Raw genomic sequence first — 525526 nt, 5'->3', positions numbered from 1 at the left:
TTGTGCAGAAGCTTTTGAGTTTGATGTAGTCTTACCTGTTTATTTTTTTTTCTTTTGCTGCCTTTGCTGCTAGTTTCAAATCAAAAAAAAAAAAAAAAAAAAAGAAAGAAAAGAAAATCATTGCCAAGACTAATGTTAAGGAACTTATCCCTTTTGTGTTTTCCTAGGAGTTTTACAATTTCAGATCTTAAATATAAGACTTTAACCCATTTTGAGATGGTTTTTGTGTATGATATAAATTAAGAGGTCCAGTTTCATTCTTTTGCATGTGACTGTCCGGTTTCCCAACATTTATTAGAGACTAATATTTCCCTGTTGTATATGCTTGGCTCCCTTGACATGTCAATTGCCCTTACATGCATGGGTTTCTTCCTAGGCTCTCTGTGTTGTTCCACTGGTCTATGTGTCTGTTATTACACCAATACTACACTGTTCTGATCACTATGGTTTTGTAATACAGCTGGAAATCGGGGAGTGGGATGTCTCTAGCTTTGTTCTTTTGCTATTCAAGGTCTTTTATGCTTCCATACACGTTTTAGGAGTATTTGTTCTATTTCTGTGAAAAATGCCATTAGAATTTTGTTTTTCATTCCCTTCCAGTTGTATTAAGATGTAATTCACGTGCAGTACTGTATAGGTTTAAGGTGTACAGCATAATGATTTGCTTCCATACATTATGAAATGATTATCACTGTAAGTTTAGTGAATGTCCATCATCTCATATCGATACAAATTAAGAAATAAGAAAAAGTCTTTGTGATAACAGCTTTTAAAATGTGCTTTCTTAACAACTTCCATCTATAACATACAGCAGTGTTAACTATATTTATCATGCTTTACATGATATTCCCTAGTACTTATAACTGAAGGTTTGTACCTTTGACTGCCTTCATCCAGTTCCCCCCACCACCCCCACCTCTGGGAATCACAGATCTGTTCTAGCACAATACCCTCTAGATCCATCAGTGTTGTCACAAATGGCAACATTTCATTCTTTTTTTTTTTTTTACTACTAACTAATATTCCATTGTTGGAATATACCATATCTTCTTTACCAATTAACCAACTGATGGTCATTTAGGTTGCTTCCGTATCTTGGCTACTGTAAATAATGCTGTGATGAACATAGGAGTGTGTATATCTTTTAAAATTAGTGTTTTTGTTTTCTTTGAATAAACACCCAGAAGTAGAATTGCTGGGCCATATTTTTAATTTTTAATTTTGGGAGGAATCTCCATGCTGTTTTGGGTGGGTGCTGCTGGGCAGGGCCGAGGCCTGGGTGAATCCCAGGGCTAGTGCCAGTCCACTGGTGGGCCGAGCCATGTTCCAAGGTCTCTTCAGAACCTTTGGGTGTCCCAGAGTTGGTGTGTTGGCCTCCTTGTTTGGTGCGGACATTCCTGGCACAGCTGGCTGTGGGGTCCAGGGTGACCTGAGGCTGGTGTCAGCCCACCGTTGGGTGGGCCTCTCCCAGGGCAGTGCCTGAGGGGCACTAGTTGCCCTGTTGCTGGTGTTGGCCTGCTGGTGGGTGGCCTGTGTCCTTCACAGTAGGCTGCGGGCTCTGATGGTCCCACTGGTGGACAAGCCAGTTCCCAGGGAATCCCAGGGTTGGTGCCCGCACCGATGGGTGAGGTCAGGTGCAAGGCTCGTGCTGGCCCATGGTGCATGGAGCTGCATCCTGTGGTCTCTAGCTGCAGAGTCGGGGGTTCCCAGAGCTGGTGTCAGCCCAGTGGTGGGTGGAGCGAAACCGAGGGTTTCGGGAGCTGGTGCCTACCTACTGTATGTGAAGCTGATCCCAGGGTTACTGCTGACCCGCTGGTGGGTGGAACCAGGTCCTGCGCCCTCTGGTGGACAGACCCATGTCTCAAGTGGCTGTGGGCTAAGGGAGTCAAGGCAGCTGCCTGCTGAATACAGCTGTGTTCCCACCCAGCTACTTGCTTGGCATGACCTGAGGCATGCCAAGACTGATGCAGACAGGCAGGTGGCTGGGGCTGGATCCTGGTGCTAATAAGCTAGAGGGAAGATTCCAAAAGAGGGCTAGCCAGCCCGTTTCCTAATAATAAAGTGAGCTCCCCAAAATGGCTACTACCAGAGTCTACGTCCCCAGAGTGAGCTCCAGAAGCAAGCGGGTATGACCCAGCCTCCCACAAAATTATTTCCTCTGCCCCCTGGGTCATGGTGCAAGCGAGATTTGGTGTGGGCTCGTTAAGAGTGAGTCTGTATTTGCCACAACCCTCTATCTTTCCTGAAAACATATTCTTCCTGAGCCCACTGCATACATTATTATTCAAACACAGAATTCTTCCTTCAGAGCCCAGAGGCAGCTGTAAAATCTAGCTCACCAGGACTCTGGGAAGCCGTCTTGTCCTGGCTCCTCTGTATGCAGGACAGCTGTATCAGAGCGCTGTTCCAGGACGGCTTCTTCAGCCAGAGCCCTGCAGAGAAACATGGAGCGTCGGCTCAGAAAAGTTTGGGAAAGATCGCAGAGCAGCCTCATTCCTAACTACCAAAGCTGCAAGAGAAGGTAGACATAGGCTTCCTGAGATCCCTAGAATTCCCCTCCATTTGGAGCAGATGAAGGATATATATCCTTAACACAAACTCTCAGAAAATATTGCCTATTTAAGGCCAGTCCTACCCACTGTCCCTGAAGTGGCTCATTCTCCATTTAGTGGATCAGTACTGGGTCCCAAGCCATTACCCCAATGCAAGGAAGTGCCAGCATTTACAGGCACTTCTTTTTCAGTCTATATTCTCAAAAATATCTGCATCTGGGGGTTACTGGAGGAGCATCAAGACTGGTTACCCCAAATTCCCCTAAAAATTCTGAAAGATCTGGAGGTTGTTAAAAACCAAGAATGTGCTAGACCTGAGTTCACATCCCTGCCCTGTCATTTACTAATTTAACCTTGGTGAACCTCACGATCTGAAAAATGGCAATAATAGCTTGTCGACAATAATAGCTAACTTATAAAGTTGTCAAGAAGGTCACATTCTCTTACTTATTTGTTTATATTATATAGTTACTGAGATGAGTGGCTTTAACTCATCAAATACATCAAACCAAAGAAGGTTCACTGTAGGACTGAATACACAGCTAATCCTGACATGAATAACTTCGTGAGATTGAAAACAAAAGAAATTAAGTTACTCCTAAGCTCCAAACCAGCTCCCAGGGTTACAGTGCAAACGGTGAGCACTACAAGGGAAAAGAACTCCCACTTTTAAAGCAGTGCTGCAAGCAATTAGGTTCTTGTCTTGCCACAGAAAAACTCAGAGACGAGACATGGACATTAAGAAAGTAAGGTGAGGTTTTTTGACGGATAGATAGTGCATTCTCAAGGGGAGAGCGGGCAGGCTCAGGTGAGCAGCTGCCCTGAGTTTCTTTGGCAAGTTGGTTACATAGAGTGTAAAATTGAATGGGTGGAATATTCATTGGGGAGGGAAGGGTCTGGGGTCATATTCCCTGATTTTCATCCCAGCTCCACCTTCCCGAGGGGAGGAGGGATCTGTGCCCTTATTTAGTCAGAAGTGTCATGGTGTCGGTGCATGATGGGTACTTCTCATCTGCAAGCCTCATTTTATTGAAATGAGGGCATAGTGGGCAAAAGGTTACATTCGGACACTGGAGAGTCCTGTCTCTTCCCACCTTTTCTTGTTGGCTTCCAGGACACTTGTCACCCCAAAATGTGTGATTTCTTATCAGTCCAGAGGCTCCTGCTTTTCTTTGTCTGCCCAAGGACCTCTCTTATTTGCATGATACCTGGTTTCCTGCATTTGGCCTGTGCCCCTCTTTTTTGGCCCAGTTCTTGCCATTTGGCCTGTGCCCCACTTTCTCTGCTCATATCTAGCTATCTGCCTGCTCTAACAGGAGGAGATCTGCCGAGGTCCTGGTCAACTCACACGGCATGCTCGGCTGCTCTTCGGAGGGAGAGTATGGAATCTGCCTGGTTTCCTTCCTCTGCCACCTTTTGGATTCTACGCCTGAAGCTAGTATATGCCTACCTGCTGACTGGACATTCCTGATCAATCCTAGGAGAATCCAAGGAGATGGGTATTTTAAGAGCCTTAGACCAATTCTCTGGCACGTGTCTTGCTCCTTATCTGGATCTGATTTTCGGTTTACTTTTTCCTCAGTTGTTCAAATGCCTTTCTTATACCTAAGTCCCTGTTTCATTCCTTCTAGTATCTTCTCAGAATCTTTAGGTTTGAAACCTTGTATTGCTCTTTCAAATCCCCTCTCAAGGACTAGAGTCTAAATGACTACATAGAAAGCTACCCAGTGGCCACCAAATTCTCACTGATCTGAATGAGAAATAAATTTAATTGTTAAGCTGTGGAGATTTTAATGTTGTTTGCTACAGCACTCGGTCTAACTAATACTTAAGTTTTCCAGGAGGAGTTGGAGACTATGTTTTCTCAGCAGGAAGGTGGTCAGCATTTTTAAAATCAGGAAAATACTGGGTCATGGATAAGACATTTGCAAAAATCTGTTGCCAGCAATAATTAGGTAAGCAGACCACGCAGTTACTGAATGGTAGCTCTTGGGGAAGAGGTTAGAAAACAGGGTTAGTCGTGTATACAAGCGAGTGTTATCTGCATTTGGCAGGTTATTACAAGAAAGGATTGAGTTCAGGAAAAAGTTGGCCACATTGCAAGCAGAAAGGAGAGGGAACAGAAAAAGTCTGAAAATGTGGGTCATCAAAGGCTTGGAAATATTTTTGTTCCTAATTCCCAAACAGTAAGTGATGTGATTGAGAAAGACCTTGAGTAACCGAAAAACTTCTGCTGATCAAAGTGTCAAAGTCTTGCAGCAAAAATCACCCACATTGATATCCATTTTTAGCCACCACTGAATTAAGAAAAAACAACTCGGGGGATTAGGCAATAAAATCAAGCTGATTAGAGACCAATGTCTGGAAAGCATCTTTGGCTATGGTTGCAGGCACATGGCACTGACTGCAAGCAAACAGACCTGGAGCTTTGTGTATTAGGAAATTGTGTGGCTTATAAAACCGCGTGGGTCTAAGGCAGTTTGCAATAGGTTAAAAAAAAAAAAGTTAAAATAGGTTAATACAAGACTGAGTTTTATTCTCTGAAATTCTGCTTTTGATAACATATTGTGTGTGACACTTTGTCTTTAAATGGTCCGCATTTGCTTTTAAAATCTTTGGTTAAGTAAATAAGTATTGTTTAACAAATTCTAAAAGTGCTCTGGATGTCCTGCTAACTTGAAATTTTAAAGGAACCCTGAGGCATCTTAGATATTAAGTTAACTTGGATTAATTGATATGTTAAGTTAAATGTAATCAGTCATAATTCTAGTAATTGTAAACAAGTCTCTCTTTATTAATTGCAGAGGGGCACAGGTTCGTCTTCCAAAACTACCTCAGGGCTGGGTAGGGGCGCTGGTGCTGCCTATCAGGGAGTACAACTCTCTGAGTGCCCAGTCTAGGGGTCCCAGGGGCAGGACAGCCTTTTGCTTTTGCATCAGAGGGCGATAACGTGCTGAAATCCTCGCATAGCCATCCATCATCGGATGTGGGACAGTTGTAACCTAGAAGACATAAACCTTACCAAGCAAGAGATTAAAGAGAAAAAAGTTTAAAGAAGAAGATTATGACTGTTCACTGTAAATGAGACCAAATGTCTTAATGTACAGGCTTCCCCGTGCCACACATTACCGATACACAGTATTCATACAGAGGCTGAATTTTTCCTGGGGTATACTCGTTTTGGGGCCCCCATTTGGGGGAGGGCCACATATCCAGATATATTTTCAAGATGTAATAACAGATCTGGGAGCAGATGAATTTTAACAAGTAGCCATCTGGACCCATGGAAGAGAAAAGTTATGAACACAAAGGTCTATTAGTATAAAATAGTTAAGTCTCATAGTATTTCATGTCCTCGGCTTAGACGAGATGGTGGCAGAAGTGGTTTTTATCCATTATTTTAATAGATTTCATATGACTCTTTTTTTTTTTTAAAGATGAAGCATCTTTTTTACATCAGTTTAACTCTATAATGACAAAAAGACTTAAAAGGCAAGGTTTTTAAGTTTAATCCAGATACAGGACTTTATTTACAAATATTTAGATTAATAGCATTTTGTTACATCAAATGAAGATCGCAGCAGACTGAATAAATCTTGTCACAAGAACAGTTAAGACTTGCTGTAACTAACTTCGGAAATCAGGGAATTGCATCATGGGAAGTCACAGTCTCGGGCTTGTGACTCCTACGTTACACCCCAATGGATGGATTCTTTTATTTGTAAATATATAGACATTCCAGCAAGTCCTGGGCCCTGGGGGAGTCCCTAGTCATGCAACAAGTGTAAGCAGAATGGATCGCTGTAAGCCTTTAACAGAATGTACTAATCTACTCCAGGAATCTCGTTTTTAAAAACGTTAAAGACAAAGGTGAAAATGAATCCACAAATTAACCAAATTCTATTCTCTGCACATTCCACTTTTGGCTTTTATTTACCATTGACTATACAATATTCTACTACACATTTACAACCTGGAAAGATACATTTTTTTACTTTAGTGTCTCTAAAAAGAGATTGAAAATGTGTAATTTAAACACTGCTGCTGAGCTGAGCGCATTTTGTACTATATGCTGAGGTTTTCCTATCCTACTTCAAATAACTTCTCAATTCCCAGCCTGAAACATGAATTCAATTAGAAATTGATGAAAGAAGTGAAGACCTTGTTAAATATAAGTTTGTTATCTAAAGAAATAAGATTGTTTCCTTTGCAATGCAGTGTTCTCTCAGAGGCCAAACCGCCTAGTGCAGAGTAATAACTTACTTTATATCAATACAAACATTGAAACACCATTAGAAATACTTTCCCTTTTACAAAACAATTTATGCCAACATGACATGATGTAGCCCCTCATACTAAGGACACAAAGGATATCAAATTATTTTACTGTAGTGTTAAAAGTGCACGATTTAAAATTCCTTAACAACAGACCTACAGTTCTGGCTGTCTGCTTAGGAATCTCACCATTGCAAAAAAAAAAAAAAAAAAAAAAAAATTCTGATCATTATTATTCAAGTGGTTCTAATGTAATGACAATGGTTCTTATTTAAAAAAAAAAAAAAAAAAAAAAAAAAAAAGGGAAGCCGGAGAACCAGTCAGAGGAGGAAATGGGATGATGGAAGCAGATGCTGGAGTTATGAGATTGCTCGCTGAGGCCATGAGCCAAGGAATTTAGGAATCCTCTGGAGGCTGTGAATGGTGGGGAATTGGATTGTCCTATAGATATTCCAGAAGGAACACAGACACAACAATACTTTGATTTTAGTCCAGTTAGACTCCCTTTGGACTTCTCACCTCCAGAAATGCAGGGCAATACATCTGTGTTGTGCCAGGTCCCTCTTTGTGATGTTCCAGCAGCGGCAGCAAGCTAACACAACACGTATTGATGCTACCAGACTGAGCGCACACTGAAATAGTCCCAACCGACAGGAAACAATTTCCAGAAAAATTAGAAAAATGTAAAACAAAATATCTTATCGCAGTAAAATTTCTTCACAAAAATAAAAAAATGAAAAAATAAGGCCACAGCCTACATGAATTTTCTCATCTGTTAGCCAAGCAAGAACACTATTTGCCGATTGTGATGTAATTACATTGTGCTTGATTGCAGCTGAAGACATGCATCCAGGAAAATTTAATTCAAAACTACTACAGTTGCTCAAAGAATTAAGGAAATTGGAAACGACATCAACAGTTGACAAAAAAAAAAAAATTAATGATAAGGTAGATGATTTTGAATTGTTTGTCTTGGTTCTTGATGAGTAAATGTTACTCCACTCAGTTGTTCTTGGCTGCCAAGTTTTAAGCTACCGAATCATGTGAGTAGAACAACTACAACTAACCATACTTCAATAAAAAAAAATTAAAGTTTGATGGTTTAGCAGGGTTAATGTTTTATTGTCAAAATAAACAGTCAAAATTGAATTTTTTCTCAACAATGAAAACTGCGCTCAGTCAGTATTATCAAACACTGAATGACTTTGGAAATCACCTTTTCCCACAGAATTGATAATGTTTAAGTGAACTCAACCTCGAATTTCAAGGAAAAACAGCATTTATATGTGAAATACATGCCAGGTAAAGGCATGTCCATAACAACTGCTGTTGTTTGAGTTACAAGCAACGTCAAGCTGCTTTATACACTTTCTGCGCTGTAAAATTAAAACAAAAATCAAAATCGCCTTTCCCATGAAAATTTGCAGTAATATGTTTTCTTAGGCCAAACTACTGTGACAGCAATATTTTTGGTATCTCAAAGCAAGTACAAAAGAAATTTCCATATTTCAAAATCCATATAATTATTCAATAGAGGAAATTTCTCCCAGTCTTCAGTCGAAAGTGATTAATCTGCAATGTAATGACAGGTTGAAGGGCGATAGAAGAATCTAATAGAATCCTGAAAATGCCTTCCAAGAGATGAATATGGTTAATTAAAATCATACACTCATGGATTGATATCATTGTTGGGAGAACTTATCCATGTGAAAAGATGAAATACAAAAAAACCTCAATACAGATCAGCATTAACTGATGAACATTTGCAATCATTTCAATTATAGGTAAAGTTATTTTAAACCTTAACTAAGCAAAAAGCATCCCCCAATAAAATAATTCAATTTTTCTCATTAGTAGACTTGTATTACAAAAAAACTGCACTTAGTTGTTATATTTTAAATTTCATCAAAATAATGTTTGCTGAAATTTGTTTTCTCTCTTGTTTTGTAAGTACCTACATAACAGCTTTGATTTTGCCTCTTGACTAGCACAGCCTAAAATATTTACTGTCTGGCTGTTTACAGAAAATGTTTTCTGACTCTGCTTTAGAAAAGTTGGAGCCTTTAGATACAAGGAGACTGGATTCCTGATTACTGTGTGGAAGGCTGATCACTGAACACTCAGTTGGATCACTGAGTGAGACATTAACCTTCATTGCGGTAAGCTACCAAGATTTGTAGGTTGTTACAGCAGCCAGTGTTACTTATCATGACTAAAACAACCTTTTAAATTAAGTGATTGAAATTCGCAGTTAAGGAAACCTCAGAAACCATGAGTATTTCCAGGAAATACTAAGTCACTTTAGGAAACAGCTACAGATGCATTAGCTTACTTAGTAAAGCAAATTGGCGAAGGAAATTCATCTTTCATTAATTCAGCCAAGATTGTTCAAAGCACTGTGAGTAAGGTTATGTGCAAGGTTGATTTGATGTTTCTCTTTGAATTATAAATTCCCACTTACTTTTGAGTTGAGCAATTTAATGCATTTAAATCAGTAAATCATTAGAAGCCAGAAGCAATCAGTTGTTCAATGGAAGTCGTTGCTTAAACAAAGAAAGAACGTGCATTTTTGCTTTGCTAAGTGAGGACTTTGTCATCCCTTGGAGTGATGCTAAACTGCTTCTTGCTTGCAAACCAGAAAATAATAAATTTTGAGGTCTGAATGAAACATTACTATGCAAACTCCCAGAGAGAGCACTAGGCAAAGTTTTATAATGAAATGCAGCCACCAAATTGTCTATATTTGTCCCAATTGCATGAAAAACTAGAGCAAGCAAAACATTGAGGAGAAAAAATTTTTTTTCTATTTGTGTATTGTGAAGTGAACAATTACTTGAGGTGAGAAGCATTTCACTTTCTGATTCAAAGTAGAATCGGGTCCATAAAATTAAATTATATAGGCATGGCTCAATATTTTTTTTAAAAGTCACATATTTTAAAATTACTTTCTGGATGTGTTTGATATGACTGTGCATCCAGATCTCATCTTGATCATTCTAATTAATTTTTCCCCAAATGTTCCCAAGCATGAGAATCCCTTGGGCTAAGTGTTTGTTAACATGTCTGTTTTTGTACCCAGAAGCTGATTCCTTAGGTCAAGTGAAGTCCCAAGATGCTGTACTTGCACAAATTCACCTTGGAGGTTAAAGTGGATCCCAGCTATTATGAATGAGGCTCACTCAGCCTCCGTCCTTCTTCCTAGACTCTCTTGCAGCTACAGTTCTGGCTGCAAATTAATTCCGCTAATTGGAAAGCACTTGCAGAAAATGTGGAAGGCAAAAAGCAAGGTGGAAGCCATCTTTCTGCCCCTTTTTGGCTATTTCTGGAAATTTTACTTACCATTCTGAATCTCTGAATACTATGATTCTCACCTCTGTGCTTCGCCCACTGGGCCAGCCACTTGTGCCCCTAGGTTGTGTCTCAGATGTTGCTCTGAGCTAGTCCTGGTCACTGCCAGCCCTTCACGTTATGTCCTAGAAACGACTCTGCTACCGCCCATCAGGATGCTAAGCCTACCCTTGCACAGTTTTGGTTTTCTAAGCACCTTATAACTGAGTGGGTATTGAGGTGGAAGCTTTGTCTAAGAGCCAAATCTAAGTTATCAAAATCAACACCCACGTTTAGAGTTGAGTTACCATTAGGTGGCTTAAAATTGAGCCCCAGAGCACTGGGCTAGTACACAAATCCCTCCTGCATCAGGTCCAGATTGTCCCAAGAAATGTTGAGAGGGCTAGTGATGGGTGATGGACATAGACTTGTAAAAGCTATGAGAAGAAGTAGGTTGTACAAATTGATATAAACTCTGCTGAGGGAAATTTTATTTTATTCATTTATGTCAGTCCCACGTGCTGATCCTTTTCATCAAACATGGAATTCCCAAGGTTTGAATGAAGAGGAGCTTTGGGACAAGAATCTCCAAGTGATATTCTGTCTAGCTGACTCCATGACTTGTATCTTTCTGCTAGGATTCCCTCACTTCCATTATCACTGCCAGATTCGCTCTTTAAAACCATGATCCAATGATGAAAAAAATACTTAATACCCTTAGCAAAGCTGAGCTATATTGGCATTTAAAAACTTACCTGTGATTCTAAGATAGATAAGATTAAACAAGAGGAAAATATAAACCATATGAAAAGTGTCTATTTCTCTAAGAATAAACTTCCTTCTAGATAATTTGCATTTGCTTTAAGTTTTTACAATCGCTTTGATTTCAAAAGGGTAACCTATCAATAAAACATGACTATATGTATGTAAAGTATTTGAAAATTAAATTTAAAAAGCAAATAGGTTCTATTGACTTTATTCTTTCTAAATCTCTTGAGAATGCAGAACACAATTTTGTTAATTTTCATTAAATATTCTCTGTACTGTTTAGTAGTTTTCTTATTTTCAATAATAGACATGTATGTTTTCATTTTAAAAAAACATTTAAAAATAATTCTTTCAGATTTCCCTAACTTGGGGGCCACATGTTTTCTCTCAATTTCTTTAACCATAAAACCATTTCACTTATAAATGATAAGATGAAGGTAAATGGTTTTGTTACAAGTAATTGTGTGAATCCATACAATTGTTCAAATATCCTTGAAACTTTTAAACTTGCTATCAATGCTTACATAGTGTCACTGAATAATCCTGGGAATTATTGACTGCTGTTTCCTCATTTTCCCAAAGAGACTCAAAAAAAGAGAACTGAAGCACCCAGGACTACACATTTTCTTAGTTTATGGCAAAAATGGGAATAAATCCCAGAATTTTAGGTTCCTGTTTTAAGACAATTTTATTACAACACAGCTGTCTCCTTAATTAGCTATAAAATAATAAAAGGTCACTTTTGAAATTAAAGTTGTAAGTAAAAAAATTCTTTATGCTGCAGATATTTAAGTAGACTTATGATAAATAATATTATAAAATCCCAGTTTTGCAATTTAAGATATTTAAGAAATCTTACTTAATTCCAGTGCTTGACTTGAGTGATAAACAAAGTAGCATGTAGTTTTAAGCCAATGTAGTGCCCTAATAACATATTACAGTAAATCTCTTCAATCCAGAAGTATTTTTTGAACATTGCTACTTACTGAACACGGTTCCAGTTTCCAAGGAAAATGGTTGGGGTGGTTGGGGAGGTTGGAGAGGACATAAAAGACTAAAGAAAAGTAAAGGACACTGTGTTTTTATTTAAACACATCCTTCAGTATCTAAGTAGGTAGGGGGACAAGAACAAATAAAAGAACTTTCTTAGTGATCTTTTTTGGTCTTTAAAATTTTGTATTTGCTAAGATACAGTGAGAGAGGGCATCATCCCTAACTTTGCTCTTTCCTTCAAACCCCAAGTTCCATTCCAAGGATACATATTACACCTCTGTCTTTAAAATAGTTTTGGAGTCTGACACCTCTTGCCATCACTACCATTATATAATAATAGTATAATATGTAATAATATAAGAGTCTGACTCCACTTGTGGATACTTGACTGCTCCCCTTCTGCCCCACATCTGGAGAGCTGATGAGAAAGCCCCAGGTGCCCCCCTCCTTTGGCACCAGTGGAAATGCCAAGCCATGCGTGGGAGCTCTCAGTCCAGCCCCACTCCCTGAGCGCCTTAGTCTCCCAGGCCGTCCTCCTTCCCTGCTCTCTCAGCTGTTTTTTGGACCACCTTGGGAGGTTTGCCCAGTTCTCTCCAAAAAGCCTCCTTATATAAGCAATAAACCTTTCCCTGCCCTCTTGATGTGCGGTGGTGGGTTGTGGAGTGGGAGGTAGTCACGCCTGACATCTGAGCTCAGTTCTGGGCGGGGTGCACCCCATTTCTGTGGAGGGGCCCTCGCACATTATCACGCTGGCTTAAGCTATCACTGACCCTCGCCTGGATTATGGCAATAACCTACATTTTTGGTCCCCAACTTCAGCTCTTGTCCCACTGTTGTGTACTTCCCATAGGGCCACCAGGGTGATAAACATGCAAGCCATATCATGTCACCCCTCCATTCCAAGTCCTCCGATGGAATCATAAGAGCCAAACTTGTGACCGTGGAACACAAGACTTTCTGCAATCTTCCCGTTCCTGCTGCTATGACATCATCTCTTACTGGCTTGCCATTCGCCCTGTTACCCTACCCTCTGGCTAGCCACAGTGGCCTGCCTGTTGCTCCTTAAACATCTGAAGCAAGCTCCACCTCATTTTCACGTACTGTACCCTCTGCTGGACTTTGGTCCTCTCCTTCTTCCTCCGCGTGGCCGGATGGCTAGTTCTCTCACTCTCTTCATCTTTCTGCACAAATACCACTTTATCACTGGGGCTTTCTCTGACCATTTGTACAAAAAAATAGTAATCCCCTCCCTCTCTAACTCCCAGTCTCTATTTCCCTGCTTTATTCCTTTTTAAGGCATTGATCGCTCCCCAACACATTGTATAGTATATAATTGTTGTCTGTTTTCAACTAGAAGTTAAGCTCCCTGAGGTCAGGAACTATGTTTTGTTCATTGCTGAAGCCCAGTGCTTATCAGTGCCTGGCACAGAGTACGTCCTCAGTATTTGCAAAGCATGCCTGTGCACCTCCCACATGCACACCAGAATCCCTAGTTTTGCAAAATCCCCTGGTGGGTAACTAAGCAATGATTTAATCCCTCATTCTCTCTATAGACACACAGATACACAATCTAATCTGTGCAGTACCTTTAACCTTAAATTCTATTTTGAGTAATATTACTATTGCTGCTCCTGCTTTCTTTGTGTTGGCATTCAGCAGGTATTTCTTTATCTCTAATGGTGACTGTCTGGAGAGTCCAGTGGTGGTGGTGGTGGTGGTGGTAAAGGCGCTAACAGGACTGACCTATGGCAGGACCAGGCAGTGTTTCTTGACACCAGCTCTTCTTGATTCTTGGCCTGTTTCCCAAGCCTGGTTCTCTATTCTTCCCAAGGATTCTGTGAGCTCCCAAAATCCTTGCAATAATTTTTTTGCTTCAGTTAGCTAAAGTCGATGCCCATTGCTTACAACCAAAAGTTCTAATTGACATACTATTGTTTCCTTTGACTGAGATAGTTCATGACACTCTGCTCTGATCTGAAGCCAAGGAAAAATGCCTTTTCTCCAGCCTCAGGAGTATCCGGGTATGCCTAAAAGGGATAAACTGGCTGGCTGCAGAAGATGCTTCTGATGCACACAGGAAGAAAGAAAAGGAAAAGAAAAAGAAAAAGAAAAAGAAAAAGGGAAAGAAAAAGAAAAAGGAAAAGAAAAAGAAAAAGAAAAAAGGAAAAGAAAAAGAAAAAGGAAAAGGAAAAGGAAAAGGAAAAGACAGAATAGGGATATTAGATATTTTTAAGAAGACCTATGCTCATTTCTTTCAGGGCTTGAGTCCAGAGCAGTAATTTTATTTTCATGTCAGCTCTGATGACTTTGGGTCACAAACATAAATCTGCTTTAAAAACACACACTCACATGCTAGGAAAGGCCTCCAGGAAATATTCTATTTAGTTGTTAATATATTTACATTTTAAAACACAAGTGAATAAGGATGGAAACATAATTATACCAGTTGATCGTAACAGCCATTAGTAGGCATGCAAATACCACATTTAATTTGTCTATGAGTCCTGGCCAGAGCAGTGGTGGAGGCCTTTCCTATGGGAAATACACATACAGGACATCATCTCAATAATAATAATTCTATGCCTAAATGGCCCTAAAGTCTAGAGGAAAAACAAGGGTTTATATCCCCAGCACTGAATATGTCTGCTAAATAACAATGCTCAATAAATGTTTGTTGAGTGAATTCTTACAAGGACTATCCTTTATTTGGCATTTAGTTATGTTCCAGGCACTTAGAAAAGCAATTTATATGCATTATCTAATTTAATCGCCATTAATATTATCCTTATTTCACAAATGAGGGAACAAGTGAAATAAGGTTAAGTAAGTTGTTCAGTGTCGTAGACCTACTAAGTGGCAGAAAATCCCCTCTCGGAAGCCTCGTCTAGCTAGAGAGAGCCGGGAAATGGGCTATTTCCTCCCCGTCTTCTGCGTGTGCTTTCAAGAAATGACTGCTACCACTTTTATTTCAGCTCAATCATCTTTGAGCTAAGTTTTATTATTATCATCAACATAAGTGTATCATAGAATAGAACAGAACAGAAACTAGAAATTATCTCTTCTTCTCCACCTGTATCTGTTTTCTTACACAGTCTATCCAGACTTTATTTTTCCTCTTGGTGAGGTGGGGAGGGTTTTGATGTCACCTACAAAAGGGACAAGGGCTTTGGGACATGGTCAGGATCTATGATTTCAGGGAGCAGGAGGAAAAAGAAAAAATTTTCCACTTTTATTTATAGAGACAGGATTTCCACATACATAAGTCACTGCCTAGACAGAAACTTGACATAGAAAAGAAGCATGAATCCTGGAGAGCTTAAAAAGAAAGAAAAAAGAAAGAAAGAAAGAAAAAAGTTGACAGTTGTTAATTGGTTAATTAGTGCGTCACTAAAATGACTCCAAATTTGATCACTCCCAGATGAGCAGTAGGAAAAGTTAACAGGAAACAAATTAATGCATTTGAAGTAGAATGCACAGCTGTTAGTCAGACCAGCAGCTGGTCTGCATTTTCTTGCCCACCCTTGGCAAGGTAGGGCTTTCCTGAAGTAGCGTATGATCGTGCATCGAACAAAATGGATACTCAGTAAATATGAGTTCACTTTCCTTCTTCAAACCACCCTCCTCCTTCATTCCTTGTCTGCAAAGAGAGGACCTGAGGCCCCTCCATGTGCCATCAGCGGAGAGAATGCATACATGCATCATTCACTCAACAGCACTTCCTGGGGGTCTGCTCTGTGCCAGGCACCGTGCTAGACATTGGGGAAAAGCCACAAACCAAACAGACAAGGTTTCTGTTCTTCTGACGGAACTCATAGACTTTAAATCAGTGGTTACGTAACAATCTTCATGATGCTATAGAGATACAGGGGACAATCACCCAGAATCCAAGAGGTGGAAAAGATGTCCAGACTGAGAAATAGTCTTCCTCTTCTTCTTTCTTCCTCCAGGGGTCCCACACCCGACATAATTGGGCAAGAATGGAAGAGGAGTGGGTTTAGTATTGTCAGTGTTTGCATAAATCAGGTTGTACCTTGCCTCCAGCTCAGACTCAGACCAAAGCCTTGCTCGGAGTTCCACCTAGTGTTTTCAGGGAGCACGCATGTGGTCACACTTCTAGTTGCCTTGGTCCCCAGGGAAGCTCCTGGCAACACACTTGGAGCCAGAATCTCAGGTATCCTTCAAATAGGTCAACAAGGGATGTCTGAGACGGCAGGTGCTCTTGTTCTAATGTCAGTAGAGGATCATGGGGTTGCACACTTACCTTCTGTTTGCTGTGTCCTTCAATCTCCACGTGGCTTTATAGCTAAGTAATTGTTCTTGTCACAGCGCTGATCTTTGGAGGCTCATTATATCATAAACATAGAGGCATATAAGAGCTGTGTAATGCTTGTGGGCAGCCAAAAACTATTTCTTAATAGTAATAGCTAACATTTATTAAATATTTCCATGCCAAACACATTTCATTTATGGTCTCTTGGAGACATTATTATTCTACTTCATTAAGACCTGTGATGCTCTAGCAAGCTAGGTTTGGGGATTTTGAAATTTAGCTCAGTTCCTAAGAGCTTACATATTTTATTTCAAACAGAAGACTTCAAATCAGGGTCTCAGAATTGCATTTAATTTCAGGGCATTTCTTTCTATCATGTCACCTAAGGTAAGTGTTTTAACCCCATGGGCGATGATTCTTAAAAGGAAGGGGTTAAACTAGATAAACTCTAAGATCTTTCCCACTGCTGCAGTCTTTCTAACTCAAACTGATGAATCCTGCTTCTACATAGAAGAGAATGAGCATCATGAGGAGTTTTAAACCGTTTGCTTTCTTGTTCAAGAAAAGACATAAGAAAAAAGAGAAACTGATTTTAATGGCACCTAGACTAAGCAGTATTGTTTCATTTTTTTTTTCCAAAAATGTTTTCTAATTCCCCATGGGTGTTCTTTATACCTGGCTAGATAGAAACTTCAGAAGTGAAACCCAAGTCTTTTCCAATGAGTCTAAAATGAAATCCTAATGAGACTACATTCAATTTATATAAGGGTGAGAATTGGGAGGGGGGCAGCTTTCCCCTAGCACATTTGCTGCCAACTTTTGAAAAATGGCCACGTAGATAAGGTTTGTCAGTCTTCCCACCATGGCCAGCATTCAGACCTCTGGGAAGTTGGAAATGAGTATTGTCCTCTCAACTACAGCCTAAGAGCAAGATCAATTTTCTGCTTTATCCAAGATTTTTGTGCAATCATGAAAAAAAAAAAAACTTTAAAGTGTCTCTTGCAAATTTCTCTGCCTCCAAAGAGAGAAAAATAAAATATTTCATACCTCACTGGAGAGCAGCAAGAACTCATGCTTGTTTGTAAATGTTAATCAAATGATAGGCATGGATACCTGCAAAGTACGGTTTCTCTCTAATTTAAAATGGGCCAGGTTATTGACTGAGGTCTGAGTGACTATTACAGCTGGCGTTGGGTATGTAATTTGCATTAATTTGGATCTAGGTGGGAGCTGTAGGGCTTTCTGTGGACAGTGCCTGTAATGATTTATTTAAATTCTGACCATGCTTTCTAATAATGTAAATATTCATTACCTCTATTGCTGACTTGACTTTTAGGATATTGAGAACATTTTCTATACATAACGTTTGGCGAAGTTTCCTGGCTCCTCTGCATTAAATGCTATGAGAAAGTATGTGTTGCAGGGAAGAAAGAACCAAGCTGAGTGCTTTTCAATAATTCATCATTCTTCTGGGGTGAAAATTCAGCACTCACATTTAGAAGCACTATTGTTACCGAGTCCCAGCTCGTTCTGCTCACTGCACAACAGGCCAATAAACTGGGAGAATGAAGTGCTGGGGCAAGGAATAATGACTTTATTTGGAAAACCAGGAGTTCAGGAAGATGGAGGACTAATGTCCCAGAAAACCATCTTGCCAGGGGCAGGATGTTAGTTCCATTTATAGGTCGAAGAAGTGGGCGGTGAGGAGGTAAAGAAAAAGGCCATAAGTGGTTGTAAATATTTCTTAGTTTTGGCCAGACTCTGGGAGGGGACGTGTTAATTTCTTCCTTTCCCGCAGCCGTTCATAGGTGGGCTGGGTCAGGATGCTTCCTGTGAGCTGAACAAAGGCATTTTAGTTTAACATTCAGGCATGGTGGGCAGGGATCCCAGAGATGGGCAATTATGTATATTTTGAACTATCCGTAACACCCCTTTAGTGATTAACTTGTAGCAAAAGCAAGAGAATACAAAGTTTAAAGTAAAAGAAACAGATCCAATATGGAGTCAGATTTGGTCTTCTCTATGACACCGTTCCTACCTCCAAAATGTTAATATTGCTTTTGTTCACTGCAAGAGCTGGATGTGTCATCAGACCCTCCCTTTCTTGGGGTGTTGTGAAGCATGTGAAGTGGCAGCACATCTCCTTGGCTATTCCAGGACAGGAGATGTGTGCCTGGGTCTTGACCGAATTCTCAGTGGTCAGTGTGGAATGGTCATACCTTCACACCTGCAATCCTGGGAGAAGAGAACCAAGTGTTAGCCAGCTCTAATGATTTCTCATCATCGTATCCTGTTACCTGTCAGTTCCTCCCAAACTTTCTGACTTCCACCTCTTAGAGCTCTCCCCTCTGCTCACCCCCTGGCAGCTACAGTGGCTTCTTTGTTGTTCCCTCAGACACCTGAAGGCAAACATCACCCACTCCGACCCCCGCCCCTGGGACCAGGGTCAACCTTCCACATGCTGCCCAGCCTTCCTGCCACTTCCTGCTGATCTCAAACGCCACTTACCAAAGACATCTTCCCTAACCACCCCCTCAGGTAGCACTCCTCGCTCCTCAGATAACCCCCCTCGCCCACCCCCTTCCTCTCTGTCAAACTCTTTATCTCCCCAAGTTGGTTTATTTTTTCTTTAACTGATAACATTATTTTATATATATTTATTTATCTTCCCCAACTTATTACCCTGACTTTTTCCTTCCACAACTATTATCTCAATCTGACATTTATTTGCTTGTTTTATGTATTTTTTTGTCTCTGACCCTCTACAGTACCTTCATTGCCTAGAACAATATAGTCATCATTCATTAAGTACTTGTTGATTCAATACATGATTGGATTTTGATTGATAAGATTCTCTTCAACTTAACAATGTGTGAAATGTTCCTATTAGCTTAAAAAAAAAAAAAAAAAGAAAAAAAAAAAAAAAGAAAACACCAGTCAAAAAACTCCCAAAGCCCCTAAGCTTTTTCAGCATAATGTTCAAGGTCTTCAGGAGTTGGGCTCCGCACTCCTGACATGATCTTACCTTCCACTCTGGTCGCCCCCAGGGCCCATGCAGCATGTGTTCTGTTTCCGAGGAATGTCAGCTGTTTCCAGGATACACAGCATCTTCTTACACCAGGCTTTGTTCAAGGTGTATTGTATGTCTCTCTGTTTATCTAATTAAATCTTTTCCTTCTGTGGTAGTTTGCTGTAACAAAGTAACACAAATTGGTTTCTTGAACAACAGAAATTTGTTGTCCCACGCTTTTGGAGGCTCCAGTTTCTGCTGGTTTATTAGCAATATTTGGTGTTCCTTGGCTTCTGCTGATTGCTTTGATCTCTGCCTGTATCTTCACTGGTGTTGTCCTTGTGTGTTCATGTGTGTGTCCAAATTTCCTCTTTTTAGAAGGACACCAGTCATACTGGGTTAGGGGCCCACACTACCCCAGTACAACCCCACCTTGACTAATTACATCAGCAACGACCCTATATCCGAATAAGGACACATTCCGAGGTATTACGGGTTACGATTTCAACATACATATTTTTAGGAGATACAATTCAGCCCTTTTCTTCAAGGCCTAGAACAAATACGACCCCATCTAAAATGCTTTCCTGATGCTTTCAGTGAGAGTCTGCTCCCTTCTGTGTCCCCATCATGTTTGCTGTATATAGATGTGTTTTTCCTTTACCAACACCTATTTCACTAACTCATTCACTTACCACTCAATGCTAAAGGATGTTTAGTTGTCTCTCTGGGAACATACGGTAGTAAGATAAGCCTTCTGCCCTCTTGGAACTCCCAGACGAATGGGAATGAGATTCTAAACTCCAGCCAGACAGAGATTCTAATCTCTTGGTACATACTCGGCAAAATTTGGTTGAATTCCATAATTACTCTCTTATTTAATATTGCCTTGGTAGGTCCATGTGGAGAAACAATAGGATAACAAAGAAGACTGTTTTCACAGAAGAGACTTTTGCTTTTCTCTGGAAACAACAATGGAAATTGGGCTGATCAAGTGGGAAACGGCAGAGTCCCAGCAGCGGTGGCAGCAGTCTGGGGGAGGCATGAGGGGACAAGTCTCGGGCTGTCGCAGGGAGTCACGGGTGCCCAGATGTAGACACGTGAGGAAGCTGGGAGGCGCCATCAGGAGTCGTATCATGAGTGTCTTTTGAGTCATAATTAGGAAATCAGGAGTGACTGGGTGTTGAATACAATTCTTGTTCTCTCCAAGTTGACCTAAAGCCCCCAAACTGAGGGCAATCGATGTTAAGAGGCACAACAGACACCTTATTAGATCTTAATTGAGGCCAAAGCACTTTCTCCTCTTTTCCCCACCCCTCCTCCCAGCTGATAGGAGAATTCAGTTTATTGAAGAGGGGATTGATAGAGAGAGTGAATCTGATGCTTCAAGGAAAAGTACTTTGCGTTTCTTTCATCTCTTCATCTCCCCAAACTGAGAGAGAGCGAGGAAGAGAATGAATGAGAGACACTCAGAGAGGCAGAGGGGCCAGAAAAAAAGAAGAGGTCAGCGTTTTCCCCCTCTGTTGGCACTTGTTCGACTGCAGAAACTTAGTCTCTTCCCTGTGGAGCTGCCGGAGGGGAGAGAAGTCTTGGGGAAAAGACGTAGACCTAGAGGTGGCATGTACGTACTGGCCAGAGAGTCCCGCGGATGAGAAGCTGGGCAGAGCTCCACGTTCAGGCAGCAAGGCTGGGAGCAAGGAGAACGTCAGGGCTGTTTCCTCACCCAGCATCATCGTGGCCAGCGGTGCCTCTGAGATGATCACCCGAGGAAGGGCTGCTTCCCAGGGTGCAGGGGCCTCAGGGGTAAGACGCTGTGCGCTGAGTTACTGGGGCAGGTGCTGTCAGGCAGGAGGGCAGAGGGCATGGAAGGGTCCAAAACAGGTCCCCCAGAGAACGCTTCAGCCACTGTGTGAATTGTGCAGTGTGGACATCCCCCTGAAGAGCCCACAAAAATGCCTTTGAATGCTGCTCCTGGGAAGGCATTGCTGGTGAAGAGAGAATTGCGTACAGTCCTATGTGATTAAATAGCTCTTAACCTTTTTTTCCACAGTCTTTTCACCAGGCCAGGTCCTAGAGCCAGAAGCAACAGAATGAGAGGAGGAACTAGAGAAAAATAAAAGAACAGACCACGCTCCCCCACCTCTTCCCTGCGGCAGGACCACCGCCACCCCCCAGCTTTGAGTTTGCATGCTAAACTGAAGTTTTCATTCAGACGGGGCTGCATGTGTTTCTACAGCTGAGCAGCAAGTTGGTTGTAGCATCTGATTCAGTCCATTTGATAAACCTGTTACACAGACCTTATCTTACAGTGGATACAGAATTGCTAAAGGTTTTCAGTCAAGGAGATGTGTATTTGAGTCATTCTAAAAGATAACACCAGTTAAATCCTACCCTTCTTCCACAGCCCAACCATTACTTTCTCAGGTCAGCCTCCTCCTCCCTCACTCAGTCAACTCTCCCGATTTCTAACATTTACCCATATAGCAGTATTTGCCCCTCTTTCAGAGACCAACTGGCTGGTTTTGCTCTTATTATCAGCATTCTTTGATAAATGCCTCTCTCCCACATGTGCATGGATGCTTAATGAGTATATAAATGGTCTGTTATATTTTTCTTTCCTTTTTTTCCCCCCACTATTTTATTTTACAGCCTAGCAGTCCTTCCATAAAAATACTGACTAAATAAAAGGGCAAAAATACACACAGGCACACCTCCTCTTCCTGTGCTATCTGATGGTGTTGCTTCACAAGTAATTGCCTTTCTTACAAATTGCAAGTTGGTGGTCACCCTGCTTTGCCAGATGCTAGTTAGCGATTTTTAGCAATAAAGTATTTTTTAATTAAGATATGTGCATTTTAAGGCATAGTTCTGTTGCACACCAAATAGACCATAGTATAGTGTAAACATAACTTTTACATGCATTGGGAAACCAAAACGTTCGCTCGCTTTGCTGCAGTGGCCTGGAACAGAATGCGCAGTATCTCTGAGGTGTGCCTGTGTGAAGGAAAACCCGGGCGGATCTAACAAGATAACTCACAAGTCTAGCAATGTGAAGGAGAGGCTGGGCTGGGCTAACAAGATAACTCACAAATCTAAGTATTGGAATACTGATCTGAGTTCTGCTGGACTAACTTGTAAATCTAAGTTAATTAGTGTTGGTTTGCTGTCCATGTTTTTTGCTAGCCAGCTGGGTTTTCAAAGATACATATCTGGCTTTGGAATGTTGGTTTGCTGCCTCCCCGCCTCCACTTTTGTGATGATAATGCTGCTAAAGCTGTTCCATGCGTATCGGTCGAATACCCCAAGCTTGTACTTTACCCTATAAAACCTCATGCTTACGTCTTGGAGGGGCTCAGAGCTTCGGAGCAGAAGCCCCTCTGAGCCCGCCGGCGTAATACATCTGAGTACTCCAACCCTCCGAGTGGTGCTTGTTTCTTGGCTGGCCTGTCGTTTCCGTAACACCTGTACGTATCTTTCATGCCTCCACTGTCAATTCCCTGAAAGTGGGAACTCTGCTCTACTGGTGTTTGTATTACTGAATTGATCTAGACTAGTACTCAGCAACTCTTTGTTGAAATTAAGTTATTTCAATGCCCTTTAGTGATGTTGAAATCCCAGGTGTCTGATAATTCCCATGTGATAGCCTGTGTCTATTCTTTTCTGTTGATCTCAGTCTTATTGTCTTGCCTCTTCATGGATTTTGTTATCTCACTGACTCTGTGTGTGATTTTGATTTGAAAAAAATACTTCTAGAAATTTGAGGTCTAGCACACTCTTCTCCTCCAGGAGAATTCTTACTTGCTTCTATAGGTACCTGGGGGCATTAATATGCAGGGATCATTTTACTCCAACTACAGAAGGAGATTTTCTGAGTGATGTGGATGGCTTGAAACCAGGCTGCAGTCAGAGAAAGGCTAGTGTACTTTTAGGTCACCTTTTCTCCTAAGGTCTAGTCTTTTGGGGTCCCAATCCAAGATGCAGCTGGTTTACCAAACTGCAACTGTGGACCCCGCCCCTTTAAGGTTGTAAAATTTTTTTTTAGTCCTCAGCTGTCTCACCTGGACCAGCAAATGTCCCCCGGGCAAAACCAACCTTTAAGGAAGGAATCTCTTTCTCTTGCCAAGATCGGTCTGATATTCCCCACCATCTATCTCTTCTCAAGCAGATGATTTTTATCCTATGCCCATCTTTCCTAGTTGTTCTCAGTGACAGTACTCAGAGCTGGTCCAAATTACCCAGTCCATCATTACTGGACTCTGTAGTCTTGAAAATCACAATGTTGAACTGACAATGCTTTTTTCCCTAACTCGAAATGAACAACCATTGGCTTTGGCAGATTTTAGGTTAGCCATAGCAGGAATCTTGGACTGTTGCCTGACTAGTGGGTAACATTTTGAAAGCTACCAGAAAACATTAATGAAATATCAGATTCTACGCCTCTAGAGTTCAGCCAAGTGCCTCCTCAAATTCAGAGTGAAACAGAATACATTTAACCTTCCATGCAAGTCAGCCTTAGTTCGCTATGAATCTGTTTTCATCTCGGTTATGATAAAATGTAAGAATTAACATTGTGGTAACTTAAATAGTTTCCCCATAAGATCCACTTACTAAAACAACAGGATTTGTGAACAGAAAAAAAGAAATAGAACAATGATAGGCAGACTCTGTGGACCAGACTTCTTTCTGTGGCGGCTTTAACATTATTTATCCATTAATTCATCAAATATTGATCAGACCCCCAAGATGTGTCAGGTGGGATAAAGAATGCTGGGAATGGGAGCAAAATTGAAAAAGAAATCTATGGTTCCTGTCTTCCCGACATAACATACACTCCCAGCAAGCAGTTAATGCGTTATTACTCTAAACTTTCCAAAATTTCCCAACGTTCATTCAAGAGGTTCTACTGCCCAAATACGTTTGGAGTGGGTCCTGAAACGAGCACTTCATGGCAACAAGAGATGAGCATTTGCTGGGAGCAGGGGCCAGGGAAGGGAGCGAGAAAGAGTTGACATCCTGGAAGGAGAGTTTCCAGCTATGCCGTTCAGGATGGAGATGGACAAGGAAACTGATCTGCAAGGTCACCTTAAGCCCCAGCTCCCAAGTCAATCCCTTTCTCCTACCCCACCTCTCTTCTCACTATGACCAAAGCAAAATGCCATAGGGAGACTTCTGCTCAGATGGATGAGTGGCGGTCTGTAATGAAGCCACAGATAAGACATAGCACTGTGCCTGCTGTTTTAACAGATCAGAAGCTTTAATGAAAAGCTAAGAGAGAACTGAAATCTGTCAAATTCACTAACTTTACTTATGCCTTAGACTTTTTCCCCAGGAATTCCTGGAAATAAAGCAACTGTTAGGCCAAGCACGTTTTCAAAGTATGAAAGAGAACTAGAAAGTTAAATAGACTAACGAAATGCTGTGGAAATTAATCAAGCTCCTCATCTTAGTTCTTCTTGTGTCTTAAAACCAGAGCTGTGACCAGGAAGTCTCCATGTCTCTCCTCTCTCTCTCTCTCTTGTAAATAATTCAACCAAAATGACACATCTTGGTGAAGTTCAAATATTTATGAATACGCTGGTTGAACAAACCTGCCAACTTCGGATATGGAAACTAAAGACAAACGTCAACGTTGTGATTTGACAGGTAGAAAATTAGAAGTTGGAGGATTACAAATGTGAAAGATTTGAGATTTAAAGGGCTAAAACGTAAAAGTAAATGCAACTGCATTAACACCACAATAATTCATGTTTCCTGAGGAAGCTAATCTGACGGTGGCAGTCTTAATTGTAAAACTGCACTGTTTTTACTCTTGGTTTGCTAATATGTTAGTTAGTTAATTAATTAATTAAGTAATTGAAACTGAGCTTGGTTGTCCAATCAAATTTTAATTAACACATTAATTGGAACTAGTCAAACATAGCATTGCTTACCAGCAGCCCTCTGGGACCCGCTTTTGAACAGATCAAAATGACTTATAATTAGGTGTCGATTATTTATATGTAAATGATATTGCTAAAGGGCCTGAGGACATCTTGAAAAGTTTATTCTGAAGAGGTTTAAAATCCTTTCCACCTGTAACCTTATTTTCATTTATTATTAACTTTCTTAGAATGATGTATTTGCAGAGAACAAACCAGTGTTTTCTCAGCTTGCTTTAAACAATTCAAAACTTATCACAAATGAATTAATAGAATTCCCTTATGTTCTATTTAGTTTAGTCTTTCAAATGGAAGCTTATCAGTGGATAAATGACATTGTGTCTATTTACAAGAACCAGTTTGACTAAATCTAGCTTACATCTGGTTCCTTTCTTTTCCCTGGAGGAAACATGTCATCAACTAGAACGGCTGATTTATTCTTTTCCTTCTCTCCTTTTTTCCCTTCCTCTATCCCTTTCTTCCCTATTTCCTTCCTCTAAGATCAGGTCATCCCAGAGGGCTGTTCTCTCGCTCTCTGCACATCACCTGCTTCACCTACATCCTACGCACATGACTGACCTTCCCTCCTAATCATAGAGCCTTAGAGTAAATGCCGGCAGACTTGCTTCTGGCCACAGCTAGTGATTGTTCTAATCTTTAGATCAGAACATCTCCGCCATGATAGCTTATCAAAAGGGTGGTGAGGGGCACGTTCCTCTGCTGGTTTCCCTGGTAACCAGTGAGTCAACCTGATGCCAATTCCTCTAAAGCTGGTAACTTCCCCCTTCCCCTGGTCTTGCCTTCTGCCTGCTGTCCACAGGGGTTGTCGCTCCAGGACCCTTTTGCTTCCATTGTTTAAGATCCTCCTGTCTGCCACTGTCTCCAGGCTCTGCCTTCCTTCTTTCCTTCCTTCTTCTCTTTCTCTCTACTTCCCTCCTTCTATCCTTCCTCACTGCTACTTTGTAGGAAGGTCCCGAGCCTTTCTGTTTGTCTGTGTGTGAGGACACGCCGATTAAGTGTTTGTTGAATGTAGTTTTTTCATCAAAGATATTTCACACTCATGTAGAACTTGCATAAACATTTTCCCCTTTAATCCTCATAATTTAATGATATTTAGAGATAGTAATTTTTTTCATTCCATTAATGGAAAAATAATCTCATAAAAGCAAAGTATCAAACTCTAGATCAACAGTTACTAAATCATGGCATTGCTACTATTATATCATGCTTGCCAATATTAAACAATTTTATGTGCCATAAGATTACAAAGTAAAATATCTATTAGATGTATCATGATTATGCTGCATGGATATATGGCAGAGTCTGGTTGGCCTGCAAATATTCTCTTTCCCTTTCAGTTTACTGTGCTTTTTTCCATCTTTAGAGGCTAAGAAAAAGCATCTCTCCATGTTAGATAAACTTAGACCCCCACCAATTCCAATCTCTAAGCACAGAATCCCCTGAAACCTAATTTCAAAAACTCAGAATATTCTATTTTATTTTATTATTTTTTGTTTGTTTTTTAAATGAAGTTCCATCAGTTATAATGTCTCAATTTCTGGTGTACAGCACAATGTCCCAGTCATGCATATATATATATATATATATACACACACACACACACATATATTCATTTTAATTTTTTTCATTAAAGGTTATTACAAGTTATTGACACAGTTCCCTGTGCAGGATATTTTAAATGGTGTTCTCACCCTCTAATTTTGCCTGTAAAATTAGAACATTTTTGTTCTAACGTACGTTTTTGGTCGTAGGTCATAACTACTTTTTATGTCTCCTCTAAGGTAAGATGTGGGTCCTTATCTAAGGCTTCTTCCATGAAAATAGACAGGAGGGTCACCTGATCTATATAACTTTGACTTATGATTTGGTTAATGTGTCTATGCTGAACCTCATCACCTTGCCATTATAATTTTACATTTGTGCTTGTATAAATGCCCAAAACTGAATGTTTTTCACTTTAAAAAGATTTAAAGCTATTTTTTTAACAAGCACATGATCTCTGTGCCTCTTCCTCTAACCTTTCTGACAATGTTAAAATTTCCTAACTTGATAGATTTATGAACTTAAAAAAATAATCAGTGAGACAACGTGTCCCCCATTAACCTAGGGCAAACATGATTCATACGTTAAAAACAAAAAGGAAAAAAATCTGACAATAACATCCATAGAAATATTTCTGAAAAAGTCAAATACACTATTGAAGAGCTGCTACAGAAAATGGGGATATGATAAAAAATACATTAAAATATATATGCGTGTATATATAAATAGAAATACATTTAAACATGTACATGCAAGCTAAAATATATAATTTGTATATTTGTACATATATATCACACACATACTCACATAATATACATAAATATGCCAGAAATGCTCTAAGATTACATCATTCCCCTTATTGAAGGGGAATATGTTGGCTGATTTACTTGGTAATAGATTAGAAGAAGATGGAATGTTCTGGGTTAGGCTCCTTTTAGTAAAAATAAACAGTAAAATAGTCCTTACTATTTGATTTATATTTTGTCCCCATTTCTATGATTAGCTAAAACCCTGGTAGAAGAAATGACACCACTGGAACTGGCAGGTGTCACAGAACCCTGGAATTGCATCAACAAGTAGTGGATGTAGGCAACAGCATATATTACAATTACATCAATCACAAATGCATTCTTATTAGAAACCTTAGAGCATTGCGGCTACTGGAGGAGGTCGCTGAGAGGACATGACTGCCAGTAGATCCACGAGCTGGACCAGGGCAGGACAATCGGAGGCTCCTCGCCCCCTCCCATCCTTGTACATTTCACCGTTCCCACAGTGGGCGCTCTTATCAAGGACACAGCCTTGAACAATGTGTTGTTGAGACCATCTGGATGGTACATGTGACTAAACCCGGTTGAGACCTCTATATAAACTTGAAAAATTCTGGCAGGTGCGAGTGAGATCTACTCATCTTGTGGCCACCCACGACAAGCCTCGTGTGTAAATCCCCTTGCTTATTAAACCTACCAGCTCCCAATCTGGAGCGGTTTGCCTCTTCCTTGGGCCTCTCCTTGCCCTCCGTGTATGGCAGCCAGTTTCAGATTTTACCCGGGAAAGTCCCAAGGCTTTGATCCAGCAGTGGCATGGGAATGCGTTGCTTACTTAGAGATTGTTGACAAAAGCAAAACCAAAAATGCACAATTGACCTGTTCTGCTAGTCTTCCCAGCACACAGAGAGCCTCATTCCTGATCTCCACCCTGAACAACTTTCAGGGAGTGCTGAAGGTCAGGGAATGCAGTGGCTAATGGCTCAATCCTTGTAGTGACGGAGGGCAAGCAGTCTTCTTTAGCTGGAAGCTTCCTTCCTCATCCCCATTCCACCCTCCATAGTTCTACAGATTCAGTTGACAGAAGGTAAAGTAGAGAAAAACTTAATCTGTGTCTCCAAGGTATCACCAGCTTGTGGGTGGAGATGAAGTTAATATTTATAAAGTTATAATTTCTTATTTATAATAATAAAATAGGTATAATTATTATAAATTACACTGGCTTTTGTACCCACTTGTAGATTCAAGTCCCCCAGCTTCTCCAATATTCACCACCAAGTATTCCCACAAAACCCAAAGGGCTGTCTTATGTGCTCCCGTGAACAATTAAGCCCCCTTGGGACTCTGTTATTGCTCCATTAGGTCCCAAAGATCCCTCTGGGCACCATAATCTTCTAGGAAACTCCGCCATTGCTCCCCCAGGCATCATTGCTAATGCACTCAAGTCCACAGCAGACAAATGGGCAGGGGGTGGAATGCCTCTCTTGCCTTTGTGCTACCGTTTGTCAGAGGGGTCCCCAAGCAGCACCGCCTGGACACCAGCATTCTCAGAGCTTTTGTGTAAAACTGCACTTTCAGTTCTTCGTTATCGTTTTGCCTCACTCTGGACGTGCATCCAGGCTGGAGATGGATTTGAGAGACAGCCATTATGTTGTACTCAAAATGCTTATTCCTTCTCAGTGACACAGGCTGTGTTATAAGTGCGCCAAGCCTGCTTCCGTCTTCTCTTTATAGGAACACTTTTCTAGGTGGCTTCTCAGACCCTGTGAAGAGAGAGCTGATTCAGGCCCATGCCAAGGTGGGCTAGAGTTACCAGGAGGTCAGGACGAGACATAAATTGGACTAAAGATGAAACCCTTGCTGTAGAAATAAGAACACTTTGATGGACTGGTAGAACTAGTAGAAAGGTCAATTGGTGCTCTGATACTTAGTTCAAAAAATAACGAAAATTAATGGCAGTTTCACAGGAGAGTAACCCAATGCTTAGCAGTCATATTCCTTTGAGGAAAAGAGTCTGAGTGAAAACTGGACCATTGAGAGTCAGCTTGGAATTCTGACATGAAGCCCCCTACAAATGAGGAAAATAATTTTGGAGACAGAAGCCTGGTTTTATCACTTACTGGTTGTAAAATCTCGTTTATCTTTAATTTTCTCACCTGTAAAATAGAAGATTCTAATATGGAGAAAACTATGGCCTTAGATGCTATACTTCTCCTTGGACCCAAACCATATAATGACTTTTCACTCCCTCCTTTCAATTGAAATGAAATAAAAGATACAATGAAAACATATGTATCTTTTATATTTTTAATGTGAAAATTAAAAATTATTTTGTACAATACCCTTTGTACTATATGAACATCCAGGGCAAATTCTTTTAATATTTTGTGATTATGTCACTTCCGCAAAATCAGGATAAGACATCCTGGATAGAGGGTCCTTTAGACAGATGCCTCTGTACCTACTTACAGCTTCTTCTGCTGGATCTTCAGAACGACCTGTTTAAAGTCACTCAGGGGCCAGGCCTGAATGGAGTGGGGGAGGAGCTGTCCCATTGGTGCTGGCTGTGTCTCATTGAATTCTCTCCCTTCCCTTGAGGTCCTGAATGGTCCTCTGGGACAGTAGGGGAAACAACTGAGAGTGAAATTATTTGCATATGCTGAGCACTGTGAGTTCTGCTGCCTTTAAGCACTGAGTTTCTCAGCCTGATTAAGAAGAACCAGGGATTAAAATGAAGTGCATGACTCTTTTCTCCATGTTCACTGAACTCTTTTCCTAGAACCCAAACTTTGCTCTCGTTATTGAGTGACTGGGTGGATCTGGCCTTGTACACTATAAAACACTCTATGAATATTTTTAGGATAATTATCACATGAGATAGAATAGCAGAGCCGATTTATTAAGCAGTCATTTATTGCCAAGACTGGGGACCAAAGTCCCAGTGAAGACTGATGTTATGAACTAGAAATGTGATGCCTCGGACACCAGCCTGGAATGAAAAATTAAAGTTCCAACAATAAAATCAATTCTCCATTCTTAACTGGTCACCTAAACGAAACCCGTGATGTCCCAAGAGTGTTTGACAGCTCTTTCTCGGCTGCCATGTCCTGCTCTGCATGGACCTGATGGCTGGTACCAGGGAAGCCAGAGATGTGTGAAGCCACCAAGACAGGATGCCCTCCTCCGTGGTGTCTCCTTTCCAGATGTTCACTGTTGTGATTTGCTGGTGGAGCTGCTGAGTTTGCACTGTGCTACAACACAAATTACAAATTACAAATGACAAAAGTCTTCACTGCTTGCAGATGGCACTTCTCACAGCCTACAGAGAAGAGCTGCCCCATGCCCCTGCTGTCTCCACAAATCTTAGGGAAATAGCTCTTTAAGGTGCCTTTGGATTTTTCGCATGTTCTCCTTTCCTTCACACTTATGAGGGAGATTAGAAACTTTATATTCAGTGCAAAATGGCTCTTCCTTTTCGTCATTAGCTTTTGCTGTCAATAGAGGCCCATCGTCCTTTGTCCAAACTTATGAACCTCAGTCCTCTCTTCCCTTAGGTTAACATTGTTCCCTCAAGGACTTCACTGTAAGTTCCTAAAGCAAATAAACTGGTGTCATGTGCATTCTCATCAGTCCTCAGAAGTATTTACTCAAGTCTGTATTCCAGAATGAAATAAAAAAGACCTTACACTGCCAAATTGGGCCTCCTTGCTAAAAAACAAAACAAAACAAAAAAAAACCTTAGCCACAAAGTATTGAGAGTCATGTGTAAATTCTACACTTCAAGGCATTGTTTTATAAAGAGTATGCAACCAGTTGTCTGAGAAGGTTTATTTCTTTTTGCCTAGAAATGGATTGGAGTAGAATCCATGACTCAGTGGATGAGAAACTGAATTTCCACTAAAAACTCTGGTATTTCGTCCCTCAAGTACTGCTCCTGGGAGGAAAACTATCAGAGCTGGAAGAAGTGTCTCATGCGTGCATCACTGTTCATTTATTCAAAGATAACCATTCACTACATACTGTGTGTGTGTGTGTGTGTGTATGTGAGAGAGAGAGTCAGTATTCTAGCTGGTGGGTAGAGCAGTGAATAAGATGACCAAACTCTGGCCGTTATGGGGCTGAACAAATAAATGAGGTAAATCCAGACTATAATATATACTGCATAAGAAATTGTTTTCATTATCTCAGGCTGTCATAACAAAATACCATGGGTTAGATGATGGCCTAGATGGCTTCAATGATAGAAATTTATTCCCCACACTTCTGGAGGTTGGAAGTCTGAGATCTGAGTGCCAGCATGGTCAGGTTCCAGTGAGGACTCTCTTTCTGGCTTGCAGATGGCTGCTTTTCTGCTTTGCTCTCACATGTTGGAGAGAGAGGTAACTGTCTGCTGTCTCTTCCTCGTAAGGGCACAAATCCTACTGTGAGAAACCCATCCATCTTCATGACCTTATCTAAATTTAATTACCTCTCAAAAGCCTCATCTCCAAATACCATCACATTTGGGAACTAGGTCTTCACCATAGGAAATTTAAGGAGACACAAGTTAAGTTCTGCCTGTAGCAGAACTGAGAAAGTGGCAGTCCTGTGAGATGCTCAAGTTATTTCAGACACAGAAACAGCAAATACAAAAGCCCTGAATATCTAAAGAGTATGGAAGGCAGATGAGACTGGGGACAAAGAAGGAAGAGATAATAGCAGCTCGGACTAGGATGATGGCTCTGGAGAGAGAAGGAAGCAGATGAATCAGGAAGGAAGCAGATGAATCAGGAATACAGAACTATCGGGATTTATGGATTAGATGTGGAGGATGAGGAAGAGGAGGAATCAAGCTGACTCCTGAGCACTGGAGCACCAGTAACTCAGAAGGGAATTCTGAGCTTATGACCCAGAAGAGCAAAAGCAACTCTATAAATTCAGAAAACAGGCAAATAGTTGATCCAAATGATCTCCCAAAGATGCCCATATAGCTATGTGTTGATCATTCTGAACTACAATGAAGGTATCTTCAGAATAAGTTCTTATCCAAAATAAGTCTCAGAGACATGGAGGCTGGAAACCAAAAGATGGAACTGATCAAAATGAAGTCATGAGTCATGAATTCACATATTACACTTTGGCCCTATTTACTTCACTTTGATGACATCTGTGTGTGAGAAGCAAATTATTTCTGTATTAAAATAAACCATGAATAATTGTACCTAATATTTATATAGTGCTTACTTTGTACTACTTTTTAAGTGCTTCACATGTTGTTAATTAAGTTAATTAACTAGTGCAATTAATTGATCCTTATAATAGTGCTCTCATTAGGCCCACTGTGCAGATGGTGAAACTGAGGCACAGTTATTGCAATGAACTTCATAAGGTGTCAGAGCTAGGGGGTGGGCAGTGCCAGGACTACACACAGGAATCTGGAACCAGAGCCCATGCTTTTACCCACCTCCCTATAGTGTCTCATTCATGACTAATGAGGTTGGGACAATTAATGGGTTAAACACACTTGTTTGCAGAACTAATGATTTTGGGGAAAAAAGCATTTGTAAAGAGACTTTCATGTACTGTGTAGATCAAAATAAAGCACAACTTCCAAGTATTTTAAAGTCTTTATAAGCCAATTAGGACCTTCTCGGATCAATCCTGGTCTGGTCATGAAAGAAACTGAGTCTACTGTGTGATTTCTCTCCTGGAGTTTGAATATTCAGCATTATTGTCCTCTAGAAGGTGTTTGATCCATTCCACTACCTGTGAGCTGTTAAATTAATGTCAATTAATAACATTTACCTGTTTGTGCAAGCTGTCAACAGATATAATGCTATAAATATCACAAACTTTAAAGTGGAAAATAATTTACTTCTTCAGTATAAAACTATTTATTGACTTCCCACCATGTTCCAGCCACTCTCCTGAGAATGGTGTCTCAGAGAGTTTTAATTGCTCCTCCACAAACACAAGGCTTAATTTCCTGACTTGGGTACAGAGAAAGATAATGACCACATTTTTAACATGACAAGTTTAGAACCAAAAGTTGCTTCATATCCACTTATTTTTTTTTTTCCTTCATCATGGTACTCTTTTCTTCTAATGAGTATTACATCAGTGCCCCTGAAATGATCTGACTATCTTCAGTTATTTTCTGCAGGAATATGTTTTCAAAGATGACATTTATTGGCCAAGAAGGAGGCACTATAAATAGTGTGCTGGCCCAGCGCTGCACTTAATGACAGAATAACCTGAGATGAGATTTAGGACACAAACTTTTAAATGTTCCATATAATGGTAACTTGCTTTGTGTTCTGAATGGTGCTTGCTAATGAGTTCTACAGGTTGTCAAAACTTCTCCCATATCTCGTTTTTATAGCATAATGACCTTAGCCTGCCTGCTACTGGGCAGGTGCCTCTTCTGGTTTTCCTCAGCAGATTGTACAGAGTAAGAAAAGTCAACAGCCCAGTTTTAATCTCAGTGAGAGGAATAAGCCCAGGAAGAGTTTCAGTCAAGCTGTGCAGCCTCCTGACAGAGAAATACCTGGTTTTCCTCTTTAGATGCACAGTTTACAAGCTGCAATTGACGGTTTCACAGAACTTCTCAAGGTTAGATCTCGTGGTTCTTTAAGGTCTTACTGAGGGGGCTGTGAGTGTATCTGCAACCACCCTTTCCTGCCAAGCTCAGTTCCATAGAGCTTTCTATCCTTGAATGTGCTCAATACATGTTAAGGCTGGCGAAGTAACTGGAGGAAAGCTATTAATCACTGCAAAGGTAGGTGTTGGTGAGCTAAACCAAGAGAAATCTGAACACTCTCCTCATGTCATATGGTACAAGGTTAATGTGATACTGTTTTTGATTTTAAACCCCTGTCAAATATGGAATGAATTTTAACCTACTTAATTTTGCTGATTGTTAGAGAAAGGAATAATGGAGAGTTGATTTAATCAGAGCTGGAAGCCATTTTGTGCACGTGAGCATGGTTAATTCATATGCGTATTCCAGTGAGCATGGGGCTATGGCTACTTTTTTAAACTTAAGGCAGAACATACTAGTGGAAAATTATCTTGGAGCAAAACCTCTATATTTTTTATACCGCTTATCATGGTAGAATGTATCTTTGTTAATAATAATACAGAAATAATAATAGTAGTCCTGATCTGAACTGTCATTAAAATGCACACCACTGGTGGTAGCAGATTTGAGAAGAACCAGACTTTAGGTCTTTGTTTCACTACTCACTCTTACCTTTCCAAAAAGAATGTCATCTGTGTTCCTTTAGTGAATTTTTCTCACCTAAATTTTCCAGAGCTGTATTGCTTTAACCACATCTCCACCCATTCCTGCTCAGCTCCCTTTCTCTAGGAGTAAGGTCATAAAATTCTACTAATAATCATTTACAGTGTGGTTTGTATCTTATAAAAATATATTTTTCATTTTTTAATGCAGTTCTCTGTTTCATTTTCTAAATTAAAGTATTGTCATTTTACAATGTTGCATCAATGTCTGGTGTACAGTGTAATGTTTCAGTCATACATATACATACATTTACTCTTTTTCATGTTCTTTTTCATTAAGGTTACTGCAAGATATTGAATATAGTTCCCTGTGCTATACAGTAGAAACTTGTTGTTTATCTAGTTTATCTGCAGTAGTATCTGCAAATCTCAAATTCCCAATTTATCCCTTCCCATTCCTTTCCCCACCTGGTAACCATAAGTTTGTTTTCTATGTCTATGAGTCTGTTTCTGTTTTGTAAATAAGTTCATTTGTGTCTTTTTTTTTTAATATATTCCACTTATAAGTGATGTCATATGGTATTTTTCTTTCTCTTTCAGGCTTACTTCACTTAGAATGATGATCTCCAGGTCTATCCATGTTGCTGCAAATGGCATTGTTTTATTCTTTTTTATGGCTGAGTAATATTCCGTTGTATAAATATACCATAATTTCTTTATCCAGTTATCTGTCAATGGACATTTAGGTTGTTTCCATGTCTTGGCTGTTGTACATAGTGCTCTATGGACATTGGGGTGCATGTATCTTTTTGAATTAGAGTTTTCATCTTTTCCAGATATATGCCCAAGAGTGGGATTGCTGGGTCATATGGTAAATCTATTTTTAGTCTTTTGAGGAATCTCCATACTATTTTCCATAATGGCTGCACCAAACTGCATTCCCACCAACAGTGTAGGAGGGTTCCATTTTCTCCACACCCTCTCCAGCTTAATGCAGTCCTTTAAAGTAAGATCCATTTAATTCCAGATGCCCATGTGTTGAAGCAAAGGCTCAGGACCATTGAGTGCCATTGTCCATGGTCTTGTGCTTGTAACCAGCAGACTAGAGAAGGCGATATGGTTGCCATAATTATGCTTCTCAGAGTATTTCTCCACATGTGGATCTGAACCACTTATATCTGAATTGTCTGGGTGCTTGTTATAAATGTTTGTTTCTGGGCTTCATCCCAGAACTACTGAACCAAAATCTCTTGCAATAATGCCTGTAAATCTCTTTTAAAATAAGTAGTATAAGCAATTCCAATACATACTCAGTTTAAGAATCCCTATGTCACACAGGGAACTATATTCAATACCTTGTAATGGCCTATAATAATAGAGAATATGAAAAAATATGTATGTACGTATATATAAATGAATCACTTTGTTATATACCAGAAATTAACACATTGTAAATTGACTACACTTCAATAATAAACAAAAAGTTCCCTATATCATACTATAGTATCATTGAGAAGATCATCTACATGAGGTTTTTGAATGATTTTAATGTTTTGTTTGTTTTGTTTGCTTTAACACAGTTCATCCTCAGAACACACCTGGTTTAGGCACAGAACAGGTATTAATCTTCCTGCATCTCCCCTTTCCCTTAGGTCTCTTAAAATAGAGAAACTGTGACAAGGGGGAAGGTGATTTGCCCAAAATCACAGAGCAAGTCCCAGACTTGAAAGCAGTTTTGCAATATAAATACCATTACCAGAAATCATTTGAGTTAAGACTGCTTTTAATGGGAATCTATGTTAGATGCACTGTGGAGGAAAATAATTATGTTTCAGCAATGTTCGTTTCTATGGTGTAGTCTGTGCCAAGGCAGACATTGAAAATGGAGTGTAGATTTTTAAAATTAAGAATAATGAGCAAATCTTGACAGAAAATGTAATATTGCCCTTTGAGAGCTAGTTTCTACTCCAACTTCCAATTAATTGTATTAACTGTTTAGGTCTCAAAAGGTCTAATTAGAGAAAGCAGAGGTACCAAATTCTAAGCCTCTGTGATGGGTCAAGAGGAATATATCCTTTGGTTGTGACTGTTAGACTGAATGATGCTCCTCCCAATATGGAAGTCATGGTCATTGTCTGATGGTCTTCTCTGACTTTGGTGTTTCTCTCTTGAGTATCTTTCCATTTGTGGCACTGAGGCTTAAGGAAATCAGTTTGGTATTCACCTAGGATGGTATATTTTATTTTCTGCAGTTAAAATTGGGTGGAATGACATGGCAAATTGCCATTGAAAAAGGCACGCCAAGGATAAAATAGCAGAAAGTTAAATAGATTTATTTATTTATATGTTTTATAAAGAATATAGTTATTGAAGGAAATGTATAATCTTTCCATGTATGCATTTTTATTAATGTAAAATTGTCCACATATGACTTAGAGAATTCCAAAGCTTAATTCGTAAATGAATGTAAAGCATCATTTAATTAACAACAACAACAACAACAAAAGGATCATGGATGTTCTTTATTGAATTGATCAGTAACTCATTCTTCTATCAGTTCCCTCTCCTCCATTCCCCCAAAGTCATGTCCCCTTCCTGTGGGGTTCAAGTCCTTGTTCCAAGTTGGGGCAACTCTGAAGGGCCCTCCCAGCTCCAACGTTCCCTGTAGCATGGGGTGAGAGTTTTGTTGCAACCTCATCACAGTTGAATTTCTTCCTTTGCCGAGTTCTACTTCACTCACCCCTCCCAGGTGTAGATCTGGAGTACACTCCCCAATACACCTCCTGTATGCAAATCTCAGAGTCTGTTCCCAGAGTCTTACAACTGGTTCTTTTGAGAACAATGAGTGATAACTTCACCCCAAATCTAATTAGAGGTGCTGAGACATCCATGCTGAATATACTTAAAAGGAGCAGAACCAGTCTGGGACCATGAATCTCTATCAAACATTCCTGTCTATTTGAAGCAAGAATTGAGTGATATAAACCTACAGGAAGAATAACTGAGTTTGAGTACAAACTCTTTAAAATTTGGTTTATTTCACTCAGTGTAATGTTTGAAACTCATCCATGTTGCTTTGTGTATCAGTAGTTCCTTTTTTATTACAGAGTAGTATTCCATCATATAGATATACTATAATTTGTTTACCCATTCACCCATCAGTAGATCATTTGGTCATTTCCAGTTTGGGCTATTTTGAATACAGATCTACTAAATGTTAATGTGGATTCCAATTGTGAACATAAGCTTTCATTTATTTTGTGTCCATACCTAATGGTAGAAGAGGTAAATTTTATGATAAGCACTGTTTATCTATATTAAAATTGATAACATGTTTTTGAAAGTAGCTGTATAATGTATATTCCCACCAGCAATGTATGAGAGTTTATTTTACATTTCCCTGATGACTTAAGATGTTGAGCATCTCGTCATGTATTTTTTGCCATTCCTATGTCTTCTTTTGTAAAATATCTATTCAAGTCCTTTGTTCATTTAAAAAATTGGCTTGTCTTCTTATTGTCGAGTTACAAGATTCCTTTATGTATTATTTATATTTATACCAATTTATTTATATATATTTGTATATTCTGTACACATGTCATTTGTTAGAAATTTCAAATATTTTCCCCATTGTTGCTTACCTTTTTATTTACTTAAAATCATATTTTAAACAGCAGAGGTTTAAATGTCTGTTTTCCTTAGTTGGTATTTTTTATGGTCTAAAAAATATCTCTGCCTATACAAGGTCACCATTTTAAAGTCAAAAACTATTTCTGATTCAAGCGTTGTTTACATGTGTTCAGTAGTGATGTTTATGTGATTGTTGAATTCAAGATCATTAGAGCTGGAGGAGCATGGATCTAAACGCAGCTAATTGTCACCCCAGTTGTTTAGCTGATGGTTAAACACGTAGGTGGTTACCTCAGGCCAAATGGGATACTATGAAAATGAGATCGCATCTTTCATAATGTTTCCACTAACTCTGATCTGAGCAGCTACTCTTTGGTAGGCACCAAAGAAGCATAAATTCAGTATCAGTCACATAGCTGCAAGCAACGGGAACCACCCGTGTTACAAGCAATAAATGGATTTACAGGAAGGGTACTGAGTAGCTCACAAGATTGCGGGGAATCTGCAAAGCAGTCTTTGAAAACAGGCAGGAACCCAGAGGGCTCTGGAGGCTGAAAGGCAGGAGGATGCTGGCGTGATGCTTCCTCTGCTAGCGCGATGGCTCTGTGGACATCGTCTCTGTTGAGTACTTCCATTAAACCCCTCGACTTCTGTGGTCCACCACCTGGAGTGAATTTTAACACTCTCTTAATTTTTGCATTATTTGTTCACAACTCAATGTTTTGGACAGAATTATTAAATTAGCTTATTAATCCTCTTTTGTGTGTCAGGCTGCGTTCTAGATGCTGGGGATACACTCGTGAACAAAGTATATGAAAATGCTTTTCATTATGAATCTTAAGACACTGAAGAAAAAGGCAGACAATCACAATAAATATGATAAATAAACAGCATATATAACATGATAATATGTCTGTTACTTGTTTTCTAGAAGTAAGTAGAGGGTGTGTCTCCTATTTTGGCTTCTATTATAATCGAAGTGGGCATTGTGCCACATATTTGCAAATGGGAATTTCCCAAGGTGGGGAAGGAATGGGATGTTGGGGAGGCAAAAAGAAAGAAAAAAAAGTATACTGTGGATATTGTTTAATGTAAAGCATGGATCAGTGCTTCTTATTATTTCATATTTACTCAACAACATTTATTGACCTCTTTGCTCTAATTATCAAAGAAGTCAGTTCCACATATATTATTATTTCATTTTATTATCACAACAACCCTTAATCCTCAATTACTATCCACCTTTTCTCAAGATAAGGCACCTGGGAATTCAGAGTGGCTGCTTACCTTATTTGAAGTTGGAGAACAGGATTTATTCCCAAATCCTTTCATTCTATACCTTGTGTTTCTTTCACTGTGTCATTCTTCTAGTTAACAGAGAGGCTTGCTTACTGGAACCTTAAATGGTGGGAAGTTTAGTGTACGTTCAACTACCTTCCCATGGTTCTAGTTCCCCACCCACACACATGATAAATTCCACAAATGTCCCTAATCCACAGAATGAGCCTTCATGACTTTTCCTGTGGCTCTCACCAATATTTCAAAATAATAACTGGCCCATACTGCAGTTCAGGGCCAATTATTTCTACTTCTGGGGATAAAAAATCAGAGGAAGAGAAGCAATTATTGCCTCTTTCACTGATGGATGAAGTGCTCCTCATCCGTAGCAAGTCAGATCATAAAATACATAAAACCGCATAAAAAATTACCAGCAAGTAGGAAAGTATTTCCACTGACCTCAAAAGCACTCAAAGAGTCACTGATTTGGGGGGGTCACAAGATGAACCATTATCATTGCTTGTTTGCTTCCATTAAGTGTTTACACTTGGCATTCTACTTGGCAGTAAGCTCAAGGTTATGCTGTCAGTGCAAGATCATTAGCTTTACAATTTTTCCAAAAGCATTTACCTTAGCAAATGTTCATCCCAGCCTCAGTGAACATGTTTATGTCCAGGTGTAAATCCTGTTGCTGGAGGATCTGCTTGCTAATTACACTGGCTGCCGTTCTTTATTTCTCCGTGCATGCACTGGGCAGCAGAAATTCATCAGCAGTCTTTTCTTCCTGAACGGCCTGAGCTGAAGTTTTTAGCATAAGCTTGAGTTGTTGTGCCTTGGTAAGCAATTTCCTCCTGCCAGCTGTAGGTCTAAGGAGCCGTGTCTTTTTCACCCCTGCGTCATCAAGGCAACTGGAAGAAGTGACAAATGTCTAGCTATTTTTGGTTAAAGTGGTGTCAATTTGATGTCAGAGAATGTTCAGGCTCATAAGTATCTTCCTTTTTTTTTTTTTTTTCCCCTCTCTCTGAATGTTCTTGGGAAAAGAAGGGGATGTGTTTTAGGGGGGAAGGTGCAGAGGGGTGGGAGATGCACAGGAGACTTTAAAGAGCAACTGAGGTGGGAGGGAAGGGGGCATGGTACAACCACTGAAGGAATGACACAGCAGTGGAGGACAGGACCAACTGGTTAGAACCAAGATGGCAGAAGATTTGGCTCCTGGTAGACCTTGAGCCTCATGGCACACCCACCGGCGCCATGACCGTTCCTAGACTGACTATAAAAGGTCAAAAAGTAGGTGGGGGGGGGTGTTCCCTGGAAATCCTCACCACTGCTCCAAAGTAGTTGAAGTAATCCTGTGACTCATTAGCATATGACATCACCAAGCCCATAACATCTAACAGCTCTGCATCTCGTGGTCTCTCTCTCTCTCTCTTGCCTTCTGAGTCGGCCCATACTCTGTCTATGGAGTGTGTATCTTCCTAAATAAACTTGGTATCACTTTACCATGTCTTGCTCTTGAATTCTTTCCTGCACGAGGCAAGAACCTATTCTCCCACAACACAACTAAAATATGGTTGGTACTGTGTTCGGAGCTTGAGCTACAAGGAAGACACTGTCCCTATCTTCAAAAAAACAAACACCTCAAAACCCCCCTGTCAAGGGGAGAGAAGATCACATAAAGAAATAGTTGCAATGTTGCAATACGTACTTATGACAGGGATTGGCTCAGGTTGTCATAGAGACCAAGAAGTCCAGCAACCTGCTGTCAGCAAGCTGGAGAGCCAGGAAAGCCGGTGGTGTGAGTCCTAGTCTGGGTCCAAAAGCCTGAGAATCACCAGTGCCGATGTCAGCGGGCAGAAGATGAATATATAGACTCAAGAAGGGAGCAAGTTCATCCTTCCTCTGCCTTTTGTTCTATTCCGGGCCCCTGAGAGTGTTGGATAACGCTCAGCCTCGTTGTTGAAGGTGATCTCCACTCAACCTGCCCGCGCAGGTGCCAGTCTCTTCCAGGAACACCCTCATGGCCACTGGAATTTCACCAGCTAGCTGGTCATCACATACCCCAGTCAGGTTAACATACAAAAGAAGCCATCATATAAGGCATAGTGTAGGAGTTAAGATTTTTGTTGTTCTCTCAGGTAATTGAGAGTTCAACAGATTGGGTTTTAAAATCTGTTGTACGTTTCAAATTTTCAGTGTTAAATTTGAATTACGCAGTCACATACGTATTACTTCTTTTTCTGACTTGTTCCTGCAGTGACCTTTGAAATACATGTTGCATTTTTATATACTACAAAATTCCAATTACATACATGTATACATGCACATTTATATATATGAGTATGCATATCTATGTATATATGTGTGTGTAAATATGTGTGTGTGCATTTTGCAATTCACAGATCTGGAGACAATGACTAGGAAACAGCTGTTTGAGTAGTTGTCCATCTACCTGTAGTTCTGGAGCAAAGAGATAAACAGAAGCAGGACTGAGGAAGAGATAGAGAGGCTGCTTTGGGAATCTGATGGCAGGGAAACCTCTAGGTCTTTAAAAGGGCCATGCAAGAATTTTGCTACAGATGGTGTGTTACCCCGAAAGCCAGAGGGCACTCAAACAAGACTTCGTAGAGTCAGAAGACTTGGATTCCAGTTCTGTTCTGGCCACATTGAAGAAGATGTGTGACTTCACGTAAAACCATCTGTCCTACCTGTGCTCCGAGGTTGTGGTGAGCGTTGAGCCAAATGAAATAGCTGTGGTCTTCAAAGTTCTCCAGAGAAATAGAACCGATAAAGAGATCAGTGATAAGAAATTAGCTCACACTGTTAGGGAGGCCGACAGGTCCCAAGATCTGCAGTCGGCAAGCTGGAGACTCACAAGAACTGATGTTGTAATTCTAGTCTGAGTCCAAAGGCCTGAGAACCAGGATTGGTAATGGTGTAGTTCTAGTCCTCAGGCCAACAGGCTTGGAACCCAGCAAGAGCTGGTGTTTACATCTGAAGGTGGGAACAAAATCACCGTCCCAGCTTCAAGGAACTTCCTCCTGCTCATGGATAGTCAGTCTTTTTGTTCTATCAGGCCTTCAGCTGGCTGAATGAGGCCCACTCACCTTCCAGAAGACAATATTTTACTCAATTTACCGATTTAAATGTCAATCTCATGCAAAGATACCCACGCAGAAGCACTCAGAATAATCTTGACCCCATAGCTGGGCACCCCGTGGCCCAGATAAGTTGACACATAAAGTTAACCATCACAGAAGGCCAATTTGCTAGGTAAACTGAAGAGGCATAAGACTAGAAAGTGTTCATATGAGGAGTTCATACGTAGCCCCTACCCCTCCGCAGGCTGCAATAAATGGGGTGTTTGTTCCTTTATCCAGTCATTCATTACCCATTCATGTTTGAGACCTGTTGTGTACTAGCCACTGTGCTTGGCCTGGGGATAAAACTGCAAACAAAACAGTTCCCATCTTCATGGATATTGTCATCTGCAGGAGAAGCGCACATTAATCAAGTCTCCACAAACATAAACAATGAAAAAGTGTGCTTAGTGCCAGGGGGAAACTGTACCAGAGGACCACAGGCTTGGGCTGGGGGGTGGAATGGGGTTCATCATAAAGTATCTGATTAAAAATTCTGTTAACCACAAATTCCAGCCATCCCAAAGGCTGCAAGGGTGTCATGGTTAGAAACGTTGACTCTCGGGCCAGGTTGCCAGAGTTTGCATTTGGGTTCTGCTAATTACAAGCTGATTGGTGTTGGCTGGTTGCTTACCTTCCCTGCATTTCATTGTTCAACTCTGTAAGAATGGGGCAATTGCAGTACTAACTTCTATTGTTCTTAGGAGAATTAAATGAATGGATTTATGTGATGTATTTATGAATAGTGAGTGGCAGATAGTGATTACTCGAAAAGTGCCAGTTATTAAATGGAGTTCCATTCTAAGTAGTTGCTCAGGCAATTCCCCTTCTTTTACTGAACGTGTGCTAAGCACCTGCTACCTTCTGGGTGTTGATGATACAGAGATGAATGAGGGCAAATTACTGTGAGGTCCTCTGAAGTCTGGAAGGTAGGAGCAAAATCTGATCAGACACTGTCCACGGCAGAAGATAAAATGATAGATGTAAGCAAGGGATTTCTATCTTACCATGCTAGTAATGCAAGTCTTTGAAAGGTTAAAAGCTTTCACTAAACTCCACTAAATAAGGAATAAGGATAGCCTTGTGACTTTATTAGAGTGACTGCAATGTGGAGTGTGTTAGAAGGGATGGCAAGATGAGGGGGAGGGAAAGTTAAAAAGCGAGTCAGTACGTGGACTGATTGGATGGCAGAAGTCAGGGAAAGCAATAAGCTAGGATGACATTTATGACTTGAGCATCCGGCTGACCTGTAGGGCCAGCTACCAAATAAAATCGATGCGAACTGTTCCAAAGCCCGTGTGGCAGATCGGAAGACCTCAGCTTGTTTGGTAAATATGGTAGCCTGTGGTGGAGGAGAGGTTACGTGGAGTCTACGCTTTCTCTTCCCCACAGTCTGGCCACTAGATGGTGTGTCACCAGGATAGACAGTCAAAGGCCAACTTCTAAAAGCCCGAACGTGTTTAGCCAAAAGCACAAGAACTGTGCCGCACTTTGCCCCAGCCTCCTGACTAGCACCTTGCAGAAAAGGCTCAGGAGAAAGGATTCTGGGACTTTCTGGGAGAAGGGACAGCCAACCCTCTAGCCTGGTTAGGTTACAAAGTTCTGCGTGGAGCTGGGGGATGCTGCACCATTGGTGCGTTGGCCTCCGGCTCCTGCTAGGTTCTTATTCCACATTTGTGCAAAGGTAGTGAGGACAGGAGAACGCTCCTAACGGGTCATTTTTCTTGAACATATTCATATGTTTAATAACTATTTTTCAACCAGTTCTGATATCCCTTAGACTAATTACATACTCTAGGGTCTTAGATTTTGATCATGATCATTCAAATGTTTAGTAACAACCCTTGGAGCTTGATTTCTGATGGGGTACTTCTAACGCTAACGAAACTGCCCTGGGGTGTAGACGAAAATTAACTTGCACAACTGATTACAGATGAAAAATCCTTCACACTGTTTTATGAAGTAAATTTTTAACACAAATTTTTAAAGTAAATGATCAATATACTAGCAAGGTCTGTGGGAAAGTTTCAGACACACTAAATATGCGACGCCTTTGGTGTCCAGGTGTATACATTTGGCAGGTTTTTACATATCTAAATCTGAAGTTCAGGAGAGAGGTCTTCGAAATACAGAATCAGGCATCACCAACACAGAGTATGCATGAAAAAAAGGAATGAGATTAACTGGCCTGAGTAGAATATGTGTAAATTAAAAACTCATTTGCAGAATCTACCCCGGGTAGATTGCTTGATTGCCATTCCTCATGGATAATAATCAGAATGGCCACATTAATTGCTTGTATCAACTAATTAATTCTTAAATAACCCTGGGTAGGTATTATTATTCTACTTCTTGTAGATGAGGGAACCAGAGAAGTAAGTTGTCCAACATCACATAGCTTAAAAAAAAAAAAAAGCAACATGGTGCCCATGCCCTTTGCACTACAATGAAAACCAAGGTCTTGTTAGTAGCAGAGACAAGTTAGGTGGTTTTAGTAGGTAAGCGAAATGTAGGGATTTCCTTTATTTGTGTATTTCTAAAACAGAAAAGCAGATTACTCTGTCTACGTAAAAGCTATTGAAATATTGTTTGTTCCTGGAAGGTTCAGCCCTTCGAGTTTTAATGAAGCTTCTTAATTAAACAATGTGGGAAGAAGCATTTCTGAGTGGCAGATGGAAAGAGAGGGCAGGCAGGACCACAGCCCGAGGCAGGACCCTCAGGAAATAGTGATGTCCGATTCTCTCTCCATGAATTCATTGTTTGGCTCATCAGCGAGGTCAGGCACGTGCTTGGCATGCATGGGGTCCTGTGTTCAAGCCCCAGTACCTCCCTCCATTAACAGCAACAACAAAATAAAAATAAAAATAGTGCAGCTAATCAAGATGCTTATCAAACTTAGATCCCTGTAGAAATAAAAGCAAGAAGGGAAAGGTTATTTTTAAGCAAAGAGACCAGGAAAGATTAGTGGAGGAGGTGACATTTATATTCAGCTTTGAAAGGTAGAGAAGGAAAGGTGTGTGTTATAGGCAGAGGGAACCCCAGAAGCCATAGCAAGGACCTTGGCAGTGACTGGCAGGTGTGTGGCAAGTCTGAGAAAGCTGGGAGGAGGAGATGAAGCCAGAAAGTAAACCGGTGACAGCCTTTGAACTCCAATTTAAGGAATTCTGATCTATTCTGATGAAAGGAAAGGAAGGCGGGGTGTTATTGAAGGTTTCTGAGCAGTGGATGAGATGATTACCCTTGTGAAATATTACAGCAGAAATGTGAAAGGAAAAATCAAGATGAAAGATGAGTAGGGGGTTGTGGCAATAAATAATAGGTAGATAATAAAATAATAGATAATAAAAAGCTGGGCTGGGTGGTAGCAGTGGAGGTAGACAAGAAGGTATCTGAAGTATATTAGGAAGGCTTAGATTCACTGCTGGGTTCGATTCGTTTTTTAAAAATTGAGGAATATCAACTGATGGTGAGGTTTCTGGCTTGTGTGAGTAGACGAGTGGTAACAGTAATCACATGCAGGCAGACTGAAGCCACCTGGATGATGCAACTCCCTTAGATGTTTTTATAAATGTACAGATAAAAAAGTTTGAGATGATGAAGATTACTGTTATGCATTCAGGGTAGCATGTCCTAATGAAAGCAGGTCTTAGACCACATTCTGCCACCCCCTTAAACATTTATTAAATATTTTCCAAATAGGCACAAAATAGTGCATACGATCTGTCTTGTAATCGTATTGACATCCATCTCTTTGTGCTTTTATGGGACTTACTCTTACTGCAACTTGTGTGAAACAGTCACCTAAGGCAGACTGAACACTATTTTAGAGGCAGAGCGTGGTCACATTTCTAGTAACCATCAGGAAACAAGGATTCTCTGTTCCATGGGCTGGACCCTGAGGGTCCTTAGGGATTAAATTTTGAGTGCCTTCTCTAAGAGTACAGTTCATAGGATTTACTGGGTTCTTATGCTGGGTCATTAAAATACCTGCATCACTTGAATATCATTAATTTTACCAATGAAAGCTCGTTTCTGGCACTCATGAAACTGTATAGCAAGATCAGATCAGAGAGCAACATAACTGGAACACCGTGGAAGGTACTTTGGAGTGTAGCCTTTCCCATCTAATATTAGCTTGCTAGCTGACCACCCCCTACACTCCCCCCCCCCCCCCGTAGAAATGAGATTTCCTGTCGGGACCACTTTAAACAAACATGCACACATTTGCATCACTCTATGTTGAAGTATTTTAAAGTAAACTTTCTATATTATAACACCAAGATCTGGAATACAAGAAGAGGAATGGTTTTGAGGAAGGAAAAATAGTTTGCTTATGTAAATCCTGACATTTTACAAAAATACATAGCTGTGCATAACAGGAGGATGTTTGATCACTAAAAACAATCTTTTTTCGAATGTACTTCTTCTTTCCTTTTCGTCGGTACCATGTAAAATCCTCTGCCAATAGAAGCAAATAACAAAAGCTGAGAGCAGTTTTCCACCAGCCTTTTTTTTCCTGGGATCCGCATTTGAGAACATTGGCTTTCCAAAGAAGGGAAAAAGTAAGATCATATCGGGGCAAAAACTGACCAAAGAAACGACACATTCCAATGTGTATAAATTGTGTGTTGATGCTCAGGGAACGCTGAAGAAAATGAAGCAGGCAGTATGTTTGTAACTAAATCTGATTCAGTGATTCTGAGACTTAAGTTCTATGAGATGTTGCAGGAAGGGCATGAAAAATAAATTCTGTTTGTAGGGCTATGTCAAAGGAACACAATGGCACGAGCAAAAAGACAAAATGAGCTGAGCTGTACTAGCAGAATCTCTTTGATCTCTCCCTCCCATGCTTCTGGCTTTCTTCGCACCATACTGAGGATACTAGCAGGACCCTGTGGGGTCCTGCCTGGTATAAATCTTTCCATGTCCCCCATTTCTAGTTCCTAGGAAATAGGCTTCATTCAGCCTCCTGGACTTTCCCTGAGTTCCAAAAGGCAGATTCACACAGCTTCAGGGAAGGGAGGGGATGCAGAAAGGAGCAGTCAAGAAACAAAAGTGCAGCCCTGGGGCAGGGTTCTGGTTCCTCCTCAAGGAATATACATAATAATACATTTAATTTCTTCCATAGGAACTAACCCCCCCCCCCCAACCCCTGCCTCTTGTTTAAGACTGAGTAGGATCTTCAGAGATGGTTTTTTGAGGGGGACATGGGGTCCACCAGACTGCTGGCATTATGATGAAAAGCAACTTTCCTTTTTGTTACCAGGGCTGTTGCCCCAGGATCGTACCCCTGCCCCTCCCTTGAATAGAAACCAGTTACTCTTATCTAAGTCTCAGGAGGCAGCTGTAAAGAAAAGAAACAAGACTGGTTAGAACCTGTGAAGCCCAAGATGGCAGAGGATTTGACTTCCAGTGGACCTTGAGCGTCATTATATGCTCATTGTAATGTATTAGCATGCTCAGTGATGCCCTCCCAGCGCCCTGACAGTTGATAGTTGCCGTGACAACAATTGGAAAAGTCCATATAAGGACTGAGAAGTAAGGCGATGGGCTCCAGCACACCCAGAATGAGGACCAGACGGCAGAAGCCTCCCATAAAAGTCCACGTGTGCCTGCCTGGGCTGGAGCTGTCTCTGCTGGCCATCTTGGTGGATAATTCCCCATTTGAGCTCTTTTCCTTCTCTCTGTTTGAGCACTTTCTTTCCTTTTCCTCTTTTGAGAAATAAAGCAGGTTTTTGTTTTTTGGTTTTTTTTTTTTTGTTTTTTTTTTTCACTTTGTCCCTCTGTCGCTGCTGAGACGTCTTTCACAGCCAGCAGCAAGGACCCACACTTCAATGGGCCTCTTAATTTAGGAGTCCCTCTATCCGCCAACACTGGTATGAAGTCTGGGTGTCCAGCACAGAGCAGGAAGGGAGGAAGAAATTTTCCTTTACCCTTCTAGGTTCTGGCTGATCTAAGAATTAAACTGAGATCAGGCAGGTTAACAGGAGAAAATTAAACAAAAGTTTAATAATATATATACATGGAAGAGATCCCCCAAAACTGAATAATTTGCCAAATGGCCAAAGCCCTCGCCCCAAATACCACCTTCAGCTAAAGACAAAAGAGAACGTTGGGGAGAGTGGTTTGAGAACTCAAAAGTCGGGGAAGGCAATTCACATAGAGATGAAAAAGCAAACGTTTGGTAAATAAATGTTTGCTGGTCCAGGCAGAGACAATGGGACACAAAGTGGACTCTGACCCCTAGGCCCTGCCTAGAGTTTCCCCCACCATAACTAGCCCATATTCTTTGCAGATAATAGCACTGTTCTGGGAACAGGCCCTCTATCTAAATTATTTCAGGCAGTTAGGGGGAAGGTCAAAGTTTTTTCCCAGAGTTTTTTGGGCCTAGATTGTTTTCATCTCAAAATAATCCACAAGCCCAAGAGATATTCGAGGGTTAGCAAGATTTGCTCCCCTACAATATCTGTACATCTATAGATAATTTATAGATCTATACATTTGAATCTGGCTATACCCCTGGCTAGTTCTGCAGCATTGTCCAAGTTTTTTAAACTTCTCTTGGCCTCAGTTTCTTAATCTGTAAAAAGGAGATAATGATTGTGTCTGTTGTCGAGACTATGTGGGGCCTGGCTCACAGCACAAAAAACTCAGCAAATGTTACTGTCATCCCTGCAGTGCAGTGTCGGGAGGGACCACACTGAAAGCTGTGGTTGTAATTGTTGTCCTTTGCCATGGCCCTTCTTTGTTGGGTAGATCCATCAATGCACCTTGTGTCATGTCTCCTGTGTTTGGTAACAGTCAGTTGGGTAGTTCTTCTTAGTTATGGTTAAGACTGATTTCCATCAAGGAAGAAAGAGCAGGGCATTTGGTGGTGGACAAGGGAAGTCCTTCTCAACACCCCCCAGTTTGCAGAGGAGGGTAAATATGGGGCCAAGAAGCCTCCTGGGAGGAAGCGAGACCTGCATCACCTCACTATGGGAAGGGAGAATCTAGGCTCAACGTCAAGTTTAAAAATGGGGGCAGGGCTGTTTTCAGTTTGCTGTGATACTAAAGCATCAATGCCCATTGCATTATGCTTTATATAAAGAATGGCCCTACCCTGAGGATAAACTGAAGAGCTTCACTTAGGGACCTCAAAGGGGTGGGAGACTCCTCATCAGCCTACTCCTTTTGTGGGGTATGTATTCTTAAGAGTGTCATTGTAGCAATGTGACTCCACCCATGTGAGTAAAAGGGACCAGTTTCCAACAGCAACCACACATGGCAGTGAGGAATCGACAATGGTGATGGACTAGGCAGTTGCCAGTCCTCTGAAGTGTGGATGGGGCTGAGTGGCCCGGGGTTAACAACTGAAGTGAGGACATTTCAGGGAGGTGTTACTGGATTCTGGAATAATTTGGGCAAGCAAAGTTTTAAGAGTTTTAAGGAATTAGGAAAATAAAGGGTCTAAAATCAAACCACTTATATTGTATTGATCCATCCTTCTATCCATCTATTCATCTCCCCAATTATTCATTCATTCATCCCTTTCTTTGTTCATCCATTCAATATGTACTTAATGAAGGGGCTATTTAAGATAGAAAGCTTTACAAGACACGTGTTTTTTGTTTGTTTGTTTTTGCTATGAAGGGCCAATAATCCCACCAACTAGATACGTTTCATGGAGAAGTAAGGAATATTATTACATTTAATTTATTACTATCCTGCTAATGAAGCATTGTATACTCAGTCCAAATAGTGATCTCATCACATGCTGAAATGTTTCACTTTGCGTTTGCGTGTGTGTGTGTGTGTGCGCGCGTGTGAGTGTGTGTGAGTGTACAAGTATTTGTGTTTACAGATTCTTGGGAGGAAAAAATATCTATGGTAATCTGCTAGATATTAGCCTAGCAACTGCTATTTTCATATGGAAGTTTGTTTTGAAAAACAAAATAAAATAAAAGCTGCACAACACACTACCTGGAGAAGAAAACTTCAGAAAGCCTCCCTCATCCACCTCTGGAGACAATTCAGTATCAGATTTGGCTCCCGTGGAAATACTGCTTGCCTTTTCTTCTGGTGCTCACACTGATAGAGGTGCTGATGAAGACAGCTTGCCTAATCACCTAGTAATGAATATCCACCCACTGCCACGCCAGCCTTTATGGTTCTGGAATAAATGAATTCCCACCTGTCATGGATTATCAGATATTTCTGCATCTCTTCAATAAGAGTGATATTATTAATAGTGCAGTAAAAAGAGGACTGCATCTGTGTATTCGTCTTTGTTCCTTTATTCTATCTTCTATATTTTGCTTTTTGATCTCAAGATGTTGGAATAAGCATGTTCTTTGGATGCAAGAAGCCATCAGATCCAATATTCCTTAATTAGTGTAATCTTTTAAAAAGCATCCCAATATCCTTAGAAAGTCTTTGAGCACCGGGCAGAATGGGGAAAGAGCCCAATGCACCTATTTAAAAATTCCCATTCGTAGCAGCATCTCGCTGAAGTGTTGTAATCAGCTGTCAGACAGGCGGTCTCCCTGTAGCTTCAGGACAGCCTCAAGGCTCACAGAAAGACGGTGGAGAGGGTCAGGTTGACAGATTGTTTTTGCTGTCTTAACGAGCACAAATGAACTGATTTTGCTGAAAAAAAATCTCTCCGGATTATAACAGACAAAACATCTTTCAGAACATGATATGTTTTCGCGGGCAGCTCTGGTTTCTTCTTGTAGAGGCTGCCAATCCAGCTTGCCTGTTCTAGTTTATGCCTACTGATATTCTCTCTCTTTTTTTTTTTTTTTCCTGTGATGACTCAGCCTCAGCAATTCCCCGAATACACAAACACAAGGTTAGAAAGCAAAGGCAGAATATGTCATTTTTTTTTTTCACCAGGGGAGTCCAATGATGGAGGCTGACATCAACTGCTGAGTCATTTTGTCTACGTGGTGGTTCAATTCCTCTTTCATGGTAAACGCATTCTTGTGAGCATGCACACATGATACAAAAACTTCACACGTCGTGATCTCTCTCCTCAGGTCCATGCGTGTGCTTTCTACAGCCCCTGACCTGCCTGCCAGGCCACTGGCCGCCACCCACAGGTCCATATATATTCTGACCTTGGTTTACCATTCCTTCCACGCAAAGTATATGACCAGGTAAACCAACCAAAACACTGCCCACTGGGAAAAATTTCTCTTTCCAATGTCTGTCAAGGCCGTCCCTGAATGAGCCTTATTAGATTTGCTGTCTACATTCAGCTGACTCTCCTGTACCCAGCCAAGCCATTCATTAGCCAGGCTTGGGTTTTTTCCAATGAGTTATCATTTGGGATCTGCCATACGCCACATAACAGACGAACAACGTACACTATTACAGTAGAGCTGGGTGCTGTCTTAGTCAGTTCAGGCTGCTGTAACAAAAACACCACAGACTGGGTGGCTTAAACAACGCACAACTTCTTCTCACCTTTCTGGAGGCTGAGAAGTCCCAGATCAAGTTGCAGATGTGGTGTGTGCTGAAGGCTGGCCTCCAGGTTCACGGACAGCTGTCTTCTGGCAAACTTCTCACATGGCAGAGAGATTCCGCTCCGGGCTCTCTGACTCCTTATAAGGGCACCTACTGCACCACGGGGTCTCTTCTCCTGACACCTCATCCAAACCTAACACCCTCCCAGAGGCCCCACCTCTGAAGGCCATCACACTGGGGACTGGGTTTTACCATATGAATTTTGGGAGGAGACGAATACTCAGTTCATAGCAGATGCCGTGGGGGGCGGGTCTGGCCTACTGGCGTGTGCCCCTTACTTGTGCTCCCTGGTCCTGCTTGTGCTCGACACCAGGTGCATCGCTTTCGTCTTGCAATGAACTGTTTGTGGGCCTGCCCGACCTGTAACCGGCCCATAAGCAACTGAGCCGCACGGTCAGGCAGTGTCCCGCCTCCCCCAGGGCCTAGTATCGCATTGGGAGTAGCTTTGCACATGTCGTTCTCTGCCGCAGGTGGCATGGCCTTGCTCCAGAAACCCAGGGGGCCTGTGTTGTGACTGTCTCAGTGGGACACAGCACAGGCTCCACTCAGCCTCTTTTCTCATCACTGATGCCTCCAACACGGTGGGGTCTGTGGATCTCAGGGTCCGAGAGGTGGCAGGGTGGCTTGTCCCCATCTTAAACCAGCTGCAGTCCTTTCCTGATCAAGGCTCAAATCCCCTTAAACCTGGAAGCCTTTCACCTTGCCTGGTATGTGGGCTGGGACTGTATTTCTATGCGGGGAATGTGGCTCGTTAAGCTTCTTCTTCTTCCTTCTCCCCCCTCCCCCTTTTCTCCCCCTCCTCTCCCCCTCCCTCTCCTTCTCCCCTTCCTTCTCCCTCCCCTTCTTCTTCTTCTGTGGTAGGAGGTGCAAGATACACTAATTTTGAAGGGGATGTCTCAGTATGTTCTCAACCACTGGACTCCTAAAAATGTCATGAATGTGTCAGGCCTCTGAATTTTCTCAGGGCCCATATCCTGCTCTATGGGGCACGTATCTCTTACCAAGGCCTTCTGTGTGCTAGCCATCTTTTGCTCCTTTGGCAGTACAAAAATAACATCATTGAACTGACTTTACTTCAATAAAAAATAATAATATCATTGGTAAAATGAATCAGTGTGAAGTTCTGTAGGCTAGCTAGATGATCCAGGTTTCTTTAGACTATGTTTTGATTAAGGGCAGGAGAGTTCTCCTTGGGTGACACTATAAGTAAACATTTTTGTTTGATTCCTGTGAATGCAAATGGCTTCTGATACTCCTTTCTGATGAAGAGAGAAAATTATGTATCTGTGTTGCTGCAGGAAGTCGCGTCCGTGGGCGAGGCGTCTCTCTGCAGCTCAGGCTGACCTGAGGTGCTGACCTGAGGAGGTGTCCAAGGGCTACATCCCTTGCAGCTGGGCAGCAAGTCCTTTGTAGGGGGTCAGGGCAGCACATCTCCATGTTCACCATGAGATGTTAAGAAACTTTTTATTGGCATTGTTGGTGTTTTTTAACAACTATTTGCAGAACTGAGGTTTTTTTTTTTTTTCAAGGAGTTGACCAGAGCTAGAACTGAGATACATTATCAGCTTTCCACTTTTGCATGTCATCTGTAATGTAGACTCAGACACATCTGCCTCTTTATTTCCCTATCTCTAGGCTTAGGTTAGCTTTTTGTAGAACAGTGCATGTATCACCTTATTGTATGAGCTGAAATCTTTGCAGGTAACCTTTCAGTCCTTAAAAACCTCTGCATTACAAGAGCCTCTTCTGAGATCTTTAAACTGGACGTCCCAGCCCACATTTATCGCCACCATTTCCCTGCTGCCTACAGTGAGCTCACAAGCTAAGAATTCCAGTTAAAACAAGGCCCATTTGGTGTGTTACTGTCCCACAAGCTGGGGGTGAGTATTTTGCCCAGTTGTGCAGAGGGGACCTAAAGACAACAAAGTCATGGCTAAGTCGATTTAATTATCTTATTGTATTGATGGGGTCTTGACCTGCGTTATTTTTTTTTAATTGAATTATAGTCAGTTCACAATGTTGTGTTAATTTCTGGTGTACAGCATAGTGATTCACATATATATATGTGTGAATATATTCCTGTTCGTATTTTTTTTCAGTATAGGCTATTACAAGGTATTAAATATAGTTCCCTGTGCTGTACAGTAGGACCTTGTTGTTTACCAATTTTATTTCTAGATAAAAATAGAAAAATGTATATCAAATTGACATCCATTCTTTGACATCCATTCTTCATCAGAGTGGTCTTTTAAAATATGCTATATCTAATGATGCCATGTCCTACTTAAAATTCTTTAGAGGTTTCCCATTATCTTGAGAAAAATGCAAAGTCCTCAGCTTGGTCAACAAGGCCCAAGCGTGGCCTGCGCCACCCCCCCGTCCCATCTGAGAGAGGAGCTAGGGAGACAGGAGTGAGCCTTAACAAGAACGTGAGAGGGAGAAATACACTGTAAGCCCAAGATGACACACCGCGTGAGTAGACTTATGAAAATCATTACCAGTACTTCTGTCTTTTTTGAAGGTAGCCTGTTATAAAAGCAAATGCAATCTTTTCTGCATCAGCACATGATTATTCTCTAGCTTGCTTCTGTTTCCACAAGAACGGCCTTCTGTCTGTGGATTCAGCTTTGGTCATTAATTGAGTGACTCCTACCAAAATGTACCAGTGTCCTGGACACCCACCCTCAGCAGTGAGGTCTGTTCCCATAAGCCAGCTCCTTTTTAGGGTGGGGTAAGCACTGAGATATTTCTTCCCTGCTATGGTATGTCTGGTGGTGAGGGCTGGAACACAGCCTGGTCTCTTGTCTGCAGGCCCTAAACCCCACACCACTTAAATGGAGGCCAAGCACCCCAGAAAATGCAAACTGGTCCACCTCCCAGCTCTGGGCTGTCCACATGTCACTCCTTGGGCCTCTCCAAGGAATGCTTCCTGCTTCGAGCTGGACAGATTGTGGAACCATGATAACCCCTTGACGGCTTTAGCCGTGTCTGCTGCCACCGCTTCCTCCATATTGGATCCCTCGGATAAAGAGCATCTTCTGCCTTCTTGCACAACCTCTCCTTGGCTCTTTCAAATGGATGAGCCGCGCAAGGAAATTAAACCCTTGGCTCTGGCTTTTGTTTTCTCAATGTCCTGTTTTTCAGGCTAGGGCTGTGTCACATATTTAAGCCCTGGGGGGTTTCAGAAAAAGATTTCTCTGTTCTGTCCTTTAGAAAGAATAGAGGGAGTGGGGCTGGTGATGGGCGGAGTGGGACACAGCTGATAGTCACTGCCCGGAGTGAAGACTTGACTGATGATGCAATGCCAAGGAGGCAGAAGGCGAGGACATGAGACATCTCCTCCCTGACATTTTGTCCTCCCCCACAGCCTTCATTCTGCGGGGTTCCAGGCTGGCGAGGCTGGCTTGGACGCTCACACGCAGACCCCACGCTGTTGCTTCAGTTAGGGCTGTGCGCCAGTTTCCTCCTCCAGCCCATACAAAACTAATCAAATTAATGGATGCTGCCGCTGGTTCTCATCAAATGCCATTAAAATATAACTCTTTCATGAATAATTCTAAACATTGACTCAAAGCAATTGATTACAAGAACTGCGTATTTCAAACGGGAGGAGTAATTGATGTTTTCAATATGTAAATAGCTTCTAAGGGATTCTGAGACACAAGTTATAAGAGTACAGCTATAATCATAGCTCATTTGGGTTTTAGGACTCCTGACCTGGGTTTATTTTCCAGTTTTGGCTTTCAGAGACCAACACGTAGAGTCCTGCAAATCTGTTTCATCATCTTTCTTCACTCTGTGGAGTCCTGCCCGTGGATTCCCTGAGGACCCTGGGACTATGGAGGGCTATGAACTGCTCACACAGTTATGTAGAACGAGGCAGTGTATTCCATTTCTTCTAAAAGACCAGCATCTCAGGATACAGTCAGTCATCATGTCCCTGCCTACCCAGTCAATCACAGGAAACTCCGCCGTGGGAATCTGTAGTAGAAGCAACTGAACAGTCAGCACCCCTGTGTCAGGACTTCGACCAAGGACTTTCAGCTGCCGTTCTGGCTTGCTGCTCTCTGCCTTAATTCCTTCTCATGCTTTGTCCTGGTTTGGCTCTCAGTACCTGTCTTGAGCTTCCTTTACTTGAGGAAGAGTTTGTACTGTCTTTCTGGCACAACTCTGACATCCCTTTCAATGAGATTTTTTGAATTTGCTACTTTTACTCCTTATGATGGTTAACGTCATGTGTCAAGTTGAAGGGCCATGAGTGCCCAGGTTAGATATTGTATCTGGGTGTGTCTGTGTCCAGAGGGAATAAGTCCTCGGCTTGGTGGACTCAGTAGAGCAGACTGGCCTCCCCAGCGTAGTTGGGTACCATCCAATCTGACGAAGGCTTGAAGAGAATGAAAGGCAGAGGGCGGAGGAGCCTCCCTCCTTTCCTGCCTCCTTCCCTGCTTCGCTGATTGTGCTGGACTGTCTCATCTCATCTTCTCCTGCCCGTGGACTGAGATTTGTGTCACCAGCTCTGTTGGTTCTCAGGCCCTCGGACTCAGACTGAATTACATCACCTCTTTCCTGGGTCTCCAACTTGCAGAAAGCAGATGTGAGTCTTCCTTCAAGCCAATTTCTCGTAATCAATCTTCATATCTATACACATAAATCTATATTTCCTATATCTGTATCCATATATTCTTTTGGTTCCATTTCTCTTGAGAACCCCAACTAGTAGACCCCTCATTCCCCAGATTACAAGTAGGTAATGATCCTGCCTCCCACCTGACTTAAAGGATTTGTCTGCCAGAGTCCATTGCCCTACAACATTTGTCATCCAGGGGATCAGAGAATTTGAGAACATTATGCAACACAAATGAGACAGTTCTAAGCACATTGCTTCACCACATAGTTATTCAACCAAATTTTACCTCGGATCATCATTATAGGCAGGACCAAGGAGTTTATAAGCTAATAGGAGACACAGTCATGTAAACCTATCGAGGAAGGAATGCTAAAGAAGCAATAATAGATAAAAGTTAGGTCAGTTAGGAACACAGGGGAGGGGCGGTCATTTCCACTTTGGAAGGTGACGAAAGACTTGAAGGGACGATCCTTGAGTGGATCTTGGTGGTCGTGGTGGAGAAGGAGATTCCAGACAGAAGACACTGTGACAGAAGCAGAGGTGAGTGGAAGAGCGGGTCACTAGATCAGTGAGTGGCTCAGCGTGGCTGGATGGTCAGAAGCCCGTGGACCAGAGCCGCAGTCAGAGAGGGTCTTTAGTGCTGACAGGCTTCTGCGTTTCATCAGCGGTTCCCACATCGAGGCTTGTTGGCCACCCGTGGAACGTGGAACCCTCAGCTCAGCTGCACTTCTGTCCTAACTCGCTGAGTTTGAGCTTCCAGATGTGAAACCTGGTTGGCTTTATATTTGTAAATAAATGCTCTTTGGACTAGAAATTACCCAAGTTGCCCCTGTCCTTCGTGGGCAGAGAGCTGCAGGCATCCCCTAGCAGCCTTTGCAGTTAGGCAGGCCCTGCAGCAGAGCTCTGGCCAGCGGAATGCAGAAAGTCATGCAGGTCGCTTCCAAGTCTGTCCCTAACACTTTCTATAAAGTTTTCCTTACCCTCTCTCTTTTGTCTCCAGCCAGTTAAATACACAGAAAACTCTCAAGACCCTAGAGAGTCAAAGAACTGCTTGTTGGCACAGGTCTGGATCCCCAAATGCTGAACGGGAGGCCACCCAGTGGATGCCCAATTCAATTGCCACGTGAGGAAGAAATGAAAATTTATTGTGTTAAGGAGAATTTGCGGTTGTACACGATACTATTAAAAACCACAGGGGAGCAATAAGTGGTCACTGAAAAGGTGAAGTAATATGACCAGATTTAGACTCTAGAAAAATGGTTTTGGTGAAAGTGTGGAAAATGGATTACTCTGGATAAGGTGAGCACTGGGAAGACCAGAGAAGACAACATGACAGTTATCTTGGGAGAAGGTGATGGGATCTCTGCATGGCCGGACACGGTAATGACAGACAGCAGGACAGCAGACCTGTGAGAATGAAGTAAATGCAATCTAGTCCCACTGGAGACCATTTGGATGTGGAAATGACACAACCTCCCAGTTTTCTGGCGCACTTGAAGCTCCAACTGTTGCTCTTAAAATTAAAGAACAGTGTAATTTATTCAAAGATAATTTTATCATAATTTCATATCTGAATAGTAATGATTAGTGTTGTCCTTCCTGATTTGGTCATTGTTCTTTCTCCCCATCTTACACATTTTGTTTCGGTCAAGAGTGACTATTTTAGTGGGGGAGGGTATAGCTCAAATGGTAGAGTGCATTCTTAGCATGCACAAGGTCCTGGGTTCAATCCCCAGTCCCTCCTCTAATAAATGAATAAATAAACCTAATCCCCCGACCCCAAAAAATAAAGAAGTGACTATTTTAAAATGTGCATCTTTTCTAAGATTGGTTAGGCTGATTAGGTTGAAGTCAACTGGACAATCCAGATAAAATAATGTATTTAAGGCAAATGTATCTATAAGCTGAATGGAAAACCACCATACTATTTTAAAATGTCATTCTACAGAACACCATGACTCAGCCAAGGTGTGGCCTTGATTGCAGGGCATTTTCAGGCGGGCTCTTCCTAAAAGGCGAGGCTTGAGTGACACCCTGATTCCGAGATGGCTACCCTGATGGCATCCAAGTACAGCCAGCAGGTCCTGAAGGCCAGGGGCTCAGGTGTGAGAGTCGACTCTCGTTTAAATGCGAGACGCAAGTGCTGCCACTTCAGGATTTATGAAAGGTGGTGGATTACTGGCGCGCTGAGAGAGTCCAGTAAGAGAAGCTGGGAAAGCAATCATACAAGGAAGGAAATAATTTAAGAATTCGAGAGCAGAGGAAACCTTGAGGAATAAGTTTGGCCCAGCAGCTCCAAAGGATTAGGGCCATTGATTTCAGGCAATTTACCCCCTTGCTTTAAACCAAGGGATCTGAACTTCCGTTAAAAGTGAAAAGGGATTGCAATGCAGCTCATAGAGTTCAAAACAACTAGGGAGAGACAGAAAACGGGGAACAGACAGCCTAAGCACGTTCGATGTCAGTGTCTGTCTGGAGCTGCGGTTGGAGGCAAGCCCAGCGGGCACCACTGAAAGGCGGGCACTGGTCCTGGAACCCACACTTGTGATCTCACCTCTCAGCTGCCCGGCTTGCTTCAGCTTACAGGACGCCCCCACGTGCAGTCTCGGTGGATTTGCTGCCAAAACTCGGTGAGCTATTCCCATTTTGGGAATGAGAAACCAAGGTTCAGGGGCCATGCTTTCAAAACCGGTGCTTGTTTATCACAATATATCTTGCTCACCTTGATAAAGATTTTAAAAGATCAATTTGGGATGCGTTACTCCAAAATAGAGTTGCTTCTAGAGCCCGTATTCAAATTACACTTTCTCCAGCTGGCCAATCACTAATCATTTTTTCCCTTGTTTAAATATTCAAAAGGAGGTAGTCCTCCCCTGACGTCTGTCTGGGGGTGCATTCAAAACATGCAGAGGTCCATTCTTCCCCTACTCCTTCCCCCCCGGGAAAGTGAAATCATGAAAGAAGCCAATTCCAAGGCTGGAAGTTGTACTGGGAAAAATCTGTGTTGTGTGGATTTATAAGCGTAGTTTCAGTCAGAACCCACGGCGATAAATGGAGCACTTCTGCATTTAATTCAAACTTCTGTTTCAGTCATACGATTTAACTTGTAAATTGCTTCCAGACAGCTGTTAGAAATTATTTACCTTAGATTCTTGAGAGAGAAGAATTGATAGACAATCAAGCATCTTATGGTTTCACAACTGCTCCTCAGGCCACCCTCACCATAGAGCCTTTGGAAATGGACACTCTAGTTTCCATGGGTCTTTTTGAAGGACTGTGATGGAAAACAATGGGGCTTTGTAGTCAAACAAACTCAGGTTCAAATCTTAACTCTGCATTTGCCAGCTTTGTGACCTTGGGCAAGTTCATCAACCTCTCTGAATCTCAGTTTCATCATCCATAAAGCGAAATGAACCATACTTACCCTTAACGGTTAACGTGAGGACTAAGTGGGAGAGTTTGTTGGCACATAGACAATACTCAAAATGGTGCATTAGAATGAGGATTGAACAAAGATCTAGATAGAGCAAAAATATATATTAGGGTGAGGCTCATCTATAAATTTGTTTTGTTACTATAGTTCTCAATTACAAATTATAGTGGTCCTTCTCCATCACTCAGGTAAGTCTTCAAAAAGCCAAGTAGTACAATTATTTGGTGTTAAAAAACTTAAGATCTTATGAAAACTTGTGTTAGAGGACAGAACTTAGAAATAAACCCATGAAAAGCGTTATATCTATATTATATGTGTGTGTGATTTATAGCGTCTGAAGTAAAATAACTGATGGTTCACACTAAATTAAAATAACACCAGTGGTGTTTTGCACATGCTAAATGAGTAATACTACTGTCTAATTTTGTTTCTTACTAAAAAATTTCAGAATGTCTATCACAAAGTATCTGCAAGATTATTTTTGTTTATAGGATTTTGGCTTTGATACGCTGGTAACCTGCTGCAGACAGACGTGGCCCTCATGTTTGTTCTTCCATCAAGGACGCTGCAGTCTCTCTGAATTGTTAAGTGTTGATTTTGTCCTCCTTGTCTCCTGCTGCCTGCTCCCCTGGCATCTACCTCTGTAGTTTGTTTCCCAGGTCCCAGGTCTCCTCTCCCGGGTTTCACCGTGTTCCCGGGGGCAGACATGGAATAACCTGAGTGCTACAGTGCTCAAGAAACCAACCAGCCAACACACCTTTTGTGTAACCCCCTCAGCTGTGTTGGACGTATCTTTTGGAGTCTCCTGCCTAACAGGTCAAGGTACTGCACTCATGATAACTTCACGCTGAGGTTCCTTTTACAAAGGCCTCCTCCACTCCCTGAAGTTTTGAAGCCCAATCACACTAAATCTGCCATCTTTCCTTTCCAAGTCTTCCTCGCTGCGGCTCCCATCCACGCTCCACCATCTGCCTAACCTTCTCTTTCCGTTATAAATATCCACCTCTTTTTCCAATTATCTTCAACAAGAGTGACTTGTGAGTTGCAAATACGACATCTCAACTTCTCTAGCTGCTCAAAAGAGAGTGCAGACCTAGTCCAGCCGAAATGATCCTCAGCCAAACACTGACAGCCTCGAGTCTCTTATCTGTATTTGTGTTCAGTAACCACCACCCCATGCACACAAATGTGCTTAAAAATAAAAATAGGGCTAAATGAGGAAAGGGCCAGTTTATCTGCTGTAAAACTAATTGAGTTACTCTCCCTCCCTTCACAAAGCAGGGCTGGCTGAGAGGTCAGAGTCAGGTTCTGAGGAACAAAGCTGGAGGAAGTCGGGCCAGAAAGAATAGGGAACCACGTCATGGTCTGAGGAGGGGAAACACCAATAAAAGCATAATACCCAGACTGGGGTTGCATTACTTAAGGGGTTCAATTTAAAATAGGGATCATTTGAGAGTGAGGAGGGATAGGTGGTAAATAATGGTGGGGCACTGAGATTTTGGCTGAATTTTGTCAGATAACACAGTTGGCTTCAAGTCATGAGCCATCACTTATAGGGGCAGCTAAGAGTGATTTATTAGCATTATCTTTCTCACGTTTTGCCCTGGGTTGGGTGGGGACCCACAGGACAGCCAAATAACGTAACAGAATTGTTCATGGAGCCTGGTGGTGACATACAATAATGGCGTTGACTCCCACCTTCAAATCTGAGTGTCATTGTTGTTTATCTATTTTATATATAGTAGCTTGTGTCTGCAAATCTTCTGTATAGCACAGGGAACTATATTCAATATCTTGTCACAACCTATAATGGAAAAGAATATGAAAACGAATGCATGTATGTATATGTATGACTGAAACATTATGCTGTACACCAGAAATTGACACAACATTGTAAACTGACTATACTTCAATTAAAAAAACAGAAACACTGAAAAAAAATCTGATTGTCTGTGTTGGATGACTTCTTTCCATTGTGCTGCCAGCCAGTAGGGCTATTGGACGCTACTTGTGAAATCTGATGCTATAAAAGTGAAAGGAGATCTTGTGCCTGGCTGACTCTCAGGATTAATGAAGAAGAAATAATTCTTAATGTTTCTAGTAGGATCCACTGGTGATCTTAGATGTGCTAGAAGGTAAGTGAACATGATAAGTAGCCACGGGGGGCAGAGGATGAGATAACTGGCCATGGTTACATAATACAAATGGGCATGTGGTGCTAAGATGTATGTCTAGACATATATTACCAGGCATAAAGTCATAGTGTTTATTTAATTTCCAAATTAAACTACAAATGAAGTACTCTACAATGTCGGATCCTGAAATCACGTCAAATTAGCACAAATTCTGCCCTGCACGGAAGAAAATGCTGTAATTACTGAACAGTAGAAACATAATTGTTGAGAGTCCTTAAGTCATCACTACAATTAAGGCTTCACATTTGCTATGCTTTCTTTAGAATTTTAGTTAGTAACTTTTAAACTTTTAAAAAAAACGGCCCATTTTATGAACTCACTACACATTTTTTTAAATACCCTTGAGAGTCCAAAAGTTGTGACATCCGTAAAGCTCTGTGGAGTCAGTCTAGTGACAGCTGACTCAGGATCTGAGGCTAAGCACGAATGGATGTGATTTTGACTTTGATTTTATTTCATTTTCTAATGTTTCATTGTTACAGGTGCAAATGGAATGTGCAGTGCCCAAAAGAGGTAAAAAAGGAGGGAAACCCATGTGTAGATAAAAAAGGTCAAGATTGGTCTTTACAATTGATTACTAGAAGCCTTTGAAGGTTTGAATCTTGTTTGACTATTAAAATGTCATCCCTGGAAATTATCCCATTTGATAGTAAAGCTTATGGAAACACTAACGACATACTCTCCTATCAGCCGGTAGCTTCTCTAGTCAGTCCCTAGAAACACATAAGCATAGTGCTCTAAGGTTGGCTGGTTGGCTTGCTCTTTTACTTCTGTTAATTAGATTCTTTCATTGAAGCATTTTTTCCCTTAAAACTCACATAAAGATTCTCAAATAATATTTTCACAAAGACAGCATACAGATAATAAACACCCTCTTTGTCAATTACCTTCCTTTTTTATTCTACAAGACAATGATTCTCAAAGTAAATAAAAATATAGTCCTAAGTGGCATTATTTACTTGTCCCAGAGCCAAAAGTTGAATGCCCCATGCTATGCAAATTTGGTAACTGCCAATGTTACCCCAAATCGGGGCCATACAGTAAGTTTCTTTGGACAGAACGGTCAATGGGTTACTATAGAGAGCTTGATCTGTGCAATTTTAGTGTCAGAGATATTTATGACTCTGAGTACCCCATGCACGGCTATTAAAGGTAAAAGAAACAGCAGGGGCATGGTTCCAATTGCTTAGTAAACAATTGTAGAAAGATGTTTTATTAAAGCTGGCTCTCAAGTGGCAGATAAATGCACAGTTCTATTATGCATGCTAAATTCCACAAGCTGCAAGCTTAAAAACAGATAGATCAAAACAAGAGAGGTTTTAAAAAATCATAAAGACAAAATACAGCTATGTCAGTATGTGACAGGAAAATAATTTTGCCTTAAAAGTGATCTTTCCCAAACCCTCAAGGAACATGTAACCACAATTTATGGAACAAAATTAAAAGCAAGTTGGGAGTGTTCCATTTCTTAGCTTGCTTGACACTGAGTTTAAAAAAAATTCACATGGGCTGTTGTTAAGATACAATTGATCTCTTCTATTAAAAACAAAAAACTACATCACATAATTACTGATGTATGATTCTGATTTATTAATGTGCGATGTTTAATTTTAAAAACCAAAAACCAAATCAAACCAAACCAAACAAAATACGCACACACAAAACAAGCCAATAGACAGATTCTTCCATGCACATCTTTTTCTACCTCACAAAGTTCCACTGCGTGATTTTTTTTTTTTTTTCACTGCATGATCTTTTTAGAGGAGTTTCCTTGCTCAGGGTTGGCATCTGTTTTTCAATTTTCACTGTCCAGAGCCATATTTACAGAAAGATGTACAGATATTGTAGACAGTAAGCTACACAACCCTCGCATGATTAAAACTTCAGTTCCTTCGTTTTCTAGGGCTTTGTGAAAATGCCAACAAATTTGAGAGTTCACCTAACTGTGCCTCTTAAACTTTGTTCCCAAAGGTGAAGGGCAGGATTTTTAATCAGGTAGCAATTTATCTTTAATTAGGAAAAGGTAATTAGGGATTATCATCTAATTGCAATTACTGGCTGGAGAAAGTCACATTTCACAAGTACTGACCCATGCTGGATTATTGTTCTCCTATTACTGAATTTTGCATCTGTATTTGTATTTGGCAGGCAGCCAATAAAAATTCAAAGGTAATCACCATGCGTGCTTCTCTGCAGTCCAGCTGTCAAAGTCACCAACTCCACTGCTGAATAAGGAACCGACACATACTTCCTGAGCCACATCTCAGCTACATCAGTTTCCTGCATCAGACATCAAGGGTAGATCAAAATAATTGGATACAAAAAACCCCATGTGAAGGAGGTTAGAGAACTGTTTCACACTTCGTTTCTGGTACAGTTAAAAACAGTTTAATGTCTCAAGGCACCACTATGGTTGAACATCAGATACATGGGTAACCAGCTAATCTATTATGCTGTAAAGTCAGTAAGTAGCTTGTGCAACTGTGAAAAGCAATTTCTAGAGGACCGTTAGACAGTAGGCACAGGTCATAATACAAATAGAAAACAATGAGTCCTAGAAAAAGCATGTTGAGCACCGTTGTGGCATCGTTTGTTTTTCTTTACCTAACGCTACGTAAACCTTACATTTACAAAAGGAAAGACTAACTTTTTAGAGTTACACTCAAGGTGGCTTTTTGTGCTGTCTCCAGGTACGCGGACCTAGTTCGTGGGTGTACTTTTAGAAGTCGTTGGATCTGGGTCTGCCTCTGTCGTGCTGGTCGACTCATTCAAGTGCGAGCTCAAGTTCTCCGACGTGAGGTGGGAGGACTTGTAGACGATCTCGTTGAAGTCGGACCGGATGTGCACCAAGGCGGGGTCATTCAGAGGGTCTTCCACGGAAGCCTGGGTGTTTTCTCGCGTGATTCCCATGTCCTTGCTATGTTCCGATGGGGATTTCCTTTTCATGCGTGTGTAAGTTTTGTCTTGATTCTCCATGCCTTGCTCGTTTTTCAAAAATCGTCCAAAGAACCAAATGAAAAACCCGAACCACACGAAGGCTATCAAACTTGGAACGAAAGCCAGACACTTGACATCAAGGCTTGCTCCTATGAACCTGCTGTGTAGGAACATGTCCCCCTCAACGTAAGTTTTATTAGTCTGAGGGTTAGTGTGATTGGACCTCCATTCCCAGGATAGCTTGGTTCTGTTCAAATCCTTTAGACTCTCAGAGTCCTTCACAGTATATATCTTCTGCCCTGGGCCGATATACTGTCCATATTCATGAGGCTTATAAAATATCTGGTTCTTCCACATATTAAGATCCAAAATCAAGACAAGAAAGATAATTCCATAGTTAAACCATTTACCTGCATTAAAAAAGAAATACTGCGCATTAGTCAAAGACCTATAAAACGGCAATAGGGTTTTCTCCTATAAAATGGAGATGATGGTATAATAGCATAAATTGTTAATGTTTTAGACCTGTTAACAGTTTTTTTAAGAGGGCTATGCTGCCATTAAGTGAATTGGCTGAGGGAATTCCCTAAATGGATTCTAGGCATGTGAAAATGCCTAGGGTAGATCCCAGGGCCGGTGATTTGTGATATTTACACTAACTAGATTGTCTCCTGGTTTTCTAGGCATCGCAGCTCTACTCCAATTTGGTGCCATGCAAGTTACTCTCTAGAACATTTCAATTAATATTTAAGAATGAAGTCTTAAAGAAATTCTTAGGAGAGTCCAACATATGATTGAATATCTCTCACAGTTTTATAATTATGTTTGGGAAAGAAATCATTCTGCAATGCAAACACAGCACTATATCAATTGAATTCATTTTGCTGTTTGTAGGTGACCTGTTGATTAAACCATTAGTGGGTGTGATTCAGATCAATAATCCTTGAGCATTTGTTTCGAGACTTTAAAAATAATTGCATCAAATTCCCATTGAACAGAATCCATTTATCAGGCAAATAAATATAACTAAAGCTTTCGAAGACATGATTTGGAGAGATTGTAACTACTATGATTTCTCTGTAGTATTTAAAAATCTTATGTTAATAAGATATTATTTAGACACATTATCTAGTGAAATCTTTGCATCTTTAAATGGAAAGAATGTGAATAAACTTTCAAGGGATACTAGATTCCATTATAATTTTTATTATAATTATAATTAATTGCAGGTTTTACAGTATCAACTGTATCCTAATAATACAGTAATACTCACCTCAAAGGTTTGCTATAGCAAATTATATTTTTTATAGCAAATTATATATATATATATATATATATATATATATATATACACACATACAGGTTCTAAAAGCTTTAGTTATAATTATATATATTATGTCAAAATTATTTTACTTTGTATTTTAAAATGATGGTATTGAACATTATTAAGTTACTGCTTTACATGAGAGATAGGATCTTGGGCAAACTTATTAAACTAAGATTGGTAAAAATGTATTTTGCAATATGTATTCTAATAGAACCTATAGCTATATAAAAATGGAACTCTGTGAACAGTTTAGGAAAGTATTTTATCATCATCATTACACATTTTCAAACTCCTATTATGTGCAAGGTAGAAGGATTTTAATCCTGGCTGGCTCACAAACTTAGTGGCTACATGACCTTAGATTAGTTGTTTAAATTCTCTAAACTCCCATTTCTTTACATGCAGAAAATAACAGTACTTATTAAAGCTGTTAGCATTTCACGAGATTATCAGATATGAAGCACAATGCTTGGTACATAATAGGAATGCAGTAATTGTTACTATTATTATCATAAGCCCTGCCTAAGTCATGATTTTGAAGGAAGTAGCAATTCATGGGGTCTTAGGGAAAAAAAAGCAAGACAAAGAATGGTTTGGAAACTGTTATGCTTCTTTTAGTACACATTTTTATTATGCTGCAGATAAAAAGAGCATACAGAAAAAGAGCAGGTAATGTGGAAGAGAGGGGCTGAGGGGAGAGACAAGGGAAAGGATGGAGAATATTGTAGGAAAAAAAAAAAACAGAGCAGAATGAGAGACAGGTGATATGCAAAAGTTCAGGGATTCTCATTTGCTATCAAGGAGGCACTGGTTTGTGGCTTCCAGGATAGACAGCAGCTGGGAGAGGGGCTCTGGGTGCTTGTCTGTTGTAGGAAATCCATACTTAATTCTCCTGTAAACTACATGCATCATTATGAAGCCAGACTGGATGGTGAGGGGAAGAGGTCCTCAGACTTATATGACTGCCATCACCTTCCTGACTCACAAAAGCCCCTTGAAAAAACATTTACACCCTCTCTAGGTAACTTCTATAAACTGAATAGAGCAGTCCCTCACAAAGGGGTCTCTCTTTCTAGAGGAATAAGATATCAGAAACTGAAGTTAAGCAGCATCACAGAATCGGGGAGGAAAAAGAGGAATGCTCACAGACTTTGGAGAAGGGTGATTCTCCAAGCATCCTAAAATATTTAGGAATAAACCTGACCAAGGAAGTGAAAGACTTATATGCAGAGAACTATAAAAAATTCATTAAGGAAACTAAGGGTGATTTAAAGAAATAGAAAGATAACCCATGATCTTGGATAGGAAGAATTCATATTGTTCAAATGGCCATACTTCCTACAGCAATCTACAGATTTAATGCAATCTCTATCAAATGACCCAGGACATATTTCACAGAACTAGAATAAATCATCCTAAAATTTATCTGGAATCACAAAAGACACAGAATTGCCAAAGCAATACTGAAGAAAAAGAATGAAGCTGGAGGAATAACTCTCCCAGACTTCAGACAATACTACAAAGCTACAGTATCAAAACAGCATGGTATTCGCACAAAAATACACATATGTATCAATGGAACAGAATAGACAGCCCAGAAATAACACACACACACACACACACACACACACACGAGTGGTAGTGAATGCACAGTAGTCAAACCAAAGGAATCCTGAAGACAGAAGGAGCTTTTTTTTCCATACATTCAAATGATTTTTCTACTACCTGAGTTGAATGGTGCTGGGTCAGTTTGCCCACTGAACGTTTACACTAAAGAGACACGTTATATTATTTCTCATGATATAGTGACAAAAACTGCAGGCTGGACATCGGCAGCTGGACAGCTAATACTAAAGTTTAATAATACAATCTTGGGTAACATGTTTAACCTTTCCAGATCTCAGTAATTTTATTTCCAAACTGAAGAAACAGAATCAGATGCCTTCCAGTTCTATGATTCTGTCCTCTTCCCCCTAATCCTTCTACTTATTAACTATGTGAATTCAATTTTTTTGTTCTGTGAAATAGAGAATAATACCAATGTCACAACCTCAAAGGATTATTGTGAGAATAAAATGAGAGGTTAGATTTGAAAGTTCTCTGAAATACATTGTTTGCCAAAAATGTAGAGTAGTAACATTACTCCTGCAATTTCTGCCTTCTACTTCTTCAATCCAGATAATATTAAGATCTTAGTGATAGAACAGAGAGAGAGAGAGAAGAGGGGGTAAGGGTTTGTAACAAAGATATATCCTAAATGTTTCAGTCTGGATAAAACAGAATGAATTACTGAGCACTGACTTCAAGGGGTGGATATCACTGGACCAATTATCCAAGAGGACCCCGTGCATAGCTATATGTAAATATGCTTTGTGAATCAGCATAGTTAACAAGTTAAAAATATCAGCAATTGATTTTGTCTACAGCTTGCAGTAGCATAAGTCCGGAGGAAAGATCTTCTATATACACAAACTTTGAGGCTAAAGAACAGGAGAGAAATCCCCACCTCCCTGCTCCTCCACTCCTCAGCAGAGAGGTCATGTGGGAACGGGGACGTGCACAGGGCAGAGAACCAAGTGAGACGGGATCGCCACTGATTTATTCCCTTTTCTCTGTGGCTGTAGCATCGTCCTTCCCCTGACTGCCACAGCCACTCAAGAGAACTTGGAACTGCTGAATATAGAGGAAGTGTTTCTACTTAACTTTTCATTTGTTTCCAGCCCACCTGACATAACTTCTGGTCCATTTATCTGTTCGTACAGAGGAAGGATGTTCATCTTCCTCTTTTATCCATTCTTCCATCTTACACAGTGTTTTGTTACCTTGGTAGTACTTTTTCCTCTTTAAAAAAAATTACTTTCATTTTACGAGATGCGGCAAACCACCAAACAAAATCAGGAAGGACAACTCAACCTTAGTGTTCTTGTCTCTGAAGCGAAGGAGTTGAGCTATATAATCCTTAAGGTTTCTTCCCAGTCCTAAAAGTCTCTTTGATGAGTCTGTGAAATGAGCATCACCTAAACCTGAATGTTTTATGATGGACCAGGAACTTTAACCATGAGAGAAAAAAGATGCAATATACGATTTTCAGATGGAGAAAGCAATCCTTAAAAAAAAAAGTGCATATTCTGGGAAATGCTGTTTACCATAGAAAGATACATCTAAGGCCCTGAAATGATCCACACGAAAAGGTATAGGACATAAAACCAGAGAAGAACAGAAGTGCTTCTCCTGCCATTTCCCACGTGTGTTGCTCTGAATGTACAATCAACCGTAACGAGAGGTTTGGTATTTCGGCATTAATCACACGAGAGATTTTTGCATTTCCCCCTGTTGTTTCAACTACATAGCATAATGTAAATCAGCCAGGAGGAAGGGTAAGAATCCATACATTCTTTCTATTAATCTCCTGGAAATGTCTCACTGTCTCCTTTAATGAGAAATCACTGCATGGTGTTGGTGGTATTACCTCTTTCTTGTGTTTCGTGCTTTAAATGAATCTTCCTGATTGTCAAAAATGAAATTATAATGGTAATTTTATCATTTTTCTTTGTGGGAGTTTATAGAATCCTGGGCTACTTAATTTTAAAAGAATTCTTCATTAAATATTACCCTCACTTAGCATAGGAAAAGACAATACTTTGGGGGAAAATGTTATCTTTTCAACTAAGGAAAAAGGCTGTAAGTGATGATATTTCCACCACATAATGAACCTTTCAAGACTCAAGTATGTGATTAGAATATTTAAAAAAAAATCTCTTACTCAGTACAGTTGCCAGCGAGCACTGACGCTGAGCTGGGCTGTGAGCACCTTTATACTGAGTGGGTGTCACCACTCGGCCGGACTCCTGCGTCCCGTGGTCACGCTCCACAGAGCCATTGAGTATCCCTTATGGGATAACAGGAAACCATGGCCTTGAAGAAGATGAGTTTTGGATAATTAAATAATTAACATCAGGTTTGTATCGGCCATAAAAAAGAAGGGAATAATGCCATTTGCAGCAACATGGATGGATTCTAGAGATGATCCTACTAAGTGAAGTTGGTCAGACAGAGAAAGACAAGTGTCATATGATATCACTTACATGTGAAATCTTAAAAAAAAATGACACAAATGAACTTATTTACAAAATAGAAACAGACTCACAGACACGGAAGACAAACTTACGATTGCCTAAGAGGGGAGGGGGTGAGGGGTAAATTAAGAGTCTGGGATTTGCACACACTAACTACTCTATATAAAATAGATAAACCACAAGGTCCTACTGCACAGCACAGGGAATTATATTCAGTATCTTGTAATAACCTATAATGAAAAAGAATATGAAAAGAATATATATGTATGTACAGCTGAATCACTATGCTGTACACCAGAAACTAGCACAACATTGTAAACCATCTATAATTCAATAAAAAAATAAAACAAACAAAAAACCCCAGCTTGCTATAACAGGCTTCTTGACCATACTCAATGTCCTCTCATTCCAGATATGATGTGAAACGATGGTGAAAACAGGGCTCACTAAATTAGCATCTCTTTAAGTCCCCCTAGGTAATTTAGGGATACCTAAAAACTGCATTAAGTGCTTATGCCATGAGAAGACTATTTAGTAAATTGAAGATATTTACAAATAATTTATGAATTGATGAGTTACCTGAGTTAGTAAATTGTCTTCTCAAGATTAAAGCAAATGAATATAGCTTCTCAAAGTGCCTCTCTTGTCATTGTTGCTTCCTTAAGTGAGAGACCAGTCCTTAAGGACATAATCCAATATGATGAATAGAGGTAGAAGCTTGTGATGATAAAAAGAGAAGCAAAAGGTCGTGCAGTTGTACTGAATTAGATGACCACCAGACTCTGACTTTCTTGAGACTGGAAATTGTGCTAGGTTCATTTCTGTATTCCCTAGATCCTAGCTTCGTTTTAGACACATGTTAACTCAGAAAATATCCATTAATCAATAGGTAAAATCTGAGATACTGTGTCCAGAAAAATTTCAAGGAGTGAAGCTCCAGTCTTTCTAATCAAATACATGTGTCATAATGATCTGGTGAATTCCAGGATATGGCTAAATTCAGATGAAATCTGAAGAATTGGGAAAAGCAAAATAGTCATGTCTCAAAGATTATGATTAATTACCTATTTCAAATATTTCTTCTGGCTAGAAAGACAAATCCCTGAAAAGCACGTGGGTTTTATTACAAAAATCCCCATCTCTGCATCAGTGAACCCGGGACACCTCAGTTTGGAGAGGGCAGACCAGCTTCAGGGCAGCAAGGACTGGCAGGCTACGCGCAAAGAAACCATGGCCTTGAAGAAGATGAGTTTGGGACAAATAAAAGAAATTGCTGCTTTATGTAGAAGTAAACAACGTTACCTCTTAGAGCTGTATAAATGTGCTGAAAATGGATATTGCTTCAGGAAAGGTTTAGCAAAATTCACAACTAAGAGACTAGCAAGAGGTCCTCGTGTACTTCGGATATATTCACTATCTTTGGGACTTGTCGTGGTGACCAGGATGCGTCGTATTTCCCGATAACAAGTCCCTTGCTAATTTTGCCAGACAGAATATTCTGCTGGATGGACCCCTGACCTGCCCTCACCTGAGCTTTCTATGATCTGATTGACACAGGAAGAACTCTTTAAAAAACAATCTCTGGGAATTCATTTGCCAGAAATCATGCAGCTATAGAAAGAAAACGAAGGGGTTTTACTCATTATCTTCCACATTCTCGCCAATGTAAAGCACCTGTGCCCTCACACCGCGCCGGAAACTGAAATAGAACACAGACCTACGGAGGCTTGTTTATGTCTACATTTTCCATTTTGGCCGAAAGGGTTCCCACGGGCATCATGGTACCAGCAGTGTGAATTCTCTCCTCACAGATGCACGAGCCTTCCTTCTGGCCTCTCCCCCAACCCCCTCCTAATTTACTCAGATGATGGCCACCAATGGGACACTTCCTTTGTGTGGCTGGGCTGACAGATGGCAGAGTTTCCACCGGGATCGACATTAATAGGACTCAGAGGAGCTTCCGAGGCTGAATTGAGAGGCCATTCCTCTCTTGCCTCCGGAGACTTAGTCCATCACATTTGGAATCCATCTTTGCACTCACCTTATAGGTAAAAGGGAAGAGGGCAAAAGAGATCATTACACAGCTGCATTTAGCATTTACTTTTAGGAGAAGAACAATGGACTTGGGCTAAAAGCACGGATGTGACCAAATCAGGAACCATTTATCCCCTTTATTACTGAAGTCCAAATTCCCAGAAAAAAATATTTTAACACACCCTTGGATAGAGATGATTTATTTTTATAAGCTGGAGCCCAGCTTATAAAATGAAAGCTCATACATACTGCAGCAAACCATCTGTCAAGGGGGATCCAGATGAGCTAAACAGATGCAACAATTCAACTTATTTCTGACACGCATAAATAAAACCAGCTAGGAATCGGGATTAAAAAATACTCAAATCCTAAATGCTTTTAAAATGTCAATGGGAACTCATCAGTGTCAGATAACCCTCTACATACAGAGCATTTCATTGGGAGTTTTTTTGTTGTTTTTTTTCCCCCATTCTTAGCTTCCTCCTTCTTAAGGACTCAGAACAGTAAGTAACAGCAAAGAATTCAGAGCAGTGGATAAATAATCAGAGAGCCCTCTCTCAGGCTACCTCAAGTTTTTGAATTAAATAGGGAAGACAGATTCTGGATGGACGAGAGGAAAAGCTGTAGGTAAAAATGGTGAGAGTTTCTTGAGTGCTTACTTCATGGCAGGCATTGTTTTAAGAGCCTTGTACATGTTAATTAACTTCAATTTCACAGCAACCCTGTGGGATAAGTAGCATTACTGCCCCCATTTTGCAGGTGAAAAAAGCCGAGCCCCAGAAGAGGGTAAGGAGCTTGACAAGGGCCATGTCACCAGCTTGCAGCAGAGCTGGAGCCCAGGCGCTGCACCTTTACGCTCCGTTGCCTCAGCATGCGCTGGACAGAGAATTGATACCTGGGGCAATGCCAGAGCCATCCTTGGCCCTGGGAGACCCCCAGCAGTCCTGGTCCAGGCTCCTCTAGGGCAGACCAAACACAGACAGAGAAAGCCATAGACGGAACTTCCTTGGCCCTGGCTCCCACTTCTCCTGTGGCCAAGCAGACCTTTCCCCAGTCATGCTCTGCTCTGGGACCTCCTCTGTGGGCCCCGGCCCTGAACTTTCTAGCTTCTTAGCGAGCCTCCACCATGTGCCTTTTCCACTGGTTACCCGTTTCTATTGACTTGGCATTCTGCCCCTTGGCTTTTGTTTTAAGAGGTGTATGTAAAATAAACAAAAGCTAAGATGAGAGGAATTCTGACTATAGAAGATGATCCTCAGTAGCCGTGTTTCTCCAAGTGTGGTCCTCTGGCCACCTGCATGGGCGTCACGGGTGGTGCCTGAGACAATGGGAGATCCGGGGCGCCACCTCATACCTCAGGCATCCGAGTCTGGGCGTGCGGCTGATGGACTTTTTAAACAAGTTCTCCAAGTGATTCACAAACACACTAAGGTTTGAGAACCATTGACAGATACAGAGGGTTTCACACTTAATAATCCCAGGCGCGATATTCAATATCTGCTGACTGAGGAATGCACTGAAGTCTCCCTACGAAAAGCAGCAGAACTTGGAGGAGCCAATCAAGCTGGTGTTTGCAGTTCACTTAAAAATTTGTGGGCTGCTAAATACTGAGTGTATGAAATACACTCCTACCGTACGTCGCACCACATTTCAGAGATTTTTACCTGGGTTTGACCAGCAGTAGCAACCTTACAAAGTCAGATAAAGTAAAAGGGCTTTCAGAGGAGACTGGACAGCACTCCTGAGTGGCTGTGGCAACCTCTTCAGCCGATTAACAGAACAAAGAAGGCACCAGAACAAAACAAGAAGGGGAAAGTTCTGACTTTCTTTAGCCTCCAAACCTGTCACCATTTTCCTAGAAATGTTTGTCTTGGAGCTGGGGCAGCACATGGTCATCTTATCTACCACGAACTGGATTCAAATCATTGATGGTGGAGCCCTTCCCTCCAAAGCCCATCTTGTTTTGAATTTAAGCCCCAGAATCCTCAAGAGCCTTCCTGGCAGGTCTGGGCACCCACTCATTCACATGGCTCACCTCAGGGAGTCAGTCTGACCTCATCTGTGTCCTCTCAATCAGAAAGGAGCAGTTCTCAAGGGTCAGCATCCCCGAGGGGAACTTTTCCAAAGTCCCACTCCTTGGCCTTTGAGCAGACCTACTCGGTTGGAACCATTAGGAATGGGACCCAACAATCTGTATATTTATAAAGTTCCCCAGATGATATGATAACCAGCGTAATTTGGCAAAAGCTGATACCAAAGCCTTAATTACAATATATTTCCACCTTCTGGCAAGTTTTATCAATATGCCTTCTCCTTTACAAAAACTTAGCTAGTCTTTCTTCCTTTTAAGCTTTTAGAAAATAAGACTTGGTGAAACAAAGGTTTTAGTTCAAATGCACAGGAGGCTTCACCTAGAAAATAACGATGCTGAAGCTTCAGGGAATTCTGTGTGCCTGGCTCCCTTCCCAGATGCTGAATACAATTTTTCGTTGTAATTTTGTATTCATATTCTTAATGAGCATTCCAAATTGTGTAAGCTTTGGGTACCACAAAATCTGTCCCTGCCTCTGTCTAAAATGATAGCATATATTACAAGGCCATGCAAAAGAGCTTCATATTAAATATTTTTAACAGCTTTATTTTTCTATCTGGACAATGGGTTCTCCGAATCTCCCCCCCTCCCCCCCCCCCTTTTTAAACCTGATATTCTGCACTCAATCGGTATGTCTTTGACAGGGGTTCTGATATTCATTCAGAGACAATATTAGTACCATGTTGGTCTGGGACAAGAGCTGATAGCAAGAACAGATGGTCCCTGCAAAAGCCTGCCCAAAGGGATAGGATGATATCATGTGTGTGATGGCTGTTTTAGAAGTCCAGGAGGGTAGCATGCTGCAGAGATTATGTGGGGACTCTGAAACCACACTATGTGACCTGAACTCAAATTGACTGATTTACCCAGTGAATTTAATAGATGGGCCTCATCCACTTTGAATAGGAAAAGAAACCCGTTGCATCTTCCCTATTCATGAGCTCATTCTCCAATTTAGGAAGGTCGCCTCGTGCTCAAAGCAAAAACAGCCTTCAAGTTGGGAAGCAAAGGTTTTTTTTTTTTTTTTCCCCCAGTCCTCAGATGTTCACATTTTCTGTGCTCGGGCTATTTTTATTCGGCAGCACAGACGTTAGTGTGAGCACAGATTTCATCGGCAGTTTTTATTATAGCAGGTGTGGGATCCTAGGCCATTGTCCTTAAAACACACACACATTCACTACCTGCATTTGAACAGCTTGAGAACTAATGCTGTTCTTTATTTGTGATCATTCAGCTGTCTGCTTCTTGCTATAAGGAGAGAAAAAAAAAAAAAAAGGGATAAAACGGAACTCCGGGAAGCCTTTTTTTCAGATGCGAATGACTGGGATGTCATGAAAGAATATTCTGATAAATCATATTCGAGCCAGTTCAAGAGCAGGACACATCTGAAAACGAGCTAATGTGAGGATGCGCAGGAGGATCACCTGAGACAAACAGGTGCTCTTCTGCAGCAGTAAGGTTTACTCAATCAAATGAGAAGTGGCCGAACTCCCTGAAGGCACATGATCTGACTGCACCATTGTTTTGATTTCAGCAGCAAACGGAGAACAAAGCACAAAGAGTATTAATGTTGGAAAAATATACTGAGCTCTATGTTGTGAAAAAGAAAGCTACTTAAACCAAGGTGGAGTGATCTACGGAGCACGGCAGAGGTAGCTAACACTCCACACCAAGGATGTGTCCTGGGCTGGACCGTGAGACCTGACATCAGAAGCGGCCACCCACTGGGGGCCTACGTTTCCCCCACTCTCCTTGACTCGGCATGGGGCCGTCCCACTAGTTCTCCCCAATAGAATGTGAGTGGAAGTGACAGGTTTCTTTTCCAGGCCAGGTGGTTGAGAAACAGGTAAGTCTTCTTAAGTCATTTTCCGCATTCTCTTTATTCCCATTTGCCCACTGGAAGTGGAAGCTGAAATAGTTAAAGCCCCCAGGAGTCTAAGTCCCAGACTGATGGTCCAGAGCTGCCACTGACATGGAACCACCTTGCACTGTTAAGTGACTGGAATAAAACTATATTCCTGTATGCCTCTAAAATGTTACCATGTGCTTTTTTTTTTCAGCTACTAGTAAATATTTAATGAAAAATTATAACAATATCTATAGATGAATATGGAATCAAGCCCTTATGGCAAATGGGGATATTGAAAAATGTTCCATTCTGCAATCAACGTTTGCTTTCAATTTTTAAAAATCAGCCCACAGTAGCTCCCTTTCTGAGATCAGGTAGTAGTAAGCAAAGATCTTTCCTCCCATTTACCTTGGCCTGGTTTGAACTGCAAAGCCCTGTGGCATGACCCTTTGGATTATATTAACAACCAAGTCTAGGATATTTTGAACAGCTTAGGAATTATACCAAGTCAACTCCAAGTATTCAGACTGGAACTTCTCTGTTTGACTTTTCACTTACCATTTGCTTTTGTTTTTAAAAGAAGCTGCCTTCTTTATTTATTTATTTATTTAGCCAAAATAAGATTTTATTTTAAAGTCATTTGAAAGACACTGAGTAAGGAAGGAGACCTAAGACTCAATGGATGCAGATTCCAAATTCATATTCTTTCCTACCCTCACCAGTGTTCTTCCGTCATGCCAGAAAGTTGCTTTCTTTGGTAATTCCCATTTTTAGCTTCCTGTAAAAGAGATCTTTTCCCATAAGCCATCTTTTTTTTTTTTTTTTTTTTTGTAGAGTAGAGCTTTATTTCCAGGAAACACCATGTTAGCTGGAGAAGGGTGTTTTTTAAAAAACATCAAGGTAGATCTAATACGTTCAACAAAGTGTTGGTGGGGGGGGGCGCTCAGCCAGAGGTGATGTGGAAAGGTTCTCTAGTATTTGCTTATCGTCTTGCTGCAACCAGAAATCCACATGGGGAAATGGCATCCAGGGATATGGTCCTATACTCTATTTAGGAGACAGTCAAATTGTGTTCAAAGTTATACCTGTTATATGAATATGATACTCCTCCTTGAAGATCTTCTGGAAGAAAGGAATCTTGAACTGCATGTGAGGAGTGTGCAGCCCAGGAAGATTTACGTCGACATCCCCCATGAAATGTGGGAATTCCCAGTCCTGTCGGAGAAAATCAACATGAAAACATATCTATGATTTGTTTCGTTCCTAGGCAGCAAAACACCCCAAATTGACTTTTTTAAGCACTTATTTGAAAATCATTTAAATGCAGCCAGCTGTTGGATGTATCAGGTTTGTTCTGTGATGGTGGTTTTATGTACATTAGGTAGTGGTATACATTCAAAAATCAAAATTAAGGCATCACTTCTATCCTCAGATTTTCTCTTTAATGTGGTGATAAGAACCCAATGCAGAATTGACTTGCATCTACACATGTTTATCTCTTTCATTCTGGAGACCTGATCTTAAATTTTTATAGGAAGGCAGTGATCCGTATTTTATAAATACAGAATAATTTAGTTATAGTTTCTTTCATTACTTTTTAAAAAATAAGAAACTTATAACAGCATATTTTGTGGAAGAAGACACAGTAAAGAAGATCTAACTCACTTAACCAAGTTCCTCAATGCACACATCCAAGGAGTTTTACTGATCCATGCTAGCAACGATATGGAATGGAAAAACGCCAAAGACTCTTGTCCTGCTCTCTTGCAATTAGCACCAGTTTGAACCAAACGATGGAGGGCCTGACATGCTGGCATGAGGGATGAACAGTGAGTTGATTCCCATATTGTCATTAGTTATTTCCTTGTTGTCAAGGCAAAATTAGGTGGGATGGCTCTCCTTCTCATAAAGAAGGGAAATGGATGCAAATGAGGACAGTGTGAGGTAACTCGTCTGCTCTTGGTTTTTGGATGGAGGCACCAAATTTAAGTTCATAACGAGCAAGTGAAGAAGAAATACATTAAATAGTGAAGAAACATTTGAGTTGAATCCACAGGCATTCATACACATATTTTCACTTCTAATAATGAAATCATCACTAAATGAACAGTCTAATGTTGAAATTATCACTAAGTTAACAGTCCTATATTTATTTAGTAAATATTTTAAAATAACTTGGATATGAAAAAGTTAAGTATTAATTTAAGATTTCAATCCATTTTCTCAATATAAAAAAGTTGACTTTTCCCAAGATTTTTTATATATGCAGCTAATAGAGTCTGCTAATAACAGCATGCCTGAACATTTTAGGAGTTTCCTGGTCCATCCCACTCCTCTTGTTGCTGAAAATTCTGATTAAGGGAGAATAGACCTTAAAGGAAAGGAAAATATAAGAGTGGTGGTAACCAGGAAAGCTTTCAGTGTCTACTAATTTCTTGATCTATCAATCACTTCAAGCCACTAATAAGAAATAAATATACAAGAAGAAAAATAAAATCGCACAATACCATCCCTTTCTATTGGTGTGTATGCAAATATCTTGTTCCTCTCACCTCTTCTCGCTTTTTGGAAATCAGCAGCAAAGAGACATGTAATTTGGGAAATTCAGAAAACCCGAAGCATTAAAAATGGATGAACTTGGACTACGTCAATCTAAAATATTAGTAGAAAGTGAATAGGTAGAAATAGTTGTGAACGTTGCATTTTATTAAAGTGCATTTGCATTTTTTTCACCAGTACTATCTTGCTCTATGTTACTTGAAAGACTCTTGCAAGGAGAATTGAAACTGTTTGGTCTTTTGCTAAAATGTAGCTGACATCTCCTATAGAAAAATTATGCTTGGCAAATAAAGGGACTGATACCCGGAGAATCTTTCACTAGCCCTGGATAAGCATCACACAGCATTAACAATAGAGCATTTCTCTTTTTTATTTCTTGGTTTAAGAAGGAGAATCCTTGATAGTAATTGGGCAAGTGCACTTAGTGTAGCTTCTTCTGGGAAAGATGTTCTTGGACTGTTATTATTTAGCTTTTCATTTCACGAAACAAAAGTTTTCTACTGGGTATGAAATTGATTTGAGTTTGAAAGTGATCTCTCGCGATTTCTTGCAGTCTGGGATCAAAACTTCATTCACCAAAAAACAGTTCCTCAATGGTTTATCACCTGTACTTGGAGACAGAAAGATGAATTAAGGAAATGGAGAGTGGAGGAAAAAGAAAAGAGAGTCTTGCTCTTTACCTGGAAGATGGCGTGACTTGGCTTTTTTTTTTTTTTTTTAAGAAGGGGTCAAGTCAGCAAATTTGGGAGAAAGTGTGAAAGAAATATCTAATGCCATCTAAGAAACTGAAAACAAAGAGAACTAATAAAAAAAGAGATGATACATAAATTCTCTTAGATTTTCCCCTTCTACATTATTAAAAAAAATTTTGGGGGGTAATTAAGTTTTTAAATTTATTTTTATATATTTATTTAATGGAGGTACTGGGGATTGAACCCAGGGCCTCGTGCATACTAAGCATATGCTCTACCACTGAGCTATATCCATCCCCAACATTATTTTTAATAGTGGTCAGATGTTGGTTTTTCAAAACTCTTCTCCTTTGTCTTCTAACGCCCTGCCCACATTCTCTCCAGCGACTCCAGTTTCTGTAGTTCAGTTCCTACTGTGCATTCTTCTGCAGTGGAATCAGCGGAACTTTGACCTTAACTTGACTTAGAATGGAATGGTAATCAATAATTGCTACCACTTGCCATATGTTTTGGGCTCATCCTAATGGAGAATGGGCATGTGAGGGTGGAGATACCCCAAAGTACTTATTGAAAGGAGATAAGAGAAGAAGGAAGATGATATTCTGAATCCCCATAGGTTTTCGTCTCTTCATCTATCAATCCTGCAGACTTCTTGGGAGGGCGAGACAATGCCTGGATGGCAAGACAATGCCTGGATGGCAGTTAGCACATTGCTGGAGACAGAGCGGGGAGACAGAGAAATGGCCAGCCCGCATGGTTGATTTCCCAGCATGAGTCCAAGGTCAGATTTATCTTGAGAGTGAAGCAGAGGCAGCAGATAGGTCTGTTTTCAGGACAATCACACACAAGGATGCTTCAAGGTCCAGGTAAAGAAGGACAAAGACCATCTTCTCCTTTCTGCCCTCATCCAAGGCACAGCACTGGCCTCCTGAGTCTGATCGGACCTTGCTCAGAGCAGAGTTCTCCCAGAGGGCACCAGGAGCAGGGGCGTGGTGAGGGACACCTCTCTCAAAGAGACATATGGGGTGGCTTCAGAAAGAGGCTAGAAAAACAGGAGCAAATTGGCTTCTTGTGCAATGTGGATCACATTGTGGCAACCTCCAGAAATAACTGTGGGAGACTTCCACTGTGGTGGAGGCAGGTCGGAGCTGGTAAGGTAGCACCATGTCTAACTAAAGACCAAGGAAACTGGTGGACACCTGGGTTATAAGTTATCACACACATAACAATGTTCTAGCATCATCCTAGGTGACATATGTATATTTTTATTTACCTACAAAATGATCACAAAAGCTTGCCATTATTAATCCATCGTACAGATGAGAAAAATTTGCCTCAGAGACGTTAAACTGTCACAGAATGACGTAGCTGACATGTAGCAGAACCCAGGCCAAAGAGTACATCCTTTCTCCCTGGCCATGCTGTCTCTAACTGTGAAAAGTGACAACTTTGTTTTTCACTCAGTACTAGAATTATTCAGACCTGCTAAATCTATTCTAATTGGCAGGTATATCACATGCTTATCTCTCACCAAAAGTCAGTTCTGTGAGGGGCTTTAAACTTCTTCCCCTCCACCCCTTGGAAGGTCCTCATATTTTATCTGACCCTCACTTGAACCAGAAAACCAACAGTAACTTCTTCTCTACTAAGTAACCGTCCCAGGGACCGCTGGTTTCCAATCAGAATGATGAGCAGGGAGATTTGACTCACAGGAGATGACTAGCAAATACTGAGATTCTCTTGCCATTCAAACTACGAACGTATAGCAGTATTTCAGACACAGATTGTATATAAATGTGATGAGAGCCATGGCTTTCTTTCCTTCTGCATAAATTTTAAAATTATATTTTGAACACAAAATGAAAATGTTGAATTAAGAAAATGACGAGGCAAGATGTGTTGATCTAAGATCAAGGTAGAGACAGGCTGGTCCTGTGATGGCATGTTACACAATGTTCATTTATTTTGTTCTTTAAGAAATGTTATCAGTATTCAGTAACCCAAAGATTCCTTCTTACTGTCTGCTGTTAAATTTAACAATACCTTCAGAGGTCTGCTCCATTTGTGGCTTAGTGATGTGAGAATTATTTAGGTACATTGTGTCACGTACCCCAATTCAGTTCTCATCAGCTCATGGTGATGAACAGACTTCCAACCTTGTATCTTGCTTGACATATGAGAAAAAGTTAATTTTTATTCAGATGGGTATATTTCCCATAGAAAACAAATGAGCAGTACCACGGTATATATCGATTCTTATTTCTTATACACAGTGGTTTACTTCTGCCTGTAGTAATAAAAATCGCGTTTGAACACTGGGGTCCACATTGCATTTGGACACATAATTCAGACTGATGTGTCCAAATGCCATTCCATCCAAGTGAGGCCCTATTATTCACAGGCCACATGTGGACACAGTTTCAGGACAATGTGAAGTATGTAGGCAGAATGGTCTCAGGATATCCTGGAGTCATCATTTCCCCACATTTTTCTCATTGAGACCCATGCCTTGGGGCCAAGGGAAAGAACTTGGTCCTGTGCAGAGGAACTCACGCTTGAAATCAAAACAGCTTTGAAGTCCCCAGCTAGCATTCAGTTCCCCAAACTGAGAAGCATTAGAGGATAAAAATGTACTAGCACTGATTACCCTCCAAAACTAAAACCAGCAGAACAAAGGCTGTATTTTGGGGGCAAAAGACTGACTACCTGGTTTTTGAAGAAATTAAGAGACAAATTAGATTATATTTTACTAAAAAGTACTGATAACCATTTAGAAAAGAATTGACAATAGATTCCTAAATATTAATAAAAATACCAACATTTTTCAGATGTAATAATCTGTATATCTCCTTTTTATGGGCATTAGATTCTAAAGCTTTAAATTATTTCAAAAACCAACTTTACAGATATGTGTCTTTTTCTTTGTTAATCTCAATTCCTTCTCCTCCTATTTCAGGACTGAATTTAGATTCATGATTATTGGAACATCATTCTACCAAAAATGTCCCCAGCTTGTAAAGGGTCCTTAGGTTTTCTATGCTTACCGTGTCCTAGCAACAGGATTTCAGATGACAGCAGTGGTGGCTTGAAGAATTGTACTCATGCTTTGGGTGATAGTTTTGTTTCTTATTAAGAATCTTGAGTGCCTGATTTCTTTCAGCAGCCCTGTGCTTCTCCTAATTGGCAAAATTGCCGTGGTATCACTTGGCTGAAGAAGTCCTTGGAAACCTTGACATATAGTAGGTTTTGCTTATTTGTTTGTTTACTGCCTGCTTCCCCCATTGACACGTAAGCTCCAGGAAGCTTATGCAATTTTTCCATGTTTTGCTCACTGTTATATTCCCATACCTGAAGCAGTGCTCAGTACATAGTAAGGACTCAAATATTTATTGACTTGATGAATGGAGCTCTCTGAAAGATATACAACAGTTCCGCTTTGATTTCCGAAGTGGAAACAGGATGAATTATGAAAACAGAGGCAACGCAACAAATATTTGTTTTTGTAAACAATATTACACATTAAACTGGGATTCATTATTATGAAAAAAAATTGGTTGTTTTATTTTATTTTTTTCCCTATAAACAAGGTATCGGGATCATACAGAGAGTATCCCAAAGATTAAGCTATTTGCCAAGGATCACAGAGGAAAGGAGACAGTGGATAATGAAAGGAAGAAAGTTGAGTCACATTTTAATATTGTGAGATAAAGCAATTAACGTTTGGGGAATTAGCAAAAACGCTCATTGGGATGATCCAAGACACTGTTTAGTTATCATGTAAATATAAAGAAGCATGTGATGGGGGGTGGGTATAGCTCAGTGGTAGGGCACCGGCTTAGCATGCTCGAGGTCCTGGGTTCAATCCCCGGTACCTCCACTAAAAATAAATAAATAAACTTAATTGCCCCCCCAAACAAAAGATAGTTAAAAAAAAATAATTTTTTTTTAAAAAAAGAAGCACATGAGGCACATCCAACCAAGTCAGAGAGCAAGAAAAGAGAATGTAAAACCAACACGGGGTTAAAAATGCAGAGGGACCATTTCCCACAGTGGATGATCCAGAAGGGTCGTCAAGGCAAGGCTGAGAGTTGGAGACACCCTGCAGTAAGTATGAAGGATGTGAAAAAGAGAGAAAGCAGCAAGCTACTTCTCAGATGTCCCTTGGCAACTCCTCTTTTCTCATAGGCTGTACTCTCATTCCCTCCTAATAGTCACGATTTTTTTTTTTCCCTCAAGGACAAATGAATTCCATAACCTTTTGGAGTTTTCTCTCCAGAGTCCCATATGCTATTTAAAAGATTTAAAACCTTCAGGGAAAAATCTTGGCTTTCTGGTTGAAGTAGGCTTTTTTTCAACAAGTAGTAGAGATGACAGATCTCATTCATCACTATCGCAAATCCAAATCAAACTGCAAATCCTTACTTAAAATGTTTAAAGACGTTGACTCTTTCATGTGTTTTTGTGAATTCGAAGATACTGATGAACTCTCGAAGTTGTTGTTGTCCAAACAATCTAACTTATCCTAAGGGCCTATTTTGTAGTGTGTTTTAATGTATTTTCCTCATCAATAATCCTTCTTCCTTGCAAAGGCCAATAGGAATTTTCCTGGCTAATTCTGAAGCCAACATACATCAATGAGATGTAAGTAATGGCTTAGTGCCCATAGAAAAAGCAAGTCAGTCCAGCCCAGAATAGATTTGAGAAGTGAGGGTAGTTTGTTACTTTTAAGGGACTTTCTCATGAGGCTTTGGCACGATAGCAGTGGGATTTTTTTTTTAAACAAGTTTTATTATATCTAGACACCTTGAAAGCATCATCCCTTTAGACATCCAGGTGGAAGAGTGCCTGATAAAATGCACTGGGCCTCATTTACAGATGTCCTGTCCTGGCAGACTGATGTGATGAAGGACAAAATAAAAGTCAGTCTTGTAAGTGTTTACAGCTAATGGAAATACATCCTATGCCTTCCAGGACTAATGGGAAATCAATATTCTTCACTAGGGCAACATAGTTCACCAGTATGCAAGGGACAGAGTGCTTGACATCTCAGAGACTCCTATGTGTGGGTGTTGGTGGGACAGATAAACCATTGACTATAACCAGTGGCTGATAACTAAGTCAGGGCAAAGTCTAAAGAAACACAGGGTTGTAAGTCAACAATAGATCCTTTTGGGTAAAGTCTTCCATTTGTCATCAACCAACAACTTGACCTACTTTGCACTTCTTAAGAAGGATCAATATTAACTATATAATACATTGGAATATTAACTATATAATATAGTGGCAACTGTATAGTATATTAATTATATAATACATAATAACAATATAACACATTTTTACTGAAATGAGAACTAATAATAATTATTTTTTTCCTATTAAGGAAAGAGTAAAATCTAGTGGAAGGAAGATTTTGGGCAACACATTTTCATGTTCTTTTTCAGACACTGGAGCTTAATAGCACCCAACCCTTGCTTACTCTATGCTTCCTTGTATTGGTACATTTGGTACAAAATGTTACTGCTCCTGTGTCTGTTCTGGCTCTACGCATGCTGCCAGGAATGGTCACATTCAATTGTCTGAATGACTAATCTCTTCTGTAGGCTTTATAGGAAAATTAATTGCATACTGTCAAAAGAGTAGATATTGTCCTTGGTAAAATTTTTATTTAATATTGAGGTCATTTTTCTCTGTGAAGAAATAATAATAGTGGCTATCAGTGGGTAAACGTGGTTCAATATAAAAAATTCACTTCACAAACAATGGAGTATGAAGTCGATCTAAATATCCCACGGGTGGTTGATGTAAAGAGCTTCTAGTTTTTCTTGCAATAAGTTAATTTCTATTTTTATAGTTTTTTGCCAAGAATGGCTCATGGAGCATAGTTTCTAGTAGAAGACAGACCAGTCAACCAGCAAATAGCAATGTAATATGATGTCAAATGGTGATAAAGGCTCTGAAGGAAGTAAAGCCGGGTAAGGGGCTGGAGAATGGTGACTTAGGGGTGGGTGCTAGGTTGGTTAGTGGACAGAAAACTTCTTTGAGGCTGATCTTTGTGCAGAGCACTGATTGGTATAGAAGAGCAGGTTCTGTCTATCTCTGGAGGAGAAGCAGACCAGCTAGCAGGCAGAGCAAATGCAAAGGCCCTGAGGAAGAAATAAGATGGGTGTGTCCAAAAACCTCAACAAGGAGTGTGAGTGATGTGGAAAGTGGTAGGTTGGCAGTAGGGAAATAAAGACCGGTTCAAAGACGGCTGCAATATTTTAGGTGTGAGATGATGGTGGTTAAACAAGGTTGGTCAGATGTTCAGATCAAGTTGTATTTCAAAGGTATCACCAACAGAGCTTCTGAATTTACCAGCTGCTCCAGCATTTGGTAATTGATAGTCATCACTGACTGAGAAGGGAGTGTCTTGGGAACCAACACACTTGGAGAAGATGGGGAAGTGGGTAGGAAGTCCAGAGATCTATTCAGAACACGCTATTAGACATGAAGTGCAGGTGCCGTGCAGGCAGTGGGGAAGCTTAGGTGAGGGACCAAGGCTGGAGATGTGCATGTGGAGTCAACAGTGCGCCTGCTGACCTAAAGCCACAGACCTGGATGCAGTCACCTAGAAGAGGAGGGTAGAAAGCCAAGGGAAGAGGGCCAGGGACTGAACGCTGAGGCACTCTGACCTTTACAAGTTGGAAGAGGAGAAGCCAGCAAGGAAAATAGAAAAAGAATGACGTACATTATAAAAACAGGACAAAGCACATCCTAGAAACCAGGTGAAAAAAGTGTTTCGAGAAGGAGAGAGTGATCAACTTTGCTGAATGAAGCTGAAAGTTTGAGTAGGAAGACTGAAAATCCACAGGATTTGGCAGTACGGGGGATGCTGATCTTGGTAAGATCTTCGAGGTCCAGAGGAAGCTGATATTGGGGACAAAGGCCTGACTGCAGTTGATTCAAAAGAAAGTGGGAAGTGAAAAGTAGAGGTAATAATTATAGAACTCTGATGAGGAGCTTTGCTGTTACTGGGAACAGAGTTGGAAGGCAGTAACTGGAGAGAGACTATGATTCTGTTCACTTCAAATACATTTGTTAGTGTAAAATAAATTCAATTTTGGTAGAATAGGGGACACTGCATGAGACCTGAAATTTCCTTTTTATATTTTCAGTAGCATCTGCAATGGCTAATGGTGTGCACCAGCGAGGATGCACTGGCTGTTTACGGCTGGTGTCCATCCTGGTTAGTCAATACCCCACGGCACCAGCAGTTACATATGCTTTAAAAATTTTTTCTAAAGTAGTTAAATATTTTGACCATCACCTTTATGAAGTCAAGCTTCATAGCTGTTTTTCTGAAAAACAAAACAAAACAACCCTAGGGTAAGTTCATTGTGTTTGGAATGCAGCAGACTTTTAGAAACAGTGGGCTGGACCCTTGCTGCTCTGGACCCAGTGTGGCTTCCTTCTGTTTTCATCTTTCTCAGTAAAGATAATCACAGATTCTCTGCCTCTGACCCCCACGGACCACGCAGTGAGAACACAAACAGAAAGTAAAACCTTTAGAGCAATGGATTTGAACTACCAGACGTCCCATGTCTTTCTTCAATGAGTTTTAGGTCAAGAGTGTTCATCCTCTGAACTCTAGAGAAAAATTATCAACCCTCAAGTAAGAGAGCAAAGACTAGGAAAATAAGATATATAGGGGCAGGGCAGAGGGATGGAAAGGATGAAATACATTTTGTTGTTGAAGAATTATACTCTCAGTGAATTGAAAACTTTTCTGAAACTATTTTTAGTCTGGAGGTCAATGGCCAAGAAGAACCCAAAATGCATTGTCTTCCTTGTTGGAAACCAATGAGAGAGACATTCTGTTACCCTCAGGGTCCTTTTGGAAAACGAGTTTACATGCCGGAGTAAAGAAGCCTTACATGGGTGTTAGCAGTTGCCTGTCTTTACATTGACATGGTCCATTCAGAAAAGACTTAGGTGACTAGTGGGCTTGGTTTATAGAGTCCACATATCGTTAACAGAGTGAATGTGCAGTCGATATTTATCACAGAAGTTCCCAGTAACTCATTCAAGCTCCCCACAGGACAGTGTCACACTATTCAACTAATTCGACAGTTATTCAATGTGTGCTATATGCAAAACATTTATTTGCAAAGCATATCAAATGGTATTAATAAACTATGCTCTTCCTTTTGCAGATATAGACCATGAGGGTCAGTGATATCACAGGACTCTTCCCATATCATCCAACAGATCACTGGTAGGGAAAAGAAAAGATGACATTCAATCAGTGTCCCCAGAACTGTATTTCAGATCATCCCCCTTATTGAGAATGCTATTTAGGAAAAAGAAAACCCTGTTAAGGACACTGAGTATATTTTAATGTTCTATTCAGACTAAGCGAACTCATATTTGTCAAAAATTTGCTCTGTGTCAAGCATCTGATCCACTGTAGACCACATGCAAATATATATGGTAAGTAAGCTTTTTCTCAGTTTATAAGGGAGTCAGCTGAGGCTCAGAGAACAGTTGAGTTGCTTGCCCAGTGCTGCACAGTGGGTGCCGAAAGGATTGGTACCCAGGTCAGTCTGACTTAAAAGATATTTTTATGCACCACATCAAGGTTTTTTCACTTTTTTCCATTCTGCTCTAATCTTGCAACTATCTTCCCACCTAAAAGCTAATTGTCATGCCAATGTGTGCTTCTTTTTGATGTTAACTTACATCTGTAATGAAAACTTTCCTTTTAGTGGTATATTCCAGCTCATCTTGAAACAATATTTTCTCAGAATTATTCTGGTACCTGCAGCACATGAGAAAGAAATCCTAACTTCATTGCAAAGTGGAAAAATGGCAGTGGATCTATGTTCATCCTGCAAGTCATTGACAAAGCCTGCAAAACATGCAGGCTGAGGTGCACATTTAACTCTGGATGGTTTATGACCATCTTAGAAATTTTACTACCAATGCATAGATTTGGCTCTAAACTTAGAATATTTCTAGTAACGAATACTATCTCCCCACCTTCTTTGCACTTTGGATTTCTCACCTGAGGCTATTTTTCATCATACATAGGCACCCTGGTGGCAGACTCCTATATCATTGCATCGGAAAACAGGATGGATTGGGGGATGATTTAGTGCCCACTAGTGATGGCTATCAAATTCTGCAACTTCCTCAAAGGACACAACTTTTACATTTCTTTGGAAGTTGTATGACAGTGAGATTTGTGCTGCTAACACATGGTGGCTACACATATCATTAAAAGATAAAAATTTATATTATGTAGGTGACTCAAGACAGAGCAAAAATACAAGACGAACTATAAGGACAATATAACACATGTAACATATATTATCCTTAGAGTTCTCTTTCTTGTGTGTATATATAATGTAAATAATATATACAATGTCATGTCTTTATATATAATGTAAATAATATATATAATGTAACATGTTTATATATAATGTAAATACTATATAATGTAACATGTTTATATATAATGTAAATACTATATAATGTAATATGTTTATACATCATATAAATAAAATATGTACACTTGGCATAGATCTTTAAAGAACTATTTTATTTTATCTCAAGTCTTCTTTGTTCTATATGTTAGTGAACTAAGTTACTGTGTTACCGGGAGCCCCTCATTCCAAGGATTAATTCTTCTTGCTCATAATTATGACAGGTAGAAGATGATACAATTTCCATAAATACAACATTATTAATAATCTATTCAAAGCCTTTCTTGATATTTGATTTTAAACAATTATCAGTGTAAACAAACTGAAAAGCACCTCTGTCACGTGATGGTGGTGACCCTCCATATACTATCTCTGTGTAATATATCAGATTTCTAATGAAATGTGTCATATTTAGAAATATTACAAACAATATCCTTGAGCATATGTGGAAACACAGCAACAGCAAACTTTGGGAAGGTGATAAAGATGATCAGAAAATAATTTTCTGCTACCTCAAGACATTTCTCATAAAATTTTTATTCATAAAAATTGGTAAGCCTATGGTTCTGAAAATTGACTTTTAATGCACGGAGAAGCTATATGAAAGCAATCGTAAAAACTAAACATAAAACATAAAATTTTGCCTTCCAGCATTGGATTGTACTTGGTGAGTCATAGGTAAACGTGAAATTATTACATTTGCCAGTCGCCAAAGGCTTTGCTTTATGGATATCTGAAACACATGGACATAAATCAATTAATATGTTATTTTTCCTGTATAAACCCAGGTGCACTTGATTCATTACCTCTCACTAGAGAAGTTGGCAAATCAACATCATTATGAAACTTTTCAGGCAATAGAGAATCTTCAGAAATTAGTTTTCTGAGAAAGGTTCCAAATTGTGTTACAAAGTTATGATGTGCCCCACTCCCAATTCAGAGGTACTAGGACTCTTAATATTGCACTTCTCTTTTAAATAATAAATCCACTTGTTAACAACTATACGCAGATTAAAAACTTCAGCTAATTGTGGATCATTTGCCTTTCTGTACAGACACATGACGGCCTCAGCCAGGAACGTGGGCTTCTACCGAGCTCCTCTTTGGAAACAATACCTACGCAGAATGTTTGGGTGTTTCAGTGTGAGCACCTGCAAGACATGCTAATTAACGCAGAATCGGTGAAAGATTCCAATTGTATTTCCTGAGACTCCACTACGTACAATGTGAAAGAATAATTAGGATCATGATTATTTTTCTGTTTTTCTTTTTCAAGTCAATGGTTTATGATTTAGCCTGCCCTCACCGACAGTTATATAACATGATCAATAGTGCATTCATGCTATGATCCCAAATAAAGAGATGCTCCGTAAAGTCATTTAAATGTAAGGAGATGAATTTCCCTTTACTCATATTATTAGATAGTCTGCTTGCCACACCTCCAGCCACGCACCGTAAATGACGAACTGTTACAAATAACCGCAGCCACATTCACTAAATGAAACAGGCTCCGCCCCAGCACAGCTATTTACAGGTATTTGCTTACCTTATCTTTACAACCGCGGTACGCGGTAGGTTTTCTTTTTCCCATTTTGCAGGTATGGAAACTGAGGTTCAGAGAAGGCACCTGACTTATCCACTATCATACAGGTAATAAGTGGGAGAGGAGGCGCCAAACCCAGGTCTGCCCAGCCCCCTATGGGGTGTTCTTTATATTGCACTTCGGATGGTGAATAGGAATTTAGCACATCCTGCCTCTAAATGCCCTATGACGGTCTTGGTTTACCCGTTGTTTTGTCTGTCTCATGGAGCCTGAAAAAAGCCAATAAATTGTGTGAGATGTTTGGCCACCATTGTTGGTTTCTTTTCTCTACTTCCTACTCTGATTTCCACAGTCTTTTTTTTTTTTTTTTTTTTTTTTTTCATTAAAAGTAGATCTTGCTTCCACCACCACCATTTCTAAGCTAACACTTGTTCTGCTGTCCTGGCTAATAGCTAATCCTTTTCCTTAGCTTTTTTCAAAAAAAAAAATGTATTTTGTCTTTTTCTATCATGCTACCATCTTTTATTTGCTAAATATTTGTACAGTCAGCAATTGGTTGTGTTGGCCCCTCTACGCAGCATTGACAATACAGCAATGAACCAGGCAGATCTGGTTCTAGACTCTGCCTTCGTGCACTTTACAGTTTGAATGTAGCGTAAACACACACAGAGAATAATTCCAGAAAATAATTTCAGAAAATTAGCGCTAAACAGAAAATAAGCCAGATGATTGGTTGGCAGAAGCTACTTTAGACAGGGTGAGATCACTATGTGGATTAAAACCTCTCCAATGAAAGGTACCAGGTGCTCTGATACATGCTATGGATGCAACAGGGACTAGAACAGACGACAGTCATCACTATCAAGTAGCTTAAGTCTAGAGGGGGCAAAAGATGAAAGACTAGTGTCAATTAAATGAAATGAGAGGTAGTAAGTGCTGTGAAGGGAATAAACTGAAGACTGAGAAAGAGAGTAACAAAGAGGCCACTTGGGGAGGCATCTTGGAAGAGGTGATACCTGATCTGAGAACTGAGAATGGGACTGATCCAGCCACACAAAGAGCAGAAAATACTGTGCAGAGTAAGGGCGCCATTCTCTGCTTTATGCCTGGTACCCTGCCGGGTCCTAGGAATACGATGGTGAACAAAAGCCTACGTGCACTACGATTCCTGGGAGCTTCTTACAGTCTAGTGGACAAGTTGGACGTGAACCGAATAATGATGGAAACAGACCTCGATCTCTCTGGGCCGTGCCCCTCTATCACTCACCCAACCATCACCCTGTCACGGTTTGGGGAATATGTAACTCTTCTTGGCTACTTTCCTCAGTGCCAACACCAAGGAATCCTCTGTCATGGCGACATGATACACCGCTGCATGGTGTTCATTAACTTTTCACATTTATGTGCTGATTATATGCTCCTTGAGGGTACACGTCTTTATATTTCTCTCAGTCCCCAGCATAATGCTAAATATATAGTAGGAAGGAAAAACTATTCAATTGTTTAATTATTCATCAATATTTGCAAAGTGCTTACAACATGTCAGAAACTGTACAAGGCCATGGGATACCAAAGATCTAAGTCAAAATTTAAGAAACTCGTTATGTAAAGAAAAAGTAAAAAAATTATACAGTACTTATAGGAAAATATGAAAGCATTATAACAGAGGCATGAATCAGGTCCTCAATAAGAGTGCGGCTATGAACCCTGGGGTGCATGTATCTTTTCAAGTTAAGAGTTTTCTCCAGATATATGCCCAGGAGTGGGATTGCTGGATCACACAGCAATGCTATTTTTAGTTTTTAAAGGAACCTCTGTACTGTTCTATGAACCGTGCTGAACTCTTTTAGATTTTGTTTGGTGTAACTTTTGATCTCTCCAAATCTGAATGACAGCCTTGCTGGTTAGAATATTCTTGGCTGTAGTTTTTTCCTTTTCATCACTTTGTATCATGCCATTCCCTTCTGGTCTGCACAGCTTGTGCTGAAAAGCCAGCCGACAGCCTTAAGGGAGTTCCCTGGTATATATGATGCTTTTCTCTTGCTGCTTTTAATATTCTGTCTTTATCTTTGACTTTCCCCATTTTAGTTACAATGTTCCTTGGCGTGGTCCTCTTTGGGTTCATCTTGTATGGGACTCTCTGTGGATCTGGATGTCTATCTCCTTCTCCAAGTTAAGGAAGTTCTCAGCTATTATTTCTTTAAATCAGCTCTCTAGCTTTCTCTCTCTCTCTCCTCCTCTGGGACACCTATAAAGTGAATGCTAGTATGCTTGACGTTGTCCCAGAGGTCTCGTAAACTATCCCCCTTTTAAAAAATTCTTTCGTCTTCTTTTTTTTTTTTGTTCAGCTCTGTCTCCCTGTTCACTGATCTGTTCCTCTGTGTCATTTAATCTACTATGGATTCCTGCTAGTGTATTCTTTACTTATTTTATTTTTTTATATTATTCTTCAGGTCTGTTTGGTTCTTCTTACAGTTTCTAACCCTGGTAAAAAGTTCTACCTTCTTACTGTGCTCACCCGTTCTTCTTCCAAGTTCTTTGAGCACCTTTTTGATCATTACCTTAAGCTCTTTATCAGCTAGATTGCTTATCTCCACTTTACTTAGTTGTTCTGGGGTTTTGTCCTGTTCCTTTGTTTAGAATATATTTTTCTCTGTCACTTCATTTTGCCTGATTTGCTGTTTTTATTTCTAGGTACCTGGTAAGTCGGTTATGTCTCGTGATCTTGAAGACGTGGCCTTAGGGAGGAAATGTCCTGTGGGGCCCAGCAGTGGTCACCAGAGGTACGTTACAGGGGTCTCCTCTATGTGGGCTATGTGGGGTCCTCCTGTTGTGGTGGGTTGACCATGGTGGGCAGTGCGGTAGGCGGGCTGGTCATTGGTCTGAATGGGTTGCCAGACCCTGCCTTGTGCGGAGGCTGCCAGCTGCCGGTGGGCAGGACTGGGTCCTTTGGCTGCACTTCCAGGGGAGTCCTGGTCCTGGAGCAGGGCTGCTGGGCCATGAAGCAACTGGCTACATAGCCCTGGGGAGTTCTGGGGCTAGTTCTGGCCCGCCTGTGAGTGGAGCTGGGTCCTGGGGCGGCTGGCTGCTGGTTGGGGCGTCCTGGAGCTAGAGTCAGCCTGCTGATGGGGGGGTTCATGGGCAGGGAGGTGTCTCGTGGCTGGCGTCTGCCTGCTGTCAGGCAGGGCAGATTCCTGACATGGCTGGCTGTGGAGTCTGGCTGGTGACAGCCTGCTGGTGGATGTGGCTGAGGCTCAGGGCATCCCTGGTGGGACCAACCTGCTGGTGGATGGGCTGTGTCTTGACATGACTTGCTGTGGGACTTCAGTAGCCCTGGGGCTGATGTCTGCTGGCTGTTGGGTGGGTCATGGCTTTGGGTGCTACAGGGCTGGTGTTCACCTTTTGGTCCTGGGGTCTTTGGCTGGTCCTGGGGTCAGGGCCCAGAGGGTTCAGAGCTGGTGTCAGCCTGCTGGTAAGTAGTTTTGGGGCCCAGGGGTCTCGGGGCTAGAGCCTTTTTATTTCTAAATATACCATGTTGGGGTATTTAGTGATATGTCTCTCTTAAGTTTGGATTAGTGTTTCTAAAATGGTGGAGTTGCTCTGAATGTTACAAATGGATCAAGGCGTTAACATGTATGAGATTTATCTTTTCCCAAATCCACATACTGATGCTACTGTAAACAACCGTGTGTGTACAGTGCCTGAAAACTGTATGAAAATCCTCTTACCATTTTCATCCAGATGTTTAACAAATATTGTCTCTTATTCTAATAAATATATTATCAAATTAAAAAAAAAAAGATCTGATAGGTGGAGCTGTGTCCCAGAGTCTTGGGCTGCAGAATCCTGGGGCTCCTGGGGTTGGCGTGGGCTAGCAGGTGGGCAGGACTGGGTCCTCGGCCCTCTGGTGGGTGGGGCCTAGTCCTATGGCAGCTGGGGGGTCTCAAGGAATCTTAAGGCAGCTGGCCTGCTGGTGGATGGGACTGTGTCCCTGACGGGCTAGCTGTCTGGCCTGAAGTGTCCCAGGACCGGTACTGGCTGGATGGTGGGCAGTGCCTGGTCCTGGAGCTAATAAGCCAGAGAGCGGATTCCAAAGTGATGCTCGCCAGCACCAGTGTCCTTGGGGTGGGACAAGCTCCCCAATATGGCTCCTGCCAGTTTCTACGTCCCAGGGTAAATTTTAATTGCTTTCTGCCTCTCCAGGAGGCTTTCCCAAGGTCAGCAAGCGGGTCTGATCCAGCCTCCTTTCTAATCACTGCATCTGCCCTGAATCAAGGCACATGTGAGATTTTCTGCGCTCCCCGTAAAAGTGGAGTCTGCACTTGCCACAGCCCCCTGGCTCTCCTCCTGAAAGTAATCCGCTATCTTTTAAAGCCAAACATTCTTTAAATGTTTGGGTTTGGGGAGACTGAGGGCTCAGTCTTCCCGGCGTAGGACTTCCAGGCTGCCGAGGACCCCTTGTGGATGCCAGACCCCTTGCTCCTTGAGGGGAGCCCCTGAAAATGTAATTATCCTTCTGTTTGTGGGTTGCCAACCTGGGGCTGTGGATCTTGACTGTACTGTGTCTCCACCCCTCCAATCCATCTCACTGTGGTTCTTTCTTTATATCTTTAGTTGTAGAAGATGTTTTCTGGTAGCCCTCGAGTTTTACTCATCTCTCTGTAAACAGCTGTCAGTTTGCTGTGCCCCTGCAGGAGGTGAGCTCAGGGCCTTCCTACTCTGCCATCTTGGGCACGTCACCAGGTCTTCTTTTCCTGTAACATTTTGACTTAAGTCCTATTTTTCCCAAGACAGAACCTACTTGCTAGAATATGCAGTAAAATAGAAAATGCAGCCCATAGAACTCCCACAATGTTCAATGCATATAATTTGAACACCATTGCTAACGCTATAAAAACAGGAATGGTTTGCAGAATTTCTGTGAGCTAGTAGAAATGTTTTTGGTGTCCTACATAAACCTGAGTCAATCTGCAACATTGCTTTCAACCATAAAATGGATAAAAATGGGCATAGGAGTTAAGATCAGCAAGAATATTGAGAAAAGTGATTAAAACCTCAAGATTCCCAAGTCCGCGGTTAAGGCTGTGTGCCTCATTCATATTTAAGCGAGTACTGACTTCATACTCCAGTCATCACTTAGATTTATTGCCATTTGGAGTAACATCAGCTAGGCAGTTTCGCTGCCCAGTATTTACATCACACATCAAGATTTTTTAAATGTTTACCTTAACCAAAGCCAATATTTTTTATCCTTGACTCTTGAGGTAATTACTTTGGTAAATGACTGGGGCATAAATCAGATAACCATATAACAACTCACCACTGAAAACAGTTGTGCGCATTTCATTGTCCCCAATGCCTCGATAATTAATAAGAAAACTACAATCTTATTTACCTCCCTGAAATGGAACTTCTGGTGTTGGTGTACACACACACACCTAATTATTTTCAAAGAACATTTGACCATGAAAATTAAAAACAGGAGGGTAGAGAATTTACCTGTTCTATCCCAGTGAATCTAGTTTCCTGTATCTGGTACAAATGTATGTTTTCTGTGAGAGTCAACCTTCTCTTTTTTATCTATTTCACACTATCAAAGTGATTAAATTAAAAAAGACATGATGGAAAATAAAATCAAACCATTTGTTTGTGCATAAACAAAAAAATGCTTACTTTTTAATTTTTAAAGTGGCTGTTTTGCCAACTTATAAACATAGCTGGTCTTTAGATAGATTTATTTTCTTATTATTTCTTTTTCTCATTCATATGCTTATTTTGGAATCTGTTTCTGCAGTCATGCTCTAATATACTTATACATCCATGTTAATCTGATAATTCTACATGTGGAAATCTTTCTGCCGAGGAAATAATTTAAAATACAAAAAATCCTCATGCAGAAAGAGTTTCAATTTATTGTTATTTAATATGGTGAAAAAGTGGAAACAACCTTATAATAGAAGAGTGAAACAAATTATGGTATATCATTCCATGGAAAATTATACAAGCTTCTCAGAATTATAATTATGCAAACATATATTGTTAAGTGAAAAATATAAAATATAAAATTAAATATGCACTGTAAGTCTAAGTGGAATCTATATACGTAGTAAAAAAAAAAAGCCAAACATAAAACTAACAAAAGATATGAAGATAATAGGCCAAATTTGTTCTGTTCTTGTAGTAAAATTACAGATGGTTTAAAAAGCCCTTGCTTTTCAAATTTCTAAAGTGTTCATATATATATTTTAATTTTGTAGTAGCTACAAACATCACACTCTAGACACTTCCACATTTTTGAAAGCCATTCCTTATTTTTTAAAAAAAGCTTTAATTCTAACATAGTCAATTTCTTTCTTTAAACTCTAACCTTATATCCTCTTATAAATCTTGCTTTTATTCAGTCTTGCTTTCATTTACTTTTGGTTGAAGCAATTCCTTTTCAGTGCTGGGTTCAAAGGGGATATAATATTACCTGCCTTCTCTCAATGTCCCCAGTGGGCTGTAAGATTTAATGAGATAATGTCCATGTAGCACTTTATGCTCCTTAGAGAAAGGTGCTATATAAAAACAATGCATTATAATTATTTATGTTATTATAAAACCCACAGAGATATTAGAGCTACAATTTAGCACAAACAGACAGTGCTGGACTCAATCCAAGTGCAGGCTACGCAGTGTCCCTTAATAGCAAACTAGAAAGCAGAAAGTTGCTCCTTGCTCTTAAGAATACCAAAATGCAAACCCCACTTCTTCTCAATGCTAAAAACAGGATGCTTTGGTTTTCATGTACAATCGTCTAAAAATCACAATGTATCATTTATGTTTACTTGATAGACCACTCTCCCTGTCTCTGCTTAGCTCCAGCTGAATACATTCACAATTATTTACGGGAAATAAGTTTCCAGAGCCAGGGTTAAAAGTCAGCTATTACTGATTATTAAAAATCATCAGATGATCTGAGGAACTGTGCACTGATGAAGAATGGCAGAACTTCGGAATTGAATTAGAGGTCATTTAGTATGGCCGCCCCCTACCTTATGCACACATCCCCTATCCAGCCGCTTTCAAGAGGTCAACCACTTTGTGAGCATTTCTAAAGAAGGGACATTTTAACTTCCTAAAATAATCTCTGACATTTAGAATATTCTACTGTACATTTAGCCAGATCCTGTGCTCTGATGGTTCTGCTTTCTGAAGCCACACTAAGTGTCCTTCTTCTGACTCGTCATTTCACTGGGCTTCTTCATTCTGTCAACAATTATTCTGTAGCCATTGTGGAGGCCTCTCGTGAGGCTCTGGGGACACAGAGGACTGTGACATTGCTCTGTCCTAGAGGATCTCACAGTCTAATAGGAACATAGACACCAAGATAGAGAAATAATCATAAACAAGGTAAGAGCTATGATGCAGGTAGGAAGGAAAGTGCAAGGGACAGAGAAGAGGAAGAAAGTAATCCTGCCCAAAAGCATTCAAGAGGGCTTCCCAGAGGAGGTGATTTTTTGTCCTCTGCTGAAAAAATGACTAAGATGGCTAAGATTCTGCCAACTGAAGAAATTGCAAAAGAGCATCAGAACAGATGTGAATGGGCCAGGTTTGTGCAGGGAGGGGTGAGAAGTTCAGGGTGGTTGAATCTGAGTGCTAGGAATGAGGCAGAGAGCCCAATATCTGAAGGTTTCGTTTCCAATGCTTCCAAGATTGGACCGTATGCCACAGGCAATGGAGCCAACAGAGATTCTGGAGCTGGTGAATGGCATGACCAGATCTGCCCTTAGGAAGATGACGATAATAAGAATGTAGGTAGATTAATGCCTAGAGTGGGGAGGGTCTCATGTTAAGACATTACCATTAAAGTCTAGGCAAGACACAATGAGGACGTACAGTACAGTGGGAGGAAGGCAGCAGTGAGGGCTGAGAAATTAACGACAGCACTGATGGCAACACGCGGGATATGAGAACCAAAGGTATGGGGGAAAAAAAGGTGAATCCACCCTCCTCACTTGAGAGATTGAATGGATGCTGACATCATTAGCAATGACCACAAAATACAGGAAGCAGAGCAATGTAGGGGAGAAGGGTAAGGTAATAAACAGGTTCTGACTGTAGGTATGAGGTTCCTACAGGTTATGCACAAGACAATGGGAAATGTGGAGCTGCAGCTTGGGAAAGAAGTCAAAGCTGGAAAGAAACCAGAAAAAAAATATTCCGAATTAAATAAACGGTGCAAAATAGAGGAACTCAAGTTGAATACCCAGTGAGGCACCCCTTACTCTGTTAAGTCTATTATTTCTTCCTAAGATGCCATTAACACCATGAACTCATTCAGAAGACAAGGATATATGTGAAATGGACAAAAGGAGCTTAATTTAAGGCCACTTTGCTCTTTCATAATTTTACATTTGGGTTTAGTTCTGCTGTTTAACAAGCGCAGTTCTTTTCCTTTATCTGCCTCCCATGTCATCTTGTAATTTGTCATTCTTTTCTCATCCTATCATATGAATCTGTCTTTCCCAAGACGCCTCCAGAGGGAAAATCTTGAAAAATTGCCTCATCACCCCACGCGCACACCCTACGACTGGGAAGTTGACCAGCGGGTCTCACAATTGCACGTGAACTTGGTTTGCTCTTTTACCAAGTAGCATCTCCTTTTCCTTTTTTTTTTTCTGACTCACAATAGATATCAACCACAGATGATAATGTCCATGAACTTGCTGGGAAAACCCTGGAAAGCCACTGAGGATTCTAATTAGCCTTTGTGAAACTGTTTGCCTCCGCTGCTACAATTGCTGGGTTTGCCCCCAGCTAACCACTGCTGTAGGTGTTTCTGATTCTGCTTCTTCCCAGGGTCAGGTCTTGGGCTGATGCAGCCTTCTTCCTGCTCTGTGCACTCCATTCTTCCGGTGCTATATATAATCGACTTCCATCAAGCTCCTCTGTGTCAACTTTCTATTCCCATAGGATGGATTATTTCCCCCAATCCTCCTAGGTCCGTTATGCAAATGAACTCTTGGTAAGCCAGTCCCCTAGGACTCTCCAGACATATCTGATCACACCCGATTCAAGGCAAACCCAGATTGGGTGATCATGGATAAGGCCACACTAGTGGAATAACCAGAATAGTCTCTGTAATTTCCAAAACAGCCAATGCAAAGAAAGTATCAAATCAAACAGAACGAAATCTCTTTATGTCTTAGACTTTCATTTTGAGAAACTCAAAACACTACGCATGACTAAATGCAAATAGAAATTTGATCGTTCTAAAGCAATATCAGCCAAAAGATAGAGATTTCCAAACAATACGTAGAGCTGAAAAGGCCAACTTGTCTAAGAGGTACTCATTTTTCATATTATTGTGCATCATTTAATTTTTACAACATCATGCATGAAAGTTTAGTTACCTCAGCCTTTGGAAATAATAATAAAAACAGTACCATATATCCATTTACTTTGGGTCTGCTGATTTTATTATTCTTAATACTAATAAAAAATTATATATATAAGTATGCTGGCCAGATTAAATCTAGTTTCATGCTTTTCCCGGTGATTATGGCTCTGCACAGAATTTTCAAAAGAATTGAGAAGACATAAAATTTCTTCCTATGACTAATTCTCTTTATAGCTTAATACTAGTAAAAATTGTTCCCCAAATTAAAAGCACTCAACTTTCTTTTCAATAAAATGTTCTTTTTTTTTTTTTTACAGTTGTTAGTTATCATGCATATATGTCTGTCTTAAAGATGAAATGAAAGGGAAATTGGTAAGAAAAGTAAATGAAAATGAAAGGAAGATAAATCTGTTCACTAGCCTCCTATATGACCCCAATGCAGAAAAGGCTTTACTGAGGGCGCCTGCTGGGAAATGCAATTTCAGCTTTTTTATGCCACGGTGATATATCTACCAGTGCCAATGCCAGCGCTGAGTTGAGAGCAGCAAAATCACCCTAAGAGCAGTTCAGTTTTCAGAAATCACTTGGGGTGAATTGTCCAAAACGCTCTCAACTGTACCCTAATTGCTATAAACCCCACTGGATTCTGACAAATCCAATTGTTTGCTTTGAATTTTTAAATAATTTGTATTAAAAGTCCACAAGCAATCTTATTCATTTCTCCCTGTGCAACTCAAATCAGATTTCTGCATTAGAATTTATTTGTAGATCTTGAGTGAATAAAAAAATTATGTCAGACAAATCTGTCCTGATAAAGACAGGCTATTCTCAGCAATGAAGTACTTTCAGAAGAGACAGAAAATAATTTTGAGGGTTTTTAAGATGTCAATGACATGTGTGGGCATACGTTTTGGATAAGAAATGGATCATTGAAAACATAATCCATTGATTGGCTACTTATTTATCTGTCCTGTATTTTGGAAATTCCCTGTATTAAGGAAATATCAGTTTCCTTAAATTGACATTTGAAGGCAAGCTCATCCTGATCTTCCTGGAGTGCCATCTTGCTTCTCCTGGATGAATTAGAAGTACCTTGCATATGGCAAGTTGGCAGATTTTTTCTTTCTCCTCTGCTACATTGTAATAACTTAAAGGCAAGGACTATGTCTTATTCATCTTTTATGTTCTCAGTGTCTGATACAGTTTTGAGAACGTAGTAAGAGGCAAAAAAAAAAAAAAAAACCAAAAACGATGCATGAGTGAGCAAGTGGGTGAATCTATTCTGTAAGGCAGCTGCATTTTCCTCAATTAGGAAAAAATGACAGACTAAGCCCCTGGGGAGAAGGATGCTATTTCCAGAGAGTGCTCAGAACTTCTCTGGGACCCTGAAAAGCAGATTCCAGAATGTATTCTCACGTGGAGTGACAGAGACCAGCCCCATCCCTCTGAGGCTGATCTAACAAGCAATGCTGATTGTCATTTTGTGATTAATCGTGGATTAACAGTAGAGGAACAGTACAAGCGCTTAGAAAGAAGAGCTTGCCCTTAAACCAAGAGAGACGAAACGAGTCTAACTTCCTCCATTGTGAATTCTGCTAAAGCACCCAGACAACTGGGCTTCAGTTTCCGCAGCTGATAAAATAACGACCTCATTCATATTTTACCCAACGGGTGGCTTTCTTTTTACATGTGTTTGTAATGAAGACATTTACTTACTGTTTGTTCAAACAACAGAAAATTTGTGTAACAGAGGCCCTGAAGAAAGAGTTAAATTGATTTACTGTCTATGAACTTTCACAGACCAAAGTTAAACACAGATCTGCGAAAGTTTGAAGATACTCCATCACACTTTATGATCTAAGCCTTTGAAAGAGATAAGAGGATGCATCGCTGATATTAGTCTGTAGTATTTTAAGAGGGGCAAAAAAAAAATGCAGTTTGTTTGAATTTTTGTACCAGTGGATCTCTGTTAAATGTATCTGTTAAAAGTGGATCTGTTAAAAATGTATACTTGATTAGTAATAGTAATATAGTTTCAGGACTCACTGTGATTGGGAAAGGCTTTCAACTAAAGAATTTTAATTATCTCACTGGTACAGGACTCAAAACCTGGAGATACAGATTAGGATGCAAAGGAATCAGCTCTTTAACAAAAAAGCAACACTCTTTAAGGATGGGGAAAGAGCGAGCCTTGCAGAGAGAAATAAACTCTGGTGGGAGAAGAGGGCCACTGTAATAATCCCAATGCTTTTCCTTCAAGCTTCCTTCTATGTCTTGTGGTTTTTTGAGTTTGGTCCTTCCAGACATCAGCACCTACTGCCCCAAAGATACAACAGCCCCCTTTTCTTAATTCAAAACCAAAACCCACAATGAAACAAAATGCTTTTCCCCTTGTTCTTTTTGAATATAACTAGGTCTAGAATTAACTTTCCAAAGAAAATTTAAGGAAAAAAATTTAAGCTATAAACACAGGAAATACAAAATAGTTTACATATATATACATATATAAATGTTTCTGAAACTGCAGTAATTAATGCCATCACCTACTAAGCACTAAGAACCTTTTATCTGGTCTGTTCTATTTTAAAGTACGCCTTGGTAATTTCTGAGATATCTTTAGTGCTAAATAATGTTCTTGTTTTAGAAAATCACCATAAAAACACTTTTTATAGCCTCTCAAACACATCAACTCCCAAAGGTCCCTCTATTTTTGTTTGTTTTTTTATCGCAATGCCCACATAAGATTCTAACTAGAATCTGAATCAAATACTTTCTGTTACTCCTTTGGTCCTTGTTTGTGATTAACTCTCTTAATGACACATAAATATATCCCTCTGAGGCCATAGTGCCCAGTCCTGACTCACTGGATTCCACCCTTACCAAGTTACTTCAATCACTCTGCAGTGGAGATTCAGAAACAGGTTTTGTTGTTGTTGTTGTTGTTATTGTTTTAGCTTAGGAGGTTCTAATGTGCAGCTGAATTTGAAATCATTGCTCTAAGAGCTGAATATAGAAATGTTTACAGGAAAAATTCTGATGATAGGGACAGTGAATAATCTTTGACTATGTCTCTGAGTTTTTTTCCTGTCATTTTTGATCCTGTGATTGCTAACTAAGTCTCGTAAGAAAATCACCTCTATTGTTAAGCAAAACAGAAGGTTCCCTAAGAGGGAAGGGATGTTTTACTTGAAGATTGTTACCACCTTCAATTATCTTGGGAATAGAGCCAGATATAAGAAAATTAATTAGTTGCCTCGATGATTGTCTATGCTCACACATGGAGGATTTGGGGTTTATAATGTGAGAGAATGTCCTTCATAACCAAACACATACTACGCAACCACTGAAACTGTGAGGTTATGCAGAAAGACAGGAATCGTTCAGAGACACTAATACCTTTTTTCCTCTGTGAATACTTAAAATGTAAGTGCCTTTTAACCCAAGAGTATTCTTGGGAACACACCAGAGATTTTCTGACTCAATCACAGGTTGTGAGTTTTCTGGAGTTCAAATTTATTTCTACATCTTTGTAGCTTAAGTAGAGGTTTAACATGCATGGCTTTGAAATTCTTCCAGAATCTGTTACCTATGGGGAAAATTTCAAACTTTTAATTTAGAAGACTATTCACCAAGGAATAAAAGGTCGTAGGATAGGTAGGAATGATTTAATTCCAAGATTACACAATGGAAGGAACTAATTTGTGTGTGTGTGTGTGTGTATGTGTGTGTGTGTAAAGACAGACTAGATAAAAATCATGATGGAGAAGACTGAGGAAAAATAAACTACATTCATCTATCTAGACAAATAGCAAATCAACATCTTTTTCAGAAGAAAAGCAATTAAAATCAACTCTGGCCCCCAAAATGATCCCTTCTCCCATGGCATCCCACAGAGGGACATTCTTTCCAATGATATGCTTATTGACTACAACCAGCTGCAAAAGGGCAACCAATTCAGTGAGCTGGAGATTTTACTCCTATTTGGCCCATGGCATCCTTCCCCATGTTGGAAAACTCATTGGTTAAAATCCACATAGATTGTCAACTACCGAGTCGGCACTCAACTCTGAAATCACGCTGCTGACTCAGATTGTGCTCTGAAGGGAATGGGGCAAGGAGGGAACAAGTCAGCAACGGATGCCAAAGAGACACACAGTCTGGGAAACGAGGAACCAAGCGTGTCCTGCCGCATGTCGTTGAAGAGACAAACAGATATATGAGTACTTTGTGGAGAAAAGGAAAAAGAGGAGGAAGGAGACAGAAGGAGAGAGACCGAGAGAGAGACTCTGCTGTGTATTTTGTGGGCTGCATGCTGCCTGTGTATTTTGAAGAAGAGATTATGTGCACTCACACTCTGTATTTTGAAGCAGGATGAATGACACCCTATTTATCTGCTTTATGAATTAAGGACAGAATTGGCATCATTCTGCAGGAACTGAAAGTTGTGCAGACAAAACAATTTAGATCCACCTTTGCAGAATATTGCGAGTGGAACACATCCTTCCTACAGCAACATGCCATTTATAAATTAAATATACGTCAATAGTTAGTCCAAAAGAATCGTTCCAAGAGCATAATAAAAGGAGAGCAGTGGGAACAAAGAATAGAAGTCTTGTTTTCAAATGAAAATTATTTAAGTTAACTTATTTAAAGATAACCGAATTAAACAAATGAAATGATTTTGTTTTTATTGAAAGGATAGAATGCTCGAGGAAAGTAATTCAATACGTTAAAAGACACAGATTCACAGATCTCAATTTCTTCATTAGTTAAAAGAGGAAACTTTGGCAGATGATCTGTAAGGTCCCTTTTACCTTTAAAATATTCTGTTTTTCTAGAAGTGAAATAAACAATTTTAGTGAAGGACAAGAAGCTATACTGTCCCTAATTGTCATTTTATTTGCAGAAGCATAAAAAAGAGACTCTAACAGTACTGAGCTCACTATTCAGATATATTTTCGATTTTAAAATGCAGAACTAATTACATCTATACATACAAAATAATATCAACAATCCCAAAATAAATAATCGTGATGCGTTGACTGTGCAAATGAATTGCAATCAGCTTTCTGTTCACCTAAATCTCTTTGGACTTTTGTACTAACTACTTTGTTTGGGATGTCGTTAACCCGCCATGATCTGCATGATAATTATAATGCTGATAATGTTAATAATAGATACAAGTCATGTAGGATCTACTTTGTGCTCTACATGGGACACATTTCATGGGATTTAATCTCTACAGTAGTATTATGAATGTGTGTCTCATCCGTTTTATAAAACAAGAAAATGTAAACTCAGCTCTGAAAGAAAGGCAGAAGCAATGTGGATGTACAAGTGTGACTGTGTGATGACCCTGCTTGACCACGGGGCCTTGAACCCAGCAGTGGACCGAAAGGCACACTTAGAGTCACGTATATATTTAATACGACATATTTCTCAATCTGTGATCCTTCCTTGACTCCACCAGAATCCCACCCCTGAACCAACCCTATCCTTTGGTAATCCTCCTTATCTGCCCAAATTAGGCTTGTGTATCCATCCACCTCTTTGTATCATCAGGACATTTCAATCTAGGCAGTAGTTCGATGGTCTGATTCGTGCCAGCAGGACTGGCTACATAATTCCCGGAGCTCGGCACAAAGTGAAACGTCAGGTCCTTTGTTCAAGGAGTATTAAATATTTCAAGGACCCCCAAAGCAGAGCCTTAAACAAGTGCAGGGCCTTCTGAGCACGGGTCCCTGTGTGACTGTGTGGGTTGCAGCCTGCGGAGCTGACCCTGGATGCCTGCTCAGTCTTTACGAGGTGAAAATCGTACTCCCAGCTGGCTTTCCTCTGAGGACGTGAAAACCATACGATGCCTCTACTATTAAAAACAGGTAGAGCAGCAGACTTGTTTTCCACCATAACTTTTGGCTCTCAGGTGGCGTTAGTGAACTGTAGTTCTTGGACGTTTTAGCTGTGGTTGTGATGGCAGCCCACTTCTTACTTATTTCTCAATGTTGTAAGACTTGCTTTAATATTTACTCCCCATCACCTGTGTGCTCAGCATCGATCAAGCCAGGTAACCCACCAGTCCGAGCTGCCCTCCCTGTCTGACCCTATCCAGGCTTCCAAACCCACTGCCGTGACCGTGGACATGGTCCCCTCTTCATGGTCCACTTCAGGGTTGGCCATGCACACTCAAGGACACTCAGTGCCAAGCTCCTCCAGCCAAAAGCATTATTCCAGAGGAGACAGTAACACAGCAGATGCAAAACTGTGAACTTTTAAGCCAGTCACTACAGTATGCTCATCTATGAATATAACCTAATGAGTTTTTAAAAACTGAAGTATAGTTTATGTACAATATTATATGTTACAGGTGTATACTATATTGCATCACAATTTTTAAATGTTACACTCCATTTATAGGTATTATAAAATATTGGCTATATTCCCTGTGTTGTACAATATAACCTTGTAGTTCATTTTATACATAATAGCTTGAGTCTCTTAATCCCCTACCTTCATGTTACCCCTCCCCCTTCCTTCTCCCCACTGGTAACTACTAATCTGTTCTCTATATCTGTGAGTCTGTTTCTTTTTTGTTATACACACTAGTTTGTTGTATTTTTTAGATTCCACATATAAGTGATACTATATAGTATTTGCCTTTCTGTCTGACTTACTTCACTTAGCATAATACCCTGGAAGTCCATCCATGTTGCTGCAAATGGCAAAGTTTCACTCTTATAACTGAGTAGTAGATACACAAATTTTAAAATTTTTTGTTCTAGTGCTGTCAAAAATGCCATTGGTATTTTGATAGGGATTGCACTGAGCCTGTATATTGCTTTGGGTATTATGGTCATTTGAGCAATATTATTTCTTCCCGTCCAAGGACATGGTGTATCTTTCCATCTGTTTGTGTCATCTTCAATTTCTTTCATCAGTGTCTTACAGTTTTCCAAGTGCAGGTCTTTTATCTCCTTAGGTAGGTTTATTCCTAGGTTTTGATGCAATGGTAAATGGGATTGTATCCTTAATTCCTCTTTCTGATAGTTCATTATTAATGTATAGAAATGCAACAGACTTTTTGTATATTCATTTTGTATTCTGCAAAGTTGCAGGATATAGTTTTATTGATTTAACTTTTTTGGTTTATTTTAAATTGTGGTTAATAACATACAATTTACCATCTTGACCATTTTTAAATTCAGTAGTATTAAGTACATTTCCCTTGTTGTACAGTCGTGCCACCATCTTCAGAACGTTTCTCATTTGCCCAAACTGAAACTCTATACCCACGGAACAACAATCGAAACTCTACACCTGTTATATAATAACTTTCTATCGCCCCCTCCCCTCAGCCCCTGGCAACCACCATTCTCCTTTCTGTCTCTACAGATCTGACTGCTCTAGGTGCCTCACCTAGTGGAACAAGATAATACTTGTCTTTCGGGGACTGGCTTATTTGATATTAACTTTTAACATACACTTTTCAGGTGAGTATGTAGAACTGAAGGAGAGTCTCTTAAGAGGCAATTAATAGACAATCACTATATTTTAGAGAATTGGCTTATTGCTGTGGGAAATAAGGCCTGAAAGGGAGAACTGGATGTGCCTCTGGGTTGGAAGTAGTCTCCATCACCACTTCCCTCAAGCTGGCTGTCATTTTTCCTTCACTTCTTCCTTATTTGTCAAGAATGTTAAAAATCCTTTGAAGTCAAATGTCTCAGTCTGAACTTGCAAAGTGTTTTGTGTCTTAGGGTGTTACAAAGAAGAAACATGTCTTTTTGCCTCATGCTAATAAAACAAGAATCATCCAGGTAACCAACCTGCAAACTCTCCCATGGTCAGCGAGAATCTTTTTGTTTTTTGACGAATCAGCACCTCATCTCTGCTTTCCTTATCCTCAGTTCACCCTTTGTCCTGGGAACACTTTGCTTAGATACACAAATTGTTGCAGGCTGACCTTGATAAATGGTCTGTGTTTGTATAATTTAGATTAGTTCAGTAATTGTTTGGAACAGAGGCCAGAAATCCTCCCCGGGGTATTAAACATCCACTTGCAGGCCTTGGTGGTCTGTGAGGGAGGAAAGGGCAAAACAAAGCTCCTTCACCACCTTCGCCCAAGGTCACACCTACTCTTGCTGCCTACGAGCAGCTGCCTGGAATCCACCTGCTGGAAGGTGGCTGAAGAGAAGGGGGTTGATCCCCTCAATTTTCCAGGAAGCTGACATGTGGTAAAGCTGGCTAACCTTTAGGGAAAAAAAAGCAGAGAGCAGAACCAAATCAAAAAGGTAATAAAAGCGGTCCTGTGGCCTTTAGCGGTGACAATCTGTGGTTCTGCTTTAAAGAGCTGGCTCCCCAGAATAGATCTTGAGAGACTAGTTGGCTGACTTGGAGCTTTACATCCTATTTTAAGTTTGTTTTCTGATATAGAACTTTTCCCTTTTTTTTTTTTTTTTTGTCTTTTCAAATATCTGGGGACTCCTACTAACAGTGAGTACAACACGGATATAACAGCCTCTTTTAAGAATCCTGAGTGAGATCTCTGGCCCTTTTACTCCCCTTAATTGACCTGACAGAAGGCTTAGTCCTGAACGGCTCTCACAACGGGGAGCTCGCTCCAGGCCACGGCAGCCTCCTTGGAAAGCCTCACTGCTTAGCGTTCTCTTCTTTCATCAATACAAGACTCTTTCCTTCAGCATCCTCCCTGATGGAGTCATATCCCCTGAGCCCGAAGCCAACACATTCTCACGCCTTTTCCAGCTTCTCTTTCATGAACGCTGCTCTGATTTCTGCCCCAGTCCCTTATCCAGCTAATGACCCATCAAGATGCTTGTTTGGGCGTGGTTGCAAATTCCCCCATGCCATGGTTGCTTTTCCTAACATGTTCTAGCTGGCTCACTGACCAGTCTTAGAGGGGAGTGTCTACATCTGAAGCCAATCCCAGTTCACCACCCCGGGGCAGAGCTCGACTGACACCAACCCTGTTTTAGATGCTCTGCCGCTTTTAAAATATGAAAATGTTTACATGGTCAGAAATGCAAACATGCCTATGGGGATGCAGATGCCTCTAATTAAAAATCAATCTCTCCCTCCTCCACAGCCTCCAGCCCACGACCCCTCTTCCCCTTCCAGAGGCAATTACTTGATATCTTTTGAGAAAACAAATTCTTTACATGCATACCTAAGTAGGTAGATGGTTAGAGATGAGAGGGTGAGCTGTTTCTTCCCCAAGCCTTACACATTTTTAACAGGAAAGGATCTCTATAGCTGGAAACTGGCTACAAAGTGAGCAGGCAGGCTCCCCAGATGGACTAAAACTGAGCTGTGGTTAATTCTGGCTGAACTTTTCAGAAAAGTAGAAGACAACAGCCAGACCACAGTGTTAGAAATGCGGTCCAATGGCCTTTAGATCTGATAGATTAAAAACGATACATCTTCACTTTGATTGGTTTTCCTTTAGTTATGAGTGAAGTTGAACCTCCTTTAATAAGTTTATTACCGCCTTATATTTCTCAACTCTCTCTTCGTATTTTTTTACTCCTTTTTCACCTTCATACACCTGTTTCATCCAGAAGTGATTCTGGTGTTAAAGATTTAAGCTGAGTTCCAACTTTTTTTTTTCCCAAATACCTAGCCAGTTGTCTCAATAGTTATTAAATAAATCTATCTTTTCCTCACTGATAGGAAATATCACCTTCATTTTACATTACATTATTTTCTTATGTATTTTAGATGTGTTCTAAATCTCTACCCTAATCCAGTGAACTTCTGTGTATTTCTTCTTAATGCAGAAACTATTTTAGTTATGGCTTCATGATGTATTTGAATATCTGGCTCAGATGTCTGTGGCTAATTTTGCATATGTATTTCTTCATTTTAAATATAGTAGTGTCAGGTTCAAAAAAAGTCTTTTTGATTTGGGAATATGCATACATATCTCATCTAATACATATAGGATATGTATTTGTCTTACATATGATTAAGGAAAATTAACATACTGGTAATATTGAATCTTGCCATTCAAAGCAAAGTCTGTTTTAACATGAGTTTTTTCCTATATACTCTAGCAGGAATTTTCAATGGTGCCTTCATATAAAACCTACATATTTTTATTAACTTTATAATAGCTGGTATATCTTTTTTTGTTGTTGTTGCTCTTGTAAAGGGGATACTTTCTTTCATTGTATGTTCTAAGTGGTTACTGATTATAGAAAAGCTACTTGATTCATATATATTGATTTTAAAACCAAATATCTTTCTGAAAACTGTTTCTAGTACTGTTTGTGCTGATTCTCTTGGTTTTCTGAGTCTATGGCCATATCAACTGCAAACATGACATCTTTGCTTCTTGCTTTATACTTCTGATTTCTTTTTCTCGCTTAATTTCTTGGGTTACTACTTTCAGAGAAATGGGGTCATGATATGGCAGATGCTTTAGATCATTTCAATCATGGCCATTTCATCTTTCTTTTAAAAGGACTTATTGCCTGCTAGAGGCTAGAAACCTAAGACAGCATCCCCCAGGATCACTTCCAGCTAGGATTCTACCTGTGATCTAGCTCACACTGAGACGGAGAAGACATCTCCTCAAGAAGTTTGGAAGGTGGAAGTGAGGCAAACTGGGCTGTGCCTCTGGTCTGTTGATTCTGCAAACCAGGAGTATCATCTTAGACAGTTTGGGGTTTTCTCCACCATACAGAGATCCTATGTCTAATGCCTACTTTTGTAGGTATTGAGAGGCAGTGGGCAGGGCATTCATTTTGCTACCGTAGGTCATTCCTGAGATGGTGTAGCCATGGAGCCAACCACTGGGGTAGTAGCCCCCAGGTTTCCCATTTCATAATCATGGCAGTGGCAGCAGCTCTCTTGGCAGGCCGGTTCTAGGCTGGTGTTCTGGGGGACGTACTTGGAAGCTTGGCCTCGAGCCTGGTCCACCAACTCTTCCAACAACTTCATAATCAGTTCTGTCATGTGACCATTTCCACTTAAACTACCTAGAATGGCTTTCGTTATCTGCCAACCAACTGTAACTGATAAAACATTCTTATCTTGTTCCTATGTTGAAAGGAGATGTATTGAGATTTTTAATATTTCACCGTTCAGTACCTTGCTGGCTTCTGATTGTGTGTGTGCCTGTGTACGCATGTACAAATATATTTGCATAATGCTTTTAAAATACTTTCAAAATTATTCCTTTAATTTCTTCCATATTCATGGTTATTTACTCTTCTAATTTATAATTTCATGGGGTTTTTTTTTTCCTCCTTGATTCCTGTAGGCTCCTGCTTTGAAAGCCAATTTACAGCCAATAAATGTCCACTATTCATCAACTATTTTAAAAAATGTTTTAAACATATTACTTCAAAGCCCATTTTCCACCATCTTTTTCACCTCTCTGTGTGTTTGTGTGTGTGTGTGTGTGTTTGTGTGTGTGTGTGTGTCTGTGTGTTTAAAGGATAGGACCCACACTTTATTTCTGTTAAACTGCATCTTCTTAGATTTGGCCTAGAGTTTTATAATCCAATATATTATCTATAGCTTTCATCTTTGTTTCATCTATAAATTTGACCAGAAAACAACTTATATAATTTACTTAAAAAGAAAGAAGTTAAATAGGACAGAACTAAAAATAAAAGCCTCCTGCAAACCTTTAGAAATCACATTAGATACTGACATTCATTTTCTAATTAACATATTTTTAAGTTCAATCCAATTCCAAATCCACCAAATTATATTCACATCTATCCCACATTTCTTTTTCTTAATTTAGATCAGGACACTGTGCTAAATTTATCAAGTAATTCATCAATTGCCTAAAAGGTCAAGACCTGTTTTTTAAAAATAGTTGTTTCAATAAACTTTAAAACATACGTCTTATAAAAATATTTTAAAAACAAGATTCTGCAAACTCCAGCTCTAATGTAACGCCTATAACATCCCTTAAGATCAAAAATCAATAGTGCTTTTCCTTCTGTTTTAATTATCGTCAGTGTTTCCCCACCATAGGCCAGTGGCTCTTAACCATTCACTGCTGTTTTCTCTGTTCTGTGGTTTGCAAAGGAAGAATAACTGTTAGGCTACACTTTTTCCATCAACACTTGATTTATACAGTTTTGCCCAAAAGTGTTTTGCATTCCTTAATTCAATTAATGGCAAAATACTTAGAATGCATGTGTGTATAATGTATACAGTATATATAAAATAAATAAAATGAATTATTTATATACAAAGTGAATATATGTGTGTGGCTTTTTGGGGGGGAGGAGGTAATTAGGTTTACTTATTTAATTTTTTTTTTAATGGAGGGACTGGGGATTGAACCCAGAACCTCATGCAGGCTAAGCATGCTCTCTACCACCTGAACTATCCCTTCCCCTCCAAAGTGAATATATGTGTATATATAAATATGTATAGAGAGAGATTGCCATAAAGACAATCCAATCTCAATTCCTCCTGTGACGAAGAGTGCTTTATTCTGTCAATTCTAAAACACTGTCAAATATAAGATACACTAACAATTAATTTAATAATCATTTTTAGAACGAGGAGAATATAGAACTAATGTATTAAATGTATTCACTGACTTTGAGATACAACTAGATGTGAAAACGTGCACGTTAGCACGGCTTGCGTGCTGTGACTCTGACGCCTAAGGATCTCTTGCAAGGCTGGTTGTCCTCATCTCAGTCAGAAGACGCCTTATGTTTCTTTTCAGACCAATGCAATGATTTGGTCCTTTGGCCTACAGAGTCAGGTTTTCAGTCTCTGAAGGATGAAGATGGGCATGACTGACTGGAACTGGGGTCACCCCTCCATCTCCTTGGACCTCTTTGCCCTCTCCCAGCAGCTCTGCTACATTCTTACATTACTAGATGCCACCAAGTATTTTCTACAAGTTTCCACAACGGCAAAGGAATATCACACACAGCAGAAAGGAATAGAAGTTACTGAAGGCATTGAGTTTCAAACAATATTTTAAAAGATCAGTCTCACTTCGTACATATTTAAAGTCATAACATTACCCCTGTCAGCAGTTTCAGCTTCTGTGTAGGCAAGAACTCCTGTAGCTAACGGCAGGTTGTGTTGAAGTTTACTCACATTGTTTGGAATGAATAATTTTGTAACAGATGTAGAGTGCAGCATGAGAGGGAAGGAAGGGCAAGGAAGAAAAATCTAGATTTAAACATTTATAAAGTACTTACTCTATAACTTATATCATGTTCTACATATAGACCTTACTGGGGAGGAAAGCTTTGGTTTAAAAAGAAAAGGCTTTAAAATGTAACTTTCAGGCATTTTTCCAGTGCCTAATGGATTGCTTTAAAACATAAAACCAAGAATCCAGGAATGATTTGTTTCTGGTTTCCAACGAAGCTTCATTAATCACCACTAAAAATCAGTAAAATGTCATAAAAACTTGCATTCCATTTTCCTGCAAACCTAACGCTGACACTTCTGTGGTGAATGGTTAGAAAACTGAATGGATCAGACATGTTCTAGAATACAAATTAGTGGTTCATGGCAAATAGGAAATATGAGTATGTCTGTACCGATGTATAAAATGCATGCATAACAGTGGTTTTGCTGGCATGAAAACTTTCCATTCTTTACCATCCATTCATTTCTTTATTCCTATCCTGTTTTAAAGGAATCACAGATAAAATTTCCTGATACTTTATCTACATTTTTACAGACAAAAACAGTAAGACTTATAGAGGTTAAAAAATTTGCATAAGATAACAAATTAGTAAATGGGGGGCCCAGGGTTTGCATCCCAGCAAATCTGGCTCTAGAATCAGTCCTCTTCTGTGCAATGCTACTTGGACTCCCCCAAAGCATTCAGCAATAAGTGATCACATGCATTGTTCTCTGGCCAAAGGCTACGAATCAGCTAACAGCACTCAAGAAATTAAATTAAACATGTCGACTGCCATGTCCTAAATTTGCTCTATTTATAAAACACATATCATAGCTTTTCAACAAAAAAAAGCAGCCTCTGTAGTAAATCCTAATTTCTTGTTTTATTTCTTATACTTAAAATACTTTCCTTTTAAAACTGTAGTGTTAACTCTATGCTGTTTTAATGGCAAGAACTGTTTCTGGTTTTTGGTATATAAGCTAAATTAACATACATGACTATTTTTGAGTATTATGACCCTTAAGTATTATAAACTTGGGTTTATCCAGCAGAATCTGACTAATGTTCTTCAATGCTGTTGTGTGGGTTTACAAATAACACGTATATTTTTAACCTAAAAGCAAAAAAGCCTCGTCAACAAAAATTGCTACATCTTTTCACCAAGATAATGGTAAAAATGTCTTTAGAGATGACATATGTCAAAAAAAAAAAACCCCACTAAACTATAGCATTGCTACCGTTTGATAAATTTTCATTTTAACTTTAATGATACAGATTTGAAATTCAGAAATTCTTCCTCTTAATCCTGACTTTGCCATTAATTAACTAGATGACCGTGAACATGCCACTTAACCTCTCTGAGCACCTGCTCTTCCTCTGTAAATACTACCCTACCTGGTTGAACTGCTACGATGATCAATGAGGTAAGAGAAATGGGCATGAGTTAGACATTAAGAACATTATTTAAATATAAAGTGTTATTTAAAAAATGACTTTGTTCAGAGCTTTACTTCTTTTAGACTTAGTTTGATCCTAAAAATCTATCCTAAATTTTTACAAACTTTATGATGAGCGTGTTAGTCTCACGTTTTATGCCACCGGGGGGGGGGGGGGGGGGAAGGCGCACATTTCCAAACCCATGAAGTGTAGGCTTCTTTTGATTTTCAAGAACCTCCACAGCCTGACTTCAGGCTGTCAATCCAGGGCTAGTGCCCGCTTCTAACTACCGTGGATTCTGCTGCTCCGTTCAGTCTTGACTGACACAGGGATCATATTTCACTCAGGATCTTCCCCACGTTTGTCTGTTCCTTTTTCTATTTTGTGAATTCTCTTGTAGTCTTCAAAACCCAATATTTTCCATGAGCATCCTTGGACCCCGTGAAGAACTTACAGGGTATACCTCATTTTATGATGCTCTTCTTAAACTGCCTGTTTTCTCTGTTTGTTTGTGTTTCAGTCTTGCACTCCTCACTTAATTATAATCTCCTTATGGTGAAAGTTCAGTCTATATCATTTTTCAGAACATTTTTATAGTGCTGAGTACATAACTGGTGATTCTTCTTCTGTCTTAGATGATGCACCAACTATTCACTATGGTGCCTACAAAGTGTCAGGCACTGTGCCAAGAGATGAGGAGTCAGGTGGTCACTGTTGGCCTTCTCACGGAGAGCTCAGCGTGGGGAAGGTTCAGTCCTAGGCACACACATTCAGTAAACAGTGGCAGAGTTCTTTTTAGGGGAGCCTAGGCAAGTGACAATACCCCAAGGCAGTCAGAGCAGGCTTCTGGGAGGAGGTGACCCTTAGGCTAAGAATGTCCAAAAGAATAAAAGTCAAACATATGAAATGGGCACAAATTAAAATTTTCAGTTTCTCAAGTTGATTGAGCTAAAAGGACTTTAGAATTGGCCTGAGACCCAGAGCTGCACTCTGACTTTTCAAGCATCTCATTTACAATCATGCTCTCCTAACTCGTGTTTAGTGGGTGTTCCTTTAAGACACGTGGCTTTACTCGGTCAAGCTAAGGATATGCATAATGCATGCTCTTTTCCTAAAGTCGATGAATCCATCCATTCTTTTAATTACATTACTGGTCAAACACTTGACTTGAAATAAAATGCTCTAAATTGAACATCAGCATTTCCATGCAGGTACCATTCTATATTCTAATTACTTGTCTTCGACTTGGATAGAATGTGGAATAAACTTAAGAAGAAGAATGAAACTTTATTAGGCATTAAGAAAATGTTTGTCATCCAAGGAGCAATGGAGAGAAAGGACACTATTATTCACTAAATGCACATTATGCACCAGCCACTAACAAATCTATTTTATAGTCTTCAAGAACTGTATTGAGATAAATACACTAAAGTCCTTTTACAAATGAGAAAACTGAGATTTCAGAGAATTTAGGCAACTTGCCTCAGGACAAGGAAGACAAATTTGAAACTCAAACTTGTAATAGGGAAGCACAAATCTGACTCCATATTAGATCTGTTCTTTTGGCTGTAACCCTGAGCTCTGTTTCCTGTGCTTGGTCATGCTGGTTCTGCACCTTCTGTAAAAGAATGTTGCCTGTAGCCTGAAACAGACAGGATTGCCTCTTCCTAAGGCTCTGACATTTAAGGGTAGAACACTTTCAATTCATATAAAAATAAAAAGTTGCAGAACAGAGGATAACATTTGTCTTGTTGGAGGTTTGCAGGGACACCATGACCTGACCTACGTGGACAGCTGCAAGAACAAAGGATTCTGACACCAAGAAGTTTGCAACAACCAATCACAACCCCCTCCCCTTTTTAGTATTAAAGAAGCCTGAATTCTGACTTGGGGAAGATGGTTCTCATTAGTCCCCCATCTTCTCCAACTGTTGGCTTTCCGAATAAAGTCGTTACTCCTTGTCCCAACACCTTGTCTCCTGATTTACTAGCCTGTCGTGCGGCGAGCAGAACGAGTTTGGACTCAGTAACAAGCTTATGTCCATCCAAAGTCCATGTTCTTTCCCTACATCACCTTCTTCACCAAGTTGATTGGTCAGAGAGGTGATCTTTAAATCAAACTCTCCAGACCATGTCGGGTCCCCCACTTGCAATGTTCTATTTCCCCGTACTATTTCATAAGGAAAAATTCACCACAGCTTGGACTTTTATATTTATTCCTGTACTTCACTGATTAATATCTGCTCCTGCCACGAGATTCCAAGCTCCAAAAGGGCAATGTCGTTTTTATCCCCCATGTTTTATGCCCTGGGTCTGGCATATTGTTGGCATTTCGTAAGCACTTATCAAACAAATGACATCTGTAACACACAGTCTGAAGCAAGAAACTTGGGAGTGGCTGATCAAAGATGCTTCCAGGAAGAACAAGACGGTCTCACAGAAGTGAGAGATAAGCCAATTATCTGGGTTTTTTTTGACAACCCAATGGTTGTTTATGGGTTTGAACATACTAAGAAACACTGTCTAGTAATTTTTCACTCTTATTATTGTAATAAAAATATGTAACGTGATAAGAAACTGTCAACATACAAAGACATATTTTAAATCATTTGGTACCCGTTTTAACCGAATAGGAATGGCTTTATATAAAATCGTTTTAAAGTTAAAGAGATCTTAACGTTACAGATACTTTAAATCCTCTGATATTCATTAAAACCGTGTATGCACACACACACACACACACACACACACACACACACACACATGCTTGACTAGAAATAAACATCGGTATTCAATATAAATTGAATATCAGTATTTCCACAGTAATACAATTCTATATATGTGTGTGCGTACTTTAATTTTGTTTTTATAAGCCTCTAGCTATAAGCTGATTCTGCCTAAAAAAATTTTACAGGATTATGTTAATGCTTGAGAACTCATACATTAATTATGCTGGGGTCACGACTTTTAACTTAGACTACAACAGAGATCTATGGGACAATTTCATCAGTGGTCACATTATTATGAAATATTCAGAGATAGCCTTAAATAAGCACATTCAATTTTCTTTTCATTTGGCCCAGTTCTTTGTCTGATACAGAACAATCTGGTATAATGCACTGAAAGGCTGGCTTCATTAGTCTAAATGAGGAGATTTTTTTTCCCACCTTCTAATAAGAAGTGAAATGCTTTGCACAAACTTATTCCATTTCTGCAAAGTGCAGAAAAGAAGAAAAGGGATTAAAATAAAACATCACATAATTTATTTCTTACAGCTGTACTTGGCAGTAGCATTACTGATTCCATCTTATAAACAAGGGGTGCCGAAGCCCAGAGAGGTTCCAGAACGGACCCAGTGCACCAGGGCTGGTCAGTGACCTAGGCAGGATGTGTCTTCTCTGGGCCTCAGTTTACACACGTGTAACAGAGAAGAAACTGCTCCATTTAATAATCAGTGCCTGATTTCAGTGATAAATTAATGAGGAAGTGTGATGCCTCCAGCACAGAGATGGTACCTGGTAGGTACTCATATAATATTGAATAAATATCATTTTAATGAGCTTAATTTATTTTTGGAAGCATAGGTAAAACCCATGTGCTTAAGGTGATAAGAATGAAAATCTTCCACGCCAGTCCATGGGTTAGCAAGTGTCACTGAGCACTGTGGTTGAGCTGGGTGCCCTGTGGGACGGAAGAATGGCAGCAGGCAGGCATTCAATCCCCAGGCAGCTACTCCCCAGATGAGAGGGAGAAATCCAATGAGTAAGAAAGCATTTCGGATACCCTGAGTAGCAAAAAAAAAATGTTGCATTCTATAGGACGCTTAGAAAGATAGTCAATATCACCCATTAAATTTCAATGAACCTCACTGCATCATTAATTCACGAACAATTACCTTGTGATCCAAACTGTCAGCATTTCAGCTTAAACTGAGAAGAGATTCTTTCTTAGTTGTTTAAAAGCTCTTTAAGTCTTTGGCATGCAGGCTGTGCATTAGATGAAACAAATATGAAACCCCTAGGAGCACTGAAAGGGGCCAGAACTTAGCAGCTGTTAGTGAAGGGCTGGCCCCAAAGAGGATTCTTGGCTCATGAAATATCACTGTTATTAAAGCTGACAGGGATCTCGGAGGATCTAACATCTCATATGACAATTTCTGCTTTGGCACCCATGGTGCTTTATTGGCAATATAGTGCCTTAGCTTCTGCAGAGATCAAAAAGACTCTTAACTGATCAAGGAATTTGAATGGTACCACTTATGTGACTTATGGGCTGCTGGAAAAAGAGAAAAAGAAAAGAAAAGAAATTTAAATAAGCATTCCAATAGGGGAAATATTAGAGCTGCTTTAAAGGTCTTTATTTGGTCCCCAAATCAAATATTGTAGAAGTCACCTTTACATTAAAACTGACTAATTCATAAACAGTGTGGTTCTGAAGTTTGTTTATATATTGATTCCTTGGCAAGCAAAAAATCTGTGGTTCAGATTAGGTGAACCACATTTTACAACTTACGGCTTAGTTGAAATACTGTGAATTAAAAAAAAAGTAAAATAGTATGAAACAATACTATTGCCTTACAGTAACCTAACAAAATGGTGAGACCCATTTGCTGCTGCTACCCACAGGGACGTTTCCTCCCACATGCGAGTGCGTGTATCCGTGTGTGGTCAAGGTGTGGGTGGTGGCTAGACAGCAATGTGTCCCCCTCCAAGCATGAGCTGCCCACATCCACAGGATTTCTGTACATCATTTATTGGTAACTGGTTGTTCTTGCTTTAGAATTTTTCATATTTTTTTTGAGGTGGGGAAGTTATTAGGTTTATTTATTTCTTTATTTTTATTTTTATTTTTTTTAAATGGGAGTACCGGGGACAGAACCCAGGACCTCGTGCATGTTAAGCATGCCCTCTACCACTGGGCTCTACTTCCCCCCTCCTCATACTTTCTATGAGTGTTTAATTAGAGTCAAGGTCTTTGACCTGTTCCAATGTGGTAGTCACTAGCCGCACGAGGCTACTGAGCACTTGAAATGGGAACATTCAGAGTTGAGATGTGCTATAAACAGAAAACACACATTGACAACTTAGTATGAAAAAGGAATGTAAAATATCTCAATAATTTTATATTGATTATGTTTAAATGATAGTATTCTAGATGTATGCAGTAAAATATATTATTAAAAATTAATTTTACATTTTTTTTAATGTGGTTACCAGAAAACTTAAAATTACATAGATAGTTCACACTGTATTTCTATTGCACAGAGCTATCCTACAGCACAGGAGTTTTGGAGGTGAGAAGGCTCCTAGGGTTATTAGGAAGCAGAGCTCCAAGTAACTCAGAAATAAAGCTTTTCTTTTAACTGATACAAAAAAATATATAATTTAAATTTTAAAGGAAAACAAGAATGGCTCATCATTAGGGAAGGCAAATCAAAACCACAATGAGGAACCACTTCACGCCCATTAAGAGAATATTGTTTAAAAAAAAAAAACAAAGTAACAATTGTTTGAGATGATGTGGGAAATTGGAACCCTTGCACACTATTGGTGAGAATGAAAAATGGTGCAGTTGCGACAGAAAATGATATGGCAAATTCCTTAAAAAATTAACATTAGAATTACCATATGACCTGGCAATTCCACCTGTGGACATACACAGAAAATAATTGAAAGCTGGGATTCAAACAGGTATTTATACACCCATGTTTGCAGGAGCATTATTCACAACAGCCAAAAGGTAGAAGCAACCCAAATGTCCATGATGGATGAATCAAGGAACAAAATGCCATATATCCACACAACGGAGTATTATTCAGTCTTAAAAAGGAAGGAAATTCTTACACATGCTACAACATGGATGAACCTTGAAGACATTTTGTTAAGTGGAACAGAACTATTTCTAACATTCCCTTTACCTCATAACACTGGGCTTTTTAATGGTCTCTGAACTTCCTGGTGATGAGAAGCTCTTTCTGCTTCAGGAAGATTCTAGAATTTTCTAGAAACAAATGAGTTGAAATGGCAGCAAAAATTTAAGGTGAACATTGGGAAAAAAATGGGTCCAAATCCCAATCAAAGATATCTTCTAGTTATAAATTATAACATTGATAATAACAGTTGCTTTGCCTGGCCAGAATTTGCTGTGTCTGGTCTGTGACCATAATTTCCCAAAAGTATCAAAATGAATGGACTATAAGAGCTAACAGTTCTCTCATGGAGTTGTTCACTTACTGGCAGAATAAAATGCTTTATTTCTTAGCTTCAAACCCTAAATAGAAAAGTGTTATTAGTGCTGAAATTCTTGGTAGTTTTATAATCCAGGGCAAACAAAGTTAACTCAACTCAGCACACATTTATGGAAACTCTGACTGCATCACACTGGCCAAAGGATGGTGGTACAAAGATAACTATGACGATGATGGCTCATGCCTTCAAGGGGCTCTCAGTCCAGTGCGTGCTGCACTGTTTTGGAGCTTGCAAAGGAAATCAGCCTTAGCTAATACAATTAGTATCAACTCTCAAGATGTTTCATAGTCAAAGAATAAAAGGGTTATTTAACCACCTTAAGAAAAAGCTCAGGTATTTTGATCAACTAGAGATTATGTCAAACTGCATTTGGATGACAAGTCTACTATTTGAAATTACTTAGCTGGCTCGCTGCTCCACAGAGAAAAACACATCTGTAATCTGTCACAGAAGTTGGGGCCTGGGTTTGGCCAGTTAACTCCCTGTGTGTAATATCAACGAATGCATTTTCCTTAATGGGCATTTCATGACAGCTCACTAGCCAACTCTGGAAGTGTGAAGATATGGGATTAAAATATTGAGAGCTCCTGACCTTAGCGGTGGTGGGGTTCTTACTGACTCGGAACTTCAGCCGCACAGCAGGCTGGTATCTGAAAGGACTGACTCCAACTGCAATAATATACTTGAGTAATTTGCTACTAGAAAAACTACAACTCCTACTTCAAATTGCTGTGTAACCGTAAGAAAAAAAAATTGTCTTCTATACAGTGGGAAGGAAAATTATCCATTAATGGCCATAATGAAATATAAATATAACAGATGCTAAAATACGTAACAGGCTCATTATCCCAAGACATTCAAGGATTAACTATGCACGTTCCCTTTTGTTATGCAAAAACGTACAGCCGCTTTATTGAACATTATAAGGATTCCTCAGCAAGTAAAAACGAGCATGTCTTTCAGTTAACATGCTGTATAACACCAATCAAATTTTCAACGGAAGCATAAACATCTTCCACTTAATCATCTCGGCAAAAATTATGCATTTGGTTCAGAACACAATGCTGCTACTCCTCTATGTAAGTCGAGCAAGTGTAATTCTTTTCCTTTTATTTATCCTCTTAAATACAGTTTTATGTCTGAATGCATTTTAAATTTGCTCGAATTTTGATAGCTGCTGAAATGTGAATTATATAGTTGTGATGCCTTCTCCAATTTTTAAATATTCACCAAACTTTCTCATTTAATTTTCATTCATTCTTCTTTTCTGAGATTTGAGAATCTTAGAAAAAACAACATGCATTTATTCATCTTTTGTAGCCCCAGCACCTAGCCAATACCTAAAAATATTAAATACATATTAATATATGTAAATACATATAAATATATCCTTTGGCTTTTCAATGACTTCTTTTCTGGATAAGGTCACAGTGGTGAGATTCAAGAAAGAAGGTCATGAAAGACACAAACTCCCAAGGATTTTGACCTGACCTGAGCTCACCATCTGGCTCAGGGTTAAGGGAAAGGGTATTATCAGATCAGATCGCTTGTGAAACTCAGATTTGAGGAGGAAAGACTCATGAACCTGTTGGGCTTTTGAGAAGCATCAAGCCATTCATTTGGGCAGCACATTGGGTGACGAGTGTGGAGAGGGGCGAGGCTGCCGGATGAGGCTGGGATTGCGAGGGATCTCTTGGGACACTGAGGGTTCCCCTAAAGACAACAAAAGCCACAAAGGATTCAAACAGGGACGTGACATGATGAGAGATGTTTTATAAAGGGAAATTCACAGTGGAAGATGGATTTGCTGCCCTGAATTGCAACACACTGCCTTTAGTACAGAGAGTGGACAGTGGAAGGTATCATGTTCCTCCTCAAAGGCTATGCTTTGAGCTAAACATCCCCATTCCCTCCATCATCCCTTTCCCATTCTTTCTGGTTCTCTCAGCATCCTGGTTGTTAGCCTTTAAGGCATGTTCTCTAGCTTGTCAATGTCTCTTTTGAAACACAGTGCTCACAGCTTAACAAAAAAGACAGAAATCACAAAGGAAAAGACTGATAGATTTCACCAGACCTAAACTGAAAATAACTACACATTGAACAAATCCTACCACAAACCAAAACGTGAGTCTCTCTATCTGCATCAGAATCACATTTGGACCTTCTAAGATTCAGACTCCAGAATTCCACCCTGAACTTTTACATTTTCTATGAGAAGTGCTCAGAAATTTGCATCAAATGTTCATGTGTACACACACACGTGCGCGCGCACACACACACACACACACACACACAGCCATCTCTCACCACACACAGACACTCTAGATGACTCATGGGCAGACTCGAGCTTGACAATAGCTGTTGCAAACAATCTTAATAACAAAACTCAGGACAAGTATTTATAACATGTGTCACAGGAAAAGGGGTAATATGTTCAGTGTGCAAATAGCTATAACAAGCCAATGAGGACAAGAGAAAGCATCCTAATAAAAATACTGAACAACCAATTCATAAAAAGAATTAATATAAATAGCCAACAGAGAAGAAAAATTTCATCTTCAGTACATGTCTACCATCCCTTATCCTCATTTTTGAAGTAGAAAAGTTCTGAGAATAAAGATTTCCTAGCATTCATACAGCAATAAAATTTAATCCTAGCTGGGCTCATTTAGTGGTAGAATCTGTCAAGGGAGGGTATTGATGGTCTCTGTGTGTCCTACTTAGTGTGGATATTCATGTTTCACTGCAGAAGGATGCAGAAGGATTTTTTTTGTTTATAGTTGGCTATGATACCCTAGGCTCCCCGAGGTGGTTGGAGAAAGTACAGCTCTGTATAATCTTGCTAAAGTCAAAAAGAAATCTGAATTTTAAATGAGTTGAACTAATGATCATGAACATGTGTAATTAAAGAAATGTATATTAAAATGAAATACTCCTTTTTTGCCAATCAAATTGGAAGCTATTAATACAGATCCAATATTCTTTCCTGTTGAGGGGAATGGTCACAGCAATCATCATGGAATTATAAATAAAACAGCCTTGAGAAGGATGTTTAGCTAAGCATATTAGAAGTTATCATAACATGCAACCATTTTTATCTAGCAATTCAACTTCTAGGAATTCATCTCAAGAGAATAATCATTGTGTCATGTTCATTGAAGCACCACAAATAGTAATAAAATGGAAACAAATGTTTAATAATAGGGAATCTGTTAATACCATCACAGATGAAATCATAATACATTAATTAAGATAATTTTGTCAAAGAACATGTAATGACATGGAAAATTTTAATAACACTGTAAAGTGAAAAAGCAGGTTATAAAACAATAATGCTGTAGAAGATGATTCTGTCTTTGGAAAAATGTATACGTAATTATTTGCATAAATTAAAGTCTACAAATAATGGTGAATTTATCTGAAAGATTGTATTATAAATACTTTTATTTCTTCTTTATTCTGTTCTGTGCTTTACAACTTTTTTTCAAGAACTTGTAATGTTTTTGTAATTTAAAAGTCAATACACAAGGGGTGGAGATCAAGATGGCAGAGTAGAATGATGTGGAGCTCACATTCTCCCACAAACACATCAAAAATACATCTACATATGGAACAATTATCACAGAAAACAAACTGTAAACTGGCAGAAGATCTCTTACACAACCAAAGCTGCAAGAAAGATTCCCATGTAACCAGGTAGGATAAAAAAAGTATCAGGATGGGACCTGTACCCCTGGAAGGGAGCTGTGAAAGAGGAAAGGTTCCCTTGCCCTGGGAAGCCCCTTTGCAGCTGGGAGGTCTGTCGAGATAGACAGGGAGCTGGAGGGGACTGGATTCTTCTTGCAAAGAGTGCACTGGTGCTAGTTTGCTAGCTATCAGGACAGAGAGAAACCAGCAGGATGGCTGCCATTCATCACACTTCCCAGGTGGAAACATGTGCCAGGAGGGGCTGTTGGTACACACAGCAGTTAGGAGCTGAAACTCTGGTTCCAGCAGACAGTCCCTGGGAGAGGACTCGGTCTCATCCTAATTATGCAGAAAGCCTGAAGGGCCTGGTGTGTGGTCCAGGCCACCATTGTTAACACACAGAGTGGGGCATGGTTCTGCTATAGGAGTGCCAATATTAGCTGGTGCAGCATAGGGCACGAGTCTACCATAAGAGGCCCCCTGTCAGTGTGTTCATCAGGGTCATTGCTCCAGCTACAGTGGGCTTTGTGAGGTAGCATAAGGTGGAGGTTGACATCAAAGCCAGTTATTAGCCTCAGTGATTACCACAGTGGGGGTGGTCTGAGGGCAGGATCAGCAGAAGGACTTTCTTGGTGTGCACACCAGGTGGTGGGCAGTATCACAGAACTGCATGTACCCAGTGGTCAGTCCCTGTGGATGAATACTCAGCAGTTCCTTTCCCAGCAGGAGCACTCCTGTAACACCTACTTTACACTATAGCTTAAAACCAGGTCTGAGGGCTTCTAGTCCAACTGCGGAGCAGACCACACACCCAACAGAGCTATGGTAGCCACAGAACAAAGAGGAAACCCTGCCCAACATCCAATGCAGGCTCTGGTCACAATACCAATCACACCCTCTCTGCAGGGGATAATAGCCAGCACACTCTGAGGAAAGACATGACAGGCATCCATACCAAAAACAGCCCTTGCACCAAAAAAATTGGATTCACACAGTCTACACAGGGATGCTCTCACATAAAAACAGCCCTTCAAGGCCACAGTACATAACTGTTTATCTTAAATACACAGAGAAAGAGAAATTTAAGTAAAGTGAAAAAGGAGAGAAACTCCACTCAATCAAAAGAATAAGAGAAATCCTCTGAAAGAGCAAATAGCATAATAGACCTCTCCAGTCTACTAGACCCCAAGTTCAAAAAAGGTAATGAAAATGCTAAAGGAATTAAGGAAGATAATCAATATAAATGTAGATCACTGACTGTAACAAGGAATTAGAAACTATAAAGAGTTTTATAAGAAAAATAAATGATAAACCAATCAAAATTAGACAACTCAACTGGCAAGATAAAAATTGCGTTAAAAGCAATGACTATCAGACTAAATAATGCAGAAGAATGAATAAGTAATCTAGAAGATAGAATAACGGAAATCACCCTATCAGAATAGCAGGCAGAAAGACAACTGAAAAAAATAATGAAAGCAACATATGAGATCTGTGGGGTAATATAAAACATCCCAGCCTGCACATAATAGGGGTTCCAGAAGACGAAGAAAGAGAAAAGGGGATAAAAAGTATATTTGAAGAAATGATGGCCCAAAGTTTCCCAACCTAAAGAAAGAGACAGATATCCAGGTACAGGAAGCACAGAGTGTTCCAAACAAGATAAACCCAAACAGACCCACACTGAGACATATCATACTTAAAATGGCAAAGTTTAAGATAACATAGAGAGGATTCTAAAGGCACAAAGAGAAAACAAAAAGTCAGTTCCAAGGGAACCCCCATAAGATTATCAGATGATTTCTCAACAGAAACTTTGCAGGCCAGAAGGGAGGGCAAGATATATATAAAATCCTGAAAGGGAAAAACTTCCAACCTAGAATACTCTACCTGGCAGAATCAAAGGAGAAACTAAGAATTTCACAGAGAAGCAAAAACTAAAAGAATACAGCAATATTAAACCTATCTAAAAGAAATACTGAAAACTCTTCTCTAAATAGAAACTAAGCAAGAATCTACAGGAAAGGGAATAAGACAATAGGAAAGGCAAATATATAAAAGGATTGAAGATCACTTAAATAAACCAGTACATACATTAAAAAAAAAGCAAAAAAAAATTGTAAAAGCAACTATAACTACAATTATCAGCAAAAGGACAAAGATGTAAAATAGGACATCAAAATCATAAAATGTGAGGGAGGGAACTAAAAAAATGTAGATCTTTTAGAATGTGTTTGAACTTAAATGGCTGTCAGTTTAGAGCAGGTAGATACAGTTATGGGTTAACATTCTTGAAAATGAGAATAACCACATACAATGGAATCACAAAAACCAAAAGGAAAGAAACTCAAACATAATGTAAAAAGAAACTATCAAACAACAAAAGGAAAAACAAAAAGAAAAAGAAATAAAGAACAACAAAATCAACTAGAAAACAAAGTCTAAAATGGGAGTAAGTAGGCACCTATCAATAATTACTTTAAATGTCAATGACCTAAATGCTCTGAACAAAAGGCAGAGTGGCAGACTGGATAAAATAAACAAGAACCTGCAATATGTTGCCTACAAGAGACTCACGTTAGGGTGAAAGACACACATAGATTGAAAGTGAGGGGATGGAAAAATACATTTTATACAAATGGAAACAACAAGAAAACAGGGATAGCAATACTCACGTCAGAAAAAATAGACTTTAAAACAAAGTCCATAAAGAAAGACAAAGAAGGACACTATATAACGATAAAAGGATCAATAGAAGAAGAGGATATTACACTCGTTAACATACATGCACCCAGATAAGAACACCTAAATATATAAAACAAATACTAACAGACATAAAGGGAGAAATTGACAGGAATACAATAATAGTAGAAGATTTTAACACTCCACTGACATCAGTGACATCCTCCAGACAAAATCAATAAGGCAACAGAGGTACTAAGTGACACAACAGAACAACTGGACTTGATGGATCTCTACAGGATACTATGTACCAAGAAAAACCAGACTATGCACTCTGTTCAAGCACACATGGAGCATTCTCTAGCACTGACCACATACTAGAACACAAAACAAGCATGGATGGCCCATGCACGCTCAACAAATTTAAGAGGATAGAAACTATTCCAAGCATCTTATCTGACCACAATGCTATGAAATTAGAAATCAACCACAGAAAGAAAAACAAGAGAAAAAATTACATGGAGACTAAAGAACATGCTACTAAAAAAACCAATGGGTCAGTAAAGAAGTCAAAAAGGAAACCACAAAATACCTCAAGACAGATTAAAATAAAAACACAACCTTACAGAATCTATGGGATGCAGCAAAGGCAGTTCTAAGAGGGAAACTCATTGCGATACAGGCCTTCTACAAGAAATAAGAAAAATCTCAAATAAACAATTTAACCTACCACACTTAAAAGAATTAGAAAAAGAGAAATAAAGTCCAAAGTCAGGCAGAAAGAAGAAAATAATAAAGATCAGAAAGGAAGTGAACAAAATAGAGATTATAAAAACAATAGAGAATATCAATAAACCAAGAGCTGATTTTTTTTTTTTTGAAAGGATAAATAAAACCTACAAACATCTAGCCAGGATCACCAAGAAGAAAAGAGAGGAGCCAAATAAACACAATAAGAAATGAAAGAGGAGAAGTAACAATCAATACCATAGAAATACAAAAAAATCATAAGAGAATACTATGATCAGTTATCTATCAACAAATTGGACAACTCAGAGGAAAAGGACAAATTTCTAGGAACATACAGCCTGCCTGAGGCTAGAAGAACTGAGCCAAGAAGAAACAGATAATTTGAACATACCAATAACTAGAAGTGAAATAGAATCTGTAATAAAAACACTCCCTACAGACCAATGTTCAGAACCAGATGGTTTCACTGAGAAATTCTACTAAACATACAAAAAGAACTTAAACCTATCCTCAAACTACTTCAAAATATTTAAGAGGGGGAAGTAATCCTAAAATGTATATGAAACCATAAAAGACTCAGAATTGCCAAAGCAATCCTGAGGAGAAAGCAAGCTGGAGGTATAACCCTCTCAGACGTCAGACAATACTACAAAGCTACAGCAATCAAAGCAAAGTGGTATTGACACAGAAACAGACATATAGATCAATGGAACAGAGTAGAGAGCTTGGAAATAGATCCCTATATCTATACTTGATCAATCTTTGGCAATGGAGGCAAGAATATACAATGGATAAAAGACAGTCTCTTTAGCAATGGTATTGGGAAAGCTGGACAGCCTCATGTAAATCAGTGAAATTAGAACACTCCTTCACTCCATATATAAATTTACACTCTGAGTGGTTTAAAGACCTAAATATAAGATATGACACCATAAAACTCCTAGACAACCAACAAAAAGACAATCTACAGAATGAGAGAAAATATTTGCAAACAATGCAACCGACAAAAGTTTATTTCCAAAATATACAAACAGTTCATACAACTCAACATCAAAAAACCAAACAACACAGACAAAATATGGGAAGAAGACTTAAATAGATATTTCTCTAAAGAAGACACACAGATGGCCAACAGGCACATGAAAAGATACTCAACATAGCTAATTACTGGAAAAATGCAAATCAAAAACACAATGAAGTATCATCTCACATTGGTCAGAATAGTTATCATCAAAAAGTCTACAAATAACAAATGCTAGAGAGGGTGAGGAGAAAAGAGAACCCTCCTACATTGTTGTGTGGAAATGTAAATTGGTACAACCACTATGGAAAACAGTGTGAAGGTTCCTTAAAAAACTAAAAATAGAACTACCATATGATTCAGCAATCCCACTCCTGAGCTCTCATCCACAAAAGATGAAAACTCTAATTCGGAAAGATATATGAACGCCAATGTTCACAGCAGCACTACTTACAATAGCTAAGACTTGGAAGCAACCTAAGTGTCCATCAACAAATGAATGAAAAGGAGTTATATATATTCTATACACACACACACACATACATATAACGCATTATTACTCAGTCACAAAAAAGAGTGAAATATTGCTCTCTTTAGCAACATGGGAAGACCTAGAGAATATCATATTCAGTGAAGTAAGTCAGACAGAGAAAGACAAATATTAAATGATACCACATATGTGAAATCTAAAAAATAATACAAATGAATTTATTTCCAAACAGAAATTAGACTCAGAGACAGAAAAGAAGCTTGTGGTTACCAAAGAGGAAAGGAAGGTGAAAAGCCTAAGTTAGGAGTATAGAATTAGCAGATACACACTACTATATATAAAACAGATAAGCTACAAGGACCTACTGTACAGTATAGGGAACTATATTCAATACCTTGTAATAACCTATAATGATGAATAGTCTGAAATATACATATATATATATATATATATATAACTGAATCACTTTTCTGTACACCTGTAAGTAAAACAATATTATAAATCAACTATACTTCAATAAAAACAATCAATACATATTTAATGTAGTACCCCTCATTCAACACAGTTCTGCTGAAATGTTCTGACTATAATAAAATAACATGGGGCTATTACCTCTGTTGTCCTGCTCACTACAATTAATACAGTCTGCATTGACATAGTAAAAGATAAATTAATAACATATTTATAGTTTGTTGTAGTATAAAGAGGATTTCACATAAGACATGATTATGAACATGAAAATGACAGTCATAGCGATAATAATAAAGCATCAGAGGAAAAGGAATCTACAGCCAGAAGCTATGCTGTCAATAACACTTCTCCAAGGAGGTCCTTTCTTATGTCTCATCCCCAGTTTCTTCCGTAATTACAGGAGTGGCTTAAGGATGGAAAAACAAAAAAACCCCAACTCTCTAATTTTACAAGATGGGGGTGGGAGATTCAACCTCAAAAGAGCAGTTTGAGATAATGAGTATTTTTCTTTTCTCTCTAAACATCATCGAGATTATTGACATTATATAAAATGGAATGGAGAAAGAAAATGTGTAACAAGGCATGGAATGATACAGAGTGTAGCACAAACAGCTCCTGTATGGTTCCAGGGCACAGCAAAAGACAGAGGCTTTCGGTTCATCTGTAGGACTTACATAACCATGATAAAAATCAGCAGGAAAAAGGATACACACATCTCATTTATAAATATACTTGTGAAACTGACTTCAGCAGTATATTATAAATAATGCACTATCACAAATTGGGATATATGCTAGTGATGTAAGGATGAAGGTAAGAAATCTACTTTCACAGTTTGCTTTTTTTTTTTTTTTGGCGGGGGAAGGTAATTAGGTTTGTTTGTTTGTTTGTTTATTTTAATGGCTGTACTGGGGATTGAACCCAGGACCGTTGTGCGTGCTAAGCATGTGCTGTACAACTGAGCTATACCCCTACCCGCTATTCTCATAGTTTATTACATTGGCAGCTTAAAGGTATAAAACATACTAAAAGAGAGCACATCTGTGATTACCTCTCGTAATGCTGAAAAGCTGCTCTATTTTACGAAAATTCACCATAGATTCCTGATAAAAACTTAGTAAATGCTTTTCTTCATGCGTTAGACACCAACAGCAAAAAAAAAAAAAAAGAAAAAAAAAAAGAAATTTTAACAGTCAAACAAATGTATAAGAAAAAAATAGAACCTCAATAATGAAATAGGATCAGCTCATGAGCTGGATGTTCATAAAGCAATTTTAATATCCATTAAATATCTAGCAGAAGGAAATAATCTCAATCTAACTAATTATGAAAACATTAAGGTGCAATGAGATATTTCTGACCTTTGGACTAGCAAAAGATTTAAAAGATCAATAATAGCCCACATCAGTAGAGATGTGGGGACATTGAGCCTTATTAGTTTCCTATCACAGCTATAAAAAAAAATTACTACAAACTAAGTGTCTTATAACAACACAACTTTATTATCTGATGGTTCTGGAGGTCACAAGTTCAAAATGGGCCTCACAGAGCTAAAATCAAGGTGCTGGCAGGGCTGTCTTCTTTCTGGAAGCTTTAGGAAGGAATCCATTTCCTGGCCCTTTACTGATTCGAGATGCTACCTGCATTGCTTGGGTTACTGGTCCTTTTCCTGTATCTTTAAAGCCAGCAATGATGGGCCAAGTCCTTTGCATTCTGTTATCTCACTGATTCTGCCCCCCTCTTCTTCTTTTAAAGACCTTTGTAATTACACTGAGCCCTCCTGGAAAATCCAGGAAAATCTCCCTATTTTAAATTCAGTTGATTAGAAAAGTTAATTTCAGTGCAACCTAATCTCCCTTTGCCATGTAACTTAACATATTCGGAGGTTCCAGGGATTAGGGTGTGGATATCTGTCAGTGTGTGTGTGTGTGGGCATTATTTTGCTCACCACACCAGATATTTTCAGTCACGGTTGGTAGTGTATATATTGTCATATCTTTTCTGGTAAACTGGCATCAAAATGTCCCTGGCGATGCCTGCAGTTGTATATTAATTAGATGTGCAAATTCCTTTTTTATAGCACAGCTTTAAAACAGATCTCAAAAGAGCTGTTGAAAATATTTACACTGGTCCTCTTCCATCAAGTTTGGAGGTGATCATCCACTCTTTCTGACCTCATAAGCAAGTTACAGTCATTCAGAGATGAGAATAATTTTCTATAACATTCAAAGACACATCAGACTTATTCTTACTGAGAGATGAGAGAATCAGAAAGCCATTTTTGTAGTGAAATGAAGTGTCCCGTGAATCTGAACAGAAATAGTGAGAGTGCTTAAACACTCTAGATCTCTGAGAATCAGTCATTTTAGAAAGATGTTCCATTATTCACTTAAGTATTTATCTCATTGGGACAGCTGCAGAAAATACACAATATATTACCAAGGGAATTCTAGAAGTGAAACAGAAAACGTTTTTGAGCTGCTAATCAGGCAAATGTAGAAAGAACTAACCCCTGGACCATGCTGAAGATGATGAGTTTAGTGTCTTCTCCGTGATATAGTCTGTCTGATAAATGTCATCAACTCATTTTATTCTAATCAAATTATGTCCTTTTTATCGTTCATTATCCTGACCAAGATCATAAGACTAGAGGTTTTTCCAGTTATAAACCTCATTTTATTAGAATTCCCTTTTCTGGAGATTCCTCAAAAGACTAAAAACTTACTATATGATCCAGCAATCCCACTCCTGGGCACATATTCACAGGGAGCCTTAATTCAAAAAGATACATGCACCCCAATGTTCATAGCAGCACTATTTACAATAGGAAACAACCTAAATGTTCATGACTGATGACTGGATAAAGAAGTTGTGGTATATTTATACAATGGAATACTACTCAGCCATAAAAAGTAATAAAATAATGCCATTTACTGCAACAAGGATGGACCTGGAGATCATCTTTCTAAGTGAAATAAGCCATAAAGAGAAAGAAAAATACCATATGACACCACTCATATGTGGAATCTAAACAAAAAAGGAATAAGAGGATGAACTCGTCTACAAAAGAAACAGACTCGCATACACAGTAAACAATCTAATGGTTACTACGGAAAGGGGGTGGGAAGAGACAAATTTGAGAGTTTGAGATTTGGAAATGTTAACAGTTATATATAAAAATAGATAAAAACCAAATTTCTTCTGTATAGCACAGGGAACTACATTCAATATCTTGCAATACCCTTTAATGAAAAAGAATACGAAAATAAATAAATTTATATATGCATGACTGGGACATTATGCTGTATACCAGAAATTGACACATTGTAACTGACTATACTTCAATAAAAAAAAGAAAGGGGAAAATGATGCCAAAATAATTGGAGAATATATATATATATTTTAACTGACATTGTCTTGGGAAACTGGCTATAACCCTGTATATGATAGAGCAGAACTTTTCAGAAAATCTTCTCTCTCCCAAGTTCTATTACCTAGAGCAGCTGCCATCTCTATGTCTTCTCTCTCTCTTTCCCCACAACAACTCCTTCGAATTTTTTGGCTCCTACTGTACTACTGCATAGACAGAAACCCCCTCTAGGTTTCCAAGTTTCTTAATTTTGCATCCATACCTATTACCATGTTCGTCAAAACAAAGGCTATTCCTTGGCAGCCATCCACTTTAGAATAAATAGAAAGAATTATAAACAAGTAATTTTGACTTTTTCCCAAATACTTTTTAAAATAAATTAATTTTGTTATAAAACTGAGAAATATATGCCTTTATGCTATTCCTATAGTTTACATCTTATTCATCTTGCCAAATAAATGTACTCAGCTATTGAAATCAAAGGTTAAGTACATGGTCAGCATCTTAGACATAAATATACTTTTCAGCAAAGGGTATATTTGTAAAATATATTTTCATCAAAAATTACAGAAAAATACACCAGGTACACATTTGGTTTTTAACTGTTCAGCTTTTCATAATATGTACCACAGGAATGATATAGTTTTATAGGAAAAATGCAAAATTCTAAATAATTCTCCAAACTTCATCAAATGCAATAAATACTGAGTACCATCCGGCAATTTGGAAGTTTCTTGGGGTTTTTTTATATATAGCATCTGAATTGTGTAACAGCAGACATTCACTTACTATTAGGGCATTACCTTAGAGCAGTGAGTTTCAGGGAAATCAGGGAAATCTGGGCTAAATAAAAACTCATTTTCACAGGCCAAATCCTCCGGTAATTGTGGTACCACTAGCTGTAAGAGGAAGACCCAAGAATGTGCATTTTTAACTGGCTTCCAGGTGACCACAATCACAAGAATCATCTGTAGTGCCTAGTAATCCCCCAGCACCATACTCACTAAACCAGAAACTTCTGGCAATCTTCCTATAGCCTGAGAATTCACATTTTTGTAAGAATTTTGGAGATTCTTATAGTCAGGTAAGAGATTGGATCATCTCTTTAGTATATATCTCTATTAGCAGATTATGGCTGCAATGCACTGTTACTGAGACTCCAATCTCTTCACATTATCATCACATTATTAGCATTTTCTTTAGCTGAGATCAAAAGAAGCCTGAATGATTAATTGTAACTCAAAGCATAACTCTGAAACTTTTCTCCAACCGAATTATTTTCTTCTATATAGATTATGTAATTTCAATATGCAAAAACATCACACTTCAGGTGCCTTTTTTAGACTATCATAAAAATCCTGTAACCTAGGTCAGGAAAAATTTGTCACGCTATAGATGAGAAAATTGATTCCTAGAAATGCAGTGACTTAACCAGGGTCCCACTGCCACTAAGAAATAGAGCCCTGGCTCTAGTCTACTGCGGGAGTGTTCCCATCATTCACTAAGCTTCCTACCACGTGTCAAATGCTTCGCATCCAGGACAGTGCCCAGAATGCAGTATGTGCTCAGTGAATTCTAGCCTTCTACTTTTCCTTCTGCCTCCCTGACTCCTTCTCTCCCTCCCTCCCAGTCTTTTTTCTAGTCCCATCGTGTTTTCAGTGCACATTCTGCTCTTCTTAGTGGCTTGTTCCTCATTTCCGCCAGGAAGGGTTCTCACTATGGTCTCCTGGTATTGGACTCAACCTCTAGTCTAACTAGACAAGGCTGGACTTTGAGCCACTTGAGGCACCGTATTCCCCAAGGCTCGCCTTGCATGTCCCACTCCAGAATTAATGGACCTTTGACCTAAAGACTATCTGTCAGACGCTCTCAACTACACTTGCTCTCTCAAGGCTGCATCCTTGCAGACGGCTCCCACTGTGGGAATGGTGTGGACGGCAGACGTTCCAAACACAGCAGGGCAGGGAGCAGCCTTCGATTGCCTGGGTCCTGCTCGTAAGTCAGCTGGCAGTCACGTCCTTTGTATTACCTCCTCCGATGCACCCATAAAACTCCGACCTGAAGTATAGCCATGCTCTCAGTTTGAAACCTGCCCCAGGGAAGTGGAGGGCTGAATGAAAGGACTGAATGTGTCTAGTCTTCAACATCGCACTTTTTTGGTCACGTAGAAGTGATGCAGTGACAAGCTGGCAATGCTACATGTGACTTCCAGGGCCAACAATGATACACACAAAGCTGGGGTAAAGGCCAGGGCTGGAACACCGTCATGAAGGTCACAGGCACTGACCATTCTATGGTGCCTGGAAGCAATGCATCCACTGGAAGAATACTAATTTAAGGGCGTTCTATTTTGCTGCTTCCGTGTGGCTTTGAAAAAATTATTGCTCATGTGCAACAGTATGGAGCTTCTATCTTCTCAGTTTTTTAATCATGTTTTAGTTCTCTTTAAAAAAAAATACCCCAGGGTCTGAAGCATTTAAATTGGGATAAAACTTAAATGTCTCTATTTTCCACTTGCTTAACCAAATCTTATAATTCCTTCAAGCTACATTCTTCTCATATTATCCATAAAGAATTGAGTGATCTCTCCTGCTCACAATAATCCCTCATAGAACTTACTGCCTGTTTCAAAACTGTGATCTATTTTATATGCTAACCAGACTATTAGTATCATTTTCAAGGGAGTGTGTTTGTCACGCTGGTATCCATGATTAGATCCTTTTTCTTTTCTTTTCCCTTTTTTCTTTTTTTTTTTTGCCTAGTAACTCCAGTGCTTCCAGCTCATCTACTACCTTCTGCCAAATGTTCCTGATACCTCGGGTCGCCTGCCAAGATGTGTTACCTGGCACCTCCTGCCCACTTGGCTGACCTCCATCATGCTGCACGGACATGACTTATTGCGGTAAGTCTGTCTACTATTTGGAGAGACCAGTTGCTGAAGCTACTAACAAACATATTGAGGCTCCTCTCAAAGGTGATCTCTTTGAACAATCTGTCTCCCCAGTGGACCAACAATGATGTTAGAAGCACAAAACGGTGACAGTAAATAAAGTCGAGATTCAACCTCTTAGATACACATCATGAAGGGAACAGGCATTTATGGTTAATCCAGGTATTATTTAAAGGATAAACCCTTATTCCACGTCATCACGTGGCTCCTGTAACAGAAATGACCGTTACTTTATTTTCAAATAGGGGTGTAGACCTTGCGTAAGAAAAATAAAGAGGTAAAACAAGCACGAAGAGGCGTTTTAAATAATTTGAAGAAAGTTATATAAAGTATTCCTATAGCCGGAGAATATGTTAAAACTGGTGGACAGACATTTAAACAACCTTTTCTTTCTAAGTAGCCTATGAATAAAGTCAGTTGAAATAACTTACCCTGAAAAGATACGCGAACTTGTCAAAACACCACGGCAATTTAATTAAAATAGGTTCATGCTTTTTTGCTCTGCCCTACGTTCTAAAGGAAATGATTACACTTTCAAAAATTATGACCTCAAAAGAAATGCCCTATTAAAGTCAGGCTGGAGGAGTTTTAAAATAAAGTCTACCAAGAGTCATAATGTCTATTTTTTAAAAATGAGCCAACCTGCTTCTGAGAATGATGCACAAAAAAGAAAAACACCTTTTAGATGTTACACAGTGAAATGCTTGTGGAATGCAATTTTCAGAATTATTTTTTCAGTGCATTAAGAATTACTTTTCAGGAAACATCACTTCTCTCTAAATGCTTTCCAACTAGACCAAAGAGTCCTTTTTAACATTTAATTGGCCATTTTATTCAGATTTTTATTTGGATATTTAATTACTATGGGATCATACTTCAGCAGAAATGACCTAATCTGATATTATTGATGGTTCATTTTCCTACTGTTGGTAAACATTTTAGTTCTTGAAAAAATCTCACGTTCTTGGGCTTTTCTGAAATAATGTTATGTTCATTCCTTTATTTATTCTTTCATCCAGCAGAATATTTATGGTAAAGCTGCACTGTACTGAATATGAGTGAGCTGTGGGAATGAAAAAACTTAAAAAGAGCACATTTCCTCTCCTCAAGCTCACACATTACAGGAGGAACGTAGGTATGTAGGTATGAAGGTAACGGGCAGGTATGTAGATAAATTACAAGAAAGAGAAGTATTGAAAAGATGTAGCAACAGTGTTTTCACATGTGTATTCACCAAAATATGACCCTTGGATCTTTCTTCTTCTCTTTGAAAGCCTCTCTTCTAAAAAAATTTCTCTCTTTGAAGCTGATAAAGCTAAGACATTCTGTATATAATGTATATTTTATTGATATTATGTATCTATTCATATACATTAATCTAAGATACACACACACAGGGTAATGAGGGAAACTTCGTAGAGGAGAAGCTGTCAAAGAGGAGAAAGTTCAAGGGTATATATATATGTATACATACACACAACACCTTCCCATACTTACCTATAAATTATAGCAACTTGCCTTCTCACAACTTCCTCTGCCTCCTGGGCACTTTGTTCAGCAGAAGCTATCTTGATGCTAAGCTACACTGATTCATTTGTGAAACGCAACAGTTTTTTAATCTCCCTACACCAATCCCCTAGAGTTCAGTTACGTAAAGCATTTGTGAGAGACGAAGAATGAATGAAAACTTAGCAACAGAGAGAACTTCATCAGCCCCCACGGTCATCACCACTGCCTAATCCTGCCGGCTTCCACCCACCCACCCAGCGCACTGGAGAACTAACTGTCCTGGCTCCTCAGGGCATCCCTGTCTATATCCATCTTTCCGGCTCCTCACCTCTCCTCATCCTCCTCCTCTCTCTTCCCTCTTTCACTCCCCTCCCTCTTTTTGTCTAGTAAAAAGCCCAGAACGTTCCTTACCTTATGAAGACTTCATCTAAAGTCTTCATATCAGCAGAGAGATCCTGGGAGGGCGGGGTGGTTGAATTTAAAAGTGGCAAGGGAGGAATTTTTACTTTCTCCCTGAATAATTCATCTAAATAGAGACACTCTTTCTCAAATGCTTCTAGTTTTCCATTCATATTTATTCTATTAAGTTCTGAATTCCCCTCCGTGGCTACCAACACCTGTGGACCGAGTCACTGATCTTTGATGTCCCTTGCTCCGTCCCGTCTCCAGCACCTGGTGCAAGGCACACTAGGGATGAATTTATAAATGTTTTCTGAGCTTAATGGAGCAAAACTGAGTTCCTATCTTGAGATCACAATGCTAAAAAAAAAAAGTCTTGTTCATGGTTCTGCCTTTTCAAATTTTAGCTGCTTGTCATTCTAATCTAATCTTTTCTCTGAAGCTTTCCCCTACTACTCGGTCTACACTGATCTTTTTCTCTCTCTCCTTTTGGTGAACTCCTAAGACAATGTTTTGTCCTTTCCTTGCTCTGCAACACATCATATTTTGAACTCTTACATGTCATAGGTATAAATTTTCATCGCTCTAACAGAAAAGATGAGTAGGTGGAATATAACTGCAAATTAAATACTTGTGCAAGGAATTAAATGAGTATATAAAAGTTAAGTGACATAAATATTAAACAAATCTGAGACAAAATTCCCTCAGAGGGCAGGGTTCTTTACAATTTACTTCTTATGTTCTGTAGTGGTATGTGATTTATGTGAGCCATGTAATATTTTACTGGCATCTGTTTATGCCTTAGTTCCAGTGAATTTACTAAAACTACAGAAAATCATGTTACCACAAATAGTTTTCACAATAAATGCAGAAAAATCCTATTTAAAGAATATGCATAAAAATCAGTAATGACACTTTATTGAAAAGTATTCAGAATTGACCTATCAATTTTGTTAAAATAAAATCTTTACAGCAGTGGTATCATACTCTAATGGTTTCTTTTCTTTTTTTTTAACCAAACATTAAAATATTTTTTGATCATATAAGTTGAATTTTCCTACCATTAGAAAGACCTGGGGTCAATTGCGCTCAAATCGCTTAAATAATTCTAATGAGGGCAACCCTTTCAGTGAAACCACTCTCTCCGTGTCCAGCAATGTTGCTACTTTCCTATTTTTCTTTTGTCTGAAATATGTGAATATGAAATGGATTAGATCACAGTTTGGTTGGTTATGGACTTGTAAGGACATTTGTATTCAAGGTTTTTTAAACGTTTGACTATATATGCCTCCTGGGGCTCCGTTTCCTTTAATTCACTCTCTCACCACATGTACTAGTCCCGTGAACTTCAACGTGACGCTCCCAGAGGGGACAGAGTTTGCATGAGACTGAGTGCTGAAATGCCATTTCTTTACCCTCATCAGGCAGTTGTTACTCGGGGCCGCCTGCTGCCCGTGCAAGGCTCTGCGCTAGGGCGGCTCCAGGGGTGGAGAGCGGTGAACTATGGCTTCCGCTCTGCGGAGCAGGAAACAGCGGAATGCTGATTTGCAGTTCAGGCGAAATGTGCTGCAGGAGGTGCAAGGAGAAAGTCATCGCATGGCTTTAACAAAGGGGAGCTGGAATAATCTTCAATGGTGAAGTCTAATGAGCAGGGCAGGAGAAAGGAACAATCTGGGGAGGAAAAAAGAGGCTCACAGATGGCCTGGAATAGGCATGCTGTGGTCGGGCCAAGCAACAATCCCTGGCATTGAGGTAGAGCTAGAACGGGGAAGACGTGGGAGAAAACACAGCCCAGGCCAGACCACGGAGGGCACTGAGATCGCTCCTCCAGTGTGGGCTTTGTTCTTGGACAACGAGGAGTTACCGACAAGACTTTTGGTGGAGACGTGACATATGCAAGATGGCACTTCAGAATGAGAAAGTTATGAGGGTGAGCTGTGTAAGGTATATGGGACAAGGGGACATCTGGAGGCTGAAGGTTCCACAGGAGATTATTTCACAGTAGTAGAGAGGAGAGTCAGGACTGGAATGGCGGCAGAGGAACGAGAAGGAAGGATTAGGTTGCAAGACATACCGTGAGAGATGAGTCAACAGACTTGGCTGGCTGACTCGGCGTTGGAGAGAGACAAGGAGTTAACAGGTCTACTTTGGGGGCCTTGTTTTTGGCTCCTTCTTGTATTAATTTGGCTGTTGTGGCCCAATCTCTTCCCACTTTTCTTTGAGATGGCCTCACCCCCAGTCAGTTCATGGATGGGTGCAGGACAGCCCAGTCCCTATTGTCCCTTCCCTGGAATCCAGAATTAGACCTGAGAGCTAGACTCTTTCTGAGATGTTGGCTGTGGCCATTTTCTTCCATGTGAACTGGAAAGCTGAAAAAGTTGCTTTACAGTAAAAGAGAGAAAAAAAGGCAGAAGTTAAAAAAAAAAAAAAAAGAGAGAGAGATGAGAGATGGAGAATAAAAGTGGGTCTGGGTTCCCTGTGACACTTTAGTCTCTGCTTTCATGTGTCCCTAAAATGCAACTGCATCCCTCATCTTTAATACTGCAGGACATCCTTATAATGCAGTAATACATTTCCCCTTTGATTAAGCTGGTGTGGCAGGGTTATTGTTACTTGTAGCCAAAGTGGTCCAAACTGATATATTCCTCAGCGGGAACTCTCCATTTTCAGTCAGTTGGTGCCCTGGCTACTCTCTGAACACCTCAGCACTTTACTGACTCCACATTTCATGCCATTTCCTTCGTCTAGGCTGCCTTTCCCTTCCAAATCTTGCTGAGTCTGCCTGTATAAATCCTGACTGTCCTTCCCTCCATCTCTCTTTATGAAGTACATTTTCAGTGAGTCCATAATGGTAACATGACATTTTTCCCACTTCAAGTCCCTGATTTTAGTGAACCTATTGGAAGAACAATTAAAACTATATAAAGAGGGGAGAAGATGGTGGATGGCAGTTGGAAATTTACGCTCTCATATTCAAGTTTAAACAAATTAAAAGACAGTCGTCTACTTGGCTACCAATACCTCTGACTCTAAGATGGGTTCAAAGAGGAACCATTAGGTGACTTGGCCAAAGAAGGTATTTTAAGTAGGATGGTGTTTTAGTTAGGAGTGTTAGATGAAAGAAGATAAAAATAGCCCTTAAACAAGTAATGCATGACACGTTATTGCATAAGGGCCATGACTTCAATTTTATAAATATCCAGAGGAGGTCCCACGGCAAGAGCGGTAAGGAGCCTTGCCAATGCTCCCTTCCTCAAAGTCCAGGGCTTCCTTCCCTAGGCTAAACCATCCCATGGGAAATAAAAAAAAGGAAATACATCAACTTTCAGATGAGACAAAGAATTCTGTTTTACTTAACTTTTTAAGTAATATATTCCAGGAACCATCTTGAGCCTGAAGCCTGGGCTAACCCCCACTCCCCAAAATAAAACAGATCGTTATTTTCTTTTAGAACATTCAAGACTATCTCTTATAAAGGCCTCTCTTTGCCTCTAGAAATGAGAAAACCAATCTGCTATCCTGTGAAATCTCACACAAATTCAGAACACAATGGAGTTTACTTTCCCTTCAGCAACGAAGCCTTTGTTCTGGTAACTTACAGTGCCTCTGGAGGGAGAAGCCCAATATTGCGTTAGGAAAGCAATAAGAAAATGTCTAGCAAATGGATGGACATTTAATGAACATGACAAAATGTCAAGTAATAGTGATGTCTCTTTCCGCTCCATTCAAAGAAACACCCCTAAGACCCCGAAGCATTCACACCAGAAGATTACACGAGTAGCCCTGGTTAGCACGACGCTATTGTATAAACAGTCTGCTGCTAAGCAGGGCAGAAATATTGTTTACAAGAAAATGGAATGATCTCTGGTGAATTCGGAAAGAAAACGATCATTTCCATAACCAGAAAAAGCATTTTTATATTATTCCATTTCAACTGCTCTAAAACCCTGAGTTGCTTTGGCAATTGCTTATCCCTGCCTTGTTGGCTTTATAGCATCCTCATCTCTGCAGCTTTCTATTTACTAAATGACAGGGGGTTTTTGTTTTGTTTTGTTTTGCTTGTTCCCTGAAGCCTTGGCAAAAAAACCCACAACCATTCTGTATGGTTTCCAGGGGCCACCTTGCAATGTTCATACAATGAATTTTTGGTGCTTCTCTCAGAAAAGCCCAATTGGCTTATCCTTCCAGCAAAACTGCTGAAAATATGATCAGAGAAGGCCCCCTTAATAGCAGCTGTAAACTATGCATCGTTCTAGCTTGATGGAGCCTTTCACTGTATAGTGTTTGTTAGACTGAGAACAGAGCATGGAATTGCTTCCGTGAGAGGAGAAAAATTTGACACTTACCTGCATCACGATAAGGAGGTCAAAGACCAAGATGAAAGAAGCCAGGAAGGCTCTAGAAACTTCATCACTGGGCAAGAATCCCCGATTCAGCTTGTCCCAGCTGATCCAGTCAGTTGTAATGACAAGTACAACCACAGAAGTCAGAGTGAACAGAACCGTCCTGTAAGAAACAAGACACTCCGTGAAGAACATGAGAGGTAATAATATAAACAGAATCCATGTGAACCACTGTATTAAATGTCTACCCCTTGCCAAGTACCTATCCTAAGGCATATTCACCAAAAGGAAGATGAAAAAAGGAGCAAATTAAATGCTTTCTTTTCAAAGCAATTAGAAAAGGGTATGATAGCATCTCTTCCAAGATTTTCCCTAAAGAACAATAAGGTAATGATTCTGGAACATATAATTAACAACAAAATATAACAAATTAACCTCGGTTAGTGCAGTGTGTCCCAAAGAGAGCAGCAATTATAACTCTCATTACAGGTACATTGTTTTAACGAGAGTAGTGAACATACATATATAAAAGCAAAAGGCAGATGATGAATGGGCAAGGATGTCTTTAGATTCCATTACTAGCCTACAAAAGAGAGGGACAGTTAGACCGTTCCCTTCGTCATCCTCACAGCCTGACGAGCTCTGCAGAGGAGCCATCTCTACATGCCAACTGTGTAGCCCTGTCTCCTCATAGGACTCAAATCATAGATGGCTTGTGGTCTAGCGACCTGTCTAGGTCACACCATGTTTGATCCCCCATTCCTCGTTACAAGATACTAGGGCCCTGAGATTTTTCTCATACATTTTTGTGGCCCCCATAAAATTTTACATAACTATATGCAGATGGAGTTCAAAGAATGTTTGTTGAAATTTGTAACATTGATCAAGTAAGCTTTTTTATAAAAATAAAAAAAAAAACATAAATTAGTCTTTAATATTGGTATTCAAAGTAAATTTGAAATGCGGGCAGTGAAACTGCCAGAAAATTGTCCATAATGTAGTGAAGCTTGTTTTCAGAGTTACAGTCATATCTACATATTATTTTGAATTGTAAAAGGGAAAATTAAAAAGAACAAATGTTTTGAAAATAATTTTAGTGTAAAGGAATAAATAAAAGAAAAGAAAAGAAAAATGGAAGAAAAAATACGGAGGTGGAATAATGCCTTAAAAGAACACACACCCGTTTTGGCAACAAACAAACTGTTTTTGCCCTTTAATGTCTTATAATAATTGATACTCAAAAAAGAATCATATGACTCATACTAGAATTCTCTTTACAACTGAATAAAATACACATTCCTAAACTAAAATTTTGGGTTTTCTTTTCACAACTTTTTATTTGGAGCAAGTTATGCTTTGATAAAATAAATATAATAAAACTTCTCTTTAGATTTTCCCCCATGAATTGGAAAGATGCATTACTTTTTAATTCTGGAAAATAAAAATTTCTTAAAAATGTACTTATTTTATTAATATTTCAGGCTCTCAAAAGAATTTGACCCATGATCTCCAAAATATAAAGTAAACACTGTCTTTGCTACTGTTTAGAATATCTTTAAGCATTTCCAGAAATTCAAATGGATTAAATAAGCATGGGAGAAATCCTAAATAATTATTAAAATAAAATAGACAGGAACTGCATATATAATACAGTCAAACGGAAGAATAACGGAATTTTCAACAGATTTTTCTCCAGGTTAAGTCTGGTTGTTTTTGTTTTTTTGAGTTTGAGAAACTTTCAGCAAATGTGAATGAAATTGTCACTTTTTTTTTTTTTTTTTTTTTTTGTCAACAAGAAATGTAACAACTTCCATGAAGAACAGGTAAATACTGACTATTCTTCGAAGCTCCTTTTGGTAATCAGGGTAGATCTCATCATCACGCTTGGCTTTTCAGAAGTGTGTTTCACAAGGATGCTATCAATATCACACTTCTTCAGAATGCGCTGTTTGTACCGATTGGTAGATGGTTAGGATCCCAGTTCTCTCACACTCCCCCTTCCTGACCTCCCCAGCCTCCTTCACAAAGCCCCCTACCTGCCTGTTATCCAGCACTGCAGGGTGAAGTCTTGGTGAAACATCCTCCCTTTAACTCTATGGTCAGTATCCGTTCTATTGGTCCAAGCCTCTGGCTACCAGGTTAGTATTTGTAGTATCACCCCGGCACTGTCCCCAAGAGATACCTGAAACTTCCTTTTTGTGAGGACAGTTGATTACATAGGAATTCATACTCTAATGTTCCTTCCTTGGTCTAAATATATAAACTGATACTGTAAAATTAAAGGCTAATTCAGAGGTACATTTTTAGGTACAAAGTTTGGGATTTGGAGTGTTTGCTGAGCAATCGCAATCCTCATCTATTACAAGATTTTTAAGAGTTACTCTTATTCATGCTAGTAATCTTATTGTGAATAGGTATTAAAATTAATCACTAAAACTCTTTGGTAATTAGAATTTATCATAACACCTACTGTATAAGAGCTTCCTGAGACCAAATCTGCATTAGTTCATGTCTTAGATGTTTGCTTTATTTGACAAATTTCATCTATCCAATATATAATCATACTCTTCCTAAGAGCTTTCCATAGGTGTTTCTCTGGCTTTATTAAGTACTTCTGTTTTGACAAAGAGTATTGCCACAGATCTCAAGAAAAAGTTACTGGTAATATTTTATTACTCTGAAGGGAAATTAAAGGAGGTATTCTGCCTGATATTTAATATTTAATTCTACAAAAAGAATAAAAATGGCAACCATTAAATATGCATGCATACAGCTCAGAGAAAGAGCCCTAAAAATAAAGTCAAAAGAGAGGAAAAAAGAAAAGGAAAGAGGGGACCGAAATACATTAACTGGTCATTCCACCTCCAAAATTACATTCAGGGCCCTATCCAGAGATTGATGCAGAAGGAAATGTGTTGCCTGTGGTTTGTTTTTCTGAGCCTCTTCTTATAAAATTGATAGACTTTACCATGCTATGATAATTTGGTTAAAACATCAGTTTAAAAGAGCCATGACTCAGATTATCTAAAAATAGTCACTTTTATGCAAAACTTCTACGAAGGAAGCAGTAATAATAACAAATTACTATTACTGTCATACGCACTTGTGTCAGGGACTGGCATAAGGGCTTTACACAACTAACTCGTGTAACCGTTACTACAACCCTATTATCACCACCTCCAATTTACTAGTGCAGAAACGGAGTCACAGAAAGCTGGACCCGAGTTACAGACTTTATATAAGTTATATAAAATATAAGCCATGAGATGATTCAAACCCAGGCTGACTCCCGGCAATCTGTTTCATAACCATCATGCACATCACCTCTCCTAGGAAGCAACTTGATTTTAATCTCTTGTTACCATGTCTGCAGCTAAGATTTCACTTATTTTCCATTTGTATTATAAGTATAATATTGAAAATTATCATCCAGGAGTACTTCACGTTGAAAAGTAAAACTGACAGAGACTGGCATGAACTGACAAGGAACGGTAAAAAGGAGTATTTTTAGGGCGATGAAAATGGAAACTCATGGATGCAAGCCATCAACGCAACATCCTTGGGGTTTAGCTCAACCAATATGGTTGAAAAGATGTTTACTCTCGATCGTGTTTCTTGGGAGTTCCAGCTTCTCTTTTTAAGTAGCATCCAATTAAACAATTATCTGGATTATTTCCTTTCAAGCTGCAGCCAGCACCAGCAGGACATCCTGGCTCATCAATTCCACTGTCTCTGCATTCTGGCCACCCGTCAAACGGAAAGAACTCATACATAATTATCAGCTTGAGTGGTTAGTCTCACTTCTGTGTTTTCAAATTTCCAGTTTGTTTGTTCTTCCCCAGTTGTTGCTAATTCCTCTTAGATTAATAGGAATCAGAACGTGAGACCCAGAAGGGTTAACAGAGCTTTTCTAATTCATTGCTTTTCAATCTCTGGGCTGGGCTCCTGGGAACCAGATTTGCTAAGGAAGTGCGAATGTCTATGTGCACTACGGGTTGTCGGTAAAGTGAAACAATAAAATGCTTCCAGAGAGGTCAGGGAACTCGCTCGTGTCACACAGACTGCTCGTGACAGAACTACTGTGAGAACTGACTCTGGGGAAGGACTCGCCCTGTTGTAAACCACTTTCTCTCTTCAGCTGAAAATCTGAGGAGATGCTAAAAAATTTAGTATCATCTGGCTCTCATCTGGAAACATACTCACTTTATACTCTATTCAAATATCCATTATACATGCTGATTGAAAACAGAATAGTGCCTGTAAGAGAATCAGGATAAGCCCCCAGTTGTGGTTTAATCATAGTCTTAACCATTCTTTCACCCTAATTTCTGGATTTTAAAAAAATACTGAACTTCTATTTTAAGTAACTAAATGAGTTAATTTTGCTTTTCTTCTTCCATTCATAATCACTTTAAGATAGATTTATTGTACAATCAAATAGCCCAAAAGCAAGGATTAAATCAAGAGAGAGAAGGTTTGGCATTAAGCTTGGATTATCCACAGAGGGCTACCTCAGTGTTGATTATTGTACAGTTTCACTGTAACTAAACCAGGTAGCAGAAATGTACAGAACCTCCTAATAGATTCTACGTTGAGCCAAACAAAACTGCCAAAATTTGATCATGTTTTTTTCTACTAAAAGTAGTAATTTCAGCTGATTCACTATAATAAGTACGCTTTTATGTGCTTTAATACATTAGCCATTATTTATGTTCTAAAATGTTTATAATCTTGGATTCCCATCATGAATATCACATTCCTTTCTGATCACGCTACCTAACTATTATGATGGCTAGAGGGAGTAAAAAATCACTTTTATTTCTTTTTATAATACTTGTGTTAAAATGTTGGAACTCAATCAAAACAAGTCAGATCATGCTTCACAATTTCTCCTAGCAAAACAAAAATCTGTGAATCTTAGAGAAATGAAAGGTTTAGGGCTATCACTACAAACAAACAAACAAAAAAGAATGAATGCGTCGATTAAGATAGCCAATTTAACTTTACAATTTAGTTATGTATAGTCTCATATTTCAAAGTACTAAATACATGAGATGAAATGTGACATGGCAATAGAATTTAAAACGATTTAACATCATAATTTCTAACAATCTCGTTTAGAAGGAAACTACAACAAGCAGGTATAAACAGAAGGATGCACTTCTTCACTTTCTGTTGCAAAACTGAGAGCCAGTTCAAACACCCAGCTCCACTCTGAACACTAACTACAGGACACAGAAGTCACAGATGGCCAGGAGAGAATGCTGACACTGTCCATTCCTCTTGTTTTAATTATCGGTGTTGCCATTGCAATGCTGTGAGAAGAACAATCACCACTTGGGTCCTCAAGCCAGTTCAGCCTAAAATTTGGGAGTTTACTCAGCACCGTAGTCTAGCTGATGGAGCCAAGGTTGCTCCTTAGAAGTCTGTAAGGAAGAGATTTTAGTGTCCTTCCAGTCCTGCTCTTGGGATCAGGAAGCACCCAGGGAACACAAAGGTAATGTTTGCTAAATGACCTAGCTTCTCCATGTGGCTTTCCTTAAGTAAATGCCACTGCCAGTTCTTGGTCAATCTGGACACACTTGTTAAGATAGGATCCCTGAGAAGATGCAGTCGTTAACTTATCTTCTTTGTGGCTCCAGTGGGATCTGGAGTCTGTAAAGGAAATTATTAGACTCTAACGTTGTCTGTTAAACTGCACATTTATGTGTTATTTGTCTTTGTATCTTTCTATTACTCCATGAAGAGAAGTGCCCCGAACACAGCAGGAGCTCAGAAAGCACTGAACAGATTGAAGTGAAGAAACAACCTGGTAACTCTTGCTCCTGAAAGGCCATGAAAAAGGTGGCTGAAAGAGACACCTCTGGGTTAGGGCATTTGGCACATCATTTGGTAAATTGCAATTTATGTGGATAGTGTCCTGGTGTCCTAATCTACGTAAGCAATGCTCCTTGGAGTTCTGCAGCGTCCAACCGTTACAGCTTTATGTGGAGCCCTGAGCATTGGCAATCTTTATACAAGAGGTGGCAAACGAAATGACCACATTTTTTTTTTAGTGGCTTGAATTCCTCTACTGGCGTTTGAGTGATGTTGGTTTACTCAGAGGGACTTAGAATGAGCTTATGGATACAAAGCATAGTTAGTGTTGGCCAGGAGAAATCATTTTAGTTTCTTTGTGTTTCATAGCATAAAGCATATGTTTTAGGAAAAAACACTCAGTAGATGGCAAAGTCCTTAGGACTGAGGCTGTGTCATTCATTACCGATTACCAACAACCAGCGCATTATTGATACTTTAAAAAATAGTATGAACAAATACATCTCTTTAATCTGGTATAGGAAATGCCTTACCCTTCACTGAGCTCAGCTACTTCTGCAATTGACAGTACTTCCTCCAGGGTTTACAGAGCAAAGAAAGAACCCTGTGCAATGATGCAAAATTAGGTTGCAGGGGCTTAACAGGCATCTTAATCCTCTGTGTCTCTTAGGAAACTCACCTGTCTAATTTTTTCTTCCTAGTGGATTACCTTATACATACTAAATATTTCACAAATTCAATATGAGATGTACTCTACTAATTGTTACCCCACCTATAAAATACTACAAGTTCAGTAATGAAAGTGGTAATAAAGATAAGGCTATACATAAATGCCCATTAACTACAGACAACGCCAGCAAGAACTATACCCATTATGGTTTATTTAATGCAAATAAAATAACACTATGATACTATAATACTCCAAACACACTTCTGATTTTTTAAATTGCAAAGTAAAAATGTTTAGTACAACATACCAAATTTGCATTTTTTCCCCTATTGCTAATTTTTTTTTTTTAAATAAGGAAAACTATAGGATCTTGCAGGGATGAGCAGCTCTATTTAATTTTTAAAAAATAGGATGAATTTGTATACTGAATTAAAAATAAAGGTTCAAGTAAAATTTTGTGACTTTGTTGAAGCCAAGATGTTTATGCAAGTCAAACCAAGGCCAAACATATATTTTCAGCATTATTTCAAATATCTCTTGAAGAGGATGTATCCTCAGGAGACTGGCCTTTGGGAAGGATGCTTTCAGAACTCTCCACAAGTACCTCTGGAAGAAAGAATCTTCTCAATGACACTGGGCACGTGATAGAATGGCTAGGAAAGTAGATATTGTGAACATAAAATAGTTTTATTTTATGAAAGAAGACTATAAAATAGACCACAGGAAGAGAAAAAAATTCCCTAAAGTCATACAGAAATATCTCAAGGAAATAAAGGGAGATCAAAAAATTAGTATTAGGATTCATAAGGGACACATTTCATTCTTGAATTATAATGAAAAGATTTTGTAAAATATCTAAAGCTCTATTATTGTAGATATATATTTATTTTCTCTTGGGAACCTGTAAAGTATCTTTGATTTGTTTATACATAGTTCAGGACAAACTAGAAAAAAAAAAAAATGACCTCACTCAAAAATAGGGAAACAGCATGTTGGCACTAGTGATCAGAGAACCGATTTCTAAGTTTGATTTAATTAAGAGTAGATTGTTGGTATTTTAAAGGCAGATCATCAGCTTTGTCTGGTCAACCCAGTGGAGAATTTTGAGGCCATGTAAAAGCGTCATTTCATCAAGAATTTAGAAAGCTCCTGGCTAGCAAATGCTATTTCAGGTAATGTACAAGAATGAAAAGCAGTATTGCTTTTTGAATGAGAAAGTCATATTGTAATGCATTCAAGGACACAGAGAATTTGAGAAACATTCGCTGAGCAACTCTGCCAAAAGCACAGAGCTAAACTGGAGGGACACAAAATGATCTCTGGCCTTGAGGAACTTGTCACCAGCTGAAGGATGGCAACACAATCAAAACAATCATACCCAGAGTTAAGCAAAAACCATGATGCTACAGAAGTTTCCAGTAATACCTGATTTATTTTTATTCAGGTATGAAAGGTAGCTAGGAGGTTTAGTGAAATTAGACCTAGAAAATGAATAGATTGCAATGGTGGAATGTATATTGCAGGCAAAGGACAAATCTGAAAGAAAACATAAAAATGTTAGTGGGGGGTAGGGAAGAGTGGCAGGTGTTTCCAAAGTTTCTAGACTGTGTGACTAAAAGGATTGCAAAGCCATTAACTGAAGTGCGAAACACAAAAGAAAGCAGAAATGAAAAATCCTGTTTTGGACACACTGTTAAGTTTACGGGGCTGGCAGGACATCTTACAGGAATGAACAACAGTCAGCTGGAGACAGGAATCTGGGCCAAGGAAAGATCAGGCCCTGAATTTTGATTCACTCAAATACAAGTAATTGTTAAAGGCATGAGGATGAATCAGATTTTTCAGGTAAAAAATAAAAATGAAAAAAAAAAAAGAATAGAGAAAAATCAAGGCCAGAGTCTTGAAGATCACTTCTGTTTATGGCATATCCAGAGAGAGCAGGAGGGCAACAAGGCCAAAGATATATGACATGATACGTGAAGAAATCCAAAATAAAACAACATTATAGAAGCCACAGAGAAAAATAATTTCAAGAATGAATTTGTAGCCAAAACTCCCAAATACTACATAGCAGTTTTATGGGCTAAAGATTGAAGTTGGACCACTGCTGAGGATACCTCTTTCTTTAACACAAGACTCCCCTGAAAACTACAAAACTGGATGTAAACATAGTTTTGTGTATTTTCTCTGTAAACTCTGATAGGGGCCTAATTTGTGTTTTGCTCCCAGGATGGCTACTAGCAAAGAGGAAGAGAAAATTGAGGAAATTATTTGGGTAATCAATTTAAAACCATTAGGCTGCAATTAGCCAAGTAACTGACAATTTTATTAGAGTTTGCCCAAATATCTCAGGCAAAATCATTGTTTTGTAGGATGGCTTGAGTCCTGGAGGGAAGTGAAGGCCCAGATTGAGAAACAGTAGAAAGTAGACAATTACAGTAATGCATGGTGACATGGTTATAAATATACAGAGGTTAAATATAAAATAGATTTGAGAGTAAAATTAATAGAACTTAGGCTACATTTGTTCGATGCTTATGGAAATAGGAAAGTTGGGAAGAAAGCTGGTTTGGTTTGAGAACAGACTATGAGGTGGACATTCAGAACGCTCCAGAAACCTACATTTACCCTCATAGACCCCTGGGCCCTGGGAGCAGATGAAATTCTGAGATGACCCCCAGTGATCCCGTCCCTTGTATAAATAATCTCCTCCCCTGGAGTCTGGGCAGGACCTATGGATATTGTGATTTTCAGGTAGACATCATTCCTGTGACTATGTTATGTTACACGTCAAAAGGGATTTCCGCAGACTTAGTTAAGATAACTACTCAACTGGCCTTGGGATAATCAAATGGGAGGTTCTCTTGGTGGGCCTGACCTAATCACATGAGCCCTTTAAAAGCAGAGAGTTTTCTCTGGCTGGTAACAGCAGAGGCAGTTGGGGAGATGTGAAAAGTGTGGGACAGAGGTTCTCTGTTACGACGGAGAGGGTCATGGGACAAGACTAGGAGAAGCCTTCTACGAGCCCTGGCAGACAGCAAGGAAATGGGGATGTCAGTCCCGGAACTACAAGGAACTGAAGTCTGCCAACAACAAAAAGGAGCTTGGAAAAGGACCCTGTGCTCCAGATGAGAATGCAGCCAGCTGACAAGCTGACTTAAGCCTGAGCAGAGAATCCAGCCTCATCTTGCCAGACTTCTGACCTATAGACTATAAGACAATGAGTATTTTTTTTTTTAAAGACACTAAGTTTGGGATTTGTTATGTGGCAATAGAAAACTAATACAGCGCTAGAAATTTAGGATTCTTGGGATCCTAAAATTATTGCTTATTGGAAATATTTCCAAGCCAGATATAGAAAAGAAATGCTTAGCTCTTGAGATCAGAGATGATTAAGATCAATTAAAGTTGTTATCTATCCAAACTGGGAAATAAACCCAGGCTTCCATGGGACATCTATTCACAGGAAAATGCTCCCTGAATTAGAGACCAAAATTAGCCTTAAAAGAAAATTTGGTCCAGCTACTTGTCTCCAAGTGCGTAAATAATTGTACAGGGAAGGCTCTGTCTGTATCTTTGTTTAGAATTTAACAAGAAAGAATGATGCTTTCAAGGTGCATCGAAGCATATTAAAATGCCACCCAATACCTAAATGCAATTTCTCTTAGTTAAATTTAACTACTCTTGCTCTAGAAGATGATTAGTCAGGATCTACTCCAAGAGAAAAATTCTCCTTGTACTTAAAAAGAAAACCTCGTCAAAGGAAAGAGCACTGGCTTCCAGTCATGGCTCATAGTAATTATTTATGTGTACTTGGAAAAATCAGTTATCCTCTCACGCTTAATTTGTCATCTCTGAAATGGTGATGATGATGATGATGAAGCAGTATTAGGTGATAACGGTGATGTCACTTTATAACGTATTAGGTATAATTATATTAGTGCACCCATATACTCATTTAATTCTCAAAGCAATCCTACAAGGTAAATATTATTAATCATCTCATTTTGCATAAGGAAGATTAGACTTTGAGAGATTAAGTAACCTGACCAAGATCACAAAGCTATTAAATATGGAGCTTAGATTAAAATCATGTGCCTCTGACTCCGATGCCAAGCTCTTAGCCACTATGCTATTCTGACTTACCTATTTATGATGTTGTGAGGATTGAATAACGGATGCGAGGCAACTGAAAATTTTAAATATTGTTTTTATATTTAAAAGGCAATAATCCAATCATCCTTTAGTCTTCTTTCAGCAAATTATTCAACAGGTATGCAAGGATAAAGCTACAACAAGTGATCTCACTCTCAAGCAGGTGGGGAAACTTTCTTTTGAATTACAAGACTTCAGTGTATTTTTTTTTCTAATTAGAGGTGATATATTTAATGCACAAGCCCATACTTCTCACAGGTAATAACGTGCTTTGCTTGGTAGCATTGAGGTAAAAGGACCACCCACTCTGGAGTTGCCTGTGTCCTTGTACAGGCACAGAAGTATCTGATTTGGCCCAATGGGGATCTGGAAAGTATCATCCATTAACTTGGTGAAATTAGGTGATTTTCAAAAATCATCATCACATTATAATTAATTGAGGTGCTGCGAGTCTCTGTTAGGCAGTTTTCAAAAGAAGGTTTGTTTGTTTCTTTTTTTTTTTTTTGAAATAAATGAAATTTGGACGAACTAAACTCACCCAGTCCAAAGCTGTACACTTCACTTAATCCACTGGCCCCATTCCTTACAGCTACAGTTGAGGTACTTACCTAATACCATCCTTTTCCTCATCTAAGAACAAAGTCTGCTGGGGCCATTTGGCCTTCCTTTCCAGTTGAGGGATTTTAGAAAGTCAAAGACTGGTTCATCCTCCTTTTCCTCATTTTCACTCCAAGATGTTTATGCCCTTTTCTGGTGCATGGATCTTTGGACCCTGGTGATGCCACATGAATTTAACTGCATGTTTGGTAACAAGATGTTGGGACTGCAGGAGTCGAATAAGCATTGTTACAGCAAACTGGATGGGAACCTTCCAAAGAAATGTCAAAATCTTTACTCTTCCTACACTGTGATAATAGTTCAAACTGTTCGTCATGGGATACGGGGGGCTAAAATGTTGGTACTGCCTGGTGGGGTCTTGTTCTTCCTACATTATTCCCCTTCCAGACCCCAGAAGGGCCACTATCAAGAAGTGAGCTGTGTATAGGGGTGAGCCATCATAGAGTTAAAGCTTAACTACAGAACAAAACTATGTAAAGAGAGGAAAAAATAATGTGAAAAGAAAAACAAAGAAAATCAGTTTTTAAGAATCTCTTCCTCCGAGTACTTAAATGTATGACTTTTGGTCCTGAAAGAGGTTTCTGAACATGTCTTTTCCAATAGCCTTAATCCATGCTTTGCTTTTCCAATAAGCTGTGACTGGATCCCTATGTCTGCTTGTGCCAAATCTCAAATTCTTAAATGTTTATACTTGTTTGAGAAGCATATCATTTTCACCTTTTCTACCAATAGCCTTTTTTTTTGTAGTAATAGCCTTTTGTTTAATAGCCTTTTGTGCAGTAATGGTCCTGCAGCAAATACTAAACCTCCCATTAGCTGAAAATTAAGAAACTAAATAAAGTTTTTAGGCAATTTACTGGATAGTCAAAGATAAATATCTTTTACATCAAGATGATAAACTGAGTTCTTTTGTCAACCACTCCAAATCCCATTAATGTCTTAATGATGACCTATAAAAGGAAATTCCATAACAGCAAGGAGAACATGAGTGAGAAAGAGATTTTGATGAATTTCCAGGAGAAGAAGATAATTGGATTTGGACATATGTGACACAGGCTGAAGGAGCCAGGAGCACAGGCACACACACAAAGGCTCAGCGGAGAGGCATTCACTCCAGGAACCTTCTAGGGAGGCTCAAAGGAAAGAGCTGGCATGTATGAAAAGCAGGAAGGGAGATGCACTGATGGTACCACACTCTTTATTCTCTTCTCTTACTATCCATACTTAGGGCAGCTGTTTGAGTATGGAAACATTGGTGCCGGTTACACGGTCTTCTCTTAATGTCAGATTTAATGTCTTTGCCTTAATTGCGTGATCGGTCATATTATTTGACTTTTCAGGAAATCAAAATTTAAAATATAACTTGTAATTTAAAAACCATTAGTAGGGTTACAAATGTTGGACTGAATCAATAGACAAAACATGGAAGGCAATCACAGTTCCAATGACAAATGTGTAATTCACCTCAACAATGTGAAATATATATGGCTGATAGAAGTTTGGAAGGTGTGGAAGGGCAAAAAGGTACAGAGAAATGTGAAGCCATTATTTAAAGGCAAGAAACAGAAGAAACTATTCTAAGAAGAAACTATTCCAAAACTAAGAAAATAAGTGAGAAACTGCACAGAGTGGGCTGGAGGGGCATTAGAAGGAAGTATAAAAGAGCAAATTTCCTATTTTTGATAGTTTGCTGTTATTAGTCACTATTTAAAGTTGATAAATTTAAAAATAGAGTAATGTAATTATTTAGGATTAGAAAAATCAGAAAAACTACATACAGGAAGAATTTTAAGTGGTAACTCTGGGGAGTGGGGCCAGAGGTGGTAATGGCTTGCTTTTTATTTTATGTCTTTTCATGCTACTTGATTTTTTGTTTCAACCATAATGCATGTACTACTTACAGAGTAACAAAAAACATCACATAACAAACCCAAAAGCCATCCTGCTTTAAAGATCAGACATTAATAGAGACAGAGGAAACTTGTCTTAGGTATCAGATCTCTACAAAATTAATATTATTACATAATATAGGAGAAAGTCTCCCAATTTGTTTAATAAATCTGACCAAGATAGTAACACAAAGAAAACTATGGGTCAGTCTTAATATGAAATGGTGCTCATACTAATTAAAGTTCAAGGAAATTAAAATTTAAACTACAAAAAATACCTCCACACACTTCCTAGTCTGACAAAAATGCTGTCTGATAACACCAAATATTGATGAGGACATGGAGCAGTGTGACCGTGCAATGCACAGTAGAAAATTTTTAGCATTATTGATCATAATAACAAACAAAAAGATAGCTGGAAATAACTTATTCAATGGATACATAAATTGCCTTATATTAATGCAGAGAAATATTTACAGTGATGAAAATGAATAACTCAGGTACACCAAAGACAGAGGAAACTCACAAATGTGGTCTTGAATGAAAAAAATCAAAGCGTAAAAAGAATATATACATTCACATAAAATTTAAAAATGGGTTTTCTATAATATATTACTTAGGGCTGCATGAATAGTTGGTAAAACTATAAAGAAAATCAAGTAAATTATTATTATAAAACACAAATTCTGGTCACTTTAATCTATTTTCCTAACAGAGTAAAGAACTGTGATCTAAGGGCTTGGGGGTCCCTATATTTGTTGATGTTTTGAACTAACTAGTGGGTACTTGATAACTATATTGAAACAGCATACACACACACACACACACACATAAAGATATATAAAAATATTCCATGTTCATGGATAGGAAGACTTAATATTGTTAAGATGTCAGTTTTCTCCAAATTGATCTATAGATTCAACACAATCCTAGTCAAAATTACAGCAAATACTTTGAGGATATCAACAAACTAATTCTAAAGTTTATATGGAAAGACAAAAGACCCAGAATATCCAACAAGATATTGAAGAAAACTATAATCAGATAACTGACATTATCTGAATTCAAGTCTTTCTATAAATTTATAGTAATCAAGATAGTGTGGTATTGATCAAAAAATAGACAAACAGATTAATGCAACAGAATAGAGAGCCCAGAAACACATCCACACAAACATAGTCAATTGATTTTTGACAAAGAAGCAAAGACAATCTAATGGATAGTCTTTCCAAAATGATGTCAGCACAAATTGACATTCACATACCAAAAAACAAAACAAAACAAAACAAAAAAACCCCAAAAACCCTAAATAGCCTTATACTTTTCTCAAAAAGTAACTCAAAATGGACCATAGACCTAAATATAAAAAACAAAACTATAAAACTTCTAGAAGGTGATATAGAAAAAAAATCTAGGTGACTTTGGGTTTGGCAATGAGTCTTCAGATGCAACACCAAAGGCACAGTCTATGAAAGAAAGAATTGATAAGTTGCAATTTATAAAAATTAAAAACTTCTACTTTGTAAAAACCAATTAAGTTGGTATTAACCCAAACTAGATTGTTTTAAGTTAAAATATTAATTGGAATTGCCAGGAAAACCAATATAAAAATGAATTTTAAAATAGACAGTAAAGGAAACAAGGGAATTTAAGTGGTACACTGGAAAATACATACATAACATAAAAGATGGGAGTCATGGAAGAATACAAGGACAAAAAAGGCATAAGACATGTAGAAAACAGTTAGCAGACTACTAGACATAAATTCTGCCATATCTGAGTACATTAAACATAAACAGATTAAACACTCAGAAGGCAGAGGTTGACAGAATGAATTTTTAAAAAAATACATAGCTTCTATAAGAGAAACATTTTAGATTCCAAGACACAAACAGTTTGAAAGTACAAGTCTGGAAAAAGATACATCATGCAAACTGTAACCAGAAGAGAGCTGGAGTGCTTACACTAATATCAGACAAACAGATTTCAGAACAACTTGTTCCCAGAGGAACCGTAGATTGCACAATGATAAAAGGGCAATCCGTCAAGAAGACAGAACAATTATAAACACATATGAACCTAAAAACAGAGCCCCAAAATACAACAAATAAAACTAACAGAATTAAAAGGAGAAAAAGATAATTTAACAACGGTAGTTGAAAGTTTCAATATCTCACTTTCAATAAAGGACTGAACAAACAGACTGAATATCAGCAAAGAAACAGAAGACTTGAACAAAACTATAAACTGGGAAACCAAACCGGCTGACACCTTGATACTGCACTTGAGTCTCCAGAGCTGTGAGAAAGTAAATTTCTGTCGTTGGGGGGGGGGGGGGAAGCAAACTGTACAATAACTGGACCTAAAAGACACGTATAGAATATTACACTTAACAAAAGCAGGATATGCATTTTCAAGTGCACTTGAAACATTCTGCAGGATAGACCATAGGTTGGGCCATAAAACAAGCCTCAATAAATTTAAAGGGGTTGAAATAATACAAAGTGTGTTCTCTGATCACATTGGAATTATATTAGATAATAATGATAATAAAAGGAAATTTGGGGAAATCACAAATATGTAGAAATTAAACAACACACTCCTAAAGAGCCAACCAAGCAAGGAATAAATTGCAAGGGAAAATAGAAAGTATTTCTCAATGAATGAAACCCAAACACAACAAATAAAAACATATGGGATGCACTGTTTAGAGAGGAAGTTAGAGCTATAAATGTGTATATTAAAAAAGAAGATCTCAGATAATTCACTTAACCTTACGCCTTAATAAATCAGAAAAAGAAGAGCAAGCTAAAACCACAGCACAGAATGAAGGAAATGCTGAGATAGGCCATCGTGTGCATGCAGCCTTCTGGCTTCTCCAAATCCCTACACAGCTGCTTAAGAATGGGCCTCGGGCCTGGAACAGTTTCTTACTAAAAGGTAAAGAGTCCTCTCTTGTGCTCGTGCTGGACCAATCATCCTGTGTGGGAAGGTCTTTCTCTGTTTCAGATTCAGTGCGTATTCATTCCTTTGTTCTGCTTAAGCATTTCCATCACACAGCACCTGGCCATCCCACTGCTATTTCTGTCCCTGGAAGGGAGGGGACAGAGTCCTTCATTATGGACCACAAGAGGGGTACATGTAGTCAAACTGCCCTGCATTAGCTGCTGGGGGAGCCCAGCTGGCAATAAGGAAATGAATAGGAGACTGACACTTACTTCTGAAGCTGATCTTGCTGCCTCTTCTATGTGTGAGTGAAGCATGATTCTAGCCAGTGCTTGGCTGCTCTGTGTTTCCCTTGGCTACTCTGATACCAAGAAGCAGTGGACAGAAGTGCTCAGACTTCTACTCCTGGTAGTAAGTAACAAGTACCATTTGCTCAACAGAAATAATAAAGATTGGTGCAGAAAATACATGAATAGAGAATAGAGAAACAATAGGGAGAATCAACAAAACCAAAACATTGGCTCTTTGAAAGGATCAACAAAATTAATAAGTAATTAGCTAGATTGACCAAGGTCAAAAAAAGAGAAGATTCAAATTAGTAAAATCAGTAATAAAAGAGGAGATATCACTACCGATCTTGCAGAATTAAAAAATATTATGAGGGAATGCTATAATGAACTAATTGCATGCCAATCAATTAGTTAACCTAAGATGAAATGAGCATTTTCTTAGAATGACACAAACTACTGAAATTACAGCAAGAGTATACAGAAAGTCTAAACTGATCTATGATAAGTAAAGAGAGGAAGTGAGTAATTTTGAAACTCTTCACAGAGAAAATCCCATGTTCAGATGACTTTACTAGTAAATTCTATCCAATATCTAAAGAAGTATTACTATTAATATTCATGTTCTATTCCAAAAAGAGAAGGGAATACTTCCCAACTCATTTTATGAGGCCTGATACCAAAATCAAAGATATTACCAGAAAAGAAAACCACAGAACAATATCCCTTGCAATTATAGATGCAAAATCCCTCCACAAAATATTAGCAACCACAATTCAGCAATGTATAAAAAGGATCATACACAATGATCAACTGAAATTCGTACCAACAATACAGAATTGGTTTAACATGTGAAAAATCAGTCAAAATGACGTGTCATATTAACAAAAAAAAAAAAAAAATGGGCCAAAAAAATCACATGATTATCTCAATAGACAGAGAAAAACCATTTGGCAAAAACAACCCCAAAACTGAATAACCTTTCATGATAAAAGCACTGAACCAGCCAGGATTAGAAGGAAAATTCTTACACCTAATAAGGGCAATCTATGAAAAACCCAAAACCAACAACATATTTAATGTTGAAAACTGAAAGCTGTCTTTCTAATGTCAGAAAAAAGACAAGGATGTCCACCTGCACAACTTCTATTCAGCATTTTATTAGAGGTTCTCACCGGGCAATTATGCAGGAAAAATCAGCTGAAAGGAATCCAAATTGTAAAGGAAGAAGTGGAAGTTTGTCTATTAACAGATGGTATAGCCTTGTATACAGAAAATTCTAAGGAATACAGATACATTCACACTTGTTAGGACTAACAGTTCAGCAGGGTTAAAGGATACAATATCAATATGCAAAAATCAACTGTATTTCTATACATGAGAAATGAACTATCTGAAAATGAAAGTAAGAAAATTTTTATTTATTATAGCATCATAAATAAAATATATATGAACAAATTTAATAAAAATAAGTGTAAGACTTGAACTCTGAAAACTACAAAATATTGTTGGAGAAGATTAAAGACCTAATAAGCAAAAAGAAAGACATTCCATGTTCATGGATTGAAAGACTGAATACTGTCAGGATGAAACAGTTGAGGGAAATTAAGAGGCATACATTTCCAGTTACAAAATAAATAAATCACTGGGATGAAATGTACAGCATGGAGAATACAGTCAGTAATAATGCAATGTCTTTGTGTGGTGACAGGTGGTCACAAGAGCTATCATGGTGATCATTTTGTAAAATACAGAAATATCAGATCACTATGTTGTGTACCAGGGACTATCATAGTGTTGTAGGTCATTTATACTTCAACAAACAAGCAAACTCACAGAAAAAGAGATCAGATTTGTGGTTATCAGAGATGAGGGGCGGGGAGAGGGGGAACTGGATGAAGGTGGTCAAAAGGTACAAACTTTCAGTTATAAAGTAACTGTATATTTAATGTACAGTTGATGTAATATACAACATGATTAATATGATTAACACTACTGTATGTTATATACGAAAGTTGTTAAGAGAGTAAATCCTAAGAGTTCTCCACAAGGGTAAACATTTTTTTCTTTTTCTTTTAATATGCATGTATATGAGATGATGGGTGTTCACTAAACTTACTCTGGTAATCTTTTCATAAGGTACATAAATCAAACCATTATGCTGTACAACTTAAAAGTATACAGTGTCCTATGTCAATTAAATCTCAATAAAACAGTAAGGATTAAAAACATGGAACTATTCCTGAAACTGACACACAGATTCAATGCAATGTTTGTCAAAACTCCAGCTGCTTTGTTGGCAGAATTGACAAGCTGATCCTAAAATTCATATGGAAATACACAGGACACTTGGCATAAGTACAGACATACAGATCAGTGGAATAAACTTGAGAATCCAGAAGTCAACCCATAAATTTACAGCCAGCTGATTTCTTACAGGAGCGCCAAGACCATTCAAAGGAGGAATGAACAGTCTTTCCAGCAAGTGGTGCCAGACAACTGGATAGTCACTTGCAAATATAGTGAAGCTGGATACTTACCTCACACAATATATAAAAAACGGCTCAAAAAGGATCAATAACTTATTATAAGAGTTAAGACTATAAAACTCTTAGAATAAATCATAGAAGTAAATCTTGTGACCTTGAATTAGACAACTATTTCTATGATACTTAAAGGACAACCAAAGAAAATACAGATAAGTTGGATTTCATAAAAATTTAAAACTTTAGTGCTTCAAAGGACATGAAAAGAAAGGAAAATACAGCTCACAGAATGAGTGAAAACTTATGACTCAACAATAAAGACAAATAACTCAATCAAAAATGAGTAAAAAAAATGGAAACAGTCAATTCTTCAAGTGGTCAATAAGCACTAGAAAGGATGCTCAATATCATGAGTCATTAGGGAAATGCAAATGGAAACCATGAGGAGGTGTCATCTCACCCTCCCTAGGATGGCTAATACAAAAATGACAGACAGCAACAAGAGTAGAGAGGATGTGGAAAAACTGGAACCATCATTCATTGCTTAGGAAAATAAAATGGTATAGTCATTTTGGTAAACAGTTTGACAGTTCTTCAAAATGTCAACCACAGATTTATCATGCTGTCCAGTAACTGCACTTCTAAGTACACGCTCAAGAGAAATAAAAGCATAAGTCCGCACAAAAACTTGTGTATGAGTGTTACAGAGCATTATTCCTACTGGTCAAAAGTGGAAACAACCCAATTATCCATCAACTAATGAATAGATAAATAAAATGTGTTTTATCCATATACAGAATATTATTTGGCAATAAAACAGAATGAACTATTAATAAATATCACACCATAATCAAACCTTAAAAATATTATGCTAAGGGAAAGAAATCAGTCATAAAAACTACGTACTGTATGGTTCCATTTATATGAAATATCCAGAATAGGTAAATACACACAGACTGGTGATTGCCAGGGGGAGGAAGAACTGAGGAGCAACTGCTTAATGAGTCCAGGATTTTCTTTTGCGGGGATGAAAATGTTACGGAACTAAACAGAGGTGGTCGTTGCACGTTATGAACATACCAAATGTCACTGAATCGTATACTTTAACATTGTTTATTTTTAATGTCAATTTCACTTCGGTAAAAAAATGCAATTTGAAAAAAGACAAAGACATATTCTGAATTTGTTCACTCCATCTCCAGTACTCCAACTCTAAGGCACTGTCTTCTCTCACTCGGACTACATGGACACAATTACTGCTTCTAGCTTTTGACTCCCTATGATACATGCTGCACAGAGCAACCAGAAGGACCTTTTAAATGTCATCCAAGTTGTACCACTTACTTCCTCCAATGGTGTCTCATTGCACTTGGAATGAAATCCAAACACCATACCTTTGACCTACATGAATTCACCTGGGTCTCATCTCCCACGTCCTCTGGTACCATCTTTACTCTGGCCTTTCCTGTATCCCTGAATCACGCCAAGTTCCTTCCTGCCGTGCAGCCTCTGCACCCCTGTTCTCATCTTTGCTTTGCTGGTATCTTATCATACACTGTTCAGCTTAAACCTCAGATAAGGGTTCTCTGAACTCCCAATCAAAAGCAGTCTCCGAAGCACTCTTTTCATGTCATCTTATTTTACTTCTCAACAAGCAATCTTCACAAAGCTATTTTTCTTTTGCTTGTTTTTCATCTGTTTATCCTCCACTATCCCCACAACACATTTTCTGCAATCACACTGCTTGGTTTCTAATTCCACCTCTGTCACTTTTGGGACAACTTATATTATATGTACATAGCTCATAGGGTTGCTGTGAGGATTAAACATGGTAATGTTCACAGACTGCTTAAAATGTTACTAGCTTTAATTATTACTTATTTTGGTTTTTTTAGTGAACATCCATATACATGATGAAATTCTGTATCATATATATATACTCAAAGCATATCTTTACATTTTTCTTCTTTTGTTGGTTTTATGGTATCTAGATAAGCATCCTTTTAGTCAGATTTCTGTGGTTCTCTGAGTAGTTTGGTCTCCCTGATACACATACATATGTACTCTAAGTAACCAAGGTTACCCATGCTGTCATTCACTTCCCTCGCAGCAATAGGTGAGACGCTGCCCCTTTCCTTTGCCTTCCCTTGTATTTCCCCATCATTACATCTGGTGGATCTCTGAGTGGGCTTCTCCACTCCACCCCCGCCAACACACACACATACCCTCCTCTCAGAAACACTGTCCCAAGTCCCAAGAGCTACACAGCTAACAGATACCCAGGGCAACAGCACTGCTGATGGGTCATTCTGAGAGTGACAGCACAACGTTCACACTTGTGCTTGGTGAAGAAAACACACATCACAGGGTAAAGCTTGATTAATAGTTATAAAATCAGGGAGGTGAGAGAGCTCACTGAGAACGGATCCTGCATTTCCAGCTAGTGGGAGATCTTAGGCAGACAACAGAGGTGGAAACCATGAGCAATAAACAGATGAAAAACAGCCTAATCAGAAAAATATAGGTCATCTCCTAATCACCCATTAAACTGATAGTTCTACCATATTAACTGCATCTCATGTATATGGACAGTCACTGTTAGCTTACTGGTAAGTATACTGAAAATTCTCTAGAAAGCCATGAAATTGGGTAAGCAACGTTTTAGAGCCTAAAACAGAGATTCTAATTATTGACTTGAAATGTAAAACATTAAACAAGTCTATTACTTTGAATACATTAATAGGATCCTCCAGGATATAAAATGTACCTTCAATGAAATAAATTATAAACTATAAGAACATGGCTTGATTACTCTTTTTGTTTTATCTGGTGAAGGAATATGTACATTTTGTATTTATGCTTTTCATGTAGGGTAATGTGTTTTTCCATTATTTTCCCCTATGCAAAATGGCATAATGACAAATAATTCCAAAAAAAGTATAGCATCATTGATGGCAGGTCAATCAAATGGTCAATTATGTCCAGGGACAGTCCTCTTATCTAGATGGCAATATCTTGCCTTCAAGGTGTCATATCATGCAAAAAAAGCTTAAAATTAAAAATGCAGGACTGATTTCATGTGTTTCTCAATGGCATAAAAAATCATATTGAACATACAGAGAAACATTAGGTTTCTAAAAAAAAACCTTTATGTTATTGGTAAAAGCAACTCTCAATTTATTTTTACCATATTATTAACTTCCCAAAATGAAAGTGTTATCTGTTTCAAACACCAGCTTATTAAAAGCGTTAAGTTATAAATGCCACTACCTCTCTGTGGTGTGGCAAAAGTCAGAACTTTATACAAAACACAATTTCAATAAAAAATTATTACATAAAAAATAGAGCAGGGATTAACACAAATTCTGGTCAAGAGATTTTTCTTACCTAGCTTCCATTCTTAAAGGTAACTGCTTCATTTATTAAGATAGTAGTATTAAAAATGGATTTCATTCCATGAAAACAGTGGTGTATCATATTAAGTTAACTGCTATAAAATTAGAAAAAAAATGGAACACAACCCATGTGAAACTTTACTCTGGTGGCTGAGTATGAAGGTATGCATATCTATTACTATTGTACCTCAGACAAACCACCTCCTTCATCTCCCTCAAATGTGTTTTTGTGGAAGCAACTGGAGTAAACAGAAGTCTCTGTTCCTCTATTTCTACACTAAGAGAACAAAAGATCACTGCCATTTACTTCCAGCGAAAAAAAGTGAGTTTTCAAAATTTCTATACTATTAGTTTCCTGTAACAACCAAACAAAATAAATATATATTCATACACACATTATCTCACTAGGCAAATTTATAGAGATTGGAAGATTGTTGTAAATTTGAATTTTAGAATGTTGAATATAGTCAGTATAATACTTTTTTCTTACTTTTAAGATAGAACTTGTCTTTAGTATAAAAATGTTCAGGAAAAGCCCTGAAGAAGTTGGCTCACACCTCTATTAATCCTTACAGGTTTCTTTTTTTACATAAAACCCATATGGATTTTCTTTTAAAAGCAAAAAATATTGGCTGTTTACATTGCATTTCATTAAACAAGGTAATTTTCCAACTTTGAACAAAGGTCATTATATTGTACTTTGTACCCAAATCAATAGGGAATTATAATAAGATGAATTTTATACTGTGCAAAGTGAAAAAAAAAACTACTTCAGAACATCATTCAGAAGGGCTGCCTAACTTGCTTTTACTTGAGCTTTACTTTAATGCTTTGTTTCAAATCCCATTTGAAATGCTGGCACATGTAAAGATTTTTCAGACTCCTACTTTTCAATTTACCACTCAATTGGGAAAATTACAATGGTTTTCTCTACCAGTTAAATGGCTTAAAGTCAACAGCAGGAGTTATTGAACATCACAGTATCTTCTCTCTCTCTTCCTATTATTAAATTGGACCGCTTCCTTAAGCTTTATTTCTTTAATATGACTTTTCCCCATAATAATAATACTCACAAGCAACTGTAGCACCAAGTTTTTTTTTGAATATAAACTTTTAAGGAAATGCAGTACCAGACAGGCCAAATCTTCAGTGATATCAAAAGGCTTTCTAACTATGATACCAAAATCCAGAGTTTTGATGCTGTAGGGACCAAAAATTTCAGACTTTTTTCCCTTTTCACATTCTATGTTGATATTTTGGATAAAATGTCATGGAAGATTGGTTTTTGAGTTATGCAGACCTATGTTTGAATCACAACTCTTCTATTTACTAATTATGTGATAATAAGTAAGTTATTTACCCTCTGAGTTCTAATGCCTTCATCTCTGAGACAAAGACACTTATCTTCCTTGATGTCTGTGGGGGAGAGCAAGACAGGAGAGTAGGAGGACGCAGAGCTCACTTGCCCCCAAGAACACATAAAAAATATACCTACATATGGAGCAGTTCTCACTGAAAACCGACTGGAAACTGACAGAAAACAACCAAGGCTGCACGAGACATGCAGAATCAGTCAGAAGGGATGAGAAGCAATCAGGGAGAGCCCCATGCCCCTGGGAGAGGCATGATGTGTTTAAAATGCTGAAAGGGAACAGCCTGTAACCTAAGATACTCTATCCAGCAAGATTCCCACTTAGAATTGATGGAGAGAGAAAGAATTTTTCACACAAGCAAAAACTAAAAGAGTTCACCGATACAAAACCTACTTTAAAAGCAATGTTAAAGGGTCTTCTTCAAGGGAAAAGAAAAGGCTACAACAAGAGGTTGGGATCAATAAGAAAGGAAAAATCCTGCTAGTAAAGACAATATATAGTAAAGGTGGTAGATCAACCACTTTATAAGCAAGTACAAATATTAAAATAATATCAACTATAATGACAGTAATGAAGGGATAAACACGATGACATAAAACATGAAATCAAAGACACAATATGTGGGGGAAGGGCTAAAACGTAGATTTTTAGGATGTGCTTGAACTTAAATGACTACAAATTGAAAACAAGTAGATCTGGTTATAGGTCAACATGTATGAACCCCAAGGTAACCATAAATTAAAAATCCATCATAGATGAACAAACACAGGAGAGAAAAAAGCACAAGGATACCACTAAGGAAAATCATCAAACTAGAAGAGAAGAAACTAAAAGAAGAAGAAAAGAATAGGAGAAACCTTAAAAAAAAGAATGCGATACATCATGTTAGCAAATGGAAGGGGGAAATCACATGATCATCTCAGTAGATTCAGAAAAGGCATCTGACAAAATTCAATATCCATTCATGATTAAAAACATCACACTGTACATTACCATTTATATACAGAATGTAAAAAATAAAACAAATGAATGAATATAACAAAAAACAGATTCACAGACACAGAGAACAAACTAGTGTTACCAGTGGGGAGAGGGGAGGCTGTATGAGAGATTACGCAGAATCAGTCAGAAGGGATGGGAAGCAATCAGGGAGAGTGTTACCTACCAGTGGGGAGAGGGAAGGAAGGCGGGGCAAGGCAGAGGTAGGGGATTAAGAAGCACAAACTACTATATACAGAATAAGCTACAAGGATACATTGTACAGCACAGGGAAATAAAACCATTACTTATAATAACTTTAAATCAAGTGTAATCTAAAAATACTGAATGTTGTATGCCTGAAATTAATACAATATTGTAAATCAACCAAGCTTCTATTAAAAAAGATATCATCTGCTCCTTATATAAAGTTGTTCACTAAATAAACCATAAAGAATGATTACCACATGGCGTTCCATAAATGATTACTGTTCCATTAATATTTTGTTTTTTAATTTATATTTGTAAAAATTGTATCTTAAGAAGGACAGTACACAGTATATTTCTGTAACCTGTATATACTTACTATTCCAAAATATATAAAAATGCCAAGATTCCAAGACAAACTGTGAAGAACTCAATTTATTCAATTAATAGAGATACTAGTAGAAGAAGGTCTATGGTCTATAAATTCTAATATGCAACTCATAATTACAAATTTTAAGAGCAGCGTGTTAAAATATTTTTCCTCCCTCTTTTTACTTGTGGAGTCTAAGATGCTTAACTTCAAGATTTATGCCCACCTGCCTCTCCTTCAGCTGCCAGGATCTATGATTTGCATATGGCTTCTCGCTGTAAAATTACTGGGGGAGGGTTGGAAGGAATGGAAGTTGGTTTAAAAAAGCTAAACAAGACTAAACTCTATCCATGAATTGATATTTGTCTTTTTTTGCTTTTAAACTTGCACAGCCCGAAGTGTATGTCATCATGACACGTAATGATCACCGATGTAGCCAGCTTTAAAATACAGTCCCTCTGAAAAGTATTTTCTACAAATATCAGGTAAGAAATCATGTACACTTTATTTCTGTATTTATTATAGGAGACAATCAGATGATATGACCAATGGAAACAAAATAAAGGATATTAGGTAATGTCTACAAAATGAAAAGTTCTTTCCTACTAAGGACCTCTTTTTGATAAATATCAGCTACAGTATCCCTCAGCTCTAGGTGCATTTCTTTTGATATCACACAGCTTCTCATCTAACACTAAAGTTTTTATATCTGTGCACCTGATTGCTAAGGCTGGATCTGAGGAAAGGTTCTGTCTTAGCCAGGAGAGAAGTCAGAAATCACATGTGACCTTGTGAGGCACAATCTCATAGGAATTCCACTTGTAAGTGCAGTGGTGACTACAGATTGCTTAAGAACATGCCTTCTCATCTTTCTCTAACCTGTGAATCTTTGTGGAATTATTTTGATGGCCAAATTGCATCTTCTGGACAGAAGAATTCTGTGCCACGGCAAAACACCACAGCTACTGCCAGTCCTTACCTTGGCCGACCCTGGAGCAGCAGGGGAGATGTCCCACAGCCAATTTTGGCCAGTAAAGCAAATCAGCATAACTTAGTCGATGCACAGATCAACACAGTATCCCATACGCTCTCAAATGTCACGTACCTCTTTAATAATTTTCGTGGTAGTTTTTTAAAGAAGTAACTTTTTGTTCCTAACTAATAATGATTTCACAAACAAATGGGTTTCATTCTTCAACTCATCAAATATTAGTAGTACTGAATATGGGCCAGGGTATAGACAATTTAACAATGAGTTTTCATAGTATATTTTTGGTTTCCGATGCCTTTTTCTCTAACTCTAAGAAATAATTTTAGTACCAGGAGAGTAATACTTTTTTTAAAAATATGAGCAATATTATTCAATCATTGTAATGATAAGTATACACAGAAATATCAAAGTACCTATTTCAGTGAATGCCATGATTTATTAGTTCCTTGAGGTACATATTTAATTACATATGTTAATTGTAGAGCAGCGAAGGTTGGGGAAGTCTTGTAAATCCCATAATCATCCTAATCATGATCACCACCCCCGAAGATCAAAAATACACTTTGACATCTTTGATAGAAGTCGGTATCTTAATAGATTTCCTGAAAATCCCTGAGATACAAGAAAGAAAAGCAGTTGCCCAGTAAGTAAAAAGCAGGGGCCATAAAGACTCAAACTTTGTTTTGAATCCTGCCTCAAATATTTAGTCACTCTGTAATATCAGACAAGTTTTTAGACAAGCCATCTCAGATTGTGTCTTCATTTTTAGAATTGGGGTTATAATATCTACATCATTGAGTGATGAGAAGAGTACGTGAGATAATTTATGTAACAAACCTAGCACACTGTAGGAATTCATACTGTAGGCTGCTGTATTACATAACTACAACACTGAAGATAACGCTTGCCACCGTGTAAGAGGACCCGACTCAGACCATTAGGATTGTGGTTTCACCTCATATGTAATTCAGCAATAAACAACGACTTGGAGGTGTTAGGGGATAACATAACACCAATATAAATAGTGTGTTTTCTTATTTAATGGAGTTATTGGGAATTGAACCCAGGCCCTCATGCATGCTAAGCATGCACTCTACCACTGAGCTACACCCTCCCCCTACAAATGGTATTTTTATTCAAATGTTTTGTATACAAAGACGGAAATACAATGCAAGCCACAAATATGAGCCACACACATAAAATTTAATTTTCTAGTAGCCACATTAAAAAAAGTGAAAAGAAAATGGTGAAATTGATTTCAAATTTTATTATTAAATATCTAAATTTTATTATTATAACATATAATCAATACAAACTTAGAGATGAGATATTTTACATTCTTTTCTTTTCTTACTGAATCCTTGATATCCACTTACTGCCCATCTCAGTTCAAAACAGCCATATTTCACACCTTCAGTAGCCACTGGTTACTGGTGGCCCTCCAGCTGGAAAATGCACACTGACGTAACACCTAGATGAGGAACCAAGCTGATGAGTATTGATCAATACTCATCTCAGTGTTCCAGCAGTCTGTGGGTGCAGCCACTACAGCACATTTGCTAATTCTATGAGCTTTACATGTGATTCTCAAGGAAATCTATCTTCTCCATTGAGATGCCTTAAAAGAAACATTGACTATTGAATTGTGAAAAGCTTTCCAAGGTAAAATGTAATTACAAATGTTTTGAACCCATCTTTAATGTTTCTTCAAAAGAGTTTGAATAAATATAGATTCTTTCATCTAACAAGGTTGATTTTTCTCTCGTAAGAATTTAAATAAAAGAAATGTCAAAACACTCTAATCTTTTTTTCCCTGGTGATGCTTTAATGTTAAAAATATTTCCCTAGAATACACGCCATATGTCATCAGGGAAAAAGAAAAAAATCTTTTTCGGAAGTGAATGAAACTGCATAATCAGCCATATGAGCTACAAGTCTTTCAAACCATTGAAAGAAACAGAATGGCCATTATTCAATGAGGCCACGTCTGTTCATATATTACAGACAGTAATTGCCTAAGGTAACAAGAGCTAATGTCAAAGCAAAAATATAAACACCTATTTTAAAAACTTAGTAGAATAAATAGGGATCTTCCTTTATGCTTTGGAAGGGTTTTTACAACTGTCTACCACCACACAATGCCACAGATGCATTTTGTTCACAAATGTCTGCCTAATGCTTTTGTACTGAAATCAGAGCCAAACCAAGATAAGAAAATTCCTAGGTAAAAGGGAATTGAGTTTTCATCATGAAAAGAAGTAATGTTCAAACTGTCTTTAATATATAATGACATTCTTTTTTATTGAGGTATAATTAACAAAAATTGTATACATGTATGGTGTACAATGTGATGTTTTGATAAACATACATATTGTGAAATGATTACTGCAATCAAGCTAATTAAAAAATCCTTGACCTCACATAGTTACCCTTTTTTTGTATGATGAAAACATTTAAGATCTACTCTCTTAGCAAATTTGAAGTATACAATACAATTAATTGTAGTCAACATGCTGTATATTAGATCTCCAGAACATATTCATTATGCATAACTGAAACTTTGTACCCTTTGACCAACATCTCTCCATTTCAAATTATGTTCTATCTTTCTATAAAGGTAATAAATATAAATAATCTCCAGGTTTTCTGAATCTGCTGCTTTGAAAGATATGCAATACAAATTATTCTAAAGAAGACGATGAAACTAATAAAGTTATGACTGAACAGCAATGAGTTAAGAAATATTATAGCAGAAATAATTTTGGCTCAACTTAAAAACATATGTGCACAATATATACTTTGTTTAAAACAGAAATACCATATTTTATCATGGATTTCCTCTTCATTGCATATTATATCTCTTTGTTCTGAGAAGAAAATGCAAAACAAAAAGTTTCTCCTGCATGATGTGGTTTTTAATTTTTATTGAAGTATAGTCGATTTATGATGTTGTGTTAATTTCTGGTGTACAGCATAGTGATTCAGATATATAAATATATATATTCTTTTCCATATTCTTTTTCATTATAGGCCATTGAATATAGTTCTTTGTGCTATACAGCAGGACTTGTTGTTTATCTATTTTATGTATAGTAGTTAGTATCTGCAAATCCTGAACTCCCACTTTATTGCATTGAGTAGAACCAGTGGACGGGGAGTCGAATGATGTGCAGATTGGAGTGGCTGGGTTGGGAAAGAGGATAATCTCATGGGTGTGCAACACCTCCATCCCCTCTCTCCTAATGACCTAGTCCACAGGCTATTTGAGGAGTCAGTGAGGTAGCATATGTATAAGAATCTGGTATACAATAGAGATTTCATAAATCCTTTCTCCATTATGTGAGGAAGGGTGTTAACTAGGATGGACAGGGGTCATTTTTTAGGGGCAGCAGAAGCCACTCACAGACCTGAAAAGGGGACGAGACTAAGCATAGTACGGTGCTATTTACCTAAATAATGGCCAAATTACAGACCCTTTTGAAAAAGACCTAAAACCAAATTATCATCACATACTGGGACTGGTAAGAATCAATAGCCTGTAGAAAAAAACTGCATTTTTTAAGATAATGAAGATGCTTTAAAGGCATTGATTTTTTAATAGAAACATTTATTTTATTATCCCGAATAATGCTATTTTCAGGAGCAGAAATCAAGTAAAATAAAAGCCCATGTTATTTTATACTTTTTAATTGTATCTGTAAATTACTTTGGGGGTTTGTGACATCATACTAAATTCTAATGCATTATATTATTACTGGCCATAACTTTTGGTATAAAATCCAAGAATGCATAGTAATATAAGGCAGTAAAATTCCACATTGTATAAATCTACATCAAAATCCACATGAAATACCCATGTATTATTTATAAGAGTAATTTCATCTTGTGATTCTGATCAAATCATAAATAATGAGATGAGGCTGAAAATGAAATTTTGCTTTATTGAAATATGTGATTGCATATTTCTTCTTTTTTTCATATTTAAAAGGTTAAAACATGACATTCTGGGTCCACATTCAATACTAACCACTTTAAGTATCATAATGAAATTCTATACATCTGACCAACAGAGCTTCAAATACTGGAGGCTGGATACAGTTGCAATTTTTTAAAATGCAGAAAAGCAATAAAAAAATCAGAAAAAGATGTGCTATTCCATTCAAAATATAGATGTTTGTTTTGATGTACATATAAAATTTATATATGAATTGGGGTATATATAAGTTAAAGTCACATCTTTATATGTGTCTATATGTGTGCATATAGTATGTGTGTATATATTTAAAAACAAAGTTTTTTCAAAACTGCTGACCATGCATGATGTCCCTGACTAGTGTTTCCAGTAATGTAACTGGAGTTATAAATCACTGATATGAATAATTTAATACGAAATGCCTTTGGGGATCTGAGGCATTGTCTGGATGGGCTCCCTAAGTCAGGTGATTAACAGCTCACTTCACTGAGCAACAGTCCTGAAGTTACCATCAGTGTCTAGTAAAGTATCCTCATTCTGAAATACAAAAGGATTGTTTTTCAGAATATCTTCTAATTTAAAATTATGTTCAATGCTCATAGACAGTTACAGAAAAGTATATAGCAGAAAATAAAATACTCCTACAGAAATTTCATGGGTGATTTTCCTGTCAGTGCTTTGCACTCCTTTGGTTGTACTTCATTCCAGTATTTCCTCTACAGCTATGTCATGTGTGCCTGTGTGTGCGTGTGCCCACGTGTGTATTACGAAACTATGACCCTGCCAGTTCCAAGTCTGTGTCCCGATTTTACACTAAACTTGTTAAGTTGTGGATATTTTACCAGAAAACATTAACATCCTTCAAAAACACCATCTTAGATAGCTAAACAGCTTATATTAAACAATATTCCATGATACAAACTTACCTAACTTATTTGAACTTGTTGTTTGTTTCTAATATGTCAATATTATAGCTCCTAGTCAACATCTAGTACTTTCTTAAGTTATGCTCCTACAATCTGAATCAAAGGGTGTGACTATTTGATGGGTACTTCCCATACTGTAAACCACAAAAGGAAAAACAAAAAGAAAAAATACAAAGAAGAAATACAAAATCAACCAGAAAACAAGGTTTAAATTGGCAATAAATACACTGCTATCAATAATTACCCTAAATGTCAATGGACTTAATGCACCAATCAAAAGACACACAGTGGTAGACTGAATAATAAAACAAGAGCCTACAATATGCTATCTACAAGAGACATTTTCGGGTGAAGGACACACACAGATTGAAAGTGAGGGGATGGAAAAAGATATTTCATGCAAACAGAAATGATAAGAAAGTGAGGCAGCAGTACTCATATCAGGCAAAATAAACTTTAAAACAAAGGTCAGAAAGAAAGACAAAGAAGGATAGTATCTAATGATAAAAGGCTCAATGCAAGAAGAGGATACTACACTCATTAACATACATGCACCCAATACAGGAGCATCTAAATATATAAAACAAATCTAACTGACATAAAGGGAGAAAATGATAGGAATACAGTAATAGGAGAATTTAACACTCCACTGACATCAATGGACAGATTATCCAGACAGAAAATCAATAAGGCAACAGAGAGCCTAAATGATATAATAGAACATTTAGACTTAATTGATATTTTCAGGACATTACATCCCCCTGAAATACCAGAATACACATTAAATTTTTTTTAAAAAAATTCTCACTCATTTATTTTTTTCCTGTGTTTTAATTTGTAATATTTTAAGAAGTAGGAAGGTAACCATTTAAAACCATAGTGTAAAAATGTATTGGTTCTTAGACATTTGTTTAAGAAGAATAACTTCTCCCTTTCCTTCCCCCCTCTTTCTTCTCTTTCTTAACCATTATTGTCATCTTTTTTTTAAACTAGGTAATGACTATCAACAACAATAACAACAACAAAATCTTACTTGATAATCTTTGATGTCCTCATTTTGCTCAAGAACAAAAAATATTTTTCCTGGACTGGAGTAGGTGGGCCTGACATTTCCTTAAATGCCTCTACTGCCTACTCTATGTCAAAGACCACTGTGCTTTCCACAACCCTGGGGAAAAACTGAGACTCAGAGAATTAAACAATGTATTCCAGGTCACTCAGCTGAGAAAGGCATTCCATCTGAGAGTAAATCAAGCCCGTGTCCACATCAAATCAAATACTAGGAAGTAATTCTGTAATAAGGATGAACCAAGGGATGTGAAAATGAAGAGAAGGAGCCCCGAATACATCATAGAGATGGAGGAGGACTCTGTAAAAAAAAAAAAAAAAAAAAAAAACGTATTTAAGTTGAATCCTTGGATCTGGATAAAGCTGAATAAATGGAAGAGGGAGGAAGACCCTCTAGGCAAGGGCAGAGCGTGGTCAACATCCCCCCAGAGGTGTGCATGGAGAGCCTGCAAACTGGGTGCACAGGTGGTCAAGAGATGCAAACAGGGGATGGGGTGGACCAGACACTATAAAGCCTTGACCACTGTGCTAAGAAGCTGCCTTTTTTCTTGCTGGTAATGAAGCAGGAGGCAGGGGGCAGGGGGCGGTGAGGGCGGGGTGGTGATGCCCTCTGGTGGGTTATTACCTCTTAGGGAGTAATGGTTTCTGAGAGCCGTCTGGCCCAATCAGCATTTTAAGAAGCTAGCGCTGGATGTTTTAATTTGTTACCTACTTGTTTATGACCTCAGAAATAGGTGCTGGACTTACCTACAGGCAAATGACTTTAATACCATTTTCTTCCACCCCCAAGGGTATAGTGTCACTCACTAAAAAGATTAGTTAGGACTACTGGTAGGTTCAGTGTCACGAGTAAGATTATTCAGTATTTCCAATTATTCTGCGGCCAAGATTACAAGTTAACTCAATAGAGAGATAGCTTTTAAAAATTACCTTACGTATATATGAAGGAGCTGTGAAACATCTCCTCAGTACCTGGGTCGGTGGGCAGACTGCACGTGGCCTCACGTTGCCAGCACAGATTAAATGCATCTCAGGGGAGCCGAATCTATCATCTTACAACCACCCTTAGGATTTCCTCGGTAGAAGGAAAGCGTCCAACTGATGGCCCACAGGCCCTAAATGCTGGGTCCTGAAAGAAGCTTTGAAAGCAGGGGGCTTTCACAGCTCATAAATTGGCCATGATGGATCTGTCAGTAACCACTTTTTAAATGCCTCCCTGGGATTTCAGGTTTCCATTTTCGAAGGCCTGTTTTCATTTTATATCCAGTTAAATTATGGTGATGCTTCAGCCTTTTCCTTTAATAAGGCTGTAAATCTATTTCAAAGACGGATGCCTGAGCTTTGTGGCACGTTCCCTCAGAGTTGTCACTCACTCTGAAGCCTCCCTGCAATGTCAGCTTCCCAGGATGAGATTACGTGTAACAGGGAAAGGGTTGGGACGTCTGCCAGAGCAATCACGCCGCTGAGAACCCTCTCAAAACCTTGCCCTTCTTTGGATTTTTTGCTCATGACACAGATTCTAATTGTTTGATAATTTCATTTCCTGCAGACTTCAGCCTAGAATAATAAATGAGCAGATGTGTCCAATGACAGATTACTAGTAGTGTCCCACACACGTTTGAATACAAACCCCCAGAAGAACCAACAAAACAACCTTTCTCTATTAATTATCTTTACATTCTTTGTAATTAAAAAAAAAGACTAGCGCATAGAAGAAAATATCGCCTTCTCATTCAGTTGCCTTTTTTTCCCCCAAAAAACCTTTTAATCGTTGATTTAATCAGTAATACTATAATAGTTCCATTATTCACTAATGGCAGAAAGTGCAGCCAGCCACTACCATACAGACTTCTCTTTGTGAGAGGGAAGAGTGATGGATGATCTGAAGATACCGATTACAGGAACAAGCTAAGTGAATTGCAATTTGAAGGCCTAAATGCCACAGAAATGAGCAGAAATTGTGACTTTTGCTCACTTGTGAGCTGTGAGCAGAAATGGGAGTTTTGTTAATGCTGATACTTTCAATTAAATAGGCTGAAGATGGTCTGCCATGCTCTTTTTTAAAAATATTTTTCCATATTTTAAAAATGGAAGTATTGTCAGTTACAGTGTGCCAATTTCTGGTGTACAGCGTAATGTCCCAGTCATGAGTATACATACATATATTCATTTTCATATTCTTTTTCATTAAAGGTTATTACAAGATATTAAAGACAGTTTCCTGTGCTATACGGAAAAAAATTTGCTATTTTAAATCTATTTTCATATATAGTGGCCAACTCTTAATAGTGCCAAATTTATTAATGAGGCAGTGTTGGGTACTTGAATGCTAATCCCAAACTCCTATTCTCCATCCTCTGCCTGCACTTCTTGAGATGATTAAAAATATTCACTGTTTCTCAGTGACTGTCAGTCAAAGCTCTGTGCAGATGCAGCATACAGAGGGCCCAGAAACGTTTTTAGACCATCAAGCATCAGCTCACTGGAAGGGGCTGAATAAATTAAACCAAAACTACAAACCCCAGGTTGATGTGTTTGAACTTCTCAGCAAACATTCTTCATACATATTTAATTGCTCCATTGAGACTGTTGCTGTTTGGAGAGGTTCCAGGCATTATTTCCATTCCATTAATTAATAAGCTTGCAGGGTATCTACTCCTTAACCCCAAATGATTGATTCTATAAATGCCTTCCCACTTACTGACCTGAACGCTAAATGAGTTTGCGTATAGATTAAAAGAAAAAGTGTGTTTTCAGAAATCGTTCAAAATATATTGCTGTCATTTAAATTCCTTGAAGCAGGAGAAAATGGCATGTCTAAGTGGTGATACTAAACATTTTATCTGAATTGGCTTTTAAAAATACCATGTGCAGCAAACTAAGTTACAGAAGCTGGAAAACAAGCAGCTGAAATAGATTTTTTTCAATGCAAAAGCACACTGTCTTCTTTAAAAGGAGAATAAACACTGTGGATATATTAATATCCTATTCTGCCAACTTCTAGCCTTCCTTCATGTCGTAAATGTGTTTATCATAAGAAAATATAAATTTCTTGTATTCTATTATAGAAAGCTAAAACCCAGAATATGTAATTATTTAGTTTCACTCAAAAAAGAAAACTAAGTATTTCCTACAATTTTTTACAAACAGACATAAAATGGTTACGTGCACATCACCCTACTAGCAAAGTAAAACCTTCATAACATAGGTCGTTAAGATAAAATATAACTAATTAATTTTAACTTAATGTGGTTCCATGTGAGAAACTGACCTTATAATTCTCCTGTTTATTCACCTCTTTGTTACCCTATAGACTGTGGTCAAATTAAAATTCTTAAACCTCTAGCCTAATATAGAATGAGTGAAAGCAGTTTCTACAAAATCATGCATTAATAATTGTTTTGACCCTGCACGTATGGGGTTATAGAAATGCTATGTGCATTGTACATGCAATGCATTTCTTTTAAATGGTCATTTCCCATCTAAGAATGTAAGTTACTTTGAAATTATATAAAGTTCTGCTTTCCTGATCCTATACCTCTTTTCCTAATAATCACTCTAATGTCCACCAAAAGTGTTCCTTTTAGCCCTCTCACTATCCCATCCACAGTTCTCAGTAGTGCTTTCTTAGTTTCTCACCAGATTTTTTCCTTAAATAATTAAATTTACAGAATAAGTGGTTTGATTTTGTTCATACTTAGTATTTAATCTAATTTTTAAAAGCCTGAGTAATTTGTAAATTCAGATTGTAACAATGAATAGAGGTCCCTCAGAGTTTCTTAGGCATAGCCTTCTGTTTACTTGATCCTGGCCTTAAATTATACAAGATAATAACCTGGAAGCCTCTTTCTGTATAATCTGTGAAGACACTATTTCTAATCTGACCTAAATCTGATAATGGCAGCATTGAAAAGGTAATGGACAAAAAGATACAAGACAAATTCAAAATCAAAGATCAACATAAGAATATTAAAGATTTTCAATTTCTACAATTATCTGCTGTTGACTGGAAAAACATCACTAGATGAGACACGAGGAAAATGTTACATATCAAATGTTAGATATCAAAATGTTAGATATCAGAAAAGTGATTTCTGTACTGTAAGCAAAGCAAGAGAAGCAAGGGCAGGATAGAACCACTGGTAAAAAAAAAAAAGAATAAATTCCTAACAAAAATGTCAACAGGATTTGTAAGTATTATAAGCTCACTCTAAAATTAAACTAGATAAAAGAAGAATAGCCAAGAAAATTTAGAAAATGAAAAAAGAATGGGGACTAGTACCTCAGATAGTAAAAAATAACTAAAATAGTTTAGTACTGACAAAAGGATGAAAAATATGCATCACTAGAGAAAACTGAAAAGTTCAGACATTAGTCTATGGAGACCATGGTATTTCAAATCTGTGATGGAAAAGATGGCTCAGTCAACGAATAATGGTGGGACTACTAGATTGCCAATTTTAAAAAAATAATGGTAGATTTCTTACCTTCTAATCTAAAACAAAAGAAATTCCTGATGGATCAAAGGCTTAAACAAAAAGAAATGAAGTCATAAAACTACCAGAAGAAGGAAAAAAAGATGTTTTTTCATAATCTCAGAGCAAGAGAGAACTTCTAATTGTAACACAAACTGTAGAAGCCATAACAGAAAGATTGATAAATTAAACTACATAAAAATAAAATATTTCTGCAAGGCAACCCCCCCCAAAAGCCCACTATTACCAAATAAAAAGGAAATTATCAAGCATATTTAAAATAAGAGGAATATAAATTAAAACTACAAGGAATCACCATTTTTTAATCTATCAAATGCAAGGAGTGTCAGGTTGCCAGGTCTACGTTCAACCTTATTTTGCTCAAATACATTGACTGTTTAGATAGATATTTAAATTGTTGCTCATAAAATTTGTAACTAATAAAAAATTAAGAAATATAACACCTTGAATGACAAAATCAAGATTCGAAAAGACAGTGGCAAGCTGAAAAGGATAGTCTAAATCTAGAAATAAAAAAGAGAAATATATTTAACAAGGGCAAATTAAAAACCCTACACATAAAAATCATATGAGGAGACCTATATTAATGTAGATGTGTTTGACATTAAGCTCAACTTGAACACACAGTGTATCATGACTATCAAAATAATCTAAAGCAACTTCAGGCAGAATTAAAAGAAGTACCATATTTAGGATAAAAGAATGATCTAAATGATAAGATCGCATGTGGTGTACAATGATCAACTGCATGCACTTGTATTAAAAGATACCTTAATCAACTTGGAGCCAGTTGAGTATGTCAGTATTATCCAGGATGCAACAAATCCTATTGCTTCGCAAATGATAAAGAAAACATATCTTTGTCTTTAGCTATTATGAGGATTACTGTTGAAAACAGAGTTGCCATTGGGTTGATTTTTTATAGCCATATATTTATTAAAACACTAGATCTAGTAAAACTGGAATCCACTGCTTGCCTGTCTCCTCTTTCCTCCCTTCCTTCTCATCCTCCCTTCTTCAAATGTTTACTGAGTGTTACTATTATGTACAACTATATTGGCACCTGAGATACAAAAATCAATTTGAAATCTCATTATGTACTTGAAAACTTTGCAAATATACTCCACATGGACCTGCTTCATTAAGTAACATTTCACTTTTTTTCAACTTGTCTTATAAACACTGTGTTGCAAAATATACATATTTATTCTTATCTGTAATTTCTTCACATTTATTTTTAAAGAAATGTGGAAGTTTAAGCGTGTTTCACTGGTGGACTCAAACACATCACCACACATAAATAATAACTTTCAAGGTTGTTTTTTCTTATGAGTCTATAAACGAATTGCAGTGCCCTATTACAGTACAGCAATCTGCATGCATCACTATTCAATATATATCTGCAGATATAACTGGTTTTAGTATGGTTTCAATGCATACTGAAAGATTATTTCTGTATGTGTATATTGAATATACGTTAACTTACTTCCAACTTACACTGTTTCAACTGTGCCGTGAGGTTATAGAACAATTACTCATTTCTTCAACAGATGTCTATTTAATATCTGTCGTATGTCATGAATTGCACTGGATAATGATGACTAAATAATCAAAGGATAGCTATAGTCACTGTCTTCAAGGAGCTTACTGACTAATGGGGGTATATAAACAAGTATAAAGCACAACACAGACTATATATGCTGTAATGGAGAAGAATAATACCTTATGGAAAGCAAGGAAAACCATTTAAACAATAATTGAGGTCCTGGAAGGGCTTTACTGAATAAATGATGTCTAAATGGAGTCTTAAAGAATAAGAAAAATTAAGCAGATGAAGAGTGAGTGTTCTAGGTAGGTGAAATTTGAGAGCTAAGCATCGGGAAATAAGAAATAAGAAACTGGGAAATTCAGATCAAATCTTGGCTGAAAACTATAAAGGCTGGGTAACATATCAAAACAATATTCTTTAAATGTATCAAAGAACTAACGAGGTGGTGAGGAATGACTGGGATAAAATATAACAGAAAGATATACCAGAGAGGTAATCTCTCGGCAATCAAAGTCGGTCTTGCTTGGAAGAGGTCTTCCAATCAATTCTGACTTGACAGCCTTGAGCAGTTCGTAATTCAGAAAGAAAGCCTAGTCACTCACAAGGGTGGGGGCCCCGATAAATCATCCCTGGCTTTAAACTGGGAACATAAAATGCTGCGCCCTTTAGACAGGGTAAACTGTTAATAATGCAGCCCTTGCATGGACTCTCAGCCCAGCTTTGTTACTTCATTCTGGGTAGTTCATGATATGTCAAGCCTTGAAAGACCCGAAGCACCTTGCAGGAGAAACAAAACATCACTTTGAAGAAAGAAACCATCTTCTTAAGCCTCATATTATTCTGATGAAGTGTTTTTAGATACAAAATGCCATTATAGAGCCAGTGATGCTCAGGTATGCAAGGAAACAAGATGAAGAGAGAGAACCAGCAGAAACAATATAAGCATTAACTCAAAATATTCAGATATTAAAAGTATCAGACATAGACCATTAAAGAACTATGCTTACTATGTTCCAAGAAATAAACGTACAAAAATAAAACTTGAGATTTAAAATTTCAAGAGTTGTAAAACTTGTAAAATGTTAAAAAAAAGAGTTCAAAACTTGTAAAATGACATGACAAGTTTGGATGTAATCAAAAGTGGTTCATTGAAAAGTCAAATAAAATTGATAAACCTTCAGCCAGACTCATCAAGAAAAGATGATAGGGATCCCAGATAAATAAAATCAGAAGGAAAGAGGAGAAATTACAATTGACACCACAAAAATATAAAATATCATAAGAGATTACTATGAAAAAGTACACCCCAACAAACTGGACAATCTAGAAGAAATGGATAAATTCCTAGAACCATACAATCTTCCAAGACTGAATCAGGAAGAAATAGAATACTTGAACAGACCAATTACTAGTAATGAAATTCAACCAGTAATCAAAAAAATCCCAACAAACAAAAGTCAAGGACCAGTTTCACAGGTAAATGCTATCAAACATTAAAAATAAATTAACATTTATCCTTCTCAAACTATTCCAAAATAATTGCAGAGGAAGGAACTCTTCCAAATTCATTCTATGAGGTCTGATACCAAAGCCAAAGACACTACAAAAAAAAAAAAAAAAAAAAAAGAAGAAGAAGAAAGAAGAAGAAGAAGGAGAAGGAGAAGGAGAAGAAAATTACAGGCCAATATCCCTGATGAATGTAGATGTAGAAACCTTCAACAAAACATTAACAAACTAAGCTTAACAATACATTAAAAGGCTCATACACCATGATCAAGTTGGATTTATTTCAAGATATAAAGATACTTCAATATCTGCCAATCAATCAACATGATACAGCACATGAACAAAACAAATAATAAAAATCATATAATCATCTCAATAGATGCAGAAAAATATTTTGACAAAATTCAATATCCATTTATAATAAAAACTCTTAAAAATGAGTACAGAGAAAAGATACCTTAACATAATAAAGGCAACATATGACAAACTTATAGCTAACATCATACTCAATGGTGAAAAGGTAAAAAAGTGTTTGCTCTATGATCAGGAACAAGACAAGGATGTCCACTTGCCATTTTTATTCAACACAATATTGAAAGTCCTAACCACAGCAGTCAAACAAAAAAAAGAAATAAAAGGCATCCAATCCTTAGAAGGGAAGAAGTAAAAGTTTCAGTGTTGTAGATGACAAGACACTATATGTAAAAAAACCTATAGACTCTAGGAAAAAGCTGTTAGTATTAATAAATGAGTTCAGTAAAGTTGTAGGATAAAAAGTTAATATACAAAAGTATGTAATATTTGTATGCACTAATAATGATCTATCAGAAAGAGAAATTAAGTTTATTTTGTTTATAAAAGCACTGTTAATAATGTCAAAAACTTGGAAGCACCCCCAAATGTTCCTCAGAGTGAGAATAAACAACTGTTATATTCACATAACAGAATTTCATTCAGCAGTCAAAAAAAAAAAAAAAGAATTATATAGACATGCAGTAATACGGGTAAACTTACTAACGTAATATTATGGGAAAAAGTAAGTGCCATCATGATACCTTTTTCATACAAACAAATAAAAAAAGAAATACAATAAAATGTTTTAAAAAGAAAATAAAATATTTCAGAGTAATTTTTGCTGGGGTAGGCAGGGAATGACATAGAAGCAGGGCGTGTAAGTAAATGTCAATTATCGTGAGTGATAGAGCTATTGCTTTGTATGGCAGTGTTACACATACTTAATGGATTATTAAAAACAGTTAACTAAAATAATCAAATGAACACATAATGTGACAATGAATAAATTAAAGATGACATAGTGTCCTGACTCAAGAATCATGATTAATCTAATTCTGTGTACCTGAGGTTCACAAAAACTTTAAAGAAAAAGAAAATAAGAAAATCACTGTAATGCATCACATTAACTGAAATGTATATAATCATACGATTATCTCCACAGGTGCAGAAAATCATTTTATGAAATTCAACATCCATAGATAATACAATTCTAAGCAAACTAAAAATGGAAAGAACATTTATTAATCTAATAAAGGCAAACTACAAATAAGCCCACTGCAAATATCAAACTTAATAAAGACATTATTGAAATCAGGAACAACTCAGTTCTTTCCACTTCTACTCAAGTGTTGTATTGGTGGCTTTTGCCTTCGTAGTAAGGGAAGAAAAATACACAAAATGTACAAGGACTGAAAAAATTAAGAACAAAACTGTCATTATTCATGAAAATTCAAATTAATTGCATATAAATCATGAAAATTTAGTAAGAAAACTACATAAACTTGCTGGCTACAAGATCAATATATAAAATCGAGTCTTATTCTTATGCAAAAGTTACAAAATGAAACTATTAAAAAAACTAAAATTTACAATAGTATCCAAAAATGCTGTGTCTAGTAATGTGTCAAAATTACATAATTTATTGAGAAACAGTTTAAAACGCCCAAATAAAGGAAAATTTCTCTATGTCAAGAATTGGAAATTTCAAAATTGTTAAAATCTGAACTCTTTGCAAATTGATTAGTTTCCCTGAAATTGCAGTCCACATTCCAATTTTGTTGGGGAGGTTGACATGCTGCTGTAACTAGAGACACTCGCTAAAGGATGCGTAAAACTTACAAACATAATTAGGAGTGAAAGAAGGAAAACATAGAGCACGATTATATAAATTTTAAAAAGGAAAAGAACTAAACCATACTGTTTAGGAATTCATGTGTCATTGGTAAAACCATAAAGAAAAGCAAGAAAATAAAGTCCAAATAGTGGTTAACTTGGCTGTGGGGGGTGGGGAGGAGATAAGGAGGGTTTAATATAAAAGAGACAGCCGAGGGCCTCTGGGATACTGGCGATGTTTTCTTTCTTATAGCGTAGGATACGCGGGTGTTTGCTTTATAATTACTCATTAGACAGGACATTATGTCTATGTATTTTTCTCTGTTTGTGTTTTATTTCGCAATTATAAAAAAGAAAAAGGTTTCAAGTGCTCCAGGCAGAAGGGATAAAATGTGTAAAGATCCAAAGGCAAACAATAGTGTTAAGCCATCTAGAAATCAAAGACATTCATTATGGCTAGAGTGAAGAGTGTCCAGGGGGCAGGTGGGAAGTGACAAGGGATGAAGCTAGAGTCAAACAGAAATTTCAGAAAATCGACTTTGAAATCCCATAAAAATTTTGGAAGTCACTCATAAGAGCTGTCTGAAGGGGGAGCCACTGACAGACTTTAAACAAGGCAGACATTTTATTCTGGCTTTTGAGTGAAGAATGGGTTAAGAGAGGGCAAGGGTGTAGGCAGGAAGATGAGTTAGGGAGCTGCTGGGGTATTTCAGAAGAAAGAAGGTGATAAACTGAATGGAGAAATGGCAGAAAGGATAGCAAATCCTGGACAGATTCCACAGCTGTGAAAAGGAAGAATTTTCAGGACTCGATGAATTAGTGGATGTACTGGTGATGAACAGAAAATGAAAAGTAAACTGATGACAGTGCTAATCTGATCCAGGGAGAAAAAGGAGAAAGAGAGAGACAGAGACAGAGAGATAAGAGAGATGGGAGGTGGGTTGGGAAAAAGGGGAAAAGACCAGAATTGAGCAGAAAAAAATGAATTCCCTTTGGGGAGCCTCCAGGACATTCAAGATGAGATACCCAGCAAACATCACCGGTTTGTCATCCATTTGGTGCACATTTATCGGATGTCTGCTGTTCTAGGCACTGAGAATATAAGGCTCAAACAACAGAGGCACTGCTCTTACAAAACTTTCATAGGAAGCACAGGTGTGAAAGCCAGGTGGAGATACAGAATTGGGAGCCATCATTTGCCTTGCACTTCATATTTTTGAGATATGAAAATTATTAGTGAATGAAAGTAAATACTTCTATAGAACCACAGCATGTGATTCAGTAATTTGGATAAACAGCAAGCTGAAAGAATAATTATAGTAGGGCAAGGTGGCATAATTCATTTTTGAACCAAGCTAACCCGATCATGATTCAAAAGAAAGAAACAGGTGTCAGCTCCTCCACTTACTAACTACATGGCATCAAGCAAATCGTGGACCACTCTCAGCCTATGTTTTTCCTCATGTACAAAACCAGAGTAACAGTCCTGTTTCACAGAGTTGATGTGCCGATTAAATGAGGTAGTACAAAAACACCTTACACTCAGGTCATAACAGTGGCTTGATACCGAATCTGAAACTGGAATGAGGATACTCGGGTGCTTGGAGGTGATGTACCTAAAAGCTCATCATTAGCACATGCATCAGGAATGTGACTGCAGAGTTAAGTAGCTCACAAAATGGAACAAAGGAGGATTTTTAAAATGGAAAATTACTTTGGTTTATGTTAATTTTATAAGTAAATATTTCCATTGATTTATGTGTTGAAGGTGGCTCCCTATTCAAAGCACTGGAATAGAGAGTAACATTTTTTCTCCCCAACACCTTCAAATATAATCTACCATAAATTTTCTTCCAGTGTAGTTAACACTTGCTAACATTAATTATTGTTCCCAAAGGCTATCTTATCAACCATGGAGTTGTTGGAAATAGAAGCCTATCTGTTGTCTCCACCAGCTTGACAAAGCAAGGAGACAGAGGTGAGGGAAAGGCTCCCAAGGATTAGAGGGAGTCAAAAGATGGTTCTAGAAAAGTGAAAAATGGGAGGTGGGGGAATCTGGAAGTGAGTTGCTCCAGAACCCCCGTCCACATGCGTGAGCTGTGCTGTGTGCCCTTTCCTCCAGCATGGTACATCCCCCTGCGCTCAACGAGCACATGTCCCTCTGGGGCAGATCTGTGATCCTGTGAACCGATGGGAGGTCACGATGGTGTGGTGCTACTCATCAGAAACACAGAGTTTGGGTTTCTGATTTTGTTTGCTATTGATTCGTTCAAGGCAGAATGGTCCACATAAGCTGTTTCATTAGTGTCTCCAACACAATGTTCAATAGGCATCTCAACTTAACATTTAATACTTCAATTGCTCAAATCAGAAACTCTAGAAGGTTCCTCTTTTCCTTTTCTTTATCTGATAATCAGCCTCTTTGACGTAATGACTTGAGTGTTTAAATAGACACCTGTTCAAAGAGAAATCTTGATTCTCATCTCCAGATCTGCTCCTCTGCCAATTCTCCATCTCTGAATGGCATCCTCAGCTGCCCGGGTGCTCAAGGCCACGGCATCTTTGGATCATTTCCATCTGTTACTCCTTCCATCTATTTTCCCTCCAAGACAGATCCTGAATCTATGTGTACCTCTTCATCTCCACCGCTACCATCCTGGCACAAGCCAACACTGCGTGTTTTGTCCAGGTCACCATTTTTCATGTTGCTTTCCTACAATCCATCCTCTATGTAGTTAACAAGAGTGACTTAAAAAAAAAAAAAACTGACTAAAATCTCACAATGTCTTTCTGCCCCACTCCTTAGGGCAAGCCACAAGCTCCACCCCACCTCTTGCCCCGTCCTGCCTCTTAGACCTACTTGATCCCAAAAGACTCGGCAATGTTCTCACTCCCTGTAAGCCACACTGGCCTCCTTTCTATCCTTGGAACCTGCCAAGCTTTTGCATGAACCATTTCCTCTGCATGTGCTGCTTTTTCCTAGATCTTCATGTGGCTGGTTCCTTCTCCTCATTCAGTGCTTGAATTAAGCATCCATGGGAATTTCTGTGACCATACAATTTAAAGTGGGCTCTTTGGGTCACCACCATGTTTTATCCTCCTTCTGGCAAAAACCATTATGAATTTCTTACTTATTTGCTTGTTTGTCTGGTTTTGTCTGTCCAATCCCATCAGAAGGTAAACTGCAAGTCCTGACAGCAGGTATCTTATCTGGTTTTTCTCATCTCTGTTCAGATTTGAACTCAGTGACTGACACACCACAGGTAATAAATATTTGTTAAATTAATAAATAACCCCCTCATGTCCAAAACGTCAACAAATCCTGTCGGTTTTCCTTCCAAAATACATCTGGAACCAATCTACATCTTTTCATCTCAGCTGCTTCCTGAGACATCACCCATGTCTCTCTCAAGGGTGCCTGTAACGCCTTCTTAATTGGTCTCCTTGCTTCCTTCAGCAGCCTGAGCAACCTTTAAAAATGTAAATGAAGTTACATGGTGCATCTGTTTAAAAGCCATCCATGGCTTTCCATCTCCCTTAGGACAAAATCTCAACCCCTAAGGTGATCCAGCCTCGGACTGCCCACCAACGTTCCCGTATCACTGCCTCCCCCATCCCAACTTCTGGTTTGGGGGGTCTCTCCCTAACCTGACTTGTCAATTAAACTTTCTGGCTCTTGGATTCTTCAGCTGTAAAAATACTATTTCTGGGAAGGCATAAGAAGCTCCACAAACGTTTACTGGACACCTGCTGTGTGCCAAGAGCTCTGCTGGGCCCTGGGAACAGAAACATGAATAGGCTTAGTCACTGCCTTTGAGGAGATTAACATGTAAGTAAACAAACCACATGATGGCACAGTGAAAGCTGGAACAGAGACAGAGCTGAGGGACATGAGAGCCAACGGACCTGAATCTACTTGCAGAGCCTGGAAGGCTTCACGGAAGAGGAGACAATCCTTGAAAGGTCCTTTATAGAGTGTAAAGCACGCTAGAAATACAAAGCATGTAAGTCAGTACTATTGTTCAAATATAGAAGTTAAATATAAGGTTTGTTTTCAGTAAAGTCGGCTTTGCCTTACTTAACACATGATTAGGCAGAAAAAGCTGTCTGAGTAAACTGAATTTCTAGCTAACTTGAAAACCCATTTTGCCCCAACTTGCAAATATTTCAAAAATCTAATAATCCATTTCTGGCTTTCGTTAAGTGTAATAGACTAAACATGATTGAATCTTTTCTTTCATGACTGCAAATAATAAAGTGCCCCCAGGGTCATGTTTCTGCAAATCCACAACCGCTGTGACTCTGTAATGCAAATATTGAATACAGGGGAGATTGGGCGCAACAGGCAATGAGCCAAAGGCATCCAGGCCCTAGAAATTGTCTTTGCAAAAAATCCACAATATTACGTTGTTTTTGTATTATTTAACTATTTATATTTAAAAAAATTCATTGTTCGGGGACTGGAACTAGTTGGGCTGATTTTTATTATATTTATACTGTACACGTGATTTAGTCTGCTAGGCCTGCCACAACAAAGTACCAGGGACTGGGTGACACGAACACCAGAAATTTATTTTTTCTCAAATCTGGAGCCTAGAAGTCCAAGATCAAGGTGCTGACAGAGCTGGTTTCTTCTGAGGCCTCTCTCCTCTGTCTTCTCCCTGTGTCTCCACATGATCCTCCCTCTGTGTGTATCTGTGTCTTAGCTTCCTCCTCTAATAGGGATGTCAGTCATATCGGAATATGGCCCACCCCAATGACCTCATTTTAACTTAATTACCTCTTTAATGACCTGGTCTCCAAATACAGTCATATTTTTGAGGTACTGGGGGGTTAGGACTTCAAATATGAATTTTGGGGAGACATTCAGCCCATAAAACATATATATGATATCTGCATATATGTTATACATGTATTATCTATATTATATTATATATAATATATATTGATCTGTCTATCTATATACCTATACATACAGATAGAGATGTTTTCAGTTCAATATATTTATTGATTTCACTGGAGTCTAAGTAAGGTAGACTCTCCCCACTACAGGGTGGAAGAAAATCTATGATACTAAACCCAGGAGGTCTGCTGGTTGCACATTACACCCTACTTAGAAAGAAAGAATTCATTCCATCTATGCTATTTTTAAGGGCATTTCCAATGACCTTTATCTCTGCCCCCCAACTCATTCTCATCCAGAAACAGAGCCCACGTCCCAGTCCAACGCCCACTGACATGGAGGAGACGGCCACGGGACCTGGACAGACTGTGAATTAGGTGCAGAAGGACAACCTCTGAACCAGCCCTGGTCGGCATTCTGCCTGACCCCCGGTCATGGTGGAGGTTCCCCCAAAGGACAAAAACGCTTCTTGAAGGGGGCTACGTTACTTTTTCCTATTTCTTTCATGAAATATTTAGAGCGCCATGTCGATGTAGAAGCTATAAGCAGCATGATGAGGTGAAACGGAGGTGAGTATGGGTGTTTAAAACTGTTTTTAAAGACATTAGTTAGATAGACCCGCGTTTCTTGCTGTATATTACAGGGATAATACCATCCAGCTCATTGGGTTTCATTTTCAGCATGAAAACAGCAACCTTAGTAGAGTCTCAGAGATATTAGTACCCTCTCTCCTTCCCACAATCCAGGCGAGTAAATTTAACCCACTGTGGGCACAACTTTGTTAAGGAATGTTCCTATAGAGCAGATAATCAGGGATAGCTTAACTGGAGTCTTCCACAGCTAGGATAGATTTGCTATGAGCAGTGATGCTCAGTGTCTATTCATTAACCTCCGAGACCTGAAGCTGGCACTACACTATTTTGCATAAAACAATATACTATGGCAAAGTGACCAATGAAGATATTTATATACTAAAATTGCTTTAATGGTAGCAAATAATGAAGTGTCTTCATGTAAAATGTAGATGTGAAATTAGAATCCAGTTGAAGATTATATGATTTTACACATGTATATATTTACATTTTATGCTAAAAGGGAAAAATATAAGCTCATTTATTCACAGGAGTGAAAAAAAAAACATATTCAACTGTCGTTGATAGTTTCAACCTTGGCAACATTCTGTTCTTTTAATTCCAGCAACTCTCCTGCTGCACTATTTTTGCAACACGTCTGGGGTAATTCAAATGCACGCCAAGTACACTTTAATGTAATTTCATGGCAGTTTTTCGGCCTGTCATTTCCTTTCTGTGATACTCAAAGTTCATTTCATTAAGTACTAAGTTTCTTCATGACACATTACAGGAGAATCCCGGCCAGTATTTTAGAAGTGGGAGGCGACACCTAAAAGCGGTGTATTCTTTCTCCTTTGAATACAACAAAGTATTTTTCTCTCAACATATAGTCTTTGTTCCCATTCCTACCCCGAATTTACCGCTCCACACCAAAACACGTGAAAATGCGGTACTGTCGTGATCTTACTTAACCAAAGCTGAAGATACAAGTAAATGACGCATATCTTGGGGCACTGAGCTCAGCATTCCCGTCCCTTATGGATGGAAGGAAGGGCGGAAGCCTGGTGGGATAGGTGGCTTCCAGAAGACAGCTTCCAGAAGATGACAGCTTGGAGGAGGTGTGAGAAGAGGACGCTGAGGAAGACTGAAATGCAGGGGGCCTAGGCAGGACAAAACTATCGTGATATTTTTGAAGTTCTCCATTTTTCCTGCAATGACAGCTGCACTCACTGATTTATCACAGTCAGTCAATCGCATTGCCTCTGGCCTGGTTTGGTTACTAAAAGAATATTCAACTTTTTCTCCTTCAGGACTTTGAATATATCTTGCCGCTCCCTTCTGGCCAGCAGTGTTGGTGTAGCGCAATCAGCTGAAAGCCTCTTGGGGGTTCCCTTGAAACTAACTTTTTGTTTTTCTCTTACTGCCTTTAGAATCATTTCTTTATCTTTAACTTTGGCCAATCTTAACATTATGCTGTACACAAGAAACTGACACACTGTAACTGACTATACTTCAATATGAAAAAAAATACTCAGAAGCAAAGCTAGCCTCACGCACTAAGGGACTGGGGAATCGCACTTACACGGTAGGGTTTCAGAGGCAAAAATGAGGTTTCCAGTGACTTCCAAATCCTCCTTCACATGCTTTCTCATACTTGAAATCTTGCCAAAGGTAATTTCATTTTAGACTAAGACTTTGTTAAAAATATATATGCTTAAAAAAAAATTACTCATTCCTGACGCCCCTTTGCTCTGGACTTGGCACTGATGAAGGGGGTAGAGAAAGGTTATCAGTGAGTATGTAGGTTTGAGGTAGATGGAACAAGAGTCCAGTTTAAAGTGTTGTACTGTGTGGGTTCTTATTGACAATGATTGACATTTGTAATGTCTAAGATTGACTTCGTCTAAATGTACAGATAAAAGACGGTCTTGCATGGGTCAATGATGAAGTTGTCATGGACCAAGGATTCTGATCAATTCCGTATACATTTGTGTGTGCCTGCCTGTGTGAGTGTATGTATGTGTGGGCTTATGTGATTTATGTATGCATGAGGATGTGTGCATGTAAGTATGTGTGCACATGTGTGCAATGCATGGGTGTTGTACCTGTGTGTTAATGGATAAGGGAGTCCAGGCAAAGGCAGGTAATGGGAATAGAAATGAAGTTACAGGTATTTTCCTTGAATAAGATGGGGAGCTATAAGGGTTAGGGAATGGGGGGGAGGAATATTTACCAAAAAAGGTGACAGAACACTCAACTTTGTAGACAGTACAAAGTTAGTAAGATATGGGGCAGCTGTGTTGATGGGTCACATCCCAGGAAGTCCCCTGTTTTTGAAAAGGCCTTGCTATCCTTGGTAATTCCCAGTTTCTAATATCTCCGGGTTTCTCTATCAAGAGGCCTGGCTGACTTGAACACAGGAGTAGAGATAACATAGGATGGAAACAATGTAGGGGAAATTCCTGCCCATGGAAATAGGAGAAATCGGCCCTTCCAGCCATAGACTATTAGAAGTAAAAGAGGGATAGAAGGACAAAGAGACCAGACAGCAAGCATCTTACTCCCCTACACCACCGGGTCCCCTCTAAGGAGGCAGTGGTGACCTGCAGAAATGACCAGATAGGTAAGAAAGCACTCAAGCACACCACGGCTTCTCTGGCTGCAGTCTAAAGAAGGTGGCAGGTCTTTCCTGAGAAAGAATGATGTCGCAGCTTTAGGGCATCTGTAGAGGGACGGGGCTAGGTACGAGAGATTAAACCTGCCCCAGAGACCCCCTGGAAAGGACAGCAGAAGCCTGCAGTCAAGGCAAAGGGACTGTTGAGACTTGAGTGGGGAGAGGTGAATGGAATTCATAACTAGAAAAGGACTTAAAAGGTCAGACAGAATCAGTTGTACCTCAGCCATCACTGTTCACAGCTAAGGCTAAACCAACATGTCCACTGAGGATATCAGCAAAGACACGGAGAATTTCCTCTCCTCTATCATGATCCAGCAAGGAAAGAAAGTCAAGAGGGGGAGCGGGACAGAGATCTGAAAAACTGAACATTAACCCAAAATCTACAGACTTAACTAAATGAGACTGAGTCCTCTAAAAGTGACCATTAGGACACGAAGCCTCAAAGGCATCATTCACTATTATTTGAAATTTTTGGGATGGTCTCCCACACTTGCAAATCCTAATAGCTAGACATAGGCTTATAAGGAAGACATGATCTGTTAGAGATCACAATAGATTCTAACTTCTTTGCATACCTACTGTATATATATGTATATGTTTGTGATATCTCTACATTGAGATAGAAATGATATCAGTAAATAAATGGAAAAGTCCATAGTTTGAATTTTATTCTAAGGCTAGAACAGTGGCCATATGAAGCCTGTGGCTGCTGCAACCTTGAGGTCTATCCAGAAGTAGACAACATTAAAATCTCCTCCTAAAACAACTGAAATTTACTTAACAGTTTGGGAGAAGTGTCCTCAGATTGTTAGAAAAGGGGATAGATGGCCTTTTCTTTTCTCTTTCTGATCTAATGAAAATACAGTATTTCAAAAATTGAGCCCAAGTCAACATAAAATGCTTATAATAGGACAATATCTTAGAGATGTAAGGGGTCTCCTTCTATATGCTGTCAACATGACTCACCAGGGACAATGTTACCTTGAACACTGAGCTGGGGTAATGTCTGCTGGGTTTCTCCACTGTAACGTTGCTTGTTCCCTCTTTCCCTGATCTGCTATTTGGAAGCAAGACACAGACTTCAGCCTAGACTCACAGGGTAAGTTAGGCTTCACTATCTTGAAGGGAGGAGTTTCTACATAAATTATGCAGAATTCTTCTACAAGGGGAATTTCTATCTTCTTCCCCAAAGATTTATTCAATGTTTTATTGATATTAGTAGGGACTCAAGACTATTTATTTGATACTTTGGATTATAATCTAGTTACTCTTTCGTTTATTTTGTTGATCAAATTGTTCTAAACTTTGGCCATTGGGAGTATTTTCAAGTTGACTCATGAGTCCCTTGGAAATGCCTCCATCATTTTGTTTTTGAACACTTCCTTAAATTCTTGTACAAGATACTCCAGGATCATTTTTTATATTCTCTGACCCAGACCTCAAGTCAGCCATTTCTCCCAAGTGGCCTGGTTTTTTCTTTTTATTGGAGAGCAACGTTTGGGCCCTGGGTGTGCTCTTTGCTACCAGAATGTCATTCTGTCTAAGCCCGCTTGGCACACAGAATAGGAAATATATGTAACCATATATATTCTATACATATTTTACCATATACACAAACATACCTAAAATTATTTCTGTAAGTATCCATCTGCCTCTATATTAAGCTGAACATGAGTTTATACTGATGTTTCTGCCTAATCTAGTTCCACATTGTTCATTGTAGCCTACCCCTACCCTCCTGGCTTATCTGTAGCTTCCTTCTTCCACAGTGAGAAATCTGCTTCCACTGTGCACCATTCATTTATTCACTGATCAGTCCCAGTATACCTGTGAAGGAGGCTCAGAACTGTTAACCCAAGTGCCCATGAGAAATAACTCTACCAACTAAAATACAATCGTTCATATCCAGTTCCCTTTGTCTTGTCTTTCCATTCCCAGTCAAAACAATTTCCCAAAGTTACTTAGATCAGCATATTGTTTTTATCTTCAATTCTCCTGAGTTCTTAAATATCCTGCCAAAGCATAGCTTCTAGTAGCTGGACAGCATTCCACAAAATAAGCATGCCAAAATGAATGTTTCCTTACCACGTTACTTTGAGTTGCATTAATCATTATTCTGAGCACTTCACGCATGTCCAAACACATAGTTGACATTAGATAACTATGTCTACCCGGAATCATGGAATTTTAGAACATAAAGAACATTGGGTATCACTTAGTCTATTCTTGCAGTCAGTGCTGGAGTATTCTCTCTCTCTGGCAGATACTTTCTGCAGGAATACTGAACTCATTATTTTTCGAGGAGTGGAGCCCTTCTTTGACTAACTATGATGTTCAATATCTTCTCACTTGTAATGTCCCCTAGTAAACTGGTGGGCTTTGTTGCAGTTGTTAGTCCAGCCTTTAGGACATCAACCGTAATCTTTATTTTCAACCTTGCAAATATGTTTTAAAGAAATCAAGTCCTTGAAACTCCTGAAGACAAAACAAGAAAAATGACAATGGGATTTTCATAGGCGCACTTAAGTGAAGGTTCTGTTAGTACATCATGCTTTATTGGCATATTAAACTACATATTGTACATCTCCTTCTTGCCTAATTCCCGTCACTGAGAGAAAATGATGTACAATTACATTAATTTAAACGACACAGAATGTTCTGATTATTACTATTGGCTTATAAGAGTTGTTATTTCAGCATATCCAATCATCAGCAAGTTCTTTTAGTTTGAATTATATCATTTAAAAAAATAATATGGGGAAGCAATGCGACGCAGGAAAAAAATATTAAACTGGGTATCTATAGTCCTGAGTGTTCATTGCCATAGAGACATTAATTAATTTTGTGACCTTGGGGAGGTCACTGAATTGACTTTTGTTTCAATTTCTTTGTCAATAATATGAGGGTATGAGAACATAAGTAGATAAACTCAAAGGAGTCTTGGACTTTGTCTGTTTGGTCAACCCAAATTCATTTGCAAGAAGAAAGAAAGGGTTATAGCAATGTTTTGTGAGAAAAATATCACTCATCACTATTAGCTGTGCTAAATGTTTTAAAATCTCGGAATAAGTGAAACCACTTAGGGCAGTATCATGCAGGCTGTCAAGTCAGCCTGTCTGCCCTTGAATCCCAGCTGTGTTCCTTGAATCCCAGCTGTGTTGCACACCAGCCATGCGACCTAAGCCGCAGGTTTACTTTAAAATTCAGATAATAATGATAATGACCTTGCGGAGTGGTGGTGTGGATTAAATAAAACAATGACTGTGAAAAGCCCAGTCCTGGGCAAACAGGAAGCCCTCGATAAATGATCATCATTTTGGAGTAGACTTAAAGGAGATTTCAATGTTGAGGAAATGACTGAAAGGTATTGTGGCTGAGAGTTAAATAAAAAGGACTTGACGCTAGTGCTAATTCTCACATGGAGATTCTTACATGGGCTCCTATGCAGTTCACATATAATACTCTGGCTGAAGTAACAGCTACTGGATTAGTCACCAGACTCTGCCAGTAACTCGGACGAACAACTGGAAAGATAATTGTAACACTCTGCCAGACTTCCTCCGAAAGGACTCCGTTACAGCCAGAAATAGGGTGGCCCGAACCACAAAGAATCAGGCAGAACAGCAAGCAGAAAAAGGTAGAAAGTCCCTGAAATTGTTCAAATGCTGGAAGTGAGGAGACAGCAGAAGATCACAGACCTGTATGTAAGATACCAGACTGTGTTTACGACATCTTCACATTCTGAAGATACTTCTTTCTGATCTTTTTTAATGTGTCGGACTGGGCTCTATTAACTTTGATAAAGAGAAAGGAAGAATGTGTTTCTTATTGTGTGTGGTCCAGGTTGTGATGAAATGATGGCAGCTGTAATGCAAATGAGACAAGCCCAAGAGGAGGGCGAGACCCCAAGGGATGAAGCTGGGGCTGCTTGTGTACGTGAGTCCTACCCACCAGGATGCCCTCCTTCCGGAGCAACTCTCTACTGAAAAAAAAATAAGTAAAAAAAAAATAGAAGGTTCTAGTTTTGTTTACTAAGGAAGATTGCACTCATTTATTCTGGCATCAGCAATTGAACAAATATTTATTAGTTAGCAGACCCTCGGAAGACTGAGCAAAAACAAAACATGGTCCTTTCCTTCAACTCGCAGTTGGAAAATCATGGTAAGAAAACCACAAAAATGCAGACTTTCTTGGCATGATTGGGAATAAAAGCCTAAACTGTAAATCTTTGTCTCTCATTGGATATTAGAGGATTTTAAGTACCTGACTCAACCCCAGGGGACTCAGCATGGGGTCAACACTGTTGCTTTAGTTCTGAGTCTAGCTATGGTCAGCAGGCTTTGGGCAGTTCCTAAGAGGCAGTCTTACCTTTTCAGGTAAATCCACATGTGTAACGCACCTGCTCAGTAACCCAGTGCCTCTAAGAAATGTGGGCAATTCCTGCTCTGAAACCCCAGTCCTGTGACAAGATTCTTAATATCCATAAAAAAAAAAAAAGCTTTCTTTTAGCCAGGTACCCATCTGGACCTGAGAATACCGACTGTTCCAATCTTCTATAAGACTGCTCTTGCTATTTTTTGCTAGAGCTTCCATCATCTGAAGGTTCTACTTCTCTGCACTTCTTCTTGACCTCTGCTCTCTTCAAGGGTCTAATTAGATCCAACTTCCTCCATGGTTATTTCCATGAATACCTTAATCCTCCATGGTAAGGTTCCATTTCCAAATGGAACTTATGGTCAGCATGAGATCATTTTTGTTCACAAACCATCTCGTGTTAGCTGCCATTCATTGTCTTTATGTGTGTTTTGACTTGCCCAAATCATTTGCATGAATCTTGGGAGCTGGGATCATGATTCAAATTTTTTCTGTCTCCCGCAATCCTAGCCTATCACGAAGTCTACTTTAGCAGCTTACTGAATGCTTGCTTAAAAGTATTGCTGATTCTGAACTACGTAAGACAAACATGAAGACAGGTTTAAAGAAGACTGGCAGAGAGCAACATTTACTTTTCAAAAGTTCACTGAGCCAAATTGAAAACGTGTTATACTAAAAATATATTCAATTCCTAAATGTGTATAAAAATATTCATAGGATATGATATGTTGTCTAAAGCTCATCAAATCTTGAAAGAGTTCCAATAATCTTTATCAATTAGTGAAAATATTTTATTTCTGCACCCATAAAAGAATTTGCAACTAAAAAATTCTAAAGAGGCTTGACAATAAATGCATGTTTCTGTACTGAGTACCAAACCAGATGAAAACAAAACAGTCTTTTCATTTTTATTATTTATCTCTCTCACTTTCTTTTTTTCTATAGAGAACATTATTGAGACAATTGGCCAACTTTGAAGAAGGTCTGTAAGTTAAAGTATTTTTCCCATGTTAATTTTCTGATTGTGATTACTGGACTGTGTGAGAAAATATCCTTGCTTTACGAAATACAATAAAGTATTTACTCTTTCCTGGAAGAAAAGAGTCTTAGGAAATATAATAAAATATTTATCCTTTCCTAAAATAAGGGCATTTTCTAGCCTGCTAGCAGCCTAACTAGAAAAATCAAGAAATTAATATTGGTACATTATCATTCCCTAATTACATAGTGAGTGACAAAGAATGATCCAGCAAATGTCTTAAAAATTTGTCTGCTGGGGCACATAGATGAAAGCTAAACAGGAATTTTTTTTGCACTATTCCTTATAACTTTGTAAGTCAGAAATATTTCAAAATAAAAACATTAGAGTTGTAATTGAAACCAGTAAAATATTTAGAGAACTACTTCTGCTAGACTGTGTGGACTGTCTTAGTCTGTTTGGGCTTCTAGAACAAAATATGATAGACTGGACCAAGACACCAGTAGATTCGAAGTCTGGTGAGGGCCTGCTGCCCGGTTCATTCCCAGCCATCTTCTTGCGGTGTCCTTACGTGGTGGGAGGGGTGCAGGGGCCATCTGGGGCCTCTTCTGTCAGGGCACCAATCCCATTCACTGAGGCCTCCACTCTCATGACCTGATCCCCTCTCAAAGGGCCTCGCCTCCAAATACCATCACACTGGGGATCAGGTTTCAACATATGAATTTTGGAGAGACGCACACATTCGGTCCATGGTGTACGCTTTATGTAATACAGGTCTCCTCTAAAGTCTCAGAACAGTCCTATTTTACCCCTTGAGGCATATTTTGTTCCAAATTTCGATGTGTCGTTCAGCCTTCCTCCTCGACCCACTTCCACTGAAAGCGTAAACTCCTCTTTCTATTTCCAAAACGCAGAAATTTGTACTGAAATACGAGGGCCTGTGCAAGGTAAGTGATCACGTAACACATATTCACTAATTAAAAGATGAAGAGAAAGTGCCTTTCTGGAGTATCATTCTGCATCTAAATAAACACCTGAAACGCTGCTCACACACTAGTATTGCTTGTGTTAAAATGACATTTCATATTTAAGAAAATCATATGATGCCTAATGCCCATATGGAAAAGTGTCCCCTCGTTGTTTGACTTAACAGACATGAAAAAAAGTGAAGACATTACTTTTCAACCATGTCCTTCCACAACTGCCCACCTTAAGTAAAAGATGGCCTGCCACAGTCACCAACGCATGACTGACCTTGAAAACAGTGCTGGTTTGGGCGCTGGCAGTCTGACAAAAGCTGAAATTCAGGAGAACTGATGGTAAGAAACTAGCATGGAGTAGAAGGAGGGCAGGATGACGATGTAATTGGTAAATAACGAGGTGGAGAGTGAGAATGGGAGACCTTTCCAAGAAATGTGACCAGAAGAAGAAGAGAACTGGAAAGGGGTCCAGTCACTGATAGTTGTTTCCTTCCTGGAACTTATTTTTATATATAATTTTTATTTGCTTATTTCTATCTTACCAACGATCTAGTTGGTAGAAAAGAAAGTAAGTCCTACACGAAGGCAAGAATGATGTATGTTTTCTGTTTACCATTGCATTCCCAAAAGAATGCCTAACACAGCCAACAAATACGAATGAATGAGACAAGCTTGCATGGTTTTTTTGTTTGTTTTGTTTTACTTTTTTATTCAATGGCAAAGCTTTGTCCAGCTTACATGTGAAGACATTGGTTCTTATTTGGTTTCTGGAATGTGGGTCACTCATATGCCCAGCCACTATAATCAGATTTTATTTAACCTTCAGGTTAATAAATATATATGTGAGAACAAACTCAGAGTGCCTCATCTGATTTGGAACACTTGCTTATACATTCTAGTTCATCAGAAAGTTTCCTAGATGCAAGAACATACATCAAAGCATTTCAGCCTTGAATTTGGTTAATGCATCCATCCTTTCTTCTAAAGAGAGAAGGCATAGGGAGCTCTGGCCAGCAAGGGGAAATGCAGGAATAGGATACTCTGAAAACAAGAGTTGGCATCATGGCACTAGCACTGCTGGGGGAAATTCACACTGAATCTGGGTGACAGCAGCGGTCTGGTCCCAGAAAGAAACTGCACACCGATGGAGACTGTCACAGACCTCAACTTGTCTTGGCTGAACTCTGCCCTGCACTTTGCACCTCCCTTGATTTTGATCAGTGGCTCACAAAATAAACAGTGATTCACTTCCAGTTGATAAAGGGAAAAGAGCTGCCGTGCAGAGAACATAGGAGTATTAGTTACCCGCAATTCTGGCTTGAATGAAAACCAATCAGTTGTGAGTCTCCAATAGTGACTAATGTACCACAAAAATTGAGTTTGTGGCTCACTGATCTCAGCACCAGATGTGAACCATAGTGAATCGCGGGCACCAGACAACCAGCTGTACCTCAGTGACACTGACACTTGTTGGTGTCCCACTCAGTATGCAAAAAACTGAGGGACAGTTATGATGGGAGTGATTTAAATAAAGAGTGGCAGCTCTTCTGATACGGTAATTGTCTCCTGAATAGGAAATCTTAATTCTAATAGGTAGGTTTTGACCAAAGCACACAGAAACAAAACTTTTTTTTTTAAGGAGGACTTTTATGCTAGCAAACACAGTTCACTCTAATACATTTGCACTGTGACCACTTTGCAAGTATTTGCAGGATGAAGATGAACACCTCGAAGTACTTCACCAGCGGTGACTGGAAGATGTGGGCAAATAGAAAGAATGAAAATAATGCCTGGGGTTTCTAACAGATGATGCCACAGAAATAGCCGGAGTTTTGCTGATATCAAAGACTTGCATTTTCAGCCTGTTAGAGATGGCAGGACTGGGGACACACGCCGTAAGAACGGAAAGACAGGCAGGGATTCCCACACTGCTCAAAAGGATTGAGTCACTAAACTTGGTTAACTGTTGCTTTCTCTCTTCTAGAATTTACTGCTTCTATTTTAATTTTGTGCATTTATACTGTTATATGCGAACTCAGAGACCTTTGAAAACATGACCTACACTTCAGAAATTTAATAAGTATGACTCAGGCCTCCTGACTCAGGGGAGTATATTTAAGACAGAAAAGGAATAATTCTGTCTTACCAATAACTGTTACACAGAAAAACTCTGCAGTATTTCCAAGTCTTTATTAAAGGGCATTTTCTTTCAAATGTTCATAAATCGAAGGATTGTTCTGGGGCTCAGCATTGTTATTTCAGGCTCTCGCAACTGGAATGAAGGCTTATAAGTGGGAGGCACTAGTAAGGAATTTAACACCAGTTTATTTAATTCCTTTTCCTTAAACCTTGCTCACCTTTAAGAGATGAGGAAAAGATCCTAAGTTAAAAACTTTCCGGGTCAGCGTGGGGCTGATGTCACATCACTGTAGTAACGTATCCTACAGAATTTTAACGGACTTTCTAGTTGTAGGTAATGCACATAATTTGGAGACAAGATGATTTTTTTAAAGTCCTGAAAAATCAATATTTCCAAACATTTTTCAGAAAAAAATGACTCATAAGCATTCTAAATCTTATAAAGCATCCATTAATCACAAAGTCAAAATACTTTTAACTATTCATTTATTATTTCAATGAAGTCCTCTGTCTGAAGGGATTTTCAGGAATTTCAGGGAGTATGGTAGATCTGAAAGTCACCACCAAAGAATTTAATTCAGTGAGCGTGTACTTAAACATTTATGGTGCGTCAGGCAGCATGCTAAGTCCTGGGGACGCAGTGAGTAAGACGCTATTCCTACTCTCAAGTCATGTGATTTGGGCAGAAATATGTAGAGAACTTAGTCACCATTTTGACTAATACATTTCATTAAACTTTTAAAGGTTTTTCTATTTAAATCCCTATGAACTATTTATTCCCTATCTCCCAGCTAAAGAAATGAGAATAACACGCTTAGTAGATTTTCACCACAGAATTGAATTGAAGAGGCTTTAATTCAATACCTGGGCAGCAAATAATGTGAAATGAGCTCTAGCTCTTGGGGGAAAAATGAATATGCTCTGGATAAGACAAATCAATTTACAGCCAAATCGTAAAGACAATTACATTGGTCCTAGGAAATATTCATTTGTAAACACAGCTACCCCTTCAGTCTTCTCTCCCACTTTATGAACATCCTCACTGTTCGGTTTCCTCCTCTCCTAATCGTGTATTGATCCAGTGCAAGTCTGGCATCTGTCAGCAACATTCCAGAAAACCATTCTTGCCAAGCTCATCATGGATGGTCCTCTTAGAGTAAAACCCCATCCCTAGATGCTTTGCATTTTGATCTGATTTGATACATTGCCAGCATTTGACTAGTGACACTGCTATGTCTTTTGATAGTCTCTCATCTCTTGGCATCTTCCCTTTTCGGATTTTTCTTTTTTTTTTTTTTGCCCCATCTTTCTCTGTCTTCTCTGTAGATAAAAGACCTCTACAGGTTTATCCCAGCAGATCTTTTATTCTCACCCTACACCCACTCAAACACCTGATACCTGTAGATAATGACATCTATATAAGGGTAATCATATAAACCCAAATGCAAATGTCAGCTTTATTTCTGTCTCAGACCTCACTCTCTTACTCCTGAGCTTCAGATCTATATGAAGACCTGCTTATTAAACATCTCAGTTAGTATCAGATTCAACATGTTCAAGACTACACTCATTATGCCCCCGTTTAAGACTTATTCCTCCACCAGGATCTGCTATCTCAGTGCACAGTATCTGCTCAGCTGCTCAGATAGCCACTCGGCACTTCGCTGCACCTTCTCCCTCTGCCTCACTCCACGTGGCTAACCAATCACGGCGTTTCCTCCCGTCCGCCTCCTGCTTATCCTGAGATTACACTTCGGCTCTGTCAAAACCATCCGGAGAGCTCACTGAGCACCTTGGGTGGTACTGCCTCCTGCCCCCGTATTCCTCACTGGACAGAAAATTCTGCTGTCAGAGTCCCTATTTTCTCTCTCAAAGAGGTACTCTCAGCATCACGCAGAGCACCTGCTGCTTATAATATCAGTCGTAACATAACATATTATGATACTAGTTAACACAAACAGTAACAACTAGCGCACACAGTTAACAGCAGAGCCGGAAATGAAAGCCAGGCGGCTGACTCCGGTCTGCTCTTCTAACCCTATTCATAGCATACTCAGCTCTTAGTAAAGTATTTCCTTAAATAAGTTAATGCAAGCAAGACTTGCTCTTAATTCAGCAAAATTAGGTCTAGAAGGGCATGGGATTGTGTTAACGCCCAGGCATAATTATATGCCTGAGAGTTAAATCCCTTAGGCATAAATACAGAATTTACCTTTTAAATGAAAACCTCCAAGTAATATGACAAGACAGGCATGCACCAGCAATCACCTTTTTATCCAGAAGTAGGAAACTTAACATCCAGCGAGAAAACCAGTTGAAGCATATCCTTAGGTCTTTCTGCTGACAAGTCGTCAGATTGAAATGGAACCTGTTAACTTAGTGCAGTATTTAAAGTTAAGGTGACTGATTCACTAGGTACCAGTTCATGATTTGGGCTAAAAATGTTCTGCTTTTCCTCACGGAGGCAGCTATTAATTAAAGACAGACTACTGCATAAAGAGACTTATTGAGATGGAAGGAAGGCTGAAGGCAAGAAGACAAAATTCATCCAGCAAGAGGATACAGGCTAATTTATTATTTGGCAAGTGAGGCAAAAAAAAAAAAAAAAAAAAACTTTGCACAATCTAGTTGCCCCTGGGACCTTTCATGAATTATTGCTTAATGTAAAAATTTTGCTCATAATAATGATGGAATTATACCAAGTGCATTAAATAATAATTAGTACCCTCTCTATTATACAGCAATATGCAATACCTTTCTAGTTAAAAATGTCGAGTCACAGAATCTTTAAGTTTGATGAAAATCTGAATTTTACTTTTTTTTTTTTTCTCTCATTCAATTGTGAAAATCCTTGTATAGCATCCCTGAAACATCCTCTGGCTCTGGTAGGAATCCTTGTACTGATGGGGGCTTCAGCACTTCATCAGGCAGGCTCAGTCAGCATTCAGAGGCTCCCCTTTTAGGGAATTCTTTCATACACGTATCTGAATGTGCTCCCATGTGACTTGTACTCATCAGCCCATATCTTAGTTCATTTGCGCTGCTATGACATAGTACCCAGTGGCTTATAAAAAACAAATCTATTTCTGACAAATCTAGAGGCTAGAAGTCCAAGATGAAGGCACCAATATGGCTGTGTTTCCTAATTCATAGCCAGCGCCTTCTTGCTGTGTTCTCACATGGGGGAAAAGGCTGGGATCTCTCTGGAACGTTTTTTGTAAAGGGACTAATCCCATTTCTGAGGGCTCCAACATCATGATCGAAGTACCTCCCAAAGGCCCCACCTCCAAATACCATCACATCGGGCCCTGAGATGTCAACATAAGGATTTTGAAGGGACACAAACATTTAGACCATAGCAGTTCTTATGCTGCTCTCTGGAGCAGAGCGGACAGAATTACTCCCTCTCCAACACTTCAAGCTTACAATAGAAAATAGCATTATGGAACTGAAAGGGGTCACACAGAAAAACAAAACATCCCTTTTGGAGAAAAGAAAATGGAAACTCAAGGTAGTCATAGAGGCCAGACAGTCGGATACCAGTAGAGCTATTACTAAAACACTTATGAATGACATCTCCCCTGATTCTCGGGTCCTTTTCATTACCTTATTACATTTATTATTATTATTGTCATCATCATCATCATCATGTTACTCTCCTACATATATATATTAAGACAGTAATCATTTCTTGATTAGCTCTTTTCTTGTCAAAGGTAAACAACCTCATTAGACTTTAGTCATAGCCACGATGCTCAAAGCAGGAAAACCAGTAGCTGCTATATCTATTGCCCAGTCGAGAATGAAGACACTCATGTTGAGAGATGCCCACCCAAACCATAAGAGCCCTAGACAAAGTCCTTTTTTTTTTACAACATAAAGATATGAATCATCCAAAAAGGAAAAAAAAAATAAAAGATAATCTCTATGCATCAGAATGGAATGGATGTGGACTGCTGTACACAGGGCACACAGCAATGCCCTTTATTTCCCAAGTTTGAGGCATCTGAGTAATCACAGACCACAGGTTTTGCCAAATGCTTTGCCCCTGTAACACCTGTATTACCACTTTTCCAGCCTCCATCACTGGTTTCCTTGCCATCTGCTGTCCAGCCCTTAAGGCAAACATTTCAGCTTTCTGTTGTGACAGCACTCCACTTCTAAGGATCAATGTCTGCCCACACCAGGGCAGGCTGGTTTATGTTGTAGTGTCAAACAATTCTCAAATCTCAGTTGCTTAACGTTTGCAAAGGCTTGTTTCTTGCACACACTACGTGACCACTGTGTGGTTAAGGATGCTGGGTTTATTCAGGTCATTCAGGGAACCAGCTAGACACAAACTTCCACAACAGCTACCGAGAAAGGAACCCCCTTCAGTGCCTCTCATTGGCTTCTACCTAAAAGTGACCCGGGCCTTGTTCACCTACACTTTGATAGGTCCACGCAAGTCATGTGATCAGAGGGGGCGAAAAAGTGCGATCTCCCCATGTGTCTCCAAGGCAAGGAACTGAAGAATCTGTGAAGCCCTAATGACTCCCGGCTCTCCCAACCCTTTCTTCTGCCAATTCCTCTACTCATCACAGAAGAGCGTCTTCCTTCTTTAATTTTTTTTTAAAGTTAAGCCTTTGGGAAATATCATTCCTAGATGCTTCCCCCACAAGCACATAAATTGGGTCTCTAGAGAGTAAATAAAGCAGGGAGATGGGAGCCGCCATAAATATCCAACTACTTGTTTTTTATGTCTACAATTATGTAGACTCCAGACATAGGTGAGTGAAAATGGGTTTTAGGAGCCCTTCTGGAAAATAGAACAGTGCACGACACAAAACTAGGATTTAGATTCTTAAATCGTTATTCCTTTTAATTAACGAAAGGGCTGGGAAAGGGCTTGGGAAGGGAAGTTCTATGAACCCTCTGCCCTTTTCCATTTAGTGTTTTCAAATCAACCACAATTTAGTCTTCTCCCAGGCCGAACGGCCCGTGTGCTATAGCGGACTCATCTTTGCACAATAATAGAAAGAAACAGAAACCAAGTTCTCCAGTATAGAGACATCTATCACTAAGAATCAAGAAAGGACTCAGCCACAGAGCTGCAAATGAAATAGTTTCTGACAGGCCTTTGTGAGTTAACATGGCTACACTTAGGTAAAAAGTAAGTTTACTAGAACAAAACTGCATGTTGTACTGTTTAACGGTGACACATAATCACACTGCAACCTATAAAAGCTTTTCTTTGCAAAATTTCTTCTCCATTGTAGATTTTTTTCACACGAATGTCTCTTTCCTTAACTAGGGCAAAACCATAAGAAAACACCTCACTTTGAGTGGGTAATGCATAATATGTAAATACTCTTTCATTTCATGTAAAACCTTGCCTATGACTTCTGTATTTTTATCTCCTAGAGCTAAAAACACAAATGCCCTTTATACTTGCTAAATCCTCTTTGTCTGAAAAGTATGAACAAAAAAGAAGATTTCTTTGCTTCCCACATAATTTCCATATTCAACTTTTTGCATCAGATTTTCCCTTTTTAAAACCATGAATACTGTTTGTCAAGATAATCTAACTGTATGAATTGAATAAAATAGAAAAAACATGTTCAAGGTGGCATTTAAATTTGCCTCCAATTGTTTTATGCTTTCCATGATTTGAAATACTGCTTTTGAACTATAACAGTGAAAAATCATCTCAAAAATACATTATTTAATAATCAGTAATTTTACAGAAACAATGACGACAAGAACAAGTGTGAATTTTATTTGCTCTCCATTCAAGAATATTATCTATTTGTCAGTGACTAATGAAATTATTTTTTATCACATTCAAAATATGCTTTAGATTATCCAATTGGGCTGTGTTATCACATACGTCAGAAATAAACCCACTCGTAAAAAGAGATTGGTAATAGAAAGACTTGAGTCCACCCAATAAAAATGTGCTAAGATGACTGAGGAAAAATCTAGTATGGATTTCTCGCCTCTGGAACAGCAATTGCAATTAAGAGTAGCTAATGACAACACTAATCAGGGCATTCGGATATACACAGCTCACCTCCGCAAATAATATGCATGTGACCTCGGTAACTGGCCTCACTGAATGGTGATCAATGGGCTGCCTTTGAAGATACACTACATAATACAAAATATCTATAAAAACAGTAAATGGATATTTTAAAAGAGAGATGACCCATAAATACTATTAACATTGGAGTCTATCTCCTTTTAAATTATGATTCGTAAAACCCCTGTACAGAATTTTATAGGGTGGAATGATTCTCCAGAATCTCACTTTCTTATTTAGCACCGTTGTCTAAAAAAGAATTAAGGACAATCATTTGGAATTTGCACACCAATGCGCCATTTGTTTTTCTAGAGGCAGTCTAGTGTAATGATTAAGAACTGGGGTTCTGGAGTCAGAGACCAGTGTTTATAATAAGAACCCCTACCTTATAGGGTGGTCAGGATTAAATGAGTCAATATATACACTGTTAAGTACTTAGCATAATGTCTGGAGCAAATCGTACCGTCAATAAATATTTGCTGTAATTATTCTATGTTATTTAGACAAGCTATATGGGGAGCTTAGAAACAGAAAAAAATAAGGTTAAATGAGCCGTAAATATAGGCCACTCTTGACTCATAGAGAAAAGGCGTGAATAAACATCGACAAAATCATACTCATTTTTACAGCATTATTGAAAAGTCTACTTTTGTTTACTTGTTAAGAATTGAGTTCAAAATGCCATATATCTCCAGCAACAGTCAGTAATAGTGCTAAAACACAAAGGCAGCTCAGAGTGTATATTTTCCCGCAAGTTCTCAGTGATCATGATTTTTGTAGCTTGTAATGGAGAAAACCAACCCGCATAATTCAATCCAAAAATAAACAAATTTTTTTTTCATTTTGAAAGGTGAACAGAATACAATTTTTGAGGCACAAGTCCTCATGAATTACAAAGCTTCTGAGTGACTATGGACATAACTTTTCCTACATCAGGTGGAATCACTGTGCTTGGCCAGTGTCACACAGCCTGGGAAGGGCCCAACTCACTGTCTCCAAATTCCTATTGTTTCTGTCTGAACTGGTTCGAATATCCATAAATAATATTGACCCCACAAAAAAGAAAGTTCTGTAAGACATGGATTGCTTTCTAACTGCAATGGTTGGGCTGGAGAGCTGAAAGAAATTACATAAAGAAGTGCCAGTGAGCCAGATGTGATCTGAAAAGAGGTTCCCTCTCTGTCAAAGATACTGGAAATTCAGTATTTACCGGGGGACATTTTTATATCAGATTTCATTGATGAAGATGATAGCTTACTTTTGCTGAGTCAAAAACCTACTTACCTCTGCTACCACTTACTTGCTTTACTGTATCAGTAAATGTCTCTTGTAAGCAAGTGGGTATATGCAACAAAGTATAAGCAGAGATTAATTCATAAAATAGGATGATGGATTTAATCATTCTAATGGAGCGTAGTGTCCACTGGAAGTGCCTCTCTCTCAATAGAACTCTATGTATCTAAAGAAAACTGCATCCAGCTCAACTCCTTTGTGAACGAGGTGAGACGTAAGTCAACAAATGAAACAATCTCTTACCAGAATAAAATGATCCTAACATTCCCTTTCTTCCAGAAAGCTCTTGCAGATTTTCCCCAGTCAGGATAGGGTTTGTCCTGAAGCATCATATCGGTGACCTGAAGCAATGGAAGGAATTTATTTAGCTCCTTCAGAAATCTTATATTCAGGTTTAAATATGTATGTACTTCACATTTCTTAAGAATAAGATATGTATGTATTTCAACATTAGAATATATGCAGAGATAAAAACTAGAATATGCTTCCTTCGGTGAAAAGTTTTCATGGTTCATTTGACTTTACATAATGAATGAGTGTATTTAAGGTCGTTTGACATATCAAATAGTAATATTCTTTTAAAAACATCAATCAAGATTATCTTATATAAGGAAGCAGCTTTAAGATGCTATTAACTTCTCCAAGAAATCAAAACATAATATAATAAATAAAATGTCATGTTCTTTTTTATCTAAATCATAAACTCCAAAATCCAAGTATTTCCTGATGTGTCTAGATTTTTACCTATATTACTAGTCAAAATATCACCTTCCTTTCTCTCCCTTTTTTCCTTCAGTGATATACGGGCTCTAAGACCTGAACCCTTTTTATAGCATATTTGTTCTAATTATTCAGCATTCTTCCAAATCTTTCTGCCTCTTTTTCTCACATACACAGTTTCCGCCCAGCTGCTAAGCCTGGATAAAGTCACATGGCCATTGATTGACCTGTCGTCACCGCTCCCTCCAATTGCAGTTCTTGATCCTTCCTTCTCATGTCCTGTATCCCTTTCCACCTTCTATTTTTACTTAACATACGTACATTTTCTCTTCTCCTCGCTAGTCTTTAGAATTCCTGAAGGTGAAATTTCATCTTTGTATCCCTTCTAATGTCTAGGAATCTTTCATGTAAAAGACTTCAAAATATTAACTCAAAAGTGATATGACAAAATGAACTGATATAAATGTTTGGTATCAAAAATGCATTAACAGCAAGATGGGGTAAGCCAGTAAGAGGTACAAACGCCTGTGTATAAAATAAATAAGCTACAAGGATATATTGTACAACACAGGGAGTATAGCCAATGGTTTATAATAACTTTAGAGTATAATCTATGAAATATTGAATCATTATGTTGTTCACTTGAAACAAATATAACACTGTAACTCAGCTATATTTCAATTTTAAAAGGCACAAAAATGCATCAAAAAGTAAGTTGCTCATTGGCCACATCTCATATTAATAGCTTCAGCAATTAGCCAAAGTAATCATAAATAAATAACGTACTATAAAAGCATTTTTAAAAATCTGATGGGAATAGGGAATGAATTTCCTTCTTTCTTCTAATAAAAGGAAATGTGTTTGTGTATGTATATATATGTGTGTGCACGCACACACACACTCTTTCCTTTTTCCAGAAAATCTACATTCCCTTCAAGAGAAGAGAATATGATTTCATTAATTATATGTTTAATTAACAATGCTCAAATTCCAACAAAGAAGACAAATTCAAAGTTAAGAAAACTTATATAGAATGAGATATACTGAATTGAATACGGAAGAATTTTCACCACCCATTAAAATATGCTTTTCTCTTGCTCTTTTTCAAGTGTTAACATTGCATTTAGTTGTAACTTCTGACAATGGTCTGATTATAATGGGTGAGATTTAATCATTTATGACAAAAGATTTTGATTGAGGTGGTGATGTCTTCCGGATCAGCGACCCCATCAACAGACTGGACTTTCTGTGGAACGCACATCAATTCTCCAGCGAGCCCATCTTGTGCTACACAGCCTCCAAGAAATGGTCTCTGGAAACATTTCCTGGCATGTCAGTGCTTCAGATGTTTGCTAAGATGCATATCAGGACAGTGGGTGAGGAGCCCAGTCTCTGGGTAATATTCACTTTTAATTCTCCTCTAAGATCTCTCTCAACATCATTTCTTCGCTAGAACTCCCAAGCTTCTCTTGGATAAGGAGAAGCAAAGCAAGTTCCCTGACCTTCACTGAATGCAGACTTAACGCCAGCTCTGTCTAACTTAGGGTTTACACTACTTTTGTGTGCTATGGCTTTACTGTTGACTCTCAAGAGTCACCAGTCATAGGTGGTTTTAATATAAACTCTCAGTGAATTTCTTTAAACTGTTAATCACTTTGGCAATTGTGAATGTAACTAATACTAAGAATTCAAAAGGGAAAGACATTTGTTTCACTTATTTTTAAAAGGAAACTTGTTTATTGACGATTTTCTCATCTATTTTCTTCCTGACACTTAACAATTACAAGATTTTTCTTTCTCACTCAGACTAATGCCCAAAGATTGTATCTTCATTCAAAAAAGATTCATGATATTCAGCAGAATGAACGAGATGATAGAATAAAAATTAACCATAAATCAGGTGAGTTACATTGTTACTAGAAAATGAGTGAAGACAAAAGTAGAGAAATTTAAATTCTATATTCTTTAGTTTTACAAAACCTCAAGGTTAAGTAAATAAATACTTAAATAAATATTTCATGTTTCACCAGTTTTGTAAAAGATTTAATTAATTCTGTTCAGCAATATTTATCCTGTTCAAGAAAGCGTCTGTATGGTAATAAATATTTTCAAGGAACAGAATGATTACTGGGTGGATTTTATTCAATTTTCAGTGTTTTCTCCAGGGCACTTTCTGGGAAATATTATATTTTCTAGGAGGCAGTCTGCTGCTACATGACCAATTATTACAGCAGCATGCTTTGTAAAAATGACATTCAAGGATAAAGGATTTTTCTCAGGAAAATAGCAAGATAAGGCAAAAAGCTTTTTTTTTTTTTTTTTGACACCAACAGCTGGTCTTTTTTACCCTCAGCTCCAACGCTTTATTTTTAAAGTCATATCGTCAGATCAATGTCAGGTCACTCACGGCTAAATTGGCAGGAGCGGAGACAGTCATTAAAGGGATGCATTCAATAAAGAAAAATCCAATTACCTTCTGCATTAGAGAAATCAAATTCACTTCTGGTGTTGGTCAAGGACAGTCTTTGTGGGAAAAGATTCAAGAAGGAGGGACTGAGGACGAGGCACTGAGGACGATGCAAAAAGGTTGCTGTGTAGGATAAATACAGTACGAAATGTGTTGATGCTTCTCCTCCAAGAAGATGATTAGAATTTGAAATTGCAGGTCTTTCTCTCTACTCTGGGAGACATTTGTTTAACTCTTTGGGTCTCACAATCATTCCCTTCCCCTTTCCTCTCTACCAGGTCTTTGCACAAAACTCAGAACTTGATTATCACGTTATGCTGAGTCTGGTAGTCTTTCTCAGTAGACTATATGCTAATTTTAGGGTTTGAATATTGTGCAATCTGAGTAAGAACACACATGTTGAGATTTGAAAGTCAGAAAGTAGATGATCATAAAAGCAAGTGATCTCTATAGGAATCTAAGTGAAAACTTCGCCCCTCGGGGAGTTAAGCCTATATGATGGGGTGGTAACAATGGTAACATGAAGTTAGCAGTGAGGGCAGTAATATCTTACATTTGCTATACAGCTTCCTGCATTACAAAGCTCTTAGGTGTATTTCTCTTAATAATTGTCATACCCATAGCAACTTTATAAAATAAGCCACTATTTCCCACCTTTCACCAATGGATAAAGAGAAGTTAGTGAGCAGGGTCACACACCTAATATATTGTTTTGTGCACCAGTTCTGAAGTCAGCCTGCCCGGCTTTTAACCTGAGTTTTGTCGGATTTTGGGCAAAGTAATTAACCTCTCTGTGCCTCAGTTTCTTATTCATCACCTGTGGGCACACGATACATGTTAGCAGGTGTAATAATAATTATTGATGTTTTATTGTCGATATCTGGAACTTCTAGCCAATCATTTTGCTTCCTGTGACTGTGTTAAATAATTGGATGTGAAATCAAAGGAACTGACAATCAAATTGAATTGAGACTGCTCATCTCTTCCATAAAGACAGGACTATCATATATTGAAACATTAGAAAACAGCAAAGATACAGTATAATGTTAAAATATGTTACAGTCTTAAAATGCTGTTAAACATTGAAGGGAAGGGAGGTCAGCACCTTTGGTTAAAAGTTGCAAATCTAAGAAGGTTCTGTGGAAGATTTGTGTAACCTAACTGAGCGTCAGTTTGCATCTTGTATCACTCTCCAATTGTGTCAATCTTATTTTCTTATTAGCCTGATTGTATATGTAGTTACTCACATGTAGGTATTACATACAGTTTTCTGTTAAGCATGTGATATCAAGGAAAAACACTGATTTATTAGGGATACAGGGTCATAAAATGATAACTATGGCTACATAGTGCCCCTCTTGAGATTGCCATTACTCAGTGGATTATCATTTAAGAGAAATGTGTGCAATTCTATTAATACACAAGCATATACATTAACGATATTAATGAACAAACATACACACACAATGTTGCATGCTATTTTGCAACTTTTCTCTATTTAACAGTACATCTTGAACAGCATTATATATCAGTATGTGCAAAACTATCTACATAGTTCCTTCTCTTTTTTGTCTTCTAGCCTCCATTTTTACGTGTATTCTACTGAAATATAAAAAGGTTTCTATTTTTCTGATTATCTTCATAATTAAGCTTCATTCAATAGATGTATTTACTATTTCTTTCGATTTTATTTACTGCCTCGTATAAGTATCAATAAAGCTATTTTCTGCTTCTTTCCCCCTCTGCCTTCTCACCCTCCATAACCCTATCATACATATATTATTTTTCCTATTCACTTTTTGACTCTGAATATCTTAAATCTCTATTTTATTTATCCTCTTTTATTTTGCAATTGCTTTTTTGTTTCTTTTTTTCTAAACTGAAGTACAGTCAATTACAATGCATCAATTTCTGGTGTACAGCACAATGTCCCAGTCATGCATATGCATATATATATTTTTTTCATTAAGGTGATTACAATATATTGAGCATAGTTCCCTGTGCTATATTATTTATCCTCTTTAAATGATATCTTTTTTCCCTCATCTATAAAAGATAAGAAAATCAGAATATCATACTTTCTTACACCATATATCACTTGTATGTTGTTATGGTTTAGGGAACACTTTTATTCTGATCTATAATCAGAAGCGGTGCATTTCTTTTGACCTTCCTCTAAGGGAGTGCCGCCTACCTTGAGGAACTGTCCTTTGCCAACTCTGCCTGAGATCAGTAGCCACTGTATCTCCTCTTAGCACTGTCTTGAAACGTAATTGACTGTCACTGCATTTGGCAACCCTCCCTTAGATCATTCTTTTGATTTAGAGATGTGGTTTCCTAGTTAAGATACAATTAGCATCTCTGATGCTGGTGCTCCATGTTTTTTGGTCCGTTGCCAAAATCTTCCTATTTTAAAATGAAAATTCTATATTGTCATTTAAAGTGATTATTGAAAGGCTTACTTACAATGACACATATTTTTGGCGACTTTGAGGCCATGCCATCAAAAATAATTACTACATCTGTGGTGTACCTGTCTGCTTGTTTTACTGGTATCCATCAGACAACCTAAATAACAGTCAAAGCTAGCTTTTATTTAACATTTAGATTTCACACCTTCCCCAAATACAATTTTGTTCAAACTAAAATAATTAAACATATCATGAGATTTTGTAGCAATGTGAACATAAGGCACTTACAGATTTTCTGAGATGATTTTGAAGAAAAGATTCACTTTATCCTCAGTATATGTGTGGTATAAAATTTAATTAGGTTATCTGGCTACTTACATTCATCATATAAGTGAAATGTGAAAGGTATTTAGTCAGCGGAGTGATAAGTATTCTGTAAGAGCATTTATAATTTTCATTTCTTAAAGATAATAGTGATTATGGTTTCTCAATTCAATAGTGTCTCCTATCACAAAAATTACAGCAAAATATGCCATTAGTAACAGAAGAATTTCAGGGATTTCTACAATTACTTTTTAAACATTTGTTAAAGGTCCTTGTATAATTGTTATCACGACCAAGATTCATTTTTTTTTGTTGTTTTCACTTGTTGTTTTTTAGTTCCTTGTCCAGTTAAGAAAGTAAATTGAGATTACTAGTAAAGTGTTGCCCCATTGCTGCAATATTATTTTCCTGACTTAAATGATGCTTCTTTTACATAGACTTCCTTGAGGCATATCACAGGTACACCTTAATTGTAGAAAAATTCTTTAGATGGAATTATAAGCCAGTATTTGGCATTCTTAAGCATGAATAGGCAATGAATGCCAAGTTTTCAAGACTAAGCAAGCCCATATTTTGGCATGTGCTTTAGAATTCCCTATGGTGGTTCTTCTGGGGACAGGATGGGAAGTTACAACGTTCCTCTATAATAGCACACCTTACTTTTGAGGATGTTTGCTGCCGCAAGAATTATGGTTCGGGATACACTGACTTACCAGTAGCCAAAGCCAACATCAAAATGAGCGAATCTTCAAATATAAAAATAGATTAAAAAAAGAATTTCTTCTGTGTACCACAGGGAACTATACTCAACGTCTTATAATAACCTTTGATGAAAAAGAACATGACAATGAATATATGTATATATATATATGCATGACTGGGACATTGTGCTGTACACCAGAAATTGACACATTGTAACTGACTGTACTTCAATTAAAAAAAAAAGAGTGACTTCACATAACCAGGCCAAGAGGAGAGACTGCTTCTCATCACGAAGAACATGAACATGACAGGGAGCAACAAGTCATCGGTCAAAAAGCAGGAAACGTCAACACTTAAACTGGAAGGAGGAAAAGATGGTGAGCAAGGTTCCAATATTTCTTTGAATTGTTCAGTTTATTTCTATGCTACTAAGAAGATTGATGTAAAGTCCTTGTTCACACTGCAGCCATGTATCACAAAATTCCTCCCAACGTCATCGAAATTCTGGTAGGGTGTCTCATTTCATTCTTTGGGTGTTTGCTGACTACTTTCAAGCCTCACCATCCACTCTACACTTTTTGCCCCACATCTTGGAAAGCTGATGAGAAAACCCTAGTACTCTTTCCCATGGCACCAGCAGGAAGTCCAAACCACGTGTGAGAACCCTCACCCTGGATCCACCCCATATCCACTACAGAAACCCCAAAACAGTCTTTTTCTGACTCCTCCAAGTCATTTTTGGACCCTTTTGGGAGCCATAATGCTCCCCAAGGACCTTCACTATGTGAACAATAAACCTTTCCATACCCTCTTGGTGCAAGTGTGACATCATTGTCAACATCTGAACAAATTGGGGATGGAAAGGTCTAAACCCTGCTTCTACGAAGTGGTCACAACAAAAACAAAACCTGACATCACTATGACAGGTAGATAGCTTCTTGTGATTTTTTTTTCTCACGTCTCATTTGAGATCCTAACTTTCTGTGATGGAATTTGGCATCTTCTGATACAAACGTTATTCTGATCACCAAACAACAGTGCAAAGGGCCTCAAATGAATTGAGACACACCTAAGAGATTGTGTCAAGGAAATGTCAATGTATTCTTGAAACTCTAGCTCTGTGCATCAAAAGCTAATAACCTATAATGAAAAAGAATATGAAAACAAATATTTGCATGTATATGTATGACTTAAACATTATGCCGTATACCAGAAATTGACACATTGTAACTATGCTTCAATTTTAAAAAAGCTAATATTATATAAAGCTGATGTGCTATAAATCCTTCATATAAAATAAGGAGAAAGTGAAAGTTCCCAATTCTAGCCACATAAGCTGAACGTAAAGGGAGACTATAAAACGCAAAAGATCTAAAGTAGTTGAATTAACCCTGCAAACCTACTCACCCCCAGAATATAAGGTCCATGACTGAAGACATTGTGTATGCTTTGTTCACATTCCGTCCCTATCATTTGCCTTGTGTCTAGCATACCATTGGGTCTCAGTAAATATTTATTGAATGAGTGAATAAAAGGATAAATGAATGAATGGGCGAACAAAAGGGAATTAAGAGGAGCATGGACTGCAGAACAGACCAGTGGGAAAGGCTAGGACAAAGGGTGCAGTCCAAGGAGCTCTTCCAGTGTTCTCTAGAATCTCTCCAGTACTCAGTGGTGACGATGGTGCTAACTGAGGGTGCAGCAGTAGAGGTGGGGGAGTGGTAGTACATGGAAGGCAGAATATTCCTCTTCCTCCCAGCCCTGCCCCTTCACTGCTTAGACAGGTGGGAAGACACAGGAGATGCACAGTTGAGATTCCAACAGAGATAGAGATTATCTTTTGCAACTCCTGGAAAAATGGAGAAATCAAACCTGATTTCAAATAAGAAGGATATTAAGCCTACAATGCATGCTACTCGCATTATCCATGTGCATATTTGATTTATTATAAATTAATACATAGATGAATTAAAGAAGGACACCTATTAATCATATATTTTAAAGACTGGAGCAGTAGTACACTTTCATATGCCCTATTTGTGGTGTTGATACATTGCCCAACGCTAGAGGGTAGTGTATGGTGGCCTCTGGAGTTGGACAGTGCCCAGCCTGTGCATCCCTGTGTGGCGGTCCCGTTTTATTGATATCTCCGCTTCCCTTGTAGCATAGCATTATTTTCTTATCCTCCTTCCTCAGTCACTCTATATGGAAACACAGTCTAAATGCATTTCTTTGACAATAGGGAGATACTGCACTGTATAGGACAATGCATGAAGTCTCTCCCCTTTCACTGCCACATGACCCCCACCACACACACCCCACCACATATACAGACGCACACCGACAATCACTCTTACACAACAGCACTTCCAGCTGAGACAACGAATGAGCCAAGGTCCAATCAGGAAGGATTATGCTTACTCACCGAGGAACACGAGCTGAGTAGACAATTAAGTAAATGTGAAACCACGGAGGAAAGTTTTCTGAATTACCTAGTGATGCCTTGAATGAACTGCTATAAGAAATATCTGCAAATCACTGGCAAACATCTACTAGTGAACATTAAACCTGGGATGCATTCTACAGCTTTTTAGAAGCACAACCAGGATTTTGTAAAGCATGAATAATAATGCACCTGCTTATTATCTCCAATGATGGCCTGCACTGCTTTTGTGATGTATTGCGCCTTATTGCCAGATCCCTACTGATTTACAATGAGTCATGCACTGTTTTATCATTAAATAAGGAAATTGGGCATGTCTCAGAATATAGAAGCATTTAGAAAAAGATACCCAAATCACCTGAATACAGAAATACACACAATCTAAAAGTACCTTCTCAGGCAAGGTCTGCAGAGATTCAAATTTGTGTTAACAAATGCAAAATAAATCCGTTGTGCCCCAGTGCAATTTTCTCTCTACCACCCTGAATTATAACTTAGAATAAACGGAAAGAATAAGACTTTTTTTTACTGGTTTTGCTGAGCAAGAAGCCAGAAGAAAAATATTTACACCATCTTCTGACATGCTCTTCCTTATAAGTGGCTAAATTACGAAATGACAGTGCCTCAATGAAACATTTATTTTTATTTTGTTGCTTGAAAGTATCCACACCTTCTCTATTTTGTTAGCATAGGTAAGTGATTGTAGAGAGACTCGTTATACAAAATATGCCATCCTACGATGGCTTTGTGACTATACATATGAACAGAGGGCCAACAGAAAGACAAGTAAAGGATGCTTTCAGAATGTGATTATAAAAACCATTATTCACCAAGGAGCCCTTGGAATACAAAAAGAGCAAACATCTCCTCAAAGGGAAAATCAATCTCATTGTAAGGATCTCAGCAGTCCCGTTTCTGAACGAAATGTCTAATACATGCTAGTTCTAACGACAGAGACAAAGGAGTTGACTCAGTCTCCCAGACTCCGCACCACTACACAGTCTGCCATATTGCTTCTATAATATCATGCATCAAAATGTTCCAGTCTGCTCTGTGAGGTGACAGATCCAAATCTATAGGCCAGTGGAGTGAAAAGAAGTTCAGCTGGCTTGACTGTTGTTGACTGTGGACAACTGGCTGTTCCTCCTGTTAGTAAATAGGAAGTCCAACAAAAGGCTGATAAGCCAACCTTCTGACATAACCACCTTCATTCTGTTTTCCAAATTCGAGAGATTCTCAAGTAAGGCAACCAGCAAGCAACATGGCTTGTGAGTTTAAGCAGGCATTATTTTTGGGTTCACTTGTTGCCTAAGCACAGCTGTAATTATAACACTGTGGACTAAGTGTTTCAGGAACTTAATGGTAAGCTCAGAATTCAAAAGCAACAACCTGAATGTGTACCCCTGTAATAAAATGATGATCTGAGCATTCAGTGTCTAAAAGTAAAACTAAATATTTTCATTTCAAATACAAGAAAAATATTGGTTTCAGGGGATATTTTAAAAATTAGACCTAGGAAATGTGCTATAATCAAGCTGTTTTCTGTTGTCTTGTTACTATATCTCATGCAGCTACATATTCAAGATGTTTTCATCAAAATTATTAAAAATTATGTATGTATCAAAGAGCATATAATATACGTGTAAGAGGCAAAGAATACAAATAAATAGTAGAGCACGTATCCACTATTTGCCTTGAAAAAACAGAATAAAAACAATGACTTTTAAGCCCTCTGTATATTTATCCCCAATCAAATTACCCTGTCCACTTCTATAAGAGGTAACCACAATTCTAATTCTTGTATTTTATAATTCCCATTTTGTTGTTTTTTGTCATCTGGACATAACCATAAATACAATAAAATATTGTTTAGTTATATGTATTTTGTATATTTATACTTAAGCACAATTATACAGTGTGATTTTTCTGCATCTGGCTTTTTCACCCATTATTTTTCTGAGATTTATCTAGAATGAAGCATATACTTTTACACCTTTGATCTCCACTGTATCTCTACCGATAATTTCCTTTTTATTTGTCACATGGTTTATGTGTATCTTTTTAATTTTAATCTTGATTAATCTGATAAAGATTTGTCAGTTTTATTAGGCTTTCAAAAATTTATTGGCTATTTTAGCCTTCTCTAAAGTACCTTTATTTTTATCATATTAATCTCTGCTAGTGTCTATTCCCTTCCTTTTGATTTTTAGCTGATTTCAGTTCTTACTGCTGAATACTTACTTCCTTCATTTTCAGTGTTTCTTTTTTTTTTTTGATGTAAGCATTTATCATGGTAGATTTATCAGTTATCAAATTCCATCAGTTTATCTTTTATAAATTTTGAAGGTCTGTTACAGGGTACATGTTAGTTTAAAACTGTTACACCTTCCTGGTGAATTTATTTTTTTCATCATAATGTGGTAACTCTAACCCTGAAAATGCTTTATTTCCCCCCAAAGGTCTGTTTTGTTTGACACCAGCATAACTACAACAATTTTATTTTGCGTAGTGTTTCCCTGGTAAACATTTTCCAGGCTTTTACTTCCAGAATGTCTGTTTCTTTACGTTGGGGGCATGGCTCTTGAAAACAGCCTATGGCAGGTAGAATTCTAAGAATGACCCTCAATAGCCCTTGGCCGTTTGACCCAGCGAATTCCGCCAACAAACTGAATGAGCTTGAAAGTGGTTTCTTCCCCAGACCCTCCAGCTGAGAGCCCAGGATTGTCAATATTTTGCCTTCAGACTTGTGAGATCTGAAACAGAGAACCGAGCGGAGCCCACGCAGACTTCTGACCTACAGAACTGTAAGCTAATAAAGGGTTTTGGGTTAAGCTGCTGAATTTGTGATAACTTTTTATGCAGCAACAGAAAACTAATACACAGCATAGAGTTTGGGACTGCTTTAAGCTAACCTGTCCATCTTTGTCCTTTATTTAACAAGAAAGTTACATTAACTGTGCTTATTAATACAATTTGTTTCCACCACTTCATTTTCCATCCTCTGTTGCTTCAACTTTTCCTTTTTACATTCATTTTTGCCTTCTATCGGATTGATTGAGGTTTTGTTTGTGTTTAATTCCTTTCTTCTCTACTGACTTGGATGCTATATTACTTATTTCTGTCTCTTAAGAGTTTGCCCTGGAAATTTTACTCGATATACATATTAGTAAAATCCAGTTAATCAATATCACCACTTTACTCCCAAGCAATTCAAAGAGCTTACAGTGATTGAACTTGATCATCTCTTCCCAACTTATATGCAGCTTGGTCCAGAATTTTAGTCCCATGTGGCTTTTAATACCACCTGCTAATTTTTTCATAAGTAAGTTATTACAGTTAATTTTTCACATAGTCATTTTTGCTTGTATTTAAAAGCATATGAAACTTTTTTTTTTTGTCCACAAATCCCTTCCTGCATCTCAGATTGGCTTTTTAGGATGATTTTTCATGTATCTTGATTGTAATGTTGCCTTGAGAAGTTTCTTTGGTGAGGGTTTGTAAAGATAAAGTCTGCTTTACTCTCTCTGAAAATTTCTGCTTGGCTCTTGTCATTACAGAAGAGTTTTTATGGGGTATGCTGTTCTAAGATAATTTTCTTTTAGCACATAGAAGATTTTTGTCCTCCTGGCCCCCTTTGTTGCTGGTTAGAAATCATCAATCTGTCATTTCTTTACAGGTAACTTGTTTTGTTCTCTTGCTACTTTTAAGGTTATGTTTCCTTTGATGATACGCAGTTTCACTCTCACTTGGCTAGGCAGGTACGGAATTTTTTCCCATTTTGAATTTATTGTGCTTCTGGAAGCTGAAAATTCACACATTTCAAGAATCAGGGAAAATTCTAAGCCTTCTTTTTTCTTCAAATATTGTTTCATCCCAGCCTTTCTATTTTTACCTTCTGGAATTTTGATTAGATGCACAGAATCATGTCTCATTTCATGTCTCTTACTTTCTTTTAGAGATTTTCTATTTCCCTGTACATCATTATGGAAAAGTATATTTCAGATATATTTTGTACTTTAATTATCTGTCTCTCTCTAACAGGCTCTTTAATCCGATAACTAAAATTTTCATTTAAATATATTTTTATTCCTAAAATAAGTTCTGACTGAGTCATTTTTAAATGACCCAGTCTTTCACTCTTTACATATATTTTTAATTCACTCTTTATTTATTTCAATATATTATTTGAAAATACAATTTTATGTTCTATATAGAAAATTCTAAAAACTAAAATCTGCACAGGTCTGATTCTGCTGGTTGTATTCACTGCTGTTACTCATACTTGTTTGTCATGTGTTTTGTAATTTTTGATGGTGTAGTCATGTTTGTTGGCGTTTTACTTACGGAGATCTGTTAAGAATAGATTTGTTCATGCGTTCCTTCAGAGAGAATTCATGCTTGGTTCTGTGAAGGACCTAAAAAAACTTCCAACCTGGGATCCCTTTAAAATAAATTCATAGTGTAAAGGTTTTAAACCTACAGGTAGTGAGAATTTGGGCCATCTACCCACTTGGGGGACAGTTTATAGTAATCAGTTCTCAGGGGAGACTTCATTTTCTCCTCTCTTCAGTACCTATGACAAGACAATCACGTTTCTAAGGTGCCTCTCTATTTAGGGAAATGTTTTACCAGCCAATATTCTCACTGAAGGTACAGCTTTCCAGGGTTTTTGGCTTTTTGTTGACTGTTTCTGATTTGATGACATACCACATCTGGGCCCTCAGTTTTTTCTTCTTTTCCTCACATGAGTATAACAAGAAGTGCTCCAAGTCACTAACTATCAGAAGACATCCTTAGACCAGTCACTGTCCCTCCCCTTACCTGTCTGGGTTTGATTCACATTTTATTTTTGGTTTCTAAGACTATCCTTTATCTTCCTAGAAAAGACCAATCGTTTTGAAAATATTGCTGTTTTTATTTTGTTTGATTTTTAAAAATCCTGTAGACAAGGTGTTTTTATTGGAAGGTGGTTGTTTTGTTATTGTTGCTTTTTCCTGGTTATTGCACTCAGCATATTTGCAGGAATAATTCAGTTTTCCACACCCTTTCCATCATCCTCACCTTTAGCATTGTACAGAACATGATGTTTTAACAAAGGTTTCACATTTTCATTATTAATCCTAGGAAAGCATGATTGATGTCTAGAAATAATTCTAGAAAGAATAAAGACATTCCATAAGTTTCAAAGGTGTGCAGCCCATTAAACTTCATAGGTCCTCTGTTCTGTTTTCAAGTCTACAAGGAAAAAGCTGGGTGCACTTGAGAAATGCTTTCCTTCCCCACAAACACCGCCTTTCCACCTTTAATTGATCTGAAGCAGAGAAAACACTAATCAAGTTTAACTTCGTATCTTTGAGAGTTTAACATATGTTTATTAACAGCCAGTTAACATGCATTTTCTCCATGATTGAGGCATTACTATGTTCCCAGCTTGGGGAACAGAAGAGACTTGATAACTGGTCCAAGGTCACAGTGTGGCAGAGCCAAGATACAGACTAAATGCCGGCATGACCAATTCCAGAGTCCAAGTTGTTAGCCAATGTACTAAACTTCTGTTTCATTAATATTAATGATGTTTTTCCAACAAATAATCTGTTGTCTATTTTCAGAAGTTTTTAAAGCTTATTTTATTCACTCAATGCATTCAGCCAATACTTCACCTACATTAAATGTACAATAATTTGTAAAGCACTCTTAGAAACATAATTCTGTGTGCCCACTGCCATTCAACAGTTTGCAATCCTCATTTAACAAATGTGAGGGTAACACAGAAGTTTCATGACTTGCACAGAGCAATTTAGTACTGCAGCTACAATCGGCCACTTTATAAGACTGAAATTATTATTTGAGGCGAGTGTATAAAAAGGGATGTGAATTAAATCTTAAAAATTAGTAAGAAACATTTTAGAGTCACAGTTTAGTGTCAACTCCTATACAATCATCTTTATGCTTAAAGCTGACTCTGGCCATAAGTATACAAATATAAAATGCATCTGTTGACTCTTTTGTTTTAATCACAGGATTTGGAAAACATTTATATATTTTATAAGCATTAAGTGTTTCCCTTTTTAAAGGTTTTCTGACCACCACACACTGATGTACTTCTTTACTTATGGGGAAAAAAAATGAGTCGCTAGTTCAACTCAATTGAAACCAACGTTCAACCTACTAAGTCCTCGCTGACCACTAACTCTGTGGTCCTCCACTAAGCATGGTGATAGTTCACTGACTTGCTTCAGGTCATTCATCCTGATAATGGGGATGGTAAACCTTGTGTCCCTCACAAGATTGTTGTGGGGCTTCATGAGGGTTAATTTTATGTGTTAACTTGACCAGGCTAAGGGATGTGCAGGTGACGGATGAAACATTATTCCTGAGAGTGTCTGTGAAGATTCTTCCAGAAAAGATTAGTATTTGAATTGGTATAATGAGTAAAGAAGATAGCTCTGGAAGTGGTGGACACTGTATAGACCAAAAGGTGGAGGGAAGGTCAACCTGTTCTTTCTGCTCCGGGTGGGACATCCATCGCCTCCTGTCCTTGGACATCAGGGCTCCTGGTCTTGAGCCTTCAGGACTCTACTGGGACTTATACCATTGGGCGCCCTATTTACAGGCCTTTGGCCTTGGACTTATGTCAATGACCCCCTGGCTCTTAGGACTTTGAAGTCAGATTGAATTATACCACTGGCTTCCCTGCCTCTCCAGCTTGCAGACAGCAGATCATGGGAGTTCTCGGCCTCTAAAATCCCATGAACCAATTCCTATAATAAATATCCTCATAGATAGATAGATAGATAGATAGATCCTATGGGTTCTGTTTCTCTGGTGAAGTTTGACTAATACAGACTTAGAGGAGAAGGTATTATTAAATGATCTAATATGTAAGGTAATAACCGTACAAAGCAAGCTTACCGGACTCCCTGCCCTAGAGGAATTTAGAACCAGGCAGAAGAATGTACTCAAATTAATTTGACGTTACTTTCCCACGCCGGACACTCCTACAGTTCACGCTGTGTGCATAGCCTGGGTGGACCAATTCTTGGTTTACAGCTGGTCCTGTTCGTCATCTCTGTTCCTTTGAGCAATTTAATCATCTTTTGGCACAGGTCTGAGAACCTATGTCAAAAAATCATGCTTGGCTGCTATTCATTTAGAAACAGGTAGCCCCAGAATTTCACACATTTTTAGCCATCTCATCTAGCACATAGCTCCATGAATTTAGAAGAAATGATTTCAACTCTGGATTTTTATCTATAAAAATAAATCTGATTTTTCTAAAAGCACTTCTTCATCCCCTTATAGTGATGCAGACAAGTTAATTTTAACAGCATTTCTAAGTCCTCTCCTATAGTGTGGAAGAATTGCAATACATTACTGGTTCCTTTGCCAATTTAAGGTCTCTGAAACTTTTTACTTTCCCTTTTATACAGGAGACATTTAAGTGTTGCAGGCTGCTGAGTTTTTTTGTTGTTCTGGAGTAGCAAGATGACATTTTATTTTTTCTTTCAGGTATAGCATGCTATCATAGCCTTTCGTACATTACAAACCAGTTAATAAAACTCATGCTCATGATAACATGAGTCTATGGTAAATACCTTTATGTCTCAGAGTACATGGTCATACAGAAGAAAATCTAACATTCTCTTAGCCATCTGTAGCTTATCAAAACCATTCTCACAAACCTTTATATATTCTTTCGCAGTGGTAACTAATCCTTTCATACAGTACAGAGAAATATCATTTTCTGCAATAGCACTTGATTGAAAGAAAGGTTTCTAGCAAATAGATATTTGAAATAAGTATTAAGAATGCAAAATAAGTCTACTCCTAATTATGGCAATGAACAGGACATGGGAATCACTCACTCATTTATTCAATAAACATGTATTAAGAATCATTGATGTGCTAAAGCACTCTTCTAGATTCTTGGGCCACATCCATGAAAACAAACAAAAATTATGGTATTCACATTCTAGTGGGAGAAACAAAATTTAAACAATCAACATAATAGCTTACATATTATGTTATAAGGCAATGAGTGACTTAAAGAAAAAGGACAAACATGAGCATAGTAAGACAGCTGGGAGTGCCAAGGGGAGGTAGAGGCAGAAGATGGGGCGATTACAACTGTACTTGGGGTGGTGAGGACAGGCTTCACTGAGAAGGTAGCATTTCAGCCAAATGGACAGCAGGTGGAAGATGCTCTGGACAAAACAACAGAGCAGCAGGAGCAAGGAGGCTTGTCACTAAAGTCTGCTGGGCTCCTCTGTTTATCCTGTGACCTCTGAAGACAAGAGTCAAAAAGTAACTGCTGCCAGATGAGTTTCCTGGCCCTCTGGCCTCTAGGAACAACACAGTTAAAATCAGTTAAGCAATTAGATTTAGTAAGACTGAAACCAGTACCAGAAAAACAATAAGGAAAAAATGAGTCAGGATTAGCAGCCAAGGATCAGCAGAAAAGCAAAGCCAAAGTTGTTTATTGGATGTTCAAATGAAAGATGACCAAAGTCATTGAAAGAACCACAGGCCTAAAAGAGCCCAAATCAGGACCAAGCAAAATCAGATGTAAGTAATTCACACTGGTCAGGTAATTTAATGTGATCTTTGAAGCCTTCCTGCCTCAGAGAGGTCCCCAACTATTTTGCTGCATTTTACAGCCACCTTTAGAATATGTTCTGGAAGAGGCACTACGTGAAAATTCTCCACCCCTCCAAATACCAGGTTAAATTCTTTTACTTCATCTCTTACTTCATCTCATTCTCAGATCCACCTCCCCCCAACCCAAAAAGGATTTAATTTCATCACTTTCCTCTTGAAATAGAAAGTTAGCTACATTGATTCTTCCCTAGACCTTGCGAGTAGACAGATCAATGCTAAGTAAATCATTGGTTAGTGCTCCACATGAGTCAGCTGGGATCTCACCAAGCATCTCTCTGCTCAATACGGGTCTACTTACACCCCTTACATGAAACAGCCATCTCAGAAAGCAAATACTGATGGTCAAGTGGGGTTACTTAAGGGCGGCAGATGACTGATCTTCAAACATTGGGACAGAGCGCTTTGCCTGAGAAGCTGCCCACTTCTTTGTTTGGTTTAATTCTATTTATGACTCAAGACCCAGCACATATATAACATATCTGTTTCCCCCATTACACTATGAGTTCCTCTAGGTTAGAGATCTTACTGTATTCGACCTGAATGCCCCCACACTTTCTTTGGCACAGAAGATTATTTCAAAAATCATTACTGAGGGCCAAGCACTAAGAATACATGGCTCTTGTTCTTCAGGGATTTTCAAATATTTGATCAATGATTAAATGAACATTAGTTCTAAAGGGCATAATATGAGACGCTACACATAGCCAAAACTCCTCATATAGCATATAACATAAAATGATATACTTTCAAAAAATAGGATGAGAATTCTGCTTTGCCAACCATACAGATCAAAAGAACCAAAGAAAATATTAAAGATCATAATCATTTTGATTTTTTTTTCCTATTTACCTCTGTCCATCTGGATTAGACCAATATGGGGAAAATAAATATGCAAATATAAAAAGTCTGCATACAATTAAAAAGCACATACACATTAAGTAGTTTTAAGAAGCCTCCCCAGTGAGAGTCCATCTATGCAAGAAACTCATATGTACTAGGAAACTTGACGGCTTTCAGAAATAAATGAGGAGGAAGCCTACATATAAAATGACTGTTGATTTAGTATGAGATTATTTTATATAGACTCCCAGGTTCTCTGGCTTCAAATCACTCCTGAGGAGAATATTAGGCATGCTGAAAGACGGGGTAACTCCTTCAGTCTGCCAGAGAACCACTACCAAGCTGTACTCTCATGAGCTGAAATTTTTGTATGTTTCCAAAGCACTGAGCACAGAGTAACCATGAGTTGGGAGATTGGAGATGAAATTAATTTTGCTTTCCTAGTGTAATTATTATCTGGTTTTTTTTTTTTACAAATTCATAACGTTTGTTCCTTTTGGTTTTCTTCCACAAAATCATTATAAAGCAAAGGATGCTAAGGTAGTCCTTCTATTAGGGACAATACAATTAGTCTTCCTGGATATACAAAGTGGCTTCTCAAAATTGTTAAACTGAGCAGAGTTCTGAATGTTACTAGATTTTTTAAACATACTTTTTTTTACAAAAATAGTCTATTATGATCGTAAATCATTCTCATTTTCACCTACCCTGTTGCACAGGAGAACTGGTTACATATGACACAGCACATGAGGATGTTTGACGGTAAGCAATTCACACACGTGTGCCTCTCTCTGCATCTTTTCGTGTGCATTTAACAGATCAGAGAGAATTCACAAAGTTGGCTATCAATTAAACAAACAAGTAAGGATGCTGCTCTAGCTGGACTTAAACTTTTCTTGGTTTGCCAACCCTCAGGCTCTGTAGGATAAAATGTTCTGATTACTTTCCTTGAGGCATCAGGTTCAGTGGGAAGGCAAGCCAACAGAGGTTGCTCGACTCAGCTGTCAGTGCTGGTACTGGAAGGGCTGGGGCTTCCCAGGATAGCTTAAGAGCAGATGTCAGAATCCTAACCACACCTCATTATCACGGTTCCCAAAGGCCCTTTTCGCAAAAGTGGAGTTTTTGGCAGGATTCTAGGCAAGTCATCTGGCGATCATTCCGCATTCCTCCTGCTGAAATGCCCTCAGAAGTTCCTGTTGGGTATCTATCCCTTTCAGTCTCATATTGCTGCAGAATATTCTGGTGACCTGTTTTGAAACTGCTGCTTTGTGTCAGAACGGGTGGTAGGTGGCATGTAAGAAAAGTCACTAATAATAACACTGTAAGAAAGTAGGAGTTTACACGTATCTATTAGTGGGTCTGAGAATGAACAAGAGGTTTAATGAGCTGCTTCATCGCAAACATCAACCAGATTTTATTATGCTGTGCATCACATTACACAGAGGTGGGCAAACCATGAAACAAATGACCGCAAAGCCATGATGTCATACAGCAGAGACCCTCTGCCTGATTCAGGGAACAGTGCAATACCGTGACACCTGCCACAACAGTTACATGGATACACACCCAACTATAGGGAAAGCCTGAATGAACATACTTATACTTACCAAATAAGGTAACACAGCCATTAATAATAATTCCTCCTAATGAATGGGGAAAAGATTATAAATACCCCCAAATTTAAACTATTATCTCTAGCTGAGGATTATTGGCAATACTTTGCTTTGTTCTTTATACATTTGAGTATACTAAATTCTGCAATCCTGTCTACAAAAACGTAGAACAATGCAACTAATGGTTATAAATGGTTATAGCAATGTCCATAGGAGTATTTTAATACCCTAAAATATGAAAAAAAAATTAAAGGCATATACTAAGATAGGAAAGGCAACTAGTAGGTCTAGAAAGTTATTTTAAATTAAAGATTTGGAGTAAAAGGATTTTTTGTTTAATGATACATCAAGTGAAGCTTTTTCTATGGGTAAGACTGAGGTGCCACGGGCCAACTCATCAAACTTTTGCCAGTCAGTACAGCCAGGCTACGAGGTACCTTCAACCAGTTGCTGGAATTCAGGACAACTCTAGGCATATCAAGGAATATATGTCTGAATTATCTATCAGGCTTTTTGTGTGTAATAAATTTATGATGCCTCAAAACCTTTTAGCATGTAGAGAGGACACAGTGAAATGTCAGGCAGTTCTTCTGTTACTGTTGCCGACAGATCTTACTGGACACGATGGGGGGACATGCGCTCCATGTGGTTTCCTGAAGGGAACACTGGTGACGATGATGGTGGCCATGGTGGCAGAGACGGTAAACTGTTCACCAGAAATGTGCGCTCTGGCCTCCCAAGGGCTGAGTTAACACTGGCAAGTGGCCACCCAGCCAGGGACCACATTTCCTGAGCCCTGCTTGCCAGTAGGTGAGGCCATTTTGATTAGTTCTTCCCCATGCAATGAGTTGAAGTGATTTATTTCACTTGTAGGTGACGGTAGTTATGAAGCAGGTATGCTTTCTCCACCTTCCTTGTATATTCTTCTACTTAGATAACGAAGGCACTGAGATCTTAAGGGATGGCTGCGCTCCCAGGTAAGAAGAGCCTGTCCCTGAATCACAACACAGAAGAAACCACCTGCCAATCAGAACAGCCCACATTGTACTGATACACAGCACTGAACTCTTGGGCTGATTTGTTATGGCTGCAAGTGTTTCCCTGAACAACACAATGATGAAGCTAGTCAGTATTAAAGAGTATTTACTATGTGCCAGGCATTATGCTAAGCTATCTATATAGTCCATTCCATTTAAAGTGTTTCTCATAATTTGAGAGGTAAATATGTCACCTCCTTTTAAAGGTTAAAAAAAAATGTAGAAGGTTTGCATAATTTATCAAGGATATAAAATGTTACATTTTGTATGTGGTCAGTTTGAGAATCTTTTTCAGGCTCTCCAAATTTTCAACCCATGCTCTTAACTGCAATGTCTATTTACAGGTTTGAATTTGGTTGAATGACCTTATCCAAAGAGTTTGATTAATGAAATGACACCCCCTTAGAGGGAAGGCTGAGTTTTAATATATCCATCAATGAATTGGATGATACACAGTTCTACGCTTCAAACCTGCAGGTGACTGGGAACTTGCAGAATAAGTAGGGAAAAAAAATCAAAGCATATATTAAAAGAATGCAGATACGACCTGGATCTTAAAAGTTAAAATTAAATAATTAAATGCAATTTCTATCATCACAGCGGATAAGTAAATTAGACAGAATGGGAAAGGCAGAGCTTAGCAGTAGCCTATGTGAAAGAGTACAGTTGTCAGTATATCCAATGTGAATCAATAAATTGATGTGATTATCAAAACCAAATGTATTCTTAGGCTAAACTGATAGTGTATCTAGAACAGGACAGGTGACAGTACCGTTCTGTTCTGGGTTGGCTGGACTATAGCTGGAGTAATGAATTATGCTGTGTAATCCACACTTTAAGGGAAATACTGATACAACAGTGACTGGGATATTGAGGCATCCTAAAGTCATGTCCATTGAGAAATGACTTAAGCTGTGGATGATTGCCCTGAAAAGAAAATACTTAGGTGAATTATGTATCTTTAAATATATAATAGCTTGTCATATGGAAAAGGAAGGTTTTGGCATGACTGCAACAGTCAGAACAAAAATCACAAAATGGAAGCTCAAGAGACGTGATTTCAGGTCACGAGAAGGAAGAACTCTGAAATAGTCTGACTTGTCCAGAGCTGGAATAGGTTTCCCTTAAGGTAATGAGAGGCCCACCCCTGGAGACATCCAAGCCTACTCTAAACAATCCACTGGCCAAGTTGCAGGTAACAATGCAGTGATCATTGAAATTAATAAAATAATCATTACATTCTCCTTCAAAACTGAGAAACTATGATTAAATGGTTAATTTGTAAGTGTAAATTTTAATCAATTCCTACCCCAATCAGTCCTCATTTTATGAGTGGTGAAGATTGAATTTTTAATAACTTTCCGGAGGCACGGTGAATGAGTAAAGCAAAGATCTAAGAAAAAGAAGAAACATGAGGGGTTTCAGCCTGAGTGTACCAGCTCACCACCATTAATTAAATTTGCAACAATCTGCTTGATATTACCTGCAGACGCACAGCCACAGGCAAATGTAGAACACAAAGAAGTCATAAATAAATAAATATTTCAATTACAGCCCAGGTTTGTGATCAGCTGTGTGGGAAGCGTAGATTGTTTTTAAGATTTAGGTGATGGGACGGCAAAGAGATTGTTCAGCGGGCATTGAGCGTTACGTGAGCCAGAACAGTGCATCTTTTGTGTAAAGAAGAAAAGGAAGACAGATGTGCAGCATTTTGCCCAGTATATTTTTCTTCTTCTAGCAAAGTCTGCAGATTTAGATACTTGACCATTTTGCCCAAAATTGATGTGTATCTTTCTGTTCTAAAGCGTTATTTCCCTCCTGAAATGGTCTGTACCGCATTGTAAACAGAATGCTCCCACAAGAAGCCAGTAAGGAATTTTGTTGTTGTTGTTTTTGTTGTTTTTACCGGAAAAGCTACTTGTATCTCTTCAATGGTTGTAATTTGATTTTTTTAAATCTAAGAAATACAGCTGGAATAACTGCCAACATGAGTTACGTGACAGGCCTCAGGCACGTAACTTTCCCTCTTCCCTTTCCGAGCTGGTCCTCCATTATACTGCACCAGTCCTCAGCAGCTATTTTTTTATATTCTTTGTCCCTCTCTTCCTGTGTTGTTTTATAAAATTCTTGAGGGCAACACTGTAATTGTGTTGAGACTATTACATACTATTCTCTCCATCCCCAGTGGGAATTCCAGTACTGGGGCAGCACAGACAGTGAAATGGCCATACTCAAGTGAAGACCATCCAATATTAATCTTCACACAGGATTATTTTTAAAGGGTAAAATGCTTCCTTTTTTGGTTCGGTAAACCAAAGTTTAAAAAGCTGAACAAAAGCTCTCTGTCCACTGTCCCCTGGAGTCTGGGTTATTACTCAAACTCCCTTCCTCATCCCCATATGTAAGGCAGGAGTTTAGTCATTCTGCACAAACACGTTTGAGAGCCTAGTAGGCGCTAAACTATGTACAAGACAATGGGGATCCATGGATTAACACATCATGGCTCTTTCCAAATTGGGACCTGTATGCATGTGAGTACTGATTAACAGACTTCCACACCTAGGCACTAAGGAGAGACCACGTTACCCATCTCCATTTAACAAGGATGTATGGTTCACTCATTCATTTATTCCAAAGCTTAATTTATTGAGCACCTACTAAGTGCCAAACACTGTTCCAGGTGCTAGGTACACAGCATAGAACAAAAAAGATTTCTATAAAATCCCTGCTCTAGCAGAGTTTAAATTCTACTACAAGTGGTAATGTTCTAGTCTAGTTAACTCTAAGTGAGGCAAGCAGTTTCATATGCCAATGGCGGGAGCACAAATTAGTAGTAATGTTCAAGAAGAAATGTGGGAAACTTGTATAACATTAAGCTTCTTCTTTCTTAAAAATCAAACAAGGACACAAAAAACCTTCCTTAGCTCCATCTCCCCTTTGAGCACCTGCCTTACCTCTCTTTTTTCACAAATTTCTTCGTAAATCATTTACATTTGATGTTCCTTCTCCTTAGCTCCCACTAACCCAACCATCTCCAAGTCATTTCTACATCATAACTCAACTGAACTCATTTCATACATTTCACTAAAGACCATCCATTTCCATCAAACCAATCATCCCTTTTCCAGTATTTTGCTTGTGTGATCCTCAGCAGCATATGTCATTGTCAGCCATGCTTTCCTTTTAAAACTTCTCTGCCCTTTGATTTATAATCATTCTTCTGATTTACTCTCATCTGTGTTGTCAGCCTTTATGAATCTACCTTTCAGAGCTCTACCTCCTTCAACCAAAAATGGTGATGTTCCTCTGGCTTTTAACCTGGACTATCACATTCATCTCACTCTACACTCTATGCTCTGGTAGGCCCACCAAGTCCCATGACATCTATAATCATCTGTTGGCCACAGACATCAGGATAAGCATCTCCAACACTGTGCTCTCCCTGAGTGATGGGCCTTCGAGCATCCTTCAGCCATCTCCATCTCAGCAGCATCATCCCCATCCCCATTCCCAAAAAACCCCTCCCTGTCTCACTGAATGACACAAAAGTCTTCCCAGGTTCCTAAGCCAGAAACTGGGGTCCTCCTTGGCTCCTCCCCATTCTCAATGCCCATCACCAGTCATCACAAAGTCTTGCCAATCCAGCCTCCAGAATATTTCTCAGATAAGGTTCCCTTCTTTCTGTCTCTACTGTAATCACCTTAGTATAAGCTCCATCTTCTCTGGCCTAAACTCCTAACTGATTTTTCTGCCTCGACTCTTCATCTTCTCCAGAAGAGTCTCTACTTTCCAGCTACAGCAGTGAGCAAATCTGCTTCAGTGGTTTCTTACACCCCTACAATTCAAGAGAATTAACCTGCCCTTAAGAAAGCCATTGAAACCTGGTCCTTCACCCTCTCCAGCTCCAGCTCCCTATACTCCTGCTGCTTTGGCCAGAACCCTGAGGCTTTGAGGTCCTTGTTCTTCTCTGAATCTTTCTCTTTGGATCTTTGCTGTGTTGCTTCTCCCTGAGTTGATGCACCAGCTGCCAATGCCACTCTTCCACCTGCTAATTAATTTTCATCCTTCACACGCCACCACTTTTACCAAAGAAACAGAAGTGGCTTGACCTCCTCAGTTTAACCAGGATTTTCCAATGTGTGATAATTTCATTAAATAAGTTCTGTATAATGCTTATCAAAATGCTTGTGAAAACACTCAACACATTTTAATATATAAGTTTTCCTTAAATTGTAAACTCTACGAAGCTATGAATCATGAGTATCTTGTTTGTAAGTGTGGTTCCCAGAAACTAACAGAGCAGTAGTTATAAAATACATAATCAATACATTTTTGTTGAATGAAAGAAGGAATAAATAAATGACTATATTAAGGGTATTCAAAATTCTAAGATTTTTGATCCATGAAGTCTCTGTTATAACTTTTCAATCCAGTCAATGCAGCATAAAAGCAGCCACTCATAATGTGTAGACAAATGAGTGTGGCTGTGTTCCAATAAAACTTCTCTGACCCCTTTACCAAAGTATCTGTATGATGCTACATTTGGCCATCTTTAAACATACTTACAGAGTGTGTTCAATAACATGCTGAGATCAAAAAGTCAAGAAAAATGAGACTCTGCAAATTGTACGCAGAGATTTCACAAATATGATTAAAGTATTTGTATGGAAAAAAGCCTGAAAATAAACAAACTAACTGTTAAAAGCAATTACCAGGGAGCCACAGAGGTATGGAAAATGTTTTCCTTTCAAGCCTTCCTGAATTTTCTTAAATATTAACCAGTTCCTTTACATTTATGAATAGATATAGACTGCATCATTTTAATAATTAGAAAGAAAAGCATTAGGGGTCGTTGGACGTAAAGAAAATTCACCCATAAATGACTGGAAGAAAATATGGGGAGAATATTTATCTGACTTCTTGATAAAAGAGGACTTTCTATGCTCAAAATTTATGAAAGAAATTTCAAAGAAAAAAACTAAAACACATAAGAAGACCCAAACTAAACACTTTATAAAAATAAATATTTAAAGTACCAAAAAGAAGTTGGAATGTTTTTTTTTTTGCAGAAAACATAACAGATGAATCATTAATATAATTCCCGTACTAAGTACTTACAAATAATAACAAGAAAAATTTTAGTGTTTGAAGTGATCAAAGGATAAACATCAAAACAAACAATTCACAAAATTACACATATCTCACAAATGCATGGGGAAAAAAATGCACATTCTAACTCAAAAGAAGGCAGCCAAACTAGACATTAGGGGAAATGGTTCCCAACTATAAAATTCCATTTGTGTGAAAACAATTTTAATGTGTGTCCTAAGTCGACTCTGGTCCAAGCACAATGTGAAACTTCATTTCTTTCTTGAAAATTTCTGATAATACCTCCCCAAAATGTTCTCTCTTATAGATTCACTTTTCAATAAAAAAAGCTCAACTGAAGGTGTTAGTGCTACTAACCATGAATGTGGTTAAAATATACCATCCTTAGTTTAAGTGATTCTCAGGAGACTGACAGGGTCACTGTGTTCATATCTGCTGCTCCAGCTGTCCACCCTACCAAGGCTAAGACTGATCACCCCTTAAGTCAGAAACTCCCTTATTATGCTTCAGAGCTTAAGGAATCTCCTAGGTTATTCTCTCCATTTCAAAACTCTTGTTCTGTATTTGTATTCTGTTGTCTTTGACCAGAGTTTTTGTCCAGCTCCTCAGAGTAGTATGATTCTATGGCTTCAGTTTACGTTTCGACCCATTGGTGCTATCTCTCTGGTCTCCTTCACTCCACTGTATATTCCATGGGGGATGGAGAAGACATGATGACCAAACCCACCTGAGCTCCTGCCCCAGGAGTCTTGGGAGCTAGTTCAATGAACTTGAGATCTCTTTTATCAGGGAAAGGGAGAAAACAAGTGGTTCCAACCTAGGGCTCAACACTAAAGGAAAACAAAATACTGGAGGAAAAATAAAAATCCAGTTGATTTGGCATATCATAATGAGTGGCTTCGATAATTCTAAATGCCATTAGAAGACTAGATATGCTTGCGTTCAACACAGAAAGTAGTCAAGATGCTACCTACAATGTTACATCTTAGAGCTCCTGTTTCTGAATACAAACTAATGAATGTACTCCAGCAATGCTTGACAGGAGTACAGTTTGGTGACGCTCACCATTTCAGTCTCGGAGGAGTCAGTGAAACAGTTTTTCCAATCATCATCCCAGCTTAAGTAAAATGAAGCCAGTTTTTCTCTTTTCATGCTCAATGCTATAAATTCTCACAAATAAAACTGATAGCTGTCAAAAATCTTTATCGTGGTGTTTTCGAAAGTGTCACACATTTACCTATTGCTTCAAAGGCAAAGCATGTAAAGATAAGCATTTATTTACTGACTGATTCTTTTCTCTTTTTGTAAATTCAGGGAAAGATCATTTCAGGAATGCAGACTTAGCTAAAGATAGAGGTTCTATATTATTGCTAGCTGAATGCAGAGCTCATCCTAAAAAAAAAAAAAAAAAAATGGTTTTAGAGCATTTTTAAGCTCTCCATATCCCTAAACGTTATGTCATGGAATCCTCTTGTGGACAGAGGGTATTAAGAGTGTATGAAAAGCCTTGGTGAGCAATTTAAAAATGATGTACCTACTGCTGGAGAATTTTAATCTTCTTTCTTAAGTGTGCTGGTATCTGGACGTCTGCTTAAATGCAAACATTATGGATTTGCTAAATTGTTCTCTTTCTTCCATAGAAGAATATGTAAGCTTTGTAGCAAGCCATCTCTAAAGTTTTCCAGCTGGTTTCTTCCAATGGCAAATGTCTTCTGTAAGACTCTTCAACAGGCATGTAAGTGAGCCAGAAAAGAGGGCTGAGGCTGGCCAGGAGATGCCTTTGGTCCACGGGCTGGCTTTGCAGAAATTAGCCATGTGGATTTGCCGGATGCTGCTGACCAGTCAAGATACGTGGATAGCAGCCATGAAGATCTTTCTTGGGTACAAAAATAACTTGCAAAAGTCTGTTTATTTATTTTTTTTTAAAGCTATGGTTCAATAATTAATTTTGAAAAAGGCAAGCATGTAATACCCATGGAGATGATCACACGACTAAACGTATATTTATCTACCTTATGAAATGGAGGCAAGATGACATCAGAGATGTTTTCAATGGAACAAGTACACGGGCCACTGGGTGATCAGTATTCATTCAGTCTGAACTACTGTATCCTCATCCATGTATTCATTCATTCCACCTTAATGCTACAGAATCAGACACAGCTGGAAGGAAGGAAAAAGAAGATATAACAGCAACTTGTGAAAGCAGGGATGTTTTGGCAACGAAAGCTTCTGGACCAGGGTGGCCCAAGCAGCCTGTTAATGGCTACACATTAGGACACATTAGGTCAGATCATGAGGGGCTAAGAGACAGGGAGGGTGACAGATGAGGGAGTAGTTCTAATGGAAATGATCAGGGACAAGTTCTTTCGTCTAACACCATTCAGCTCCAGGGAGGGAGTTTTCTCTGCACCCTGAGGGCAGAGTGCCAACTGCCCCTCCTGGAGAGAACTCAGATTGCTTCATCCAGAGGAAGCTTAGGAAGTGGGGCGAGTGAGACCAGGAGGTAGAACCCACCCCAGAGTTTATATCAAGGCCTAAGGAAGGGGCCCTATGTCAACTGTTGTGGAAGAACTGAGTGGGCATGTGAAGGCCAGGATGGACCACAAATCCTCTGACCACGAATAGTGCCCAAAGTTGCTATGGTTCTCATGTCATTGACTATTCATTTGGTTTTATCTTTAGTTATTTCTATAAGCAGTTGCCTAGAATGTCCATGTTCTCTGGAACTCCAATACAGCCTACTCCTTTTCTTAGCCTTTAAATCCTCTTTAACAGTTTCAAATAAAAGACAAATTCTGATGATTCCCCAATGACTCTGTAGAGCCCAGTTTTATTTCTGTATCCAGTTGCTGACCGCACTTCTGTACCCTGATGGCCCGCAGATGCCTCAAACCAGCATGTAGAGATGGTCTCACCATCTCCTTCACCATGTAATTCTCACATCCTGAATCACAGATCTTGGTGATAAAAAGCTAACACATCACCTGACCCAACTAGGCATTCAGTAAAAATTAATGAATGAATCCATCTACCATAATCTTAAATCAACAAGAATAGGGAATACATGTAATAGGACAACAAGCTGAAGGATGGAAACTAAATGACACCACAGTAATAGCAATGACTAACATGCAGGAAGTGCTCCCCACGTGCTATAGCGCCAGGCATTTTTCCAAGTGCTTTGACTGCATCAACTCATTTAATCCATAGGCTTATTGAATGTTAACTACCAAACACTGTGCTAGGATATACCACACACAGATATGGATATAGAAATGACAGCATGTACAGCTCTGTTGATTTAATTCGCAAAGTCCCTACAAAGTGGACATTATACTCACTTTCAAGGAGATGGGAGCAATTAAAAAAAAACAAAACAGCTAGCATTTATGACAGCCCACAGTGACCAAGTTCCACACTAAGTGACTGACAAGGATGTAGGTATCAGTCCATTTCACTAATACTGAATCTAAGGCCCAGGTCACATATACCTAAGTGATAGGACTGAGATTTGAGCCCAGCCCTAAGCAAATTCAACATTCTTTCCAATATCAATAAAAAGGGTTAACTTATCTTTATCATATTTTGTTTATTAAGATAGGAATGATACCCTTTGGGGCCTGGCCCCAACTCCTGCCTCTTGTTTGTGGAAAGGCTGAATTCTCCCAGGCATCTGTGAGTCATAAAAGAGCAGGCTCAAGCAGTTAATGATTGGGACAACGGAGTCACAGACTCACCAGCTGCACATTCCTGAGCTGCTTTACAGGTAACTGCATGATGACCAGATCTCTTGCAGAGCCTCCCTTTCAGTAATCTCAGGAAATGTTACCCACCCTGGCAGTTGCCCCCAGGCCATCCCCCTGCCCCTCCCTCGACTAAAAACCAATTACTCTTATCTAAGTCTCAGGAGGCAGCTGCAAAGAGAGGAAACAAGAACCGGTTAGAACCAACAATGCCCAATATGGCGGAGGATTTGCCCTCCAGTGTATGTGAGCCTCATTATACACTCATAGTGACACATTAGCATGCTAAGGGACACATCCACCAGAACCAGGATTGCCAGGACAACAACCAGTAAAGCCCATACCAGGACCGATCGACTCCATCACACCAGAAGGAGAACATGATGGTAGAAGCCTCCCATGAAAGTCCATGTGGCCCAACCCACGCTGGAGCTGTCTCCACCAGCCACCCTGGCTGAAGGCTCCCCGCTCGAGTGCCTTCCTCCCGATCACCACCTGCAGCTCAGAAGCTTTCTTTCCTTTCCCTCTTCTGAACAGTAGAGCGGCTGTTCACACTGTCCACTCTGCAAATTCTTTCACAGTCGGCAGCAAGACCCACACTTTGTGGATCTCCTAATTCAGGGGTCCCTCTGTCTGCTAACAGGGACACATGCAACCAACTTTAGAGACATTTTCATCAAAACACAATTACAGTCACAAACTTCCAGGGATTAAGCTGCGTTTGTATTAAATATTAAGTGTGGGGGGAACGATTTTTTGTGTCAAATAAATGAGGTGTTAATTCTAATAACCCCATTGCCCAAGGCGCCAAGGCTCATGAAACCTCTTGGTTATAATCACTTAATAACTGTGTAATCTTCGGCACACAATGTCTCTGTTTCTTCAACTGTAAAATGAGGATAATAATAAATATACCTAACAGCACTGGGTCTAAATAAATCAATAGATTTAAAACATTTAGAAGGGGTTCAGGCTCATGGGGTCAATAAATTTTACATGTTATTGTTGTTCCTATGGCAACTACAATAATTCCTTTGGAATCACCAATCTGAATCAGGGCACTGGTTAAATAGCTTTTTAACAGTATAATGAAATCCAACATTATTCAATAGTTGTAGTCCTGGAAAATTATGCACAATTCAAATGTTTTAAAAATAACCTTTTTTTCTTAAAATAAGCTTCATTGATGGATTATTTTGCACTGTAAGCAATCACTGCCTTCTATCATTTATTTTCTAAAATAAAAAATTTACAAAGTACGGAAAAATGGAGAAATCCTGGAGTTTTACACATTAACTTTCCTCCATATGAATACATATATATATATATATATATATATACACGTACATGACCAAAGTTAATTAGATGTTCAGTAAAATGACAACTGCTTCGGTGATTTAAAAGAGTTGATGCTGCTTGCAAATGCATAAGCCTTATTCCAGGGAGCGGCTTAAATATTCACACGTCCTCAGTATTTATTTTCATGCTTGGAGCACCATCAAGAAACGGCATGTTGTTTCCCTGGTTAGTGGCAGGGCCCTGCTAATTTACAATCTGCCACTTCTCTCTCAGTCTTCCCTTGGCAGGGGTTTTGCTCCTTCATCCGCTCTCTGATTTGAAACCAGGAACCTGGTTGGAGATGCGCATTATTCTAAGTGGCCCACATTTGTGTCTGTGCCTGCTCTGTCATTTCCACATCAGCACTTTGCTTCTCACCAGGCAATCTGGTAGCTTGGATTCTTTTCTTAAGTCACTTTTAGTACCTCAAGAACCATCCCAATTAAGTTCATTCTGTTGATGATCTCAACAAAGTTACAGAGTAATTAATAGTAATTTGGTTGGCATTTTTACTTTTAATGGCATGCTTGGGGGAGAACAGGAAATACACTTATATTTGAGATTATCAAGGGCTAATTCATAGGCATGCAGAAATTATATGCCTCACAGCTTGACACCAGATCTGGTGATTATCTGGCTGTGCATCACACGCACAAATTTCAAGGATGGATGGGCAAAGCCTTCATTAAAAATTATGGACCCACGGCTTAGGGCAAAAAAAAAAAAATGCTAACATCAAAAGCGGGGCTGGCATTTGGTAAGCTTGCAAAAGCCCATCTCTGCAATTGTTTCAGCCTGATTAACCATTCACACCTTTGCATTTGTTTTAGAAAATGAAAACATTTTATGTGGTTTTGTTTCTTAAAAAAAGAAAAAAGAAAGAAAAAAAAGACGGTTTTTAAAGAGTAAATAATGTGGTTGGACACTGCAGTCTGATGTACCTGCAGGAAACAGAACATGCGCTCACGTCCAGCAAGCTGGCAAGTGATGATCCTCAAAGGGAAGGAAAAGCGAAGAAGGCAGAGATTTTAAGGCAGTAACAGACATGACATCTGAAGAGGAGAAACCCAGCATTTGGAGGCGCTACAGGTACCAGCCCTCCACTTCCCATAGCTGCAGTATCTGATGACGAGCAATCATGGCCACTCACTGTCCCACCGCTGCCAGGTTATCCCAGGACCAATACAATTTCCTCCAAGTCTCTCTCCATTAAAATTTTTTCATTTACCCCCTGACTCCCAACCATCCCAATGACCATAGAATTGCCCTGCAGATCCCCTCCTCTCCCCAGCGCTACCCATCACACGTGCATCATCAGCCCAGGCTCTTAGGCTGCTGACATCCTGTATCCTGCACGCCTTGCTCCTCCTCACCGCCTTTCTTCTCCGCTTGCACATTAGCTCCAATCCGTCAGCCAGCTGCACCGCAGCAAGGAAGCCAGAGAGCAGGGCAGGCACGGACAGCTACTGACAACTTGGTCAATAATCACTCTTCCTATTGTGCGGAGTCTCTATAATCGACTTTTTCAGGCCTTGCTCATTTGTTTTTTAAGATCCCAAATGAAATTTAATTTTTCCAATAACATCTTTAAAGTTTATTATTTTCCATCTATCCTAACACACCTTGTACTCAACATTTAAAACTCAACAGTATATGATTTTTTTAAGACGCCATGGCAACCAAAGATTAAACTTGAGTTTGTATAAAAGAACTCAGCCTCCCTGAAAAAAATCTCCTCTTAGCTGGAAAGAATACTAATATAATTTTATGTGGAGTCTTGTCAAGTGCATTCAAGAAATGTCAAACTATATTTTTAGCCGTGGAGCTTGCTTAATCCCATAAGACTCTGTCTCGCCTTTATGTTGACATATGAACAGGACTGAAATATCAGGGATCTGAGTTTCTGTCAAGATCCACTTCGCATCAAAAGTTGTTCTCGCACAGCTGTTTTCTCAAAACTTCTGGATTAAAATCTGCACTTACCTTATCTTATGATTCCCTTGGGTATGCTATTGAATTCCTTTGTTGTTACACCTTAATTGACTCTAAGCTTTACTTTTATAGACAAGTCAGTGAACTGTTGTGGAAACATAACACGGCAGGGAAACCAGATGAGGGGCTGTTGATAATTGTCATTGACTAGGAAAATGTCATCTTTGCGTGTCTGCTTCCCACGCCTGCTCTTTGAACGGCATGTTTGGTCCAAACTCCTCCCCTTCATACTTTTCTCCATGTAATGCATTGTAGAGAATATAAAATTAGTATTTTAATAAAATCTGCAACTTGGACCCTGCAAAATAAACAGGACTAAAAATATATGGTGAGAAACCTTTTTAAATGAGTGTCCTCTTTTGCCTCGAATGTTGGTAGAGGAATTCTAATACTACTTGGAACTCAAATTTCATCAGGAGAGAAAATTATGAGATAAAGTTTTGTGGAAGTAAAAAGCTGAAACTACTTACTTTGTGTCAAGATTATATTTTAAGATTCAGCATTTTCAACATAACGTTTTAATCACTTATTTTAATAAATAGAGATTGATTTATTTACTCAAGGTTGTCTTATCCTTCGGAAAATGTAGCTGAGATATAAGTATTCCTTACAGAATATGAACTTTTCATGGTGAGTTTTCAGCACTAAACATAATTCATAGAATTCATGTCTTAATTTCCACCAGCAGAGGAGATCCTGGCAAAGGACGTTAAGAGTAACACCATGTATATTTATAATTTAGAATGATCCACTGGAAGCTGACCTCATTTAAAAACAAAAACCTGCAAAATAGTGAATATACAATCTTGATGCTAGTTCAGTCTGGCTGAGCTGTGGGAATGGCAGTAGAGCAAAAATTTTAAAAGATGTTAAAATTAGTAAAAAGTCTTCATTCAGAAAATGCAAATTGTGAACTATATTTTAAGCTGATCTCATTTATGAAACACTATAATTTTTTAAATTAAGTAACACTAACAATATTAACAGTCATAATTCCACATGCTTTATCTTGATCCCACAGCAGTTCACAGCTATATTCCCTAGGAAATAATTATTAAAAGTAAGCCACCCCCTGAGCTAATGGCAACGATACTTAGTAACGTGGAATGAGAAGTAAAGAATCAAATGAAAGACCATGGAGAATTGGGGGAGTGGGTCATGTGCTGGTGGGAGTGTGGACCGGAAGTTTACCTAGATGACACTCGATTAGAATGGGCAGAATGATGGTATGATTGTTTTTCTCCATATTATGAGCTGGAAGGAGGGGCGGGGGGTGCCTGTCCTGCTGTCTGGTGAGGCCAGTTTCTTGCATAACTGGAGCCAAAGCCCAGGCATAGTGATATGGGTCAGTTTCTCAGCAAGGCTGGTATATAATCAGGGGAGTCTGCTCTGAGTATCAGAAAGAAGCCAAAGCCAGAGCTGCTCTGCAAGAGGCCCAAAGTGAGTTGCAGACGTACCCCTGGAGACCAGGGAACACTTACTGAGCACCTCCATTGCCCTGCGGCCATCTGTGTGCCTGTGAGACGCTGGGACTCAGTGAGGAGGCCAGCCCGCCTCTCGCCCGCTTTACCTTCATGCCTGCTTCTCTGTTGTACAGGCTCCTAGCGCCGAAAGATGCTTCCCTGTGGTTTCCCGTCAGCCTTAATATCGGATGGTTAGGACTGCATCCTATATGTCAAAATACCCCCAGGCCAAACTTCCTGGAATCAGCTGACAGAAACAGTCCCAAACTTGCCTGCATATTAGTATCTCTGGGATCCCTTTAAAAATTCCAATGCCCAGGTTACAATGCAGGAAATTAAGACTCTATCTCTGGGAGTGGAACATAGGCACCAGTGATCTTTGAAGCATCCCAGGAGATTCCAATGTAAAGACAAAGTTGTAAACACTGCCTTATGGAATACGGGTAAAAAAAAATTGATAAAGGCAACCAATTAAACAATAAGCCTGGTTCATTGTACCCACATAGAAACCGCCTCAGAGCTTTACATATATTAACACCTTAATGACAACTGTATTCATTTAAGATTTGCACAACGCATGTTCATTAGGTACCCACCTGCCTGCACACCCCTGCCTCACGATAAACCAAAGCTGGTCAGTCAGTCAACAAACACAGCACGAGCTCCAGGTCTCTCTCCACCCGTGCTGCTCATGGCTAACCTGTCCCCCATAACAGGCATTGCATTAACGCTTCAGGGAGTGTGAGTGTGAAAATGCCTTTTGTCCACCTGACCCTTAAATGTTTGGGTAGGATGAGTGCTAAGTGGTACAAAGGCTCGGGGTTTTCTCATCCACTGCGTCTCCCCTGCGCCTTAGTAGTCAGAACAGAACAGGGAGAACCAACCCTTCGAGGATGGGTACGTTTATGAGGTGTGATGGAGACGTTCCAAAATGACACCTGCCCGAAGTTCACTCCTCACGCCGCCCTCTCCACATTCATGCCGTGCGCCAATCTGCAGCTCACAGAAAGCACAGAGCAGGCGGCCAGTAGCAGAATTTGTGCTGAGGTAAGAGCCTACTTCTCATTCCTGGTATTTTTGCCCCGAACTAAATTTTGATGCCTCTTTGTAGGGAATGCTCTCTGGTTCGACACAGCTCCCCCTCCCCGTCTACTCCACACCCCCTTTTATCTCATACCAGATGGTTCACACTGTTACTAGAGTGGCCTACCCCTCAGGGTATTTGAATTTGCCACTGCAGTATTTATTATTTATACAAGTTTAACAGAGAAAGCCACTGTCACTCATGAAAAATCTCACCACAAATTGATGACTCAGGATACGGAAAGAAGGCTGGGAAGATCTGAGGAGACCAAGAGACGGTGTAGCACATCACACAGTACCCACACTGGCCAACCAGGCAAGTGTTGTGAAGGGCTGGCTGGGGCAAGGCCCTCAAGGAGACTCCTTTAATAAGAGGAAGGTTTTTGGGGGTGAGGGCTAATTAGATTTATTAATTTTAATTTTTTTTAATGGAGGTACTGGGGATTGAACCCAGGACCTCATGCCTGCTAGGCATGCACTCTACCCCTGAGCAATCCCCTCCCCAGGAAGTTAATTTCAACTGCAGTGATAACTCCATTTTTACCATATTTAATATATTCTGATCTTTTACTCCATCACTCATTTGTTATTATCCTGTAGGTGCTTAACAATGTATTTGTTAAGTGACTAGATTAATAAAAAAGTCCAATGTGTCTTGGACTATGAAAGGTTTGTAACTTTGCAGCATCAAAATTTGGAAAATATTAAAAAAAAAAAAAAGGCACCTAGAGACAACTTACTGGATGAGTTTTACAATGTAAAAATGATTTGTGGGAAAAAAGGCAGTTTGAATGGAGGCAAAAATAGGGAAATACCGAGACTAACACAATACTAAAAATAAATCTGTACCATCCTTCACTTAGCAGAATATGCTCTGAGCCTCACAGGGCTTTCAACACTAGAGAACATATTTTCACAAAAATACGATCTATACAGATAGTCAATTGGAGATGTCAACAACTTTAGAAAGATACCAATGGCACTACCGTAGAGATTTTTAGGGCTAAGAAAGCAATGCACGTGAATAGGTATTAGAAATAATTATTCTGCTTATTTTCTTAAGTGTTCATATAATCAAGATACAGGATTTGTAAAATATATATTTGCTTTACTACACCTGGTATACATTATTTTTGTATTTTAGAAAAAAATGAATTTTAAATGGTCTTTGAAAAGACATTTTGTATCTCTACCAATATAGTAAATCCAATTTGTTGATAAATAAACAAATATTTCAACAATTTTATCATTTTAATTATACTTAGTCCCCTTTTAATACTCAAAAGCATCATATAATGAGGTTGCATAATAAACTATAAGGTCACTATATAAATAAGTATTCATTAAGGGAATTAGTGAGTTTAGATATCTAGCATCTGGTTAGACAGAAGATTGATTCATTCTGCTCAATTTTTATTGAAGCAAAATAAAATGCACTTTTTTTTCAGATCTGCACTTAGATTTGTCAGAAATCTTTCATTGATTCTATCGCCTCTAGTTGAAATTGAAAATGTCAAATAGAAATTAGGATAATTATAAGATAAGTCAAGGGAAAAAGTACTCAGATCTTGAAAATTATCAGCTTTCATTTTTCTTCAATAGCAAGAGGTTCACAGCATTTTTTATGATGTATTTTAAAACCTTTGTGAGAGGTGCCATTCTTTTCAATGAAAACAGATGGCGTCTCTCCAGGTTTCCTGTTTCATCTCAAGCGCTTGACTCATTTAGGCAACAGTTCTCAAATAGACTCTCCTCTTAGTAGTCAAGAACAGTCTGGAATTTTTAAGTGGGCACGTGTGGTGTTCTTCCTGTAAGCCCTGGTCTATAGCACTGAATAAACTACTAATGTGAACCTAATCTTCTGTTCTATTTGATAACCTTCAGAAATGTCAAAGGTATTTATTTGAGATCATACTTAACTAGTAAGTTTCATTAGTATTGCGTGCTTAGCTGACCCCTTTCTTTGTGCAACGCCACGTTCACAAAGCTACGTAAGAAATTCCACAGAGCAACTTGGCAGACTTGGGAAGATACTGAAGTCAGCTCAGGTCTGGGCTAAACCCTAACACGTTTTGTCAGTGAGGGCAAACGGAAGTTCTGGATTTCCCAATCAGCCTTCAGATGCACAAGAACAGAGAAGAATAGAGGGCATACATGGTTCTCCTTAACTATTCGTTTCAAAATATTCCTTCTGTTCACTCAAATACTTCGGTCTCTTGAAATATGATGTAATCGTTTTTATAAAGTGACAAAAGACTAAGGACTAGGCACTTCATTGTTATAAATTTCTTCTTGATGTTTATAGAACATTTAACTACAAATACAGTACACGCCGTGAATATAAAAATCTTCAGTGCTCTAAGAATCACTGGGGCAAACAACCGCTTAAAGGGTAACAATTTTATGTAAACAAAACACTTAGCACTTAAAAAACCAGGAACTGAAGTAGCTATCTTAAGAGTATTACCATATAAAGCTATTCTTTTACTTTCTTCCAGCCTCAGAAATAAAATGTTTTCGACCACCTATATTTGTCAAAAGGGAACAGGAAAAAATAGCTGAGTTTTCTAAAGTTTAAAAGTAATAGTTTGGCTGGGATGTGATGTACTATCAATCACTTGGTACCTAAAAAAATATGCACTCCCTTCTCCCAACTGATGACAAAATTCAACAAATTTTATTGGCACATGGGCAGAAAAAAAAATCAAACCAACTTCTATATCTATATTCCATGTCTTGTTAGTATCTAAAATATGCCCAAGAAAATTATGTAGCCTTGGCAGGTTAGTACGGTAGTTGAAAGCATTGAAAATTTTGAAAATTAATTGAGAATTTACACACATACACACACATAAAATAGTGCTTGGCCCACAGAAAGAGGCACTAAATAAAACATTTTAAAATGTACAAGGGGAATAATCCAACTACTTCTAGAATCACTATAAAAAGAAGCACACAGCTTCATTTTTGAGGTTCTAATCTGAGCTGATATTAACAATGAGTACTCATTTCATTATAGAATCGACTTTTAAAGGAAAAAAAAATTATCAATGTCTCCTGGCTTTTACTGAAACTTCAGGCAAATGACTGATAAACGGTGCTTTAAAAAGCATGGAGCACCATGTTAGAAAAGTCATAAAGAATGTGTGGACAAAGAGGACACCTGCCTTGTGGAAGTATAAACCCAGTAATAGAAATGAAGTATAATGGAATGGAAAGATGCTACACCTAAGCTGGGGACAGAAAAGATGAAGTGAGCATCTCCTGCCTCTAATGGGACTGTCTTTCTACAAGAGATGTCCTTAGTGTCTTTCACATCTTAATGTAGTTCAATCCAATACACTTTCCTAGGTGCCTTTCACACTCTTAGAATAATATATTCCATAAATTTCTAATAAGTGAATATAAATTACATACACTGTACCTATAACATACTATGGAATTTCTCATAGACATTGAGTTTAGAGAGTTATAGCAGAGCCAGAATTTATGCTTCTATTCTTACATATCTATATGCTATACTACAATCTATTTTACTAAAAAAAAAAGAAATCTTTTTTTTATTTTACATTATATTGTTAGTACTTTAAAAATTCAAGAATTCTAAAAATTAAGACTCTTGCTCACCATTTGTGATGCTATCTGAAAACAGGAGGTTAGACCCTCTTGTCTTATTAATTTTTTAGTAAGAACTTATTATTTTGAAGGAACATGAAACACAATGTTAAAATATTTATAGATACATTAAAATATTTATATATGCAAAAGCAAAATGACCATATTTCGTTCCTTTTAAATTTTCTAATGAGAAGGAAATATATATAAAAAAAATTCCTCTCTTAGACTCTCTGTTGCAATCAAATAATCAAACAAACTGACAATGTTTTTTGGCAATTATGAGTGACATGCAATCTACTGCCCTTAGGTTTTCTCTGTGTGGTAGTTAATGCTGGTGTCCCACCCAGATCCTCTTCACTTACTGGTACGCTCCATTCCTCAAGAACATAACACCCGCCCAGAACATCAAGCCAAGGACAGGCTACCTGAGGCCACATGACTGCATCTTTGCTTGCCTCCTTCCCCATCTCTCTCCTGCGTCTCTCATCTCCTTACAGATTTCCCTGAAGAGCACTTTCACAATAAATCATGTGCCCCCAAATCCCGGAAGCATGCTCTTTCATACGGTATCTCACTTAAGAGAGAATCTTTACGGAAAGTCTATTATCTAGTTAAATGCTTGATCCAGTTTCCAATTTCACTGTATAAAATAAAATAATGGAGTGCAACATAAATTTACCAAACATGAATCAACTCACCAGAAAGTGGACTGTAATCATGAACGGGCTTCAACAAACCAGCAGGCAAAGATAGCAAAAGGGAAAATCTCAGAGTAACGCCGGGCTCTTGGGTCCAGCTCCAATGATTAAATACCTGATTTGCCCCTTCCATGTGTCATATACATTTGTTCAGTGAGTTTACTAACTATGATCTTTCTATCCCGTGTCTCACAATTTAAATTCTTTTTTATTAGGAAGTTCAGTAAAGCTATTATTGCTACTTTATTTGAGATACTAAATCAATTCAATTATGCTCTTTATTCTGTCATTTTGAAATATCGGTGGAAAAGAAATAATTAGAAAACTGGCATTGATCATAATATGAATTGACAAGCTCAATTCCAGACAGAGTAACAAGCTAGATGTGATGTCGGTTATATTCCAGGCTACTGTTCACTGACAGACTTAGCATTTGCAGAACAGTCCACCAATGTATATGACAGAAAATTTTGAACCAAATAAACTATTATTAATTTGGTGAAATAAAAATAACATAGACAATCATACTCCTGCCTTAGCAAGTATGCAATAAACATGGGGACAATAGAAAAACTCACCAAATTTTAGGTATGTATTTAAAATTACAAAATTTAGTTCATATTTTCTATATTTAAGCTAGAAGGAATACTTTACTCTTGAAGGCTGCAGAAATATTTCCACCCTCTATAACTGAACACTAACCCAGAAGCATAAATTATTCTCAAGTATATGCCATTCTTTAATTCTCTCTGCTTCTGTCCACTGAAGTTTAACCGATTTCCTGTCTTACATAGTACAGTAACAGCTCTCTGCTTAAGTGGCTGAAGGGCTATATTGCAATCTAGCCTTCTTCTGTTGCTCCAGGAGCAGAACTATGCCCCTGACAGCAATGATGACCATTCGAGGAACCCTTTGGCGAGCTCTAAGAGGCTCAGACTTTATTTTACCAAAGAATGCCTTTTATACTCAAAGGTTACATCACCATTCCAAGAGGATTACATCAACCATCTACTACTTCATTCAAGCGTGTTTCCTAGCACGTGTCCTCCTGCTCATAGAAACATGCTCAGTAACGGAGTTTGAGACCCACGCACCCTGAACAATACAGCTCTCATCCCTCCCCATTTTCAAAATTGTAGAATGCCCATTTTAACACCACTCAGTCACAAAATCCAATGAGAAAAAAAGAGAAATAGAACTGAATGCTTATGTGTTCTTAAGATCTATCTGTTTACTCCTTCAATAAATATTTCTCGAGCACCTGCTTCATGCCTGGTACTGTGCTGGGTGCTGGGAATACAACTGGGAACACAGCTGACACTGTAGCTCCGCTCACGAAGTTTATAATCAAGTAAATGAGAAAGAGTTTTCAGCTTTGCCTCTTAAGTAAACACAATCTTTCAAAACGAAGATATTAGCAACATAAATACAAATCAAAAAAATCTCTCAGAGGAAGTAGAAAATGTGTGAAAAATAAAAAGGCAGATTTTATCACTCAAATATTTAGAAGGATAATGTGGTATTTACACACAAAACAGGCATAATTAAAATAGAAGGATAAAATATACTTTTAGAAACACGTTTTTTTCCCCCTAAAATCATATTCTTACAGCTTAGAGCTTCCAAAGAGAGAAACAAATAAGCAAATTTTACAATTTTATTTCCTGTTTTAATCCAACTACAAAGGCTATGTTTCATGAATCCAAATGCATTTTCCACATGAAGGTACTGACTGAGCTTGTCTGGCTTTAAAGGAACTATGAATTCAAAGAAGAAGAAAAAAAAAAAAGCTGTTAAAATCACACATAATTTTAAAACCAAATGGTCACTATGAGAACCTGAAATAAAGGTAAAGACTACTGACAAACAAGGGAGTTGTTTTATGAGTGTACAATGTGACCCCATGGAGTTAGCTTTGCCAGTAGTGGCATGAATCCACAAACACCCACAGGTAACACTGGGAATGGCATGTCAAGCTCAACCAGGGTTCTGCGACCACTGAGAGCTATACACACAGAATGTAGTTTTATAATGTAGGAAACTTTATGACAACTTCAGTGTCTCCCATCAGAATTGTCTTTAGGTCATGGCTCAACTTCATTTTGTTTGTAATTTCCTTCACCTCCCTACCACCATGAACTTCAAACCATTTTTTTTTTTTTTTTGGCCATGTTTTATTTAACCTTTAATATATTTTAATTTAAAAAACTAACAGTACATTTTGGTCTGAAGTGGTCCCTCTGCTGAAATGCCAGTTGCTACCTATCATTCTGGTTTTCAAACCAAAACCCCAAATATTTAATAAATAAACATTGGAACTAGCTGTCATTCTACTCCAAACCAGCTAGCCTAGGGAAAGAGGCCAGAGACAGGAGGCAGTAAGATCCTGGACCTGTGACTACAGGGACAGTGGGCAGAGAAGTAACAAAAGGCTGAGCAGTCCCCAGTGTGGCCCCCATTTTTTGGCAGGATAAGGGTCATGTGCATCCTCCTACACTTAATTCCTTTGTATCTTAGAAGGGAACAAGTTAAAGTCAGCTCAGCTTTGGCTTCTGGTCTGAGTTAGGATGCTTACAACGGAGTCCAATGTCCCCACCACTATTAGGAGCCAGGCGCCACTTACTGCTGGAAGAGAAAGCCGTCAGGGCAGGAGAAAGCAGGGGCTGGGGAAAGGGGGTGGATGATCAGCTGTAGACAGACAGGAAGTGACTCTTCCCTCTGGTCTTAAGTGAGGGGCAGAAGCAAGAGCCGTTATGATGTTCTCAGAACACCCTGCCACCTGAGACCTTGGCGGAGGCCAGGACCTCTGTCTTCCAGAGGGGGAGGTGGTAAGGCTGGAGCAATGTGCTGTGGGACTGGCCGGCCCTCCTCCATCCTTTGCTTAACAGCACAGAGCATGGGCAACTGTGGGGACACGTGGCAATGGCGTGGCATGAGACACCCAGAACTTTTGTTTTATGCGTGTCTTCATGATAGAGCTCTCCTCCACAACTAGTCACATGAAGGACCAACTCAGCACTGAATTACAGCACTCACCACTTCATGTATTTCTTGTCCTAATTAAAAAAAATCTATTTGACAAAAAAACTTAGCAACTTTAACCCTGACATATACGTATAGCGCTCTGCACCAAGGCTTTTACCACAGAGCCCGGAAAAGTCAGGACTGCCTACGAAATGGAACCCAGCAGAATTTGACGCCCAGCCGTGTGAGGATCAAAGATATTTGTCAGATTGGCTGGTACTGGCCTTGCCTGTGGATTACATCAGTCCCGGGATGCCTTTTAAAACCGTCAAAAGTTCTGAATTATTTCCACCGAAGAGAAATCCTCCATTTCTGAAATACACTGAAAGGCACACTTTTATTGGAAATGTCAATAGTCCTTCGCTTTTCCACACCAGTCACCTTCATCATTGGTATTCATTTCATGATGAGAATCCTATGGACAAGTGAAGGTCAAGGCTTCCTGAGACTCCTCTCATGAGGAAAACTATTATTTTTTTTAAATGTTATCAATGTGCACATATGTAGACATATAAATATTTATATGGGAACTTACCACCCAGTCAGCAAATAGAAATGGGAATAGAAATGATGTGGTCTGGGAATCCTCCCTGTGTGACTGTATTTTCAAATCAGGAGAGAATCATTTCTTTTGCCATTTCTATCCCTGTGTCTAATGGGGAAAAGTCAGTATTTCAGATAACATAAGCAGAAAGGGACTTGAATTCTCCCCCAGTTTACAGAAAGGAAGTGAGGAAAGGCCCCAGAAGGTTAAGTGATTTAAGATCCCATTGCTGGGTTAAACCTACAACACAGTTTTCTTGAGTCTCAACCCAGCCCTACTCCTGTGGTATGGGAAGTGTTGATTAGAGCAGTAATCCAGGGTATAGGAAAAGGTAAAAAAAAAACTTATCAGGTTAGCCAGGAGAAATAGAAGGCATTAAAGAAGTAAGTTTAGGAGGAACTCTGAAGATCAGCCAGACCTTGGAGAGAGAGAAAGATCACAGTCTGCAATGTGAAATTATTGGTAACCCCCTAAACCACAAGAGTGCGGAGTAGAAATCCAACCAGGAATGGTTCAAGGTCTTTAGTCAGAGTCATACCATGCATTTGCCTCGCAATGCTGCCGAGGCATCAGACCCCACCTTACGGTTCAAAAGAAAAATAGCCTAATTTAAAAAGTAATGATGTAACCAGTAAATAGAGGCAGAGCTACATATGGCCTAGGAAACACCATTTTGAGGGAAAGTCTGGGGAGAAGTTGAGTGGAATTGGGTCCCAGATAAATAATGATGTCGTCATGGGAAAGAAAATGCTTTATGCATCACATGGCTAACTTGAGCCTGCAAACTGCAGAGAAGCTCCTAGGTTTTGTTGGTCTGTTGCTTCTCCCCGGACTTCGATCACAGTCAGTGTCGGGCAGAAGTGAGGAAGCAAGGTACCCTATTGTTTCAGCCTACTCTAGCACCGGCCATACGAAGGAAACTCCTGGACCCCAGGCCTGGGATAAGGCAGGATTCTCACACCCTTGGGGCTCCACTGAAGGGACAGAAAATCTGGGAAGCCTAAGGCTTGGATCAATGAGCTGCCTTTGCCCACTTCAAAGGATTGGGCCCAGTCAGGGGTGCGGGTCCAAAAACACGAACAGTAACAATAAAGCACTTATATCTTCCTTACATATCAGCATTTTAAGTTCTGCCGCAGGGCCACACATTTAATCTTCATACAAAACCTGTAGCACTGGTAGGAATGATTAATCCCTTTAAAGAAATGTACATGCTAAGATTCAAAGGACTGTATATTATACGTGGAGGTCAAAGCATAGATGGCAGGGTCAGAGAATCCAAATTTCTGGAACTCCTGATCCAGTCCTCTTTTCTACTTTATTAAGTAGGTGCACCATAAAATGGAGTCAAAAATCATAATCTAAAATTAATGCAGAATTTCCAAAAAGCATTACCTAAAATTTTAAGGAAATTACACGTTTGAAGTTCACATATTTCCTTCTAAATAGTTCTTCCCAATGGAAATGGACCACGCAGCCTGGTCTCCATGTCTAGTTCACCCTAATTGCTATTTACAGTGATTACAAATAAATAACTTTTTCAGATTATGATTTTAGAGTCAACTGAATGGGATGCATCTGGTAATTTGTTCTGGTAACATTCTAAAATTGAAGACAGGTGAGAGAAATCTCAAAAACAGGCTATGCAAACTCTTCTGTGGTTACCTGATACATCCGCAAGATGGTGGCATTAGTCGCAGTTAAGATATAAATGCTTCCTGCTCCCTGAAAACACCTGCTCTAGGTAAGCAGTAAAGCTACCATTAGAAGTGGCAGTAACTGTTGTGACAAATTCCCTTAAGTATTAGGAACACATCTGTTGGGGCACGTCTGGTCACGTTTATTGTGGGCACCATCTTTCTTTTGGTCAGTCCCCTCATTTTCGAGTGAATGAATGAATAAAGCTAATTAGGATTACTTACACTTAGGAAGGTGTCAGTGAAGGTTAAAGTGTTCCACTTTTATGAGGAGTTATGCTCTTTGCACTCTGAGATTCTCTTCTAAACTTACAGGGCTTACGGTCTTTAAGCTACACACTGTCTTTAATTAACCCAGTGGGGTTAAAAAGAAGCATTTACTCTCTCGGCAGATGAGCTCAGCATGAAACACGGTTTGTCCATTTATTACAGGGTTATAACAATACAGACTAATAAGACACAAAAGAGATTAAAACAGACAACTCTCAGAACTCTTCGTTACCATTAAGTTAGCAGATTCAATGAGAATATAGAAAACGATCTTTCAAGTTCTTAAAGAATGTTTCATATGGTCTTCTGACACAGGTCAAAAACAACATTTCTTACCTGAAAAGTGCTCATGTCGGGGAAAAAAAATCTTCACAAATTTATTTAGAACTTCACAGGGAAGAATTTTCCATTAGTTTTATGAATGTGTATACGTTTGTATGTCCACATACATGCCTATGCATGTATTTTTATATATACACAGATACATGTATTTTATACATAAATATATCCTGGTGGAGAGCCATCATTAGCATTGTAATTGTGTTGATTTTTTTCCAGATTTATCTATACTCACGAATACGTTCCACCTGAGAGGTAACTATTTTGTCCTAAACCATCAAAAGCAGTGTCTACCCAACATTATGAACATGTCTTCCATCTGACGTTTGAAATGGGTGAAGTTAAAATTTCTTACCATCCAAGCTGTGACAAAGTCCCCCATCCAGGTCCCTACTGCAGCTAATTTCATGAAACTTTCATTTCGGATGCCCATATAGTCTGTAATGACATATGCTCTGTGGAAACAAACACACAAGACATTGTCCGGACTCAGAGGGCCATACAGTCAAAAGCTTTCCGGTTCAGCAACAGGCAAAGGGACTTTTCCCCCTTTCAATGAGCTGTCTGGCTTTTGTCTCAACACACAGGCTCACGAACCTGAAAGGCCTAGGAAGAGCTCCTAGGGTGTCTGGGTCAGTTCCAATTAGATTTAGAGACTGACTGTGGTTATTACCAATTACCATGTGCATTTCGTTTTTGAGCTGTAGGACTGACAAGAGCTTTTGAAAAATCAAACAGAAATACTCAGCAAAGGCAGCATTTCAGGCTCACCCAAGGATGAGGAGAGCAGAAACAATTCTTGAATTAGAGGAACCTGAAAGGAAGAGAAGAGCTCACTTTCCTTCAGTGCTGGCAAGTCAGAGCCATTGAAAGGGTGCTGGGAATACGCTTGAGATGGAGTGTCATATCTGAAAATTGTTCGGGAGCATATCGAGGCTTGAGGAAAATTTCCACACGGTGAAGCAATGTAAAATTTGATTCAAATATATGTGGTTGAAATTATTACTTAAATAACAATGACCAGAAGATTTAATTTCACCACTCTGTCTACAAAGCTAATTCTTGTTTGCTTGCTATAACACCAATTCATGCTCCTCACAGCTCAAAGAGGCACATCCCACCATTAAATACAATTAATGAGACCACACTTATTGTTTATCAAGCATTTTCATTTTCTCGTTTGATAGTCAAGAAAATCCTAAGTGTTATTTTTCCCAATTTGTAATTTCTCTGAGAAAACCAGAGAGATCACTTAACCTGCCCAATCAAAACCATGTAACTAATGAGTGGTAGTGAGGAACCAAATTTCTCTCTTCTCTGTTTTTTAACTCTAAGTTTTTTCACTGAGATTTCCTTTATTCTAATTGTGTTCCTTTTCTTAAGCATAATAATGCTTGTACAACTTAGAGTCCTAGTTAAACTTGATTCTTTAGATTAACTTTACAACAATATGCAGTAGAGAATGACATGTTTATTAGTTATCTACTGAAACTATGAAGAAGCACATTTTTGAAGTCACTGAGAGTTAAACCATCTCCAATTCAGTTTCTTTTTTCCCTAGAGTTATTTCAGATAGTTTTTTTCCATCCATAAAAGAAACATATTCAAATAGCTTTATTAACAACAAAAACAAATTTATGAATTCTTACAACTCTTTTTCCATGTGCTTCATTCATCACTTTGGAGGGGCTAGGTAAACATCTTAAGGTCTCATCTCAGAATTCTGAGTCTCTAATTCCATGGGTTTTCATAATAGACAAAAAAATTTTGAGCTACCATAAATTGCCTGCTAACCATGTGCTAGAGATTGCTATTAGCACTTGAAATACAAAATCTCTATCAATTTCCATATTAGTACAATGAAATGTATAGTTATTCCTGGTTCACATATATGGGACTGAGACTTTAGAGAGCTTTTGCAACGTTTTCCGAGGTCAAGCATTTAGCTGATGGACAATACTTGAATCTAAATTTGATTGACTCCCAAATCCAGGCATTTAACCATTGTGCTATATCTTCTTCCTACAAGTGATAGTGGAGGTATAAAATACACAAAGAATATCTCAGCTCCCCAGTGTTTTAGTAAGACAGTGGTGATCAAGGATTATTTCCAGTGAGGATAATTCATAATAAGAAGTCAAGAGCAGCATCCAGAAGTTACAGCTCCCTAGAGCTACCATCAGTCTTGGCCTCCCCCTTATAACTGAGTTGACCAGTCTAAGTGGTTCTTGGGAAGTGAACTCAGTGTATTATAATGTATTGGCTCTGATAATTGTCCAGACACCTACTTTGAAGATGTAATTTAATGCTGCATCTCTGTCTGTCTACTTTGTCAATTAATTCTAGAATGTGTAGGGTTCGGGTAGGAATTTCAGGCTATCTTCCCTGTGGTTGTACAGACATCTGTAAGAGAAGGCATCATTCTTTTATTTCAGTAACTAAAAATAGTAATGAGATGGTAAGCGTGCAACAGACCAATGATCGAGCCAAGAACAACTAAAAGAATATAAATAAAATATAAAAATTAATTCCCCAAATCTGCTTAAAGGCACTGAGAGCTGCTGAAGCAAGGAGAACTGGATAAACCAAGATACTAGATTGGAGAAAGTTGCGGAAAGGTTAGCTGTGTTCTCTCTGGGGACATTAGCTGATTCTGCATGCAAGGCAAGAAGATGAGAATCCGGACTTTGGGCAGAGGGCAGTCTCAGGTGGTTAAAGAGGCAACAGTTGAAACAAGGAGTCAAGATTCTTGTGAGAAATGAGAGGCTCAGAAAGAAGCATGATACGCAGTTGGCTTTCCTTCAAGACATTTGCCAAATTGTGAACTTCTGCAGTGGGGATGCTAAGAGGCTAAGACATTCTCTGTGAAGTGTGGCCGAGGTCTGGCAACTCCACCAAGCTGGGGAAACTAGTCTAGCTCAGAACCTGCCAGAGGGAATGGCCCAGGAAAATGCACAAGGGTATGGAGGGCTAGAGAAAACCAGAGATGGATGGATCCTTGATGAAACTATACATCAGTCCTTACCCAGTCCCTCCCAGGACTGGGTTACAGCGGTCAGCTCCTTTGCACCTAACAGAGGAAAGCGTGAACATTTTCTGGAAGAATAAAATATTACCAGGATCCTCTACACATTTTTATATATAACATCCATCATTCAATCAAAAATTACTAGGAAGTCAAGAAAATCACGGAAAACTGAGAGAAAAAGCAATAGCTAAACCTAGATAACAAGTTCCAGGACAGGGGGTCATTTTGTGTATTCCCTTCACTGCTGTTTCCCCAGAACTAGGGCACTGCCTGCAAATAGTAAGTGATCAGTACACATCTGCTTAACATACGAAATTACAAAGTGACCCAAGTTATTCATATTTATTTCTGTGTGACATGGGTAAACAAACCCATGTATATTAAACCCTAGAAACAGCAAGAAAATAAGACTGAATCATGAACTTTCCTATAAAGATATTAAAATATTCTTACATTGTTTTGTATGTTTATTCCATTTCTCCAACTATATTTGTATCTCCTTGACTGAAGAATAACTATCCTATATTTATCTAAAAAGATATATCAGCACAGAATAGAGAATTGTTCCTCCTCTGTGACTGTGGGCAGATGGTGAGTACTGAATGTCATGATAACAATGCAGATCAGAGAGCGCAGGCAATTTACGAATTAACTAATATATTTAAAAGTGAAGAGTGATATATAAAACTTAGTAGTTATTCTTAATTTTGCTGCTTTGGACAAATGTAAAGAAGAATTACACATATGCAGACTTGCTGTGAAAACTTTCAACTACCACTTCGTTGATTTGCATACCCATTAACATTTAACACTGTTTCCTGCTCAGGTGAAAAAGGACAGACTGTGCATATATTTACATCAGTCATTTTAGCCATTTTGGAATATCACACTGGACTCTGAAAAAGTGAACTTGGGAGACAGATTCAAAATTAAATTTTATTTGCTAGGAGGCACAATTAACATTTTAGTTTTGTTCAGAGTTTTAGCTAATTATTTCAACTCTTCATTCATCTTTTGTTTGTTTTGCTTTGTGCTTTAGCTGGTTATTTCCACTATGCCCAGATCTAGAAGAGCTTGCAGTCCTACCCGCCTTCTAGGTAAATATTTATCAAGGATATTTTCTTTAAAGATTCTAAACAAGTTTCTTTTAAGGCTACAACTTGGGTTTTTATTTTTTTCTTGAGATTTCAAGCTTAACCATCAAACTTATAACATATGTGTGGAAACGTCAACATACAGGATCTTGGAGAGGTTCATGATTACCATGACAACCTGATAACATGAGCTACTAAGCCTGTCATTCCTAGGGAAACCCATGTGCCAAGTGGCCATACACTAAGCAGACACTAGCATGGGCTAAATAGTTAATAAAGCTATAATATAATGACTGGCCTTACAGGGGAGGGTCTTGAGACACTAACAACAAAAGCTCCAGTTTACTTCAGTCTTTTGCCCATACGTAAGTGGATGCAGTCAATGCCAGGTGATTTAGGAGCCAAATCTCTGCATGTTTAAGAAGAGGCAGTAAACATAGATCACCAAACCCATACGGATTCATGCTTCACTGAAGATCCATCTGTGGCCAGCTGGATTCAGAATGTCGCAGCTGTCTCTCTCAGCCATGTTTGGGCAACATAAACAAGACTGAGGGCTTCATACCCAAGTAAATCATGGATAAGAAGTTGCCTTACATGCGTACAGACCTGCGTTAAACACAATGAGACTCAAGCAACAACTCTACGTGTTCTGAAGGCTTGAGGTGAAAATCTGTCACTATAAAATGCCAGAAATTAAACCTAGATTTATTCTATTAACCTTTCTCGATCTTTTTGCTTGTAATAAAATGGTTAACAGCCTTTAATCTAGTCACTTAGTCAACTCTTATCCAAATAACCACATTTTAATATTTTTGCTCAAAATTGCTAGTTCTTGACTATCGAGAGACTGTGATGGAGCTCAATATATGTGTATAAATCTTCCAGACAAGACCTAGGGTATGCAGCTATGGAGCAAGATCCAGGGAATGTCACCAATGTCGCAGGCAAGTGTTAGAAGGAGACTGGAATGGCAAAAATTGCATCTGGACCTAAAGATGCTTACAGATGAAACAGCAACTCAAGTTTCCCAGCTTCAGTCATTTACTCCCTCCCTCTAATTCCTATAAGAAAGACTACAGAAGAAGATTGTACACGGAGCTTTCATTGAACAACTCCACCTTGACTGTTGACACATGCACGTTACATCAACTTTTCTCTTCATTCCTTGCCTTCCTTCAGCCCATTCAGCGAAATTCATTTGTAGCAGATGTAGAAACCCTAGAATAACATCAATTTCTCCCTCTCTTTTACCCTCAACATTTGATTAACCACTAGGTTTACTTCTCAAAGGCCCTCAAATCTATGCTGTTTTTCTGTCATCGCCATTACGAATGTCTGAACTCAATTCATAATCATTTCCAATCTGATTTACGCAGTAGCCTCCCATTTCCCTGTGACTATCTTCCCCTTATTATAGGTTCTTTATTGCCACTTTATTGGGTTATACCCAAGGTTCTTTCTGGGGAATAAATCTAGTATATACTAAAGGAACAGAAGTCCTGGAACCAGAAAGTACTGGGTTTTGTAAACCACCTCCCCACTCTATGACCCAGGACAAATGATCAACTTGATAACCATCCATTCCCTTGTCTGTAGAATGGAGATAAAAATATCTCCCCTTCATGTAATCCCCAAGTAGGATGAACCTACTGGCTCCCATTTCCGAAATATGATCATGGTTCCCTTAGAGTAAAGCAAGCATAAGAAGACCCTTCACTCTCTCCAAGCGACCTTATTTTTTAGACTCATCTTTCATCTCGCAACTCCTTTGTTCAGGCCCTCTTCTCCACCATGAAACCAGTCTCATCAAACATCCCATTGTTCTGCAACTTTTCTTGGCCTCTCTGCATGCAATGCTCTCTTTGCCTGGAATTCCATCTGCTTTCTTCTGGCCTTAGATTACTAACTCAACCTGTCCACTGAGAAACCTCCTGCTATTATCCCCAAAAGTCATCCCTTCCCTGGTGTTACTGTACCACTCTGAATACACTTTTATGCTAAATAAATTTCCCAAAGTAGTCTAATGATTTTCTCACCTTGCCCCTCTCTCCCACAAGACTTAGGCCATCAAGGGTAAAGAAAATGTTTCTTTCACCTAGGCAGGTAAAGTTCTTTCTCCAGTGTGTAGTGTGACTTAGGGTTACACAGATACTTAAATGAATTCAGTAGTCAACTGATTAATGTATGAAGATGATTTAGATCATCAGACACCAAGTCCAAACTAGGAAGAGGATTAAAAAGATAAAAGTTAAAAACAAGGATTCGCAATATAAGAAAATCTAAAAGAAAACATCAAAGATAAATTGTGGGTCATGTAATTAATTATGACATTCTAACAAAATTAGAATAGAATATCACTGTATCATTTTTATACCTCTTCTAGAGTGAAAAACTAGAGGCCAGAATATAATAAAATCAAAATGAAGAACATATCTTCGACTTTCTGCAATCACACACTGTAAATTTATTTCACTTGATTATAAGTTAGTTGACTAATAATAAAATTAGTAAAATATTGTAAAGTCTGTGCATAGTAACTACTGAATCTTACTGTTTTAAAAGAATCCTCTTAAACGAGGCTAGATCTCAACATGTAGCTTTGTCCACCAATTTGCTGGCACAAACAACGAAAGAGCTACATAGCAAAATGCACTTATTTTATCCATGTGAAAAAAACGAGAGAAAATTTATTTCACCAACCTTCAAATGCATACTGCCAAACTACATTTGTTGTTTGTCCTTTAAAGTCAAAATTTAGAAGCTTACAAGGTTATAAAACAATATAGCCTCAAAACTAATTTAAAAGTTACAGAATTCTTGTGGTTATACCCAAGTTTCTTTCTGAGTTCCATTTTTTCTCAACTTCACGAACACCTCAGGAATATACAATCTAAATGGAGGCTGAAAATGGACCTGTCTTACAGAAAACAAACTATGGTTACCAAAGGGGAAAGGGTGGGGGGAAGAATAAATTAAGAGTATGGGATTAGCAGATACACACCATTGCATATAAAATAGATAAGCAACAAGGATTTACCATATAACATAGGGAACAATATTCAATAATTTATAATAATCTATGAAGGAAAATAATCTGAATAAAAAATTATATACATATATATATAACTGAATCACTTTGCTGAACACCTGAAACTAACACAATATTGTAAATAAACTATAGTTGAATAAAAAAAAAAGCCTACCTTATACTTGTAATGAATTAAATAAACATAACCAAGACACTTCATGTATCTTTACTAAAGTCATTCTAAAAATAATAGAAAGGAAAAAAATTTAAATCCTGAGTTCATTGCTAAGAGAATCCTAATAAATCCCCAAGGGAATCCAGAGAGTCACAAATTACCTAAAATTAATTTCATATCTAACTTAATCACATTTTAATGTTAAGTAACATTCAATGTGTTTATAACTATCTAAGATATATCTGAATTGTAAAAATGATTTGCAAGCTAAGCCAGAATGGCTGGCATTCATTAATTTATCCTACATAACGACGCCTCTTTCCAAACTAATTAGAAAGTCACACAATAACTTATAGATTCTGCTAAGATTCTGATGCTGCTCAAAGTAGGACAAAAAGCAAGTTTGACTTTGATGGGTGTGTGTCACTGAAGGCAAGTGTTCATGGCTGTTAAAAAGTCAAAATAGATGAGAAATAATGGAATGAAAACACTGGGAAATAAATACAGTAACTTTTGTCAGAACCTGTATTTTTTCTACTGTGTGTAACAAAATAAATAAACATAAAAAATGAGACTGTCTTTTTACTTCCTACGAAATGTTCAACGTATGACCGCTTTGTGATACTGTGATAATTATTTTTTTTCCTTCCCTCCTCTTTCCCCTCCTTCCCCTTCTCCTTCTCTTTCTTCTCCTCCTTCTTCATCTCCTTTTGATATGAATTTAGTCACCTCTTATTCTCTTCCCATTGACTACCCAACACTACTTCTCAATCATTTATTCCCTCTTCTTGTTGAAGAAGTTTTTGGCTCCAACATTGTGAAGGAGAGGGGCTATTTTTTTTTTTAAATCTAAGAGCCCTTCTTGCAGCATGTGAATTTATACTAGATAAGCATTTATTATCTTCCATATTCATTTACTCATTAAGCAAATCATTACTGGTGTCTCCCTGTATGTAAGTGAACTCACTAGTTTCCAAGGGAAAAGCAATAGCATCTCAAAGCTAGTGGTCACTTCCTGGATCATCAACCAGCACCTCTTGTCTAACAATTTCTTCCCTCCTACGCCACCTTTCCCCAGTCCACACGGGCAGAAGCTTTGAACACATGGATACTCTAATAACCAATACTGTTGATAGCTTGTTTTCCCTTCTCTGGTAACTTAGAACCAAGATTCAAAGAGAGAAAGAGGAAATCTCTGTTCAGGGGGTTGAATTGAAAAAAAAAAAGTCCAGTAATTATTAGTGACCACTTTCTATCCCCTGTAAACTGGGAAACTAAATTTGTAGCAAGAAAGAGTCTGGGATTAACAGATACACATTACTATATATAAAATAGATAAATAAGAAGGACCTACTGTATAGCACAGGGAACTAGATTCAATTTCTTGCAATGAGCTATAATGGAAAAGAATCTGAAAGAGAATATATATTCATATGTAGATGTATAACTGAATCACTTTGCTGTACACCCTAAACTAACATTGTAAAATGACTACACCTTAATAAAAAATAAGAACTAAAAACATTTAAAAAGTAAAGAGAGCTAGGTGACAGAGAGAGAGAGTGGGGGTGGGGAGGATCAGATGGGGGCAGGCTGACCCATGTAAAGGAGAAGAGAGGAAAGATAGGAGAGAACATTGGTGCTGTGAGAGTCTAATTCCAGTGCCCTCTGGAGACCTGCATTCCTGCCCTTTGGAATTATTACTAGAAATTATTACTGTCCCCATCATTCTTCTTAAGCTAACTTGACCGAGTTTCTGCTAGTTACAATAAACTGAGGTTGGTTTTCAGACAACTCCTAAGAGGAACAAGGATAAATGTATTGTGCCCACTCTTCATGACCCTGCCCGAGACAAAGAGAAGACTTCTCTTTAAAGCTCAAGGTACTATTTACTTACACAAATGTTGTAAGTGTGTCAAAGTTTAAAATAAGGTTCCCCTCCCCAGCCAAAAAATGTGTATACATAGTCTAGTTAAAATCAAACCAATCTGTTAGAATGTATCCCCATTTCGGAGATGTAAGGCACACCATGAGAGTGTGTCAAATGAGTGACAGTAAGTGAGGGAGTATCTGTGCATTTAACAGATAAAAAGTAGATAAAGAGGTTACATCTCTCAGCTTGCTAATCTAAAGGGAACCTTTGGATTGGTTTTGTCTGTTTATTTATTTTTATATTCCATGTATCAGTGAAAACATACAGTATTTGTCTTTCTCCATCTGACTTATTTCACTTAGCATCATACCCTCAAGTTTTTCCCATGTTGTCACAATAGCAAGATTTCACCTTTTTATGGCTGAGTAATAGTCCATTCTCTCTATACATATTTATCACATCTTCTTCATCCATTCATCCATTGATTGGCATTAGGTTATTTCCATATCTTGGCTATTGTAACTAATTCTGTAATAAACCTAGGGGTGTGTATCTTTTCAAATTAGTGTTTTCATATTCTTCAGACAAATACTTATAAGCAGTCTAGCTGGATCATATAGTAGTTCTAAATTTTTTGAGGAATCTCCATACTGTTTTACATAGTGGTTTCACCAATTTACCTTCCCACCAACAGTGTATGAAGGCTCCCCTTTCTCCACATCCTCTCCAACACTTGTTTTTCTTGCCTTTTTGATAATAGCCATCCTAATATATGTATAAGTAAATAGCACCTTGAGATTTAGGATAATAGCCAACCTAATGAGGTGCTATCTCATGGTGGTTTTGATTTGCATTTCCCTAATAATTACTGATGCTGAACATCTTTCCATGTCTGTTGATCATCCGTATGTCTTCTTTGGAAAAATGTTTATTCAGCTCCTCTGCCCATTTTTCCATTGGGTTGTTTTTTTTTTCCCCATTGTTGAGTTGTATGAGCTATTTATATATTTTGGATATCAACCTCTTATTGGGTATATGATTTGTAAATATTTTCTCTCACCTCAGGATTCAGGTGTGAATTCATGGGGCCAAGAATAAAATACATTATGATTTGTTCATAATAATTCTTTCCATTTCTATACCTGCCCATTGTCCTTAAACCAGATATCTGTGCTTCAACTGCCTCTTCAATGTTATTTTCCAGAAGGCTCATTGGTGTCACACGTAACAAGACTCTGGTGGTAGGATTACATGTGAACCTGGTGGATTGAGAAGATATGTTTCCCTTCTCCAAACTCAATTAATGTGGCAGCATAGGAAGAGAGGAATAGGAGTAGGAGAAGAGATAATAAAAATGAGAAATTTTAATAAAACAACTTAATACATTTTAATAAAATTTTGCAAAACAGATTGAAGAATAGTGATGGTTTCAACCTTTTCTGCAGTATGAAATTCTTCTGGAGTACATATTAAGGAAGGAGCTAAATTCTGCCTCTGAACAGCAACTATACTCAGGGACTGGAGGCTCAGTATTTCTGAATGTGAGAGAGAGGACAGATGGAACTTATAACAGGGAGATGGAAATCCTGCATGATAAGTAGTTGATGTAACCCTTTCCAGCCAATAAAACCAGAAAGTGACTTTTGTCCCCCCAAGCTACGATGACTGTTTGCCATCTGGAGAAATTCAAGCATAGAGTTAGACACCTTAGTGAAAACAGAAGTTACAAAAGTACAATTTTTTAAAATATCAAACAGTGAGTCCCATTACCCACAATACTGTTTATCTAGGCTGAAGTCAAGTTTTGTCTTAAAGAAAACTGACCAGCTCTGCCCTCTCCAAAAGGCTTATGAACAATTGAAGATCCCCCAGTGAAATCAGCAAGTTCCCATCAACCACAACCCCCCTCACCTGTCCTGGTCACGAGCCTGTCTACACAGAGACCTTCCAATCATCTTCCATTGTCCACTATTAAAAATGAATGCATTTCAGACATTACCATATATTTGAGGTGAATCTCTAACTAGGAAAAAAAAAAGCTCAAAACTAAACAAAAATGAGGTACTCACTCAGAGGAAATGGACAATACAGAAAGCAGAGAAAAGAGTATGAGGACAGGATAAAGATATTTCTCAGATCTGCAAAGTCCGTATTCAGTTATATGCTTTCTAGAAAAAATACAACTAAAACTAAGACTACAAAAAGATTGAAATAAGATGTAAAAAAGGCTGAAAAAAAAACCGTGCAAACAACAACAAAAAGAAATGTGGTAGAGCTATATTAATATCAACTAAGGCAAAATGTGTTACTATAAATTAAGGGAGAACTTTACTAATAATGAAAGAGTCAACTCATCAGGAAGATACGAGGTGCTCAAAACACAGGAATTAAAATGATAAATGGTAAGAAAAAAAACAGACAAATTCACACGTGAAATGTATGAGATATTAACATATTTTTCTCAATAACCAATGAAACAAGCAGACAAAAAATAAGTGAGGACATAAAGGATTTGAAGAGGACTGGCAAACTCTATCTAATATATATAAATAAATATATGGATGTATAAATATATAGAATACCTCACTCCACAGCTACACATTCTTTTAATGCAACAGAAAATATTCGAGATACTGAAAATAAACAAGGCTATTAAGCAAACCTCAAAATCTTTTAAATGATTGAATCATATAAGATGTTCTTTGATCATGATGTAACTAAACTATAAATTAACAATAAAAAGATAACTTGACAATCCCCAGATCTTTGGAAACTAAGAAATGCACATCCAAGTAATATGTGAGCCAAAATCAAAATTTCAGTGGAACAGAGAAAATATTTTGAACTGGATAGCAACAAAAATATTGTGAGATAACACCTAAAATCATGCTTATACTTTAAATTTTAAATAAATATATTAAAAAAGAAGAAATGCTAAAAAATAATAAAGAATCTTTCTCAAGAAATTAGAGAAGTGGCAAAATAAATTATCCCCAAAATAAAAATAATAAAAAGGTCTAAAAATAGAATTTAATTAAATAAGCAGGAAGAAAAAAGTGGAAATATGCAGTAGAGAGAATGAGCAAACTTGGTCCTGTGAAAAGACATGAAATTCGTAACTCTCTCTCAGGACTGATCAAAATATAAAGACGGAAGGTACAAGTAGCCAGTGTCAGAAGTGAAAAAAGGGCATTGCTACAGACCCTGCAGATTAAACAGGTAAGTGTGCACTTTATGAAATTTAGATGAAATCAACACATTTCTAGAAAAACATTTCAATTGCCCAAATGAGCATAGGAATAAAAAAAGAATTTTAAAAAAAGATCTATTCACAAAATTGAATTTATAATTAGAAACTTTGCACGAGAAAATTCCAGGCCCAGGGCTACACCTGGACACCAAGAGAAGTGCTCAGGAATGTGTATAGCATCATTATTTATCATAGCCTGAAACTGGAAAGAGCCCGAAGGTCTATCAGTGAAGACTGGATAAATGTATTACAGCATGGCCATACAATGGAGACTCTTCAACAACGGGAATGAACAAATTACTGCCATACAAAGCCTAGCTGAAGCTCAGAAACTTACATAAAAGAAGCCAGACCGGAAAAGAGAACATACTGTATGATTATAAGTATATGAAGCTCAGAAACAGGCAAAACTAAACTACAGTGATTAGGGAAGTATTACAAGTGGCAAAACTACAAAGAAAAGCAAGAAAGCAAAGAGCGTAGAAGTAAGAGAGGGATTACTTTGGAGAAAGAGAGAGGTTTATTATTAGGAAAGACAGCCAGAGGGCTTCTAGGGCACTGGCGATATTTTTTTTTTCAGTACAAATGGTAATAACATGGGCATTCACTTAAAAACACTTGATAACAATTCCCCTTGCAATAATTAAGCTGTCCATATGTGTTTTCATATACGTATGCTAGTTCCACAATTTTTAAAAATTACCAAAAATAAAATACATCCAATTATAGAAATTATTGAGAAATGGCAGTTATCACTGTCATAGGAGAAGCACTGGGATAGCAAAAGACCAACAGAGCTTCTGGGAGAAGATGAGTTTTATGCTGGATTGGAGGATGTCGCAATGGGAGGGGGAGGAACAACAGAAGATTCCTGAAGTGTGAGCAATCCTGTGTGTGTTGGAGCAGTGCAATGCATGAAATATCCCAGCTACAGCAAGGATAATTTGAAGGAATAATAAAAGATGGAGCTGAAAATTAACGATGTGGTGAAGGGCACTGAGTACCTTCAAGGTAATTTAGCCCCTGTTTTAGAACCTATGGACAATGCACATTTGGAATTTAGACTGAGTCTCTCCCAGGAGGCGCTGCATTTTAAACATCCTTCTGCTTTCTAACTAACCGTGCTTCTTGGTATCTCTTAATGGAAACATGGTGATATAGCCTTATCAAACACAAGGACTACCATCTTGACATCCATAACGCCTGATCAAGTAGAGATTAAATCAAGTGCCATTTGAAAGACCCATAAAAACTTCTATCTGCTTCACTGATTTCAAAGGTGAAGCAGAAAGTCACCTTGAAGCTCTTGTTCTCTGGGTTCTAGGAAGAATCACTTGGGGAATTTCCCAGGAGCTCCCTGGGTTAGGATAAGAAAGTTATGGGGGAAGAGAAATAGGAAAGGGTGAAATAAACCTCTGTGACTCTAGCAAGGCTCTTCAAGACCCCTGACTTGCAGAGCCAGTCACTGGGGAGGAAATGGGTCCATCACCTCTCAAGTGGGGAGGTACAGAGGGGACTTGACTGCAGCCCAGTGACAGGAGAGAATTGTGAGGTCTCTTGGAACAAAAGCAGTGAGCAGAGTGGGTGGCTAAGCTGCAGGGGCAGGGATGGGAGAGCTGTCTTCAGCATCCAGGGTGACTGATGGGAGCTCTTCCGAACCTCATGTGAGGTGAGGGATATGCTCATGGTCCAGGTAGGGTCTGGGCCAGGGAGGGCATCAAGACTGAGCGGACAGGGGTACATGTAACTATGCAGGTGCAAGCTTCAAAACCACACTATGTGGCAGCAAGACACATGGACAGGAGAAGAATAATCAGACAGCACAGCTTCCTCAATGGCCGGTATCTGAAAAAGACCCCAGTGACCTCACGTTGGACTAGGTAAGGCACCAAATCTAAGGTCCATTGGGTAGGTAAAACTTGAAAAGGGAGACTGGACTCCTTGCTAATGAATGCAGGTCAAGTCATTCATTAGACAGGTTAAAACATACACCAGAAACTAACACAACATTGTAAATCAACTATACTTCAATAAAAAATAATTAAAAAATAAAAAATAAAAGAAAGGTTAAAATAAACCAGCCCAAAGTTGCACTCTCAGTTTGTGAAGCATACGCACCACCAACACACAATGCTAAAGATTTCCGCACACTCAGCTTAAACCCACCTGGCCCATAAGCCATCCTCTACAAACACTGAGAGCACAGGCCTTGGGTAGGAATTAAAGGGCTGTTTGCCTGGGGGTTTCTTTCAGGCATCTCAGATACAAGGAACATACCCAGCCCTGAAAGAATAGCCACTTAATTCTCCTCCCAGCCTCCTGCAATTTAACGTGAAGGAGAGGGTCAGCTATATATTCATTCTTTCAGCACTATTGATCGAACACCTCCCGTATGCCTGGAACCGTGCTAGGTGCTGGGAATACAAAGATGAATAGGAAGCGGTCATTACCATTTAGCAAATGAAAAAAGACCCGCAAAGAAATCAACAGTGGCCCACGTGGAACATGCTGTACATCAGAGGAGAGGCAGAGATGAGAGGTGCCCAAATTCTCCCGTGTGAATGGGCGGGGCCGGGGAAGAGCAGGCTTCACAGAGGAGGGAAGATGCATTTGAAGTAGAAGGAAACAGATGTACAAAGGCAAACAGGGCTGAAAGCAGCAGGCATGTGAAGGGAGCAGCAAGGGCCGGGCTGCTCAGGGCTGCTGCCGGCGTGCCCAGCGAGACACGAAGGGAGGCCTGGAAGCCGGGGCTGCATCACAGAAGGCTTTGCATAGGCTTCACAAAGTCTGCTTTTTAAAGCACTCACGGAAATGAGAACATTAGAATGACAAACCCCACTCCCCCATCCCGTGATTTACCTGGACATCATCTATTTCAAGTGTATAAAATGATTTCCATTTAGGAAACTATACCAGTCAGGGTTCTCCAGAGAAACAGACCAGTAGAAGGTAGACAGACAGACAGACAGACGGATGGATAAATATGGAAAGGCGGGCGCTCATACATACACATACCTACACACATGCACAGAAAGGTTTCTTTCAAGGAATGGGCTTATGCCATCGTGGGGCTGGCGAGCCTGAAATCTACAGGGCAGGCCAGCAGGTTGGGACTTCTTGGGCAGGGGCTGATGCTGCAATCTTCAGGAAGAATTTCTTCTTTCTCTGGGAAACCTGTATTTGTTCTTAAGGCCTTTCCACTGATTGGATGCAGTCCCCCCACATTACAGGAGAGAAGCTCCTTTACTTCAAGTCAGCTGACTGTGGCTGTGAACCACGTCTACAAAAGACCTTCACAGCAACACCCAGGTCAGTGTTTGATTTCATAGTGGGGGACTGTAGCTTAGCCGAGTCGTCCCACAAAACAAACCATCACAGAAGTCATATTCCCAATTCACACTTAAAGATACACTTGTTTTTACATCCAGAAATACAACTTGCATCAACATCTGCTACATTTTAAAATCCCTCTGCCTGTAGTTTTAGAATTTAATACAGAACTCCTGTAACATTGCCTTCACCTTCCCTGGCACACAAACACACACAGACACACGAAACACACAAAACAGTAACTCATCAAACAGAGAGAATGTTTCTCATCCATATTCTAAGTCAATGCTGATTTAGCCATACCTTAGCATTTTTTTATTCAAGCTGTGAAGTTTCACAGTATTTCTAAAATTTGAATTCAGTTTCCATAAATCCATACCTATACCTTAATCTGTCATGAGTTTTTGTTTTGTTTCAACACAAGACTTGGTTGCTTTCTTCTGGCTCCTTTCTGAGGTTCTTATTTACACTAGAATTATTTTTGCTTCAAGCATCAACTTCCTACTCCTGTGTTCACAGCTACACGTTAACAGGTAAGTGTCACACATGCATGTCCAACCTGAAAAGCACTCCTTTGAAGCCCCAAGATGTGCACTTTTCATTCCTCTGGAACACAGAAGTCATGCTTACATTGAGGATTTTTATCAAATGATCTACTTTTTTTTTCATTAAAAATAGACTATCCTTTGAACACACTCTCCCTTGCATATACTACAACGAGCACACGGTACGAAGCAGTTATCAGCCTGTAAGAAACACTGAAGGATGTTTAATAACATATGAAATCACTGGCAGCCAGAACCTGGAAGATCAGAAACCATTTCTGGAATCCTGACAGTCTCAGGGCATTATAGATACACAAAGAGAAGTACCTAACACAGTATCTGACACTGTGGGTGTTCAGTGAAAATTTGCTAAATCTGAAGAGAAAGGGAGAGAATTTTCAGCTTCTGGAGAAACACAGCCTTCGATGGGCAACCTAGAAGCTGATATCAAACCAAACTGAGTACTATATTATACTTAAGCTCAGTTATTGATAGAAAAACACATATTTATTACAAATTTTAGGATCACTCATACTCAAAAACAGACTTTTAGACATCTTTCCAGAGTCCTTAATTGAAGTGAGTCATTCCTTTGTAAACCGGTAGGTTACAGGGCAGGAGAGGACATAGGGACAACCCTCTCAGCCTCTTAACAAGGGTTGCCATGAGTGTGTCCCAACAACCAGAAGTTAGGACAGGAGCCCAGGCAATGAGAGTCTGAGCTGGGATCCCAAATCGAAGGGTTAGCAGATAACAAAGGCCAATTTAAAGCTGCTCAGCCAATTGAAAAAAAATCAAACCACCAAATCCAGCGAGCTGATTTAATAGACACGTGGGCAGCAGGGCACAAAATCAGACCATGTCTGTAGGCAGGCACCAGGGAAGCTGGGGGCAGCTCCAGAGCTGAGAAGTAGGCCCTCTGGCCACACACACGGTTAGCCTTTTATCCAGCTCCTGGAGCTGGAGTGACAGCACGCTAGGAGTGCTTCAAACGGGCAGAACAGGCCTGAGGGCCGCCTCCAGATAAACATGAGCGTCTGAGCCTGATGAACCTTCCCTGGGTTTTACAGTTGATGCAGAAGGGCGCACATGTAAGGAAAACCAGGCAGCCGGCACCTTTTGCTTAACAATCCGCATGCAAATCAGCAGCACTCAAAATTGAGAACGGAAGACAGCAAAGGGGAAAACTCTCATTTCTACTGATGTGAAGCATCCGTGGTCTGTTTACCTGAATTGTCCCTTTTCCCCCCGATCTCGTCTCTTCACAGTATGGCTTCAGCTGATCTGGGCACACACCTTGGAGGGCACCAAGGGGAGGCACAGCTGCTGTTCTGGCCCCATCTCCTGCCTCCATCGAGTTTTCCCTGATCAAGCCCTCCATTTGATTGGTCACTGCTCTGCTGACGTCACGCCTGACTCTTCCTCTCTGACCAGACTGCCACTTCCTTAAAGGGCCTGTCCTGATTTCATTTCCTCCTTCCCTGGGTCACGGCCTCCCCGAATCTCAGCTCCCTTCCCCATGGCCCCATGGCCCGCAGGTGAGCATGGCCCGGCCACCCTTCAGTCCTTATTCAAGCTCGCTTCAGTCTCAGTCCTGGTCACATCTGGGTTCACCCGAGGAACTTTTAAGAAACATCACTGCCTGGGCTCCCTCCCAACAGATTCTGACTTTTTTTTAAATTATATTTTACTCTACTTACATTAGTTTAATACTTTTTAAATTTAACAAATGAATTAATGTATGTCAACACTGTCTTGCGGGTAGAAAAACCAAAATATCGAAAGACTGAGTGATGTCTCAGATCACATGTTTACCTGGAATATGAGTCAAAATTGAAAGTCAGGGGTCCCTAACACTTCAGTTACTTCCTCCGACTCCTAGGCTATGCAGACAACAAATATCACAGAGCTGTTCTGTGTTGAAAATGAACAGTTGTGTAAAAATACTGCGATAACTAGTGTTGTCAAAAAGTTCAAGGAAGGAAGTATTTAGTATCGGTAAGATGCTCTAATCAGTTTTCTATTAGTGTGTAACCAATACTCTTAACATGTAGCATCTTGAAACAACAGTAATTTATTATTTATGATCCAGTATGTTCACTGAGTGGTTCTTTTGCCGCTGTCTGCTGGGTTCTCTCATATGCCTGCATTCTTCTTCTTTTTTTTTTTTAATCGAAGTACAGTCAGTTTATAACGTTGTGTCAATTTCAGGGGTACAGCATAATGTTTCAGTCATACACCCAGAGACACATATTCCTTGTCATATTCTTTTTCATCACAGGTGACTATAAGATATTGAATATAGTTCCCTGTGCTCTGCAGAACAAGCTTGTTGTGTATCTATTTTATAGACAGTAGTTAGCAGCCAACAGATTCTGACTTAATTAAGCTGGTATAAGGTGCAGACATCAGTGTTTTTTTAAATCTCCTGGCGATGCTAACACACACCCAGATGGGAACCACGGTGGTAGCCAGAGCTGCTTTACATTGCTGCTGCTGGTGGTCTGGAAGGCGATTTAGGGCAGGTACCCTCACCGCATCAAACTACAGAGGGTGTCATGAATTACTACAAAGGACCACGGAAAAGCAGAATATGCCACAAGAAGCAGAATATATTCCAAGATTCATAATCACTCTAAGAATTATAAGCACTAAGATGACATTTAAGTACATTTGGATAGATCAGGAATGATCAAAGCTGGGGCTTTTATGAAAAGGAAACATTCACAGTCTCATGACCTCCAACGAAAGGCCCTCATTTATTCACTAGATTGGGTGTTCACCAGATGAAGAGTCAGTCTCATTCAGAAAAATCATGACCATCCGGCCACCAGGAGACATTTGAAGTCTGCTCAGGGTGCTCAAAACTTTGAGCTGCCCAAATTCCCTATGCGAGTTCATGAAAAAATGATGGAAATATCAAAGAACAATCTGCTTCAGAAACACTGATTTAAAAGCACACAGCATATGATGACATAATTATACCTTTGATGTTTAACAAAACCAGAATTTATTTAAATGAGAGACCTTCTGGTGGAAATGAGCTGCAATCACGAGGGGCCATGCCTGGTACACACGGCATTCAAAATGAAGCAAAGCAAGTCAACACAGCCCATGCTAGCTGCTCTTGTTCCTCTGGAGTCAGTGTTCCCCAGAAATAACTGTGGGACATGAGTTATGAGTACAGATGAGATGTTTAATGTTCCTTTAGGTTATTTACGAATCTGGGTGTTAATCTTGTAACCTGCTACCTTGCTGAATTCTTCGATCAGCTCTAGTAGTTTTTGTGTGGACCTTTTAGGGTTTTCTATATGTAGTAACAAGTCGTCAGCATATAGTGACACTTTTACCTCTTCTTTTCCAGTTTGGATCCCTTTTATTTCTCTCTCTTGCCTGACTGCTGTGGCTAGGACTTCCAAGACTATGTGGAATAGGAGTAGTGATAGTGGGCAGCCTTGTCTTGTCCCAGATTTTGGTGGGAAGCTTTTGAGTTTTTCACTGTTGAGTGCTATGCTGGCTGTAGGTTTGTCATATATAGCTTTTATGATGTTGAGGTATGTCCCCTATGTACCCACTTTGTTGAGAGTTTTTATCATAAATGGATGTTGAATTTTATCAAGTGCTCTTCCTGCATCTATTGAGATGATCATGTGGTTTTTGTCCTTTCTCTTATTGATGGGATGTAATACATTGATTGGAATTTGGGGAAAGTCTCTTTGCTAATAGCTGCAGCATTCTACTCTCAAATGGTACCTGAGAATAGGGAAAATAAAATGTCAGAATTGTGTTTTAAAACCAGAGATGGAAATGAAACTGCTTGTGACAAAACAAAAATATGAGATTTGTCCAATGGATGTTACACAAATAAACTGTGAAAAAGTACCAATACCTGGAAAAGAGGTGAATTAAAAATGCAATGTTAAAATAATAAAAATAATATAAATAAAAATAAAATAATAAAATAATAAATATTTATATTATATGTAATAAATAATTATCATTTATATTATTATAATTATTAAATAATAAAAATATTAAATAAAATAAATAATACAAAAATAATTAAAATGATTAAATAATAAAAATTAATAAAATCATATATTTCATAATACTTGAAGAGCTAAGAGAAAACCTTTCTTTTCTTTCACCAATTCCGGCCAAATTTATGGATGAACAAAATAACATGGCGAGCAATCTTTCTACCCCTCTCTGTCTCATATACACTGTAAACTTCCACCATATGAACTTCCTTGTTTTTCTATGTCTTTCATGGTTTTATGCAATGCTGTTCCCTATGCCTGAGATAACTTCCTGTATCTTTCTCAGTGGTCAGCTCCTGCCAATCTTTTGAAATAAAACTCCAACATCACTTTCTCTTCCTTCTCCTCCTCCCCTATCTTCTAAAATTGAACTAGGTTTTTCTGTCTTCTGAATCACAGTACCTTTTCCCCTGGTTAATCTAGGCACTTCATAAACTTCTGTTGATTAAATAATTCTTTAAAAAAAAAATCTGGGTCATTATTCAATGAGAAAGACAGTGGCCTGAATGTAAAATGTTACTATTCTTCATGAACATACATTCCCTTTATTTGGTTGCTTTTCTTCTTTTAAAAAATTTTAATCATAAAGGCAAAAAGAGTTCACTATTAAAATATAAAAAGCATTAAAAATCGGAGGGAAGATGCCATCAGACATTCTATCGCTCAGAACAATTACTATAATTTCCTCCCAATATATTTGCTATGTATTTTCTAAAAAAAGAAAAAAAAATCAAGATGTGTATAAGGATAAAATGTGGCAGAAGACTAGAGAGATGATACAGATAACTAGGCAGATAATAATTTATAAAAATAAATTATAAAATGATTACAAACAACGACAATTAATACACTCCAATTGAAAAAAACACAGAGACATAGCAAGACATTGTATTCATAAGATCTCTTGACTCAAAGAAGCAGGAGGTACTTATAAGAGTCAAACGGTATCATTCTGACATATATCACAGTAAAGTGAACAATAATGGCCGACCACAAAGGTAAAAGCACAGATGGTTTGCATGCCAACATAGGTGCTATTAAAATCATGCTCTAAAATAAGTGGGAAGTCATTGCATAATTCTCTTGTTTCTCTCTCTCTTGCTAGCCAAGAGCAAGATATAGCCTAGTTTTGTCTCGAAATACTTGAGGACTTTGGGATCAAGGTATTGCACACTGTTCACCACTAGTCAATGCATGGGCAAAGTCCAACAGAGGAACTCTGCCACGGGTGTGTCCAGAAGCCCCAGGACAGGATGGGTAGACTTTGTGGGTAGGACCAATCATTGAGCAATTGATTCAACCAATGTGTTGTGAATAGTAAAAAGTACTGAGATAGACAGCTAAAGATTAAAGAGGACAACTGCACTGCTATGCAGAAAATTTTATGATCAAAAATAAAAAAATACATTACGGATCAAGGAAGGCCTCAATGTAGAGATGGCATCAGAATTGAAATTTAATGAATGAGACAATTTAGGGAAGGCAAGAGCGGTAGTGGGAATTTCAGGTGGAAGAAACAATCTGTGCAAGAGTAACTAGGCAAGAGAGACCAGGATGCCCTGGAGGAGCCCAAGTCACCCTGAAACTGAAGCCCAAACTGAGGGTTAACTGATGGGGCATCGGCGTGATGAGGAACAAAGCTGGAAATGCAGGCGGGAACCAGATCCTGAAGGGGGAAGAGTTTAAATTTAGTCCTGAATGTGAAGGGAAGCTTTCAGTGATGCAGGGCTTTCACGTCAGAGGATTCAATTTGTGTTTTATTGATACCAAGCTGACAGCAGCTGGACACCTGATTGATGGGGCCACAATGAGATGAAATCTGACCAGCTGGGAGGCTGCTGCAACGAACCAGGTGAAGGACAAGGGCCTGACCAGGGAACCGGCCGCAGAGAGGAGCGGGTGGAGACACAGTCAAAGCTATTAGGGGACACAAACAACAGAATTTCCTCCTTCGCAGAAAGGATGGCAAGAAAAAAGGATGGAGTTAAGAGTAACTTTTCTATTTCTGCTTCAGCAACTGTGTGGGTGGAGATGCCCCATTCATCAATTCAGAAAATACAGGAAGAGAAGCAAATATAAAGAGAAGAGATACATTCCATTTCAGAAAAGCTGTGACTTATCTGTCTGCAGAACACTACGGACTGGATGCCTAGCCGGCAGCTGAACGTACGAGTCTGTACTGGGGAGCAGAGAGGGCTGCAAGTGTATGAGAGACACTAAGTCAGGCATAGCAGTTGCTCAATAAATGTCACTTAATCAATGAGTGAATGAATGAGTCAATCAATCAGAAAGAAGATGAAGAATATAAACAATATTAGGAATGCAGCAATATTTAAACATTATAGAAACAGCCTGGTGTCACAGAATAAAACTGGAGTGCGATGTGGACATCTGGGTTTTGGCTCATGTGACACCAAAGACAAGTGGCATGATTTTAGTCAAAAAAAAAAAAACTATAATATTTGGACTTCAGATTCTTTTTCTGTAAATCAGAAAGCTGATAAGGAATGACAGAGGCTTTAATTCATCCGCAAGTCTGATGGACTGGTCGTAGCTGCCTGGAACACTGTGTGGTGGGGAAGTCTGAGGTTCCATCTTCACTCAAGGGCACAGAGGGTTTTAAGGGATCATCAATGTCTGCTATGTGTGCAGACACAGTGTGGGTGACACTTGTGCTACCGTATTTACCAACCCTAAAACAGTGCATGGATACACCTCTTAAAGTTAAGAAAATACGTTACAGGGTCTTTTTCTGAAAACTCATTCAGAATAAAGTTTTACAAAGAAAATCCTACAGATAGAGAGATGTTTTATCCATGGCTTGTTTCAGATTCTTTCTTTACAAAAACCAAACTAGTATGTCTCGACCACTGAGTCTACACGTAGGAAATCTGGGAGTGGTGGTATTTTACAGGACATAGTAGTGTTTCTTTTATTACCTAAATACTCAGAAGAATGGTGTGTTCCCTAGCTCCACCCTTTACACTTCTCCTAACACTCAGGCAGTGACTTCTCAGCACCCATGATGCTCAATGGACCTTCTTTGATAAATCTCAGAAGACAGCTGCGATGGAGGTTAGTGGTATGATTGGCCTCACTGGCCAGACGGGGAAAACAAAGCACAGAGAGAATAAATTACTTTCCAGAGGCTACCGAGCAAACCAGAAATGGACGTGAGAATGGCTTCTTTGGTCAAGCAGATCCAAGACCCGATTTAGGCATACGCTCAAACACGCAAGAGCCGTTCAGAGAAAGGTCCACTGAGGTCTGGATTCAGTACTCCCGCGTTACGGCATTCACCCAACACTATGCTAAAAATATCCTAAATGTAGAGGGGAGCTCTCTGATTTGAATTCCTATCTTGCCACATATCACAGCCACTCACTGGCAAGCACCCGCCACGACCTCATTCCTGCCTGCCATTAGGCAGATACAGGGGAAAGATACACAAACGCGAAAGCCGCCATTGTTCTTTAAAATAGAAACTTAACTAAATAATTTGTTCCCTTTGGCACACGTGGTCAGTGGGACAGGTAAAGAAAGAGAGAGGATCAACTATCCCTTTTCAGTTCTATTTGGTGGATGCACTGGTCATAGGTTCAGCATATTTGTGAATGAAGATTTAGTTCATTTTAAACTGTTGAAGTATTATGTGCAAATACTATACTGTTTTATATACAGACTTGCACACCTGCCAATTTTGGTGTTGGTCTTGGAATCAGTCCCCAAAATGTTCTCTGCCTAGGATTTTCAGGGCACTGAAACTATTCTATATGATGCTATAATGATGGATACACTTGCCAAAACCCACCCGTACAACCCCATGAGTGAACCCTAACGTAAACCATGAAGTTTGGGTGATAATGATGTGTCACTGTAAGTTCATTGATTGTCACCAATGTATCACTTTTGTGGGGGATGTTGATACTGAGAGAGGCTGCAGAGAGCTGGGAGCAAACGGGGAATCTCTACTTTCCACTCAATTTTGCTGTGAATTTAAAACTGCTCTAAAAAATAAAGTGCTTTAAAAATACATAAATAAAGTGGTATATAAGTAAACTGTTGAGACGATTTTACTTATTTTACTATGCTGTGTCAGAATGGAAAATAAACAATCGAAGTTATTGACCAAAACAAACAGATACTTGGAAGGGTCTATTTGGCCCCTAGAAGCCGGGTCAGACACTAATGGTTTTTTGGGGTTTTTTTGCCATGTTATTAAATTGGTTCAGTGCACATGTGAGCAACTGTTGGAAGCTTTATCCTACAGTGATAGAGCTCTATACATCTCCAAAATATGAAAACAAAAATGTTTCATAGATATAATTCTGGTTATCTGTCCACAAAGAAAACAAGACTGATTTACAAAACTTAATTTTATTTTTAAGAATAATGTTTCTTAAAAGGGATGCTATGAATTGGGCAGATGTCCAAAGAGTTTTTGAATTGCTAGCATTTTTGAATCAAAGTTTTAAAATGTTTCACATTTTTGAATTTCTTCTATTTTTGAATTTTTTGTAGCTGTTAATACTCTGAGCTCTGGAGTCGTGCAAGCGTAGTTTCAAATCCTCACCCTACAGGTTACCAACTGTGGGGAACAGGGGAACGTTTACTCAACTTTTCTTATCTGACTCCTGAAAAAACTCAACAAAAGTCAATTTGTTGTTGTTATTGTTTTACTATATCATCATCGACTTAGTGACAGGTGGGCAAGTAACCATCATCTTGACTGCCACCTGAAGGAAGATATCTTGGATTATGAGTGCAATGTTCATTGGAAACGAGCTTAAAAAAAGAAGGGGGACGTAAGAGTAATAAGAAAAATACCGTGTTAGCGCTGTTGTACAAAGGGAAGTCCACATTTCTATGAATGGGACTCAGCAATCTCAAAATCCGAGATAGTAAATATTCAGTCTCTAGTTAGAACTCACCTTTAATTTTACATACAGAATACTCAGTATCTATTAGTTTCTCAATTATTAATTTGGTGTCAAGTATTAATTTGGATATATAACCAGCAGAAGAACTTTTCCATACTTCAATTGCATTTTTCCAGATATATAATTGTTATTCAAAATAATAACAATCTATAATTGTCATTCAAAGCAACAGACCTACTGGAACACCTAAGGTATAACAGGAAGAAACTTGGAGTTCAATTTCAAAACATCTTAGGCTGTGTCCCTTACAGTCATGTTTGACCTCACCCTCTCAGACAGTGTGTCCGCTTCCATATATTTAAAGTGGAGATATTAATCCAAATTATAGGGCCTTTGTGAGGCTTAGATGAATTAATAAATAAGACAATTTAGTAACACCTAGCAAATGGTACTGGCTCAATAAATATCTGTGACACACACATGAAAAGTACAAGCTACACCCTGTTTCACTGAAACCATTTAGATGATGTAATTTTGATTGAATTGATTGTACGTGCTCAAAATAAATTTAAAAAATAAGGAAAGAAAAGGAGAGAGGGAGGGAACCCAAAGCTATAATTTCAGTGACTTGAGTTTGCCGCCACAGGTAATATACTAACAAGGCTGCTTTACAGAAGAATTATTTACACTCAGTTCCGAGTATCTTTTCCAGGGGAGCTGACGTTTGGCAGCATCTGCTGAAATGGTGGTGTAGGGTGGCCATCTACACACTGCAGAACCACATCTTGTTTACAGGGACCACTGTTCCTCTCTCTTCTCCGGATTTCCTCTTTTCTACCCTTCAAGAGCAACGCCAATTTCACTCTTCTTGCTAGAGTTTATATCATAAAGTTTTAGTTTGGGGTCTGCAGGGTCACAATGAGCCTGTGATAATGGATACGAGTTCTCTTTAGCTATGACATGAGAGTTAGTGAGAAAAAAAAATGAACAAAATTAAATTACCTTTTAGCTTCTGAAGTGCTTAAGGGGAGAATCTAGTAAACATCAGATAAAAAAAAAGAAAGGCAAGGATGAAGTATTGTACCTGCTCAGGAGAAAAGAAAAATGTTTGTATCGATTCGGCCATATGACCTCCTCACAAACAACACGAGCTTTAATATCTGTCACCTCACGGTCGTGTGGATGCCAGCAGCGGGTGCTGGGGTCCGCCAGCAGGCCGAGGGACAGGATGCCAGCGCAGGCTGCATCCATGAAGAGCCCATCTCAGAAGAGGATAAGAGGAAATCTGTTCCAAGGGCTGAAAATTAAAAAGGAATGAAAAGAATAGAAAAAAAAATCATAAAGAAGAAATGTGAGGCAATGTTGATGGCACAAAGACAAAGACCAGATGCCACGAGCATCAACAAAAGTCCAGACCTAAGTAGACAGATACTGTAACAAACAGCTACCATCTGCCAGATTGCAGGATTAGACATGGGACCTGCAAAGAGACTGCTCAAAGGTGGGCAGGGTTCCGTGTTCCTCAGAGTAGTGCTGAGATGAACATCCCTTCCCTTGGACTTCAACATCAGGCAATGACAGGACTTTAAACTCCTCTGGTCCAATGCACTGTCCACAAGTTACAGGAAAAATTCTCCTCAAAAAGGAAGATAGAAGGTGTTCTGCTAAGGAAAGGGTAAGGCAGGAGGGACGGAGACCTCAGAAAAATAACAATGTTAAGTGATGGTGAAAATGTTTTTGTCCTCAGCTCACTACAGAAATAGACATTATCCTCTAATCCAAAATATTTGTAATGCCAACCAATACATACAAGGAACTGGAGATAAGAAAAGCAGAATAGCCCTGTTTGGACCATTTCTGAAAAACATTTGCTTATACCGCATATTGGGGCTGTCAGGATGGGGCAGAAGTATTGAGGGATGGTGGGAGAAAGGGATGGGAGCAAAGAGAAAGAAAAACAGAAAGAAACAGAAATAGACAGACAGAAAGCCAGAAGCAGGCATTCAGAGACGTGGACAGAGGTAAAAAGAGAGAGAGAGAGACTGACTTACTGAGGGAAAAAAGGACGCAAAAAATCACCTAATTCACTTCTCTGCACTCAGGCTACTTCATACCTAAATTGGCCAGACAGAAGAAAATGCATCATGTTAGATCTCTAGGTAAACAAATGTTCAGAATTTCACGCATAAACTATGCTAGAGAGCCAGTCCCTTATCTGGGAAAAATTCCTACGGCAAATATAAAGCCTACATGCTTTTCCTGTGTTGTCTTCTCAATATTAATAGAGGATGGTCTGAGTCCATCCTCTAGGAAATAATTTTTCATTCTTATATCTCCCTTCAGGCTTTTTCTTCTCTTGGCTGAATAATTGTTCCTTTCCCTGTTTTGCACGGTTCTAATTTGCTAAACTTTTAATTACCTCTACTGGTTTCCTGAACAACTTCTGCAAATGCCCCGAAGCCCACCTCAGAGTCATCTACTAACAGGAGCCACAGTGAGCACGCCCAGAGCACCGAGGGGTGCGTGCTTGCAGGAGATTCACCAGGTACCCAGGCCGAATATCCTTAGACCATCACAATTTCCTCTTAATACAGACACTGCGGTCGCCCTTACTGTTACCGACCAGGAAAAAGGCAAAAAGAGATTAAGGACATCAGAGTCTGCTTCACAGGAGGAGGGGACAGAGGCAAGGGCAGGAGCAGGGGTTCAGAGGTGGCCCGGGGGGGCAGGGAGGAGAGAGGAGAGACAGGGGGCGGGGCAGTGGGAGCCAGACTCAGGGGGCTTGTGTGCCATGGTAAGAAGGGCTTCTGTTTTATCCATTGGGCACAGTTTTAAGCAATCGAGTGAAGAATCGGGCTTGTTCAAAGGGGTGACCACTCTGGCCCGTTTGTAGTGTGTTCCGGGGCTGGTGAGAGAGGCTTGTGCGCAATCATCTATGAGAGCTGGGGAGTCTTCTAGGAACCGACCAGTGAGAGATGATGAGTCCCAAACCGAGGCAAACGCCACAGAAGTGGAAGGTTTGGGCCCGCATTCAGGGGCCGTTCAAGAACAGAGGAGGGGGAGCCCGTGGAGGAGCCTGAGGACAGTCAAAGAAGCAGGAGGGAGTGATGGAAAGACTGGCACAGCGGCTGCCGGGAAGCCCCGGGACCGGCTCAGGGGGTCGCCCCAAGGGGCTGCTCGTTCTCAGCGGTGGCAGCAGGGGACAGACTGCAGCACCCCGGGAACAAAATACTCAGAAACAAAGACTGTTCTGTCTGGGAGCTTTATGGTGATGGTGAGGAACGAGAGAAATTTGAGGGAAATTGAAAAGGCAGAGAAGGAGTTTTGCTTTGGGCGATGTAATAGGCAGAAGAGAAGAAGCAGAATGTGAGCAAAGTATCAACAAGCTTTATATTTTTATGGGTGAAAACACATCAGCACTTGGCAATGAGGGAGCCTTAGCTAAAAATAGAATGGATCTGGCATTAGATGTTCCCACGCTACGAAGTACCTAAGCATGACTGTGTGCAGTAAATCTGAGCAATTAGGATATTTAAATGGAATTTATTGGCCTCTGCATACATAGACATTTGTATATATTCCAAACTAGCACTCCCCATTGGAAAAAACATGACCAGCACTACAGACAGAGAGACTGAACCCCAATTCCAGCACGACCAGTCACTGTATATCGTCGCCCTACATATTAGTAGGTAATAGAATGCCAGTGGTTCCCATCTGCCATGTTTATGGGGCATGAAATAACCCATGTCTTCAGTTTTCAGCTTCAGCATTATTTTCAACACCACATAATATAAAAGGACCCAGCACTGTGTCCGGCCCATTTTAAGAGGCTAAATGGATCAAACTAAACTCTGTCACTGTCTTTGGAGTCCTGATATGCCTGATTCCTTTGCTCAAAAAGAATCATTCAAATTTTAATACGATTTTAAACACTTCCTGAAAGCTTCTTCAGTCTGATTTCGATGTTCTTCTGCAATCTGCAACGAGCGCTCCCCTTAACGTGGTGTCACGTCATCGCCCTTAATGTCCCCACTCCTTAGGGTGCCACGTGCTCGCTCAGCTCCCAACGTGCTAAGGCTTTTAGCCTTTTTACTGATACCAGTTTGTCTCGGTGGACTTTTTCAAAGCGCTTTTCCACGTACATATGGCAAAGTAATATTCTGTTTCTTTCTCATTCTCCTGTCCATTAGTAATATTTGACATTGAGATTCTAACCTCTCGATTTTAAAACAGTGTTGTTGTTGTACAGAGTTCTAAACCAGGACTCCACCAAACGCACCTGTCCATCCAGGCTTTGGCTAGAGTCTCTCTAATTTTACCAGATTCACCATATTTTATCTGGAACCAGGGCAGTACTGCTAGTTTGAAACCCAAACAAAAACACTCTTTTAAAATTGTAAACATTCGTTGTGTCGGTTTTTACAAACCTAAATGATGGCGAAATAATTAAACAAGCACTTAGCCGAGAACTTACAGCACCCGAAAGAAAAGCATAGTGCTAACGGTGATCTCTTCCCAAGTCCACTGTGAACGGTACCACCGTGTGGGGCACGAAAAGCAAACTATCACTGAGGTCTGCATAGAACAATGGTAAAAATAGATCATTCGTCACCAGGCACAGATCTACTTAAGTAGTTTGTGCTGAAAAGTTGTAAAAAATAAGAAGAAAAGAAAAATGCTGATCCCAAGAAAAGACATTTTGTTAAAGGGTAATTAGTCGCTGCTCTACTTACAATTTCTTTGGAAAAGTGGAGGTAACTTCAGGTTTTCTTTTTTTCTTTTTCTTTTTTTAATATAGCCTGGGGTTGGCTTTGCCAGTAACCAAATAACAGCAGACTTCTAAGCAGATGGACTACAAACAAGTGTCAAAAGCAAATTAACACATCAGGAAACCACTCAGATCCCTGAACAGTAGAAAGACATCCCATAAGATGATGGGCTGGCCCTTTGCCAGCCATACCTGAGGCAGGAGGAGATGTCTGGGATAAGAGGAGATCAAGGAATGACACAAGGGAACCTCAAGGAGGAAACAAGCAAAGAAGAGATTATCTATTCCATCACTGGTTTAAAAGTAATCTCTCTCAGATCCGTGCCCTGTATTATTTGGAGGAACAGAATGACATCTATTTCTTTCAGAAATTTTAAGACAGAAGAGGAATAGCTAACCGGAGATACTGGGTGTCACCAACGAGCCGAGCTGACCATTGCTCAAGAGACCCAGACAGTGATGACAGTATGGGATCTGGCCCCCAGCCTTCAAGACTCAAAATCTATAATATAGATAAACAACAAGTCCACACTGCATATTGCAGGGAACTTTATTCAATATCTTGTAGTAACCTGTGGTGGAAAAGAATATGAAAACGAATATATGTGTGTAGAATATGAAAACGAATATATGTGTGTACATGTATGACTGAAGCACTGTGCTGTACACCAGAAATTGACACAACATTGCAAACTGACTATAATTCAATTAAAAATATATATACATAAAAAAGAGACTCAAAACCTGATTTTCACAGCACTCCAAGAAGGGCTCTATCCCTTAAGGGTGGACTACATTAGATCGATGTAACGCACAGAATGCTAATAGCCATATTTTAATTTTTTTTACTTTGTTTTTGGGGGGGGGGGGGTTGGGTTTATTTATTTATTTATTTTTAATGGAGGCACTGGGGATTGAACCCAGGACGTCGTGAATGCCAAGCACGCACTCTACCACTGAGCTATACCCTCCCCCTGGCCATATTTTAAAAGAGATATATGAGTACTACAAGGACCAAAGTCTTCATGTTTGCTCAACTAGTGCATTCTTTCCCAAGAGGCAGACACACTTGAGAATCCAAATTATGACCAGAAACTTGTATGGTGAACATGGGCTCAGAAAAACCAACATTAGTTAGACGATTCAACTCTAATAATAACTGACAAAAATGCCTGCTACTTCTGTCTGCAAAGGAGTGATGCTCTGGGCAGTAAAACATAGTATCACTGACACCCCCTCTCGTGGACAATGCTCAGCCACATCCTGCCAACACTGACCTCTGTGGTCGTAATTCCTGCGATGGGGTCAGGGACATTGCCTTCTTGCCCATCACTGTATCCTGTGTGTGGTACCCAACAGGCATTCAATATATATCTGTGGGCTGAATGAACTCAACTCACCTTTTCCTACTTTTGCAAGGCTAACCAATGCATATTCTGTTTTCAAGTACATTAATATTCAGTCAGGTTACTAGAGAACCTGCTGGCCCAGGGGAAACTCTACACTAAAGCTGACTTTACCCGTATCTACTCTGATCTATTAAATGTGAGCTCTCAGGAGGGACAGCCCATATTCTTTAGTTCAACATGTACTGTGGATGCATATCTGACCTGCCCCCAAGCACTACAAACACTCATTTTGGCCAATTCCAGATTACTCCTAATGGACATAATTCCAACTTGGCCGCTGGTGAGGACCTAGAAGCCATTTTCAAGTCATGGAAATTAACACCTGAACTGGAAGTAAATGAGAACCGAGGACTGAGCCTCTTCCTCTCCTTCCCTTTCACCTCCAGCACGTTCTCTCCTCAACTTTCTTCGGAAACTAAGGGCCCACTTCATTTCTCCTTTCTATTCCTGTACTGATGTATATTCACTGTCCAGCCTCCATCTCAGTCTACTTCTGTGACATAATTTCTATTTCTCATCTCACTTGCCTACCTGCTTCCATGGGGGTCCCATCAGATTTCTATCTGTCAACCACCTACTCCCTCATTCAAAACCATCTTCACCATGAACTTCATGCAAGACGACTTTCCAATCCCCAGTCACTGAATGAGTTTGCTTATTTTTCTCAACGTTATTGCCAAGGAATTGTCTGTTTTGAAGATTCCACACACAAAATGCCAAAAAAAAAAAAAGAGAAAAGAATATTAGGCTGAATAAAAAAAATTAAAATGTTGATGCTTCAGGATCGGACTCTCATTAAAATGCTGGTATGTGTTTGTGCAACATTTGTGGTAAGTGGTACATGTATGTATATAACAGACAAATGCTCTTCCTTTTCACTGCTTATCACACTGCAGACGCAGAAAGAACAAACCGTAGTGATGTACTGAATCCCTCTAATGCCCAAACAATGTACTTTTTGTCTCACCAGCCCCCCACTATAAAAAAGTTGATCAGCATGGTAATACCCTAACTAATAAATTAACTAGTCTTAGTAAGATCACTATTGGTGTAAAATATGATGACCTGTAGATATTAAACAATGTCACATATTTTCAAACAAATAATATTTATTAGTTGTTGATAAATTAGTTAAAGTGTCTAACAAAGTCTTTGGCACAGTAGGAATTTTCAAAAGTTTAATTCCTTCTCCCTTTTTCTCTTTAGTTGGGTACACACTGTATATGTGCACTTACACATGTATGCATTTTATTTCCCTAATTTGTTCTGGCCATTCATTGATAACGAGTGAATTTTGAGAAAGATCAAAATTCCAAGATCAAAATGTATGCCCACAGGATGGCTTTTCTTAGTAGTAATGGAATCCTTGATGTACCTTCATAACAAGAATGGGAAGAATTAAATATCGAACACGAAAGGAAAAATTAAAATGGATGTTCCTATTGATTGAATTATGCCCTTTCATCAAGCGTCTGATCTTGCTCCTTGTGCTAGAGATGTCAAAGATCATTTTTTAATACTTTGCACTAATGCATTTCCTTCATCACTCCTTCTGGGGCTTTCTATATAATCGGCAAGCCGGCCAAAATAAAAATTTAGGAACCATTACTATTAATAAAAGCAGGCTCCTGGGTAAAGTGTCAAAACATTTCCAAAGGGCCAGATTTTAACCTCCTATTCATTCCACTCACTTCTGTCCAATTACTAAATGCACGCTGTTCTAATAACCGAGGTGCACATTTTTAAAGTTTGACATTGACATGCACCACACAGGGATCAGAACTGGGCAGAGGCCCATGACTTACTATGATTTATATTCTGTCACTAAAGCTAATGCATAGTGAATGGTTCAAAATCCTCTTCCCTTTCTCCAGCCCTTTAAATGGAATCAAGCATAGACACAGTATTAATTTTAGAGTTAACTTACTCTAATTGAATGGCAATGCTTCATTACAGTCATGGATCAAACAAGGACCGTAATACATCATAAATGACAAAGCTAAAGTAGATCCTTTTATGCTTTGCTTTTCATTCTCCTTGATTTTTTTATCCACAAGTGCTTTAAATACCACCATTAGTATATTAACATACTCTGTTAGTAAATTCGCGTTACTAAATTATCCCTATACTAGTGACAGCATCCCTAATGATATGCAAACCAGTTAGTACTTCTTCAAACAGAAGTGTTCTCGTACCATAGAAACCCACAGCCAAAGGAATCTTAAGTGGTCATCCAGTCTGCATGCCTTCTTTCAACAAGAATTCATTTTCTCACATCTGTTCCATCTCTTTGTACTTCCGATGGTTCTCTTAGTAACATCCAAGACAAAGTAATAAGTTTGTGATATTTCTTTTTTTTAATGTTTCAGTAAAAAACACATAGTATAAGATCTACCTTCTTAACAGACATTGTATAACATAGTATCATTGACTATAAGCGCCATGTTGTACATATCTCTAGAATATTTTCATATTGCATAACTGAAACTTTATACCCACTGAATACCAACTCCCATTTCCCTCTACCCTCAGTCTCTAGCAATCACCATTTCAACCTTCTGCTTCTATGGGTTTGACTACTTTACATACCTCATTTAATTAGAATCATGCAGTATTTCTTCTTCTGTGACTAGTTTATTTCACATGGCATAATTCCATCAAAATCCAACCATGTTGTTGCATATGGCAGGATTTCCCTTTTTAAGGCTGAATAATATTCCATTATATATATATATATATATATATATATATATATATATATATATATATGTATGTGTGTGTCATATTTTCTTTATCCATGCATCTATCAATGGACATTTATATTAATTCTACATTTTAGCTACTGTGAATAATGCTACAACGAACATGAGAGTGCAAATATCTCTTCAAGATCCTGATTTCAATTCTTTGGATATATACCCAGAAGTAGGATTGCTGGAACATATGGTTAAGTTTTATTTTTTAATTTTTTGAGAAACTTCCATACTGTTTCCATAGCGGCTCCACAATTTTACATTCCACCAACAGTGCACAAAGGTTCCAATTTCTTTACACCTTCACCAACACTTGTTATTTCTTGTTTTTTGATAATGTCATTCTAACTGGTGCTAGGTGATATCTCACTGTGGTTTTACAGAATAGTATTGGGATAGAGGCAGATACAAAGACAAATGGAACAGGACAGAGAGTCTAGAAATAAATCCACACACGTATGGTCAACTGATTGTCAACAAGGTCACCTAGAAGATACAATGGGTAAAGGACAGTCTCTTCAACAGACAGTGTTGGGAAAACTGGATAACCACACGCAAAAAAAAAAAACAAAACAAAGAAATTGGACCCTTATCTTAGACCACACACAAAAATCAACTCAAAATAGATTCAAACTTAAACTTAAGACCTGAAACTACGAAAATCTTAGATGAAAACATAGGAGAAAACCTTCCTAACATTGGTCTTGGCAATGATGTCTTGGATATGATACCAAAAGCACACACAATAAAGGCAAAAATAGACAAGTGAGACTACATCAAACTAAAAAGTTTCTGCACAATAAAAGAAACAATCAACAGAATGAAAAGGCAACCTATGGAACAGGATAAAAATTCATGAACCACGTATCTGATAAGGGGTTAGTATCCAAAATATATAAAAAACTCCTATAGCTAAATAGGAAAAAAAAAAAAGAAACACCCTAATTAAAAGATGGGCAAAGGTTAATGCTAGTGGTAATCATTTGTCAATATATAAGTGTATCAAATCAACACACTGTACAGCTTAAACTTACCCAATATTATATATCTCAATATAGCTGGAGAAAAAAACTGGGCAAAGGACTTGAATAGGTGTTTCTCTAAAGAAGACATAAAAATAGCCAACAGGTATACTCTTGGGGGGAGGGTAGAGCTCAACGGTAGAGTGCGTGTTCAGCACGCACCAGGTCCTGGGTTCAATCCCCAGGACATCCATTAAAATAAATACACCTAATTACATACCTCTCCCAAATAAATAAGTAAGTAAGTAAGTGAATAAATAAATAAATAAAATAAAGGCCCTCATCTCAAAAACCAAAAACAAAAACAAATCACTACTCGTCAGGGAAATGACATTTTTCAAAAGATCATAATCATTGAAAAAAAGAGGATGCTCAGTGATGCGGCTGATGTATAACTTCCCTGAAAAAAAAAATAGGAACCTTCTACAGTTGAGTTGAAAATCAAAAATGATTTTTGTTAACATCTGCCTCACTTTCACTGCAGACACTGGAACGGGCCTAAAACAAAAATGTGAGGGCTGTGCTCACACCCTCTGTTTCCCCTGAGAAGTATCCCGGCCTCTGTGATTCTTACTCATATTAATTGTGAGAATTGAATGATATATGTAAAAATATGTAAAAACACTTTGCATAAACTTAAAAAAATACACAATTATGACTAATGATAAAAATGGGACTGATGAGAGTGGTAATAATTAGAAATATCAAAATGAGAAAGAAAAGGTTTTTGGCTCTATACAATAGGGAGCTGGGTATTATTAATTTAGCTTGAAGAACATGAGAAAATCTGTTGTGTTATTCTTTTTTCAGAAAAGACAATTTAGCCTCATCCAGCTCGAAGCCATACCAGCATTCTTGTCGATGCAGAATTTCATCATGCTCACTTTGAACTTTCAGGCTACCTTTCTCTCCCTGGAACACTTGCCCTCTCTTCTTACCCACCCCTATCTCAGTCTAATTTCTAGTCATCTTTCAGACTACTACTTAAATGCCACTGCTTCAAGGAAATCTTCCTGCCCCAAACCCCACTCCAAACAGGCCAGGCCAACTCCCCTTATTACAGATTTTCAAAGCAGTCTTACTTCTCCTTCGTAGCACTTAAGAATATCATAATCACAAAGCTACTTGGCTGTAACGTACGCCCCACGCGCACAGGGGTTATGTCTGTCTTGGTCCGGTCATGTCTCTCCCCTGGCACAGCGTTCAAGCTCAATAACTAATTAACAGAAGAAAAATGAGTAACTAATACTCAACCTCTCAGTCTCTGCATGGGAACTGCTGAAGCTCTTCCACACAGCTTGAGTTCTCTGGGTAGGCGTCTGGTCTTCTACTGTGTGTGGCTACTTTGGGATGATTTCAACGTTTGTGTTCCTGTGCGTTGGCCTCAACAATGGCCATTCCATCGGCAGCATCACGCTCCTAGGTGTGGAGTGAAAGGTGATGCTACTTCAGTGCCTCTGCGTGGTCCCGGTGGTGATACAGGAACGCCATCTACCTAAGCCAGCATGAAAGCACATCATCCTCCACCTCCCACGTGAGCTGACCTCACCGCACATCACTCAGGGAAGCCCCCAGATCCAGGTTTCAAGCCCTGCTTGGCCCCTGGCCAAGCTCACTGGGCAGCTGCTCACTGGTCCGCTCTGAGACGGTAACATCTGGGTAGAAAGTGTTGAGTGAGAAATATACTTTCAGAAATTCTATGATTTTATCAACGTGTGAAGAAGCTAGACTATAATAAGAGCCTCCACAAAGTTGAGCCTTTAATCCCACACACTGGTACAAGAATGACTTATTTCTATACTTAGCTCTCTGTGTTATTTTATTATAAAGACAAGTAGCTGACACATATCAGACGCTTTGCTGTGATTCTTAGCTACCCGTGAGTCATGCTAATTCATATTCCAAGATAAGGCATCTGAGCTTAGCATCGCCTGTGTCACCTGGGACGCCTAGACGTTCCCCTCATCAGTTCTACAAGTCTCATGGCATATAATTAATCTTCTCAGACCCCATCTTTGTTGCCAAAAAATGTGGGTGTAATATTTGCAAGGAACAGTTAACATATCCAAATAGATGGTTACAATACAGCATGAATAAAAACTGATGACTGAACTATATTTATCAGAATTTTTTCCAGGCTAACAGAGAAGCAGGGAAAAAAAAAACTGGAAACACGCAATTTTCAATTGTTTCTATTTTTCTCCTCCAGCTTCTCTTGGGTAAACATAACATCTAGACTGCTGTCCTTTCCAAAGTCTTGAATTCTGAAAAAAATGCAAAGCTGACTGTATCCTGCCCTTTGTTGTGCCAACTGACTCTGCGATGCTGAGAAGAGAAATATTTTCCTTGCTGACCTTTGTATCAATCAGTGGACATTGTCAAACCTGACATCTTATTGTCCCTTCCTTAGTGGCATGCTGTAAATAGAAACATTATTGTTATAAATTGTTCTTTGAAGTTTGACATTTTACAAATTACACTGTGCACTCTATTTTATTAAATGGTAAAACTCAGCAGGCTTTCTATCGGGAAACCAACCTCTGATACTTTGTTCTCCTAAGACATGAGTGCTAGGTTGGCAGGTTAAGCGAAAGGTCTCATCATAACCATTCTGCCACAGCGAATAGTCATAAAATCTTTTCTTAGGAATACATGTTAGGACATTTATCCTGATCTTTAATGCATCTCTTAACACAGAGAAGCAACACACTACATCTCAGTGTGGGCTGGTGCCTGCCCTCTGCAAAGAACCCACACATAAACACAACATCAAGAATTAGGACACAAACCCAAAGGCAGCAAAATGGAAGTAAAAGGGGATCAAGTGTTCTTCTTGCTTTTAAAAGGTACATACTAAAAACAAAACAAAAGAACACAAACAAGCTTACCTAAAAACAAGACACCGATTTACAGACATAGAGAACAAACGGACGGTTACCAAGGATTCAAGGAGTGGGAAGAGATACATCAGGAGTTCAAAAATTTGCACCTCTTGAGGGATGATGGAAAGTTAGCTGTCTTGACTGTGGTGGTGGCTTCGCTAGTGTACACAGCTATCAAAACTCATCAAATGTACACCTGAAACACGTGTAGTTTACTGTACAGGACTCACACCACAATAAAGGTGTTTAAATAAATAAACAAACCTAATTACCTCCTCCCTACCAAAAAAAAAAAGTATTTAAGTCAATCACAAACATCTGAACACATGCCATGGCTCAGGTACCAGGGAAGCTTTATGAAACACAAAGAATAAGGTTGTCTTCATGGAGCTTATGATCTGTTTGGGTAGGTATTGGATAAACACACAAAACAACAAGAAGAGAAGAAAGGACATGACAAACGATGGCTAATCACAGGGGGCAAACTATGGCTCCGTTGTAAATGATTACCACAAATTATCTGTAGGTAGTTTTATTGGAGCACAGCCACGTTCACTTTTTAAAATGTTCTCTAAGGCCACTTCTGTGCTCCAACAGCAGAACTGAGTAGTTGCAACAGAGATGGGCCTCGTGGCCCTTCAAGCCCCAAATATTTACAGTCTTTACCAGAAAAGTTTGACAACCCCGGCTCTAGAAGAGATTGCTATGCCCTGGTCTGATAAGGAAGGGTCCACAGAATGGGTAGAAATCAGTGAAGGGAGGAGGTGAGGGAAGAGCACTCGAAGCTGAGGGGACCAAATGAGCCACGTGCACAGGTGGGAACCTGGGGGCTGGAGCAACACACAGGCCCACCTGGCTTACGATGGCGGCGATGACTGGAGAAGTGGCGACCAGGTGGAACTGGTGGTTTTGAGCCGGGCATCCAAACGACAAAGCACCTAAATGCCAAGTGCAGAAAGGAGGACTTTCTCTCCACAGTCAACAGAAGAGAGCTGTGTTACCGTTTTGTTTGTTTTGCTTCGTTTTAGCAGATAGTAAAGTAAATGAAAGATACAGTTTAGAAAATATTACCACTTTTTATCTCAGGAAAGCAGTCATCTAACTAGATCGGTTTTATCACAGAGCAAAGAAAACAGTCACACAGCTTTTTACACCATCTCTGTAAATTCACCCTTGCTTTTCATTCATCTCAAAGAAAACGTACCATTGTTATTTATAGTTTCTTATCCAGCGCATACTTGTGTTCCTTACACCTGTGATCCATATTTTCTTCATGTTTATTACTTGAGGAATCAAAGCCCTGAGCCACAGCAGAGAGAAAGAATGGTCTTTGACCCTGTCCTTTTTGATTTACAGGGTATACGGTGCTGTCATTTTGATTTGCCCAAAGGTTAAAGAGTAAAGACAGTACAGAGGATGCAGTTCTCCGAAGAGATAAATGCACGAGGGCCAGCTCCCAGGCAAATGGTGTTTGATATTTTTGCCCCTGGGCATCAGCCATTTCAGTCTAGTGCTGGGGTGACAGTTCAGCCCAGAAAAAGCTTAGCTAGTCTGTCCAGGTATCCAGTGACTCCAAGTAGTAGCCCAATTACAAGCCATTTGTGCCTATCAGGACTCTCCAAAAAAGGACAGGTACAGTCTAAGGCAAAAAAAAATTTAGGTTCATGATAGATGTAACCCCAGACCTACTTAGGATCCAACTAAGACCCCCCCCAAAATCTGCTGGTTACCCATGAACAAAAACCCGCCTTTCCGCTGTCACCCAGGACCAGAAAGATCAGACATCACAGGATCAGTCGAAAGTTAGGTGGATGCTTCAGTTGTGACTCTAATCAGTCTCACGCCCCAGCAGCTGTGCTGGACCCAGACTTAACTCCGCTAATCCAGTTTCACGGAGAATTTTCAGGTTACACAGGTATAGGAGGAAATACTACAATGGAACAATCACGGACTCTGTAAATTGGAAACTCTGAGTTTCATTTCACTAGTTGAGCTCCCTTGAGCCAGTCACTTAATTTCCCTGAACACAACTTTTCCCTACCTGTAAAATGACACAGTCATAAGCTCGCAGTGTTATTGAGGGAAGTCAAATAGAAAACGTGCGTTAAACCACATTGCAAACTTCAAGCTGGTCTGCAAACACACCCTGTTATTACGACGTCACGTTTGATACAGGCAGTTCCTAAAGCACTGTCTGGGGAGCCCCTGTAGATACTCAAACCTTCTCAGCTCTGCAACAAAACTGGTTTTATAACAGAACTAAGCTGTTACTTGACTTTCCACGCTGATTATCCCGAACGTAGGGGGCAGTTTTCCCGTGGCTGAGTCAGGTGTAAGATGACATCATCACTCCAGCAGCTGATGGCATGGTGTGCTTGTGTATTCCAGCATTTCCTAAAGTAAGTCTTTAGGGTCCTCAATAATTGTTAAGAGTGCAAAGAAGTTCAGATGTTAAAGTGTTTGAAAACTACCGTTTTATAAGTTTAGAGATGCTTAAATGCACTTTATAAGCAAATAAAGCACACGCTGCTCCTTTGGTAAATAAATTGTAGATTAAAGGGGCAGAGATAAATATCTTTAAGTGTTAATACACTAGGAGCTTATCGGTTTTAAAATAATAAGAATGGAAAACTAAAAAAAACTGCAAATTCATCAACTAAGGTGCTTACTTAGTACTTTTATTTATTTATTTATTTGTTTGTTTGTTTGGTAGGAGAGGCCTTGTTTGTTTGTTTATTTATTTATTTTAATGGAGATAAGGGGGGTTGAACCCAGGACCTTGTGCATGCTAAGCACGCGCTCTACCACTGAGCTGTACCCTGCCCCAGAGGGCTTTTATTATTTAGCATATTGCTGTAAGGCACACACAAGAAAAGTCCAACATGCTTCCTGCCCAAAAAGCCTTGAAATAATTAGTGAGCAAAAGAATATTTTATAGAGAAATACAAAATGTTGAGCAAAAATCTTGAGTTACATTTTTTAGGGTAAAATTAGTAATATAATCAGACATAATTTGAAACTAAATGTTCTGATTGCATGGTACAGACAGACATAAAAAGAATTAAAATATGAACAGAGCTATATCAGCAAACAATATTATAAAGTCATAAGAGTATAAATGATGAATATTAATTTAATTGAAATGAGATAAAATTTGATGGCCTTGGGAAACAAGACTCAGAAGTTGACCCTGGTTGTTGTAATAATGAGTCAAAAGTGTTGTTTGGCCTCATATACTGTGTTCATGCATTTCAGTGACAAAGCTGAAAACTATTTTTAAAAATTATGCTTCAATTATTTATAACAGTCAAGACATGGGAACAACTAAGTGTCCACTGATGGATGAATGGATAAAGCAGCTGTGGTTTATACATATATACACACATATATATCTATATATCTGTCTATCTGTAATATATATACACAATGGAATATTCTTCAGCCATAAAAACTGAGGAAATTCTACCATTTGCAACAACACCGTTGGACCCTGAAGACATTATGATAAGTGAAAAAACTCAGACAGAGAAAGACAAATACTGTGCAATCTTATCTATTTGTGGAATTAAAAAAACGACTTAACAGACTCATAGAAAAAGAGATCAGATTTGTGGTTGTTCAAGGGTAGGAGGAGGGAGAATTGGAGAAAGGTGGTCAAAGACTACAAATTCCCAGTTATGAAATAAATAAGTACTAGGAATGTAATGTTCAACATGGTGGCTATAGTTAACCCTGCTGTGTGATATACAGACGTCTTTAAGAGAATAAATCTTGAGTTCTCATCACAAGGAGAAAGTTTTTTTTCTTTTTTCTTCTTTTCTTTTTATTGTGTCTATATGAGATGAGATGATGAAATAATAGCTGAATCTACTGTGGTAATCATTTAATAATACAGGTAACTCAAACCATCGTTTGGTACACCTTAAACTGACACAGTGATGTGCGTCAGTCATTTTTCAGTAAAACTGGAGGGAAATTGGGCTTCACTATTTTGTTTGATATTGTAAGAATTTACCAAGATCTCAATGACACAGCTGCTTACCAATGGCCCTCAACCATCTGAATCTCTGATCTATCCAGGCCAATTTTTGTTTGGGATTTGAGCCAGAAGCAGAGAAAGTTGAGCAGGTCTGGATCTGAATAGAATCTGAGTATAAAAAGGGACAGAAAACATATGCAGCTTTGGAACAGAAAACATAACTAAAGGAGGATATAGGCAGAAATCAAGAGTTGGTATCAACATCCAGGACTCCCTCAGCCGAAGCACTGTGAACATTCAGTACCTGCTGATACAAAAGTGAGACAGAGATTAGCCCCATTTTTCCAACACTGCTGGCTTTCTGGATTACTCTTCTTTGTTAAAACAGAGACTGGGGAGTAAACTGTTCTGAGATGACTTCTAGCAGGGAACTTTGGTAAAGGAGAAGATTTCATGCAATAAAACTCCATACTGCAGAGTAACTTGAGAGATTATCTTAAAATCCACAGGAAAGACTAGAATAGAGATTATTTTAGCAAAATTAAGCCTAACAAAGATTAGGTCAAGGAAAAGACAGGCTAGAGTTAAGGCATGCCATAATGGCTTGAGGGAAAATTTAATCTCCTTCTCTCTCCCTACCCTCCTCCAAAACCTGTGACTCCAGAAGAAGTTACAATTTTAAAATAACCTCTACTTTGTCTCTTCTCTTTCTTCTCTCTGCATAAGACAGCCACGAAAAGGGGACAAGAGTATTTTCATATATTTTATAACTGCTACCGTCAGAAATAATTAAATATGGGGATAAAGATGATTTCTCTCTTCTAGGGAGATGAGAAATTATATGATTTGAAAGTAGTACTGATTCAGTGAGGTAATATGAGAGCTAAAATTTACTATTAGCAACTATCCTTCACAGGTGAGAAAGCACCATTTTGCTTTCCCCTAAATTTATCTTTCTCCATCTATTTTCTATGTTATTGAAAATGGACTCTTGAATCCCTGCAGGAGAAAGCTGGAGGTGATCTACCCTTGAATATATGCTCAGCTTAAGCTCTCCAGTGATGATTTGGTCATCATGAACCAGACGAAGTGGTTTTAACAGAGACCCCGGAACGACTAGCCACTTTGAAAAGATAATGGCTTCATAAGTATGACTTTTATTTAAAAGTTCAAATGAACGCATGCTATGTTTCTACTGGCTAACTACATTTCATAAATTTGTAGTTACGATATAAATGCACCTGGAACATTTACTAATTCAACCAAAACAATATTCATCGAGCATCTATTATCTGGGAAATGAGACAAAGTCTTTGCCAAATTAGTTTTCACCTGATTATGGGAAATAAAACAACTACAAAAGTAGCCCCCCCTAAAACTATAAAGAGCTGCTCTTGTTTAAATTAAAGGTTTAGTAAGACAGGCTGATGAATTAATAGCAAGACATGGTATACATCAAATCTGTAAAGATTTGTAACAATCTAGAATCAATGTCATTTTCCTCATTGGCAATACTTACTGAACACTTACTACGTGGCAGGCACTGATTATCATTTAACCTTCACAACAACACTACACACAGCAACCGCTGAATGTAATTTTCAGAAGTTCTGCTAATGTCAGATGGTACAGAGAAGCAAAGGACTCAGAGAAGTTCTCCCATATACTTTCCTTACTCCTCAGAAACTGGATTTAAGATGAACTTTCACCCCACATGGAGAGCTTCGGTTTAAACGTCTGATGGTGCCAGCAGGGTAGAGTACTCTTTTATACAGGAAGCAATAGCACGGAGAATATATTCAGCGCGGAATCCAACCTGGTCATTGTTATGCTACTGTAAACATATGAAGTCAGTGAGTAAATTGGGCTTAGCATGCGGGCCTGAGACCCAGTGAGGAGCAGTGAAAAGAGCAGGTCTTGTGAATTCAAGCCATCTCACCAGGTAGAAAAGGTGAAGTGAATAATCAACCCCAGATAGTGACCTTTTCTGATACAGACGAAGGAAAGAATGAAAAACACCTAACAGGGAAAGATCGTGCTTCAAACAATACCCTCCCCTCTTACAATTGAAATACCCCGTTAGGGCACAATTGAATTTTGTAGTTGTATTTTCAATAATTACAATAATTAATATAATGATGTTTAAGTAGCTTTCATGTTGATACTATGTTACTGTTGACAGTGGCATAATAATATACTACTGACAAGGACTTTAAAAATAAAAAAGAACTGCAGATATGGTGACAATAGCCTAAGTAGTTTTAATGCTGAACTTTTTAATTAAATGGATATTGGAAGACTTTTCAAAGTACACAGTACAATGTAAATGATGGTTAATTAATATAAAAGAAAAGTGTCAAGCCAGTTTAGTACTCAGCTTGTCCAATACATTAGAATACGTGTAATAGATTCATTAGAATTGAAAGGTTTTAGGGGGAGAGGATAGCTCTGGGGGAGAGCAGGTGCATATCATGCATGAGGTACTGGGTTCAATCCCTGGTATTTCTGTTAAAGATAAATAAATAAATAAATAAAAAGTCTAATCGCCTCCCCCCAAAATAAAAAAAAAAATTTCAAATTACAAAAAAAAAAAAAAAAAGAAATGAAAGATTACTCTTAGCTCTGGGTTTGAAAAACATAAACATATTTCTAGCTACTATATATGTATTTATACATATATATTTGTGATTTAATCTGTCATCTACCTTTGAGCACAATATTTAATCAGAAATAGGAATTCTCCTGTGGAGACCATTTTAAATAAATAAAAATTATCACTGCTTTACAGAATCCGCATAATTTTTTGAAGCCCTCTTGGGCTCCAAAATATTTTACTGGTGTCTTTTGTTGTCTTTAAGGGTATTATTATTTAGGAAAACAGACTGTAATACAAATCAATAAGAAAAAGATAAATAACCCAATAGAGAGAAAAAAATCAACAAAAGACGTGACAAGACAAAAGATATTTCACAAAAGAAGAAATATGTAAAAGTAATAAAAATATAAAAAGATGTTCACCCTCATTAGTAATTAGGGAAATGAACATTAAGACTATAATGAGGTCATTTTGCACCCAATAGACTGTCACAAATTAAGAATTCTGACAATACCAAGTGCAAATGAGGATGTGGATCAAATGGAATGTTGCTGATGATAGCGTAAATTCGTTTAAGGGTTCTTAAAAACAATTTGTCATTATATGGTAAGGTCATAGTTTAAACTACTCTTCATTAAACGCTCTAGAAAAACTTTCACAAATATGTATCAAAAGATGCTTCCACTAATACTCATAGCAGCACATTATAAAATAGGTGGGGGAAAATGAACTTGTCCCCATGTCCAATGATAGAAAAATGAATAAATAGCTTGTGGTATATTTATACAAGGGAATATTTCACTGCAGAGAAAATGGATGGTATACAGCCACATACAGTGTCAGGGACAGAAAAAACATGACAAAAGTTCAAAGATAAGCGATATGATGTAACTGCAATATAAATAATTGGGAGGATTATGATCCATAAAAGTGTTTTTAAATAAAAGCATGGGAATAATAAAGACAAAATTCAAAATAATCTCTATCTCTGAAAGGACCCAGAATACTGTTAAGAGTCTTCTGATTCTTGATTTGGGTGGTCGTGTTCATTATACTGTTGTGCCATACAACACACATACATGTTGCATGCATTATTTTGCATTTGTAAATTAGTATATTTAAATGTCTTTGAAGATTTACATGTAACATCATGTTACATAATTATCATTTCAAAGTTGTAATTATTTCTAATTTTTCTCCTTTACTTCCTACAAGTTCTTTTATGTAACTCATTTTTCCCAACTATGCTTTATTGGTCAGTCATTTATATGTGCTTTGAAAAAAAAACAGCTAATATGATATTTATTATTTTATTTATAAAAAAATTTATAATATCTATGTCTCTTACTCTTACTCAAATTTTGTATACTACCATGGACCCCATAAGTAGCATGGGTATAATTCTGAGCTTATATCAAACAGTGTAAATAAAGATGAAGATGGTATCAATGTCATTCTAAGAGAATTATTCTATTTATTTTATGTATAAGCAAATAGTTACAGTCATTTTTGTTCAAATGATCTCGTATCTCAAATATACAGCTTAAAATTTCATAAAAAGAAATCAAATGATATTTTGATAGTTTTTTTCCTAGGAAATTTTTCCTCGTACCCCTGTCTGTTGGAAAAGGTTTTAATAGCTTCTCACATTATGATTTATGCAACTAACTCCCTCTCACAGTAATGTTGCTTTTGGCTCTAAAACCTTGCTGTTGTATGATAAACTTATTAAATTATGCTTATGTGATTTCATTAATGGAATTGTGAGACAAGGTGTTTCTAATTTACACAGCTTCCAGGAAAGAATCTGCTTGATAAGATTAGAGATTTATTTGTTTACTAACTCAGTGAGAAGTTTTGCATTTTGGACTTACTCCAGCCCCAAAAGTAGTCACAAGAGAGTCATTAACTTTAAAAATAATTATAATCAATAATCATGGAAGCCTCAGACTCACAACCTAAAGAAGTGTCAACCAGAAGAAAGTCATTCAACAGCAGAAATCTAAGATTTATAGTCCAAGGCCATCTAATTATTGATTCTCTACAAATCAATTTCTTTATGTATAAATGGATTACAGATCACAGAAGCTTCTGTCTCTCCGTGTGAATAATCATAGAGATTTGCATATATTTTTCATACGACATGGTACAGATGAACCATAAAAAATGAATTGGGAACAAGGAATGCTAGAACACCATGCATCTAATCAGTGTTACACTTAGTTCAGTTAAATCAGACACAAATATAGTTTGTGATTCCACAAATGTATGTTTTTCAAATTTCTGGCAATTAATTACTTCAGGGACATGACAAATATGACTAAATTAGACTAGTCTTCAAAACTACAGTTTAAATCAGAAGAAAAAGTACATGGCTAAAATGGGTTATTCTTTTAGTACTAATATTTTTCAGCTTCATGTGTCAATGAATTCATCTATCCCTTCAAAATATATTTACTGAGAACCTAAGACATGCCATGCAAATGCCAATGCAATCAAACCTGTTACGATTACGCATTCATAATGCTAGTCCATAAATAGTTACGGCATAAAGTCCCGTTTAACTATAAAAACTACTTACTTTTTCATTGTAATCGTAGATCAAAATCAGAAACCAAATAATTTAGAACAGGAGTTGGCAAAGCTTTTCTGTAAAAGGTCGGATAGTAAACATTTTAGGCTTTGTACAGACTAGCCCTGTTTAACAATTCTACTACTTATGGACACTGAAATTTGCATTCACATAACCTTCCCAAGTCATGAAATATTATTTTTCTTTAATTCAACCATTTAAAACTGTGAATACCATTCCATTGATTCCAGTGTTCTCCTATGACTCTGTAACTGTTTGCTTTGTTCGGCTGGTTGCCAAAAGTTTCAGTGGTATGATGAAGAGCATCTTATCTGCTACTTGGTTGTTACTAGCAACGGCTAGTTCTTGAACGGCAGGCAGGACTTGGAAAGATAAGAGATGGGAGAAGAGCTTTCCAGTCAGAGGGACAAATCTTAGTGACAATCCACAGCCTGCACAGATTGGAAGATACACTGGGAATGGAAACGCTGAAGATACCTGGAGAGAGCTACTGAAGAACAAGGAGAAAGCAAGTGGCAAAAGGACACAGCACCTTAGGGAGTAGAGGTTTCAGACGTGATACAGGATGCTGGCTGAAAGCACAGCCGAGCTGCCCACCTCCTGGCTCTGCCGAGCAGGGTGCCCCTGGCTCTCTCTGTCTCAGTTTCCTCATTGATGAATGGGGATTATGAAAGTGCCAAACTCATTAGAGTACAGTGAAGAGTAAATGAGTTAAGCCATGTAGCACCTGGTGTGGAATAAGTATTCAATAAATGTTAAAAAAAAATGTGAACACCATTCTTAGCTCCTGGACCATACCAGAACAGGCGGGATTTGGCCTGTGAGTCATAGTGTACCGAACATGGCTTAGAACATAAAGTTATTTTCTTCTAGAAAAGTCTCTTTCTAAAAAGATGAATGACATTAAAGAAAAAAAAACCTTGTGTTTCTCATATGGCTTTAAAAGTTCTAAGATGGTATTTTGGACAGAATTATCAAACCTCAATATACTCGTAGAAAAACTCCTTTATTGCATTTGATTTGAATTCATTTTTAAAAGTACCTCTCTGAGGATGAAGAATATTGTAGTGTTTCCCCTTGGTCTCATAAAAATCTCATGTTGAGTTCATCAGATCTGCCTTATCCAAAATATCTTGATATATCTTTAAACATTGGAACTTAAGAACACGAAAAAGCAAATATATTGTAAGTTGAGTTCAAAGCGCCTTCCCTGTGGTTCATCTAATTGTGCGTATGTTCCTGAGTTGCCCAAAGTGTACATCCTTTGCTGCAAATGACCAACTGTAGATGAACCAGCTGTGCGTCATAAATGCCGTCGAAATGGAATATCCAGCTGAGGACACTCGCTTTTCCTAGAATGTTAAAGAGCTATTTCATGTGTGTTGCATGACATCTATTCTCAGTCAGCTCAACCAATTTAAATTACTTGATATGGTTTTATTAACTGCTATAAGAAATCAGGTAATTCTGTGGGATCATAAATATTTAGGGACAGTTGGTATTATCTCTCTGCTCCAAAGGAATGCTCCTGCAAAATATGAGTGGAAGAAAAAAAGAATGCCAATAGCATGAAAATGCCTTTTAAACAAATGACATTCCATTTATTAAAATTAAACACTTCAAATAATTACATTTCTTTTTTCTGAGTTATATCATCAACACGTAAGTTATGATGATTTCATTCCCATAATTTTCCTTTCTGAATTCTGTCTCTTGATTTTATATTTCTTTTGAAATACTTGCTTGTAGGAAATGTCAAGGAAATATTGGGGTTTTTTTTGTCCCCTCAAGTTTCTTTGGGTTTGTGCACTGTAAGTACAACAACATATTTCAGGATCAGAGAATTTCTAAAGCTACATCTTTGAGCAGAAAAAATTTTCTATGAATAAGAAAATTTAAGGTATGTACCAGGAACCTGGAACTGTCGTCAGCAAATGGAATAATACAATTATGCTGTTGAAATTGGTTGTTCAATTTGAAGTACTCTGCCAAAATCATGAAGCAGTAACATTTCACATCTTTTTCGAGGTCACGACTGCAAGTGAAATTATCTTAATGTTTCTAGGCTAGGTTTTTCTTAGAAGATAACCCTTCATTAAAAAAATGAAAAGCTTAGAACATAATTTGGCAATTTAGCAGATGGTATTTTGAAATGAGAGCAAAACCTTCTAGAAGTCATCCCCTTCATATCAACGTCAAGGTGCAGTGAATCAGCCAAGCTCAGGGCTGAAATGTGGCACTGCATCTGGTCACTCAAAGGGCTAGAAAATGTATAGTTCAAGCTATTGTTTATGTTTCTAGGTAATAAATTTAGCTCAGCCCATTCCAAAGTTAGCCAGAAAAAAAAAAAGTTCTTTTTGGTAAACATTCTCACATAGGCTATAAACCAAAATGGTTCAGACATTAAATGAAAACAAAGCTCTTTAAATTCTGCAAAACTTCGGAGCAGAGTTCTTGACCTGTTTGCAGCAAGTTGCACCCATGGAAATGCTAGCTTCTGAGTTGCATCAGTGAAGAAAGAGGTTAGGAGGGTGATACAAATGCGACTCATTTGAGCAACTGTTCTAATGAACACTTTTCACTGCCTTCAGCAGGTTAAGAATATGAAAGCTTCATTCCCGCTGAGCATGCCTGGATAGCTTCTATCTGTTAACTCCCCGGGAACTTGTTGTCATGTCTCCTGGTGAATATAAGATGGTGCTACATTCTGTAGTTGCCAGCTGGTAGGAGCAGAAACACCTGGGCAAGGTACTTGTGAAACAGCATATTTCTTCTCCGTGGCAGGCACAGCAGACTGAGAGATCTGCTCTTAGTTTGGCATTGTTAAAATTCACTGTACAAAGTGTCAAACCAATAGCTGAAGTCCTGCCCTTCCTTCCGTTCCCAGAAATGAGTGGTGGATTTTATTTTTGTTGTTGGTTTTTTTTTTTAAATCTTTGTTGGTTTTTTCTGTCTCTTCCACTGGGCTAGCCATCTTACAACTTGCTGTAATGAATCCACCATCAGTCCTTTACCCATCACTGCTCTCAAGGGCAAATTTCAAGTAAGAAGAAGACAACTACTTTTATCCACACATGGTCAGAAATGAACATATTTTCGGTGGACACTGATTACTCAGATATATAACAGTATTGGCTAATTGGAGATAAGTGCGGATTTGCTCTTCATATTTAAATCTACAGTATAAATATAGGATCATGAACCAAATCCCTCGCTTGCATATTAAATGGTCTTCAGCTCCATGTGTTGTGAGGTGTTAGCAAGAAATAAAAGCCTTCTTAAACACCACAACAGTAATCCATTATTGTTTTTACAAAAAAGGGATGAATTAGTCACATTTTTATTAAGAATTGTTTTTCCCTTGCCTTTGGTTTTTCTTGAATATAACGTTGCCTTAATCGATATCCAGTTATTTCTAACATTAATTAATACAAGTAAAGGAGGCTCATATGTCGAGGTAACCTATATGGCACAGACCACGCCAACTAAGAACACAAGACAGGACTTAATTTGATCAAAAACCCACCTTTCTCTGATGTCATTTCCTCACTAGCTTTTAAAGTACCTCTAGCCCTTTACAAAGTCCATTCCAATTATTTCTCAGAGGGTACAGAAAATTTCCCACATACAGTGCCTGAGGAACCACCTGACATCTGCCATTCTCCTCCTCTTCCTCCCACGATGCGTCAGTTCATTCTCACGGTGGTGGTGGTGGTGGGTGTATCTGCTGCTTGGCTCTCTGAGGCCCTTTGAAACCTATAAGGGAACTTCACCACCGCTGCCGGCACTCGGCCAATGCCAGTCCACCAAGCTACGGTGCTGATGCCACAATGCCAGCGCCAAAACGGGTACCACAGCTTCACTTTGCTGAAGTTAAGGGAAACCCTCTCCCTAATCTTCACACTGTAATAGGGAAGCACAAATCTGACTCCATATTAGATCTGTTCCTTTAGCTCTAACCCTGGGCTCTGTTTCCTGGGCTTAGTCATGCTCGTTCTGCACCTTTTGTAAAAGAATGTTGCCTAGAGCCTGAAATACACAGGAGGGCCCATTCTCAAGGCTCTGACCTTTAAGGGTAGAACACTTTTCCATCCGTATAAAGATTAAAAGTTGCAGGATAGAAAATAACATTTGTCTTGTTGGAGGTTTACAGGAACCCCATGACCTGACCTATGTGGACACCTCCAAGAACAAAGGATTCTGACACCAAGAAGTTTCCAACTTCAAAATGACACCTGCACCCCAATGTTCATAGCAGCACTATTTACAATAGCCAAGACATGGAAACAGCCTAAATGTCCATCAACAGATGACTGGATAAAGAAGAGGCGGTATATTTATACAATGGAATACCATTCAGCCATAAAAACCGACAACATAGCACCATTTGTAGCAATATGGATGTTCCTGGAGAATGTCATTCTAAGTGAAGTAAGCCAGAAAGAGAAAGAAAAATACCATATGAGATCACTCATATGTGGAATCTTAAAAAAACAAACAAAAAAAACAAACAAAAAAACATAAATACAAAACAGAAACAGACTCATAGACATAGAACATAAACTTGTGGTTGCCAGGGGGCCCGGGGGTGGGAAGGGACAGACTGGGATTTCAAAATGTAGAATAGATAAACAAGATTGTAATGTGTAGCACAGGGAAATACATACAGGATTTTGTGGTGGCTCACAGCGAAAGAGAACATGACAATGAATATACATATGTTCATGTATAACTGAAAAATTGTGCTCTATGCTGGAATTTGACACGACATTGTAAAATGACTATAACTCAATAAAAAAAATGCTTAAAAAAAAAAAAGAAGTTTCCAGCAACCAACCACACCTCCTCCCCTTTTTAGCACATAAGGAGCCTAAATTCTGACTTGAGTAAGATGGTTCTCCAGGATATTAATCTGCCATCTTTTTGTTCTGCTGGCTTTCTGAATAAAGCTCTTATTCCTTGTCCCAACACCTCATCTCCCGATTTACTGGCCTGTTGTGCTGTGGGCAGAATGAGTTTGGACTCGGAGACAACGCCATGCTACGTGGCCGTGGTTCCATACACACTTGCCTTGTGCTTCTAATGTCCCCTAGATAATCTCATTTAAAAGAGCAGTTTGACTTCCCCCCACCCCCGGTGGCACATGCCCACAGCTGGCTGAACCAACAGACAGTGAGAGAGGCAGACACTGCTTGATGGTCACGTTCAACCTTCCTTTTTAGTGAATTACAGAGTTTGGATTAAGCTCGTTGAGTGACTCCACCTTCCCACTGGCATATCCCTTCCTAGAAGGATTCTACGTAACCTTAGATGAAGAAACTATTACTCTCCCTATTCTGTAAATGAGTCAAATAAGGCTTAGAAACAAGACCTGTTATATAACTGTGAGATTTAGTGTAAAATGAAATGCAAGGCTTCTTGTTCAAAAAAATATTACAAATGTCAAGATATGGACAGAAGAGCATTAAACCAAGGGCAGAGTCCTCCTGAGTGCCAGGACTTGGCAAGTGAAGTAACTTGCCCAAGGCCACACAACTACTGTGTGCCTGAAATGAACGTTGAAAACAGAGGTCTGACTCCAGCCAACACCAGGTTCCTAGATTCAAGGTCACCAGCTCCTCCATTGCTCACGCAACACCATCATCTTCCTTCAGATACGCCCAGTATTGGCCAAAACCTAACAGGAGAGCATAGCTCAGATTCAAGACGGGAATTACAAAGTAGCCCTGGTCTGGACTCTTACATACAGACAAGATTATCAATAAGCTCGTTTAGGAAATCAGCATTTATCACCATGAAATAAGCACAAAGCAAGGCAAACTGAAAACACTCCATTTCTGAGAAAATTGAATGGAAGTTTGGAGGGAGGAAGAAATGGACTAGGAAAAATAATACATTATTGTACATGGATAGTAGTTCATATCCTTTTCATTTTCTTTTTCTAAATTACCTCAAAGTAAGGGATGCTCCCGGAAGAGAGACTCCAACCTTCACGGAAAAGCTCAATCTACCTCTTCCTCTGAAACTCTCTTGCTGTTTCTGAGGCACTGAATTTTTTCAAGAATCACAATTTTTACTTAAACTTCCTTATTCCACGTCTTCCTGCTTTAGACCAGAACCGTCCATGTATATTCTGATGAAGTCCCAAGTCAGACAGATGTGGAATTAAAGCCTCATTTATATCTATTACTTACTAGCGATGAAACCTTGAGGAATTTACAAATCTCCCTGAGCTTTATTTCCATAATTGAGTGAAATAATGCCTAGCAAATAAGCATTCAATAATTATTTATTTTCATTTCTTCCTTTTATGTTAAACACTTAGCTGTTCTCATAGTGTTTGTATGACTGAGTCTTAGGAAGCTAACTTTTACAGGATCTATGAATTTATTTCTGATATTAACTAAGATGTGACTAATGATAGGTATGTAATAAACAAAAATTATCACACTTCCCATATATCCCAATTTACCCAGCACAACCCAGGTTGACACTCATGTTAGCTTAGCTTTGTTAATGTAAAGAATCCCTTTTCATTCTCAAAAGTGTCCCATTTTGGATGATGGGTTTTTTGATCATCCTGGCTATAACCGCAACTGGTATAACTTCAATAACTACCAGCCCTGGGGGAGGATAATAAATAGCTCAGTGATAGAGCTCATGCTTAGCATGCATGAGGTCCCAGGTTCAATCCTGAGTGCCTCCACTAAAAAAGGAAAAAAAAGTTACCAGTCCTCCCATTCCAGATAAGCTGTTTTTTTCCCAAAGATTGTTTTTCTTTGTTTGCAAAATCAGTCAGAAAGTAGGAAAATCACCTTCATTTATCAACACAAGTTTAATCAACACTTACTTCCTGTAACCCCTCTGCTAGGTAAGTGAGAACAACAAAAATTAAAAGTAAAATCCTTATCATTCGTTTTCCTGTATCTTTTTTTTTTCTTTTTCTTTTTCAAAATGGCTCATGGACCAGAAACTTTATTAAGAACCATAGTCCTCGAATAAAATAATCACACATCTTTCCGTTTTCCCTTACAGAAATAATTGTGCTTTCTCTTCTGCCACTTACGTTTTCGACATTTCTCGATTTGTGTAGTTCAGAATAGAGAAATGCATACTGGAGATGGATTTGCAAATAGAGTCAGGGGACAGCGACGTGCTCTGTCCACACCCCATCATTAGGACTGGCTCCCGGAGGCTCCTTCCAACATCTCTCCCAGCTCCCACCTCCTGTAGAACTTGCTGCTCTGAACGGTCTGGTACTCAGCACACTGTCCTGCATGTCACCTTTAAATAAGGACACATCTCTGTCTCCAGCTCTACTGTCTATAGGCTCCTCGAGGGCAGCTGAAAAAACCTTAATAATAATATAACTGAAAATTATTAAATATTAAGTATGTGCCAAATGCTTCGCATTCTTTATTTACTCTTCAGAAAGAGCTTCTAATGTATACTTTACAGATTTTTTTTAAAAAATGAGGCTGAGAGAAGTAACTCTTGCCTTAGTTCACCTCGCTAACAGGAAGCAAAAGTGAGATGTGACCTGCAGCCGGTTTGACTCTGAAGTCTCTGCTCTTAGCACTCAATTTTTTTTCTTTAATGGCCCCAAAATATACAAAGTTCCATGGGCACTGAAAATAGAATCCTCCAGGCAATAGGCATAGAAAATGCTCAAAAGTTATTTATTCATATGTTGAAATAAGCTTATAATATACAATAGGTAAGCAAATTTTAAAGGTTTTCAATAGGAAAGCAAAGACAACGTGCTTTTCTAAATCGTCCTTTTAATCATAAATTATTTATCAGCTTAGCACCTGGCCCGTATCTGACAAACAATAGACTCAAAAAGCATTTGTTGAATGAAGGAACAAGCTTATATTCAGGACTATGGCCTTATACTCAGGGACTTTTGTTCTGTTTTATTCTTCATGCCACCGGGCTGGGCTCCCTATTAACACAAAGCCCCGGCAGATGGGGTGAAGCCGGCCAGAGAGGCCAGAGCCCACCACAGCAGCGACTCAGCCCAGGAGCCTAAGTATCAGAAGGACAGGACACCTTCTCTTAAGGATTCTGACAGAAAGAAGCAAGGGGATGTACAGCCTGTTAGAGACAAGAGCAGTATTTTCAGCTTTCTCTGAGAATCTCTTCCAGTGTGTCTGGCTGGGTGAGGGAAATAAAAAGTTACAGGATCAAAGTAAGGGGAAAAAGTAAATAAAGCATCTGTACATTTCCCTCAGGGTATAAATATACATTTTTTTAAATTTCTGAATTCTTACCTAGAAAGGGGGCTGCCCTTCTCCATCTATACCTTCTCTAAGTTCTCAACATCAAATTAGAATAAATGGGAAAGTGTCCATTGGCAAAAACCTGTTTATCTTCTTTCGTGAGTAATGCATCAACCTGTTTTCTTCCAAGTCCTGGATGTGCAGCTGGAAGCCTTCTGGATTCCTGGTGCACTTCTGACAACTGAATTTCAATTTTGAGCAATATTTCTCGAAATGTCTTTTGCAGAGAGCCTGCATCCAAGTCACCTGGATACTTACTAAGTGTGGATTTCCAGACTGTGCCTCACCCTTACTTAACCAGAGCCTCTGGGCTGGAGCCCAGAAACTTACACTTCAAAAGAAACTCCTTAAATGATTTGCGACCCAAACACATTGACCTTGAACCAGGTCATCACAAATCCCATTTACACCACAACACTGGTATTACCTATTTCTGAGTTCAGTCCCTGAGACTTCCCAGGATTTTACCATCTTTCCTCATTTTTCCCTGGAGTTTTTTTTGTTTTTGTTTTTCTATTTCTTTTTTTTTTTTGCTAGAGTAAACAGAAAGTTGTTAGTATATAAATGAGTAAAACATGCTTGGATCCAAAACCTACTTTTTGGTTGTAACTTTTTTGGTGGTGAGGGGGAAATTAGGTCTATTTTTAATTGGGGATCTAACCCAGGCATACTAAGTATGTACTCTACCACTGAGATACACCCTCCCCTGTTTACTGGTTGGAACTTTAAATAGTTTAACTATCTCTAAATTTCAGTTTTTTCATCTGTAAAACAGAAATAGTATTACAAACAGTAACGTCTCACACTTACGTTATAAGGATTAAACACAGCTTCTATTTCCAACATTGTAAATAAGTTGAAATGTCCATTCTTCCTAATTTTTCACATTTTTATTCCTTATGCCTAAACTTAGGGCCTTACTGTGTTTTTTTTTTTTTTTTTCCCTTAGCCAAGTCGGAGCCCTGGGTTATTAATTATTTCGATCCCAAGGTCTCTCGGATAAAACAACATCAGTCTTGTGAAAGGGAAGGGTGAACGACACCTGGACGGAAGATGGATTTACGTAAATCTGAAGAGCTGGACCAGGCCCTCCTGGCTGCGTCCGCCCTGAGACGGGAGGACAGACCCCCATCTGGCGTGGAGCACAGCTGTTCTGCTTCTCAGAGCAACTCAGAATCCCAGCTTTAAGCAAATCTTAGAGAAATAGAAAACCACAGATTTGGTCAAAAGATCAGGGGAAGTCGTTATTGTTATAAAATAAGCATGCAATTCACAAAATTAATGAAAAGATACTTTCTTTACAGAGAGAGCTCTTCTGAAGCGTTTCTGCAAGAAACATTCTATTCATGAATTTTCAGCGACTTTTCCGCTGTGTTTCGGGCCAGGAGGACGATTCTGCCTCTTCCCTCCCTATAATGGTGTTTTTTCCTACTCCTTGACTTGCTGCATTGCCTCCGGGAGCTCAGATCTTGGGTAAGCAGAAAAAAAGCCCCCGAGTAATTGCCGTCTCCAGGGCTTCAGAGAGCAGGAGCCTTCCAGCAGCCTCTCATTACTGGAGGAGGCTGGATGCAAATGGCAATGCACCAGCCTGGGAGGGAATCCAGGGTTTTCATACGATTCTGAAGTCCGGTGCCAGGAAATAATGAATGAGAGTCAGCGACATCTGTTCTCATCCCGCCCTGTCACTAAACTACCTGGGAGGCAGGCACTTCCCCTCTGGGTCTTGAGTTTCTTCTCTCTCTTTGCTGGAGCTGACCATCGCTTCCTTGCCTTCCCCGCGAAGATCATTATAGGGTTTAAATGAGAAACTGTACAGGGAAGTCCGGGAAACTGATAAAGCAACAGAAATACACTGGATCATGACTGTCAGACACTGCAGGTTGGCGGACCTAGCACCCATCCCCAAGCCCATTTTCTGCCTCTCCAAAGGAGCTAAGAAAATATTTTAACTGTTTCATCCTCTCTTTCAGAAAACATAGCCCGTTACACAGAGAGAAAGCTTCCCAAGTAGAGGTGGCTGGTGTGGTCCTCCCTTCCTTCCTTCCGCCTTGCACAGAGATGTGATGTCTTTGTTCTATACTGTATGTCACAGCCACACTATAACCATGGGAGGAAAGCCCATGGAGGGGAGGATAGTAGAAAGAAAGCTAAAAAGAGCCTGGGTCTGTAATGGCATCATGGAAATGTTGAGCTAATCCCAGAAACCTCCTGCATCAAAAACAAATGTAAGAAAAATAACCCCGTATTCCTTTAAACAACTATACGATACCCTGTTGCTTGCAAACACATGTATTTCCAACTAAGACAATGACAGAAACCAGAATAATCCTATTGAACACTTAAGTCAGATCATGCTACTCCTTCCCTTCTAAACACCCGCAATGACTCCCTACCTCACTCAGGGTACAGACACTTTTCCCAAGCTCCAAAAACAGCCCTACACAATCTGTCCCTTGTGAAGTAAGTCCCTGTCCTCATCGCCCACCATCTTCCCCTGATTTGGTCCACTCCTTGGTCTTGACTCAACACACTAGGTACATTTCTGCCTCAAGCCTTTTTTTTTTTTTTTTCCTTTACTGTTTTCTCAGCCTGGAATGTTCCTTTCCCAGATAACTGCCAGGCTCACTCCCGTTCTTCTGCCAGGTCTTTGCTGAAACGTTACCTTTCGGTGATGCCTTTCTTCTACCTGACGTCAAATTACAAAAACTTCCCCTAGCCAGCCCTGTATTATTCATCCAGGTAACCTTTAAAATTACAATAGATCCTTATATTTCCTGAAAGCTATAGGTGTCACTCAAAAAGCTGATCTAATACTTGAGGATTTATACTTTTCTGAACTGTAAAAATATTAACAAACCTCAAAAAAATTATTTACGCCATGACAACTTCCAAAAAAAAAGACTTGAGGCACTTTATAAAACAAGCCGCATGCACAGTAAACCATTTAGTAAATAAATGTAATTAAAAGTCTTAAGCAGTAGAGATTTTAATGGTGACTCCCCTTTCTAGTTATTCTAAGCACTTTGGGTGGGCTCAGAACTCTTTGGCAAGAATCAAGAAAAATAATTAATTGTGACAACTGGCCGTCATCATTGCTAGTCACTTATGCCAAATTTATAAAATGGCCTACACCAAATAAATACAGTCCATGTCCTTTTTGAGGCCTTGGGTTTCCTCCAATTAAGTAATGGCTTCAAAACGGAACAAGTGACACAGGTAACTCAAAGTATTAACTTGTTTACTGTGGCTTGCCAAGTCAGCAGGAAGTTCAAGTCTACAAACAGCTCTGGAGAACACTTAGAACACTGTCTTTTGCTTCTAAAGCTAAGGCCCGTCCCCATAACCTCATTTACTTATCCCCCAAACCCTTGCCAGACTCCTCGCCCGATCTTTCTCAAAGATCCTAACTGGATCTCAAAACTTATTTACTATTTACTTCATTTGCATGTGATGTTCTCCTTATAACGTCATTACTGTGGAAAGAGGGACCACATTCCAAGGGTAACAATGTAAACTGTTGCCCCATTTTACTGACTTTCAAGCTACAGTTCTCTACAGAGAACTCATACAACTCAACATGAAAAAAGCTACTGGATTAAAAAAAATGAGCAGAGGACCTGGATAGACATTTTTTTCAAAGATATATGGATGGCCAACAGACACATGAAAGCATGTTCAACACCATTAATCATCAGATAAATGTAAATCAAAACCACAATAAGATCCCACTTCATACCTGTCAGAATTGCTTTAATCAAAAAAGACAACAAATAACAAGTGTTGGCAAGGATGTGGAGGAAAGGGAACACTTGTGCACTGCTGCTGGGAGTGTAAATTGGTGCAGCTGCTCTGGCAAACAATACAGAAGTTCCCCAAAAAATTAAAAACGGAACTACCACGTAATCTGGAAATTCCACTTTGGGGTAATTTTAAAAGAAAGGAAAAACACTAATTTGAAAAGATCTATACACCCCTATGTCCACTGAAGCATTATTTACAATAGCCAAAATATGGAAGCAGCCTAAGTGTCTACCCATTGATGAATGGTCAAAGAAGATGTGGGGTTGTTTGTGTGTGTGTGTGTGTGTGTGTGTGTATACATATATACTTATGTATGTGTATACACACACACACACACACACACACACACACAATGGAATATTACTTAGCCATAAAAAGAATGAAGTCTTGCCATTTGGGACAACATGAATGGACCTAGAAGGTATTATAGTAAATGAAATAAGTCAGATGAAGAAACACAAATACCATATGATTTCACTCATATGTGGAATCTAAAAAACAAGTGAATAAACAGAAGAGAACAGAAACAGACTCACAGATACAGAGAACAAACAAGTGATTGCCAGAGTGGAGGGGATTTGGGGCTTGAGTAAAATAGGTAAGAGAGATTAAGAGTCACGAACTTCCAGTTACAAAATATATGTATTACAGGGATGGGAACAGTCAGTAATACTGTAATAACTCTGTATGGTGACAAATGGTAACAAGACTTATCATGCTGATCATTTTGCAATGCATAGAAATATGGAATCACTATGCTGTGCACCTGGAACTATCATAGTGCTGTAGGTCAATTATATTTCAAAAAACATAGGGGGAGGGTATAGCTCAGTGGGAGAGCACATGCTCAGCATGCACAAGGTCCTGGGCTCAATCCCCAGTCCCGCCCTAAACATAAATAAATAAACCTAATTACCTACCCCTCCCCCCAAAAAGGTTAAATTTGACACATTGTAAACTGACTATAATTCAATTTAAAAAAATAAGAAATTTTAAAAAATAAAAAGAAAAGAAAATGAAAGAAAGAAATATTTATTGAACTCTAAGTATGTCCAGGAACTGTTCTAGGCACTAGGATAATGGTGAAAATAACCAAACCTTCTGCTTCATGGAGTTTATAGTTTACTATTAGTCTTATGTATTAATTTTAATCTTTATTTTATCAGGTCATATTACTAAAAGTAAACTAATGGGGCTTTTGTAATTGTACACTAAATTAAGCATGTCTCCTACTGCTTAAAATTGAAGAGATAAACAGCAGTTTATCAAGTCACATTGGTAATAATACCATTCAGGAGAGAAAATTCTGTTTAATAAGTGGATTTTAAAGGAATACATGGCCTGAGTCACTGTACACATGACACTGCAAAACACTTTACAAAAGTCTTCACCAGCAAACTTAACAGAATATGCACACGCCTTCTTCAAAGAGCCACTTGGCAAAATACCCTTGCAATTTAAATAAATTAAATCTAGCACCAGTTAGTGGCAGAATCATGATTTGTTTTTGGTCTAAATTGCGAGCCCTAAACTTTATTGATGTAACAAATTAGCATGAGCTTTCAAATCCTTTTCCAATTAAAAGCATATATATTACTTAAATAGCTGAAGTTTAAATGAACTTAAATAAGCATCAATATTTAAGCAGATGCTCTTTAAACTTTTCCAGAGCAAAACAGAAATTTTGACACGATCCCCATGGCTTTAAGGAGAAAACCTCCTCCCGATCTGTTTAATTTTGGCTTGACTCCGGAAGTTTGTCATCATTGCTCTCTTTTTGAATCACCTCGCGCTCTGTGGTTCTCTTTTTTGAACCAGCAAGCCACAGGTCTCTCTTCAGAACTGCTTCTCATCAATCCCTTCAAGCGGACCCCAAGAGGCCCATAAATCCACCTTGGCATACAAACATATTAAGAATCTTCCTAATACACAAAGAGTTTTCCCCTACAAAAATGATTTTAAATTTCCCTCCTTCCATCTGATTAATGCCATATTTGAAGGGAGCAAGCCTATTAACGTACAGCCTCTTCATTGGTTGCCCCTAGCAACCACCTTTCGCTGCTTTGCTCCCTCCGAGTCACGCATCCTTTACAACATGAGAAAATTGCATATAATTTTTCTTGGCCTCCTTACATCTCCCAAGGATGAAATGGAGTAAGAACATTGTACAGAGTGAAGAAAGAAAGCCAGGAGTGACACATTTCTATCCTCTTTAACCGCACAGAAACTTTGTTTTTTTTCAACTGGCAAGTCTATTGGAGGTAACTTGGAGCAGTTAATTAAGATTGCATTTTGAAAAGCAAACTGGCACTGCTAATAAAACATTCACGGTTATGCAGAGAATACAGACTGTCAATGAGGGATTTAATGGCTCTTCAGCATTTTTTCATACTCTTAAAATTTTCTTCTTGCTTCAAAATAGAAGTAATTCTATACTGAAGAAATACTAAGATACAGTTCTCGTGTTTCAGTAAAGAAAATGATGAAAGTCTTGGAGACAGGATTTTCAGTCTCAGAGTCTCTTTATGGGCTCTGTGAGCAGCCACTTCCTGTCGGAGGTGGGACGGCACTGTTTCAGCTTCAGCTAAATGTTCCAACTGTTCAAGTGAGGAGACATCCCGCAGCTCCTACAGCAGGCGTCCTGCATCCTTTTATCCCCAAGCTGGAGAGTTGATGCTTTTCAAAAACAAATTGCTAAAATCAGATTTTTAGGATTACCTCTTAAGGTCCTTTTCAGAAACAGGACCTAGAATCATGACTACCCCATCATTATGGCTCCAAGTAGACTTCGGAACGTCCTTTCCATTTCACTAACCACTTGAAGTTTTTGTCACAGTATTTATCAAACAAGATTCTCTAGAAGGAGTAACACATTGACCTGGCTCACCTTTCCTTGCCAGGTCACTGAGTAAGTATGGCTTAGCTGTCCCACGTCAGGGGACTTCCAGTCGGCTGTAGTCGAGAGCTGTAGACGCAGACAATTTGGTTAAAACCATGGCTCCAGGTCCATCCCATCAGTGGGAACTTTCAACACAAAAGCTCCTCTCACCAGGGACAACGGGTAAACAAATGCCATAAAGCATATCTAATACAGCCCCAAACAACGCAGCACTGAAGTACTTAGTTGGGGGATTAACCACATTTGGATTTTTCCATTAAGGGTAGAGTCTCAGAGGCAAAAAAAAAAATGGAGGTATTTCATAGGTGACATAGACACCTATACAGATACTTTAATTAGACGTCCTGAGACACGCACATTTAGTTAGTGGGATTTTCTTTGTAAAGAAAACTGGTGTATACCCTCCTGATACAATTTGAAGCACAGCATATAATCCTTCCTACCTAAATATATCCATAGACTTTATTCGTTTTTACTCCAAAGGACAACATTGTTAGAAAAATTTATAAAAGTAATGCAATGGTATTCAAAACTATCTTTCTCTGCTGTTTGGCAATCATTGTATTCATTTGTTCAATCAGAAGAGCCAAAACACTGGCCGTCCTCCAGCCCAACATCTGACCCTGCCTCCTCAATCCTATGTTTTGAGTCCATCTGTAACAGGGAAGAACAAATTGGTCTCCATATTAGATCTGTTCCTTTAGCTCTAACCGTGCGCTCTGTCTCCTGGGCTTAGTCATGCTGGTTTTGCACCTTTTGTAAAAGAATGCTGCCTAGAGCCTGAAATAGGATTGCCTGTTCTCAAGGCTCTGATCTTTAGAGGTATGAACACTTTCCCGTTCATATAAGGATTAAAAGTTGCATTTGTCTTGTTGGAAATTTTCAGGGACACCATGACCTGACCGACGTGGACAGCAAGAACAAAGAATTTCTACACCAAGAAGTTTGCAACAATCCAAGCACAGCCCCCTCCCCTTTTTAGATAAAAGGAGCCTGGATTCTGACTTGGGAAGATGGTTGTCCAGGACATTAGTCTGCCACCCTCTCGGTCTGCAGCTTTCCGAATAACGTCGTTCCTCCTACCCGACACCTCGTCTCCCGATTCACTGGCCTGTCGTGGGGCGAGCAGAATGAGTTTGGACTCAGTGACACATCTAACCTCATGCTGTATTTCTGATCCCTTGCCCTCTACTACTTCCTTCCTCTACTCCACAAATTTATTAATTCGACTGTTCTCATCTTAAAGCAACGTAAAACAACCATAACAAATTAAATGCTCATGAATATGGGCCCTGCTCCTTATGGGATGACGGTTTCTGTATTTCACAATAATGACAGAAATCTTGCAAGAAAAAAACAACTCATCATACCAAGTATATCATGGATTCTGAAACATGTGAGAATAATAGGACGTGTCATGTCACACAAAGCATAGATTTTCACTAAAAACACAAAAGCAAAAACTCCATTAAACACATCTCTTCCTCAGTCTCTTTCCTTGACCTCAGCCACTGTACCTTGCCTGGAAAGCTTCCCACCAGAAAGCGCTCAGACTGGCCCTTCCTTTTTCTCCCTGATTTATCTTGCAGAGTAATTTTTTTTAACATCAATATAAAACTTAACCCAGCTAAGCTCCAACAGCTTCCTCTCCACCATCTTCTCAGAAAAGTTCTTCCCATATTGCAAATAGATTCTCATAAGAGTTGCTAAGAGGATGAAACGCTCTCCATATCATTACCCCAAATCCTCCTCTGACCCCAGACACCCAAGGCCAACTATCATATTTCTCTTTTGCACTGCCCAATTGCTCTGGAGAATCTAGGACCTCTGACTCTTGATTTCTAACCAAGAACTCCTCCTTAATCCCTATGTACTGAATCTTTTCAAGTCTCAATTGAAACTACTTTCTTGAACTTTGCCAAAGATCTCTTAACCACCAAAGCCAATGGGTTTGTCTAATTTTCCTTTTTGTCTATCTTCTCAGAGCCACATAAAGCCTTCCTCTTTGAACTCTTACCTTGGGGATGTAATCGTAAAAGCAGAAGTTGAAGTCAGGTAATCCCTGGTGCAAATCCAACTTTGCCACTCAAAAATTGCATGGATGGCCCAATTTAATACCCAAAGCTTCCTTTTCTGTTCTGGAATTTGGTGATAGTATTTCATTGGGTTGTTATAATAACAAAGTGAGTTAGAGTCACCATATAGTGACTGAAACTAGCAAGAGATGAGTCACTCTTCCCTCAGCACACGTGACAATCTTCTCTGTTCTTCTGTCTCCTTTCTCCACAGTGACCAGTCCTTTAACTCTATCTTTTATAGGTTTTGCCTCCTCCTATCTGCTAAATGTGAGCATACGCCAAAGTCAGTTACGACCTCATACTTCCCCCCTTTGTCATCCTCCTCCTGTTCCTCTGTTAATCTCTCTGTGTCCGTCTGTCTGTCTCTTTCTCTCTTCTTCCTGCCCTCCATCCATCCCTCCCTCTCTGTATGCCTCTAGGTCTCTCTATGTGTATGTCTCTCTCTCTCTCTGTATCTCTGTGTATGTGTCTGAAAACTCACCAACTCTACAGTTTTCATATACACAGCCCTAAATTTTCTACCGTGCCTCCTCCCTCTCTTAAAATCTTTTATACCTCTATATATAGGTTCCTTTTCCTATTCTTTTTCATTATAGGCTTTTACAAGGTATTCAGTATAGTTCCCTGTGCTTATACAGTAGGACCTTGCTGTTTATCTATTTTATATATAGTAGTTAGTATCTGCAAATCCCAAAGGAATACACACACACACACACACACACACACACACACACACACACACACACACACATATATGACTGAATCACTATGCTGTACACCAGGAATTAACACAACATTGTAAACTGACTATATTTCAATTAAAAAAAAAAGATAAAGTGAAGATCTTGATCAAAAAAAAAAAAAAGTAAAATAAAATAAAATAAAATCTCCCCTGTCTAAAAATGTCATCTTATTTCTGAAAACTGCTCCTCTCCAAACTTTTCTCTATAAAAACTGCCATTATTCTAGGAAGTAAAATTATTCAACAATTTCCCCAACGCCTGGAAGATGAAGGCCGCAGTCTCCTGGGCGTATCACGTTGGAGCCCTCGGCGTCAGCGTCCAACTGCAGCTGTGCCCCCACCGTACCTCGGAAACACCCAGTGAGCCCTGCTGCTCAGTCTTTGCTCTTGCAGGTCCTCTTGCCTAGAATAATCTCTGCGTTTCCCCCGACTTAAGTTCCTAGTTCCTTCAAAGACTAGACCAGGCACCACCTCTCCCCTTGACTCTTCTCCCGTAGCTCCAAACTTGCCCCCGAAGGTTTGCAGTGGTTGCTGACATCACACCTTTTGCACCTCATGTCAGTTTCCTTACGTGGTTTGGCAAAGAGGAAGAGGGGCAATTCTAAAAGAGAAGGAAAAATGAAGTATCTATGAAGCTTCTGATGCACCCTAGTCACTGGGCTAGGAGCTGTCACTAATCCTCTTAATATTCCTCAGAGTTAGGTGCTATCGTTGCACGTGTAACTGTCCCAGTTACAGGGCTAGGAGCCTTCCTATCTGTCATATTTGGAAATATTTAATGATACTCATTTTCTCATTTTTTGTTTCAAATTCCCAAGGTACGTGGGATAGTCCACGCCTAAAAGGTGTCATAATGGAATCATCCAGCTGCATGTAAGCTGTTCTCACTCAGTTGCTCTTATTTGGGCTGTCGCCATCTAGCCAGGTGAGAGGATGGCTCTCTAACTTTAGTCCATAAAGCTGTCACTACGATCCTCATGGACAACTGACAGTGACATGCCCATAGGCACGTCAAGAAGAAATACATATAAATGTCATAGTCAAATACTTGGTGGCAATCTATTCTGCTTTTCTGTTGCTGTGGTTTTAATGAGCACACTCCAAGTGCTCGTGTGGGGCCTGCGACCCACAGCGGGTGGCTGCTGTGTACACGGTGTGGGTGCCTGCCTGTCACGGAGTGGTTTGCTGACAAGATGAAAATTAGGCCTTACTTCCTCAATGTGACAAGAGGTGAAATGGAGCAAACTTTCATAAACGGCTTACAAAATGATGCCACAACCCATTTACACTTTTTTTTAAGTAAGGACCTCCCCCCAAAAAGAGTGAGGTTATGACGTGTCTTTAGACAATTAAAATACATTTGTTAGCCAAAGGCAGGCAGAATTGTCTGAAAAGATAAACTTCTCTCCTTATAGCAATGAGAACTCTGAAAAAAAGTAATATATAATTCTTTCACAGGTTTTAAAATATATTTAACATATTTTTATTCTTATTTTTTATTCAAACGTTGTCAATTTACAATGCTAGTTTAGGTATACAGTGAAGCAATTCATATACAATACATATACACACCTACATATATATATTTTCAGTTTCTTTTCCATTATGGCCCATTCCAAGAAATTGAATGTAGTTCCCTCTGCTACACAGTAGGATTTTGTTGTTTACCTATTTTATATATAGTAATGTGTATCTCACAGTTATTTATTTAGACATTTTGTCTTTATCTTAAAGAGATTTTAATAAATTGACAAGAAAGTGGGTGTCAGTAAGTCATTTTCTCATAATTATATCTGCTATTTTAATTTATTTCCAAACTGTAGATATTCTGAATAAACTAAAAGGTATTCTTTCCTTATTTGGTTCATACAATTGATTTCCCTATTGTGCAAAGTTTACAGAGGAGAATGCACAAAATACACTGCCAATTCAGTGAACAAAAAAAAAAAAAGCTGAAGCAAAGGTTTAACAGCAGAATCCACATGAGTCTACAGAGCTCAGATTACCCTTGCTTCAGATCCACCACGACTTTTACCACAATAACTATATGTACTTTAGGGCAACCACTTCCCTGATAAAGAAGAAACACTTTGCAGAATGGATGTACCTATGTGAATTTTTTTTTAAATCACCATGACAACTTTTACTCCCTCAGTATATGAATTTGTTCACTGCTTGAAACATGTAAAAGAAGAAGTATCCTGAAAAATCAGAACCAGTGTTTCATTCATCTTTAAATTGATACTGGAGGAAAAATACAAAAACCGGAGGAAATGATTACATTGATATTCACAGCATAGAAAACCTGATCCAACGCTTTCCCGGGCAGCACCTGGTGAAGCAGCTTTCTATTGTGATTACAGAAGATCATGTTCAGCAAGAAAACACAGGTTTCAGATTTTGTCATACTGATCTGACTACCTCTCGTTGTCTAAGTGAGCCTTCATTTTTGACTAGAGGCTGCTGAGATTCTCAGCGAATATATTATTTCGAGCAAGTTAAATTGCCCAGAATCTGATGTCAATAAGAAGTATAATGATTGTTCCAGGAAAGAATCTCTCTATTTCCTACGTCTCTACATTGTTAGTTTTCTCCAAATTAAATATTGAATAGAAATAAATAATGAAACACAGGTGCTCTCAAATGGCTTCTTATCAACAGAACAGGAATAAAAGGAATGTTTCAGCAATGATTTATTTTTACATAAAATAATCTTAAATAAAATTGGAAAAACCAGTGAAATCCTCACATCGTGAACTGACGCCACTATAGGCGTCAGACTTGATCCAGTCATCGCCGCTTAAAACAGACACTATTTAATACAAAACAGATCAGCTTCAGACAAGCTTTGTGACTGAATTTTATCCTGGCATATATTTTATATTTTAATTTCTAGATAAATAAATCAAGGAACAGAGATGTATATGGTTTCCCCCACAGTCAAACAGCTCATCAGGGGCAGAATTTAGCCCAGAGTCTAGATCTTTAAACACTTTGAACAGCGTTCTTCAGGTTGCCTGCAATCATTTAAATTGCAATTGACACTTTTGGACAAATCTTCAGTTTTCTAATCTATCAGCTAGGTATATACTTTCTACCTTTTTACATAAAACACGCAATCTTAGCACTGACTTTTATGGCAACTTTTCTCTCTGGACCTCTGTGACACTATCTACCACTATACGCCTAGAGGAGAAAAACTTTTACTCTCCTTTAGAGACGTGAGTGGTGTACAACTTGCAGCTCGGGGAGTGGGGGAGTTCACAAAACAGTTATTCTATGATATCCCCTTGTTATCCCCTCAAAACACTTACTCTCCATCTGTCATTATCCTGTGTATCTGCATATTATTTATCTCCGACCAGAAGTTCCTTAAGGTCAGGGCTTATAACTGTCTTCTTTACGCATGAATCTCCAGAACTTCAGCAGGACCATGATTAGCACCATAATGGGAACCATAGCAGGTGATCAAGACATTTTCGTTGAATAAACGATTCATTCAGAAAACACTCCTACCAACTTGGTAATTTAGACACACAGCTTACTTTTCTAATAGGGTCAGGGGATCACAAAACACAGCCTCCACCTTAGATTTACCACTTCAAAGTAAAATACACATTTTAAAGCTACATAAATAGAAGCTAGCCATCATTTAAATAATTTCTATAAAAATCCCTAGGCACAGATAGGGTTGGGCTCTCTGGCTTTCTCCCACAGAGGCTGAGAGAGCTACAGGCATGAGACTTGCTTTGACCGAGCTCGGGCATCCATTCCTCCACCCCGTGTATGGGCGCCTGGTCATCACGTCTGCTGTGCAGCAGTTTGTGCCAGCGTGAGAGGGACCCAAGCCTCACTTCACACTCGGCTCGTTAAGGTGACCTACACGAGGCTGCTATTTCTCAGTCCTTGGAACCATGGCATCAGCTCCATTTATAGATCCACTTTCTGAAGGAAAATTCCTCCAAACCTCAAATTTGTGGCTTCCTTGTCATCCTCGATTCCTGGATGAAGGCATCTGGACAAGCAATCCGGGTCAAACACAGTCTGAACCAGACTGCCTGGGTGTAAACTGTGAGGCCCCACCACTCATAGCAATGGAATCGTGAGCAAGTTATAAAACCTCTCTGTGCCTCAGCTTCTTGGTCTGTAAAGTTGGGATAATAATACAGCATGTCCCATAAAGTTATTACAAAGACGACATTGTATGAAATACATGTGTTATGTACATTTATATTCATATGCAGACACCCTGCTTAGCACGGTGCCTGGCACCTAGTGTTAGTTGTTCTTGTTGTTATCAGACTGAAGGGACAAATTATTGCTCATTTTTCCTCCTGCATCATGCACTTTTCCACAGGTGTCCTTTACGTATAATTTATGTTGAAGTACAAAAGAGACAGTTAAGTCCCCGCTGTCTTCCAAAGTTACCCAACGCGTTTCCAAAGCTGTATTCTAATAGCCACAAATGCTATTAACATTACAAAATTCCTTCCAACTTTCTGTTCAAGTAAGTGTAATTAAGACCTTAAAATACTTAATCTCTAGGGGAAAAAAAAGATTAAAATACAAGCTAAAATGTTCGTTTGACAAATGAGAGTGTCTTTGTTGGAAACACCTTTCCCAACACTGTAAAACCAGGTGGTTTGAGAACCAAGGTCTAAAAAGGGTAGCAATATCCCCATTCACTGATCCTGGGAAGAAAATCTACAGGATTTTTTTTTTTAAAATAGCAATTTGTTAATTCATTTTAAAATACTCACAAATGTGTACAGTATATATGCATATACCTTGTAATTCCACTTCTTATAATTTACCCTGAAGTCATGACTGCTACAAATTTAGATATATGAATCACATTACGACTTTGTTTTAAAAACTAAAATGCCAACTAAAGTCACTCGCCCATGGTTCTACACAAATGAAGTCCCAGCCACTGCAGTCCCTGACCTTCGACATGCCCTGAAAGGAGTTCAGGGTGGAGATTACGAATGAGGCTCTCTGGGCCCTAGAAAAGCAGGCAGAAAGGGACATGGGAGAGATATTTTCAAGAAAAAAAATTTTATGGACCCAGATTCTTACATCTTCCCATACTTAGAAAGGCACTAAAATCATGAAGCAAGACATCCATTCCTCATGACTAGCAGCAACCTCCCTCTGAGATGTGCACTTGGCTGCATGTACCCCCTTCACCAAAATCACGTATTTACGGACCTCCCCCCTTAACTCTTTGAAACAGTTTCTCAGCACCATCTGAGAGGCTGTCTCCCAGGCCATTGTCCTCACTAAGACGCTGAATAAACCCAACGCACAGCTTTTACACAGTGCTTTTTTTTTTTCAGTTGACAAAGCTAAGAATATAATAATAAGTTACATAATTTTTGGATTAAACATGTAAAAACAAACTTGATTAGTAAAGGCAGAAATGGATTCGGCTAACGATAACCTACGGTTTCATAAGTAGCTCTCTGCTAAATATCTGAGTAAGATTAACAGACGTTGGCTGAAGGTGTGGCTGGTCTGCAAACTATGCTGGTGGATGAGGGCACGACATTTTCTGGAGAATGGGGCAAGTCTACATCAACAATCCTATTGTTATCCGAAACATCAGTCATCATACAACCTAACTCTTAAGCCTAAAGGCTAATGGAAAATGGTGCTTCAGCTGATAACAAAGTACTTCTGATCTTTAAAACATATTTTGTAGAGAATTCCAAAGTTTCCAACTTTACTTATGACATTTTTTTTTGAAATATGTCATATGGTTTTCAAGATAACCTCTCCATGTAGCTCTCACAATAATTAAAACCAACCCTTTGACACAGTTCAGCTGAATTTCAAAACTGATTGTTTATACATTCAGGGAGATCTGCAAGAAAATCAATTTCCAGATTATGGAAAAGAGCAGCCTTTTGAGAAGTCTCAATATGACCCCAAGGCATTCCTCAAAGTCAAAGCATTTTAGTTCTCAGACATCTTTGAAAATTTAGAATTACCAAATAAATTATTCCTTTCTAATCCTTGATTAAGATTTATAGGCACATAGATTCTTTCTAAATACAAACCTTTCAAAATAGGAAAATACCCTTCTCATAATATGCTTTGGTATCCAGGGGATCTCCCTGGATATCAAATTGGTTCACCAAAGGCAAGGCCTTCATGGTGTTCACAGCAAACATTAAAAGTATGTCACTAGTTATCAGGGATGCCATTTCTCAACAAGTGCCTTGATCTGTATCATTTCCTTTCACTTATGATCACAAAATTCCAAGAGCATTTAAAGCGATCTCACCCAAATATAAAGGTCATACTTGTTCTATATGAACTAACACATCAGAATAGTTCTGTTGCACATTTACTGTGTAACAGGATGTTAAGTGGGGTTCTTCCTGACTCACTTTTGGCTGGGGCCTTAAACAGTAGGTACCAATCACTCCTAAATTTCAAGGTGGTGGTATAATGTAAAAATATATATATTCGATCTTTATCCCAGGTTCCAAGGACAGAACTTCAAAAACCCTTGGGTTTACTAACTCGCTTATTTTTTCATCCAAGTTTACAAATTTACACTAGCAAAGTGGCTTATGGTGGTTGGGGGGAGGGGCACGGTGCAGGCAGATAGCTTCTGGATGGAGAGGCTTGTTGCCAGAGAAACCAACCACATGATTGGTTTAGGGTTAGAACTTTCAGCCCCATCCCTTAACCTCTGGTGAGCAGGGAAGGAGACTAGAGATTGAGTTCAATAACACTGCCAATGAATTACTCATTCACGCCTATGAAATAAAACCTAGACACTGAGGCCTGGAGAAGATGCTGATGTGCTGGGTAGGTGACGTACCTGGAGGGGGCATGGAAGATCTGTGCTCGGGACCCTTCCAGACCTTGCTGCGCTAAATATCGATCTGCTTGGCTGTTGAATTGTACCCTTTATAATAAAACTGTCATTGCAAGTATAGTACTTTCTTGAGTTCTGTGTCATTCTAGTGTATTTTCAAACCTGAAGAGGGATTGCAGAAGTTTCTGAACTGGCAGCCAAGTTAGAGAGACGTGCGGGCAGCACTGGAACGGAGGACTTGCATCTAGTGTCTGAAACGAGAGCCGTCATGTGGGACTGAGACCCTTCCCCTGTGGGGTCCGTGCTACCTGGGGCAGTTAATGTCAGAGGCCACCAAAGAAACCCTTACCAAGGAGATGCTCAAGAACCTCTTCTACCGTCCTGACCTGGACGCCCAAATCTGAGGCTGGAGAGACTGAGAGGAGAGGCTGGACATCATAAGAACTCTTGGCATTCCTTGGGGTCAAGGAGTGATGTTCTTGAACCGTAAGCCTAGGGAAAGCAACATCAGTGAAATGCACATGTGTCTCCTAGAACCAAGATGATACACTCGGCTGGCACATGGTCTACACCTGAGAAATCTGAAGAGGAAGAGACTCTGGCAGGCGACCTCAGATGAGGTCAAGAGTGGTCCCTGCACTGGGTCAGGCCACTGTTGCAGAAAACACTGAGCTAAAGACTATGTGACTCTTTCCCCTGGGTCAGATATGGACCATGCTTCAGAGGGGCCAACAGAGGTTGTCTTAGATTCTAGCCAAGAGGGTCCTTGGGACAAGGTGGAGGGACCAGAAGTATCTGGGAAATGAGGGTAGAACTGTAACTGACAGCCAGAGAAATCCATATCAAGGGAGCAACATGGGAGAAATTCCCAGCAACGCTGCATGAGGGTCTCCAAAGAACCCCCCAAAACACCCACGACCACCTGGAGCATCCCAGCAGAGATGACCATGACAGTTATACTCAATTATGACCTTTCCTGCCCCTTCAGTCCTTGCCTTTCCTTTGCTGGAGGAGCGAGAGGAAGCCTAGAAAATTGGGAAAAGAAATCAGAGAAGTAGGTGATGAACCAAAGAGGCCAACCAGTACCGTTTCCCTGAAGCAGCCTGAGAAAGAAAAGCGCTTTAACTAAGCACATTGGGAGGTCTGATTATTGCCCCACGCTGAACGGAGCCTGCTTCAGTGGGGACTAGAAGTAACCAAATGAATTTATTTTCACCTAAAAGATGCAGGAAGAGGCATGAGACACGGCCTCTGTTTTATCAAAAGCAGTTGGGAAGGGTGAACGAGTCCCACAGAGCTGTTGCCAAAAAAACAGCTGGAATATTCTGAAGAAAACGCATCATTCAATGAGATAAATACCCTCCTTTGCCAATGTTGCTGATGTTTATTGAGTTTTATTATGTGCCACACACATTTAATCTATGTGATAACCCCATGAACTGCAGGTATGATTATTACCATCCTCACATTTGATAAGGAAACTGAAACTTGGGGAAGTGAAATCACTTACTGATAGTCCACATCTATTTAGAAGCACAGTTGGTACCTGAATCCAGATCTTTTCGACAGCAGTGACGGTGCCCTTAATTAATGTATCATGACAGCTTGCCAACTGAATGTAGGTTTTAAAAACCATACTGACAAAACGGATGATGAGGACGAAGTCCATATGCTTTCTTTTAAAGTTGCTACTACACACCCGGGCTCAGTTGCTTCTCCATTAACTTGAAAAACATGGCCATTCAGAGACGAATGACCCCACCTCGTCCCCACCTCTGTCTCACCATGGCCCCCTTTCACACCGTCGTTAGTTACCATTTTATGCATCTTAATCTCTTTATCAAGATGATATGATTTCCTCCACCAAACTCGATCATGGCAAATCTAAATAGATGCTCCTAAATGCTTACCTGATTTACCACCTGACAGGAGGAGACATATGTAGTGAAAGAATGCATAAGGCTCAATGTTCCTTTTACAATATTAGTCCTGCCAGAGCCTAGTTTTACAATAATTTTTAATTATATACCTCCAGGCTTCCAGTATATTTTATTATTCATCTGTTCTTGAGAAATGAAAGGAGGTCTGACATTTCCTGCACATACATATATATATATATATATATATATATACATATTTATATATATATAAATATTTCCTGCATATATATAAATATATATATAGCATAGTTTTTGCTCCTGTTGTTCATTAGAACAAATGTGGAGATTATCTATTATCATTGTCATCATCATCATCATTATTACTCTCCAGCACCAAGTTGCCATGGCTACTGTGAGTTGGGGGGACAGTTTGCAACACCTCTGACATTCCGCAGGATTTATCATATTTTGAGACTGCAAGTTCCCCTCAGGATATCAAGGGCCTCCGTGTGTAGATCTATGTAACATTTTTTCACCATTCCTGAACTCCCTACCTGAACTTTAATAGGCAGTCTGCGACACACTTGGGAATCCTTCAAAATGAATGACTCCACAGTATACAACACATAAAGGGACTATTATTGTTGTCTTCAATTATCTCAAATCCCAAGGATCGCAATAAATGAAGGCTCAGGAATAATGAAATAATAAATTTTCATTTAGAAGAAGTAGCAATCTGAATATCCTTAATACAAGTCATCACTCTCACTCCTAAACTTCCTAGAACATGGGTGATACCGCCCTTGAATGTCCTCAGGGCTGTCAGTAAGATTAAATCTTCAGTCTTTACTGATGTAAATTCTCAACTCAAGGGAATAGAAGCCATTCTTTGTGAAACAAAAGGTGACAGATAAAAATCGTTTAAGAAATCGCTCGTAAGAACTATATTATTAGCAACAGATTTCTGAATGATTCTGTTACCAGGCTGAAAGTTCCTTGAGATCATGTACCTATCTAGGACAATGCCTCAAACTCTGCTTGGGCCATCAAGATTAGATTTCTAAAAGATTTTAAAGGACAGACAGAAACAGATTCAGAAAGACAGGGACAAAGCAGGGAGAGGTGCCCAGGAAAGAGATTCACCTGCATATCAGCTTCTCAGTACCTAGAGGCTGCCAGGTAGGTTGACTTAAGTTTTGACCTGATTTCGCTACCATTTGGAAAGTCCCACCCCACCGACAAAGACTGGTCTGAATTCCCCAACTACCCAACAGCTTTGTTCCCCCGCTGGTTTCCTAGCTTTCTCGTGGCCCTGCCACCCTTCTTTCCAACCCCACACCTCACTTCCCTTGATTCTGCAACAGAACTGAGAATGAATGATTGCTCTGCCCTACTCCATCCCTCTGGTTGATCATGTATGAACCGTATCTAACTTTTCTGTAAAAATGGGTCAAATAAAGCTTTATCATTCACTGAACATCAATTATTACTTGCTCTAGAAAGTTTTCACTTGCAAGGTAGCAAAATCTAAAGTGAATTCTTTAGCCTTTATTTCCAGTTGAAAAGCCATTAACTCAGCCTTTCATTTTAAAAGAGAGCACAAGGGATTACATTTGATATCATATTTCTTAAATGGTCTGACTACATTTAAAATAAATTTTCAATTTTCTTTACATTTTCCATAGCTTTAATAATATTTTATAGCATATCATATAATTTTTGAACACAATGTTTTGATTAATCCTTAAAAATATTAGATATTTATACTCTTTTCCTAATCTGAACCCCAATAATAACTTGCCAAACTATTGTCACTTACTTTTATTTAATTCTTCAAGTTGTATTCTGAATATGTCTTGTGGGTAAAAATCATTTTTACCATTTGTAATTTTAGATGAATGATTTTGTAAAGGAATAGAAAGGTCATTATTTTATGCATGAATACATATAAACGTGTATATTGGTACTCACACAGAACTTACCACATGCTAAGAAATAAACACACGGATAGGGGCTAACCTAGAGATTCTTCAATCACCATTAAAATTAGGATGGAATTATTCATTATTTAATGTATATTTTCTAATATTGGCCATTCTTATATCAGAACTGTGCCAAGAGCTGTAAGAATATAATGACAAATGTCATTACAGCATTCAACGCCACTCCTATGAAATACTGATTTGTTATAATTCTGTTTCTGAAAGAGTTATTTTTCCAGAAAGAAACACCCCAAATGGTGTGTGTTTATATTTCCTATGCTGTGAATGTTAATATGTTCACAGCCATTGACAGCCTGTGTGACAAAAACACTGTGCATGGTTTTGGCCAATTGATACTACTCTACCATGCTAAAATTTTTCTTAGCCAATGAACACATTACTTTGTTAGGAGTGGAATATGCTTTGAAATATTTACTGTTCATTTAACTGTGACCTCTATTTTTGCCCTGTATTTTGTGCAATGAAAAGTTTTAATCCAGAAGAGCTAGGGGGAAAAAAGATTTATAAGTGACAGCGCATACCAAAATTTGTCCCATTTTGCAAATGCTGTTATAGAAATGTACAGGAATATGCATAGCTTTTAATGTACACAAAAGAAAAAAAGCTGAAAATGAATGCTAAATATCCATCTCAAGAAGTTCTAAAGCTATAAAGCTATAAAGAGAATTAACATATGTTAGAGGAGAAATTAAAGAAATAGAAAACAGAAAAATTAGAGACCAACATAGCCAAAAGTTGGGTCTTTGAAATGACCATAAATCTGATAATCCCTTCAAAAAACCATCAAGAATAAATGAGGGAAAGCAAAGGTAACACTGATAGGAATGAAAAGGGATATCATTATAAACTCTCTAAGTATTAAAATTATGAGTATTATAACATTTATGACAATGAACTTGAAAATGTAAATAAAATTATACACTTTTAGAATAATACAACAAAACTGACACAAGGGGAAAATGTTCAACAGTCTTATAACTACTAAAGAAATTAAATCTCTAATTTAAAAATTTTTCCCAATAAAATTTCAAGCCTAGATACTTTATTAGGAAAAGCTACCAAACATTTAAAGGAAAAAAAAAAAGAAAGCCATCTTTATACAAACTTTTCCAGAGAATAGGTAAAAAGGGAACTTTTCTCGACATATTTTAGGTCAGCATAACCCTGATACTAAATTCTGATATGAAATTGATGCAGAAGGAAATTTGGAAGTCAGTTTCAGCTGTGGACATAAGTGTAAATATTCTGAACTAAACAAAATCAGGGTAACCATACCCAGTAATACACATAACGAATGGTATACTTTTATCAGTTTGGGATTTCTCTCTGAAGGCCCAGCACTTCGCATTTTATAGCCAATAATCATGTAAGGGATTAGAGACAAGGCTTGCAGACTATGAAAATTAGCTGGTAAAACTACAGACTCTTGAACAAAGCAAGAATGTTGAAAAAGTAATACAAAATAATGAGCTAGAAAATAAAATACACCCTGCAGAAGGAATTGAGAGAAAAAAAAATGTGTGTTGAATATAGATGGAGGTGAGAGATTTGGAGGCTGAATTCACAATATTTGTGTGGTCAAAAAAAATCCATGCCAAGATACTGGTATCAAGTAATCCAAGGTTGCTAGAGGCTATAGTTACACATGAAGCAAACTCAAATTCTCTCTGCAGTAAAGCATTTTAAATGCAAAGCTCAAAAAATTCCATGGATTCTAAGTTCAAGTGTGTATCTTGTAATAACACGAGGAAATAATCAGCCAGAATACAGAAAGAGCAGAAAACCACCACAAAATCATCTTTAGCGTGTAATCTAATATAAAATAACTATGTTTAATGATATTTGAAGAATTTTTTTTTCAAAAGATTTTAAGAGATTATTAAAAATAAGGAACAAATCCTGGCAGATACCCCCCGCAAAAAAAAAAAAAAAAAAAGAATAGAATTTTAGGAACTGAAAGTTATAATTATAAATGAGATATAAAATGAATGGGCTAAAAGGCAAATTATATGTAGCTGAAAAAAGAGTTAGTGAAATGGAACATAAACATGAAGACATTACTAAGAGGTGGTAAAGAAGCTTAATGATGTGATTAGGGAATATTGCTCGCATGATACAGATTCTGTACAATTTTCTGAGACTTGCCTTACAGCTGATCTAGTAAATGGCCAATTTTGGTAAATACTCCACGTGATTCAAAAATATTGTATGTTCTTACATACACTGTTGCTAAGGTTCTTGTGCGTAACATAAGCTCAGTGTGGAGGGGGTAGAAGGTTGTTTATTATTCTATTTTATATACTCTTTACTACATGCCATACTTCATAATACATGTACAGATCTGAAAACGAGTAATATATATAGCAGTTTTGGTGGAGAGTTTTTCTCACCGCAAACTGAGACGATAATCTCTGAGAACTGTCGTCATCCTTATGATCAAGAAACTTTCAGCTATATTATTAGCACCCAAAAGCCTGTATAGAACAGCGCAGAGCTGCACCAGAGTAGAGCTCAAAGGCACTCCATGGGAGTGGGACGTGGCCTCCCCTTGTGCAGTAAACACCTGTCACAGCTTTTATTCGATAAACACATAAAGAAAACTCAGAGCCCCTCAACGTCCCTCCAGTTGCCCTCCTTGCCTTTTTTAGTCATTCCAGTTGTTTTCATCTGTAATCAACTGACACTCACACAGAGGGAATGCACGGTCCCCCTCTCACCCTGCTGCAGCCTTCAAACAGTTTGCTAACAAGCATAGCCATTTAGCTAATTGCAAGGCATCAACACTGCAGCGCTCCCAGCAGGTAAAAAAAATCATCTAAATCTAAGCTGGGTTGAGTATAAGAATAAAGATTGTGGGCTTTAAAGAAAGAGTGCATTTCAGTTCAACACGCTAGATTAAGGTAACAGCAGTGAACGGGAGGCACCAGCACAGTGAACCCTGGAAAAATGCAGCGGTCCCATCCAGTCTCCATACTTCAAGGTTCTTTAATCAGCCCTTTCTCTGTAAATGTCTGCGATGATTAGTTTATGATTGTTTCCCTCACTAAGCCATCAGTTTACTGAGCGCTGGAACAAAATTCATCTTCAAATGCCCAGCATCAGGCATATAGTAAACACTCAATAAATATGAAATGAATAAATAAGTATTCATCTCAACGCCTTTGTTTTTCCAGGTGAGAAAATTAAGACCAGGCCGACTTTCCAAATGCCTAGAGAGTTGTTTTGTTTGCATTCTTGTTTTTAAAATGTACATAGTGTAGTATTACCTTCTGACAGAGTATATAGGTCCTTCAGAACATAAAATAATCATTCACTTTGATTTTTTGAAGTTCAATCTTATTTGAGTTTGATGTATTTAATGGATAGCTTTAGTAGGTTTTCAATCACTGAAATGTGATGTGAGCCCACTCTCTCAGCAACGTTCTTGGGTCCAAGACTACAATCTAAACACAGCTACCAAACAGTGAAAATTCTGTGTCTGCGGGATTCTAACGCGACTTTCAGTGCAATCACCATAAACTTAATTGCATTTTAAAAGTCACACATATGTTTTAATTTATTTGGGCTAATTTAACAACTATTATTTACATTGTTTACATCTATTATTTGTATCTAATACCAATACCATAACATGCAAAGCCAAATGGTACGGATGCGCCTGCAAAGTCACTAAAACCAAGGACAGAGCACCAATTTTCACCACTCATTGTTTGGCCTCTGTGAATGGCCTTTACTTTCTTATGGTTTCAGCTACTAACATACAAGAATGTTGTATTTTATCCAGCATTTCTAGATATTTGCAGCAGAAGGGCTTTTCCGATGTAAAATCTGTCATAACGTAGTAAGTGGAAGTACAGGTTTCCCTCAGTATCCAAAAGCAGAGCGTTCCCATGAAACCTTCCCAAAGCCAAACAGACACAAAGCGAAGAAGCAATTACCTTGGGACACTTCTTGCTAACAGATGCACAAAATAAATCAAGAAAAAGCACTGATGCTCACAGACACAGCTCAAAGCTATGGTGGCTCGATGTCGAGATGCTGACTGTAGCTCCCAGGGAAGGAGGCTGGCGGTGGCACCCTCGCTGCTTGGGGTGTGTGCTGTCTCCCTAACGACTCGCTGCAGCAGAACAGACTCTGAACCCTATTTTCACGTTTGCCTTCCTCGTAAATGCCTCATAAAAGCAAGATTTCTTTTGTTAGTGAAAACAGGTACTGATGAAGGTCTTCAGTGAAAGTCAAGTGGTGTAAAGCCAACTTTTGAAAAGCAGGGGGTATCTGTGTAGCCTCTTTCCTAAGGAAGAAAGAATTCTTCGTCTCCACATTTTATGTTTTTATCTTTCTTTTGTTGAGGGATGTAAAAATGCACACAGGGCTCTAAGACTTAACATCATCAGAGAATGAATGGATAATACAATAATGACACAAAGGATCGTTGCTGTTGACAAGGTAGACAAGAATCACAAAAAAACAAAGTCAGCGCATCTCTTTCTCCATTGAACTGAAGAAAACATCACACTCTATTAACGTTGATCCTGTCCTGAGAAAATCACCAGTATCCTTAACCTGAAGCAAGACGAGTACATCTATTTGGCAGAGCGCCATCTAGTCCATTACCCATCTCCAGTCACGGCGAGTTACATTAAAAGCATTTTTACTAGATTCTATTCAGTCATCCTTGAAGGAGAATGAAGAAACCTAGAAGTTAATATCAAAATATGCTTCTACATTTAGAAAATTCTTTCCGTTGAAGAGTCTAGGAGAATTACCCCCAAATCTAGAGGCTATCACTAAGGAAATTTTTGGATCCCAAACACACCAGTGACCTTTGGCAAACCTCTCCATAATTTTAAGACCTTAGTTTTTTCATGTTAGCTGAGGGAAATAAGGAAATGGCTTTGCAGCTATGATAAATTATTATATGCTATTATTAGATTACATACTTTGTTAAACTGCTTATTGACAGGAAATAGTAGGTATATACTTGAAATACATATGGAAAATCTAAGAGTGTGTAACATCTAACACCAGACCTGACAGAAGGGCCCTAGAGGCCGGATTCATGCAAGTCATCTCTATATTTGAACAGTTTCATTAATACCACTTGTAAGGCATACTCACAATAAAACAATAAGTCTGAAGTCCTAGACGGTAAACCCTGCACCATTCACTCAATCCGTCACTGTGAAGAAATTTGATTGAAGTATAATAAGACACAGAGATAAAGACAAATACCGCATGGGACCACGTATATATGGAATCAATTTTTTAAAAAGAAAGAGTCAAACTCAGAAACAGAAAGTAGAAAAGTGCTTGTCAGGGGCTAGTGAGTGAAGGAAATAGTAAGAGGTGGGTAAAAGGGTACAAACTTTCAAGTATAAGATGAGTACTATCTGAGGGTCTAATATGTAACATGGGGGGCCGTGGTTGATAACACTGTATTATTTAATTGAAATCTGCTAAGAGAGTAGAACTTGTGTTCTCAAAAAAAAAAAAAAAAGAAATTTGAGTACAACGTGACAAGGTGACATCACGTGCCTCCCCATGTGACACGGTGAGAAGGAAACATCTCCTGGGTAATATTCCTGGCACAAACGCGCTGCCTGAAGCCAATCATGAGAAAAGAGCAGATAAACCCACATTTACAGATACTTCACAATATCACTAAACTAGCCTCTTTTAGAATGTGCAGTTAAGCTAAGGAACGACTCGATGTTGAAGGAGACTAAAGAGGCGTGATAACTAAATGTGACGTGCGATCCTGGACTGGCAGCAACAACTGCTGTGGCCGACGTTAAGGGAACTGTTGTCAAAACTGGGATGTGGGCTGTGGATTAGCCACTAATATCACATCCGTGTGAAATGTCCTGATCTCTACAATTGTCTTCTGTTTATAAACAGAAAAAGCCCTTACAGGAGATATTTTCGGAAAATAAAACTGGAGTATTTAGGGGTTTATACATAGTAACAGTAGGTATATTCAAAGAGAAAATGACAGGGTAAACATGGCAAAGACATTAATAGTGACTCTCGATCTCTGGGAGCTTTTCTACTATTTTTGCAACTTCCATATAAGTTTTCATTTATGTCAAATAAATGGCTAAGAAAAGAACTGATTATGTATTGGCCAGTCAAGGACCTGGGGGTATAAAAATGTTCCAGGCAGACATGGTGCCCACCCTCATGAGGATAGTGGAGAAACAGGTTTTTTTAAGTAAAATATAGAATAATTATAAATTGTGATAAGTTCTATGAAAAAACCCCACAGTGCTTAAGTAAGAGATAACAGAAGTGGGTGAAAAGGTTTTAGTGGGGACCACTGATGTCAAGGTCAAGGAATGTCTCTCTGAGAAAGTGACAGATAAGCAGAGGCAGGTGGAAACCTCAGGAAAGCAACAAAGACATATGGGGTCGCACATGCTGAGGTCATGAAGCGGGTCCTCAGGTCTCTAATCACAGCCTGAACTCACAAGGAAGCGCAAAAGCAAACATGGCAGCAGGGAACCAAAGCAGTAGGAGCATAAAATCGGAATAGTCCATGGTATTATGCTGGACACATGGACAAGCTTCAAACAAAGTTAGTATCACTGTAGACATCTAGAAAAAAGCCACAGGGAGGAAAAAGTCGGTTCTTCTCACCCGAGTGAAAGAGTTAAGAATAACCAGAAGGCCAAGAAGTGGTGAGTCACAGAATAACAAGGTCACCTTCTACAGCCTCACAGCAGTCAATACGCTTTACCACGCAAAGGCTGGAAAAGCCTTTTGGTCCCACACGGATTTGCGTTGGCAGCTAGAGAGCAATCACTCTCGGAGCCATCTCTGAAAGGGAAGGACAAGTGACCTGGGCAATCTGAAAGTTCCTTCAGACGGATATATAAATGGTCCATGCGGGGGTGATTTCCCTTTGACTGTACCTGAATTTCATAAACTCTAAGTCAAGAACTGCAGCTGTGTAATGAATCTAAATTTGGAGTTCTGTCACAGATGTAATTGACAGAAGATTTGAAATACCATCTGTTATCATATTTAAACTTCAGAAATCTTCTCTAGAAATGTTCCTTTTCTCAAGGAAAGAAGATTCTTTAACACAAACTTGGTAGAATTAAAAATGAGATGTTCTAACAGGCTGCTGGCATCACTTTTCCCCCCTAAAATATGACATCTGGGTTCACAAATTGTCCCAGCATTTCATTACTGCATGTCCCTGAACTCATGAAAAGTCTTTTCAACACCAATCAATAGAGCAATGAAAAAAAGAGGAATTTCTCTCTGCGTTCTTGTTTTCTACCTTTAAGTAAGCAAATTCAATTTTAACATTTACTGATTTCTCCATATCTTTTGTTTACCCATGTGGTTTACTTTCCTAAATTTCCACATGAGTTAAAGTCTAAATTCTGCCTGTTTCTACATGAGCAGAAGGAGAAGCCTGACGAGGATGACAGCACATGAAAAGTTTAAACAAATCTAAACTTTACCTAATTCCTTCTTAAATGAAAACCTGCACTGCTGCACACCCTTTGCTGCTGATGGTCAACCGCCCCTGGACTGCATCTGCTCACCTTGCCTTCTGCCTCACTGGTCGATGACACTGATGGTGGTGATGATGAAAATTAAGTCTTTAGTGTATGTCAGTATTTTACAGGCATTTCTCCATCTACTCCTTACAACCATCTAAGCATCATAATCTCCACTCTATACAAGAGGAAATGAGAGCCTAGTTAAGTTATCCGTCTAAGGTCATTCACTCGTTCAGTTACTATGTAGTGAGCCCCACCAGGTAACCTGGTCACCTTCTGGTTGTAACTGGAAATCTAACTAATCCAATCTGTCAATAATTGGGAACATATTTTTTTTTCCCAAAGGTATGATATTTGTATGCCTATAGTGATGAATGATTCAAGTAATTTTCCTTACGTTAAAAAAAAAAATCTAGTGGGAAATGTTTGGGTGAACTTGCCTCTCAATCACCATAATCCCCTGACTTCTCTTCATTTATTATTTGTTTTCCCTCCCTCCTTCCTTCCTGTTCTCCCTCCCTCCTTTCCTCCTTTTCATTTATTCAGCTGCATTCTGCTTTCTTCCCCAAAAGATTTATAGCATAGTTGTCTGTGTCACATAAGAGGCATTAAATAATCTCCTTGCTTTTTTGCTAATACATGTGGTCAATCCATGCTCTCTAAACCATCCATCACCGAAATAAACACTGTAAGGTTGAGAAGTGCTGTCTTTCACTTTTGTATCGCCTATCCAGCAATAATATTTTTATTGTATACATTGTCCAGGTCACCTTGTTTTTACTGGACTTCATTTTCCATCAAAGGCATTTCTGTTGCTCAGCATATAGTCTAAGTGGATGTACCAACTGACTACGTTTTGGTTGTGTTGTTTTTGCTGCCACCCTCTTACCGCAGAGCACCAGACCAACCGCACACGTCTCCTTACAGCTGCACTTAGCAGTATTATGCATTGGCTCACAAAGAGCAAATGTCAGAAGTTCATTGTGTATTCTGATCCCTTGCTGGTCTGCTGAAAAGGGCTTCCTGTTCTCCCGTGAAGAGTTTTGGGAAGATTAAGTCACCTTATTGTTGCTCAAGCACAGGCTTTGCTGTTTTCTGTTAAGAGGAACTGGGTTTGTCAGTCCAACACAAGTAAAAGCTCATTCAGCATCGTGTTGGAGCCACTGAACTGCAGTCTGATAATTAATCTGCTTCTCCTTTCGTAGTTTTTTATTAGATGCCAGAACTCATTGATGTAATTCAGTGTCTGGAAATTAAATTAAAACAAGAAGCCTCCTGGTTTTTTCTTAATCCATCTCCGTACTTGAGTACTATGTCTGTGGTTTGCATTTAATATATGCAAAGACCACATACATCTGAACCCTGAGAAAGGGACATGTGAGAATTATTTCGATCATTTGAGGACATTCTCATTCTTGAACATTTTTCCCTTCTAACATTTCACTCTATTCACATTTCAGAGTTGTTTTTCACATAAATGCAGAATTATTGCCCAAAGTCCTAATGGCTTTTGAGCACTGAATATCACCTACGCTGAAACATCTTGCTTCTGTAATATGCTCACATTCTCACATTTGTAGATGAATTATATGATACCTGTACTTCATTTTGCCACTGAAGCACATACATAGTGCCCATTTGTGTCTGCACACTAGAAATATTTGAAGGAGAACTCTTTTGATCCTCAGAGCAACTCTGTGAAGGAAGTAATATTGTTATCTTCATTTGGCAATGAAGAAAATGAGGCTCAGGGAAGTTCTCTTAGGTCACCTAAGTGGTAAGGCCAAGATTGGAAGCCATAAGAGCTTATCATCCTACTTTATGCCCCTTTTGTCACCTCTATATTGTCCTGAGATCAACAAAATAATTATAAGTAGTACCATCATTATTTTATAACTGTGAAACTGAACCTCAGAGAGGCTAAGTGACTTGTCCAAGGTCACACAGTAATAAACAGCCAAAGCTCAAACTCAAGGCTTCTGACTTTAACTCCTTTGCTATTTCACTCTATCCTGCTGCCTCTATGGTTCACATAAATACAGCAACCAGATTACGATTTCACACCACAAAGGAACGACCATTGTCAGCATATCAGTTATGCAGGTTCATTTTCTTCATGCCCAGTCTAAAGCAAGCCTATTTGGTTTATTATTTTTTAAAAATATACTCAGATACATATCAGACATAGGTGGTAAGTTAGAGGATTTGGGGGATGATCAAGGAAGAAGCAGGGCCATGAGAGGCAGTAACACACAACACACGTTGTGGGCGGTATTAGCTATTTAAGAGAGAAATTTCCTCTCAGTTATAAACCCTCCAGAGACAGTGGCATGGGCCACCACTCAGAAGAGGAAGAGGGCAAGGGACCTCCTGGGGCAGAAGGAGAACCTGGAGAGGGGCTCATGTGTCCAGGTGATGTCCCTTGGCACCAAGATGCAGAGCCAAAGGGCAGGAGGATCTGGGGTCTTTCATAGCTAAAATCTAACCTATTTACAGTTAGCAGATGTTGGATCTTGTTTCATGGGTACATAAAGCAGGCAGGCTCTAAATGGTGAAAATATGCTTTTATTCAGGCTATATTTAAAGCAAGTGAATATATGAGAATTTGAGTTGGATGCCAGCTAACTTTCCTAGCCTGCCATGAAGTGAGCTACTACATACACAGACACCATCACTGGGTCATTTACATAGTAAGATACAAATCCCCGCTCTAAAGACTGAAGTCAGTTAATGTGCGTAGTGGAAAAGAATACTACTTAAATACAAGAGTTTTCCTCCTGTTCATATTTTTAACAAACAAGCTTAAAAATTCCGCCCTGGTTTCAGACTACGAGTAGAAAGAAATAAATGCCTGGGTTTTGCAAGCCTTGTAATTTCTATCACCAGACTCAGCTAACACTAGAAACCATGACATTCGTTATTGGTTTAACAAGCCGATGTGTAAACTGAAGAATAATTTTGGATTTTGTCATTTCCATGTACTGTAGCCTCCATTCTGTTCTCTGCATTCTCCCAAACGGAGCAGACACTGTGGGCTGAGTTCTAGCTGCTAGCTAATTTTAGCCAACTGTCAACTCCTTATAAATATCCATGCAATACCCTGACTCTGGAGAAATTAAGAAACGTTTGTAAAATCATTGGAGTTTAAATGAAAACTCTCTAGTCTCAGGTTTAAATCGGCATTCATAGCCTTGGTGTCTGCCCAGAGTTTGAAGTTTGAATTTTCTTGAATATTCACACAAAACTTTAGGGTTGAAAAGCTGGCTTAAAGGATAGTTTAGGTCAATTCCCTCAATTTATAGATGGGAGTAAATGATGTCCCCAGATCACAGTGCTAGATGGCAGCCAATAAGTCCAAGTCAGGAGTCTTGTGCACAAAACGAGTTACTGAGTTCTGTGCCGTGCTACCACTTTATAAATCCTGCACAGTTGGTCTTTGACCACAAGAAGAATACACAGAAGGTGGACAGTATGGGGTGTAACCCCACGTGTTCCTTTTGAACGCTGACTGTTGTCAGGTTGGGCTGCATGTAATTTAAAGACGTACACCGATCATAGTATCTAAACGCTGCTAACCGAGAACCTTACTATTTTCATTAAAAGAGTTAAGCTGTTTCTGTTATCAAAGATAGCATAGCTCTGAACACTGAATTTGTCCAAAAGATCTAGAATTCTATAATCCCAGTTTGTTCTTAATTCTTAATTTATGTTCAGTATGCACATTTAGTAACTGGAAATCTAAAAGGAAAGGCCATTACTGACTAAAACATTTCCTGTGCCTCAGAGAGGCAGAGGGAGGAAGGGTTTCTATTTGCGGGGTGTTATCACCAATCAGATTCTATCACAACGCGACAAAAATCAGAACCTTCATTCTGTTGGAAGAAGCTTCTTTTCTGAAGTTGGGGGTTATCAGACATCGAATGAGAAGGGTCAAAGCAGCTTGGGGGCTTTATTACTCATGTTCGTAAAGCCTTTACTGAGACACTTCCAAACTGTCCAGAGATAATAATGCCGTCTTTCGATAACTAGGACTGTAAAGGAAAGACCTCCACACAGGTACGCCGTACAAAAGGCATCACTTGACTGGTTGATAATCTACACACACGTATGCTGATTGATGAACCTGCTATTTTTAAAAAAAAATCATCAAAAATTATGTTTATGAACTAAATGCCTATATAAAACTTGAAATAATGGCCATATTAAGCTTACACTTCTTTGTCTAAATGCCTTTATCCAGAGCAAGACAAAAAAGGAAGATGAAGAGGAGGAGAAATGGACAGTGACGAGAACCCCAGACCAGGTAGCTAAAGATCCGAGTCCCGGCCCTACCTCTAGAGCTTGTTAACTGTGCAAACGTGAACGAGCCAACACCCTCTGGGAGCCCCGGTTCCGCGCTGCCTCTCTCTCAGGGCTGCTGTACGTGAGCGTGCCTGGGAAGTCCAATGGACCTTCCAGCAGAGGGAACTGCCTGTGTGCAGTCATTCAGGCAGGGTGATCGGTGTACAGACTTGCCTGAAATGATCTTTGCCTCTGGTTTTTGCATGTTTTCACTGTCTGATGGAATGAGGAGTCTGGTCTCACCCGCTAAGCTGAAAAAACGGCTGCCTTTCAGCATAAAGCCCCACCGGCAACAACCGTCTTCCATACAGAAACACAATTAAACAAGCAGAAAACTCCACAGGCAATTAGGGTACATAAATCACCTCCTTCCCTGACCTCTGCCGAGAGCTGAGAACCACCGACTTAGATGAAGTCTACTCATGGTTAAGTGCAGCTACAAGGCTGAAGAGTTAATTATCAAGAGTACTTTCTCAGTCAAATAATTGATAAGGTCCTAGGAGTTCCTGTTTCAGACATATTATATTGCAGTTGGAAGAATTCATAATAGCAGAAATCTCCTTTTATGTAACAACGAATAGAATAAAAAGTACAAAGGGTTAGTTTCCAAATCTAAGAAATGTAACATTTTTATTAAAATAACTATCTCTAAATTACTATGCCCATTTCTAATTAAAATTATTTCAAATACATTTCATCTAATATACCCTACCCACCAGAAGCTTAGAAAGTGTTGAAAATTTGAGTTTTCATTGCATAATTATAGTTCCTGTAAATTCAGTAGGTCTAAGATACAATTTTGACCTTTTCTTAAGGCATACATACCATTTTCAAATGATCTAAGAGAAAATCCAAAGCTTAGGAAAGAAGGAAATATAATGAATCTCTTCAATGAAAGAATCCTTTCTTTATTCGATCAGCAGACTCATTTTTGCCTTTTATAACTATTTCGAAAGTCTAGTTGACTAGCTGGGGTTAGCACAGTTCCACACGTTTTGATGTTTCTTGCCTAAATTCAAGACAAAGGCAGAAAAAAGTTGTGTCTGGGCACAGCTGCCTCACACAGCATGAGATGAATCCCGGAAGAGTGGTCGAGTCCCCACAAGCACCAAATTGGGAGTGATTAATGCAGGGTCCACCAACTAGATCGTCTAATTAAATAACAGTGGTTAATTACTAATTAGTATGTGACTTGTGTAGATAGACGCGCTTAGACTTATCAAATGTTAAAAAAGAACACTGAAAAAATTCAAAGTTCTGTCATTTCAATGATCTGTTTAAAAAATGATGCATCAGAGAGTTGGTTTTGTTTTTTTGTTGTTGCTGGTTTTTGTGGGGGTTTTTTGGTCATCATTTGTCTAGCCAAAACACATACTGAAGAATTTGTTTTCGCTTTCTAAAACTGATGTCCTGGTTCTATTTAAGTAATAATGTTACTTTTGGTGTCGTAAAAAGCTGTAAACACTAAGAAGAAATAATATTTTGAAGTGCATGCAGGGGGTAGGGTACTTCCTGTTATTCATTTAAACCCCAGCATATTTGACACGAGGCCACTAGCAGTCAGCTGGACACAGTTGGTTCCCACTTCTTACAGGCGTGTTTTCTGCATACTTCGAAAGCTCTGGTTTCACCCAGAATCCCTCCATTTAGCCAATCCAACCACACATTCAGAATGCGCAAATCTACTGTTCATGATATTCACTGTCCTTGGGGGCTGGGGAGGGGGCCAGTGGGATCTGAGATCTGCTTTTGGAAATTGTGTAAGATTTGCTTCCACAACTGTGAGATTTAGGAGCTTTTTTTTTTTTTTGGCATCTATAGAAAAAAATACCATCTGTCTCCTCATTACCCTTAAAAAAAAAAGAAGAAGGAAGGAAGGAAGGAAAAGAAAAGCTTGACATGGCATACTGATGCCAACCTTTACTTTCAATTATTTATCATCTGAGAGAACACACACGCAGAAGGTTTCACGAATAATGCTCTCCCCTTTTGTGAAAAGTGTAGGTGGAAATACTACACCCATATTCCTAAATGGGCAGAGTCGATCGATGTCCATCTTTACTAAACATTATTTTTTCATAACCTCACCAAACAAACCAACTAAATACCTTTCCCGTTTCCTTGGTGACAGTGACACATGTGCTGACTTAAAACAAAAACCCATAAACAAAAGATAGCACTCTAAAATCACAACACATTCGCCTGAAAGAGGATGGAGTGTCTACTGCATAATTTATCAGTGGAGCCCAAATACCGGCTGATCAGAATCATCAAGGATGCTTTCCAGGTCTCACGCCACACCTCTGGGAACCTGCGTTTTTGACAAGCACTCCCAGGTGATACAGCCTAAACTGTGGGGGCGGGCGGTGGTGGTGGTTACCATCCAGACAGAAAGAGCCCCTCTGGACATCCACTCATCCACACACCTGCAGACATTCTGCTCACGGTTCACCTCCGTCTTTATCCTCATTAGCTCTGAGGAGGAGAAAGAAAACTGACTTTCATCTCTGGCTAAAGAGGAAAGCAAAGGGTGGTGAGGAATTAACTGTCAAGCCATGTTTTTATTTTCCTATCCAGGTTAAAATACTCATTGATTGAAAAGTAGACTCATGGAGTGAAAGCTCTAGAGAAGAAAATAAAACGGATATTCCAAAAATAGTCATTAAGTTAGGAGGACAAAAGTTGAAGAGGAAAAGGGAACCATTCCTTGGGCAGGGGGACAGAGGGACAGAGGGGAGACAGCTGTGACCCTGAAGGTGGTCCTACTCCCACCTGGGAAGTGAGCCGAGTGAATTCCTGAAACTAGATCCGGGGGAGATGGCTGCAAATAGAAATCACTCTTGCTACCTTGGGACAGGAGGAAACGGCTGGACCCATACGGCTGGCTGGACAGCTGGCTGCCTTTTAAAATAAAGGAAAAAAAGCCAAGAAATGCACCAGAACAGTACCAGGTGGGAAAGCAGGTAATGGCCAGAAGAAGTGGTCATCAGAAAGCAAAGTAGCTCATCAGGCTCTAACGGAGGCAGAATTCGGTCAACCCCATCCTACCAATAACAGAAGGGATGAGGGGGCGCGGGCTAGCAAGCTAGCTAGTGGGGGCACCTGTAGATTAGCAGTTCATTACTGACTTTTTTTTTAATCATTTTTGAAGGAGTGGAGATTGCAGCTTTGCAGTATTTCTGAGCCAGTGGACGTCTGTCATTAAGCTTGTCCCCTCACTACTCACCTCAAAAAAAACCCCTCTACGTTCAGCTGTTTAAACCCATAAATGTGTTGTGTAATTTTATTGGAGCCTTTTTGCTGTTTTTGTTATTTTTATTTTTGTATTCAAATAAGTTATAATGTGTATTTAAAAGACCATTGGGGGTTAACTTAGGAACATATCACTACTTATTTTATTGGTTTTTTTTGAGAAAAACGCACTCTGAGTTCCAAAGTAGTAATTTAAAAACAGAATTTTGGAACAGTACATATGGGTAATTGGAGACTTCCGGTACAACTAAATTCAGACGAGTTAGATCTCCTGTATGGATGTCGTGGGCACAAGAGTTTATCCACAGTGCCCTCTAGCGGTTTTAATTGTCATTTCAACACACACACACTCAAGTCCTCTGAACAAATGCTTTCCCATATTTGAAATGAATGTAAGTATTTAAAAGTCCCAGAACCAAACAACCTAAGAATTTTAAGGGTTTTATCAAGTGTGGGAAATACTAATAAATATTAATTGAGTTTACTATCCAGTCAAAATTTAATCACTGTTCACTTGATCATGACACAAAAACACGTTCTTTGAGGAATCAATCTCGGTTTTGTTCTTTTTAATTGAGGACATCAGAATAGACACAACGGTGAATAATTTAAGACAGTCTTTTTTCCTGATTTGAGTTTTTATTTCCTTTTTAAGTCCAGCTTCCCCTCTCCAAGATGATGTGCTTTTCCTGGACAGAACCTACAGCCAGTAAGAGTAATAGCAGCCGGAGGAAAAACTTGTTTTCCATGGTAAGCGCATCGTCTGTGTCTGAAATCTCAAATCTCCGACTTATACGTTATTCCTGCAGTCACTCAATTTGTGTGTTGTTTTTTTTTTTTTTCCTGAACTGAGTTTCTAAGGTTTTTCAGATGCCCCTCAACAAATAAAACCCCCAATGTGAAGTTAATAATAGAAATTATGGCTGGCTTTGTGCTGTCCTCAGGCTAGATGCAAGGTAATTCACCTTAAGCTTAATTAAATTATATTATTTTCACATACTCATCACAGTATTTCACAGAACATGAGGGAAAAACACAAGACAACAAATAAGAGTTTCTAAAGAAAGATCACAGTAAGGAGAACAAAGAAAATCAGGAAAGGGAAAAACAAGCGACAACATAAAAGCACAACATTAAAGAAAGAAAAAAATAGTAGTAACCAAGAAATGGAAACACAAGTGTCCATTCTCCTTGCCACATCTAGGGGATTAATCACAAAGCTTCGAAAGGCACACAAACGCATGGAGCTGGGTAGTGGAACACGGCTGTTGATCACGCACAGAGCTGCTTACACTTCGCAAGTAACACAGGGTTAGGAAGCTGGATAACATGCAACTGGTTTCCCAAGTGCGGTCTCAGAACCAGCAGCGGTGGTATCATCTGGGAACTTGTGCAAAACTCCCAGGCCCCACCCTGGACCTTCTGAATCAGAACACCTAGTTCTTCTGATTCTGATGCACCCTACAGTCTGAGACCCACTGTCAGAGTGGATCAAAGACTGGCCTTAATTGAAGGCAGAATTCAGAAAACCGGTGTTCAAATTCCGTGACGTTTCTGAGCAGCCTGATCTGAGGTATCAGTTTCCTCTTCTTTGAAAAGAAGGCTGTGATACCCACCTGATACAGGTAGGAAGATCCTCGATGCCAGTAGTGCTCAAGCCTAATTCTTCATTCATTTGTATGATTTTTTTAAAAAATATTTATTGAGCACCTACTGCATGCCAAGAACTGTTCTAGATGCTAGGGATCTATCAGTGGACAAAACAGTGAAAAGTCTCTGGTTCTTTGGAGCTTATAATTCGAGTGGAGTAAAACACACCTTCAACAATAAACATATGGTGTTAGTTTCCATAACAAAGTACCACAAACTGGATGGCCGAACAACTGAAACATGCTGTCCCCCGGTTCTGCAGGTTAGGGGTCTGAAACCCAGATGTCAGCAAGGCTGGTTCCTTCTGAGTCATGAGGGACGAATCTGTTCCAGCCTCTCTTCTTGGCTTATGGATAGCTATCTTCTCCCTGTGTCCCTTCGTATCATCCTCCTTCCCTGTGTGTCCATCTCTGTGTGTCTGTTTCCCCTTTTTGTAAGGATTCCAGTTGTGCCGGACTAGGCCTGCCCAACGATCTCATTGAACGTAATTACCTCTAGAACGACCCTCCACGGAGCAGGCCTCGGTGGGCAGGTGACTTTTGAGCAAAGACTTGAAGGACTCCTAGTATGGATGTTAAAGAAGAGACTCGAGCACCAGCAGGTAGATGATTTTCTGTGTCCACTTCGAGCCTGAGATTCATCATTACCCTTCGTCCCACCCAGCCCTCTGCTGTGTGCTGTGGGAAGTGAATCATAGGGGCTTACGCTCAATAATCAGAGACCAGCACTCCCAATCATTTTTTCTCAGGCTCTTGTTTCAAGAAAATTTGAAGATTGATGCTGAAAGTCACTTCCACCAGTTTTCCTAACAATCTGAGAAACAAGGATCATTAAACCCCACATATATTTCACCAGGACATCAAAACATCAACACTATATCCCATGAAACAAAAACAGAACTGTTGGTCTGTTGCACCATGACTACTTTGCTAGTCATTTGTCTGATTCCCTGGGGTGCAGCTTACAGTCACCAGCACATTCTCCACCTTTCCTAGAAATAAACTTGCCTAGAAAGTTTCTCGTTTCAAATAGGCAAGACGTCCTGAAGGATATTGTGAACCAAATGTAGACATCAGTATGTAAAGTTCACATTTCATGTTTAAGTTTCAGGGAGCTGAGCTTTAGAAACAGCTTTCTTTTCTTCTAGCAGTGTATTTCTAGATTTCTTTTCATTATTTCGATTCCTTACAATGCATAAACTGGTATGTTCTTTACATGACGTAAGGGGCTGTGTGTTTCTGCTCGGGAGATGTAAGGTGGTATGACAGAGGTACGACTGGGGAGCAGAGGCCCTGAGTTCAATCTCAGCAATTAATTCACCCTGAGCCCTTAGGGCCAGTTGCCTCAACGACAAAGGAGGTAAAGACATAAGATTGCCTTCTAGCTCTCAGGCTCCTGCTGACATCTACACACCTGAGGGAAGTGGCCCGCCTCCATCAGTACCAGAGGTTCACTAGAACATCACATGAGGCTGCAGATGGAGGTCAAGGGCAGAATGTCTATTTGAAAAATTCCCACAGAAAACTGTGATATAGCCTAGAGGCAAATCTTTGGCCGCTATGCCATAGGAAGAAAGAAGCTATGGAGCACGGCTTCCCGCCTCCCAGGCTGGACACAATGATCACGACACAGAATTTCCCTTCTCCAAGGTCCCCAGTGCATCTGAGGAGACAATTCTTCTCCCCGTGTAGCACGCTAGCTGTTATCAGCAGGGGTCTCACTCTCTTACTCCCAGTGATGGTTAGTTAAGGAGTCAACTTGAATAACCAGTGATTCAAACACTATTCTAGGTATTGCTGTAAAGGTGTTATATAGCTGTGGTTAACATCTACAATCATCTGACTTTAAGTAAAGAAGATCAATCTCAATAATATAGGGCAGTCTCATCTAATCTGCTGAAAGGCCTTAAATGCAAAATTAAGGTTTTGCTACAGAAGAATAAATTCTGCTTCATGACAGCATTCTCAGCTCTTGCCTAAGAGTTTCCAGCTTGCCAGCCTACTCCACAGACTGCAAACTTGCCAGCCCCCACAGTCACATGAGCCAGTTCCTTCGTTGATTGTGTGCGCGTGTGTGTGTGTGTGCATGTGCGTGTGCGTGTGTGTTCACTCCATTCCCACTGGTTCTGTTTCTATGGAGAACACTGACTAATATATTTCTCCTCCCACTCTCCCTCCTATAAAGCCAAAGAATTTTCACTTTAATATTTCAAGATAGAACCTCATTACATATAAATTATAAGTTGATTCAGTTCTCATAACCGCTGGATACAATAGATACTTTTATCTTCATTTTGTAGATAAGGGAATGCAGGCTTAGAGAGGTTTAATAACTTGCTAAAGGTCACTCAGCAAGCCCGTGGTGAAGTAGGTATCAGCTAATCTCCAAAGTGCTGGTCTTGTCCATCAGCTGACAGACTCTAAAATCCTGTCTTTCTAATAGCTGTTGCTTGGCATAATTTTATGTATCACCTTGCCTGGCTCATGAGGTGCTCAGATTAAACATTATTTCTGGATACCTCTATGAGGTTGTTTCCAGAAGAGACCAGCATTTACCCCGGTGGGCTGAGTAATGCAGATGGCCCTCCCCAACATGGGTGGACATTGTCCAATCTGTTGAAGACCTGAACAGAAAAATAAAAGCAGACCGAGGAAGGGAGAATTTGTTCTCTCAGCCTGATTACTTCAGCTGGGGCACCAGTCCACTGCCCTTGGACTGAGACTTGAACCATCAGCCCTGCTGGTTCTCTGGCCTCTGGACTAGGACTGGAATTCACACTGAAGACTTTCCAGTTTATAGATGGTGGATCATAAAACTTCTCAGCCTCATAAATCACATGAGCCAATCCGTTAGATGAAATATCAGTTTTTACACATATATATAATTTTTTACATATATATAATTTTCTCATATTTATTTTATGTATAGGTTTTATATTTTTCAAATGTAAACACATATATGATATACCAGAATATATAGGAAATATACATAATATATGTATATATCCAATAGGAAATATACATATATATTTGGTTCTGTTTCTTTGGAGAACCCTGACGACCCACATGCTAACACATCTGCAGTGACCACCCACATATGTTGTTCTGAACTTTCCCCTTCAACCCTGCATGTATCCGCCAGTTTCTACAGCCAGACTTTGCCTTTGTTTTCTAATGCATTTCAATTCTTTGCCTGAATCTAGGGATCTGCATTGACAGCTCTAGTCTTGGCTGGAGCCCTGACAACCTTTCTGCTCCTTGCCTTTCCCTCTGCCAGCGCCTGGATTACTTCGTCTCTGTAATTCTCAAGCAGTAATTTAAGTCCTACACTTAGAGCAGAACCACCACCCGCCTTGCAAAGCGATCTGCATACTATACCAGTTGAGATGGAATTTTGTGTAGATCTTGTCTTACCTACTCAATTCCACAAGCCTTTCAACATTGACCCCTCCAGCCCAGCAGCCAGTCCCACCACTAATAAGAAGACAGTCTCCTTACCTCCCTCCCATGCCCCATGCAGAAGGAACCAAGCCTTCCACCGGCTCTGCTGTAAGCAGTGACGTTGCCGTGGGGGTGAGCCTGGGCTGCGGGAGCAGACAGAGCTGGACTCAAATCTGGGCTCCACCACTTACTAGGTATGCCACCTTGGAAAAGTATCTCTCTTAGGCTCAGTTTCCCCATATGAAAAATACAGAAGACAATCATAGTAATGGCATCAATAAGAAGAGTAAGAGAGAAGGGCCTGCAAACTCTCATTAGGAGAAAATACACATCAGGTGCCTCCCTCACGCCCGGCTCACGACAAGCACTCAGTAAATGTGAGCGTCAGTGACGACAGTGATGATGACAACGATGGTGATGAAATGCCACAGGTTCCACGAGGGTGCTCTCATTTCTAAAACTTGAGGGTAGTGGGAGGAATGGGAGACGCAAAGGAAGAAGCAAGAAAGCAGCTGTCTTTAACAAAGGAGTGGATGACTAGTCCCAACCACACGAGAAGTGGTCTGGACTTTGTGGACAGGGTCTACATTGAGAGTAAGAGGGGATCTTCAAGCAGAAACACAGAAATACAAAGGCAGAAAGAGAATCTCCTCACTGATTCATTTTCAATTCTCTGTCCCTATACCAAAAGAAAAGAAAAAAAACTGAATTAAAACTAGGCTAAAATAAACAAATCCCTACGCATCATTCCTCCTGTTCTTGCTGCTGCAGTTGTTGGAGAAAACCACATGGAAACGGAAGTTCCAGATAATCTCTGCTGCAGGGGTACGAATCTTAATGGTTGAGTGTACAGACTCGGGAGTCAAAGATCTGAGTCCTATTATAGGTCCACCATTTTCCAGCCTGTTTTCTCATCCATAACCTCCAAGGTTAGAGCGTTAGTCAGAATATTTGGCAGAAAGCAACAGAAACCCCACTCAAAGGAGCTTCAACAGAGAGAGAGTTTACTGGCTCAAGGCATCCAAAGAAAGGCTAAACACATAAGTCATGGGAAGCCAGACAGGAAGCTGAGTTTTAAATATAATTGGAACTACAGACACTGGAAGGGCAGTCGTTTCTGACTCTTGTATCTGCTCTCTGCTTTGTCAATTTAATTTTTTCTTACTAGGACCAACAAATACAGCCAATGAAAGCTCCCAGGGCTTCAGCTATCAGAGAAGTTTAAACATTTCCTGGGGAAGGATCCCAGTTGGCTAAGTTTGACCAAGTGCCCACCTCCAATCGAATCAAATATCGCCAGCGGGATACGGTTAAATAAGAATGTGGTTTACTCCTACAGGAACCACGTAGACAGTAGAGGACTGGGGACAGGAGACGCTATGATGCTGGGTAGGAAGTCCCAGAGATATCCACTAAATTTACATTTTTAAACCACTTAAAATAATGTGTGTAAAAATTTAATGATATGTTTCAGTGAAAATGGATACATTAAATTTAGGTAAAAATGGATATAAAACTGTATTTATAGAATACAATCTCAATTTTAGAAAACATAATATACACTAAAATCGTCGTAAGAAAATGCACTAAAATCTTGTGTTTGTCGTGAGTAGTAGAATCGTAAATAATTTTCATTTTCTTAAAAATACTTCACTGTACCACGTTTTTTTCTAACACAGGCTTGTATTATGACTTGTATAATCAGAGGGAAAGCAGTGAGAGATTTCTACTGTTACTGTTGTTGTTTCAGTATCACCTGTACTTGTTTGGGATTAAACCCTGCACCACCTAAGACTCAGGTTCACGCCCAGCTGCGTTTATAAGCCTAGTAACAACCCTAGAGCCTGAGACAGAAGTTTCACATGCTCCCCTGTGCCTATGAATACGATTGTGAAAGTTGTCCAGAGAGCACGTGCTTATTTAGAGACAGAGCTACAAGAGAAAGGGTTTTCAGAGATGACCCACTCAAATTACAGAGGTTGTTAATTTTATAAGCCGGCTAATTATCATATTACCATCACTGCTTCTGTGATGTTTGAGTTGTTAACAATCTATTTCCTGACAGCCTGTGACTTCTGATCGCTCAGTATTCTGCAGATCTTACAAAGTCCGGATCCCTAGCCACGACTAGCTAATGAGACGGCAGCTAACTACTGGGGCTGCTTTCATCTCTTCAAAGAGTATGGGTAAATAGTTCCCATTCATCTGCTAATACTAATGTCAGTTCCTGGGTAAACACTAGGGCAACTAAAAAGGCCTTAAGAAGTTACCAGTTTTTGCAAAAGGTACCTAGTGGGAGTTAAAAAAAAAATTCACAGTCTTCAGAAAGTTGAGGTTAAAAACCACTTTCGCAAGTTGTGTGACCTTCAGGAAATTCCTTATTTTCTGAAGCCTCAATTTTCTCACCTGTAACAAAGATGCTGCTTCTAACATCCAACAGGGCTGCTGTGTGGATGAAATGAGCTGACATTTGTGATAAATCCATGATGGGCCTGGCACACAGTAGGTACGCATCCAAAGTCCATCTTCTCCTTCAGCCCCCATCCCAACTCCTCTCCTTCTCTCTCCTCTCAAACTCAACAAAAGCCATTTTCTAACAATCATGTGTCAGATAAGTAAACCCGATAAGTGATTTTCCTTGAATGTATATATTCACTGGGACAAAGGGTAATAGAAGCCTTTCAATTCACTGGAAATGAGAAGTAGCACTGGAATACACTACCAGATAAAAAAGAAAGGAAAACGTGAAACGCCTGGACCATGCAGCTGCTGCTAACATCCAGAATCCGGGACGTCACTGCTGTCCTGTTGTTGCTGTTTCTGTACACCTTGTTTGTCTGCTTGCCTTCCAATCTCTGGTCCTCAAAAATCACAAAACTCGATGACTCTCCAAAAGTCACTCAACAGAAAGAATGCTTGCACATCATTAAATGCTAAGTTTAAAACAACCTAGTAAGCTTTCTTTTGTTATAATGAGAAACAGGAATGTAAGAAGATAAAGATGTATCAAGTCTGTTCAGTCATGACAGTCCACTGTAACTAAATATTCTGAGGGGTCTATTATTAATAAACTTACCTCCGCTCCTCAGAGATGCAGCTCATTAGCTGACTGGAGAAAGCACAAAAATGCCAATGGTTCTTGACTGTTGCAACACTGTGGGACTTTGTGAGGATAAAATGCTCTCTTTCCTCAGAGAAAGATAAATGCATTTACAAACTTTCGCACTTTTTAATTTCAAGGAGTCAACCCTATCCAGAGGACATTCATACAAATCCCAAAAGACTCAGGTTCATCCCTGGCTTAAAAGATTAAGAATATCCAAGCATTCTACCCAAACCTCTTCATTGTTAGGGAAAAAATACAATAAATCAAACATTCTCATGATAAAACTAGAGTTAAAGATTTTTCTCTTAACTATATGTATTTTTTAAAGAATTTCATATACACAATTCTATGGCTGTCCCCTGAGACAGAGATACAGTGATTTATTTTTTCATCTCCTTTCCATTTTCTCCTCAGACCTTTCACCCCTTCCATCTTCTTCAGGGTGCTCCACTCAATCTTCAACCCTTAACACAAGTTCTAGAGTACATGCCAGAAATAAACGTGTTCCCAGTCATCAGTCAAGAAGACAGCTCACATCTCCTTAACCTATCCCTCGAAAGAGTTAAGAATATGTTTGATTGAGCTGAGGTACACAATACGGTGATAAATACTGTTACAATATCCCCTGTATAGATGTGGAGTGTCTTACAGCCAGGAAGTAGCTGGGCTGGGACTACATTCTGGCACAAAGGCTGCAGTCTGATTAGCTGATGCTTTAGAGCTGTATTTGAATGCCTTGACTCCAGAAAGATCAAGAAAAATGCTCTAGCTCAAGTATCTCCATCTCTGTGCGCCCTTCTCTGCCTACCTAGTCAGGGACAGTCTCCCCTTTCTGCAACTTTTATCCCACTCTTTTTCTGAAGTAATGATTGGACAGTTCCACATTGTTGTCTATTGTAATTCTCTCAACATGCATTTATTGAGTATCTACCATGTGCCAAGAACTGGACTCTGGGGAAAGACCAGCACGTAAGACATGGCCCTTGACTTCCAGGCTTTTGAGTGTAGAAGTGAAGAGTGATGGGGAAGGTATGCGGTAAACAGGTGGGAGGGTAGGAATGAAAATCTTTGAGAGCACCTTATGGATCAAATTACTCCCCGGAGGAGGTATACAAACTAAACCTTGGCAGATGAGTAGAACAAACCCTGAGGAAACGATGTGAAACAGGGTCAGATACCGCCGCTCAGGTACGGAGTGGAATGGGGGCTGGGGCCAGACCTGGAGACTGGCAGACATGAGAGTGTGGAGAGCTGCCACCACGTCTAAATCTCAGTCAAAAGACAGATGTAGTATAAATAAGCCAGAAGCAGCAGTCAGGGGCTGGATCATCCCACACAGAAACTAGTTCGTACTGAAGTACACGCAGAGCAACACCTTTTGAGATGGAGACTAACATGAGCAGATTTGCATTTTAAGTTCTCTTTGCTTCAGTGTGGGAAAACGGATGGCAAAGGCTGAGGCTGGAAACAAGGAGACCAGTGTGGAGGCTCAGCAGTAATTCCAGTGAGAAACGGTGATGGGTTGATCTAAGGCAATTTGATGAAAAACAAACAAGTAACTCTGTCTCTCTCACATCTTGTCCATAGAGAATAATCAGATTTGCCATTTATTGAGCATTTATGTAGCAGGCACTTTCCTAAATGTTTTATGCTTGACTCATTTCACCCTCAAAACAATTCCTAGTTATATAGATGAGGAAATTGAGGTTCAGAAATTAACCTGGCCAAGGTTCTCAAGGTCAGAGACATTATCTTACATTTCTTCCATTACATAATAAATCTAAAATACACACAAACACGTGTATACATATATGGTGCCCAATAAATATTTGTGAATTGGTTATTACAATTATTCATCAGCAGAACGAAGTTTCTTAGAAAGAGATGGCTTTCCACCTCCCAAAGTGCTCGAGCAGAGGCTGCGTGACAACTTGTCAAGCATACTTTGGAACAAAATCCTACATTTTGTAGAATCTTCCAGAAAGTTCTAAATCCCCTAATAATGCTAATCATCCAATGACTTTGTGATTCAGTGAGTTTGAAGGACGAACAACCAGCTAATTAATAGAAAACTCTATGAGCTTGTAAGAGCCTCCATCAGTAAGAAAATTCACCACTAATCTCATCCACACTTGCAGTCACCACATCTCCTCTGACCCCTATTTCTGATGCCTTCTTCCAGTGCTCCTCATACGACTCAATCAAAGAAAATACCTACTTATGTGCGGTAAGGACACTTTGAACACACATATTTCTTTGGAAACCCAAGCAAAGGGTAATAGAGAGAGAGGTATTTTATTAAATTGCTCTTAGGTCTATTTGAATTTCCTAAAGCACTGGGCATGCAATCATATGCTAATTTTCATGGACAATGTAGCAGTTTAGAGTGGAATGAGGGATATATTCTGAGGAAAGATGGGAAAATCTCTCAAGTAAAGAGGACTATCCCTTTATTGCTTTTCTGCTATTAACTTGCTCTGGGACTTGCAGCAAGTCCCTTAAGTCTCTCTCAGCTTCATTTGTACCTCATTTGTAAAATAAGGAATAATGCTTAGCAACTACCTCTCAGGGATATCCTGAAAAAATAATGAGTTAGGATAGACAGGCAAGATGCTTTGAGATCTTTGGATCAAAGATCCAGCACATTAAATCCTAATTAATTTAAATGAATTAAAGATGCACACAAATCCTATTAATATATACAGTTCAGAGGAATGGACTGTGATACTATAAACTACACAAAAACTCCTACAGGGTGAGGTATAAAAACATTTAAATACAGGATAATTTTCTAAATGTGCTCGCCTTTTAGATTAAAAGCCAGTAGTGCTAAATTTCATCTTCTTCTAAAACTCCAGAGGATAATGAAATAGCTCGTGATAGCATTTTAAAAAGGAAGCGTGGAGCTACCTTGAAGCCATTTTTGGATGATGAAATGGTTTAAAGTCTAATTTCTGAAACTGCAAGAGAAAAGACCTCATTTTCACTTGACCCTCGATACCTACGTTTGTTCATGTTCCTCTCGTAGGTTTAAAGCAGGCAGAGGGTCGAGAGCTTCCAGGAATGTAGAGTTCTGGACTGAGGGGTGACGATCCGTTGCTCTAACACCCTCCATTCCAAAACTGCCTGTCAAAGTTTTTTTTTTTTTTTTAATCAGTTTTCTTACAATTAATATTTCCTAAGGCAGATCAGCTTCCACATTAGGAAATGCTAAACTTGATTTATGTACTACGTTAAGTGTTACCAAAGGGTATGTTTCCCAATTTGGAGATACAGCCTAAAATGCCATCTAAGAGCAAGTATATAATGTAATCATTGTCTCATTCAAATGTATTGTCTTAAAGGGACTCAGATATAACACAGAAATAAAAATCTGTTTCTTAAGAGTTAGGAAATGCCCCTGATCTTGAAGATCAAAGAGGTTTTAAGATCTAAGCTCATAAATGAAGGTAGATTATTCCATGTTGTCATTTGAGGATGAAATCTTAGGCAGAAACCAAAATATATAATATTTATATGTATAATTATTATAATTATATGTATCTATATATGCTATACATTATATATGCTATATATATTATATATATAATTACATATTATTGTTGTTATTATTACTATTTGGGAAAAAAAGAAACAGCTCTGTGGGGCTGGAATTTGCTAAAAAGAGCACTGACATTTTAGAAGGCTTAAGCACCTAAGTGCAGAATCCCTTAATAGAGAGGATAATTGTCCAGAAAAATATATTCCAATTAAAAGAGGTCATCAACCTGATTGGAATCTTGTAAGTCAGAGCTGAAATCTCCAGGATCCAAATGTTAAGCTACATTCACAGATATCAACGAGTTGTTGAAAAAGCATAGAGAAAACAAGCCATGGGCAGAATAAACTGTAGAATACAGAATAATACTGCGGTTAAAGGAAACATAGCAGTAGAGAGATTCTAGGTCTTAAATTTGTGAAACCAAAACTAAATTTCCAATACAAATGAGTTATCAGGAAAGCATGACTGCAAAATTGCCAGCCAGCCTAATTCCCATTCCGGTAAGGTCTGAATCAGAAGCAGTGCCTGGAAAGCGATGAATAAAATAACCATATGCCCAAGAATATCATCCTGAAAATCCGTCCCAGAAATATGAAAATCAAGTTGGAAGGAATCAAGTTGTGCTCATTTGTAAATCTATTTTTAAAATATTTTATGAGGACCAAATGAAAAATTGGATGTAACATGTACTGTCTTCCTGGCACTTGTAGAAGGATCAGTAGGCATCCCACACTGATGCCACTCCCTCTTCCCCTTGCCCACTATTAACACTGCTTACTGGAAAATGACACTTCCCACTGAGTTTGGAGAAGATCTTCGAATCCTCTTTAAAATACCACATACATAGTCATGACCTTTCAACTGAAGTTGGGTTCTGTGGTGTCGTTTACTTCTCATGCCTAATTTAGAAACTCAATGGGAAAAAAAGTTGCTTGTAACTAAAAAGCAGTGGTTTTCATTTATACATTACATTTAGCAAACACTAAAATACATACAATAGTTTTGAAAATGCCAGGTATCATTCAGAGCAACCTCTAACTGACCTCCCAACCTATCCCCCACGCAATCCCCACTGGTAAGCATTGTTAAATACTTGGTGTAATTCTGTATAGAATTTCCTAATGCGCTACAATCTATCATATTTCCTCAAGTCTAAATGTTTTCATTCTAATTTTCAGCAATTTAACATCTTTCCCAAAGGAAAACATATTAAAGTAATCATTATGACACTGCCAAATTTCAGTCCTTAAAAATTGGAAAATATATGACTTACATATGTGATTTATATAAACTAAACCTTGTAATTCACAGTCTTTTTTTATCTCTTATGAAAAGTAATTCTAAACCAAGGGTTAAATAACAAACATATCTTTAGACCCCACTTTTGCAAATGCTGCCAGGCATCTAATATATTTTTTCAAATCAACAAGTCAGTCTTATGTGCCCTTTTTGTGGGGATCTATTGCCATACAGTATCTTATTTTATTCTTTTATAAGAAGATATTTAACTGAAACCTTTTTATTACAATGCTTCAAGTGTTCACGTTTTCCAAAGACTAATGTCTTTCCTAAGGCTAAGATTTTAAAGGAACTTTAACCAAAGAGGTTTTGTATAGCAGTCTATATTAGTCCATATTTAGTTGTTATAAAATTAGAATATGGTTATGTTATTCTGACAGGTTGGAATTGATGGTTTTCTATGATTAACTGCAGATATTAAACAGAAATGAAAACAAGATTCCACTCTATCTTTCAACACTCATGTATTTTCCTGCCAAATATACAAGTGAATATTAATTTTCAACTTCCTGGAGGAGGCCAAGAAAGACGTATAACTTGCAGACATGACAGAACTCAGAAATGGATAACACTGAATCATCAAAACAGAATGTAGGCTGATAAACGAACTTACGTTTGTTTCCAAAAGATGTATATGTAAATCATCCTAACTTTGCAAAAGAAGAAACTCATGTAGTCAACAAGCATATAAAAACTCATCAGTACCTAAAGTAATGCAAATTAAAATAAGATTCAAATTTTGTCCACTAGACTATTGCTCTTTAAACTGACCTAGGGCACACAAGACTCCAAAGAAACAAACTAACTAGAAAACTGGAGTGGTGTCATTAAGATGGTAGAGTAGGAAGACCTGAACCATCCTGCTCCCCTCCCAACACCACCAAACACACTAATTCAGCAACGATTCCTAGAAAAATTTCCTTTGGGCGAAGTCCAGAAACTAACTGAAAGGCTACTGCACATCAGAGAATGCAAAATCAGACTTACAGAAGCCAGCGGGGAGATTCTGGATCTCTTCTTTCCAGAGTTCATCCCTGGTGCAGTGCCATATGATCAGGAAGAGAACTCCCAGCCCCCAGGCTTTGGATTGTCATGTTTTCATTTTCATTTGTCTCTAAGTGTTTTTTATTTCCTCTTTGATTTTTTCAGGAATCCATTGGTTGTTTAGTAGCGTATTGTTTAGCCTCCACGCATTTGTGTTTTTTGCAGTGTTTTTCTTATAGTTGATTTCTAGCCTCATAGTGTTGTGGTTGGAAAAGATGCTTGATATGACTTCAGTTTTCTTAAATTTACTGAACTTGCTTTGTGGGCCAGCATGTGATCTATCCTGGAGAATGTTCCATGTGCACTTGAAAAAAATGTGTATTCTGCTGCTTTCAGATAGAATATTCTATATGTATCAATTAAGTTCATCTGGTTGAATGTATCATTTAACGCCTGTGCTTCCTTACTGATTTTCTGTCTGGGTGATCTGTCCACTGATGTAAGTGGAGTGTTAAAGTCCCCCATTATTATTGTGTTACTGTCAGTTTCTCCTTTTATTTACATCTGTTAACATTTGCTTTATATATTGAGGTGCTCTTATATTGGGTGCCTATATATTTACAATAGTTATATCTTCTTCATTAATTGATCCTTTGATCTTTAAGTAGTGTCCTTCTTTGTCTCTCATGACAGTCTTTATTTTAAAGTCGATTTTGTCCAGTATAAGTATTGCTATTCCAGCTTTCTTTTGAGTTCCATTTGCATGGAATACCTTTTTCTATCTCCTCACTTTTAGACTGTATGTGTCTCTAGATCTGAAGTGAGTCTGCTGTAGGCAGCATATATACAGGTCCTGTTTTTGTATCCATTCAGCCAGTCTATGTCTTTTCTTTGGACCATTTAGCCCGTTTACATTTAAGTTAATTATTGATATGAATGTTCCTATTGCTATTTTGCTAATTGTTTGGGATTTGTTTTTGTAGATCTTTTTTCCCCTTTCTTCTTTTGTTCTCTTCTGTTGTGATCTGCTGAATACCTTTCATGTTATGTTTTGATTCTATTTTCTTTTTTGTATGCATATGTATTACAGACTTTTGTTTTGCAATTATCATGAGGTTTTTGTATAGAAGTCTATGTATATATGTGCTTGTTTTAAGTTGCTGATCTCTTAATTTCAATGCATCTTAGATACCTTGCATTTGTAATCTCCTCCCCTCACAATTACTGTTTCTGATATTATATTTTACACCTAATTATATTGTATATCCCCTGACTGCTTATTGTGGATACAGATGATTTTACTACTTTCATCTTTTAACCTCCCTAGTAACTTTATGTGTGAATGATTTCTTACCTTCATTATATGTTTGATTTACCAGTGAGCTTTTTCATTTTGTATTTTCTTGTTTCTAGTCATGGTCTTTTCTTTTCCACCTAGAGAAGTTCCTTTAGCATCTTTTGTAAAGCTGGTTTAAAGACAGGTTCACCCAATGGGAACAGACAGCAAAAAGAAAATAAAACAAACAACAAAAACAAAAAACCAAAGTAGGGATGTTTTAAGGGATTTTTAGGACAACATCAACCATCCTAAAACTTGTATTACAGGGGTCCTAGAAGTAGAAGAAAGAAAGTTACAAAGAACCTTTTTGAAGCAACAATGGCTGAAAAATTCCCCAACCTAGTGAAAGAAACAGATATCTAAGTCCAGGAAGAACAGAAAGTCCAAAACAAAATCAACCCGAAGAACCCTAAACAAGATATATTGTAATTAAAATGTCAATAGTTAAAGATAAAGAGAGAATCTTACAAAGAACAAGAGAAAAACAACTAGTTAAATACAGAGCAGTCATCATAAGACTGTCAGCTGACTTTTTAGCAGAAATCTTATGGGCCAGAAGAGAGTGACATGACATATTCCAAGTGCTGAAAGGAAAAAAACATCCAATTAAGAATACTCTATCCACCAAGGTTATCATTCAGAATTGAAGGAGAGATAGAGTTTTCCAAACAGGAAAAAGCTAAAGAAGTTCTTTACCACTAAACCAACCTTACAAGAAATGTTAAAGAGGAGTTCTTTAAACAGAGAAGACCATAATTAGAAGTACAAAAATTATAACAGAAAAAAAATCTCATTGATAAAGGCAAACATACAGTAAAGGTACTGGATCACCCACCTACACAACTATTATGAAGGCTAGAGACAAAAGTAGCAAAAATCATCTATATCTACAATAATTCATTAAGGGATACACAAAATAAAAAGATGTGAAATGTGACATCAAGAATATAAAATGTTGGGGCAGGAATAAAAAATGCAGTGCTTTTAAAATAGACTCAAAATTAAGTAATCATGAATTTAAAGCACACTGTTACATATGCAGATTGTTATATTAAGAACTTCATGGTAATCATAAACTAATAAGAGATACACAAAAAGTAAAGAGAAAGGGATATAAACATAATACTAGAAAAGTCATCAAACCACAAGGGAAGAGAACAAAAGAAGAAATAAGGAACAAAGAAGAATAACACAAATAACCAGAAAACAGTTAACAAAATGACAATAAGTACATACCTATCAATAATTACTTTAAACATAAACTGCTCCAATCAAAAGATATAGGATGACTAACGGATCGAAAAAACCAAAAAGCAGAAACCACATATATGCTGCCTACAAGCAACTCACTTCAGATGTAAAGACACAAACACACTGAAATAGGAAAATAGAAAAAGCTATTTCACACAAATAGAAATAAACAAAAAAGCTGGTGTAGCAATACCTATATTGGACAAAACAGACTTTAAAATAAAGACCGTCACAAGAGACAAAGAAGGACACTGTATAATGACCAAAGTATCAATCCAAGCAGAAGATATAACATTTGTAAATATAAGAAACACCCAACAGGGGAGCACCTGAATATGTAAAGCAAATATTTACTGACATAAAAGGAGAAACTGACAGTAATATGATAATAGTAGAGGACTTTAATACTTACTTAAATCAATGGACAGATCATCCAGACAGAAAATCAATACTAAAACCCAATACTCAACAGTGAAAGGCTGCAAGTGTTTCCTCTAAGCTCAGACACAAGTCAGGGATGCCCACTCTTACCACTTTTATTCAGCATAGGATTGGAAGTCCTAGCCACAGCAATCAGACAGGAAAAAGAAACAAAATGAAACAGAATTGAAAAGGAAGAAATAAAACTGTCACTGCAGATGGCATAACATTATACATAGAAAATCCTGAAGATGCCACCAAAAATTACAAGAATTCATTTGCAGGATAAAAAATTTATATGGAGAAGTATGTTGCATTTCTACACACTGGTAACAATTTATCAGAAAGATAAATTAAGAAAACAATTAATTTACAACTGCATCAAAAGAATGAAATACCTAGGAATAAATGTAACTCAGGAGCTGAAAGACTTGCACGGTGAAAACTATCAGACAATGATGAAAGAAAATGAAGGCAACACAAATAAATGGAAAGATAGCCCATGTTCATGGTTTGGAAGAATTAATACTGTTACAATGACCATGCCACTTGGGGCAATCTACCGATTCAAGGTAATCCCTATCAAAATATCAATGGTATTTGTCACAGAACTAGAATAAATAATTCTAGAATTAGTACAGAACAATAAAAGAGCCTGAAAGGCCAAAGTAATCTTGAGAAAGAAGAACGAAGCTGGAGTTATCACACTCCCTGACTTCCAACTATTCTACAAAGCCTTAGTGATGAAAACAATATGGTACAGGCACAAAAACAGTCACATAAATCAATGCAACAGAATAGAGAACCCAGAAACAAATCCACACTCATATGGTCAATTACATTATGGCAAAGGAGACAAGAATATACAATGGTGAAAAAGAGAGCCTCTTCAACAAATGGTGCTGGGAAAACTGGAATGCTACATGCAAGAGTCAAATTGTTCCATTTTCAAACACTATATACAAAAGTAAACTCAAAATGGATTAAAGACCTGAATAGAAGGTGTGAAACCATATAAGTCCTAGAAGAAAATACAGGCTGTAAGCTCTTTGAGATCAATCTTAGTAAATTATTTTGGTGATCTGTCTCCTCTGGCAAAAGAAATAAAAGCAGAAATAAGCAAATGGAACCACACCAAACTAAAAATCTTTTGCATAAAGAAGAAAACCATTTTAAAAAATGAAAAGGTCACCCACTGAATGGGAGAAGATATTTGCAAATGATGTATGTGATAAGGGGTTAATATCCAAAATACAAAGAACTCATACAACTCAATATCAAAAAGACAATCTGATTAAAAAATGGGCAGAGGACCTGAATAGACATGTCTCTGAAAATGATGGCCAACAGGCACATGAAAAGATGCTCAATGTCACTAATTATTAGGGAAATGCAAATCAAAACAACAATGAGATATCACTTCACACCTAACAGAACAGCTATCATCAAAAAGACAACGAATAACAATTATTGGTAAGGACATGGGAAAAAGGGAACCCTCATGTACTATTTATGGAATGTAAATTGGTAGCCACAATGGAAAACAGTATAGATGTTCCTCAAAAAATGAAAAATAGAAATGCCATATGATCCAGCAATTCCATTTCTGGACATTCACTCAAAGAAAACAAAAAAACTATTTCAAAAAGATATATATATACACCACTATGTTCACTGCAGTGTTATTTACAATACCCAAGATATGGAAACAACCTAAATGTTCATTCATAGATAAATGTAGAAGAGAATGTGGTGTATATGTATATACATATATATGTGTATGTGTGTGTGTGTGTATACACATATAGATAATGGAATATTACTCAGCTATTAAAAAGAATGAAGTCTTTCCATTTGTGGCAACATGGATGGATCTAGATAGAAGGTATTATGCTAAGCGAAATAAGTCAGAAAAAGAAACACAAATATCATATGATTTTACTTTTAAATGGAAACTAAACAAGAAAAAACCCAAATAAACAAACAAAACAGACTCATAGATGCAGTGAACTAACTGGTAGTCATCAGTGGAAAGGGAGGTGGGGGGTTGGGTGAAACAGGTGAAGGGGATTAAGAGATACAAACTTCCAGTTATAAAGTAAATAAGCTACAGGGATGTAACATACAGCATAAGGGACACAGTCAATAACGCTCAAATAATTTTGTATAATGACAGAAGATTCCTAGACTTACTGTGGTGATCATATTGTAATGTATTTAAATGTCAAATCACTATGTCGTACACCTGAAACTAACATAACACTGTACGTCAATGATACTTGAATAAAAAAATGTTAAATGGATTTAATAGAAAACAATCAATCATTTATGTTTAAATGATGTATATAGTAAAGGGGGTTCTTTGTTGGGTTGTTTACTGTTTGGTATATCTTTGACTGCAAATAATAAAAGTGCAATTTTACAAAGTGAAAAAGTAAACCAAAAAAAAAAAAAAACCCTAAATAAATAAATAAATAAATATTCATTCAAAGGATCTTATTCTTTTCCAGTAAAATCTGTGGCCCCCAAAACAACACTTTAAGATAAGAAGCACGACACTGACTTGAAATTTTAACATAGTACTAACAAAACATTATTGAACCAACAAAACTACAGAACGTCCCATTTGCTAATGGTTAGTTCCTCCTGCATGGAGGGGCTATCATGTCAACAGTCAAAAGAGGGGCCCAGGCAGCCAAAGTAGGAATCCTGCTGGGGGTTCTATACTCAGTTAATTTTATTCTGTTTGATAAATTACCTTCTTTTAATCACCTTCATTTTCAGTTTCTATCATTTGTTTACTAACATCTCTTTTTTAAAACAGCATATCTGGCACTAATTACAAGCTGACTGTTGTTGCTAAATCTTTCCTTCCAAAACAATACTCCAAATACAATATACAAAAATAAAATCAGTAAGAAATAACCACACAACAATTACATTTCACAAGCAATTTTAAGATGAAAAACTATCATAGTTAACACCTTTAAAGTCATGCTTTTCATTACAATTTCTTAAATTGGGGGTAATCACCAAAATGTATCATGACAAATAACCCAGCCATTTTGTCTCTCAGTGTTTCTTTGGAATATGCTATATTTTAGAAAAATCCTATCACCTTTCTTGTCTGAATATTACTTTCTTATAAATATAAAGATTTGACCTTACAATTTTCAATGTTTCATTGTGATTTTACCAGCATTTGGGCTCTGGCAGAATCCTGCTGTTTTCCTTGCCATAAAATGACTTAACAATAACTTTCTAGCCCACACTTTATTTGGTGAGCACAGAAGACGACGGCTTTCAAAAATCTCTAATCAATCTATAAAGCACTCTTGAAGATTTGAAGTAACTGTTTGAATTCTTTGCATGCAGAGATTTGTAGGAATTTATGGACATTGTCTTTCTATTGTTTTCTATCAAGTGATTTCCAGTTTATTAATCTGTAATCTTTATTCATGTTGGATAAGTGTGAAAAAATTAATCTCAAAGGGAGAAGCTTCACATAAACCCATCAAGCAGAAACTTATTTCAGTTCAAAGAAGCTTCCATTGGAAATGCTCTTATTTTGTTGATATTTCCTTAGAAGTCTCTTTCTCCTCCAACATTTAGCGGAAACATTCCATTTTGCGGGGCTGATTTTAAAGTGAATGTTCATTTTGCATGATTGAAGAAAAATGAGATTAACAAAGAAATAGCAATAGATGGTGACCGGATGCCTTCCCCTCACCTCTTTCAGACACCAAACCTGAATAACAAATGTTTCAGTTCAAACCTACATTGTTGCATCCAAACTGTTTCAATGCCTCTTTGGCTCTTTATTGGTTTCTAAAAGGGTCTATCTATAAGGGAAATTTATGTTCTAATCTCTTCCACTGCAGAATATCAAATCTTTCCTAAGGTCATGATTTTCTTTAAGTCTCAAAGAAATGTTAGTAGATGCTGATAAAAAGAGATTAACTGCAGTGGAAAAGGTCAGGTGGCTCGTCACCTGATTAAAACACTATGTCACTGTAATACAGTAGTCAAGGTACAAGTGTCAGATAATTCAGGAATGGGAAAGAGTGGTATATTTTTAATATCTCCTGGTTATGAGCATTCTGACTTCACTTACTCATGGGAGCCCATATGGGCTAACAGAGTGGCTTGAAGCTTTTTAAAAAACTATCCACTGCAAGAATTTTATTACACATTGTGAACCAATGCATAAAAATAAGTACAGTTTATAAAACAGCACCTATCCTTAATATGCACCATTACTAATATCTTCTACTCTATTCTTTCTTTTTTAAAATGCTTTTGAGACCACGAGACTTGTTAACCGTGACCTTAGGCAAGTTATTAACCCTCTCTTAATCGCAGTGTTTTCATTCACTCCCAGTTCACACAATTAAATGAGATAACATATGTGAAGTTCTTGGCACCATGAGCTCTCAATATGTTTATCCCCTCTAGATTACACCATTCTTTAACTTTTACAGTCTATACTCACGTTAACCAAAACCAAAAATTAAAATGCATCAAAAACTTAAAATAAATGGACACCCAAATATGATAGATGGCTATAGTAATGACTTAATTTATCACACACCTCCTTATATCCATGATGCTACATACAGGTCTGCTTCTTCACCAACATGTGACTTGCTTTGAACAATGAGATACAAGCAAATGTGACACAAACAGAGGCTTAAAAATTGCTTGTTCATTGGGTTTGTCTTTCTGCTACTGGGAACGCTCTCTTGCAGCTTCTGGAATGCTGCCGCCACACGAACAAGCCTGTTCAAGCCTGCTGGGGACTTGTGGTCCAGCCAACAGCAGGGACCAACAGACAAACACGTGAGTAAGGCTATTCTAAAGCATGTCAGACTACAACTGCACGAGATGGGCAGAAGAATACCCAGCTAAGCCACACTGAATTGCCGGCCCACAGAGATATGAACAAATAAATGCGTAAAATATTTAGTGGCTATTTTATTTAAGCCACTAAATAAGTTGGTGTTAAGGCACTCAATTTTAGGGTGCTTTATTGTGCAGCATTTTCAACTGCATGGCTATTTTCAACTTTGTAGTAAGGCTTTTTTAAAAATAAGAATCTGCTTGAGAAGACACAGATTAAGAAAATCCTTCACCAGGGGAAATGGAGTCAAAGAACTTTTTTCCCCAAAATTCATGTAGCTCAAGTCTTTGATGGCTGAGCTCCTAAACAAAATACATAATACATAAATACTCTCCATTTTCGGATTGGTGATAGGGCAAGAGAAGTAAAAGAAGGAATATTTTATTCCCAGATTCTTCCCAGGAGGGACTGCAACTGAGAAATTCAGGGGTGATTTTTTCTAAAGAAAAAAAGGCAGACAAAACAACTTTTAAAAGAAAATGGAGACCTTTCCCCAGTATGAGCAAAGCGAAAAATATTAAGGTGCCATTTCCAAAACTTGTCAAGCATAAGTAGAGAAATAAATAAAATAATTGCAGCCATGTGGAAAAATTAAGTCATCGTAAATTCACTATCAATTTGAAAAGAGACTGCATCACTGGATTTCTTGGATGTTTCAGTTTATAGAAACCTGGCCAAAATAGGCAATTTTAAAATTATGGGTTATAATAAGGTACTCCACGAGGAACTGGGGCAATAAAATACACAGATAGGGTCCAAATATCTTAAAATAACAAACTAACTACAAGACTCCTGGATTTAACTATAACTTAATTCAAGGTACCATTTTTAATGTGTTTAATTAGAAGGGTGATGACCAGGAAACAAGAGTGTATGGGTTTCCTGACTGGATCTGTCTTCGCCTATACCTAGTAAAGAGGGTACCTCTTAAGCCAACGTGTCCACTGAGTCTGCCCAGCAGACCTCTCTTCTGTAAAGTTGGAGGCATTCGAATCTGATGTGAATAAACATTCAGTCATATGCCTGCTCCCACTTACGCTGTTTCACATTTGCCCTGGACCCCTCTGGTAATCTGACTTCCAACACTGTGTTCTTTGGGGAACCTGTTTAAGCTGATCCAGTTTTCCTAACATCTGTAATCCTGTCCTAAAATAATAAATTCACATTCCTACTTATAGATGAAAAGAAAATTTTATTTACTTTGTACAAATAAAACTAAATACATGTAAAGTTAACTAAAAAGTGGTACAAATAAAAAAACTAAAATTTAGTATCTCTTGAAAAGGTAATTTCCATAGTAGAACTCACTTTCCTCAGCATTTAGACTTCATTTTATGAGACAATATTTTGCTCTGTTGCAAACATTTATGTCTCCTTTTTAAAATAATATTAAGGGATTTGGGGCTTCAAAAAAAACATTCGAGGTCATCAGGTTTAAACAGTCACCCAAAGCAAAAATCTTCGCTATCTTCTTCCTGACAGGCGGTTTATTCAGGAGCTGTTTGAACCCTGGCAGGGAACTAACTCATTGCTCTCCCAACAGAACAGGCACTTTAGCTTCAGAGGGCTTCAACAGTTAAAAGGTGCTTGCTTATATTAAGCCCAAATTGATTCTCTGTAACTGTGATTCATTCATCTCTTCTCTTTTTCTGTCCCTCTGGCACTACAAAGATTAAGACTCCCCTAGTTGTACATGACAGCTCTTCAAGTATTTGAAGACAGAGATACCATTCCTCAGACTAAAACCCAGATTTAACAGTCCCTCAGATCAGACAGTCAGAAACCCCCTTCTTAGTGTGGTCTGGCCTCCAAATACAAGCAGGTGGTGGAGTCACCTTTTAGCGTATGAACTGAGAGGCGATCAAAATGTGTGAGACATGTCCGGACACTGCAGAATACAGTTCTTTTCCTTATTTTGGAAAACAACGCTACCTGTTACTGAGACAAGAGGGAACAGGGCAGGGCACAGCCGCCGAAGGAAAGGCACAGCAGCTGAGGACAGGACAGACTGGTTAGAGCCAAGATGCAGAAGATTCAACTCCCAGTAGACTTTGAGCCTCATTATAGGCTCGCTGTAATACGTTAGCACGCTAAATGGCACACCCACGGGCGCCACGACAGTCCCCAGGCTGATGGTAAAAAGGCCCCAAAGCGGGCGGGGCCCCAATTCCTGGAATCCCTGCCCCTTCTCCAAAACAGTTGGAATACTCCTCCCACTTGTTAGCACATGAAAGTACCCAGCCCAGAAACTAACCACCTCCCCATCTCATGGAGGTGCTCCCTTCTGAGCGAGAGGGGGGCCATATTCTTTCCATGGAATGTGCATGTCCTAGGGCCGCCTCCCTTGCCTTCTGAGATGGCCTGGACTCGGTCTACGGAGTGTGCATCTCTCTGAATAAACTTGCTTCCACTTTACTATGCCTCGCTCCTGAATTCTTTCCGGTGCGAGACAAGAACCTATTCTCCCGCAACACTATGGCTTAGCTCTCCTGACAGTCGTGACGCTCTAGTAACTCCCACTCAGCCTCCGTCAGGTAAAACGCTAAGAGCTCTACTAAACAGCTGCCATTAAGAGCACAGCCTGTGTTTTCCTGGTAGAATTCAAGCACAGGATCTAAAGGTGCCCCTCTGTCCTCGTGTTACTTTCAACCCATCACTCTAGCCAAGGCAGAGTCTTACTGATAATTCTTTTGGCCAAGTTCCTCAGCCTCTTTAACGTCGCCCACACCTCAGGCAGGCTGACGGGCCAGGGGCAGATCCAGGGCCCAGAGGCACGTCATCCGAGGCACTGAGGTCGACTGACTTTTGCTCTTTTTCACATGTGCTTCTCCAAGTCATCCCCAAACCGTGACACTCTATTTTTTTTTTTTATCAGTACAAAATAATGAATCAATATCACAAAGGCATTGGGTTTCTGGCAAAAATCATCTTTGTTTAATGGAGAATGCAATGTACCCTGATAGTCAGCTAACAGTTGCTGTTGAAAGGTTGATTTTAAAAAGAAAAGAACCATATTCACACATATTATTAATTACCAAACTAATCCTACAAAGTAGGTGTTATAATTTGTACTTTTAGCTGGGAAAACTCAATGTGGCTAAAACTGCAGGTTCTTTGGAGTCAGAAAAGCCTGCATCTGAATTCTGACTCTGTCCAATGAGATACCAGCTACTTAACCTTTGTTAATGGTCTCGCCTCCTAATATTTTCATGAGCATTAAATAAAATGATACACATAAATCATGTAACACAGCACCTGGCAAATAGTAAGCTCTTGATAATATTATCTGTAATTACTATAGCCTAAGACAAGAGACTTAGAGAAGTGGCAGAGGCAGGATCCGAAACAGAGTTTGACCCCAGAGCCACTACAAATATGCATAGTCAAGGACACAAAGAACTAATTTTATTTTTCTTCTAGCAAATACAATTTATCTTCCTGATCATATTCTTTGAAACAATAAAAAATGAAAATAGGATTTTGAGACCAACAAAAGGAACAATGCAACCAAAGACACAGCCCAGTTAGAGATATTATAGTGACAACTTAAAGGCAAAAACGAGGTAAAGAACTAGGTCACGGAATCAAGCCATGAGGCAGATGAGCGGTGGTTTAAGGGAGGACATTTGTGAGGAAACAACAAATTCACTTGCTGTCAGGTGTTTGAGGGCAAATGCTGGATGGCATTTGATTTTGATGGGTTATATAAACTGTCCTGGTCCTTAATACCTTCCTGACCCTCCGGGACTTTGAACTGCCCCTAAATTTACACTCAGAAGGCTCAAGTATTCATTAGCATAACATATTATTAACAGACACATCAATAATATAAGGATATAAATTTCAAACGAAGACATACAAATGGCCAACAGATATATTCTTTTAAATGTTAACATCACTCATCACCAGAGAAATGCAAATTAAAAATCACAATGAGATATCACCTCATACCTTTTAGAATGGCTGTCTCTAAAAAGACAAGAGATTACAAGCATTGCTGAGGATACAGAAGAAAGGAAACTCTTGTACGCTGTTGGTGGGAATGCAAATTGGTGCAGCCATTATGGAAAATAGTATAGAGGTTACTCAAAACACTAAAAGCAGAGCTACCTAATGATCCAGGACTGGGTATATATTCAAAGGAAAGAAAATCCTTATCTCAAAGAAATATGCACATTCACTGCGGTGTTATTCACAGTAGCCAAGATATGGAAACAAACAAAATATCTATAGAAAGATGAATGAAGAAAGAAACTGTGGCATATATATATATATACACACACACACACATATATATAATATACATACATATATATATATATATACACACACACACAATGTGATATTATTTAGTCTTTAAAAAGATGTAAACCCTGTCACATGCAACAACAGGGGTGCATTTTGAGGACGTATGCTAAGTGAAATAAGCCAGGAACAGAAAAACAAACACTGCATAACCTCACCTATATAAATGTAATGTAAAAAGTCAAAACTCATAGAAGCAGAGAGTGGAACGGTGGTTACCAGGGACTGGGAGGCAGGGGGTGTGGGTTAGGGAATGGGAGATGTTGGTCAAAGAGTCCAAAGTTTCAGTCATGCAAGATCTAGAGAGCCAATGGACTAAGGAATAAAGAGTAAGATCTAGAGATTCAATGTACAGCATGGTGACTAAAATTAATAATACCGTATTATATACTTGAAATTTGCTAAAAGAGTAGATCTTAAATGCTCTCACTGCAAAAAGAAAGGAACTATGTGAGATGATGGATGTGTTAATAAGCTTGATTTTAGTAATCATTTCACAGTGTTTACATAGATCAAATCATCACAGTACAGTGAACACCTTGAATATATACAGTTTTGTCAATTGTAACTCAATAAAGCTGAGGAGGAAGGAAATAAAAATAGGAAAAGACTTAATTGTCTGCTTTATGGTTTTTTAGTTAAAAAAAAACTACTTCCATGTTGTAGCAAAGTTAAGGAGGCTGTACTAAAATCATGATAAAGAAATTGAAAGACAACAAAATTGTACATCTGAAATAAGGTAAGACACAGGGACAGATCCTAAATTTTGCTCATCTTAATTATTAGATTAAGAAGACAAAGAGAAATAGGAACAGAAATTCTGTTCTTCCGAGAGAACAGAGAGGAGCATTCTTCCACCATCACGTCATCAGTCAGTCTAACGTGTATTTAATCACTAAAAGAATCAGGAACTCAGAATAAGTCCTTCCTAAAACTCACTTTTTTTCCAAAGAATAATTCCCACCTACCGATTCTTTCATTTTAAACAAAGAGTAATATCAATATTCTCCCATAAAATAAAAAATTTCCTGAATAAAATTAAAAGTTTAAGTGCTAAGGTTTACTTAAAGCCCCTAATATTAGGGCTCAACCAGAGGTGTACAATCAGGGCTTCTCTAGACACTGAGATTAATGAAAAAAAAGACGGTGAAATGTCATAGCTCTGTGCCAGGTGAAAAACCAGGTGGAATGACACAGACAGATTTTTCCAGAGCATCGCAAAGGCAGGAAACTCTTCTCTTTCAGTTGTGGCTTAAACTCAAATGACTGAAGGGTATTGGAAAAGCTACTTTAGTCTACTTAATGAAGCCCTTCTTCATCTTGCCTGACAACTAGAATGGTTCTGCAGAAAAGACTAACTCACACATTGTTCTACTATAAGCCGTAAGAATTCTTGTTTAATTCACCTAAACTGACAAAACTAGGCAAAACTGTCTTTTTTAGCTTCTCAGGTGTCTCAGTACCCAAGCAAACTTCACTATTTTAAAAATAAGGAAGTCACTAAAATTTGGCATATAAAAATGGGTCATAATCTTGATTTAGGAGTAGTCCATGAAGTTCACTTCCAGCTTCCTTTAAATAGCAGGCATCCAAAGAAATATCTCACTAAGAATTATATCATCTTGGAAACTAATCCCAAACAAAGGACCCAAGGTCACTTGAGCAGCCTTGAATGCTAGGCTCTGTAGCAGTCAATGTGGGACAGTCCCAAAGCACATGCCAGTCTTGTTTCAGATCTTTCCACTAAATATGCTTCAAAGTAGTAACCACTTTTTAATGTGGAAACAAATTACTAACAACAAAACATCATCACTGAAAGGGCTGCATCACTTCACACTGCAGGAACACTTTCAAATTCATCGTCATCGTCTCACATGCGCCTTAAAACAAGTCTGAAAGGTATTTTTTCAGTCTATAGATACGTAAATTGAGGCTCAAAGACATAAACAATTTGCCTAAGATTTGACATCTAATATACAAGAGCCAAGACTCAAACCTCCACCATCTTACTGAAAACCTTACATTGGCCCAATTACAGTCACTGTGTCTCTAAAATCCCTAAATCTGCAAGGGGATGGATCCATCATTTCATCCATCATCCCAACTTTAAAGTTGTATTTCTCCATGAACTTAAAATACAAGAGAGCACAAGAAGGCTGTCTCAAAGGTAGAATGACGACAGAGCATCTTTCAGAGCACAAGCCCTGTTCACACTCATAGTGGTCAGAATGGCCCCAGACAGCCACTCCTTTGAACCACTGCAGTGACGAGTGTCAGCTGTGACGATCTGATGCACGCAGGGTTGGAGCTTTTGCTACGCCCACATTAACACCATCCTTGATCAAGCAAGCTAAAGCGACACCGGAACCAAAATGGGAAACTGATTCCACACGGCCAAATCTGCAGTTGGCACCTTCAGACTGCAGATATCAAGGTACTGATGTGAAATAAAAAATACCTCAACGTTGCTTAAAAAAAAAAAAAAAACCACACATCCCTCACTTAACTTGGAGGAAAACTTTTGGTTGTAAAGCAGCTTTCCATTCTCATCCTACCGCAAACTCCCTGCCATGGAGAACGGCTGACAAAATATGATGAGTGAGCTGAAACCTTTTGAAAGGCTCACTGGAGTTAAAGAACTAAATAAGTAAAATGCCACTAGTAAACACAGTAGTTCCACAGACACATCACTCCTAGAAAAATCATCCAAAACACACATCCCATGAACATGTGGTCAGCTTGTTACTTCTTGATGGGCAATTTGATGACATGGTATAATACCATTGACACATAAGATTCTCCTGTATATGTTGGGCATTCATTCTCTGGTAGCAATTTAGGCAATTGAGAATTATGTTAATTCTTTCAGTTCACTGCAGTGTCATTTAAAATGCCACCATTATAGGCTGCTCCATAATACATCTTTTGGAAAGAAAATTCAGTAAGTCCATTCAATCAACAAATGTTTATTGAGTACTTACTGTGTGCCAGGTAGACACTGCACTAGAGGCTGTTAACACTCCAGCAAGGAAAACAGGTGGAAGAGGCTGGATAATGCTGTGATGAGAAACCACCAGAAATTTCAGTGGCTTAAGGCTTAACCCAACAAACATTTGATTTCCACTCATGCTGCATGTGCTACGCAGTCTGCAGGGCCTGAGCTCACCTGAGGACCTGGGTTGATGGAGGCTCAGCACCTGGAAGCTGAACCACCTGGAACATTTTGTCTTCTCAGTCACCACGCGTGGGAACAGAGCAGGGAAGACCACTCACCCGGGAAAAGGGTCTGGGCCAGCAAATGGCACACATCGCTTCCGGTCACAGTCGCATGCTCAACCAAACTGCAGCAGAGCTCAGACATACAGAAATAACATCTTGTCTGTGTTCAGGAAGAAGAGGAGAATCAAAATACCGATGAGCATTGTTAGCACTGCCCTCAGAGGCGTCCAAGATGGTGGAGTCAGAAGACCCTGAACTCACAACCCTCCCCCACCCCGGACACAGCAACGTTACACAACTACTGACAGAGAAACACCTACGAGAACAACCTGAAGGCGAGCAGAAAGTATTTTCCACAACTGAAACCATAAAGAAGGAACCACAACAAAACGAGCAGACGGGGCGGAGGTGCAGAATAGTCAAGACCCATGTCCCCAGGTCAGAGAGCCGCAAGTGTCATACTTGCAGACGTCCTCCCCAAGGAGCAAGGGGCCCCAGTCCCACGCTGGGCTCCCCCAGCCCAGGGGTCACGCGTGGAGATGAGCCCCCACAACGTCTGGCTTTGAAGACCAGTAAGGCTTGTGTTTGGGAGAGCCAGAGGGCTGCAGGAAACAGACTGCTTTTAAAGGGCAATCACGAAATCTCACACACTCCAAGTCCCAGTGCAGAGGCAAGAGTTTGAAAGGAGCCTGGGTCAGACCCACTTGCTGAATTTGGCGGGCCTCCTGGGGTGGCAGGAGGCAACTGGGATTCCTCCTGAGGACAGAGGTGCTGGTGGCACCCACTTCTGGGACTCCGTCTGTCACAGTAACACCAAGGCTGACAAGTGCCACTTTGGAATCCTCCCTCTAGCTAGTGGGGAAGGTGCTGCTGGGCCCCACGGTGTATCTCCTACACGCGGCCACTTTTCCAAGACCGAGAAACGTAGCTGACCTACCGAACACACAGACATAAACACAAGGAACTGGGCAAAATATGGAGACAGAGGAGTATGTTCCAAGTGATGGAGCAAGACATAACCTCAGAAAAAGAACTAAACAAAGTAGAGATAAGCAATCTACCGAACAAAGAGTTCAAGGTAATGAGCAGAAAGATGCTCACTGAACTTGGAGGAGGAATGGAAGAGCACAGTGAGAATTTCAACAGAGTGACAAAATATAAAGTAGAACCAAACAGAGCTGGATAATATAATATTTGAAATAAAAAAAATACTCTAGAAGAAATCAACAAGCGATTAAATGATACAGAGGAATGGATCCATGAACTGAAAAACACAGTAATGGAAAGCACCCAAGCCAAACAGAACAAAGAAAAAGGAATTTTTAAAAATGAGGATAGTGGAAGAGACTACGTGGGACAACATCACCAGTACCAATATTCGCATCATAGGGGTCCCAGGAGGAGACAGAGAAAACGGGGCAGAGAGCTGATTTAAAGAAATAACAGCCGAAAATTTCCCAAAGCTGGGGAAGGAAACAGACATCCAGCTCCAGGACTACAGAGTCCCAAACAAGATGAATGAGGCCCACACTCAAGCACATTATAATTAAGACGGCAAAAATTAAAAATAAAGAGAGAATCTTAAAAGCAGCAAGAGAAAAGCAACTAGTTACGGACAGGAAAGCTCCCATAGATAGTCATCAAATCCCAAAAAAAGGAAAGTAAAAGAAGAAGAAGGGAACCAAAACAGTATGACAAAAGCAACCAGAAAACGATTAACAAAATGGCAATAAGAACATACCTATTGATAATTATTTAAATATAAATGGACTGAATGCACCAATCAAAATGCATGCAGAGGCTAAATAGATAAAATTATATACTTATATATAATACTCATATACATATATAATGGGGGAGGGTATAGCTCAATTGGTAGAGTGCATGCTAAGCACACACAAGGTCTTGGGTTCAATCCCCGGTACCTTCATCAAGTAAATAAATGAAAAACCTAATCACATCCCTCAAAAAAATTACTTGAAAAAATATAAAAATAAAGACAACAAGACTCACTTTAGATCTAATGACACAAATAGAATGAAAGTAAGGGGATGGAAAAAATATTTCATGCAAGTGGAAATGAAAAGAAAGCTGAGTTAGCAAGACTTATACCAGACAAAATAAACTTTTAAACAAAGATTGTAATAATAGCCAAAAAAACCATTACTTAATGATTAAGAATTTTTCAGTATCCACAAATCAATCAATGTGATACGCCACATTAACAAAATAAAGAATAAATATCATATGATCATCTCAGTGGATGCAGAAAGAGAGCTTGCAGCAAAATTCAACATCCATTTGTAATTAAAAAAACACTCAGCAAAGTTGATATAGAGAGGGGGACATAACTTAATAAAGGCTACAAATGAGCAGTATCTAAGTGGCTTTGGCAACTGGTTACATAATAGTGTATGGAATGCACACACATAATAGTGTATGGAACAGTGTATTCATTGCATGGAACGAAGGAGGCGGGCAGGGCTGGGGTGTGGGGTGTGAGCTGAGTTCCATTTGGGATTCATCAAGGTCGAACACTGTTGAGATGTTTGAACGGTTATTTATGGCAGTTAATACGAGATGCAGCTCAGAAGAGAAACCGGGGATGAACATACATTTTCTAGAATCACTCGTGTAAAAATTGTCAGTCCAACCAGGAGGGTGGGTCTTGTACAAGGAAGCTGGCAGGAGCGAGAAAATCAGATTAGAATCCTGGGTGATGAGAGTCTAAAGAAAACTAAAAAGCAGTGCAGGAGAGATTAAAGGCAGGAGGGGCGTGCGTACACATAGACTATGGGGCATTTCAAGAAGGCAGGAATGAGCATAAGTGCCAAGTGCTGGAGGGAGAAGTCAAGCAAAATAGACAGAGAAGTAAGCACTGGATGGTTTGACAAAAGGTCACAAGTGACCATGTGGATTCTGGACACACTCAGAACAACGGCAAGACCTACAGCAAAGAGCAAGATCGTGAGACCGCGCGTTAAAGCCTTTTAGCGAGTGAGAAAGAATAATCAGCAAGTTGCCAGATGACAAGATGGAAGAATTACAAAGTGAATGCCGGAAGCCTCCAAGGATTTTTTATATGAGGGCAGGGTGTAATTTCAAATTAATTTTTAAAAGTATGATAATCAATCTGCACTGCGCACTAACAGACATCTATCACAAACAGCATTTTGCACCTTTCTTTTCTTGAAACCATTAAAGAGAATGTCCCCCTTCATTCTGCAAAGTAAAAGGATATTCCCACGGCTCTGTTGTGCTTTCTTCGATTAGGGATGCTGTGACATTAACTGGCTGAAAGGGTTTTATCATCTCTTTTTACATTTCTGCTTGTAATGGAATTTTTACTTCCTGAAGTAGAATCCAAACTCGTTTCCTGCTAAAAGGATATACATACAAATCAGTGTGTCGCACAAAGCTCACGAGGAAGTGTTAAGTGATTTTAGTAAGAATTATTTGCCCACGTGCTGGCTGCAGTAAAAACTGCCAAGTCTGGAAATGGTTTTAAGTACAGGTTCTCATGCCTTACTAAAAGAGCATTACACAATTATTCCTAAATTGAAGTGGTATGTGGCACTTCTAATCTGATGACTCAAAGAATTTGCACTGCAGTAAAGAGAGAAATAGAAAAATCCTGCAGAGTTGTAGCTACCCCGTTCGTCACAATAGGATGAGAAGTCACCTGGATTTAACCTTCCTTCCGCAGTTTTTCAAGCTGAATATTTACCTTTCTTGTAACAAATACTGAAAAAGAAAAAAAAAATAGGTTTTGGACAACAAATCACGGAATTACATGACTGGAAAAAATTAAGATGTTACCTGCCAACTAATCTTTCCTTGATCACAGGTAGAGCTTTATGTCTAAAAGACAACCATCCACCTGCAGAAAAAAGTTTGATAAATGCCTTTGCTGTGATGCTTGATATTGTTGAAAAAAAAAAAAAAAAAGCCCAGTATGTCAGAATCTCTCCTTGGGAAGTGATGGGTTCCACTTGGGTACCATGCCTACCATTAGGTTAATCCTCAAGACTGGAAATGAAGACCAGATTGACACACTGGAAAGAAAGCCAGCTCACTCAAATTCATTGCTTAGTTACTGTAAGGAAATGACTCGGAACGTCACTGAGGATGTCATTCTCTACGTGTCAGAGGGGCCTCTTTATGAAAACTCACAGGAAAATTTTCTCTCCAGTTTCCCTAAGATCAACAGTGCTTCTCCTAACTATCCACCATATGATACAATATATGGTCTCTGTGCCTGAGATTATCTGCTGACTCTTCGCTAATATTCTACAGGACTGCCCTAAAGTCTCCCTACCATCAGCCTGGAAGAAGACATCCAGATAAACATAGAGCTGAAAATAAAATTAGTGCAGAGAATGAAGGAAAGCATAGGAAAAACTCCGACCCAGCAGACACAGGGATTTTGTGGCCATTCTGGATGTGTGTGTGTGTGTGTCTGTAAATATGTATATACTGTTCTTCTTTCTGAACATTTTCATCACATAGAACCCACTCTTTTAAACACATTGTATTAGTTATCTAATGCTGGAAACCAAATCATCCTCAAATGTAGCAATTTAAGGTAACAAACAATTATTATCTTATAGTTTCTGTGGATCGGGAATCTGAGCACCTTTGAACGGGGTCCTGTGGCTGAGGGGCTCGGGATCTCACAGGCTATAATCACCATATCAGCCTAGGCTACAATTTCTCAAGGCTTGATCTGGGGAGGATCTGCCTGCAAGCTCACTCACGCGACTACTGGTAGGACTCAGGTCCTTGCTTGCTGTGTTGCGGGACAGCTTCATGCCGGGGCGCCTCCCTGTAAGACAGCTCCCAATGTGGCAGTTTGTTCCCCAGAATAAGGGCTGGTGGGGGACAGAGAGAAGGGATGGAAGGAGAGGGGAGGGAAGGGGAGGAATAGGAAGGGAAGGGGAAGGAAGACAAGCAAGACAGGAACCTAATCTTGGAATTAACATCCCATCATTTTTACCATATTTGATTCATTAGAAGTGAGCCACTAGGTTCAACCTCCACTCAAGGGGAGGGAACACGAGGGCCTGAACACCGGGAGGGGGCGCTCATTGCGACCATCTCAGAGGCTGCTCACTGCACACAGCTGCAGTCATTTTCTCACATTACAAGGACACTTCTTTACTTCTCTTGGGACCTAAGATGAGAAAATGGGGCTTCAAAGCTTTGCCCTAAGCAAAATGGAACTGATTTTAATGTTCTTACACTACATCCTTGGGTGCAGAATAAGGAATCACATTGGTCAGTCTGCCCTTTGGTGAGTCATTAAAGTGAACCTTTTCTAAGGCTCACAATGAATGTGGATTCCTGACTTCATTTTTTTTTTCCTTAGCAATTCATCCTTACTACATTTTAACCTGATTCAGGTTATTCCTGGAGGAGAGCAATGAGATCTTTCATCTTAAAATAATCTCACAGTCCCTATTAGAATAGAACTTGACTGCAAAGTCATTACAACTGTCCAGGAATACTCAGCATGCATCAAGGCCAAGCTTTTCTTCTGGAACACCCTCAGATGATTCTCTTTCCCTCCTGGTCCCTCTGATCTCTCCTACTGCTTTTAGGTAAGCCCTGGACATCTCAGTTTGGGCCTTTTCTCCCATATTACTATTAACAGCACTCCCATTCGTATTCAAAAGTGTCCTGAATTACATAATAAATTTTAAAGCCATCTTATTTTTAGTTAATACTGTGTGCGTTTTTTTCCCCCTTATGTCTCTTCTGCTTTTTAGTGAGAAAGGTTCGGAGAAGGAAAAACAGAGTTGAAAGAGGGAGGTTCCCACTGCGGACTCTTTCTAACCTCTCAGTTCCCCACGTAATGGTGCACACTCGACACATATTTAATAAAAGGGGGAAAGGCTCAGAGCAGAATTCGAAAAGATGTATTTGGCAAGGAAAAAACCCCTAAGGACAACATTAAAAACGAAGTAAACTAAATTCACAGAAATACATGGACAATATCTGTTTTCACTGTCTCTTGATCTTTCTGGGTAAATGAGAACTTCCTGGGTAAATGGAAGAGTCAGGCAGAACAATTCACACAGCAGGTGGCTCCAGTCCAAGCCAATTTACACAGGTCACAATTTCTCAGTCCAGTGCTTTTTCTGGGCTGTGATGGAAGAGCTAATGTAGATATGCAATGATATGATTTACTATTCACCCTGGCTTCCACCAAAGTCACAGAAGAAACATTGCTCTATGCAGTGCTATGCCCAGAAGCTTTCTAGCTCTGGCTTAATTTAATTCTTTTTTTTTTTTTCTTTTTTAATTCAAATTCTTCCCCTCTCTTGACCTCATCCATTGCCTTTAGCAAACTCCTCCCCTAACTTTCCCAGACGTAGAAGTTAACTTGAACACATATTTTTCTACCTACGGTTATTACTAGCACTATATTATTACTTGCTTCGGAAGGGGGTCCTGTTGCCAGGGAAACCAGGAGGGGTGCATAAGTTCAGCCTCAGTTGGCTCCTCTACTCTAACTGATCAAATTCTGTGTTCGTGACTCATCTCAATTTTGCAGACATAAGCAGGTAAAACACTTCATAATTCCTCTGACTTTTATACATTTTATCCTTTTTTTCCTAAGATTCCACTGACCTGTGTCTTTTCTCCTGAATTCACTCATTATTTCTACTAACCAGGAGGGATATTCAAAGCCTTTAGAACAGACATGGCATAAGAAGTACCAATTAGCGCGGATGTATTCACCAAATCAGAATGTATACAAGCTGTAGACAAGAACTGAACCATACCAACCACCAGTCGGTCCAGTGTAACAACCTTGATACCTTCCCTTCCTGCTGGCAAATAGATTTCTCCTCTGATCAATCACTGCACATGGACCATCCTGATCGGCCATCTAATACTATCACCATATACAACTGAATAAGTATTAGATTTTGATGTGAAATTCAGCAATGCCTTTTATGTCAAATCATAGGTATGATGATTCCTTAAAAATCATTTTATATTTCCCCTTCATAGAAAGAAAGACATTGTGTATTAGAAGGTGAAGAAGGCTAGGAAAGGCATTATATGTAGGAAGGAAAAGCAGAATATATTTGTTACTAAGAAGTAAGATTTATTTGTTACTGAGACAGACACTAATCTATCCTGACTGATGTATCTTAAAGATCTTTTCTGTGGAGACTCCTATTTAGTGTCCTAATTTTCAAACACCTGCTTCAGTGTCTCACAACATGAGTCCAGAAACTTCCTCATACTGTACACAAAATTTGGGAGGTTTGGGAAGAGGGTCCACAGTGACCATTAGATTCTCCAAAACTCCTGACATTAGTTCTACCTTGTCACTGATTCTTAAGTAACCTAAGTAACCTATCGATTTAGTCTATAACCATCACTACTGGTAATTTCTTGTTGCCAGTCTCTCTTTGGATCACTTATTCCTAGATTCTTACCTTGTCTTTATAATTTATCATCACTCGTTGTCTGGCTATGATGAAATGTATCCGTAACATGCTTCTTGAACCAGCTCTGGATACTTGTTTGATCTCAGGGAGATTAGACTTTATAACTGGTGATTGGTACCCAAAGTGGGTACTCAAAAAGTGTGTTGTTACTCAGTGAGGCTGAGCTCAGGGAAATAAACAGTGTCAATAGCTCTGGCTTTGTCTGAGACCTTGTTCCTAAGAAACACAAGGAGAAATGACAATTGTGAATTTTAATTAAGAAAACGGTCCCACAGCCAGAAGGTCTTGGTAGTGAGAGAATTCTCTGGAAGCAATTCACCAAACGGGTGCACAAATCTAGCTTCTTTCCTAGTTTAGGTCATTGAATTTTCATAAACTTACACTAAACTGACTCCCACCCGTAGATGGTGTAGTGAAATGATCACCAAGGCCATCTTCTCCAGACACTTAAATTGTTTAAGAACCTTACTTAGCTTTCTCCTTTCTGCTGAACCCTGCGTATGCATTAAGTTGACATAATCCCAACAGAAATGTCACATCTGTTGCTCATTTAACACCTACAAAATCCTATTTATTTCTGTTTTATGTATAGCCACATTCAATTAAGATGGCTCTGTATGATTCAGTGTACACCTACTACTGCAATTTCTTCTCTCTGGGTAGTTACTCATGACTTTATCTTCAGTGATTTATTTTGAGTGCTTAGCTTTAAGTTTGTGCATCAAATTCTCAAATAAAAGTAAATGGTTTAATTAATAAACTGATTTGATTACCTAATAATTAACATTTTACACATATATAATCATATATTGAATAACATATACTGCTATATATATTTTATAGTATATTAAAAATAACAGAATACACATTATAGATAGTACATGGACAGTCTTGAAGCAAACAAATCTATTAATTTTTGGCCAAAAAAAAGGTATTTTATACCTGACATACATACATTTTTCTTGTTACTGTACAGGATGCTGAATATCTTATACTTTGCAGCATACCTGGGAACCATCCTCCTAATCTTTTAAAATATATATTTTAGGAAGAGATAATTAAAATACATGGGCTACAAAATGTAAGTCAAAATCTAATACCCCTTTACTTTCTTCAACTTTTTTGTTTTTATTAATCTTTTATTATAAAGGATGTAATATAGTTTTTTGAATTAGGGAAGGATATTCGTTTAATACATTACTTAAACCAGGGTCAGTCTTTGAGTATCCCGTTTCTAAGGAATTTCAATATTGCAATTATTATTACGCTCCCCCATGTCTTTTGACACTATCTTGAGCAAGTGTATTACATACATTTGCTTCTCTAGGGAAAAAGTAGAGTGTCAGGGCAGCCTCGTGGTAGCCTAAGGGAACTGCCAGAGAGAGAAGTTAACCGGTTCCAAAGTGATTCTCCCCTCAAGGAGCGCACAGGCAGGCTTACTTTTCTCCAGCATGAAAATGTCATTAGCTTCCTGACCTGGTGCAAAAGAGGCTGTAGACATTCCGATCCAAGCAGCCAGAGCAGTGTGTACAATTGTGCTGACGTGAAAGGGATGGGGAACTTTTGATCAATGAAATATTTTATCAATAGAACTCCATTTACTGTTTTTCATCAATCCCTCAAGAATAAATACGGGGTTAATAGATTACAAATGGGGTAACTTGGCACAGAAATGTCACTTTCTAAGTTCGTGCTGGGTCATCTCTTACTAATTTATTAAACTATATAACTTCTGGTAAACTTTGAGCCTTGGGCTATCATATACATCAATTTTTCATGTCTGGAAAGTATTTATTTCCAGTATGTTCACCACTGGGAAAGAGGAATTGAGATGGAATATGAAGATATTTATCATCAGGTAGTCTCTAGATAAAGGATACACACACAGCACACATGCGTGCACGCACAGACCACTGTGTCGTTAATTTCCATTATATCATCCATAATTCCACTCAATTTTCCCTCTCTTTCCAAAAAGGTCAAAATTAGCAAATAATCATTTAGGAGCTTAGTATGTTTGATTTCCTTTTTTGAATCCTAGTGAAATATTACATTAGATTTCTGTATTTACTTTTCATTGATGAAAAATAAAAGAAAGACTAGCTTATGTACACTCATAAAGATGCATTCCAATAGCATTCAAGCCAGGTGCTGTGTATTCCATTCACTCCTAAATCAAGGAAATTTACGATCATGTATCACGGATGATGGCGTCATAATATTAATATTTATTGAAGACCTACTGGTGCCAGGCATTTATTTGGGCATTTTTATGAAATTGATAATAATTATTATAATTATACAATAATGTAAATAGATCATTGCCCTAAATGACATCATTTCACTATAGTAACCAAAGTGCTTACAGTTATTATAACAACTGATATTTAATGAGACCTAAACTATTTACGAAACTAAAATACATGCTTTCAGTTATTATAACAGCAGCTAGCATTTATCAGGAGCCCACTGTGTGGCGGGCACCACATCAGTTGCTTTGCACACCTCGTTATCTCTGATTGTCACCACAACGCGAAGGTAGGCACTAACACCCCCATTTTATGCTGGAGGAACTCAGGCTCAGGAAGTGCAGTTTCCCTGGGGTCACAGAGCTACGGAGTGTCAGGACAAACGTCCACACTGTTTCTACCAGACCACATCGCCTTCCATTCAAAGCAAAACTAAAGATTTTTAGCCACTTTAAATTTAGTTTTTTCCCTCCACTTTGGAAGCACACATTCCCCCCAGATTAATGATGATGATGATGATGATGATGACACTAAAACTAATACCAACCCCATTACAAAAATCCATTTCTTAAAAAAAAAGGAAACGGTCTAACTTCTCTGAGTTATTTTTGCAGTAAGTTCCTAAGAAGGGGCTACAATCTAGGTATCTGATTCCTGGATCATAATTTTTCCCCAGTAATGAGCTAATTAATTACTTAATGAGAGTTGAAATAAGCAACCATGAATAACGATCACAGAAAACCTCTTAAGTGTGTCAAATCAGTGTCAATTCTGGACAGATAATAACATGTTCCCGTAGGGTAGTAAGGACGCAGCACTGAGTATGTTTTTCATTAATGCTTTTAAACTTCATCAATTCAGACAATACTAATGATAAAATTGTGACAATTTGGACAATCTGCACTATTCTACCTTTGTACTTTCAAAACCAAGTAATGCACAACCAGTAGTATTAAAAGCTGCCATCTGAATGTAAATTGACGCAGCCTCTATGGAAGACAGTATGGAGGTTCCTTAAAAACTAAAACTAGAGTTGCCATATGATCCAACAATCCCACTCTTGGGCATATATATAGAGAAAACTATAATTTGAAAACATACATGCACCCCAATGTTCATAGCAGCACTTTTTACAATAGCCAAGATATGGAAACAACCTAAATGTCTTTTGACAGATGACTGGACAAACAAGATGTGGTATGTACACACAATGGAATACTACTCAGCCATAAAAAAGAATGAAATAATGCCAACAGTAGCAACATGGATGGACCCAGAAATTACCATGCTACGTGAAGAAAATCAGACAGAGAAAGACAAATACCATGTGATATCACTTACGTGTGGAATCTAAACTATGACAAATAAACTTATTTACAAAACAGAAACAGACTCGCAGACATAAAAAACACACTTATGGTTACCAGGGAGGAAAGAGGAGAGGGAAGGGATAAATTAGGAGTTTGAGATTAGCAGATACAAACTACTATATAAAAAACAGATAAACAACAAGGTCCTACTGTAGAGCACAGGGCACTATATTCAGTATTGTGTAATACACCATAATGGAATAGAATATTAAAAAAAAAATATATATATATATATTCCATATATATATAACTTAATCACTTTTTTGTACACCAAAAGCTAACACAACATTATAAATCAGCTATACTTCAATTTAAAAATAAATAAATAAAATTTTTACAAAGCAGCCCCCTGAGCCCTGTTGCTATACTTCCTCTGGTTAAATAAGTCTGTCTGTCTCTCTCCCCCACACCCTTCTCCCTCTTTCTGTCCCTCCCCCCAGTGCCCCACTGGGTCAGTCCTCTTGACCAGACTCAGCCATTCATTTCCAGCTTTTCTTCTCAACAGCCCATTCTGGGCAACCAGCTCTGCCCCTTCCTCCCAGCCTTAGTTATTAATTGTGCTGTAATTGTGAATTAAATGTACAAGCAAGTCAATGTTTAGCCTAATTAAGAGTGAAGCCAACAAATTATTTAAAGCACCACTCCAGCAAAATTTGCATTCAGCCTTGTATGAGCAGCCAATCAAGCTTTTCAGCTATTGACTCAAGTACTTCCAGGCTCCACCTGTACTTACGGCTGAGCCTTCTCCCCACTAGAGCTCCCGAATCCTGCCCCAGGCCCCCATCCTTTACCCATCTTTGAATTCCTTGTCTTATTACGTACCATTGAACGTAATATCCTATTGCTTTTTTCATTTACAATTTAAATAGCTATACTTTAGTCACTTTGTCAGCTTGGGTTATACAAAAACTATAGAGTTTAACATTATAAAAGATGAGCTAAATTTTTTCTTGTCATTTCCCAAAAGAAATTTAGCATCTTTCAAAATAAATAAACAAACTTCCAAACAGTCCTTCCTTAGAACCAAGCTACCAGTGTAAACAATGATAGCAGGTCAACCAGCTCCACACTTAAAGAGCCAAAGCAAGTGAAAACCTTGGGTCTTAACAATAAAAACATGTTCCTGGGCTCCCACTTCTAGACCAGTGGGTGACTGGAAAGAGGAAAAAAGTTTGATTAAGGAACCTGACGGTATTAGTGAAGGTTTTAAAAATAGTGAACTTAGTAAAGGAAAAAGTACTGCCTGGAGTAAAATTTCACACTGATTTTTTTTCCATTTAAGGATAATTCAGCTTTGGGCAAATAAGGTGCTGAATCCTACAACCCTGGCAACAGAAACTGAAGCTATAAATCAGTCTTTTCTGATACAATATGTGGACACACTGAGGGACCAGGGTATCCATCATCTTTAAAAAAAAAATGAGGATAAGAACATGACAGGCTAAGGCCTGGGTCAGCTGTGCGCATGGACTTTGAAAGGATTTAATATTTGTACAAGAATATTTTCAGATCTTCACTTAAACATCAATTACCCACTGATCATTTTTTCTTGTAAGTTATTCTTAGTTTTGAATTGTGTGTTGAAAGAATAATAGATAAATAATGTAAACAGGCCAAAAAGAAGCATTATTAGAGCTTAAATAATTTTTCATACAACCTACAAACAAGTCTCTGCTAGTCTCTCACATGTTTTCTTATTCATCCTTTCACTGCCCCTCTGTACACAGCAGCCACCCATTTTAGATTTTGGGCGAGAGTCCATTTCAGGCACTCCCTCCCATCACCCCCCCTCCACCACCCACCCTCACATCCCACTCACTGACAGTGCTCACTGCGCTCCGTCAGTGAGGGCCCCCTAGAACTTCTTACTAAAACTGATCAGAACGGGGACAGAAGAGAGACAGTCTAGTCCGCTTTCATTATACCCATTGCCTATTCTCACTTCCATTTTCTTTCAGGTCCTGAATATGAATACTACTTTTCAAAATTGCCTGAATCACTTTGTCTTACTTCTCAAACTCTGTCCCTGCAGTACCTAACACATCCTGATAGATTAATATTCGCAAAGCTCCTCTAGAAAAGGCTTTCTGTCAGGAAACACAAGGCTTTTCTTTGTGAGTAACACCGGAGAACATGGGCTTCCTGTCCTACTCTGGAAACTCATTCTAGCTCACGGAGGAATTTTTATTATTGAGTCAAGTGTCTCATTTCCTCAGTGCGAAGCACAATATTTATGCTTGTAACACTGGAATAAGTCTATAAACATATAGATGTGTACGTGTACAGGGATGTTAATACGTACGATTATTTAAACCTGTTTTCGAACATAGGAGGGGGGCCAAGCACATCACAAAATAAGGGTTTATTATAGCGCTCCTTGGGTGGATTTCTTCAGAAAGTCCGTCAACCACTAGGAAGGTAAATATTTTAACACCAGGTTTCAGAAATTCAGAAGGCGGAAGAGTCTTCTTTTCAAGGGAGAAAACCTGCCTTGAAACAGGATACATTGAAACTATCGGGACTGAAAACATGCCCTTTGCTGCCATCAAGTGGCTCTTTTGAGAATCTTCTCTACAAACCTCAACATAGCTTTGCTTTCCCACCATTTCATTCCTTAAACATGACACATGTGTCATCTTTTGGGGGATCGGTATATTTGAGAAGACCAGGAGAGCTTTTCCTAAATTAGGGCTTAATACTATAGATGCCATAAAAATTCCATGACTAAGAAGTTCTTTAGAAAGACAACTTCAGAAAGGGTTTGAAATGACCAAACTCACTAAAAATCTTTCCCAGCCCTCTGTGACTCACTCAGTTTTGGCCAGTGAAGTCCTCACCCTGGACGTGGGAGCACAGGGTTCTTCATTTCTACTGCTAGAGAATTTCTAATAGGTTGCTTCTAAGACACCTAGCTGAACACACAGGAGATTTTAAAAATTGGAGAGAGATCTATTTGGCATCATTTTTAACCAAGTCCCATAACTGTGGAAGACAATGGTTTCATGTTTCTCTTCTATTTGTCTCATTGTCTTGAGCTTTCTGTATGTAAACAGCGGCGTATTGTTGACCTGTGATTACTGCATAACCCTAATTTCAACTTGCTTGATCACTTTGCCTCTTTCTCTTTGAGTGTCTTCATTTTTCTCTCCCAAGAGATAGTTAATTAAATACACACCTGAATGAAAGGAGAAAGGACAACTACTATTTTAAAAACACTGCAAAACCAAAATGCCATGGCAGGAGACCCTTCTTACTCTGAGAAGTCACAGCATTCATTGCAGAGTATTGGTCCCTTTGATGGCAACAGGCATTAATGTGATTTTGGTTGTAAAAGGAAAAGCCCCAGATAAATCAAAGTGGACAGAAGTTAAGAAGAGAGGGAACTACATCGCTGTGTATAGTGAACCAAAGGAATTCTGGAAGTTACTGGAGAGGGGGGCCTCCAGAGAGAAGCAGAAACTTGAAACTGGGAGAAGAGAATGGCCAGGGAGATTTGGGGCAGGGGGTGGGGTCTAAAATCCAAAGGAAACGTATATGAAAACCATAAAACCACACCTGTGGCTATGAGTTCCTGGAAGATTTCATTTCCACCCAAAGCCCAGTCTAAGTCAGACAGGCTTCCTAGACGCCGCCCGTGCTGGTGGTTATATGTTTTGCAGCCCATCCTTTCTCAGTAGCAGTTTGCGGGACCCTCTGATGTGGGGGCTTCTGCTTCAATTTCTCACTTAATACAAGCCCACATCCTTGTTTTTGGTCCTGATGTGAGAGTTAAATTCAAGTCCCTAAGTCACTGCCTGAGAGTCACTTCATAGGCTCCCTGTCCTGGTGTTCAGATCCTTCCCCATTTTTGGCCTCAGGGTTTGTCCTTTCTTCTGGGTAAGCTCATCTATGTGCATTTATAGAGTCTACCTTGTACAGAAGGTACAAACCAAGAAAAATCAAACTGGACTATTTTCTCACACCATATACAAAAATAAACTCAAAGTAGATTAAAGATTTAAATGTAAGATCTGAGACCATAAAACTCCCAGAAGAAAACATAGGCAGTATGCTCTTTTACATAAGTCTTAGCAATATTTTTTTTGGCTCTGTCTCCTCAGCCAAGGGAAATGAAAGCAAAAATAAACAAATTGGACTACATCAAACTAAAGACTTTTTGCACAGCAAAGAAAACGATCAACAAAATGAAAAAGTCGCCTACCAAATGGGAGAAGGTATTTGCAAATAATGTATCTGATAAGAGGTCAATATTTAAAATATACAAAGAACTCATACAACTCAAAAAAACAAACAAACCAGATTTAAAAGTGGGCAGATGATCTGAATAGATATTTCTCCAAAGACATACAGATGACCAACGGGCACATGAAAAGATGCTCAACATCACTAATCGTCAGGGAAATGCAAATCAAGACCACAATGAGGTATCACCTCACACCTGTTCATGTCATTCTAAGTGAAGTAAGCCAGAAAGAAAAAGAAAAATACCATGTGAGATCGCTCATATGTGGAATCTAAAAACAAACAAACAAACAAAGATAAATACAAAACAGAAACAGACTCATAGACATAGAATACAAACTTGTGGTTGCCAGAGGGGAGGTGGGTGGGAAGGGACAGACTGGGAGTTCGAAATTTGTAGATACTGACAGGCATATGTAGAATAGATAAACAAGATTATACTGTATAGCACAGGCAAATATATACAAGATCTTGTGGTAGCTCACTGCAAAAAACAAAGTGACAATGAATGTATGTATGTTCATGAATAACTGAAAAATAGTGCTCTACACTGGAAATTGACACAACATTGTAAAATGACTATAACTCAATAAAAATAAATAAATAAAAGTAATTATGAAATAAAGACAAAAATATGTGGTAAAATGCAAAAAAAAAAAAAAAGACAACAAATAACAAGTGTTGGCAAGGATGTGGAGGAAAGGGAACCCTCCTGCACTGTTGGTGGAATTGCAAATTGGCACACCACTATGGAAAACAGTATGCAAGGTCCTCAGAAAATGAAAAATAGAACTATCGTATGATCTAGCAATTTCACTTCTGGTTATTTACCCCCCGCCAAAAAACACTAATTTGAAAAGATAAATGCACAACAATGTTCATTGCAGCATTATTTATAATAGCCAAGATATGGAAACAACCTAAGTGTCCATCCATTGATGAAGAGATAAAGAAAATATATATCTAAAGTATATATACACACAATGGAATATTGGTCATAAAAAGAGAAATGAAATTCTACTATTGCAACAACATGGATGGATCTAGAGGGAATTATGCTAAGTGAAATAAGTCAGAGAAAGACACAGACTGCATGATCTCATATTTACATGCCATCTGAAAAACAAAGACACAAAACAAAATGAAAACAGTATAGATACAGAGAATAAAGAGGTGGCTGCCAGAAGGGAGGGGGGTGACGAGGGCAAAGGAGGTGAAGGAGACTGAGGTACAAACTTTGAGTTATAAACTAAGTAAGTCACAGGGATGTCATATACAGCATAGGGAATATGGTCAAGAACATTGTAATAACTTTGTATGGGGACAGATGGTTACTAGACTTGTCATGGCGATCATTGCACAATGTATGCAAATGTCAAATCACTATGCAGTATACCTGAAACTGACATCATATTGTATGTCAACTGTATTTCAATCAATCATCACTGCATCTAAAAAATAAAAATATGCAAATAAAATTAAATGAGGGGGAAAAAAGAGGCTGCATTATATTTTTCAGCATTTCTAAAGACTTTTGTAGGAGGGGAGGTTTCAGGGTACCTGGGCTGCCACCTTGTAGAGAGGAAGTTGCTCATAACATGTCTAGATGTGGAACTCTGGCCAGGATGAGAGCCTTCTCTGCAGCAGAACCCTCACCTACATCTTCAAACACTTATGGAAGATGAATTTAGTTTCATCGTGGTGACTTAGAGAATAAAGAAGCTATGACAGCAGAGATTCCTTCAGTGGCATTAGGTGTGGGGGGTGGAAGGAGAATCAAAGGCGAGAGGAGACTTCTCCTCGGTGTGGGAAACGTAGGTTGTCTGAGCCTTGGTCCCTTCTAGCCCATCTCTAACGCCCTACTTTCCCTCTCCGTCTCACCGCCTCTCAGCCTGGCCGCCCACAGATGGCTTACGCCCTAAGAGCCCGTGCCTACTTCAGGGAACTCACCGTAATGGGAACTCCAGGAGCAGGCAGGTCAGCTCTGGCTAAAACGATTGAGGTTCTGGTCACATAAACCTAGGGATTTTGATCTTTATGACAAGGGACCAAGGGACCCTGGCTTAGCCTAAATTTACAACCAATCCTAAAATTGAGGGGGAAAAAGGATAAAAAAAAAAAAACAAATCATTCTAGGGGAATTCCTTTTTTCCTCTCTGAAACCCTAAATCTACTCTTTGTAGACCTAAAGGCTTCTGTCCCAGGAAGGAGTTCTAAAATACATGAACACAAGCTCACGCACCATAGAAAATCCTGGAAGCCCTTTTTGGAATGTTTGTAGACCAATATTTCTGGAAAAATCCACAGACCAGCACAGGTTTAAATCCCCAGCACAAATCAGACTCAGTGTAAAGAACCCTGAATTCCCCTCGACCACCAGCAATCACCTGGTATCAAAACCGATCAGTGGTGATATCCGTGCGCCTACCGTCCTTTCTGCACCCTCTGGCTCCACCATTCCCTGCCCTGAACAGGATGGGGCACTGCCTCCAATAACATGGTGTCTCCTGCAGCACGCCAGAAGCACAGCTGGTATCCACAGTTGGTCTAAGAACTGATTTTCCTCCAGGTTTACATTCTGACATCAAAGTGCTCACTAGTTCAAACGGCATGTGTCATAATCGTCACTAATGCATCTTTTTTTTTAACATGTTTTTATTGAGTTATAGTCATTTTACAATGTTGTGTCAAATTCCAGTGTAGAGCACAATTCTTCAGTTATACATGAACATCCATATATTCATTGTCACATTTTTTTCGCTGTGAGCTACCACAAGATCTTGTGTATATTTCCCTGTGCTATGCAGTATAATCTTGTTTATCTATTCTGCATATGCCTGTCAGTAGCTAATGCATCTTTTATAAATGGCAGTTTAATTTTTTAATCTGTAGAACTCAACCCTTTGTCTCTTGCTTTGAATTTGTAAAGAGTGGCACATTAAAGATGTCCTCTCGAGAAAACATCCTTTTCAACAAAGATGAGGCATATTGGCGAAGAGTTCAAGAGTTACGTAAGAATACGGAATACCATACTTAGTCTGAGAATAAGAGAATCACCTTCAGTTTTACCTAAGCTAGATAGGCATAAATTCTAGACTAACCCTTCTCTTATTGCCTGCACGTACCTCCTACTTCTTTCAATTTTCAAATTCAGCTTGAATGAAAAAAAATACAAAGAAAGGCTGATACGCCGCATATGGTGAATGAGCAACAGAAGTGACCATCCATCAAATCTGTGTGAGCCTAAGCGCAGGCTGTATTATTAGAATTCACCACCTAAATAGCTCAACTCCTTCTCCACTGTTGTTTAAAATAGAGATTTAATTATAATGTAACCTCGGACAAGTGATGAAACCTCTGTGGTCCTCCCTTTCTCGATCTGAAAAATGGAGATAATAAAAATACCTACTACAGAGGGTCACTGTGAGGCTGAGCTGAGACAATTCATGGCTGGTACCATGTGGTCAGTAACTGTTAGTTCTCATTAGGGTTGGTTTGATTATTGGCTACTGAGTGTTTTACAACGTGCCAGGGATACTAGTATTGCATTTAATTTCTTATTCTTAAGTACGCTTCTTTCCTTAGAATAAGTAGTTCTGGTTAGCACAGAGCTCATTAGGTTTATGTTAGAAAAAATAGAACTAGAGAAAAAGTCAGCCTCTCAGCAAAGGATATGTTTTATATACATGTACTATTTAATGTTTCATTTCCAGCAGCAGCTTAAACAAGAGAAAGTTATACACGAATCCTTTCCCCTTCTGGTCCCAGTGCTGAGCATGCACAGTTCCTCTCAGACAGATTTTAAGTTCAGAGAGATTAGGTGATTTCAAGAGCACCATTACCCGTTCTGTTATATTGCACTGCTCTAAAGCTGAGGTCGTTCTGACTCACCGCGAGTTAGAATCTGTAACTCCACCATTTAAAAATAGACCCGGCCTCAGAAACTAGAAAAAGAAGAGCAAATAAAGCCCCAAATAATCAGAATGAAAGAAATGATATGAGCAGCAATCAATAAAACAGAACATAAGTAACTGCTGAGAAAGTCAGAGAAACCAAAATCTGGTTCTTGAAGAAGATCAATAAAATTGGTAAAAGTCTAGCCATACGAATCCCAAAATGACGTGCAAAGACACACATAACCAGTACCAGGAATGAGAAGTCATCATTCCAGATGTTACAGATATTAAATAGACAATAAAAGGAAAAAAAAAAAAAAAAGACCCGGTATGAATGGCATCATTCAAAGCCCAAGAATAATGACAGACAAAGCATTTTAATAACTTCCTAAAGCGTAAACATTCGATCTACAATCACATTCTTGAATTCACCACTTGTTGGTATGAACTACAGTATAAACCTTGTGAAATATCTGCTTTTCCTTTACTAGTCATCTCCTTTAATGGTGGGGAAAAAAACAATAAAATTTTAATTGAGCTATCCCTCTCAGCACTGAACAGTGGTGGCTAAAATCTATACATAACATTAAAACAACTGCATTATAGCTCCGGCTGACAGTCTTGCCCAGGTGAAATTTAGAAGAACAGGATATTAGCTAGCTTTCCAATCTGCTGGGGAGGACAGATCAAAGCCTTCCTTAGGAACTACTTCAGTGCACAGCAAATATCTAAAGTGGCTTATTATTGTCACTAACCTAATTCTCAGCGGTGTAAGTTCAGCCAACCTCCTTATATGCTGCCCTTAAAACTTAACAAAGAGCAAACCAAGAACTGGAGACATTTTTTTTTTTTTAAATCTACCGTCTACTTCTTAGCACATCTTCATGCCATGGTGATCTGACCAGCGATTTGGTAAGTATAGATTACAACCCTGGACTTAACACAGGGTGGCCCACTTTTAAAATGGCCCATTTATAACAAAGGTCTCTCTGTTGGAACTGCCAAGAGATTTAAAAAAAAAAAAAAAAAACCCTTAGTATCAAGTACTTTTTATCGAGCCATGCACTGTAGAGCAACGGGATTGCAAACCTGGAGCCCTTCATCTCAGCACAGCTCTACTGACTGTGTGAATATAAACAAGTCGATAAGATTCCCTGATTCTCAAACTCTCTGTCACTATAAAGAAATAAACGCCTGCTCTCAAACCGCCGCACAGAAAAGGCCTGAAGAATAAGAAACACAATACAAATATTGTAAAATGCTATAAACTTCTTGGAGCAAAGACTCTAAATGTCTTAAGTAAAGAAAAATGCACAGATTATCCTTATCGGGGTAGAATACCTGTAATGAAGATTTAGGCTATTACAAACTCAAAAATTTTTGAATTCTTACGAGTTTCAAATATAACACTCACCACAGTAGAAAGGGGAAAGATAACCTACCCCATGCTCCCATCCATTAGAAGAATCGTGTTGTATATGTGAGAAAATATGAAGAGGAAGAGAATTGTGCTGAAGAACATTGTCATCCATGACCCATGATCCTCCCGAAACATTTTCAACCGGAGCAACTGACCTGCAATATAAATATTATTGGAAATCAGTGTACATTGTAATTCAAAATTCACACATTTTTGCTTTATTTGAGTGAATCTCTATCATCTCACACATATTCTGAAGCCTCTGCCCTAGGACTTGTCTGGTGGGTGAAATCACTACCTAATGTCCTTTTTGCTCTTTTGGGTAAATAAATGACAAAGTCCAAGACAATCCCCGTACCATCATCCCAGAACAAATGATACTAACGTGAAAATCTAGTATCTGGAGATCACTCATGATGCTGGCATGCAAATGAGACTAATTCCAACTCTATTACTTGCTATTTTTTTATTTTTTAAAAATATGTTTTTGGTTCATCCAGACTGAAACCACTTAAGGAAGGCAAATGGTAAAGACATTGCATAAATTCCATATAATTCCCTTCTGTTTCCATAGATCTTTGTCAATACTGATCAGATGATAAAACCAAGGCAGACCTCACTTAGAAGAAGATCCAATTGTTGAAGGTACAAAAAAATGAGCAGTAAAAATAAAGTCTCTGTCATAAGAGACAGATGGCTTAGACTTTTTACTCTTAGCTAAATCCACACTCACACACAGACATGTGCACAGGTGTGTGTGGGGCGGGTGTGGGGCCTAGTGGCGTGCACTTGTGTTACGGAATTGGTGTGGCTCCTAGCAAAACATAATTTCTACTCTGATGCCTCAAATTCCAGTTACAAAGGTAACTGCTAAAATTAGAAAGAATGGTCAATATGGACCAAGGAAGCAAGAATAGACAGTGGAGAAAAAGACAGTCTCTAAAATAGGTGGTGCTAGGAAAACTGGACAGCTACACGTGAAAGAATGAAGTTAGAGCATTCTGTAACACCGTAAACAAAAATAAATTCAAAATGGATTAAAGACCAAAATGTAAGACCAGAAACCATAAAACTCCTAGAGGAAAACATAAACAGAACACACTTTGACATGTACTATAGCAATAATTTTTTTGATCTGTCTCCTAAAGCAAAGGAAGGAAAAGTGGAAATAAACAAATGAAACTACATCAGACTTAAAAGCTTTGGCACAGCAAAGAAAACTGTCAACAAAAATGAAAAGACAACCTACTGAATAGGGGAAAATATTTGCAAATGATGTGACTGATACGGGGTTAATATCCAAAATACATAAACAGTTCACATAACTCAACATCAAAAAAAAAAAACAGATTTTAAAAATGGGTAGAAGAACAGATTTTTTTTTTTTAAAGAGGACCTGCAGATGGCCAACAGGCACATGGAAAGATGCTCAACATTGCTAATCATCAGGGAAATGCAAATCCAAACCACAATGAGATACCACTTCACACCTGTCAGAATGGCTATCATACAAAAGAACACAAATAACAAATGCTGGCAAGGATGTGGAGAAAAGGAAACCCTCGTGCACCGTTGCTGGGGATGTGAATTGGTGCAGCCTCTATGGAAAACAGTATGGAGGTTCCTCAAAAAAAGAAAAATAGAACTACCATATGATCCAGCAGTTCCACTCTTGGGCATATATCTGAAAAAACAAAAACAGTAATTTGAAACGATTCATGCACCCCAATGTTCATAGCAGCATTATTTACAATTGCCAAGATATGGAAGCAACTTGTGTCCATCAACAGAGGAATGGATAAAGAAGATGTAGTATATATATACACAAGGAATACTACCCAGCCATGAAGAAGAATAAATTGTGCCATTTGCAGCTACATGAAGGGACTTGGGGGATACTATGCCTAGTGAATAAGTCACACAGAGAAAGACAAATACTGTATGATATCACTTAAATGTGGAATCTCAAAAGTAAAACAAACTAGTGTATATAACAAAACAAAACAGAAAGACTCACAGATATAGAGAACAAACTAGTAGTTACCAATGGGGAAAGGGAACAGGGAGGGCAACCATAGGGGTGGGGGATTGAAAGTTACAAACTATTAGGTATGAAATAAGCTACAAGGATATATTGTACAACACAGGGAATATAGTCAACATTTTATAATCGTAAATGGAGCATAACTTTTAAACATTGTGAATCACTATATTGTACACCTGTAACTTAAATAATATTGATCGGCAACTATCCTTCAGTTAAAAAATAAGAAAAAAAGAATGTTAAAATGCAAATAGTTCAAGGAGAAAAATAAGATGAATGCTAAAGTAAAAATTACTAATATAATTAGTCCAGATAAATATTTGGATCTATGATAGAGAAGAAATCTAAGAGCATTAGAACCATGAACAGTGAAGAGGATTTTCAAAAATGTGAAATTAAGGGAAAAAATGAATGTAGGTCACCCTGGCTTCTCTCAAGAGAAAGTGTATCTAAATCATGAATGATAAGTGGAAAGATGCACATTTAGGAACCACAACTAAAATCAGGTAGGCCTGAAATCTTACAACAGAATTCCTCACTAGAGAAAACATTCCCTTTTTTGATGCTATGTCAAAGTTATGGAAAAAATATGTATATTTCCATCTGGAAATTCTCTCTCTAGGGACAGAAGTAGCTGTCAGGTAGATCACTGAGCACAGGAAGAAATCATCTCTTAAGATTTAACTACTAAAGTTTCCCTTGTCCCTTCCTTTTATTAAAACAGGACCTTAGATTTCATTTGGAAACCAGACTAACAGAAACATTACCTTAGCTAAAGATCTAAATGGATCAAAAAAGGGAGATTTGGTTACATCATCTGGTTTCTTGGCTTGCCCCAGGGAAGCAAAGGACAAATCTGAAAGTCACGGGGAATGTAAAACGTAACTGAAAGAAGAATGTGGGAAATGTTCTACTGGAGCAAACGATGCTAACACTGCAAATTACAGCCTTATAGAACTTGTTGATCAACTGAATCATAATCATGGACAGCCAGGGATTTGCAAGTCTCCACACAACACACTGACAGGAATACTATAAATAGATATTAAGCACAGAGTGCTTGAGAAAAAATTCATGCCGCAAATTTCTTAGAGCAAACTACAAAAATATTACTCATTCATTGAACAAATATTTACTGTGTGCTTATTACATGCCAGCTGTGTTTCTAGGTGCTGGAGATACAACTGTGAGCAGGGCAGGAAAGTGTTTGAAGTCAACCATCATTTGGGTATTTAACGAAAATGCGACCTTATTTTAGACTCATGGGCTCTCTGTGTTCAATGTTCCCTTTGCTGCAAGTCCTTCAGCTTCAAACCAAGAGCTGTTTATTTAAATAGGCAGTTGATATTGAAGACCTGCTAAGACCAGCAATTAGAATTCCTTAAAAATTAAAATGTGAATTTCCTTCTTAACATACGCATATGTCAAAAAATTCACTAAATGGATGTACTTTAAAAGTCAGATAATAATGCTGGTGACGTAAGAGTGCTTTGCAAATAAAATACAGTGGATTAACTGTACATGGCTGAAATAATACAGAGTTAGTAAAACGAGAAATGTGACAGCACCATTTACACTGTCATTGCCAAACTCATTGTCTGGCACTAATTTCAGTCATTAGCGTCATTAGAACAAAATGGCAAGTTAACACGGTTTGAAATTCACTTGAAACACACAATAAAAGTGGTGCTGCGATTTATTAAGGCCAAAACTGGTGTGACCCAAATGTTGAGTCAAGTCACATTAAATTCACATTAAAAATGTTTTCCGTGAGCTACTTCAAAGTTAACTCATTGAGTGTCCACCCTCATACTAGAAACGCATGTACAGGGGCTGCTGTCAGTTGACTTCCTGTGCCATCTAATCAAACCAAGAACCTCAGTTACCTGACGATGTCACATGAGAAGGCACTATCTCCGCCCTGCAGTGTGACCATACATTTGGTTTGCCTGGGACAGTAGTGGCTTACAACTGTTGTCCAGGCATAATTATTAATAGTGTCCCCTTCCATTCTGAAGCGTCCTGGTTTGGACACTAAGTAATATGCCACCTTTCCTATGGGTCACAGACTTCAGAATTTTTTAACATGTTTCTTTAGAGGAGTTTCAGGAGATAACTGAGTGAAAACAGTCTTCATAGATCAACAGAAGCAAAGAACATCACTAAGAGGGGTACCCTTCTGATAAGGTGATAAATAACTTACCTTAATCTTAGATATATTTGTGAATCTGAATATATATTTATGTTACTAATAAAATCTGTCTTGGACTGTATGAACCATCACCTTTGATATGGCCAAGGTAACTGGAAAACTAATTTTAAAACAATCAGAAGCATTAACATGGTACACAAGCCTATGTATGTGTTGGAAGGGAGGACTGGAGGGCACAGGAACTAATCTTTATGAATGTTGGTTAAAATCAAGCCAACTGGCCTAGAACCTCAGACTCTTATCTGGAAATACAGTAGGTTTAGAACCACTAGGATGTCATAAACTTATAATAAGGATAATGACCTAAAAGGCATATTAAACCAATATACAATGAGCTCATATATATTATGGAAGATGGAGGTAGACAGGTGTAAGAGAATTAGAAGAAATTATTTGGTTTCTTGACTTTTTTTGTTCCTGTGTTCTCATCAGCAAAAGAATGTCAAGGAACATTTCCTTCTCCCTCACAGTCAGACTTTTATGCTAAGTTCTGGGTCCCTTTTCTTCACAAGGAGTGGTTTTCACCAGGAGGCCTTGAACACAGAAATCAACTGAACAGTCTCAAAGGAGAAGAAGTGGAAGTGTTTGTGCTTCCAGGTGAGAGATGGGGGTGCTCCTGGGAAGTTGTTAAAGCAAGACGGACTAGAGCGAGGGCTTCTAGATTCCAGAGAAAACAAAGACTTTGGCTTCCAACATGGCAGAACCTCATTTGGGTTTGATTCCACAGATGCCAGTGAAGGCCAAAGAATCAAGGGTCATGGTCTTGGAAGTCAGGTAAGGAGACCGAGCCAGGCCCAAGGGAATAAGGCCAGCAGAGCAGCCACTCACCTTCACTGGGAACGTAATGACCTGGGAAGGATCCCAGTCACCTACTGGTGGAGGTCATCGAGAAGACAGACAGCCGGTCTGACCTGGGAGCTGGACCCCGGCAAATGGAGACTCTTCGCCCCCACCCTTGGCCTCAACATCACTAATCATCAGGGAAACACAAATCAGGACCACAATCAGCTATCACCTCACACCAGTCCGAATGGCTATTATCAAAAAGACAACAAATAACAAGTGTTGGCAAGGGTGTGGAGAAAAGGGAACCCTCCTGAACTGCTGGTGGTTCTTTAAAGGCCAGGTCAATATTTTAACATTTTAAATATCAGAATCCTTGATAATTAATACATCTTATTTCTTATATCTAGAATAAGAGAGTAAAGTTATAGAATGAAATTGGATCAGAGCACTTGAAAATTAATTGAATTTCACTTTCAATCAGACTAAAATAAGTATATGAAGAATTCATGACTGATTTGTGTAAATTTATAAGAACACAATTTTTCTTGTTTAAAATTTACTAATTGAAAAATGGCAATAGAATAAATATAACTAAAATAAGACAATTCGTCCATGGATGAGACACCAACAAAGAAAATTATCCAAGAAAACACACCAGAATATCATTAGGGAGAAAAATGTTCTCTAGTTAGACAAACACAGCTTTATATGATAAGTATAAAATCCTAAAACTTTTGTACCCCAAGGGCATGGTCCCATTAATATTCAGATCAAATCTTGTTACTTCAGTATACAAAGAGAATTTAAAAACATTGAACAGATGGCTATCATCCCTTATTAGAAGCAGGTGCTTACATAGAAAATGTTTGTGATTCACTGAGTACAACAGAGAATCAAAAATGGAGAACTGAACTATAATCGCATATACTAAAAATATGTATTACATAATATGCATTTCGAACAATTCTAGAAAGAAAAGAAAAGAAGACTATGGTTAGAAATCCAGCAAAAATTATAATATTTTCAGATCTAGAGTTTAATGTCAATTTCAAAAAAGTATGTATTACAACAACTTTTGAGTAAAATATACATCCACTAAGTAAACACATGTTGATATAAATTATCCTCCACAGGAAGAACAGTAATAAACCTTCCATTTCATTAAGAAAGTCCAACTATTATATTTTACTATTATAATTAGCTCTTTCCATTAGATCATTCTTAGGATTAACTGACTTAAATGGTTCATTATTGCTCAAGAGGAAAAAACAATTCCAAAAGGAAATAAAAGGCATTTCCATATTAATTCCTGGAGAAAGAAGCCATTGAATAAAATGGATATTAAGTTAACATTACATCTTAGCTTGTAGCCCAAGATAAAATTTAGCAGGACACAATTTCTACAACCAGATAATATTACTATATTTTATAATTTTGATGAAGTCCATTTGTTCTCTTTTTCTAGATATGTACTAAGTGGAATCATATTAAGTAGCATCTTTAAGGTCAAAACCTGTCAACAAAGGTAAAAAATAAAATATTTTTGGAAATGATACAGGTTGTTCTCATAATTTTGTATTTTGAAATGGGCAGTGGAATAGAAAGTATAGCTCCCTGTACTTATAAATTAATATCACTATTATTATTATTATTTTTACATCACCATCACTATATTGATACCAGCTTTGAAAAACAACAACACTTACACTTTTAAAGTAGGTTTTCATTTAATGTCGAGCATTCTATTGCTCTAACTAAAACAGGAAGGTTAAGGACTAATCCCCTGAAGGCTGATCCGTGGTTTCAAGGCTTGGGCAGGAGCTCCACAAGCTGGGCAGGTGGAGTGAGGAACAGGGGGGACTGGCCCCCCCCACAACCATAAATACTGGGAGGGCAAAACCAGGCCAGGGGCCAAAAATCTGCCATGTCACCCACATCTCCAGTATTCCTAGTGTCTGCATCCATGTAGTCAAGACCCTCTTTGACTCCATCTGTCCTGAACTTGGTTTTCATTCTCAGCTTTCCACAAGTCCTCTAACTCTTTGACTAGTTCCTTGTACTTGCAAGCTTTTTTTTCTCTATCAATCCCATTTTCTGGATAAAGATATTACAAATTCATTCACAGGTTCCCAGTTCCACATATAAGGAGCTTAGAAGTCACCACTCAACAAGCAAAAGGCTGAACAAACTGAAAAAAAAATCAGTAACTTTTCTAAGACCTTGACCCCAAGATTAGAGAGACAGGCAGGGAAATACAGGGAGGCCCAGCTGACAGCAACAGAAACTAGCCCCCAAACCCCGCAAAAAAAAAAACCTTCTTTGAAAGGCAAACTTAAACTGTAATTAACAAATTGCTGAAGGCTCAGTGCATGCAAGACTGAAAACTAAAAACCCCAGAGAACCCCAGCCCGAGATGGGGGTGGGTTAGAAGGGAGGGTTTTTTTTTTTCTTTTCTTTTTTCTTTTTTTTTTTTTTTTTTTTTTGGTTAATGCTAAGAACATGCCCTACCACTGAGCTCTGCACCACCCTGCTGGGGTGGAGGGGGTGCTGATTTTAAAGTGCGCCAGAACACTCTATTCTTAGCAGGACTGCCCTCAGGAGACGCTAAGTGGTCGAGGTTTGGTCCAGACCTAACTGACCCAGAGGAAAAGAAATCCAGCCCTCTCTAGTCACCCTCTCCCACCTAAGGGGGCAGTGGGGCAACTCAGAAGCACTTGTGACGTCCACGGTCCAGAGGCGCAGGCTCACTAAACACCTGAGCCCTGCTCACAGGACTGCAGGATGCTTCCCCTCCCCCCACACTCCCCCCCCACCGTATTACTAAAGGCCTGTTTACAGCAGTTCCTTCTACCTGGTACATTGTGTCTGACCACCAAGAAAAAGTTACAAGGCATACTCAAAGGCAAAAACAGATTTTGATCTTTATGATAGTAGCTCATACAGAAAACGCTTCATTTCGTTGGTAATATTTTCACACTAAAAATTTCATTTATGCATTTGTTTAATTAGCACCTACTATGTGCCTGGCCAGCATTATGTACAATAAATATAATGTGATATAAATGTAAATATAAACATAACTGTGAAAACATGACAAATGCACATTTTCACATATTGCAAAGGGAGCAGGAAACAAGAAGTATAAAAAATTTTTAAAGTATAAAAAAATTCTTAAAAGTATTTTAAAAGCATAAAAAACTAAAAGCAAGAGTTCAAAATTAAAATTCACCAAACACGAAAAGAAACGGTACCGTGAGTGAGAGCTGACAGAAACAGCAAATAAAGTATTTAGACCATACAAAGATTTTGGGTATTGGAATTAGCAAATATAAAGTATTTAGAATCTGCTATGTCTCAGCTTAACACATGTTAGCATCACTCTACCTTCTTAAATATATGAATCATAGTAATAATTTTGATACATCTGTCTACTAACTATATCAATAGAGTCACTTCTGGCTTTGTTCTATTGATTTTTTTTCTCATCATAGGTCATATGTTCCCACATCTTTGCATGCCTGATAACTTTTTATTAGATTCCAGACATTATGAATTTCTACCTTCTTGGATGCTGGATGTTTTTGCATTCCTATAAGTACTTTTGACTTTTGTTCTCAGATGCATTTAAGTTACTTGTAAATAGTTTGATCCTTTTGAGTCTTGCTTACAGGCTTTGTTAGGTGGCAACAAAGAAGCCTTCAATCCAGGGCTAATTTTGTCCCACTACCATCCTTCTGAGTACTCTACTTGATGCACCATAAATTGCAAGATTTTGCCTCTCCAACTGGTGGGGACCCAAACTATTCCTGGCCCTGTGTAAGCCCCAAGGATTTTACCCCTGCTTGTTCTCAGTGGGCCCTTCCCCACCTTGAGTGGTTTCCTCACAAGCATGTGCTGATCATCACTCAACGGAAGACTCAAGAGAGATCTGAAAATCTCTGGAGTTACTCCTCTGTGCTCCTCTGTCCTCTGTCCTCTGCCTGTGAAACCTAGCTGTCTTGGCCTCCCCTCATACCCAACTCTGCCTCTTCAACTCAAGGAGACCCTCAAGTTCTTCCTTGTCTCCTGCTTCCTGCATTGAAGCCAGGAAATTCTCTCCAAGAGGCAAACTGGAGTAACTGGAGGGCTCACTTATGTGAAAAGAGAAGATCTTAAAATCAGACAATAAAGGCAGATTACTCGAAAGTGACAACAGCCATACTGATAGAAGACTTCCTACCAGTAACAATGGGTGCTTCAAAACAGTGCTTCAAAGTGCTAAGAGGAAACAACTGTCAACCTAGCATCGTAGACCTAGCAAAAGTCACCATCATAGCAAAGGCGGCTGTTTGAAGGCACCAAAGAGCAAACAAGGCAGCCAGGACTTGAAGGGCCAGAAAAGAAAAATGCATTTAGATGAGCTCTCATTAATTGCAGATTTTTCCTTTTGGGAGATTTGCTGATTTTCAGGGACCATATGGAAAACTGTGGCCTATAAGTTGAGGCAGTCTCAGTAGAAATAGAGTGGGAAAAAATAATATACAAAAACATTTGATTTATCCGAAGAAAGCAAAGAGGAGGGAAAAAAGAACTTGGAAAAGAAAAGGCAAATCAAAAGCTAGTATGTAGCAAAATGATATTTATACATGCTATGTTGGTAATTACAGAAGTACAAATGGACTAGAAATTCCAATTAGAAGACAACTGTCACAGGGATTTAAAAACTGAAGGAAAAATAAACATTGAGAGAGTCAATCTTCTATACACCTTCATTCAAAAGACTTCTCCAGGTTGCACTTCAAGGAGAATGAACCTGACTCCAGAAATGGCCTCAGAGAAAATATCTGAGACAAGAAAGAGAAAAGAAACTGATCAACATGTATCAAATCTAAACAAACGTTGTAAAAAAATAATACAAATATTAGTGTCGATTTTATGGGGTTAAAAAAAGAACCAGAGTGCTCAGCAACAGTCCCAGTAAGTTAGAAAAGTGTGATCTTAGTTCAAATGTTCTAAGAATTTTGATCATTGAGGAGGTGACTAAGACACTGATTAGTTGTCAAGTTGTTAGGGTTTTAAATTTTACCTGAAATAGTAAAATTTCAAGGGTAGCCACTAAAAGATTAGGTATTGAAAGCATAACTTATAAACCAAACAGAGGGACAGAGGAGGGACAGAAAAGTGAAATAAATAAACAAATGAACAAAATTCAACTGCCTGCATGCCCACTTCCCAAAAAAAAGGAAAGAAAGAAGAAAAATAAGGAAAAGCTGTGTAATAGAAAACACCAAAAAAAGGTGGGAGAATTTAAATCACAATACAAATGTAATACATTGGTCTTACACAGTACAATAATTATTAGCTAGAAGATAGAAAACTGACAGAAAAATAAAATCAAAGATGTGTTTGCAAGAGACATGCGTAAAATTCAGAAAGGTTGGAAGTAGTAGGGTGTAAAATTATATATCAGACAAAACTAGCCAAAAGAAAGCTAGAATGGGTATGAATTCTAGATAAAATAGATTTTAAGTGAAAAACTAATATAAGGAATAAACAGGATAATTACATAATGACACATATTAGATTCTCCTGGTAAATAAAATGACCTTAAAGTTGTGGGTATCAAATAAGACAGATTCAAAATATATAAAACAAAACCTGACAGAACTAGAGGGAGGAATTAAGAAAGTCACTACCGTGCTGTGAGATTTTAACATCCCTTTGTTATTTATTGATGGCAAGATAAAAATAAATTAACAAAGAAATAGAATATTTGAATAAGAAAATTAAAACCTGATTTAATTGACTTATATTGAACCCTGCATACAGCAATTAGAGAATACACATTCTCTTCTACCATGTACTGAAAACTTTAAAAATTGACCATGTATTATGTTATGAAAGAAATCTCAGCAAAATTCAAAGATCAGGTACCACACAGAGCACATTTCCAAACACAAAACAATCAATTACCAATTAATAACAAAAAGTTACTAATTTTTCTATCTCACAGTCAGAAATTTTAAAACATATTTCAAAATAATTCATGCATAAAAGAAAAATTCTAATGGAAATGAAGAAATCTTTAGAATTTTAATAACTTTCAAAATATTCCATATCAAATGTGTAGAATGCAAAAAAAAAAAAAGCATTACAAAATGGAAAATTTAGTTATCAATAGCTTATATTACAAAAGAAAGCCTGAACATCTATAAACTAAATATCCAACATAAGAAGTAAGGAAAAGAATAAAATAAACTTGTAAGGTGATATTAAAAATAAGAGCAAGTAGTAATTAAATTGAAGGTAAAAATAAAGTACAAAGGATCAACAAAGCCAAAAAAATTTAAGTTTCATTAAACAGATAAATCTCTTACTAGATTGATGAAGGAAAAAAGAAGACAGTAAAAAAAAAAAAAAAAAGAAAGAAATGAAATGAAACAGGTACATAGCTCCAAACACAACAGGGTTAAACAATGGGCAAATTCCCTGAAAAATATTTAACTTTCCAAAAACTGATTAAAGAAACATAAAATTTGAATATTCTAAAATATTCTGCCCAGACAGTTTGATAAAGGAGTTCTTTCAACTATTCAAGTAAAAATTTAAAAACTTCAATCTTTCAAAAACTCTTCTCCTCTAAGATTTTGTAAGTCATTATATTTATTTGAAAGAGTAAATATTGACTAGGATGGCTAATATTAATTTAAATCTGAAATTCAGATGTTGTTATTTCCTTCTCAGACTATATTACATGGCTTCGGAAAAAACTCAGAACTTAAGTCCTACGTTCCTGAACTTCTATATGATAGGAGTTTAGGAGAAGCAGTCTGACGGGAAGAGGGAAGCAGTGTTGAATCTACAGTTACATGGTACTTTACGTTAAATGTAGGAACAATCAGTTATCCATATGTGGGAGGGATATGCCAGCTGGAGTTTGAGAACTAAAGCTCCCTGGGTGCTTCTCCTGAGTTAGGTAAGAATTTCACACTGCCAATGTTGAATTGAATTACTCCATTAAAGTACCAAAAGTTTCTTGACAGATGTTTGCAATGAATAATTCCAAGACACATGGAGCCAAATCGTAAAGATACTGGATTTTTCTAAACATGCATTTAATGAGCACACAGGGTAACAATCTAAGTTCAATATTTTTTCCACAAATATTATTCATGGAGCTACTGAAAGTATCAAGGATTCACACGTTTAATATGAGCCATGTTGTGCATATTGTGACAAACGGCTGGTTGGAACCTAAAATTGGGATTCAGACACATCCAATGAATCGAAGGAAAGTTTTCTAAATATTTCAATAATTTATTTTCTTGAGATATTCTAGCTGAGTATCAAATGAAATAGGCAAGACAACATTGCTTCTAAAGCAAGATGGTACATACTACGGAGAAGCTCAGCCCATGGATCCAGGTCTGAGCCCTCTGAGACATGGGTACTCAGGAATAAAGTATATAATTCAGAGGTGCAAGTAGGGACATTTTTTCCACTTCCGGGTGGAAATTTAAAATAGGAAGGAATTCGTGGAGTTCGTCTTTGTTTTAGCGGCTTGACAGCTTACGATGTGGGGACCACTGGGAAACCTGAGCATAGGCGTGGGTCTCAAACTGAGTAGGTTAAGACAGAAAGCCACAGCAATGGTGGGGCACCAGCCTCAGCCAACCCCCACCCCACCCCCAGGCAGCAGGCATCAACAGAAGGTACCAGAACAGAATAGAACGTCATCAGCGCTTGTGACATGCCCCCAGGGGCTACAAGAAACAAGTGTTTGAGATTTTAAAGAAGGCCAGAAAGTTGAAGTTGCAAATAGTCGAAATTGGGTTATGCATATAAATATGACCTTCTACACCAATACTTTTAACCAAAACAAACATTTGTAAATTGTGACCACCAAACTCCAAGATAGCTCCTCCTGAGTCTCAAGTCTTGCTAGTCACCCTCTGTGTAGAATCTTCCCATACTGAACTATGACTGGCTTGTGTGATCAATAATATATGGCTGAAGTGACAATGAGTGGCTTCCAAGACCAGTTTTGAAAGACACTGCAGTTTCCACCTAGGTCTCTCTCTTCAACTGCTCACTCTGGAGCAAATCAGATGTCATGTCTTGGGGACAATCAAGTTGCCCGGTGAAAAAATCCACGTAGTGAGGAACTGAGGGCTCCAGCCAACAGCCAGGACCAACGTGCCGCCCACTTGAGAGAGCCATCGTGGAAGAGAACTTCCCAGTCAAGCCTTCGCATGCCTGTAGCCCTAGCTGATATATTCACAGCAACCTCATGAGCCATCCCAAGGCAGAGCCAGGCAAGCTGCTCCCAAATTCCTCACTCAGAGAACCTGTGTGAGATCACGAACACTTATTATTGTTCTAAGCCTCTGAATTTTGGGATAATTCATTACATAGCAATAAATAACTCTAGGCCCTGAGATTATTCTGAAAGCTGATAGGAACCATATGACGATTTGAAGCATGAAGATAACAAAATCTAACACGATATATGATTTTATGAGGAAAGACTTGAGATCACAAAGTAGAAAATAAAACTGCAATATTCATAGTGTAAATGCTTGCTTTACCTTAATAAAGTGCTTGACATTATGATGACAGAGCAAAGGAACCCTTGTGGAAATAACCTTCACAACCTGAAGGCCTTGAAAGAACTGAGTAATTTCAAAGGGCAACCTTTGTGTAGGAAATGTCACTACTATGAATTTCTTTTGCTCTCTACTATAATTCACATAATGTGTCATATTTCTTTCCATATTTTATATCCTTTTAGTCAGAGTTTTGATGCATATATTACCAATAAAATAATAAATATAAGAGTTACGTTAGATGATCAGTGTCTATGTAAACTGAATGAGTAATAATACATTATAATTTAAATGTTAGGATTTTTTCATCTTTGAGCAGGCAGGCAATATTGCTTCCAAATTTTAATCTACTGAGATTTAAAATTTATCTCAGATATAAAAAGAATAAATAAGCAAAATAAATAAGGAACTACACCACACTTTGGATACCCAACAAACAAACTGTGTTTACAGGAAAGAGACAAACATATACAATCCATTAGAATCCACAGTACCATTTTTGCTTGAAATCTTACTCTGACAGAAGCCACTATTTTACTTGGTTCTTATATAACAGACACTTTTATAGTGTTATGGCCTTCAAGGCTGTGTTTCAAGTATTTTATTAAAGAGTTACTTATGAAGCCATCATCCTAAGCTTTGATGGCTATAACTTCATGTTCAATATTTATATAGTGCAAATTGCTTTCCCATCCTGGATATCACAACGATTTCTCTCTATGACTTAATCACTGTTCAATGTTCCTGACACTAATTTTTCTGTACGTGAGGGCACGAAAATTCTGTGGTTAGAATACTGGTATATTTCTTCATACTTTCAATTCAAAGCTATCTGCCCTCAATGCAGTTACATGACTACACAAAATGGATTGGACTATTTTTATAGTACACCAACTTGAAATTATGACAGAAAATTGTTTAAGTTTTTATTTAATCAAGTGTGCAAACCAGCAGCTTCAGAGATCAGGAGGAAAATCTTTCCAAATAGACTCTCATTTGAATTAGTCTCTTGTACAGTCTTAGAAATAGTTATTTATCAGTGCCCAGGGAAAGTAATAGCTTACAATGTGTTGGTGGTGACAAATATTGATACTGTAACAGGCTAGATGCTACTGTGGTTTATCATTAAGACATAAGATAAAACAGTGACACCTATTGCAGGAGCACATTGGGAATCATTTGTGAAATTGCCAACGTGTGACCGGATGCCACCCTCATTTACACATTAAATATGTGAAAAAAATCATTTTCAGATAGCTATTAAATGCAAAGTATTACCTGAAATCTTGGCTATTCCTTGTATTAAATACGTCAAGATAAATCTATTATAACTGTTCATACCAACTTTTTCTAACCACCAGATTATTACAAAATGATCACTATTGTTAGGCGGAATGTCTATTCCCTAGTCCAGATTGCTTCCTTCCAGGTAGAGAACTCTCCACCAGCTACGTCACTTCTAGCCTCTCTCCACTTCCAGGAGGGAAGTGATTTATCTGATTGACCATTCTGGAAGAAGAAAATTAGCATGTGTGGCTTAGCACCTTTTCTGTAGAGACCCAGTTTCTCCTGGAGAGCGCCCCAAATTCTGCTCTGCTTCTCCAGGGGAGGTGTGTCAGTGCAGGATTGTCTGGGACTGGGAAACCTACTTAATTCACCAGTTGAGTAGTAAGAAATCCCCTTACAGATACAAGCCACATTCTCCAGGACACAGTCTTCCAGAATGGAGGTAAGATTTTGGTCATCACAATATTTATTTCTGTCTTACATCTTAATTTATTTAGAACTTGGGCGGAGAAGAAGGGTGCTTTTTCTTGAGTCTCCTAAAGGAATTAAAAATGTCAGTGATTAGAATCACCAAATACTCTACAAAAAGACAAAATACAACTACCCAAAAGCTAACCAGCATTTTCATGAATTCCAATTTTTATACTTAGGTAAATTACCTAAGTTGTTTGAAGTTACAATAAAGAGATTCAAAGAATTTAGGCAAAGGTAAGGTTAACAAACTAGCATGGCTTGACCAAGAAAACCTCAAAGCAAAGGTGATTTTCAGACCAAGTGAAACATAATATTATGATGTCACAGTGACATAATTCACCAAATTCAATACCTTACTGTAATGCCTCTGCTTTACAAAAACACACAGACTAAGTATAATTAAACCAAAAGCACAAGTAAGGCTAGACTGGCCTGCAAGTTAATTTCAGATCCAGTAGCATTCTCTGTTTTCCATCACTATCAGGGAAAAAAAAAATTATTGAGATGTCTCGTTTTCTAATTACGTCCATCCTTAAAAATTAAGTTCACACAAAAAATTAGAAACAATTAGATTTATAACCAGCCTTTACAGACAACTAAGTTACTACTCCAATCTCTAAATGTATTATCCTTCCTATTAAGGGACTCCATTGCATGCATACTGCCTTCTAACACCAAAGAAAAGGAAAGACTAGGCAAGTGCTGAGAGAAACCGAAGTACGTGGGATATATTTGCCTCAGCGTTAAATCCAAGGAAAAGACTCCTCGTTGTGCTTTTCCTTGGTCCTGCTGACAAGAGGTGCTATAGTGTCGGCAATCGGGAGAAAGAAAGATTCAGGACTATGCACAGCTGAGTCCAGGAAGAAAGGTCACCTTAAGAGCGTAAGAGCGGGCATCTGGGAGATGTGTGAGTAACAAGAGGAAAGGGGCCAAACAGAGGAAAAGATGGAGATGCTGCCCGTATAAGAAAGTCACTGAATGGACAAAGTATTAACTGAGTAAAGAGGTGAAACTCATTTATTCAATGACTATTTGCTGAGCGATTCTCCGTGTAGAGCCTAATCTTAACTGCTGTTACGAATATGAAAACTGTTCCTTCCCTCAAGGAGCTTGACGTTCAGTTGGGAAGAGGAGACACATCGTAACAAAAAGTAAATAACAAAACATCATTAAATAACAATTGAGCTGTTACTTAATACATGATAACAGGGAAAAAAGGAAGAAAGAATGCAAGAAAGAGAGTGGAAAACATACAACTTTGACTGTCTCTTCCTCTTTGCCAAGGTCTTTCACATAGTGTCTCATTCAAATGTCACAGCATTAGGTACGACTGTCCTCAATTCATAGATGAGAAAGTAAAGGTGCAGAGGGATTACATAATTTATTCAAGATCACATAACTAGTAAGTCAGATATCTGGGATCTAAATCTAGCGCTATCAGATTCCAAACCTTTTTCTTTCTCCACCAAACAATAATTTTAAATATAAGAAACTACATGTAAAAAAAAAGTGATAGAAGCTGAGAAAAACACATTTATTCATCCATGCATCCACCAAATATTTATTGAATACTTTGTTTGGGTACATGGATGTGCTGGGGAGAAATAGTCAGAAAGAAAATCATGTGTCTGCATTTTTGAAGGTTCTAGGCTAGAGATAGGCAGTTAGGTAGAGATAGAAGATAGAAAGACAGACAGACAGAAAGACAGATGATAGATAGACAGACCGACCAACAAATGCAAATAATACAAAGCTAAGTAAGAAAAGTGCAACAGCAAAACAAAAAGAAAAACCAATGCTATCAGGTTCAAATGAGGAGAAATCACATTATTTTGAGAGCATCAATACAGGTATAATAAAAGATGAAAATGTGGACAGGTTTATTACAATTGGACCCAAAGAGTCTAGTTGTGAAAGACAACATGAGTAAAACATTTGGAAAGCAAATATAGATCAAGGACTAACAAAAAGCAAGAGTGTAGATGAAGTGTAAGATACAGGAAGAGGGTTACAGGAGTGAAAGCAAAAAGGAAAACTGGGGTCAGGTTGTGGAAGACTTCAAATATCCGGCTGAGCACTATGCTTCATTTTGAACACAGTGAATAATTAGGTTTGCAAGCAGAGACCCACTTCCTGAGCTGAGCTTTAGAAATTTGTACAAAACTATCCACATTGTCAAGGATGGACTTTGAAGTGTTACTGAAATAGTACAGGTTTGAAGTAGTATGATGGCAAAAAGAATGAAAAAAGGAGTTGGGGGAAGAGGTACAAGGACATTTAAGGAATAAAACCTACAAAATGTGGTGACTGATCACCTGAGGAGTATAAAGGGGAAAAGGTGAGCGAATGGCTTCAGTGTTTCAGACTCAGGAAACTGGGACATGGTAACGGCAGTAACAGGAAACGGAGAGAAGCAGAGGTGGACTGCTGGGGTTGGGGCACATCACAGCGAGGAATCAGAGACTGAATCTGGAGTTCTTGTAAAATCTCAGAATGGAGAGGTCCCCAAAGAGATGGAAATAACATGAGCCATGTTGGACCAAGAGATCTAAACGTGGACTGCATCAACCCAGAGCTAATCAGTAAGTTCTTTAGAGCAAATAACGTCACCGAAAGAGAGAGCGTCCAGTGAGGAAAGAAGTAAGGAATGGAGTTGGCTGGGGGGTGGTGGCGGGATGGCTAGAGTGACAGCCCTGGAGCTTCTGAAAGATAGATGCCACTGTCTCGTGTGGTTCACGTGGTACTTGTAGGAAACCGGAAGTTAAGAGACCAAAAAAAAAAAAAAGTGCAGAGTAATATAGTAGACAATGTTTCCAGATTTCATCATGGAAATCAAACAAAACTTCAAGGAGAGTACGGTTAACAGCGTCAAATTTTACAGAGGTCAAAGAGAATGAAGTTAGGAGAGGGGATTTGGTGTGAAGACGGTCAGCTGAGCCTGAAGAAAGCATTCCCAGAAGCACAGTGAGGATGTTAAGGTGGCTCTGAGTGCCAGCTAAGGCAGGCAGCTGTGGCATTCAGTAGGATGAGCAAAATGTGGAGTAATTCTCCGTGTTAAAGAGACGGGCATAGAGCCAAGGGTAACAAGACCCACCTGAAGCCTTGTACCAAGAAAACATCAAATCAGTTCTTCTTAAAAAGGAAAGGAAGAAACAGAGAGGGGAAAAAAATTTCAACGAAAAGGTCTAGAGTCCAGAAAGTATTTATCTTGAAATATAGAATCCGAGGTAGCTTCTAACTAATTAACTACTCACTTACACAAAACTGTCCAAAAGGATGAGTACGGTGGCATAGCCTTTGCTCAGGCAGTGATTAATTCTCAGGTTGGCACCAGAAGACTTTACTGTTAACCTGTGTAAGAATTTGGTGACAAGTTAAAAAAGAAAAAGAGAGAGAAATCAAAAAAAAAAAAATCAAAACCCCTGCAAGAGAGGTTCTAAAAATGGAACAAAAAAAATCTGATTGCTGACAACATAAAAATAACCATCAACTTTAACGGAACTACGCCAGATGGAGCCTGCATACACAAAAAGGGCACTGTCACTAATTATGAAAATAAAAAGAAATGTTTGGGCAAGGACAGACTGATGTCCCTGGTAATCACTATACTCTGCCAGGAGTCCTAGCACCACGTAGGCAATATTTTTTGTCAAATAATGTGAGTGTGTCTGGCAGTTATGCTCCATCACAGGCTGTGCCCTTGATGATAAGTGTGTTCTGGGGGAGCAGAAACAGAAGTTGAAGGATTTCCCTACCCGCTCGAGAAGAACGCTAACGTATCAATCTAACAAGCTGGTGAGGATGACTCAGTGCCACAGACCAGGAGACTGGAATAGAGATCAGAACAGAAATCTAAATCAACCTCAGCCAGCCAAGGTCTAAAATTTCAACCTAAGTCTATACAATCAGATGATGGCATTGACAGACGGGAGCAGTGCTGAGCCCACTCACTCCAGCTGCCACATCCCATGAGTTTATAAATCCTCATGAAATGGGTTGTTTTTGCCTGATTAAAAAACCTGAAAGAAACCTAATATTAGAAATAAATAAAATAATGCGTTTGAAAATTCAGGTAAGAATTATGAACCTGCCTGGTTTCATTTTAGCTCAGGAACTTAAAAATAAATTAAGCTAAAAACTATACACTTATGCTTCTGTTATGCATAATGAGTAAGGACGAGGGCTCAGGGGACAGGCAACCAAGGCTTCTTGAATCCTGGTTTAGCCACTGCCCATTGGGATGACCTGGAACCAGCTATGTAACCTCTCCCCACCTCTGGTTCTCCATATGCCAAGTAAGGGTAATCATATTAAGCACGTCACAGGATTATTGTTAGTATTACACTGCAATTCATATAAATCACTTACTCAAATGGCTGTCATACAGCATGCACTCCAGGTGAGTTACTATTCTTTTTATTTTATCTCTACATTAATAAATCAGATGTTATCTCTGCATGCAACAACTGATCACATCTACAGCTGGGCATAGGCAAGTCTTAACTAAAAAGTGGCTTCAGATGATCTGAATATGCTCTAGGAGGCTGTAGTCTTAAAAAGGGTCTAATTGTAGCAGGAAGAAGGATGGACCACTGGGAGGAGTAGCAGAGGGGAGTGTCAGCATTGACACTCTGAGATTACATCAATCTAGAAGAAGCCTACATATACTTCAAGCCAACAAGAAATCAGAAAGAAGCGGAGGCTCTGCCCAGCATATCTACCTGGCTTATGGTTTAGTCCCTGCAAACTTGGGGAATGGATGCGTCCTGTGATGGGGCAGGAAAGCGGCAAGAGAGAATCTTTGATTCTTTTTGGTCCCAGGAGCTGCAGAGGGAGTCCCACCGGGACCCAGCAGTTGCATATTCCAGCAGCAGTCATGCAATGACACTTCACTGTGTTTGTCTTTCCGACAATGTAGAAAAATTCATGGACTAAGATGTTCACGTTGGAGTGATGTCACTAACAAATACAAGCAGCATCCTATGAACATTCTAAATGTTCATCCAAATATCGTGGTGCAATAAGGTGATAAAATCATGCAGCCATGAAGTTGTATTCATAAATGATATTTATGTGACCTGGAAGGGGTGGAGTTATGATAAATGTTGAATACATAATTTAAGTTCATGCTTTAGAAATACACATCCCCAAGAAAACATGTCAGAATATTAACAGTGGTGGCCTCTAGATGGCAGGTTTACAAGAGAATTTTCCTTCTTTGGATCTTGCTACATTTTCTAAGTTCTGCACAATGTTCTTATTTTAGCTTAGTAATTTAAGCAATGTTTTTTAAGGAAAAAAAAGAGGTTAACACAGTTTGCATTGTCACTGAAAACATCTGGCAGTGAAGAGCAAACAGCTGGGGCAGGGAATCCTCTGCTCTCTCCATCCCACTTCCCCTTTCTCCCTCCATGCTTTCCCTTTTCTGATGGCCACAGAAATCAGTATTATCAGGCTGCCCCAAAATACAGCCCAGGAGGGGAGAATGAGTTAGTCACGGCTGTGAATTTATCCTCCTTTTTTTCCTTCCCAGTCCTCACCCTTTCCCTGCCACTATTTACCACAGTGGCCATGGTAGTCCTTTTTCTTGATCAAATAGGAGCATTATAGGGTTAGGGGGAAGAAACTGGCAATGTCTGTAGCAGCAGCAGTGAAATACGGTCATATCCTCCCATCAAAACAAAAGTCTTCCCTTACCCTCACCTCCTCCTCTATGTGAGGATACCATACTGGGTTTTTCCCTCCTTCCCCCTCTCCCTTCCTCCTCTCCTTCTTTCTTTCCTTCCTTCCTTCTTCCTTCCTTTCTTCCTTTATTTCTTCCCCCTCCCCTCTTTTTTTTTTCAATAATGGTTGCAAACCTTCTCCATCTTCCTTTACCCAAGCCATCCTCTAAATCAAGCAATTCTAGGGCTAATAGTCAGCCATTATCCAGGGACTAAGGTACAGTAAACGCTTTGGTGATCAAGCAAGAGTGTTTGGCTATGCAAAGTTGTCGCTGAAGGGAATGTAGATTAATGAGCCTAAGGGGGCACTAAGATTTGAAGTTAGGGAGATTTACTGGTCAGGTAGCAAAGGAGGGTAATAAAGCTCTAGGAACAAAACTACCTTGAGGCAAGGAGAGCTGTGGATGACAAGGCAGACTCAAAACAAGATGTCCAGAGTCCACAGCAGAGGAATGATTTTGGTCTGTCCTCTATTTGCAGCCACTGGCCACAGGGCTTGGCCCCTAGGGGACAATGGCTGATCACAGGAATAGTAACTGATGGGGAAATGGAAGTGTGGAGCCCCTTTGATAAATGTCACTGAGGGGTGGGCCAAACCTCCTTCAGACGACAATTGGTAGGACCTGGACCTTGAGGGATGCAGAATGCGGATATCTGTAGGCCTGAGACAGCTCATCATTCAGTGCTGACAGCATGTGGGAGCAGGAAAAGAAATGGCGATAATGATGTCCAAGCAGCAGCGCTTTGCTCTGGAGTGGAAGTCAGTCAGAGCATCCTCCTGTAGGACGAGCTCCTGGGGTTCCCCGGCAAGTCACGAGGAGAAGGAAATCCCCAAGGAGACACTGCACACTTTCTGATATGCAGATCTACAACTGGTTTTAATTTAAATTTGTTGGGGGTGGGGCAGGGCGGAATTTACACCACTATTACCGAGGGATCCCAACTGGTACACGATGAACAGAGCCAAATATGGTCAAATCCCTACCCTCTGGAGCTCCCAGCTTCCTCTTCCTTGAATCCCAAAGTTTCCATATACCCAAACGCTTTTCAGTGCCTCGATTTAAAACTGATTTCATGAATGAGATCGAGGAGAATAAAAAGAGCCACTCTTACTACCCAATTTCACCAATTTCCGGGCCCCCTTCCACCTGCAGATTTATCAGTGTGAGACTGTAAGAGTAACCCACTGTTCCCCCTGCCTTTCTCCATCATGCATTCAACCAGAGGCTGAAAGCTCCGAGGACAGGAACTGTGTGTCCTTTGTCCTCCACTGAAGACCTAGCACGGTGCTCGGCACGTAGCAGGAGCTCCACAGTTATTTGTGGGATGAATGAATTACTTCATTCAGTCACCAGATCAGACTTGCAGCCGGGAGAAGGAAGAGCACGAAGTGATCGAGATTAAGAGGAAGAATGAGGAGTGTGTTCATTAGCACCGAGGTTCTTCAGAAGCCTGCAGGTATGAGGAGGGGAATAAGCACTGGTGGAGCAGCAGGCCTCCACTCCTGCCCTTCCCCTAACCCTCTTCGCGCCCCCCATGCACCCCCACACATCAATCATACATCAGGCTGTGTGTATCTGAGCTTGCACTCAATTGACTGAATTTAGCCCAAGCCTTCTCCTGTGATCCTCTGCATACCCCGGGATGCACCAGAGAAACCGCGGACAGGGTAAAGCATTTCTACCTTTCACATCTGGATATCTAAATCTAACAGCCCCAGAACGCATGGGGGAATTAAGCCTACTGAAACGCATCAGTATAAATGGAAGATCCCAGGACACCTTTTATCCTACTTGCCAAGATATATTTAATATTCTTTCACTTGTAATGTGACTGCTCTCAGCTGTATTTCTGGAAACAAATAAAAAATAATTATTTTTCTTTTGCCATGACGGAAGTGAACAAAGCACTTCATTAAAAGAAAATGTCAAGACTCTCCTCTAAGGTATATTGTGTGATTCTGCCCCGTGCATAAATCCAGTTTGCGTTGATTTTCTAGAGATAATAGAGTCGAGTGGTAATGACAGCTTGTCACACAGGGGCAAAAATGGGAGTGACTCATAAACTTACGAGAACAACTGGATGTTAGGTTTAAACAGAGCAACAGCTTCACATGGTCAAGTGCACCTCTAATTGCCCCTGCTGCTCCCCCGTGTCTAGCGCAGACGCCAGTCAGATAGTCCCAACCTGCTGTAAAGAAAAGTCCTTCTCTCTCAGTGCCTTTTTCCTGGGTATAATTGAGTCCTTTATATCACAATGTGACAGGACAGATCCCTACCACAAATTTTATTAACCTGTGTGACTATGAGGACAGTAAAAAGCTTCAAGTATGATCATAAAACTATGACTGCTTACTGCTGTACCTTGTTCCACTTAATCAGTATTTATTAAACATAAGGCACTTTCTTGTGGTGGAGGATGAATCCGAACCAGACACCGAGCTCAAGGATTTAGAGCTGAGGAGTTATGCCCTTAAAGTCAGATTTTCTAACCAGAGTCCAAGAACATGCAGACAGTTCATGAATAAGCTTTCAGAGGCTTGTAAAACCTCTTAAAGCAAATGCAGTGTGCTATACGTTGGTACATCCATCTGGCAGGGTCAGATGTTTGATAGACATCAAATTCTCAAAAGGACTGGTGGCTCCACTGATTGGGGCTTATAAAAAGTATTCCATCTCTCAAAACATTTCCAGTGGCTCAAGATATTTTTTGAACTGTTCCTTTGATTCAAAGCCTAGGACATCTTTTGGGAATAATCTCCACAATGCCAAGGCTTTCTTAGAGAGGGCTCTGATTTTTAAAGTCATTCAAAATCATGGTGGGAAAATATGATAGGTAAATGCTTAAATTGTGAATTTTTTTTTTTTTTGGTTGGAATCCATGAAAATATAAAGTAATGAGACTAATTTTCTTGGGGGACATGAAGGAAATTAAAGTCTATGAATTAACTGAAAATCGCATAGAAAAGCTCCAGTAAAAACATCTTTACTTTAAGGATAATATTAACCAAGGAGGGGTGGAAATCGCATATTTTTCATTCATTGAACAAATATTTACTGAGTGTCTACCATGTGCCAGGCACACCTGTGAATGTTGAAAATACAGACAAAAATCTCTGCCCTCATGGAGCTTCCATTCTACCATCTTTACTAATTCAATTCATCTAACACGTATTGATCAACTAACTGTGAACAAGTATTAATAGAAATACAACAGAAACAGTAAAATAGAAATAAAAAGAAAATATAGAGAAACTCGTGCTTACGTAGAAAACTATTAATGACAAAATACAATGCAGTGCTTAACATGCTAGTAAAAATACTTGGTAAAAACGAACAGAATTGCAACCTAGAAATAAAGAAATGATATTATGTTCTTGATAATTCTAAGAAAATATATGTTCTTGACTATATTCAGTCATCTGACCTAAACAAAAACAACAGAAAAAATTTAGGGATTTGGGAGCACAGGAGCATAAAATGCATGCACACAATGAAAAATAAGGTTCTCAATAGGATAGGCAGGGGGCAGGGTTTACTGCCTTCTCTATAAAGTATAAGGAGATGACAGAGCTGGGAGTTCATTGAAAAAGAAAGTTCTTGTTCCAGGACTGATTTTTCTAAATTAAAGGAACTAATTAGTCTTCAACCATCTCTAATCTGAACACTTCAGGTTATTTCTAACACACTTATGCTACACATCAAAGAGCCCAGACATATATTTTTCTGCCATCATTGTCATGCATGCACATAAAATAGAATAAAACATTACAAGTGGTTTAGAAAGTATATGTGAATTGATTAACAGCTGATGTAATGTAATGGGAGAAATGTAGGGGGGGATGTCTTGATGCATGGGGTCTTGTCAGGAAGAGATGCGAGGTTACTTTCTGCTCCCCTTCCCCCATCCGGATCGCCCACCCCACCCTCCCATCAGCTGCCTCCAAAACTCAAATGGGTGCATACTGGGGAAAAGAGAATGAACAAGGGAACTCTGAGTGTTCTAGGGTAAGTACTAAGAAACTCATCTGACGCCTTCAACTGAAGCCACTACTTCAAAGCTTTCCCTGCAAAACTTAAGAGAACTAGAACTCTTGAGATGGGACCCACAAACACACACACACACACACACTCTAAAACCAGACTTTCTGATATGCAAATATTAAAGCAAATGCTACTTTGAAAGGAAGAACCTGCAACAATAAGGGACTACGGTGCTTGGTACACAGAGGAGATGTTTTCCGTGGGTACAGAGAATATTAGCTGCATCACTGTTTCTCCTTCTTCAGGTGGGTAGAGGATCAGAGAGACAGAAGCCGAGGCACTCCCCTGGGCTGATAATCGATGGACTGGTACAAAAGAGCTGGCTGGGACCTCCGGAGGAAGACTCCCTCATGAACAGGCACAGTGAGGACTCTAGAAATGGTGATATGAGAGTCAAGTTTAACATGTATGCTACAGGCCATCTAATGCACTCATGGAATCCGCAGGCCTGAAGTGAAGCATGGCTTAATACTTGCAGGCTGAACTGAAAGGTAAACATTTCTCTGGAGTGGGTGAAGGTTTTTCTTCAGGCCTGGAGACTCGGTGGCAACTCAAAACCAAATCATTCTCAACAGATCTTTCTGATTCAAGCACATTCTGCTCTGCCGTTTGGATTCAGAAACAAAACAGTGCCTTATCTGTCTGGCCATGAATTTTTCCCCACTGATGTCGATGCTTGGTTCACTCACTGATGAAAGGAACAGCTTCCCAATCTTTTAAAAACTGACTGTTCAAATTATAAAATGCTTTCCAGCAATTCAGGTTATACTGAGAAATCCCCGTTTAAAATTAGGTGAAGACACAGTGAAAAAAAATGTGACAGTGAATATATGTATGTTCATGTATAATAGAAAAATTGTGCTCTACACTGGAATTTGACACAACATTGTAAAATGACTACAACTCAATAAAAAATGTTAAAAAAAAATAAATAAAATTAGGTGAAGGTTATTTAAAACACGAATATCATAAAGAATTTTAAAAAGAAAAAGTTATTTTAAGGGAATAAAATTTACTTTAGTGAACTAGCTAAAGAATTTGCTTTACCCCATGATTTTGAAAAGATTTATAAAAAGCACTCTTTTTAACCTGTGAAGATGCTCAATGGCTCAGGCAAATTATTTAGAAAAATCAAAATACTTTTTTCTTAAATTATACCACCTGGCAAAAGGATCATGCATTCACTGAGATGGAACACAATACTCTGTGAGTGCATGATCATTCAACATGATAGTGATGAAAAGAATTGAGCTTTGTTTCATTTTGTGGAAGAAAAAGTTGAGACATCAGAATGATGGTACTTGAGTACATAAAGGAGACATTGAGGCAGAATTAAACACTCATTCAACCACTTTTGGTGGAAGATTAGAAAGGACAGGATTCCAGTTCCAAGAGGTCAGATAACCAGATAACCACGGCCAGGCATTGTAAACGGCCCAGACTGGGCTGAGATGACAGAGACAGTGCTGCTTTGGGGTTGAGTAATCTCCAAGAAAAAGAGCCCACTGGCAGAAACTTTTTTGAAAAGTGTGGTTACAGCAGACATTTCTACATTTTCCCCTAACATCACAGCTCCCCAAAAGCCCGTATCTCAGGCTGCAAGTGTTCCTTTACCACTAACCTCTTCAACTTGTCTTTACGTAAAAATCCACTTCAGTGGGCTACATTTTTCAAGTATTATAACAATTCTAAAGTGAAACTGAATGCAGATTATGAGTGTGACACATGCTAACAAAATTTTCTGCTGCACTGATATTTCCACTTAAGGAAAGTGTGATGACTCATTCTGATGTCCTCTCAGCTAATTTGTATTTCTCTCTGTTCTATATTCAATAATTCCCTTTTGTACTCAACTGGCCTCATGTCCTCAACACTCAATTTCTCAGACAAGCTCTTATTAAAACACCAGCAGAAGTAGTTATCAGTAGTGCGCAGTGACCTTTTCCCACCCAGCACTGCAGAAACCAGATTTTCCTTTTCATAATTTCATGGTATCCACTTTCCTTGACTTGGAGCCAAAAACATACAATACTTATTCTGCAAAGCACCTGCCAAATAGAACCAAATGAGGTCCTGTAGATATTTTACTCTTGTTCTAAATGTAACTGGACACTACAAAATCAAGTCAATTTAAGGAGACCTCAAAACCAGCAAGAATAAAAGTACTCAAGTCACAATTTAAAAATTCCATTAATAGCTCATGAGTTTTCCAGAAAAGGTCAACCAGAAAACAGAGGTCTTCAATCTTTTAGTCTGAAATTTAGTAGAAATAATTTATCTGTGGCCCTTGTTTTTCTATTTAAAGGTACTGTTGTGCATTTGTTCTTGCTAAGCTATTGTTGGGTTTTAATCATTTATCCAGTTTTTCAAGATAATACTGAAATCTTATTTCCCAAAGTTCAAGCTACTATTTTTATTTAATGTCATTTGAGTTATTAATGGCTTGTTCTCTAATTTATCAATTAATGAAAGTGTTAAATAGCACTAAATCTAGGACGGGCTCCCCTGGGTCACCACATATCCTTCTAACTTCTTCTGAAACATTGATAGTCACCTTTCGGTGATAGTACTGTGGTCCGTCTGGTTCCAATACCCTCCTACCCCCATGCCTTCTCTCTCCACAGTGGGAGCCACTTAATCTCTCCTGGATGTTCGATCTTATCTCAGGCTTTGGACCGACAGCATCCCCATGAGACAGGAACTCCAGCTCAATATAGAGCACAACATATCAAGTCAACCTTGCTGTTAGTCCAACTCTGATAACTGATCCTTTGGCAAAGTTTTAACAACTTGGCTTCTGCTTTGTTCCTGAAACCAAGTCCCAGTTGATCCTCTAGATGTGGTAACGGGTTCCCTTGCTCACTTCCTCTGTGCCTGGTTCTCTGTCCTGATAACAGCATTACGTCTGCTCTCTGCACACCACAAAACACCTCCCTGAATGGATATCCCCACCAATGTCTGCAGTTATGTCCTCGTCCCACATCCCATCCCACCTCTACCTCCTCCACTGAAGGGCACGTCTAGTTTCAACTTCCAGATCCCCTAAACCTTCTCTGTTCCAATGAAGTGAACACTGTCATGCCTGACTCTGTCTCAAGATAAAACAACCAACTGTAAATTCACCAACGCCATGGGAAGGCATAACTAATCAAAGAGAATTTTTGATAGGTTTAAATACTTATGTAAGTTGAGTAATTGATAGTCTTACCAAAGCCATGAAATGTTAAAATTATCTTCTCTGTGTAATATGACATCATTATCATCACATAACAGGAAAAAAAAGGTACAAACTGTAGATAATGTCAAAAGAAATGGTATAACATTTGTTGAAAATTGAATCCCATTCTCTCCTAGCCACTCCCACAAATAATGATTAGGCAAAAAGGTTAATAATAATTTCATGGAATGTGTACACTTTTTTTCTTTTTGAAACATAGACCTTAAGTATGCCTTCAGATGTTTCACTTATTCTTCATAAATCCTTCTAAAAAGTAAGTTAGTACCCCTGTAATTCCTCTGCTCTCTTATTTTGTACACTAATACAAATTTAATTCTTAATTTTCTTGGTAAAGAAAATAGTAAATGCAAATAAGTTAAAGAAGGTGAAATGAATGATCTACTATTGAAAAAGAAGGCACATGCTACTGGTGGAAATGTAATTTATTTTGATAGTCCAGAAGACAGTTCAGCAGTCATGAACAAGTCTTCCACAAATCATGAACATAAACTGCTATTGTGGTCTAGACAGAGGACCAATGGGTAAAGATATTCAGTAAGCTGTGCTCTAGATGATCCAACTTTTATTTCATGCCTTACAAAGCTTATTGCTGTTAAAATATCTTCAACTGGAGCTAAAGGAACTATTTCAGGTTTCCTAATTAAACATTTTTGGGACCTGACTTCAAGCAATATGAGCTTAAACAAAACAGCATAATCACCAGCTGCTCTCACGCGGTTGAATCAGGACTTGTATTGAATACTCATTGGTCTGAAAGGTTCCCATATGGGGGCAGAGGCTTCATTCTCAAGATCTTTTTGATCCTTCCATAATGTTGGGTTACCTATCACATGTACTCGATAGATTTCCACTGACTGACAGCTGCTCCAAGCCAAGCGGGAGATGACCGCGGTCTTCGTTGGCTGGACTGAGAATCTGAAAGTTCTCCAATTAGTCAGTTGGGTTACTTTTTCCAACTACTCATAAGGCTGCTTTCATCTTAAATCCAATCCTACTTTCTGTAGATCTCAGACTCTGGTTCTACTGCAAATGTTAACAAATCAGTTCAGGAGTTGAATTTCAAGGGAAGTGTTATACAAGAGGAGCAGTCTATTAAGAGCACAAATAACGACTGTGCTGGACGTTGTGAGGGAAGTTACTCAACACCAGCATCACAAGGTGCTCTCACCCGCAGAAAACTGTTTAGAGGACACTATATCAGGTCAACAGATCAATTCATTCTTGGGTCTCTGAAGGCACTATTTTCCTACATCCTAGATACCTAAAATGGATTACAGATGAGAAGAAAACAGCATCCCACCCCATAGCCAGATGGAGGCCAGTTCTAGAAATGTGAATTTCAAGTAGGGCCTACTCTTATCAATCATGATTCAAGTAAGGCCTATTATCAACCCTTATTAATCACAATATATCCTGGAAGTCTAGATTGACACTGAAAGTACCCAGAAGGGTATAAATAAAATTATAGCTATATTACTAAGAGAAAAAAAAAGCACTATTAAAAGAAAATAAGAAACTCTTGAGGACTCATAGGATTAATTAAAAAATGATCCAGTAGACATATGAACTCACCTGGAGGGAAAGGTAAAGAATTCGGTTTTGACTTGTTAAGTTTTAGATGACAATAAGCAAACAGTGGGATTTAGGAGAGAAATCAAGGCTATGAAGTGTGTGTGTACATGTGTGACGTCTGTTTAACAGTCACCTTCACAGAGATGACAGTCAGTACCATGGGAATACACAAGAACAAGAGAGAAATGTGGACAAAGGAAATGCAGGCCAAGAGGAAAACCTCAGGGAATGCCTATGTCTTGTAGGATAAAAAGAAAGGCAGGCACAGAAGGAGAGGGAGGAATTGGAATAATCGGTACCGTACAAGCCAAGAAAACATACGTTTGAGAACGTGGTCCTGGGTAGCAGTTTAAAATGCAGTGAGAGATTGAGGGGGAAAAACTGAATCTAAATGCTGGAGAGGGTTTAGAGAAAATGGAACTCTCTCATCCTGCTGGTGGGAATGTAATTTGGTGCAGCCATTATGGAAAACAGTATGGCGATTCCTCAGAAAAACTAAAAATAGACTAACTTTATGATCCAGCAATCCCACTCCTGGGCATATATCTGAAGCGAAGTCTAATTTGAAAAAATGCATGTGCCCCAATGTTCACAGCAGCACTACTTACGATAACCAAGACATGGAAACGACCTAAATGTCCATCAACAGATGACTGGATAAAGAAGTGGCAGTATATTTATACAATGGAATACTACTCAGCCCTAAAACAGAATGAAATAATGCCCTTTGAAGCAACATAGATGGACCTAGAGATTGTCATTCTAGGTGAAGTTAGCCAGAGAGACAAAGAAAAATGCCATATGATATCACTCATATGTAGAATCTAAAAAAAAAAGAGAAAAAGAAGACACTAACGAACTCATCTACAAAACAGAAACAGACTCACAAACATAGTAAACAATCTTACGGTTACCAGGGAAAAGAGGGTGGGAAGGGATAAATCTGGGAGTTTGAGATTTGCAAATGTTAGCCACTATATATTAAAATAGATTATCAAAAACAAATTATTTCTGTCTAGAACAGGGAACTATATTTAATATCGTGTAATAGCCTTTAGTGAAAAAGAATATGAAAATGAATATATGTATGTATATGCACGACTGGGACGTTGTGCTGTATACCAGAAGTTGACACATTGTAACTGACTATACTTCAGTTAAAAAAAATTGAAACTGGTAAGGTTTTGGTCAAAGCATTTTGGGTTGCAAAAAACACTCAAGTGAGGGAGGATTTATTTAATCATCTGAGAGGCAACCTCATCAAGAAACTAAAGTGAAGTTCAGACTTAGAGGAAGCTGAACTGGGAAACAACTATAACCAAAGCGACTCAGAGTCTCTGACTTTGGTCTTCTCTCTTTGTGCACAGACCGGTAGGGTTGTTTGACTCAAAAACATACTGAATTATAGGGCGAATGTCTACCACAAACTGGTGGTGCAAACTCATGAGAGAATCTAGCAAGCGGGTAAACTGTGGTTTAGCCAATGAGTTCATCATGGGTCATGTGCACATTCCAAGGCCGATCAAGTGCAGTAGGGAGAGGCCGCCTGGGATAATCGCGGTCACCAAGGCCTTCAGCAGAGGCCATGGGCTGAGGCGGAGTTCCAAAAGGGTGAGTGAGCGGGGTGGACCACAAGAGACGTGTTTGTTTCAGGCAACCAAGAAGTAGCTGTTACAACTTAATCAGTGTTCCCAAATGTGTCGGTGCCTATAGGCTACTAGGTGCTATAAACTGAACCCAAATTTTGCTTCTTCCTGAATGTCAACAGAGCCGGAGACTCAAAGAAGTTGAAGACAACCATACAATGGCAAACTGTGAACAATACAAAAAGTGATATCTTTTTATAACAGTGATAAGACAACAAGAAGAAATAAAAGTGGCTTCATAGAGGAGGTGACCTTTTAGCTGACATCTGAAAAATGAGCAAGATTGCAGGAAGAGATGGGGAAAGGAAGAATCATGAGGCCTGACCCAGGAGACACTGTCTCTAACGCTGGGCTGAGAAGCCCTTGAGGGGAAGGAGTATCTCCCGCTCACCTGCGTATCACTAGTGCCTGGCACAGTATCTCACAACGTAGCATCTCAGTCAACATGAATATTTTAGTATTAAATATTGATAAGTGTAAACGGGGGATGCTAGAGGGAAGCATCAGCAAAATTATGAGAAAGTTTTGAGTCCATTCGTAAGACAAGAATATCCAGTAGCTTTAGCTTTAGAGTAGTGAGAGGTATAAATGGAAAGGCAGGTTTATGGCCAAATCGTGCACAGCCTAGACTGAACGTAAACTGAGCATTAGACCTCAATGTGGCGGAAATATCACTCCCCTGGAAATAAAGGGAATAAATTATAGGCCCAGATCTGCCAAACTTCCCTTGACTGTTCCTCTGTTCATCGGTGACATGAGGTTGGCAAATTCTCTCCACAAACCTCGGACATGGTTGTGAGAATCAAATTTAAAACTGGATATTAGAAATTATTCTGTATGATACCACAGTGGTGGCTACATGTCATTATGCATTTGTCAAAACCCAAAGAACGTACAACATCAAGAGTGAATCCTAATGTAAGGGTTGGACTTTGGTTGATAATAATGTGTCCGTGTTGGTTCATTGACTGTACCAAATATGCCACACTGATGAGGGATGCTGAGGGTAGGGGAGTATACATGTGTGGGAGGGGAGGGCTATGTGCGAACTCTCTGCATTTTCTGCTCAATTCTGCTGTGAACCTGAAATTGCTCTAAAAAAATAAAATCTATTAATAAAAAAATAAATAAATTTTAAAAAGAAAAAAAATTGGACATTCGAGGTGGTGTTATTAATCTCCATATCCCCCGCAGCACACATCACATTACTTTGCCCAGTAAATGTTTAATGACTTCAATTTATCTGTAAACTGTAAAACTCTTCAACTGTAAAAAAAAAAAAATGTTCAAACACAACAATTAATCTACACACTGAATTTAGTAGCTATTCAATAATTGTTTGTTGAACTGAGTTATTTCTTTTTCATTTCAGTATATATTTTGTAAGAAATTGCCATGTGAATTCTATTCAAGAAAGGGGCATGTGACAATGAATATATATATGTTCATGTATAACTTAAAAATTGTGCTCTACACTGGAATTTGACACAACATTGTAAAATGATTATAAATCAATAAAAAATGTTAAAAAAAAAAAAAAAAGAAAGGGGCATTGAATGACTGAAGCATTGTGTTGTAGACCAGAAACTGACACAACATTGTAAACTGACTGTACTTCAATAAAAATTTTAAAAAGAAAAGAAGAAAAAACAACAAAGGAGCGTTGCAAATCAGTGATGTGTAAGACAAAAGATGAGATACTAGCAATACAAAGAGGAACCAGCTACCACTCTCTCCTTCAGAGAATTTACAATCTAATAAGGGATATCAGACATCTACACAGATACATGCAATGTCAAGGAAGACTCTGAAAATAGAAATTTGAGTAAAACACTATGTGATCGCTGTCTCCAAGATGCTGCCACTAATTCCTTTCTTCCCTGTATGCCCATCTTATTCTCTTGGCAGAGAATGAAGCCTTGTCCCCACTCCCTTGAATCTGGGGACAAGGGAGTTCAGTGACCAGTGGAGATGATGAAAAGTGACACTATGGCGGTTCCAGACCTAACTTTTAAGAGAACCAGCAGCTTCCATCTCGGTCTCTTAGAGGCCTAGCCTCCAGATGAGAGGCTGTCATGCCGGAGGAACCAAAGTCCTGAAGACAAAGTGCCATGTGGAGAGGGAGCAAGACCCGGAAGCACTGAGGGGAGCGAAGGAGCATCCCGGAAGTGGACCCTCCAGGCTCACCTACTCTAGCGGACGACACGCCAGGTGCACAAGGCAGCTGAGCCCTCCCGGAATTCCTGACCCACAAAACCACGAGCAAAGTGAAACTGGTATTTTAAGTCACAAAGCTTGGGTTAGATTTTTGGGTAGCGGTAGAGAAGTGAAATACATGCGGCCGTGGAAGAGAAATTAATTCCAAAGTAGAAAATAGGGGGAAAGGATTCATAGAAAAGGAATTTTGAAGACTAAGTAACACTTGGATGCAAAGGAATTATAAAGGGGATTATAATTCTTCACAAGAAGGCTTGAGTATAAAGTGACTTGCGGAGGTGAGAAATATCTGTCATATTTAAGTAATGGCCACTTGGGCTGATTTGCACGTGGAGTATATAAGAGGAAATTCTGAGAACTTTTTAGTGGGAAGGAGATTGGTTCAAGATCAAAAATGGGTTGAAGGCCAGAATCACGTACCAGAACCACATACTACAGCCACTGGGCGACTGGAGTTCCTAAGCAGTGAAGTGTCATATCTCCCCATCCGTCCACCACTCCCTCCCTAGCCCAACCCTCCATGACATCTTAAGACTCCTAGAACAGAGTGTCCCCCTCTTGCCCTAGTCTTTGACAGGAACTAACATGACCATTTAACAATATAAGTTAGATTATGTCACTCACTGTTCAAAAAGCTTTGAGAAGTTTTCATCATATTTAGAATAAAATTTAAGCTTCTTAGCGACAGCCTCTGAAAGGAGCTCACATAATCCGGTTTCTATTTCTCCAAACTTGTCTCCTGCTCTCTCCTTCCACGTTCCATGGCAGCTGTACCAATCTCCTTGTTGTGTGCCCCTCCAGGCATTTCACTTGCTACTCCCTCTGCTTTGATGCTCTTTTTAGTCTCTACTAAAATTTCACCTCTTCAGACAGGCCTACCCTTGTGACTCCATCTAAAATAGTGCCCACTCCATCTCATTGTTCTTTGTCTCATTAAACAGCTTTATTTTATTTCACAACCTTGAGGACCACCTGGCATTGTATTACACAAGACAGGGATTTTATCTGCTTTGCTCACCACCGCCTCCCTGGTACTCACCACTGTACCCCAGGCATTGAAGATGTTTAGTAAATATTTAATTAATGGATGCACATCAGAGCTGTTCTTCAGGAGCATGTGCAGAAAGGAGTTAACATAACAGGCCTGAACTGCTCTCCTTAGAAAGGCCTGTTTGCAAAGCCAGCCTTTGACTGGCATGTGGGAATCTGGATTTTGGAAGAGTTTCCACCATTCTCATTCCTGTCGTCCTTGAGTAGATTGGCCTGGGTAGCGAGGCTACACCAGCCCTCACTCCGACCCCAAATGAGCATAACTTTTGCTACCCCTTCCGGGCCTCCAGGCCAGGCAGTGAGAGGCAGCGCATTGGATCTGCTGGAGTCTCAGTGTTTGTCTCTCATGCAACAGGAGCCCCTGCTCTAAGACCCCCGTGTTCTCACTGGCTGAAAGTCCCAGACACAAAGCACACCAACCCCTAGGCAGACTCTGGTTGCACCTTTTCAAAGAGCATATTTAGTTTAGATTCTTATAAAAGCCTCTATATTTGTCATCAAAGGTTGCCTTCCAGGTGTTCAATTTTTCATCATGCTATTTCAACAACCTGCAATGATTTGTTTTAATCAGTTTTGTGTACATGGCAGGAAATAGCAGGAAGAAAGGTACATTCTTTATTCTTAGCCTGCATTAATCATTACTCTCTCTAGAGATAGCTATTTAAAAGACACCAAATAAGATTTTCTCCTAGGAAATCTCCGCTTGAGTACTGGAGTCTAGCTTTGTTCCAAGCAGTAGTCCTGACTCCTGCTCTGGGAGAGCCAGCCATTCAACGCCTCGCTGAAAACAGGGGGAGGCCCTTCAACCTCCACCAGGAGCAAGGGAGCAGTCACAGGGGAAGCTGCACCCTGTCTTCTTTCAGCACTCACGTGTCGACAAGAAGCCCGCGTGGGTGTGGGGCACATTGATCTCAGCGTCCTTACAGAGCCCGCCCTGACTAGGGCCAGCGCACACAAAGCGGAACTGTCCACCCCAAAAGAGGCCAGGTGGCCACTCTGCTCTCAGGTGACCGTGATCACTACTAATCCATGAGGTATTTTTTGGCTCACTGCCTCGCTTTCACAAATGAGATGGGACAGAAAAACGAAAACAGTAGGAGGGGAGCAAGAACACGGGAGGTGGTGGAGACAGGTGCTTGGAAGACTCCAATTACTTCCCTGCAAATAAAGTTGTCTTCCTGAAAGGACGTGGGTCAAGCTCTCTCACCAACAGAAGCCTTTACCGGAAGCTGTGACCAGGCATAGATTTCCGGGAATGCTAGAGAGAACTGAACAATAGTGTTCACTAAAACTAATATTGTAAATTTAAAAATCGATTTTTGGGTGAAGTGTGTTTGAATGAATTTTTCATTCCATTGAAAATTTATTTATCTAGCAAATAACTGAAAGTAAGACTATGTCATTAAATGTGATTTAAAAGCTGGTTCCCACAATGAAATTCATGAAAGCTTTTTAATTAATAAAGCAATAGACAGCAATAATATTTTCATAAGGATGAAACAATGATTTCAGCTCTTTGCCATCAATATGGGTAAGTTTTTGGCTCCTTTCACTAACGCAGAAGGCCAACCTGTTTCCTTCTTAGGACAGATTTGGTTGGCTAGCTCCTTGGGTTTTGTTGTCTAGTCCTGGTATCTGTGTTATGTTTTCAAAATCAGGATGGTTTTGTCTATCACCGTTGGATTCCAAAGAAGGTAATACGCATAAAACAAGCACAATTTTAGAAATGGGCTGCCAGGGTCTCCTAATGAAAGGGAAGTCCAGCTGCCTGATTTCCTTACAGCCACTCTTCACATATACTCTCTCTTACTTCTGCCTGAAAAGGCAATAAATGCTTTGGAGAATTTTGGTTAGCTGATAGGCTGAATGTTGCCTCACATTCTACTTGTTTTGCTGAACTCGGTTAATGTAATTCCAAATCATGAGAAATCTATTCTGTTCTCAGTATTAAGACGTCAGTGATTGGGCAGTTATTTCTGACAGGCTTTGAATGTTAAATGTGATGATGAAGAGATACAAATAATCAGTCTTTATATGTTCACATAATACGACAAGAAGAAACGTAAAAAACAAGAAATACATGAACCAGAGTCTTTCAGCTGTTTCCCTTTTTAAAATGCATGTCTACAAAATAACTAAAATCAGTTCCTGAGAATGTAATGACTTGTTTGTGTATCTTTTCTTCCTCATTTAGCCAGTGAAGCTTACCTGTATGGACTAAATGATTTAAACACCCTTGTGTTTGGCACAGAAAAAAAAAGCGCAAAAATACAGAATTCTTTTTATAATGAAATACAAAAACCTCAGCTGGAAATTGGGGGGAGGGGAAAAAAATAGTTCAAGAACTTGAATGAGAGGTTTATATTTTTTAAAAGGACTCCAAATCAGAATGTTATTATATTGTCTCAACCTGAGCACCACATAACTAAGAAAAATAAGTCCCCAAACTGATATGAACCCCAGGGATGAAAGAAGATGCTACTGGGACGTGAACGTCTTTATTGTTAGATTTAATTTCTGTCTCCAAATGTCTGAAACAAATTATTTGCCTATTCCGGGATCTTAAAATCTCCGCCTGATCATTGAAACAAACTGCTATGTTCAGTACATTCCACAAGACGGTGCCCTTTCCCCAGGAAGAAGATCCTCCCGTATACACAGGGCTAAACCACACGTTTATGCTCACTGATCCAAAGTGAATTTAAAATCGACTTTCTATAAATAAAACCACTAAGAAATGAGCAAACTTTTGAAATGCTTCTAATGAAAATTTTGATGTGAAACAATGAAAATTAATGCATCTGGAAAGTGCAGATCTCCCTGAATTGCCCTCAAAACCAGGGGTAAAATGAGGGAACCTGATAAAGAGAAGGATCTAAACATAATACACCTACACCCCGACTGTTCACAGCAGTACTGTGCAACAGAAATATAGTGAGAGTCTTACATACAGTTTTAAATGTTCTAGTACCCACAAAGGCAAAAAAAAAAAAAAAAAAAGAGTGAAATTGATTTTAATACTATATGTTAAAAATACATCAATATATCCAAAACATCATTTCAACATATAATCAATGTAAAAATTATTAGTAAGATATTTTACATCTTTTTTGTACTCATCTTGGTATGCATTTTACACGCCCAACACATCTCAGTTTGCACCAGCCTTGCTTCAAGTGCTCAACAGCCACACGTGGCTGGCTACTGGCTAACGTATGGGGGGTGTGTGTCTGGAGAATTTAACCTACTTCCCTTAGCATCAAACTTGATCTCCCATTAAAAAACTAAATACTCAGCCTGTATTTTTTTGGTCAAAAAAATATGTATAAGCAAAAATGCAAATGGATTCTTTCTCATCCTTACTACTGACACAAAGGAATACTTTCTTGCTGCAAATCATGTGAAAATAACTGGTTGAAGTTCCTTTCAGCACCGTAAGCTTTGAACTGAAGAATAACCTATAGGTGGAAAATAAAATAAATTCCAGACTTATTTAATGATATCTATGTTACTGACATAGCCAAGCATAAAATATACAGGAAGGTATAACAGACCAGAAAGTTGAAAGCTCTCACATATATAAGATGGATATTACCTGTCACACCTATAGTAATTAAAAAAAAAAACAAACAAGCAATAAAAAGTGAATTTAACAAGCATCTTCTCATTATGGATTTTAGAATTCTCTATTTAACCAGCCCTGCTCATTAGGACTTTCTGAACCCCAGAGAGAAACAGCATAAATGGCCTATTTATCAACCCTGATTCTCTTTCTTCATAATATATTTGTTCTCCTGCATGAAGAATGGAAAGTTGATACAAAAGCATTCTTCACAAAAATGAAAAGGTTTGACTTCTCCTTAGGACATAAGAGAAGTCAATCCTTTTCATTTTTGAGAAGAATGCTTTTCAGGTCCTGAAAAGGTCCTGAAAAGTAGACTGGGTTTTATTTTCCTTGTCAAGCAGGAGCACGGGTTTAAAAGACAACCTTGTTTCTTTTACAAGATGTGTTTATGAGAGCAGTGAAACACAATCACTTTGAGAAACTGCAGCAGCCAGAGGTCACACTGCTCAGGCTCGATGGAAAAAAATGGCTAAAGGAAAGAACTGTCTCTGAGCCCACCGACGAAGTCTTCAGGGACCTCTGCCCCCAAGTCCAAGGCACAAGTCACTAAAACAGGGCAATGAGACTTTTTCTTTAGGAATTGCACATCCAGAAGGAGCCTGCGCTCACCTGCAATTCCTCACGCTCCCCAAGCTTCTGCAAAGCCTCAACTACTGAATTCTACACGATAATTCTGAAACTGGATATAAGTGACTGACAGGCTGATTTTCTTTCTGCACAGAAAAAATAAAAGATAAAAATACAAGCTAGTGAGAAATTAAATTTTTTAAAAGTCCTCTAACCATGAAACATGGTTGGTTAGATGCTGTGTTCAAGTAACAGTACAGAGTTCAGGTTATCAAAGTAATAAAAGGACAAAACAGAAACCACACTGAGAAAGAAATGAATCCCTTAGAGGGGTATATTAATTTATGTAACTTATAGGAGCTTTTACATCCCCCTCACTGCTTGATCCTCACAAAACTGTAGAACTGAAGGCAGTTTTTATTACTTCATTTTATAAAAGAGAAAACTAGGACTCAGAAAGCCTCCTACTGAAAGCTGATGAGATAAGGAATGTGAAGAATGAAATGCTACTTGAGAAATATGAGAGACATGCCAGTGATGTGAAGGAAGCTTCCATTTATTTTCTTTCCATATGAATCATCCTTCTGTCTTGGTGAAACAGATTTCCTACCTCGGGGTCTATGACAGCCGTCCTGTACACTTTCTCTAGCCAGCTGGAATCACTCTCAATCTTCCTCCAGTGAAGGGAGCCTCCTGGAGGCTTAGCGGCAGCTTCTGCAGCAGCGTGGCTCTGGGCACCAGCACGCTCTCAATTATTCAAGATACACAGAAAGGCCTGGGGATAGATTACCCCAAATGCAGCAGAAACAAATTAACAGGGAGCTGAGTTAGATAAACTTGAATAAATGAATGTTTTAAACTGCGCATACTGAGTAAATGTAAATTGATGGAATCTGCAGAGATGAGTCAGGGCTCTCCTTAAAATACAGCAGGATGACGACTTAGAATCCGAACTCTCCACGGAGAAGCCAGGGCCCACATCAGATGCAGAGTGAGGAGAAGGAAGGTACTGCACCTCTCTGCGTGTTAACCACTGGGAACACTTGCCTCACCCAATACCAAAGCTCTATTATTTACTGCTTTGGGTCTTACACCAGGGCAGCTTGTAAAAGTTTGCTTCAGAGTGATGTGGTACTCCCGCTGATCTCACCAATGGGGAGTAGTGGCATTATAGACAAAATTACATACTGATATATATATATATGTATACACACACACACACACATATATATATATATATATATATATAGCAGTCACCAATAACCACACTGGAAGCTTTTCATTTCTATTTCACCATTCAGTTTCATGGAGTACTTTAATTTTTTTTTTTTTTTGCTTATAAAGTTTTATAAATGCTTTAAAATTTTTTGAATAAAAATGTGTTAGGGGTAGGGGTATAGCTCAGTGGGAGAGTGCATGCTTAGCCTGCATGAGGTCCTGGGTTCAATCCTCAGCACCTCCATTAAAAACAAACAAACAAACAAAAATTGCAGGGAAAAGATAAGTTTAGAGAACAAATCCCAAGATATTTTTTAAAATTAAATTTTGTTGATTATCAAAAACTGTAAGATAAAACCCGCCTTATTCATTAACTTGTGTTACCGCTCGTTTATGACCCATGTTGAATTTAGAGTAGAGATTAAATTCTGAAACTCTTGCAGGAGTAGAAAGATTTCAACATGTGCTTTAGATGAAACTATTTATGTGTGTGTGTAAAATATAACCATATTAAAATAATACTAACATTGAAGTGCTCAGATCCCTGATCTAGTAATGTTCGACACACTTACTCACAAGTTAGCATGTATGATTAGCATTTATGATTATCATTTATAATTTAACTCAAATATATTCTTTTATTGGCTAATCAAGTATAAGCACAACTTTCCAGGAACTTCTTTCAAGAGATATTTTCAAAATATCATCAGTACAAATTTATAAACTGATCACCTATTATGTTTAAGTCACTGTATTGTCTGTTCAGAGGCTTTCAATCATCAAGTTCTTATCCATGAGCAAAAACAAATTTTACTTTCTAAATAAAGTACTTATTTTACTTTTGTCCTCTAAATTACTAAAATGTCTCATTTCTTAATGATTTTTCTGTAGTGCTACCATACTTTAAAATTTCTAAAAGTTTATTTTTCCCTTTTAACACTTACTGCTTTCTCTTACAAAGACAAAATTTCAATCAAAATCTTCATAAATCTAGTGAGTTACCAAAAGTACAAATTTAGCTACACCCTATTTTTCCACTGTATTTGATTCTGTATTTTTAGCTGCTACAAAATTTGTTCCTTTCTCTTATCTATTGAAAATTATAGATTATTTCTAGAAACAATTTCCTAAATTGATACACTTTTGCTATTTCATCCACTATTTCCTCCTCTGAAAAATTGGTTGTTTGACATGAACCAGGCCGGGATGTAAGCAGACCACTATTTTCAGCATCCTTTCTGAGGATGATTGCCTCTGAGAACAGCAATAACTGGAAAAATCCCAATAGTTTAGCTGTTACCTTGTGTAAAATAATATTATCAATTAAGTTAACTAACTATAAAAGTCATCCTGACTTCAGGGCACATGCTTCCAAGCTCTGAAATTCCTCTGGGGACTACAGGAAGCTCTCCAGTCTAAAAAGCAGCTTGCAGAAAAGTTAGATTGGTTCTTTAGGGCTGTGATGTTTTTCTTGATTTTTTGTTACTAACTTTTTATTGCAAAAGTAAAACTTCCCCATTGTAACATGTGAAACAATACTAAAATGTATTCATACACATTGCCTAAGATATAGTTCTAAAAACCTGAGTGTATCCTTTCACAACTTTCTCTATGTTCAAACAAATAAACAAAATATGTACATGTAGAAAGTATGATTATATGTGTGTGTGTGTGTGTGTGTGTGTGTTTTGCTTTTGGGTTTTACAAATACCGAGCTATACCATGGACATTACTCTGGTTACTCTGGAACTCATACTTCTCCCTTAGCATCATGGCCATCACTATGGGTCAACTGCTACAGATCATTTTAATGGCTACATAATGTTATGTAGAATGGATGGTCCACATTTTATTCAACCTTTTTCTTATTTGTGATCATTCATATTGTTACAAGCCTGATAAATATTTACATACATGTTTACATAAAACCACTTCTATTTCCATATGATTCTCCCAATTAATGCGTCAAAGATTAAGGCTGCTTTTTAATAAATAAATAAATATTTCTTCAAATTTAAAATCAAAGTTCATAGGAAAAATTGGCAATAAATAACAAGTCAAAAATTTGCACATCCCTTGACTCAGAAATCCCAATTCTAGAAGTTTTTCCTAAAGAAATAATTGAGCGAATGAGCATAGATTTTTTTTTTAAATGTGTGCATGTGGGTATTATTTGAATCTTTATAAAAGACGAAAATGGGAAACATCCAAAAATTTAAGAAAACTATTAAATTATGCTGGACACATCCAATGGAACACTAAGCATACACTAAAACTGAATGTATACTAGCATCAAAATTTTTTAAAATAAAAGAATATGAAAACAAATATATGTATGTTCATGTATGACTGAAGCATTATGCTATGCACCAGAAACTGACACAACATTGTAAACTGACTATACTTCAATAAATATATATTAAAATTTTTTTTTGAAAATGTATACTTCTTGAGACAGAAAGATGTTTATAAAATGCTGTTAAATAAGAAAGAAAGAAAATACTTAGTTGAATTTCATGTTTGTAAAATAATTTCAAAGAGAGGGGTATGGAGGAAAATGATGTGCCAGAAATAGTTATTTCTCTATAGTAAGATTGAGTATAATTGTTCACTTCATATTCTTGTTTGTCCAATATCTATTCAACAAATACACACAATATTTATTGTGTATCAATATATCAGGCATGATGCTAAGCATAGTGTTTTAAAAAAAAAACCTGTAACTTGATGAAAATTACTCTGTGTATCTGTGAAAGCAGGAAGAGAACCGGGGACTCAGAAAAGGTAAAGAGAGAAGATTTAGGGGGTGGAGAGGGCAGGTCAAAGGTTCAAAAAAACACTTGAAATTGTATAATTTAATCTTTCTAACAAAGCTGAGAGATACGACCATGCCCAGTGTACTGTAAAAGTTCTATAAATTGCCTAAGGTTACTGAGCAAATTAACGGTAGGACACTAAGACTCAGATCTTGAGATTCCAATATTCTCACCAATAGAACATAAGCAGAAATAATGGGCGCTACTTCCAGGCAGAGGAGGTTAGAGTCAAGTATGTCTCTTCCATCCTCTTGTCCTCCCCTGGGCAGCTGGATATAAATGATCTGCGTGCCCTTGAAAAAAACACATCTTAAAGATCAGTCTAAGTTCCTGAATGACATAGAGATGACAGAACAACCCCTAAGTAAACTGAGTTGAGAGTCCAAACCTGGCTGAGGCCAGCCATGGGGAAGAAGAGGTGGGAAACCTAAGGGTTGGAGTGGAGCCAACAGATGAATCTGTCAAGAGACCCAGAGAGCCGGATCAGCCAGGGACTTCGACCACACCTGCACAACCCAAGAGAAACCCAATCGTGAGCTTCGCCACAAAGTCCAGTAAGACAAACATTAACCAGAATGAAAGGGACAAGGCCACAGAGACAGGATGAGCCACTGGACACCATGCAGATCAGGAAAGGCACACTCTTCCACTATCCCCTGAGATGACACTTTGGAGAGGGAGAGGGAGGGGAAATCTGAAACAATGAGTAATTTTCCCAGAAGGATTAAGTCCGTCGAAACTGAGGTATTCCCAACAAGGTATCCGCATTTGGACAGACCAAATGTTTCAGCTGTTCAAATCACCCTAAATGGGACTAAAGGCGGAGGCTCCAGCCATGCAGTGGATTGAGCCTGTGGGCCCACATCCTTCTGAAAACATCAGTAATATATAATGGGAAAGAAAAAAAGAGTAAGACACAAAGCCAAGGCAAAACGGCCTCAGATTTTTTTCCCTTGCTCATCGTTAGCCAGACCCAATACTGGTGTGATAATTTGTCACTCTCCCTTTCAACAATAAATTAAGCAGTCTGATACGTTTTTGTTCTAGGCCTTGTCCCAAATTAGATTCTTTGAATTTTGAGCAGCTGGATGATCAATCCAGCCAAAGTCACAGTCAGGGGAAAGAGCTTGAGAAATGAATTTATGAAAGAAATTCTATTAGACATGATCCTGCATGACTTTCAGAAAGGAAATGAGAAACATGTAAGCCAAGCTGAATTGCTTGAACTACTGAAGCTTAAAGCAGTAACATATCTCAGAGGTGGATTTCCAGCTAAAACTCACTTAAATCTGGTCCCGGGGTCTGAGCACCCAGGACTACGGATAATAGGAGACACACAGCCACTGGATCTCCTGTAAAACTCGGCGGGGACTCAGACCTTTCTGCTGATCCTCTTGCCCCAACAGACACTGACTCTGTTTATACACACCTCGTATACACGCCACCCCCCAACACACATGTACCCCTACAAACACACACACATACTTTCCCACCCTCTTTCCAACCCCTTGTCCTAGGTTTTAGCAAATCTTAATGGTACAAAGAAACTACCTGTTTTTCACTTTTCTAAATACATCATTTCTAAAATACTTGGGGGTAAGTAGTATCTATTAAAGGACTGAGGCTAACTTGTTTTTTTACAGAGAAGAATGAATATAATCGGTATTAACCAGTTCAGTTCCCTTGGGGATCTCCTATTACTTGAGAACCTAGGAAAGAACACTTATCAAATATCAAGGGTTATTTACTAGTGAGAAAACGTAATTTCCATCTGCATCCCCAGGGGGATTTCGGTCCCTCTGGTCTCACTCGATCCCACAAGATCCAATTTGATATCACCATTGCCCTTCGAGACACTGGGGGTTTGAGTGTGTATTTAGCTGATGAAGAAGCCAGTACATTAGACAGTAGCTCAAATTAACTTAACTGATCAGTAATGCATGTTATTTGTACACCAAGTACTAACAAAAGACTTAATCTGAAGGTTAAGACAAATTAAAAAGAACACTAAGTATGCAGGATCAACTATCCGAGAACTTGTTTAGGCTAAAAACAAAAATAAGAAACAGAGATTGGGGAAAACAGACAGACTACAGGTGGCTAATCTTCCAGGATTTAATATTACTTATAAGTTTTTTTGACCTCTCAGCCCTGAAAAGAAGAGACAAAGTTCCATAATAGCTTCCTATTTATTGCGATGGAAAAGCAGAATGTTCTCTTGTCTCCTCCCTTTTCATTCCCTCCTACAAAGTTATAAAGTAAGAAAGTTTAGTCTTACTAGTCCAAAGAAAAAAACACCAACTATTGCCCAAGTGGGGTAGGAAAACAAGAATAAAATCGAGAAATGAAAAGAAGCTAAAACAGAAGATTAGCAGATAGTGAGTAAAAATATACGAATTTTCCAGTTCACACTAAAAGCAAGCTATCTCAAAAACAAAACTCACTGGCTGTAATGATAAATAAGTAAAAGATGGTTAGAAGAATAAAAAGAAATAAGAAAGAAAACAAGTGTATGCAGATAACTTTAAGGTAGAAAAAAAGAACGCAAGAAACAAAATAAAACAGCAAAAACTCAAGCACTGGTGTTGGTAAAAGGCAAGAGACAGACTCTCAGAATGAAACAGGAAATGGCAATAAAAAGTAAGAGATAAAAGCTAACAAAAAAAGACACAGTAAAAATAGGTAGAAACAGTAAAGAAAGAAAAAAAACCTTTAAAAGATTAAAATGAAAGTGAGCAACTTCTTTTTTAATGACATAAAATTAACAAAAACGTTTTACTGCTTCAGTATAAGTCTCAGATTTTGGTTAATATCCATGACAAGAAAAAAACAATAGCAGATTAAATGTTTTAATTACATTTTATATCAAAAATTACTGATAAATGAGAGCTTCATCAGGGTTATAAACATCTAAATGTGCTGGATAAGTTTGATTCCTTTATATCATACATTAGAGTTAACAGATTTCAGATATACGTAAATATACTCTCATACATTAAGAGGTTTTGATTAAAGTAGATTCTTAAACAAATAATTAACTTCTTCAATAATCCCTATGCTGCACAGCACGTGTTAAATGTGTCAGCTTATACAGTACTAAGCTTAGTTAAAAAATAAAAATAAGATCATCTTTCATTTTTAAACTGTGGGATGACACTTTAAGAATTTAAATCTATAAAGTATTATCATTCCATAAAAAGGATAAAACAGAAGCAGTTTTTGACTACAAATCGTTGTTTTATTTTAACCATCACCACATTTAATGACTCCTCTATCTGCAATATCTCTCCTTCTGGAAGCATTCATCTCTACTGAGCATCCACTTCTTAAAATTTTGTTTCCATCCCATGGCATCCTGATGCAATTCTCTACTGGTCTTCCTCCATCCTCTTTGGCGTTCGCCCCTACATTTCAAAGTCTGACTTTATAAACTTCTATTCCAATATATTTTCCAATGCAGTAAAATGTCTCATTTGTAACACTATTTCTTTTCTTTCTCTCTTTGCCAAAAAAGAATCACAAGGCAAAAGTAGGCTATAATCTATGGATATTATAGAAACTGCATACTGCTTGTAAGGGTATTAAGAATTCAAAGATGGCTACATTTTATTTCATGACACTATTTCTTTGCATCATGGAGAAAGACATACCAGTTGATGGTAGAGTGGGGAGGCATATATATAATTATACATTTAAGACATTATCCTAAATGTCATAATATGAAGATAAAAATATTCAAAATTACCTTTGCACTTGGAGGACTGTCAAAAAATCATACTCAGCCTCTTTAAGTACGGTATGTCATATAATGATTTGTGATGTTTCATTCTTGAGGAAGCTAATTCTCTGGCAACCTTAAAACACACACACGAGCTGGATACCAAGAAGTGTTTGGAATTCTCAAGTAAAAGTTAGCAAATTAGGTGCCTAAAAGAAACTATCTTGCAACAAAGAATTTTCCTATTTCTTAATACCTGCTGTGTCACTGAGTTCCACATTGGCCAAAGAGACACAATGCCTGAATCTTAGGTTTTCTATGACTTGTTTTTTCATTTATTTTTAGAATAGTATCCATGCTCATAATGATGCCCTGTGCCAACACTGCGTCCCAGCCACTTCCTGATTACTACAGGATATAAGCCAAAAATGGAACAATGAGACTGCGATTTAGATAGGTAGCGGGTTGTTCTGAAGATGGGGAACTCTGAAAAGCCTTAGTCACAACTCATCCTGTGAAATAGTGCAGACTGCCACACTCATTTACATCAATCACCTTTGAGCAATTACCCCTTAAGATTTAGCACAATTACATATTTAATAGTTAACAAATATGCTGCCTAAGGAATGAAGGAATTAAGATGGGATCCAGAAAGCCCACCAACTGATAGGACTACCTTTTTACTTTTTTTCTTTCTGAACAAATTCTTAAAGACCCAGTAGGGCTTAATGCTGTGCTCTGAACACAGGGGGAAAAAAGAGTCCTCATAAATGCTTGGAAAAACGACCTCCAATTAATCTCTTATGAAACGTTAACTTCTTGTTGGCATACATCAATTACCAAATCAAATCACTAACAAGTCAATCCACTGTCAAGTGTTGCAAAATTGTTCTGTAATGGCTTACACAGTTGTATTAAAAGCTAGTCACTGCTGGGCAGCCCTGCTAGGTATTTTATTCAGAGTTAATTTCTAGTCATAAAACTGTGACACCAGGGAGGATGAAGCTGCTAAGAGGAGGTTGCTTCCGCCATCGTCTAACATAATAGACACCTGCCTTCTTTCATTCATCTAATCATGCAGTCATTTCAAGAAATGTTTATTAAGCCCCTGCAGCACACAAGATGAAAAGAGTTTATACAAAGACAAACCAGGGGGTAACATCTGGAATAAATTATGATGGGCAGACAGGATTTGACACGTAGGGGTGCAAGGGAACAGACGGCATGCGTTTGGAAAGCAGGACACGATGAGGCAAGAACTGGGAATAGAAAGCCGCCCAAATGGACCTCAGAATCTGGGTTTTAACAATTGTATTCTACTCTGCTCGCAGAAAGAATATGAGAGGAAGACACTGACTGGTCACAACATCAGAGGACACACTTGAAAGCATGCTCCCGTTTGCCCACAGATTTCTGTCTCCTGTGGGCAGAAAACAGCCAGAAATGTTCAGTTCTGTTGAGTATAATGCATCTATTGTAGGAAATAATCATCCCTGAAATTTTCCTCCATCTCTGTGTCCTTACCACCATACCTATCTGACAAATACATTATTATTTGTAAAGTGCTTAGAACAGTGCCAGGCATATAACTACTATGCAAACATTAAACGAATGAATCCTTGATTCTCTCTTGTGTGTAAAGGGTAACGCCTACAAGTCCTCAAGGACACAAGGAATGGAACAACTTAAGGCAGGAAATTTCCTTGTGGATAGATTTTTGATAATGAATTCAATTTATTGTATAGATATAATGCTACTCGGATTATTTCTTCTTGTGTCAGTTTTGTTAAACTATGTCTATCAAGAAAATTGTCTCTTTCATGGGTTTTTTTGGGAACTCATGGGCATAAATAAACTAATGTTCCTTACACTTCCGATCTGTTTAGTATCTGCAGTGACATTCCCTCTTTAATTCTTGATATTGGTGTTTACTTTTCCATATTTGCTTTTTTTTCTTTCTTTCTTTCTTTTTTTTTTTTTGCAAGGGGATAGCTAATTAGGTTTATTTATTTGGTTTTTCAATGGAGGGACTGGGGATTGAACCCAGGACCTTGTGCATGCTAAGCATGTGCTCTACCACTGAGGTATACCCTCCCCCCTTATCTCTGCTTCCTGATCAATCCTAGTAGTAATTTCTAGTCTTATTAATTTTTCAAAAGTAATTCATCGTTGGCTTTGTTAATTTTCTCTGTTTGTCCTTTTTCTCTTTTCTTTCTGTTCTTATCTTTATTTCCTCCTTTCTACTTACTTTTGGTTCAATTTGCTTTTCTTTTCCTAACCTCTGAAGATGAAAACTTAGAGCAATGACTTAAAACCTTTCTTCTTTTCTACTATAAACATTTAAAATATAATTTACCTCTAAGCACTGCTTTAGTTACATCCCATAAATTTTGATGTTATGTCTTCATCATCATTTGGTTGGAAATAATTTCTAATTTCTTTGTAAATTCTTTTTCGACTGTAGGTATTTAAAAGTGCGTTTTTAAATTTCCAAACATTTGGGGATTTCTTCTGCGTGCATGTGTGTTGTATATTGTGTGTATTTGTTTTTGATTTCTAATTTAATTCCTTTGTGATCAGGGAACATACTCTGAATGATTTTATCTTCTGAAATTCATTTGAGCCTGTTTCATGCTCCAAGTAGTAAATAAATTGAATACATGAATAAATCTTTGATTCTGCCTTCTGCTTAGAGAACAACAAACTTGAGTCTACCTTCGTGAATGTTCCACTCAACTTGAAAAGAATGTGTATTTTGATGCTTTTTATTTGATGTTTGATATTAGTTTTAAAATAGCCTATATTCTCATTCATTTTTCTGTCTCATTTAATTCTATCAATTACTCAAAGAAGAACAATAAATTATACAGCTGTGGTTATGGATTTGTTTTTCCTCTCTTTAATTCTGTCAGTTTTAGTTCAGATGTTTTGAATCTCTGTAACTGGGTACATATATATTTATGATCACTATATCTTCTGGATGAACTGACTCATTCATCATTTTGAAATGTCTACCTTGGTTACTTTGTCTGATATTAACACATTCACACCAGTTTTCTTATACTCACTGTTTATATGATACATTCATTTTCCATCACGTCAACTTCAATTGCTCTGTGTCTTCATATTTAAAGTGTATTTCTTACCAACAGCACATGCTTGGATAAAGCTTTTTCTATTCAGTCTAATGATCTCTGCCTTTTAATTGGAATGTTTAGGCTTTTTGCATACAATCTAATTATAGATTGGGTTTAGGTCTGCCACTCTGCTGCTCGGTCTATCCTTATTTTATCTCTATCCTTTTACTCTGCTACTTCTTTCCTGTCTTCTTTTGGCACGGTAGAATATTTTTCAATTAATTTTAATTTCCTTCTTATTTTGATTTCTCATCTATCCTCTCTGTATTATTTTTCAGCGATTATTCTAAGGACTGCCACATGACTCCGTAACTTATCATAGTTTAGAATGAACATTGTGCCACTTGGTGCAAAATATGAGAATCCAGCCACAGTATAATTCCACTTACCTCCATCCTTTGTGTTATTATTTCCATACATATTTATATCATCATACGTTATAAAGCCCCACAATACAATATTATAATTTTTCCTTTATACATCCAGTTTTCTTTTAAACAAATTAAGAAAAGGAAAAAGGAGTCCTTTAATTTATCCCCGTATTTATGATTTCTAGTGCTCTTCAGTCTTTCCTGTAGATTTGAGTTTCTATCTGCTTTCATTGCTCTCTAGTCTAAAGAACCTTCTGCAGCATTTCTTATAGGGCAGGTGTACTAGAGATAAATGCCTTGTTTATTTGTCTGCAAATTTCCTTTATTTGCCTTCATTTTGGAAATACATGTCAGCTGGATATAGAATTCTGGATTGAAATGTTTATTTCTTTCCTTACTTTAAAGATACGCTCTGTCCTTGCTTCCAACAAGAATTCAGCCATCATTCAGATCATTGTTCCCTTGTATAAAATGTAACTTTATTCTCTGGCTGCCTTCAAGATTATCATTTTATCTCTGGTGTGCAGTGGTTAGACTTTGAAAATGTTCTTGGTCTTCTTTGTATCATCCTACTAGCTCACAGTGTATAAACACTGTTTTAAAATCCTTGTCTGCTAATCATCTTCTAGGTCATCTAGGTGTCTGTTTCTGTTAACTACTTTTTCTTTGAACTATGGATCACATTGTCGAGGGGTTTTGCTTTTGTTTTTGCATATGCAGTCAATTTTTATTTTATGCTGGACATTATGAAACATTGTAGAGACTCTGCATTCTGTTATCTTCCTCTAAAGAGTATTAATTTCTTGTTCTGCCAAGCACTTGTATTGTTGGCTAGTCACCTTGAACTTGTATAGGCTTGATTTTATACTTGGTTAGGGTGGGTCTATGTTGGTTTACTCTTCAGGCCTGGAGACAAATCCCACAGCCCTAAGATGTAGTCTTTACTTCTAAGGGGCAGACCTTCTGGAGTTTCAACGGAAAGCCCAAGGTGTTTATCAATCCTTCTAATTTGGTATGACTCAAACTCCAAACTGTCCCCACTGCGGTAAATAGACAATGAAATCTCTGTCCAGCTCTTTCAACCTTCCAGCTAACATTTTTGCTGTGATTTTTGAAGATTCCTTCAAGAATGTACAGCTCAGAGCTAGTCAAGAATTTAAGTAGAGTTCATACATAAAATTTGGGATTATCCACTCTGTGGATCTGACTTTTCCAGGATTTCCCACATTATTTTCCAACTTCTCTCTCAGCCCAGAGAACTGCATATTCAGAGTCTTTAAATCAAAAGACATGTGGCTTGTAAGTCAATTACACTTCAATTAAAAAAAAACTCTATCAAAGAAAAAATATATGATCATATCAACATTCAGAAGTTTTTGACAAACTCCAACACCCAATCCTGATAAAAACTCTCAGTAAACTGGGAATAGAAATAAGCTTCCTCATCTTAATAAAGCAAATCTACAGGAGAACCTTACAGCTTACATCACACTTAATGGTAAGAAACAAAACCTTCTTACTAAGTTCAGGTAGAATGCAAGGTTGTCCCCTTTCACCATTTCTCTTTAATATTTTACAAGAAGTTCATGCTAATGCAATTAGACAAGAATAGAAAATATAAAATTGGGCAGGAAGGAAAAAAAGGAGAAGAAAACTAGCAACCCAATCAAAAACAATGGGCCCAAAATCTTAAGAGACACATCACCAAATAAGATAGACAACTAGCATATAAGTACATGGAAAGATGACCCACATCACACGTAATCAGTAAAATAAAGATTTTAAGTTCAGTGATGCAACACTAAATACCTCTAGAGAATGGCCAGATTTTGGAACACTGACAATAACAAGTGCTGTGGTGAATGTAAAGCAATAGGAACTTGTACGCATTGCTGTGGAATACAAAACAGTTCAGCTACTACGGAAGACAGATGGGCAGTTTCTACAATGTTAAACACATCCTGATCATAAAATGCAGCAGGGTGTCCTCACTGATAGTTCCAGAAAGATGCTGAAAACTCATTTCCACACAAAAACCTGTGAATGGATATTTATAACACCTTTAATCATAATGGCCAAAACTTGAAAACAAGCAAGATGACCTTCAGCAGGTAAATTAGTAAATATATTCTGGTACATTCTGGGAATGAGATACTACTCAGCCTGACAAAAGGAACTTACCAGGGCATGAAAATATATGGAAGCTTCTTAAGAGCATATTACTGTATGAAAGAAGCCAATCTGAAAAGGCAACATAGGGCATGATTTTAACAATGTATTTCCTAAAGGCTTATGTGTAAGACAGTAAAAATTTCAGTTGTCCATGGTTTGCAGAGGTAGGACTGTAATTATCCTAAGTCTAGAGCATTTTCTGGATAATGATAATTATCTGTGTAAAACTACAGTAATGGATACATGTCATTATACATCTGTCCAAAGCCATAAACTGCACATCCCTAAAAGTGAACTGTAAGGTAAACTACAGACATTAAATATTGTTGATGTCACTGTAGATTCATCAGTGATAACAAATGTATCACTCTGGCTGGGGATGATGATAGTGAAGGAGCCTATGCATTTGTGGGAGCAAGAAGTACTTTACTCTCAATTTTGCTGTGAATGGAAACCTATTAAAAAATCTTAAAAATATATTGGTAAAAAAAAAAACCTGTTGCTTCCTACTGGAGTTATAGCTGTTCCCATGGGTCTTACCAGTATGACTCCCTTTTATCAAGACTTAATCCCCTCCTGTTTTTGCCTTCTTTTGGTTGTTCTCCAATGCCTTAAAATAGTAGTACTGGAGAGAAGGATTAAAAAGTTATCATTTCTATCTACCAGAAGATAAGCCTGGTACTTCGTATTACTAGAACTGGAATTCCAAACACAGCCAATATGTACTCAGTAAGTATGAGTATGGATAGTCATTTCAAACTCAACGTGCCTAAAATTGGAACTTTATTTTTCACCCCTAAATCTTTTATCCTCTCAATCTACCTACCTTATTAAACAGCAATACAATCCACCAAGTTGCTCAAACACACACACATACAAACACACAGACACACACACACACACAATCCATCCTTTAATCTTATGTGCATCACCCATATCCAATCCACCATCAAATCCTATAGGATCAACCTCCAAAATGCATCCTAATTGCATCCACTTCTCTCCACCTCCACCCTACCATCCTGAATCAAACCACTGTACTCTTTCATAAGGACCAATACAGCAATCTCCTGACGGCCAGTTAAAAGTTAGTCTCCTTGCTTGCATTCTTTCCCCCATCGTTTTTGGAGCAACCCAAATAGTCAGATAAAAACCAAAACCAGATTATGTCATTTCTCTGCTCAAATTCCTACCACAGCTTAGTCCAAAAATGAAATAAGATTTCTTTTTACTATGACCTGCCAAGTCCTATATCATTAATACCTTCCTACTTCTTCCTCCTCCCTCTCGAGCCTCCATGAACATCCTTGATGTTTCTCAAGTGTACAAAAGTTCTTGTTTTTGTTTTTGACCACTCATGGACTTTTCATTTGCTGTTCCTTCAATTTGCAGCGCAATTCTTCCAGATTTCCCGTTGGCTAGCTCCCTCTCACCATTCAGGTCTCAGTTCCAATCTAACCTCCTCAAAGAGAGCTAATTTGACCACCCCATTTAGAGGAGACTCACACCACACCTCAGGCATTTTCTGTCATAGCTCCCTGTCTTGTTTTCTTTATAAAATATAACATTATCTGAAATTAGCTCTTTTTAAAATTGTGCTTATTTTTAAGTTTCTATATCAGTCAGGATAAGTTAGGTTGTGCCATGATGACAAAACAACTCCAAAATCTCAAAGGCTTTAAACTACAAAGGTTTATTCCTGTCTCATCTTACATGTCCGTTAAGGGCCAGCTAAGAGCTCTACTCCACACTGGCTTCAGCCTGGGACTCAGGCAAACGGAGCGGCAACTGTCTGGAGCACTGCTGGTTGCTGAGAAGATGAGGAAAGGAAGCTGGAAGGTCTTGCACACGCAATCACATGCTCCAGCTCCGAAGTGCTACACGTCACCGCTGCTCACAGCTCTGCAGTCAGAATTCATCACAGGACCACCAAGTACAATCCCACCACATTGCAAGGACGAGGGAGACAAACATCTGATGAACTGCACAAATGACCAGAATAGTTTATAGCTCCCCCACCAGAGCGTTCAACGTACCAGAGAAAGAATCTTGAGTGTCTTCTTGTTTTTATTATTACTCACTGGTGGATCCCCAGTGCCTAGAACTGGGTCTCCCACATAACAGGCACCCTAGAAGTACTTCTTGAATAAACGCATATCTCTTTGATTAACCTTTCTTGTGTATCTACGGCTAGAAAATCTAGACTCGCTCAAAGATCTTCCTCCACCTACTGCTGATCATTTTCCAAGAAAGAGTAAAAATACTCTTCTTTCATTTTCAATTTGATCTGCCATCTAGAATTCAGCTGTTACTAAATTCCCTGTCTTGGCTTAAACATGGACTGTCAAGTGCCTGGCTGACAAAATTCAGTGAAGGGGATGGTCTAGTAATTCATGTAGGCTCTAAACGGAAGCAGGAAAGCAACCTAGAAATAAATGAACAAGGTCATTTTTCATGTGGCTAAATGGACAGACTCATGGTTGGGGGTTTAATGGGGAAAAAATCTGGGAAGGGCTGTGAACCCTGCTCTCTACAACAACCTACCCCCTTGCATGGACAGAACATTTGTTCATCCCTAGAGAAAGAAAGATGCTTTTCTTACTCTACGGGGGAAATATCGGGACTTGAAAGACAGACCATTGGGGCTGCCCCACAACTGCTGCCTCCACGAACACCTTCCCCACCTGCTCTGCTGAAAGCCCCTCCGTGGAGTTAACACTGCTGGCAGCGGGGGTGGGCGCAGGCAGAGTAGAGACGCTCTTTAAGATTATTAAATAACTCACCCATCATTAAAAAGGCAGCTTTCTTCACTTCTCTCTCCCACTGGAGGGAGGGCGGTGGGGTGGGTACCCCCATAAAGGAGCCACGGTGGGGAGTTTAGAATAGTAAAGACATTGCCCGAATAAAATCCACTGATCGTGCCCTACTTCAGAGTAAACTGAGACGCAGCGCTCAAGGGTTTCACTAAAACACCAATTTTAAATACCCCAGGTCTCTACTAGAAACTAAACTCTTAAAGTTATGCTGACATTTGTTTACCGGTGTTTCTCTCTTACTTAAGGGAAAGGGACTGTTGACAGTGAAACGCCCGTGATGTTGCTCACCCATGTCCACCCTACTTCTTCCTTCTTTTCTGTTCACTCTGCTCAGCCATTGGCCTCTTTGCTGCTCATCAAACACTCAAAATGCACCACTGCCTTGGGGTTTGCCCTGCTCCCTTCTTGGGTAGTTTCCCCCCAGAAACCTACTGGATTGCTCCTTCATCTCCATCAGGCTTTGCTCAAATGCCACCTTATCACAGAGGGGATTCCAGCAACCTCCCAGACTCCTCTTGGAGTTCACCTGCTTTATTCATCGCCACAGCACGTACTGCCCTCTGACATAATATGTGATAACTTACTGGTCCATTGGCCACCTTTTCCCTCTAGAATGTAAGCTCAGTCAGGACAGTGACTTTGTTTCGTTCAGTGCTGGATCCCCAGAGCCTAGAAAATGCTCAGTAAGTATTTACTGAATGAACAGAATCAAGCCCTATATAATTAAGGCTCCTGTATTGCAAGTGAACTGAGACAAATCAAAGGGGATGATTGAAAAGAGTGGACAAGGGCAAGTTCACACTACGCATCAAAACAGAAATTCAGCGGCATCCGGGTCCTCACAGCTAAACGTTTGTTCCTGTGAGCATACACCTGCCTTTCCCTAAAGTGTCTTCTACTGCTACAAATAACCAGAATAGTACTTTCGCCTCTTTCAGCAAACTTAGAAAAGAAGCTAGGATGACCTAGTGATAATTTAAGTTCCAATTTCAGAGATGGATTGGTATGTCTTATGTTCAGTTAATGATGGGAATGGATCCAGGAAACCGAAGTTCGCAAAATGAAGGTCTTATTTTTTAAAAGAGAAGAGGGTGCCTGCACTGTCAGGTCTTCCTCCACACCCTCTCGCCCTTCCTTTCCTGCTGCTCCATCCTCATCGCCACTTCTAAATCCTAACTCGAGCCCTGATCACCTGCGCTCAGGTGGACCCTGGCCACTGCAGCACACCTCCTACCTCAAGGCCACCTGTGTTCATCTTCCTGCAACACGATCTTGAACTTGTCATCCTGTGATCAAACTTTTAATTTTCTCCTTTGATTTCATACATTTCTGGACTTGGGCATTTTCCCACAGCAAGCTTGTATTACTGTTACAATTTAAAATTTGAAAAGGACGCATGCTCCCTGGCTTGTTGTTGTTTCCAAAATGAATGTAAGCTCCTGAACCTGAAATTCAACACCCTCCACAATCTGCCCTGCGGCTTCACTTTCCTGCCTCCAGTCAACTCAAATCCCCCGAGGCAGAAAAACTGCCCCATTCACACTCCACCCCAAGACCACCTGCGCTTTTTGTCCCCACAACTCTGCATTTGTCGTTTCCCCAGCTTGGAATGCCTTCCTTCTCCCTCCAACAGAATTCTACTGGAAGTGCAAGGCGTGGCTCAGATTCAGACTCAGGAACTATTGTAGAAACAGAGACACAGTTCTTGGGAGATGGTGAGTTCACCATTACAAGAGGTGCTCATATAACAGTATAACCATTAACAATGTAATAATAAGGATTCACCAGCTCCATTCACACTGCGATGCTATGGTTCCCGTGAAGTCCTGCTTCCGTAATGAAGCCTTATGCAACCATTTCTGTTGGGAATGACTTCTTACCCCCTTCAGAATAGACTGCCAACCCCACTTATGTGGCAGTGTGTCATAGCACTGTTGTATTTTCATGTCCGTGTCTAATCTCCTTAGCTCACTGCAGCCTCCTCAAAGCCAGTGTCTCATGGCACCTAGCACCGTCCTTTGCAAATGACAGGTACTCAATACGTTTGTCAGTGATGATGCTGAAAATGGTACAGTTCAAGTAGGAAGGACAACAAAGAAAGAGGGGATATGAAGCCTTGTTCCCTCACGAGATGGTCAGTCAGGTGCAGTCACAAGGGGAAACACAGGAGGGGCCCAGGAAAACATTTAGTAAGCTCAGAGGTCCTAGAGAGACAGAGTCACTGCACACCACAAGGGGGCCACACAGGGACGGGGCTGTGGAGGGCCAGTAGAGCGGGCTCTATCAGCCAGGTGGGGACCTGGAAGAGTAAAGACCCAGGGACAAGTGCCTTTACTGGGGGCCGGGGGTAGACATGCAAAAAGTGTGACCGATTTCATTGGTGTGTTTGAATGTCACTCGATCACAGTGACACACAAGAAGGGGAACTTGTGGAGGAGCCAGCCTCATCACACTGGTGCCTCTGGTCACCTGCGTGAGGAGCTCACAGCCTGTCTGCAGGCATGTTGAGGCAGCAGGAAAATATGGAGTTCAAAATTTACAGTATCAACATTAATGTCCCCAGGCTGCTGGGGGGTAAGCTCAAACCCACTCTCCCAGGTTTCCATGTGGACTCACTCATCTACTCCCAGCAGGTCTATTCACATCAATGGGCGTCTCCCCAAGGACACACAAAGAATCAGAACGAGCAGGGACTAGCCTAGGGAAATCCAGACGTGATCACATTCCTCATTCCTCCGGAATCTCGGGGAAGGAGTCAAGCCCAGCACACTGAGATCACTGATGGCTGCCAGGGCAGAGAGCGCTGTGCTGGGGTCTCCCTGGTCAGCAGCAATGACAGGCTTTGTCCGGGAGCTTGATCACTTCTTGCAGGGTCACCTAAATGACCGTCTTTCTCCAAAAGGTAGTGGTGGTGGTGGCACTAGAAAAGACGCCTCCACACAGGCAAAGTGGAGCGAAGCCGTGGGGAGTGGCCTTGCTCAACCCAGTCCTGAGGCAGAGGAGGCTCGCCGGCTGCCAGCTCACCATCTGGGATGCCCCGAAAAGGCGTCTGCCTGGGAACCAGGAGGCTTCAGTTTATGCTGCGATTTTTCTGCCAGCTATTGTTGTGACCTTGGAGCCAGGCAAAGCAACCCTGTACATTCCTGTTTATCCATCAACAATAAATCTAGGTCACAGCCATGACAAAAATACAAAGCAAAGACAACAGAGCTACTTCGACCATTACTGACACTCAAAATCAAATATACAGCTTTGAGGCCACCACTGGAAAGCAACTAAAGTTTGTCTCTGGCAGAGCTGTGCACCTGGTGTTCCAGCCTGACCCCTGGGCACCCCCAAGTCTTCTAGCGGCCTTTCCTCCCCCTTCTATCCAGAACCCAGCACAGCAACACAGCTCCCATACTAGAACATTCTCCTGCTTTCTCTCACTGACCAACACTTGGACCCTCGATCTCCCAATGATGGCAACCATTAGCTCATAACACCTTCCAAGTAGCATAATACTTCAACCCAGCAAAAATATCTTCACAGTGATTCTAGGTAGAGGCATTAATAAAAGAGAAAAGGAAACAAAGCAGGGAAAACCCGTCCTTTCAAATCACACTCCTCTCCCAGCCAGGACTATGTACCGCATTTGAACAACAAACCAATAAACAAAGCCTTGATCAGTCTGGTTTAAATGAACAAGTGATTGAGCACTCCTCATTTCCAGTTTTACAATGTATTGTTTAAACTAGCTCCAGCCTGGCTGGTTACCTCTCACTGATGAGTGAAGTGGCTCCTCCTAGCACTGGGGGCATGGGGATGCCCGCTCCAACTCCATCTTATATTCATTTTCATAAGAAGTTTCTGCCATGACCTCCCACAGGTGGGAAATGAGAAAAGGAAGTGGAGGCTAGGATTGGACGTGGGAAGGAAAGGTCCCTGAATGACTCATCTCTACCAAAGTACAGTAAAAAGTGGTTAATAACTGCTTAATGACAATGCTCTAAACTGAGCTAGTTTTATTAAGTCCTGGAGGTCTCCTTTTACAGCATCTGTATCCTTTGTCCTACAGGAACCAGAGCAGCCAGCAGGTCCGCCCACCCTGGAAGCTGCAGCTGATTGCCCGTTAGTGCTAATGGAGGCATGGCCGACCCGGGGCAGACTAATGAAGGCACCGAAGAAGCAGGTGTGGGAGGAAACGGCTGTACGCCTGGGGTTGCCAGCCTCACCTTCCTTTCCTGCTCAATGAGAGAGAAGAACATTTAAGCAAGGGATGAGATTTTTTGCAGAGGGCTACCAACTTTAGTAACTCTTAGACATCAAATTCCCCTAGGAAGAGGGGTATTCCTTGGGGATTATTTTAATGCTAAATAGCAATCATTTTCCCCCGCTTACCTTTCCTAACCTCTCATGTCACAAACTTTGCTTCTTGTCTCCCATGTTAAAGACCATGCCAAGCAATGGCACCCTATTTTTCTCTAACATGAACTCTGCGGTCACTTCTGATTCTAAAATTGTTTTACTGCACAAAAAGGAATTGTGTGTTGACAATCTAAGCATCAAGAAAAATGAGGATTCTGGCGCTGCGTATATACATTGGTTGAGAGTGAGGATGGTGATAAACATTAAATGATATGAGTATCAAACACTGTATCTTGAGAAGACAAAGCTTAAAACTATAGTCTATCTAAGTAGCATTTGGCTGCAGATAGAGTATTTGCCCAAGTAATTCCTCCAAGAGGAAGTACTTACTACCTTAAGAGCACACTACTTAAAATGATCAATTGTTGACAATCACCCTGGACAGTAATAAATAAACATTTTTTACTATACCATCCACTATCAGGATAGTTACTATCAACTCTCAGGTTCATTTATATTATTCAGCTACTCAGATCTCAAATGAATACAAAAGAGGTCAGATCATACCCACATTATTTCATTAAAATAATGGGTTTTCCTTCTTAAATATCTGGTGAAATCTGTTTCTTCATTTTTTGATATCCTTCTATCCCCATGACTATCTTACCCACATTTTCCAGAATGTCTGAATCTTTTCTATTTTGAAATGATAAAATAATTTGTGTAGCTGAAACACAAAGGAAAAAATTTCAAACTAGACTTAAAGCGAAGGCAACAGAAAATAAACACGCATTTACCTTTATCAAATCCATTAAATGACAAAACACGGTTGAGTCATTTGGTATTTTATGAGAGAGACTTTTGTTTAAATAAAATGAAAGAACAAAAAACCCTAGAATTTGCTTTCTCAGATTTCTAGATGTATTGAGAATGCTTTATTCAGAACTTCCTGTTTCAAACTAAACCAGACTTAGGTACACAGAAATCAGCAAACTAATTTTTTGCATAATATAAACACAAGAAAAAACACCTTACACATGTATTTTTCTTTTGTAGACGTCCAGTTATCAGTGAAACCATTATTCTTTTTATCATAGCCTTCAAAAAAAGAATTGTGATTTCTATGTAGGTGGATATCCTGTGGGAACCAAAGATTTATACGAAATATTGTTGACAGTCAAGTACAGGTACAATATCCAGTTTCTATAATTCTGAAATCCAAAAGACTCTGTAACTGATTTGTTCGCAAGACCTGACCAAACCTGAATTCATTGAGCAGCAAAATCGAACCTGAACTGATCTGAATGAGGCTGTTTATATAGCCTTTATGCCACTTCATGTGAACACACACACACACACACACACACACACACATATATATATATATTCAGCTACAAATACATTCATGTGATTGATGATGAAAAATTTCTTCAGCCCCATGGGGCAAGCTACTAAACACAGGCGCATGCACTGAAGTCTGAAACATAACTGGTCTCAAGGTTTGGATAAGAAGCGGTGGGCCTGGATTAAGCCTGGTAAACCCATACTGGGTGTACTGAGAACCATTCACGGCAAAGGGCCGTCGCCTGCGCTCGCATTATCTGAACCCGTCATTTACTGAACTCATAATCTTCTCTAACTGCATCTCCTAACGACTCTTTCCTTTTTTAATTAGATAACCAGTCCTTAGTCACCCATCCCACCTTCCTAGTTACCTGTCATTCCACCCTTACTCTCACCTCCTTGTATCTCATCAGTTACTGTTACTGAAGCTTCCCGAGGCTCCGAGAAGCCCCATCCTGCTGCCCACAGTCCCACCCCTATTTCAGACTGGCCTGAACAGTCTCAAGCCTGCAGGACTGCAAGAGGCTCCCCAAAAAAACACTTCCCTTCTTCCCGACTACTCCCCTAGTCTCTCCCTCTCCAATTCCCACAAGATTCGGCTCCAGATGAATGGTGTCATCATCTCCCATCCTGTTCAAAGTCTTTCCTTGATTTGAATACTGTAAAGGAAGAGGCAGAGTCCAAGCAGGAGACTGGCATCTAAAGACAAAGAACGCAGACTCAGCCGACCTTTCTACTGCATCTCCTGCTCTCCTGGCACAAACCTTTCACGCCAGTCATGAACATGACCTCCTCGGTTTTCCCCAAGCTCAAAAAAGCTAAGTTGTTTCTCATCCCTTTTGCTCACACCATCCACCCCATGACCTGAAATCTATAATGAATTCTTTGCATCATGTCTGACTATTTTAATCTCGCTCATGTTTCAGACTCCCTTACCTCCCAAATTGGCAGCAGAGTTTTCTTTCGCCTTCCTAGCCCTCAGTGCTCCCTTCCTGAATTCCCCCAGCTCTCTCAGTCTGCACTATTCATTTGATCCTTGCTAGGCATGTCCCTGTATTATCAGAGTAATTAATTTTTCATGCATATGTATCTTATCTCTCTAACCAGATTTTAAATTCCTTGAGAGCAGAGACCATGTCTGATATTTTATAAATGAATAAATGAAGACCTTTTTAGAGCTTACAATAAAAAGGCCACATTGGCAACGATAACATGTAAAAGACAAAGGAATATTAATTTATTTGTTCATTCAAATTTTATCAAATACTACTACATGCCAGGCATTGCTTCAGGCGCTGAGGTCTAAATGATAAGCAATACAGCGTAACCTCTGCCTTCGTGAGGCTTATGGTCTGGCTAGAAAATGAAACATTAATGAAATGATTATACTAATGATTATATAGACAAACATATATGTTTTGGAAAAGGAACGATGCAACATAAACAGGTCCAGGATCGTTTTCATGAGCTACATCTGTCAGCTCATTCTGAGCTGGCCTGCCCTTCCTTCATGTTAAAAAGGAAGTGGCAGTGGACAGAGGCTCTCTGCACATGTCAGGAAACAAGAAGAGAAAAGGGGATACAATTAGCAAGAGAAGTTTGCTCAAGAAGTACAGTTGTCACAATCGTGATGTCCTAAGACCCGTCCTTACAGAAAGCTATCAAATCAGAAGGCGTTAGGTAGACCCCGATCACTTTGCCTTTCAGAGAATTACTTTCATGGAATACAGCATCACAAAATTGCCTTTACGCTTAAAAGTCATACTCTACACTTTTACGAAACTTTGCTTTAAGACACAAGACTATGAAATCCATTTCTGCACTTGCCACCTCAACATTCAGGGTCTCCTGTACAAAAGAAAAGAAATCATAGCAGGATATTTTGGGCAAAAAATTCCAGAATTTAGTGCAAAGAAAAATTCCCCTGTGAAACTTCTCATTTTCATTATTTCTGATATCCAAAGCTATGTAATATATCACATTTCCCCACTTGTCCAGCCTCCAGACCAACAAGGTAGCATGCAAAACTCATGAAATCAAAACATTTTTGATTCTGTGGTCCCCACTTTCTATTCCTCTTCCATTTAACAATATGTTTTTGTAAACCATTTCAACTCCTCTTTGAAATAAAAATGATTTCTTGAATAAGCTCAAGAAATTTAAATTCTTCTCTTTATATAAGTCTTATCAGTGTAATAATTTTGGATTACTCTACTCATAGAGATCCCTAGATAACCCTCCAAAAGGCTAGGATGCAATATTTGAACACATGCTTATTTTTTTAAACAATGGAATCATCCAAACAAATGGAAAAGAGCATAAACTGATATTCCAATGGAATTCAACTTTCATAAATCCTAATATAATACTCACCTCAACAAGGTTCAGTTTTAAACCTAAAGCAATTTCTCTGAAACACATTCATTCTGATTTCACATGTGCTCTTAAATTATATTCCACATTTGGGAAATTTGGGATCTGTGACTGGTCTGAAATCTTAAAAGTTTAGTTCTATTGTGTAGGAAAGCCAATTCTCTCCTCTTACTCCAATCATACAGCACAGATGAAGGGGGGATGGTTTTAAATGCATTTAATCCCTTCTGTCTCTGATAAAACACAATTTCCAATTTGCAACAGTCAGTATTTTTATTTGAGACAAAGCCTACTATAAATTATAAATCATGAAACGATTTCATGTTGTTAACTGAAAAGTCGCAAAACGGTCATCTTCATGGCTCACAAAAAATAAAATTTATAACCAATGAACTGAATTAAATCATGTGTTCACAGAATCATTCACTCTTCCTCACACATGTTTCAAAATGGCAATACTGGGGAGTGGGTAGAGCTCGCTGGTAGAGCGCATGCTTAGCACGCACGAGGTCCTGGGTTCAATCCTCAATACCTCCATTAAAAAATAAATAATGTTTTTAAAACAGTAATATTGTGGTGTCCTTTCAGAGTCTATTAAGAAGAGATTTTCCATAATAAAATGAATGAGGGAAGACTCAACAAATTAATGAAATGAAAGGGGCAGTGGCAATCTATTTTATATTTTCATTTGGCATTTCATTAGAGAATTAAAAAAATAAAAAAGAAACTGTTTACTTAACCTCACAAACTGATTATGATTATTTTGTAAACCATTCCAATTTCTGTAACAAAGCTTTCCGTGCTTGTAGTTAACAATCCCACTCCTCTTAACAGACATACACCATCATCGCCATCACCACCACCTACCACAGGCTTGCATCTGCAAATTGTTCAAGGGTTAAATATGGTCTTTTAGAAAAATGAATTATGGGGAGTGGTGGGTATAGTCCAAGTGGTAGAGTGCATGCTTAGCATGCACGAGGTCCAGGGTTCAATCCCCAGTACCTCCTCCAAGAATAAATAAATAAACCTAATTACCACCCCCCCAAACAAATGAATTATGTACAAATGCTGGTCTGGGGAGGACAAGGGGAGAAACATTTATTGCATTATAAGCCGATAAGAACAATGTGCGTGCTTGCATTAAACCTCGGCTTCTCTTCCATGAGGTTGCATGGCTGTCAGCGGCAGGCGCCCTGCTGTACATTCTTTGGTGCAAGTGGACACAGCTGGGGGCTGGAGGGAAGCCAACTTAAGTCAGACAGGAAGGAGTCAGAGCAAGTGTCACGGAGGAGATAAAGGCTGAACTTGGATATGAAGGAAAAAGAGAAATTGGCCAGGTTGACAAGAAGAGGAAAAGCATGATGGGCATAGGAGAGCACGTGGGCAAAGGCACAGAGGCAGGAGGGGACACAGCCAGTTTAGGTACCAGCAGATAGTTCTGAACAGTGTGGAATGTGAAGAGACCAGGTTAAGAGTCAGGCAGGGGTAGGTGATAACGTGCTTTGGATCTCAACTACAGGAGTTCGAATTGTATTCTGCAGGTGATAGGAGCCATTTAGCCATGCAAAAATACTCCAGTAGCAAAATCCAGGATGCACTGGAGGAGGAAAGAACTGTTAGGAGCAAATGATCAAGAGTTTGTGAGTGAAGGAGGAAATGACAGCCATGAAGAAAGACAGAAGGAGAAGACCAGTTTGGACTTCATTAGAAAATTCAACCAGGTGTCCAGCGATCTTATCCAGTTATCCCCAAGATTTGCAGAAGGCTATCATTCCTTCTCTAATAATCCATTTAATGTCATAGGTTTTTAATAAGGAGGAAAAAGTAACTTGCCAAGTAGAAGTGATAATGCTGACTATATTATAAAATGTTCCCTATTGTCAGCAAAAAAAAAAAAAGACACACTTTTGCATTATTTTTATTTGTAGTCAGTAAACTACTTGGAATCTAGAATGATTCTTTTCCAGACTGAATTATTTATACAAATAAGAGAATTAAAAAGTAAGCCAAGACTAAATGTGGTTTTAGTAAAAAAGATAAGCCTGCAATAGAATAACTTAAGGTGTAGCAATTACAAAAACCAAACAATCCGCCCTTATTATTAATACCATTGTTTTGACCATATGATTCTCATTCAGTCTTTCATAATGTAGGCAGATAACTTTTCTCCAAACAGGATACTTTGGTCTAAGTTTGTCTTAGCTTCCTACACCAAGCAAATTTATGGAATGGATTCCAAACACATCCAGCCATTGTTCATAATGGACATCTGTTGTTCTGTGGGCTCAGCACCCTTCACTCACTTTTGAAGACCAACCATCTCCCAGTTACCCTCTCCCCTTGACCTCTTCTATCCGTATGATTACTATGCATGACACCATGCTTGTTCATTGTTCAGTGGGTGGCCCAGCTCACAGCCAGTTCCTAGATATCCTCTGTGTCAGTGACCCATCACTCATTGAACTTGAGCACCCACTCTCTAGACACACCCTAGCTGGGAATCACCACTGAAGAACGGTTGTCCTTCTGTTACAACACGCCATCTAACCAAGCCCATCAGTCCTTTCCCTTTTCTTATGCCCTGTTTCATTTCACCTGTTCAGTATAATCCACATCTTCAGGCCCTTGCTCACTCCTCCCAGACCATCGTCTTCCTCGCCTCCTTTCCACATCCAGGCAGAATGGATGCTCATCAAATCAATAACTCTTGTGCTAGAACTCTCCATTTATCTTCCATCCTTTGTTTCCAATACAGCCAGCCCCGAGCATTCCCCACTCAGATGAATCACTCAAATTCTGTTCCAGGTGACTGAGCTCTGACAGAGAAAACTACTCGACTATTCAGATTGGGGTCACTCAAATTTAGACTGGCTAATCACACCACAGCCCTCGGCCACCATCAGCAGCCCTTTCGTTGGTCCTAGTCAGTTGGCATCATTTCCTACAGTAGCTCTTCCCAACTTTGACCACTTTCTGAAGCCCCTTGCTCGTCAGTCTCTCCATCTTTCTCTTGAGCTTCCCCTCCTCACAGTGAAGCAGAAACCGTCAGGCGAGCACCCTCACCTCCCTACTCCTCCACCTCAAACGTACAGCTCTTCTCCTCCTGTCCTCGCTCAGGCCACTATTTGCGCCCGTGTCCTATGTCACAGACCAAAGACAACTGCAGAGATGCTGTCTTCCTTCTGTATCTTTACCTGCACCTCACTCTAGCTTCTTCCCCAGCAACGACAAGCAGGTCAGTGAATCTCGCTCCTGAAATAAAACCACCACCGCCTAAAATAACAACAACAAATTCTCTCCTTGGTCTTTTCCCCATTTTTAGCTACTTCCCATTTCCTTCCTCCATTTCCTCACCAAATTTCTTGAGACTACATATTTTATAATAAATATAAAATACATACATTTTATATGTTTATGCAATAGAAACAGATGGCAATAGTTTAAGGAATAGAGTTGAGAATATATACGTAATATTATGTGCATGTACATATATACGTATTTTTTGTTTATTCCCTAAACCATTGCCATCTGCTTCTAACCAAACTTCTAGCCTAAAAGTACCCACAGTAAGTCACCTATGATCTTGTAATTGCTAAATTCGAAGTCTTATTTCTAAGTTCTCTTCCTAATTGACCCAGTAGCATTTAAAACGTCCTTCCTTCCCCAGAGCACTTATCACCTCTTTGCATGTTATACATTTATTTGTTTCGACCCTTTCTCCCTCCTGTAGGATGTGTTTATAAAGGCAGACACCTTGCTTTTTTGATTCAATGTCTAGCATAGTGCCTGGCATAATAAGTAACCAAGAATATTTGCTGAATAAACAGCACCCACCTCCTGGCCAAAATTGACTGGGTCAGAGGTAGGAACCACACCCAAACTGGGTCAACTCCATTTAAACCTAGGAGTATAAACTTGGGAGCAAGGGCCAAGTCAGTCCCTGTATGTAGATGTAAACTGATCGTCAGTGTGAAAGGGGAAGAAAGCAGGTATGATAGAGAAGTCGAGACAAAAACATCCCGGTGGAGTTCAAGCCTCCGTTTCCATTTATCCCAAGTATCAAAACAAACCCTATCCTTGGTCTCTGCAAAATATCCCAACATCCTTACAGTAAGTTACCTTTTAAACTTCAACTCACTTCATCTCTTTATCTACTGCTTACTAGCAAGAGATTCCTTACTACAGTACTCTTCTGTGCTTGATCAGGCTCAAGATAAACATCCTAAAGTCAGTGTTCCAAAAAGAGGAAACAAAACAATGAAGGTAAAAACTTAGAGTTCCTGTTCTAATTCCCTGAATGAACAATATGCGTAAATATCTGGGCAACAGTTAACTTACTTTAATGAGAATGTGGCGTGATGGGAAAGCATCCTCTTTATAAGCCCTTTATGATACCACACTTAGGTGCCATTTATGGGAAAAGAGCCATTTTCATGTCTTCTCTAAAGATTACACACATTCATTTTAGATGTAACACTGTTTTTTATTTTATTATTAAGTTTGGTACTAACTTCACCTCATGCTAACATTCCCTAGGCCGTAGAAAAGTACACCATTAAACAGAGAACAGTTGAAGAACCAGAGCTACAAACAGCGCGTAGCAAATTAAGGCTGGAAGGCAAACTGAGATGCATCCTAAATTGCAGTTTTGAAATAACAAAGCTGTGTCTCGGAGAAGAGAATTAAATAATTACCCACGTTACATTTCATGGGTACTTACCAAACAAACGCTGATGGAACAGGAACTTGCCAGCTATGAGTCCTATGAGAATGGCCAGTAGCCATAGAAGCACCTTCAGCAGCCTCCAGCCGACTCCTCTAGGGTATTTGTTTGTCACAAACGAAAAACAGTTTCCAACGACAATAACATTGGCTTCCGTTTGGCTATGAGAAACGGGGTCCTCCGCGAATATTAAGAAGTTAAAGAAGATCACCAAGTAAGCCACAATCATGCGAGACCAGGGATGCTGGAAATAATAACGGAAGTCTTTACCCATCCTTCAAAACTTCAGTTCCGTAGTTGACCTGCGTAAGAAAAGAGACACAGGGTTAGAGCAGAAAGACAAATGGTCTCTCTCGTCCTGTTACCTGTTTGGATGTCTAATGGTTCAATAAAGGGGTATTTGGGGAAAAACATACCTGTTCCTACTTATGGCACCAAGACAAGTCTGAGATGGAGGACAGTAAATACTGTCCCTTCCCCATCATCTAATCACACCTGTGATCTTATGGGGATTTAGGAAAGGAGGAAAGCAAAATGTTAGGTGGGGAGGAAGGGACATGAGAGGGCAGAACCAGGTCCAAAATCAGGATGGTGACTGAGATGAATGACATGTGGAGATCATCTCGGGAGGGACCGCAGAGCCAAAAAACAATGCGATCCTCTTCCTCTTTTAGATGATCTTTGTTTATGTTACAATCATAACACTGATCATTTAAAAATTAAAGCAAGGTAGATGTACACTGAGCACTTATTAACAAAAAATAAACATCCTTCTCTGCCCAAATTCTCTCCTCAAAGTCCCCTAATAATTTGGGGGATACACTTTCAGATCTTTTTAACATTGACAAATGTGTGGATTGTGTGGACTTTTATAAAAATGTTCACAGTCTACTTGTCAAATAATTTCAACACAGAATAAGTTTCATGAAATAGCTAAGCCTATAGCAGAGTAGTTGCCTGTAGGAGGGCACCTCTGCTCGTGGGAAGTGAGGAGGAAGGGGAAGATTTCACAAAGGGGGATACACCCACATTGGAGGTTGGAGGATCAGCAGGATTTTTTTTCCAGTGAAGAAGGCAAGCAAGGATGCTCAATCTTGGTGCACGCAAAGGCACAGAGGCACTGCAAAACGTGTAATACACCTACAGGGGTAGGTCCTAACGGGGATGTGCACTGGGAGTACAGAAGCCTTTTTTAAAATGCAGATGTTCAGGCCCCACCTCCTAAGTCTTGCTCAGCTCCTCTCTCGTTCGTCTTTGGGAGCCAGCCTGCCCATAGGAACACGAGCCCGCCAAGGTCCACCAGAGCTAGGACTGGGTGGTTAAGCCTACCTAATTCCGGGGTTCAGCACTGGTGAGCCCACTTGGAGGTCAGATTAAGCTATCACTCTTTTTTTCCCCTCAGCAATTAAGCTGATTAAATCTGGGACGAGAATAATAATGGTAAAATTTGCATTTTACACACGGCTAAAAACACCAAGTCACAAGCCTGAAGTAATTTTAAGCCAATGGAAGACCTGAGAATAGGCTGCAAGGCTCCCGAGATCCAGCCCAGTATTCTGGGCTGGTCAGTGTCAGTTAAACCCACCGTCCAAGCTAATGAAGACTCATCTTAACTATTTCAGAAAAGCAATGTAAACACATGAAAAGATTGTAATAAAATCTAGCAAAACAAATAATCAATGTGCCCTGGATTCATAAACCTTCTAAGCAATTTCACATCCCTTGAGATCTTCATGAATACTCCAAAATACCAGTTCCCAGGGGCTGTAGCTCAAATCACTAAGGAACGGTGATTTTTTTTTTTAACGTGAGGTTCATAGCCCAGTCAAAGACCTGTGTGGTTCTCACACCAAAGAGAGCAGAAAAAGTGGTGAAGAACAAACACAAACATCATGCATTTTCATGGTTCTGCCTGGATGCCAGAATGGGTCAGCTGTCAACTCGATTTTATGCAATGCAACATCTTTGGGAATGCCCAAAGACCACCACAGGAAGAGAACACACAGAAACATCTCAAGGCCAGTAAGTCTCAAAGCAGGAATAGTTCCCAAATGCCCAAAAGAACTGGACAGGGGTCTCAGTTAAGGAGTGAACAGGTTTCCATGTTGTTTCTCCCATGAGCGAGGAACTCTGGGGGAGCTGCCCCCCACCTCTCTTCCCCACCCCCACACAATCAAGGCAGCAGGAATTTGGAGCACCGAATACATATAACCTCGATTCTTTTTTTAAATAAATGCTTTGTGGAGGGTTGACATATACTTATTTTATTGTTGATTTTAACTTCAGAATCTTGCTCTGTCCACATGCCCAATCTGAATTTGAACATTCAAAGAAAAAAAAAATGGAGATAGCTGTTCCTCTGCATTACTGACGCTGTTTCAAGAGGTGAGAAGTACAGTGCTGAACAACCACCCTGCCCTCGTACAGACCCTAATCCCACAGCAATGCTGGGAATGCTACCATCAGGCCCACGTTACAGGTCAGAAAACGGAGCAGAGCGGTGCTGCCTGTTTAACTCGCACACCTAGTGAGTGAAAGAGCCAGCGTTTGAGTCAAACTTCACTCCTGGACCCGGATCGCTCACATGCACCGCAACAAAGCTGGAAGTGTTCGTTCCAATACGTATTTCGCATCGTATTTACAGCTTAGTCTGCATTCCCACTGGCAGACTCGAGGACTTAAGACACCAGCCGAGGAACAGGGTCATTTGGTCTTTTTATTTTATGCTAAACATGGCGACTTACTCTTGACTCAAACTGCAAAGCTGAAGTGATGTCTTCAAGGGGGTCTCAAATTTCAAAATCTGCATAATAACTTGAATAACACCTGTGCTCATCTCCACTTCCTGACTCCATATACAAGGTTGCCAGAAGCCTGCCTGGTGATCCACAGGTGCCTGACACCCAGAGCACCAAAACTGCTTTCCCCTCTGTGGTTCACAGACAACATCGTGATGATCAGTACAATCATGTGGTGACCCTAATGTTAACAACGCTAAGGATGACGGTTGTTCCGACTGACTACGATACACAGTGTATGTGGTCTCCAAACCCTTTTAATTTTTTACAATTCAATTCTGCTACCGTAGATGAGCTTTTATGTTATGGAAATGTGCCTTTATCTTAGCTCTCAGCAGATCGCAGTGAAATGACCTGTTTGTGTGTGTCTCCCTCACCAGGTCATAAGGTTCTCAGGGAAGGAGCTGTTTACATTCAGGGTGCAGCACAGTGCTGGGCTCATAGCAGGCAATCAGCAAACACTTACGGGATATGCCGAGTGGTCCACCACCAAAGAGGAGCCCCCTGACTGTCTAGGTGAGAGGAGAAGGCGGCAGAGCAAGCTGCCACTCACTTCCACTAAGGGAAGAGCAGCTGAGTCCAAAGACAAAAACAATGACTCGGCCAAAAACATCACTGGTGCACCCCACCCCCACCGTTACCATCTCATTTCAGCACCAGCTTCTGCACTGTTATCATTATGACTAAGACTAACATCCATTGAGGACTTATCCTATAGCAGACACTATGCTAATAAGCTTTACAAACATCTCATTTAAATTTCATAGCAGCCCCATGAAGTAATATTCTATTGTAAGCAATATTGAAACTGTGTTTGGTAACTTGCATCAAAAACCAAAAAACCAAAACAAGCCTATGCCAGAGTCAGGATTCAAATCCAAGCCGTGTGGCTCCCACATTCAATGCTACACCTTCCCCACACTAAGACATAAATTCCAAAATCTTGCCCTTTACAAGTTGGTTAGAAAGTTCCTAATAATAAAGCCAACTAATAGAAAAGATTCATAGTACTTCTAGGGCAAGGAGTCTACCATTACTATGCAAACGGACTTGGCAGCATGATTAGAAAGAACTAGGATCATGTGACCGACTGCAGGATTGTTCGAACTCTCTCCCTCTCCTTTGAGCATCAGTATTAGTTGAGGTGGTCTGACTGTCCTTTTGCAACGCATCACTGACATTCATTCTGTGATTTTCCAACTCTGCTTATAGAGAACACTGCACCTCTGAGAACCAGACTAATTCACACCATTCAATTCCCTCTTGTAAGAAATGACATCATTAGGTAGATGTCACTCTCAATATCTTGGAAGCCTCTGCTTTTCGCGTAACAGCAGTGAAGTGACGAACATGATGGTAACCAAAGGCTGAAACATCGTATACTGTCTGATAATCCACAGGCCTTCAGCCATGGTTCCAACTCTAGAGGGCCTGATATTTACAGTAGGTATTAGAAATGGCATACATTTTACCACAAGCCAGTATTTCACCTGGCACTGAATGCTAAGAATGAAAAAAATGGAAGGTAGGGAATTACACTCAAGTTGGGAGGATCAGCTGAGCAAAAGCAGAGGCGAGGCGGTCTGGGACTGGCACAGAGCTGCATCAGTCCTGTGGGGCTGGAATGGAGCACTTGGGGGTATCTTAGGAGAGTTAAGGATAATATGGGGCTAGTTCAACGAAGATCACACTAAAGTGTTGTTCTGTATTTTACTGAGTAGAAACTACAGAATCAAAGTCTTCAGAGCAGGAGAGTGATGCAACTGCTTGGAGCAGACTTTTGAAAAGACTTCTCTGCTGGGCTTGGAAAATGATCAGCGGGTATGAGGCATGACAACAGTGGCGAGGCTAGTTTAGAGGTAACTCCAACAGTTTACATAAAAGGTCCTAGACCAGGGCAGTATCGATGCCCTAATAATCATTGGAATGATTGTCTGAATGAACCAGGGTACCCTGCCTTCTTACTTCTTAGGGTCACTGCAAATAAATGAACATACCCCGGGACTTCAGGGTATGAATTTCATGTGCCCTCAGCAGGAACCTGGCGCAGGTGATGCTTTTTGCATAATGACATAGTGACACGATGGACTGTATCACTTCCATTTAAAAAAACTCACAAACGTGTATGGCAAAGTCCTCGATGAACTGATAAAATATGCTACACCAAAGACATTATCACTGGCCAAGTGAGCCACAGCCAAAGCACAGCTCTGCTAACGTAGGTCTTAGCATCGAGTGATACCTAACCAGGTAACATGAACATCGTTTTTTCATTGCGGAGCACTATTCTAGGATAAAAAAAGAATTTTTTGAAGCTCCTTGGTAGTTACTTCTGAATATTCACCCATAACCCTTCTTAGGTCTCATCAAAGGGCTTATTAAAGATGACTGCGCCTGTACTCTGCCAAGGGTATGAACTTTATTTCAGCACCGTGAATCTAATTCCTTGAGAAATAATTTTTAAAAAGACTCTGCACTTTTTTTTGTGGTATGCACTTTGTGAAGCAGACAGCTGAGTTTTGGACACTTTGCTGCATCAGCACAAGACAAAGTTAAAGCTCTTTTCTTCAGTTACCTAGCTGTGGTATTATATTAATACGTGTAAAGTTCTTTGCAGTTAACAGAACACTTTCTACAGTATTTTCATTTAATCCCCAGGAAATAATCACTTTTAAAATTGCATGTCCAAAGGGCAGACAGAGCTTTAAATTATTTAATATTATTTCCTCACAAGATAAATGATAACTTATGTTCATATCACATTTTACCTCTTAGTATTTTTAACGGGTGAAAAAATCACAGACCTGGAATGACTTTATAGGAATGATCAAAAGACTCAGGAAAACTTATCTTTCAGAAGACAAAACAAAGGGTGGTGGAAGGAACTGGGTCCGGTTCTACCTGACTCTGCTACTCACTAGCACTGTGACCTTGGGCCAATCCCTGACCTCTCTGAGATTCCATTTCTTCACCAGTAAACTCCTAATGAAAGAGCTTTCCTCACAGGGCTGTAGTGAAGACCAACGGAGATTTCATTTGTAAAGTACCTGGTCACTTTTAGGTGCTTCCTACTCTGAAGACCACCATCAAAATACATGTGACTTTTGGTCACTCCCGTTAAACTTGAAAATAACATCAACTACATGTTATGTTTACTGAGAGCTTTTAGATGCTTTTCTCAGTGTCAAAGGATTCTACTATAAACACTCCACAACATAAAGGATGAACATCATCCTTATTTTACAAATATTGAAAATGAGGCTCAGACAGCCCAAGCTACTTGTCCAAAATCATATATAGAAAGTGGTAAAGCCCAGATTTGTTAATTCCATAATAATTCCAAAATTTCATCATTCATTTATTCACTATTTACTGATCGCCTATTTGCGCCGGGCACTGGCCTACGTGTGTGGTTATTAACCAACAACACCCCTATTGTCTTGCATCTTAGAGTCTCAACTGAAGGAAACAGACATTAAACAGAGAAAAATTCAATACATGGTATTTTTAGACAGTTATAAGTTTTGGGGGGATATTAAAGAAAGTTTAGACAGTTATAAGTTTTGGGGGATATTAAAGAAAGTTAACAGGGAGTGTCAGGGGTGAGGGATGCTGAAGAAGGCCTCACTATAAGGTGACATTTGAACAGAGACGTGAAGGAAGGGAGGCAAGCAGGTATCTGGGGAAAGACTGGTCCAGACAGAGGCAACCCCAAATGGTAAAGGCCTGCGCTGGCTGCACGATGAGTGCATTTAAGGAACAGTCAGGAGGCTAGTTTGACTGGACAGAGTGCAGGGGAGCATGATGAGACTTGGGGTCTGGGAGGTAGCACCATGATCAGGCCTTGACGCCATCCTGCCACGTGGGCTGTACCCTGAAGGGAAGCAGGAGAGTGATGCAACCTGACCACTCTGCCTGATGCTTGGAAATGTGTCAGATTCTGGATACATTTAAAAGGAAGAGCTGACAGATCTACTGATGAATCTACTGATGGAATGGATGTGGACATGGCCTGGCAAACCCTACAATGGAACTGCCATTTCCTGAGATGGTAATGAATTTCCTGAGGTGAGCACCGTTGGAGCAGATATCGATAACATAGTAATAATAATTAACATTCTGGAGATGCTTTTTACGTGTTGGGCTCTTGGCAAGAACTTTTCATGCATTATCTCATTAGCCCTTATACCAAATCCTTGGATTTACCAGTCAAGAAATAGAGATTTTAAAAGGTTATATTCTGCCCAAGGTCATACAGCTACCAACTGACAGAAGCAGGCAAAACTACCTCTTTATGACCCCAAAGTCAATACTCTAATTGTTGTGTGTTCCCTACACTGAGAAGTATAAAATGCCTAGTAAAGTCCTAATGGGAAGGAAGCAAGGGGAAAAACTAAGTGATGACTTGCATCTAGTAAGCACTCAATAAACCTTTGCTGATGGATGCATAAATGAAAAAATAAGTGTATGGATGATGTTTGAATAACAGACCAGCATTGGGTGAGAAAAAACACTGAAGGTTCCACTCCAGACAGAATAGACTCTGGAAAATGGGATATCCAAGTCTGTAAAAGGAGAAATGGCAGAAGGTGAGAAAACCAAATATATATGTCCCTGGACCAGCCTTGAGGTAAGGGTAGGTCTTAGTTGATTACCTTGAACTGTTGGATAAAAAGGGAGGCAGGCATGAGGTGATGACACACAGTATTTGACATAACGCAAGTTCTTAATGCAGGTTTTTAAAATACGAATAGCAGTAATAAGAGAAGAAAAGTTGGAACTTCTTACTTTTAGTCTGATACAAGAGACCACATAGCCTTTTAAATAAAAAAGCAGCCTTTTAAGTCAATCAATGAAACCACCTTAAATGGCTCTGCATAGATACCAGGATGGTATTTGTGGTACCCTAGCTAATTTAGAGGATCATACCCATAAATCACTTCCCAGGCTTTCTCTTCACATTGTTTCAACCTTTAAGTTATTTTCTTCCCTTGTTCTTATCTTGCAGTCTTTGGGATAATGAAGCACTGAACCAATGCAAGTCTTTTAAATAGAGAACCTGGAAACAAAGCAGGTCTGAGGTTCTCTCCCAACTAAGACTTTAACCAACTTTCCACCAAAATGGCAAAATACTTATGAGCCTTTTCATGTCCTAAAGTTGAAAAATAATCACCAATGAATTCTTTAAAAATGTTTAGACTTCCTTTTCTGTGACATGTGTTGATAATAAAGAACTGTCATGATCACAGTCTAAACGAAACACCCCAAAAAGTAAGTTAATGAATAAAATAAAATATTCATATCTGAAGTTGTTTTTCAAATGACTGACAGTTTTAAGAAGCACCTTAAATACAACAAACAAGTACTGGTTTCCGATCACAGGATCAGATGATGGTGGGATGATGTGGGAAAAACTCTCTCAGTCGAAAGGTCAGAAAATCCATAATTACCTTTAAACTACAGAGATGAGAAGGGAGGAAAGGAGTTAGAAGGTATATACACGGCAAAACCTCAACACAACAATAAAACAGCTCCTTCAGGGGTTCTACTTACTACTCTTTATAGTCAATAAATCGTAAGAACTTTTTCTGAAGACAAAAGGAAACCCTGAAATCTTCTCAGAAGTCCTTCTATGGGTTTCAAACAACATATCATATATAACTAGGAGGAAAATATATTTCTTCAGCGTACTTTAACTCCAAAAATTTTTGCTCCTGTTCCTGAGACTTTTATCTGCACATAAATACTAAAATAAGCATCTGATGTTTACTACCATCTCTGTCTCTCTCACACACAACACACACACACAACCACAACCCCCCCCCACACACACACACACTCGTTTATTGTTCCACAGGGGGTAGAATGAATAATGGCAGCCAAAATGTACCCACGTGGGCCAAACACACTTGTGGGCCTTTGGCATTTTCAAAAATACGAATGGACACACAGCTTTATTCATCAGGAGGAAGTTGGTAAACACCCAAACATTCAAGTTTGTGGGGTTTAGGGGGTTTTGTTTTTTAAGGAGAACATCCCTGAACTGCAACCTGTTAATTTAATTAACCAATAATACTGGGGCTTTGCCTCAGTTCCCATCCTAGGAATCACTGGAGCGAGGAAAGTTCGCCGCGTGCCCTGGCGACGTCCCTCACCCCCCAGCCCAGGAGTTGGAGGTTCCCCCCCCAACCCTCCCCGCGAGTCTCCCCTGCCTTTTGCAGGAGGGAGGGCGCGCGCCCCTCTCGCGGGCACTCGGGCGGCCCCTCCACGCGCCGGCAGCGGGAAGGGAGGAGGGGAGGCGCGGGGCGGCGGGCCGCGGGCCGCAGCCGCGGCCGCCCTCGCGGGCAGGGGACGAGGAGGCGGCGGCGGCGGCGGGCGGCCGGGCCGGGAGGGCTCCGCCGCGGCCGGACCGAGAGGCGGGGGAAGGCGCGCTGGCCGCCCGGGCCGAGTACTCACCGAGGGGGCCGCGCGGGCTCGGGGCGTCCGCACTCGGGGGACCCGGGGGAGCGCAGCCTCCGCCGCGCCCGCGGCCTCGCAGGGAAGCGCGGCAAGACGGGCGGGCGGCGTCGCTGCTGTCACCGCGCTATAAATACCGGCTCGGCCCACACCCGCCGCCGCCGCCGCCGCCTACGCCGGGCGCTCTCCGCAAAGTCCGCCGGCCGCGGGCCGGGCGGCGGGAGCGCGAGGGCGACGGCGCCGCGCCGGGCACCGCGCGGGTCCCAGCGGTGCAGCAGCCTCCGCAGCTGGAGGCACGGCCTCCCGCCGCCCCCGCCCTCCCGCCTGCGCCGCGGCCCGACTCCAGCCAGGGGACCACGCGCCGCGGCTGAGCTTGCCCGGGCCGGGCCCTCCTCTGCAGAGCGGGCGGCGGCGGGAGGGCACCACTTCGGTACCCGGCGCGGGGTGGCGGCGGCCGGGCTTCAGCCCAGCCTGTCAGCAGCAGTCCCTTTGCTGGGGGAATCGGCAGACTTCTCAGAAAACCCACCATCCTGCAGGGAACCAATGAGGTGCCCGGGTGGAAGGTCCTCAAAGCGCTGCAAACTTTCTAATGCAGTCCCAGGTCACAGGGCATCCTTTCTGCTTTTGTCTATTGGTGGTGCGGAGGGGTGGGGGTGGGGAGAGACAGAGCCCGCGAGGATCCGAGAAGTCTTAAACTTACTTTCCAGTCGGTACGGGTCCAGTACTTTCTGGTCTGACACACAGACACAGACGCAAATATATTCCCACAATGTACTCATATTTATAAGCGTACACATTCATCGACGCTTAGAAATGAACAGCTAATATGCACATGTATACATATGTATATACACATGTGTAACTGCATATACGCATTTATGCACAGATATATACAGAAGCACACACTTGCGGTTTTTAACCTTTTGCAGTCTGAAGCTCTCAGAATACTATCATTAATGCAGTGCTCAAATGATTCATTTGCAGCATGGAAGAGGAAGACCTTCGACATTTGACTGGCTCCTTTCTTCCTGTTGTAATGTCTTTTCCATCATATATGTGTGCGACCTTTGTTTCCTTCCACACCCCACGACAACTGCTATCTCAGTTTACAAGTTGCTTATAATGCATTAAAGTGCTATCCAACATATGATATTCCATACTAACGGAAGTCATCGCTTGTTTGTATGGTCAAATGGAAAACGGCATCATTCATTATCTACTTACAGTTGCAGACTTATGAGGAGAAAACTAGCCTCTCTCCTGGACCAGCAGCATGATTCAGGAATGAATTGGGCAGCGAGAGGGAGAGCTGAGATGTCAGCAGATTTTTGAGATGGGATAGAGAAAGCCATTCCCGAGTCCTGCAGTGTAGCTAGTGCACACAGGGATCACTGGGAGCTCACTGCCGTGCTTCTCGCTAGTTTGACATCTGTTCTACTTCTAAGATGACCGCATATATCTACATTAGTCACAGTTTGTAATCATCTTATGGAACTCTTAGCTGGTGAAGGCAACTTTTCCCAGAAAGAGTGGTTTTCTATGCTAGTACTTTGCACATTTTACTATGACATGTCTTACATTGGCTGTACTTTTCTGCAACGTCTTTTTTCTCCCCCACTGAGCTATGAACTCTTTGAGGACAGGGACTAAATCTTACTCACCACTGCATCCTCAATACCCAGCATACTGAGTTATAGTAATGGCTCAATGAATGCAGATTAATTCCACAGTTTAACCATTAGCATCTACTGTGCTTTCATAATTATAATCAGGATTTTACAGAAAATTAGTAAACTATGTAACTACTTAACATGGGTTTCATGTGCTATATAAATATATATACATATATTTTGAAGTATAGTTGCTTTACAATATTATATTAGTTCCAGGTGTATAAAATAGTGATTTGATATTTTTATAGATTATACTCCAATTAAATTTATTATAAAATAATGGCTATATATCCCCTGTGCTGTATAATGTATCTTTTTAGTTTATTATTTTATACATAATAGTTTGTGCCTCTTAATCCTTGAGGCCATGTTGCCTCCACCCCCTCCCTCTGCCCCCTGGTAACCACTAGTTTGTTCTCTATGTCTGTGAGTCTGTTTCTGTTTTGTCATATTTATTTGTCTGTTTTATATTTTAGATTTCACATATAAGTAACAGCATACAATATTTGTTCTGTCTGGCTTGTTTCACTTAAGCATAATACCCTTCCAGATCCATCCATGTTGTTGCAAATGGCAAAATTTCATAGCTTTTTAATGACTGAGTAGTATTCCATTGTATATATGTGTATATTTATGTATATGTGTATGTATGTGTGTGTATGTATATATATATATATATATATATATATATATATATATATATATATATATATATATATATACACCACATCTTCTTTCTCCAATCATTTGTTGTTGGACACTTTGGTTGCTCCCATGTCTTGACTATTGTAAATAATGCTCCCATGAACACTGGGATGAATGTATCTTTTTGAATTAATGTTTTCATTTTCTTCTGATATGTGCCCATGAGTGGAATTGCTGAATCATATAGTAGTTCTCTTTTTAGTTTCTTGAGAAACCTCCATACTATTTTCCATAGTGGCTGCACCAATTTACATTCCCAACAGTGTACAAGGGTTCCCTTTTCTGCACGTCCTCACCATGTGCTATATTTGCATTGTATCTTCATTTAAAGCAAGGAGTCTTCAGTTAAAATTGGAAAATATTAAAGCTTCAAAAATTGTACAGCATAACACTGAGGTCTGTGGCTTATTAATCACTCCCCCCCGCCACCCCTCCCCCCCCAAAAATACAGAAGGCACGTTTTCTGACACTGAAAGATATTGTATACAACATGTTGTATTTCAAAGGATATTGGGGTTAAAATCATTGAGCAGCTTCTCTTCTGTCTACCTGAGAGACAGAACTCATTCTGCTCCATGACTGCTTGAATTACATGGGTGTCTACTAGAATGAACTTCAGATAATCAGAACTGAAATGTCTGGCCTCAGTTACGTAGTGCCTGTTACCTTACCTTTAGATCCCTGTCTTCTTAACATACAGTCTTGCTTCCTTTAATACTAATTTTAAGAATAAGCTTAAGCAATGCTTACTATCTGCTCTTAGTTGAGAGGTCTCAAGGTTGAAAGCATGCAGTTCTCCCAGAACACTTCAAGGCAAAATATTGAAATGAGCAAGATTTTCTTCAGCAGCAATGATCCCTTTTTACCACTGACCAAGAAGCTTTGTGCCTTTTGCTTTGACAGCCACCGAGGATCTCCATTTCAGCCCTATTTAAGAACCAGACAGGGGAACAGTCTCTACGTCTGATCTTTGTCACGCATGATAACTTGTGCACCAGGCCCATGCCACGTATTAAAATGTTTAATCTCCGCAACAGGCCCATGAGATAGCTGCTATTAGTGTCACTTCCACATTTACCTTTGAGGGAAGAGACACACAGGGACTGAGTAGTTTGAACATAGGGTTTTTTTAATGACTGAGTAGTATTCCATTGTGTGTGTGTGTGTGTATACCACGTCTTCTTCCTCCAGTTATCTGTTGTTGGACATTTTGGAGTAAGGATCAGAAACCAAGCAATGTGTCTTGCCAGCCCACGTTTTAACCTCTCATCTTATACTTCTTCCCCATGGACCTCAAAAGAGGTATGGGTTTTACAGTTAGGAGACCTGGAATAGGGAATATTGGTGTGAAATCTGGTCCTGCCACAACCCTAGCTACAACCCTGAGCAAATTGCTGCTATAAACTTACAATAAGAATCCCTGGATCTGTTTTTCTTCACCGTTGAAATGGTGAGATGTTAGATCTGGACATGGACTTAGGGGTCCAAGGTAGGTCATTCAGCTTGTTCAAGGACAGATCTGTTCAGGATTTAGGCTACTGTCCTTTCTATTCTCCAGTCTCTTTCCATCCCGGTCACTACCTACCACCCAGACCTACTGGGAATTTTAAATGCCCTAATGTGTATAAGACATCCATACAATGCCAGGTACATAATAGGTGCTCAACAAAGACCATTATTCCTTCCCATCAAAACTTAATGTTCTATGAAGACTTTCCTCCAGGCCAAAATCTGTTGGTCCAGCACACAGATGGTGATTGCTAACTCACAGAAATTAACCACTTCTCTAGGGCTGGCTAGCAGTGTTTAAAAATGGTAAAGATGGAAGCCCCAGGAAGAAATCAAGATGGCAGCGCTTCATATCTCCCCCTCACCCCATCCATAGTTTAACTCAAACAGCTCCATTTCTTTTCTTGAAAGGAGCTCAGCAAATTGGCCACAGTTTCAGACAATGTCAGGGCAATGAAAGAAAATAATTGGAGTAGGAAACTCTTAAATGCCACTATCCAATCATCTGCCTACTCTACCTCCATACACAAAGTCAACCTTGCGGACAGACAGGCTTACAAGGTGTCTTGTTTACATACAATTCCTTTGTAAAATCTGACCCAAGAGGGCAGAAACTAGAAGTGACCAAGTGAGATGATGTTTTTCTGCTCACCTCATATACCCTAGAAGGTTAATTATACAGACATACTCTGTATTTAAAGAAAAGACAAGCTCAAGATACATTTCAAAATTTGGTGAAAACTTTGATCATGGCCAGACTGTATCCTCTCTAAATGGCCCTTTGAAGGCAAAAGGAAATTACAGCCAGAAGCATCAGGGATCTATACTGAGTCTACCAGGAAGCCCTTTCATCAGTGATTTGATGAACTCCAAGCAAAACTAATTTTCACTTCCAATAGGTCAATCGGGATAATGCTAATTGCATGCTCCAAATATAAACGGCATAATTTCCTTATTGCCAACGAGGCAAGAATAGAACTTTGAACCTGATCCATGATTTTCTTCTGGTATTCCAAGCCCAGTGACTTTGCTATCAGGATTTTCCTCAGTTGTCCTAACTGTAAATGTCTAGTCCCATTGTCCCCAGTATACGCTGATTTATGTCAGTTAGTCCACATGGCCTGCATTTTGCTTGGGAAGAAATAATCAACACACACTTACTGCTTAAAATATTAGAGCCTGTGCTCTGGGATCACATATAGTGGCAATGTGATACATAGCAAAACACTTAACCTCCCTGCACATGAGTAGTACCTGCCTCACAGGTTGTTAGAGGGTTTAACTACTCTGTGTCACACTTTTTACATTTGGTTTGGTCCATATTAAGTGCTCTATAAAAGTTCTTTTTATTATCATTACTATGTATTTCATTCCTTCCCTGCTTATATTCTGCACATCCCACGGAGTTTCTTTTACCACAGAACAGGTTCACCTCGTCTTCACTTTGGCCTATAAATGGCTGGGCAGAGATCTTTCTGTACAGTTTTTAAAACAAAGGAGTCGTGTAAACAAAGGGTGGACCAGCAGTCATAGCAGAAGTAGCGCTGTCACCTGCTTGGTGGCCAGCATCAGCCCTGACTCATACCCATCCGGAAGAATCTGCATAAATGCAAAAGGTCCCTTCCAAAAGCCATTTCTGTTATGATGGCAGAGAAGGGCGATTGTTTCGCCGCCCACTGCCTTCAGTTCATTTCACTCCCTCTTCTTGCTTTCTCCTCTGCCTCACACCCACTCCTGCAAACACAGAGGCCCTAAGAACCGACCAGCGCCCCCCTTCCAGGGAGCAGCCCTTGACGGAGACTGGCAATGACTTCATCCACAGGAATGTGACTGCTGGTTTTAAATGGCAAATTTGCCTTTGGGCAGTTTTGAGCTGACCTTTCTCTTTTCTTCCTGCTTGGTTTCTCCTAAAACAAATAGTCTTTTTTTCATCTTTAAACTGTTTCTAATAGGCTCAGACAGGTTTTATAGATTTAGCCCAAGGAGAGGAGGCTTGAGTTGAAGGCCTTCAAAAACTTGATTTCATGTAAAGGACCAAGTAAGCCACCCAATCAATAAACATCCAAAGCATCTAGTCCAACAAAGCACGGCAAGGTGCTGAGGTTTCAAAGATAAACACAGTGCGTCTGTTTCCTAGGAGACTCATGATCTAAATGAGCAGACTAGAGATGTCTTATAATCACCATAAATAATAATAAAAGGTAACACATGATCAGGGCCAAGTGCATTTGACTGACCAAAAGAGCTATAGAAATTTGAAACAGAGAAATAAAACTATTCTTAGGAATTTCTGTAGAAGCAGATGGAAGAAGATGCTTGAGGCGAGCACTGAAGGATGAGACTTCAGATAAGTAGAAAAGGGAGAAAAAAGAAATTCCAGGCAAAGGGGAGCAGCCCCGAAACAATGCTCATTACTCATAAGGTTCTCAGTAGTACACCCTGAAGCCCAGGAGAAAGAGAGAAAAGATTGGTAGGAGAGAAAATGGGAAGAGGAGATGAAGAAGCTCGAAGGAGCAGGAATGTTATGCTCCATTCACAGCGGCGGGGATAGTAAGTTACGTCATTTGGAGAAACAGGGAGAGCCAGATCCTTGAGAAGCTACTTTTCAGTTCCAGCTATTTTAGCACTAAGGGAGGTTGGCACAGGGAGACAGGATAGGGGCAGGTTTAAAGACCTAAATGTAAGAATAAAAACCTTAAACATTCTAGAAGAGAACACAGGCAGAATACTCTTTGACATAAATTGTGGCAATATTTTTTGTGGAGGATCTGTTTCCTAAGGCAAAGAAAACATGAAAAGATAAACAAATGCAACTACATCAAAAGCTTAAAAGCTTTTGCATAGCAAAGGAAGCCATCAATAAAATGAAAAGACAACCTACAGAATGGGAGAAAATATTTGCAAATGATGTGACTGACAAGGGGTTAATATCCAACAAACATGAAGAGCTCCTACAACTCAATTAAAAAAAAAAAAACCTAAAACCACCCAAATCAAAAAAATGGGGAGAAGACCTGAATAGACATTTTTCTAAAGACATACAGCACATGAAGCACATGAAAACATGCTCAACATTGCTAATTATTAGAGAAGTGCAAATCAAAACAACATTAAGAAAGCACTTCACACTAGTCAGAATGGCTATTATCAAAAAGTCTACAAATAACAAGTGTTAGACAGGATGTAGCGAGAAGGGAACCCTCCTACACTGTTGGTGGAAATGTAAACTGGTGCAGCCACTATGGAAAACAGTATGAAGGTTCCCCAAAAAGCTAAAAATACACTTACCATACGATCTAGCACCCCACTCCTGGGCATATATCCATAAAAAATGGCAACAACTAATTCAAAAACATACATGCACCCAATGTTCATAGCAACATTATTTACATTGGTTAGGATATGGGAGCAGCTCTAAGTGTCCATCAACAGATGACTAGATAAAGATGTGTTGTATATATACAATGGAATACTACTCATCCATTAAAAAAAATGAAGTAATGCTATTTACAGCAACATGGATGGACCTAGAGAATATTATGCTTAGTGAAATAAGTTAGACAAAGACAAATACTGTATGACATCACTTATGTGTGAAATCCAAAAAAAAAAACATACAAATGAATGTACATGCAAAACAGAAACAGATTCACAGATATAGAAAACAAACTTGTGGTTTACCAAAGGGGAGAGGGAAGGTGGGGGATAAATAAGGGGTAGGAGATTAGCATACAAACTACTGCATATAAAATAGATAAGCAACAAGGACATACTTTATAGCACAGGAAATTATAATCATTATCTTGGAATAACCTATAATGGAGTATAATCTGCAAAAATACTGAATCACGATGCTGTACACCTGAAACTAATATAATACTGTAAATCAACTATACTTCAATTTTAAAAATTAATTAATTTTTAAAAGTTGAGTCTCACAGAGAGCATTATCTTCACACAGTGAGTCAGGTATTGTAATACTTAACTTCGAAATATTGTAGACAAATTTATCTATGGTACAATCCACATCCTCCTGTCCACAAGTTAGCAAATATCTCCTGTCCTCGATATACTCATTTCCTAGACTGCTATAACAAATTACCACAAATGGTGGCTTAGGACAACAGAAATGTTTCTTCTCACAATTCTGGGGGCGAGAAGTCTGAAATCAAGGTGCCAGCAGGACCTTCTCTGTCCAAGGACTCTAGGAGAGAATCCTTTCTTGCCTCTTCCAGCTTCTAGTGGTTCCTGGTGTTCCTTGGCTTGTTAGAGGTGTATCACTCCAATCTCTGCCTCCATCTTCGTGGCATCTTCTCTTCTGTGTCTCTTTGCATCCACATCTTCCTCTCATTTCTCTTAAAAATGTGCAATTATTGGATTTAGGACCTACCTCAAATCCAGCATGATTTTATCTGAGGATCCTTAACTAATTACCTCTACACAGATCTGATTTTCAAATAAGATCATGCTGTGAGTTTCCAAGTGAACATGGATCAGGTCGGGGGACACTATTTAACCTGGTATATTTGCATTCATAAATAAGCAAGTAGCCCCTGTCTAAATGTCATCATTTTACTTACAGGGCCGGGTTATTCCTCCAAACTAGCATAAAAATACATGGGAGAAGTCATTTACATAATGATACAATGTTTTTTTGTAAGTATCCCTCCAAATAATGTCATCCAAATCTCTCACATTATGATTCCAGCATTGTACAGCCCTAGGATTTTATTTTGCTTCTATTTGTGGAGGTATTTCAAGCCTCTGAATGCCAAAGTGTGGCATGTTATTTAAGCTTCCATTTCAAAACATAAAACCATCATTTCACTGTGTCAGACCGCCGTGGTGGTGAAAACACAAAGCCCATGCTCTCATGCAGGTTATTCTACTGAGTGCGTAAACAGCAGTCACAAAATGCATAAGGATATAATTTCAGACAGTGAGACATACTTTTAAGGAAAGTAGATAGAGGGAGGAGGGGCATATTTGGGGTATGGGATGAAGAAATAAAAACTACTATGCGTAAAATAGATAAGCAACAGGAATGTATTGTGCAGCACAAGGAATTACAGCCATTATCTTGTAATAACTTTTAATGGAGGATAATCTGTAAAAATACTGAATTGCAATGCTGCACACCTGGAACTAATATAATATTATAAATCAACTATACTTCAAAAAGAAAAAAGGAAAGGAGATAGAATCAAAACATGGAGAAGGAAATGGACATTTTAGAAAGGGTAGCCAAGGAAGGTTTCTTTTTGAGGGACATTTATGCAGAATAATTAAGCTAGCTCCTTGCTGCCATAACCGTATATCTATTTCCTTTATTGCATTTTTACTAGAGGTGCTGAATAGTCCACAGACTATATTAAGCATAATATTTCCTGAAACGTAATCATACTTCTTCATGTCAAAGGGGTTTTCTGGTTATTGCCTTGCCAACCAAGCACAGGTCGATGCCTCTGTGTTGTATCCACTCATTATCACTGCATTCCAGGCACTGTTCTGTATGCAGGCAGATACAGAAAATACACAACAAAATCGCCAGAATCATGTATCCCCCCTAGAATGGGGCTTGCATTCCAGCATTTGACATGAAAACAGAAAACTGAGGTTAGATTCCCAGCTCTCTGACTTCACTCTTACCCTTACCAAGTCACTTAATGGTTCTAAGCCTCAGTTTCCACGTCTGTAATGTAAAGAAATTGGACTGGACAATCTCTGAATATCCTTCTGACTCTAACACTTTATTGTTTTGCAGTAGGCAGCAGCCTGGTTTACCATACCATAGTTAAATAGGATTTCAATTCAGGCAGCCACCAATATCCCTGGGATCATGTGTAGGAAATAATAGCGGGGATCCTCGGTCCTGGAGTCTGTAGTTGGGTGGGTGGTGTGATTGTGGAAAGATGACATTATCTGTTTTGAAGCAGAGGTCCCAGCTGGCAACTGGAAATCTAGGGAGTAGATTTAGCCTCAGAGGGCACTGAGCTGCCAAAAACCCGATGGGGAATTCAGTGGCTTCAAGAAAAGATTGAATTAATATATGTGAAACACTTAGAAGAGTGCCTGGCACAGAGTAAACCTCAATAAATAAAGCTGTTGTTTTTATTGGCTCGTCCCAGATGAACTGGATTATGCTTAGAAAGCCAGGGGGGAATAACTGAACAGACAAGGCAAAGCTTGGGTAGGAAAGCAGCTGCCTGGTGGGCACACTGGTGCCGACCCCATGCCCCTTGCACCCTGAAAGCTAGTCCCCGCCCACCAAAGGTACAAATGTCGATTTCTGGCTTGAGCAACTAGTGATAATAATGCATTTCAATGAAATAAGAAATATAAGTCTGTGTGCAGGCTTTGAAAGAAAACAATAAATTTGGATTCAGACAGTAAGTTTGAGCTAACCAGGTAGAGGCGGTGGAGATTTCCAACAGGCAGTTGTGTAGACAGATCTATAACTTAGGCAAGAAGCTAGGGCCGAAGTAACAGATGTGCCAGCCATCAGCATCCGTTATGAGTCAGTGTTTCTCCAGTCCGTCTGTGTTATAGTAAATTAAAGTGGGTGTTAAGGGCACATGCCAGAACCCAGCTACGGCATCAGAATCCGCAGCAGTGGAGTTTGGTATGGCGTTTCGTAATCTCTGTTTTAATAAACTCCAGAGTGATTTTTAAGCACGTTTAAGTTGGAGAAACATGGGGAGAGGGAATTATTGATGTTGTGGCTCTGCTGGTAAAGTTGCACAAGAGAATATAGGAGAAAAGGCAGCCAGGGAAGCCTTGTGCACACGGCCCTGCAGGACCTGGAATTCTGTCACTTTCTGTTACCTAGTAAGTGGGTAGGGCTCAACCTCAACTTCATGTTAGGGGGATCTGATGCCTGGGACTCATCCCGGACCAACGGGATCTGTATCTCTTGGAATAAGGTAAGCCCTTTCCCTCTAGGGTCCCAAATATTTGCCTTATAACCAAAGCTTGCAAACTGGTGGCAGTTTGTCCGGTTCAATTATTTTCTTTGACCTCACACTTCTTTAAAACTTTACCTTAGTTGCAAATATTTCAAAACCGATAGATTTCACATTAAAAAAAAAATCAATTTCTAGCTTATGAAAACTTGAAGAAATGGCCCTCCTGGGGCGACATTCTTGAATGGCTGAACAGCTGTCCCCAAAAGACCTTCTGCAGTCGACAGTTCTAGTTACTCACCTGAACACCTGGCCCCTGAAGTTGCTTGAGGCCTGTAATGTATTTGATCATCTCAGTTGCCCCCATCCCCTGCCTCCTAGTCCCCCTAGCCTCATGTCACGGATCCCAGAGTCTCCCTGAGCGTGGCACATAGACAGGGACACCACGTGAAACAGGCCCTACCTTATCTGCTGCTTATCCTGATTTTAGAGCCCGTTTCTTGGAGCCGTGGCTGCCAACATCTCGGGTCATGTAGACACTGACACTGATACTTCTGCATTCCACCGGCAGCACTAGGCTCCCAGTTCCCACAAGGCAGCTGGACAGCTGGGTTCCTGGACTGAACCCTGGCCAGCCCCCCACTTCAGTGAAATCGCTCTTCTTTGGGAGGGAGCAGCGCTGGTTTGTTTAACCAGAGGGCTCCCTTAGGTCTGTGGAGGGCTGGATTTGGTGAGAGGAATTTGAGAACCATGTAATAATGAGCTTCCTCACGTCTCTTTTGTGTCCCTTATATCCACAACCATTAGCTAATAGATTGGTTGTTATTTTTGAAAACAGCAATGCTAGACATTTGCACGTAATTTTTAGGGTTTTAGTGCTGTGAGAATATATATATATATAATATATATATAATATATATTATATATATATTACTGTAAGTCATTTTTCACTTAAAACTGCTAAGCTGGTACAAAAAGTTTTCTATCTTCAATAACAGCAAAAAAGTTGACAGTATTTCAATTCATTTATTATCAGCACACAGAAATTAAAAATAAAACTTACTCATACAATTTGGTTTGAGATAGTTTTCAGCCTTACTCAAAAGAATGTTCTTGACCATCTCATCTTTTACCTTGAGTGAAATGCCTAGTATAATGAAAAGAAGGCAGATTTTCCAGGGAAGGATATAGCTCAAGTGGTAGAGCACATGCTTAGCATACAGAAGGCCCTGGGTTCAATCCCCAGAACCCCCTCTAAAAAATACATAAACCTAATTACCTCCCCCAACCAGCCAAAATGAAATAAATAATGCAATAATAAGTAAATAAAATACATTTTTTTTAAAAAAGAAGGTAGTTTTTTTTTTCCTTTTTGGAGTTAAACAATCTTATTTTGCTACATACTCTATCTGAAATATATATCCTTGTCTAAAATATTTGGCTAGTGGTATGTAAGTATGGACCACAGTGAGGAGTAGACAAAAATAGCAAAAGTAAAACATCTGGTATACCCTGTACATCTTCTATTACCTTCTTACTAGACCTTTAAGTTCCATTCCTATGGATAACAGTTCTAGTCAAAGGCCTCACATTTTTACAATAAAATTTCTACATGAATATTTCACCAGAATTTTAATGGAGAAACATTATCAAACCCTTTAGGTCCATGACTTTTACTCAGTATCTCTCACACATGTGATGGGTTCAACTTGTACAATAGGTCTAACATTGTTGTAGTTGCCACTATTAAATAGAATTTTCTGTAGAGAAAACAATTTTCAAATTTCAGTGGATCGCCGCTTACCTCAAGCAATATTTAATTCATTCCTTTAAGCAAGCATTGACTCTGTAGTGTAAGAACAACTGAGATAGCATTATTCTACTCATCTGATAGAGAAAAAAGATCAGTAAACGTATCATCATTAAACTGCAACACAAAAGCTGAGGACAAAGTATCCTACAGGAACACAGAGTACTGAACCACTAGCTTTGCCTAGACATGTAGAGGGAGCCACAGAAGAAATAGGAACAGGTGGATATTACAAGATTCCTATGAAAAGAATTTTATCATTACAAATAGAGCATATTTTAATGGCATTTTACTTGTATATTATGTTACATGAATTTGTCTTCTGCTCTGTGAGTCCATAGGTTACTTTGTGTATGAATGCCTTGTCCCCAAAAAGATTTACTGCATTTAAGAGAGATAAATCCAGAGAACTTAAAAAAAAAAAATTCCCTCATTTCCAAAACATCATCATAATTTTTTCATAAAATCTTTGTAAACACAAAGAAAAAAGCATTCTTTAGACCTTTGAGGATTTTACAAATACTAAACTATAGCCTTTTATACAATTATTAAAGTGAGTTTTTTCATGTAACTGACCTATGTTACAATATATCATTACTAAACAAGAAGTAATCATGAATTCACTGGAATCTGCAAAACCAAAGTTTTATTACTTCTTGAGAGTTTCTCTGCAGGGTTTAACAGCAAGAAGAGGAAAATCTTGCTTTCATATGGGTGTCGTGTGGTTCCCTGGGCTCTCGCATGTGCTACGTGACGGTCTTTCCAAAGCTGGTCTCTCGTAGACATCAGCTCACGTTTGTGACTTAGTACGGATCCCCCTAAGCACATGGGCTGCATCTTGGGTGCCCATAGAGAAGTCTTGAAATCTTGAATATCAAAACCATGTCCACAAATGCCCAGATCTTCTACAGTTTATGAAAGGATGTTGAGGTCCGTCATCTTTTACTTCTGTGTTGTCGTCACCATGAGAGACAAGTAAGATCATCGTAGGCCCACACCCACACGGCTGCACCACCAGCTGGTTCACCCAGCATGGTCTTCTATGCCCCCATGGCTGGCATTCAAGAAACAGGCAAAAATAAAATAAATGACTGTAAAACTTTATCTTCCTGGAAGAGATCCAAATCCTTGCCCTTCCCCATTGAAGAAAAACAATGATCTAATAATTTGGTAGCCTTGCAAATAATCACATTTGAAGTATTACAGAAGGAGAATTAACAGGGGACTCAGGAAAGGTGAGTCTTAGTCAGCTCTGCCACCAAAATCTGTGTCACCTTGGATAAGTTCATTATTCTCTGCCTTCAGGGCCTCAATGCACTCAAGTTTCACCCCATGTACTTACGTCTGTTTTTACTAAGAAATGAGATTTCTTCATTTAACAATAAGGGTATTTAATCCCTAAGATTCTATAGTTATAAGTAATTTATATCAAGTGGTAATCAATGCAAATTTTATTCATTCTGTGTATACTTCTCATAGATAAGTTTGCAAAGATTTACATCATTTATTTGTCTCTGGGTGTCTGAGACTATTTTGTCTTACATTTACGAGACAGCAGTGCTCTTTCTCCTGATGTCTTTTGATTATGAGGACAATAAAGTGGGCAAGATGCATGAAATTGAACATCTGCAAGGTAACGAACGCTTGATGCTTATTTTTCTACAGCAATGCATTGATTCTGTTTGGAAAATACACCTTTAATTACATGCTGGTAAGAGAGATATTCCAGAGAGCTGGAATATCTGAAAATTATGCAGTGGATAAACATGGGCTTTTTTTCCCCCTAATTTTATTTTACCACATTTATTCAACTATCTGGGGAAAATAAGCTTAGATCTTTTCCATACAGAAAAGGAACACCAAATGATTAGAATGGCAACACAGCTCTTCCTAGAATTCAGCATCAGCCTACAGAGTTATGTGCTGTAACGATGCATATTTCAATTTAATGACCCAGTCACACGTAGGATAATAGAGAAAATCAATGCTGTTGGGTCAGACATCCCTTCTGAGATATCATAAGGGGAAATGCAATACTATACTGAGAAACAAGATAGGGAAGTTCATCTCACAGAGGAGTCTGCCACCAATCAAGCTTTAGAATCAAAAAATCAGAAAAACTACAATAAATAGACTCAGAGACAGGCAGAGGCCCCTTTTCTTTTTATCCCTGACCAAAGCTAGGAAGCAAGTAGGCAAGTAAACGCTCAACATGGACTGTCTCTCCACCACTTCACAGAAAGTGAGTTATTGGGTCAACAATGAACAACTGGTTCAACAAGTCCTCCTCTCTCCACTTATTTAGTGACCTAACTACTACTTAGGGCAGTGGCTGTGACCTAGATGGCCTCTCCCCCTACCACCCAGAGTCTTCAGCATCAATGTTAACCCCGTGTTCTCAATTTATGCAATTCTTCCTGGAGAATTATGGAAACCCCATCGGTCTTGCATCACTCTACACCCACATCACTCTAACGTGATACTGAGAGGTATTTCAAGTTGAAAGAACAAATGACAAGAAAGATAATAAAAAGAAATAAAAGGTGGAGAACTATTATGTAGTTGTGGGTTCCTATTACTCACGCCATTAAAAATATTTCAAAATCAGAACTGAGTCCATAAGGGTGATATTAAAATGTTAAGATTAAGTGAACTGACACAAAAATTGAAAGGTAAGAGGAGAAGGCAAAGGTGGGAAGCGGGGAGTGCAGATTCCCTATAAATTAGAAAACAAACATTTGCTTAAAAGTTCATTTTCTTTTCCAGTAAATTGAATTTTTTCAGACGTCAGCACTTACTTTTCTGTACTTTTGATTCCCCACAGGAAATCTGATTTACTCAAACACCTAGAACTAATCACAAATAAATGGGCAGAAGGGAGAATCTAATTGTATAACCTTACCTGCAAGTTTTAAAGTGCATGTGGGAAAAAATCAGAGTCCTTTTTCTGAATAACACTGTGCAGGTGCATTTAAGATTCCATGAACTCATCAGAGAGGTACCCTTGAAAAGCCAGACCTTCTTCCCCATATTTTTGAGCAGCTAAAGAAATGCACCTGTTCTATCACTAAATATACATTTTCAAGAACATAAGTCAAAAGTGGCCACAAGGTATCCTTGCTTCTTACACATTTTTTAAGATAGCATCTTCACTCATGAGATAAACCTAGAAGCAGCTCTAAATTTAGACCATGAAATCGCTCCAAAGAATAAAGCTCTTATCTTTGCATTAACTTAGCTGATATAAGTAAATTTTATGTTAGTGGGGAATAAAGAAATAATTTACAGTCTAAGACTGAGCTTAGGAAAAAATGTGCTTTTATATATTCTGCATTGATGCTAAGTGGAATCACCCAACCTAATAGGAGTGTTCCTTCCGAGATACTCCAGTACAACTGTGTTCATATACTAATGTAATTTAGAGTCTGAAAAATAAAGGTTGATTTTTGTTTTAACTCCAAAGAATGGTGTAGTTCCTTGTCAGTTGACTCTAAAATACTTAGAAATCATTTCCATGGCCTTCAGGAGTAGGGGAAGGGTTTCCTAGTTGCTGTCTAGATTTATAAAAACCCTAAGCCCCTTCCAGTCTCTAAGGCCATAAAATTCAAATTTCACTCTTGTGAAGTCAGGACTCCAAATAGAAATAAACAAACGTATGTATTCTCAATCACACAACAAAGGGGGTATTTCCTAACTTATCCTCAATTTTTCTCCCAAGAGGAATTTTTATTCAATAATTATGTTTTAAAAACATAAGTCTTACCAATAGGAATATATTTGTTGTCCTTTCAGGTTGGGCCAATGCCTTCGGCAGAGATCCATAAAGATTCCTTGCTGAGAGTAGACTTAACGGGCACATTTTCGACAAGAATCACATTCCTAACAATTTAAAATTATATGAATTTTTATTCAACATTGTCATTTATTCTTATTTTTAAAAGAGCACATTAGAATCAACATTTATATTTACTTAAATGTGGACTTTTCCAAGGCCCTTTGCCTGCTCTTACATTCCAGAATCCAGTTTACTCTTTGACAGCTGGTAGGGTTGGGGCAGCCAGGATATTTCCACAATCTTTCATAGTTCTAGTTTCCAAATAACTTCATTTTATTCTAAAATTCTTGGACTTCAGGTTGTCTGAAATTTCAGTTATACCATTTTGTGTAATATTAATATATATCAGATGTCAGAGAAGGGAATACCAGCGTCACATCCTAGTTTGGGTCTCAAGTAGTTCATTTTCGATGACTTCAGCAATGTTAATATATCACCTTAGAGAACTTGTAGTTCACGATCGATAAGTCATTTTTTAAAGTCATGATCACAGGATAGTTAATTTCAGAAGTCTAAGAAATGTGGAGGCTTCAGCCTGAATCCCATGACCCAAGTGATACAGTAGCACATGATAGTTAAGTCTTTTCATTCTTTGCAACCAGTTTCTAAACTCAGGGTTCACCAAAACTGCTGTTTCCCCAAGAATTATTTTATTTCAAACATCTGTGCAGAGTTTTATACTGTCAGGGGTAGTGGGCTGGAGGTAAGGATAAGTAAGCAGAGAGAACTGTGGGCTGGAAAGGAGTGGAATTTCAATGCCACTGTTACCCCTCACCATCCAAATAGCATTCTGTCCACCTCCTCTTTCCATCAAAGCTGACAACCCCAGATGACCGCTCAGATGCCATTTGAAGTGGTAGCCCCAGGCTTTGAGATTAAAATCCTTTAGAACCTGCACACACACTGTTTGCTTTTCAACTTTCACCACACGGAAACATCCTACAATAGCAGAAGGCCTCCTCCATATACACGAGCATGCAAACAAGCAGATGTTTCATTTAAGCATTCTGAAATTTGACAAACACACACACACACACACACACACACACACAAACAGTTACAAAGTACAACACACATTTAGGTGGCAAGCCAAATAAACGGAGAGTTTTACTCCCAATTTCCCTTGTGCTGCCCTCCCGCCCCACGCATAACCAGCTATCTGGTCCCTGGATTTATCACTGTCCTCAAAATGCTGCTGCTGCTGCTGGCTGACAGTGTTGTTTTGCATGTGTGCAAGTGTGGCAAAAAACGACTGCACGACCAGCAGTTCTATCCCCCGGGGCAGATGTGGGAAGGCAGCCCTTCGGTTTCCGGCTGTTGTAGCAATTTTCACAGCCTGTTACTGTTGATGGCTTTGGGCTGTTCACCTTGCAGGCTACCCGACACCTTGACTCCAAACAAGTGACCTACTTTCCCTTCACGATCTGCTGTTGCTGTTTCCTGGTATTTTATAGCCAGGCTGCCTCATTTGAAAACATACCTCTGCGTATCCTTACAGCACATCTCCTGTGTCTTCAGCAACTAGCTCTGCTTCAGTTCCTCAGACAGCTGATACTTGGGGATTCTCTTGTCAGAACCGAGACAACTGGTGTGGGTGAGAGGCAGGGAAAGACTTCCCTGACTCCCTAAGTGTCTCTCATAATCTGTCATATGACTTAAGATTCTTATTAATTGTTAAGGCACTGGCAGCTGACATCCAAAGTTAAAGTGCTAAAGACCCCCATGAATGGCATATGGAAAGGGTAACAGCGTAATAGTCACCATTTAGCATCTACTGTGAGCTAGCCACTGTATATAACTGTCCTTCAAACCCGAACACTTCTGCAAGGCGTTACTATTGCAGTGTTCCCATTACACAGACGAGGAAAGGGAGACTTCCAGAAGGTCTAAGTAAATTTTTCCAGGATGATATTTAGCAAGTGACAGGGTGAGATTCAAACCCAGGACTGCCTGACACAAGCCCAAGGCTGCCACACGATTACGCGGCTGAGCGGCGCTGGTCAGTCATTCACACCTAGCCCGGGAACTGGGGAGCTCCATGAATGTTTGATGAATCCGTGAACCTTGCTGTGAATTAGTTTACCAGCCTGGCTTCCAGTTACGTGGCAAGTATGCTGAACAAGTGAGACCCTGGGCGAGTTAGCCGTGGCAGGAGGAAGGAAAGATACAATCCAAAGGAGAGGGCCCGGAACCAGCAGGCTGGGGTGAGATACCAGCCAGAAAAACTGGGGGAAAAAAAGCCACAAAATTACCATAATGCAAGAAGGACGGCAGGGAGGAGAATAGAAAGAAACAACCCAGCAAAGATAAGGAAGTACCTGGGCTAATATGGTTGCTCAAAGATGACTGCGCTGCCATCATCCCTTCTTCACCCCTTAACCATCCAACTGTCAGCATCACGCAGCTAGGCAGTCATGGACGTGAGACTAGAACCCAGGGCTCTTCCCATTGGGGAACACAGCCTCCCATATGCACACTCAGACTTTAAATTCTTAAAAGTGCGATTTACCTGACTTTGAGCTGTCTTTCTCTCATGCTTATTACCCATTATCTCAAATGTATTTCTAGTCCAGATTTGAACTGCACTTCAGAAAGATCTGTATCCTTTTTAACACTGTTCAGGCCACCCAAGAGGACTATTCTCTTGCTCTCTGTAAATCCCCTGCTGGACCAGTCCCTGCTTCACCTACACCCTACTCACAAGACTGACCTTCCCTCCTAATCATAGAGCCTAATCAGTGAATGCCTACATACTTGCTCCTGGCCCAGCTAGTAATTGTTCTTATCTTTTGATCAGAACATCTCCTCCAAGATAGCTTATCAAAGGGGCGGTAAGGGGCTTGCTCCTCTGTTGGTTTCCCTGGTAACCCATGAGCCAACTTGACGTCAATTCCCCCTTTAACTGGTAACCTTCCTCTCCCCCTGCCCCCTCCCCAGCAGTGAAGCCTGCCACCATGTCCTGCCTGCTGTCCCTGATGCCGTGCTGCTCCAGGACCGTACTTCAGACATGTAAGCTCCCCCTGTCCATTAAACCACTGATGTCTCTGTCGCTGACTCTGGGCTCTTTCTTCAGTCTTGAGCTAGAAAAGTACAGGACTTGCAGGCCTGTGGGGTGCAGCCCAACCACTCTTGTTCTAGCCCCTTCATAAATATCTAAGAGATGTGCTGCAACAGTACGAATGTATCTGAGAATTCACTGGGGATCTATCGCTCTGCTCCACTTCACTGTTAATGAGCCAGGATAGAAAACACTAGGGCACCGACGATGGTTGTGGGAGGAAGGAAAGGAGGAAAGAAAGATGGGATGGAGGGGATAGAGGGAGGGAGCAAAAACAATCTTTAAAAACAAACGGAATCAGAGTTAAAGTGGATTGGAGGTTACCGTGTCTAGAGCCAGGGAAAGTGAACTGTGGTTTCACTGGACCTGTGCTATTGTCCTGGGAAAGGATGGTTCAGGAAGAAACAATAGCCAGTGAGTAAGAGCTCTGAAATGAGCATCTTTGAGAGGGAGCGCAGTGAACCCTGACGAGAGAAATGGACCGATGAGACCCACATGGGCTGTCACAGCAAAGGCTAGAGTATAAAGAAATAAGCTATGATGTTGTTTCAAAGAGGAAAAAAAAAAAAGAGTTCAGGATGTGAACGATGAGAAGGAAAACCAGTTCAGAAAACCTGAACGAAACCCAGCACCCAGCATTGTTGGAAAGGCTGGTAAGAGTATTATTATGAGGGTAACTGGGATGGACCCACTTAGCCAGTGATTCACATGACTCCAAGCTGATGGGTTCTATACTGAGGCCCAATGGAGTTGGATCTGGGAAAGAGTGGCAGAGTTAGCTTCTTTTATATATATATTTATTGAAATATAGTCAGTTTACAATATTGTATCAATTTCTGGTGTACATCATGATGCTTCAGTCATACATGAGCACACATGTATTCCTTTTCATATTCATTTTCACCATAAATTACTACAAGATATTGAATATAGTTCCCTGTGCTGTACAGTATGAACTTGCTGTTTGTCTATTATATATATATATTAGCATCTGCAAATCTCGAACTCCCAATTTATCCCTTCCCACCCCCTTCCCCTTCCCTAATCATGTTTGTTTTCTATGTCTGTGAGTCTGTTTCTGTTTTGTAAATAAGTTCATTTGTCTTTTTTTTTAGGTTCCACATATAAGTGATATCATATGGTATTTTTCTTTCTCTTTCTGGCTTACTTCTCTTAGAATGACAATCTCTAGGTCCATCTGTGTTGCTGCAAATGGCATTATTTTATTTTTATGGCTGAGTAGTATTCCATTGTGTGTGTGTGTGTGTGTGTATATACACCACAACTTCTTTATCCAGTCATCTGTTGATGGACATTTAGGTTGTTTCCATGTCTTGGCTATTGTAAATAGTGCTGCTATGAACATTGGGGTGCATGTATCCTTTTGAATTAAGGTTCCCTTTGGATAAGTGCCCAGGAGTGGGATTGCTGGATCATATGGTTCAGGTTCTTCTTAATGAGAGAGACCAGGCTTGTCCTCGGATCAAAGTAAATTGGTTTAATAAGATGAATCAGAATTGCCAAGTGCAAGGGCTAGCGAGGAACTAGGAGGTAGAAATGCGAAGAACATGGAAGAATCTGGTTAGCGAATGAAATCTGGGCCAACTTAATAACTGAATAGCAAGCATAAAAGTAGGAATTTGCCATTTATTTCTCCGGAGAATATCAATGTATCCTTCACTTTCCTCTTACTGTAGTAAATCCAAGGTGCACCTTACTTGTATTCAAATGTGCTGCACTGCGGTGAGTAAAGAGAAGGGCAAGGTGGGATGAGTCCCCATGTTCCTGAGGATTCTTTGGTTCCAATCCACTCAGCTCTCCAACAAGCTGGACTCTCCACTGACAGCTGGTCCAATATAACTGATACCAAATACCAGAGAGAAACTGTTCCTAAAAGTTTTCTCTTTTAGGAGCTGTCTCTGAGAACTCATTTAAGAGAGAACAGGAAAAAACAATGTCCAGTCTATGGCGGTAGGTGACAAAGGAGGAGGTACAGACCAGGACTGTGAAGATTACATCATAAATTCACAGAAGGAATGTTGATATCTGTTCACAATACTATTTGGCAAAGCTAGTCTACAAGTAGACTCCTAAATATTTTTTAAAGACAGTGAAGACTTTATGAATTCCTGTATAACATTGGGTTCAGTCAGTATTTAGGAAAATGTTGAAATTTGAAAAATACGTGCCTCTTAAAATGTTTCCGTTACTAGAGAAGTGAATCTCCTTAAAGTTTAAAAATGATTTTTTAAAGAATAGAGAAACATTTACATATTTTGAAAGGTCTACACTATTTCTAAATCAGACTAAGAATGCATATTTATATGCTTTTGTAAAAGGAGTATTTTTAGGCCCAGGCTGATCTTCTTCTCTTATTTAGTGAAGTTGAAGGAAATCTTTGCCACTTTGTATCTTGTTATACATGGGGAATGTAGACTATCAACTAGCTGCAAGCCTTTAAAACTAGACGTATCCCTGTTGTTCAAATTCTAACTGCTATCCAAAATTCAGGAACCGAGCAGATCTGGATAACATAATACCTCTCATTTTACAAACTGGGTTCTCTATGAACTAAACATTACACGTTTGGTGAAGCAAAATGTCTCACTTGTGAAATATATTTGACTGCTAGTAACAGAGACCTGAAAGAATAATGGCTTAAATAGGATGGCAGATGTTTTTCTTACACGTAAAGGAAGTCTGAAGGTAGGCACGCCAGGTCTGATACAAGAGAGCCGTAGTCAACACGGACCCAGATTCCTTTCTGTCTTTCTTCTCTACTCTAATTTGTGGCTTTTATCATCAAGGTTGCTTCAGGTCCAAGATAGCAGCTAACACGCCAGCCATTACATCCTCATTCTAGTAGGAAACAGGAAGAGGTGGGAAATAAAAAAGGGCCCTCACCAGCTATTTAGCCTTGTTTTAAGGAGCCTTTCAAGACTCACCCAACAGCTTTTCCATCTCACTGGCCAGAATGTAATCACATGGCCACATCTAGCTGCAAGGGAGGTAGGAACGCACACTTACCTGGTATCTTGCCATATCAAATAAAATCTCAGCTTTCTTGATAAGGATTAAGAATATTGTGTATTGCCTGTCAGTCTCACCAAAAGCAATTGTTAAAGCATTAAAAAAAACCAAACCATATAATCCAATCTAATTATTTTAATGTCTTTTGAACAATCCCCTTTCTGGAATGGTTCCTATCATTAACATATACAATGTAAGTTAACCTCGCTTGCACATCCCTAAATAAAAGTCACCAAATGAATTCAGTCTATCTCCAAAAACACAGAATAGACACACTGAAACTTTCATATAAAGTCTTTGTTATGGAGCTGTACTTAGTAAACAGTTAATCCATTTGAATCCCAACCAGGAGACAGTGGTTGTCAGGCACCTCCAAAGGGTAGTTTAGGATGGGGGTGAAGGAACCTTCACTCTCCCATAATCTTACTCAGCTCCAGCTCCCCTCCCCCAATTGTTTAATATGAATGGTTTCCTCAAATGTATTTTACCCACAGATATACACACAACAAGCACAAAACCCCCTCTGGTAAGCTCAGCTTCACAGGCCCCCTTGCGCTGCTTTCCAACCAGACGGCAGATTCTGGCCCTGAATTCCTCTAATTTGGAGATGCTGGAGTTGCTCACTCTTTTGTGACTTCAAAAATACTTAAAGGACACAGAAGGTTGTCCCCCATTGTGGACTCGGTACTAGAGAGGCTTTCTCATGAGTGCCATTAAAATGTTAGAGGAGCTGTTAGGTGTTAATCAGAATCACTAGAAAAGACAGAGAAACAGGGAAAGAGAGAGAGCGCTGTATTTCCAAAGTAGTTTGCAAATATTCCGATTAGTCATTGAAGCCATCCTACCCACATGAAGACATTAGAGATCATGAGAATGAGGTTCAGGATCCTGTTGCTAGGCACTTCTCCTAACCAGGGTGAAAATCTCACTATAAATAATACATTAAAAAGCTGCTTGCTTTTTGCTTTCCTGCCCTTTGATTGCAATATGCATCTCTATCATTATAAACAACTCTTTTTCAACCGAAGTGTTTCATTAGAAAATGCTTATCACTTAAGATTACTTCAGCCCAGATTTCACTCAGGCAGAGTGACAAAGAGATATCATGTGCTTCAACTAATCTTTAACCCAAACCGTTCTATTTCCCCAGTGACTCATTCAAGCACACAAAGTCCCACCCAAATGAAAGAAATCTTCTGTGATACACTCTATTGTGTTAAAAGTTTCAGCAATCTTGCCAGGTGTTTATTACAGATTGTTAGGGGTTATAATTAGGTGCATATAAAAAGCTGCTTAATGCTTGATCCTCTTTTTTTAACGACCAAGGGTTATTTTTCTTATTTGATGCTTTATAACTCTTAAGGAAATGTTAAATAAGACATAGCAGTTAATAGTGATGTTGTGGTTTTACAAGCCTATATAGGAAACCAATTTGGATCATTGCTTTTGGTGTTTGGAAATTCAATAACTTTATTTGCTGTTTTTTAATGACGTTATTTTGAAACATACTGTATGTTTCAAACATACTGTATTGTGTTGGACTTAATTCTAACGAGCAGATATGAAGCCTAATGCATACTGAGTCCGCAATACATGTCAAAAGCTTTTTAAAATCATACTTCACTTGATTTCCATGTGACAACCATGAAACATTAGTATTGGCATAAGAGAAAACTGAGGCTCAAACAAGGTTAAAATTTTTTGTTTATGGTCATATGGCTTCTACATGGCTTTTTCTCCTATAACAGGAATTGTTCCTTGGGAAAGCCTAAAGCAAACAGTACAGCTTTTTACAATATGATTATCTCACAATGTAAACCTGAAAAGATTTGCTTCCATCAAAAGTTTCTAATTCAGAGACAAAGTGGATAATAGATTCTTTATGTTTTATGTGTACATGTATTATATGCAAGTATGTGTATTACTTACATGAATGCTGTACACATTGCATTTTCTTCCATTGTATAAAAACTTTGTGGAGGACGTGACTTTTAAAATGTCATTATCTGACAACTAGCCAGACACATCTAGGTCAGAAGCCCTACCAGTGGATAGGTAATATATGGCCTGCAGCCATGGTTTTTGTTTGTTTGCTTTTGTTTTCTCACTCACGGGGATTTTAAAAAATATAAACAGAAATTTTATATAAAAATCCCAATTTCTGAGTTTATTTGAAAATCGGAAGATTGGTTACCCATGCCCAGATTCCCATGGAACATCAGTCAACTGGACCTGAGTAGTAGCCACTCCCTTTAGATGCAGCCTGCGCTCCATCTGGTACCGCGGCCTCCATCTGTCAGCTTCATTCATGTTACTTAACTGCCCTTGGTATGCATCTGAGTTTGTGACTTCTGAAGTTCTAAGCACCAGTTCCCCCAAACTGTAAAAAGGAGGAATTCCAAGCCTGTTTTTCAAATCCAAGATCCAGCTCCCCTCCTACAGTAATTTCCTTTCACTCACAGGGCAGTGTGTGTTGGGTAAACCAGCCAAGTTGGCCAAAGATGATTTGATTCCTAAGCCAAGCAGGGTCAATCACATGCTCTCCTAGTACTGTGGAACTTGGACTTAGAAACAACTATTTAATCTCTGCACGTGGCCAGAACTGTGACTGTCAATGCAGAAGGGCAGGATGGCCACATTCTGCCATTCTGACCGCACAAGCAGAGAGGTCCCGTTTGGAGAGAGAGAGAGAAAAAGAGAAGCAGAAGAGAAGCCAGACCCGTGGGATACATGAGATTCTCCTGTATCCTTACCATAAATTCTGCTATTTCCATCCGTTGTCTTACAATGGTTTCTGTCTCTTACAAACACTTGTCCTGGCCTTGAAATTCGTTGATTTCCCCTCTCTATGCCTCAATTTCCAAATCTCTGGAAGTTAAAAAATACAACATGATAATATATCATTCAGCCAGTCAGATGGGATTATACTGCTGCTCAACTAAGTCTATATACACCCTTTCAAAACACTAAACCATTATACAAATCTACCAATATGATTACGACAGTCCTGACAAATTTTTAATAACTGGAGATATAACAGATGAGGAAAGGTGGGAAAATATTCATGATTAGAGCAGAGGATTCATACAGATAAATAACAGGAATAAGAATACATAATTTGATTAGGCCAACAATAAGGTGCCACTATGAAATCAGTTAAGTTTTAAAGAAAGAGGTAAGGGTTAGAGGATGCAATATTTGTAACTGTCTGTGCAGTCACTGCTAACACCATAATTACCATAAAAATAAAGTTTCTTTTTAAAGAAAAATTTACAAAGCAGAGTTTTCAGAAGAAATTTGGTTTAATTGCATAAACTAATCGGAACTATCTCCAAACAGTTGTTTTTCTGAGTGAATATGTAGTCATTTTAGTTATCAAAGAGTCATACAATTTGATAACTTAACAAGCATTCTTGGAAAATTGTTCATCATCCTTATTACACAGTTCCACTGAGGATAAGTGACTTAGCAACATCCATTTCCACATGCAAAATGAAAATCAAATTTAAATTTCAGAAATGTTTACAGAGCACTGTGAATCAGGATTGTATTTGCAGTTTGAGAACATAGTATATTGAAGAAAAAAGCAAAAGAATGAATGAGTAATAAATACATGTGAGATGAAAAACGAGCAAGATAATGTCCTTGACATCAAGGACTACACAGTCTCATAGGAGGACTGGGGTGAGTTCAATGTCCATCTATGACTATAGGAAAGAATAAGAGAAGTGCTAGAACAGAGGGCACAGAGCTAAAGGCATCTGAAGGACTTCATATACATTGAGACTTAAGAAAGGCTTCGTGGAAGTTGATATGGCTCCAAAGGATGAGTGAAATATTAAAAGGCAGAGACAGCAGAAAAAGGGCTGAGTGTGTAGCTAGGGAGTCAGGAGTTGTCTTCTCGATCAGGAAAACAGCATAAGACAATGCAGTGCAGTTTGACTGGGGCACAGGACACAGCTAGGAAAGACACTGCAGAGGGCCTTGGGTACCAAGCTGAGGAGCTTGGACCGTATCTGTAGGCACGGAGAGGCAGCACACGGGGGACTGACCAGTCAGAAGAACATTTTGGGAAATGAACTTGACAACTGAGTATGGATGTATTAATGTGGGGTCAGTACAGAAAATAATATAAGGTAAGAGCAGAGCAATGAGACACAGAAAAAGAGAACACAAAGATGGGTCTTGCTCTCAGAAGCAAAACCAGTGGAATCCATAAGATTTGGAAGACAACTGGATGTGAAGATTTGAAAGAGGCACAAGTGAGGGACTGGGTAAATGGGATAATTTATTTTTTTAACATTAATTGCGCGCTCTGTTTAATGCTTCACTTCACGAACTTTGCTAAGTAATTGGCAAGAGTGAATATAGACTGAATATGGAAGAGTCCAGTTTCACTGTTCCAAATTCAAGCATTTTAATTATGATCAATGTTCATTTTGTATGTGATACCGACGATGCGGTTAGTGCAAGCAAGGCCTCCCCGGTCTGGAGGCAGCTGTGCGGCAGATTAGAAGGGCCTGCTTTTAAGTGATGCTATCACATTGAGAAACACTGAAGTCTAAAGTAGAGCCAGTTTGCTGAAGATACAATGAACTCATTTTTCATGTGCTGGCAAAATGAAGTAGACAAGACGGAGAATGAATTAAAGGGTATTAGGATTCTCCAGAGAAACAGAATCAACGGGATGTGTACATACACAGAAAGAGTCATTTTAAGCAATTGGCTTAGGCAATTGTGGAGACTTGGCGAGTCCAAAATCTGATGGGGTAATCCTGCAGACTGGAGACTCAGGGAAGAGTTTCAGTTCAAGTCCTAAGGTAGTCTGCTGGCAGAATGCCTTCCTGCTCTGGAGAGGTCAGCCTTTGTTCTAACAAGGTCTTCAACTAATTGGATAAGACTCACCACATTAAGGAGGATGATCTCCTTTACTCAAAGTCAACCAACTTAAATGCTCATCTCCAGAAAACACCCTCAGGGTAACATGCAGAATAATGTTTGACAATAATACTCTGGGCACTGTGGCCCAGTCAAGTTAAGAGGAAGATCACTTTAGGGCAGTATCAAAGAAGAGAAAAAGGAGTATGTCAAGAAGAAGCAGTGAACAAGAGTACTGAAATCCTCAGACACCGGTAGCGGGTTGATGATTGAATAGTGACCCCCCAAAGATATGTCCACATCCTAATTTTGGAACCTGTGAATTCTACCTTATTCGGAAAAAGGGTCTTTGCATATGCAATTAAGTTAAGGACATTGAAATGAGGAGACCATCTTGGATTATCTGAGTGGGTCTGAAATCCAATGACAAGTGTCCTTACGAAACTCAGGTAGAGGAAGATTTGAGATCCACAAAAGAGCAGGAAGCAATGTGATCACAGAGGCAGAGACTAGAGTGATGTGGCCACAAGTCAAAAATGCCACCAGGCACCAGAAGCTGGAAGAGGTAAGGAAAGATTCTCCCTTAGAGCCTCCAGAAGGATGGTAGCTCCGATTTGGGACTTCTTGACTCTCAAACTGTGAGAGAATAAATCTCTGTAGTTTTAGGCCACCCATTTTGTGCTAACTTGTTAATTAGCAGCTATAGAAAACTAATAAAACATCTGCAAATTAAATAAATTGATTTTGCTATCAGGAAGGAAGACATAGGTTCATATCCAAGAAAATACTTTGGATAGAGTGGTATGGAGAAAGCCATATGCAAAGGCTGTAAGGCAGAGATTCCCAAACTTTCTCAGTTTATGGGGCTTTTCATATTTCAGTGATTTTTTTTCTGTAGTATTCTTAGGTCAAAAGAAAAACTTAACAATTCAGTTTATTAAGTAGTCAGTTTCAAACAACTTAATCAGTATTTATGTGCTAACATGTTAGTAGCTGTTTGAAAAAGTAATGCATAAAAATTGAAAGAAAAAATATTTAATTTTACTTTTAAATAATCACAGTTACTTACTAGTGGGATGTATGCATGTTGTACACACCATAGAACCTCCTAAATTTTAGAATTAGATAAGATGCTCACCACTGTCATTTCCTGTTCCAGATTGACTTTTGCCCTGTAATTGCTTTTATCACAGCAAGCACTGAATATTCATCCAGCTTTTCAAAGATATGACATTATGGAAAGGAATGTAGAGTGATCTAATGGTGAAACTGTAAACTATCTCGAGCTAATATTTTGTGTGGTGTCAGAAAAACATCAAGTACCACTGTGTTTCCCTCACAGTTTTACAATATTCCCCAGGCACTCCCATGAGCTCACTGTACCTGTGGCACCTCAATACGCAGTTTGGAAATCATGGATTTAAGCAGTGACAGGTGGAAAGTGTATATAGAAAAGTGTAGATGTTATTTACAAGACATTTAGTAGGAATTTAGGGAAGGAAAGCTAGAAGATATTCAGAAGATTAGCAAAGATAGTATAAAGTGAAGGGGAGAAACAACAAAAATAAAATATATTGGACTACATCAAAATCAAAAACTTTCATACATCAAAAGACACAATCAACAGAATAAAAATGAAACCTACAGAACTGGAGAAAATATTTCCAAATTGTATATCTGATAAGGGGTCAATATCCAGGATATATGAAGTTCTCCTACAACTCAACATCAAAACAAACAACCCAATTTAAAAATGACCTGAACAGGCATTTCTCCAAAGAATACATACAAATGGCCAATAAATATATGAAAAGATGCTCAGTATCATTAATCACCAGGGAAATGTAAATCAAACCCACAATGAGATACCACCTCACATCCATTAGGAGGATTACCATAAAAACAAACCAAAACAGAAAATAACAAATGTTGGCAAAGATGTGGAGAAACTAGAAGCTTTGTGTACTGTTGGTTGGGACATAAAATGATGCAGCTACTATGGAAGATAGGATGGAGTTTCCTCAAAAAATTTAAGACAGAATTATCATATGATCTAGCAATCCCACTTCTGGCTATATGTCTGAAAGAACTGAAAGCAAGAACTCAAAGAAATATTTGTACAACCATGTTCACAGCAGTATTATTAATAATAACCAAAAAAGTGGAAGCAGCTTGAGCGTCCATTGATGAACAAAATGTGTATGACTACACTGGAATATTATTTAGCCTTCAAAAGGAAATTCTACATGCTATAGGATGGACAAAACTTGACGATATTATGCTAAGTGAAATAAGCCAGTCAGAAAAGGATAAATACTGTATGATACCACTTCTATGAGATACTAATAATAGCCAAATTCATAGAGACAGATATAGAATGTTGTTTGCCAGAGCTTGGAGGTTTGGTGGGAGTGGAAAATTGTTTAATGTTAATATGAATTTCAATCAATTTTGCAAGATGATGAGTTTTGGAGGTTGGTTGCACAAGATGAATATATTTAACACTGTTGAATCAAACACTTAAAAATGGTTAAGATGGTAGATTTAATGTTATGTGTATTTCATCACAATTTTTAAAAAAGTCAAGGTGACAAGTCATATGGTTGAAATCAAATTTAAGATGTAAGCAAAAGAGATTAACCAAACAGGTTATCTAATACAATCTGTTCTCTTAAATTAATAGTTAACATATATGCATCACCAGCACTCTATATACTCGACAAACCATTTCTCTAAAGTTAGTACAATGCCAAACTTAAACCTAAACTGAAGTAAACATCAGACATAAAAAATTAGTGAGATTTAAGTGTACTGTCAATATCGACCAGAAACATTTTTATAAAACATCCTATGAAGGCATCACAAATCCATTTTTTGCACACACATAAATATAGTAAAATAGAGAAAATTATTTAATTTCCTCTAATCTAAACTATTTCTAATTCCTTAATCTAATATGTTGAAATGCTGAGGGACAGTAAAAAGATCATTTTGGTCATGCTGTTCACGGCTTGGCAACCATTTTCCCTTCTGAGATTTCCTGTTTTGCTAGAGGAACTTTGTTATTTCAGAAATAATGCACCCAAGGCCCTTGCAGGTCTTTTGTTTCTGCAGGGGTTGGGGGAGGAAAATTAGGCTTGCTTATTTATTTACTCAATGGCGGTACTGGGGATTGAACCCAGGACCTCATGCATGCTAGGCATGCACTCTGCCACTGAGCTATACTCTATCCACTTTGTGGTTTTAACTCAAACAACTATATTAGCAGAAAATAAACATTTTCTGGTGCATGCCCTGGTGGTCTTATCCAATCTACCTGGACTTTTCTCCTCTTCAGGGCTGAACATACAGGAGCCTTTTCTAAGCATGAATATGGGAGAATTATTTTTTTATCATCAGTACTATGAGTAATGCCAACTTCCTCAAGTAATTTTCCCTAGTCACCAGGATATGAATCAGTCAGAAAACTGCGATGAACTGCAATTTTCTCTGTGCTTAACAATGCTATCAAAACTGGTAAATCAGGGTGAACCGTTGTGTCAGGAAGGGTTAGAATGAAACTCCTCCCTACATTTCTTAAAGGCAAACATGTTATAAAACTCAGATTAAATTTTGTTTATTCCACAATATGAGAATGTGTTGAGAAACAGAGCTTAAATAACCAAGAGCAGAACATGGCCAACTTGTTTACTATGATCCTTGTAAAGAAAAACAATTGCCCACCTGCTAGTTAACTAAATAAAAATACACTGCATTTGAAGAGTGATTTTGTAAGCTTACATTTATAGTATTGGCCTGAGCAAACTATTTGTTGATAAACATATTGTACTCCTGTGTATCTCTCAGTTCAAGGCCCTAAAAACATATGACCCAGGTTTCTACCTAGGAAACTGTAATCTAGGAGTCCTGGACAAGCAGTACAAAAAATAACTACTAAAATTACTCCCTGGAAAGGGAAATACACGTTCATAAAAGCAAAAAAAAAAAAAAAGAATTTTTAATAGTATCAGTTGTTACCTTACAAATGTATCCACGTGAATCTTGAAATAATTACCCGATTAAGGAATAAAAGGCCAATCTAAAGCAGGGCACTATTACGGTCTCAATGATAGAACTTGAACACAGAGGAACACTCAAGTCTGCTATCTTGTCGTTCTTGGTGGCACTTTCTTTTTGGAACGAAAAGAAAAGGAAATTTGGTCTCTAAATGTGCCCATCTAAAGAACGAGAAGTTAACAGTCCGAGATTAACTGCATTTAAAAGCGCGGGGGATTTTGACAGGAGACCGACTATCGATTCTCATTTTTAAAAACGGCGCAGGGAGTGACTCTTGACATTCAATTGTAAGTTACATTATAGGAAGAGCAAACCAAGAAGGATACCGTGCACATCTTTTTAAGGCGGAAAACGTCAGTAAAATGTCCTTTTCCGTTTTTGAGCATCCTTTTGCAGAACCAGTGAATGGCGGGGTCGGCAGGGTCCTTGGAGGGCAGGACCCCCCGAGGGCAAAGCCATCCCGCTGGCCCCGTTGAGCTTCACCGTGGCGGAGCGGGAGAAGCGGCGGCAAACACGGACGGCAGTGACCCCCGGCCGAGGGCTGGCGTTGAGGGCCGAGGGACGTGGACCTACAGCCCAGCCGCGCGGAGACGGCGCGGGTGGCGGCGGCGGGGAGGGGGGCGCGGGGACGCCGCAGGCAGCGCGGGGCGGGGCGGGGCGGCGGCGGGTCGCAGGCCGATGACGCGCCGGGGCCGGCGGAGGAGCCTCCACTTCCTGGAGCCGCCGGCCGGGGCCGCTCGCTGCATTTCAGCACGGGAGCCGGGAGCCCGCGGCCGCCGCCATGTCCCACCAGACCGGCATCCAAGGTAACGGCGCCCGCGCCGCCCGCGGGGAAGGGGCTCCCGGGGGGCGCCCGGCGAGCCGGGCTGGCGGCGGGACGGGCAGGGCCGGAGTCGGGCGCGGGGCACAGGGCGCCGGTCTCGGGGGGCGAGCCGGGCCTCTGCGCCTCTCGGCGCTCCCGTGTCCCGGGCGCTCCCGGCCTGCCTCCTTCCGCGCCCGGACCAGCCGCCGCCACGTTGCCGGCGGACCCAAAATTCGCTGGATCCGAGGCGGCCGGGGTGAAGGGGGCGTGCCTTCCACCGCCGCCGCCGCTAGCCCAACTTTCCCCCTTCTTACCGCGTAGGGAAGACCCGGAACAGTGGAGGAGCCTGGGGCTCCTTTTGCTGCCGAGAGCTGGGCGAATTTTCTTTTTTACGTTTCAAAGGAGTTGTTGCAGGATTTTGATGATAAAAAGGAAGATGCGGGAATCATTTTCCTTTCAGTAAGGGTGCTTTCCAAACTCTTTCCCGTTTTCTTCCCAAATAGGAACATCAGCACCGTTGTATGTATGCCGAGTATGAGACGTTTTGATAGCTCTTAAGTACTCCCCAGGGAACTGAAAAGTCTAATCTGTGTGGCCGCACTTAATCATCCCGTGCAGACAGTTGAATGTGCGATTATATTTGCCCTGTATTATTTCCTGGTTTGAAAGTGGGCAGTCTGAAAGCGCTCACCTCATCAGAATCAAATGATATATCCCGGGGTTACTCAGGATCACTTAACGAGTTCTAATATAAACATACGCTCTTCCTGTTAATAGACAGCGAATCTCTCCCCAGATGAATACCTAATTGTGTTTTGTTGTTAAGGGTCTTTGACACCTCCCCCAGCACACACAAACAAAATAATCTCAACTCTAAAAGCATTGCTTTATTTGTCTGCGTTAGTTTTGACATATGTAAGTATGTAATATGTATGTAATTACCGACTTTAACATGCTTGAGCTTTATAGCAAGCACTGTTAAATAGTAGTTCATGCAGTCAATATACAACCCAAACAAAATTAGAACGAAATTGAAGCTTTAATAGGAACAGAAAGGATGGGTTATTAAATATATATTTGCTCAGGGAGATTACTCCCGATTTTTGAGAAATACAAGTTAGAAAATTGTGACCAGAAGTATAAGCTTGAATGATTTTTATTGACTTTTTCGTTAATCAGGGTAGGATATCTGACATTTATTGTTGTTTTCAGTGTGAAAATTGCCTTTGTTTATCATAAGGTTGAAATTGGACCAGAAGAGAATGAAATCAGGTTTTTAGCACTTTTCAAACAAGCGATAAAATTGTTTTTCAGAATTGTGATTGGCTCATTGTTGGGTTTGAGGAACTTTAATATATTCCCAGTGTTTTCTGGTATAGAATTATGTAGTTAAAACAGATAAAATTAATGTACTTTTAAAACATTAATATTTATATTTCTGAACTGTATACAATGTCTACTATGTTAAACCTTCTAAGTTTTATAATTTTAATTACTGATAAGAGGCTACTGTGTACTCAAAACTTTTTTCTTTGTATTGTATTTTGTTTTTTTTCTATTCAAGTAGCATTAAAAAGTATTAATACGTAAGGATAAAAAATAGGTTTACTTTTCTTTATCTTTTTCCACAGCAAGTGAAGATGTTAAAGATATCTTTGCCAGAGCAAGAAATGGAAAATACAGAGTTCTGAAAATATCTATTGAAAATGGTTAGTTAAATATTTTTAAATGTTGTTTGTTCTTGGATTATTGGGTGTTACATTTTTAAATTTCTAAGTCATTGTGATTTGGACTATTAATAAATGTGAAGCAAGTTCAAAGCTTGTCTTTAGTTAACTTGGATCCTGTACATTTAGAGAATGTCCCACAGGCCCCTACTTGACTTCTGAATTCTGTAGTTGACTGTCAGGGAAACAAAAAGATGTTTTTTGGTGTGACATCTTCCTTTTTGACTTTTTGTGCTCAGTTTCTGTACCACAGTCTCTGTCTAATGTCAGTGCTTGCATCTCTGGAATGGAAATCAGTAACAGGTGATTATCCAAAAAAATAATTACTTGTGAACTGTTAATTTAGTAAAGTTAGTTTTGAAATAGAGAGAATTTCAGACTCTCCCATTTTCTCGACTTGACTGTAATGTATGCTGCAGAAATGACTCTCCTTTTTTGTTTGAGGGAAAAGTTCTGAGGATGTAACAAACTATATACCTTGATCCTTTCACAATAAAGCTGTAAGCATGGAAATTTGTTGGCTGGAAGAATAGATTTGAGTGTGAACAATTAATATTATAACTACTTAATCACAAATGAGTATGTTAAAATTTTCCATTGGCCTAATTTCTTAAGTACCTTGAAATATTTTGTTTTGGAAAAATATCTAAATCTATTTTGCTTTCCATTTTCTCTTATATTTTAAAAATGTCAACATAATTTGAGAAATACACAGTTCTATGTATATTACACTCTGTGGGAATAAACATCTACTGTAAAGCAACTTATTTTAGAACTGTTGAACTCAGATTTTAAATGTCATCACTTCCTGACTAGGTTAAATAAGTAAAATGGAAAAACGTATCTAATATCTCTCCAGAAAGAAAATGACAGTATTTCCTATATCATTATTTTCTGGCTTTAGTTTTGTTTTGAGAAAAAATTTTAAATACAGGAACTATGAAGAATAATATAACAAATACTTTTATCTCTTAATAAACGGATGACATTTTATCATGTTTGCTTCAAGCTTTTTTCTAATTTAATGTTTTTGTGGTATGAGAACATTTGCTTTAAACAGTTTTACTTCTTGACCTCCTTCTCCTGAGGCAGCTATATTAGGGATTTTATATTTGTGCAATATGTTTTTTATATGTACCCCTAAGTAACATATAGTATACTGGTTTGAATTTTTAGATTCACATAAACTGACATCTTTTTCTGCATTATTTCTTTTTCTGTTAACATTTTTATAATTTGTTTTGATAGGGGCTCACTAATTCTTTTTAAATATGCATAGAATTTTATCGTATGACTGTGCTACATATTATATATCTTATTGATGGACATTTAGGCTCTTTTCAGTTTCCACTATTATTTTATAGTGCTGCAGCGAACACCTTTGTATATATGTGCAAGAGATTCTCTATGCAGAATACATTCGCAGTTTTACTTGGTTCTGCCAGCAGTGCCCCAAAGTGGCTGTACCAGTTTATGCTTCTGGACAGATTTTTAAATTTGTAGTATTATCGCCAAATAGGAGCTAAGCATGTTTTTATATAGCATGTCTGAACTGTACAATTCAATGTTAATTTTAGAAATTGTATCTTTGAGTGGTGGAACACTTAGTTAAATATGTTTTGGTGATAATTTAAAGCATAAACATTTAAAATGGAATATAATCACCCTTTCTTCAACCATCCAACTCAACTATTTATAATCAGTTTTATATATTCTTTTCTTATGTTTTTAATAACATTATTTTAACTATGCTGGTCATAATTTTTATATCTGTTTTTAATGGTGCTTTATATTTATAATTATATTCTGTGTTACAACCTTTGTCCTTTCTATTTTTTGATGTGAGTAATAGCAATTAAGAACTAACTATATATTAATTTATTCTTCTATTCTTCATTACTCTACCATTTGGTATTTCAGACCATTCATGTATCTTTTAAATTTGTTCTTCATAGAGAAGCTTGTGATTGGATCATGTAGGCAGCCTTCAGACGCCTGGGATAAGGATTATGATTCCTTTGTTTTACCCCTGTTGGAGGACAAACAACCATGCTATATATTATTCAGGTTAGATTCTCAGAACGCCCAGGGATATGAATGGATATTCATTGCGTGGTCACCAGACCATTCTCATGTAAGTAATTTTTTTGTAACTTGTTTAACATTAAATGCTGGAAAAAAATTTTTTCTGAAATATTCCTAGGCCAAGAGAAAGTTAAGAAGCAGTAGTCATTTCCCATAGAAGGGAATGACCATGGGAAAAAATCCTTGGATTGGTAATGTGTAACCAGAAGTAACGTACTTAGGTTTAGAAGTCTTGACCTTGATTGAAATCAATAGAATTTTTACTGGTTTTAAATTTTAAAATTTGCGGCAATTAGAAATGACTATGGATCTTTGGAGAATAAACTTTACTACTTTGCTCTGAGAGTAATAAGTGTAATAATTCTGGGAACTAACTGAATGTTATGTTAAATATTTTTAATAGCTACCATTCAGGTGTTGGGTGTACACACAAACAAGTATTTCTTTTAGGAGTGATAGTAGACTGATTAATAGAACAAAGTAAAAAATTAATATATGGATACTGCCCAATATTTTAAAGATTAATCTCATTTCTTGTGAACAATAATAATTTTTAAAGTTATGTAGATATCATTCTCAAAAGTCATCCTCCTATTTAATTCTGTATATCCTGTCTGAAAGAAATACTGGATTTGACAGTGCAAAATTATGAGGAGATTTCTATTGGTTAGCAGTTATGTTTGGTAGTTTTCCGGAGATGCTGTTGGACTCTTTAATAATAGTATATATTGTAGTTCTTTCTATCTCTGTCCCTTGTAGAATGGTTTATGCCATAGATATGCCATGAACATTTGACTTTTAATCAACTTAATTAGTAACATCTGATCTATACATGCTTTGAGTAAAATGTCAGTATCAAAATTGTTTCATTTTGATTTAAATTAGTGTTTTAAGTAATTTTCTTCTTATTCTTGAATCATTTTATACTTTGAAAAATGAGTAATTTTTTAAAATTTAGTTTTTTTCTAATTAGTGAAAAATGACTTACAAATTGAGATCTACTTTAGTAGCCATTGATATTTTAGATGCCGATGTTAGATGGTTATTTGTATACACATGCTTCATCATGTTACAGTTGATGGACTTCAGTTTTGTCACAGTTTATTTTCTTAATGTATTTCAAGATTTTAATGCATTCATAAAGTGCTCTCTTTTGTAATGATAGTTTTCACCTATAAACTTACAAGTAAACTTTCACAATCTCTAGGTTCGTCAAAAAATGTTGTATGCAGCAACAAGAGCAACTCTGAAAAAGGAGTTTGGGGGTGGCCACATTAAAGACGAATTATTTGGAACAGTAAAGGTACAAAAACGTATACTTTGATGTGCATCCTATATCTTGCAATTAAAACATGTGAAGAACTCTTAGGTAATGAGGTAATTCATGTGAGTTCTGATTGGTGAATCTGTAAACATAAGAATAAGAGAAAATATTGTTAAATTTCATATGACATGCAAGTTAACTGAAGCACCATGCTTACCCTTTTAAAATATGTTGAAATGTCTTCTGTTAGTCATCGAAAACTAGAATATCTCGAAGGTCATCTAGTTCAACCCCTCATGTAGTTCAGCCTTTCCATTTTAAGGATGGGGAAGTAGACTCAGAAAAACGAAGGACTACTAACAAGAGATAGTAATTTTTAGATATTTTGGACTTTTATACTCATGCTATGGAAGCAGTAACTGTATTTAAACCAGAACATTGAGGTGGGTAAATTGATTGATACTTGGGGTAATTGTTGATTAATTAATACATTTAATTAGTTAAGTTATGACTATATTTACTTTGTTATAAAATTTATATGTTAAATACATGTATTTATAAGTATACACAAAAATTAAGAAAATTGTGATGTATTTTTTGAATGGGCTCTTTTGTTGCTTAGAGCTTTTATTCAGATTCAGGGAGAAACACAGTCTGGTGGACAGAGCACAAGACTAGATGGAAATACTTCACTTATTCGCGTTAATTGTGAGATGACCTGGTTTCTTAGTTCTATTCTCAAGTCTTCCAGACCACATTTTCATGAGAATTAAACCTTTTTTAGAATATTTTTTCTTGTAATTAAGAACTATAATTATTTTCTATGAATAGTTATAGAGAAGTTATATAGTAATTATAATACAGAATTGAGAATCTGAATATGTTGATTACTGAATGATTATGGGGCAGGCTTCCCCAGAAGGTTAATCATAATTGTCCTGCAGACTTGAAGCATGACCAGGTTCATCATGTGGCTGGCGTTAACCACCACCACACTCATACAAAAGAGTTAGGAATTATAAAACATTAGGAAATGAAGAGTAGGAACTCCCCTTAAAATTTTTTGAAACCTGTAGAAGATTTATAAAAAGAACTAGTAAAATTCTATTTATTATTTATTTTGAGTTAAAATATTTTCTGTTAAGGTAATAATTTTATTTTGCCTAAAACAAAGTACCCTCACAACTAGTAACAGTCGATTTCTGTGCTTTATAGGAAGATGTATCATTACATGGATATAAAAAATACCTGCTGTCACAGTCTTCTCCTGCCCCACTGACTGCAGCTGAGGAAGAATTACGACAGATTAAAATTAATGAGGTAAATTATCATTTTGAAACCCTGCAAGATTTCAAGTGCATAAGGTGTCATTTTTAATTAATGGATGTAGTAGTAACTAGGGAATAAACAGATTAGATAGTTTACATTTATTCTGTTTAGTTTAGAGACAAGACTGTGCTCAGTGTGTTTTCAGGAAAAAGTTAAAAGTGAACATTAAACCTCATGTCAATTTCATACATAGCTTTCTCCTGTCTTTATAATGTATGTGATAGATTAGTAACCTTCCTGTCAGAAGTACAACTGTTTTTAACTTTGTACTTTGCATACTAACTAAATGGGAAAAGCGTGTGTTACCCATTTAGTGTGAAGGATATTCTATCTAATGCGTTGCCTAAGGAAGGTTTGTTTTGCTATTTCAGAGAATACTGATGACTAAAGAGAGTAAAACATAAGGGCTATAGTGTGTTTCGGATTTCTAGAACTTCTATAAATTAATTTCTACGGACACAACTTGGATGGGGGTTGTGTATATATGTATATATATATATATATATATATATATATATATATATATATATATATATATAGGAGATGGTTATTTGAGTAGTCGTTTAGCATATTAGAATCAATACATTTCATTCATATTATAGTTTATCATATTTCTGATGTATTTACTGCAGTCATTCTAATTATAAACTAGAGTAGCTACTGTATTTCAAACAGGATTTTACAGAAAAGAACACGTAGCAGAAACCACTGTTCACTTGTCTGAGTAACAGAGTAGTAAGCATTAGTCTGGAAAGTGATTGAATATTATTTTATATTGACCTGATAGCAAGGAGGATCCATCTTTCTATTATTTTAACTCAAGGTATTTGAGTAGGGGCTTTTACATGAATTTTTTTTTTTTACAAGTTTGATAGTCTGTTTTATTCCTTGCAATCAGAACCCAGAGGATCATACTGGGGTATGCATTTGCATGTGTTCCATGATGTTTTCATTATCCAGTACCATTTATGCTGTAGAATCTCCATTCATTTTTTTTTTAAAGTAAAATTCTATTTGACTTTCTGTTGCAACACTGCAAATGAGACCCTATTCCAAGTTATCATTTATTGAGTATAAAAGTCTTAAACACGTGCACTGAAAGCTTTCTTGAAGTACTCTTCTTGTCTTCCAGTACATGCACACCTGTGTTCCTAGTCATGAAAGCTCTAAGTTTGGAACTTCTGCAGTAGTATAATTTGTTGAGCTGTGTGTGTCTTTGTATACTGTTTGTACTCCTTTCAAGTCAGTGCATGGTATTTGTGTTGCATTTTATGTTTAACAGAACAAAATAAAGCTCTATACGTATTGTATATATCTCACACTGTTCGTAATTTCATTAAGTAAAATTTTGTAATTAAAGGTGTAATCTGACGACGCTTCAAAGAGCTTATGTAGCTCATGGCAATTGTGCCGAACTAAACATATAAACAAAACCCCCACAGTCTCACTAACATTGCACACTTTCTCAGATACTCACTTCCAGCATTTTCATCAAAATGTGTCATACACTCTGCATGTTGACAAAGTGCTAGCAGAACCTGAAACAAATGTGAAAAAATAATTTGCTTTTTAAGTTAATAGTGTTACTTTTAATTACATTTATAAAAAATAGGCAGGGGCGGAATGGCACTCACTCTGTAGAGGCTGAATTTTCTTTTCTTTGCCACCTGTCACTGCTAACTGCTAAACTTCACTGGTAAATTAAATCTATTGTACTAGGTACAAACTGACGTGAGTGTGGACACGAAGCATCAAACACTACAAGGAGTAGCATTTCCTATTTCTCGAGAAGCTTTTCAGGCCTTGGAAAAATTGAATAACAGACAGCTCAACTACGTGCAGTTGGTAAGAGACATAATAATGATTGTTATGAGATAGCTTTTCTTGGTAGCTTATGGCTTGGACAAAGGTTTACTTTTAATGGATTTAAAATCTTTTTATTTGCTTCCTGATTATTTTTTATTCATGTTTTTTAAACTATAAAAGCAATGTATGTTCACTATGGAAAAAGTGAAATTGTAAATTGTGTCAGTTTCCCCTTGTCTCCTACTTTTTTAATTATAAATTTTAAATTTTTGTGTATCTGTTCTAATGAATGTATTCTTGTTTCTTATTGACAGGAAATAGATATAAAAAATGAAACTATAATTTTGGCCAACACAATAAATACAGAACTGAAAGATTTGCCAAAGAGGATTCCCAAGGATTCAGCACGTTACCATTTCTTTCTGTATAAACATTCCCATGAAGGAGACTATTTGGAGTCTATAGGTAGATGATACTTTTTTTTTTAACGTGTTACTTTCAGTTTGCTCATTGATATTTCATCACTATATTCTTTGTTACTTCTTGGCCAGAGGGCTTAGTTGTAGTTCTGTGAGGTTTAGAGTGTGCTTTAATGGATATGCTGCTAATTGGATTTATTATTATTTTAATTCACAGTTTTTATTTATTCAATGCCTGGATACACATGCAGCATAAGAGAACGAATGCTGTATTCTAGCTGCAAGAGCCCTTTGCTAGAAATCGTAGAAAGACAGCTACAAATGGATGTCATTAGAAAGGTAACTACCTATTTATCTAATTTATTTTATGGAATTTGTCTTATTTATGTATTTAATACCTACCTATTTATTTTACCTTTTTAGTTTTTGCTAGATTTTTATTGTCTTCTTCATGTAGTTCATGATATATTGTGATACACAAGTGAAAGTACTTTTTTTTGGTTCATACCATGAATCCTTAGGAATGCCTCTAAGTGCTTGGGAATGACCTGTCATGACCCCAGTCTCCCTATAATCTATATTCTCTAATATGTGGCTACAAGCTGCTTGTGGCTGTTTAAATATAAATAAAAATTAAATCAATATAAAATTCAGTCCCTTAAAAGCACTAGCCACATTTCAAGTGTTCCATTAAGCCACGTGTGACCAGTGATGCTGTACTGGATGGTGCAGAATTGAGAGAACATTTCCACATTGCAGAATGTTCTGTTGGACTGTGCTGCCGGAGCAACACACTTGTGATTGCCTCAAGGCGTGTTATTAATGAGCTGTAGTCTCCATTTATAACCGAATCATGGGATGGTTGAGGATTTTTCCAGTTTGGGAGACAGAATGGGCATAAACATAGCAATTTAGGGAGCTAAGTTCCCAGTTTTCTTAAATTTATTTTCTTAAATGGAGGTGAGGGCAAGGAGAAAAATATAGTTTATTCTTCAGCCCTTTAACTCTTAAAACTCAGGTCCCTACAAACTGCCAGAGGACCAGATAATAAATATTTTAGGATTTGCCAGGCCACATCTGGTCTTCATCACATAATTCTTCTTTGTTTTATTATTTTGTTTGTTTTTACAACCCTTTAAAAATGTAAACACACTCTTAACTTGAGCTAGATTTGGCCTGCAGGCCACAGTTTGTCAGCCCCTGCTGTAGTGATTTCGAGTGACTCAGGGGGCCGTGAGTAACGTCTCTTGGAACATATGTAGTGGACCAGAGCAGAACAGCTGGACAACATAGTAGAGACTACTACTATCCTACTGTTAAACATTAGTTAAATTAGAGGAGAAAGAGGGAACCAAATAGAAGATGAGTATAACTAATTACATATTCAAGCAGCTCATTTAGCCCCCTCCCCCTCCGCCCAGAAAGGATGGAAATGAAACTATTTGCACGTGGTCCTTGGTTCTCTCTTGCTGGAATAGGTATTATGTATTTATCCGTGAGCATTCAGACCTGAAAACTGGCTCGTAGCGTGTATTAGGTTTTGAATGTTGTGTTTTTCCGCACTGCGTCATACGGTGCTAATTTCGTCTCTCACAGATCGAGATAGACGATGGGGATGAGCTGACTGCAGACTTCCTTTATGAAGAAGTCCACCCCAAGCAGCATGCACATAAGCAGAGTTTTGCAAAACCAAAAGGTCCTCCAGGGAAAAGAGGAATTCGAAGACTAATTAGGGGTCCAGCTGAAACTGAAGCCACTACTGATTAAAATTATGAAATTAGCTATTGCAATACTAGTTTTTTAAAAGTCCAGCTTTTAGTACAGGAGAACTGAAATCATTCCATGTTGATAAATAGTGGGGGGAAAATTGTACTTTTTGAAAATTAGCACTTTTCACTTCTGTGTGTTTTTAAAGTTAATGTAATAGAAAACTCATGGTTTCTAATTTTGAGTTAAAGCTAGAAAAGGGTTTGACGTCATGATGTTTAATCTCGTCACAGTTTTCATAACGATGATTCCACACTTTCACATAATTCTTAAAATTTTATACAGTTGGGCCAATTTCAGAGAGTCTAATGTCTATAAGTAAGGTACAATTCTTATTACTCTTTAGTGAGGCATCTTTTTTTTTTTTTAAGGGAGAGAGAAAGACCTTAAAATATTCATTCTGCTTAATGAATATGTTAGGGACCAGGATAAATTATTTTCTAAGCTGAAAGCTTCACATGCCTCGGAAAAGCGGGAACGTTGCTCACCCTGAGGAGCAGTGCTCGCTCAGACCTTGGGGTCATGTCTGCTCACTTTGAGAACTAGTGGTTTATTGCAGCAGTCTTTTCTGTTTGACTTCTTTGGTTTTTTAAATGGCATTAAAATTTCAGAAGATCAGCTTACTCTGAAGCCTAAAGGGTACCAGATATTTTCTATACTGCAGGATTTCTGACGTCTTTGAAAGACACATTTAAACAGCTTTAGGAAATTCTCTTTCCAGTGCTTGAAGCATTTTCCATTTCAAAAGTAAGTCATTTCATGTAAGTAGTGTGAGGCCAAATATTTATGTTCAGTTGAATATTAAATTAATATTATTCAAAAGCAAACAAACTAAAGGCAATATAGAAAAAGTTTTAAACATCAAGATTGATTTCTCTCCAACACCGTATTTATAGGCAAATTGTGTTCTTTGTCACTTTTGGGCAAATACTCAGATTTAACAGAATTCTTTTAAACTCCTAGTGCTCATCAGTGTAACACAGATAAGCACTTAAGAATCTTGTTTCAATTTATATCTTATTTCAAAACACATTTAACTGTTTTCTAAAGCTTTGCTTTTTCAGTTACAACCTACAGAGATTTTGAGCCTCATTTTCTTTGCTCCTTGAAGTAGTAGGGGCTGGAACACTTTGTCATATTGAATCCGGTAAACCTGCTGCCAGAGCCATCATTTTGAGGAGTTTTCTAAGTGAACCGTGGGGATCCAGGACTTAGAATTTCTTGATCTAAACTTTGTGCTGCATAAAACAAATATCAGAAATGCACGTTTCGTAGTATAAAATATGAAACACTCATTTTTTACACTTTATTATCTAAGGTAATATATGCACCTTTCAGAAACTCAATGTGTGTTCAAGTAAAGCACGTTAGAGTAATTATTTTATTATGAGTTGACAGATTGTTTTTCCCCCTAGAATTAAGAGTATTTGTGTGGGGTTTTGTTTGTTTACAGATAATCAGACTATAATATTTAAACATGCAGACTAATTGGCAGTAACGTTGCACTTGTTTACGAAAGATACACTTTACGTTTTTCTGTGGGTGCACGTGGGCGCGCGCGCGCGCACATACACACACACACACACACTACTGCATTGAGAGTCCTGGATTTGTGTTGTCTATCATAGACCAAGCTGCTGAAGCTGTTACTTTCAGTGAGGAAGAATGTTAACCTGTCTTGAAGGCATAAAATAATTTAGTAGTGGGTCCATGTGCAATTATACCCTTAACTTCTACTACACTACATGAAAGTTAAGAGGACATTCCAGAATTTAGATGTGATTATGTAATCTTTAATTACTATTAAACCAATGATTGTTGGAAATCAGTGATGCATTTGTGATAGAGTATAACGCGTCGTTTACAGTATGTTTCAGGTGATGTCATAACAATAGAAGGTGAATAAAATATTCCCAGTAAATTTATATAGCAGTGGAGAATTACATGCCTTCTGTGGACATTTTATAAGTGCATTTTATATCACAATAAAATTTTTTCTCTTTAAATTGTGTACTAAATTGGTTTTCTAGTACAGTTTTTTTCCAGTGTTTGGATAAGTCTTCAATACCTGGTAATAGGTTAAACGCCCATTCATCTAATTTAATTAACCTATCTAAATCAAAAAGGATTTTCAAATAGCTCGAAACCTAGGCAAGTTGTATCAATAGTGTGCTTAATAGGTTAGAACATTCCCACTACTGCAGCAGTGATGGAAATGCCATGAGCTGGACAGTTCCTGCTGTGACAGAAGTGCTGCAGTAGGATGGCCAGCGCACTTGACGCTGAGCTGTTACGAGGCGTTCAGCAAATACTGAATGCACACTCCGATTTGTGATTCAGTGTCGAATTGGCCCTTTTTATTAGGGCAGCATTACAAAGTGGGTGTCTTTGGTAGCAGCTTTACAAAGATGGAGAATTGTCCTTAAAAGGGCTGATTTTGAAGCCTTTTTTAAAAAAGTTAATTCTTGAATGCATTTCTAACTCAAAACTAAAATAATGTGCCTGAGGTCTCTATTGTAGTTTGATATATACCCTTGCACACATTTTCTCTGCATATGCAGCCGTGTATTGTGAGGATGGGGGGGTTTGTTTTTTCAATACTGACAGGGGCTTCATGTCCAGAGATTTGGAATCACGGGAATCATACAGTTCCAGGTATGATTCATGTATAGCCATGACTGGGTACAGTTTGCCTTAAATTATATCAATTGAAGTTCCTCTCCCCCCACCTCCAGCCATTCAGTCAACAAGCTGCATAATTATTCCTGTGTATTGGTATATAAGTTACCATCAACAGTAACATAGCTTCTGCATGACTTGGCCCATGGCTCCCCACCTCCCTTAATCAGTCTGCTCCAGCTCAGCTGCTGGCTGTGCCTCTAAAGGACCAAGCACATCGCTGCCTGAGGAACGTTGTGCTGTGTCTTATACAATATCTACGTCTTCCTCCCTCGCTTAATGCAGGTCTCTGCTCAAGTGTCATCCTAGAAAAGTCCTTCCTGACCTCCCAATCTGATTGTACCCCCGTCCCTCTCTCACCTTCATCCTGCTTCATCTTTCCTCCTAGCACTTAGGAATTATGTTATCTATGTATATATTGTTTGTCTCCTCCACTAAAATACAAACTCAGTTGGGGGAAGGGACTTGGCTTTATTCATTGATGCCTCTTCAGCACCTCCAGCAGCATCTAGGACATAGTGAACACATTGTTTATTGAATAAATGAAAGAATGAGACTTTGCCTTTCCTTGGGCAGTGGGGAAAGGAGCACATCAAGCAGTGATAAGCTCAGCACAGGGGGTCCAGCCACCGTCGCTGTGTTTCTGGGCAGAGCAAACATTACTTGCACTGACAGAGCGTCTTGCCCTCAGAAGACCGTAGTTTCTGCTACAGGAGACTCCAGGATTGACGCATTCCTGAGCAGCCAGTGTCTTCCAGTGGGGATCTTCATTCAGCCAACTCTGTCCCAGAAAGCCCAAAGATCAATTCCTACTCAAATGCTCGTGCTGATCCACCACCGTCCGCATTTGCTAGACTTTGGCCAGACTATAGTGCCTTATAAAACTCTGGATGCTTAACAGAAGAGACAAGCCATAAACAGGGGTTAAGTTAACTTCTTAGTTTCCTATTAATCAAGCTGTAAAGATGAGACAGCACGGGTCGTATCTTTAAGGATGCCTGTGTGTGTGACGATGCTACTTCCTGGCTGTATGACTGTATCTGTTATATATTGCTGCCACACTAATGCAAAACCAACTACCCCCAGATGTCATGGTTTAAAACAGCAATCAATTTCCACAGATCCACAGTTGCCTGACCTCTCCTCCGTTGGTGGTCAGCTGGCAGGTTGGCTGGTCTAGGATGACCCCTCTCTGCTCCGCATGGTCTTTCAGTGGCACTGTATTAGCTCTGGCTTATTCTTGTGGCCGCAGCAGTCAAGAGAGAGAGAGGGAGAGAGAGAGGGAGAGAGAGAGAGAGAGAAAAGTAGTGCACAAGGGCTCCTGGGGCCCGGGGTTGGACCTGAAACATCACTTTTCCTGCATTCTATCAACCAAAGCAAGTTACAAGACCATTCTGGATCTAAAGACAGGGGAAATGAAAACTTACCTCTTGATGGGAAGAATTACAAGACCATACTGCAAAAGTCATGGATACAAGGAAGAGAGGAGAATTGCAGTCTAACACAATGAACAGAAGGGAGAAGTCACTTAAACTTCTGGGCATCAATTTCCTCAATAAGAAAAAAAGAAGATCTACATTACAGAGTTATTAGAGTTCATGCTCTTAGCAGTGATTGGCATGACAGTCAGCTCTCAACAAATGACAGAGAAGATGATTATGATCAATATGATGACAGGCAGCATAGTGGTAAAGGTTACAGACTGATGTCAGATACCTGAGTTAAAATCCCAGCTCTGCAATTTATTAGGTGCATAATCTTGGGCGAGTTACTTCACTTACTTTCCTCATCTTTCAAATGTAGATCATAATATTACTAAATTCATAGGATTTATGAGGATTAAATAATATAGGGGAAGCACTTTGAACAGTGCTCATAATTGTGTAATAAAAATAGTGCAATATACAACTTTTAAAAATTACAATTTTATACATTAATTTATTATTATTATTATTATTATTATTATTATTATTATTATTATTATTATTATTATTATTATTATTATTATTATTATTATTTATTCATTCCTGGGATACTATGGGAACACAGAGGAGGGGCAACTATTTCTACCTGGGGAATCAGTAAAGGCTTTGTGGAGTGGATATCTGCATTGAATCTTAAAGAACTGGTGTGAGTTTGCCAGGTGGACAAGGCAGGGAAGAGCATTCCAAGTGGAATAGAAGGGTGGACAGTTGGCCCAAATACACAGATAGCCATGTCACGTTTAAGAAATTCCAAGAAGTGCAATTTGTTTGGGAGAAAAGTGTATTTCAGGCTGGTTGGCTAAAGATGAGAGCTACAAAGGCCTAGTCATGTGCGTGTGGATGACACTTGAAACCCCATAACTAGATAAGATACACAGGTCTTGAAAGAAAAGTATTATGGATAGAATCAGTATTCTACTTTCACTAGGAGCAGAACAGGTAATTCAGTCAAAACTCTCCCTGAGGAAAACTAGGGGAAAATGTTTGCTCAAAGTCATCAGGGTCCTTATAAAGGAGCGATGAAGTATAGAACCAAAATATGGGAAAAAATAGAGATGACCCTAGCATCTGAGGTTACTGTTTCCCTGGGGCCATTTGCCAGTTCTAGAAGAAGCCATGAACAAAAGGGTTACATGTGTTTTTTTTTTTGAGCACCTGTTTTCAGTTCTTTTGGATACACACCCAGGAGTGGAATTGTTGTGTCATTGGAAATTCTATGGTTAACTTTTCGAAGAACTACCAAACTTTTCCACAGTGGCTGTACCATCTACGTTCCATCAGCAACGTACAGGGTTCCAATTTCCCTGTATCCTCACCAATATTTGTTCATTATTATAGCCATCCTAGTGGGTGTGAAAAGGTATCTCATTGTGGTTTGGCTTCGCATTTCCCTAAAGACTAATGTTGCTAAGCACCTTTTCATGTGCTTACTGGCCATTCGTCTTCCTTGGAGAAATTTCTATTCAGATCCTTTGCCTAATTTTAAAGTTATTTGTATTTTTATTATTGACTTGTAGGAGTGCTTTATATATTCTGAATAGTAGATTCTAATCACATACAGGATTTTTAAATGTGCCATTCTACGGATTGTCTTTTCACTTTCTTGATAATGTCCTTTAATACACAAAAGAGCTTTTAATTCTGATGAAGTCCAATTTATCCTTTTCCTTCTTGTGCTTTTGGTGTCAGATCTAAAAAACTGTTGCCTAACCTAAGGTCACAGATATTCACAACTGTTTTCTTCTAAGAATTTTAGAAGTTTAGCTCTTACCTATAGGTGTTCCATCCATTTTGAGTTAATTTTGTGTATGACATGAGGCGGGGTCCAACTTCATTCCTTTCTAGGTAGACATCCAATTGTCCCAACATTATGTATTGAAATACTACTCTTTCCTTCACTGAATAGGCTTGGCAAACAATTGACCATATATGTGAGATTTCTGGACTTTCAAGCCCATGTCATTGATCTAGATGTCTATCCTTACGCCAGCCTCACACTGTCTTCTTTATTGTATTTTCATAATTGAGAAGTGTGAGTCCTCCAACTTTGCTCTTCTTTTTAAAGAATATTTTGGCTATTTTTGGCTATTCTATATGATATGAACTGTAGGATTTTTGTTGTTTTTGGTTGTTTTGTTTTGTTTTGTTTAGACCTCCTTCATCAGAAGGAGGATCCCCTCTTTTCTCAAAGGGCAGATTTTTCTTATAACAAATTCTCTCAACTTTCGTTTATCTGGGAATGTCTTGTTTTCTCCTTCAATACTGAAGTATAGTTTTGTTAGAATTACTGGTTGACATTCTTTTTCTCCCAACACTTTGAATATGTCATCCTACTGCCTTCTGGCCTCCATGGTTTCTGATGAGACATCAGCTAATTGATCTTATTGAGGATCCCTTATACCTGCTGAATCTCTTCTTTTCTTGCTGCTTTCAAGACTGTCTTTGATTATGATGTGTCTAGAAGTTGATCTCTTTGAGTTGATCCTACTTGCAGTTGTTACTTTCTGGGATGTATGGATTGTTTGCCATCAAATTTGCTAAGTTTTTGGCCATTCTTTCTTCAGGTATTCTTTCTGACACTTCCTCACCTCTCCTTCTGGGACTCCATCCTACATGTTGGCTATCTTGAAGGTATCCCACAGGTCTCTGAGGATCTGCTCAGTTATCTTCATTCTTTTTTCTTTCTGTTCCTCAACTGATTTATCTTCAAGGCTGTCGATTTTTTTTTTTTTTTTTTTGCCTGCTCCAATCTGCTCGTTAGGTCCCCTAGTAAATTTGTCACTCCAGTTATTGTACTTTTCAACTTCAGGATTTCTATTTGTCTTCTTTTTATGATTTATATCTCTTTATTGATAGTCTCAGTTTGGTAAGACATTGTTCTCATACTCTCCTTTAGTTCTTTACACATGATCTCCTTTAGCTCTTGAGCATATTTAAAATAGCTGATTTGAAGTCTCTGTCTAGTAAGTACAACAGCTGGGCTTCCTTGGGTAGAGTTTTTATTGACCTTCATTTTTCCTGGGTATGGGCCTTGCTTTAATGTTTCTTTGCATGTCTAGTATATTTTTTGTTGAAAACTGAGCATTGAAAATAATGTAATTTGACAACTTGGAACATTAGAATCTGCTCCCTCCCCCAAGGTTTGTTGTTTTTGCTAATTGTTTGAGTGATTGGTTATTTAGTGACTATAATGAACTAACTTTGTGAAGTCTGTATTCTTTGTGATGTGTGGCCACTGAAGTCACTACTCAGCTTAGTCATCAGCTAATGAATGGATAGAGATTCCTCAAATATTCGAAACCAGTAGATCTCCCAGTTTTTGCCACAGGCTCTGTATGCATGTTGAGACGCTCCGTACACACTCAGCCAGGCAGTTTAGCCTCTTAGTCTTCACTTCTTGCTTGTACAAAGCCTGAAGTTCAGCCAACAGTGAGAGCGTAGGGCCTCCTTAGGTTTTTTGAGCATGTTTATGGCCTTGTACATGGCTTTCTAGGCTCCTGGGAATATGTTGGGACTTTCAAAGCCTTAACAGGCATCTTATTCCTCAATTTTTCAAGTTTTTTGTTTAGCCTAGTGTTTGTCCCAAATGTTACTCATCACCTCAGGCAGCTATGATTAAAACATTTGCCAGTAAATGGTTTGACAAATGACTCCACACAGAAGCTTTTAGCACTAGATTAGCTTCAGTTTGGTCAAATAAAGATAAGCCTTTGGATGGGGTCTTCCAGGGAACCACCAGACAGGTCAAATAATTATCATTCTTTCAGAATAAGCTCTGTTCTGTTCCGTCTGGCACCACAAATGTGGGCTGTTATTTTTCAAGGCTACTGCCTAGCTAGGAAGCAGGGGATGGAACTAGGGTTAAGTTAAAAATGCCACAAAGCTTGCTGCTTTTACTGAGATTCAGCTGTTTTCCTTGAATAAATGCTCTTGGGATTGCTGCAAGACTTTGATTATTTTCCAGTTCGGAAAACATCAATTCTGACATTTTTTGCCAGCCTTTTCTTTATTTTTTAGGGACAGGCAAATTTTTGGAGCTCCTTTAGCATTTTCTGGGCCTGAATATTTAATGGCAGGTGTTACTATTGATCTTTCTTGGCCAAAATAGAATCTTAATATGGCAGGGCTTCCTAATGTGTTTAAGAGAGTAAGCTATAGCGTGTTTCCTCTACTAACTTACGAATTGATTTAAGAATATTTGACTAATGGATGCCACTAATGGAAGTGATATTGAGTTTATTTTTAAACAGATATTGGTCAACATTTTTAAGGCCACTCATTAACTTATCATATAGTCAAGCTCTGTTATCACTATAAAGAAGGATGCTAGTCTTCCTTCAAAATATATGATGGGGATATGCATCTTTTTACAATAAAAGTGTTGTCATTATTTAGACATTTTATAGGGGGGAGGAAGGGCTAAAGATGTAGTCCCTGTTTAATTTTTTAATTCTTTTTTCCCCAGCTTTATTAAGATACAATTGACATATAACATGTAAATTTGTGTACAACATGTTGATTTGATATACTTATATATTGCAACATGATTACCACCATAGAGTTAACTGCTTTTTAATTCTTAAAAGAGGCGAAGACACTGTTTGGCTATTAGAATGGCTGGAGCAGGAGAAAGGGTCACTCAGTCTTGGGTTTGGATGTCAGCATTGTGGGACAGTCTAAGATAATCAGTCTCTGAAGTTTAATTCATACTATCAAAACTCAAAAGACTTCAGGATAAACCAAAATATAATTTTACTCATCATAAAAATACTGTCTGCAATAGAAACTATGTAGGTTGTAACAGTCTTTGTCACTGTGCATTATCTTCTGAAAGGCAAATCCAGACAAGAAATCAAAATGAAAAGGCTGCCAGATAAACATGACATCAGTGCAAGGCAAACAGGTTAGATGCTCTTAGTCACTATCTTCACCAAATTACCCTGAAGCATAAATAGCCAGCAGAGGGAAAAAATATCTGACATAATCTGAAACACAGTATTCCTTTTCCCAGAATGGTAGTAGAAACTTTGTGACAAAGTCTTACCCAAGGGCCTCTGATAACACAGCCAAACACACAAATAAAACTTGATTCAGTTTAAGTTTTATATTTTCTTTATTAAAGTTACAGTCCATTTTAGTCCTTTCTGAGACTATGCACTGGTAGCCTCTTTCTTCTTCTTTTTCTTCTTCTTAACTTGGGTGCTGTTAAATCTTAGCCAAGGGAGTCTCTCTCTCTCACGCTACATAATTTTAATGTTTCCTTAACACTTTTCACTGCCCGATATTCTCTTATTTCCTTGAATATTATCACCTTCATCTGAACAGATAGTTTCTCCTGAGAGCCAGCTCCTAGAGAACAAAAGCTTTGGATGTGCAATTGGCTTTTTATTACTGTTGTTATTGAAGTATAGCTGATTTACAATGTTGTGTTAGTTTCTGGTGAACAGCAAAGTGGTTTGCACAATGTCGTTGAAGGGAACATTAAACATTCACATTAAAGCTTGCAAACAAAGC

The 525526-nt window shown here is 38.8% G+C and overlaps 3 protein-coding genes across 5 annotated transcripts; 2 read left to right on the top strand and 1 right to left on the bottom strand.

The window, feature by feature from the left end:
• Window positions 1-64044: 64044 nt before the first annotated feature.
• Window positions 64045-505257, bottom strand: TMEM117 (transmembrane protein 117). Of its 3 annotated transcripts, XM_031462722.2 has the most exons (10): window positions 504977-505257; window positions 504612-504634; window positions 498470-498584; window positions 463938-464242; window positions 395856-395988; window positions 255217-255316; window positions 208969-209066; window positions 142924-143083; window positions 77875-78004; window positions 64045-65821 (listed from the first exon to the last, which is right to left on the bottom strand). In XM_031462722.2, exons 4-10 carry the CDS (start codon window positions 464212-464214, stop codon window positions 65175-65177), a joined length of 1545 nt encoding a protein of 514 aa, XP_031318582.1. In that variant the 5' UTR covers window positions 464215-464242; window positions 498470-498584; window positions 504612-504634; window positions 504977-505257; the 3' UTR covers window positions 64045-65174. The 3 variants fall into 3 exon arrangements, with proteins under 3 accessions (XP_031318582.1, XP_031318580.1, XP_031318584.1); XM_031462720.2 differs by lacking the exons at window positions 498470-498584; window positions 504612-504634; window positions 504977-505257 and adding an exon at window positions 473195-473462; XM_031462724.2 differs by lacking the exons at window positions 255217-255316; window positions 498470-498584; window positions 504612-504634; window positions 504977-505257 and having other exon boundaries at window positions 463938-464110.
• Window positions 468562-473565, top strand: LOC135322451 (basic proline-rich protein-like). The gene is made up of 2 exons (XM_064491236.1): window positions 468562-468597; window positions 472960-473565. Exons 1-2 carry the CDS (start codon window positions 468562-468564, stop codon window positions 473563-473565), a joined length of 642 nt encoding a protein of 213 aa, XP_064347306.1.
• Window positions 505258-505351: 94 nt separating the features above from the next.
• Window positions 505352-517867, top strand: TWF1 (twinfilin actin binding protein 1). The gene is made up of 9 exons (XM_031462726.2): window positions 505352-505456; window positions 507084-507161; window positions 509135-509313; window positions 510472-510567; window positions 511744-511848; window positions 513577-513702; window positions 513978-514128; window positions 514300-514421; window positions 515679-517867. The coding sequence occupies exons 1-9, from the start codon at window positions 505432-505434 to the stop codon at window positions 515847-515849; spliced, it is 1053 nt and encodes a 350-aa protein (XP_031318586.2). The 5' UTR covers window positions 505352-505431; the 3' UTR covers window positions 515850-517867.
• The last annotated feature ends 7659 nt before the right edge of the window (window positions 517868-525526 follow it).

This window comes from Camelus dromedarius, chromosome 11 (assembly GCF_036321535.1).
Source record: "Camelus dromedarius isolate mCamDro1 chromosome 11, mCamDro1.pat, whole genome shotgun sequence".
In the NCBI taxonomy this organism is placed as follows: domain Eukaryota; kingdom Metazoa; phylum Chordata; class Mammalia; order Artiodactyla; family Camelidae; genus Camelus; species Camelus dromedarius.
The sequence above is the reverse complement of the archived record's forward strand: the minus strand, read 5'-3'. Positions and strand labels throughout refer to the sequence as shown.

Excerpts from the sequence above, each read along its gene's own strand:
- LOC135322451 (XM_064491236.1), top strand. The coding sequence starts at position 468,562 with ATGAGGCATGACAACAGTGGCGAGGCTAGTTTAGAG. Across the intron at positions 468,598-472,959 it reads GTGGCGAGGCTAGTTTAGAG|GAGGGAGGGCGCGCGCCCCT; the intron begins GTAACTCCAACA and ends TGCCTTTTGCAG.
- TWF1 (XM_031462726.2), top strand. The coding sequence starts at position 505,432 with ATGTCCCACCAGACCGGCATCCAAG. Across the intron at positions 511,849-513,576 it reads GACAGATTAAAATTAATGAG|GTACAAACTGACGTGAGTGT; the intron begins GTAAATTATCAT and ends CTATTGTACTAG. Across the intron at positions 514,422-515,678 it reads AAATGGATGTCATTAGAAAG|ATCGAGATAGACGATGGGGA; the intron begins GTAACTACCTAT and ends CGTCTCTCACAG.
- TMEM117 (XM_031462722.2), bottom strand. The coding sequence starts at position 464,214 with ATGGGTAAAGACTTCCGTTATTATTTCCAGCATCCCTGGTCTCGCATG. Across the intron at positions 395,989-463,937 it reads GTTCCATCAGCGTTTGTTTG|GTCAGTTGCTCCGGTTGAAA; the intron begins GTAAGTACCCAT and ends TTTATATTGCAG. Across the intron at positions 65,822-77,874 it reads GTATCATATTCATATAACAG|GTAAATGGTTTAACTATGGA; the intron begins GTATAACTTTGA and ends TTTTTAATGCAG.